General features: G+C 50.3%; 22 protein-coding genes, 2 long non-coding RNA genes, 9 other non-coding genes and 1 pseudogene across 86 annotated transcripts; 17 read left to right on the top strand and 17 right to left on the bottom strand.

Moving 5' to 3' along the window:
• The first annotated feature begins 7,874 nt into the window (after positions 1 to 7,874).
• TMEM107 (transmembrane protein 107) lies at positions 7,875 to 10,956 on the top strand. 4 transcript variants are annotated; one of them, XM_009189626.4, is made up of 5 exons: positions 7,875 to 8,099; positions 8,276 to 8,343; positions 8,427 to 8,545; positions 9,657 to 9,732; positions 9,999 to 10,956. In XM_009189626.4, exons 1-5 carry the CDS (start codon positions 8,013 to 8,015, stop codon positions 10,066 to 10,068), a joined length of 420 nt encoding a protein of 139 aa, XP_009187890.1. In that variant the 5' UTR covers positions 7,875 to 8,012; the 3' UTR covers positions 10,069 to 10,956. The 4 variants fall into 4 exon arrangements, with proteins under 4 accessions (XP_009187890.1, XP_009187891.1, XP_009187888.1 ...); XM_009189627.3 differs by having other exon boundaries at positions 7,877 to 8,099; positions 8,445 to 8,545; XM_009189624.4 differs by having other exon boundaries at positions 7,877 to 8,099; positions 9,657 to 9,753.
• Positions 10,685 to 10,819, top strand: LOC116271120. The gene has a single exon (XR_004179560.1). It is a non-coding gene; the product is annotated as a U8 small nucleolar RNA (small nucleolar RNA).
• An 11,133-nt stretch (positions 10,957 to 22,089) lies between the features above and the next one.
• Positions 22,090 to 25,946, top strand: VAMP2 (vesicle associated membrane protein 2). Its single transcript, XM_003912298.4, has 5 exons — positions 22,090 to 22,218; positions 22,733 to 22,853; positions 23,335 to 23,493; positions 23,577 to 23,628; positions 24,237 to 25,946. Coding segments are annotated over exons 1-5 (351 nt in total). The 5' UTR covers positions 22,090 to 22,216; the 3' UTR covers positions 24,254 to 25,946.
• A 2,360-nt stretch (positions 25,947 to 28,306) lies between these two features.
• PER1 (period circadian regulator 1) lies at positions 28,307 to 44,326 on the top strand. 3 transcript variants are annotated; one of them, XM_021928717.1, is made up of 23 exons: positions 28,307 to 28,502; positions 34,031 to 34,444; positions 34,559 to 34,657; positions 34,748 to 34,902; positions 34,997 to 35,118; positions 35,210 to 35,411; positions 35,563 to 35,614; positions 36,078 to 36,220; positions 36,604 to 36,682; positions 36,760 to 36,866; positions 37,036 to 37,189; positions 37,287 to 37,395; positions 37,484 to 37,615; positions 37,861 to 37,966; positions 38,099 to 38,270; positions 38,361 to 38,491; positions 38,717 to 38,896; positions 39,858 to 40,100; positions 40,979 to 41,589; positions 42,020 to 42,206; positions 42,397 to 42,586; positions 42,897 to 43,047; positions 43,446 to 44,326. In XM_021928717.1, the coding sequence occupies exons 2-23, from the start codon at positions 34,170 to 34,172 to the stop codon at positions 43,722 to 43,724; spliced, it is 3,879 nt and encodes a 1,292-aa protein (XP_021784409.1). In that variant the 5' UTR covers positions 28,307 to 28,502; positions 34,031 to 34,169; the 3' UTR covers positions 43,725 to 44,326. The 3 variants fall into 3 exon arrangements, with proteins under 3 accessions (XP_021784409.1, XP_021784407.1, XP_021784408.1); XM_021928715.2 differs by lacking the exon at positions 28,307 to 28,502 and adding an exon at positions 31,480 to 32,546; XM_021928716.2 differs by lacking the exons at positions 28,307 to 28,502; positions 38,717 to 38,896 and adding an exon at positions 31,480 to 32,546.
• Positions 29,762 to 31,532, bottom strand: LOC103878633. The gene is made up of 2 exons (XR_638883.3): positions 31,451 to 31,532; positions 29,762 to 30,221 (listed from the first exon to the last, which is right to left on the bottom strand). It is a non-coding gene; the product is annotated as an uncharacterized LOC103878633 (long non-coding RNA).
• A 1,235-nt stretch (positions 44,327 to 45,561) lies between the features above and the next one.
• Positions 45,562 to 45,635, top strand: TRNAT-AGU. The gene has a single exon. It is a non-coding gene; the product is annotated as a tRNA-Thr (tRNA).
• Positions 45,636 to 46,091: 456 nt separating this feature from the next.
• On the top strand, positions 46,092 to 46,173 carry TRNAS-CGA. The gene has a single exon. It is a non-coding gene; the product is annotated as a tRNA-Ser (tRNA).
• A 10,649-nt stretch (positions 46,174 to 56,822) lies between these two features.
• Positions 56,823 to 56,893, bottom strand: TRNAG-GCC. The gene has a single exon. It is a non-coding gene; the product is annotated as a tRNA-Gly (tRNA).
• A 264-nt stretch (positions 56,894 to 57,157) lies between these two features.
• HES7 (hes family bHLH transcription factor 7) lies at positions 57,158 to 61,070 on the top strand. Of its 2 annotated transcripts, none has more exons than XM_003912297.4 (4): positions 57,158 to 58,596; positions 59,514 to 59,609; positions 60,211 to 60,298; positions 60,619 to 61,070. In XM_003912297.4, the coding sequence occupies exons 1-4, from the start codon at positions 58,555 to 58,557 to the stop codon at positions 61,068 to 61,070; spliced, it is 678 nt and encodes a 225-aa protein (XP_003912346.1). In that variant the 5' UTR covers positions 57,158 to 58,554. The 2 variants fall into 2 exon arrangements, with proteins under 2 accessions (XP_003912346.1, XP_009187886.1); XM_009189622.3 differs by having other exon boundaries at positions 60,604 to 61,070.
• A 539-nt stretch (positions 61,071 to 61,609) lies between these two features.
• TRNAR-UCU lies at positions 61,610 to 61,698 on the bottom strand. Its single transcript is given in 2 exon segments — positions 61,610 to 61,645; positions 61,662 to 61,698. It is a non-coding gene; the product is annotated as a tRNA-Arg (tRNA).
• A 517-nt stretch (positions 61,699 to 62,215) lies between these two features.
• Positions 62,216 to 62,297, top strand: TRNAL-UAG. The gene has a single exon. It is a non-coding gene; the product is annotated as a tRNA-Leu (tRNA).
• A 457-nt stretch (positions 62,298 to 62,754) lies between these two features.
• Positions 62,755 to 62,826, bottom strand: TRNAQ-CUG. The gene has a single exon. It is a non-coding gene; the product is annotated as a tRNA-Gln (tRNA).
• A 523-nt stretch (positions 62,827 to 63,349) lies between these two features.
• On the bottom strand, positions 63,350 to 63,422 carry TRNAK-UUU. Its single transcript has one exon. It is a non-coding gene; the product is annotated as a tRNA-Lys (tRNA).
• Positions 63,423 to 63,438: 16 nt separating this feature from the next.
• ALOXE3 (arachidonate lipoxygenase 3) lies at positions 63,439 to 91,218 on the top strand. Its single transcript, XM_009189620.4, is given in 17 exon segments — positions 63,439 to 63,879; positions 64,276 to 64,567; positions 64,569 to 64,736; positions 65,612 to 65,816; positions 66,882 to 66,963; positions 67,516 to 67,635; positions 67,963 to 68,088; positions 70,956 to 71,059; positions 71,619 to 71,791; positions 72,623 to 72,766; positions 72,856 to 73,059; positions 73,149 to 73,235; positions 73,822 to 73,991; positions 74,578 to 74,699; positions 81,663 to 81,763; positions 82,349 to 82,519; positions 90,325 to 91,218. Coding segments are annotated over 17 exon segments (2,532 nt in total). The 5' UTR covers positions 63,439 to 63,796; the 3' UTR covers positions 90,505 to 91,218.
• Positions 91,219 to 99,554: 8,336 nt separating this feature from the next.
• ALOX12B (arachidonate 12-lipoxygenase, 12R type) lies at positions 99,555 to 114,720 on the top strand. The gene is made up of 15 exons (XM_003912294.5): positions 99,555 to 100,103; positions 101,106 to 101,310; positions 106,539 to 106,620; positions 106,750 to 106,842; positions 106,946 to 107,068; positions 107,385 to 107,488; positions 107,783 to 107,955; positions 108,179 to 108,322; positions 110,149 to 110,352; positions 110,606 to 110,692; positions 111,001 to 111,170; positions 111,618 to 111,739; positions 113,613 to 113,713; positions 114,063 to 114,233; positions 114,431 to 114,720. Exons 1-15 carry the CDS (start codon positions 99,957 to 99,959, stop codon positions 114,608 to 114,610), a joined length of 2,106 nt encoding a protein of 701 aa, XP_003912343.1. The 5' UTR covers positions 99,555 to 99,956; the 3' UTR covers positions 114,611 to 114,720.
• Positions 114,721 to 136,583: 21,863 nt separating this feature from the next.
• ALOX15B (arachidonate 15-lipoxygenase type B) lies at positions 136,584 to 146,470 on the bottom strand. Its single transcript, XM_031657358.1, has 14 exons — positions 146,248 to 146,470; positions 145,943 to 146,162; positions 145,566 to 145,647; positions 143,126 to 143,248; positions 142,733 to 142,836; positions 140,705 to 140,877; positions 140,322 to 140,468; positions 140,019 to 140,222; positions 138,961 to 139,047; positions 138,639 to 138,808; positions 138,336 to 138,457; positions 138,051 to 138,151; positions 137,800 to 137,970; positions 136,584 to 137,330 (listed from the first exon to the last, which is right to left on the bottom strand). The coding sequence occupies exons 1-14, from the start codon at positions 146,392 to 146,394 to the stop codon at positions 137,151 to 137,153; spliced, it is 2,031 nt and encodes a 676-aa protein (XP_031513218.1). The 5' UTR covers positions 146,395 to 146,470; the 3' UTR covers positions 136,584 to 137,150.
• A 4,431-nt stretch (positions 146,471 to 150,901) lies between these two features.
• LOC116271170 lies at positions 150,902 to 150,999 on the top strand (annotated as a pseudogene).
• A 16,549-nt stretch (positions 151,000 to 167,548) lies between these two features.
• GUCY2D (guanylate cyclase 2D, retinal) lies at positions 167,549 to 182,766 on the bottom strand. Its single transcript, XM_009189617.3, has 19 exons — positions 181,969 to 182,766; positions 181,581 to 181,885; positions 178,901 to 179,252; positions 178,450 to 178,534; positions 178,070 to 178,172; positions 177,566 to 177,667; positions 176,037 to 176,117; positions 172,948 to 173,154; positions 172,692 to 172,848; positions 172,043 to 172,192; positions 171,224 to 171,372; positions 170,485 to 170,648; positions 170,199 to 170,391; positions 169,748 to 169,922; positions 169,408 to 169,506; positions 169,228 to 169,322; positions 168,976 to 169,061; positions 168,718 to 168,824; positions 167,549 to 168,245 (listed from the first exon to the last, which is right to left on the bottom strand). The coding sequence occupies exons 1-18, from the start codon at positions 182,687 to 182,689 to the stop codon at positions 168,737 to 168,739; spliced, it is 3,312 nt and encodes a 1,103-aa protein (XP_009187881.2). The 5' UTR covers positions 182,690 to 182,766; the 3' UTR covers positions 167,549 to 168,245; positions 168,718 to 168,736.
• A 50,740-nt stretch (positions 182,767 to 233,506) lies between these two features.
• On the top strand, positions 233,507 to 242,952 carry LOC116271013. Its single transcript, XR_004179337.1, has 2 exons — positions 233,507 to 233,687; positions 241,754 to 242,952. It is a non-coding gene; the product is annotated as an uncharacterized LOC116271013 (long non-coding RNA).
• CNTROB (centrobin, centriole duplication and spindle assembly protein) lies at positions 240,516 to 257,386 on the bottom strand. Of its 4 annotated transcripts, none has more exons than XM_003912286.4 (19): positions 256,168 to 257,386; positions 255,295 to 255,379; positions 254,965 to 255,046; positions 254,365 to 254,521; positions 253,320 to 253,436; positions 252,984 to 253,100; positions 252,536 to 252,634; positions 250,068 to 250,304; positions 249,576 to 249,722; positions 246,288 to 246,421; positions 245,568 to 245,693; positions 245,182 to 245,344; positions 243,841 to 244,099; positions 242,378 to 242,529; positions 242,121 to 242,184; positions 241,773 to 241,943; positions 241,481 to 241,613; positions 240,940 to 241,012; positions 240,516 to 240,712 (listed from the first exon to the last, which is right to left on the bottom strand). In XM_003912286.4, exons 1-19 carry the CDS (start codon positions 256,429 to 256,431, stop codon positions 240,587 to 240,589), a joined length of 2,706 nt encoding a protein of 901 aa, XP_003912335.1. In that variant the 5' UTR covers positions 256,432 to 257,386; the 3' UTR covers positions 240,516 to 240,586. The 4 variants fall into 4 exon arrangements, with proteins under 4 accessions (XP_003912335.1, XP_009187880.1, XP_021784406.1 ...); XM_009189616.3 differs by having other exon boundaries at positions 240,960 to 241,012; positions 256,168 to 257,298; XM_021928714.1 differs by having other exon boundaries at positions 255,291 to 255,379; positions 256,168 to 256,560.
• TRAPPC1 (trafficking protein particle complex 1) lies at positions 257,386 to 259,145 on the top strand. The gene is made up of 5 exons (XM_003912290.4): positions 257,386 to 257,563; positions 257,687 to 257,785; positions 257,940 to 258,010; positions 258,345 to 258,483; positions 258,760 to 259,145. Exons 2-5 carry the CDS (start codon positions 257,687 to 257,689, stop codon positions 258,886 to 258,888), a joined length of 438 nt encoding a protein of 145 aa, XP_003912339.1. The 5' UTR covers positions 257,386 to 257,563; the 3' UTR covers positions 258,889 to 259,145.
• Positions 259,146 to 259,148: 3 nt separating this feature from the next.
• KCNAB3 (potassium voltage-gated channel subfamily A regulatory beta subunit 3) lies at positions 259,149 to 268,265 on the top strand. Of its 3 annotated transcripts, XM_003912288.4 has the most exons (14): positions 259,149 to 260,302; positions 261,675 to 261,718; positions 261,807 to 261,844; positions 262,078 to 262,157; positions 263,743 to 263,787; positions 263,870 to 263,914; positions 264,119 to 264,162; positions 264,982 to 265,068; positions 265,664 to 265,749; positions 265,899 to 266,019; positions 266,102 to 266,196; positions 266,325 to 266,445; positions 266,612 to 266,700; positions 266,977 to 268,265. In XM_003912288.4, exons 1-14 carry the CDS (start codon positions 259,566 to 259,568, stop codon positions 267,052 to 267,054), a joined length of 1,710 nt encoding a protein of 569 aa, XP_003912337.3. In that variant the 5' UTR covers positions 259,149 to 259,565; the 3' UTR covers positions 267,055 to 268,265. The 3 variants fall into 3 exon arrangements, with proteins under 3 accessions (XP_003912337.3, XP_009187876.2, XP_009187877.2); XM_009189612.3 differs by lacking the exon at positions 263,743 to 263,787; XM_009189613.3 differs by lacking the exon at positions 264,982 to 265,068.
• Positions 268,266 to 273,050: 4,785 nt separating this feature from the next.
• Positions 273,051 to 281,697, top strand: RNF227 (ring finger protein 227). Of its 2 annotated transcripts, none has more exons than XM_031657357.1 (2): positions 273,051 to 275,009; positions 281,618 to 281,697. In XM_031657357.1, exon 1 carries the CDS (start codon positions 274,304 to 274,306, stop codon positions 274,958 to 274,960), a length of 657 nt encoding a protein of 218 aa, XP_031513217.1. In that variant the 5' UTR covers positions 273,051 to 274,303; the 3' UTR covers positions 274,961 to 275,009; positions 281,618 to 281,697. The 2 variants fall into 2 exon arrangements, with proteins under 2 accessions (XP_031513217.1, XP_017805823.1); XM_017950334.2 differs by lacking the exon at positions 281,618 to 281,697 and having other exon boundaries at positions 273,051 to 274,820; positions 274,922 to 276,837.
• On the bottom strand, positions 277,413 to 305,435 carry CHD3 (chromodomain helicase DNA binding protein 3). 20 transcript variants are annotated; one of them, XM_017950322.3, is made up of 41 exons: positions 302,387 to 302,488; positions 301,110 to 301,215; positions 300,429 to 300,541; positions 299,444 to 299,614; positions 299,121 to 299,245; positions 296,623 to 296,906; positions 296,258 to 296,388; positions 295,866 to 296,016; positions 295,523 to 295,716; positions 294,967 to 295,200; positions 294,575 to 294,778; positions 292,829 to 293,040; positions 292,036 to 292,167; positions 291,543 to 291,642; positions 290,936 to 291,127; positions 290,596 to 290,796; positions 290,108 to 290,245; positions 289,728 to 289,849; positions 289,408 to 289,581; positions 289,146 to 289,287; positions 288,766 to 288,897; positions 287,441 to 287,558; positions 287,107 to 287,231; positions 286,670 to 286,901; positions 286,185 to 286,351; positions 285,557 to 285,734; positions 285,010 to 285,075; positions 284,474 to 284,559; positions 284,190 to 284,323; positions 283,484 to 283,628; positions 283,150 to 283,312; positions 282,933 to 283,054; positions 282,692 to 282,827; positions 282,478 to 282,579; positions 282,162 to 282,290; positions 281,661 to 281,769; positions 281,340 to 281,472; positions 280,781 to 281,022; positions 279,583 to 280,081; positions 279,201 to 279,327; positions 277,413 to 278,711 (listed from the first exon to the last, which is right to left on the bottom strand). In XM_017950322.3, the coding sequence occupies exons 2-41, from the start codon at positions 301,207 to 301,209 to the stop codon at positions 278,590 to 278,592; spliced, it is 6,387 nt and encodes a 2,128-aa protein (XP_017805811.1). In that variant the 5' UTR covers positions 301,210 to 301,215; positions 302,387 to 302,488; the 3' UTR covers positions 277,413 to 278,589. The 20 variants fall into 20 exon arrangements, with proteins under 20 accessions (XP_017805811.1, XP_021784384.2, XP_021784389.2 ...); XM_021928692.2 differs by lacking the exons at positions 301,110 to 301,215; positions 302,387 to 302,488 and adding an exon at positions 305,142 to 305,435; XM_021928697.2 differs by lacking the exons at positions 301,110 to 301,215; positions 302,387 to 302,488 and adding an exon at positions 305,142 to 305,435 and having other exon boundaries at positions 279,583 to 279,746.
• On the bottom strand, positions 283,919 to 284,057 carry LOC116271155. Its single transcript, XR_004179592.1, has one exon.
• NAA38 (N(alpha)-acetyltransferase 38, NatC auxiliary subunit) lies at positions 304,769 to 335,076 on the top strand. 3 transcript variants are annotated; one of them, XR_002517964.2, is made up of 4 exons: positions 304,769 to 304,786; positions 306,890 to 306,990; positions 334,559 to 334,742; positions 334,914 to 335,072. XR_002517964.2 is itself a non-coding variant. In XM_003912291.3 (3 exons), the coding sequence occupies exons 1-3, from the start codon at positions 334,293 to 334,295 to the stop codon at positions 335,024 to 335,026; spliced, it is 378 nt and encodes a 125-aa protein (XP_003912340.1). In that variant the 5' UTR covers positions 333,869 to 334,292; the 3' UTR covers positions 335,027 to 335,076. The 3 variants fall into 3 exon arrangements, 1 of the variants encoding a protein (XP_003912340.1); XR_004179335.1 differs by lacking the exon at positions 304,769 to 304,786 and adding an exon at positions 304,846 to 305,061; XM_003912291.3 differs by lacking the exons at positions 304,769 to 304,786; positions 306,890 to 306,990 and adding an exon at positions 333,869 to 334,373 and having other exon boundaries at positions 334,914 to 335,076.
• LOC101012449 (cytochrome b5 domain-containing protein 1) lies at positions 305,590 to 333,792 on the bottom strand. Of its 3 annotated transcripts, XR_002517963.2 has the most exons (6): positions 333,465 to 333,792; positions 333,263 to 333,339; positions 332,918 to 333,136; positions 324,598 to 324,962; positions 317,302 to 317,368; positions 313,430 to 313,635 (listed from the first exon to the last, which is right to left on the bottom strand). XR_002517963.2 is itself a non-coding variant. In XM_009189589.3 (5 exons), exons 1-5 carry the CDS (start codon positions 333,622 to 333,624, stop codon positions 306,436 to 306,438), a joined length of 765 nt encoding a protein of 254 aa, XP_009187853.1. In that variant the 5' UTR covers positions 333,625 to 333,771; the 3' UTR covers positions 305,590 to 306,435. The 3 variants fall into 3 exon arrangements, 2 of the variants coding, with proteins under 2 accessions (XP_009187853.1, XP_017805809.1); XM_009189589.3 differs by lacking the exons at positions 313,430 to 313,635; positions 317,302 to 317,368; positions 324,598 to 324,962 and adding exons at positions 305,590 to 306,572; positions 332,190 to 332,361 and having other exon boundaries at positions 333,465 to 333,771; XM_017950320.1 differs by lacking the exons at positions 317,302 to 317,368; positions 324,598 to 324,962 and adding an exon at positions 332,190 to 332,361 and having other exon boundaries at positions 333,465 to 333,771.
• Positions 335,077 to 335,645: 569 nt separating the features above from the next.
• On the bottom strand, positions 335,646 to 336,845 carry TMEM88 (transmembrane protein 88). Of its 2 annotated transcripts, none has more exons than XM_003912283.5 (2): positions 336,474 to 336,845; positions 335,646 to 336,313 (listed from the first exon to the last, which is right to left on the bottom strand). In XM_003912283.5, exons 1-2 carry the CDS (start codon positions 336,681 to 336,683, stop codon positions 336,044 to 336,046), a joined length of 480 nt encoding a protein of 159 aa, XP_003912332.1. In that variant the 5' UTR covers positions 336,684 to 336,845; the 3' UTR covers positions 335,646 to 336,043. The 2 variants fall into 2 exon arrangements, with proteins under 2 accessions (XP_003912332.1, XP_009187852.1); XM_009189588.4 differs by having other exon boundaries at positions 335,646 to 335,987; positions 336,474 to 336,739.
• A 116-nt stretch (positions 336,846 to 336,961) lies between these two features.
• On the bottom strand, positions 336,962 to 358,504 carry KDM6B (lysine demethylase 6B). 12 transcript variants are annotated; one of them, XM_017950316.3, is made up of 23 exons: positions 358,376 to 358,500; positions 351,702 to 351,820; positions 346,721 to 346,840; positions 346,279 to 346,421; positions 346,044 to 346,185; positions 345,765 to 345,863; positions 345,438 to 345,657; positions 345,243 to 345,335; positions 344,995 to 345,156; positions 344,726 to 344,911; positions 344,290 to 344,637; positions 342,017 to 344,196; positions 341,802 to 341,928; positions 341,572 to 341,677; positions 340,537 to 340,742; positions 340,370 to 340,434; positions 340,215 to 340,289; positions 339,964 to 340,112; positions 339,700 to 339,814; positions 339,429 to 339,616; positions 339,130 to 339,271; positions 338,644 to 338,770; positions 336,962 to 338,552 (listed from the first exon to the last, which is right to left on the bottom strand). In XM_017950316.3, exons 5-23 carry the CDS (start codon positions 346,178 to 346,180, stop codon positions 338,241 to 338,243), a joined length of 5,037 nt encoding a protein of 1,678 aa, XP_017805805.2. In that variant the 5' UTR covers positions 346,181 to 346,185; positions 346,279 to 346,421; positions 346,721 to 346,840; positions 351,702 to 351,820; positions 358,376 to 358,500; the 3' UTR covers positions 336,962 to 338,240. The 12 variants fall into 12 exon arrangements, with proteins under 12 accessions (XP_017805805.2, XP_031513209.1, XP_031513208.1 ...); XM_031657349.1 differs by lacking the exon at positions 358,376 to 358,500 and adding an exon at positions 354,369 to 354,478 and having other exon boundaries at positions 349,703 to 351,820; XM_031657348.1 differs by lacking the exon at positions 358,376 to 358,500 and adding an exon at positions 354,369 to 354,478.
• Positions 358,505 to 358,979: 475 nt separating this feature from the next.
• DNAH2 (dynein axonemal heavy chain 2) lies at positions 358,980 to 480,765 on the bottom strand. Of its 5 annotated transcripts, none has more exons than XM_031657344.1 (89): positions 480,670 to 480,765; positions 478,680 to 478,859; positions 474,900 to 474,961; positions 470,976 to 471,146; positions 463,118 to 463,346; positions 461,834 to 461,944; positions 461,419 to 461,657; positions 458,613 to 458,804; positions 457,760 to 457,917; positions 457,189 to 457,276; positions 456,319 to 456,524; positions 455,711 to 455,840; positions 455,262 to 455,444; positions 453,535 to 453,749; positions 439,974 to 440,120; positions 438,559 to 438,715; positions 438,086 to 438,325; positions 437,597 to 437,785; positions 437,269 to 437,416; positions 436,285 to 436,477; positions 433,502 to 433,702; positions 433,260 to 433,416; positions 432,096 to 432,270; positions 430,863 to 431,026; positions 429,322 to 429,483; positions 429,114 to 429,217; positions 426,652 to 426,808; positions 426,420 to 426,502; positions 426,126 to 426,306; positions 425,588 to 425,726; positions 421,466 to 421,683; positions 421,119 to 421,220; positions 420,325 to 420,450; positions 419,552 to 419,662; positions 418,504 to 418,692; positions 417,961 to 418,064; positions 417,675 to 417,864; positions 416,737 to 416,917; positions 415,572 to 415,699; positions 415,074 to 415,226; positions 414,689 to 414,814; positions 408,893 to 409,111; positions 408,550 to 408,667; positions 408,204 to 408,340; positions 407,231 to 407,368; positions 406,984 to 407,142; positions 402,870 to 403,022; positions 402,590 to 402,681; positions 402,078 to 402,276; positions 401,728 to 401,952; positions 400,696 to 400,800; positions 398,692 to 398,880; positions 398,073 to 398,158; positions 397,804 to 397,934; positions 397,504 to 397,653; positions 397,005 to 397,172; positions 396,611 to 396,771; positions 396,101 to 396,240; positions 393,635 to 393,767; positions 393,369 to 393,508; positions 390,896 to 391,106; positions 390,269 to 390,385; positions 389,936 to 390,077; positions 387,979 to 388,148; positions 387,711 to 387,827; positions 376,948 to 377,112; positions 376,269 to 376,394; positions 375,975 to 376,123; positions 375,837 to 375,903; positions 375,597 to 375,747; positions 375,233 to 375,381; positions 374,918 to 375,051; positions 374,631 to 374,775; positions 374,288 to 374,487; positions 374,019 to 374,090; positions 372,321 to 372,447; positions 370,035 to 370,221; positions 369,684 to 369,832; positions 369,362 to 369,545; positions 368,939 to 369,129; positions 362,210 to 362,401; positions 361,857 to 362,041; positions 361,384 to 361,612; positions 361,148 to 361,299; positions 360,913 to 361,027; positions 359,937 to 360,113; positions 359,767 to 359,841; positions 359,480 to 359,630; positions 358,980 to 359,333 (listed from the first exon to the last, which is right to left on the bottom strand). In XM_031657344.1, the coding sequence occupies exons 2-89, from the start codon at positions 478,843 to 478,845 to the stop codon at positions 359,179 to 359,181; spliced, it is 13,602 nt and encodes a 4,533-aa protein (XP_031513204.1). In that variant the 5' UTR covers positions 478,846 to 478,859; positions 480,670 to 480,765; the 3' UTR covers positions 358,980 to 359,178. The 5 variants fall into 5 exon arrangements, 4 of the variants coding, with proteins under 4 accessions (XP_031513204.1, XP_031513206.1, XP_031513205.1 ...); XM_031657346.1 differs by having other exon boundaries at positions 456,319 to 456,446; XM_031657345.1 differs by having other exon boundaries at positions 458,613 to 458,753.
• A 6,703-nt stretch (positions 480,766 to 487,468) lies between these two features.
• Positions 487,469 to 493,746, bottom strand: EFNB3 (ephrin B3). 2 transcript variants are annotated; one of them, XM_021928690.2, is made up of 5 exons: positions 493,118 to 493,746; positions 490,605 to 490,897; positions 490,325 to 490,417; positions 490,111 to 490,253; positions 487,469 to 489,683 (listed from the first exon to the last, which is right to left on the bottom strand). In XM_021928690.2, exons 1-5 carry the CDS (start codon positions 493,237 to 493,239, stop codon positions 489,417 to 489,419), a joined length of 918 nt encoding a protein of 305 aa, XP_021784382.1. In that variant the 5' UTR covers positions 493,240 to 493,746; the 3' UTR covers positions 487,469 to 489,416. The 2 variants fall into 2 exon arrangements, with proteins under 2 accessions (XP_021784382.1, XP_003912324.1); XM_003912275.4 differs by having other exon boundaries at positions 490,111 to 490,215; positions 493,118 to 493,738.
• A 1,584-nt stretch (positions 493,747 to 495,330) lies between these two features.
• Positions 495,331 to 516,213, bottom strand: WRAP53 (WD repeat containing antisense to TP53). Of its 2 annotated transcripts, XM_003912268.5 has the most exons (11): positions 515,161 to 516,213; positions 514,643 to 515,074; positions 514,400 to 514,498; positions 514,021 to 514,132; positions 498,301 to 498,389; positions 497,280 to 497,370; positions 497,040 to 497,172; positions 496,281 to 496,489; positions 495,990 to 496,093; positions 495,709 to 495,843; positions 495,331 to 495,593 (listed from the first exon to the last, which is right to left on the bottom strand). In XM_003912268.5, the coding sequence occupies exons 2-11, from the start codon at positions 515,071 to 515,073 to the stop codon at positions 495,347 to 495,349; spliced, it is 1,650 nt and encodes a 549-aa protein (XP_003912317.1). In that variant the 5' UTR covers position 515,074; positions 515,161 to 516,213; the 3' UTR covers positions 495,331 to 495,346. The 2 variants fall into 2 exon arrangements, with proteins under 2 accessions (XP_003912317.1, XP_021784381.1); XM_021928689.2 differs by lacking the exon at positions 514,400 to 514,498.
• On the top strand, positions 516,168 to 534,510 carry TP53 (tumor protein p53). The gene is made up of 11 exons (XM_003912272.5): positions 516,168 to 516,341; positions 526,321 to 526,422; positions 526,540 to 526,561; positions 526,647 to 526,925; positions 527,674 to 527,857; positions 527,939 to 528,051; positions 528,620 to 528,729; positions 529,072 to 529,208; positions 529,301 to 529,374; positions 532,221 to 532,327; positions 533,253 to 534,510. The coding sequence occupies exons 2-11, from the start codon at positions 526,349 to 526,351 to the stop codon at positions 533,332 to 533,334; spliced, it is 1,182 nt and encodes a 393-aa protein (XP_003912321.1). The 5' UTR covers positions 516,168 to 516,341; positions 526,321 to 526,348; the 3' UTR covers positions 533,335 to 534,510.
• A 13,021-nt stretch (positions 534,511 to 547,531) lies between these two features.
• On the bottom strand, positions 547,532 to 552,674 carry ATP1B2 (ATPase Na+/K+ transporting subunit beta 2). The gene is made up of 7 exons (XM_003912271.3): positions 551,941 to 552,674; positions 550,039 to 550,167; positions 549,593 to 549,697; positions 549,281 to 549,486; positions 548,850 to 548,906; positions 547,929 to 548,027; positions 547,532 to 547,823 (listed from the first exon to the last, which is right to left on the bottom strand). Exons 1-7 carry the CDS (start codon positions 552,050 to 552,052, stop codon positions 547,659 to 547,661), a joined length of 873 nt encoding a protein of 290 aa, XP_003912320.1. The 5' UTR covers positions 552,053 to 552,674; the 3' UTR covers positions 547,532 to 547,658.
• Between the last annotated feature and the right edge of the window lie 381 nt (positions 552,675 to 553,055).

Below are 553,055 nucleotides of genomic sequence, written 5' to 3'. Positions count from 1 at the left end.
AGCCTGAGTAACAAGAGTGAAACTCCATCTCAACAACAACAAAAAACAAAACAAAACAAAAAAAGTTTAGGCACCAACCAGAAGAAGCTCCCACTGACCAAAATTGGGACAATTTGAACATCAAAAAGAATAACTGCAATGGATTGAAATACACAAAAGATGTTAAAATGTCCAAGTTCACAATGATATTAAAAACAACTACTTTTGCAAGATGCTAGAGAATCAATTCATTTTTCTGAAAACTGGTAAATAATAAGAAAAAACCCACACATTTATCCTGCCTTTCCTGTATGACCTGTATCTCATGGTAAACAAATTGATGACAGCAAGTTCTTACTGCAGAATGGTAGAATTAGGACATCCCAATTTTGCAACTCCTAATGAAATAATGGAGCTAGGCAGTGATGATCAACTAAACCATCAGGTGAAAAACTGATGGGGAATTTTATAATTGTTACCTAGTCTGACTACACCTGAACCCAATGTTCAGCCTTAACACCAGAAAAAGAGGGAAAAGCAGACGTCCTGATGCAATGGAATGGGAAGGACAAACTGCCACTCATGATGTATTTTTACCAGAAAACTGAACATGACACTAACCAACCACTGGATCTAAGAACCAGTTTACAGGACATACAAGGCATGGAGTAACGTGTTAAATGACATCACAAGAATAAGGCCCAGAAATGGCTCTATGCCTTCAACTGATAAATTGCAAGAAAAGAAAAGAAGGAGAAGGGAGGTGAGGGGGTAGGGAGGAGGCAGGACTCAAGATGAATAGAGACGTGACAACCAGGTGCAGTGTGTGGACTTTATTTGGACCCAGATTCAAACAAACTGTAAAAGAAAAAAGTATGTAGGAGACATTTGGGCAATTTGAACTGTTTGATAATGTCTAGGATTTGCTTCAAAATAACCAGGTGTGGGCTATAAGGGAGGGTATACCTGAAACAAGGTTGGTCATGTGTTGATAATTGTTGAAGCAGAATAGAGGGGTTCGTTATCCCCCTCCCCCTCCGTCCTCCCTCCCCGGATTACAGGCTTGAGCCACCGCGCCCGGCCTCCTCCCCTCTTTTTGAAGGAGTCTTGCCCTGTCACCCAGGCTGGAGTGCAATAGCACCATCTCAGCTCACTGCAACCTCCGCCTCTCAGGTTCAAATGATTCTCCTGCCTCAGCCTCCCGAGTAGCTGGGATTACAGGCACCTGCCACCACGCAGCTAATATTTGTATTTTTAGTAGAGACTGGGTTTCACCATGTTGGCCAGGCTGGTCTCAAACTCCTGACCTCGTGATCCGCCCGCCTCGGCCTCCCAAAGTCCTGAGATTACAGGCGTGAGCCACCGCACTGGGGTATTTTCTTTATTTTTTCATGTTTGAATTTGTCCATGATAAAAAAAACAATTTTTAACTCCTTTTATTAAGAGTTCAAATCTTAGTACTTGCAGGTCCCAGTCTTGGAGTGAGTAGTCACTTGGGGGACACCTCGTCACCAGCAGTACCTCCTATGGCCACTGGCTGGCTCTAAATACCAGTTTTGTGAGCAGGCTAGAAATAGCGTCTCTGTAGGGCAGGCTTCTGTGAATCAAGGTCATGGAAAATGACAGGACAGGCTACTCACTGTTTATCAATTCAGGACATGAAATGTGACTACCCCGTTGTTACTTATATAGTAAGTCCTCTATTCAGAAGGCCTATTTTTTAAATTTTTTATATATTTTTTTGAGACAGAGTCTTGCTGTGTCACCAGGCTGGAGTTCAGTGGTGCCATCTCGGCTCCCAGCAACCTCTAGCTCCCGGGTTCAAGCAATTCTCCTGCCTCAGCCTCCGGAGTAACTGGGTAGCTGGGACTACAGGCGCGCACCACCACGCCCGGGTAATTTTTGTATTTTTAGTAGAGATGGGGTTTCATCATTTTGGCCAGGATGGTCTTGATCTCTTGACCTCGTGATCCGGCTGCCTCAGTCTCCCAAAGTGCTAGGAATACAGGTGTGAGCCACTGCGCCCAGCCCAGAAGGCCTATTATAAGCAGAATGTCCCAAACCTCCAGCTGTCAGAGCCCCCATAATCTAACAGTCATCCTGACCCTCCCTTTTCCCCACTCACCCACAGCGCCAAGTCCAAACTTCCTTTATCTTCTAAATATCTTTTGATACCCTCCACCTACTTGGTCCAAGCCTCATCCTGTCTCTTCTGGATAATTATATGGCTTCTTCATTAGCGTTCTGTTTAAAATCTGCTTAAAACAAAGACAAATAAATGAAAAAATATATATAAATAAAAATAAAATTTGCTTAAAATCCATCATCCATGTTGCAACTAGAGTCATGATCTAGAACACCGACCTGACCATGTCCCTCCCTGTAGCTGCAAGGCCTGACTTCATCTGGACTCTGCTGTTTACCTAACCAACCTCACACTGATCTTTTATTCCCCTTCCATCACTAGGCTTCTGAAATGCTGGCTTCCTTACTGTTCAACAAACACACTTGGCTTGTTCTCACCATCTTTGCACTTGCCGTGTCCTCTGTCTGAAATGCTCTTTTCCTAGATCTTCACTTTGCTGACTCTTTCACTTCCTTCTATTCAGCGACCTCGGAAAACCTTGCAAAAGCAGGTCCTGGATTTTCCTCACTTTTGGCCTATGACAACTTCTTTAATCTGTGAACACTTATATTTGATGAACCCCTCACTAAGGGAGCTCACCTCTGAAGGTCTAGGTAAAAAATGCATGTAAGTTACAGACAGGGAAGAAAAGCATGAAGAGTTCTTCTGTTTTTTTTTTTTTTTTGAGACAGGTCTCACTCCTGTTGCTCAGGCTGTAGTGCAGTGGTGTGATCACGGCTCGCTGTAGCCTCTACTTCCTGGGTTCAGGTGATCCTCCCACCTCAGCCTCCCAAGCAGCTGGAACTACAGTTGTCCACCACTGTGTTTGGCTAATTTTTTGTACTTTTTTGTAGAGATGGGGTTTCGCCATGTTGCCTAGGCTGAACCTTCAGTCTTTTTTTTTTTTTTTTTTTTATTGAGACGGAGTCTCGCTCTGTCACCCAGGCTGGAGTGCAGTGGCCGGATCTCAGCTCACTGCAAGCTCCGCCTCCCGGGTTCACGCCATTCTCCTGCCTCAGCCTCCCGAGTAGCTGGGACTACAGGCGCCCGCCACCTCGCCCGGCTAGTTTTTTGTATTTTTTTAGTAGAGACGGGGTTTCACCGTGTCAGCCAGGATGGTCTCGATCTCCTGACCTCGTGATCCGCCCGTCTCGGCCTCCCAAAGTGCTGGGATTACAGGCTTGAGCCACCGCGCCCGGCCAAACCTTCAGTCTTTTTATCCTGTCTCCTAAGAACGTTTGAATGCTTGCTATGCTGTAATTTCTGCATTGGAGAATACAGGAAGCTCATCTCTCATTGTAAATTAGGTGTCATTACTATCACTCATTTTAGGAATCAAATGCAATGGGGATCATTTCAAAGGAGAAAACTTGATAGGTTTCCTTGTCCATCCTGAGAGCAGGGAGATTTGAAACTATCTTCAGAACTTTGACGGGGTCCAACAGTTAAGAAAAGAACCGGCCGGGCATGGTGGCTCACGCCTGTAATCCCAGCACTTTGGGAGGCCAAGGCGGGTGGATCACCTAAAGTCAGAAGTCAGAAGTTTGAGAACAGCCTGGCCAACATGGTGAAACCCCGTCTCTACTAAAAATACAAAAATTAGCTGGGCATGGTTGTGGGCACCTGTAATCCCAGCTATTAGGGAGGCTGAGGCAGAAGCATCGCCCCAACCTGCAAGGCGGAAACTGCAGTGAGCCGAGATCATGCCATTGCATTCCAGCCTGGGTGACAAAGGTAAAAGCTCCGTTTCAAAAAAAAAAAAAAAAAAGGCTGGGCATGGTGGCTCACGCTTGTAATCCCAGCACTTTGGGTGCTGGAGACTGAGGCGGGCAGATCACAAGGCCAAGAGATGGAGACCATCCTGGCCAACACAGTGAAACCCGGTCTCTACTAAAAATACAAAACTTAGCTGGGCATGGTGGCACGTGTCTGTAGTCCCAGCTACTCCAGAGGCTGAGACAGGAGGATCACCTGAGCCCGGGAGGTCGAGGGTCACTGTAGTCATGATCATACCACTGCACTCCAGCCTGAGTGACAGAGTGAGACCCTGTCTAAAAAAACAGAAACAGAGAGACACTTTGTTGAAGCTCTTTAAAAAAAAAAAAAAAACATAATAATAATAACTCCTCAGTAAAGTCTAGAAAAATCACAATCTTTTATTTCATGGGAATAAAAGCAAGTTTTGGTGATTACATTGTCTCCAATATGAAGAAAAGGCTGTGCTGTCTTTTAAAGAGATGATTTATATGAAAATGTCATCACATAGTTTCAATATATAGGAGTTCAACACTTTAGGGACTCTCAATCCTATAAATCATTCCTTTTTTTCCTCAATTTCATGTCTTAATGATAATACTATATAAGACTCAGAAAATATTAATGTTTATTGTTTAAAACTTTTTTTTTTTTAAAGACAGAATCTCACTCTGTCACCCAGGGTGGAGTACAGTGGTGCGATCTCAGCTCACTGCAACCTCCACCTCGTGGGTTCAAGAGATTCTCTTGCCTCAGCCTCCCAAATAGCTGGGACTACAGGTGTGTGCCACGACGCCCAGCTAAGTTTTGTATTTTTAGTAGAGATGGGGTTTCTCCATGTTGGCTAGGCTGGTCTTGAACTCCTGACCTTAGGTGATCCACCCGCCTTGGCTTCCCAAAGTGCTGGGATTACAGGCATGAGTCACTGTGCCCAGCCTAAAACTTCATTAAAAAGATATATCTGGGCCGGGCGCGGTGGCTCAAGCCTGTAATCCCAGCACTTTGGGAGGCCGAGACGGGCGGATCACGAGGTCAGAGATCGAGACCATCCTGGCTTAACACGGTGAAACCCCGCCTCTACTCAAAAATACAAAAAAAAAAAATCCGGGCCGGCGGAGGCGGGCGGCGCCCAGGTAGTCCCAGCTACTCGGGAGGCTGAGGCAGGAGAATGGCGTGAAACCCGGGGCGGAGCTGCAGTGAGCTGAGATCTGGCCACTGCACTCCAGCCCGGGAGCGACAGAGCTGGTGACCTCGCCTCAAAAAAAAAAAAAAAAAAAAAAAGATATATCTGAATGTATATGTGTGTGTGTGTGTATATATAAAAATATATATTTAAATATATTAAAATATATAAATATGTATAAATATATATATAAATACATATATATATTTTTTGAGATGTAGTCTCGCTCTGTCGTCCAGGTTGGAGTGCAGTGACAAGATCTCGGCTCATTGCAACATCCGCCTCCTGGGTTCAGATGTGATTCCCCTGCTCAGCTCCTCGTGAGAAGCTGCTGGGAATACAGACACTGCACTCACCACGCCTAGCCAATTTTTTGTATTTTAATAGAGACGGGGTTTCACCATGTTGGTCACGCTGGTCTCAAACTCCTGACCTCAGGTGACCTGCCCGCCTCTGCCTCCCAAAGTGCTGGGATTACAGGCGTGAGCCACCACTCCAGGCCTTTATTATTGTTTTATTAGAGAGAGGTGTCTCACTATGTTGCTCAGACTGGCTTCAGACTCTTGGGTTCAAGGAATAATTCCGCCTTGGCCTCCTAAAGTGCTGGGATTACAGGCATGAGCTTTCGCCTCTGGTCCCAGAATGCATTTTCTTTTTCTTCCTTTTGTTTTTTTGAGACTAAGTCTTGCTCTGTTTCCCAGGCGGGAGTGCAGTGGCACGATCTTGGCTCACTGCAACCTCCGCCTCCCGAGTTCAAGCAATTCTCCTTCCCTCAGCCTCCTGAATAGCTGGGATTGGGCCGGGCGCGGTGGCTCAAGCCTGTAATCCCAGCACTTTGGGAGGCCGAGGCGGGCGGATCACGAGGTCAGAAGATCGAGACCATCCTGGCTAACATGGTGAAACCCCGTCTCTACTAAAAATACAAAAAACTAGCCGGGCGTGGTGGCGGGCGCCTGTAGTCCCAGCTACTCGGAGGCTGAGGCAGGAGAATGGCCTGAACCTGGGAGGCGGAGCTTGCAGTGAGCCGAGATCGCGCCACTGCACTCCAGCCTGGGTGACACAGCGCGAGACTCCGTCTCAAAAAAAAAAAAAAAAAAAAAGCTGGGATTACAGGCGGGCGCCACCATACCTGGTTTTTTTTTTTTTTTTTTTTTTTTTTTCCCAGTAGAGATGGGGTTTCACCATGTTGGCCAGGCTGGTCTGAAACTCCTGCTCTCAGGTGATCTCCCTGCCTCGGTCTCCCAAAGTGCGGGGATTACATGCGCGAACCACCACTCCCGGTCAATTTCTGGCCAAAGTTTCTAAAATAAAGTTTAAGAATAAATGCCCTATTTTTATAGAATTATAAATGCCCTACTTTTATAGAATTATAATTCTAGCGTTTCCTTTTTTTTTTTTTTTTTGAGACGGAGTTGCGCTCTTGTTGCAGAGGCTGGAGTGCAATGGCACGGCTCACTGCAACCTCCACCTCCCGGGTTCAAGCGATTCCACTGCCTTAGTAGCTAATCGAGTAGTAGTAATCGAGTAGCTGGGATTACAGGCACGCGCCACCACATCCGGCTAATTTTGTATTTTTAGTGGAGATGGGGTTTCAGCATGTTGGTCAGGCTTGTCTCGAACTCCTGACCTCAGATGATCCGCCCTCCTCGGCCTCCCAAAGCGCTGGGATTACAGGCGTGAGCCACTGTGCCTGGCCCGCGTATCCCTGTTTGTAGCACCTATTATCTTACGGATTTATTTGTTTGCATGTCTGTTGTTGATCTCCCTGACTAGAATACTATTACTAGGTAATAAATAAATATATAAAAATATTTGTTGAAGGAATGAGAAATGCCTCTTGGGCTTGTACTTTAGTCTGGCTAAAGGCACTGAGATGTCGAGTGGGAAGTAGGAAGAGATTGTTCTCCTGGGAAATGGGCCAGGAGTTTCCTTGAGGATGGGACTTGACTGAGCAATTAGAGAACTTTCAGATCTGCAGGGACCTGCGCTGAGGCCCAAAGGTCATGACGTCGCCGGTGATAAGAGCTTCTTGGACTGTAGCTGGGCAATGTCGGAGGTCCAGCACCTCCAAGAGATAAAGAAATCTAAGTTGAGTTTCCCTTCCCGTAGGCTCCAAGCCTCCCAGAGACGCAGGGACTGTACCATTCCCTTCGTCCACTCCCACCTTTCCAGCCACCTTGCTTTGCTCTTATTCCCACGCTAGTTTAAGGACGCTGACCACTTTTTGCACTCTGCAAATCCTTCACCAAACTGAGCAAAGTAGTCTGAAAGAAATCAGTCTTCCTCAAGGAAGGTTCAGGCCTAGCGTCCTCAGACAACCAGGGGCTCTGTGACAATCTGTAACTGCCGAGCAGTCCAGGAACACCGGCCTCTCCACGTTCGGATCCCTTGTTTCTCAGGCCCAGCTTGGTGGGAAGTTAAAGGCATGAGGAGAAGGGGAAGGGGAGTGGGTGTGAGTCTTTGGCATGGCGGGGACCTCAGCCCGGCGTGGCGGTGGGAGTGATCTCAAGTGATCCACAACTGGGCAGCGTAGCTGGGGCTGGGGGCCGCTCCCGGCGTGGGCAACCGCGGAAGCAGAGGTGTCCCCAGGCTAGGCCAGGGTGGGTTTCCGTTCGTCGGCCCTGCGTGGGCAGATCGGGGGCTGCGGGGCTGTGCCACCCCTCACCCTCTGAGAAACAAAGGGCCTGGCTGCGCACGGGTACCCAGCCATTGGGTTAGAAGCTCCTTCGGGTACCCCTGACCTGAGTTAGCCCTGAAAGACCCACAGCAGATAGAGAATGTACTGCTCTCGCGAGGTTTTCCGAGAACGCGGCAGCACGCCCGCGTACGCGGTTACCAAGGCAACTGGGCGGTGCCTGAGCTGGCGGAAAGGAGGAGTTCGTCTAGATTTGTCCGCTTGCTGGTGGACTTCGGGAGTCGCAGTCTCTGAACTTCCAGCCTCAGAGACCGCAGCTCTTGTTCCCAAGGGCCATGGGCCGGGTCTCAGGGCTTGTGCCCTCTCGCTTCCTGACGCTCCTGGCGCATCTGGTGGTCGTCATCACCTTATTCTGGTCCCGGGTAAGACCCACGGCTGCCCTCCGTCCGCCCCCATTCCCATCTCGGAGTCGTCCCCGCCCCACCCTGCCCCTCTCCCAGTGTCTTACCCACTTGGGTTTTCTCGTGTTCCGCCGCCCCCAGGCCTGCCCAGCAGCCTGCCCCTTTTTCACTTCTCTTCGTCTCTGCCCTGCTCCCAGGACAGCAACATTCAGGCCTGCCTGCCTCTCAGGTTCACCCCCGAGGAGTATGACAAGCAGGACATTCAGTGAGCTCTTGGGACGGGGTGGCCAGAACGAAGAGGTGGTGGGAGTGGAGGGGTCTTAGAAGAAGTCCAAAGGCCTGGGCCAGTCCACTTCCTCTCTGCAGGCTGGTGGCCGCGCTTTCTGTCACCCTGGGCCTCTTTGCAGTGGAGCTGGCCGGTTTCCTCTCAGGAGTCTCCATGTTCAACAGCACCCAGAGCCTCATCTGTATCCTTTCTGCCTGCCCACCTTTCCCACACGACCCATTTCTATCAGGACTCCCTTCAGCCACTTGACACAATAGTGTTTGCTGTAGCCAGTCTCTCCAGTTCAAAGATCTTCAACCATGTGCTAAATCCTGCTGTTTACTAGGCACTTAAAATTCCGAAATGAGAGTAAAATACAGTTTTTGGCCAGGCACGTTGGCTCACGTCTGTAATCCCAGCACTGTGGGAGGCCCGCGCAGGAGGCAACATAGTTAGACCCCGTGTCTACAAAATAAATAGTAATAATAAAAACTCCACTTTTTTTTTTTTTTTAACCATGAGGAGGAGGTAGATACACATCTGTAATTCAGTGTGATAAGCACTGTGCTATGGGAGTGTGTAAAGATAGAAAGCACAGGCAGGGTGCGATGGCTCACGCCTGTAATGCCAGCACTTTGGGAGACCGAGGCAAGTGGATCACCTGAGGTCAGGAGTTCAAGACCAGCCTGACCAACATAGTGAAACCCTGTCTGTACTAAAAATACAGAAATTAGTCGGGCGTGGCGGTGCACTCCTGTAATCCCAGCTACTCAGGAGGCTGAGGAAGGAGAATTGCTTGAACCCAGGAGGCAGAGGTTGCAGTGAGCTGAGATCGTGCCACTGCACTCCAGCCTGGGCGACAGAGCAAGACTCTGGCAAAAAACGAAAGATATAAAGCACATTGGGAACTCAGAAGAGGCAACGGAAGCCAGGCACATGGGTCAGAGAATTGTGGACCAGGAGGACCAGGACACTGGAGGCTGATTCCAGCGCATATCAAGTCGCTGTCAGCACTCCTGTGTGGCATAGCAGGAGAGCCTACTCTTACCTCTCATCTGAAGGATCCAGGCTGGCCCCTAGATATGGGGTAGGGTAGCCTGAGATCCCATCTGCGCAGTCACTCTGGTCTCTCCTCACATGACTGTCCTAAAATTCAGAAGTCGGGGATGCTGACTCTAGCCCTTGCAATATGGTGAGGGAGCAAGCGATGAACCTGAATGCAGATGCCAACCCCACCACTGGCCTTTGGCCTTTTCTGACCCCTCACTATCTGTCGATCCAAAGACTTTCCTTAACTCTGGTGCCTTCCCAAGCCATTGGGGCTCACTGTAGTGCATCCGTGGCCCTGTCCTTCTTCATATTCGAGCGTTGGGAGTGCACTACGTATTGGTACATTTTTGTCTTCTGCAGGTGTGGTAGCATCCAATATTCGGGAATGAGGGAGGAAGGCTGACCCTAAACCTGAGGGTTTTTCCCCCACCCAGCCCTTTCCTCTATGTGTGAGATACCAGATCCACTTAACATCCTGTAGTCTTTTGAATTTTCATTCCCTACCCCATGCCACCTGTCCTACACTTTCAGGGGTGGGGTCTCTGGTTTGGAGATTTGGGTATTTATATTGAAAGGGTTTCTGAATCTACCACTTGCCTCGGTAGTGCCCTTCCAGCTGTCACTGAAATGACTTTATTCGTCACCGTCTTTGGGCTGAAAAAGAAACCTTTCTGAGCACCTTCATGACGGGAACCTAAGGACGAAGGCTACAGGGGCAAGGGCCGCTTCGTATTCCTGGAAGAAGGAAGGCATAGGCTTCGGTCCTCCCCTCGGAAACTGCTTCTGCTGGAGGATATGTGTTGGAATAATTACGTCTTGAGTCTGGGATTATCCGCATTGTATTTAGTGGTTTGTAATAAAATATGTTTTGTAGTAAGATTAAGATATATACAGTTTTCAGGGCACAATTGAGATGGCGAAACTACTGAAGAAAAAAAAAGAAGCAACGTTATTTTCTAGTCCTGCAGACCGTAAGATACTTTGTATCGCTTCTATTTTGGTTATTACGGTAGTTGTCTGGCGGAAGGGAGTGGGCGGAGATATGTAAATAGAAAGTGCTTACAGTTACGACGTCCAGCACGTAAATGATCGGAGCATTCTGGGAAAAAGAAATTTATTCCTTTTCGGCAGCCGAATGAAAAAATTCTTTTAAAAATGTGCAAGCAAATATGGCAATACAACTGGAAGGATGCTAAGTAGTAGGGTTACTTATACCAACGCGTCGTGAACTCACCCTAGCTGATAACGGAATCTTTTTGACTGAGTGCGGAATGTCGGCTATTAACAAATATCGTCAGGTGGGATAATCCTTACCTGTTCCTCCTTTGGAGGGCGGATGAGAACATGATGATTGGAGAATGCATGAAACGTGATTAACGTCTCTGCGTAATCAGGACTTGCAACACCCTGATTGCTCCTATCTGATTCTTCCTGACGATCGCTCCGGTTTCTGTTATGTTGATTGTTAAGTTTACTTAACGTAGTTATCATGCGGTGCATGGAATAGTTTTTTTATTTCGCTGTTTTGTGATCTCGCAAAATTTATCTGGTTTTGAAAATTGTGACTTGTATTTGTTGCTTACTGGAACTTAGGAGGTAGGATTGTGCAAATGGATTCCCATTGTTCTTTGTCGTGTGATACTTTGACGCTTCACCTCTTTCTCAGGAAACACTGCACATCAGTAAAAATCTGTAATCTTGTGCACAGGATGGTTCCCGTTAGGATGATACTCATTCAATAGGAACGGTTTTTTTTTTTTTTTTTTTGAGGCAGGGTCTTGGTCTGTCCCCAGGGCTGGAGTGCACCGGACTGATCTCGGCTCACTGTAACCTCCGCCTCCCAAGTTCAGGAGATTATCCTGCCTCAGCCTCCCAAGTAGCTGGGATTATAGGCAGGTGCCACGATCCCTGGCTATTTTTTTTATTTTTAGTAGAGACTGGGTTTCACCATGTGGGCCAGCCTGGTCTCGAACTCCTGACCTCAGGTGATCCGCCCTGATGATCGCCCTCAGGTGATCGGCCTCCCAAAGTGCTGGAATTACAGGCGTGAGCCACCGCGTCTGGCCTTTTTATTTGTAAATTTTGTGCTATCCATACTTTATACCAGTACAATTTATCATACACTTATGTATATACATGGATACATTTGTTTTTGGAGAGTTGGTTGTTAAAAATCTACCAGTACACCCCCAAGAAACTGATCATCACCAATGACTTCTGCTTCCCAAATCCAGAGTCACTTTTCAGACTTGAGTTTGAGTTTGACCTCTCTTCAGCATATGGTATGTTGACCACCCCCTCTTTTTTTTTTTTTTTTTTTTAAGACAGTCTCACTCTGCTGCCCAGGCTAGAGTGTAGTGTGCAGTGGTGGGATCATAGCTCACTGCAGCCTCGAACTCCCAGGCTCGGATGATCCTCCTGCCTCAGCCTCCCAAATAGCTGGGACTATATGTGAGCACCACCACACCTGGTTAAGTTTTAACATTTTCTATAGAGACAGGGTCTCACTGTGTTGCCCAGGCTGGTTCCAAATTCCTGGGCTCAAGCCATCCTCCCCACTAGGCCTCCGAAAGTGCTAGGATTACAGGCATGAGCCACCGCATTTGGCCCACTCCCCTCTTTTGCACTTTTTTCTCCCTTAGTTTTGAAACAGTGGTTCCCCTGGTTTGCCTACTACTGTACTGTTCTGGTTGTTCCCTTTTACGTTCATTCAGTGAATACTTAGAGTACCTGCAGTGTGTCAGTTACTGGGGACATAATACTGGGTTGTCTCCTCTGCTTGCCCCAAAAGTGCCGGTGATCACTACTCCTCGGGTCACTTCATCCATCTCTTGTTTTCAAACTAGATGCTGCTGGTTTCCAGATCTCAGCTCGCTTATGTGAGCCCTAGCCCAGGGCCAGGACTATAGGAATAACCTCTGCAGCCAGACTGCCTGCCGGGGTCCCAGTGCGTTTTTTTCTCTTATCAGGAGGTCACTTGCCCTCTCTCTGCCTCAGTTCCCTCATCCACACTCATAATTTTTTTTTTTTTTTTTTTTGAGATGGAGTCTTGTTCTGTCGCCCAGGCTGGGGTGCAGTGGCGCGATCTGCAACCTCCGCCTCCCTGGTTCAAGCGATTCTCCTGCCTCAGCCTCCCGAGTAGCTGGGATTACAAGTGCCAGCCCCTGCACCCTCCTAAATTTTGTATTTTTAGTAGAGATGGTGTTTCACCATGTTGGCCAGGCTGGTCTCGAACTCCTGACCTCGTGATCCACCTGCCTCGGCCTTCCAAAGTGCTGGGATTACACCGCGCCCGGCCACACTCATACTTTTTATGTGAGTAGCAAGTTTGTGTCTGGGGGATTGCTGCATCTGCCTCAGGTGACCTTTTCCTGCAGGGTTCAGGGACTTCATCAAGGCTGCATGAACCGTTTTGAACCTGCTTGCTAATTTTCTGTGGTAGATATTCGTATGTGCAGCAGAATTCTCCTGCATCTCCAACTTCTACCAGGCGGTGGGGAAATGCTATTGATACCCACCAAAGGGACAGATTGGCTCAGATCAGTTCACAACAATATCTCATGGGATCGCTGAGAGAATTAACTGAGACAATCCAGTTATCTGTCAGGGGAGAAGGGTAGCAGAGTGTTAGGCCTGTGGTAACTGCTCAGTGCCTTTTCCCTGAGCTGATTTGGGTCTTGGGATTCTCCCATCATAGTGGATATCTGCTGTTTTTGCCAGTTCAGTATCCATCCTTTATTTCTGGTAATAGCACCACCATTTTCTTTCTTTTCTTTTCTTTTCTTTTCTTTTTTGTCTTTTTTTTTTTTTTTTTCCTTTTTGTGGAGAACGGGGTCTCGCTATATTACCCAGGCAGGTCTCGAACTCCTGGGCTCAAGCTATCCTCCCGCCTCTGCCTCCCTGAGAGCTGGGATTACAGGCGTGAGCCACCGCGCCCGGCCTCATTCTTTTCTTTTCTTTTCTTTTCTTTTTTTTTTCTTTCTTTTCTCTTTTTTGACAGCGTCTCGCTCTGTCACCCAGTCTGGAGTGCGATGGCGCAATCTCGGCTCACTGCAACCTCAGCCTCCCGAGTTCAAGCGATTCTCCTGCCTCAGCCTTCTGAGTAGCCGCGATTACAGGCGCCTGCCACCAAGCCCGTCTATTTTTTGTATTTTTAGTAGAGACGAGGTTTCACCATGTTGGTCAGGCTGGTCTCGATTTCCTGACCTCGTGATCCGCCAGCCTCGGCCTTCTGAAGTGCTGGGTTTACAGGCGTGAGCCATCGCGCCCAGCAGCACTACCATTTTCTTTCGGGAGACCCTCCCTTATTCTTAGTCCCCGTGGTTAGGAAGAGGCTGACAGCCACTCCTTCCCTACCATTCCTCTCTAGACTCATTCTGTTTTCCTGGGCACGGTGATTGGTTCAAGCATAAACCTTGACAACATAGGACTATTGCTGGAACTTTTGGGAAAAGAGAAGCCTGGACTCTTCCTGGAAATAAAAGCATGCTATAAAATAAAATAATTAGGCTGGGCGCAGTGGCTCATGCCTTTAATCTCAGCACCGTAAAAATAAAAAAAATTAGTCGGCCGTGGTGGCGTGTGCCTATAATCCCAGCTACTCTAGAGGCTGAGGCAGGAGAATCGCTTGAACCTGGGAGACGGAGGTTGCAGTGAGCCGAGATCGCCCACTGCACTTCAGCCTGGGTGACAGAGGGAGACTCTGTCTAAAAAACAAAAACAAAAACAAAACCATAAAAGTACTCAAATAAATCTTGGAACTTTTAACCTTTATATTTTGAATAACTTAAATTTTTTTTTTTCGTTTTTCTTTTTCAGTCTCCCAAGTAGCTGGGACTACAGACACACGCTGCCACGTCCGGCTGATTTTTGTATTTTTCTTTTTAACCTCCCCTCCCCTGCCCTCCCCTCCCCTCCCCTGCCCTCCCCTCCCCTCTTTCCTTCTTTTCTTTTTCTTTTTCTCTTTTTTTTTGAGACAGAGTCTCCCTCTGTTGCCCAGGCTGGAGTGCAATGGCGCAGTCTCGGCTCACTGCCGCCTCCGCGTCCCAGGTTCTAGCTATTCTCCTGCCTCAGCCTCCCAAGTAGCTGGGATTACAGGCGCGTGCCACTACACCTGGCTAATTTTTGTATTTGTAGAAGAGACTGGGGGGGGTTTCACCATGTTGGCCAGGCTGGTCTCGAACTCCTGACCTCAGGTGATCTGCCCACCTCAGTCTCCCAAAGTGCTGGGATTGCAGATGTGAGCCACCGTGCTCAGTCCTATTATTATTATTATTATTTCTGAGACAGGGTCTTGCCATGTGGCTCAGGCTGGCGTGCAGTGGCATGATCATAGCTCACTGCAGCCTCAACTGCCCCAGGCTCAAGTGATCCTCCCACCTCAGCCTCCCTAGTAGCTGGGATTACAGGCACCCACTGCTACTACTGGCTAACTTTGATGGCTTTTTTATTTTGTTTTGTTTTGAGGCAGAGTCTTACTCTGTCACCCAGGTTGGAGTGCAGTGTTGCCATCACAGATCACTGCAGCCTTGACCTTCTGGGCTCAAGCAATCCTCCCACCTCTGCCTCCAGAGTAGCTGGGACCACAGGCAGGTAAAAACACACCCAGCTAATTTTTTAACTTTTTTGTAGTGACGGGGTCTCGCTTTGTTGCCCAGGCTGTTCTCGAAGTCTCAAAGTATGGTAATAAAACACTGAAGGCATAAATGAAAACACTCACACACTTAAATATATATTAGAATGTTGGCCAGGCGCGGTGGCTCACGCCTGTAATCCCGGCACTTTGGGAGGCTGAGGCGGGCAGATCACGAGGTCAGGAGATCGAGACCATCCTGGCTAACATGATGAAACCCGCCTCTACTCAAAAATACCAAAAATTAGCCAGGTGTGGGTGGCGGCGCCTGTAGTCCCAGCTACCGGGGAGGCTGAGGCAGGAGAATGGCGGAACCCAGGAGGCATGAGCTAGCCGCGGGAGTCGAAAGATCACGCCACCGCACTCCAGCCTGGGCGACAGACGCAGACCCGCCTCAAAAAAAAATATATATATATATATATATATAAAAGAATGTTAAAACTATGCATAGTAAAAAAAATAAGCAAAAGTTAAAGAATAGATGATAATCCAGGGGAAATATTTTTAATTCATATTGCAGAGAAAGGACTAATTTTGACATATATAAATTGACAAATTTACAAGAAAAATACCAACAACCCAATAAAATTGTACAAAACATTTCTACAGAAATTTCACTGGTAAGGAAATACAAAAAACTCTCAACTATATGAAAAGATGCCTAACCTCATTCATCAATGAGAAATGCAGACCATGTTTCAACTTAGCATATTTTTAATCACCAAAAAGTTTCATAGAGTGTTGGAGGGGGTGTGGGCAAACAGGCCTTGCCTATTCATTGGTGGGAGTAAAAGCTGGTAACATGTTTATGGAGAGCAATTTAGCAATTCCCATGAAAATCAAAATCACAAACACCTATTCCTTTGACCTAGGATTTATTTTTGTTATTTTATTGTTTTTGAGACAGGGTCTCACTCTGTTGCCGAGGTTGGAGTGCAGTGATACGATCATGGCTCACTGAAGCCTTGGAAATCCTAGGTTAAAGTGACCATACCACTGCAGCCTCCCAAGTAGCTGGGAATACAGGTGTGAGCCACCACACCTGACCGGTATTTTCATGTCTAAGAATTAGCCCTACATATTTGCACACTGGTGAAAGGGGAATGTGTAGGTTATTTTTTGCAGCTTTGCTTGTATTGGCAAAAGGCTAGAAACAACCTAAATGTCTGCCAGTAGGGGATTGGTTACATTCTGATATATCCATACTGTGGAATACTATGCCACCAGAAGAAAGTGCATTTTATTCAGTATAATGGAACAATGTACAAGATACATTAAGTGACAAAAGCAAGGTGCAGAAAAGTGCATGTAGTTTTTTACACATTGGTGTAAAAAAGGGGAAAACTACAAGCATGATTGCTTACATATGCATGGATCATCTCTGAAAGGAGGCGCAGGCAACTGGGAGTATTGGCTGTTGTGAGAAAGCAGATTGAGTGGCAGGGATACAGGGTGGGGAAGAAACTTTCTCCATGTGCTCTTTTGAACTTTTGATATTTTGAACATAAATTGTGTGTGTGTGTGTGTGTGCGCACGCGTGCACATGCGCACATGTGTGTGTTTAATATACAAGGTTGGGTGCAGTGGCTCACACTTGTAATCCCAGAACTTTGGGAGGCCAAGGCAGAAGGACTGTTTGAGCCCAAGGAGTGTGAAACCAGCCGAGGCAACATTATGAGACAAACATAATCTCTATAAAAAATTTTAAAAATTAGCTGGATGTGGATGTGGGGGTCTCTGCCTGTGGTCCCAGCTACTTGGGAGGCTAAGGTGGGAGGATCACTTGAGCCCAGGAGGATCACTTCGAGGCTGCAGTGAGCTTTGATTGTGCCACTCCACTCCCTCCTAGGTGACAGAGTGAGACCATGTCTCTGAAAAAACAAATAAAAATTTAAAAATTATAACATTTTTGGGGCGGGGCATGGTAGCTCACACCGGTAATCCCAGCACTTTGGGAGGCCAAGGCTGGAAGATTACTTGAGGCCAGGAGTTTGACACCAGCCCGGAAAACACGATGAGACCCCAATCTCTATAAAATAGATATAAATATATATATAACTATAACATTTTAAACAAATGTGAGCCTGCAGCTGCTTATGTTGCCCGTGTGGAAATGAAGCTATGCCAGAGGCAAGCATAGCTGAAGAACAGAGAAGCAGATTCCCGATGGCATCTTTTGAGGACCTGGATCCTGCTGTTTCTAGCTGTGTTCTAGTTACAAGATTCTTCTTTTTGGTTTAATCTGTTTGAGGAGGGTTGGCAAGTGTCTTGGTCATTAAGTCCATCACAGCAAAGATCATGCTGTTTTAACAATCTCTTTTTGTGTTTATTATTGTAACTTCTGATACCAGCACAATGCCTGCCATTGTAGAATGAAAGAGCCCTCACTTAACAAATGAGAAAAATGAGGCCCCAGGAGAAAGGCATTTGCTCCAGGACACCATGCAGAGTGGGAGAGCTGGGAGTAGAACCCAAGTCTCCTGTCTGTTAGGCCAAATCAGTTGACTCAATTCAACACATGTTTATTGAACACCACTATCTGCCAGATTCTAGGCTTGGCATATAATATGGAAGGTAATAAAATGTCAGCCAGGCGCAGTTGCTCATGCCTGTAATCCCAGCACTTTGGGAGGCCGAGGCAGGCGGATCACCTGAGGTCAGGAGTTCAAGACCAGCCTGCCCAACATGGTGAAACCCCGTCTCTACTAAAAATACAAAAATCAGCCAGGCTTAATGGCAGGCGCCTGTAATCCCAGCTACTCAGGAGGCTGAGGCAGGAGAGCTGTTTGAACCCGGGAGGCGAAAGATGGCACCATAGCACTCAGGCCTGGGGGACAGAATAAGACTCTGTCTCAAAATAAATTAAATAAATAAATAAATAAAAAGGAAGATGTGGGTTCTTGACAACTTCTTTATCTGGAGGGGAACTCCTGCCCCTTTCAAAACAGGGGCTTGTTAAACCTGGTGAATCTCTAATGAATGGAGGGTTGGAGAGTGAGGGACTGGAACCAGGAGTCCTTTCAGGCACCCAATCCAGGAGACTGTAATCTGCCTATGTCTTCTCCCACCCATATAGGGCTCTGGCATATGGCACCCCACCACCCACACTGCCCTGCTTCCCAGTGGCCAGGGGCCTGGGCCTGCTCTGCTGCAATGACAGGAGCTGGTTCCCTGGTCAAACCAGTAACAAGTGATCAGTGCTTCGCCAGCCCAACTAGGACCGTACTTACAGGATACTGGGCACGTAGGTCCTGCCCAAACCCAACCTTCCCATTAGCGGTCTATCTGCCTGCTATGCGCTCACCATCGTTTATTGTTCATTTGCCTGCCTCGTTCCTGGCACTGCTTGATACTTATTCAGAGAGAACTTTGCATATTAAAAAGATACCAATTTATGTGTTTACATTATCCTTTAATACAAAAAGACACATTCTTGACCGGGTGCATTGGCTCACGCCTGTAATCCCAGCACTTCAGGAGGCCAAGGTGGGCAAATCACCTGAAGTCAGGAGTTTGAGACCAGCCTGACCAACATGGCGCAACCCTGTCTCTACTAAAAACAGAAAAATCAGCAGAGATTGCAGTGAGCCAAGCTTGTGCCACTGCACTCCAGCTTGGGTGACAGAGGGAGACTGTCTCAAAAAAACTAAAAGACTGGGCGCGGTGGCTCACACCTGTAATCTCAGCACTTTGGGAGGCCAAGGTGGGCGGATCACCTGAAGTCAGGAGTTTGAGACCAGCCTGGCCAACATGGCACAATCCTGTCTCTACTAAAAATAGAAAAATTAGCCAGGCATGGTGGTGGACGCCTGTAATCCCAGGCACTCAGGAGACTGAGGCAGGAGAATCTCTTGAACCCAGGAGGCAGAGGTTGCAGTGAGCTGAGATCGCGCCACTGCACTCCAGTCTGGTAAAAGAGTGAGACTTTGTCTCAAAAATAAATAAAAATAAAAAATTGAGCACACGTGGCAATCCATGCCAACTGTCTGGTACACAGTGGGTCCCTGGAGTGTCCCCTCCTTCCAGGAGCCCAGAGCTGGACAGGCAGCTCTGAGAACCTTCTGGCTTGGAGGGTTCACCAGACGTCACAGCTGATTGCAATGGTGGGGGGTTGGCCTTTCCATTACTCATTAGAAGGCCTTTACTTCACAAGCTGCATTGAGGGACACACAGGCCTCTGAAATTAATTATAAGTTCAGTCAGGTTTGACTCATGTGGATGGAGCGAGTTCATGAGTCAGTGTGGGCATGACCCAGCCTCCTTTCATCCCAACTTCTAAACCAGTAATTGAAGAGAAAAAAAATCACAAAATAAGGCCAGGCGTGGTGGCTCATGCCTGTAATCCCAACACCTTGGGAGGCCAAGGTGGGTGGATCACCTGAGGTCAGGAGTTCAAGACCAGCCTGGCCAACATGGTGAAATCCCATCTCTACTAAAAGTACAAAACAATTAGAAAGGCATGGTGGTGCACTCCTGTAATCCCAGCTACTTGGGAGTCTGAGGCAGGAGAATCACTTGAACCCAGGAGGTGGAGGTTGCAGTGAGCCGAGATCACGCCATTGCACTCCAGCCTGGGCAGCAAGGGCGAAACTTTGTCTCAAATATAAATAAATAAATAATAATAAATAAAAATTAAAAAGAAAAGAAAGCCTTTATGAAAGTGTGGTCTCTGTTGCCTACATCACAATCACCTTGAGCCCCTACATCCTTTGAATGAGTCTTGGGGGTGTGCCCTAGAAATTCATCAGTCAATTACCACAGCAGGTACATGAAGAAGCCAAATCTGAGTTACGCAAATACATTATTTTTCTATCGTTTGACTTCCTTCTATTTGGGTCTGTATTCTACCTGCCTGCAGAACACATTCTCTCAGTCACTTCCAGGTGAACACTGTCATCCCACTCCTTCCCCCACCTCCACCATTGATCTAAACTTGGGGAGTTCCTTTGAGCCACAGCCTAGGTGGGGTGGGGTGGGAACGGGCTGCTGGGTGAGAGCCCCCTCTCTGAGATGAATCCTCCTGGGCCTCTCATCTCCGTGGGTCACACATGCCCTCATTTCTACTCTGCTGCTGCCGCCCCCACAATCCAATAGCAATAGCACGACCCCTGGCCTTGACAGTGTATCTGGGGCTCTGTCCCTTCCATATCACCCCCAAACCAGCATCAAATGTCTTGCCTGGCCCTGCACTAGGCTCCCCCCAGTTAGTGCAGGGTGTCCAACTGGGGGCGGAAGGGCTTCCTGTGCCTGCCTCTTCCAATCCTCCCTGTCTTATTTATACCCAGACAGACACTGAAGCTTTTGAACTTAAAAGGCTGGAATTTGGCATCTTTGTTCTCTGACTAGAAAGCAGAATCATCTCAAGACCAAAAAGCAGGAGCCAGCATCCCATAGCATGATCTGAGACCCCCATGGAAGCTGCTCTTTTCTTTCTCATCACATAGGCTGAGCCACCCGGGACTGTCAGTGCACAAGGATCAGGGACGAGGCTGCTCCTCTGAGTGGGAGGAAGCCAAGAGTATCTTCTCTTAGATTGGGCTGAGTTCCCACACCCAGCACACACATTCCCTGCTCACTCACCTCCCCCAGACAGCTGGGAAATGACACCTCTGGTGACAGAGCCAGTCCCCGGGCTTCTGTGGGGAGGGAGTGGGGCACTGCAGTGGGGGAGGATCTCACACCCGGAGGCCCTGGGAAGCCAGGGTGGGGGAGGGACGAAGCTGGTTCCTGTTTGTCTCAGAGATCAAGGCCATCAGCCTCCCTGCACCTTCCAGGGATGTAGTAAGCACCCCCACCCCAGGTTCAAAGGGCCTCGCCTAAAATGCCTCCTGTACCCTTGAGGCTTGCTTTGATCCCCTGCACTCCACCAGAGCGACAGCTCCCCTGGTCCCATCTTCTCTGACAAGCTGGGTGGGAGTGTACACAGCCTCTGGGTGTGCTTAGAGGGCCTAATGGAGATAGGGATAATCTTCCATGTTATCCACATCAAGCCATTTAACGAATATGGATTTAGTATCTACATATGCAATGTATTTGGGGTCCAGAGAGAGGAGGGCAACTGTCCAAGGTCACAACTGCGAGGCGAATACGCATGTAAAGCAGCACCTTGTAAACTGTACCCACTGTGCCTACTACTAAAGAAAAAAAAAATGAGAGAGAAAAAAAAAGCCTTTTGGTCCCTGTGCCTGGGACCAAAGCCTGAGCCCTCTCCTGCAGTCGGGGTCGCTGACCCAAGCCTGGGGCAAAGCTAGGTCTTGGCCAGTCAGCAGCCACCACGTGAAGCAGCCCCTGCCCCCATCACCCCCGGCTGCCTTGTGCCCTCCTCCTCGGGGTCTTCAGCTCACCCCACCTCAGTCGGGCCTGCTCCAGCTGTTAAGTACCCCTAGTCTGAACCTCAATCGTGAGGTGGGGCACCCCCTCCTCACACCCTGTAGACACTCCCCGGTCCTCCACCCCCTGGACTTGTTTCGGCGGGAAGAGCCTGCCTCATCTTTTCTTCCTACCCTCCTACCCAGTGGCCAGGGATCGCAGGCTTCCTCTGAGACATCCACCAGCGGGGTGATGGGTTGGGATCAACCTCCTCCACTCCCCTCCACCCTAGCAGCAGGGTCCCCGCTCTCGATATTGCCCCAGCGCCTGTACTGGCCCTCTCTGATTTCCCAACCCCAGCCCATTCCAAGTGCTGAAGGCGGGTCGCTAGGTGCTGGGACCTGGGCGCCGGGCGAGACCTTGGGCTGTGTGGGATGCAGGCTGGCTTATTTGGTTCACGATTCAGGGAGTGGTCTGGGGGTTAGGTGCGGGGCCAGGCTGCTGTGTGCCCCAAGGGGCAGGTGGCAAGAGGTTTGGGGGCGGCTGTGGAAGGCTGTGCTCAGACAGGGCGGGGTGACGGTGGGTTTAGGGAAGCCGCAGCAACCCGCCTGGTGGTCCCGTGAGTGCCCAGAGAGCTGCCGGGGCACGGTGGCGCCTGACCCGCAGTCCCGCCCGGCACGACCCCAGTCCCGCAGCGCCCCGCCCCCGCGGCCCCGCTCCCGACGCGTCGCCCGCGGCGCCCCGCCCCCGCCCGCAGTGCCCGGATGCGGATGACGCGCGGCCGCCATCTTTCCGTCCCGGGCAGCCAGCGCCAGTCGGAGCCAGCGCGAGTCGCCGCCGCCATCACTGCTGCTGCCAAGTCCTCCACCCGCTGCCCCCGCCATGTGAGTCGGCCGCCCGCCACCCTCACCGCGCTTCCCTGCACCGGCCGCCGCCCTTGGCAACCGGCCGTGGGGAGTGCCCGGGGTCTCTCCCGCGTTCCCCGCGCCCCGGGGCCAGGCCCAAGCCGGTGACTGCGCGCGGGCGGCCGAGAAGCCCAGCGTCTCGGGCTGGCCGGCTTGAGCGATGGCCGCGGGAAAGAGCGGACCCTGTGTCCTCCTGCCCCGCCCCGCCCCTGTCACCGCGGCCGCCTGTCTTTTCGGGTCGACCCCGATCACATCTGTGAGGTCGCCCTCATTTGACAGGCGGGGAAACTGAGGCCGGGGGGAGGGGGGCCTCGCTCAAGGTCACGCAGCTCATCGGCGACGAGGCTGGACCTGGACCAGGGCTTCCCTCGGGTGGCCTTCCTCCCGAAAAGGAGGACTGGAGGGACGAGGATGGACAGGTGGATGGGCGGAGCCCTGGCTGCAGGGCCGGGAGACTGCAGGCCCTGGGTCTTAATCCGTCCCTGCTCCTCAGGTCTGCTACCGCTGCCACGGCCCCCCCTGCCGCCCCGGCTGGGGAGGGTGGCCCCCCTGCACCCCCTCCAAACCTCACCAGTAACAGGAGACTGCAGCAGACCCAGGCCCAGGTGGATGAGGTGAGTGTGGTGGGAGTCAAAAGCAGTAGAAAGGACTCTGGGGGTTGGCGTTTAGGTGTAGGGGCCCATGTTGGTTTGGGAGTGATGACAGGAAGCCTGTGGGTTTGCGGACAAAGATACCTTGCCCCATCCGTGTCTCCCTGTCAGCACGCACTTGGAAGGGTGCTGGGGGTGTTAATCAGCTTTGCTAGCCTGGGGTGTGCCAGCCTAGGCAGGTGTGCTCTGGTGATGGACAGAGCGCCTGAGGCGCCATAGAGGGAGGGTGTTGCTATGATATCTGAGATGTCACCAGCAATCCCCTGATGTGTGCTCCTTGCGTGTCCCCAGGTGTGCTAGGCATGTACTGTGTGTGTCCTTGGCATGTTAACCTGGCAGCATCAGGGTGCATGTTCCATGTGTGGCACGGTGGGCACATGTTTGAGGATTGCCCTCATGAGGTGGGCCTTGGCACACCCCCTTGCCCCGTGGGCCCTTCTCCCAGGTGGTGGACATCATGAGGGTGAACGTGGACAAGGTCCTGGAGCGGGACCAGAAGCTGTCGGAGCTGGACGACCGTGCAGATGCACTCCAGGCAGGGGCCTCCCAGTTTGAAACAAGTGCAGCCAAGCTCAAGCGCAAATACTGGTGGAAAAACCTCAAGGTAAGGATGGGGACAGGAAGGAGGACTGGCGGGTGAATGGGGTATCATAGTTAGTCTCGCTGATCCTCTCCTCTCACCCCCAGATGATGATCATCTTGGGAGTGATTTGCGCCATCATCCTCATCATCATCATAGGTGAGTAGGCTGGGAATGGCCGGGGCCCTTTCCCTGGAGAGGTTTCCCCAGTGGATTCTGGGTTTTGAAGGTCATTAACCTAGTTTTTACTCTTCAGCCAAAAACACATATAGCTGCTAATGGCAATTCTGATTCATCTAGAGCCAAAAACTTTGATGTTATTTAGCCTGCATTTTGCCTGGTTCTTGGCAGTTTCGTTAACATTTAGAAATAGAAAAGTTGGTGTATCCATTGAGGACCCTTTGGGCCTAAGAGCCCAATCTGAGAGCCCTGGAATTGAGGAGTGGGAGAAAGGAAAGGCCCAGGGGCTTGAGACGTGACCAGGAAGCCAACCACCCCATTATTTGAGAGCTTGTGGCCTCAGGCTCAGAGGATTAGGGTATGTGGCCTCAAGGCCATACCATGGAACTGAAGGGACCTCAGAACCTACCTGTCTAACCCCTTGCTTTGTAGATGGAGAAACTGAGTCCAAGAGAGGGGTAGGGGTGCCAGCCAGCTGGGGAGTGGGGAGGATTGGAGCAGGGCCAGGCCTGACACACTGCTTTCTTTCTTTCTCCCTCTCTCCCTCCCCTCTCCCTCTTCCTCATCTTCTTCCCCTCTCTCCACAGTTTACTTCAGCACTTAAATCCCTGAGGAGTCTGCCCTGCCTAGAGAAGGGCCTCTCCCCCCACCCTCAGCCGTTCCTCCACCTCTCAGCCATATCTTTCAGCCCCCCCCTTCCCTGGATCCGTGCGTGTGTGTGTCCGTGTGTGTGTCCCCCTGTAAATAGCCAGCTGTTATTTATACATATATAATATTATATATATTTGGTCTGTTTGTAGTTTTATTACTAGAAGATTTTTCTGGTTGTCCTTAACACCCCTTCCTGAGGTTCCCTTCACCTCCTCTCTCTTGCCTTCCTTCCCTTTCCCTTTCTTCCTGACTAGCCCCAAGTCCCTTCATTTGCATCTGCTATGCAATAGTCCCTCTCCTCTCCTTCTTCTTCCCTCAGATTTAGCTGATCCTTCCTCCCACCCTGGCCGTCCTTTCCTCCTCCCTCTCCCGGTCATGCTCCCTCTGCCCTGCCCTCAAAAAAGACCACAAAAAACAAAAAGCACCTGTCCAGGCTTCCTTAGGTGCATCTTGTTTGCATCCATTGGGAGGCTCTGAGACTGGCCCCACTTGGTCCTAAGAATCCCAAGGTCTTTGGGAGTGTCCAGCATGTTAATTAGCGTATCATTACATACTGCCATCCCTTTCCATTTCTTTTTGTTCCATCACTCTTCTCTCAACTGGTGTTTCTTTTTTTACTGAGGAGTTAGTCCCCATTAGTCCTTGTATCACATTTTCATTTGCACGACATTACTTGCAGATGGTGGGGAGCCTGGGCTTTTGGGGGACCAGGCTGCTCTGTCCCCCAGCATTGCCTCCTCCTAGCTCTTCTAGTCCAGTTTGCCTCCCTTACCCTCATTTTCCAAACCTCTTGTACCCTCTCCCTCCCCCAGCTGGTATGTAAGTGTCTTGGAGTTCAGTATGTTATGATGGACCAATAATTCTGCCACTCGGGGATTCTCCCCACATTCCTGCTCCCCAGTTTTCATGTGGGGCACTCAACTGACATTCCCATGGGGTTTCCCTCCCATCTGCCTGATCCACCTCCTCCTCCCACTAGGAGAGTTGGGGGTTGGCCACAATTGATCTCTTTTGGGAGGGGTGGCTACCAGTGTGTGGGGGGTCATCACTGCCTTGGGGAGGAGTGGGGCAGGGCAGAGAATCCCCCCAATTCCTGCCTGAAATCTCTGGCCTCACCCCTGCTGGGGGCAGGACTGAAAACCCTCCTCCTCAATTTGGGGGGTGTTGCCCCCATCACTTCCCAGCTCCTCTGACTTCCCCCACCCCCGAATTTAGGGTGGGGTGCTAGTCACTGCCAATGTGTGCATGGGACTTGCTGGAATATGGGGATGCTTGCCCCTCTCCAGGGCTATTGAGCCCAGAGAGAGCTGTCTTTTCATTGGGTGAAGTGATTGAGGAAGGGTCTATTGTCTTTTTAAACGGCACAATTTTAAGGGTCTGAGGGTACAGTCCCTTAACCTGCCACGGGAGGGGGCCCCCAAACTTTCTTCCCCCCACACTTGAGGTTTTCTGTGTGGAGGGGGAGCAGGGATATCTAAGCTGTGGTGTGAAAGGGTAGGAGAGATGCTGGGGGTGGGGGTGCTGTGTTCTAGACCCCCCATATTATCCCAGTGTCCCCTGCCCCCCTCTTCCCCCACCCCATGCCCCCAATTCTGTGGCGCATCCAGATTGTGAAAATGTACAATAAATGTGTAATGAGTAACCAAGTGTTGTCTGTTCTAAGATCTTTTTTATTTTTTCTATTTTTTTTTTTTGGTGCGGGGAGAATAAGATCTTTTCTTAACCAATGGGAAGAATATTGGATCAGAAGGTATAGCAGGAAGCTTGAGAAGATACATTGGTAAAGGACTGGATTTGGCAAGAGGCCCTGACCTTGGGCAGGGCAAAATGTGATTCTCAAAGTGGCCACACGGGGGCAGTAGGAGTTGGTAATGGGAAGTGTCATAACCAGTCCCTGTGTTTCTAAGCCCCGTGAGCCCTATGGTCTAGAGTTCCCAGGTGTCCTTTCCTTTTCCTGGGGCATGTTCCTGCTGTTGGACTCCTTTCTACTCGATTTAACTTCTAGATGCTCTGCAGTGGCTCCCGTGCAGCAGTAGATTAAGTCACTGGCCACTTCTGTGAAGCATCTCTTCCCCTCTGTGCCTAATCCAGTGCCAGCGCCCAGATGGGGTTAGTAAATACTGGTTTAAATAGGCTCAGAGAGACACAGCTGAGTATGTCGTGGAGCTGCCGGTAGACGGCCTACTACCTCTGTATTCTGTTGTATGACTCGTGACGTTAGACCCCACACTGAACTGCCACAGCCTGTAGGTCCAGGAGGCCCCAGATGTGGCATCTTAGTATCCCTTTTCCCAGGTGCTTCAACAATGAGTTGCTGGCCACGGTGGGTCACGCCAGTAATCCCAGCCATTTGGGTGGCCAAGGTAAGGAGTTCAAGACCAGCCTGGCCAACATAGTGAAACCTTGTCTGTACTAAAAATACACACAAAAAATTAGTCGGGCGTGGTGGCGGGCACCTGTAATCCCAGCTACTCAGGAGGTTGAGGCAGAGAACTGCTTGAACCTGGGAGGTGGAGGTTGCAGTGAGCCAACATCACCCCACTGCACTCCAGCCTGGGTGACAGAACAAGACTCTGTCTCAAAAAAAAAAATCCACTTAACACGATGTTGAACAAATGGGAGTATATTTTAGGTAGGGCGCGGTGGCTCACGCCTGTAATCCTAGCACTTTGGAAGGCTAAGGCAGGCAGATCACTTGAGGTCAGGAGTTTGAGACCAGCCTTGCCAACATGGTGAAATCTCATCTCTACTAAAAATACAAAAAATTAGGCGTGCTGGCACGCACCTGTAATCCCAGCTACTTGGGAGGCCGAGGCAGGAGAATCGCCACCGCGTCCGGCCTTTTTTCGTTTGTTTGTTATGAGAGTCCCGCTCTGTTATTCAGGCTGGAGTGCAGTGGTGCAATCTTGGCTCACTGCAACCTCTGCCTCCTGGGTTTAAGCAATTCTCTTGCCTCAGCCTCCTGAGTAGCTGAGATTACAGCTACCTACCACCATGCCCGGCTAATTTTCGTGGGTTTTTTTTTTTTTTTTTTTTTTTTTTTAGTAGAGACAGAGTTTTACCATGTTGGCCAAGTTGGTCTTGAACTCCTGACCTCAAGTGATCCACCCACCTCAGCCTGCCAAAGTGCTGGGGTTACAGGCGTGAGCCACCGTGATTCTTATATTAGGTACACAATCATTACTCGAATGTCCAACTTGATTGAAGTCTTACTATATGCCAGGCAGTGCTCAGGATTTCGCACTTCCAACTTAAATACCTTCCAGGTTTAAGAGTTCCCATGGGCCCTAGAAGTTAAAACTTGAATTTGGGTTCAAGTTTTAGCCTTGTTACTGACTAGCGTGTTACAGGCAAACAGATTCTGTAACCTCCCTGGATCTCAGTCTCATTTGTGAGGCGCGGGGAGTACGAGAGCTGGCCTCAGAGTTTGGGAGAAGCGCCTGGCCTAGCCTGCAGAAGACAATCAGGAAGGGGCTCTCTCATCTTCATGGTCACCAACACACCGTGCTGAGATCTGAAGACCGCTTCACCCTAATGCTCTGACCTTCCAGCTTCGGGGAGCCTTGGGGACCCAGGGCTGGAACCCCAGCGCCAGAGGCCCCCTCGTCATGCCCGGGTCTCTGTACAAAGTGAGCCTTATACTGTGCCACCGCTCACGTCTGCGCCTGCGTGCAGGTCACGCTCGCTGCGCCTGCGCAGATTTAGCAGCCGTGGTTAAGAGTGTCGTCAAGGAAAATCCCCAGCCTCTGGGTAAACAAGCTGCCGCGTGAGACCGCCGGCACGTGTACCCTACAGCTCCAAGACCTCTCAGCCTATGAGAAAGCTTGGAGAGCAGGACTGGCACTGACGTCACCAATCTTGGCAGGTCGGGGGTTATTTCCTCAGCCAATAAGAACCTCAGAAGTGTGGAGGGCGTGGCTTCCGGTCAGGTTTCCAATCGCCGCGTTGGGGCGGCCCCTCTCGCACGTGTATCTCTCCCGCCCCCGTCGGCCTGCGGACCAATGAGAAGACGGTGGCGGCCGGAGGCGCCAATGGAGGCTGTGCGGGGGGCCGACGGCTGCACGCGGCACGGGGCATGGGTCGGCGCCCCTAAGCCAATAAGCGTGGGGGGCGTGGCAGCGCGGCCCGTGGGCGGGTTTGGAGGAGTCAGCGTAATGCTAGAAGTCCTAGAAGAAATTTGGAGTGTGCGTGCGCGCCGAGCGGTGAGTGCCCGGGGATGGGGAAGAGATGCGGGGCGGTCGATGTGGACTTTTCCGGGGTGGTGTGGCCGTTTGGGAAGGTGTTAAATAGAGTGTGTGTGTGGGATCATGCAAATACGTGATAGCTCCGGTGGGAGCTCTGATGGTTGTGGAGAGTAGGGACCACGAACTCAGGTCTAGAGGGACGGGGTGGGAGTTAGTGACATCAGATCCCTCGCCCCCCTAGAGTCCCTGGACACTTGACTGCCCGGGGGGAAGGGCTCGGAAGCCTTCTGCGACCTGAGGGAGCTCCCTTTCAGGTCGGGACTGAAGGAGCCGCTGCTCCCAGGGAGGTACCGGAACGGGACCCTTGAGAGTTGATGGAGGATGTTTTAGTGGCTGCTGTTTGGGTGGTCGCCTTAAACACTTGAAAGAGGCAGAGGTTCGAAGACGGGAGGGATGCCCTGGTAGGGCAAATCGGAGGGTACCAAAGGGTTGGCATGCTGATATGAGAAAGGATGGTGTGATGATTTGTGAGACCCAGAGCCAGTCACATTACGGCTCCGGGTGTCTTTCTCATGTTAAACGGAAGGGTTTAGGCCTCAGAGTCGTCCTTGAGAATAGACGTGGGGTAGCAACTATTGAGTTCTGAGACGAGTGACAGGGTTGGGATTTGTGCAGATTGGCTGTGCACGTCCTCCTGAGCCACTGGAGGTGGGGAGGCACCAACAAGGTGTTTTGATATCTGTCTGTACAAACAACCAGGCCAGGCGTCTGGTAAAGTTGGCCTGACATAAGGGAGAAAAGTGAGAAAGTGGGCTTCGTAGGAAATCACTGGGGCTGGTGGCTGCTAGGGTGGTCTCAAGCACTTTGTGAGCCTGGGAAAATGGGCTATGATGTTAAGTGTGTGGGGAGTGCAAACAGTGTCTTGGGATCAGGCCTAAGGCAGAGAAAGGGGTTGGATGCAGTCTGTGTTCCTGGCACCAAACTTAGAATTGGCTGGGTATTTGAGAGGCCAGGTTTGCCAGTGCTGGAATGCAGCTTACAGGTTGGTTAACACCTCACAGGTTCCTGAAGGGTAAGAAACCAGAATGACAAGCCATTATTAGAGTTCAGATTTTTGAATCCTGGGCTCCATTTGTTAAGAGCTTGAGACCATGTTATGAGGCACTGGACAAGTTTAGTAACTTCTGTGCCTTAGTTATCCCCCCGGGAATGGGGGTAATAATACCTATCTCACGGGGTTGTTCTGGGGATGAAATAATGTAAAGTGCTTATCATAATGCCTGGGTCATGGTGAGAGATTTATGTGCCTGCTGTGGCTGGGAACTAGTCTCACATTCTCAAGTTTTTCTGCAAGTTTTGATGGCGTCCCATTTCTCTCTTCCGGTCTTCAGGCAGCAGTCCAAATTCCCTCATTCCTCCCTTCTAGCCCTCTCCCAGGATCCAGGCCCCAGATTGGGCCACTTGCTCTGTCCCAGTTTGATTTTCTCATCCTAGGCCCCTTCTCCTCCCTGTCCCCCCCGCCTCCCCCGCCCACCCCCGCTGCCATAATAACAAGAGATTCAGGCTCTGAAGGAGGGCTTCTGGAAGGGAGAAAAAGGTGCGTGTTTTCTCCCAGAGTCTGGGCCTCCAACTTCTCCGCCCTGGGTCTTTGGTACCAGGCCAGCAGATGTGTACAGTTTGGGAGAGAGGAAAAGTCAGAGCTGCAGGAACAAGCTGAGGAGCGGGCAGATGGGAGTCCTGAAAAGAGAGCCAGGCGTGGTGGCGGGGAGGTGTGGGGAGGGGGCCCCCTTCCTCCTAATCCTCTCTCCAGGAATCCCTGGCTTTGGGACAGGACGGCTGTCGTTTGGTTGGGGGAGGCGCCCAGGCCGGGTGCATGTCCTGGGCCACCAGCCAAGAGAACATGATGTTCCCAAGTGCGCTGGCCGCCGCCCTCTCGGGCTGGCCGCCTCCCAAACCGCTGCCTCTCCAGGCTCTCCAGCCTCCCTGCCCCACATTCCCCGGCAGCCTCGCCCCGCCCCCTTCTTCCGCTTTGACGTCACCGCTGTCTCCCGCCCCCTCGCCTCCATTGACGGCAGCAGGGCCTGGTTACTGTGGGGACGGTGAAGCAGGACAACAAGAGCCTTGGGAGCAAGCGGGGGCTGCTGGAGGGCTGGAGCCTTTTGTGTATGCAAAAGACAGATAGGGAGATGGAGGCGGGAGAGCAAGGACTGCCTAGGTCAGGGGGGATCACACCTAAATCCCCGAGGGGGGAGAAAACTGTGTTTTCAGGGAAGAGGTGTCTGCAAATGAGACAAGGCCAAGGCCACAGTATGAGTTGGGGTGGGGAGGATCATTTTCAGGGAGAGGAGACTGAGAATCCAGCCTCCTGAATCTTTTTTTTTTTTTTTTTTTTTTAGTAGAGATAGGGTTTCTCCATGTTGGTCAGGCTGGTCTCGAACTCCCGAACTCAGGTGATCTGCCTGCCTCAGCCTCCCAAAGTGCTGGGATTACAGGCGTGAGCCACCACGCCCGGCCTCCAGGCTCCTGAATCTTTGTTTTCCTGTTTCAATTTTTCTGGGTTAATTTATAACACACTCTTGTCCCAGCTTTTCCACAGAGCCCTCCCCTTCACCCTCCCCTCATTGTTCAGGAAAGTTTAGGCCACGTGACAGTGAGGGGCGTGCCCCCACAATGATTATGTCAGCAGCTGCTTGGAGGCCTGTTCATCTACTACCCACGTTTCCAGGGAGCCCTGCGAGGAACTACTCATCACGGTCCTGGATCGAGGGGGCTGTGTAATTGCAGTTCTCCTGGGACCAGACTAACATTTTATTGCTTGCAAATCGTTCCCCTGTTTTCTTTCTAGGACTACTCCCCTCTTTAAAAGAATTAGAATTCCCAGCCCCCTTTCTCCTGTTTACACTCTTTCTCCACCTCCCCAACCTATCCTTGTTTAAAAAAAAAAAAAAAAAAAAAAATCATGTTACCGTATTTATCGATCACTTGCCATGTGTCAGGTCCTGGCCTGGGCTCTGGAGAGTACAGTGAATGAGACAGATGACGTTCCGGCTGGGCCCCTGGAGTTTGGCTTTCTCTTTTCCAAGCAGTGGAAATATGAAGCCCTTGCCACCCCACTTTTCTCTGTCTAGGGCCCCAGCTAGCCTCTTCTCTCTGCCATCCCCTTGGTCCCTCTGTAGTCCTGGCTTCCTGGCCCCCACTTTTGGGGCAGCCCTAATTGTGGGTGGCTGTGTTCTCTGGAGGGAAGTACTAGACACCACGTAGGCTGCCCAGAGACCTTTTCTCTGAGTGGCCATAGAAGCACCTGCCATTGTTTCTCTTCACAGCCACTATTGGCTCTGGTCGCTCCTTCCATTGTCCGCATCTTTCCTCCACCCACTCACCCACCAATCACACGTGGGCCCTTAACTGTCCTCTCCCAGGATTTGAAGTGTCAGAGGAAGTGCTTCGGTTAAAGGGCTTCATTATGTAGAACGAAGGTTGGGAAGGAACGAGGTTGGGACAGGAACCCAGGAGAGGCCCAGCCAGGTTTCTGTCTGTCCCCTCCTCTCAAGGACCACCCATCTCATCCAGCGTGGCCTAACTCCCAGCGCCATTCCTTTTCCCCACCACTGGAAGGGCGAAGATGCCAAGATGTTGTGTTCTGCAAGGCTAGCGCGTTCAGGAAGTAGGCAAGTCTTGAGCACCTACTCTGGCCCGGGTTTTTCCCCTAAAGAGGCGCAGCGTACCTCCCTCTCTCCTCCCTTCCATTATTCACTGTGCAAGCGTCCTGCGCCCATTGGCTGGGCGGTGTCTGAGGCTCTTCAGCCCAGCACCAGCACCCAGGTCCACGTGCGCCCGTGTGTGTGACACAGCCCTGACCTTAGTGGAGGCCACTAGCCAATCAGGCGCCGGGAAGAGATCCCCAGCCAATCGGGGGCGGGGCCTGCGGCTCCGTCGGCAAGAGGCCAATGAGGGGGCAGTGCCCGGCATTATGCAACCCGCCTCCCCGCCCGGTGGAGCTTCCACTCGGCTGCGGGCTGGAGCAGCGGCGGGCAGGCGGGCCGAGGACACTCCCGCGACCAGGTAGGCATCTCTGCGGCCATCCTGGGGCTGATCTCCGTCCCTGAGCCGGACCGCTGCCACTTCCAATCTGATGGGCTACTTTTGGCCCAGCCAGTCAGAGGGCACACTGTCGTCCTTACCGCTACCCACCCTCTCCCCGCCCCCGGGGACCGAAGTGCTCCTCGAAATCTTGCACCGGGAGTCTGCACTCCTGACCCACTCACCTTACCTCCAGCTTGTCCCCACCTCCCTGTCCCATCTTGCCCGGCCCCACAGCCGACTCAGCGGGCATGCCCCGGTCTTCTTGCTCGTTACTCGAGGGGCCCCAGGTTTGCCCCGGTACCAGGACCCCATTAGGCTTTCGGCGCTCCCCGTGTCTCTGCTCTCCAGTCCCTGGCCCTGCGCCGCCTGTGATGTCAGCCCACTTCGGACTGGAACATCCCGTTCCCAGCGCTAGTTCCTGCTGTTGGCCACAACCTTCCCTTTTCGCCTGGCGCTGAGAAAATGCTCAGTAGTGGGGGTGTGGTTAGACGGGGAGTAGGGGAAGAACGATCTGTTGGTGTTGTGCCTCTTCTGCCCAAGACTTGGGGTGGGGGTCTGGCCAGAAAAGTAGGAGACTCTTTTTTGAGAGGATCCTCGGGTCCTTGACGATGGCAGTTTGCCGGCTTCGGTCCTCGCGGTGGGGAAGCAGCGCAGGGGCTAAAGAAGGAAAGGCTGTGTTGTCTTGAGCAGAATGACTGGGATCCAGGCGAGAGTCAGGTTGAGGGGCTTTTGCGCGGAGGGCGGTGGCCGTCGTGTTTCGTCCTAGGGAAGCCAGGACAACCCTGGAATCCTAATAGGCCGTCCCACTTCGTGCGGCCACTGAGCCATCCTGGGACTGGGGATATGTGAAGGATGCGTGACCCCCGGCCGCACCCACCAGTGTGAGAGTGGGCCGTTCCCCCACTTCCGCCGGGAAATGGGGGAGGGGTCGCTCCTTCTGCCCTGCTGTGGTCCCTCCAGCAACCGCTGAGCTCAGCAGCTGACGTCGGTTTCCCTGGCGACCGTGGCGGCGGCGGAAGCGCGTGGTGGGGCCGCGCACGTCGGCGCGCATGTGCAGCGGGGGTGGCACCGCCCCCGGATAAAATTAGCCTGGAGGCCTAAATATAGGAGGCGACCAGCTTACCCCCTGCTCCGAGGCCTTGGAGGCCCAGGCAGAGTGGAGACCTAATGGGAACTGGGGAATGGGAAGTGTCCAGGTTTTTGCCGACAGCCGTAGTTATCGACTGCTCAGGCCAGGGTGGCAGGGGATGTGAAGGAAGGCCCCGGAGAACTTTCTCCCACGTGCAGCCCCCCTAAGGGTACAGGAAACATCCTGACTCCCCATTGGAAGCCCCAGGCCTGGGTTCCACTCCCATCAGTCCCGCATGAGGCCAGGCAGGGGAAAGTCTGAGTGAAGTCAGCAGGTGCTCTGGAGTTAACAAACCAGCTTTCTGCAAACTCTACTTCCTGGTTTCCCTCTCCAGGTACTGGCTGTGCTCGAACTTGTCAACCCTCAGAGACTTAAATCTTCCACCTCACTCCCTCAGCCAGGCCTCCAGGCCCCCCCGTGCATCCGTGGTGGCCTCTTCGCCTTCTCTGTTCTGTTCTCCCCATGGCCCAGACATGAGTGGCCCCCTAGAAGGGGCTGACGGGGGAGGGGACCCCAGGCCTGGGGAATCATTTTGTCCTGGGGGGGTCCCATCCCCTGGGCCCCCACAGCACCGGCCTTGCCCAGGCCCCAGCCTGGCCGATGACACCGATGCCAACAGCAATGGTTCAAGTGGCAATGAGTCCAACGGGCATGAGTCCAGGGGCGCATCTCAGCGGAGCTCACACAGCTCCTCCTCAGGCAATGGCAAGGACTCAGCCCTGCTGGAGACCACTGAGAGCAGCAAGAGGTGCGTATGGATGTGTATGTTGGCTCTAGGAGTGGTCTTGTGAGCAGGCAGAGCTGGGTGACAGGCCTCACACTGCTGGCCCTACCTGTAACTGGGCCTGTTGCTGTCTCCTAGCACAAACTCTCAGAGCCCATCCCCACCTAGCAGTTCCATTGCCTACAGCCTCCTGAGTGCCAGCTCAGAGCAGGACAACCCGTCCACCAGTGGCTGCAGGTACGTCGAGTGAGGCTGGAGGAGAGGTCTGGGGGCCCAGGCCACACTCTGGGACTAATGTCTTTATCTCCTTCCCTGCGGGCCCCGCAGCAGTGAACAGTCAGCCCGGGCGAGGACCCAGAAGGAACTCATGACAGCACTTCGAGAGCTCAAGCTTCGACTGCCACCAGAACGCCGGGGCAAGGGCCGCTCTGGGACCCTGGCCACGCTGCAGTACGCGCTGGCCTGTGTCAAGCAGGTGCAGGGTAAGTGGTATGTCCCAAGAGGGAATGGCCAGGACCTGGGCTCCTGTGTTGAGGCAGCCTCCTTACGGAATGCCTCACTGCCTCCACCCTGCAGCCAACCAGGAGTACTACCAGCAGTGGAGCCTGGAGGAGGGCGAGCCTTGCTCCATGGACATGTCCACCTATACCCTGGAGGAGCTGGAGCACATCACGTCTGAGTACACGCTTCGTAACCAGGTCAGCGGCCGCCTGGCCTCTCCATCCCGATGCACCCCTACCCCTTCTCCCTCAGCTCTTCAATCTGCTCTTGCTCTCCCCTTCCTGCCAGGATACCTTCTCAGTGGCTGTCTCCTTCCTGACGGGCCGAATCGTCTACATTTCGGAGCAGGCAGCTGTCCTGCTGCGTTGCAAGCGGGACGTGTTCCGGGGTACCCGCTTCTCCGAGCTCCTGGCTCCCCAGGATGTGGGAGTCTTCTATGGTTCCACTGCTCCATCTCGCCTGCCCACCTGGGGCACAGGGGCCTCAGCAGGTGAGGTGCCCAAGCACTGTGAGGAGGCATGAGCAGTCCCGGGAAGCTCCTGCTGTGAGGGGCCAGGGGACCCAGACTTTCCCTTAGTGGGTTCTTCGCAGCCTAGGGAAGGGGCGGGAGGCTGTGCTCACTCCTCTTCTGTCTGTCTCAGGTTCAGGCCTCAGGGACTTTACCCAGGAGAAGTCTGTCTTCTGCCGTATCAGGTAGGTGAGGGGAGGTGGGGAAGACCTCTGCCTCCTGTTTTTTTGTTTTTTGTTTTTTGTTTTTTGAAAGGGAGTCTCATTTTGTCGCCCAGGCTGGAGTGCAGTGGCATGATCTCAGCTCACTGCAACCTCTGCCTCCCAGGTTCAAGCGATTCTCCTGCCTCAGCCTCCCAAGTAGCTAGGATGACAGGCGCCGCCACGCCCAGCTAATTTTTGTATTTTTAGTAGAGATGGGGTTTCACCATGTTGGCCAGGCAGGTCTTGTACTCCTGACCTCAGGTGATCCGCCTGCCTTGGTCTCTCAAAGTGCTGGGATTAAAGGCACGAGCCACTGTGCCCGGCCTACCTCTGCCTCTTTTTGCCCCCTCCTCAGGGTCTTTGCTGTTGTGTGCTGTGATCTTGTGGTTGGAAGAGTGGGTGGCTCTCTGTTGAAAGTCCCTAATGCTCCTCTCTGCTTTGCTAGAGGAGGTCCTGACCGGGATCCAGGGCCTCGGTACCAGCCATTCCGCCTAACCCCGTATGTGACCAAGATCCGGGTCTCAGATGGGGCCCCTGCGCAGCCGTGCTGCCTGCTGATTGCAGAGCGCATCCACTCGGGTTACGAAGGTGAGCGGGTCTGGGCCCTGGCCTGGTTGGGGCTGGGAGGAAGGACATTTCCTCATGGTCAGGCATGAATTTGGGAGGCTTAGCCAGACCTTTTGAATTTTGGAACAAGAAAAGCTTTTGTAAAGATGAGGATTTGAGCTCCTTTTAGAGGTAGAGTTGAATAAGATCACTGAGCTAGAAAAGGGCAGGGAAGAATGCCTTGCTTGCTCTCAGTCGTGGTACTGGTACAGGGCATAGGATTGGCCCAGACCATCTTTGGGCCCATAGTGCCCAGGGCACAGCTGTGTGGCAAATCGTCAGCCAGCCTGGGCCCAGGCAGAGTGGAGGGCTGAGGAGTTGGGCATTCTGGACAAAACCCAGTGACCACACTTTCTGTGCCTCAGCTCCCCGGATACCCCCTGACAAGAGGATTTTCACTACACGGCACACACCCAGCTGCCTCTTCCAGGATGTGGATGAAAGGTGAGGATAGGACCTAGAGAACAGGAGGGCAGCCAGGGCTGAGGCCACGGCCACTCTGATGCCTCCTTCCCATTCAGGGCTGCCCCCCTGCTGGGCTACCTGCCCCAGGACCTCCTGGGGGCCCCAGTGCTCCTGTTCCTGCACCCTGAGGACCGACCCCTCATGCTGGCTATCCACAAGAAGAGTGAGTTCCTCTTGCCCTGCTCACCCTTCCCACTGTCCCGGGCTTTTGAATGGCTGCCCTTCAGGTTGGGTCTCTTGGTGCCTTGGTCTCCTGGATCTCCAGTGCCATGGCCTCCCCATTACTCAGCTCTCCCTCCCTTTGACCCCTCCCCCTTTCCCACTTCCATCAGTCCTGCAGTTGGCGGGCCAGCCCTTTGACCACTCCCCCATCCGCTTCTGTGCCCGCAACGGGGAGTATGTCACCATGGACACCAGTTGGGCTGGCTTTGTGCATCCCTGGAGCCGCAAGGTAGCCTTCGTGTTGGGCCGCCACAAAGTACGCACGTAAGTGGGCCATGTCCCCAAGCTGGCGTTGGGGATAGGGCAGTGTGGTGGGGGACAGGACTGGGCCAGGCTGGACTCACTCTTCCCCACCCTACAGGGCCCCGCTGAATGAGGATGTGTTCACTCCCCCGGCCCCCAGCCCAGCTCCGACCCTGGACACTGATATCCAGGAGCTGTCAGAGCAGATCCACCGGCTACTGCTACAGGTGAGAGTAGCGGAGAGGGAGCGTGGGAGGTGAAGAAGGGGGTGGGAAGTGGGATCAAGCCATCTAACCTGCCCTCTCCCCGCTGCAGCCCGTGCACAGCCCCAGCCCCACAGGACTCTGTGGAGTCGGCCCCGTGACATCCCCAGGCCTTCTCCACAGCCCCGGCTCCTCCAGTGATAGCAACGGGGGTGATGCAGAGGGGCCTGGGCCTCCTGCGCCAGTGAGTGACCTGCTCCCACCGCATTCTCTAATCGCCCTTTCCCCTCTCCTCCTCGGAACCAGCACTGCCAGTCCCAGAGTCTTGCCCGATCCCCCTTTGCCCTCTCTTTCGTGCCATTTCCTTTTTACCCTGCTCTCATCAAGGCGTCTGTGCCTCCCCACTGGTACTTACTTGTTTTATTGTGCCCTTGGCCCCTGACACTGGCCACACCCCCTGCTGCTGCTCACTGTGGTGCTGTCCTGCAGGTGACTTTCCAGCAGATCTGTAAGGATGTGCATCTGGTGAAGCACCAGGGCCAGCAGCTTTTTATTGAGTCTCGGGCCCGGCCTCAGCCCCGGCCTCGCCTCCCTGGTGAGTTGGTGACAATGTATGGGTGAGGAGACAGACCTGGGGGGCTCCCCTGATCTTCACCGCCAGCCTATTTGCTGTTTTTTTCCATGTGAGCTTGAGAAGACTATTTTCCTCTTTCTCTCTTTGCCCCAGCTACAGGCACATTCAAGGCCAGGGCCCTTCCCTGCCAATCCCCAGACCCAGAGCTGGAGACGGGTTCTGCTCCCATCCCGGCCCCACTAGCCTTGGCCCCTGAGGAGGCCGAGAGGAAAGAAGCCTCCAGCTGCTCCTACCAACAGATCAACTGCCTGGACAGCATCCTCAGGTAAGGCCTGCAGGCGTCTTCTCCACCTCGGGCTCTAGCCCTGCCCACCCCAAGCCCTTCTTTGATGCCCTCTACTGTGTCCATCACCAGGTATCTGGAGAGCTGCAACCTCCCCAGCACCACTAAGCGTAAATGTGCCTCCTCCTCCTCTTACACCACCTCCTCAGCCTCTGACGATGACAAGCAGAGGACCGGTCCAGTCCCTGTGGGGACCAAGAAAGGTAAAGACCCAGTGCACCCTGCTCCCACTGCCCCGTCCTGGCCTGGTGGCCCTGTGTCTTTTCCCTTCTGCTTCTGGGCCCTCTTGCTGTGCCCTGCCCTCCTTCCCAGCCTCCTGGTCTCCAGACTGTTCCCTACCACCATCCCCTTCCCCTTTTCCCTGGGATCCTCTCTCCTGACTTCCCCGTGGGGGTGGGGATGGTAACTGGCACCATCTCTCTGCACAGATCCGCCGTCAGCAGTGCTGTCTGGGGAGGGGGCCGCCCCCCGGAAGGAGCCAGTGGTGGGAGGCACCCTGAGCCCGCTCGCCCTGGCCAATAAGGCGGAGAGCGTGGTGTCCGTCACCAGTCAGTGTAGCTTCAGCTCCACCATCGTCCATGTGGGAGACAAGAAGCCCCCGGAGTCGGGTATGGGCGTGGAGCTGGGGGGCAGTGCTTGGGCTCTACCAGTCTCCCAGCTAGAGCTCCCTCCTGCCTTTCCCCTCCCTTCCAGCCCCTGATGGAGAGAAGGAGGCCTCCCTTGACGTGGGGCTTGGGGCTACCGCTTCTTGCTCTCCCCTCCCTGCCAGGCTTCTCGACTTTGCCCTTCGCCTGTTCTGCTTCTCGTATTGTTACTGTCAGTTGAAACACACAGTCTGGGGTAGGGGGTTTCCCTGAGGTGCTGACCACAGAGGGTCTGAAGGCGAGGAAAATTGAAGCTCCCTGAAGGGTCTTTGGATATGGACCTTGAAAATGTGTGAAGGGCTGGGCATGGTGGCTCAGGCCTGTAATCCCAGCACTTTGGGAGGCTGAGGTAGGAAGATCACCTGAGATCAGGAGCTCGAGATCAGCCTGGGCATCATGGTGAAACTGTCTCTACTAAAAATGCAAAACTTAGCCAGGCGTGGTGGCACGCGCCTATAGTCCCAGCTACTTGGGAGGCTGAGGCAGGAGAATCGCTTGAATCCAGGAGGTGGTGGTTGCAGTGAACCGCGATCGTGTCCCTGCACTCCAGCCTGGGAGAAAGAGCGAGACTCTGTCTCAAAAAAAAAAGGAGAGAAACAGAATGTGTGAGGGAAAGCCAAGGGGTGGGCTTCTCTTCCAACGAGAGTTGTGAGGGGGTCATCCCAGTAGAGTTCCTGGAGGGGAGTGGCCACTGGAGGGACCTGAGTATCTATCGTCTCCTCTTCTGGGCCAGCTTTGCATGGAGGAGAGGACCCAGGGCCAGCCCTTGGCAGAGAGGTGACCAAGAAATGTACATGGGGACCAGGCTCGGCTATGGGGCAGAGCCACCAGGGGTTGGCTAGGCTATCGGACAGGGAGGGTGTGGTATGGATTTGTTGACCCCTGAGGTGATTCTGATGACCTTTCTGTATCTCACTTTCCTCAGACATCATCATGATGGAGGACCTGCCTGGCCTAGCCCCCGGCCCAGCCCCCAGCCCAGCCCCCAGCCCCACAGTAGCCCCTGACCCAGCCCCAGATGCCTACCGTCCAGTAGGGCTGACCAAGGCCGTGCTGTCCCTGCACACACAGAAGGAAGAGCAAGCCTTCCTCAGCCGCTTCCGAGACCTGGGCAGGCTGCGTGGACTCGACAGCTCTTCCACAGCGCCCTCAGCCCTTGGCGAGCGAGGTAGCCACCTGGGGCCTGCTGGAGCCTGCCCTTTGCCCAGTCTAGGACTGGACTGTCGGGGGATGGATCTTAAGGGAGGTGTTTCTGCTCCAGGGACCCAGGCTGGTGGTGGTTCCACCACCAGGCCTGCCTAGGGACAGGTCCCTCGCTAGCTTCTCCCCACTAGGCCGGGGTTCTGGGCTGCAGCCAGAGGAGGGCAGCCTGGGGGGATGGCACTGGGACGGGCAGGCGGAAGTGCTGTGCTCCAGGTAGGCGACTTCAGGCCTAGCCTGGGGGCAGGGGCAGGAAGTGTGCCCACTTAGGAGTCAGTTGTCACTGATGAAGAGACATGCATAGACTCTGGGCCAACTCTGGGTGGGGTCTGGGCTTCAAGGGCAGGTGGAAGGCAGCCCCTCCAGGTGCCTGAGGGAGACCCCCTGCAGGCAGACGCAGGACTCAGGACTGGGCTTTCCAGCCCCCCTCTTCACTCCATCGCAAGCTAGGCAGAACACGGCCTCGATGGGCAGGAGGAACGCCTATGCTGGCAGCGCCCACAGGAGTTTGGCGGATGGACCAGAGCCACCTGTCCATGTGTCCATGGACGCACCCTGCCTCCTCCATCTGCCAGCGTGCCTCCATCTTCCGCACACCCCCAGCTCGACCCCTCTTGTAACCTCTCCCTGGCCTTGTTCCTTTCTCAATAAATCCCCTTGTCCCTGGCTCCTGTGATTCTTCCCTGAAGGTGCCCCACCTCCTGAGCCCCCCATTCTGTGTGGGTTGAGAAGCTCTCTCTGGAGCCTTGGCCTGCCCTCTCCCTGGTCAGAGTGTCATGGCAGTGTGGGTAGCAGGGGCACTAACCCCAGGTTGAGGCCCTCGCTAACCCTAGTCTTTTCCCACAGGCTGCCACCATGGCCCCGCACCCCCAAGCCGCCGACACCACTGCCGATCCAAAGCCAAGCGCTCACGCCACCACCAGAGCCCTCGGGCTGAAGCGCCCTGCTATGTCTCACACCCCTCACCTGTGCCACCCTCCACCCCCTGGCCTGCCCCACCAGCCACTACCCCCTTCCCAGCAGTTGTCCAGCCCTACCCTCTCCCAGTGTTCTCCCCTCGAGGAGGCCCCCAGCCTCTTCCCCCTGCTCCCACATCTGTGCCCCCGGCTGCTTTCCCCACTCCTCTGGTGACCCCCATGGTGGCCTTGGTGCTCCCTAACTATCTGTTCCCAACCCCATCCAGCTATCCTTACGGGGCACCCCAGACCCCTGTTGAAGGGCCTCCCACTCCTGCCTCGTACTCCCCTTCTCCATCCTTGCCCGCCCTCCCCCCAAGCCCTCCTCGCCGCCCGGACTCTCCACTGTTCAACTCAAGATGCAGCTCTCCACTCCAGCTTAATCTGCTGCAGCTCGAGGAGCTCCCCCGTGCTGAGGGGGCTGCTGGTGCAGGGGGCCCTGGGAGCAGTGCTGGGCCCCCACCTCCCAGTGAGGAGGCTGCTGAGCCAGAGGCCAGACTGGTGAGCACTGATCCCTGCGTCTGCCCGCCAGCCCCCACCCCAGTCCCGCCCCTTTGCCACCTTATGCTGCCTGCTGCCTCTGCCAGGCCAGTGTCTCAGCCTCCAGGAGGTGGAGGGAGACCCCAGCTGAATTTCTGAATGAAGCAGAAATTGGCTAACTCCTCGTTGAAGGGACAGTCCTGTCTGTCTGACAGGTAGTGAGAACATCTCAATAACTTCTGAGGGAGTATCTGCCACTTGGAAAGGGTCTGGCCTCACATCCCCACTCTTCGCCAGCTTTCTTCTCTCTCAGCCTGGCCTTACTGTCACGAAGTGGGGAGCAGAGACCACTGGGGTTGGATGTGCCTCTGCGCGCAACCAGTGAGAGCAGTTGAAGGGAAGCGTAGGTGCTGACCCCTTCATCCCTCCTTGCCCCCCTCCCCTCCTCCAGGTGGAGGTCACTGAGTCCTCCAATCAGGACGCACTTTCCGGCTCCAGCGACCTGCTGGAACTGCTGCTGCAAGAGGACTCGCGCTCCGGCACAGGCTCCGCAGCCTCAGGCTCCTTGGGCTCTGGCTTGGGCTCTGGGTCTGGTTCAGGCTCCCATGAAGGGGGCAGCACCTCAGCCAGCATCACTCGTGAGTGCCCTGCCTCCAACACCTCCCAGGGTCGGGCAGTGACTGGGGAGCCGGGAGCCCAGGCCCCATCTTGGCGGAGCTTCCTAAGGCCATTGGGATGGACATGTGGCCTTTGAGGGAGGCCTTGTGAGGCCCCCGGAGTGGGCATGCAGCCAGCCTGACTCCACTGGTCTGCCCCCCCACTTCTCAGGCAGCAGCCAGAGCAGCCACACAAGCAAATACTTTGGCAGCATCGACTCTTCCGAGGCTGAGGCTGGGGCTGCTCGGGGCGGGGCTGAGCCGGGGGACCAGGTGATTAAGTACGTGCTCCAGGATCCCATTTGGCTGCTCATGGCCAATGCTGACCAGCGCGTCATGATGACTTACCAGGTACCCTCCAGGTGAGGCATTTCAGAGGCCGCCTTGGCCTTCCTTTCAGAGGTAGTAGGGGGGCAGTTTTCTTTTTTGGGACTAGCTCTGTCCTGGATAGGATAGATGGTTCCTATCCTCCCTGCCCCTTGGATCTCTGTTACTAGTTCCTCCCAGGAGGAGAGCAGGTTTCCTGGTCTTGGGAGCCTTGACCTCCCATAGCCCTGATTTAGGGGAGGAGCATGAGGCGGGGAGTTGTGGTAGAGGAAGGATGCCAGCTTCACAGGTCCTGGTCTGGGTCCTGGATCCCAGCCTCTGCCTTCTGAACCCCTTCTCGGGCAGGGACATGACCTCTGTGCTGAAGCAGGATCGGGAGCGGCTCCGAGCCATGCAGAGGCAGCAGCCCCGGTTTTCTGAGGACCAGCGGCGGGAACTGGGCGCTGTGCACTCCTGGGTCCGCAAGGGCCAACTGCCTCGGGCTCTTGATGTGATGGTGAGAGAAGCCTGGGACAGGGGTAGAAAAAAGAATTGAGCTTGTCAAGTTCAAGGGATCGAGGCCAAGAGCTGATCTCAATATCCTTGGATCATTAATTCTGAAGACTGTTGATTCCACTGAATTTGCTGTGGATTATTATTAAGCTGCATGAGTCTTTGCAGAACTTTTCTCAGCCTATCCTATGCTAATGTGCATTGTGACTCTCCTGTAACGGCATCTGGGTAGAAGGCACAAGGCACCTTCCAACCTTGTTGGACTGCAGGTGCATATATGTGGACTGGTGCTTCTTGGGAGTACATTTCGGGAAGCACAGGGGGCTGGGGGTGGGAAGCTGGGCTGACAGGTTAGCAGTGAGGACCCTCTCTGACACTCTCCTGTCCATTTCTCTTACCAAGGCCTGTGTGGACTGTGGGAGCAGCACCCAAGATCCTGGTCACCCTGATGACCCACTGTTCTCAGAGCTGGATGGACTGGGGCTGGAGCCCATGGAAGAGGGTGGAGGCGAGCAGGGCAGCAGCGGTGGCGGCAGTGGTGAGGGTGAGGGCTGCGAGGAGGCCCGGGCCCAAGGTGGGGCCAAGGCCTCAAGCTTTCAGGACTTGGCCATGGAGGAGGAGAAAGAAAGCAGGAGCTCAGCCAGTCCAGCCTTACCTACAGCAGGAAACGGCACGAGCTAGACTCCATTCTGGGACCATCTCCAGGAGTCCACAAGATGCTTTCTTCTCCTATGTCCCAATTCTCAGAACTCAGATGTGGCTGGACCAACCAGTGGGAAACTGCCCCAGCTTCTCCCACCATAGGGGGCCGGACCCCCATCACCAGCCCAGGATCCAGGGGCTGCCTCTGGCCTCGTAGGGAGCGGAGAGCAGAACTCCGCAGCCCAGCCCAGCCCAGAGGAGTGTCACCTCCCGCCTTTGGAGAGGAATCCTTCCCTCCCCTGGACAGAGTTGCTGACAGGCTGCTTAAGTGGCCTCTCCATATCCTAGCTGAGCCTGAATCCGACTCCTGAGGGTTGGGGCTGCACTTATTTATCGGGGGAGACAGCTGTCTCTCCCACCTCCTCCCCACATGGGAGGAGAGCCTGAGGCCCAAGCAGGACCTGGGGGATCCAGCCCCTAGCTGCTCGGGGGTGGGGGAGGTTGGTGGACCATGGAGTCCCTGGTGCTGCCCCTCAGGTGGGACCCAGGTGTTCTCAGCTGTACCCTCTGCCGATGGCATTTGTGTTTTTGATATTTGTGTCTGTTACTACTTTTTTAATACAAAAAGATAAAAACGGCCAGGACTTTGTGGAATGAAGTTTGGGGTTGGGGTGAGGGGAGCACGTCTAGGAGGGACTCGGCCCTGCTTCCGGGAAGGTTGTAGTGAGGGTGCACAGGGCCATCCCCTGAAGACCCCCATTCCTCTTTCCCCCAATCCTGTCCAGGTGAGGGCCCTGCTCAGCCTACTACATCCACGCCCAGCTGTGACTCTGCTGTCCCCTCTAGCATGGCCTCAGCTGGGTTTACCCTGGGAAGGAGAGATGAGAGGCACGTGTGGCCAAGGGCTTGGGTGAGCTCCAGCCCAGGTCACAAGTGGCCGAGGCAGAGGAAGCCCGCTTAACCCCGTCGTGCCTTGAGGTATTCGAGGGTGTTTGTCTTCCTTGGCTTCCTTTTTTAAATAAAAAAAGACGAAATTTCACTCTGTTACCCAGCTGGAGTGCAATGACGCCATCTCGGCTCACTGCAACCTGCGCCTCCTGGGTTCAAGCGATTCTCCTGCCTCGGCCTCCCGAGTAGCTGGGATTATAGTGTCCACCACCATCCCCGGCTAATTTTGTATTTTTAGTACAAATTAGAGATGGGGTTTCACCATTGTTCAGTCTGGTCGCAAACTCCTGACCTCAGGTGATCTGCCCGCCTCGGCCTCGCAAAGTGCTGGGGTTACAGGCGTGAGCCACCTTGCCTGGCCTTCCTTGGCTTCTTGGTCACTGCACAGAGAGGTCAGTCTAGGTAGCTAAGGGACACATGGAGTCATGTGCTCACTCATGGTTGAATTGGCCCCAAAGGTTTGGAAGAATGGAGGAGCAAAGCATTAACTCTCTGGCTCAGAACCTGAAAAGGAAGAGGTAGCTTAGGAAGGGATGAGTCGCTGAAGAACCACTGCAGACACTTATTTACTGATTATCACTTACTGTCACCCGCTCACATTTTTTTTTTTTTGAGACAGAGTCTCGCTTAGTCGCCCAGGCTGGAGTGCAGTGGCGCGATCTCGGCTCACTGCAAGCTCCGCCTCCCGGGTTCACGCCATTCTCCTGCCTCAGCCTCCCGAGTAGCTGGGACTACAGGCGCCCGCCGCCTCGCCCGGCTAATTTTTTGCATTTTTAGTAGAGACGGGGTTTCACCATGTTAGCCAGGATGGTCTCGATCTCCTGACCTCGTGATCCGCCCGCCTCGGCCTCCCAAAGTGCTGGGATTACAGGCGTGAGCCACCGCGCCCGGCCAGTTGATTTATTTTGAGGCACATCTACTTTATCCCGGCGCTGTGGCTTAGCTGGTTAAAGCGCCTGTCTAGTAAACAGGAGATCCTGGGTTCGAATCCCAGCGGTGCCTGAGTTGGTGGGGAGTGATATATTATTGCTGCAAGTGCACTTCTCCACTTTCAAAGTGCGTTTCTGTGTGGTTTTAAGAAAGATTCTTCTTACAAGCCAATCCGTCTTTGGGCCTCCGTTCCCCTGCACTTTTAGTGTGTTTTGGAAGCTACAGATTCTCACTTCGCTTTCATGAAGTAGCACGAAGTAGGCATCTCAGGGTCTGTCCTCAAGGGTATGGAAGACAGGGCTCGGATTTGGGCCCGTTTTGTTTCCATCCTATGCTCGGGTAGGAGAGGGAGAATGGGAAAGCTGCCACTCCAGCGGGGCCGCTGACGGCTGCTGGGGAGAAGGCATGGTCTGCGCCACCGAGCCGAGGCGCACTAGCGCTGGCGTCTCGAGGCAGCGTGGGTGGAGCCGGCTGGAGGCGGGCGTGTTGATAGGCAGCTATAGTTGCGCAGGGGCGAGCCCGCACGCGGCTGTGATGGCCGAGTGGTTAAGGCGTTGGACTCGAAATCCAATGGGGTCTCCCCGCGCAGGTTCGAATCCTGCTCACAGCGTCAGTACTTTTGGTAATAGGTATCTCGGTCTCTGGAGAAGGAAAAAGCAGTTTGTTTTCTAGTTCTTTCCTTGGAGAATCTCCCGCGTTATTTTGAGAATCTCAGGGACTCGGCCGTCAGGGTCCAGCCCGCGAGCGCCCTCTTGCGAGTCTCATACTCCTGTCGACCTGCAAAAGCCTTTTTACTGCCGATTTCACTTCCTAACGCCACCACGCTCAGGTGGCTCCTTAGGGCTACTCAGCAATCGTTACTTCCCCCCAATTCATTCACTCTCCTACTCTCCTATGCGACTGCTTCATTCCTACCCTTACCTCAAACTGCGAATCCCTTCTTCATCGTCCCTCATCTTCTACTTCCTGATTCACTGAGAAAATAAAGCCTTCCGGAGTTTCCCATCAACATTCACATCGCACCTACCTACCTACCTACCTACCTACCTAGTTGAGTCTGTGACCACATACTCTTCTTTTCCCTCATTATTGTAGATGAATGCTTCCATCTAAAGCCAACCCCTACTTTTACTAGATTTCCCATCCCCCCGGCCCACTCAAGCAAGGACACTGCTTTTTTTCCTATACCATCAAATTTTCCCTCTCAGCCGGGCGCAGTGGCTCACGCATGTAATCTCAGCACTTTGGGAGGCTTGACGAGTGGATCACTTGAGGTCAGGAGTCCTAGACCAGTGAAACCCCATCTCTACTAAAAATACAAAATTAGCAGGGCGTGGTGGCTGGCGCACGCCTGTATTCCCAGCTACTCGGGAGACTGAGGCAGGAGAAGCACTTGAATCCGGGAGGCGAAAGTTGCAGTGAGCCGAGATCGCGCCATTGCCCTCCAGCCTGGGTAACAATAGCAAAACTCCATCTCAAAAAAAAAAAAAAAAAAAAAAAAATCCCTCTCTACTTGATTTTTCTCATCAGCCTACAAACACGAATTTCTCCCAGTTTAGAAGCAAGCCAACAAAAGCTATCTTGACCCCACACGCCCGTCCAGCTACTACTCAATTTCTCTACTCCCTTCTACAGCAAACAGAGCAAGTTATCCAATTCTATCTTCCCACTCTCCTTTGGACGCTTTCTAATCATGTGTCCCCCGCCCCCATCAAAGTTGCCGTTGTTAAGGTTGCCGAATGACCATCACATTGCTAAATCTAGTGACCATTACTTAGCTGCAGTTGATACCGATGCTTACTCTTCCATTAGAAACACTCTTCGCTTGCCTTCTAAGACGCTACGCCCTTCTGATATTCCTTCTACTTCATCAGCAGCTTATTCTCAGACTGCTTTGCTGGTTCCTCACCTTCTGGATCTCTGAATGTTGGACTGTTCCCAAGGCTCAATTTTCCAGCCTCTTCTCTATCTGTACCCACTACCTTGGTCATTTCCAGTTTCGTGGCTTTACATATCAGGTAATAGATTCATACATCCCAGATTTTCATCTCCAGCTCCAGAGCTCTTCCCTGAATTACAGATGCTTATATATTATTGCCCACATACCATCTACACTTGGAAACCTAATACAGATCACAAACTTAAAATGGGCAAACCAAGGCCTGGCGCGGTGTCTTGTGCCTGTAATCCCAGCACTTTGGGAGGCCAAGGCGGGCGGATCACCTGAGGTCGGAAGTTCCAGACTAGCCTGACCAACAGGGAGAAACCCGTCTCTACTAAAAATAGAAATGTAGCCGGTCGTGGTGGCAAACGCCTGTAATCCCAGCTACTGGGGAGGCTGAGGCAGGAGAATCACTTGAACCTGGGAGAGGTTGTGGTGAGCCAAGATCGGGCCATTGCGCTCCAGCCTGGGCAAAAAGGGTGAAACTCCGTCTCAAAAAAAAACCAAAACAAACCAAAACAAAAAAAACACCCAAAAAACAAACAAAAAAACCCCCCAAAAAACAAAAGTGCAAATCAAACTCCTAGGCTTCTTCTCCAAACCTTCTTCACCTGTGGCCCTTTCATCTCAGTAAATGGAAATTCCATTCCTTCAGTTTTTTAGACTAAAAACCTTAGTATTATCCCTGATTGTTCTCTTTCTCTCCCACTCTACATCGAATGAGCAATTTCTATTTAAAATATGTTAGGGCCAGGTGTGATGGCTCACGCCTGTAATCCCAGCACTTTGGATGGCCAAGGCAGGAAGATTCCTTGAGTCCAGGAGTTCAGGACCAGCCTGAGCAACATAACAAGACCCCAGTCTCTGTGGGGGAAAAAAAAAAAAATTAGCTGAGCATGCTTGTTGTCCTAGCTACTTGGGAGGCTGAGGAGGGAGGATCACTTGAGCCCAGGAGGCCGAGGTTGCAGTGAGCAGTGATTACACCACTGAACTCTAGCCTGGGTGATAGAATGAGACCCTGTCTTGAACAAAAAAGAAAAAAAGTCTAACATTTGACTATTTGCCATGACCTTCACCATTTCACCATGGTCCAAGCCACCCTCATCTCTCACCTAGATTATTGCAATACCCCCCTAAGTTATTTCCTGGCTAGTTCCATGACAGTCTACTTTTTTTTGAGGCAGGGTCTTGCTCTGCCTCCCAGACTGGAGTGCAGTGGCATGATCTGGGCTCACTGCAGCCTCCTGAGTTCAAGCAATTCTCGTGCCTCAGCCTCCCAAGTAGCTGGGACTATAGGCGTGCACCACCATGCCCAGCTAAATTTTGTATTTTTAGTAGAGATGGGGTTTCACCATGTTGCCCAGGCTGGTCTCGAACTCCTGACCTCAAGTGATCTGCCCCCCCCACCCTCAGCCTCCCAAAGTGCTGTGATTACAGGCATGAACCACCACTCCTGGCCTCTACTTTTTTTTTTTTTTTTTTTTTTTGAGAGAGGGAGTCTTGCTCTGTGGCCTAGGTTGGAGTGCAGTGGCTGCGATCTTGGCTCGCTGCAACTTCCGCCTCCCAGGTTCAAGCAATTCTCCTGCCTCAGCCTCCCAACTAGCTGGGACTACAGGCATGCACCACCACACCTGGCTAATTTTTGTGTTTTTAGTAGAGACGGGGTTTCACCATGTTGGCCAGGATGGTCTCGATCTCTTGACCTCGTGATCCTCCCGCCTCAGCCTCCCAAACTGCTGGGATTACAGGTGTGAGCCACCACGCCCACCTGGCCTCTACTCTTAATATACTGGGTAGATTGATCCTTTTAAAACATAAATCAAGGACCCGGCGCAGTGGCTCACACCTGTAATCCCAGCACCTGGGAGGCCAAGACGGGTGGATCACGAGGTCAGGAGTTCAAGACCAGCCTAGTCAACAGGGTGAAACCCTGTCTCTACTAAAAATACAAAAATTAGCTGGGCATGGTGGCAGGCGCCTATAGTCCCAGCTACTCGGGAGGCTGAGGTAGAAGAATCGTTTGAACCTGGGAGGCGGAGGTTGCAGAGAGCTGAGATCGAGCCACTGCACTCCAGCCTGAGCAACAGAGTGAGACTCCCTCTCAAAAACAAACAAACAAACAAACAAAAATAAATCAGATTCTGTCATTTCTCTTTGAAGTCTTCTAATGGAGGTATCAATATGAATTCATGGTTTTTATGTGTACAGATATAGAAATAAATATATACACATACACAACATATACACACACATATTTCCTAGCTCTGTCCACTGAGTGAGCCTAGAAACAATGATATCCCACGCTAAAAGCCCCAGATCTTGGTTACTAAATGCCATTCTTTGCTAAAATGAACCAGGACTCCTTAGAGAAGAGGTTGATTCCGGCTGGGCGCGGTGGCTCAAGCCTGTATTCCCAGCACTCTGGGAGGCTGCGGCGGGCGGATCACGAGATCAGGAGATCGAGACCATCCTGGCTAACACGGTGAAACCCCGTCTCTATTAAAAATACCAAAAAAAAAAAAAAAAATTAGTCGGGCGTGGTGGCAGGCGCCTGTAGTCCCAGGTACTTGGGAGGCTGAGACAGGAGAATGGTGTGAACCCTGGAGGCGGAGCTCACAGTGAGACAAGATCCTGCTGTAGCAGGACCAGCCGCAGACAAAACAACTCAGACACCGGATTAAAGAAGGAAGAGGTTTTTTATTCGGCCAGGAGCATCGGCAGACTCGCGTCTTAAGAGCCGAGCTCCCTCAGAAAGAAATACTTGGCCTTTTTAAAGGCTTACAACTTTAAGGGGTCCACGTGAAAGGGTCGTGATAAATCAAGCAAGCGTGGGAAACATGACTGGGGGCTACATGCATCAGCTAACAAAAAGTTTTACAATGCTTTTTTTCATACAGTGTCTGGAATTTACAGATAACACAAGTAGTTTAGGCCAGGCATTGATGTTATTATTATTACTTTGTTTAACTCCTAGGACTGGGTGGTGGTGCCAAGGTTGTCTGGCTATTTATCTTACTTTTGTTTCTCTCTCTCTTTTCTCCTGTCTTTGAACTAGGCAAGGTGGGGGGAGGAGGGTAGCAGGAGTAGTAGTGCTCTCCTTCCTTAGTGCCACTGCACTCCAGCCTGGGCGACAGGGAGAGAGACTCCCTCTAAAAAAAAAAAAAAAAAAGAAGAGGTTGATTCCAGGACTGGGGACATTTTGGAACATTTTGTTGCGCCGGAATGTAAAGAAATGCTAAAGAATATTTGGTATGTATCAAAAAAGACACAGCAGCTAGGGTCTGCAGCCAAAGGGGCGCCCATTGGCTAAATCTGGGACAATTTGAGCATTAAAATAAAGATTGTGATGGATTATAATAATTGAATAAAATAAAAACCCAAAATCGGCCGGGCGCGGTGGCTCAAGCCTGTAATCCCAGCACTTTGGGAGGCCGAGACAGGCGGATCATGAGGTCAGGAGATCGAGACCATCCTGGCTAACACGGTGAAACCCCGTCTCTACTAAAAAAAATACAAAAAACTAGCCGGGCGAGGTGGCAGGCGCCTGTAGTCCCAGCTACTTGGGAGGCTGAGGCAGGAGAATGGCGTAAACCTGGGAGGCGGAGCTTGCAGTGAGCTGAGATTCGGCCACTGCACTCCAGCCCCGGCGACAGAGCAAGACTCCGTCTCAAAAAAAAAAAAAAAAAAAAAAAAAACCCAAAATCAATACTGGTATAAATAAATAAAGCGCAGTGGCTCCTGCCTGTGCAAATCCCACAGTTTTGGAGGATTCGTTGAGCCCAGGAGTTCTACACCAGCCTGGGCAACATAGTGAGATCCCCATCTCTACAAAAAATAAAAAAAACTAGCCAGGCCTTGCGGTGTACACCTGCAGTCCTAGCTACTTGGGAGGCTGAGGAGGATCACTTGAGCCCAACAGTTCAAGGCTGCAGTGAGCTATAATGGCAGCACTGCACTCCAGCCTAGGCAACAGAGCGAGTCCCTGTCTCAATCAATCAATCAATCAATCAATCAATATTCTTTGTACTATTCTTGACAAATTTCTGAAAGTCTGAAAATGCCAGACATATTGTCACCTCAGGGCTTTTGTGCTAGCAGTTCCCTCTGCCTGAAACGTTCTTCCCCAGTTATCCCATAACCTGCCTAGTCATCACTTAAATTTTGTCTTCTCAGTGAATCCTTTGCTGATCATCCCTGATGACATCTAAAATTACAATTCTCACTCTCCACTCCCCTTCTCTGCTTGCTTTTTTCTTTTCTTTTTCTTTCTTTCTTTTTTTTTTTTGGAGACGGAGTCTCTCTCTGTCGCCCAGGCTGGAGTACAGTGGCGCAGTCTTGGCTCACTGCAAGTTCTGCCTCCCGGGTTCACTCCGTTCTCCTGCCTCAGCCTCCCGAGTAACTGGGACTACAGGTGCCCACCACCGCGTCTGGCTAATTTTTTGTACTTTTTTTTAGTAGAGACGGGGTTTCACCGTGGTCTCAAGCTCCTGACCTCGTGATCTGCCCGCCTCGGCCTCCCAAAGTGCTGGGATTACAGGCGTGAGCCACCGCGCCTGGCCTTTTTTTTTTTGTTTTTTGAGAAGAAGTCTAGCTCTGTCGCCCAGGCTGGAGTGCAGTGGTGGGATCTTGGCTCCCTGTAACCTTAACCTTCCGGGTTCCAGTTATTCTCCTGCTTCAGCCTCCCGAGTAGCTGGGACTACAGGTGCCCGCCAACACGCCTGGTTACTTTTTGTATTTTTAGTAGAGATGGGGTTTCATGATGTTGGACAGGCTGGTCTCGAACTCCTGCCCTCAGGTGATCCGCCCGCCTTGGCCTTCCAAAGTGCTGGGATTACAGGCGTGAACCACCGCGCCCTGCCCATGTTTAATTTATTTCTATAGCACCATCTAACAAATGATGTGCTTTGTATAACGTACATTGACTGTGTCCCCTGGGAGAATGTATGACTTGTAAGGGCAGAGATCATTGCCTGTTTCTTTTGGGACTATATCCCCAGGGCCCAGGACAGATGGAGGCCCACAGTATGCACCCTGTAAATATGTGCTGAAGAATAAAGGAGGTTCAGGGATCCAGACCTTTTGTGTCTGCAGGGCTTTAAGTTCCTTAGGTGGTTTCACTGCCCTGTTTTCTCTGCCTGGGTCTGTGCTGCCCCTTCTCTTTTCTTTGATTTTGCCACCCAAGGCAAGCGGAGCAGGGCAAGACCTGAAGTTTGCCTTGTGGGCCTGGAGAGCATCTATCCTGGTCTTTCCTTGGCCCAGGGTCCTGGTCCTCCTACTGCCCAACCCCCGATGCCCCAGGACTCAACCCTCCAGGAACTCTCTCTACCCAGGGCCCAGGGGCTCCCAGGAAACCAGCCTTCCTTTTGAAGAACTGAAGAGGGAGGAGCTAAGTCTTGGAAACCAGGACTGGGGAGACTTCGCAATGGGGGAAGGGAAGCTGGGACACTCTACCGGCTATGTGTATATATGTATATATGTGTATATATATGTGTACTGTATATATATGTGTACTATATACACATGTATGTGTATATATGTATATGTGTATATGTGTGTGTACCATATACACATGTATGTATACACATATATACATATATACACACACACACATATATATGATTATAATGGGGATTGCCGGACGCAATGGCTCACGCCTGTAATCCCAGCACTTTGGGAGGCCGAAGTGGTCAGATCACCTGATGTCCGGAGTTCCATACCAGCCCGGCCAACATAGTGAAATTTCGTCTCTACTAAAAATACAAAAATTAGCCGGGAGTGGTGGCTAACGCCTGTAATCCCAGCTACTCAAGAGGCTGAGGCAGGAGAATGGCTTGAACCCGGGAGGCAGAGGTTGCACTCTGAGCCGAGATCCCAGCATTGCACTCCATCCTGGGCAACAAGAGCGAGATTATAATGGGGCTAAAAAAATTCCTTATCCCCGGGCACGGTGGCTCACGCCTGTAATTCCAGCACTTTGGGAGGCCGAGGCTGGCGGATCACGAGGTCAGGAGATTGAGACCAGCCTCACCAACATGGTGAAACCCCATCTCTACTAAAAATACAAAAATTAGCCGGGTGTGGTGGCACCAGTCTGTAATCCCAGCTACTTGGGAGCCTGAGGCAAGATAATCGCCTGAACCCGGGAGGCAGAGGTAGCAGTGAGCCGGACCGCCCCACTGCACTCCAGCCTGGACAACGGAGTGAGACCCCGACTCAAAAAAAAAAAAAAAAAAAAAAGAAAAATTAGTATCACCTAAAGATCGCATAGCTATCATAACATTGTAGTGCCATACGTTACCTTTGAGGTACACAAATACTTACCATTGTGTACAGTTGCCTGCAGTATTCAGTACAGTACCATGCTGTAGCTGTACGGGTAGCTTAGGAGCACAATAAGCTACACAGTGTAGCCTAGGTGTGTAGAAGGCTCTACCATGTAGGTTTGCATCACTACACTCTGTGATATTTGAATAATGAAATTGCCTAGCAACGCATTTCTTTGAATATATCCACACGTTAAGCAATGCATGACTGTACCTAAGACAAAGATCTAGGAGTTAACCCCTTCATGTTTTCTCTTCTCACCACCACCTCAAGGCATTGCCTAGAAGACTGCTCCGGCCCCCAAATGAGCCCTCTGCCTTCATTCTCCAAATAGCAACAAGAGCGATCTTTTAATTTTATCTATCTATCTATCTATCTATCTATCTATCTATCTATCTATCTATCTGTCTGTCTGTCTGTCTATCTCTGTCTAGAGTCTCGCCCAGGCTGGAGAGCAGTGGCGCAATCTTGGCTCACTGCAACCTCCCCACTCAGACGCGCACCATCACCCCTGACTAATTTTTTTTTCTTTTTTCTTTATTTTTTTTTCATTGAGACAGAGTCTGGGTTTGTCGCCCAGGCTGGAGTGCAGTGGCGCGATTAAGGCTCACTGCAACCTCCGCCTCCCAGGTTCAAGCGATTCTCCTGCCTCAGCCTCCGGAGTAGCTGGGATTACAGGCACATGCCATCACTCCCGTTTAATTTTTGTATTTTTAGTAGAGACGGGGTTTTGCCATGTTGGCCAGGCTGGTCTCGAACTCCTGGGCTCAAGCGATCCTCCCGCCTCAGCCTCCCAAAGTGCTGGGATTACAGGCGTGAGCCACAGCGTCCGGTCCAAAGTGATTTATTATTATTATTATCATTATTTTGAGACGGAGTCTTGCTCTGTTACCCAGGCTGGAGTGCAGTGGTGCGATCTCGGCTTATTGCAAACTCCGCCTCCCAGGTTCAAGCGATTCTCCTGCCTCAGTCTCCCGAGTAGCTGGAATTACAGGCGTGTGCCGCCACGCCCGGCTAATTTTTGTATTTTTAGTGGACACAGGGTTTCGCCATGATGGCAGCCTGGTCTCGAACTCCTGAAATCAGGTGATCCACCTGCCTCGGTGTACCAAAGTGCGCGGATTACAGGCATGAGCCACCGCGCCCGGTCCTGAAGTGATCTTTTAAAACATAAGTCAGAGAATATAACTTTCCTAATGAAAATCCTCCACTAGCTTCCAATTGCCCTTAGACTATCAAATCCAAACCCCTTCAACACTCTCCAAGATCCTGTGAGATGGGCTACGCCTGACTCTCCAATCTGATCTCTGCCACTCTGCAAATTCTCCATCCCGGGTTCGCTGGACCTCTTTCTCTAGCTCCCACCAGCAAATAGCTCTCCTGCCTCAGAGCCCGTACTTGCAGTTCCCTTTGCCTGGACTCACGGCTGCTGACTACGCTGGCATCAAATATCAACTCTTCACAGAGGCTGTCTCTGACCACCCAGAGTAAAGTAGCCCTTCACTTTCAAGTCATCGCCATGACCCTTTTGTTTTGTTTTGTTTTTGTTTTGTTGTTGTTGTTTTCTTTCCACAGCCTCATAACCATCTGACGCTATCTTACGTTATTTTTTGCTTTCGCAGTTATTGTCTGTCTTTCCCATTGTAACGTAAGCTTCAGGAAGGCCCAGACCCAATGTACTCCTTCCAGTACTCAGCACACGGGAGGCACCCAATAAATATGGGCTGACCGAATAAATCCAGCAGCTGCGCACACAGGCATATAGATAGATGCACGTGTTTTTTTTTTGTTGTTGTTGTTGTTTTTGTTTTTTGTTTTTTTAAACAACAGTTTCCTTCTGGAGGCCACAGTTACTACCTAGAGCTAAGAAGAGAGCATTGGCAGTCACAGATACAATCCGAGGACGAGACAGAGATCCAGACCCTGGAGCAAATAAAACAGGCTGAAGGAAACGGGAGAGAGAGCTCCAGGGTGAGTTCCAGAGAGAGAGACCCAGATAGACTAAGACCGAGACAAAGATTCACTCAGCGAACCTAAGCCCCGAGCCCACAGGTCCCGGCAGCTACCGCGGACAGAGCCAGGAGGAGGAGGCGAGCAGAGGGAGGCGTAGCGCGCCGGAAGGGAGCGGACCATGGGGAGCCTCGCCGCCCCGCCCCGCCGCTCCGCCCCGCCCTGCTCACAAGTGGTCGCCGCAGGTGGCGTTGCGCCTGCCCGCCCGCCCTCGGGCCCGACGCGTGCGGGATCAAAGCGGCCGGGAAGGGGCGGGGAGGGGAGGTGGCAGGAACCCGGAGGTGTTAGCGAGCTTCCCAGGGGATGGCAGGAGCGTGGGAGCGCAGAGTCCCGGGAGGCGACAGAGACTCGGAGAGACGATGAGATACCAGAGACCCGAAAGAGCCAGAGGCGGAGATGCAGAAGCCAAGAGACCGGAGAGACGCGGAATCAGAGATGCGGAGGAACGAGACCACCGACACCCAGAGAGACCCAGGGTAGAAGTCGCTGAAGATCTGGAAAGAACGTGAGAGACACAGAGATGGAGAAGCTAAGGGGCACTCAGAGACCCAGAAAGGAGGCTAGACAAAAAAGGCACAGACCCATAGACTTAAGAAAAGGAAGCGTGCTTCAGAGAGAACGGAAAATAACAGAGGAAGAGAGGTGGAAAGAACAAGGGATTTAGAGTAGGGGGCGGGAAGACCTGGCCCCTCCCCCGCGGGGGGCCGAGAGGACCCCCGGGGCAGGGATCCGAGCACTGTGTCCTTTCTCAGGGTCACGCCTGTGGAGGTGCGGGCGGGGAGCGGAGGGAGGAGTGTGGAGAATGCAGGACCCCCAGGCTGGGAGGAGGGGAGAGTGAGGGCGTGCGGAATCAGGGTGTAGGCCTGGGGCTGCAAACTCTGCTATAGTCAAAAGGCTAAGATTTATATTTGGCAGAAATTAAGTGAAAAGATGCTTTTTAGATACTACCAAATGTATTATTGGAGAGGAGAAAATAAGACTCTTGCATTGGCCGGGAATCGAACCCGGGCCTCCCGCGTGGCAGGCGAGAATTCTACCACTGAACCACCAATGCGTGACTTTTGGAGTGTGCCAGGAGACTATCTCAGGTCGTAAGAGGTTGAGGCCGACCCGGACAGGCAACTGTGTAGGCCAGGGAACTGGTCCCGAATAGTTGACGTGGGTGGAGCGCCAGGTCATCCTTCCTCTCGTCCGGATCCGGCCACCGGGCCATAAAGCCGCCCCATATGGCCAGGGGCGGCCCCACACCCGGGTGCGAACAGCCTGGGGCCCCCCAGCCTCGCGTGCAGGTGAGAAAAATTCAGCCCGAGCCCAGGTTCCCAAGGAGGGGGGCAGCGGGGGCTGTTGGGGCCACACATTTGCGTTCCCATTTGGCTGAGGGACGGAGAGGGGGGATGTGCTGGGGGCCCTGATCCCAAATGGGAGCTCGCTCCTCAAGGTCTGTGCCTCTCTAGGCTCTGGCTACAGCAAGAAAGGCTCCGTTACAAAACCAAGGTGCGGAGGGCCGTTGGGAGGGCTTGGAGGAATCCCCACTGGTCTCTGACTTCACAGCTATCTTCCGTCTCGGTCTGCAACCCTGTCTTTCCGTGTCTTTATCCCTGGCAACCTGGCTGTCCCGTTCAGTTTCTGATTTATCTTCTCAGGCACTTTGTCCCGAAGCCCCCGAGTGGTCAGGCATCGTTCTGCGGAGGGTCATGTTCTTGGTTTGAGGTGGGTGTTGATCCCTTTTCTGTATCCCTTGCTTTCCCCTTAGTAAAACTGCCTGCTCCCTGCTACCCTACAGTCACCAGGGGCCTCCAGAAGCAAGCAATGCGGGCACACTTGCGTGAGGTGTCCCATCAGCCACACTCCTGAATCTCCTATGACTAGTTTTGAATCAAATACTTGTGCTGTAAGTGGAAAGACCTCTCCACTCCTACCTATGTTTCAAAGACTTGCTCCCTCTGCCTTGAGGTTCCTCCTCAGTCCAGCCATCCTCAAGGAGACCTTTTCCCGGAGCACCTATTTCACTGGGCTTCTGTAACAGCTACTTAGTGTCACGTGGTCTTTTCCATTAGCTACTGCAGGGATAAGCTGGGTCTCTCCTGCGTATCTCACTATGACTCGCCCGAGCCTAGACCAGTGCCCTGTCCGCACAGTGGGCGCGCAGATGTTCGGGGACTTGAATGTAACTGGCTTAGACAGAACAGAGCGCCTCTCCAACCTCCTGGCAGAGCTTTGGTTGAGTCGGACGGATTCACCCAGCACACTCGGGTTGCTCCCTGTCTCGACTAGGAAGCGAACTCGGAGATGATGTATAAAATTCAGCCTGGGGGCTGAGAGGTGCTAACTTCTGTTTCAGGGTTAGTGAGGGTACAGTAAGTCTCCGACAAAGCTGCAATTCTGGAGGAACTCTGAATTTCATCCCCAAGCGACCTCTGCCCCTAATAACCTCCTGCCTTCAGCTGGGTTCCGCCTCCTTATACAGCCTTATGGTCCATAAACCAGCCAGTGCCCCCATTCACCCCTCACTTCCCACACTCCCAGGCCAGTTTCTCTACTTCCCCTCCCCCCTTCACTCCTCCTCTTTCCGGGAGCCTCGTGCCGGGTCCTAGAGGGGCAGAATCCGGGTGCCGAAGGGGGCGGGGTCGGGTCCTATCCCTCCTACCCTGGGGCCACGGAATATAAGGCTCCAGGCGAGCAGGGACCCGGTCCACACCAGGGTCCGGAGGAGCAATGGTCACCCGGGATCGAGCTGAGAATAGGGACGGCCCCAAGGTGAGAGGTGGGAGGGGAGGGAGCAGAGGTCCCTGGTTTGGCCAGGGGACTGGGCCCCTGACGCCGTCGGTCTGGAGAGAGACTGGGGACGCAGGGGTGGAAGGGGAGCCGTGCTCCAGGACTCCAGGAGCCAGGAGCTGGAGAGGAAGCTGCAAAATATGAAGAAGGGGACAGGGGTCAGAGCCAGACCTGAGTGGGCGGCGGAAACATAGGACTAGGGGTCTCGGTAATGGGGGTCGGCACCTTGTGGCCTGGGGAGGGAGCCGGTGTCGGAGTAAAATAAGCATGTAGAAGGCAGAGCCAAGGGAGGAGGGTGGGAACGAAAAGAGAAGAGGATAGTCTCTTGCTCTACGCTGGCTGTGAGGCGGGCGGGGTTGGCCCAAGACGGTCTTGTAGAGAAGGCCCCGGGGCGTTGGTTCCAGAGGCCCCACACTGGTGGAAGATTTTAGGAGAACCAGTGGAGAAGGTGACGGCCTGGAGGGTTTTGAGGGAGAAGAGGCGGTGCGGTCGCGCTAGGTATCTCCCTTTCTATACTCAGGGCCGCCAGCTCTGAGCCTGGCACCGTGCGGCGCACGTGCCTGCGCGCAGAGGGTTCCCAAAGTTCTCCACTGAGACAGAGAGAAACTGCACGAGACGGAGACGTAGAGAGAAAAGAGGAGGAGAGACACAGAGAGGGGAGGAGGGAGGACGAGACTGAGAGAGGAGAATGCGAAGATCCGGGGAGGCGAGCTACAGAAACTGATCTAGGGGCATTGGGAGGAGGGGCGGAGAGGGATCGAATGGGGTCGACCCTAGGCAATCTGGGGTCTTGGGGCCGGGGTGGAAGCCGGGCTCTCCCAGCGGCGGGATCCGACGCCGGCGCGGCCGCGCTGAGTCTCGGTCCGGTCGGCCCGCTCTCCTTTTCCCGCTGGTCGCAGATGCTGAAGCCGCTTGTGGAGAAGCGGCGCCGGGACCGCATCAACCGCAGCCTGGAAGAGCTGAGGCTGCTGCTGCTGGAGCGGACCCGGGACCAGGTCAGTCCCTCCGCTAGCCCCGGGTCCCCAAGCTTCCCGTTTCCGCGTCCCAGGGCTTCCCACTGGGGTGGGGACACATGCTTGGTTTGCAACCCTGGCTCCAAGGCATCCTCACTCGAGTCCCGCCTTTGGAATTCCATCCCAGACCCCCACTCGCTCTCAGAACGCGATCTTCTTCGCCACCCCTCGGGTCTGTAAGTTTCACGCCTGGTTCTGTAAATTTCGCTCCCGGGTTCGGTCCGTTTCACCCTTTGGGTCTCTTAACTGTCCGCTTCCCCCTCCCCCATAACCAGCTTCTGATCAGCTAGCTTCTGTTCTGTCGGGTGGTTAATTTCATTCCCTGGGTTGCGGTTTCAAATCTCCTCCTCACGCGTTGGGCATTGGTTCCATCCCCTCGGGTTGGACAGTTTCGTCTCGGGGTGGGCCAGGACCTCCCTTGGTCATCTCCACGCCGCATTTGGTCGCGCGTTCTGTGGGCAGTGCGCAAATGCGATCGGGGGTACCCCCAGCTCCCGCATCCGCCCCTCCCTTCTTCCCCCTGCCACTTTCCCCCTTTCTCCCCACCCCTTTCTGTCTCTGCGCCCTCCCCTCCCGTCTGTAGAACCTCCGGAACCCGAAGCTGGAGAAAGCGGAGATACTGGAGTTCGCCGTGGGCTACTTGAGGGAGCGAAGCCGGGTGGAGCCCCCGGGTACAGCGCGGGGGTGGGGCAGCGGAGGGAGGGAGGGGGGACGCCAGGAGGCTCCGGCCGGGGCAGAGCGGGCGGGCCCTGCGGTGGATGGTGGGCTTGGGGAGTGGCCGGTTCTGCTCCGAGGCGAGGTTAATAACACCCGCGCGTGTCTGTCTCTGTGTCTCCCTCATTTTCTCCCTCTCTCCGTCCATCTGGCTTCCTGTCTCTGTGCGCCTGTCCGGCCTTGGTATCTCTGCGCCCCACCCCTCCCCTCACCCCTGCTGGGCCCCTGCCCTGCCCACCTGTGCTCCCGCCGGCCGCACCCACCGCCGCGGCTCCAGGGGTTCCCCGGTCCCCAGTCCAGGACGCCGAGGCGCTCGCCAGCTGCTACTTGTCCGGTTTCCGCGAGTGTCTGCTTCGCTTGGCGGCCTTCGCGCACGACGCCAGCCCGGCCGCCCGCGCCCAGCTCTTCTCCGCGCTGCACGGCTACCTGCGCCCCAAACCGCCCCGGCCCAAGCCGGTAGAGCCGAGGCCTCCAGCGCCGCGCCCATCCCTGGACCCCGCCGCACCGGCCCTTGGCCCCGCGCTGCACCAGCGCCCCCCAGTGCACCAGGGCCCCCCTAGCCCGCGCTGCGCATGGTCCCCATCCCTCTGCTCCCCGCGCGCCGGGGATTCTGGCGCGCCGGCGCCCCTCACCGGACTGCTGCCGCCGCCACCGCCGCCTCACAGACAAGACGGGGCGCCCAAGGCCCCGCCGCCCCCGCCGCCCGCTTTCTGGAGACCTTGGCCCTGAGCCTTGGGGGGTGGTGGGGGCGGGGTCTAGGGGTGGGGTAGAGACTCCAGCCCGAGGGCAGCAGAGGGACCCGGGCGTCCGGGCGAGCAGGTGTTGGGGAGGGCGGCGGGGCGCGCGGGCTCAGCGCGCGGGTGAGATGTGGTCTATATTAGAGTATCTATATAAATATATATTTCCCTGGTTCCTGTCCCTTTTCCCTGCCCCAACTTCTTCCTTGCGTCTAGGATTGTACTCTCTCTGCCCCCCAGCCCAGTCCCAGTCCCTTCCCAAGTCCCTAGTGCATGGAATAAAGTGGTTATTAAATCCCCGTGTGTCCCCGAGCCAGGGGCCTGCCTTTATCTCGACGTCCACGCCCACTTTCCCTTCCCTTCTGTCTCCCACCCTCAGTCCTGCTCTCCATGGCCCAAGCCCCGGGGCAGACAGGTAAGTAAAGAAGAGAGCAGGGCGGGAACTGAGATCGAAATAGAAACCAGGTGGAAAAAGAGAGCGATAGGGTAGGGGGAGAAAAAAACGGATAAAAGGAAAATTTGAAATAAAATCGACTCTGGTGGGATTCGAACCCACAACCTTTGAATTGCTCTAATTCGTCACTAGAAGTCCAATGCGCTATCCATTGCGCCACAGAGCCACCTGGCGGGCGGCGGCATCTTCTAGCTTACCGGTACTAGAGTGGGAAAGGGGCAGGGCTGGGGGAGTGGGGGGCGGACATACCAGGAGCGCGCGGTTTGGATCGCAGAGGCCAAGCCAGGTAGAGGGAGCGGGCGCAAAGCATGTTAGCCAGGTGAGAGCGAGGGTGCATATAGGTCGAAAAAACAGGGAGGGAGAACAACGGAAAATGGGTGAGCGAGCGAGTGCAGAGCTCCGGCTGCCCGATTGGGGGCTGCTTCCGGCTCAGGCGCTCCCCACTCCCAGATGTAGTCCCACCCAAATAAACTAGTTTTGTTGTAAATTTCTGTGTGTTTCTGTCTCTTCTCGTTTATCTGTTCTGCCATCTGCTGCTATGCGGTCCAGAGTCTCGATGTTTCCCCATTTCCAGTCTGAAAGATATGGAAAAGAAGATGGATCAGTTTGGCACTCTTTAGTTTTGCCCCATTCCCTGCTTCTAGTCTCTTAGGAGGACAACGGGGAGACCGGGCTTTCACGCAGGTAGCGTGGCCGAGCGGTCTAAGGCGCTGGATTTAGGCTCCAGTCTCTTCGGAGGCGTGGGTTCGAATCCCACCGCTGCCAGGCCGGAGTTTTTCTGGTGGATCAAGCACCTGACATAATTCCGTTAGGTTCTACCTATTTACATGCAGAGAGTAATTTTATTAATTCCCCTGTTAATAGTTTCACCATCATCTTCCGTGTTTGGTCGTCCAGACAGATCATACTCCTGCATTCATCCCTCAAGCTAAGACTTGATAGTAGCTGCTGAAGCAACGTTTCCTTTCTTCATAACATCTCTATTTTAACATGTTTTCAAATGTTAGCTCAGCTTCCAAGATATTTAAATAATTTGTTGTATGTTCTCCTAACACTGTGTTATAGGACCCAATCACCTGGCAGGAAAAGCACAAATGACTGGTAGTGTCCTAGTTTCCTTTTTTTTTTTTTTTCGGTCGGATTCTCTTGGGTCATAGGAGTATCTCCTGTGTGAAAATCAATTAACAGTATGCAACATGCTGATATTGAAGAAAAAAAATTAAGGTTCCACCGAGATTTGAACTCGGATCGCTGGATTCAGAGTCCAGAGTGCTAACCATTACACCATGGAACCACCCTCTTACTGGCTCTCATGATTATGTACATTACTGGACATTCTATTTTGCGTGTCTTCCACACCCGTCACTGAAAGAAAACGAAAATAAAACAAAATCTGCTGTTGGATATGGTAGACACCGTTATCGAGCACTTGAAATATATGAATTCAGATGCATTGCCAGCTGCTAAATATCTTCTTTTGAAGGCTTTGTACAAACAAAAAGACTTAAAATTTCATTAATAATTTTAAAATGTTGATTATGTGTTAAAATAAGATTTTGATATATTAGGGTAAGTAAAATAGATCCGTCAAATTAATTTCGCTTGCTTCTTTTTATTCTTTGTAATGTGGCTACCAGAAAATTTAAATTCGATAATACAGCTCGCGTATGTCGTTTTCAAAGTATATTTATTACCCTCCACCGTCAGTTGCTGTATTTTGCGGAAACCAAGTTTCTGTTCCACTTAGTTTTAAAAGCTAGTAACTATTTTTGTTACTATTTTAAGCGAAGTGCGGTACCTTAAAAGGTAAAACAATCCGCCCGAACAGGGACTTGAACCCTGGACCCTCAGATTAAAAGTCTGATGCTCTACCGACTGAGCTATCCGGGCTCTTAGCACAGCCGTTACTCTTTCTTTATAAGAGAATTCTCTATATGAAAATCCAGGTTTGTAGAACCGCAAGAGGATTGTGTGTACCTATGCAGAATATTTTGGCACAGATTCAGAGGCGGCGGGTGAAGCCCACCTGCTGCTGATTGAGCTTTCTCTGCCTCCCGTTCTTAGAGCCCCAGCCGAGGCTGGGACGCAGGGACTGGAGCATAGCGGAGGCTTGAACGGTGCGGCGCCGGAACTGGCCGCGCGGGGCCGCTGCGGACTATGGGCTTCTCCCTCCGAGAGGTTCTTCCCCAGTCCCACGTGGCCCAGATCCCGGACACTCGGGCTCCCGGGTCCTGCAGGCGCAGGGCGGTCCTGGAGCGGAAAGAATGCCACGCGGGGCCTTCAGACGCTGTTTGCCGGCGCTGTATTTCGCTTTCCTGACCGGCCCTACTCCAGAGCAGAGAATGAGGTCGGGCGTGCCAAAGGCTGGGGACAAAGAGGGCCAGGCGTGGGGGGATCGGTGTATGGGGTGACAGGGGAGCTGTTCCTGACCATTTGACGTGTGCTGGAATGCGTGTGCGACTCACCTGCGTGTGGCTGCAGTCACATGAGATTTATGACCACGTGCAGCTCTCGACTGTTTAGTGATTCACACGGATGATTCACACGTAGGAATGCAGGTGCCCTGTGCTCATCTCCGCCTGGGAATGGGGAGGAACAGATCTTGGGGGACATTGGGGACTGGGCGGACAAGCAGTCCAGGGCATCAGTCCGGGCCGCTGACCAGGCAGAGGGCAGTGTCCCAATTATACAGGCGTCACCTCCTCCTTGTCTCCGTCTCAGCATCTGGTTCCTCCCTCCGCAGTGGAACGCAGGCTCCTGATACCCATCTGGGTGAGTCAGCCAGAGGGACCGGCTGTGTCAGAGGCAAGCAAACAAGTATTAGAGTGCAAGACTGTGGGCGGGGAGAGGGAGCCCGAGCCGCCAGCAGGGAACTTCGGAGAGAGAGAGCCCAGGAACATCCCAGACAGAGCTGGGCCCTTCCTCAGCCCTACCCTGCCCCGCAGCCCCTAGCCCTCCACCCAGAAACCCAGCCCTGTCCGGCCTGCCGCTCTCCTCCTCCAGGCCGGCTGCTCCTGCGGCCAGCGTTGCCGGGAGCATCCCTTCCTCCTTCCCATCATGGCAGTGTACCGCCTGTGTGTGACCACTGGTCCCTACCTGAGGGCCGGCACACTGGACAACATCTCTGTCACACTGGTGGGCACGTGTGGTGAAAGCCCCAAGCAGCGGCTAGATCGAATGGGCAGGGACTTCGCCCCTGGATCGGTGAGTACAAAGGAGACAGGGAAGCGCCACCTCTGAGGGGCAGGGGCCGCAGGCGGGAGGAGCATTCCTCCTGGACTCTTGAGATCCTGCTGAAGTCAGGATACCGGCCCTGACCTCCTCACCTTCCCTACTGAGGCCTCTGTCTTTTCTGGAGATGAGGAACTCCATCCAGGCAGGACTGTGGAGAGGAAGGAGCGTTGGACAGGGAGTCGAGGGACTTCCCCTGGCTCCTAAACTCCTCCCATAATTGACAGTGGGCTTTGGGCAAGTCGTTTCCCCTCTCTGAGCCTGGGTTTCCTCTTATCTGGAGGGGATCTGCCTGCCTCTGCCAGCCCCAGGTGGCCTCCACAAGGGTTCCCAGCCGGCCTAGGAAGCTAGTGAAATGCAGTGCCCACTGTGCTCAGGCACTTTTTTCTTTTCTTTTCTTTTCTTTTCGAGATGGAGTTTTGCTTTTGCTGCCCAGGCTGGAGTGCAGTGGCGGGATCTCAGCTCACTGCAACCTCCGCCTTCCGGGTTTAAGCGATTCTCCTGCCTCAGCCTCCTGAGTAGCTGGGATTACAGGCGCCTGCCACCAAGCCCGACTAATTTTTTGTGTTTTTAGTAGAGATGGAGTTTCATCCGGCAGGCTGGTCTTGAACTCCTGACCCCAGGTGATCCACCTGCCTCGCCCTCCCAAAGTGTTGGGGTTACAGGCGTGAGCCACAGCGCCTGGCCAGGGGACCCTTTTTCTAATTCATACAAAAGCCCGGTGTGGGCTAGCAGCAGCTCAGGTTTGTATGCCCGAACAGGCTTAGTTGTAGATGCATCTTGCAAGGCGCAAGGACTGCCTTGGCAGTTCCCTGCCTCTCACCTGCTTGCTGTCTTGGTCCCCTCAGGTGCAGAAGTACAAGGTGCGCTGCTCGGCAGAGCTGGGTGAGCTCTTGCTGCTGCGTGTACACAAGGAGCGCTACGCTTTCTTCCGCAAGGACTCTTGGTACTGCAGCCGCATCTGTGTCACCCAACCGGATGGTACTGTGTCCCACTTCCCCTGCTATCAGTGGATTGAAGGCTACTGCACCGTGGAGCTGAGGCCAGGAACAGGTGGGCCAGGGACGAGGACTACACTGTACTGCAGGTGTCTTTTGGGATTAGGAGTGGGGTCTCACAGAGCCCCAGAGTGTAGGGAACAAGATTGAGGTCAGAAACTCTGGGCTCCCAAGTAGATGTCTTCTGAAAAAAGGGAACCTCTCAAGCCCCGAAATGCGACGGTTTTCCAGATGGTATTGACTCTTCTGGAGACTGACATAGACACACCCACTCATATAGGCGTGCACCCTTCTCTCATACACATAGGAAGCACTTTGCTTTCCACAGCCTCGCTCTGCACTTCTCCAGAGTGAGTTCCTCCAGAACCCAGAGAGGAACTAATCCGCACATTGAGTCATTAGATTTTAACAGGTGGAGAAGCCCTGGCTGCTTAAAGATTTTAGCTGGAGAGGCCCTGTTCCCTCCCCTACTACTAGCTTTTCCAGTGTGGATGAAGACCCTGAGAGGTGCTGCTAAGATTCCTTGTTGAATTTCTGGATTCCATGGATGCTGGGCTTGAGCATCTTCAATTTCCAGAGCTGTCCGATCTGGAGAGGCAACAATAGGGCTGCTCTTGGTGTTGGGAGGAGGCTCAGGATGAAGGAGGGATATTCTAGGTCAAAGTGTGGCAAGTCAATATTACCCCATGGTCCATAATAAGTTTTCCACAGACCTCACTATAAACTCTCATCTGTCACCACAGCACATCCATCCATAGCTACACAAAATATATTTGTTCATCAGTCATTTACCAAGTGCATCTCATACACATGGGCCAGGCACCATGCTAGAAGCTGGGAATACAGAAGAAAAAAAAAAAATACTTTTGCCCTCAAGGAGTTTATAGTCCGGAGGGGAGATACACATGCCAACAATTAGGAACATTGTTATAATTTGGGGGTTAGGCTGTCTTGAATCCCTTCTACTGATGAATACACAAGGAATGTGGGGGCACTGCTACGTGATTCACAGGGATGTGGCTGTCGGATTGGGTTCAAGGGTCAGGGGGTTCAGGCAAGGTTTGCAGAAGATGTTGTTTGAAAAGAGACTTATGCCAAGAGTAATTTTCATTCCCCACAGCAAGAACTATTTGTCAGGACTCTCTTCCCCTCCTCCTGGATCACAGGACACGGGAGCTCCGGGCCCGACAAGAATGCTACCGGTGAGGGTGGCCTAATTTGACTTCTTTCCCCATCTTTATTCTGACCTCAGCCTTAATCAGATTGTTCCTAACTCTAACCTCATTCTCAACCTTGGGTGCCTAACTTGGATCAGGACTCTTATTTGGACCTAACCCCACTTTAATAGTGACCCTGAGTCTGAACTGAGAACACCAATAGTAACAGTTGTCCCAACACCACCAATGAATCCATACTCAGCCCTCAACTGTCCCTGATGTAACCCAGATCCCAATATCAGAAGTGACCTGAAGTATCCTCCAATCTCAGTCCTTTCTCATCTTCCCCCCCATAAATCGGCCATGATTTTAATCTCAACACAAACCCATCGCTAACCCAGTGTGGGCATTAATGCCATCCTCAAATGCTACCCTTACGTGAAGCCCAGTGCTTTCATGGAGAAATGTCCAATTCCTTGTCACCTATCCAGAAAGTAGGTGGTTTCTGAAGTTTTAATCTGAAGTCGTGTCTTTAAAGCTAAGACTTGTGTTTATCCTGAGCATGACTTGCCACCTCTGGCCTCTTTCCCTCGGAAGCTGGAAGATCTATGCCCCTGGCTTCCCCCGCATGGTAGACGTCAACAGCTTTCAGGAGATGGAGTCGGACAAGAAATTTGCCTTGACAAAGACGACAACTTGCGTAGACCAGGGTGACAGGTGAAGATTAAAGCTTGGGAAGGAGGGGAAAGAAGGTCAAGTGAGGGGCTGTTGAGAGGATGGGGTCCTGATAGCCAGGAAGGAGGGGTAAGGGTCTATGACAATGCAGTTTCATTCAAGTGTCAGGATGGGAGATGGCCCCAAAGGGTCTGGCAGAGAGGAGGAGAGTGAGGAGGTTATTTTAGGTCAGGAGCAGAGAGGGCAGGGGAGGAGCCGGGAGTAAGGGAGACCTGGGAACTCGGAAGGCAGGAAAGAGGGAAGGAATTAAGGGGCTGGGCTGCAGAGCCCAGTGACCGGTTTCTGTCTTTCTACACTCCCAACCCCCAGCAGTGGGAATCGGTACCTGCCTGGCTTCCCCATGAAAATTGACATCCCATCCCTGATGTACATGGAGCCCAATATTCGATACTCAGCCACCAAGACGATCTCGCTGCTCTTCAATGCCATCCCTGCGTGAGGCCATTGCCCCTCTGATGAACATCTCACATCTCTGCCCATCCATCCCCTCCCCTTGCTCCCAAACTGCCCCTTCTCCCTATCCCCAGTATCCCCTCTCCCTACCCCAGTCCCTCCTCTCTGGACTCATTCCCTCTCCCTGCCCCACAGTCTTCCCTCTCTACATGGCCCCTGCCCCCTTCCTGCCCCTGTCTCCCCCTTCTGCTCCCCATTTCCCCTCTCCCTGCCCCCAGACTCCTCAGCCTCTGACTGAACTCCTCGCGGTTTTCCCACCCACCCCCACGGGGTGTTGACTGGGCAGACCCCCAACAAGCGTTTGTGCAGTGATTGAGTGACCACTTAGGAGCCCAGGGGACATTGTTCTTGGGCCTGTCAGATCATTCCTCCCCTCTTGCCACCCTGCCTTCCCCAGGTGCCCACACTTTTCAGGGCACGTCACTTTTTTTTTTTTTCCAGAGTTTCACTCTTGTTGCCCAGGCTGGAGTGCAGTGGTGCAACCTCGGCTCACTGCAACCTCCACCTCTCGGGTTCAAGCGATTCTCCTACCCAAGCCTCTCAAGTAGCCTCTCAAGTAGCTGGGACTACCGGCTAATTTTGTATTTTTAGTAGAGATGGGGTTTCTTCATGTTGGTCAGCTTGGTCTCGAACTCCCAACCTCAGGTGATCCATCTGCCTTCACCTACCAAAGTGCTGGGATTACAGGCATAAGCCACCTCCCCCAGCCCACATTACCCTCTTTATGCATCCTATGTTATTGACCTATTGCCACAGGCGTACTTGTTCCATGTTCCATTCCTTTTGTTGTTGTTGGTTTTTTGTTTGTTTTTGTTTTTGTTTTTTTGTTGAGACCGAGTCTGGCTGTGTTACCCAGGCTGGAGTGCAGTGGCTGGATCTCAAGCTCCGCCTCCCGGGTTTATGCCATTCTCCTGCCTCAGCCTCCCGAGTAGCTGGGACTACAGGCGCCCGCCACCTTGCCTGGCTGATTTTTTGTACTTTTTAGTAGAGACGGGGTTTCACTGTGTTAGCCAGGATGGTCTCGATCTCCTGACCTCGTGATCCACCCGTCTCGGCCTCCCAAAGTGCTGGGATTACAGGCTTGAGCCACTGCGCCCAGCCTTTTTTTTTTTTTTCTTTGAGATGGAGTCTCACTCTGTCACTCAGGCTGGAGTACAGTGGCGCGATCTTCACTCACTGACGTCTCCACTTCCTGGGTTCAAGCAATTCTCCCACTTCAGCCTCCCGAGTAGCTGGGATTACAGAGATGCACCACCACACCTGGCTAATTTTTGCATTTTTAGTAGAGACAGGGTTTCACCATGTTGGCCAGGCTGGTCTCGAACTCCTGACCTCAGGTGATCCACCCGCCTTGGCCTCACAAAGTGCTGGGATTACAGGCGTGAGCCACCGAGTCCTGCCTGCATTCCCTTTCCTTTGATTCAAGCCCATTCAGTGAGTGCATATTATGAACTGGGTACGGCGGGGCAGACACAGCCAGTCCTTGCCCTGAGGAGCTCATAGTATAATGGGGATGATATATGTCCACTGGGCTTACAGTAGGATGCAGGGAATGATGAGTGTGAAAGATTCAAGGCACGTGTTTTGGAGGTGTTCAGGCAATGCTCCATAAAGGACTTTGCTTCTGAGCCGTGCCTAGAACAGATAGATTTTTATCATAGAGATGTAGTAGATGGCTTTCTACCAGAGGCACAGCTTAAACGAAGACCTGGAAGTGGGGGAAAGCTGATTTAATTTCTTTTTTTTTTTTTTTTTTTGAGACGGAGTCTGGCTCTGTAGCCCAGGCTAGAGTGCAGTGGCCGGATCTCAGCTCACTGCAAGCTCCGCCTCCTGGGTTCACGCCATTCTCCAGCCTCAGCCTCCCGAGTAGCTGGGACTACAGGCGCCCGCCACCTTGCCCGGCTAGTTTTTTGTACTTCTTAGTAGAGATGGGGTTTCACCGTGTTAGCCAGGATGGTCTCGATCTCCTGACCTCGTGATCCACCCGTCTCGGCCTCCCAAAGTGCTGGGATTACAGGCTTGAGCCACCGCGCCCGGCCAAGCTGATTTAATTTCAAGCATGTTTCTCCATATTATAAAATAACGTTGCGGGGCATGGTGGGGCACACCTGTAGTCCCTGCTACTTGGGAGGTTGAGGCAGGAGGATTGCTTGAGTCCAGGAGTTTGAAGCTGCAGTGAGCTATGATTGTGTCTATGAACAGCCACTGCACTCCAGCCTTGGTAACACAGGGAGATCCCATCTTAAAAAGAAGAAAAAAAAAAATAATGCTCACTGTAAAAATTCAAACAGTACAGACATCCACAAAATGAAGAATATGCATCCCTCCACATGCCAGCCCCTCTTCTACTGTCCAGTGTAAAAAGCATGTCTCTGATCATGTTTGGAGAGTGGGTCTTGGTTGGCCCTGTTTAATGCCCAGGGGGGGTGAAAATGCTGGAAAGGTTGGTAGAAGCTGGCTGGTGGGGATCTCCATGGGCTAGTCAGGCTTGGCAGCTGGGGCTCTGTCCTGTAAGCAGAGGGGAGCCAGTGGAGGTCTGTGACAAGAGGGCAGCTTGGAGAACACAGGCCAAAACACCAGTGAGGGTGGCTTGTCTGCACCATAGGGCTGTGTGTGCCAACTTTATATGTAAGTACAATGGCCTGTCTTAGGGATGGTTACATATGAACCAGGGTCTTCCGAGGCCACAGAGCCTCCACTGGGCACTAGACTTTTTCTCCCATGTGGATTGTTAGGCATCTCTACTCTGGTGATGGACCCTGTTAGTTCCTCCAGGCAGAGGGGGACACAGTGGTTCCCAGCAGACTTTAGCCCCCAGACCTCATCCTCATCTTTTCCTCTCCCATTAGGTCCTTGGGAATGAAGCTTCGAGGGCTGTTGGATCGCAAGGGCTCCTGGAAGAAGCTGGATGACATGCAGAACATCTTCTGGTGCCACAAGACCTTCACGACAAGTAAGCAGAGCCAGGCAGGAGATGTCTACCCTCACCTTATCTTGTACTCAGACCCTTTCCTCTCCTTCCTGGGAAAGGACCCTCTCCCAGCCCTCCCAGGGAGACTGCTGGATTTGAGGGGGAGGGGCTCCTGGCTTCACTGGTGGCATCTCCCAGATTCCTCTGGAGAACAAAGCACCTTCTCTGAGGAGGGGACAGAAACAGGGGGAGTCAGGAGACAGAGACACTCTGCTTGCCTGGGAGAGGGTCACAGTCATTTAGGGAATCTTGGTCCTGATCAGGGACACATGACTCTCTTCCCCCACTCCAACCACCAAGTGATCCAGGCTTTGGGTCCAGAAAGACTTAGGTTCGAATCCCTGCTCTGCCACTCGGCTGTGCAAGTCACTCCATCTCTCTGACCTTTACTGTCTAGTATTAAATTGAAGATACAATGATTCCTACCTCATAGAGTTTTTGGGAAGAAAACCTAAACCACAATGACAAGCAAAGGACTTGACAGGACCAGGATCTAGGGAGGTAGTTTCTAGACCAACTGGTCCCCTCTCTTGCCCCCCAGAGTATGTCACAGAGCACTGGTGTGAAGATCACTTCTTCGGGTACCAGTACCTGAATGGTGTCAATCCCGTCATGCTTCACTGCATCTCTAGCTTGCCCAGCAAGCTGCCTGTCACCAATGACATGGTGGCCCCCTTGCTGGGACAGGACACATGCCTGCAGACAGAGCTAGAGGTGGGTAAGGACCTGGGCAGTGGGCCTGATAGGTGGGAGGTGGGTGTGTCACCATTATGGACAAGGGATGTGTGTGGAGGGTATGGAAATGGCCCGGGCTGCATTTCACCTGTGGGCCTCATCCTCTGGGCAGCTGTGGTCCTGCACACTTTACATAGAGCAGATATGGTTGATGGTCAGATTGGGGTTGGGAGGCTTTGAGGCCTGAGATGGGACCTGGTGGAAATGGTGTGAACGTGCAGGGTGGTTGCAGGGACATCTTGGAGGAGGCCTTGCCCTTGTTTTGAGGCCTCCTGAAGAGGTGCTGAGGCCTAGAGGAAGGCTGTTTTAGGACAGGCCAATGGTAGGGCCACCAGATACATCAGGGAAAATCACGGAGAACTAGGAGCTCTGAGGTCGTCAGAGAAGAGGCTGATCCAGTCTTTTTGGGGCAGCCAAGCCCTCAGGCATTCTCCTCCAGAAAGCTAGAGACGTGGTTGGTCAGTTCTCGTGTGTTGATTTAGCTGTTGCTGGATACACAGTGCTCAGATCTCAGAAGAGGATTCCATCTGAGTTGAAAGTGGGAAGGACTAGGTATGAGGTGAGGAGGAGAGGACGCTGGCTTGTCCCAGCAGGTGAGCGGTTGCACAAGGAGGGACTCAGCTGGACCTCATTCCGGACATTCTGGGAAGGGCGGGGTACCCCACGTTGGTCATTAATTCAGGCACCAAGAATTTCTGAGACCTCAGCTGGGGACCTCAGCTCCTCTCTGGAGCGGAAGTGGGCAGGGAAACGGGAGGGAAGTGGAGCGCGGGTAGAGAGGGACACTCAGCCTCTGTGTGCCTTCTGCAGAGGGGGAACATCTTCCTAGCGGACTACTGGATCCTGGCGGAGGCCCCCACCCACTGCCTAAACGGCCGCCCGCAGTACGTGGCCGCCCCACTGTGCCTGCTATGGCTCAGCCCCCAGGGGGCGCTGGTGCCCTTGGCCATCCAGGTGAGCCTGGAGCCGCCGCCTCGGGGTGGGGGCTCAGGTGCGAATCCACAGCCTGGAGCCGCATCACCCCTCGTTCCTTTCGGACGCAGCTCAGCCAGACCCCTGGGCCCGACAGCCCCATCTTCCTGCCCACTGACTCCGAATGGGACTGGCTGCTGGCCAAGACATGGGTGCGCAACTCTGAGTTCCTGGTGCACGAGAACAACACGCACTTTCTGTGCACGCATTTGCTGTGCGAGGCCTTCGCCATGGCCACACTGCGCCAGCTGCCGCTCTGCCACCCCATCTACAAGGTCCGCGACCCCCAGTGGGGGCCCAGCGGGGCAGGGGCCGGGCGGCCTTGTCCCCGGCCTTCAGCTCACGTGATCCGCTCCGCTCGCAGCTCCTGCTCCCCCACACTCGATACACGCTGCAGGTGAACACCATCGCGAGGGCCACGCTGCTCAACCCCGAGGGCCTCGTGGACCAGGTGCGGCCTCCCCGCCGGGTCACTGATCTCCACCCCCGAAGACGCTTTGCCCCGCTACCCGCCCCCAAGCCCGGTTCTGCACCCAAGCCCCTTGTGAGGACACCTGGGGTGTGAGAACACCTGTACAATTCCTGCCTCTTCCACCAGCCCCGCCCACTCCGCCGGTCTCCTACCGGTCCCCTTCACAGACCCTGTTCCCCCTTCTTCCCCGGCAGCCCCCCCACAGGTCCCACCCCCTCTCCCGACTTCCCCCTGCCCCGCTGGGCCACGGGTCCACAGGCAGGGCAGCCTCATCCTGAGCCCCGGCACCACCCTCAGCTGACCCTGAGCCCAGCCAGGCTCCCCGGCTTTCAGTTCATTCTTTTAGTTACCAAATACCTATGGATCTTCTCCCACGCACGTAATGGGGCGTCAAGCTGCGCAGCCTGCGTCAGGCAGGCCCTTGTGGGTATTTGATCCCGGGTCGTGGATTGCTTTATGAACCGAAGAAGGCCCTCCTTGGGCCGAGTCCCCAGCCCCATCTCGTGCCCAGACACTAGGGTGGGGATTGGGCCGGCCCGGAAGCCGAGCTGTGCTGTGTCCTCAGGTCACGTCCATCGGGAGGCAAGGCCTCATCTACCTCATGAGCACGGGCCTGGCCCACTTCACCTACACCAATTTCTGCCTTCCGGACAGCCTGCGGGCCCGCGGCGTCCTGGCTATCCCCAACTACCACTACCGAGACGACGGCCTGAAGATCTGGGTGGCTATTGAGAGGTGCGAGGTGCGGGGCGGGACCAGCCGTCCCACCAGGGTCTCCTGGCCTGGGGCACTGTGGTCCCTGCGCTCATGGTGCCTGGGGACTCCAGGTGTTTTCATACCCTAGCATAGGGAATTCTTGAGGGTATGAATTGGGTTTGGGGTCCCCTCTGAAATGGCAGGTAGCTGCTGTCCAGAGAGGGGCTGGGGGTGTGTGGATGCAGGAGAAGGAGGGGGTGTCCAGTGGAGTCAGAGTATCAGGGCTGGTGCACCATCTAAGCATGAGCTGGGGCCTCAGGCAGGCAGGTCTTCCTCCTGGGTGCTGAGTGGGGACTGGGGTGGCAGCATGAATCAGATTCTTCCTGCACTCCCCTGCCCATCCCCCAGGCTCCTGTGCAGGAAGGAGGTGTGGAGCACCCATGACTCAGGAGTGAGTGGGACTTAAGGGAAGCCCAGCCACTCAGATTCCAGCTGCACCTGGGGGTCCCCACTGAACCCTCATAGCTATCTGCCTCTCTGCCGCCTGAGCAGCAATGGGCCTCAGTTTTCTGGCCAGGCCTGAGCCTGTGGTTACTCCAGTGGTACCAGCATCTCTTTCCTGCAGCTTTGTCTCAGAAATCGTGGGCTACTATTATCCCAGTGACGCATCTGTGCAGCAGGATTCGGAGCTGCAGGCCTGGGTTGGCGAGATTTTTGCTCAGGCGTTCCTGGGCCGGGAAAGCTCAGGTATACCCTCTCTATCCCACTTCCTGTGTAGGCTCTGATGAGCTAGCACTTGCTCGGCCACACCCTACTCCCATCAGTTATTTATTGACCAGCCTTCGAAGTAGATACTGTCAATATCCCCAATTAGCAGATATGGAAAGAGGCACAAAGAAGGCTGCACAAGGCGGGTTCCGAGCCAGCTCCGACTGTCTCCAAAGCCCTTGCTTGCATCCACTGCTCTGTGCCCCTCCGGTCCCTTGACCTTTTCACAAGCCCACCCATTCATTTCAGCTTCCTGAGCTCTGTCAATGTTCTGCAACATGCAGTGGGAGCCATCTCTGACTTCAGAGGATTCTGGGAACTTTCTCTCAAACCCCCCTTGCTGTCCTGCCACATGGCCCCTCTAGCCACCAACCTCTCTTCATTCCTTTGGCTGCAAACTTCTTGGAGTGCGTTGGTCTTGCTGTGGACTGATCCCTCATTTACGCTTGTCACCTAACCCTAAGTCTCCCTTATCTTCTGACACTGCCTGAAAGGCCTCAGACCCACACACACCAGCGGCTCCCTCTTAGGCCTTAACCCAAGTGTCCAGCAGATGGCCCAGATCACGCCCTCCTTTCTTTAAAGTCCTCTCTTAGCTCCGGGAAAGGCGTGTCCTTCTGACCCCCTGCTTCTCCCCAGGTCCCGGCTTCTCCCCACCTCTTAGTTTATCCTGGATCTTTGACTCCTCTCTACCCTTCTCTAATGGAATGAATATTTCTTTTGTTCCTGCTCTGTAGCTGATTTCCAGACTCAGAAATCTCCCATGCCCACATTCCCCATTCTCTGAAGGACTTCTATTTAAAAAAAAAAAAAAATTTTTTTTTTTTTAAATTACTGTGCCTTGTGTGGCAGTGCTAACTCATAGGCAGTATGCCAGGTTAGCCTTTTCTTCTTTTTTTTTCGTTTTTGGTACAGATGTGGGAGGGTGTCTCGCTTTTTTGCCCAGGCTGGTTTCAAACTCTTGGCTTCAAGCAATCCTCTGGCCTCAGCCTCCCAAAGTGCTAGGATTATAGGCATGAGCCACCACGCCCAGCCAGAGCTTTTCTTTTTGATGTCTCGTTGTCACCCTTAAGCCCGGCATGTGAAAACTGCACGGTCACCCCTCCTCAGAGTGAGGTCTGGCTATGCTTGGGTTACATAGCCCATTGCTGCTCTTCATAGCCTACCTATCTAGCGCCACTGTATGTTACAGTTTGTATTCTGGCACTCAAAAATGTAGAACCTGGACATGGTGGCTCATGCCTGTAATCCCAGCACTTTGGGAGGCCAAGGTGGGTGGATCACCTGAGGTCAGGAGTTGGAGACCAGCCTGACCAATGTGGTGAAATCCCGTCTCTACTAAAAATACGAAAATTTTTTTTTTTTTTTTTTTTGAGACGGAGTCTCGCGCTGTGTCACCCAGGCTGGAGTGCAGTGGCGCGATCTCGGCTCACTGCAAGCTCCGCCTCCCAGGTTCACGTCATTCTCCTGCCTCAGCCTCCGAGTAGCTGGGACTGGCCATCCCGCCCTACGCCCAGTGGATTTTTGTATTTTAGTAGAGATGGGGTTTCACCATGTTAGCCAGGATGGTTCGATCTCCCTGACCTCATTGATCCACCCGCGCAGGCCTCCCGAAGTGCTGGGATTACAGGCGGTACAGCGCCGGCCCAAAATACAATTAACCAGGCATTGGTGAAGCCTGTGACTGTAGTCCCAGCTACTCGGGGCTGAAACAGAGAATGGCTTGAACTCAGGAGGAGGTTGCAGTGGGGCCGAGATTGCTCACTGCACTCCACCCTGAGGCGGAGGCAGCTCTGTCTCCAAAACAACAACAACAAAGTAGAAGAAGCCTCTCTATCTGGGGGTAGTGGAAGAAAAGGGAAAGCTCAGAGTGGCACAATTGTTTATCCTCCAGCCCTGGCCTGGGACTTGTCTCAGCAGGAATGTGGCTTTTTTTTTGAGATGGAGTCTCGCTCTGTCGCCCAGGCTGGAGTGCAGTGGCGTGATCTTGGCTCCACTGCAACCTCCACCTCCCTGGGTTCCGCGCCATTCTCCTGTCTCAGCCTCCAGAGTAGCTGGGACTACAGGCGCCACTGCAGCCGGCTAATTTTTGTATTTTTAGTAGGCGGGGTTTCACTGTGTTAGCCAGGATGGTCTCGATCTCCTGACCTCATGATCCACCCGCCTCGGCTTCCCAAAGTGCTGGGATGACAGGCGTGAGCCACCGCGCCCGGCAGAAATTGACATTTTTCTATACAACCACAATGTTGTCATCACACAAAACAAAACTGACACTACTCTCCAATGTCACTTTCATATCTAGTCCATATTCAATTTTCCCCATTTGGCCAGGCTTACACCTGTAATCCCAGCACTTTGGGAGGCCGAGGTGGGCGGATCACTTGAGGTTAGGAGTTTGAGACCAGCCTGAACAATGTGGTAAAACCCCATCTCTACTAAAATACAAAAATTAGCCAAACGTGATGGCGGTCACCTGTAATCTCAGCTACTCGGGAGGCTGAGGCAGGAGAATCACTTGAACCCGGGAGGCAGAGGTTGCAGTGAGCCAAGATTGTGCCACTGCACTCCAGCCTGGGCGACAGAGCAAGACTCCCTCTCTAAATAAATAAATAAATAAATAAATAAATAAATAAATAAATAAGTATTCCCCATTTCCTACCAGCTGATCCCTATTGGTTGACGATCCAACAAATGACTGCAAGCTGTTTTGTTTCGATTTCAACTCCAAAGTCTCTCATAACTTAGAACAGCCCCCCTTCCCCCTCTGCTTCTTAAAATCACATACATAGACTCATTGAAAAGCCCCCACTAGCTGTTCTGCAGAATGTCTCACCTTCTGAATTTATCTAATTGCTTCCTCATGATGTCATTCACCTAACTCCTCTGTCTCCTCTGTGGTTTTTTTCTTTATTTGTTTTTGTTTGTTTGCTGTGTTTTGTGGTTTTCTTTTTTGAGACTGAGTCTCACTCCATCACCCAGGCTGGAGTGCAATGGTGCAATCTCAGCTCACTGCAACCTCCGCCTCCTGGGTTCAAGAGATTCTCGTGCCTCAGCCTCCTGAATAGCTGGAATTACAGGTGTGTGCCATCACACCCAGCTAATTTTTGTATTTTTAGTAGAGACAGGGTTTTGCCATGTTGGCCAGGCTGTATCCCATGTTTTTTGTAAACCAGAAGTCATGTCTGAAGGTTAAACATTTTTGGCAAGAATATTTCTGCATTGCGTCATATTGGGACACGCATAATGTCAGGTTGTCTCACTATTAGTGATGCTGAGAGTAATTTCTGGGTTAAGGTGGTGACAGCCAGAACTCTTCTGGAGTTTTTTTTTTTATTATTTTTTGAGACAGTCTTTTTTTTTTTTTTGAGATGGAGTCTTGCTCTGTCGCACAGGTTGGAGTGCAATGGCACGATTTCGGCTCACTGCAACCTCTGCCTCCCAGATTCACACTATTCTCCTGTCTCAGCCTCCAGAGTAGCTGGGATCACAGGTGCCTGCCACCACGCCCGGCTAATTTTTTGCATTTTTAGTAGAGATGGGGTTTCACTGTGTTAGCCAGGATGGTCTCAATCTACTGACCTCGTGATCTGCCCGCCTCGGCCTCCCAAAGTGCCGGGATTACAGGTGTGAACCACCACGCCTGACCCGAGACAGAGTCTTACTTTGTCACCAAGGCTGGAGTGTGGAGGCATGATCTCAGCTTATTGCAACCTCCGACTCTTGGGTTCAAGAGATTCTGCTGCCTCAGTCTCCCAAGTAGCTGGGATTACAGGCGCCTGCCACCATGCCTGGCTAATTTTTGTATTTTTAGTAGAGACGCGGTTTCGCCATGTTGGACAGACTTGTCTTGAACTCCTGACCTCAGGTGATCAGCTCACCTGGGCCTCCCAAAGTACTGGGATTACAGACGTGAGCCACCGCACCTGGCCTTGGAGTTTTTAAAGGGTGACCCTTCCCTGTGTTTTGCAAACCTGCTATTAATCATGATCAGTGCTGATCCTGACACCGCCGCCCTCTTTGGGCAGGTGTTTCATATTTGGGGCTGTCTGTTTCCTACTTAAGACCCAAAGGGGGATCTAATTACTGTTAATTCAACTCTCCTATCTTACCTGATTACATATGTCTCTGATTTAATGCATCAGAACAGTCTTCAGATTGACAACAGCTCTTCCAACGAGTACAAACCTATTCCAGATTCATATACGGTATTTAAAGGCAAAACACACTCATTAACCTCAGTCAGTCTGAGGTTAATTCAACTCTCCTATCTTACTTTATTACATTTTTCTCCGATTTAACGCATCAGAACTTTCTTCAGATTGACAACAGCTCTTCCAATGAGTACAAACTTATTCTAGATTCACATACAGTATTTAAAAAGGAAAAACACTCGTTAACCTCCACCTCTCCAAGCGATTCTCCTGTCTCAGCCTCCTGAGTAGCTGCGACTACAGTCGCACGCTACCACGCCCAGATAATTTTTGTGTTTTTAGTAGAGATGGGGTTTCTGTCACCATATTGGTCAGGTTCCATATTCCAACGGGGGAAAAATAGGCAATATGAACTACAGAAAAATTCCTATAGATGGTCCCCTTCTTTGTTTTTATTTTTTTGTTGTTTTTGCTTTTGTTTTCGTTTTTTTGAGACAGGGTCTTGCTCTGTTGCTCAGGCTGGTCTCAAACTCCTGGGCTCAATTGATTCTCCTGTCTCAGCCTTCCAAATAGCTGACACTACAGGTGCGTCCGCCTGCTTTACTTTTTTGTTCTCAGCCTCCGAGTTTAGAGACTCAACCAGGAACAGAACATTCAGAAAACTCCCACACACTCCCAGGCAGATGTCTGGTTTTTCCTCCGAACCTCTCTGTTCTGTTGCATCAGCCTCTGTCCAGTCAGCCTGACTCTAAACCTTAGTTCTCTTTGACTCATGTTCCCCTCTCTTCCTAAATCCAGTTAGGTGGCTGATGCCTATTGTCACCACCCTAGTCGTATTCTTCCTCATAGTGCTCTGGAATTGTGGCAGCTGCTTCTCAACCAGTCCCACCTCTCCCAGCCTCTCGCTGCTTGCCCGCCAAGCCTGCAGGGCCACCACCCTGCTAATCCTCTGAAATACTGCCCAGGAACCACGTGGCCCTGCACACCGCTGCAGCCTCACCTCCAATTAGGTCCCCTCCCTGTTCCCTCACACTGCTAATACCCCATGCCTTCCCACTCTGGCTTTTTTTTTTTTTTTTTTCTTTTGAGACCGGGTCTCACTTTGTCGCTCAGACTGGAGTGCAGTGGCATGATCACAGTTCACTGCAGCCTTGACCTCCCAGGCTCAAGTGATCCCCATGCCTCAGCCTCCCTGGTAGCTGGGACTACAGGCATGCACCACCACATCACTGCATCCAGTTACCTTTTTAAAAAATGTTTTTGTAGAGACAAGGTCTTGCTATGTTGCCCAGGCTGGTCTCAAACTCCTGGGCTTGAGCGATCCTCCCACCTCTGCCTCCCATGCTCTGGCTTCTTACCCTCTCATGCATTCCTTCATTCGACCAATTATTACCAGGCTCTTGGTATTTATTAACTATTGTTCTAGGTGCTGAGGTTTAGTAGTGAAAAAGACAAAAATCCTGGCTTTAGTGGAGCTTAACATTCTTTTGGAGAGAGAAAGAGAGAATCAACAAACAAATGTCAGGTGGTTATCAATGCTAAGAGGAAAACGGAAACAGCATCAGGGTATATAGTGTGTCAAGGTAAAAAGATCATTTCAGGGAGGTGGTCAGGGCAGGCCTGTCAGGAGCTGATGCATTAGTAGAGGCCTGAAGGAAGTACAGGTGCTAGTTCTGAGGATAATTGGGGCAAGAGTAGCAGGCAGAGGCATAGTAAGTGTGCAGGCCCTGAGTTCTGAATGTGCTGGTGCATTTGAGAACTATCAGGAAGGCCTGTGTGGCTGGAGTCAAATAAGTGAACAGCCAGGAAGGAAATGAAGTGGGAGAAGGGGCTGGGGCCAGATCAAGTAGGGCCGTGACAAGGTGAGTGGGATGGGAAGCCCTCCGAGGGTTTTAGCGAAGGGTGACGTAATCTGATGGGCATTTGTTCTTGCCAGTGTGCAGTGTGAGGTGGTGTAGATGCTTAGGGGGGACATCAGGTAAGCCACTGCAGAGTAATGCCCATGGCTGAATCTGGAGCTCAGGAGCCAGGCAAAGCCAGAGATGGGAATTTGGGAGTTGTTGGCGAGTGGGAGGTAGTTAGAGCCATGGACTTGGGTGAGATGAGTGAGGCACAGAGCGAATGGATCAAGGGCTGAGCCTTGGAGCTCTCCCCTCTCTAGCCCTGAAGTGCTTTTCTGTGTTGTCTTTTTTTCCATTCAAGGCTCATCCATCTTTCAACTCACAAGGCCCCTCTTGTCTTCCAGGAGGCCTCCACTAACCACTCTGCTCCTGGTGCCCCTTTCTGCCTTGCCTGCCCTCTCCTCAAAGAGCCAAGCTCTGGCCTTAGAAGCTTCCTTCTGCTTCTGTTACTATGAGCTTTTGAGTAACATGCCCTGTGCATCGGTCTCTGCTGCTAAGCCCAGCAAAGGATGGTTGGATACTGGGTGCTTGAACAAATCTTGGTGAACTGGGTAGGATTAAATCACTACGTCCTAATAGGGGCTGCAGAGGGAAGTGCCTTGGAAGTCAGGGAGAGGCAGCTGGGCACTTGGGCTTGAAGCTGGCTCTGTTATTGGCCCTGCCTGCCGGGGATTTTCTGGCCAGATCCCAGCGCCCATCTTCTATCCTGACCCACTTCAGAGGCCACAAACCTTGGTGATGGCCATCCCTAACTTCAGCCCAATAAGACAGTCGTGTCTTGGTGTTCCTTACTTCCTCACTTTCCCCCTGTGGTGAGCCCCAGTCCTGAGCTGGCCCTAGGAATCCAGTACCTTCCGTCCACACCCTCTACCCTTCCTTCCCACACCCAGGCTTCCCAAGCCGGCTGTGCACCCCAGGAGAGATGGTGAAGTTCCTCACTGCAATCATCTTCAATTGCTCTGCCCAGCATGCTGCTGTCAACAGTGGGCAGGTGAGGCTACGAAGGGCAGGCCTGGGGACACCAGGTCTTAGCAATGGACTTGAGGCCTGAATTCGGGTTGAGAGCTTGGGTGGGTCAGGGCTGGGGTGGGTTTATGATTGGGCTTGGGGTTGGAGTGGCAGCTGAGTGGGGTGAAGGCTGGTATTGGGTGATGACTGGGTGGAGCTGTGTCCAAGGTCGCAATGGTGACTCAAGTGGATGTTAATTTGGGAGTAGAACTTAGGGGCTCCTCTCATGGTTAGAACCCAGACAGGTGGAGTAGCAGGTTGCTCTGTATGGCATGCCAGCCCAAGGCCCTTTTCTAGGATTACCTCTATTCTGGGGCCACCTCCTACCCTAGTGACTCACCCCACCCAGTCCTGGAACACTGGGTAGGGAGTGACAAGGAGTAAGCTGGCTTCCTGCCCCACTTCTGGGACTTTCCACTCCCTACCGCTTCCTCTCTTGCCTTTCCATGATCCCCTCATTTCCCAACAATCACCTCTCGGATGGTAGAGGTGGGATCAGGGATGATGAAGAGGGAGGTGATACTCTCCTTCTGGCCAGCTGACCCAACTGGGATGGGGGGCTCCACAGCATGACTTTGGGGCCTGGATGCCCAATGCTCCATCGTCCATGAGGCAGCCTCCACCCCAGACCAAGGGGACCACCACCCTGAAGACTTACCTAGACACCCTCCCTGAAGTGAACATCAGCTGTAACAACCTCCTCCTCTTCTGGTTGGTCAGCCAAGAGCCCAAGGACCAGGTGCGTATATCGGGTGTTGAGGGGAGGAGGGTTCTTGCGGGCCACCAGTGGGGGTGGTTGTGGCTTTGTCTGGGGGTTTGAGGACTGACCAGTGGGATTTATGTTCACTGCAGAACTGCCTTGGGTTCTTCAGTTTCTTCAGAAAATGATAATCCCAAAAGACATAGACAGAAGCAAATACCAGTTTAGTTACCAATCTGCCCATCCGCCCATTTGTCCGACTGTTCATCCATCATCTACTCATGTGTTAATGCAAACATTCAACAAACATTTGTTGGATACCTCCTATGTGTCCACACAGCACTGGGCACCCGGTCTATAACGCTGAATGAGACCTTCCTGCCTTCAAGAAGCCTGTGGTCTAGCTGAGGAGACATACAGGTCAATGAAAAAGGGCACCACCGTGTTGTAGGAGTTACTTATATGTTAATTTCTCCATTCAACACACACTTCCTGAGTACCAGTGGTGACCCAGACCCTGTTATGGGCAGCTATGGACCTTGTCCTTGTGAGCTTACAGTCCAGTGATAGAAGTAAGGACAGGGCCCTGGGGAACCTAAATGGGTCTGGGGGAACCCAGAAAGGCCTCTTGGAGAAAGTGACATCTAAGCTGAAACCTGCAGGACAAGTAGGAGTTGGACAGAGAGGAGGAGCAGGGTTCTTTTTTAGGGAGGGGGAAGGACAGGACCAAGGAGTAGAGGTGAGAAATAACTGGTGTATTTGTAGGATTCCATCACAAATGGAAATAGCAGAGCGGAGAGGAAGGTAGGGCTTTGTCTGCACAGTATTCATTTAGAAGACAAAGCAGAGCCAATCAAGGCTTCCCCGCCGCCCCCCCAGACAGAGTCTTGCTCTGTCACCCAGGCTGGAGTGCAATGGTATGATCTCCGCTTACTGCAACCTCCGCCTCCCAGGTTCAAGCGATTCTTCTGCCTCAGCCTCCTGAGTAGCTGGGACTACAGGCACCTGCCACTGTGCCCAGCTAATTTTTGTATTTTTAGTAGAGACAGGGTTTCACCATGTTGGCCAGGCTGTTCTCAAACTCCTGACCTCGTGATCCACCCACCTTGGCCTCCCAAAGTGCTGGGATTACAGGTGTGAGCCACTGCGCCCGGCCGCCAATCAAGACTTTTAAGCCTCAGGCCCAGTGGTTAAATCCACTTTAGCAAGGGTGCTCCTGTGGCTGTGTGAATGGATGCAACGGGCAACTTCGGAGGCAAGGGGCTAGGGAGGAGCCAATATCTGAGTTTAGGCCAGCCAAGTAGCCCTTTATCACTGGTTCCCATCATCTTTGTTTTCACCCAGCCGTCTTGCACACAAGCTCTCTGACAACTGAATATCCTTATTTCTCACGCTTGACTCCCTTTGGTGCTAGAAAGATTCCAGATGTTGCTGGGCACAGTGGCTCGTGCCTGCAATCCCAGCACTTTGGGAGGCTGAGGCCGGTGGATTGCTTGCGCCTAGGAATCCAAGAGCAGCCTAGGAAACATGGTGAAACCCTGTCTCTACCCAAAACACAAAAATTAACTGGGCATGTTAGTGTGTGCCTGTGATCCCAGCTACTTGGTGGGGGCTAAGGTGGGAGGATCACTTGAGCCCAGGAGGTCAAAATGCAGTGAGCCATGTTCACGCCACTGCACGCCAGCCTGGGTGACCCAAAAAAAAAAAAAAAAAAGCTTGGCACTGTGCTGGCATACAAATGTTCCATAAATGGTAGTTCCACTTCACAGGGGAGAAAACTGAGGTTCAGGGAGATTCAGCAATTTGTTCAACAGTGCAGAGCTAGTAAGTAGGCTTTGAATCCAGTGTCATATTTCTGTCTTCTGCTTTGTTTTCTCTTTCTTTCTTTGGTGTGTGTGTGTTCTGTTTTTTTTTTTTTTTTTTTTTTTTGATGGCTACACTACAGTTTTAGAAATCAAGTATTGAGCCAGGTGCAATGGCACGGGCCTGTAGTCCCAGCTACTCAGGAGGCTGCAGTGAGAGGATTCCTAGAGGCTAGGAGTTCAGGGCTGCAGTGTGCCGTGATCATGCCTTGAACAGCCACTGCACTTTAGCCTGGGCCACATAGCAAGACCCCATCTTTAAGTAAGAAAAGAAGGAAAAAAAGAAATTAGATGTCAATCTCATTTTAAAAACATAAAACTTGTTATTTGAAAAAAAAATACAATAAAAAATCTGTAGACATATTTATTTTTTCTTAAGATTCTCTGGATCAGAAATTTAGGCAGGGCTAGGCTGGGTGGTTCACAGGGTACCGGCTAGGGTGAAACACTTGGATACAATCAGCTGGTGACTGGGCTGGGCTGGAAGCTCCCAGAAGGCTTTGCTCACATGTCTGGGGCCTCAGTGCTCCTGTGTGTGGTCTTTTCTCTCTCTGCATATGCTGTCTTATCCCCCAGGACTCTCCAAGGGGTCTCTCTCCAGCAGGATAGTTGGACTTCCTCATAGCACAGTGGCTGGCTTCCAAGATTGAAAACAAGCTTTCAAATTTCTTCAAGTCTAGGCCCAGAAGTGGCAGACTGTCACTTGTAGCACTATTTTTTTGCCTGCTTGCCTGCCTGCCTTCCTTCCTTCCTTCCCTCCCTCCCTCCCCCCCCTCCCTCTCTCTCTCTCTCTCTTTCTCTCTTTTGACAGGATCAGGCTGTCTCAAAAAAAGCCTGGGCAACTCCAGACAGGGTCGCTCAGGCTGGAGTGCATGACATGATCATGGCTCACTGCATCCTCAAACTCCTGGGCTCAAGAAATTCTCCCACCCCAGCCTCTCATGTAGCTGAGGCCACAGGCGCCACCACGCCTGACTAATTTTTTCATTTTTGGTAGAGACAGGGTTCTGGTTATGTTGCCCAGGCTGGTCTTGAACTCCTGGGCTCAAGTGATCCTCTTGCCTTAGTCTCCCAAAGTGCTGGGATTATAGGCGTGAGCCACTGCATCTGGCCTAGACAATTCTAATCAAGGGGGAACAAAAAAAAAAAAAGAGAAAGGGAACATAAATACACAACATTAGGAATGGGAAAGGCATATAACCACAAATGCAGAGAAGATTTTTTACTCTTTTTTTTTTTTTTTTTTTTAGACAGAGTCTCACTCTCACCTAGGCTAGAGTGCAGTGACATGGTCTCTGTTCAGTGCAACCCCTGCCTCCCGGGTTCAAGTGATTCTCCTGCCTCAGCTTCCTATGTAGCTGGGATTACAGGCGCTTGCCACCACGCCCAGATAATTTTTTTATTTTCTTTTTTAGTAGAGATAAGGTTTCACTATGTTGGCCAGGCTGGTTTTGGAACTCCTGACCTTGTGATTCACCCATTTTGGCCTCCCAAAGTGCTGGGATTATAGGTGTGAGCCACCACACCCAGCTGATTTTTAAAATTATAATAAAATTATAATAAAATACTGCTTACAGTTTTATGCAAACAGATATGGAAATCTAGATGAAATGAATGCTTTTCTAGGAAAATAAAACACCTAAAGCTTAACTCCAGAAGAGATGAAAACCATACAAATTGTAAAAGGTTTTAAAAGATCTGATCCTTTTAAACCTCCAAGGGACAAATGATTCCTAAGTCATTCAAACTACTTGAAAGCATAGCAAAAGGTGGAAACTTTCTCAATTATTTTGCTGAATTATAGAGTCAGCACCTAGCAAAGGTAGTACTCTCTTTTTTTTTTTCTTTTTTTTTTTGACATGGAGTTTCGCTCTTGTCGCCCAGGCTGGAGTGCAATGGTGTGATCTCAGCTCACCTCAACCCCTGCCTCCCGGGTTCAAGCAATTCTCCTGCCTCAGCCTCCTGAGTAGCTGGGATTACAGGCGCCCACCACCACACCTGGCTAATTTTGTATTTTTAGTAGAGATGGGGTTTCTCCATGTTGGTCAGGCTGGTCTGGAACTCCTGACCTCAGGTGATCCGCCTGTCTCGACTATCCCCAAAGTGCTGGGATTATGAGGGCGTGAGCCACAGCCTTGACAGTGGTACTCTTTTTTTTTTTTTTTTTTGAGAAAGGGAGTCTGGCTCTGTGTAGCCCAGGCTGGAGGAGTGCAGTGGCTGGATCTCAGCTCACTGCAAGCTCACTACTCCGGGGTTCACTCGGCCTCCAGCCTCCGGTAGCTGGGACTACAGAAGCCGCCACCTTTCGCCTGGCTAGTTTTTTGTTTTTGTTTTTGTTTTTGAGGCCAGTCTCAAGCTCCTGTCACCGGGCTGGAGTACAGTGGCGGGATCTCAGCTCACTGCAAGCTCATCTCCCAGGTTTATGCCATTCTCCTGCCTCAGCCTCAGTAGCTGGGACTACAGGCGCCCGCCACCTGCAGCCAGCTAGTTTTTTGTATTTTAATAGAGCGGGGTTTCACCCGTGTTAGCCAGGATGGTCTCGATCTCCTGACCTGCATTGATCCGCCCGTCTCGGCCTCTAAAGTGCTGGGATTACAGGCTTGAGCCACCGCGCCCGGCCTGCTTAGTACAGCCCGGCCCTGGATTTTGTTTTTTAGTAGAGGCGGGGTTTCACCGCATTAGCCAGGATGGTCTCAATCTCTCCCTGACCTCGTGATCCGCCCGTCGCGGCCTCTAAAGAATGCTGGGATTACGGAAAACGCTTGAGCTACGCCCGGCGGTGAGTACTCTTTTTTTTTTTTTTGGACGGAGTCACCGGCTCTGCCTTGGGCTGGAGTACGTGTGGCGGATCTCAGCTCACCTGCAGCTCCGCCTCCGGGTTCACGCCATTCTCCGGCCTCAGCCTCGAGTAGCTGGGACTGGCTCCATACCTCGCCCGGCTATTTTTGTCATTTCTTAGTAGAGCCGGGGTTTCACCGTGTTAGCCAGGATGGTCGATCTCCTGACCTGCATTGATCCGCCCATCTCGGCCTCCCAAAGTGCTGGGATTACAGGCGAGCCACCGGCGCCAGCGGTGGTACTCTTAAGAAGGGCAGTGGGTCTCATTGGAAGGCTCTAGTCCCAGATCCACACCTACCACCTATATGACTTCAGTTATGTAATGGCCTCTCTAAGCCTTAATTTCCTTATCTTTAAAGTGAGAATAATAGGAATACCTGTTTTAAGGGTTGATGTATGGTTGTGATGGTTCACGTAAAGTGCTTACATGTTAGCTGTTATTATGAAAATGAAATTATAAGGCCAGGTGCGGTGGCTCACGCCTGTAATATCAGCACTTTGGGAAGCAGAGGCGAGAGGACCGCTTGAGCCCAGGATTTAAGACCAGCTTGAGTAATATACTGAGACCTTGTCTCTCCAAAAAAAAAAAAAAAAAAAAAAACTAGTCAGGCATGATGGCGTTCGCCTGTGATCCCAGCTACTTGGGAGGCTGAGGTAGGAGGATTGCTTAAATTTGGGAGTTCAAGGCTGCTGTGAGCTGTGATCCCATCACTACACTTCTGCCTGGGTGACAGAGTGAGACCCTGTTTCAAAAAAAAAACAAAAAACAAAAACAAAAAACATATATATATATACACTTATTCCACTTAGCTACAACAATCTTAAAAATGTATCAGCCAGGCCAGGCGCTGTGGCTCACGCCTGTAATCCCAGCACTTTGGGAGGCCGAGGTGGGTGGATCACGAGGTCAGGAGATCGAAACCATCCTGGCTAAAGCGGTGAAACCCCGTCTCTACTAAAAATACAAAAAATTGGCTGGATGTGGTGGTGGGCACCTATGGTCCCAGCTACTCGGGAGGCTGAGGCAGGAGAATGGCATGAGCCCGGGAGGCAGAGCTTGTAGTGAGCCGAGATCGCGCCACTGCACTCCAGCCTGGGCGACAGAGCCAGACTCCATCTCAAAAAAAAAAAAAAAAAAAATATATATATATATATATATATATCAGCCAATGAAAGCCAATAGTGAATAATAAAACAGTAATACACCACGATAAAGTCTAATTTATTCTAGGAATGAAAGGAATGGAAGGTTGGTTCAACCTTATGAAATCTAGCAATATAATTCGTTACGTCAATAAAGATGCATATCATATAATTATCTCAATATATGCTGAAAAAGCATTTGATAAATGTGAACAGCCATTACTAATAAAAACGCAGTGTAAAATGAAACCCCCTTAAGGAGTTTTGATTAGAAGTATATGTCAGGCTGAGTGTAGTGGCTCACGCCTGTAATCTCAGCACTTTGGGAGGCCGAGGCAGGTGGATCACCTGAGGTTGGGAGTTCAAGATCAGCCTGGCCAACATGGTGAAACCTTGTCTCTACTAAAAATACGAAAATTAGCCAGGCATGGTGGTGGCGCGTGCCTGTAATCCCAGCTACTCAGGAGGCTGAGGCAGGAGAATCACTTGATCCCAGGAGACAGAGGTTGCGGCGAGCCAAGATCGTACCACTGCACTCCAGCCTGGGTGACAAAGCGAGACTCCATCTCAAAAAAAAACCAAAAGTATATTTCCGAAAACACTGTATTTATGGTGAGACCATAGATGTCTTTTCATTAAAGTCAGAGGCAAGAAAATAATGCCCAATGTCCATTGTTACTACTGCTATTTAACATTCATCTGGAGGCCTTCGCCAGTGCAATACAATGAGAAAAAGAATTTGTTAAAGATCAGTAGTATTGGCCAGGCATGGTGGCTCTCGCCTGTAATCCCAGCACTTTGGGAGGCCGAGGCGGGAGGATCATGAGGTCAGAGATCAAGACCATCCTGGCTAACATGGTGAAACCCCGTCTCTACTAAAAATACAAAAAATTAGCCAGGTGTGGTGGCGGGTGCCTGTAGTCCCAGATATTCAGGAGGCTGAGGCAGGAGAATGGCGCGAACCCGGGAGGCGGAGCTTGCAGTGAGCCGAGATCGCGCCACTGCACTCCACCCAGGGGGAGGGAGCGAGACTCTGTCTCAAAAAAAAAAACAACAAATCAGTAGTACTGGCAACAGTTATATGAAGGTTCTAATAAATGGGAAGTGTGTGCTGGTTAGGAGGCTGGGCCTCTGCATTGTCGTGATGAGCTGGTTGTGTGATATGATCATGAGGGAGGGACAGTCCTGTGCACAGGATGGCAGTGACTGGAGCTCATTGTGCTATTTCTTGATTGTGCTTGGCTGTGCTGTAAAGTGTGGCAGTGGAGGATGATGGTGATCGCGTTGGCAAAAGTTCCATCACGATGGTTGATTGTGAAGATACCTTAGAACCAGGATGCTGGTGGTTTTCAGGAGTTGAATTTTGTGAAATTGTGAAGTAATAGTTATTTTCTTGGGTATATATGCTGGACAGTGTTTATGTTGATCTCGGTTGTATGAGAAATGTGGTTGTGTTCTTTTAGTTCACAGAGCAGTTGGATCAGGTATGAAAGGGGCCTTTCAAGATTTTCTAGGCCAGGCGCAGTGGCTCACACCTGGAATTCTAGTGCTTTGGGAGGCCGAGGTGGGAGGACCACTTGAGCCCGGGAGTTTGAGGCTGCAGTGGGCTATGATCACACCACTGTACTCCAGCCTGGGCAACAGAGTGAGACCCTGCCTCAGAACTTTTTTTTCTAGTTCAACCCATCCATTTTCAGATGCAGGAATCGAGTCTCAAAGAGTCAAAGTAACAGGCAGAGGCTTGCCAGCAGAGGCAGCACTGAATTTGGGTTGGCTGGTTCCTACATCACATTCTGTTCCCTACTCTGTTTGGGGTTTGGGTGCTGGGGTCCTGGTGTCAGGATGCATGGGGTGGCAGTTTGGGGCAAGTGTTTACAATGGCTGCAACTGGGTTGTGCCACTAGAAGCCACCCTGACTGGATTTGCTGTTACATGTGGTCCTTTGTTATTCTCCATCCCATCCTGAATGTCATCCTGACCTCTTACCTGATTTCCTCCCAGAGGCCCCTGGGCACCTACCCAGATGAGCACTTCACAGAGGAGGCCCCGAGGCAGAGCATCGCTGCCTTCCAGAGCCGCCTGGCCCAGATCTCGAGGGACATCCAGGAGCGGAACCAGGGTCTGGCACTGCCCTACACCTACCTGGACCCTCCCCTCATCGAGAACAGTGTCTCCATCTAACCACCCCCAAATACCACCTAAGAAGAAAGAAAGGTCCAAGCATGAGGAGGACCAGCTCCTCAGGGTCCTCCAGACCCTTCCATCCTCCCTGTTCTCAGTTCGCCTGAACCTTGTCTTCTGCACGTGGGGACCTTTGCAGCCAAGATGGCTCTGACATCATCCAAACTGGACCCTGAGCTGTGAGAGACCAGTACAGCAGTGTCCAGGGTTAAAAGCCGCTGACCAAAGTCCAATGCACAATAACCCCTCCGAAAGGAAGGAACCGCTTCACTTCTTGCCCTACTTGGGGCAGCCTCTTGTTCCAGCCTCTTGGAATGCCCAACTTGGGTTTCTGAGCTTTTCTCCCTCATCCTTCCCCATCCCCAAACTCCTTCTGCTACCATGCCTTTCTACTTTCTCTTTCCTTCAAGCCTAGAGCCAGCCAGCCCAGCTTCCTTCTCTGGAAAGGCCTGGAAACTAGGCACAGAAAGAACTGTGTGCCTGGGTCTGACATGTGGCCCCCTTTGTCCCTAGCACCTTTAAGGGGAGGGGAAGAATTAGAGCACAGTTGCCCGGACCCCTAACTGCTGTTCTCAGGGACACGTTCCCAGGCCTGGGGTGTTTGCGGGATCTCTCTTTCTCTCACGCTTTCACCCTACTCCCCTTTCATCCCATTTTTTTCTTTTTGTCCTTGAGCCCAGTGAGTTCAATAAAAACAAAAATATTTGGCTTTCATTTTGTTTTGCTGTTTTGGTGTGTGTGTATAGGGGTGGGTGAGGGTTGTGGGTACAGGGGATTGCAGCGGGAGGGCAGAAGTGGATCCGTGGATCATCTGTTCTGGAGACATGAATCCATGGATCATCTATTCTGGAGACAGAAGTGTCCCAGCTCAGCCCACCATCCAGCCATGCTGTATATTCCTGCCCTCACCTCCCAGAGCGTGTCATCAGGAGGTGAAGGAATGTCTGGATTCAGGGGACTGAGAAGTGGAATAGTAAGTATTTTGTGAAGTTTCAGAGTCTGGTTAATTGTTAGCGTTGCCACTGAAATCCAATTCTCCTCCTGGACACACGGAAAGCTCAGCCTCTGGCCCTCTTGTGGGTGGAGTCACAGGATGAGTTTTGGTTGAGTTGGGAGCAGAAGGGATGCAGGTCGTCTCCAGGCCAGCACAGAGACCCCTGATTTCCTTCTCTTTGCCTCTCCCTTCCGGAAGCACGTGTTGAGAAGGCACTTGCTTATGTGTCCAAGGGACTGTAGAAGAGGCCCCCACTGACTGAGCCAGACTTGGACTGAGCGAGAAATAAACTTGTCAGGTGAAGCCACTGGAATTTGGGGGTTGTTACTGCGGTATAGTCTAGTTGATTCTGGCCACATGACTGGTAATCTGGGGAGTCTGATTTTCTTCCTTCCAGCCCCACAGCCCTTAAACATAGAGATCTGTGCAGCCCTCAAGTCAGTCTTCCTGGTCTTCTCAATCCACAGCTGCCCAACGCCCTGGTTTTCTGCTTCCCCAGACCTCAGATCCAGCCCACCTTCCTTCCTTCCTCTGCCACCTGAGTCGAATTCTGTGCCTGACCCAACCCTGGTCATGGCCTCTCTCTGGCGGGATCACAGTGTCTTTGGACAATGACAGGGTAACTCCTCCCCCATCCCTGTGGTGCCAGTGGTAGGGGGATCAGATGGTTTTAGTGTCAGCATAACCAGCGACCCACCCAGAGCTTCATGTGGCTGGGGGCCTTGCGGGCTGCAGTGTGTCTCAACCCCAGTGTAGACCATGGTCAGTGTTTGTTCCTGGAGTCTGTGGGGATCCACAGGCTGCCTTGGCTGGGGCTGCCACCATCTAAGAAAACAACATATATGGCCAGGCACGGTGGCTCACACCTGTAATCCCAGCACTTTGGGAGGCTGAGGTGGGCAGATCACAAGGTCAAGAGAGGGAGACCATCCTGGCCAACATGGTGAAACCCCGTCTCTACTAAAAATACAAAAATTAGCTGGGTGTGGTGGTGTGCACCTGTAGTTCCAGGTACTCTGGACGCTGAGGCAGGAGAATCGCTTGAACCTGGGAAGAGAAGGTTGCAGTGAGCTGAGATTGTGCCACTGCACTCCAGCCTGGTGACAGAGTGAGACTCCATCTCAAAAAAGAAAAAAAAAAGAAAAAAGAAAAAAACAACATGTGCTTGCAGTACAACCACAGCTCCAGAAAGAGCCCCACACCTAACCACATTTCCTCCCTAACTAAATTGACATCCCAAAGCCCGGGCATGTTGAAATTTTGGGGTGGCCAACTGTCTCATCACATCCCAGCCCAAGAATCTCTGTGTTCAAACAAATCCCTTCTCCTTTTGCTCCTGTGTGTGTGTGTGTGTGTGTGTGTGTGTGTGGTGGGGAAGGCTGTCTTTGGCTGTTGGATTTTCACTTGCTGTATCTGTGATCCTGGGAGAAGAGGATCCTCATACCGTTGTGCATAAAGAGGTGTGTTTGGGGATATCTCACATGCAGATTGCAACCTAAGGACTTACCCCAAATCACCAGTTTAGTTTACCGTAGAACAAATCAAAGGACTAAGAAATACTCAGAGACGCCCCCTTGTGGCCACCAGGGGTGAGGGTGAGGCTGAGGCTGGGTGCGCACTGCAGGTGCCTTTGACCTTGCGCCCCGGCTGCCAAGCATTTTAAATAGAGCTATGTATTTGTTTCATATTTTACTTTATTTATTTATTTATTTATTTTTGAGACGGAGTTTCGCTCTTGTTGCTCAGGCTGCAGTGCAATGGCGCGATCTCTGCTCACCGTGACCTCCGCCTCCTGGGTTCAAGCGATACTCGTGACTCAGCCTCCCGAGTAGCTGGGATTACAGGCGTGCACCACCACCCCAGCTAATTTTGTATTTTTAGTAGAAACGGGGTTTCTCCATGTTGGTCAGGCTGGTCTTGAACTCCCGACCTCAGGTGATCCTCCCACCTCGGCCTCCCAAAGTGCTGGGATTACAGGCGTGAGCCACCACGCCTGGCCTGTTTCATATTTTAAAATCGTGTACACAAAGGCTCTGATTTAATGACTGAGACATGATAGCTCCTCAGTAAGTGACAGCTGCCAGTATTATTGTTGGGTGCGCAGTGCAGGCCCCTTTGATCCTGGGGTTGGAAGCAGCAGGGAAAAGGGCCTGGGCATGCTTAGGCACCCTGTCCCCCAAGAGGATGAACACTCCTTGGGCCTCCACAAAGGCAGCATTAGAAGGCATGCCTACCCTGAAAAATGCCCCGAGCTGGAGAGGGAGGGACCAGGGCGGATCATTGGAATCTGGTTTCCCAGAAAGGCAGCTTGGAAAAAGATTTATTGGGCAGACACACCTGGTATACTCAGGATGTCCTGCCCTGACTCTGGGGACAGGACATGGGGAGGAGGCTCCCGTCAAACTTCTGGAGCCCTGTGAGGTCAGGAGCTCCCCGTAGCTTGCACTCTGCCCTCCACTGTTTTATGGTCAGTCTAAAAGGCCAGCTGGCACAATGGGAAGCACACCAGCCTCCTTCCCCAGCTGACCTTTCCCAGCTGCCTCAGTGGTCCCAACCTGTCAGATACATGAGTGGGATGAGAAGACCTGAAAAGCCCCTTCCAGCGTTGACATCTTAGGATCACTTTGCTTCATGGCTCTTGTCTGCCTAGACGCTGTTCTAGATTTTGAGGGAGCAGCTGTGAGCTCCCCAGGCACAACCCCTTCTTTTGCAGTTTATGGGTGCTAGAGAGACAGAAAATAAACGCATCAATAAACAGATAAAGATCCTTTTGAGCGCTGGCAAGTGCAGTTGGAGATACAATCAGGTGTCAGGGTAGCATGATGGAGGGCGGAGGGTGGAGAAACATAAGGGACAGTGGTCAGGGAGGGACTCTGAGGAGGTGACACTGGGGTTGAGACCTGGATGACATGAACAACACACGCTTAGGGTCAGGTGCGGTGGCTCACGCCTGTAATCCCAACACTGGGAGGCTGAGACAGGCGAATCGCTGGAGCTCACGAGTTTGAGACTAGCCCTGGCAACATGGCAAAATCCCCACTCTACCAAAAGATACAAAAAATTAGCCAGGCGGACCACGCCTGTGGTTCCAGCTACTCGGGAGACCGCGGTGGGAGGATCGCTTGAGCCTGAGAGGCGGAGGTTGCAGTGAGCTGAGATTGGGCCACTGCCCTCCAGCCTAGGTGACAGAGTGAGACACCATCTCAAAACAAAAAACAAACAAACAAACAAACAAAACCACTCTTGAAACAGCTTGGTTGAAACAGCTTGAACAGCATGGGGGAAGGGTGTTATAAACCCAGGAAGGACAAACGCAAGGGTCCTGAAGGACACATGTTCTGGGTACAGCGAGGAGGCCAGAGTGGCTGGAAAAAGGTGTCGGGCAGGCATGGTCTTGTAGCCATAATAAATCCTTGGATTCGTTTCTGTTTTCTTTCTTTTTTTTTTTTTTTTTTTTTTTGAGACAGACTATCTCTCTGTTGTCCAGGCTGGAGTGCAATGGCGTGATCGCGGCTCACTGAAATCTCCACCTCCTCGATTCAAGCGATTCTCCTGTCTCAGCCTCCTGAGTAGCTGGGATTACAGGCGCGCACCACAACGCCCTGCTAATTTTTGTATTTTTAGTAGAGACGGAGTTTTACCATGTTGGTCAGGCTGGTCTCGAACTCCGGATCTCATGATCTGCCTGCTTTGGCCTCCCAAAGTGCTGGGATTACAGGCATGAGCCACCGTGCCTGGCCCTTGGATTCATTTCTAAGGGCAACATCATTTTAAGCTCTGGTGAACTTTAAGCAGGGGAGTGGCCGGATTTGATTTTTTTTTTTTTCCCTCTGTGTCTTAGGAGAGTGGGTCCCCAGGAGTTACTTGCTCCTTGCCTTGCAGGACTTGGGGTGGGGTCAGGCATGGGGGATGCCCCAGCAGTGAGAACTCAGCTTCCTATGTGGGTGGCCCCTAGTCAGCAACCCCATTGAGTACAAATCCTTCCCCGGAACCTCTCCGCCTCGCCGGGTCCCGCCCCTGGTCCAGGAGAACCAGTTCTTCAGCCCAATGAACACCTATCAAGAGTCATGCGTCTACGTTTTGGTCATAGCTGGGGAGTGCCACATCTACATCCTCATGCCTAATCCCGTCCCTGTCCCTGCCCCAGCCACATTCACATCCTCAGCATCCCTGCCTCCATCTCTGTCTCCCTCGGGAACCTCATTCCCACTCCAGACTGGAGCCCCGAGCAAACCCAGGGCCACGCTGGGATTTGGGTTGGAGGAGACCTCTTGGTAGTGGGCTATGACTCAGTTTGCCCAGTCCACCGTCCTGCTTCTCACCAAGCCTCAGCAACCCCCTGGGGACACAGGGCAAAGGGGAGAGATTAGAAAGCAGGAGGCTGGGAGAATTTGCATCTTAAGATTTGCATCCTCAGGCTCCCAGCATCCTCCAAGAGTCATCAAGGTGGTTGAGGAGGGAGAGCCCAGGAGGGAGATCCAGCTGGACAGCTTCTGTCTGCAGCCCAGGACAGCCAGCCCTGCCACCCAGAGCTGGGCATGACCCTCATCCTCAGCCTTCTCCCCTCTCCTCCCTCCCTCCCCACCCAACCCTTTCCCCTCCCCCACACCACGCCTTGCCCCTTCTCTCACCCTGAGCCCAAGTCAGCTCTCTTCGGATCTTCACCATAACTCCAAAGCCATCATTGATTCAATTCCCAGTCCTGACCTTGTCCTTGACATTAACCCATTGAACGATGTTTTCAGTGTGTCCCAGGTACCAAGTATGACACCAGGAGATGGGGACAAAACCAAAAAAAAATTATGGACTAATTTATTAGAGAAAACAGACATCAATCAAAGATGTTAGCTATAGTGCTGCGAGAGCCATGTATAGTGAAATTTGGCCTTCCTCAAAAAAGCAATTATTGAGCTAAGATCAGGAGGAAGAGGAAACGTGACCTCAGTTCTAGAGGTAGAGAGGGAACAGCATGTGCCAAGGCCCTGGGGTGCCGAGGAGCTGACTTTACTTCCTTCAGGTCTTTACTCAAAAGTCCACTTCCCAAGGAGCCCTTCCTTGGCCATTCTATATCTAAAATTTGCTCCTTTTTTTTTTTTTTTTTTTTTTGAGACGGAGTTTTGCTCTTATAGCCCAGGCTTGAGTGCAATGGCACGAACTTGGCTCACTGCAACCTCCGCTTCCCGGGTTCGTTATTCTCCTGCCTCAGCCTCTGGAGTAGCTGGGATTACAGGCATAGACCACCATACCCAGCTAATTTTGTGTTTTTAGTAGAGATGGGGTTTCTTCATATTGGTCAGCCTGGTCCGGAAATCCTGACCTCAGGTGATCTGCCTGCCTCAGCCTCCCAAAGTGCTGGGATTACAGGCATGAGCCCCCGCGCCTGGCACTCCTCTATCTTTTATACTATCCTTCCCTGTTTTCTTTTTTGTCTTTAGCACTTATCACTATTTAACATACTATTTAATGTATTTGGTTACTAGGTAATATTGTCTGTTTCCCTCACTCAAGGCAAGTTCCATGAGTGCAGGGGTTTGCTTTGATCGCATTGTATTTTCAGGACCTGACACAGTGCTGAATACAGAGTAGGGGCTCGGCCAGTGTCTGCTGATGAATGAATGAAAGGCACGTGGTCCCAGACAGAAAAGAGCAAAGGGGAATGTGAGGGGTGAAGCCAATCAGGCAGGCCACGGGGGCCATGAGAGGGGATGGTGTCACTGTTCCAAAGGCAAAGAGGAGCCACTGCCAGGCTTGATCAGGGTTGGGAGGAGGGGGCATAGAGGGTGATGTGAACAGATTTGGGTCTCGAAAAGATCATTTCAATCCCCAACTCCAGCCATATCCGTGTCCCTAACTAAATCTGAATTGCAGTTTCGACCCCATTCCACATCCAGTCTGGAACCTACTGGAACTTTCTCTTCATCTCACAATCCCAGCCCCCTCTGACCCTAACCTGGCCTGGGCACTGAGTGACCTTCCTTCGATGGCGATGGAAGCGTGCCATCAGGGAGGAAAGCAGGGCTGTGCTTCCTGGTTGACAGGAGCTGCCCCTGGGAGACGACAGGAAAGAGGACAGGTTCAGAAAAAGGGGATAGGAAGGTGCTCGCCTCCTCACTCTCCCTGGGTCCCAAATCCTATCTTTGGAGAGTCTGTCTCTGACTCTCTCATCATTGTTCTTCACCTGACTGCTAACACCTTCTCCCTATCCTGCAGCTCTGACTTCTGTGATTCTATCAGAAACTAGTTCCCAATCCCAGCCTCCCACCCATGACAGGCTTATTTTCTTCAGAACACTTAGTATCCAAAATTATAGTGAACAAATTCTTGTTCACTGTTTCTTTCACTTCTTTCCCAGCTATTCGGTAAGCTCCATGTGTGTCTCATTTCTTCTCTGCGTCTGCAGTGTCCGGAACGCTGTGCATCGTGCTCACTGCGTATCTGTGGGAAGGAGGGAGGGAGGAATGTCTTGGTTCCCAACAAACCAAAAGTTCCACAGGAGCCCAGCCCTGACTCCAGCCCTCTTCCTAGCTTCATTCTTTTTTGGGAGGGAAGTGGGGGTATGTACTTTATGAAATTAAAGGATAACACATAATGAAATGAATGAAGTACCCTAGAAGCCCCTCAGATCAAGATAAGAACACTTCCAGCAGCCTATATGGCTTCCCTCTGCCAGAGATACTCACCACTGGGGATTGTCTAAGAATTGCTCAGTTTCACTGGTTCTGGAAAGTTCCTATCAATGGAATAACAGAACGTATCCTCTTTAATGTCTGGCTCTTTTCGCTCAATATCATCTTTGTGAGACTCATCCGCATTGCAGTTCATTCTTTCTTTTTATTCCTGGGTAGAATTCTATTTTATGATTTTTTTTTTTTTTTTTTTGGAGACGGAGTCTCGCTCTGTTGCCCAGGCTGGAGTGCAGTGGCGCAATCTCGGCTCACTGCAAGCTCCGCCTCCCAGGTTTACGCCATTCTCCTGCCTCAGCTTCCCGAGTAGCTGGGACTACAGGCACCCGTCACCTCGTCCGGCTAGTTTTTTGTATTTTTTAGTAGAGACGGGGTTTCACTGTGTTAGCCAGGATGGTCTCGATCTCCTGACCTCGTGATCCACCCGTCTCGGCCTCACAAAGTGCTGGGATTACAGGCTTGAGCCACCGCACCCGGCCTATTTTATGATTATATCACAAAATATTGATCATATTAATCCATTATTTAACTTAATTCTTCTTCTTTTTTTTTTTTTTTCGGAGATGGAGCCTCACTCTGTTGCCCAGGCTGGAGTGCAGTCACACGATCTCAACTCACTACAACCTCTGCCTCCTGAGTTCAAGTGATTCTCCTGCCCCAGCCTCCCGAGTAGCTGGGACTACAGACGCCTGCCACCAAGCCTGACTAATTTTTGTATTTTCAGTAGAGACAGGGTTTCGCCATGTTGGCCAGGCTGGTCTCGAACTCCAAGCTCAGGCGACCCACCCGCCTTGGCCTTCTAAAGTGCTGGGATTACAGGCGTGAGCCATCACACCCAGTTATTTAACTTAATTCTTATGCCCCAGATTTCACTCTGTCTTCTAGTTTAGGTTTTTTTTTTTTTTTTGTCTTCTGATTTTATATCCAACTCCAATCCCTCCCCAGTGGATCCTGGCCCTGCAGGAAGAAACAGATCCTCTTCTGGTACCCTGATCGTCCCTCCCTGCAGCGTCTTCAGGCCTTTCTGCACCCATGTGGTCCCCGAGCCCTAGCTTCAACACCTCCCACCCTTCCTGTCACAGACTCTGGGCCCTGGGGCAGAAGGACGGGCCAGCTTTCTCACTGCGGCCACTACCTGCCCCATTTCCCAGAGAGGAATGGTCTGGCGGCCAGCCAGCTGTGCAGCGACTTAGTACCCTCCCCCTCCCCTCCCCCGCCCACCAGGAGCCTCAGAACCAATGCAGGTCACTCACTGCCCATGGCCCTGCTTAGCAGGGGTGCCCGACACTGCAGCCAATGGGGACTGGCAGGAGGAAGGAGCTTATTAATCTGATAAAGATCTGGGGGCCCCACCCTGTCCCCTCCCGCAACTTCCCTAGGGCCCTGGCTCAGGCTGGACTGGCTCCCCCACCCTGAAGGCGCCTTCATCCAAGGCGTCTTCCATCCGCCCTTTCAGAGGCAGGCCCAGGGCCCTGCCTGCTCTTCCTCTCTGCCAGCTCCCAGAAGGCTTGGAGCCCAGACACCAGCTCACCTGCCACCAGCTGGGCCCCGCCCGGGCCTGCCCAGCACGCACCCCGGCCGCCAAGGGCAGCAGCTTTTCCAGGATTTGGCCGGCAGGCCCAGTCACCCCACCTCGCCACCTTACCACTCCACCTCGGAGGCCAGCCCTGTCCACTCCACTCTGTGCCTGGCTTCTCTTGCCTGCCTTGGGCCTTCGTGTGGCCCCTCCACGGTGTCTGGGACTGAGTGCCCCTCTTGCCTCCTGAAGAGCAGCCATGGCCACCTACAAAGTCAGGGTGGCCACAGGCACCGACCTCTTGTCGGGAACACTGGACTCCATCTCACTGACCATTGTGGGGACGCAAGGAGAGAGTCATAAGCAGCTGCTGAACCACTTTGGGAGAGACTTTGCAACTGGGGCAGTAAGTGTGTGTGTGTGTGTGTGTGTCTTTGTGGTCCCGGGAGAGGTGAAGGTGCGCAGGGAGAGCCAGGTGAGCTGAGCTTGGCCACGAGAGGCTGGAGAGCCAGGGCACAGCTGGCTCCCCAGGTGGCTCTAGACGCCTTGTCCAGAGCTGGCTTCCAGCCCTCGCCCATGTCCCAGATCTCTGGGCCATCCTTCTCCATCCTGCTCCCTCATCTCTAACCCTTTCAGGCATTCCTCATTTCCTTCCCCATCCTTTTCTTCTCTCTCCCTCTTCCTCAGCCCTCTCTCCCTGTCTCTGCCTATCCTGCATCCCCTCTTTTCTAAGTCCTTTCCACCTGCTTTCCTTCCCCTTCGCTCTCCTCCCGTTTCTGTCTTACCCCCTCTCCCGCATCCCTCTGTCTTCCATTCTCACTCACTCTTCCTAACTCAGCTGCCTCCTAACTGTTTCACATTTGATTGGATTCTCTGTGATTTACAATGGCATCAGACCAGACTGTCTAGTGGAAGGCATGCTTTGTGGGCCCTCAGACCTGATTTTGAGTCAGGCCCAGCCACCTGCTGCTATGCGACCTTAATAGGTCACTCTATCTATGTGGCCATTCTGAATATCTGCATCTTCATTGATGAATGGGAGAAAGGGCTGGCTGGACCTCTCCCCACTCAAAAACTGCAGAGTGGTACCCAAGTCCCCAGGGGTCTGAAAGTTCCTGTAACCTTAGGTGCCTGGAGAGGGGAGTGGGAGAAGACAGGAGCTGGGGATGGAGAGAAGGAGGGGCTGGAGTTCTACGCAGCCCTAGGTAGAGGGACTCAGTAGGAGACCCCCAGGTTGGAGGAGTCAGAAGGAAGCTCAATGATCAGGTCAAAATCCTGTCTCTCTGTCAGTCCAGGGAGGTGAGCGTTGCGCAGCATGAGCAGGGCCTGGGTGAGAGGCCAGAGGGGTGGGCGGCCTGGGAGTCAGGGTGAAGTCCTGCCCACTCAGCCAGCCCCTCATCCTGCCTAGGTGGACCAGTACACCGTGCAGTGCCCGCAGGATCTGGGAGAGCTCATCATCATCCGCCTGCACAAAGAGCGCTACTCCTTCTTCCCCAAGGACCCTTGGTACTGTAACTACGTGCAGATCTGTGCCCCCAGTGGCCGTATCTACCACTTCCCCGCCTACCAGTGGATGGATGGCTACGAGACCCTGGCACTCCGGGAGGCCACAGGTGAGCCCTCATCACCCTGCTCCATCCTATGGCTGTGAGGCCTCGCGCTCCAGTCTGCTACCCTGGCATGGCACCCAGGCTCCCATCAAGCCAGGAGGGGCCCAGCCCCACCAGGGACTCCTGGGCTCTCCTGCCACTGTCACACATTTCCCTCAGTCAGTGCTGCTACTCTGGGCTCAGCTTGGGGCTGCACACCAGAGGAACAGAGGTGTCTGAGGCCCAGCGGCTCCCCTCAGCATCCCCATCTGGCAGCAGACAGCATTCCCAGAGTGCACTCCCCGCTATGTCTCCAGTCCTCCCTGACTCCTACAAGATGCCCGGCCACTCTAAAAAGACCCCTTGTGATGCTAAGTACAGGCTCAGGACTCTCACAGGAGGCCTATTTATATGCCAATCATATGCGCTCCAAAAAGACTCCCTGTTACTCCAGCAGGATTCTGTCACTATCACAGGATGCCCCATGATTCCAACCAGCACCTTGTATCCCATTTAGAAGCCCTTTGAGTTCAACAGGTCTCCATGGTAATGTGGTCTTATAATTATGATGCCCTGGCTTTCTTTTTTTGAGATGGGGTTTCACTCTTGTTGCCCAGGCTGGAGTATAATGGCACGATCTCGGCTCACTGCAACCTCGACCTCCCGGGTTCAAGCGATTCTCCTGCCTCAGCCTCCTGAGTGGCTGGGACTACAGGCGTGCACCACCATGCCCGACTGATTTTTGCATTTTTAGTAGAGATGGGATTTCACCATGTTGGCCAGGCTGGTCTCGAACTCCTGACCTCAGGTGATCTGCTTGCCTCAGCCTCCCAAAGTGCTGGCATTACAGGCGTGAGCCCTGGTTTTCTAACTGAGCATTTTTTAGACTAATGGGATGTTCTGTTGCTCCAAAGGACTCCCTATTTTCCCAATAGGACACCACATTTCTCTAACAGGATGAACTGTTACTCCAAAAGGCCCCCCTTAAACCAGTAAGGATCTATCCAATAGAGGCCCTGTTATTCAGATAGACTGTCAAGGTTTCTCCAAGGTTAAGGCTGGCTAAGGCTGCCCAGCGGTTTTTCCAGTTGCTTGGTTACTCCCATGGGAGAGACACAGGACCTGAGTGGCTGAGCTCCTTGCACCCACCCCTGCCAGAGCCCCTTGTGTGGTGGGCCGGGGTCAGGTTCCTAATTTGTGGTGCTGCATGGGGACTGGAGGCCTGTCCTCTGTTATCCCCTAGTTCTACCACCTGAGTGTCTGTTGGCTTCCCTTGAGGCGAGTAGGAGGGAAAGGCAGAGCTGAGGACACCCAGGGCCTAAAGCCCTATCCTCCCTGCGGCTGACTACCTCTCTTCCGTTTCTCATTGCCCTGTGCTGGAATCTTCCCCCAGGAGTGGGGAACAGGGCCTGAGTTGGGGAAAAGAGAGGCAAAGAAAGCCTGGGAGATGGTGAGCATGCCAAGGGGAGGGTCTCACTGGGGACACAGAGCATCTTACTGCAGTGACAGGTCTGGGTGACATGGAAGCAGGGGACAGGCTGGGTGATGCTGGTGGCCAGGCAGGAATGGGGTTGGGTGGGGCCGCTGCCACGCAACAGGACAGGGAGACTTGAGTCACCCATAGGGCCCTCAAAGGAGTGAGGCTCCCGCCCTGGGGATGAAAACGAGCTGGGTCTCTGGGTTACATAACTCCAGGGAGCTCTGTTCATCCAGAATACAACATGAGCTGAGGCAGGTGGAAGAGGGAGCAGGTGGTGAGGTGAGGGCCTTGAGAGGAAATGATGGGCTGCAGCGGTAGGCACAGGCCAGTCTGGGGACCACCAGCCAGGGTGCTGGAGAAAGACGGACCTGGACTCGGGTCTCAGTTCTTCCATCGACTAGCTGGACATTTGGCATTTGGGCACATTTCCAAATTCTACTTCTTCTTTTTTTTTTTTTTTGAGACGGAGTCTCACTCTGTTGCCCTGGAGTGCAGTGGCAAGATCTTGGCTCACTGCAACCTCCGCCTTCCAGGTTCAAGTGATTCTCCTGCCTCAGCCTCCTGAGTAGCTGGGACTACAGGCGAGTGCCACCACACCCAGCTAATTTTTTGTATTTTTAGTAGAGACGGGGTTTCACCGTGTTAGCCAGGATGGTCTCGATCTCCTGACCTTATGATCCACCCGCCTTGGCCTCCCAAAGTGCTAGGATTACAGGCGTGAACCACCACACCTTGCCACATTTCCAAACTCTTCTAAGCCTTGGTGCCCTCATCTGTAAAATGGAGATAACAACAGAACCTACTTCATAGGGTGGATGTGATAATCCAGTAAGATGACATCTGAATGGAGTTTTTTTTTCTTTTTTTGGGATGGAGTCTCGCTCTGTCACCAGGTTGGAGTGCGGTGGTGCGATCTCGGCTCACTGCAACCTCCGCCTCCTGGGTTCAAGCGATTTTTCTGCCTCAGCCTCCTGAGTAGCTGGGATTACAGGTGTGCACCACCATGCCCGCCTAATTTTTGTATTTTTAGTAGAGATGGGGTTTCACCATGTTGGTCAGGCTGGTCTTCAACTCCTGACCTCATGATCCATCTGCCTCAGCCTCCCAAAGTGCTGGGATTACAGGCATGAACCACCGCACCTGGCCTGAATAGAGTTTTAAAAGGCTTAACAACTGCTGGTGGTCAGAAGCAGCCTGCCACGGTGCAAATCCAGCCTTGTCCCCAGGTAATATGTAATAGCGGCTGTTTCTCTTTGTAAAATGGGCATGGTGATACAGTCCTTTAGCTGAAACTGTTGACTCCAGGGCTGTTTTGAAATTCAGATTTTATTGAGAAGCTACACACACATGTATCTGTATACATGTGTATGTTTACATAAAATATGTATATGTATACATACATATTTTCATCTATAAATCTATATCACACACATACCCCTTATATTATGTGCTACATCTACCACAGGGCACCCCAATCAAATATACTAACATTTCCCAGCAACAACTATGAATAGTTACACCGAATGAGTTAAATAAAGGTTGTATATAGCCTCAGGGAAATTCACAGCAGACTTTGTCAACCAATGAATTTGTTGTGGAACAATCAAACAGACAAACAAACTTGATTTCCACAGCTTTCTGTACTTTGGGGTTGTAGAGAAGGGGTCAGGAGCCTATAGTAATAGTCACCTATCTCATAGGGTACTTCTTAGGCTTAGATTAATAAAAGTAAAGTGTCTACAAAGTGCCTGGTGTTGGGGACCAGCTTCAACACCACCCGTAGGGTACCCAAAGTCCGGTGGCAATGAATGAATGAGAAGAGACAGGTTAAGAGTGCATAAAGAGTGGGGGCCAGGGGGCCAGTTGCAAAATGGAGGCTGCAAAAGGACCAGAGTTCTGGTATCCACACTATTTATTGAGTACAATCACTTAGACCTAAGAAGCAGATGTTCAGGGCGAAACAGTGAAAGGGAGGCTGTACATCGTAGGCGTAATCTACAGCAATAGCTGTTTAAATGAATCTCCTTTGTGCTCAAACAGCGTATCTTTAACTTATCAGACAGCAGCTAGTGGGAGTGGGCTTAACTAGGAGCCTGCACGTCTGTCCACATTCCAGTGTTTCAAAGGAGTGTCTTTCTCCTTCAACACAGTGTTTACAGATAAGAGAGCTTATAGATAAGTTGTGCTCAGAGCATGGGAACATAATGGCAATAACGCTTTCCTCCTTAGAGGCTTTTTGTGACTTTCCACAACTTAGTGTCCCATTTTTTTGTTTTTTGTGTTTTTTTTTTGAGACACAGTCTCATTGTGTCGCCCAGGCTAGAGTGCAGTGGCGCCATCTCGGCTCACCACAAGCTCCACCTCCCAGGTTCACGCCTTTCTCCTGCCTCAGCCTCCCGAGTAGCTGGGACTACAGGCGCCTGCCACCACGCCCGGCTAATTTTTTTGGTATTTTTAGTAGAGAAGGGGTTTCACCATGTTAACCAGGATGGTCTCGATCTCCTGACCTCGTGATCCGCCCACCTCAGCCTCCCAGAGTGCTGGGATTACAGGCATGAGCCACCGTGCCAGGCCGTGTCCAATATTTTTATGGCCAGTTTGTACAGGAACCCCACAAGCACTTTTCCCAACACCTAGGACCTAGTAAGTGCTAAACAACTATCAGTTCTTAATATTTCAGTGGTATCTACTCAAAGGAAAAGAAATCAACATATCAAAAAGATGCCTTATTTATCGTGGCACTATTCACACTAGCAAAGATATGGAATTACCCTAAGTGCCCTAATGGATGACTGGATAAAGAAAATGGGGTATATATACACAGTGGAATACTATTCAGTCAGGAAAAAAATGAAATCATGTCATTTGCGGCAACATGGATGGAACCGGAAGTCATTATCTTAAGTGAAACAAGCCAGACCAGAAAGTCAAATACCAAATGTTCTCACCCATAAATGGGTGTTAAAAAATGTGTACACATGGGCCAGGCGCAGTGGCTCACGCCTATAATCCCAGCACTTTGGGAGGCAGAGGCGGGCAGATGACCTGAGCTCAGGAGTTGGAGACCAGCCTGGACAACATGGCGAAACTGCGTCTCTACTAAAAATAAAAAAAGTAGCTGGGTGTGGTGGCAGGCGCCTGTAATCTCAGCTACTTGGGACACTGAGGCAGCAGAATCTCTTGAACCCAGGAGGCAGAGGTTGCAGTGAGCTGAGATCGTGCCATTGCATTCCAGGCTGGGCGACAAGAATGAAACCCCATCTCAAAAAAAAAAAAAAAAAAAAAAAAGTGTACACATGGACATAGCAAAATAATAGACAATGGAGACTCTTAAGGGTGAGAGGATGGAAGGGGGTGGATGATGAGAAATTACTTAACGGGTACAATATACATTATTTGGGTGATGGGTATCCTAAAGCCCTAACTTGGCCACTATGAAATCTGTGCATGTAACGAAATTGCTCTTGTGCTCCATGAATTTATAGAAATAAAAAAATATTTCAGTGGGTCTAGAGGAGGGACTTTTTGCAGCAACAGAGCTCAGCTTGAGGGTAGAGCAAGAGGAAAGAGTGTGGGTCCATGATCCTTTTATCTGAGATTTTGGGACGGGGCACTCCTTCATTCTCCCAAGGTGAGCCTTCCCACTCCTTGGTCATGGGCAACCCCCAGAGCCGACCTGGGGCACAGAAGCTGTACTCCTGCTTCCGGAAGTAGGCAGGGGTGGGCAGGGGCAAGGGTCAGCCCTTGAGTCCCCTCGTTGGTCTCCCTACAGGAAAGACAACAGCAGACGACTCACTCCCTGTCCTCCTGGAGCACAGAAGAGAGGAGATCAGAGCCAAGCAGGACTTCTACCAGTGAGGGAGCGGGTGGCAGAGTCTGGGCGCCCAGCAGGGGTCCAGGGAGGTGGGGGGCAGTGATGGCTCTGGCCCTTTGCCCTGGGGTGGTGTACGGGCATGAGGGTCACATCTCGGTTTCCCTTGCAGCTGGCGAGTCTTTCTTCCTGGCTTACCCAACTATGTGCACATTCCCAGTTACCGCCCTCCGGTCCGGAGGCATCGCAACCCCAACCGGCCTGAGTAAGGACCCGAAGCTGTGCTGGGCCCCTCCCATGGCTTTCCCCTGGACGCCTGCCTCCTCCCCGCCCCTTGGATCCCAGCTGCCCTGCGCTTCTCCCCACAGGTGGAATGGCTATATTCCGGGATTCCCAATTCTCATCAACTTTAAGGCCACCAAGTTCCTGAACTTAAATCTCCGCTACTCCTTCCTCAAGACAGCCTCCTTCTTCGTCCGCCTGGGGCCCATGTGAGTGTGTATGAGTGACGGGAGAACAGGGCTCCTGCAAGGACTGTTCCTCTCCCCCCACCTTGGCGGCCAAGACAACCCCAGAGGTTGGAATGGCCAGGAAGGCAGAGGGAGCTGAAACGCAGACCCAGAAAACCCGAGAGATGATCCCAGAGACCTAGAGATGTAAAGATCTTGAGACATGGGACCCAGAGACTTTGCGACGCACAGACTCTGAGACCCAGAGACCTAAGTGGGTGGGGCGGCCCCGCCACCCACCCCAGCCGACCCTTGGCAGACCCCTCTGACGGCCTCTCCCTGGAATCCCATCTTCTAGGGCACTGGCTTTCAAAGTCCGCGGCCTGTTGGACTGCAAACATTCGTGGAAGAGGCTGAAGGACATTAGGAAAATTTTCCCTGGGAAGAAATCTGTCGTCTCCGGTATGGAATGGGGCGTCCGGATCCAGCAGAGGGAGTCAGGTGGTCTCCGGCGTACTAGGCAGGCCCCCCACATGGGGGCAGTGGGACCTGAGAGGCAGCGAGGCGCGCGCGCGCGCCCTCTGGCGGCTTCTTGGAAAACGTCGCCCCGGGCTCCTCCCGCCGCTCAACGCGAGGCTGGGGGCTTCGTTTTCCTCCCCGAGTCCTCTCGGTGCCCATGGTCTTCTTCTGTCCCATGCCTCTCCGTCCCCGAGGGGGGCCGGGACGCCTTGTGACGCCCTTGCGCCGTCCTCGCAGAGTACGTGGCCGAGCACTGGGCAGAGGACACCTTCTTTGGGTACCAGTACCTCAACGGCGTCAACCCCGGCCTGATTCGCCGCTGCACGCGGATCCCAGACAAGTTTCCCGTCACAGACGACATGGTGGCTCCGTTCCTGGGCGAGGGAACGTGCTTGCAAGCGGAGCTGGAGGTGAGGCCTGCTCAGGCGGAGACCGCGGCCCCAGTCCTGGCCTCCCTCGCGGGCATCCCGGTCTCTCCCCACCTGCGGCGCCCGCGCCAGTCCCAACCACGCCCGCACCCCGCGTCCCTGTCTCCGTCCCACCCCTGCCCCTGGTCGCCAGCGCCTTCTGCACCTGCGGCTCGGGGTGGCCCGTGTAGGTGCCTACTTGCCACCCATCGCGGCTCCCCTCCAGAAGGGGAACATTTACCTGGCCGACTATCGCATCATGGAGGGCATCCCCACCGTCGAGCTCAGCGGCCGGAAGCAGCACCACTGCGCCCCACTCTGCCTGCTGCACTTCGGACCCGAGGGCAAGATGATGCCCATCGCCATCCAGGTGCCTAGGCTGTAGGCGGCGCTGCCGCTGAGCCTCTGTGTGCGCGAATGTTCCTCCGAGTGCGCGCGCGCTTATGTGAGCGTGTGGACCCTGTGTGTATTCAGCCGTCTCTTGGTATCCTTGAGACAGTGGTTTCAGGACCTCCCTGGGATGCCAAAATCTGCAGATGCTCAAGTTTCTTATATAAAATGTCCCAGTATTTACATATGACTTACACACATCTTCTTGTGTGTTGGGATCACAGGCGTGAGCCACCGCATCTGGCCCGGGCATATTTTTCTAATTCATACAAAAGCCCGGTAGCGCCTGGGAGCAGCTCAGGTTTGTATGCCCCAATAGGCTTAGGTGGAGATGCACCTTGCAAGGCGCAAGGACCGCCTTGGCAGTTCCCTGCCTCTCACCTGCTTGCTGTCTTGGTCCCCTCAGGTGCAGAAGTACACGGTGCGCTGCTCAGCGGAGCTGGGTGAGCTCTTGCTGCTGCGTGTACACAAGGAGCGCTACGCTTTCTTCCATGTTGCACTCCTGGGCTCAAGCGATTCTCCCGCCTCAGCCTCCCAAAGTGCTGGGACTACAGGTGTGAGCCACCTCGCCCGGCCATCTTGTGTATTTTAAATCCTCTCTAGGCTGGGCGTGGTGGCTCACGCCTGTAATCCCAGCACTTTGGGAGGCGGAGGTGGGCAGATTACCTGAGGTCAGGAGTTCAAGACCAGCCTGGCCAACAAGGGGAAGCCCCATCTTTACTAAAACTACAAAAATTAGCTGGGCATGGTGGGGGGGGGGCACCTGTAATATTCGGGAGGCTGAGGCAGGAGAATCTCTTGAACCCAGGAGGTGGAGGTTGCAGTGAGTGGAGATCGTGCCAGTGCCCTCCAACCTGGGTGACAGAGCAAGACTCTGTCTCAAAAAAATAAAATAAAATAAATCCTTTCTGGATTACTTATAGTACTCAATACAATACAATGTAAATGCTATGTAGATAGTTGTTATGCCGTATTGTTCAGGGAATGACAAGGAAAAAAGTCTGTACACGTTCACTAGAGACACTTTTTTCCCAGAATATTTTCCATAGATTGTTGGTGGAATCCACCAGTGTGGAACCCATGGATACAGAGGGCCGGCTGTACTTGTATGCCCCTGTGTGTGTGCATCTGTGAGTGGGTGCGTGTATATGTGTCTGTGCAGTGTGCTTGTCTCTTTGACTTCATCCATCCATCCACCTGGAAAACCAATCCCTGAAGGGGGTCAGGTCCCTACTGGAAATACTGAGATAATTAGACTTAGCCTCTGCCTTGGGAATCTGATCTGGCAGAGGAAGCAGCTAGGTGTTTCCTTCCCAGAGGTCTCCCCAACGGTCATGCGCAAGTTAGAAAGAGGCTCCCTCTGGGTGGATGGGCCAGAGCCCCAGAGCCTGATGCTGCTGGTTCCTTAATGGAAAAATGTAGGCTGATTTCAGTGATCTGCCTGTCCCCTGAGGGGCTAGGAATCCTTGTGCAGTGCACAACCTGCACACCTGAATGTGGTGGAGGTGTGGTTGAAGTAAGGAAGTCTTGCTGGAGGAGGCAGCTTGTGAGATGGTTCTTGAAGAGTAAGTGGGAGCTACCAGGTAGAGGCGGGGCAAGAGGAAGGTACTGCAGTCGAGCAGAGGGAATGGCAAGATCAAATGTGGGGAGGGAGGAAAGGCCCAGGGGCGCTCAGGGGACCAGTGCGACCAGAGTTGCGGCGTCTTTTCACCTTCTCAGACTCCCTTCTGCCTCCTTCCTGCAGTGGGCCCTTTATGTGTGTGGGTCTCTGCCCTCACCTAGTCCTTTCTCTTCCATCACCCCTAGCTCAGCCAGACCCCCGGGCCGGATTGCCCCATCTTCCTGCCCAGTGATTCTGAGTGGGACTGGCTGCTAGCCAAGACGTGGGTGCGCTATGCGGAGTTCTACAGCCACGAGGCCATCTCCCACCTGCTGGAGACCCACCTTATTGCGGAAGCCTTCTGCCTGGCCTTGCTGAGGAACCTGCCCATGTGCCACCCCCTCTACAAGGTACGGGCTTGGGCGAAGGGGCCTCCCCCAGGCATCATGACCTTCACCTGGCCTCGGAAAGCCCCCAGGCCCACTGCGCAGTTAGAGAGACTCCAGTCAGCCTGGGGCGGGGGGGGTATCTGGGGACCACAAGAGAGGGCTTGGCATGGGGACTTGCCAGAGTGAGTGGATCTGATATTGCAGAAGTGGGGAGCTGAGCTCCTTTGGGGGCCACTTCAGCCCTCTCTCTTCATCCTCCTCGCTCTCCCCACAGCTCCTCATCCCCCACACCCGATACACCGTCCAGATCAACAGCATTGGCCGGGCCGTTCTTCTCAACGAGGGGGGGCTCTCCGCCAAGGTAAGACTTCCGCCCCCAACCCCAACGAGACATTTGCTTTCCTCTGGCCTTTGCAGTTAGACAAAGAGCAGGACTTCCCACTTGCCTTTCTGCGAGGGGGCATGAAGGGAGGGAACTGGATGAAGTGGGTTCTCCTCTGGAGAAAGGAGCAGAGGCAGGGCTGGTGTGCTGGCCTGGAGCAGGAGAGTTCCCGGAGGTGGGGGGGGGCTGGGTTGGGGATTACAGGGGCACTTACTGGGATCCTAGAGGACCTGAGGGGGGTGCCAGGGATGCCCATCCAGCTCCAGGATCTGCCTCCTCCCTCACAGGGCATGTCCCTGGGCGTGGAGGGCTTTGCTGAGGTGATGGTACGGGCTCTGTCGGAGCTCACCTATGACAGCCTCTACCTCCCCAATGACTTTGTGGAGCGTGGGGTCCAGGACCTGCCTGGATATTATTACCGTGATGACAGCTTGGCGGTGTGGAATGCACTGGAGAGGTGAGCTCGGGACAGCAGTGGGTGGCTCTCAGGGTGGACACCTTGGGATGTTGGAGAGGGTGTGGGGAAATTCTAGAGACCTGAGTGTGGGTCTGGTGCCATCCAGGGGCTTGGCCTTGGGGAAGGGGCCTGGGGTCTGTGTGTCCATCACACCTACACCCTCAGCCTAGCAGGCCCCTTCCTTGCTTGGTTCCCCAGCCCACCTCTGCTGGCCAGACCCCTTCTGGGATCTGAGCTGCCTGTAGGCCTTGCCCATCCCTTACAAGGGAGTGCTCTGGCCTTGCCAAGCCATCCTCTCCACTTCTGCCCCACAGGACTTGCCCTCCCACAGGCCTGGGGCAGCTCTGGGGCCAACTGAGGTCAGGGCATCCTGGGGGAGGTGGGAGAAGCCTGGCTGAGGAGTGGGAGGGGAGGAGGATCCAAACTGAGGCCCTGTCCCCTGGTCAGGTACGTGACGGAGATCATCACCTATTATTACCCGAGTGACGCAGCTGTGGAGGGTGACCCGGAATTGCAGTCCTGGGTGCAGGAGATATTTAAAGAGTGTCTCCTAGGGCGGGAGAGCTCAGGTATGGGCCTGGACACCTGGGCAATCAGGGGGAGCTGGGGCTGAGGGGCAGCCCCCAGGCAGGTCTGCTAGGGCCCTCCTGGGCTGGATCAGAACATATTTTATTGTGGACTGAAGGAGACCAAACTGCTGCCCTAGGATTTTGACAGGCTCTTCTCCGGCCCCTGGAGCAGTGGCATCTCAGAGAGGCTGGGGAAGAAAACATGGCTGGCAATGGGTGCCTGTCTGAGATTAGGGGCTGTGGGTCATCTCTGCAGAGACCTGGAGGGGTCCCAGCCCCACCCCAGAAACTAATCTTTGCGGACTGTGAAATGGGGTATGAGCTCCAACAGGAAAGGGCAGGAGGCCAGGGAGCTGGCAGGAGGGAGCTGGCAGGAGGGAGCTGGCAGGAGGGAGCTGGCAGCTCCAGGAGAGGGGTGAAAGCGCCCTGAGGTCCCGCCACCTGGGTGCACATTCAACAAATATCCAGTGAGCATCCACAATGCAATACTGGGCCGATTATTGAGGAGGCAAAAGGGAAAAAGGCAGGTGGTGAGGGTGCCTGCCTTCAAGGAGTTCATAGTCGGGGGTAGCAGGTATTTCCCTAAAGAAAGTTGTGGGGAAGCCCAGGGAAGGCGCCTAACCCACCTTGGGAAGGGGTAGTGGAGAGAAGATAGGGTGGGAGCAGCAGGCTAAGATCTAGCTGACATCTAACTTCTTGGCTAACATCTAGCTAAGATCTGCAGGATGGAGAGGTCAGCCTCAAGATGAGGGAGGATGGGGATGGAGAGTTCCGCATGGGAGCAGCATGTGGAAAGTCCAGAAAGCCAGAGGGAGCATAGGGAGTTCCAGGAGCTGCTTACTGCAATCACGTTCTCTGCAACTAGAGCTTAGGGTGGGACGTGGGGAGGTTCCCAATGGGCTAAGGCTGAGGCTGTGGGCAGCGGCCAGGCTGCACAGCCTGGTTAAGGGCCAGTGGGAGCTATCGAGGGTTTTGCGAGGAGATTAGGCTTGTATGCTAGAATATCAGGCTGCACTGGCAGTCAGGAGACAGTTAGGGAAGCTGCCGTGGTGTCCAGGAGGGAAGACTGGGGACCTGACTAGGGTGAAGGCTGTGGGGACACCACAGAGAATTCCAGAGCTGGAAATGACAGGACTGGGTGATGGTTTGGGTTTGGAGGGAGGGGCTGAGGGCGGCTCCACGTTTCAGGCTTTTGCAGCTGGATAAATGATGTATGTCGTCCCTTGAGCTGGGGGCTAAAAGGAGGAGCGGTTAGGGAGGAAGATGATGGGTCTGGTTTGAATATGTGGGACTTTTGGAACCTGAGATCACCATGGCAGCCGGGACACACGGGACAACAGGAAAGAGAAGCAACCTGAGGTTCACACGGGACAACAGGAAAGAGAAGCCAGCAGCTTGGTAGGGAAGAGGTGTGGGACTGAGAAATCCATCTGGAGTGGGCAGAGTCTGGAAGGAGGTGATGGGAGGGAGTGGAGGGCGGGGACTGGGTTGATTCGGGGCAGGACTCTTCGGAAGGAATGAAGGAACCCAGGAAAGCCTGCTGCCTCTCCCAACATCCCCAGGCCTGGGACCAGAGAGGCACCCCCAGGGAAACTGGAAGAGAGATCTGAGGGTCACAGGTTAGGCAGGGGCCAGGAGCAGCCCTGGAGGACTTTTGGCCAGGGCCTGCAGCCCTCTATCCCTAACCTCATGATCTGGATTAGGGGAGATGGGGTTCCTGCCACAGGAGGGTCACGCAGTCAGGATGAGGGTATGGATGCGGCAGCTTGAAGCTTTTGCAAAACGGGGAGAGCGGGGCATGGTGGCGCCCTCTGCCGGGCAGCCAGTGCCAGGGCAGAACTGACGCCGCCTGGGCTTTTCCCCCGCCGCTCAGGTTTCCCCAGGTGCTTGAGAACCGTGCCTGAGCTGATTCGATATGTCACCATAGTAATCTTCACCTGCTCTGCCAAGCACGCTGCTGTCAACACAGGCCAGGTACCGGTGCTCTCACCAGCTCAGGCCCAGCCCCAGGCCCAGACCTCCCAAATTTAGTCCGTGCCCCAACCTCAAACCCAGCTTCAGCCATAATCCCTGGTCCAGCCTCAACTTGTCTCAGCCCAAGTTCCAGCTTCAACTCCAGTCCCAACGGAAACCAAGCCTCAGCCCCAACTCTCAGCCCCAGCCCCAGTCTAACCAACCCAGCCCAGCCTCAGCGCCAAGGGCGGGGAGTCCAAGGCAGCGACTGGAGGGCAGATGGTCAGGGCGTGGCGGAAGGAAGCTCCCACGGTACTCTTCTTCCCGGGGTACTCTTCCACCCAGACCCGAGCCTCTACCCCACTTCCAGATGGAGTTCACCGCCTGGATGCCCAACTTCCCAGCGTCCATGAGGAATCCACCGATTCAGGCTAAGGGGCTGACCACTCTGGAGACCTTCATGGACACGTTGCCGGATGTGAAGACCACGTGCATCACACTGCTGGTGCTCTGGACCCTCAGCCGTGAGCCTGACGACAGGGTGCGAGACGGGATGGGGGACTCTGAGCACAGGGAGGGGGCCAGGAGCTGGGGCGGGGGGAGGATAACTGGAGGCGTCGAGGGGGGAGCAGGGAGTGAGAGACCACTGAAGCCAAAGGGTGGAGGGGCCAGGGCCACCGGCAGGAGGAGGGGGTCCTGGCCGGCCCTGGTTCCAGCTGTCCAGCTCTCTGCCCGCAGCGGCCCCTGGGACACTTCCCGGACATTCACTTCGTGGAGGAGGCCCCGCGGAGGAGCATAGAGGCGTTTCGCCAGCGCCTGAACCAGATCTCACACGACATCCGCCAGCGCAACAAGTGCCTCCCCATCCCCTACTACTACCTGGACCCGGTGCTGATTGAGAACAGCATTTCTATTTAGGAGCGCCCTTCCCCTCTCTCCTCTCCCCATCCTGTGCCCTCCTATTTTCAAAAAACAAAACAAAACATAAAAACCTCAAAAACCAAAAACCAACCAAAAAACCTTCCTTTTCCTGGGTCTGGCTGTGAGTGCGCGCGGCAAGTTACTCGGGCGCTGGCGGCAGGGCTGGCGCGGCGGGGTGCGGGTGCAGGCTGTGCACGCCGCGCGCTCTCACCGCGATTCCGTTCTCTGCGGCCGCGGGATCCAGTAGGAGTAGGGCAGCGCCAGGCCCCGGTTCCACTCCAGGACGTCCGCCCACATCTGGGCCAAGCGGCTTTGTAAGGCGGCGATGCTCTGCCGCGGGGCCTTCTTGGTGCAGTGCTCCTCTGGGTAGGTGTCCAGGCTGGGAGAAGGAAAGGCTGGGACCTTGGCGGGCTGCATTTTCAGCCCACAGCGATTCTGTTCCATCTTAAGTCTCCTTACCAGGGAACTTAGTCCACCCAAGCCCAGCCCACCTAGGGGTCCTGGACCACTCCAGACCATCCAACTTGAAACATAAACCACCCGCCCACCTAGACAAAAGACTGCGGGCCGCAAGAAACCCAGACCACTCCAAGCCCGGCTCACTCTGAAGCCCAGACCACTCTTAGCTCCACCTACTAGGAATCCACAACACCCTAAGCCACACCCACCAGCAAGCCCTGCCACCTAGGAGCCTAGCCTGCTAAGTACACCCTTCTGGTAGCCATTGTCCCCAAGATCCCTTCCTCAATGTAGCCACTCTCTAGAAGCTGAGACCCCAGCCATCCCCACCTGGGCCTTGCTTATGGTGTCCTTGGTTCCATGGCTGACCCCCCACAGGAGCACCAGGGTGCGGTGTGTGGCACTGACCTCAGGGAGTGAGGCTGCTAGTTCCGTCTGGCCCTTGGTGGTGGGCAGGGCAAGCCACTGGATGATAGGAATACTGGGGATCCAGGTACTGAATTCAGAGCGACTCCCGCAAACTCAGTACAGAGCTGCCAGTGCTGCTAGGGCTGTTCCTCCCGCGACCCTGCTTGTCCCCCGGGTTGGCACTGGCTCACCTGGCCGCTGTTGATGGCAGCATGTTGGGCTGAGCAGGTGAAGATGATCATAGTGAAACAGCAGATGAGCCCAGCACAGTGGCCCAGGGTGGAAGGGACCCCTCGATGGGAGTAGGGTAGAGAGACAGAGCTGAGACCCAAGAAGCTGCTGCCCTAGGGCAGTGGACAGCACCTCTGAGAGCATCTGGCTTTGAAAACCCTCCAGAGGCCGGGCGCGGTGGCTCAAGCCTGTAATCCCAGCACTTTGGGAGGCCGAGGCGGGCGGATCACGAGGTCAGGAGATCGAGACCATCCTGGCTAACATGGTGAAACCCCGTCTCTACTAAAAATACAAAAAAACTAGCCGGGCGTGGTGGCAGGCGCCTGTAGTCCCAGCTTCTCGGAGGCTGAGGCAGGAGAATGGCCTGAACCTGGGAGGCGGAGCTTGCAGTGAGCCGAGATCGCGCCACTGCACTCCAGCCTGGGTGACACAGCGCGAGACTCCGTCTCAAAAAAAAAAAAAAAGAAAACCCTCCCGGAAGATCTCCCTGACCCAGGCCTGGAGCTCCGAGTCCCTGCTCACTGCCGTGTCATCCGGGCAGTAGATGTTAACAATATTGGTCCCAAAGCTGGGGGGTCGGGAATACATGGTGACTAACACTTGGGAGCTAACACTGCACAGGGGTGTGGGTTGGAAGGGGCCACTGAGACCTGCTGCCCACAAAGGAGGAAACTGAGGCCAAGGAAGGAAAACGGCCAACCACAGAGTGAATTGCAGAGCCGAGATCAAACCGAGAGGCTGTGGTCTTCACCACGGCATGCAAACGGAGGCCCCAGGGCGGTGACTGATCTGCAGATGTGTTTCGATCAGCCGGCAAGGTTTTTCTGTTTGTTTTTCAGGTTGAATCACTTGCCAACATTTAAATATTAGAAGATGTCTGGTTTCTGCTGAAAAATCAGAAGATCTGGTCACAGTGATAGCTGGGTCACCACTGTCACTGTCAGACAAACATGAGTCCCCCCTGGCCACGGTCCCCGCCCATTCTTCTTTCTTAGCTTTTCTCTGCTCACTGGCCCTGCAGGCATTTGGATTCCAAACCACAGGCAAGGATGAGACACCAGGCCCATCTGCGTTGGGACCATCCGACTGGGTTCATTTCCTCCACTGGTTCCCAAAGGGCCCTCCATCCCCAGCCATTGTAGGATGTGCAGACCCCCTGCTGAGGAAGGAGCTCCTGCTGCGGATGTTCATATAGGGGGAGTCCCTGAGGACTTCAAGGGGGAGGTGGGACATGAGTTGAGCTTGTAGCCAGGGCAGAATTTGAATTGGGAGAGAGGGAGAAATTAGGGTGCCTCATCTCCCTAGGCCCCGTGTGTGCTGAGGTGGAAGAATGGAAAGTAGGGGCAGATTTTAAAGGGGCTGAGCTGCAGGGAATGCAGCATTGCATGTGGCGAGCCACTGGGCACCACTCGTGGCTAATGGGCAGCGGCACCGCCATCAATCTCAGTGCTGGTGGGAGGTCATTATGCAGGCTGGTGGCAGGAGCTGGGAAACCACAGGAGGCCAGATGTTAAGAGAATCTGGCCATTGGCATGGAGGCCACAGCTATGCCCCAAGGCAGTCTCTTATGAGGAATATTTCAATGGAAAAACCTGGAGACACAGTGACTTTATCTATGGGGTAAATAATAACCTTTTTTTTTTTTTTTGAGACGGAGTTTTGCTCTTGTTGCCTAGGCTGGAGTGCAATGGTACAATCTTGCTCACTGCAACCTCCACCTCCTGGGTTCAAGTGATTCTCCTGCTTCAGCCTCCCCAGTAGCTGGGTTTGCAGGCGCCCGCCACTACACTCAGCTAACTTTTGTATTTTTAGTAGAGATGGGGTTTCGCCACATAGGCCAGGCTGGTCTCGAACTCCTAACATCAAGTGATCCACCCGCCTCGGCCTCCCAAAGTCCTGGGATTACAGGCGTGAGCCACTGTGCCTGGCATAATAATCTTTTTTTTTTTTTTTTTTTTTTGAGACGGAGTCTCGCTCTGTCGCCCAGGATGGAGTGCAGTGGCCGGATCTCAGCTCACTGCGAGCACCGCCTCCCGGGTTTACACCATTCTCCTGCCTCAGCCTCCCGAGTAGCTGGGACTACAGGCACCTGCCACCGCGCCTGGCTAGTTTTTTGCATTTTTTTAGTAGAGACGGGGTTTCACCGTGTTAGCCAGGATGGTCTCGATCTCCTGACCTCATGATCCACCCGTCTCAGCCTCCCAAAGTGCTGGAATTACAGGCGTGAGCCACCGCGCCCGGCCGCATAATAATCTTAATAGCTAATCTCAGAGAGCACTTTCTGTGCACTGGGGTTTGTTCTTAGGGTTTTGAATTTAATAACAATAATAAGCTATACCATAGGTGCTCTTATAATCCTCATTGTCAGATGAAGAAACCAGCACAGAGAGGTTAAATAACTTGCCCAAGGTCACACAGCTGGGAAGGATGAAGGGTAAGCAGGAAGGGCTTGGAGACAGCAGTGTGTTTGGGCAGGAGGCTGGGGGAAGGTTGAATAAACCAACAGGGGTATAGGGGAGGGTGAGAGGGTTGGAGCCCTCAGGCCCCAGGGCAGTGTCACCTCTCTATGGCTGCCCAGATCTGGAATGTAGTAGTGGGTGAGGTCCTGGACCTTGAGGTCAGCCAGCTGGTGGGACAGGTACAGGGAGTGGTAGGCGGCAGCTGCCAGCCCTTTGTTGATCAGCTCCAGGCAGCCCACCTGTCCCAACGACATTGCCTGTAATGAGCAGAGAGCCCATTCCTGCTGCTAGCAGGGGCTCTGGACCAAATCTCAGGCCTCCCCTGGCCCTCTGTGCTCCCCACAAGATCCCAGGCCTCCAGGGCCTTGACCTGGTGGATGAGCTTTCCTGGTACAAAGAGCCCAGTGCTGGGTGGATGTTGATGTAGAAGGTGCAGAAGAAAGGGGAAGCCGGAGTCAGAGGTCAGATCAGGCAGCCCCGGGTCTCCCACGCTGTGGGCACTGAGAGGAGGGCTCCTCCCTGCCTTGAAAATGGGTGGCTCATGGGCAGCTGCTGCAGTATGGACAAAGCAAAGGCTCCAGCACAAAGTGGGTTCAAAGTAGATGAGTGACCATCTTGTGCACCAGGAACTTTGAGGGTCACACCCAGGTCTTGTCCAGGAACCAGTCCTCAGCTGGGTCACTGGGCAGGAAGATGGGGCTGTCTAGGCTGGGTGTCTGAGTGAGCTGGAGTGGGGGCACAGGAGAGGGCAGGCATTGGGCAGAAACTGGGGAAGGGCAGCCCGTCATCATGTCCATGGGGCCAGAATAAGGGAGGAGACCACCCCTCATATTATCTTATGCCCAATTTCAGCCTCGAACGAAAGAAGAAGTAAAAACTAAAAGGCAGAAATGAAATCCACAGGCAGACAGCCCGGCATCACACCCTGGGCCTGGCAGTTAAAGATCCACCCCTGACCTAATCGGTTCTGTTATCTATAGATTCCAGACATTGTATGGAAAAGCACTGTGAAAATCCCTGTCCTGTTCTGTTCCGTTCTAATTGCCAGTGCATGCAGCCCCCAGTCACGTACCCCCTGCTTGCTCAATCGATCACGTCCCTCTCACGTGCACCCCCTTAGAGTTGTAAGCCCTTAAAAGGGACAGGAATTGCTCACTCGGGGAGCTCGTTTTTTGAGATGTGAGTCTTGCCGATGGTTCCGGCCGAATAAAGCCCTTCCTTCTTTAACTTGGTGTCTGAGGGGTTTTGTCTACCGCTCGTCCTGCTACAAAATCACATGGTCAACTTCTTTACCAGCTGTGTGACCTTGGGAAACTTTATTAACCTCTCTGTGATTCAGGTTCCTCATTAGTAAGACAAGGTTGATGAGAATAATCTCCTTGAGAGGTGAAATTACCCAAGGCACTGTGTTGGCTGACTTCCCTGTACCAGTCCAGCCATCCAGATCCCCAGTTGTATGGGGCAGACTGAAAGGATGGGAAGGGAGGGTGTGGACACCTCTCCCGAACGGGTTATGGTTTTAACTATTGGGAACACGGTTGAACTGCCAGAGATGCGTGACTCAGTAGAATCGATTCTGACACCCCGTCAAGGTGCAATTTGTTCTCTTGAGTTTCATAACATTTCTATCAAGATAGAAATCAAAGAGGACAATACAGAAAAACAAACTTGAGAGGGGCTGAGTAGGATTGGAGAGGCGATGTCACCAGGCACAGTGGCATTGGGAGGAGGCAACCTCTCAGTCATTCCGAGGATCTAATAGACTTCCCCCACCCCACCCACCAGCGCCCCAGGGCCCTGCCTTGCTGACCAGAATGGCAAGGGGAAATAAGGACCCGTTGTCGCTGGGATGCTGGTGCAGCAGGATCAGGGGTGCAGTCATGAACGAGGGCCTCCCATGACTGATGCTGGGGTAGAGGCCTGAGAGGATGGCGTGGTCCACCAGGTACAGAGCCCCTTTAGGGGAGGAGTGGAGGAGGAGGAGGGCCGAGCCGGCTTGGGTGAGGAAGGGGGAGTTATTATGAACCTGGGAGTATTCCACTTAAAGGCACTTCATTCTCTGCAGCCAGTGGGGTGTTCCAACTCAGAGCCACTTTCTGGTCCCAAAGAAAGAAGCACCTCCCCTCTTCCCCCACCCAAGTATTGAAGGTGACTCTGCTGTGGCCAGGCCCAAGCATCAACGAGAGACAGTGAGAGAAGCGCGCCCTGCTGGAGGTCAGCACAAAATGCACTCTCCTGGGGTCGCCACACACCCCATTCCAGTAGCCCACGGATGGGAGCAGCTCTGGGGAGCACTCAGATGAGCTGCAGAGCATCCTCAGAAACCATGGCAACCAACATATCACTATGGCTTCTGTGCTGGGAGGGCCTGCCAATGCATGGCGCCTGGCAAAATAGCAGGAGAGAGCACATTCCTCACTCAGCCCTGCCCCTCAGCCCTCGCCATCTCAGAACAATGCCCCTCCCTCCACTGGTGCCTGCTCAGCCTGCAGACTGGTCCCAGGGCCCGGCGTGGGGACCATCCTGGCATCGGTGACCAGGAAATTATTTGGGAGACAGTGACAGCCGTGGATCAGGATGGAGTTGAGGTCATTCAGGAACTGGGAGGTGAAGGAGGCGAAAAAGGTGTCCTCATCCTCCTTCCAGTCTCAAATGCATACTCTGCAGAGGGTGGGTGTGGGGAGGGTCACCCTGGTCCTCCACCTGCAGCACGGCCACCACTTTCAGACCCATCTCCAATTTCCCAGCATAGCCACTTCCTGATGCTGAAGGCTGGGCTGGGCTCCCCTCCTCCCTACCACAACGGGTTGGATGACTTCACTTTTCCAAGTGGTTTTCTTAGAAAACAAAAGATTGCAGGTTTGGGTTCTGCCTGGGGAGTCATCTGAACTCCCTTGGCCCCACCCATTTTGAAGGAAGCCTAACACACTGTGTGATGTGCACTAAGGCCTCACCTAGGATGAGAAGAATTTGAAAAAACTGGAGTACTAAAGAATACTGGATACAAGCACGGCCCAACCTTTCGGGCTTCCTCTCCACAGAGCCCTTTCAATTCCCTGCCAAAACTCACCAGTCCCAGGTCCCATTCTCCTGCTACTTTGCCACAAGGCAGTGTGGATGATTTGTTGAATGAGAGTGATCATTCAGGCTGGGTGCGGTGGCTCAAGCCTGTAATCCCAGCACTTTGGGAGGCCGAGACGGGCGGATCACGAGGTCAGGAGATCGAGACCAGCCTGGCTAACATGGTGAAACCCCATCTCTACTAAGAAAAATACAAAAAACTAGCTGGGCGAGGTAGTTTTTTTTTTTTTTTTCCAAAAAAAATAAATAAATAAAATAGAGAGTGATCATTCAATAAGAGGTTGCATTGCTTTGGGGCGTGGCACTGGTGCTAGGGTTGCTCAACCAAGAGTTTGACCTGTATAGTTTAAATGCATCGGGCACCCAGCGGGGACAAGGATATCAGAGAGTCAGCACTACTGAATCTTCCAGCTTGGTTTGTTTATTTATTTATTTTGAGACAGAGTTTCGCTTTGCCCAGGCTGGAGTGAAGTGGGCGGAATCTGAGAACCTGCAACCTCTGCCTCCCAGGTTCAAGCAATTCCTCCTCAGCCCTGGGGTAAAGCTGAGGATTACAGAGCTTGCCACCACCATGCAGCTAATTTTGTATTTTTTAGTGGGGAGACAGGTTTTACTGCCTTCCCATTCAGGCTAGTCTCAAACTCCTGACTTCCAGGTGATCCACCTGCCTCAGCCTTAACCCACCTCGTTCCTTCCTTCCCCTCCCTCCTCCCTCCCTCCTTCCTCCATACCCCTCCTCTCTCTCTCTTTCTTTCTTCTTCTACTTTTTTTTTTTTTTTTTTTTTTTGAGACCAGAGTCTCGCTCTTTCCCAGGCTGGAGTGCGATTGGCCTTTGATCTCAGCTCATGCAACCTCCACCTCCCGGGTTTGCGCCATTTTCTGCCTCAGCCTTCAGGTAGCTGGGACCTGAGCACCATACACCACACCGACAATTTTGTTTCTGTATTTTAGTAGAAACAGGGTTTCACTGTGTTAGCCAGGATGGTCTCGATCTCCAGACCTTGTGATCTGCCTGCCTCGGCCTCCCAAAGTGCTGGGATTACAGGCTTGAGCCACCGCGCCCCGCCCAAGCTTGGTTTATTTTCAAGTCTGCATGCGTAGGCCCCCAAGCAAGAAGGCACAATTTTGGAAGGAAAAAGTCTGCTTCAGCCTTTTTTTCCCTCTAAATTGCTGAGGCTATTCAAGGGACAGGTGTTCCCAGTGTTAGGGACAGTTTGAAGAAGTAGGTATGAAGGGGGGTATAGATAAGTACACAGACCCCAATCCCCCGACTGAATTTCAGCTTCCTCAGGAGCTTGATTTCCTGTGGGACCCGGGTCGTGGGTATCCAGAGAGGGCACAAAAGGAGCATTGGTGATTGCCTTGGCAAAGAAGTGAAGTTGTTAGAACTTACTTTGGCCATTCTTTCGAAAGCCCTGATAGGTGAGAATGGCTGGGCTAACATGGGCATTACCCTGTGATGAGAGAGGACATGTTGGGTGGGGCATCCTCCCAGGGTCCTTCAGCCCTGACCTTCTTCCCACACAGAAGCCACCGCTCGGCCGGGCGTGGTGGCTTACGCCTGTAATCCCAACATTTTTGGAGGCTGAGGCAGGTGGATCAGGAGGTCAGGAGTTCAAGACCAGCCTGACCAACATGGTGAAACCCTGTATCTCCTAAAAACACAAAAATTAGCCGGGCGTGGTGGGCGCCTGTAGCTCCAGCTACTCAGGAGGCTGAGGCAGAAGAATTGCTTGAACCCAGGAGGTGGAGGTTGCAGGGAGCCAAGATCACACCACTGTACTCCAGCCTGGGTGACAGAGCAAGACTCCGTCTCAAAAAAAAAAAAAAAAAAAAAAAAAGAAGAAGCCACCACTGCTGGCAGCACAATGGCAGGCTTCTCAGGGCAGAAATGAACTTCTTCACAGAACAGGGGAAACGGGTGGCAGCACAGAACAAGTCCTGTGATTTCCAGAATGTTCTAATTTTGGCTTTCTGGTTCTCAGTCCCACAAGGTGGCCACCAAGGACCCTCTGGCCCTGCCGCAGCCTCCTCGCCCTTCCTCCCTCATACTGTGGACTTGACACCTTGGTGTGGGGAAGACGAAGGTGCACTCCCAAAGTGCTGGGATTACAGGCGTGAGGCACCGCGCCCGGCAATTTTTCTTGGTTCCTGAGTTTTGGTTCTGGTATCCTTCCACCAGACCGTTTTTCCTTTCTGTGGCACACCCACGACTGCAAAACAAGATAATAAATGTCCTTTTACATGAGCTGTGCTTTCTCCAGTTTGGCATGTAGCCCAGATAAACCGAGAAAAAGTTTTAACTGTAACATGTAGGAAAGAAAGTTTTCCGAATGATGGGACACGAGTCACTTCCATTGGCCACACTGCATTCGGTTGAAGCCCCCTAGGGTTAACTTCAGGTTTTTGGGTTGGTAGCTGTAGGACCTGGCACTGAGGATGTTGTACTATATTTTAAGCTTGTTTCCAGATCAATGAATATTTATTTTTTAATCCAGCAGCATTTACATGAGTTAGGGAATGGAATTTTTGAGCTTCTGTTTGTCACACGCGTCCGTGTGAAGAGACCACCAAACAGTCTCTGTGTGAGCAACAAGGCTGTTTATTTCACCTGGGTGCAGGTGGGCTGAGTCCAAAAAGTCAGCAAAGGGAGTTAGGGGTGGGGCCGTTTTATAGGATTTGGGTAGGTAGTGGAAAATTACAGTCAAAGGGGTTGTTCTCTGGCGGGCAGGGGCCGGGGCAGTCACAAGATGCTCAGTGGGGGAGCTTCTGAGCCGGGAGAAGGAATTTCACAAGGTCATGTCATCAGTTAAGGCAGGAATTAGCCATTTTCACTTATTTTGTGATTCTTCAGTTGCTTCAGGCTATCTGGATGTATCCGTGCAGGTCACAGGGGATATGATGGCTTAGCTCGGGCTCAGAGGCCTGACACTGTGAGAACAGGTGTCACTAATAAATTTGCTTGATTATTTAATTGGGTTAAAGGTCCTGGTCAGTTTATGTGAGCCCGAATATGTGTAATATAAAAGGGAAAATTTTGAGCCCTAACTGCTTGTTGAAGTGAACTAAACAAGGAATTTAACGGATCACCAGCAATAGGTTTTACTAAAGCTGGTTTTTTTTTTTTGTTTTTTTTTTGTTTTTTTTTTTTGTTTTTTTGAGACGGAGTCTCGCTCTGTCGCCCAGGCTGGAGTGCAGTGGCCGGATCTCAGCTCACTGCAAGCTCCGCCTCCCGGGTTCACGCCATTCTCCGGCCTCAGCCTCCCGAGTAGCTGGGACTACAGGCGTCCGCCACCTCGCCCGACTAGTTTTTTGTATTTCTTAATAGAGACGGGGTTTCACCGTGCTAGCCAGGATGGTCTCCATCTCCTGACCTCGTGATCCGCCCCTCTCGGCCTCCCAAAGTGCTGGGATTACAGGCTTGAGCCACCGCGCCCGGCCTTAAAGCTGTTTTTTTTTTTTTTTTTTTTTTTTTTTTTTTTTTTTTTTTTACCATTTTGGTAGCCTGGACTACATAAGCAGAGTCAGAGATTACATTAACAGGTCGATTAAAATCTTCTAATACGGATATAACTGTTTGTAGCTCAGATCTTTGTGCAGAATGAAACTGAGTTTGAATAACCTTTTCTTCTGGTCCTGAATAAGCTGCTTCTCCATTCTGAGAGCCACTAGTCAAGATAGTTACAGCTCCCTCCAAAGGAATGGAACTAGTTATTTTGGGTAAAATTCAGGTAGTCAATTTTAGGAACTGAAAAATTTTAGTTTTGGGGTAATGATTATCTATATTACCAACAAAATCAGCCAGATTTGACTGCCATTCTGACGAATTAATAAAAGCTTGTCGAACCTGTGCTTTGTTTAAAGGAACTACAATTTTATCTGGATTGGTGCCAGCGAGTCTGACTGTTCTCGATTGTATTTGGCCTATAAGAATAGCTATTTGATCTAAATAAATTGAGAAAGTTCTAGTTGTACTGTGAGGTAAAAAGGACCATTTAACTAAGTCAACATTTTGAACAATCTCTCCTGTAGGAGAATGGAGAGTAGGGGACACCAGGAGCTGTAATAGAACACTAGCATCTCTTCTACTGACTTGAGCACTTTGAATTTTTTTCCTCAATCATTTGTAATTCTTCAGGGGCAGCAGGTGTCAGAGTTCTTTTGCTATGTAAATTTGGATCCCCTCTTAGCAAATCAAACAGGTTAGACATTGCGTAGGTGGGAATTCCCAAAGCAGGTCTTATCCAATTAATGTCCCCTAATAATTTTTGGAAATCATTTACGGTTTTTAAGGACTCTTTACGAATTTCCACCTTTTGAGGCTTTACTGTTTGCTCCTCTACCCTCATTCCCAGGTAATGATAGGGTGTAGTAGTTTGGATTTTATCGGGTGCTACAGCAAGACCTGTTAAGTCTCACCACTTCTTGTAGCATAGCAAAACAATCAGTCTGTCCCTGCTTGCAGTAGCACATAAAATGTCATCAACATAATGAGTGATATAACAATCAGGAAACTGATTCCTGACAAGCTGAATAACCTTTCCAACAAGAGTTTGACAAATTGTAGGACTACTTAACATTCTTTGGGGTAAAACTTTCCATTGATATCTAGTAGATGGCTCCTTGTAATTTATGACAGGTATTGTAAACGCAAATTTCTCAAAATCCTGAGGATCCAAAGGTATAGTAAATAAGCAATCTTTTAGTTCAATTATTACCATCGGCCATTCTTTTGGGATCATGGCCAGAGATGGTAACTCTGGTTGGAGAGCTCCCATCGGTTGAATGGCTGCGTTAACCGCTCGGAAGTCGGTCACCATGCGCCATCTACCGGAATTTTTCTGAATTACAAAATCTGGGGAGTTCCATGGTGAAAAAGGTTCAATACGTCCTTTGTCTAATTGCTCTTTTGCCAATGAATGTAATGCCTCCAGTTTTTGTTGAGGAAGCGGCCGCTGATCAACTCAAACAGGTTTTTGAGTTTTCCGTTTTAATGGAATGGGCTTTCGAGGCTCAACAGTGGCCGCACCTAAAAAGGATATCCAATTCCTTTTCGGTCAAATTTAACTGAGACTTCAATCAGCTGAGTTACTCTGTCCTCATTTTTTCCTAATCCTTTCCCAGGAATATACCCCATTTTGGTCATCATTCTTTGGCTCCCAGGACTGTGAATTGCAGAGGGAATGGTGAATTCTGTACCCCATTGCTGTAACAAATCTCTCCCCTACAAATTAATGGGAATGAAAGTAATCCATAGGTTGGATGGTGCCTTCCTGCCCATCTGGTGGTCCTGAACGATTAAAATTGTAGCACTTTGATAGACTTCAGATGCCGTGCCTACTCCAATCAAGCCATAGAAGCCTGTTGTCGGGGCCACGCTTTTGGCCACTGATTTAGAGCTATAATTGAAATATTAGCACCTGTGTCTACCAGACCTTCAAACTGTTTTCCCGGAGTCATTGTGCACACAGGTGTTTTTAGAAACTTGATTTACTCAACAGGCTGCTTTTCCGTCACTGTCGGTACTGCCAAAACCACCTTGTCTTTTTACTGTACTTTACTGTACTTTTTTCTACTTTTACATAAGGCAATAACAACAGCTGAGCAATTCTATCTCCTGGGTTGGCACTCCAAGGAATACTGGAACTAATAACCAATTGAATTTCTCCCATGAAATCTAAATCAATCAGCCCCGTATGAATTTGAATTCCTTTTAAGTTTAGACTAAATGTTCCTAAAACAAGTCCAACTGTCCCATCAGGTAAAGAGCCAAATACTCCAGTGGGCACTTTTTGAGGGGATTTCCCTGGAAGCAGAGAGACAGTTTCTGTGCAACATAAATCTGAGGCTGCACTCCCTGCTGTAGCTGACGCCAATTGTGTTACTCTGGTGGCTGGGCAAGAGACAATGATGGTGGTTGGACTAGAGGCAATGACCGACTGAGGGACAAACTGCTGGAGTGGGAATGCCCCAGTGTGGAGTGGGGCCTAAGGCTGGCCCCTCTTCCTGTTTCCCCACTACGGTTGTAACAGCTGGCCATTTTTATCAAATTTGGAGTGATACTGATTAGCTCAATGTTTACCCTCTGGCACCTGGGACATAAGCCAGGTGGTTCTTTCATTTGATTAGTTCTTGCTTGTTTGTTTGATTTGTTCTTAAATTCCTTTTTTTGTGTGTCCAAATTGCCCACAATTGTAACAATTGCCTGAAAAGTTTTTAGCTGGACCTCCCACTTTTAACCCTGCTATGGCTTGAGCCATTATCATAGCCTTATGCATGATTTCACCAATTCCATTACATGCTCTGATATATTCATTAATCACATCAATTCCCACTGCAACCTTCCCTTTCACCGGGTGGATAGCTGACTGGCACTCAATTCTACAGTCACCTTCCTGGCACTTTCATCAGTGAGAGCCTTCTGAGCTGCATCTTGAAGGTGAGCAATGAAATCAGGATATGATTCCTTTGAGCCTTGTCTAATAGAATTAAAAGAGGGGTAAGTAGTTCCTGGATCCTGAATTTTTTCCCATGCCCTCAAACAGCAATTGCGAATGTGTTCAATGGCATCTTCTTGAAGTCCTAATTGTTGTTGTACAGTTCGCTCCCCATTGACTCCCTATTCCTAGAAGTTGTACAAATGTAATGGCAATAGCAGGATTAGCAGCACGGTTTTTTCTATCTTGATTTTGAGCCTCATCGGTCCACCGAGACTTAAACTGAAGAAATTGGGAGGGCGAAAGTGTAACTTTCGTTAAAATCTTGCAATCACATGGAGTCAATCGCTTATTCTGAGCCACAGATTGTAATAGCGATCGGACGAAAGGTGAATTGGGACCATACTGACCAACAGCTGCTTTAAGATCTTTGAGCAGCTTAAAACAAAATGGTTCGCATACCGCCTGATGGGCTCCACCTTGCTGTCGTGGGGGTTGCAAAACTGCTGGAAACTGCCAGGCATTAAGATCTCCAGCTAATCTAGCATGCCGAGTAGTCACCTGTAATGGCGATTCATCAACATTAGATGGCAGTGCAGCCTTATGTTGTAACTGGTGCTGCACCACGCACTCGTGGTTCCTGAGGCCCCAATTCATTCATTGGGGAAACAGGGCAAATTTGAGATTCAAACCCCCAAGGCTCCGAACTACATTGCTTTATTGGAGGCGGTCACTCGGGATGATCCCAATGAGGGGCCGAGGGCTCCGCAAGGCCCTTCTTTGTTCTAAACATATTGGCATATATGGCTTCTCTCTTTTAGGAGCAGCTGAAGGTCCCACAGGCTCCTCAAAAGAAATTAAGTCATCTCCAGGTTTGTCTGTATTTTCCTCAAAATCTTCTTCACTATCCTCTCCTCCCTCAACTTCCTTTGTATCTATATTGGCAGCAGCACCTCCTTCCTCCGCAGAAATTCTTTCTACTGGAGGATAAGCCTCATTTTCTGCTTGAAACGGTTCCAAGGCTGCTTTAACTATAGCCCAGTTTGACCAGACTGTTAGAGGGATAAGTTTTCTTTCCCTACACACTTGTTTTAAGGCAATTCCCACCTGTTCCCAATCTTTTAAGTCCATGGTACCATGTTCAGGAAACCAAGGACAATATTGCTCTACTGTTTGAAACAGAGTAACTGAATTTTCTGTGCTAGCCTTCATTCCCGCGCTCTTTAAGAGGAACTTAATAAAGTGTGAATAAGCAGACGGTTTACTTTTTGATTGTCCCATGGTGTCGCTGGAACGCTCCGAGCGCACAAGCTGACTGCAAGGCCGACCACACGTTCTCGGGGGTCCCTGGACAGACCGTTCTTCGCAATGACCACACTCAGGCGTAATTTCACCTGGGTTCAAGGAGACCACGTTGGGCACCAGAGATGTAGGGGAACTAGCCTGCTACACCACCCGCAGGTTCTCCCCTTCCTGGCAGAGATGAGGGAATGAGAAAAGAAATAAAGACAAAGACACAAAGTTTAAGAGTTAACAAAAGTGGATCCAAGGGTCCATCGCAACACGGAGACTGCGAAGGCCCTGAGCTCTGGGTTCCACCGATATTTGTTGAGTACAATTCCTTTGATCCTATAGGCTGAGAGTGGGCTGATGGTGAGGTGATCATTGGGTGAGCATAGGGAGAGGTGGCGGAGCGGGGCTGCGTCCGTCATTAGCCAGTTAATACTACTTACTGTTCCACTATGTACGCTAATACTCTATGTTTAACTTATAGGTAATCATCAGAGTCCAACTAAGGGGTTAACAGAACAGAACACGACGTGAAAGCAGAGAGCCCTTCAAACCACAGGCCTGAACATCAGAGGAGTGGTCAGCTCCTGAGCACAATGAGCAGATCCGCTGCTCTGGCTCTGGGAACGGGAGGGAGACAGGAGACTTCCTCCTTATGTCTAGCACAGAGGACTTCTCCTCTTTTACAAGCAGCCTCCTGCAGCACCCTCCCAGGTAACGGAGCGAGGGTCGCTTCCCTTCCCACGAGACCTTTGTTCAGGCACTCAAGCGGGAGGTTGAGCCATAAGCCAGCTTTCTTGCTCAGAGGCTCCGCAGGCTTCCTGTGATTGTTTGTTCCACTCTGTGGTCAGTGCAGCAAACTTACCGCCTGATTCTCTTATTGTTGGACTAAGCACAAGCTATACTTATATTTCAGTGGGGGATGCGGGTGGGGACAGGAGAGTCTGTTTCTCATTCCCCGGGGTAGTGAGCAAAGGGATCCCTGGGATGTCCAACATGGATATGGGGGCGGTGAGGGGAAGGCAGGCATAAAGGTAGGGAGGAGGCTGGAAGAGGACCTGGCAGAGAAAAGAAGGGACTGGGGCTCTAGGCACTGTTCTGGGGTGGCACATGTGGCTCTCCCTCCAGCCTGGGAGGGATTTCAAACAAATGAAAAACATGGTTCATACAAATTAGAATGTTCACAAGTCAAATATTTTATTTGACTCAGCCAGATGGTCATGCTGGTTCCAAGAACAATTGAAGAGCCGGGCATTTATAGGCAATTTAATAAAGGAATGTTAGGATATGATTGTTGGGTTAGATATGAAACTAGCCAACATCCTATAGAGCAATCAACTACAATCTCTGGTTTATTTGCTTTTTTAAAAAAGAACAAATCATTTACATGAACTTCCCATAAACCGAGGCCTTTATTAATAATAGACAGCAAAGTCAAACAATGGTATGCTGTGCTAGAAAATAAAACATCCTTCCCAGCACTTTGGGAGGCCGAGATGGGAGGATCACTTGAGGTCAGGAGTTTGAGACCAACCTGGTCAACATGGCGAAACCCCATCTCCACTAAAAATACAAAAATTATCCGGGTGTGGTGGCGGGTGCCTGTAATCCCAGCTACTCGGGAGGCTGAGGCAGGAGAATCGCTTGAACCCGGGAGGCGGAGGTTGCAGTGAGCTGAGATAGCGCCGCTGCACTCCAGCCTGGGCGACACAGTGAGACTCTGTCTCAAAACCCAGAAAACCAAAACCAAAACCAAAACAAAACAACAACAACAAAAAAACAAACAAAACAAAACAAAAAAACGAAAAGAAAACATCTTTAAAAGGACAGGCAGTTGTCCTCTTGATTCTACTTATCAGTTTTGGATAATTTTTCTTAACAAGGCTGCTCCCTGTGAGTACATCAAGCAATCAAATAGATCTCCGTTTCAGGGTTTCACTTCTCTCTCTCTCTTAGTTTAAGGCTCCCACTTCTTTACTGCTCACTGTGGCCCTGCTGTGCAATCCCACTCTCCTTCTCTCCTTCTCAAGCAACAGCTAGGTGTGCATCCTTCTTTCCAGACCTTTCCTTGCCGTTTCTATTGATTTACATACTTCACTTAAAAAAAAACACACACACAAGGGGGCCTGGGCGCCGTGGCTCATGGCTGTAACCCCAGCACTTTGGGGGACCCAGGTGGGCAGATCACGAGGTCAGGAGATCGAGACCATGCTGGATAACACGGTGAAACCCCGTCTCTACTAAAAACACTAAAAAATTAGCCGGGTGTGGTGGCGGGTGCCTGCAGTCCCAGCTACTCGGGAGGCTGAGGCAGGAGAATGGCATGAACCTGGGAGGTGGAGCTTGCAGTGAGCCGAGATCGCGCCACTGCACTCCAGCCTGGGTGACAGAGCAAGACTCCATCTCAAAAAAAACAAAACAAAAAAACACAAAAGGGATCATGTACTTCTCATAGTGTGACTTGTTTTCTACCTATATTATAGAACATCATCATTAATGCAGTCAAGTGACTGCATTGAGGAATACTGAGAGAACTGGTAAAGCGTTATTTCCGGGTGTGTCTGTGAGGGTGTCTCCAGGGGAGATTGGTGGGAGTCAGTGGGCTGAGTGGGAAACGTCCACCCTCAATGTGGGCAGGCATCATCCAATAACTGTGGGTCCTGGTGGAACGAAAAAAGGGAGAAAGGGATTTCCTCCCTTTTTCTCTCTCTCCTGGAGCTGGGACACTCTCCTCCTCCTGCCCTTTGGTGATCAGAACCCTGGCTCTCTGGCTTTGGGACTCCAGGACCCATACCAGCGGCCCCCCAACCAGTGGAAGTATTCTCAGGCATTTGGTCTTGGACTGAGAATGACACCATTGGCATCTGTGGTTCCAAAGCCTTCAGACTTGGACTGAGTCATGCTGCTACTGGCATCCAAGGGTCTCCAGCTTGCAGACAGCCTGGAGTGGGACTTCTCAGCTTCCATAATCACGTGAGCCAATTCCCCTAATTTCTCCTTGTGTATCTGTCTATAGTCATGCACCACATAATGACATTTTGATCAATGATGGACGACATGTAAAACAGTGGTCCCATAAAATTATAATGAAGCTGAAAAATTCCTAATGCCTAGTGACATCATAGCTGTCAGAATGTCACAGCACAATGCATTACTCACATTTTTTTTTTTTTTTTTTTTTTTTGAGACGGAGTCTCGCTGTGCTCCCAGGCTGGAGTGCAGTGGCGTGATCTCGGCTCACTGCAAGCTCCGCCTCCCGGGTTCACACCATTCTCCCGCCTCAGCCTCCCAAGTAGCTGAGACTACAGGCGCCCGCCACCACGCCCGGCTAGTTTTTTGTATTTTTAGTAGAGATGGGGTTTCACCATGTTAGCCAGCATAGTCTCGATCTCCTGACCTCGTGATCCACCCGCCTCGGCCTCCCAAAGTGCTGGGATTACAGGCTTGAGCCACCGCGCCCGGCCGCATTACTCACATTTTGTGGTGATGCTGGTCTAAGTAAAATTTTGTGCTGCCAGTCACATAAAAGTGTACAGTAATGTCCTAGGCCCTCACATTCACTCACCACGCACTCACTGACACACCCACATCAACTTCCGGTCCTGCAGCTCCATTCATTACATCATCAGCATCCCTGGTTCCAAGGCCTTCAGTAAATGCCTTATTTAGGTGTACCACTTTTTACCTTTAACACCATATTTTAATTGTACCTTTTCAATGTGTAGATATGTTTAGATACACAGATACTTGCCATTGTGTTACAATTGCTTATAGTATTCAGCATGGTAATGTGTTGCACAGGTTTGCAGCCTGGGAGCAACAGGCTAGACCATATAGCCGCGGTGTGTGGTAGACGCTACCATTTGAAATTGTGTAAGCACAGTCCACGGTGTTCACACAATGATGAAGTCACCTAACACATTTCTCAGAACATATTCCCATCTTTAAGTAATGCATGGCTATATGTCTATTATCTATTTACTATGTATCTTCTATCTATCTATCTTCTATCTACTATCTTCTATCTATCTTCTATCTAATATCTATCATCTATCTATCTACTATCATCTATCTTCTATCTACTATCTACTATCTGTCATCTATTTATCTTCTATCTACTCTCTATCTACTATCTATCTTCTATCTACTATCTTCTATTTACCTATCTTCTATCTACTATCTATCTTCTATCTACTATCTTCTATTTATCTATCTTCTATCTACTATCATCTATCTATTCATCTATCTACTATCATCTATTTATCTTCTATCATCTACTATATATCTACTATCTATCATCTATCTACCTTCTACCTATCTACTATCTTCTATTATCTATCATCTATCTATCTATCTATCCATCTATCTATCATCTATCTATCTATCATCTATCTTCTATCTATTTACTATCCATCATAGCTCAAGGAAACCACCACTCTGGAGAGTTAACTGGATATCCTTAGAAGTGAATGTTCTCTGTAACAACCTTCTCTTCTCAAGGCGGGGCAGCCGGCTGAGAGCTCTAGGGCTAGGGTTGTGTGGTGTGTGTGGCGGGGGCACCTCACAGGCTCACAAGCTCACAGGCCCTGGGCAGAGGAGGTGGTGGTGGCTTCTCCAAGGGTGGTTAGGGACTGACTGCTTGGATTTGCACAGCTGAGCTGCCTTGGATGCTGCAGTGTCTCCTGGAAATGATAGTTGATCCCAAAAGATATATACTGAAACAAACACCAGTTTATTGATTCGGGCGCAACTGCCCTCCAACTCACCAGTACATCCACGCATGCAACCATCCAATCACTTTCCCTTCATCTGACATTAAACAAACATTTGTTGGGTATCAATCTGAGTCAGTGCAGCGCTGGGCACGAGGCCTAGCAAGTTGAGTGAGACCCAGCTCCTGCATTCAAGAAGCTCATGGTCTGACTGGGTAGACACACAGGTAAGTGATGGGCACCACAGGGTTTTAGGAATTATTTGTGTGTTAATTCCTCCATTCAACACGTACTTACCAAGCACCTGCAGTGTGCTGGCACTGTGATGGGCAGTTATGAACCTTGTCCTCCTGAAATGGAAATCCAGCAATAGAGGTCAGGATGGCTAAGTCAGCTGGAAAATGCTCCTGAGGAATAGGCAATGAGGCAATAGAAGGATGAAGGAGGCACATCAGCTCATAACTGTCCCATCTTGGAAAGGACACACATCACTCCTCTGAGAATTAGTGTTTTGGCCAGAATTAGTCACATGGCCTCAACCTAACTGAAAGGCAGGCTGGGAAATGTTGGGAAGTACATGAGGTATTAGGTGAGCACAAACTCTCTCTGCTCCAGCATCCAGTGGTCTCTGCTGCTCCATGTTAAGTCAAACAGCCTCGCTCATGGAACTGAATATGGAGGCAAATAATTCAAGGATGAAAAATGGTAGGAGCTTCATTATTCCCATGGCAGTGCCTGGGACAGCATTCATCAGTTCTTGTCCCTTGTTCCCCAGATGCCTCAAGCCTCCTGGGTTTTAGTTTCTTTCCTGAAACTGCATGATTAACTTTTTTTTTTTTTTTTTGAGATGGAGTTGCTCTTGTTGCCCAGGCTGGAGTGCATGGTGCAATCTTGGCTTACTGCAACCTCTGCCTCCTGGGTTCAAGTGATTCTCCTGCTTCAGCCTCCCAAGTAGCTGGGATTACAGGCACCCGCCACCACGCCAGGCTAATTTTTGTAGTTTTAGTAGAGACAGGGTTTCACCATATTGGTCAGGCTGGTCTTGAACTCCTGACCTCAGGTAATGCACCCACCTCGGCCTCCCAAAATGCTGGGATTATGGGTATGAGCCACTGTGCCTGGGCTTTTTTTTTTTTGGACAAGATATTGCTCTGTTGCCCAGGCTGGAACACTGGAATGCAGTGGTGTGATTACTGCAACCTCTGCCTCCCTGGATCAAGCAGTCCTCCCACCTCAGCCTTCCGAATAGCTGGGACTATAGGCGTGAGCCACCATGCCCTGCTACTTTTTACATTTTTTTGCAGAGATGGGGTCTCACTATACTGCCCAAGCTGTCTTGAACTCTTGGGCTCAGACAATCGTCCTGCCTCGGACTTCCAAAGTGTTGGGATCACAGGTGTGAGTCCCTGCGCATGGCCTGCATAGTCAGCTCTTTAACTTCTCAAGGAACTCAGTTTCTTTTCCATTAACTCCTTTATTGCTTAAGTTAGCAGGAATTGATGGAAAGAAGTTTGACAGATACACATATCTCTAAATCACTTTTGGTATACTCACTCTCCACAAGGAATGAGCAGGTCAAATGCTGTTTGCCAGTCAGCCCTACCCCTTCTGAGGCACTGTTCTGTATTTTTCCAATGGTAGTGTTTATGCAGTGATAGTATATAAATTACATTTCTGTCCACATTGTTTTATAAAAATCAGTGAAACTGAAAAAGAAAAGCACTCATGCCTGCAATGTGAAGTAGTGATGGAAATCATTAGGTGACTTGTAAAGGAGGCATTTTGTTTTTACGCCAAAAAAGCAAAGGCCATTTTAAAATTTGGAGAGTGCTGGCCAAGTATTTTGCAGAACGCCCCTCAATTTGGGTTTGTCTGCATTTTCCTCATTATTAGACTATAGTTATGAGCTTCTAGAAGAAACCACAGAGGTGAGGTGCTCTTCTGACAACATTAGAGCAAAGCAACATGGTATCAGCAAGTTCACCTGGATCTTTTATTTACTTATTTATTTATTTAGAGACAGAGTCTCTCTCTGTTGCTCAGGCTGGAATACAGCAGCCCGATCTCAGCTCACTGCAACCTCTGCCTCCGGGGTTCAAGCGATTCTCCTGCCTCAGCCTCCTGAATGGCTGGGATTACAGGCACCTGCTACCAAGCCTGGCTAGTTTTTTTGTACTTTTAATAGAGATGGGGTTTTGTCACGTTGGCCAGGCTGGTCTTTAACTCCTGGCCTCAAGTGATTCACCTGCCTCAGCCTCCCAAAGTGCTGGGAATACAGGTGTGAGCCACCACGCCCGGTCTCACCTGGATTATTTGATTAAGGTGATGTCTACCAGGTGTCTCCACTGGAGTTTTTTTTTTTTTTTAAAGGATACTTTTTTACCATAATGGATGCTCACTAAATATGAGCCAGAAAAAAAATAGAATGAAAGAATGTGTATGAAATGTTGTAATTCCGTCAGTGAAGATGAAATCTAGCAGCAAAGTATGACTAGAGATATGATAATGTTTTCTGATTCTCTGGAAATGGAACCTGCTTTATAATGTACAAGTCTTTAATTTTAGGGGACGTTTTTAAGAAAGCATACATAGGCACTGCCTGAGCCGACTGGGCAGTGCGTCCTCATTCTGCCTGTTCTGCCTGGCTCCCAGGGACCCTTTTTCAGTGTTTTATTCATTTTAAAGCTGAGACAGTAGGTCACAATCAACCTCTTGGGCACTTTTTGTTTTCGTTTTTGTTTTTCTGAGATGGAGTCTCACTCTGTCACCCAGGCTGGAGTGCAGTGGCATGATCTGGTCTCACTGCAACCTCCACCTCCCAGGTTCAAGTGATTCTTCTGTCTCAGCCTCTTTAGTAGTTAGGACTACAGCCACACACCACCAGGCCCAATTAGTTTTTTAATTTTTATTTTTTGGTAGAGGTGGAGTCTTGCTATGTTGTCCAGGCTGGCCTTGAACTTCTGACCTCAAGTGATTCTCCTGCCTCCATCTCCCAAAGTGCTGGGATTACAGGCATGAGCCACTGTGCCCGGCCTCTTTGGCAGCCACTTCTTGGTGGCTGTCCTTGAGTTGGGTGACCCTAAAGTCCAATCAGTGGAGGCTAGTGGGCCCACGGGCAGGATTATATGCCTCCCCCCACGGCTGTAAAATGCCAAACAAAACCAACTAGCAAAACCCTCAAGGTGGGCTCTGCAGGCACTTTGAGGCTTAGAGCCTCCAAAAGGCTCAGTGGTTCTGTCCTGAGACTCTGTTATTGGTGGGTTTTTTGCTTTCTGTGTTTTGATTTTGTTTCTGTTTTTTTGTGTGTGTATGGTGGTGGGGGTGAGTTACACAGAGTCTGGTTGTCCCAGGAGAGGCACATGGAGGCCTGTTTTTCCCAGGAGTCCTTTTCTCTGGGTGCCAGTTATCCTAGAGCGATGTGGTCAAAGGGATGTTATCTGGGCCTGTGTTCCCCTGGGATTTAGATGGAGACGCTGTTCTCGATGAGGGGAGGGTCTAGGTAGGTGTAGGGCAGCACCAGGCCCCGGTTCCGCTCCTGGATGGCCCTTGAGATCTGGGCCAGGTGGCTCTGGAAGGTGGCGATGCTCCGCCGAGGGGCCTCCTCTGTGAAGTGCTCATCCGGATAGGTGCCCAGGGGCCTCTGGGGACCCACCACAGGCTGGGTGAGGGGGCTGCTGAGGTCCTGCATCCCAGACTCCCTGTCCCCACTATCTAAGCAGCTGCAACTTGCCTTAGCCAGCTCTGGCCCTAGCCCCCAAGCATGGGACCTGAAGTAGCCCTCGATGGGGCCTGATCCATGTCCCTCCTCTTAAACAGATAGCCACGTAAAGCTTATCTGCAGGAAGCTTTCGGGGAATGAAAGCTCAATTCGGAATTTGCAAGGAGCATAATTACACATTCCCCTTGCCACTGAGAATGGCTCTGCATCATCGCATTTTGCCATTTGACCTTCGCTGTGAAATGTCCAAGGCTCATGTGTCCCACTGGAGGGTCAGTGGGGCAAGGGGACCTGCGCCCTGATGGCAGGGTTGAGTCTGGGCCAGCAGGGTAAACATCACACCTTCCCTTACCCCAGTGCGGCCCAGCCTGGCCCCCAGCCCCACACTCACTCGGTCTCCAGGCTCCTTGCTCAGCAACCAGAGAGCAAGGATGACATCACATGTGGCATTGACGGGTGGGAGGGTGGCTATGAAGCCCTCACGTGTTGCCAGGCCTTTGGAGGTGGGTGGTGGCAGCTGCATGCTGGGTGGCAGGTTGGGCATCCAAGCACAGGCGTCAAACTGAAGGCCGAGAGGGCAGAATGAGGCGGAGGAGCTGGGTCACCTCCAGCCTGCCACCCCAGGCGCTGGCCTTTCCTCACCTGCCCTGCACTGACAGCTGCATGCTTGGCTGAGCAGTTGAATATCACCATGGTGACATACTGCACCAGGGCTTCCCGGGTCTCCAGTGAGGAGGGTATACCTGCGAGGAGAGCTGGGCTGGGATGGGGCTTCCAGGGGCCTGAGGACCCTGCTGCGGAGGCTTGAGGGTGAGCCTTGAGGGTGGGGAACACGGGGATGGGGTCACTCAAATGCATGCTCTGCAGGGGGCGGGGGACACAGGGATGGCGTCACTCAAATGCGCCTGAGGGCTGAGGTCCCCATACCTGAGCTCTCCTGGTTTAGAAAACCCTTGGAGAAGATCTCTCTGACCCAGGCCTGGAGCTCTCTGTCATCTTGGACAGACTCATCGCTTGGGTAGTAGATACCGATGATTTCTGAGACAAAGCTGCAATGCACCCAGGTTCAGGCCCAGCCTCCAACCCCAACCCACTCTGAGGAATGCCTCTGCTTAGTGTCATGAATGTCCGGCCCTCCTCCTCAACGTAAGCCTCCCTGGGGCCTCAGTCTCCTTCTCTGTCTTCCCGTGTCCCCGACCAGCCCTCGGCTCTCCAGGGACAGCCCCTCACCGTTCCACTGCATCCCAGATCTGCATCCCATCATCACGGTAGTAGTAGCCTGGGATGTCTTCAACTCCTCGGGTCCGGATATCCTCAGGCAGACATAGGAGAGAATAGTTCAGCTGCTTCATGTTCCTCTGTATCAACTCAGAGAAGCCCTCGATGCCGATGCCTGTGGACTGACAGACAGGACTCTTGGGTCCTGCAGACCTTGCTCCAGAAGCAGGAGGTAGCACTGGTGTCGGGGAGACAGGCCACTGCTACCCCAGGACCTCAAATTCCTCACATTGAAGGAGTGGCCTGCCCACTCCCACCCCAACACAGCTCTCACCCTGTCCACCACCTGGCCCGGCACGATTAGCAGCTCCCGGGCGAGCATGTTGATGTGCAGCGTGTACCGGGTATGCGGGATCAGCAGCTGCGCGGCAGGAACGGCAGAGCTGGGGGAGGCCTGGGTCTTTCTGGCCCCGGACCTTCCCCCCCAAAGGCACCAGCCCTGCAAGTCACTTGGAAAGAGGCAACAGGAATGAGAGGAGGCAGCCTGGGACAGGGATCTGAGCCCTGGAGTTCCTGCTGGGCTCCACCAGCAGCTTGTTCTGGGAGCTCAGGTGTGCTCCTTCCTCTCCCTGAGCCTCAGGTTATTTTGTCAAATGCTGGTGCTGATGTGGCTGAGCCCTGTGTCTTCTGCCTCTGGCATCCTGTGATTTCCTAGCCCCTGGGCGGGGAAGGCACTAGGAAAACCAAGGCCTGTGGGCCTGGCAAGGTGGAGCCGTCCACCAGAGCCCACCTCTGAGTGCCAGGCCCCAGAAGCTGCAGATAGTCAGAAACAACCAGATAGGATGTAAGAGCACAGAGTAGGGCCCACATCCGGGACCCAGGAGACGTCTAGAAGAATCAGAGTATTTGAGCGGCGGCTGTGGGTGAACCCTGGGAGGGAGCCATCCTGCCCTTCGCAGAGGAGATGCCTCGAATCCATGCCGTCTGAAAGTTAGCAGGGTCTAGGAAACCTATAGAACTCACCCTAGAGCACAGGGGCCTCCCACCCAGCCCTCCCCCATCGCAGAACTATCTGCGGAAAACCTATCGGTCTCTCAAAGCCATGTTCACACTTTGGCACCTGCCACCCCCAGGTCCTTCCCTTCCTAAGATTTGGGCTTCTATGATGGCTGCTGATGCCGTCTGATCTCCCTGAAGAAGGGAGCCTCTCCGGGGTACCTCATTTATCTTACTCAGGGCCTGCTGGAGAACAGGCTCCCCGGGGAGTTGTGCTGAAGCGGACGGGGGAGCCCTGCAACCCAGCTTGCACGGTTATGGCCATGTGAGGAAAGGCTGCTTAGAAGAGGCACAGAGGCATGGGCACAGGCCGGGCCAACTTGTCAAGCCACTGACCTTGAAGAGAGGGTGGCAGTGGGGCAGCTGGCGCAGGGTAGCCAGGGTGAAGACCTCAGGCAGCAGGTGTGAGTGCAGCAGGTGTGTGAGGGCCTCATGGAAGGAGAACTCTGCATTGCGCACCCAGGTCTTGGCCAGTAACCAGTCCCACTTGTCGTCAGTGGGCAGGAAGATGGGGCTGTTGGGGCCGGGGGACTGGCTGAGCTGGGGGGAGGCGGGTGGGGAGAGAGACAGCCATGAGTGTCTGCCAACCATTCAGTCTGACCCTCCTTGCCCCTGCCCTGCCCCTGCCTGACTGCAGACCTGGATGGCGAGAGGCAGCAGCGGCCCACAGCCCGGGCTCTGGTATAGCAGGGTCATTGGGGCCGCAGAGAACTGGGGCTTCCCATTAATGACATTGGTATGGATGCCAGAGAGGATGCCATGATCCACCAAGAACAGGGAGCCCTTCTGCAGAAGAAAGGACAGCTGGGGCTACCACCTGGTTTTCTAAAGGAAGGGGGTGGGGTGGTAGAAGGGAGAGGATTCAGGGCTGGGAGAGGAGTGTGTTTCGGGAGCGTGTGCTTGGCACGCAGAACACAGTAGGTCCCAAACAAATGTTAGTGCGTCCCTCTGTCTCCAACAGGGGAAGGGTGCGAAGGCACTGAGATGGGACTGTGAAGAGCCTGGATCCCTGCACCCCTCACCTCTAGTTCAGCCTGCAGGCTGGTCCCAGGGCCCAACACTGAGGCCACCATGGCATCAGTGACGGGGAAATTCTTTGGGAGGTAGTGACAGCGGCGGATCAGGACAGGGTTGAGACCATTCAGGAACTGGGAGGCGAAGAAGGCATCCTCCTGCCAGTGCTCAAATGCGTGCTCTGCAGGGGGTGGGGGACACGGGGACGGGGTCACCCCAGCTCCCACAGGCCTCTGCCTAACCTTCACAGTGGGTCCTCGGGATTACCTCCCCTGCCCCTTGTCCTCAGTCACTGCCTCTTCATCCAACAGCACATCAGAGTCCCCAGCCCATCCATCCCAGTGTCTGCCTAACACCCGCCCTGGATAACTCAAATGCAACATGTTGGAGACCAAATACAGATTCTTCCTACAGCTCAGGTTGGTCCCATTGCCTGTATTTGGGAAATGGCAGCTCCATCCCCACCCAGTTGCCTACAGAGGAGACTGGGGACCTCTTTTTTTCTTTTCTTCTTTCCCCTTTTCTTTTCTTTCTTTTTTTTCTTTCCAAGATAGGCCGTGTTGCTGGGTTGCCCAAGCTGGAGTCCAGTGGTGCGACCTCGGCTCACTGCAACCTCTGCCTCCTGGGTTCAAGCGATCCTCCTGCCTCAGCCTCCCAAGTAGCTGGGATTACAAGCACACACCAGCATGCCTGGCTAATTTTTGTATTTTTGGTAGAGACAGGGTTTCTCCATGTTGCTCAGACTGGTGTTGAACTCCTGGGCTCAAGTGATCCATCTGCCTCGGCTTCCTCCCTCCCTCCCTCCCTCCCTTCTTTCCTTCTTCTTCTCTCTCTCTTTCTCTCTTTGCAGGGTCTCACTCTCTTGCTCGGCTGGAGTGCAGTGGGGCTATCTCGGCTTAGTGCAACTTCCATCTCCCAGGCTTAAGCAATTCTCAGGCCTCAGCCTCTTGAGTAGTAGCTGGGACCACAGGCAAGTGCCATCACATCCAGCTAATTTTTGTATTTTTAGTAGAGATGGGGATTTGCCATGTTGGCCATCCTGGTCTCAAACTCCTGACCTCATGCAACCCACCTACCTGGGCCAAGTGCCGGGATTACAGGTGTGAGCCACCACGCCCAGCTGGAGCCTGGGGACCTCTCTTGGCAGCACCCCCAACCTATCATATCCCATTGATTCTCCATCCTGAGTACCTCTCAGTCCACCCGTCCACTCCAATGCATTGCCACTGCCTTGCTGAGGCCACCATCCTCTGGTGACCACAGCCAGAGCCTCATAGCAGATTCTCATAGCCTCTTGCCCCCCCCAGTAACTCCCCCCGAGCAGTGCATAGTGACCACATTATTCCCCTGCTGGTAACCAATCAAGCACTGGGCTGAGGAAAGACCCAAGTCCTGCCGTGGCCGACACAGTCCTGTGCGACCCCTGTGCACCTTCCTGCTCCTTCTCTCACCCTCCTTCTCTTGCTCATTGCACTTTGATCACAATGGTGTTTTCTTTCCTCCAAAGATGGCTGATCCTTCTGTCTTCAGGGCCTTCACACTCACTGTTCCCCGAACTGCTCTCTGCCCCCACAGCCCATCCTTGGCACTGCTAAGGCCTACTCAACTTCGGGGTCTCAGCATAGTTCACCCCCTTAGGAGAGCTTTCCTGGGGCCCTCTCCAGGGTACGGCAGGTGCCCCCCTTCACACACTCACTGGATCCAATGAGCATGTTTCACAGTGTAACGAATTATTTGATTTTGAGTCTAATTAACACCAACTGGCCTGCTCAACTGTGAGCCCGTGAAGAACCATGCATCCCCTAACCCGGTGTCTGATATGTAGCAGCTCAACAAATGTCTGTTGGATTAGAAGGTGTTAGAAGGTCAGGGGTCCCCTCCGTCCATATTCTCATCTCTGTGGGGAAAAGTAAGGTCTAGCAAGGGCCTGCTCAGGGTTACATAGCAAATTGGTGCTTGGTTTTCTGACACTCTGGACAGCCACAGGAGTTGATGCCCCAGGAAAGAGGTCAGGATCCCTGGCCCAAGCTCCTCACCAGCTGCTGGCGTCTTCCGGAAGTTGAAGATCCTTTTCATCTCATTCAGACTCCTCCAGAGCCCCTTGCGGTCCAGCAACCCCTTGATTTTCATCTCTGCAAACCTGCCAGGGGATGTGAGGGGTGGGGAGTGGGCAGGAGGCCCTGGGAGACCCTTCCCTGTCAGCCAGCCATATGCCTCTTGGGATCCTGAACCAGCCTCTGGGCCTAAGATAGTCACCGCCCCTAAGGTAGCTGTTGCTCTGGGGGATTGGTAGTGGCTAGGAGGCTGTTTCCTGGATAGAACTATGTGACTCATATCACTGAGGGTGGTGGAACTGACTAGGGGAGGGCAGAAGGCAGGGGTCATAGGGCATCTGAGGCCTAGGGGCAGGGCAGGGTGGGCATCCTCACGCAGAGCCAGCCTGTAGATAAAAGTTAGCATTCTTGGCTGTAGAGTATTTGATATTGAGGTCCAAGTCTTTCACTGTCCTTTTATCCAGGCAATGAGGCCAGCCTGGGTTGTAAGCCTTCCACCTGGAGGGTAGAGAGGGAAAGTGGTCAGCAAGAGGCCTCAGGGAGCCCCTTCACTAGGTTAGATGGAGTGGCAGTCCCCTTGGGGGCCCTGGTCAGAGCCAGACCCCTTCAGCCAAGGAGGGCCCTCCTGGCATCTGCCCTTCCATTCTACACGAGGCTGCAAGGGAGCTGCCATTTTCCCACAGTGAGCTGGCTCCCCTGGTCAAGGGTGATTGGTCCAGAGTTGAGCACCTGACTAGAACTGCACCAATCAGAGTCCTTTCCAGGGAATTTGAAATTGGGGCTGAGCCTGAGAGGTGGTCTCTCTCTGGATATGTGGATTACAGCGGTAAACACAGACTGTTACCCATTTTCCACTGGGTGGACAATTCCTGCTTGTGTTTCCGTAAGTGCCTCTGTGTCTGGCTGACAAACTCTTTTTTTCTGCGTGCTAGTTGGAGTTAGCTTTTGTTCTTACAACTATAGAAGTCCCGACTAACACAGATGCATCTTGTAGAGGGGAGATTATCCCGGGACCGGGGCTGCACGGAAGGTTTCAGTTGCCTTTGGTAGGCGTCCCATAGAGAGGCAATTCAGCCTCCACAGTTTAGGCTTAGGAGGAGCCGCCTAAGGCATCTCTAAATTCTATTCTCAAACAAGCAACACAACCGAAGACCTTCCAGCAAAATGGTAAAACCACGGCTCTGCAAACTTGGTGACCCCTAGCCAGTCATCCTCTCACTCATTCATTCTTTGATTCATTCAAACCTTGCTTTTGGGTTTGAGCTTTCAACTTCAAAGAAAAATTTGCAATTAAAGTACACTGCCGCCAGGTGGTGGCCAAACCCTGCCTCTCAGACTTTAATCCCTCTCACCTAGAGATCTTGGTTAAATGCAGATTCTGATTTCTAACAAGCTCCCAGGCAATGCTGTTGCTATGGATCTGAGGCCTCACTGTACGTATTATAAGAGCCTAGAGTGTTGGAACAGAGTTAACTGAAAGACAGGAACAACAGCAAGAGCACACATTTGTGCAAGGCTTGGCAGCTGACTAGCTACATTCTTAACCATTTTCTCATTTGTTCCTCCTAACCCAAACGAGATTGGTATTCTTAGTTTCTTTTACAGAAGAAAATAAGAATCAAAGAGATGAAATAATTGGTCTAAGATCTCACAGCTCGTTCTGGCAGAGCCTAGGCTGACCCTGGGTCTCCACGGACACAGTAGACCTCAATGTCTATTCCCTCTCTTGGGGCTGCTGCTGGCAGATTTAGTGCAATGGCTTCCTTAGGGGTGGAATTCATGACACATGGAGAATCACCAGGAACCAAATGAGCCTGTGGCTGCTCTGATCCCAGAGACCAGGAACAAAAGCCTACAGCCCAGGCTTTAGAAGGCAGATGAGTTGGCCAGATCAAGATCTTTTGAAAGTCTGCTCTTGAATGCAGTTCCTGGCTTTGTGCCAAGGGAATCCTCACTAGCGGCTCCAACTCCTCTGCAATCTCCAAGTCCCAGTTTTCCCCTGTGCCCTCCAATGCTGAGCCCAGAGCACAGAAAGAGCCCCCATCTCACCCCTTGCTAGCCCTGGAGGGTGAGTTTCCTGGGGCTTGAGAGGTGTGTTTCTGCTCTGCTCAGATTTCTGGGAGGATACAACAAGATGATTCATGGAAAAGTCCCAGGACAAGGAAGACACCAGCAAAGGTAAGGCATTTAGAGGAGTTTTTCTTTTCCCTCCCTCCCTCCCTCCCTTCCTTCCTTTCATTCTTTTGTTCTTTCTTTCTGACCGAGTTTTACTCTGTTGCCCAGGCTGGAGTATAATGGCATGATGTCGGCTCACTGCAACCTCTGCCACCTGAGTTCAAGCTATTCTTCTGCCTCAGCCCCCCAAGTAGCTGAGATTACAGGTGCCTGCCACCATGCCCAGATAATAGTTGTATTTTTAGTAGAGATGGGGTTTCGCCCTGTTGGCCAGGCTGGTCTCGAACTCCAAACCTCAGGTGATCCGCCTGCCTCGGCCTCCCAAAGTGCTGAGATTACAGGTGTGAGCCACTACTGCACCTGGCCCTAGAGCAGTGTTTTTCAAATGTCAGTGGCCACCAGAGTCATCTGGAAGGCTTGTCAAAACAAAAACTCCCACTTTTCACCCTCAGTGTGTAGTAGGTTGGAGGTGGCCTGAGAATTTGCATTTCTATACGTTCCTGCAGATGCTGCTGGTCCCAGGAGCAGCTTTGATAGGAGAGGTGGAGGCAGGGGCTTTTAATCTCTGTCATGACCAGGACACTCAAGCTGCCCCTCATCCCTTGGGCACCCCCTCCCCCAACAGTAACCCCCGCCTCACTGGTACATCTCCTGCCGGGCCTGCAGCTCCTCCTGGCGCTGTTGCTGGAGCAGGGGGTGGTGGTCTGCCCTGGACACCTTGGCTGTGGCAGAAGGGGAGTAGGTTGGGGCGGGGAGCGAAACTCCCCATCACTATCCCAGCCACACCGTCCCCATGATTGCTACCCTCTACCAGGTCCCCTCCTCCCATAAGTACAGTTTCTCCTACACCAGGCTGCCACCTCCCTCTCCCCAAGGCCCCACCAGCCTCCCTCCTCTGCTGGCTATTCGGTGGCCACACCAGCTCACCTCTCCACTTCACCTGCCCTTCTCTCCAACCCCCAGTCCCCTACCCCTTCCTGTGCTCCCCCTGCAGCCCCAGCCCGGCCCGCCCCTCACCTGTCCCCTCCTGCAGCACCAGGCTCCCCGCCCCCTCCAGCCACTGGTAGCAGGGGAAGAGGAGGGGGCCGCCCCGCGGCGGTGTCAGCTGGAACCAGCGGCAGAACCAGGCGTCGGGGGCCAGGGGCCCGAGTAGGGGCAGCGCTGGGGGCGCCTTGTGCACGCGCAGCAGCAGCACTTGGCCCACGTCCTTCGGGAGCGTCACCTGGAAGTCCTCCTCCTGAGGGGAAGTTTTAGTATGCGTCAGGCCGGACGCTCCTGCTCGCCCCCTTCACCTCCACCCCTACCCACTCCCAGGCACTCACAGCACCCGCAGTGAACTCCTTGCCGAGATTGTCCAGGGGCAGTGGGGGGCTCTCTTCCCGGGTCCCCACGATGCTGACAGACACTTTGTCCCATGTGCCAGCCCCGAAGGCCTTCCCGGTGGACACCCTGACCCTGAAATCGGCCATGGTGCCAGCCTAAGACCAGCTCTCTACTGCGCACAAGGCTGCAGAGCTGGGCTCACCCCTGGGACACGCCCCGCTCTACCCCTGATTATTGCTACTGACTCCAAGCCCGGTGGACTCCTCTAAAAACCACGTCCGCTTCTGGGCGGGGAGGGGCGGGGCGGAGAGGCTGGAATGTGCAACTAAGGTGGGGGTGGGCGGGGGGATTGTCAGCTCTGGGAACAGGAGGGACTAAGAATACCCTGAGATTTCGGGAACGGGGCCTTTCAGTGATGGTGCCACGCCAGAGAGCCAGAGTTGGGACCCAGTTGGGGTGGGGGTAGATTTGTGCACAGCACCTCTGTTTGTTTTCCTTCTTAGCCTTAGAAGTCTATGCAGAAACATCACCCCTCTTCCCACAACTCTTCTTGGGCCTACGTTCATTTTATTTATTTATTTATTTATTTATTTATTTAGTTAGTTAGTTAGTTAGTTAGTTTTGAGACAGAGTCTCCCTCTGTCGCCAGGCTGGAGTGCAGTCTCGGCTCACTGGAACCTCCACCTCCTGGGTTCAAGCGATTCTCCCACCTCAGCCTCCCCAGTAGCTGAGACTACAGGTGAGCACCACCACGCCCGGCTAATTTTTGTATTTTTGGTAGAGACGGGGTTTCGCCATGTAGGCTAGGATGGTCTTGATCTTTTGACCTTGTGATCCGCCTGCCTCAGCCTCCCAAAGTGCTGGGATTACCAGCATGAGCCACCGCGCCTGGCCCACATTCATTATTTTATTTCATTCAATAACTAATGTTCAGAACTACCTCTGTGCCAGACGCTATGCTCACTGCTAGGGATAAAGGCCCAGGCAAGACCTAGTGCTTGCTTTCATGGAGATTAAAAATCAACGGTGAGGCCGGGCACAGTTGCTGGCCAACATGGTGAAACCCCGTCTCTACTAAAAATACAAAAAACTTAGCCAAGCATGGTGGCGGGCATCTGTAATCCCAGCTACTCAGGAGGCTGAGGCAGGAGAATCGCTTGAACTCAGGAGGCGGAGTTTTCAGTGAGCTGAAATTGTGCCATTGCACTCCAGCATGGGTGACAGAGCAAATCTCTGTCAAAAAAAAAATGAAGTGTGAGAGAAAATGAGTAAACCAATACATAATTTCAGATGATAGTAAGTGCAATGAAGGAAGTGAAACAGAGTGATGTGAAGGAGTGAGAAGCAGAGGTGGGAAAGGAGGCCCTCAGAGGCTCAGTGGAAGTGAAAGGATCTGTCTGGGGAAGAGAGTTTTGTGCAGAGGAAACTGTTCCTGCCGAGGCCCTGCAGTTAGGAAAAGTTTGGCTTGTTGGAGGAGGGAAAGGCAAGAGCACAGTGAGGGAGGGATTTGGGGAAGAGATGTCAAGGGGAAGTTACAGATTTGGGGTTTTCGGTCTGGAAATGCTAAGTTTGAGATGACCATTAGACATCCAAGTGGAGAACTCACATATGGGCATAGAGCTCAGGACTCCAGGTGTGCATCTTCGAGTCACAAGCACACAGGTGCGTCTATACCACAGGCTGGTGGAGATCACTAGGCAGAGAATATCCTATAAGTGGAGAGGAGAAGAGGCACGAGCTGTGCTCTAAGGCCCTCTGATATTTGGAAGTCATGCAAAGGAGTGGAAGCAGCAAAGATCAGTCAATGAGGTAGGAGGAGAACGATGCTGATAGACACTTTGTGCCATTGTGTCTGTCACAGTGTTTCATGAAGGCCAACTGAAGTGAGAGTGACTTATCATATGGTATATATACACAATGGAATACTATGCAGCCATAAAAAAGAATGAGATCGTGGCCAGGCGCAGTGTCTCACGCCTGTAATCCCAGCACTCTGGGAGGCTAAGGCAGGTGGATCACGAGGTCAGGAGTTCGAGACCAGCCTGGCCAACATGGTGAAACCCCATCTCTATTAAAAATACAAAAGTAAGCTGGGCGTGGTGGCACCTGCTTGTAATTCCAGCTACTCAGGAGGCTGAGGCAGGAGAATCACTTGAACCCGGGAGGCAGAGGTTGCAGTGAGCCGAGATCGTGCCACTGCACTCCAGCCTGGGCAATAGAGCAAGACTTCGTCTCAAAAAAAAAAAAAAAGAATGAGATCGTGTCCTTTGCAGGAACATGGATGGAGCTGGCGGCCATTATCCCTAGCAAACTAATGCAGGAACAGAAAACCAGTATTGCTTGTTTCAGTTCCTACTTTCAGTTCATTAGGATATATACCAAGTGGTAGAATTGCTGGAGCATAAGGTAACTGTATGTTTAATTTTTTTTTTTTTTTTTTTTTTTTGAGACTGAGTCTCGCTCTGTTGCCCAGGCTGGAGTGCAGTAGCATGATCTCCGCTCACTGCAACCTCTGCTTTCCGGGTGTAAGCAATTCTCCTGCCTCAGTCTCCTAAGTAGCTGGGATTACAGGCGCCTGCCACCACGCCCAGCTAATTTTCGTATTTTTAGTAGAGACGGGGCTTCACCACATTAGCTGGGCTGATCTTGAACTCCTGACCTCAGGTGATCCACCCGCCTTGGCCACCAAAAGTGCTGGGATTACAGACGTGAGCCATCACACCCAGTCTATATGTTTAATGTTTTGAGGAACCACCATACTATTTTCCACAATGGATGCCACATTTTACATTCCTACCAGCAGTGCAGGAGGAGGGTTCTAGTTTGTCCACCAATGCTTGTTATTTTCTGTTTATTTGATAATAGACATTTTAATGGGTTTGAATTGGTATCTCATTGTGGTTTTGATCTTCATTTCCCTCATAATTGGTAATGTTAAGCATCTTTCCATGTGCTTGTTGGCCATTCATGTATCACCTTTGGAGCAATGTCTGTTAATGTCCTTTGCCCAAACCATCCATTCTTAATTCTTATCCATTGCTAGGTTGAATTTTAGATTTCTCGTGTGAATCATATGCAAGACCCACACGTTTTCAAATACGTCAAATGTTTTTATTTATAGATCACTCTCTTTTTTTCCTAAAGTAGTATTTATAGTACTTTTTTTATTCATGTATCTTCAAATGGTCAAGTTTTCTTTCATACATCCAAAATGTAGTGTGATGTTTTCTTATTCACCAAATGTTAGCTCTACTTGTAGTCTGGTTCCAAACTAATCAGCCTGCTTTTAAATTTTAAGACATTTATTGAAAAAAATTTTTTTTTTCTTTTTTCTTTTTTTGAGACGGAGTCTCGCTCTGTCGCCCATGCTGGAGTGCAGTGGCTCAATCTCGGCTCACTGCAACCTCTGCCTCACGGGTTCACACCATTCTCCTGCCTCAGCCTCCGAGTAGCTGAGACTACAGGTGCCCGCCACCACGCCCGGCTAATTTTTTGTATTTTTAGTGGAGACAGGATTTCACCGTGTTAGCCAGGATGGTCTCGATCTCCTGACCTCGTGATCTGCCCGCCTCGGCCTCCCAAGACATTTGTTGAAAATTGATAGGATCAAACCAAACTCAAGTGGTATAATTTTTGAACATTGGATTGTACATTATTGTAAGGGTACCACTAACCATTATTATAAATAATAAGTTAGTGATTATAGCTCCTTTTGTGATAATTAGATCACTCTCATAATACAAATCAATATTGCAGGTATCCATGTGCCCAAATCCGGTGAGTCTAGGAAAAAGTGAAAATGCTTTATTGTCTATTCATCCTAAAATAAATACATCCTTGGATACTTAGAAATTTCAGTGAATCTATTTTAAAGGAAACTTTGTGTAATTATCGTAAATCGAAAATTCATTTCATTTCCCATAATAGAAGGTAAGAATAAAGGAGAATGCAATGAAAACCGAACAGTGTAATTCAATTCCAGGTAGATTCCGTTGCCTGCGGCCTGCTCCCTGTTCCAGAAGATTATCTAATGCTAAAGGGGTGCTCAAAACATATCAATACCAAATTGACACTTTCTCCCTGAAAAGGGGAATTGATTTGCGGTTTTATCTCAATTAAACCTGTGATCCTGCACCTCCAAGGACTTATCCTGGAGTAGCATTGCTCAACGTATGGCAAGCAGACGGCTGGCATCAGATGTCTTTGAATGCTTGTTAAAAATGTCAGTTCCGGCTCAGGTGCAGAGGCTCACGCCTGTAATCCCAGCACTTTGGGAGGCAGAGGTGGGTGGATCACTTGAGGTCAGGGGTTCGAGACCAGCCTGGCCAACATGGCGAAACCCCATCTTTACTAAAAATACAAAAATTAGCTGGGCCTGGTGGTGGGCGCCCATGGTCCCGGCTACTCAGGAGACTGAGGCAGGAGAATCACTTGAACCCAGGACACAGATTCCAGTGAGCCGAGATCATGCCACTGCACTCCAGCCTGGGTGGCAGAATGAGCAGAGTGAGACTCTGTCTAAAAAAAAAAAAAAAAGAAAGAAAGCCAGTTCCCCAGCCCTGCCTCACACCAAGGAAGGAGACTCCCCAGAAGATTAGCCAGGGAATCTACATTTTACAGTAGGGTGATTCTTCTTTAGAACCGCTGCCCTTGATCCTTTTGTACTTGGTAAACCTGATGGTTGGGTTTTTATGCTCACATATGAGATGTGCCTGTCTCAAACCTTGTTACAACACATTACCCTTCCCACTTAAAAGGTTAGAAAAATAGAACCTTTGCCCTTGATCATTTAAATATTTTATTACGTTCTGTCCTACAGCTCATGATGATCTCAGACAGGTTGAACAGGAGTCGTCATCCAACCCCTCAAGATATAGATGAAGAAATCTGAGCCCTGACTGGGAAAGGGGTTTACTTGAGATTTAAAAATGTCCATTGAGTCATGTGCACCCCATCTTTGAACCCATGAATGATTTGGCTCCTGCCTACCTTTCTTTTTTTGAGATGGAGTCTTGCTCTGTTGCCCAGGCTGGAGTGCAATGCACCATCTCAGCTCACTGCAACCTCTGCCTCCTGGGTTCAAGCGATTCTCCTGCCTCAGCCTCCTGAGTAGCTGGTATTACAGGTGCCCATCACCATGCCTGGCTAATTTTTTTGTATTTTTAGTAGAGACGAAGTTTTGCCACATTGGCCAGGCTGGTCTCAAACTCCTGACCTCAGGTGATCCACCCGCCTCAGCCTCCTAAAGGGCTGGGATTACAGGCGTGAGCCACTGCACCAGGCCTTTGTTTCCCCCACCCTCACTCCCTCCCTCCCTCCCTCCCTCCTTTCCTTCCTCTTTCCTGTCTTCTCTTTTTCTTCCTTTTAAATTCTAATATTCTCATCAAAGTTGTAGATGCATATGATTTAAAGAGTCAAGTAGGTCTACAAATCTCTCACCAACAACTGCCTCCTGCTCCACTTCTGTGCTTTCCCTGTCATGAAAGACAATAACTTTCACTACTTTCCTTGATAATCTAAACCGCTACATCTCAAAATAGCATGCATGCATTGTTTATGTAATGATTTTTCAGCTTTAGGCAAATATTGGCTTCCCCCTATGGAAGATAGGATTTTGTTTTTTAGATGGAGTTTCGCTCTTGTTACCCAGGCTAGAGTGCAATGGTGCAATCTTGGCTCACCGCAACCTCCGTCTCCTAGGTTCAAGCGATTCTCCAGCTTCAGCCTCCTGAGTAGCTGGGATAACAGGCACGCACCACCACACCTGGCTAATTTTTGTATTTTTAGTAGAGACGGGGTTTCACCATGTTGGTCAGGCTGATCTTGAACTCCTGACCTTGTGATCCACCCGCCTCGGCCTCCCAAAGTGTTGGGATTACAGACGTGAGCCACTGTGCCTGGCCTGGAAGATAGGATTTCATTTTCTTTCCTAGTCTTGCTCCCATTTGCAAACCTTTCTCACCTCCCATCCTTCTAATACAGTTTCATTAGGACTGAGCAAACTGACACTCAGTGTTTACATGATTTTGGTTATGGATGTGCTATTCATAGGGGACATTTATAGTATACTGTAATTATTTTTTTCTTCCTTACAAAACTTTTTGTTGTTTCTCTAGATAATAATGATTATATTATTGGTCTAGTTTTCTATATATTTTTCATTAGTTTAATCCGAAACTTCACCACTTGTTCAGATTGCCTCTCTATCAGTTCGGGCACATCCATTTCTCAATCGGTTCCACTTTGTGAGGGAGTCTCTCCAGTGTGTGCTCTTGGCTTCTTTCCTGTTCCTCCTGAGCTCTTGCCTCACCACCATCCTTCACCTTCATTTTACCTCTCTGCTGTGCTGGAGCTTTTGTTTCCTGGATCTCATGTTGTGTTGTTTCCTGGCTTATTTCATGGGCTAGTAAGAAAGGGTACGTGGGAGGGAGGAGAAGTTTTTAAGACTTTGCATGTCTGGAAATGCCTATAATCTTTATATACACTTGAATAATAATTCGGAATTTTTTTTTTTTTTTTTTGGTTCAGAATTTTGAAAGCACTGCTCCACTGGCAGCAGCTATAAAGAAGCCTAAAGTCATTTGCATTCCTAATTCTTTTCATATGATGTGATATTTTCTCCAGAAGCTTTTAGGAGCCTCTCTTTGGCCCAGCTTCCATAATTTCACAATGATGTGCCAAGGTGTAGTCTATTTTTATTAACTGTGCAGTGCTCTCAGTAGGTCCTTTCAGTCTTGAAATTCATGACCCTCAGTGTTGGGAAGATGTTTTGTATTATTTCATTGATTATTTCCTTCTTTTGATTTTATCAGTGTCTCTTTTTTGAACTTCTTTTTTTTTTTTTTTTTTTTTTTTTTTTGAGACGGAGTCTCGCTCTGTCGCCCAGGCTGGAGTGCAGTGGCCAGATCTCCGCTCACTGCAAGCTCCGCCTCTTGGGTTCGCGCAATTCTCCTGCCTCAGCCTCCCGAGCAGCTGGGACTACAGGCGCCCGCCACCTCGCCCGGCTTATTTTTTTGTATTTTTAGTAGAGACGGGGTTTCACCGTGTTAGCCAGGATGGTCTCGATCTCCTGACCTCGTGATCCACCCGTCTCGGCCTCCCAAAGTGCTGGGATTACAGGCTTGAGCCACCGCGCCCGGCCTCTTTTTTGAACTTCTATACTTTTAGATGTTGGATCTCCCAAACTGGCTCTCCAGTTCCCATTCTCAGTTTCATTTATTCTCCGTTTTATTTTATTTCCAATTTTCTATCACTTTGCCTTTTGTTCTGTTTTCTAGTAGATTTTCTCAACTTTCTCCTCTAGTCCTATTATTATTCCTCCTATCATATTTTTTTCACAGATGACATCTTGCTATGTTGCCTATGCTGGCCTTGAACTGCTAGACTCAAGTGACCTTCCTACCTCAGCCTCCTGAGTAGCTGGGAATATAGACATGGGCCACCATACCCAGTTTGTGTATATTTGTTTTATTAGTAATCTGTTTGTATTTCATGGTTGCAATATTTGATCTTCTCTGAGGATATTAGTGATAAGGTATTTTGGATTTTTGTTTGTTTCTTTTTTTTGTTTTTGTTTTTGTTTTAAGATGGAATCTCTCTCTGTCACCCAGGCTAGAGTGCAGTGGCACGATTTCGGCTTACTGCAACCTCCGCGCCGCTGGTTCAAGCGATTATCTGGCTTCAGCCTCCTGAATAGCTGGGACTACAGGCGTGCGGCACCATGCCCAGCTAATTTTTGTATTCTTAGTAGAGACGGGGTTCACCATGTTGGCCAGGCTGGTCTTGAACTCCTGACCTCAGGTGATCCACCCTCCTCGGCCTTCCAAAGTGCTGGGATTATAGGCGTGAGTCGCTGCGCCCAGCCTGTTTGTTTCTGATATTTGTGGCATGTGCTTATTATCTATTGCTGCAGAATAAACTACTGTAAACCATAGTAGCTTAAAACACCAAGAACCACGTATTTGCAGATGATTTTGCAATTTGGGCAGGGCTGCATGTAGTGTCCGCTGGAGTCCTTCCTGCAACTACATTTGCCTGGGAGATAGGCTGGCTCTGGAATATCCAAGAATAGTTCCACTCACATGTCCAGAATGGCTGGGGGCCGGCTGGGTCTTTCTCCACGTGGACACTCATCATTTAATAATCCTTCCTGAACTTCGCTACATGGTGCACGGATCCCAGAGGCCTCTTGCAGCCCAGACCAGGAGCTGGCGCAGTGTCACTTTTGATGCATCCCACGGGTCAAAGCAAGTCACAGACCAGCCCAGAGTCCACGTGGGAGGGAAATGGACTCTGGGCTAGTCTGTGATAGACCCTCTTGATAGAAGGAGGAGGAAAGAATCAGTGTACATGTTTAATCTACCACACCACTTTTGTTTTTTTTTTTTTTTTTTTTGGAGACGGAGTCTTGCTCTGTCGCCCAGGCTGGAGTGAGTGGTGCGATCTTGGCTCACTGCAAGCTCCGCCTCCCGGGTTCACGCCATTCTCCTGCCTCAGCCTCCCGAGTAGCTGGGACCACAGGCACCACCACCTCGCCCGGCTAGTTTTTTGTATTTTTTAGTAGAGACGGGGTTTCACCATGTTAGCCAGGATGGTCTCGATCTCCTGACCTCGTGATCCACCCGTCTCGGCCTCCCAAAGTGCTGGGATTACAGGCTTGAGCCATTGTTTTGTTTTTGAGACAGGGTCTCCTCTGTCACCCAGGCTGGAGTGCAGTGGCATAATCATGGCTCACTGCAGCCTCAACCTTCCAGGCTCAAGCAATCCTCCTACCTCAGCCTTTTGAGGAGCTGGGACCACAGGCATGTGCCACCATGCCTAGCTAATTTTTAAATTTTTTTTTGTAGAGACTGGGTCTCCCTACATTGCCCAGGCTAGTTTTGAACTCCTAGGCTAAAGTAATTCTCTTGCCTCAGCTTCCCAAAGTGCTAGGATTACCGGTGTGAGCCACTGCACCTGGACCACAACACCATTAAAAAAAAAAAAATTATTGGCTGGGCGCAGTGGCTCACGCCTGTAATCCCAGCACCTTGGGAGGCCGAGGTGGGAGGATCACCTGAGGTCGGGAGTTCAAAACCAGACTAACATGGAGAAACCCTGTCTCTACTAAAAATCCAAAAAATTAGCCGGGTGTGGTAACACATGCCTGTAATCCCAGCTGCTTGGGAGGCTGAGGCAGGAGAATCACTTGAACCTGGGAGGCAGAGGTTGTGGTGAGCCGAGATTGTGCCATTGCACTCCAGCCTGGGCAATAAGAGTAAAACTTCACCTCAAAAAAAAGAAAAAAAAAAAATTCTTTTACTGCCATTTGAATGGGGTTTTGGAGGGAGAAAAAGTCAATGTTTGTGCTCAGTCTTCCACTTTTATCCATAATAACCTAGAAGATCAACCTGTTGCTCTTCTCCACCTCTAATTCCCTACCGGTTGCATCCATAGCCCCATTCTAGTGCCTTTTGCTGTTTTCTACATACTTCTGCTGAAGCAGGGAGTACCTTGGAGGAGGTAAAACTTAAGTCTTCTTAGCTGAATTTTGTGGAGAATCCTAAGATAGGGCTAAGCAGAATGAGATAGGCCTTTGATAAAATGTTTGCATTCATTTTAATTTTGTTTTGCATTATCTTATTTGTTTTTTCAAACTTGTAAAGTTATAAAAAGAAATTGTGGCCAGCCATGGTGGCTCACACCTGTAATCCCAACACTTTGTGGGTTTCAAGGCGGGAGATTGAGGCCAGGAGTTTGAGACCAGCCTGGGCAATATAAAAAGCAATGCCTAGGTCCCTCCCCAGATTCCGTGCATTGGACCCAGGTATTATGCATTTTTTTTTTTCTTTTTTTTTTGACACGGAGTCTTGCTCAGTCGCCCAGGCTGGAGTGCGGTGGCGCGATCTTGGCTCACTGCAAGCTCCACCTCCCGGGTTCACGCCATTCTCCTGCCTCAGCCTCCCGAGTAGCTGGGACTACAGGCGCCCGCCACCACACCCGGCTAGTTTTTTTGTATTTTTAGTAGAGACGGGGTTTCACCGTGTTAGCCAGGATGGTCTCGATCTCCTGACCTCGTGATCCGCCCGTCTCGGCCTCCCAAAGTGCTGGGATTACAGGCGTGAGCCACCACGCCCGGCCGGTATTAAGCATTTTTTAAAGCTTTCTGGATATTCCAGTGTGCAGCCACCATTGAGAACTGCTGGCCCTGAAGCGTGTTTATATCTTCTTGGGAACGAGGGAGGAAAGTTGATGCAGGAGGGAGAAGAGCCCATTTCAGAAGTGAAAACCCAAGAAAGTGAAAATGGCAGCCCCAGAGCCCAAGTAAGGATGCTGGCAACAAGTAAGGCTGAAGTTCAAGCAACAGAAAATTCCAACTGAAACTGACTTTCCCAATACAGTTGGTTATCAGTAACTACAGTAGCAAAGGTAGGGTGTGTGACAGACACAATGAATTACTCGCCCTAATGTCATTCTACCTTCTGCCTTCCTCATCAAGCCAAAATTTGCTTCAGGGCAGGAAGGTGGCCAGCCCCAGTGCTGAATCATGTTTGGTCTAAGCTGAGGGTGACAATACTGTTCTCTGCCTCCCCAGCCTTGTGGTTACAGCACGACTGCCCCAGAGATGACTAAGGCCCTGACGTCGTTTGGTCTCTTCTTTCTGCCTCCTGTAGTGTTGACTTCAATCTTGGACTCTACCCAGGGCTGCTGTTCTGGAAGTAGTTCCAGAACTCAAGTCCTCATGCCACACCAACCAGGAGAAGAGAGGGAGTTTTTTTCTGGTAGCACCTGAGGAGGAGGGTTGACGCTTCTCTTTTCCAAAACTCTGGCAGGTGGCTGCCCCCTGGGTCATTTTTCATTGATCACTGTGATCCCTGAACTGACCAGTGTGGCCAGGAGCAGGGAATATATGGAAAGGTTTAAGCCAACCATGGTGTATCCTTGGAATTGGGGATGGAGTCGGTCTCATTCAGATCACATGGCTGAGAATAGGAATGGGTAGTTTCATAAAGGAAATCCGAGGGGTTGATACCAGGAAGATGGGGAACAAAGGCTGGGCAGCAAACCACTCTCACAGCAGATGAGGAACACATCTTCCATCATAATAGGCAGGAGGCTGGACAGATGGGTATAGTCACAGAAGGATCTGTGGGCTGGAGGGCAGGGATGGTGTGAGAGCTCCTTCCTGGTCATTTCACTCTGTCAGTAAGACATGGATGAGGTCTTGAATCAGCTAGGAGGGGTCTGGAAACTTCTGGGTCAGGTCTTGTGTGGGGTGCTGGGGATGAAAGGATAAACAGGACAACATCCTTGCTCTCCAGTAGCTACTGATTTGATGGGAAAAACCCACAGCCTGAGGGAATATAATGGAAAGTATGTGATGGCAGCACCCATTCCCCTTATTCAGGTAGCAACATCCCCATTTTCCTGTAAAGAATAACCCCTTCCCCATTCTCAGCCCACATGATTACAGTGGAGCTCACTTCTCTCTCTGGCTCCAGGGGTGGGCACATGATCCAGTTTGGGCAAAATTAGGCAGCACTTGGAAATTATCTGGGGATGGTGGCACATGCCTGTATTCCCAGCTACTTGGGAGGCTGAGGCAGGAGGATAGTTTGAGCCCAGGAATTTGAGGTTGCAGAGTGAGTGTAACACTCTGTACACTTGCAACAGAGCAAGACCCCATCTTTAAAAACAAACAGACAACAACAAAAAATCAGCCCTGGGATTTTTTGTTTGTTTGTTTTAGTTGCTAAGATTATAGTATGTATGCAAGCCTTGAAATGGTTGCTGGCTATTTCTGTGACCATTTCAGGAGAGCCCCCCTGAGAATGAAGACAACACAGAGGAAAGCACAGCTGAGTAGCATGTAGAGATACGGTGCGTGAGCTCCTGGATGCACCCATACCTGAAGCAAGACCTATTCTTGGTCTCTTTTGTTTGGTTACATGAAGCAAATGTTTCCTTTATAAGAAAATTGAAACCCTTTAGATCAGAAGCATCCTGATGAATACAGAGGTCTCTCAAACCTGTGTATTTGATTCCTGAACCGAGAGCATCACATGTCTCTGTCTTATCTGTTCTGTTCCTCCTCACACCTTTCGTGTCCTGCATCCCTGTCACTCATCCCACCTAAGGGGTCCCTTAGATAATCATTCTTGTCATGTATTCATTCAACAAGTATGCCTTACGAGTGTCTACAGGGGTGGCAATGAGCTGTGTGCTGTATGTGTGGCAAGGTCAGTGAATATACATGGTGAGCACTCAGCCCCTCCCCAATCCATGCCCATGGCAGACATTGTTAATCAACCCATGAATTCTTTTTGAACCTGAAAGTGGCCTCAGATTCTTTGTCATCATAGCACTCTAGACAGGCACAACCAACTGGTTGAAGTTGACATAGAAGATGGAACCTAGCTTCATCCTCTTTCTCCTTGATGGCTGCCCCTCCTCTCTGGCTCTGCCCAGTGAGTGCCCACTCTCCTACCTGCTCATGAGAGGAGTGGCAGAGGAGCATGCTGGATCTTCATTCCCTTTGGAAGAGACTGAGAATTTGGCTGCTTCTAGTAAATGAGGAGGATTCTGTTCTGCTCTCCATGAATGTCACTGTCCCTGGCAATAAAGTGTGCATTAGTAGAGTCTGTGGGATTGTTGCACCTGGTTTGGGCATGTCCTTTGATAAAGGATTCCTTTATTATAGGGTCCTAAAAGACAGCCTCTTTCAACATACCTGTTGGGGACTGGGCCATTTGTAGAGAGGTGTGTTCCAGTCACTCATGTATAGCTAGTTAGTGCCATGATGGAGGCTGGGGGCTGAAAGCTTTGCTGGAAACAAAAGAAAATAAACTTCTCCTGTAGAATGGAGAACCATACTTTCATTTGGAGCTTTAATATCTATAGCAAAGACCATGGCTTTAAAACCATGTGTCAAAAGGAAAAACACTTTCATCTTGACCTCTTCAACTTATAAAATGGATCCCTTTCTTAATCATCTAAAATTATATGTATAACTATAAACTGTAAAATTATAAGTACCTGAAGATACTTGTACAAAAAGAATAAACTTTCCTTTAATTAAAAAAAAGTTAGGGGGGCCAGGTGCAGTGGCTCATGTCTGTACTCCCAGCACTTTGGGAAACAAGAGGCTCACTTGATCCCAGGAGTTTGAGATCAGCTTGGGAAACATAGTGAGACCCTGTCTCTATGAAAATAACAATTAAAAAAAGTAGCCAGTTGTGGTGGTGCACACTTGTAGTTCTAGCTACTCAGGAGGCTGAGGTGGGAGGATCACCTGAGCCCAGGAGGTTAGGGCTGCAGTGAGCAATGATGGTGTACTGCACTTTCTCCTAGGAGACAGAGTGAGACCCTGTCTCCAAGGAAAGAAGAAATCCCTAGTGTCATCTTCAAGGTAAAATATGGCCCAGGGCAATAGTGGATCCATCACAGAAGCGAGACAGGACTGAAATACTCTAGCGGTTGGGGAGATTCAAGTAATTAGGACTCTTAAGTTTGTAAGGAATTCTCTACTCTCTGCAGAGAGAATAGAGAGAACTTAAGCAATGAGGAGAACTTATTATAAGGACAAAATGCCAGGGATCGAGCAGGGCCTCAGTGATAGCCAAAGGCAGAGACTGGAGTGTTGTAAGAACTTAGAAAATTCTCTCCATTTCTCTCTTCTCTGCATGTTTGTTTTGTCCTCTCTCTCTTCCAGTTCTTTGTTTCCAGTTCCCATGGCAGAGAATGAATGCCGTAACAGATCATGTTTATGGATTCTCTAAGAGGTAGACAGACGGTTTTGGGGTGTCTTTGCAACAATTCCAAGTTCCCCAGCAAAGGGCTCTCACCCACCCAGTTTGGGACAGGAACCCACCCTGGTCCAATTTCCTGTGTCCACTGGGGAGGGTTTATATAAGATGCTAGGCTGGCTGTGCCCACTGGAGGTAAGTTGGCAATGCCAATGAGCTGTGAGATAGTGCGGATTTCTCAGAAACGATGGGGAGACCATTTCCAGGTAATAGAAAACAAAATCAATATCCCCCATGTGATTTGGGGAAGACTTCCTGCAGGCGGTAGGTTTAAAACCAGTGTCTGAGGCACTTCCTCACTTTCTCCCTAACCCCTTAAATCCTCCTGCCACCCTGTCTTGCCCCAGATGCCCCTGGTTAAGCCCTACTCCCCTCCCTGGCCCCTGCTCTGGGGTTGCTGAGCCATGCTAAAGAGCACATGCAGTATGGGGGCCTCTGCAAATGTGAGAACCCCCAGCCCTGGGTGAAGAGCTGCCTCCTCTCAGCCGTCTGGTAATTCCCTTATACATTTTCCAAACAGGCAAAGCCAATGCGTCCAGGGCCTCAGCTAGCTTTGGCTAGTGGCAGGGTCTTCCCTGGTCAGGGAGAGGCAGCCTGGCTTCCGGCAATGGCTGAACAGGCCCCATCGCTGCCATGGGCTTCAGGCCTCTGGCACCTCCACATTCCCTGTGCACCCACCCGCTGCCCCCAGCCCTGTGATGTCCCTCCTGTGTATGTTGCTGTTTGGATTATTACTGCCCTCTCATGCTGCAGGCTGGATCCTTGAGGCCGAGAATGCTTGACACTAGAGAGTGGCCCTTTCCTCAGGGTCTCCACACTCAGGGATCCTGGGCTCCAGCAGGCTGAAGACCTGGGAGATCTGGAACTCCACAGAGACCCCCTCCCCACTGAGCTCCCTTCCTGTCCCCTACCCTCACCAAACCAGAAAGGAAGCTCTTTGGCAGCCTTTTCTTCCCATTAAAAACTTGTGGACTTGGCCAGGCGTGGTGGCTCACGCCTGTAATCCCAGCATCTTGGGAGGCCAAGGCAGGAAGATCACCTGAGGTCAAGAGTTCAAGACCAGCTTGGCCAACATAGTGAAATCCTGTCTCCACTAAAAATACAAAAATTAGCTGGGTGTGGTGGCACACACCTGTAATCCCAGCTACTCGGGAGGCTGAGGCAGGAGAATTGCTTGAACCTGGGAGGTGGAGGTTGCAGTGAGCTAAGACTACGTCACTGCACTCCAGCCTGGGTGACAGAATGAGACTCCATCTCAAACAAACAAACAAACAAACAATACTTGTGGACTTCATCTCTCCTACTCCTGCTCCCGGCTCAGAGGAAGAAGTTTGCCTTCTGTTGTCCAGAGCTACTTCTATTTCCTCAGGGACTTGGTCCCATCAGTTCTTGCCTCTTTATTAATAGTGTAGAGTTTACGACTTTGGAATAGTAGAGTCCTGATGCTCATTTAGTAGCTTTTGTGACCTTGGGCTGTCCAAACAACCTTTCTAAGCCTCAGTGTTAACATCTGTAAAACAGAAGTGTAATAGACAGTTTCCTTGGGTATCCTTAGGGGATTGGTTCCGGGACCCCGTTGGATACCAAAATCTGAGGATGCTAAAGTTCCTGATATAAAATGGTACAGAAGTATTTGCATGTAACTTAAGTACAACCTCTTGTGTACCTTAAATATTTTCTAGATTACCTAATACAATATAAATGCTATGCAAATAGTTGTTATATTGTATTGTTTTTATTTGTATTATTTTTATTGTTGTATTGTTATTTTTTGTTTTGTTTTGTTTTTCAGATATTTTCTATCTGCTGTTGGTTAAATCTGAGGATGTATAGCTGGGCGTCGTGGCACACGCCTGTAACCCCAGCTACTCAGGAGACTGCGGCGGCAGAATCGCTTGAGCCTGGGAGGCAGAGGTTGCAGTGAACTGAGATCATGCCATTGGACTCCAGTCTGGGTGATAGAGCGAGATTCCGTCCCCCCACCAAAAAAAAAAAAAAAATCTGAGGATGTAGAACCTGTGGATACAAATGACCAACTGCACATGCCTCGTGAGATTCTCAAGGTATCAAATGAGGTTTATCAGATGAAGTGCTTAGCCCGGTTTCTAGCAGTAGCGAGTAAAATAGTGCTCCTCCCTCCCCTACACACTCAGAAGATGACCTCACCTTCCACTTTCTTGAAAAACCAGAAACCCCTGATGGAAAGTCCTGGAATCTGCAGCTCCTCCCAGGCCCAAGCTGTCCTATTCTAATACTTTCAAAGGCTTCCCTTCTTCCCATCCAAGGCAATCCCTCCCCCGTGCCTAGATCTATCCCCACTGGATGCAGGAGCCTCATTCCCCTGTCACCCCATCCCATGTCTCCCTCATAGTACTGGCTTCCCCTCTTCAGCATGCTGATGGCCTTAAACCTCTCCCTTCTTCAAAAGAGGAGCACAGGACCTCCGGTTCTGCCTCCCTTCTGGCTCCCAGAGGAGCATCTTGGAGAGCTGCATCATCACAGTCATGTCCTCTGGCCTTCTCTGGGAAGCATTTACTCAGGGAAGGACCAGTTTCTGGGATCAGCTCTGGTCTTGAGATAACCTGAGATCATCCATTTCAGCCACGCCATGGTTGGGCCTCTTCTCCAAGGGCCAGAAAGTCTTCTACCCCTTGGCATCATTGAGGACAAGGGCTCAGCACTGGACCCTCCTCGTTGCCCTTTCAGGGCCTGAAGCAGGCTGGAGCCTTCCAGTGCAGACCTTCAAAGCTGGGTATGCAGTCCCTCAGGTCTTGTTTCCACTGGGGCCCCGACCTTCCCCGCCCTCAACCCTGCCCTGGAAGAGAGTGTGGCAGGAGCTCTGGGTGCCCATCTCTATATTCTCGGATAAAGGCTAAGCCCTGGGGGAGGTGACCCCAGAGGCTGTGGTTGAGGACCAGCCAGTCAATGCAGGAGAACCCCTGTGGCCTCAGTGGCCTCCTGTGGCCTTGGTGGCCCCTGGTTGATAGTTGCAACAGGAACATGCTGATGGAGGCATGCAGCTTAGGAGTGGGTGATCAGGGCTGAGAGAGAGGCCTAGGAGATGACATGCTGGCCAGTGACAAAGGTAATGATGTTGAAGCGAGGCCATAAAGTGCGTGGCTATGGACAGGTGTCTGTTTGGCATAGTGGTTTGGGTGAGGAGGTGGAGTATATGGGAAAGCCTCCTGTTGAACTTGCAGCCATCAGCATATTGTAATCAAATGCACCAATATTTCGTCACTATGAAAACGTCACGAGGATTTTTGTTTGTCTGAGACAGTCTCACTCTGGAATGCAGTGGTGTGATCTCAGCTCGCTGCAACCTTGACCTCCTGGGCTCAAGTGACCCTCCTGCCTCAGCCTCCCGAGTAGCTGGGACAGAAGGTGTGCACCACCATGCTTGGCTAATTTTTGTGTTTTGTAGAGACAAGGTTTTGCTATGTTGCCCAGGTTGGTCTAGAACTCCTAGGCTCTAGTGATTCTCTTGCCTCAGCCACCCAAAGTGCTAGGATTATAGGCATGAGCCACTGTGACCAGCCATCGTAAGGGTTTTGAGGTATGAAGGAAGGAAAAGAAAGAGAAAGAAAGAAAGAAGGAAAGAAAAGAAAGAAAGAAAGAAAGAAGGAAAGAAAAGAAAGAAAGAAATAAAGAAAGAAAGAAAAGGAAGAAAGAAAGGAAAGAAAGAACGAATGAACAGAGAAAAGAAAGAAAAAAGAAAGAAAGGAAGAAAGAAAGGAAGAAAGAAAGAAAGAAAGAAAGAAAGAAAGAAAGAAAGAAAGAAAGAAAGAAAGAAAGAAAGGAAAGAACCCAACGCAACCTGACTTAAGCAGAGAAAATAATTTGCTGGCCCATGTTGCTTAAACAGCTGGACTTGGCTTTAGGCCCAGTGAGGTATCTCAGCTCAAACAGTAGCCATCAGGCCTTAGTCTCCCTCCATCTGCCAGTTCAGCTGTGTCTTTGTGGTGGCAAGGATCGCTCCATGTCCCATCCTCTCAGCAACCCCCAAGAAGACAATTTCTCCCCATGGCTTCGAACAACGTCCCAGCACCGAGCTTCATCAGCCTGGCCCAGCTCACCTGTCTGTCTTTGAGACCAGAGGAACGGAATGATTGGGCTGGCCTGAAGGGGAAAGTCAGCAGTCAGTTCTAGCCAGAATGGGGCACAGATGGCTGCCGGATGCCCAGCAGGACGGATGTGGGAAGGCAGAACAGCCGATGTCCATTACAGGTCATCCTGTCTGGGACATTGGGCCTGGCACAGGAACAGCTGGGCTCCCAGAAACTTAGGGGCCAGTCACCCACTGGTGATTTTGGAATAGTCTCTCCTGCTCTAGAGCTCCACCAGCAGGTTTGTGAGGGGTCAGAGGTGGAGTGTGGGTTGTTGGTGAGGTCCTGCCCAGAGACCAGTGGACCTCAACTTTCCCATCTGGGGGCCCTGTTCCTTCAGTCTTGGACTCTGGCTCCCGTGGTTGTAGGTTATGGTCCATGGGTCATGGAGTCATAGCATAGATAAGCTCTGTCCTTCTCTTCTTCTCTCTGCATACAATCAAGGGATGAAGTCACATCACCCACCTCAAAAGCATCAGAGACCCTGGTCTTTTCCAGCAGCCTGAGAGGCCTGAGACTTCCCCGACTGGTTCTCTGAGCAGAGGAGTTCCTGGGGGCTGTTGTCCCCAGCCACTTCCCCTCTTCAGGCCATCTCTAAGGTTCAACCCTATCTGAAACCCTCCCTGGAAATGCCAGGGCTGAGCATTCCAGAGATGGGGGTGTCAAGACTATCCCTCCGGGCTAAAAGCAGCACACACCACGACATGGAAGACAGCACGCCTTTATTTTAGCCACCCTCCCAGGACCCAGATAGCACGGCACATGCCCTGGTATCCACGGTGCAAGGTCCAGAAGAGCCCAGGGAACACAGCCCAGCAGTGCAGTGTCACAAATCCCTCCCAAGGAGCAGTTCACCCCACCTCCTCAAAGGGAGTGCCGGGAGTCCACTGCAGATGGGACAGGGAGCAGGGCCCAGGACCTGAGGAGCAGCACACACCAAAAAAAAAAGGCGCCGGGTGAGCCCCGGGACACGCTGTACAGTCTCTGCTGTGGATTGAAGCAGCAGCTATGAGAGGTCCCTGCTTTGGCCATCACTGCTCTGCCAGCTACAGAGCCATCTCCAAGGCAAGGACAACCCCGAGTGTGGGCTCCTGGCGCAGGCCAGCTGGCAGAGGTAGTGTAAACACATCTGACGGTGGGGGATGCCCAGTGCCAAGCCAGGCCCTGGTGCTCTCATGCGCTGGGAATTGCCCAGTCCCCAGGAACAGCGTGGGGAGGACTTGAGTCAGCAGAGCCCTGAGACTGGATAACTGACTGGGTCCAGGAAATGAGATTTCCAGAGAAAGGATGGAAACTGCAGAGAAAGGCAGGGAGAGACTGCCAGGCAGAAAGGGGACTGTGGGGACACAAAGAGAGGAGAATAGGGCAGAAAGGGAGATAGGAACAGAGAAAGGAGAGGCTGAGGCTTCATCTTTTCCCTTCTCTTCTCCCACTAGATCTGTGAACTCTGGGGTGGGGGTTCCCCAAGTTCTTTTAGCTGGGGAGGGATCAGGGCTCTTCTCCCCATCACATCTGGTCACTTGAGCTCGAGGCCAGCCTGGGAAGGAGGCTGAGCGAAGCTGGGAAGGAACTGGCTCAGCCCTGCCCACTCCACTTCTACCTCAAACTGCGTCTGCCCTCTGGCTCATTCTTCTCTGCTTCTGGGGGGAGCCCTGCCCAAGCCTGTCCCAGCTAATCTCTCTGCACGGAATCCTGGACTCTTCCTTGAGGCTGCCGAAATCTCACACCATTAACTATTCCAGGCCCTTCCAGGCAGGGATAGAGGGAAGGAAGGAGAAGGGCAGGAGGGTCGAAATCTCACACCATTAACTACTCCAGGCCCTTGCAGGCAGGGATAGAGGGAAGGAAGGAGAAGGGCAGGAGGGTCGGGTACGGGAGGGAAGAGACAGGAGACTGAGAGCTCTGTCCACATGGTCAGGCCCAAGGCCAGAGATGTGAATCTGCCCTTCAATCCCTGGGACCTAAGTACAGAGAAAATCTTAAGGAAAATCTTCAAGAATGTAAATAACTTTTAAAAATTTGTGTGTGTGCATGTCTGGGATTTATTTTGTTTTTAATCTTTAATTCATCATGTTCAAACACAATTTAAAATGTTTTTGAAATTGCGCTAAATTGCTCTCTCTAGCAACCTTACCTTAGGTAACCAGAACTTACAAGTGCTGGGTTTTCGATGTTTGATATTCTTCCTTTACCTTTAGGAAGGAGGGGAACACCACTAAGCCTGTGGAAGTCATGAATCAGTTAAAAAAAAAAAAGGCAAAGCTCCCTCCAGGGGCCCCTATAATCCTAATACCTGCTAAAGAGTCCCAAGCTCAGTGTCTACAGGCACCAGGAGGGAATATAAAGGAATGTTCAGAAAATCTTGGTGTCTCGGAGTCTGTGGGGAGTGGTGATATCTGGATAAAGGGGACTGTTACTCTTTAGCCGCAGCAGAATGTGGTTAAGTGGTGACACAAACCTCATGTGAGGCTTCCGATTTCAAGAGAAGGGGGAAATCTGCTATACATTTTTAAAATGTGGAAGCTCTTGATTTTTAAATGTTAGCTCAAAATGAAACACTTCATAGGCCAAACAAAACAAGTTTAGTGGCTAGTTTCCAGCCTGGCTTTATGAGACCCTTAGAGATTCTAAGATTTAAAGATCTTAGGGTGATTTAGTTCTATGATTCAGAAACTTTAATGAGCATGTCAATATTTTGCAGGAACTTGTTAAAATGCAGATCTTGACTGAGCAGGTCTGGGGTGGGGCCCTGAGAGCCTTCATTTCTAACGAGTTCGCAGGCAATGCTGACCCTGGCCCACCAACCACACTTGGCGTGGTGAAGGTTTAGTTCCAGAATTCCCTCTCACTGTCGTACCCCTGGTCAATGATGTCTCCAGTTCTGCCTTCACCCCTCCAGGGACTGGATACTCACTACCTCTGGTGGCAGCCTAGGTGGTTTCCTAGCCTGCTGCAAACTTCTTCCAGGGTCTGTAGCAAGGGTGACAGACACCGAGAGTCAAATGTGCCAAGGCCCAGGCTCTAGAAGGTCAGAGTTTCACAAAGGAAACTTCAGCTGGGGACTTGCCAGGACAGGGCATTGGTAATTGTTGCGAAGATCTAAGCAGAGGTCAGGCGTGGTGTCTCACAACTGTAATCCCAGAACTTTGGGAGGCCGAGGTGGGCAGATCACTTAAGGTCAGTTCAAGACCACCCTGGGCAACATAGTGAAACCCCGTCTCTACTAAAACCACAAAAAAAAAAAAAAAAAAAAAAGTTACGCAGGCGTGGTGGCAGGTACCTGTAATCCCAGCTACTTGAAAGGCTGAGGTAGGAGAATTGTTTGACCCTGAGAGGAGGAGGTTGCAGTGAGTCGAGATTGTGTCACTGCACTGTACTCCAGCCTGGGTGACAAAGTGAGACTCAAAAAAAAAAAAAAAAAAAAAATAAGTAGAGAGGATTTTCTGTCCAACTGCTTGCTCAGCAGCTCCCAGTTAAACAGAGAATGCTGCTCTTCTTTGGGTGTTCTGGTTAGTCAAGGTGTGGTGCAATTTCCTTTCCCCAAAGCCTTGAAGCAAGCTTTTCTCTGCACTTGGGCATTACCTGATTGTGCCACAGGAGAAGCAGCCAGTTTCTGACTGGTGGGAGATGGAGATAGGAATGAAGCTTGAGGCTGAACAGAAGCCCTTGCCCCCTCAGGCCATGTGACAAATCCTGCTCTGGTGGAACAGAACTCCACTTCCTCTGGGGTTTCCACTTCCTCTGGGGTTGGGACATCAATCCCAGATCCTCCTTCCTGGGTCCTTGAGAGACACTGGGAAGCGGAGAATCCCTGACCCTCACATCCCCTGATGGATTCAGGGTTCCTGGTGCTGAGGGCCACAGCCACCCAGCTGTCAGGGGCACAGGGGCCATGGGAACCATTTAGGCCACCCCTCATTTCGCCACTGAGGGGATCACAGCAGACAGTGCGTGACACTTTCCCAAGGTCACATGGCTGGTTTGCAACCAGCTCTTGTAAAGGCCCAAAATCCTTTGAGGCAGAGCTGGGCAGAGTCCACCAGCATTAGCCAGGCTTCCAGTCACCTATAGCAGCAACTTTCAGGAAAAGGACCTTCCAGAACAATCCTGAAGAAAAGAGGGGTATCTCAGAGGGAAGTTGAGGAAAGGGGTCATGGGGTTCACCTAGGAAGGAGTGGGTCACGGGTCAGTTTCTTGCAGGAGGGGAGTGAGCAGAGCCTCTGCTTTCACATTGTCCTCTGGTGACTGCTGCCCCCTAGAGTTGTCTCCTGTGCAATGCACAGCCTGTGAGGCTTCTGGGGAAGCCAGGTTTATGTGATGGGGATGAGATAGGGCCAGGGAAGGGGTCACAGAAGGCCCCAATTATAGAGTTTCCTAAGCCTGGATTCCCAGACCACTCCAGACCTACTGAGCCAAAATTTCTGCAGCGGTGCTTGCCTGCCAGGGGAAGCCCCGGGGTTTAGGAACCAGCCTCGGCTCTCTTAAGTCAGAAAGGGATTGGGACACCTGGCTTGGGTGGGACGTTCTGCAGGCAGCAGAGGGGACGCGGCAGTTGGGGTGGGGGCGGAGGGGGCAGCACCTGTCCGGGGCCTCACTTCTCAAGAGAACTGGCCCGGCCGCGCCTTCTCCAGCTTCCGTCGCCGCTCGGGTGGGATCTCCTGCAGGCTAATGCCGTGGTTGCTGGACCTGCAAGGAGGGGGCGGTGACCTCAGGGAAAGGGAATGGGACGTGGGGGGCAGGGCCCACGTCATCGCTGCCTCACGCGCGGGGCGTCAGACACAGAGCCGGAGGCAGCGATCCCTCGTCCCTTGCCCTGCCACGGAGACCAGCCACTCACCCCGGTTGCAGGTCAGGCGGTTTGGGGATAGGCTTGTTGAAGCCGCGTCTGCCCACTAGCCAGAAAGTGTCCTCGGCGCCCTTGCCCTGGGGAGACATGGGAGAGGGAAGGACTTAGGCGGACTGGGGTGAGGGGTGGGGGATCTCGAGGTCTGGATGGAACTGGGAGACCGGGTCAGGAAGGGTGAGCTGAGGTTGCAGCCGTGGCCCGGGATGGGCGGGGCCTCCAGGAGGGGGCGGGGTCCTGCCTCACCTTCAGCTCCGTGCGGCCTCGCAGCTCCACCTGGTAGCCCGAGTCCAGGGCACGGAGAATCCCCACGGTGCTCAAGTTCACGTGGATGCGGTAAGCTGTGGCGGTGGGGGACGCCGTGAGCTCGGGACTCACCTCCCGTGTCCCCCTCCCACCTCCCCCTCTTGTCCCCGTCACACTCACGCAGCCCGGTGGACTCCATGCGTGAGGCGGTGTTGACCGTGTCCCCAAACAGGCAGTACCGCGGCATGGTGAGGCCCACCACGCCTGCCACGCATGGACCTGTGGAGATGCTGGGGGTTGGCGGGGCTAGCAGGACCGGCAGCTGGGCTGCACCTGGGTAGAGCCTTGGAGGATCTTCGCACCCATAACCTCCACCAGCTCCCCAAATAAGCCTTGTTAAGCTCATCCTCTTTAAGGTAAGCCCCACTCCCCACTCCATGAGTTGCCTCCTCTACAGGAAATCTGGAGCCAGGCCCTAGAGAGGGAGATGGGCTGGAGCCTGGGAAGACCCGGGAGTTACCTGAGTGCAGGCCTATGCGAATGCGCACGGGAACCTCAGGCATATGGCGCATGCGGAAAGTGCCCACAGCACTGAGGATGTCCAGCGACATGTTGGCGATCTCTGCCGCGTGTCGCTGCCCATTCCTCTGGGGCAGCCCCGAGGCCACCATATAGGCGTCCCCTATTGTCTCCACCTGGGCGAAAAAGGAGTTGTGTGAATTCCCTTTTGAGTATTCCTCCCCTGCACACAAAGCGATTGCCTCTTGTCACGGGGTCCACCTGGGGTTAATGCAGAACCAGGTTGCTAGTGGAGGGACTGAGCTGGGGACTGGAGGAATAAATAAGGGACAGGAGGTCTGGGAAAGAAGATTGATTGGGCAGGTAGGCTAGGGGCTGAGCAGGAAGGGCTGGCCTGGAGGCTGGTGAAGCTGAATTGAAGGTCAGGAGGGCTTGGCCCCTACACACTCCACCTTGTAGACATCGTGGGAACCAATGATGGCATCAAACAGCGTGTAGAGGTCGTTGAGCAGGTCCACCACCTCAATGGGCTCACTCATGGCAGAGATGGTGGTGAAGCCCACTATGTCACTGAAGTACAGTGTCACTTGCTCAAAGTATTCGGGCTCCACTGGTGTCCCCGTCTTCAAGGCCTCAGCCACAGACCTAGGGATAGCAGGCAGTGAGGTCACCTGGGGCCACTCTGCCTGGCTGGGCTCCAGCTGCCCTCCCAGCCCACCCCTTCCCACTGGCACCCACGGAGGCAGCATCTGTGTAAGCAGCCGGTCTGTCTTCTGCTTTTCCAGCTCCAGCTCCTCTGTGCGCTCCCGGATCAGATCCTCCAGGTTACTGGAGTACTGCTCCAGCATCCGAAGCATCGAGTCGATGATGTTCGTCTTCCGACCCTTGTTGATGTTCTTGAACTAGCAGTAGAAGGAAGCCGGTGAAGCTGCTGAAGACCTGGGCTGCCATGCCCTTTTCATGCCCCCCTCATGGGCTCTCTCATGGGGCTGTTCACTCTGAACACCCCCCTCCCCACCACCATTCATCTACTATTCGTCAAGCACCCCTGGGGTGCTAGGCACTGTGTCTTCAGACATGATTAGGAGGCACGTGGGAAATGAGGCTTCCCAGAGGGCGGTTGTTCTCAGCTAGTAATTGACAGGGCACTGGAGCCAGCCCAATCCTTGGACTCCCAGGCCAACGGTCTTTCTGTCACAGGAGGCCAAGCACATACTTGGTTCTCAATCAATGTTATTTGAATTGAATTGAATATTCCTCCCACCCAGACAGAACTCCATGTCCCACTCCAAAGGCCTCCACAGCCTCCGTTCTAATTCTGCCCCACCAAACCCCAAGTCCTCAGGCTACTCCTTAGGAGGCAGCCTGGAAGGCCAGAGGTCCTGCCAGCCTGCCTGCCTGCAGCTGTCTCAGGTTGCTGACAAACATCTGGGATCCCAGAGGCCAGCCCAGTCCTTGCCCACTCCCAGCCCCTGACCAGGTCGAAAGTGTGGTCCATGGAGGGCCGAAGTTCCGGCTGCTCTGCCCAGCACTGCTTCATCAGGTGGATACACTCCACAGGTGCCTGGTCCATGGACACCAAGGGTCGACACAGTGGAGGGGGGCTCCGCACCCTCTGCACCACTTCTGGAGGCATGAGAGGACAGTGAGGGGGAGTGCCCTAGAACACAAGCTGCCTCTGACCCTGGCCTGACTGTTGAAGACCAAGATGTGGGAGGGGGTGCCTGGCAGGGGTTTCTTTACATCAGAGCTTCAGTGTGTGTGTGTGGAGGGAGAGTACGGTGTGGAGGGAGAGTACGGTGTGGAAGGGGGTTGCTAGGAGGAACAAGAGGACCTCGAACTCTGGGGGTCAGTAAGAGGGGACATAGGCAAAGAAACTAACATTTATTGTACGTAAGACAAGTGAGGGATAAGTGATCAAGTAGCTTGCTCAGAGTCCTGTGGGGAAGGGATGTAGATTGGAACCAGATTGGACTACCCTCTTACCCACTCCCCCTCCCCTGCTCCTCCCAGGGACCCCTGAGAACAGAGAGGAGCCTGCTCTGTCAGTTGTGGGAGCAGTTTGGGTCCAGGATCAAGACAGAGGAAGCTGTTGTGTTAGGACCTCATGAACCACCCTCCCCACCCTGGCCATGCACGGCTTTCTGTACTGGGACCCGCAGACGCCAGCTTTAAGGGGCCTCCGTATAATTGAGTTTCATCACTGGGCTTCGCTTTAGAGGAAAGAGTGAGGCTGGCTCTGTTCTAACTGCAGGGTGCCCCTCTGGCCCGAACTCCATGCACAGGGCAGCCTTACCCTCGGGAGTGAGCTCCAGCATGGCATAAGGGGCACTGCGGCACACCACTTCTTGCATGATGATGGCCAAGCTAAAGACGTCACCAGCCAGCGTTCCCCGGCGCTCCAGGGCCGGGTCCCTAAGCAGCTCCGGGGCTGTCCACAGCTGGTCTGGGGATGGGGAAGGGGCTGTGGGGCCACTGGGAAAGACTCCCACCCTCATCAGAAAGCCCAGGTTGGCACCCAGACACCACCAACTCTGCAGCCTGAGACCAGTCTGAGACCCTGCAACCTGAGACCAGCCCTACAACTATCTCTAGGAGCCGTCTCAGAGAAAGCCTGGCCCTCACGAATAGGCCTTGCCCTTCAGACAAGGTGGTGCCCAGGGAAGGCTCCGTCTCTTGAGCGCAAGCCCCACCCTCAGGCAAACTTCCAGTTAGAGCAAACCCAGCTGCAGGCAGCTCAGGCACAAGTCCCGCCCCCAGCAGCCCCGTCTCCTCAGTCACAGAGCCCACCCTCTCAGAGGCCACGAGATCTTTTTCTGTAGCAGTTGTGTCTGGTGGATGCGGGATGGAGAGAGTGCAAGGGCGGAGGTAGGGAGGAAGCAGGGGAGAAACCCTTGAAATAATGGGGATCCCGGTGGATGCCCATCTGAGCAGGGAACTCTTACCCTCTGCTCTGGGAGGCTCCGGTAGCACCTTCTGTGCTTCCAGCAGTCTCCCGTGGCCGTGGTCAGTGATCTTGAGTACGAATCTGCCATCCACTATGCAGTTCCGTGACTTCAGCCGCCCATGAGCTACGCCTCGATGGTGCAGATACCTTATTCCCTTGGAATGGGTAGGGTAAGAGGCAGCCTCAGCCTGCTTGGTTCCCTTGCTCCCCATCCCTGCCCCCAGGACGTCACCCCACCACCCCCCGACACACACCTTGATCAGGTCCAGCAGGAGGGAAGACTTGAACATCCAGTCCAGCTTTATTTCTCTCTGAGCGAGGAGGTCCTGGAGGGAGCCCCGCGTGCAGTGCTCTGAGACCACAGCCAGGTTGCCCTCCCAGAGGGCGGCAGGGCCTTCTGCTCCCCGAGCCAGGAAGAGCCCCAGGTAGAGGGCCACGTTCTCATGCCGGAGCTCCTGGAGCTGAGAAGGGGATAGTTGACTGGCATTTTCTGCCCAGGGGCAATGCAGGGAGGGGCCGTTAATCAAGATCTGTTTTTGAGTATCCAAACTCAGAAGATGAGATTTGTACAAATGGTGGATGAAATGGTTGATAGGGTATGTAGGGAGGCTCTCTTCTACACACAGTTCTCTTTTTGGAAAAAACAATATAGTCAAGGGCCACTGTTCGGATACCGAGTATGGTTTAGCCTAATGCTGTGAATGAAAAGACAATTTTGCATTGGTGATCAGGACCCAAGCAGGTTCGGATTTATTGATCATAAGCCTTTTTTTTTTTTTTTTTAGACACGAGGTCTCACTCTGTTGCCCAGACTGGTATGTAGCGGCATGATCATAAGTCACTGCTACCTTGCATTCCTGGGTTCAAGCGATCCTCCGACCTCAGCCTCCTGAATAGCTGGGACTACAGGCTTGTGCCACCATGCCTAGACAACATTTTACATTCTTTTTCTGTAGAGATGGGAGCCTTGCTATATTGTCCAGGCTGGTCTTGAACTCCGGGATTCAAATGATCCTCCCACCTCAGCCTCTCAAAGTGCTGGGATTATAGGCCTGAGCCACCACGCCTGGCCCCAACCATAAAACTTTGAACTGCCTGGGTCTTAAGGGAAACAGCTCATGAAGGACAAGCTCCTGGAACCACCATCCTCTCCTTCTCACTTAACAGCCTTTGCTGGGAGAACCAGGGAGGAGCTATGCCACTTTCTTTCTTTTCTTTTATTTATTTATTTATTTATTTTTTCAGATAGTCTTATACTATCACCCAGGCTGGAGCGCAGTTGGCCAGTCTCGGGTCACTGCAACCTCCGCATCCTGAGCTCAAGTGATTCTCCCGTCTCAGCCTCCTGAATAGTTGGGATTACAGGTGTGTGCCACCATACCTGGCTAATTTTTGTATTTTTAATAGGGACGGGGTTTCGCTATGTTGGCCAGGCTGGTCTTGAACTCCTGACCTCAGGTGGTCCACCCACCTCGGCCTCCCAAAGTGCTGGGATTACAGGCATGAGCCACCGTGCCTGGCCTGAAGCTGTGCCACTTTCAAAGGACACCAGAAATGGCTTGTGCCTGCAACCGAGCCGGTAGCTGCTGTGCTGGGCGTTACATCATCGTGTCAATCAGGTCTGAGACTCCCACCCTCCCCAAGTTAGGGAAGACAGGACTGACTGTGCTGCAGGACAGTGACCTCACAATTGGGGCATGCTGGAAAAAAAGGTGGCTTAGCTGGCTGACTGGTGCCCTTTCTAGATTGTCCTTGGTCCACATGCCCAATAAGGGGATACTTTTTTTTCTTTTTCTTTTTTTTTTTTTTTTTTTTGAGACGGAGTCTCGCTCTGTCACCCAGGCTGGAGTGCAGTGGTGCGATCTCGGCTCACTGCAAGCTCCGCCTCCCGGGTTCATACCATTCTCCTGCCTCAGGCTCCCGAGTAGCTGAGACTACAGGCACCCGCCGCCATGCCCGGCTAATTTTTTTGTATTTTTAGTAGAGACGGGGTTTCACCATATTAGCCAGGATGGTCTTGATCTCCTGACCTCGTGATCCGCCTGCCTCGGCCTCCCAAAGTGCTGGGATTACAGGCGTAAGCCACTGCGCCTGTCGGAAAATTTTGGTGGATACTTTTCATTTTAAACACCTGGTGTTAAATGGTGATCAAGTTCATTAACCCCCATACACATAGTCCACTTAAGTCACTGCATCTGTGACCAAGAGCTCCTGTAGAGGAATCAGGGAAGGAGGCCAGGCCCAGGCTGCATGGTGTGGAGGTAAAGGGAGACACTAAGGTCGTAAGGACCAGAATAAGCCATTTTACAGCCTCCTTGCCAACTTTCCACTTCATTCAGAACGTCTAGGGTTATTCTGCAAAAGTGGCCCGACAGAACCAGAAACTCATTTTTTTCTTTTCTCTTTTTTTAAGACAGAGTTTCACTCTTGTCACTCAGGCTGGAGTGCAATGGCACCATCTCAGCTCATTGCAACCTCTGCCTCCCAGGTTCAAGTGATTCTCCTGCCTCAGCCTCCTGAAGTAGTTGGGATTACAGGCGCCCGCCACCATGCCCAGCTAATTTCTTTGTATTTTTAGTTGAGACGGGGTTTCACCATGTTGGCCAGGCTGGTCTTGAACTTCTGACCTCAGGTGATCCACACGCCTCGGCCTCCCAAAGTGCTGGGATTACAGACGTGAGTCATTTTTTATTTTCTATCATTTGCTCAACAAACATTCACTGCGTCTCTCTAATGTTCCAGACACTGTGTTGGGTGCTGGGAATACAATGGAGGGGAAGGAGGAGGCCCTCACTCAGCTTACAGTCCAGTAAGAGAGGCAGAAACAAGCAGGCAGACAGAAGAACATATAACTGCACATTGCAACAAGATCGAAGGAAAGAACTAGTGGTGTGACAGGGAATAATGAAAGCCTACTCCAGGGTGAAGGAAACAACTTTTTTTCTCTTAATTTTGACAGGGTCTTGCTCTGTCACCAAGACTGCAGTGCAGTAGTATGATCACAGCTTACGGTAACCTCCAACTCCTGGGCTCAAACAATCCTCCCTCCTCACCCTCCAAAGAGTAGCTGGGACTACAGGCATGTGACGCCACACCCAGCTAATTTTTAATGTTTTGGAGAGACGGGGATTCTTTATGTTGCCCAGGCTGGTCTTGAACTCCTGGCCTCAGGTGATCTTCCCTCACATCTGCCTCTCAAAATGCCAAGATTACATGTATAAGCCACCACACTCAGCCAGAGGGGACACTTAACTGAGACCTACCTCTGTACCCAGCTGCAAAGAGAAGGCAAGAAGGGAGAAACCGATGGCCACCTAGGCCCCATCACAGGCCCAAGTCTCACCTTGGAGAAGGCCGTCTTGGTTGCTGGGCGGATAGCTATGTGCTGATCCCCTGGGAATTTCTTCAGCCAAACCCTGTCTCCCTGCAGCAAAGAGGACGGGGGTAGGGAACTCAGTCTCTTAAAATCCCATGATGGACCCCTCCCCCCCATTTCCATTGGCTCACTGTCCCAGAATGCATCTTCCATGTGACAAAACGCATTGAAGCAAGGGGTTTGATGTCTGCCCATCCGCTTCACAGGCACCCGGGAGAGGACCCACCCCTGGATGACAGATATTCAGAAGCTATGGATGGCTGTCCTCACTACCCCAGGGGTGCCCACCAATAATCCTGTTAAGTGAATTAATACAACCACAAGCATCATCGACATCACAACCCTCATCACCATCCACTGCCATGAGAGAGCATGTTCTGGGAGTAAAGAATCTGGATATATCAGGCTTTATTGTAAAGTAACTGAACTATAGACAGCTCCCCTCCGGATGCTGGACCTCATCCTCAGCTGTTGGCAAGGCAGGTGCATGGGCAAGGGACCTGTGCAGTCACACAGGTCCTCATGCTCAGAAAGGCCCGAACTTGGTTCAATGACCTCCTGCCATCATCTTGAATGAACGAGGAGCCCCTCATTTCTATCTTGCCCTGGATCTCGCTAATTACGCAGGTGGCCCTGTCTGTTTATAAGGGATTTGGACTAGAAGGGGATTGGGGTTTAGTACTGACCCCTAAGGAGCATTTGGAAATAAATGTGGGGACATTTTTAATTGTCACAAAAACTAGGAGCTACATTTGGTGGACAGGGCCAGAGACAAGAAACACTGAACATTCTTCAAGGCACAGAGTAGTCCTATTCAATTTAGGACAATCTGCCCCAAATGACAATAGTGCCTCCTCTGAGAATTGGCCGTGATAATCTCCAGGTGACATGATAGGAGCCTCTGCATTCCTTCCCATGACCTGAAGCCCAGGAGCTTTAAATTTCTACTCTCTTGATTTGCTCAACACTCTCAGCTCTCTCTGAATCTGTTCTCATTATCTCCCCTCCACTTGACCACATTCACATTTACCAGCCCCAAAGTTTATGTCCTAATACTTTTGTGACTTTCTTTTCCCCCTCTAGGGGTTGCTGTTCCTGAGTCTGGTCTGGATTGTGTGGAAATGCTGAGGGGTAGGGCCAGAGGCTCTGATCGGGTAGGAGATGGCCTCAGTGGCCACACCAGGTTGCATGCTGGTCCCGGCATGCTCCCCAGCAGCTCCAGCCTTCAGTCTCTGGGTCACTGTGATTAGCTTTTGAGGAGCCCTCACCCAGACAGTGGCTAGGGAAAAATCCTTGGGGAGGGAAGATTCTTAGGTTCTTCCCTTTGAGGGATCCATGACCTTTCCCTAGATCCTGTCTGGGCTCCCATCCCCCATCTCCTGGAGCCTGCAGGATCTGGCATGACTCCCTGTCCTCTTGAGAGTACGCCTCCCCTCTGCCCAGGGCCTGAGCATTCTTCCCCTACTGTCTCTCTGTCTGGCTGGGGTCAGGCTCACCTCATAGACGCCAACGTTGGGGCTGTCCGTGGGTTGGCTGGGGCCACTGCGAACGTCTGACATACTGCGGGCAGCCAGACTTGATCGACTCCCCTGGGCCACCTAGCAGGTAGAGGTCAATGCAAGAGGTCAAAATATATTCTAGTGTCAGAGTTCTGGGTTGAGGTCAGGCTGAGTTTTGGGGATGTAAAGATGGGAGGCGAAGGAATCTCAATGAGGGAAGGTGATGATGACATTACTCCCCAAGTGCACGCCTTACAGTTTACAAAGCAAACATTCATTTTCTTGTTGCAGCTTCACCTCCCACCCAGGAAAGTAGTCAGGACAGGTACTGTTACCCTCATTGCACAGATGAGGGTGCTGATCCCTACACTTCAGACTTGGGACAGAACTGGGGTAGAAATCAGGCTTCCCAAGTAGGGAGCTGGGGTGGGGACTTTCCCAGGGAAGGAACCAAATTTACAGAAAGAAGACAACTGGCTCCTGCCTCCCTGCCTCCCCCACCTTTCGAGAGGTGCCCCCATGTGGGTGGAGAAAGGTGATGTCGTCCACAGTCAGGATGATCTTGTTGGGACCGGAGACCATTTGAATGTGAAGTAGCTGGTGCCTGGTGGAGAAAGAGGTCATCTCCACCAAGGGCACCAAGGTCCGTGAGAAGAGAGCAGCAGGGGATGGGGCGGAGGGATAATGCTGGCTCAGGGGAGGGGTCCTGGAGGGCAGCCATCCCCAAACCAGACATCCCTGGGACTCTACCAGCCCACCAGAACCCCCTCACCCCAAGAAAAATCTCTTCTACTCTTGAGTGAACCCAGACTGCTGTTTTTGATGCAGACTTCCATTTCTGGCACAAACTCACTTCCTACTTACCTCATTCCACTACTCACCTCACATAATGGGCCAGGAAGGCCCCAGCCAGCCCCATCCCAACCACCAGGAGGAAGCCAAGAAAGACGAGGCCCGGCTCCAGTCCTGAAGGGACAGTGACAGGAGGTATACTGAGGAGCGATATCAGGGGAGGCCTCTTCTCTAGGGAGGCATGGAGTCATGCCAAATGCTGGCCCCTCCAGGAAAGGGGGATGGGGGCCAGCATTTGGCAGGCCTGTGACCTCTAGGGGGAGGTCATAGATTCCTCAAAGGGGAGAGTCTGGGAATGCTAGAAAGTTTCCAAGAGGGCTTTGGAGCTCAGCAAGAGAGGGGTCCTGTGCAAGCCAGGGGCGGGGAGAGGGCCTAGAAGGGCATCGAAGATGGATTACAGGATAGAGTCCACTCTCTTTCACCACTTCGTGGATGGTCCATGGGGATTCTCTCAGTGGGGGCTGGGGTGCTTGCCCTCACCTCCACCGCAGATGTTGTTTGGATCGAACCAGCACGAGGGGTCAGGTCCGGGTGCTGATCCCCCACGCGGGAAGTGCATCGGGGTCCCGGCGGAGAGAAGGGAGCCCCGGGTAGGATCCAGCATGTATGTGGCAAAAAGCCGGTCTCCCACCGCGTCCGTGTCTAGCAGCACGAATGGAGGCTCCTCGTCTCCTCCTAGGCCCCCGCAGAAGCCAGGGACCTGCGCATCCCAGACGTGGCGGGCCACAGCTGCTCCGGACACCCATCTGCCACCCGCTGCAGCCCGCGCTTCTGCCACACCCCTCGCCAGCAAGAAGACCGCGTCGTAGATGGTGCCAAAGAGTGGGGAGACCTGGAGAAGGACAGTAGGGGCTCAGAGGTCGGGGTCACAGTCCACAGACAGACCAGAATTCCCTGGCCACGCCAATTCTTTCACAGCCGGTCAAGCCCAGGGTATCCACTGTTCCCACCTTCCAGTTAGTTGTTCCTAGGATCCCTCCCCATTGGCTATCTCTTCCTCCCTCCCCATTGGCTAACTCTTCTTCCCTTCCCATTGGCTATCTCTTCCTCCCTCTCCATTGGCTATCTCTTCCTTCCTCCCCATTGGCTAATGTTTCATCTCTCCCCATTGGCTAGCTCTTCCTCCCTCCCCATTAGCTAACTCTTTGTCCCTCCCCATTGGCTAACTCTTCCCCTCTTTCCATTGGCTATCTCTTCCTCCCTCCCCTATTGGCTGTCACACCTGCTCTCCCCACTAACTGGTTCCTCTTTTCAGGACTCAGCCTCCTCTCTGACCATTGGTTGATTCTAACTCTCCATAACCTGTAGATTCTCTCTTCTTCCTGTTGGTTGCCCAGAATATAGTTTTAATCTCATCACCTACCATTCACCTGAAAGCCTTCTCACCTATCTTTTGGTTGGCCTCTATTTTCTGTTTTTCCTTAAAAAAACAAAAAACAAAACTAAACAAAAACAAAACAAACAAAAAACCTTCTCCATTGTTACCACCCGAGCTTATCAGGCTTCTCTATTATTCCCAGTTGCCATCTCTCAGAGAGCCAGGCACTGTGCAGAGCACCAAAGATGTATCAGTGTACAAGACAGACCCTGTCTCAAGGAACCTTTCTTCTTGCCAAAGAGACAGGGGTGTTCAGGCAGTGCAATGAGTAAAAGTAGAGAAACTGAGGGAGCTGCAGAGACAGGAATGGGTGTCTCCAACCTAGGCTGGGGACAGAAGGAGCTGTGGGATGAGTCAGAATTATCCAGGGCAGGCAGGGACAAGAGAGAGGACACAGCACACTCAGAAGCTCAGAGGCAAAAGAGAAGGACACATTTAGAGAACACGGAGTAGCTTGGTCTGGCTGAAGTTCATGGAAGGTGGAAGAGAGAGAAAGACAGGAGAGCTGGTAAGCCATGTGGAGAGGCCTGCATCTATCCAGGGCAACAGAAGTCACTGTGAGGCTTTGAACAGGAGCACGACAGTGTGAGATCTGTCAGATTTCTGAAGCTTGATCTGGTTGTTGGGTGGAAAAGGGTGTTGGGCAGGTGAGTGTTGAAGCAAAGACCGTCTGAGAGATTATGTTTTGGGATTTGGGCTGGGGGTGCTGTGGCCTGAATCAGGGCAGTGACAGTAAAGATGGAGAAAGTGGACGAATTCAAATGATCTTTAGGAAGTAACAGTAACAGTGCTTGATGTCTGGAAGTGGGGGCGAAGAATTCAAGGAATCAAGGGTGACTCACAAGCTCAGAGGCTTGGGCAGCGGAGAGGACAGCCATGGTACTTACTGAGAGCTGAAGAGCTTTTCTCTCTACTTTCTTAACCTCCTTCTCGCCAGTGCCGACCCTCCCTCCATCACATGTCACTATGATTCCTAATCTGTATTCTCTTCTGACTATTCCCATCACCGCACCGCCCCACCTCCACTGGCCACCTCCAGTCCTCTTGGAGGAATCTAGGGGCATTGGTGGGAAATTGCAACCCCTATGACCCACAGCCTTCTCTCATGCAGCCCCCTGTGAGTTGGGCCTTTGTGGTGGTTAATTCACTGCCCATTGACATCTAAATTCCCTTCTCATAGTGGTTTCTAGTCCTCCTTTGTGGCTGGAGTAAAGTTAGATGATCTGAACTGGGATTCTGGGGACTTGGGGAACCCTAGGTAGTAGCTGGATGTTGGAAATGCACTATGGATCTGGTGAGGATTGCCCCTGGATCCACCCAGGGAACTTTCTGCTTCTTGCAAGGTGTCTAGGCCCTTAAAAAGCTAAGACCACCAGATGATGCCCCAGAGGAAATACCTCTGAACTAGGGATGAAGGTTGGATTGGCATCCTCCCTCCTTCCTGCTTTCAAGAACATCAAGTATTTATTTTAGACAGCTGGGAGTATGTGGTGGTGGAAATGGGTTTACTTTGAAGTCAATTGCAAAAGGTTTTGCAGTTGACAGTTCATTAGAGCTTACTGCTTGATGTTGGACTTGAGAGGTCTCATTGCCTACTCTCTGGAGGCAATCCCCATACACTAAGAGATCCCAGGCAAGGCCAGAGCCTCTGCATTACCTAGGAAACTCCAAACAGCTAGAGCTGCCAGTGGTTCTTTCTCCATTGGCTCCATCCTCCTCTCCCCGCTTTGGCTGTCCTCTCCCCTCTCCCTTGCCTTCTTCCCTCCTCCCAGGACCATCTACCTGCTGCAGATTGAGGTCAGAGGGCAGCTCGCGGCGCTCTTGGGCCCTGCGCAGGCTGTCCAACACGCTGCCTTCAGAGGGACAGTGGCGCGTGAGGGTGAGCACGGCATCATGGGCCCTGCGAAGCTGGGAGCTGTTGGCGAGTGCAGCTAAGGCCTCCGGGCCTGGGGACAAGGCGTAGTGGATTGTGTCGAAGGGCAGGAAGACCAGGGAGCCATCGGTCAGGCCCAGTTCCTCCGCGGCCTCCAGGAGGTAGCGCTGCTCCTCGCCGCCCAGCAGCACCGAGTGCATCACCATGATCACTGCTGCGGACAGAGGCTTGGCTCGCGGCGCCGCCCGGCTGCCGGCAGGACCCGCCGACCTCCTCGCACCCTGCAGGGGAGCCTACCTGTGACCCTGGGCCCGTCCCGAACCTTCCTCAGGGCCTCCCGGGCTCCAGACAGGTCCAAGGGCTCCATGGAAGTCACGGAGGCGACGGGCAGGCCCCGGGCCCTGAGTGCCGTGGACAGTGAGTGTCCCGCCTCCACCCACAGGTCCTGGGGGGCGGTGACCAGGGCCACGCGCGCCCAGCCGAATGCGCGAAGCAGGGCGTAGAGGGCGTCCGCTGCGGGGGTCAAGGCAGGGGCCGTGGTGCCCGCCGCCTGCGTCCCGGGGCAGCCCCAGGGCACCAGCGCGATCCCGGCTTCTTCGGCGAGTAGCTCGGCCGGCCGGCAGGCCGCAGGGTTCACCGGACCCACGAGACCCGACACGCGGGCCAGCGCGGAGGACACGGCCCCCAGCGAGCCCGGCGTCCGGCACGGCTCGGGCAGCAGCGCGACCTCGAAGCGGGGGCCGCCGGCCAGGTCGGGGTCGCGGTTCAGGCGGGCGGCGGCCAGGCGGGCTGCCAGGTCCGCGCGGGCCCGGGAGAAGATGGGGTCGCAAGCCCAGGGGCCCAGGACGCCCACCGTGAACACCGCGGAGAGGGCGGGGGGCTGCAGCAGGAGCAGGAGCAGCAGGAGCGGGAGCCGGGGCAGGGCCCGGGGGAGGCGGGGCAGGGCCGGAGCCCACCGCGCGGGGCCGCAGAGCCTGGGGTCCGGAAGCCCACCCGCTCGGCGGGCGCAGGCGGTCATTGCCGGCTTCTGCGAACACAGACGGAGAAGGCTGAGCGACTGAGACCCCTGGCCTCCCTTAGGGTTCTCCCCGTAACCCAGAGTTTCTCCAAGCCCGAGTAACCCATGGGATGATTCTGTTGCTACCGCCCCCTCCGGAGGCTGGGAAGACTAACTGGGGCCAAGGACACCGCTCCGAAGCCCCCTTCTGCCGCCCCGGCTTCCCGCTCCCATCCGGCTTGCCCCTCCCCCCGTTGGAGGCGTCAGGGGTCAGCAGGGACTCGCCCGCGCCCTCAGACCGACCCTATCCCAGCGGAGGGGCCTCTGACACTTACCGGGAAGTCCGGGGCTCGGGCCCACGGCCCCGGTGAGGGGTCACAGGGCCGGTCCCCCTTTTGACGCCCGCCCACAGGTCTTCCTTGCCAGCCCAGGCCAGGGCGGGGGCGTGGATACAGCCGGCCAGAGCCCTTAATCTCCCCAAGCTGATTAGGGTCCTTAATTAGGCAGGGAGGGGCGGGCTAGTGGAGGATGAGAGCCCCTACTGCGCCTTTCTGGGGTGGGATCTGTCCTGGGTTCCAGGTAGTCAGCCAGATCCTTTCCCCTCCATGCCTTCCAGCCCCCCACATCACCCTCATCACCACCACCCCTGCACAAAAGCAGCCGCAGTTTCCCCTTTCAGCCTTGGGCCACACTGCTCTACTCAGCCAGAAAGTGACAAGCGCCTGCCCATGGGCAGCTGTGGGTGATCCGTCCTGGAGAAGAAACTCTGATCTCAGTCCCTTTCCTTACAATCTTCTGTTTCCAGTTCTGCCAGCTAAGTTCAAGCTCCATCCTTTGGCTGGCAAAGTCTATATCCCAGAGACCAAACCCACACCAAGTTGACACCTGCCTTTCTTCTTTCACTGCTCTTCTCTCTCTCACCACACTTGATTCTCTGACCTCTGCTTCTCCATGCCTAGAAAACCACCCCTTTGGCAGGACCTCAGGAAGTAATGAAAAGAGCTTTGGCCTCGGACAGACCTGGGTTCCAAGTCCCTCTTTTTGGACCTTGGACAATTTTTGGACCTTGGACAATTGCTTAATCTGAAGGTTGTTGTGAAAATGAATATAATTGCCCGGATGGCAAGAATAGCTAACAATTTTAGAGAAGAGTATAATGAAAGATGCCCTATAAGATATACAAATTTATTATAAAGCAATAGCAATTATATATTTATGTAAATATATAATATATAAACATAGCAATTATATAAATATGTAATTATATATGAAACAGCAATTATATAAATATATATTCTAAAGCCATAGCAATTATATATTATATATTTATATAAATCCACATTATGTAGTGATAGCGATTATATATTTATATAAATATTTATTATAAAGCTATAGCAATGAAGACTTCATAGTTTGGGCACAAGGATAAACAAATGGACCAATGAAATAGAATCTACAGTACTAAAACAAGCACAGCAAATGTGTGAAGTGGACATTTCTTACCAACTGGGAAAGAATGAACTTCAACAAATAGAGCTGATTAGCCATCTGGGGGGAAATAGAATTCAATCCCTATCTCACACCATACACAAAATCTATTCCAGGTCAAAGACCTATATGTGAAAAATAAAACTTAAAAACTTTTAAATAAATCATTTTCAGACATGGTGGCAAAGATTGGATAAGTTAAGAATCATTAGTGGATTTGAAAGCTAGGGGGAAATGTTGGATGAGGAGCAGGACTTTTGCAGGGTCTAAAAGTATCTCCCTACAGATTGCCGTGAGTTGGAAGGGAGGGGGGAATAAAATAAAAAACTGTCATTGTATTGTACAGTGGAGAAATAGGGCAATACTTTAAGCAAGTAATCAGAATTAACCATGAGGGGCAGAGAGACATTCTGTGCCTCCAGATGTGATATCCTGAGAAGGACATAATACTACATCTGCGCAATGCTGCACAATACATCTCTGCAATGTTCCAGCATTACTTCAAATCTAATCACAAGGAAACATCAGATAAACACTAAATGAGAAATGTTCTATATAAAAAGGTGGGGAGGACTTCATTCTTCAAAAATGTCGATGTCATATAAGGCAAATAGAGGTTGAGGAACTGTTTCAGATTAAAGGAACCTAAAAAGACATGACAAGTATATGTAACACCTCCCCTTAGTTTGGATTCTGTATCATTGGATTTTTTTAAAGTGCTATAAGGTTATAGAACTTGAGGCCGGGTGCCGTGGCTCACGCCTGTAATCCCAGCACTTCGGGAGGCTGAGGCAGGCGGATCACTTGAGGTCAGGAGTTTGAGACCAGCCTGTCCAACATGGTGAAGTCCCATCTCTACTAAAAATACAAAAATTAGCCAGGCATGGTGGAGTGTACCTGTAATCTCAGCTGCTCAGGAGACTGAGGCAGGAGAATCACCTGAACCTGGGAAGCGGAGGTTGCAGTGAACCAACATTGTGCCACTGCACCCCAGCCTAAGCAACAAAGCGAGACTCCATCTCAAAAAAAAAAAAAAAAAAAAAAAGAAAAGAAAAGAAAAGAAAAATGGTTATAGGGCTTATGGGGTTATAAAAATGCTATAAAGAACATCAACATTAACCAAAAAATTGGCAATTGACAAAATTGGAATATCACAGGAGATTCAAAACAGTGTAAAGTTATAAAGTTAGTAATGGTAGTGTAGTTATGTTAGACTATCCCTGTTCATAGGAAATACACACTGAAGTATTTAGTGGTAAAGCATCATGTATGTAACTGACCCTCAAGTAGTCCAGAAAAAATATATATTAGATATGATATATGGTATGTTGTATATATTATCTATATCAAATGATAAACAAATGGGGTAAAATGCTAACAATAGGTGAATCTGGGTAAAAAGCCTGTGAATGTTCTTTGCATAATTTTTATTTTTGCAACATTTTTTAAGTTTGAAATTATTTCCAAATAAGAAGTTAATTAAAAATGTTAGATTATAGAATTCAATGAAAGTAGATCTGCTCTGAAGAACAACAAAAGAAGAAAAAATAAATAAGAAAATAGAAAAATTAAAAAAGAGCAGAAAGTTTTATGAGAAAAAAAGACATAGATTGAAAAGACATCTTTATCAATTCAGGGTAGGAATGGATTTATTAAACAAGACACGTTGGCCGGGCGCGCTGGCTCATGCCTGTAATTCCAGCACTTTGGGAGGCTGAGGCTGGCCTCCCAAATATATTTGGCAAAATATTAACATCAGTTAGTTTTTGGTGGTAAACAATCGCTATATGTAGGGGTTTTCTGTATGCTTGAAATGTTTTCTAATTTAGATTTAAAAAAATTTGTAAACAAAAAGTTTAGATGTCTGACCTGTAGCAGAGTTCCAAAATTCAGTAGGCGTCAATATTCGTATCTATAGTGCTGTGCTTTTTACTTTCCATAAGAGTTACCTCCCCACATCTCCTATCTTCTGACTCAACATCTCTACATGAAATGGTGGAAACTCCAGCCAACTCTTACATTTCACATATGGTGAAAATGAGGTCCAGAGACTAATTTGATTAAATCAACAATCTCCCAATTTTCCTCTAGGGTCCATGGACTGATGGGTAATAGAGATCAAGATGAAGGGGGGATTTTTAAAAAAATCTTTTTTGTCATAAAATATATTTAACACTTACCACTTTAACTTTTTTTTTTTTTTTTTTTTTGAGGCAGAGTCTCACTCAGCCGCCCAGGCTGGAGTGCAATGGTGCGATCTCGGCTCACTGCAACCTCCGCCCCCCGGGTTCAAGCGATTCTTCTGCCTCAGTCTCCTGAGTAGCTGGGACTATAGGCATGTGCTACCATGCCTGGCTAATTTTTGTATTTTTAGTAGAGACGGAGTTTCACCATGTTGGCCAGGATGGTCTCCATCTCTTGACCTCGTGATCTGCCTGTCTCGGCCTCCCAAAGTGCTGGAATTACAGGCATGAGCCACCACGTCCGGTCTCCACACTTTAACATTTTTTATGTGTACAATTCAGTGAGGTTAATTACATTCACATTGTGTGCAACCATCACCACTGTCCATCTCCAGAACTTTTCCATCTTACCCAATTGAAACTCTGTGCCCATTAAATACTAGCTCCCCATTTCCCCTCCCTCCAGCCCCCAGAAACCACTGTTCTTCTTATTTTTTTTTTCTTTTTATTTTTTAGAGACCAGGTCTTGTACTGTTGCCCAGGCTGGAGTACCATAGGACGATCTCTGCTCACTATAGCCTCAACCTCCTGGGCTCAAGCAATCCTTCCACCTTAGCCTCCCAAAGAGCTGGGATTACAGGCGTGTGCCACTATGCCTGGTTAGTTTTTTGATTTTTGGCAGAGATGAGGGTCTCACTATGTTGCCCAGGCTGGTCTCCAACTCCTGGGCTCAAGTGATCCTCCTACCTCAGCCTCCCAAGTGCTTGGGATTACAGGTGTGAGCCACTGCACCTGGCCCATCATTCTTTCTGTCTCTATGAATTTGACTTTAGCTACTTCACATAAGTAGAATCATACAGTATTTGTCCTTTTGTGTCTGTTTATTTCACTTAGCATGATGTTTTCAAGGTTTATCCTATGCTGTAATGTATCAGAGGTTCATTCCTTTTTTTTTTTTTTTTTTTTTTTTGAGGCAGAGTTTCGCTCTGTCACCCAGGCTGGAGTGCAGTGGGGCAATCTCAGTTCACTGCAACCTCAGCCTCCTGGGTTCAAAGCAATTCTCGTGCCTCAGCCTCCTGAGTAGCTGGGATTACAGATGTGCATCACCATGCCTGGCTAATTTTTGTATTTTTAGTAGAAATGGGGTTTCACCATGTTGGCCAGGCTGGTCTCAAACCCCTGACCTCAGGTCATCCTGTCGCCTTGGCCTCCCAAAGTGCTGGGATTACAGGTGTGAGCCACCAAGCCCCACCTCACTCCTTTTTAAAGCCAAATAATATTCCATTGTATGTACAGTATATACCACATTTTATCCATTCATTCTTCTATGGACACTTGGCTTGCGTCCACCTTTTGGTCTCTGAGTCCCTGCCTTCAGTTGTTTTGGGTATATACCTAGAAGTGGGATTGCTGGATCATATAATTCTTTTTTTAAATAAGTATTTTATTTTATTTTATTTTATTTTTTGTGGCAGGGTTTCACTCCGTCACCCAGGCTGGAATGCAGTGGCTTGACCTCGGCTCACTGCAGCCTCCGTCTTCCATATCCAAGTGATTCTCCTGCCTCAGCCGCCTGGGTAGCTGGGGCTATAGGCATGCGCCACCACACCTGGCTAATTTTTGTATTTTTGGTAGAGATGGGGTTTCTCCATGTTGGCCAGGCTGGTCTCAAACCCCTGACCTCAGGTCATCCTCTCACCTTGGCTTCCCAAAGTGCTGGGATTACAGGGGTGAGCCACCAAGCCCCACCTCACTCCTTTTTAAGGTCAAATAATATTCCACTGTATGTACAGTATATACCAAATTTTATTTATCCATTCATTCTTCTGTGGACACTTGGCTTGCGTCCATCTTTTGGTCTCTGTTTGAGTCCCTGCTTTCAGTTGTTTTGGGTGTATACCTAGAAGTGGGATTGCTGGATCATATAATTCTTTTTTTAAGTAAGTATCTTATTTTATTTTATTTTTTTGTGGCAGGGTTTCTCTCTGTCACGCAGGCTGGAATGCAGTGGCTTGACCTTGGCTCACTGCAGCCTCTGTCTTCCAGGTCCAAGTGATTCTCCTGCCTCAGCCTCCCGAGTAGCTGGGGCTACAGGCATGTGCCACCACACCTGGCTAATTTTTGTATTTGTGGTAGAGACGGGGTTTCACCATATTGGCCAGGCTGGTCTCGAACTCCTGACATCAAGCAATCCACCCACCTTGGCCTCCCAAAGTGCTGAGATTACAGGCGTGAGCCACCGTGCCTGGCCTGGATCATATAACTCTATGCTTGATTGTTTGAGGAACTGACACACTGTTTCTACAGAGCCTGTGCCATTTTATATTCAAGGAGCGGACTATTTTAAATCCATCCTAGTCCTCATGCCAAGGTTGCACAGCCAGCCTCCCGCCACCACACTGCTTTTCACTTCTAGTGGCCCACACCAGAGCTTGTTTGTTTCTTATTGTTGCCTGCTAAATTTCGATTCCATCTGTAAGGTACTGAAACAAAACATGCCCTCTTACATAAAGGGCGGGGCCAAATCTTAAAGTAGCAGTTGGCTGGAGTTACCAGAGGACAGAATTATATTTAAATCCAACTCCTGTACTATAAATAGTCTCAGCTGCAGGTGGCGCTCCCTCTTGGGAAGGTCTTGGTTTCACTCTGTCTAGAGGCAAAGGATGTAATGCTCTTCTGAGATTTTTAGTCCCTACCCTGCCCCCCATAAAGTCACGAAATTTGGAGGAGTTGACAGAAGGAATTAGAAGCTTCTGTTTGTGGAATCGCTGCAGCAGCAGATAAGGAAAAACTATTCCTTAAGTTTAAATGAGGCAAAACAACTTTTTATTTATTTATTTATTTATTTATTTTGAGACGGAGTCTCGCGCTGTCGCCCAGGCTGGAGTGCAGTGGCGCGATCTCGGCTCACTGCAAGCTCCGCCTCCCGGGTTCACGCCATTCTCCTGCCTCAGCCTCCTGAGTAGCTGGGACTACAGGCGCCCACCACCGCGCCCGGCTAATTTTTTGTATTTTTAGTAGAGACGGGGTTTCACTGTGGTCTCGATCTCCTGACCTTGTGATCCGCCCGCCTCGGCCTCCCAAAGTGCTGGGATTACAGGCGTGAGCCACTGCGCCCGGCCGCAAAACAACTTTTGAAACTAATTTGGCCTGAATCTCATAGTAGGAAACAAGTCCTGGGGGTCTGATAAAAAAAAAAAAAAAAAAAAAAAAAAAAATTCAAGTTAAGTTAGAAACACTGAATCCAAAGTGAAGGTAAAAGTCAGGATTCCATTAAACTACATTTGTAATAGTTAAAGAATAGTGTGGAGGAAACAGAAACATATCATTTTTTCACTATTAAATGTTAAAACGGGTTGGGCGCGGTGGCTCACATCTGTAATAATAAGTATACAAAAATGTGTAAGCAAAAATAAAAGACTTTTGAAGATAACCACTGTAAATAGCTTTTAAAAATGCATATATGAGAAAATAGATTTTTTTTTTTTTTTTTGAGACGCAGTCTCACTGTGTCACCAGGCTGGAGTGCAGTGGTGCTATCTTGGCTCACTGCAACCTCTGCCTCCCGGATTCAAGCGATTCTCCTGCCTCAGCCTCCTGAGTAGCTGTAACTGCAGGTGTGCGCCACCATGCCCAGCTAATTTTTTTTGTATTTTTAGTAGAAATGGTTTTCACCATGTTGGCCAGGATGGTATCGATCTCTTGATCTCGTGATCCGCCTGCCTCGGCCTCCCAAAGTGCTGGGATGACAGGCATGAGCCACCATGCCCAGCCGAAAATAGATAATTTTATGTACTACTTTACAATTTGCTTCTCTTCTTAAAATATTTTATATTTATGAAAATATAATACATTTACATCGTTCAAAAATAAAATAAACAAAAAAGAATACACAGTGAAAAGGCTCTCTACCACCCGTGTCCCCGGTCAGCCCACTTCCGGTCAGCCTACTTCCCCCAAAGGGAGAGCCACAGGTAGACTCTCGTATGTTTTGTGGAGCTCCTTGGGCCATACGCAAGCAAATAAGAATCTATTTTCTTCTAGTCCCCTTTTTACATAAAAGGTAACACTGTTCTGTACCTTGCTGTTTTATTTTAACAATATCTTGGAGGTCTTGTTTCTTGTTTCATAGAGAGCTGATCATAGCTGCATAGATTCTATTGAATCTCTGTACCGTAACCTGGTTAATCAGTTACTCTTTGCTATTGCTGCTCCGATGAATAATCTTATACAAGCCTCATTTTGTATATATCCAAGTACATCTATAGGCAAATTGCCCGGGTAAATGCACTGTAATTTGGAAAGATGTTGCCCAATTGCCCCCTCTAAGGATTATGCCAATTTACACCAGTACCAGCAATGACTTAGAGTGTCTTGTTGCCCACAACCTGGATACAGAGTGTGTTGTTAATTTCTCCAATCTGATATTTGAAAAAGAAAAATGGCATCCAAGGGAAAAAAAGTATCATGGTGTAGTTTACATTTGCGTTTCTCTTCTGAGTGAGCCTGAACATATTTTCATGTTTACAGGCCTTTTGCATATCTTTTTTGAGAACTGTCTGTTTATATCTTTTGCTCACTTTTCTATTGGGTTATTGGTCTTTTTCTTATAATTTTTTAGATCTCTTTATATGTTAGGAGAATACACATTTGTGATACGATTTGAAAAAAAAGAATCCCAGTTGATGTGTCTACTCTTTGCTTATAATGTGTGTTTTTTGCCAAGTACATTTTCAAATGTAGTCTTTTAAAATTTTTAAATATCATTTGGATTTTAAATCATTATCAGAAAAGCAAAGGCTACAAACACGTTTTCCAACGTTTTCTTCATTCTTTAAGGACTTACAGTTTCACTTTTACATTTAAATCTGTGACCCCTTTGGAATTTATCCTGATGTGAGGAGTCAGGTGTGGATCCAATTTTATTTTCTTCTGCCTGGTTCCCAGCTGTCCCATTACCATTCACTGAATAATTCATTTCTCCCCATATCGTTATAAAGAACAATCCTGAATGTATCTGCATGTATTTCTGGATTTTCTCTTCTGTTCCATTGGTCAGTCTGTCTAATACGAACCACTGCTATACTGTTTTCATTACTGAAGTACTGTAATATTTTTAATCAACTTACAGAGCTACTCCCCATCCTCTGCCTCATTGCTCCTCCTTTCCAGAATTTTCCTGGTAATTCTTAAGCATTAATTTTGTATATTGTCTTTTTAATCATTTTCCTAATTTTTAAAAAGTCATTGGTACTTTCTTTGTTATTGTGTTAAACTTATAAGTTAATTTATGGAAAATTTACATTTTATGATGTTGAGTCTTTCTGTGCAAGGCTACTATTTGTTGAAGCCTACTTTTGTACCCTTCTGTAGTGTTTTTACCTTTTCTTTAAGTGGGTTTGATGTATTTCTTATTACTTTTTTCTTTTCTTCATTGTATTTTTTCTTTTTTATTTCCAAATCTCCAGAACCTGTGAATTGTGTTAAGTTTATTAAAAAGCATTTTATCTTTTATATTGCTCTTGTAGGTCCTTTTTTTCTATTATATCTTCTAACTGACTGTTGAGTATTAGTTTCTATTTTTCCGTTTATTACATGTCTTGGACGTTTTCCATGTTCTTAGATATAGATTTACTTCATTTTATTCAATAATGTTTCTCCTTACATTCTGTTTGAATGTAAGGATCTTGAGATGGAAAGATTATCCTGGATTATCTGGGTGGGCCCTCAGTGTAATCACAAGTGTCCTTTTAAGAGGGAGATTTGACACACAAAACAAGCAACAGTGAAGCAGGATGCTGTGCTGCTGCTGGAGGACAGGGGCTAAGGGACACAAGAAATGCGACTCCGGGAGCTAGAAGTGGATGGGAAATGGATTCTCCAGAGACAGCAAGGCCCCACCAACACCCGGATTTGGGCCCAGTGAAACTGAATTCGGACTTCTGACTTCCAGAACTGTAAGAGAATAAACGTGTGTTGTTTTAAGCCACCAAGTTTGTGGTAATCCGTTACAGCAGTCAGGTGAAATGGATACGCGTGTCTTTCTTCCCTTTCGTGTATGCTACGTGGCACACCTAAAAACGCAGACTCTGCCGGGCACGGTGGCTCATGCCTGTAATCCCAGCACTTTGGGAGGCCAAGGCGGGAGGATCATGAGGTGAGGAGATCGAGACCATCCTGTCTAACACGGTGAAACCCTGTCTCTACTAAAAATGCAAACAATTAGCCGGGTGTGGTGGCACCTGCCTGTAGTCCCAGCTACTCAGGAGGCTGAGGCAGGAGAATTGCTTGAACCTGGGAAGCAGAGGTTGCGGTGAGCCGAGATCACACCACTGCACTCCAGCCTGGGCAACAAGAGTGAAACTCCGTCTGAAAATAAAACAAAACAAACAAAAAAAACGCAGACTCAGGCCTGATGGGAGAGAGTGGGAACCACAGGCTATCAGGAAGGTTCTCTTCCCAAAGAGGGTAAATATGTTATCAGATGTATTTAATATAAAGTCTCCAATAATACAATACATTTTAGACTCAATCTCCAACAATGCATTCCCAGGATTTTGTGTATTTTGCTCTTTTCTTAACAACTAGAACACAATCAATCTGCCAGGTTTAGCTTAAAGCCAATGAACATCCTGTTGTAGGTAAATCTTTTCTATTTGTCTCACGTATATGAAGTCTTAACAGTTACGCTTTCAGTATTCCCATTTCTCATAAGATAAATATTCCAAAAAATGGTAAAAAGCCTTGCTATACAGATGAGGATGTAACCACAATGGAAAGGGAGGCTGGCTGACAGGACCACTGTGTGATGCCTCCAAATATGTGTTTATCAGCGTATGTTCAAAAACCTGAATTCACCATGGAATGTAGCTATGAGATTTTAAAGTGGAATGTAGTAAAGTTAAGGAACCTGAAGAAGGTTCCATGATTGGGGATGATATCCAAGTAGCAGTGATATAGGAGGCAGGACTTGACTCCAGAGGTGGGGCTTGGACTCCGGGCCAGATTGAAGACTAGCTGAAACAGGGAAGAGGTGAGAACACCACTCCATAAGACACGCCTACCGGTGCCATGCCAGTTTACTATTGCCATGGCAACACCCAGAAGTTACTACCCCTTTCCATGGCAAGAACTCAACAACCCAGAAGTTACCAACCTTTTTTTTTTTTTTTTTTTTTTGAGACGAAGTCTCGCTCTGTCGCCCAGGCTGGAGTGCAGTGGCCGAATCTCAGCTCACTGCAAGCTCCGCCTCCTGGGTTTACGCCATTCTCCTGCCTCAGCCTCCCGAGCAGCTGGGACTACAGGCGCCCGCCACCTCGCCCGGCTAGTTTTTTTGTATTTTTTAGTAGAGACGGGGTTTCACCGTGTTAGGCAGGATGGTCTCGATCTCCTGACCTCGTGATCCGCCCGCCTCGGCCTCCCAAAGTGCTGGGATTACAGGCTTGAGCCACCGCGGCCGGCCGTTACCAACCTTTTTAAAGAAATTTTTGCATAGCCACCCCTCGCCACCAGCTTGCCCTTGAATTCTTTCCTGGGTGAAGCCAAAAACCCTCCCTGGCTAAGCCTCAATTTTGGGGCTCACCTGCCCTGCATCAGTGGAACCAGTGATAGTCACAGAGGAAAGGCTACACCAAAGCTTGCATTGGCAAATTCTGGGTCTTTCCTGTTCATCCAGGTTTTCCATGGCTCCACACAGTGCCAGGCATGCAAGGTGCTCAGGGAGTGTTAGTGGAATGTTACGATGCCACATTCCAGGGAAGCTCTTGACCACCCCAAGGAGCTGGGATGGCCTCATTTTTAATCCAGAGCAGGTACCCTGAGAGCTGCAGAAAGTTGGTGAATCACACCTGTGGAGACTCAGCTGCATCTGGACCCGATTTGGATGCAGAAATGCTAGGCCTTGAGTTGATGCCATAATGGGAAGAGCCTTGTGTTTTCATGTGGTTGGAATGTGAATTGTGGTCAGAGGCCAGGCTGTGGTATACTGTATCTTCTAAAGATGGCCATGACAGGCTGGGCGCGGTGGCTCACGCCTGTAATCCTAGCACTTTGGGAGGCTGAGGTGGGCAGATCATGAGGTCAGGAGATCGAGACCATCATGGCCAAAATGGTGAACTCCCATTTCTACTAAAATATAAAAAATTAGCCGGGCGTGGTGGCATGCACCTGTAGTCCCAGCTACTTGGGAGGCTGAGGCAGGGGAATCGCTTGAGCCCAGGAGGCAGAGGTTGCAGTGAGCTGAGATCACGCCACTGCACTCCAGCCTGGCGACAGAGCAAGACTCCGTCAAAAAAAAGAAAAAAAAAGGTGGCTATGACAATATCCTTCATGCCACATACCTGTCACACAATGCGACTTATACACTCCTTTTTGAGAAGTAACATCTATGTCCCCTTCCTTTGAATCTAGATGGGCTGGTGATTATGGCAGAAATGATGTAATGTGACTTCTCGGTCTTGGTCATAAAAGCCACCATGCAAGCAGCATGACTGTCTGTGGCTGCCATGCTGTGAGGAAGCTCAAACCAGCCTGCTGTTGCAAAGATACCACATAGAGAGACCTTGAGTCTGTGGAGAGCAGGGAGAGTGGAGGGAGAACACTTTGTGTTTTTACTTTTTAAATCAAAATGATTAAAGTATAATTTATAAACAATAAATGCACTCAGGTTAGTTGAAAGAGCCTAGATTCTCGCATTTAAATTTTTTAAATTTTAGAGAATTTTTAAAAATTATTTTATTTTTAATACTGTCTTTTGTAGTTTTGTGATTCTTATCATTTATGTTAAGTTTTTCAAACATTTAGGAGCAACAGTTAAAACTTAACCACGTGTTTTGCTGGTTTCCTTCTCACCATTGTTTCTTGTTTTACGATTTATTGTGTTCTGAATCTGATTAATGTTTACGTGGCAGGGTTGTAAATTTGTAAACAAGGCACTCAGAGGGGCAGACAATAGAGACCATATCTGATCTTTTCTTCCTTCCTTCCTCACACTGGCAGCAGGAGAAAATGCATTAACTTGATAGTTAATGGAGTCTTTGTCTCCTCCAGATTAGATGCTGTCTTTGGAGTAAATATATAGTCATTTCCTATTTCATCTTCCAACTGGGCAGCCCTTCTCCATCTCATTTCCTTTCCCAAGATGGCATTTGGGTATACTGGGAGAGAGCTGGCCATCCCTGTGCTGTCCTCCCTCAGCTGTTCCCTGACCCAGGGTGGCTAGTCTGGTCTCTGGACTGGCATCTGCTGGGACCTGCAGGTTCCACCCAGACTTGGGTATGTCATGGTGTCCGCTGCTCCCAGCTACGGATGACCCATCTCCCAACCCCAGGTCACAGCTGGCCCAGAGGCCTCTCAGCAGATGCTCTCCCCTCACCGTGTCAAGTGGGACTACATGGATGCCCGGCATCACGCTGCAGCATGAGGGGCCTGGGAGCTGTTCCTTGCTCTTCCCACTCTCCGCCTCCCTCTGCCTCTTCTATGCTTTTGCCCAAATCCTGCCTGGATGTGGCAACCCAAAGAGTTCCTCCTGCTTTGAAGCATCCTCTAGTCTATGTCCCCAAGTTCCCCATACCCTTCTGGATTGTTCCACCATACCAGGCCCCGATTCCAAACCAAGAAGGGGAAACAAGAATGTGTGTGCCTGGCCTCTCGGATAGGCCTCTTTCTTCTCCCCCTTCTGCATCCTCCAGGGCCTGAAGAGTTGGTCTTTGCTCCCTTATAGGTAGAGTTAAGCTCTTCCTCTCTGCTGGCATTCCCCATGCCTTGCTTTTCTCCTTTTAGGGACCCCAACCATTGCCACTCAGCCTTACGGTGAGGAGCAAGGGATGTTTTCTTTACACTGTGGAATAAATGCTATGCTTTTGAGTTGATGCTTCATTTTTTTATATTGGAACCAAGGACTTTTTACTAAGGATAGAAACAATTACAAATCTAACTAGAGTCCTCAAAAATATCCTAAGATAGTTCCTTGGGTGGCCTCCTGAATCACAGTGTTTATAAAACAATGTCCACTCCATTATTCTCTGCTTTTATTGAGTTCTTCATTCCTACCATTATGTGCTGAATTTCTAAGAACTGTTTCTTGTTCTATGATTGCTCCTTTTTCGTTAATGGGATTTTTTGGGGTTTGTTTTTTTTTTGTGGTAAAATACACATAACATAATTTTTTCTATTTTAGCCATTTTTTATTTTTATTTTTATTTTTGAGATAGAGTCTCGTTCTGTTGCCCAGGCTGGAGTGCCGTGGCACGATCTCAGCTCACTGCAACCTCCACCTCCCAGGTTCAAGAGGTCCTCCTGCCTCAGCTACCCTAGTATCTGGGATTACAGGCACATCCCACCATGCCCGGCTAATTTTTATATTTTTAATGGAGATGGGGTTTCACCATGTTGGCCAGGCTGGACTCCAACTCCTGACCTCAGGTGATCCACCCACCTCGGCCTCCCAAAGTGCTGGGATTACAGGCATGAGCCACCGTGCCTGGCCTCATTTTAACCATTTTTAAGTGTACAGTTTAGTGGCATTAAGTACAGCCAAAATTTTTGTGTAACCATCACCACTATACTTGAAACTCTTCATCATCTCGAACAAAAGCTCTGTGCCCATTAAACAATGACGTCCCCTCTATGAATTTGCCTACTGTAGGTAATTCGTATACGTGGACTCATACAGGATTTGTCCTTCCGTGTTCGGCTTATTTCATTCAGCGTAATGTTTTCAGGGTCCATCCACATTATAGCATGTGTCAGAATTTCATTCCTGTTAGAGGCTGAATAATATTCCATTGCATGGATATACCACATTTTGGACACCAGGTTGTTTACTGTGAATGCAAGAGTCTGTCATTAATGTTATTGAGGGTATTAATTTGAATATTGTAAGTACATTCTTGTACTTAGAATTCGTGTACTCCATTCTTCAGCGGATTGCCCTTCTTTATCCACCTTTTTCAGGAGGCGGATGGGCCTTACTTCGGGGTGATTATCCGTTGGCTGTTCACCCTGGGGAGTGGAGCTGGAGACTGACGCGCTTGGAGGCTGGTGCGGGCTCCCTGGTCGTCCGCGTGGATCATCTTTTGCTGCCTCCCCACTCCTCTCCCGCCGACCCCTCAGCTACCCAGTCTTGGTGCTAAGTGGATGCAGATGAGACAACGGGCACATTTCCCTGCAGGGACCGGAATAACCGCCAGGGGGAGCCCCAAGGATAAGGCGCGAGGCGACCCGGGCTCAGGTTGCGCAGGCACCCAGGGCACCTGGGCTTCTCCGCCCCCTGCTCTGTGAAGGCCGGGGTGCTGCAGGGCCACTCTCCCCGGAGTCTCTCTTCTTCTGGCCGCAGCGGGTGGACCGCAGAGTAGTCCGGGTGCAGCGGCGCCCGGGCAGCTGCGGAAGTGGCTGGGTTGAGGTGGCGGCTGGGGCGCCACGCGCGTTCCCTCTCCGGCTTCGCACCCGCTTCTGCACCAGCCTCGGGCAGTCAGTCCCCCGCTGGTTTAGTGGCGGAGGAAGCGAGGCGCGATGCGGCAGCCCTGGACATTCCTCAGCCTTGAAACCCTGATGCCTGGGGCCCGCTGCTCAGAGCTGGGGCTGGGCGGAGCTCTGCCGGGGAGATCTTTCCACTTTCCTCTGGGGAGCCCCTCCTTTTTGCTGGGTGCTCGGCTCACTACTGCGTGACTTCGCTCTCAACGAAAAACACATCTCCTCAAATTCCTCAGATTTCAGTTCTGTTAGTGACATTCTCTCCAGCTTTATAATTTGCTGGAATATATATGTGTGTGTGTGTGTGTGTGTGTGTGTGTGTGTGTATATATATGTATATATATTTTGAGACGGGTTTCGCTCTCTTGTTGCCCAGGCTGGAGTGCAATAGTGCGAATCGGCTCACCTGCAGCCTCTGCCCATTTTCACCATGTCTGGCTAGTTTTTTAGTAGAGACGAGGTTTCATCATGTTGGTCAGGTTGGTTCGAACTCCTGACCTCAGATGATCTACCACCTCGGCCTCCAAAGTGCTGGGATTACAGGCATGAGCCACCGAGCCCGGCCGGAACAGATCATTTTTTACACTGTCATACCGTTACTTCTTTCTGATAATTTCCATGAGATGTGGGGAGAAAAGAGGCAATTGTGGCGATACAATCTTTGAAACCAGAAATCAATGACGTTATACTTGACTGGATTTTAACCTTCTACCGCATTATGGTTTTGTGTTTCCTCCTTTCTTCTTGTCTGTTTTTTGATAATTATAAAAATTGATTCCTGTCTAGGCACAGTGGTTCCTGCCTATAATCCCCAGCATTTTGGGAGGCCAAGGCGGGAGGATCATTGAACCCAGGAGGTCGAGACGGCAATGAACCGTGATCACACCACTGCACTCCAGCCTGAGCAATAGAGCGAGACCCTATCTCAAAAAGAAAAAAAAAAAAAAAAAGAGTCCTAATGATCTAGCACATTCCACATTCACTGCATGATTTTGGGACATGTTTCGTTGGGGATTATAGTTCTGAATTACAAAGTATTACCGGAATGGGCTGTGATCAGGATTATAAATAGCAGCAATTACATGCTTTTTGAACTAGAAAAGATGTTCTAAATTGACCTAGATATATACAGACTATTGGGACACGTGGTGGATGAAAATTAAGGCCTAGTAGCGGACTCTGAAAAACAATGTTTTCCACCAGGGGGAGCTGTAGACTATGGCTGAAGGTATCCAGATTCAAGTCTTTGTCTTGTGCCACTTTTAAATGTGATTCTCCTGATGGTGCCTTCAGTAGGGCCACAATAAAAACCAGGCTAAAGCAGAAAGGTTGAATGGGTTCTTGTAACTGGAAGTGTGAGTTACAGCCCTGCCTTTAGGCACAGCTGGATTCAGGCATAGATGCTGCAGGTCTCAGGCTTTACTCTCTTCTCTGCCTGACTTTATCCTCCCAAAGGCCCTCCCCTCATTGTGGCAAAACGGCTGCAACAGTGCTGGCCTTCATCCTCCCAGACTTAAATTCAATGAGCAAAGACCCCACTTACCTAATGGCTTCCACGAAAATCCAGGAATTGAGTCTCTTGACTAACTGGCCTGCCTTTGGTCAGATGTCCACTCCTGCGCCCATCTCAGTCACCAGGCAAGGTGATGGATTGGCAGGGCCTGGCTCACACCAGGCTGAGGGTGAAGCCAGTTTAACCTAGATGACAAGGACTGAGGGGGACAGGGAGAGGTCTAGAGACAAAATCAGGCTCTGCTCCTGGAAGCGGGTGAATGGGTGCTGGGCAGCCCCCAGAAAACATACAGAGAAGGAGGCCTGGTGTGGAGACTCACACATGTAATCTCAGCACTTCGGGAGGCTGAGGTGGGCAGATCACCTGAGGTCAGGAGTTTGAGATCAGCCTGGCCAACATGGTGAAACCCCATTTCTACTAAAAATACAAAATTAGCCGGGAGTGGTGGCAGGTGCCTGTAATCCCAGCTACCCAGGAGGCTGAGGCAGGAGAATTGCTTGAACCTGGGAGGCGGAGGTTGCAGTGAGCTGAGATCATTCCACTGCACTCCAGCCTGGGCGACAGAGAGAGACTCTGTCTTAAAATAAAATAAAATAAAATAAAATAAAATAAAATAAAATAAGCCATACAGAGAAGGAGAAGGTGATAACATAAGGCAGATGGAATGCACCATTGGGAGGTGGGGTCGCGACAAGGGATGCAGAGTATAGACTGTGGGGTCAGCTCCACACAGGAGAAGAGACCTCTCAACTGGCCGTTATGCTGAGTAGACAGCCTGAACTAGTGACTTCAGAGGGGAGGCAGCTCTGGGAGATGACACAGTGGAGGTTTGGTCCTGTGACGTTATGGCTGAAGGAGGTAGAGGAGAAGCATGTGACGTGAGGAGTTCGGGGCGCTCAGAGGACAGGCTGATGGCTGGATTGGTCATGGGGATGGTAAAATCACCAGAATGAGAAGACTGGGGGCCGATGGAGAAGAGGGTGTGCCCACTGCTCAGTGGATGATGACGTTCACCAGGGATGGGGGCGGGGTTGAAGAGGTGAGTGGCATGGCCCTCAAGGAACCACTGGGAATGAGGAGGACACTGACCCCAAACCTCTCAACTCTGGGGTGTGTGGTGTCTGGGAGGAGCCTGTGAGCAGAGCCAGATCTTGAGTAAAGAAGGAGGTGGAGGGAAAATCCTGTGAATATGTTAAGAATGCAGGAGAAACTGAATTAAACAGGACAGATTAAGCAGATCTATTTATCTCTTCACCCTCCCAAAACCCCACTAAAATTACAATAAAAGGATAAAAAAGGCATAAACCCACAAGGACAAGAAGAACGGGGGAGGAAATGAGCACAGACAGGAGAACTCAGCATTCTGGAAAGCGGGGGGGAGCGTGGAGAGTGATGACTGACTTGGCAGAGCAGAGGGAGCTCAAATCCAAGCGCTGGCGGGTGGGGGTGGACATCAAAAACCAGCAGAATCCTGGAAGCCTGAGGGATTGGAAATATCGGGTGTTTCATCTATTTACTGGTAGGAAATAAAATACCCCCAGTGTTGCATGGCTTGAAGCAATGCCAGTTGTAACTTCATGATTCTGTGGGCCCACTGGCTTCACCAGGTGGCTCTGCTCCACGTGATGCTGGCTGGGGCATGGGCCTGGTAGCTGGTGTTGCTATCCTCCAGCAAGTCAGTGAGGGCTGTGAGTTGAGGACCTCTGTCCTTCTCTATGTTGTGATTCCATGTGCTTGGGCTTCTCAGAGCACGGTAGCATAGAAATTAGCTTTGGTTAGTTAAATCCAGTTCTTCCCTAGGGCCATTTTCCCAATGCATTTGATCATCAATATCAGTATTATCACATGACCGGTTTATGTAAGATAGTTGAATCTTAGCAACAAGGTGAGTGTTAACACTGTATCACAATATGGCTGTAGATATAACCTGAAAAATAATCGACAAAAGATACTGGCATATTACTAGAGTCTTAGTCATGAATAGTGAGTCCAGTCCATCTGGAGTAATCATAGCATATGACCAAAATGTCTCCCAGAGCGATGCCACTAGGGTTTGCAGACTTCCGTTTGGCTTTGTCAGGTTTCAAAAGCAGGAGTGATCTTGGCATCAGATGGCTCCACCCTTTCAGATATCCTGCATATATATATATATATATATATATATTTTTTTTTTTTTTTGAGACAGAGTTTTTATTCTCCTGCCTTAGCCTCCCGAGTAGCTGGGATTACAGGTGCTCGCCACCATGCCCGTCTAATTTTTATATTTTTAGTAGAGACAGGGTTTTACCATGTTGGCCAGGCTGATCTCGAACTCCTGACCTCAGGTGATCCACCTGCCTCGGCCTTCCAAAGTGCTGGGATTACAGGCATGAGCCACTGTGCCCGGCGTATCCTGTATAATTAAGCTAAGAGAAAATATCATCTTTTGCTCTGAGTCCCTCTCAAAGCATCAATGTAATATTGATGTAATATGTGATATCCCCTCATTGTAACCCACTCATTCATTTCTTTATATTCAGCTACCATTTCTCCTTCCCTTCAGTTATATCTAAACTTTCCACTTATTTATTTATTTATTTTTTGAGACATGGTCTCCCTCTGTTGCCCAGGCTGGAGTGCAGCGATACAATCACAGCTCACGGCAGCCTCAACTTCCCAGGCTCAAGCCATCCTCCTGCCTCTCAGCCTCCCAAGTACATAGGACTGCAGGTGCACGCCACCGTATCCAGCTAGTTTTAAAACAGTTTTTTGTTTTTGTTTTTGGTAGAGACAAGGTCTCAAGGTGGGGTAATCTGTCTAATGGGGGCCCTTCCTTGACTCCCTCATGTTGGGTGTAAATATGAAGGCATGTAACCAGCCTTTCATTCCTTTATCGCCCCCGATTTTGAACAGCAGATGTTTCAATTGTCTGTTCAGTTTCTATCAAACCATGATTTGAGGTTTGAAATGTGTTCCTTGGGTGGAACACATTTCTCTGAGGATGAAAATGTATTTCTTGGTCTGAAGAAATGTGACTCGACAGTCCTAATTGGTGCAGTATTTTCGGTTTCAATTCTTTTACAGTATTTTGAGTATTCGCATCTACTGCTGGGGATGCAAAGCCTAGTCCCAGAGTGTCTGTTTTTTTTAGGACCCATTTGTAGCCCCCCAGGGCTGGCAGCATCAGTCCAATTTGCCAGCTATATGTGGGACCTTCGCCGTGGAGACCTTCTCCATAGTTATCTGCAATCTCTGTCTCTCTTGTTGATAGACAGTATGATTCTTATAGCATTTTATGCCTGAGAGGGTGCAAGAGGAACGTGTCTAGATCCAGCTTATGTCTGCATGGCTATAGGTCCCCCATGTACACTCATTTAATGCAGCCAGGTGGCCACCTCAAACAAGGGTATTGCAGATTCCAATCTCCTTCCAGTCCTAGAAGGGGCTACTTCTGAGGATCATTGATATGTCCTATTTTAATACATCCCTTAAATTCCCATGGTGGTTTCCATGGGGCCATGCCCCATATGAGGATACTTTCAATAGTCCAGTCTCCATTGTTTTACCAGATGCCGTGGCCTGGCCATTAGCTATACCCATGAATTGGTAAAAACCCAAACAGGGGCCAGGCGCGGTGGCTCACCCAGCACTTTGGGAGGCCGAGGCGAGTGGATCACCTGAGGTCGGGAGTTCGAGACCAGCCTGACCAACATGGAGAAACCCCGTCCCTACTAAAAATACAAAATTAGCCAGGTGTGGTGGTGCATGCCTGTAGTCCCAGATCCTCGGGAGGCTGAGGCAGGACAATCACTTGAACCTGGAGGCAGAGGTTGAGCTGAGATCGCGCCACTGCACTCCAGCCTGGGTGACAGAGCGAGACTCCATCTCAAAAACAAAACAAAACAAAACAAACCACACCCCAAACAGAGAGTCGAACAGCATGCAGTTCCGCCCACACAGCTGATTTGTTCTTACCTTCTTTAATTAGAGTGGTGGTGTTCCGAACAGGATGCTGTCCGTTCACCTGGGAACTGCCATCCATAAATCAAGAAGCTCTTTGTTGGTCAACAGATGGCTGTTCCTAGGGCACCGCTTAAGTGACCCAAGTGGCTGTAGCATCCAGCAGCATCTCAGGAGGTTCCAAAGTGGATTCTGAAACCGCCATTGCAAAACTGTAACTAAGGCCAGGTGCGGTGGCTCATGCCTGTAATCCCAGCACTTTAGGAGGGCCAAGGCAGACAGATCATTTGAGGTCAGGAGTTTGAGACCAGCTTGACCAATATGGTGAAACCCCGTCTCTTCTAAAAATACAAAAACATTAGCCGGGCATGGTGGCGCACGCCAGCTACTCGGGAGGCTGAGGCAGGACAGTTGCTTGAACCCGGGAGGCAGAGGTTGCACTGAGCCAAGATCGCTCCACTGCACTCCAGCCTGGGTGATAGAGTGAGATTAGAAAAAAAAAAAAAAAACATTATAACTGAGACAGTGAAAGAGATCTGACTAACCAACTCCTTCCTGCTTCTAACCTCCAACCTGTGCTTGTTCATTCCAGGGCAGAGGCTAAACTAACTCTGGAAGGAACTTATTTTTTAGTTTATAGTTTAAAACAAAGATGATAACAGCCCTTTCCCAAAACAAACCCCCTTCTTGCCTGGGAACTAGACTGCCTTTGTAAACTAACAAATTAGCCAAAAGATCAGAAATTATGGTTTAGGAGTAATTCAGCTGGTGGCTATAAGATTCTGACCCTCCCCAAATTGCTCCTGGGGATAACATCACCATTGTACAATCTATGATCAGTGCTTGAGAAATTTCGGTAAACTAGCTCCTCTAATCTTATGGTCCCCACCAAAAAACTGACTCAGCACAAGAGAACAGCTTAGACTCCCTATGATTTCATCCCACGTCCAACCAATCAGCACTCTTGACCGCGGGCCCCACACCCACCAAATTATTCTTAAAAACTCTGATTCCCAAATGCTCAGGGAGACTGATTTGAATAATAATAAAACTCCAGTCTCCCACACAGCCAGCTCTGCATAAATTCCTCTTTCTCCATTGCAGTTCCCTCGTCTTGATAAATCAGCTCTGTCTAGGCAAGGGCAAGGTGAACCCATTGGGCAGCTACAATTCTAGGGATAAAGAGACTACCCGCTCATGAGTAATCCTCGCATCTCTCTGGTAGCATGTTCCTGTATACACCATTTCCATTTGTTATGGAGCTCTTCTGGGCACTTTCCACTCCATTACAGTGTTTCTTCAGTTTTATTTATTTATTTTTTAGAGGGAGTATTGCTCTGTTGCCAGGCTGGAGTGCAGTGGCGCCATCCTGGCTCACAGCAACCTCCGCCTCCCAGGTTCAAGTGATTCTCCTGCCTCAGCCTTCTGAGTAGCTGGGATTAGAGGCACATGCCACCACGGCCGGGTATTTTATTTTATTTTATTTTTTATTTTTAGTAGAGACAGGGTTTCGCCATGTTGGCCAGGCTGGTCTTGAACTCCCGACCTCAAGTGACTCTGCCCGCCTCGGCCTCCCAAAGCGCTGGGATTACAGGCGTGAGCCACCGCACCCGGCCATGTTTCTCCAAAATTGTCCAAGATATTATGACTCTGTCAGATTTCAAGATTATTTTATGCCTTTAGTCATAGTGGCCATTTCAATTAATGTTCAATAGCAAGCTAGTTAATTATCTCTCAAATGGAAATTTTTTGGTCCAAAATCCCAGTGGTCATTGCTGGGTGGTGCTTTTGCTACAGCCCAAGTCTGCATTCCACACAGGGCTACTGTACAGAGACTCTGTCTACACCAGCATGCCAGCTCCTGACAGGGCATTAATTAAAGTGTTAATCTCTTTGTGTCCATCAAGTATTCTACACTGTTTCAAATCAACAACCTTTGTGGGCTGAGGCCATTTTATTGGTCAAGCCATTTAGCACGATCAATCAATATTGGCAGAAGGGATTTACATGCCTTCTGTTTTACTAGGCACTTTGTAGGACTAACAAATTAGCCAAAAGATTAGAAATCATGGTTTAGGAGTCATGCAACTGGAGGCCACAAGATTCTGACCCTCCCCTGGGAATAACATCATTATTGTAGAGCCTGAGATCAGTGCTTGAGATATTTTGCAGATCCTGCACTGGATGGATCAGCTGGCACCACCTAGATCGATAAACTGGCTCATCTGATCCTATGGCCACCACCCAGGAACTGACTCAGCGTAAGACAGTTCTACTTCCTATGATTTCATCTCTGACCCAACTAATCAGCACTCGTGACTCACTGGCTGCCCCCTACCCACCAAATTGTCCTTAAAAACTCTGATCCCAAAGGCAGGGAGATTGATATGAGTAAATAATAAAACTCGGGTCTCCCGCACAGCCGACTCTGAGTGAATTACTCTTTCTCTATTACAATTCCCCATCTTGATAAATTGGCTGTGTCTAGGCAGCGGGCAAGGTGAACCCACTGGGCAGTTACAACACAGCTGACCTTCAGTGTCCAGCCATTCTGGAGATCAGGCTGATACCTGGAGTCTCCAGTGGTAGAACTAATACCACAACCTCCACCACAAGCCCCCATCCTAAATTACATTGAGAGACTGCTTCTTCATTATGGAGGTAGGCCAAATATTCTTAAACAGAACATCAAAGAAAAGCATGAGCCATTTAGAAAAAAAACCTGGTAAAATGTACTTTATCAAAATGAAAAACTTCTGCTCTTCAAAAGACACCATTAAGAAAATGCAAACGTGGTGGCTTGCAGCTGTAATCCTAGCATTTTGAGAGGCTGAGGAGGATCATTTGAGCCCAGGAGTTCAAGACTAACCACAGCCAGCATAGAAGCCCCGTTTCTACCAAAAATTCAAAAAATAGCTGGGTGTGGTAGCAGGGAACCACCAGCAGTCCTGAGGGTGAGAGAATCACCTAAAGCGCGGAGAACTGAGGCTGTAGTGAGCGTGGTAAATGCTGCGCTCCAGTCTGAGAACAGAGTAGGAGCCTGGTGCAAAAAAGAAAAATGAAAAAGATAAGCCAGGAACGGGAGAAAATATGGCTTTTATATATATGCCCATGCATATATATTTTTGAGATGAGGTCCTCACTCTGTCACCAGAGCTGGAGTGCAGTGGTGGTGATCACAGCTCCTGCAACCTTGAACTGGACTGCAGAGTTATCCTCCATGTAAGCCTCTGGAGTAAGCCGGGGTTGCGAGCTGCATGCCTGTCTGGGCCATTTTGGGGGATTTTTGAGTGGAGGCGAGGTTTTCACCATATTACTAGGCTGGTCTCGAACTCTCAGCTCAGCGATCTACCTACAATATGGGGCCTCCCAATTAACAGGATTACGGTAAGGCCACTGTACTTACATGAAGCTATTTTTATTTGTCCAGAATATACCAGACAACACACAACTCAATGTGGTAGCAGGCCCAAATAAACAATTGGCAAAATATTTGAACAGACTCATTCCTCACAAAAGAAGATATGAGTGGCCAATAACCACACGAAAAAATGTTCAACAGCATTAGTCAACAGGGAAATGCAAAATCAAACCACACAGAGATAATAACACTATACCTATCACAATAGCTAAAATTTAAAAGTCTGACAAAACCAAGTGTTAGAGAGGACATGGAGTGACTGGAATTCTCATACATTGCTTGTAGGAAAATAAAATGGCCCAACCAGTTTGGTAAACAGTTTGACAGCTTCTTTAAAAGTTAAACAGGCTATGGCTGGGCACTGTAGCTCACACCTATAATCTCAGCACTTTGGGAGGCCGAGGTGGGAGACACTGGAGGTCAGGAGTTAGAGACCAGCCTGGCCAACATGATGAAACCCCGCCTCTACTAAAAATACAAAAATTGGCTGGGTGTGGTGGTGCACTCCTGTAATCCCAGCTACTTAGGAGGCTGAGGTAGGAGAATCAGTTGAACCTGGGAGGTGGGGGTTGCAGTGAGCTGAGATTGTGCCACTTCACTGCAGCCTGGGCAACAAAGCGAGACTCCATCTCAAAAAAAAAGTTAAACAGGTTGGATGCGGTGGCTCACGCCTGTAATCCAGCCCTTTGGGAGGCCCAGGAGTGTGGATCACTTAAGCCTGGGAGGTTGAGACCAACCATGGGCAACATGGCGAAACCCCATCTCTACAAAGAATACAAAAATTAGCTGGGGTGGTGGCTTGTGACTGTAGTCTCAGCTACTAGAGAGGCTGAGGTGGGAGGATTGCTTGAGCCGGGGTGGTGGAGGCTGCAGTTAGCTGTGATTGCACCACTGTACCCCAACCTGAGCGACAGAGTGAGACCCTGTCTCAAAAAAAAAAAAAAAAAAGTTAAACATATTAGACATACAGCTACCATTAATTCAACAGTTTTACTCTTAGGTATTTATCTAAGAGAAAAGAAAATATATGTCCATACAAAGACGTCAAAGACATAGTAGCTTTCTCTGCACAAAGAATGTTCATAGCCGTTTTACTTGTAATAGATCAAACTGGAAACAATCCAATGTTTAAATACATGAGTGGATAAATAAACTGTGGTGTATCTATATATACTGGACTGGAGTGCTACTTGGTAATAAAAAAGAATTAACTATTGATACAAGTAACAACATTAATGAATTTCAGAATAATTATACTGAGTAATGACCATAGGTTCACGGGCATGAATATACATCAAAATTTATCAAATAGTACACTTGGATTATGTGCAGTTTATTGTATGTTAATTACACCTCAACAAAGCCGTTGTTAAAAATGAATGAATTATTGATACATACAGCAATATGGATTAATCTCAGAAACGTTATGCTGAGTGAAAGAAGCCAGACTCAAAAGACTGCTGTGTGATTTCATTTAGATAAAAATCCTAGAAAAGACTAATCTAATCTAATCTCTACTAACAAAAAACAGAAAGGTTGTCTGGAGCTGGGGATGGAGGAGAGGTGAAGATTGGTTGGGGTAGAGCACTGATTTTTTTGGAGCAATGGAAAAGCTCCAGATCTTCATTGCGGTGGTTGTTACTCAGGGGCATAAAATTTATCAAAACCCGGCCGGGCGCGGTGGCTCACCCCTGTAATTCCAGCACTTTGGGAGGCTGAAGCAGGCGGATCACAAGGTCAGGAGATCGAGACCATCCTGGCTAACATAGTGAAACCTTGTCTCTACTAAATATACTAAAAAATTAGCCGGGCGTGGTGGCGGGTGCCTGTAGTCCCAGCTACTTGGGAGGCTGGGCAGGAGAATGGTGTGAACCCGGGAGGCAGAACTTGCAGTGAGCTGAGATTGCGCCACTGCACTCCAACCTGGGCGACAGTGTGAGACTCCGTCTCAAAAAAAAAAAAAAAAAAAAATCAAAACCCATAAAAGCATACACTTAAAATGGGTGCCTCTTACAGTGGGAAAATTACACTTCAATACATTTTTTTTTTTTTAATAGTGATGGGGTTTTGCCATGTTGCCCAGGCTGGTCTTGAACTCCTGCACTCAAGCAGTCTGCCTGCCTTGGGTTCCCAAAGTGTTGGGATTACAGGCATGAGTCACCACATCTGGCCAATAAAATGATTTTTAATAATTACCTACAAAATCGTTTCCCAGGTAGCTAGTGGAGAATGTGCCCTACCAAAACCAGAGATTAAACCAAGAAAGAAGATGCGAATTTAAGGAACAGGCAATCCAATTCACAGGCTAAAGGAATTTCTGCAATTATGGTGAAAAGAAATCCTAAAATAATAATGTGTACAAAAGACCTAGACAACAGAAATGTTCAGATTGGAGCATGATGACAGAGAACTCCAGAAAACAGATTTTTTTTTTTTTTTTTTTTTAAGACAGGGGTCTTGCTTTGTTGCTCAGACTGGAGTGCAGTGGTACAATCATAGCTCACTGAAGCCTCAAACTGCTGGGCTTAAGCTATCCTCCCACCTCAGCTTCCCAAGTAGCTGGGACTACAGCTGTGCACCACCACGCTTGGCTAATTTTTTTTTTTTTTTTTGGAGATGGAGTCTCGCTCTGTCGCCCAGGCTGGAGTGCAGTGGCATGATCTCAGCTCACTGCAAGCTCCACCTCCTGGGTTCACGCCATTATCCTGCCTCAGCCTTCCAAGTAGCTGGGACTACAGGTGCCCGCCAGCACACACAGCCAATTTTTTTGTATTTTTAGTAGACACGGGGTTTCACCGTGTTAGCCAGGATGGTCTTGATCTCCTGACCTTGTGATCCACCCACCTTGGCCTCCCAAAGTGCTGGGATTACAGGCCTGAGCCACTGCACCCAGCCCCATGCTTGGCTAATTTTTAAAAATTTTGTAGAGACAGGGTCTTGCTATATTGCCCAGGCTGGCCTGGAACTTCTGGACTCAAGGGATCTTCCCAAGTAGCTGGGACTACAAGCATGTGCCACTTTGCCCAACCAGAATACAATTTATTATTTGATGTGTTTTATCATGTGGAAAATTATAATGAGAAGTTGTAGGAGGATAAGAGAAATAATGATAGGTACATAGACAACCAAGCAAACTAAGAAAATTGCCTAGTAATTACTAAGCAATTACTAACTCCTGGAAAATAAAAATGATGAAAAACAAAAGAAACACAACCACAACCACAGAACATGTAACTACTGAATATATAAACACGATAGTGGAAACCGTGTAAACATGGAATATTGACTTACCTGAAAATTAAAACTAAACTAGGAGAAAAAGTTACATGTGCTTGCTTGAATGTATGTGTACAAGAAATTGCCTGTGTCATGTTAGAAAGTCTACAGATCATTTTAAAATGGACAAATAAAAAATAGCAGTTCTTGCATATTATTTAAAATTCAAAAAGCAGGCCAGGCCTGATGACTCACGCTTGTAATCCCATCACTTCGGGAGGCTGAAGCAGGCATATCTCCTGAGGTCAGGAGTTCAAGACTAGCCTGGCCAACATGACTAAACCCTGTCTCTACTAAAAATACAAAAATTAGCTGGGTGTGCTGGCGCATGCCTGTAATCCCTACTACTAAAGAGAGTTGCTTGAAGCTGGGAGGCTGAGGTTGCAGTAAGCCGAGATCATGCCACTGCACTTCATCCTGGCAACAGGGCAAGACTCTGTCTCAAAAAACAAAACAAACAAACAAACAAAAAAGAAAACAAATACCAGAAGCAGCAACTAAAAGAGACTTTCCTGTGCAAGGTGGGCTGGTGCTGGTGTGGCAGAGCTGCTGGTTTCACCTTGAACCTTTTAGTACATTTGATGATTCTAACTATGTGAATGCTTCACTTGGCTAAATATAGAATTAATGTTTTACTATATGTGGAGAACTTTGTTTGCCTTGGATGGGATTCCAGAAGCCACAGCATAAAACTTTGGAAGAGACGGGTGTAGTGGTGGGGAGCTTGGGGGAGGAGGAGGAGAGTGAAAGAGAGGAGCCTTGAATGAATGGGGCTTGCATCTGCTCTGAGCCGGCCGTGAGGGCAGCAAAGAATCCTAATCAAGGGAAGTGGAGAGGACCTTGGAGTCTGAGACTCGGAAAGACCCTCAAAGAACACTAGGTTTTACACAGAGGAGGGGCTTTCTCACTCTTCAAATCCTCAATGAGACTCAGGCGTTGCCAGTCCACAGGGATGGCAGCTGAAAGAGAGGACAGACAGGCTCTCAAAAGCAAATGCAAGACCTCAGAAAGAAGAACAGTCTATTAGTGTGAGGGGCAAAGGCCTTACCTTCCTCCTGCAGGAGTCCCTGGGGACTGTTGCCCGTGCCACAGTCCCGGTAATTTATTTTTATAATGATGGCACTGAGTCATTGGGAAAGTTAAATTATGTTCAGCAGGAAGGGTTTTAGAAATATTTCCATTAAAAGTGGTTTAAATTGGCCGGGTACAGTGACTTATACCTGTAATCCTAGCACTTTGGGAGGCCAAGGTGGGCGGATCACGAGATCAGGAGATCCAGACCATCCTGGCCAATATTGTGAAACCCCGTCTCTACTAAAATACACAAAATTAGCCAGGTGTGGTGGTGGGCACCTGACAGCTATAATCACAAAAAGCAACTCACTTTCCTCACCCAAATCGTGCTGCCTCTTCAGCAATAAAGACATACTTTGGAAGAGCTACTTTTCTTAGAAATTGAGGAAATCTGGGCTCCAGAGATTATTTTCACACTATTCACTATAAGTCCTTAGGCAAGGGAATTAATTCTCCACTTCCGTCTTAGTTTCCCTCAACTATGTAAAAAATGAAAATACAGAACTGGATCTTTTTTTTTTTTTTTTAGATACAGTCTTGCTCTGTCACCCAGGCTGGAGTGCATTGGTGCAATCTTGGCTCACTGCAACCTCTGCTTCCCAGGTTCAAGCAATTCTCATGCCTTAGCCTCCAGAGTAGCTGGGATTACAGGCGTGCACCACCATGCCTGGCTAATTTTTGTATTTTTTTTTTTTAATAGAGATGTGGTTTCACCATGTTAACCAAACCGGTCTTGAACTCCTGACCTTAAGTGATCCATCCGCCTCAGCCTCCCAAAGTGGTGGGATTACAGGCATGAGCCACCACGCTTGGCCGGAACTGGATAATTTTTAGGGTCACTTCCTTCCCTAATATTGCCAGGCTCTACTTTCTCAAGCATGGATTCCTGAGTTCCTGCACATGTCTACCTTCCCAAAGGACAGGTGACAAGCTCCATTCTACCCCTCTCTGTGGAGCATCTCTAAGTCTTGGGAATTCTTTTAAGATGGGAAATAAATTTATAGGATTAAGAGTCACAACTATACAAAACAGCATTGAAACTGGCCCAGCTGTCCCTTAGAACTGATGTTTATGGTTTCATTGAATAAACATAAAAATGATCCTCCCAGTCTTAAAACTTCAGAAAGTGACATTTATCTTAGCTGAGTTCCTTTCTCAGGAAACCAACCATCAGGCCTCCCAGATAGTATCAAGGAGCTGAAACTTACCAGATCATGGCTTCTGGACAATGAGATGCCAGACTTCTCATCCATCATGGTTGCCTAACAGACCACCTGCTTCTTGTTGACCAACTTCCCTTCCTAACCCCTCCCTAATTCCTATTTTCCCACACATGGTTACATTTCTTCCCTATTATATAAACCCTTAATTTTAGCCAGCCAATGAGATAGATTTGAGACTGATCTCCCATCTCCTTGACTGCAGCGCCTGATTGTAGCCTTCTTCTCTGGCAATACTCGTTGTCTCAGTGATTGACTTTCTGTGCAGTAAACTGAGCCCCTGGCATTTCAGCAACAACATTACAGAGAAACCTCATTTCCACCCTTGCCTCCTTCACCTTTCCCCTTTCTCCTTCCACCTGAGGTAACATTTTTACAGAGATGTATTCTGACCCCTCTTTCTTCCCTAAGAGGCAGGATACACTTTACTGTTCTGAAAAGTGCTTTCTTCACTTAGCAATAATAAATCAGGAACCCTTTCTACATAAGTTCATAGAAATCTTCCTCTTTCTTTCTTGTAGCCAATATTATATTTAGTCCATTATGTGGCTGGACCATAAATTATTCAACCAGTCCCCATTACTAGACACTTGAATCGTTTCCACTCTTTTGCTATCACAGTGTCTCAGTGAATACCCTTGTGCTATGTCATTTCATTTTTATGCACGGATTGGTATTTCATGTACATATCTTATATATGTGCCCCATATGCTGGATCAAAGGGTAAATGCAAAGAGTGTCTGCTCCCTTAAAAGTTCACCAACAGAGTACATTGTTCAGCTTTTGGATTTGGGGACTTTTACCAAAAATGGTGTCTCACTATAGTTTTAATTTGCATTTATTTTATGAGAAAGGTTGAACTTCTTTTCATGAATTTAAAGACTTTTTATATTTTTGGTGTGTAAACTGTCTCTTTATCCTTTGCTCTTTTTTTTAGATGGAGTTTTGTTCTTGTTGCCCAGGCTGAAGTGCAATGGTGCAATCTTGGCTCACCACAACCTCCGCTTCCCGGGTTCAAGCAATTCTCCTGCCTCAGCCTCCTGAGTAAATGGGATTACAGGCATGCGCCGCCACGCCTGGTTAATTTTGTATTTTTAGTAGAGACAGGGTTTCTCCATGTTGGTCAGGCTGGTCTCAAACTCCCAACCTCAGGTGATCCTCCCACCTCAGCCTCCCAAAGTGCTGGCATTACAGGTGTGAGCCACCGCTCCCGGCAGTGTGTGTGCTTTTTTAAACTGCATTGGTGGTCTTTTTCTTCTCAATTTCTACAAGCTCTTTGTAAATTACAGCATTAGCCCTTGGTCTTTTGTTTGTTTGTTTGCTTGTTTTTGAGACAGAGTCTCACTCTATCCCCCAGGCTGGAGTGCAGTGGCACAATCTCAGCTCACTGAAACCTTCGCCTCCTGGGTTCAAGTGATTCTTGTGCCTCAGACTCCCCTGAGCAGCTGAAATTATAGGCATCTGCCACTACACTCAGCTAATTTTTGCATTTTTAGTAGAGACGGGGTTTCACCATGTTGGCCAGGCTGGTCTTGAACTGATCTCAGGTGATCTGCCTGGCTCAGCCTCCCAAAGTGCTGGGATTACAAGTGAGAGCCACCACACCCAGCCAGCCCTTGGTCTTTGATATGAGTTGCAAGTATGTATTCCAGCTCTTCTTATGTATTTTGCCTTTTATCTATCTATCTATCTATCTATCTATCTATCTATCTATCTATCTATCTATCTATCTACCTACCTACCTACCTATATTTTGAGATGATGTCTCGCTGTGTTGCTCAGGCTGGAGTGCAGTGGCGCAATCTCAGCTCACTGCAACCTCTGCCTCTCGAGTTTCAGTGATTCACTTGCTTCAGCCTCCCCAGTAGCTGGGATTACGGGGAACACCACCACAACCAGCTAATTTTTTTTTTTTTTTTTGTATTTTAATAGAGACAGGGTTTCTCCATGTTGGCCAGGTTGGTCTCAAACTCCTAACCTCAAGTGATCCGCCTGCCTCGGCCTCCCGAAGTGCTGAGATTACAGGCATGAGCTACCGCGCCCAGCCTTTATATATAAGTTTAACGAAACGTTTTATTTTGAGATAAGTATAGATTCACATGCAGTGCTTAAAAAAGATATGGAGCCATCTCATATATCCTTAGCCTAGTGTCCCCAACGGTAACATATTACGAAAATGTAGTACAATATAGTTATAATTTTTTTTTGCCACACAAAAGCTTTTTCTTGTTGTTTTTGACATAGTGGAATATATCAGTCTTTTTATGGCTTCTGGGTTTTGACTCGAAGACTCTCTTGCAATATTTGTATTGCTGCTAGAGGGATCAGTTACTTCCAAGACTCTCTTAGACTTAGTTCTGCAGGGAACTAAGTCTCTTGGCCCCCACCATGACTTTTGCTCTCCCTACAGAGCCAACTGGCCCCACCCTCTGGCCTTGGCCTGGGTAGTGCAGTTTCTGGCCACACAGACAACTCAACTTAGCTGGAGATGCTGGTGCTGGAGTCTCCTACTGAGTCTTGAAGGTTCTACACATGAGCCCTTCCGGCTGGTGAGTCACCACCGTCAGGTTGAGTACCTGGGTTGGTGGGTGGGGCTGGCAGTGCCATTTCTGGTGCCCTGTCTAGTGCCCCCTTGGCCTGGGGCAAACCTCTGCATGGTTGGTTCTTCAACTCCAGGAGCCTCTTCCTCTTGACAACTCTCCTGCCTTTTTTTCCCACTACAGATTCAGGGACTTTGAATTCAAACCCATCCCCAGGCTGCTATCGACTACCTGTCATTTCTACTGCTTAAGCCACAATTACAGGGCTTCCTGCACTTGACCTGTAATTGAATTTCCTTGGGAACTCAATGACAAGATTGATTCAGCCTAATTGAGTCAATGATCAACTCTCCCTGCCTTTTATCTAGTCCTTGTTTCTGCCTGGGGCTGCCTGGGCTGAGGCTATGAGACTTTCGCAGTTTCTGTTTAAAGAGTTAAAAGTCAACTGATGTGCCTTTTTTATTTTTCCCCACCTATTTGCATTTTGACAACTGACACCTCTTAAACACCATTTATTTAAAAGATCTTGCAGAACATAGCCTTTCTTCACCTTTCCTCTGTCTGGCTAGCTGAGGTCAGAGGAAACTCCTGTTTTTAAACTTGCGTGTGTTCTCTTCATATGAATGTTAAAATGCAATTCTAAGAAATAAAAAAGTCCAGGTATAGTGGCATGCACCTGTAATCCCAGCACTTTGGGAGCCTAATCCGGGAGGATTACTTGCTTGAGCCCAGGAGTTTGAGGCTGCAGTGAGCTGTGATGGTCCCATTACACTCCAGCCTGGGTGCTGCAGTGAGACCTTGTCTCTAAATTAAACATTTTGAAAAGGAAGAAAGAATAAAAAGTCCAGCCTCAAAAGCAGGTTTGGAAATGAATAAGAAGTCAGCCTTTGGGTGGCTCTTTTAAATTTTTTTTTTTTTAATTTATTTTGAGACAAGGTCTCACTCTGTTGCCCAGACCGGAGTGTGGTAGCATGATTTCAGCTCACTGCAACCTCAACCTCCCGGGTTCAAACAATTATTGTGCCTCAGCTTCCCGAGTAGCTGGGATTACAGGCATATGCAACCATACCCGACTAATTTTTTTTTTTTTTTTTTTTTTTGTATTTTTAGTAGAGACGGGGTTTCGCCACATTAGCCAGGCTGATCTCAAATTCCTGAGCTCAAGTGATCCACCCGTCTCAGTCTCCCAAAGTGCTGGGATTACAGGCATGAGCCACTGCAACGGGCCATTTAAAAAAGTTTCTTGATATGACTCAATAATAAAAAGGCTACCCAATTTTTAAATGAACAAAGGATCTGAATAGGAATTTTTCTTAAGAAGGTATAAAAACAGCCGGCCGGGTGCAGTGGCTCACGCCTGTAATCCCAGCACTTTGGGAGGCCGAGGCAGGCGGATCACGAGATCAGGAGATCGAGACCATTCTGGCTAACACGGTGAAACCCCGTCTCTACTAAAAATACAAAAAATTAGCCGGGCATGGTGGCGGGCGCCTGTAGTCCCAGCTACTCAAGAGGTTGAGGCAGGAGAATGGCGTGAACCCCGGAGGTGGAGGTTGCAGTGAGCCGAGATCGCGCCACTGCACTCCAGCCTGGGCGAGAGAGTGAGACTCTGTCTCCAAAAAAAAAAAAAAAAAACAGCCAATAAGCACATAAAAAGATGTTCAACATTATTAGCCATCAGGGAAATGCAAAATTAAAACCACAATGAGATATCACATAACACCCACTAAGATGGCCATAATAATACAGATAGATAATAACAGGTGTTAGTGAGGTTGTGAGAAGCTGGAACACTCATATGCTGCTGATGGGAATGCAAAATGGTGCAGCCACTTTACAAACAATCTGGCAGTTCCTCAAAAGGTTAAACATAGACTTACCACGTGACCCAGCAATTCTACTCCAAGTTTATACACAAGAGAAATGAAAACACATGTCCACACAAAAACTTACATACAAATATTCATGGCAGCATTATTCATAATAGCCAACAAGTAGAAACAACTCAAATGTCCATCAACTGATGAATGGATAAACAAAATGTGTTCTATCAATACAATGGAATATTACTCAGCCATAAAAGGTACTGAAGTACTGATCCATGCTACAACACAGATAAACCTTTTTTTTGAGACAGAGTTTCGCTCTTGTTGTCCTGACTGGAGTGTAATGGCACCATCTCCACTCACTGCAACCTCCGCCTCCCAGGTTCAAGCGATTCTCCTGCCTCAGCCTCCCAAGTAGCTGGGATTACAGGCATGTGCCACCACACCTGGCTAGTTTTTGTATTTTTAGTAGAGACAGGATTTCACTATGTTGGTCAGGCTGATCTCGAACCCCTGATCTCAAGTGATCCACCTGGCTTAAGGGCTGGGATTATAGGCATGAGCCACTGCACCTGGCCCAGCACAGATGAACCTTGAAAGCATTGTTAAGTGAAAGAAGCCAGTCACAAAAGATTGCATATTGTATGACTCAATTTAGATGAAGTGTCCAAAATAGGCAAATCTGTAGCAAAATAAAGTAGATTGTTGTGGTTGCTCAAGGCAGGGAAGGATGGGGAGGTTGCAGGTTGATGGCTAAATGGTGCGGGATTTCTTCTTGGGGTGATGAAAATGTTCTAAAGTTGATTGTGGTGATGACGGGGCAACTTTATGAATATATTAAAAAATCATTGAGTTGTACACTTTCATTCATATAGTATGTGACTTATATCTTGATCAGACTGTTAGAAGAATGGTTAGTGCCAGGAACTTCTCTACACAAAGCCTTAAAAAGGGAAGAAAGAAAAAAAAAAGTGAATGGGCATCATCTGGGAGCTCAGAAATGAAGAATCTCAGGGCTTTTCCAGTTTTTGTTTAAATAGTCAAGAACCGACTGATGATGCTTTCCCAGACCCACTGAATCAGAATCTGCATTTGAACAAGATCCTCAGGCAATTTGTATTCACAGAGAGGCCTGCGAAGCACTGGACTAGACAGTATTGCACACTGCAAACAAAAAACTATCCAGGCTGGGCGCGGTGGCTCACGCCTATAATTCCAGCACTTCAGGAGGCCAAGGCAAGTGGATCACCTGAGGTCAGGAGTTCGAGACCAGCATGGCCAATATGGTGAAACCCCGTCTCTACTAAAAATACAAAAATTAGCAGGGCGTGGTGGTGGGCATCTGTAATCCCAGCTACTGGGGAGGCTGAAGCAGAAGAATCGTTTGAACTCAGGAGGCGGAGCTTACAGTGAGCTGAGATCTTGCCACTGCACTCCTGCCTGGGCAACAGAGCGAGACTCCGTCTCCAAAAAAAAAAAAAAGGCTGTAATCCCAGCACTCTGGTAGGCCAAGGTGGGAAGATCGCTTGAGTCCAGGACTTCGAGACCAGCCTGGGCAATACACTGAGACCTCCAACTATACAAAAAATTGTAAAAATTAGCCGGGCATGGTGATGTACTCCTGTTGTCCTGGTAATGGGGGAATTTGGGGGGAGCTGAGGCAGAAGGATAGCTTGAGCCAGGAGGTCGAGACTAGAGTGATCCGTGAACTGCACTCCAGCCTGGGCAACAGAACGAGACTCTGTCTCAAGAAAAAAAGAAAAAAGAAAAGAAAAGAAAAGAAAAGAAAAAACAATAAATAAGTAAATAAATAAAAACTATCGGACCAGGCACGGCGGCTCACGCCTGTAATCCCAGCGCTTTGGGAGGCGGAGGCAAGCAGATCACCTGAGGTAGGGAGTTTGAGACCAGCCTGACCAACATGGAGAAACCCCATCCCTACTAATAATACAAAAATTAGCCTCGTGTGGTGGCGCATGCCTGTAATCCCAGTTACTTGGGAAGCTGAGGCAGGAGAATCGCTTGAACACGGGAGGTGGAGGTTGCGGTGAGCCGAGATCGCACCATTGCACTCCAGCCTGGGCAACAAGAGGGAAACTCCATCTCAAAACAAAACAAAAAACAAAACAAACAAAAAAACTATCCCTCGTTAGCCTGGTTCTGTCTCAAGTATTTTCGCAACTCATATAAGTGCAGCAGATAGTCTCCGAAGGTAGCTACTATTTGAGATAGGAAAAATCAACACTTATGATGCTTCTGACACCAAAATTTGTGTGTGTGTGTGTGTGTTGGAATGAGTGGTCCCCACACATCAAGCAATTCTGCAGCAGACACTAGCTGGGTGTCAATAATTCAATTCAATTCTGACACTATCCACTTGAAGATAACATCAGATCCCGGACTGTCTAGTGGAGTTGAGGCTTCAGATTGGCTGACACTGCAAATTCTGAGTGAGAATGCCCAGGTAAGTCCAGCAACCCACAGAACTGTGAGCAACAATCACATATTTTTGTTGAAGCTATGAAGTTATGGGGTGGTTTGTTACATAGCAATACATAGAGTAATGTGTTATCCTGAGGCCAGTCACCTGACAACTGCCTGAAACCAGAGGTAATGGTTAGCAAAAAATTCTGTATTTTTTACATTATAATTTATATTTATATTTATTGCATTATATATTATATTATTATATATAAATATATATTTATATTATATTTAATTATAATTATTATATTTAGTAATAAAATTCTGTAAAAGTGCTGTATACCAGTAACTACTGATTTGCTTTATTACCTAAATTTAAAACCCCTTAATATGCCTCCTAGTTACCTGGTTCAAGACACCAGGAAAGAAAATGAGGGGAGGAAAAGAACACTGGAAAAATGGGAACAGACCGGGCCCAGTGGCTCACACTTGTAGTGCCAGCACTTTGGGAGGCCGAGGCAGGTGGATCACCTGAGGTCAGGAGTTCGAGACCAGCCTGGCCAATATGGCGAAACCCTGTCTCTATTAAGAATACAAAAATTATCTTGGCATGGTGGCGCATGCCTGTAATCCCAGCTACTTGGGAGGCTGAGGCAGGAGAATCGCTTGAACCCGGGAGGCAGAGGTTGCAGTTAGCCAAGATTGCACCACTGCACTCCAGTCTGGGCAACAGAGCAAGTCTCCAACTCAAAAAAACAAAACAAAACAAAAACAGAAGAAGAAGAAAAGTAGGAACAGCATAACAACATGAAAGCTCGAAAAATAAATACCTAAGTTTTCTTAAACAATACTTTACATCTATACTCATGTGATGTACCTCTATCATTAGTCATTGTGAATGACTGATGTTTATAAGTGACAGAAAAGCCGGGCGCGGTGGCTCAAGCCTGTAATCCCAGCACTTTGGGAGGCCGAGGCGGGTGGATCACGAGGTCAGGAGATCGAGACCATCCTGGCTAACATGGTGAAACCCCGTCTCTACTAAAAATACAAAAAAAAAACTAGCCGGGCGTGGTGGCGGGCGCCTGTAGTCCCAGCTACTCGGAGGCTGAGGCAGGAGAATGGTGTGAACCTGGGAGGCGGAGCTTGCAGTGAGCCGAGATCGCGCCACTGCACTCCAGCCTGGGTGACACAGCGCGAGACTCCGTCTCAAAAAAAAAAAAAATAAGTGACAGAAAAAGAGAAATGAAAGACAATTCCAAATAACTTCAAATATTATGTTATAATTAGATTACAAAAGAAATGCCTTTTTTTTTTTTTTTTTTTTTGAGACAGAGTCTGTCTCTGTCGCCCAAGCTGGAGTTCCCTGGCACAATCTCGGCTCACTGCCACATCTGCCTCCTGGGTTCAAGCAAATTTCCTGCCTCAGCCTCCCAAGTAGCTGGGATTACAGGCGTGTGCCACCACGCCCAGCTAATTTTTGTATTTTTAGTGGAGACAGGGCTTCACCATGTTGGCCAGACTCGTCTCGAACTCCTGACCTCAGGTAATCCACCTGAGGAGGCCTCAGCTTCCCAAAGTGCTAGAATTATAGGTGTGAGCCACCATGCCTGGCTGAAATGCCTTATTTTAAACATTTAAGAAACAGAAAGTACATGTAATGTCAAAAAGAAAAATCCCATTCATAAAAGGGATTTTAAAAACTTTAAAATACCTGAGAAAAGATTAACACAAAATGTTCAGGACTTATAAATTGTAAAATCATAAAGCTTTACTTAAGAAAAAAAACAGAAAGGGATGCATGGAAAGAAAGAACAAAAATTAGAAATGCACTATTGTCTAGAGGAAAATTGTCCTAAATTAATTTGTATTATATCTTGTTTCTTTGATGCCTTCATTTATTATCTCTAGTAATTTTGAGGTGCTTTTCATTTCATTTGCATAACATGATCGTTTTATTTCTTCCCTTTCTTTGTGTATATCTTTCTTTCTCTTCTCAAATAGCTTTGTCAGAATTTTTAGAGCTAAATTGAATAGTAGTAATAATATATCCTTGTCTTGTTCCTATTTTAAAGTGGAATAATTCATGTTCTCCATTAAGTGTAATTTTGACTTTTGGTTTTCAATAGAGCCTTTTTGTCATGTTAAAGAGGCAACATTTTATTGCTTTTAGGGAGAGTTTCCATGAAGACTTCCCTTTGGCATTTGCAGAAATAATTATATGAATTTTTTCCAATAATATTATTGGTTATGTGGACAATTGAGCTTTACTGGGGGATGTTTATAAGTGACAGAAAAACAAAAATGAAAGACAATTTCAAATAAGTTCAAAAACAGAACTTTAAAAAAAGTATATGTTCTTTCTTTCTTGTTCTTCTTTTCTGAGACAGGGTCTTACTCTGTCACCCAGCTGGAGTGCAGTGGCATGATGAGAGCGCTGATCTCAATCTCCTGAGCTCAATCAGTCCTCTTGCCTCAGTCTCCAGAGTAGTTGGGACTCTTTTAGTACAATGAGGTCTGCTGTGTTGCCCAGGTATGGAACTCCCGGGCTCAATTGATTCTTGCGCCTCAGCCTCCCACAGTGCTGGGATTACAGGTGTGAGTTACCACACCTGTTCCTTTAAAATGTACACTATATTCTGATAGCTAAATGTTTGCTATCTAGATGTTTGCAAAACTAGATGTTTGCATATCTAGTAACTTATGAGATTACCATGTAAGCTTTTTTTTGATGCTGTTTTCGTTAGGTATGATGATCAAAATCTGTTTCATCAAAGGAAATGAGACAATTTATTTAAAAGGTAATACAGGCCACGCACAGTGGCTCACGCCTGTAATCCCAGCACTTTGGGAGGCCAAGGTGGGCAGATCATGATGTCAGGAGTTCGGGATCAGCCTGACCAACATGGTGAAACCCTGTCTCTACTAAAAATACAAAAATTAGCCCGGTGTGATGGTGCGTGCCTGTAATCCCAGCTACTCAGGAGGCTGAGACAGGAGAATTGTTTGAACCTGGGAGTGAGCTGAGATCGCACCATTGCACTCCAGCCTGGGTGACAGAGCAAGACTCCATCTCAAAATAAAATAAAATAAAATAAAATAAAATAAAATAAAATAAAATAAAATGACAATATGAAGAGCAATACAATTTTAAAAAGTAAAATTTAAAAAAAACTCACTACGTTACCCAGGCTGGTCTCAAACTCCTGGCCTCAAGCAATCCTGCCTCAGCCTCCCGAAATCCTGTGATTACAGGTGTGAGCTGCCATGCCCAGCCTTTAAAAAATAAATAAATAAAATTAATTTTATATTTTATAAAATTAATTATATATATTTATATATGATGCTGGGCACGGTGGCTCACACTTGTAATCCCAGCACTTTGGGAGGCCAAGGCGGGAGGATCATGAGGTCAGGAGTTCAAGACCAGCCTGGCCAACATGGTGAAACTCCATCTCTACTTAAAAAAATACAAAAAATCATCCAGGCGTGGTGGCACACGCCTGTAATTCCAGCTCCACGGAAGGCTGAGGCAGGAGAATCACTTGAACCCGGGAGGCAGAGGCTGCAGTGAGTACAGATTGCGCCGTTCCACTCCAGCTTGGGCAACAAGAGCGAAACTCTGTTTCAAGAAAACAACAACAATTAAAAAAAAATATATATATATATAAAATAAATTTAAAAATATGTAATACATTTGATATACATTGCTCTGTCACCCAGGCTAGAGTGCTGCAGTGCAATCATAGCTCACTACAGCCTTGAACTCCTGGGCTCAAGCAATCCTCCTGCCTCAGCCTCCCCAGTAGCGAGGACTTCAGGTGCATACTACCACACCTGGAAAAATTTTTTAAAGTCCAACTTCAAGAGAAATAAAAGAAATAATAAATAAAACTATAATGAGATACCAAAATTGACAAATTTTAAAGTAATCCCAGTTGAGGATGAAAAAGGGATACATGGATCCTGTGAGTATGAATCAGCACAACCTTAACATTGTACATAAATACTCCAGTCCAATGAAGCTTGGTGGAGGGGAGAGGATGATAGGGTACAAGTGATGTTTAGTTTATTCTTTCTTGCACTTTTTAAATTTTATTTTCTTTTTCATTTATTTATTTATTTATTTATTTATTTATTTTGAGACAGAGTTTCACTCTTGTTGTCCAGGCTGGAGTGCAATGGCACGATCTTGACTCACCACAACCCCCACCTCCCAGGTTCAAGCGATTCTCCTGCCTCAGCCACCCCAGTTGCTGGGATTACAGGTGCGTGCCACCACGTCCAGCTAATTTTGTATTTTTAGTAGAGATGGGATTTCTCCATGTTGGTCAGGCTGGTCTCGAACTCCCGACCTCAGGTGATCCACCCACCTTGGCCTCCCAAAGTGCTGGGATGACAGGTGTGAGCCACCACGCCCAGCCTAAATTTTCTACATATATAAAAATATATTACTTTCATAATAAAATATGCATATCCAAATTGAAACCACAGTGCAATACCACTGCACATCCACCAGAATGACTAAGACGGGAAGCAACAACCACCCTGAATGTTGGTGGGAATGGGGAGTAACCGGAACCCTCATACATTACTGGGAGGTGTATAAACTGGTTCAACCACTTTGAAAAACCAAAGCTAAACCTAGAGCCACCAGTAATTTCACTCCTAGGTATATATCCAATAGAATTAAGAGCACATGGCCATCAAAAATCCTATACAAGAGGGCCAGACGCAGTGGCTCACGCCTGTAATCCCAGCCCTTTGGGAGGCCAAGGTGGGTGGATCACTTGAGCTCAGGAGTGTGAGGCTAGCCTAGGCAACATGGAGAAACCCCATCTCTACAAAAAAATACAAAAATTAGCCGGGCATGGTGGTGCACGCCTGTAGTCCCAGCTATTTATGGGACTGAGCAAAGAGGAGCGCTTCAGCCTGGGAGGTCGAAGCAAGAGTAAGCCATGATCACACCACTGCACTCCAGCCTGGGTGACAGAACGAGACCCTATATTGAAAAAGAACAAAAGAAAACAAACAAACAAACAAAACTGCACAAGAATGTTCATTGAAGTTTTAGTTGTAATATCTTCAAACTAGAATGCCTATTTTTTAGAACTCAAATGTCTATTTTGGTTTCTTGAGACGGAATTTCACTCTTGTCACCCAGGCTGGAGTGCAGTGGCATGATCTCGGCTCACTGGAACCTCCACCTCCTGGGTTCAAGTGATTCTCCTGCCTCAGCCTCTCGAGTAGCTGGGATTACAGGCACCTGCTGCCACACCCGGCTAATTTTTGCATTTTTAGTAGAGACAGGTTTTCACCATGTTGGCCAGGTTGATCTCAAATTCTTGACCTCAGGTGATCTTCCTGCCTCAGGAGGAAAGAAGGCAGGCAGGCAGGCCCAGCGTAGTGGCTCATGCCTATAATCCTAGCACTGGAGAGGCTGAGAGTTTGAGACCTAGCACTGAACTCCTGAGGTCAGGAGTTCAAGACCAGCCTGGCCAACATGGTGAAACCCTGTCTCTACTAAAAATACACAAAAATTAGCCATGCATGGTGGCACGTGCCTGTAGTCCCAGCTACTTGGGAGGCTGAGGCAGGAGAATTGCTTGAGCCTGGGAGACAGATATTGCTGTGAGCCGAGATTATGCCATTGCACTCCAGCCTCAGCAACAGAGGGGGACTCTATCTCAGAAAAAAAAGAAAAGAAAATGCTTCATGTCCTGAAAAAATGTTCATCTTCACACTATACATTTATATTTAACTAATAAATAGTATAAGCTAAAGGTACAAAATAGTATACATAAGTGTGAGTCCAAAAATGTAGAAAATAAAAGTGTATAAGCATAGGGAAAAAAAAAAAAAAAACTGTAAGAAGCAGACATACTACTGTATTGGTTTTAGCCCTGGAAATATGGAAATGATTTCCACTAGTGTCCTCCTCTTCTAGAAATCGAATTGAGACCCGAGTTGAGCTTGCCTCAGTGCTCTCTGAAACCTTAGGCTTTCTTTGTGACTTCTCTTCCGCAGCTTCAAGCAAACAAGCTCATACCAAGAAAATCATCAAGAAGTGTGATTGAAACGGTGCTACTGCAGTGGATTTTCTGAGACTGGAATCCTCGCTGCGGGAACTAGGTACCAAAATTCTACCTAAAACATCACGAAGATTCTAAAGTGATTGCTTGCGTGGGGGAGGAAAAACGTTTTCTCCACCCTCTTAGATGCTGTTCTTGGAGGACTGTGAATTAAACTGACAAAAGACAGATGAACAAAAGAAAAGATAAAGTTTATTCACACACTAGGAACCCACAAAGAAAACGGCTTTGATCCATAACTAAAGATAGGGATTTACAAGCCTATCTTAATAAGGGTAAGGGAGCAGGGAGAAAAAGCAAAAGGCTTCTACTGGAAGAACAAATGGGTTTCTCTAGGAAAGATAAATGTATTTTTAGGAGAACAAACCGGGAGACAAGATGGTTTGTCATCCTATTTGCTTGTGGTCTTCTTCATCTCCTTCACAGCCATGAAACTCCTCCAGAGGGCTAGTGGCAGTCTCGCTTCCAGAAGTTTCTGCTTTTAGTCAGATAAGGGAGTAGTATTCAGACAAAGCCTCTTTCTGCATCTGTTGATTCTCAAATCTTCAGCTCAAAATAATTTTTACGCCACTGTGGTATAATTTGGATCCCTTCCCTTGCATAGAAAGATAATATTTTGAACTATTATTCACTTTTTTCCCCATTTTTCCTGTTAAAGCTTAACCCTTCCTCATTTACCTTTGCAAGTATTCTGAATTCACTGCCTCAGGGAAAATGTGGTACATCTGGATGTATAAGAATAATTCTCTCTCTTTCTTTGTTTTTTTTTTTTTTTTTTTTAAGAGACAGGGTCTCATTCTGTCACTCGGGCTGGAGTGCAGTGGTGCAATCACAGCTCACTACAGTCTCTACCTCCCAGGTTCAAACGATCCTCCCACTTCTACTTCCCACAGGTGTGCACCACCACACCTGACTAATTTTTGTATTGATTTTAGAATTGGGGCGGGGGGTTCACTATGTTGCCCAAGCTGGTCTGGAACTCCTAGGCTCAAGCGATCCACCTGCCTTGGCCTCCCAAAATGCTGAGATTACAGGCGCGAGCCATGGAGCCCAGGAAAAATTAAGTCTTCTGCTGGCTTTGAAACTTCCAAGGTCCAGGTGTGGTGGGACACAGGAAGGAGCCTGGCGAACAGGATGTAAGGGCTGGGCTCTTGGCTCCCAAGACAGAAGAAGACTGAGAGAAAGTGGGTGAATGTGTGCGAAATCCTCTCAACCCCACCCCCAGCACTGGCTGAACCTCAAGGTCGGGGCACAAAATCAGAAACCGGTAAGTTTGGGGATCCTTGGGGTGAACCCCAAGACGGAGAAAGACCTCAAAGCAGAAACAGCAGAGTGGTGTGCTCAGACCAGGAGACAGGGCAGAGGCCTCGCGGGTCCGCCTGACCCAGCCCAGGCAGAGCAACAAGGGTCTTTGGAGTCCCACGGGGTTTCCCTGAACCCAGAGGACCACAGGAGCAGCAGATGGAATTTCTAGGCCCCAGAGAAGGACATGGGGATTTCAAGGAGGATCACCTGCCCCGGAGAGGCCCCTGGGATGGGAACACTGCAAAATCAGCAGCAATAGCCTGGAGCTCCGGATGGGATGAAGCCACACAACCGCAGCATGACCTTGGGGAGAGGCCCCCGCCCTGCGGGCTGTGCTCAGATGTGGGAAGGCTCCATGAAGGTGAGCATAGATGTGTGTTTTATTTTTTTTTTAGTTTTTATTTATCTTTTATTAAAGACATGCTATTTTGACAAGTAGATTTGCGTTTATTTATTTATTTATTTATTTACTGGGATGGAGTTTCACTCTTGTTACCCAAGCTGGAGTGCAATGGTGCGATCTCAGCTCACTGCAACCTCTGCCTCCGCGGTTCAAGCGATTCTCCTGCCTCAGCCTCCAAGTAGCTGGGATTACAGGCGCCCACCATCATGCCCAGTTAATTTTTGTATTTTTAGTAAAGACGGGGTTTCAGCATGTTGGTCAGGCTGGTCTCGAACTCCTGACCTCAGGTGATCCACCCACCTCGGCCTCCTAAAGTGCTGGGATTACAGGTGTGAGCCACTGCGCCTGGCCGATTTTCGTTTTAGAAAGATCATACCAGGAAAGGACAGAGGGAGACCAAGAGTGAAGTGGTCCCAATAACCCAGCAAGGAATAAGAGCAGGATGGGAGAAGTGAGGAGAAATTTCACACAGGAATAATCAGCAGGTCATGGTGACAAACTGTATGTGAGTGGTGACAGACAGAGAAAGGGTCTTTGCTGAGATAGAGAAAGCAGAAAAATAGCAGGTTTAGGAAAGGAATCCAGTGAGTTCAGTTTGGGACACATTGATCTTTGTCTATGGGACAATCTAACTGGTAGCTATCAAGTAGGTAGTTCTCATAAACTAATAGAGTGCCCACAACCATTGCACAAGGCTGCCCAGGAACATTCCGTAATAGCCAACACTCCATATTGCTCTTAAGTTGGTATGTGTGTATGTCTAGATATAGCAGAGATGAAGTAGGATGCTGGTTTTTCACAATGCAACTGTTGATATTGAATGCTAGAACTGCAAATAGTTTTGTGAAGATGATTTAATAAATTTTCAAAAATTTAAATATTTCAGCTTTATTAGAATGATTTTGCTTAAATGTTTAATATTTATTAGTTATAACTTGCATTATTCCTCTTTCTTTTCTTTTTTTTTTTTTTGAGATGGAGTCTTGCTCTGTCACCCAGGTTGGAGTGCAGTGTCGCGATCTCGGCTCACTGCAACCTCTGCTTCCCGGGTTCAAGCGATTCTCCTGACTTAGCCTCCCAAGTGGCTGGGACTACAGGCATGTGCCATCACACCAGCTAATGTTTGTATTTTTTTTAGTACAGAAGGGGTTTCACCATGTTGGCCAGGCGGGTCTTGAACTCCTGACCTCAAGTGATCTGCCCACCTTGGCCTCCCAAAGTGCTGGGATTACAGGCATGAGCCACCACACCCGGCCGTATTTTTTATCTTAATAGTTTAAAATATTTTCAGAAGATAAAGATTTTTAAAATACTAGAAGAAAAATCACTTCTAAAACATGACAATTTAAAATTAAAAGATTCTGCATTTCCTTAATTTGCATATTTTGATGTAAATTTATTGCAATTTTGTATATTTTTAATTATTTTTGGTTTTTCTTTTTGGGTTTTTGGGGTTTTTTTGAGACAGGGTCTTGCTCTGTCACCCAGGCTGGACTGCAGTATCATGAACACAGCTCACTGCAGCCTTAACCTCCTGAGATGAAGCCTCCCGAGTAGCTGAGACAGCAGGCACGTGCCACTAATCCTGACTAATTTTAAATTTTTTGTAGAGATGGGGGGGTCTCACTTTGTTGCCCAGGGGGATCTTGAACTACTGGACTCAGGTGATCCTCCTGACTCGGCCTCCCAAAGTGCTGGGATTACAGGCTTGAGCCACCATGCCTGGCCATGTACATTTCAAAAATAATTACCATAGCCTGGCACGGTGGCTGGCGCCTGTAATCCCAGCACTTTGGGAGGCCGAGGCGGGCAGATCCCAAGGTCTGGAGATCGAGACCATCCTGGCTAACACAGTGAAACCCCATCTCTACTAAAAATACAAAAAATTAGCCGGGTGTGGTGGCAGTGGGCACCTGTAGTCCCAGCTGCTCAGGAGGCTGAGGAAGGAGAATGGTGTGAACCCGGGAGGCGGAGCTTGCAGTGAGCCGAGATAGTGCCACTACACTCCAGCCTGGGTGACAGAGTGAGACTCCGTCTCAAAAAAAAAAAAAAAAATTATCATTTAGATTTTAATTCTGTAGGACATTACCGTTACTAGACCATAAATCACGTGAAAATCTTGATTGTAACAATACAATTAGTGGTTTTGCTAATATGAAGGCAAGAAAATAAGTTTTAGGAAGTAAATACATAACAATTTATGAATTATGTATGTCTTTATTGTATAACTTTTTCAAACATCATCAACTCATCAACAGAGGGCCCAGAAATGAAGAATAATAACAAAACTTTGGTATTTTAATATTATACTTTTAAAAATAGGTTATGAAGGTATAGTTGTCAAAGTAGAAGGGGAGAACTTTAAAAAATATTTTTTAAGTTGATTTACAACCTTCCAGACACTTATACTTTTTTGTGTGTGTGTGTTAGAGACAGGGTCTTGCTATGTTGCCCAGGCTGGTCTTGAACTCCTGGGCTCAAGCGATCCTCCCGCCTCCGCCTTCAAAGTGCTGGGATTACAGGTGCAAGAGTCACCACACCTGGCCAGACTTACACTCTTGACCTACCAAGGGCAGGCCTGGCTTCATGTGCCCTGTACACTGTTGGCCAGATGGAGAAGTCAGTGTGCAGAGAGCTTGTATGTGGATATTCCCGTGGTGAGCGTTTCCAGAAGCCATTTGTGTGAACATGGGAGTTGCTCCCTGACTCGTACCTGAGACGGTCAAAGATTGTTCCATTTCCCTTTCCTGTCTTGGTTCCAGCATGGGCACATGACTACGAACAAGGGGCTTCTGGCAAACTTCCTTACTCCTAAGAGAAAGCCATAGAAAGAGATTCTTTTTCTCCTCTGGACATTGTCTAGGCCACCATATTGTCCAGCTCCAGGGGTCACTATTACATGGGCGCTTTTGTGTGTCTGTATGTGTATGCACAGCCTGCATGGCCATGGGCTTTATTGCATCTGGATAGAGCCCTGAAACGCCTACAGCCAGTCTGAGGAGGAAGCTGGTGTTGAGGAGGGAAGGATAGACACGAGAAGAATCTGAGATCCAGGCAGCGTGCAGGGGCTCACACATGTAATCCCAGCACTTTGGGAGACCGAGGCGGGTGGATCACCTGAGGTCAGGAGTTCCAGACCAGCCTGACCAACATGGTGAAACCCTGTCTCTACTAAAAATACAAAAATTAACCAGGCATGGTGGTGAGCGCCTGTAATCCCAGCTACTTGGGAGGCTGAGGCAGGAGAATCACTTAAATCTGGGAGGTGGAGGTTGCAGTGAGCCGAGATTGTGCCACTGCACTCTAACCTGGGCGACGAGTGAAACTCCACCTCAAAAAAAAAAAAAAAAAAAGAACCTGAGTTCCTGACTTCATTATGCCATTAACTTTACCACACTTGGAACCCACCCTATTTCTGTGTCCTTGCTAAAGACAACGTGAGTCAGGGTTTCAATTATGTGCCATCAAAATCATCCTAATGGATACATCATCCAAAAAATGCCTTGTGGGACACTGAAAAATCTATGCCCTGAAGGCAACCTGTCCAGGTCACATGCACACACAGGTTACTCTGTAAGTTCATTTCAAGCAAATAAGGGCGAGGTATTCTAGCATGGGAAATGACATGCCAGGGTGTCCTCGGTGAGTATTATTTTTACTTTTACTACACATCTGGTGGAAGTGTAAACTGGTGTGATCTTTTTGAAAAACAATTTGGTATTCTGTTTTAAGGATCTTAAAAATGTTCAGACTGTTTGAACCAGTAATTCCACTTCTAGAAAAGAGACACCAAGATGTACATATAAGAATATTCATTCATCATTATTACAGCAAAGAATGGTAACTATTTATTTACTCCAATGAATGGAGACTTGTCATATAAATTATGGTATACCTTGAGGACATAAAATTAAACAGCAGTTGAAAATTGTTTGAAAATAATATGCAATGAGATGAGATTAAGAGAAAAAATGTTGATGAGAACTCTATGTACAATGTAATTCCAGTTAGCAAATATCAATTGAGCAAATACTTCCTGACAGGCTGTGTGCTTAAATCCTGGAATACAAAGCCAAAGAACCCAGCTCCATTCTTTTTTTTTTTTTTTTTGAGACAGAGTCTCGCTCTGTCGCCCAGGCTGGCCTGCAGTGGCCGGATCTCGGCTCACTGCAAGCTCCGCCTCCCGGGTTCACGCCATTCTCCTGCCTCAGCCTCCCAAGTAGCTGGGACTACAGGCACCCACCACCTTGCCCGGCTAGTTTTTTGTATTTTTCAGTAGAGACGGGGTTTCACCATGTTAGCCAGGATGGTCTCGATCTCCTGATCTCATGATCTGCTCGCCTCGGCCTCCCAAAGTGCTGGGATTACAGGTGTGAGCCACCGCGCCCAGCACGGGTCTGGTTTTATATCAGTGCCATGCTGATTAGGTTACTATAGCTTGTAGTAGAATTTTAAGTCATGTAGTGTGATGCCTCCAACTTTGTTCTTTTTGCTTAGGATTACCTTGTCTATTTGGGGTCTTCTGTGGTTTCATATAAATTTTAGGATTGTTTTTCTATTTCTTGGAAGAATGACTAGTATTTTGATAGGGATTGTATTTAATCTGTAGATTGCCTTGGGTAGTATAAATCAGTAGACTTTGAGTAAACCAGAGGTAGATGGGTTTCATCCAATTAGTTATATACTGTATAGTAAAATATTGACCTCCCCAATTTTGTTGGCAGAATGCCTTTAGACTCAAACTGCAACTCTTCCCTGGGTCTCCAGCCGGCTGGCCTACCCTGCAGACTTTGGACTTGCCAAGCCTTCACAATTGCATGAGCCAATTCCTTAAAATAGATCTATAGAGCTCTACACACACACACACACACACGCATACATAATTGTTAAAGAAAGTTCATATACATGGTAAAATAAAATGCAAATGGTGAGAAGAGAGGACCAAACAAAAAGTAAAAGTTCTAGTGAGAGCAGCTCAAAAGACAAGCACAGGCCACTTCCTTTTTTTTTTTTTTTTTTTTGAGGCTCCTGATGTACCAAAAAGAAATGCCAAAGATAATTTTAAAAATTGTTGTATATTTCAAATATTTATGTTTTAAATGCAATGCTTTTTTGCACCCAAATAAAAAGAACCACACACTTTGCAGCCATAAAAAAGAACAAAATCCAGGCCGGGCACAGTGGCTCACGCCTGTAATCCCAGCACTTTGGGAGGCTGAGGCAGGCAGATCACGAGGTCAGGAGATCGAGACCATTCTGGCTAATACGGTGAAACTTCGTCTCTGCTAAAAATACAAAGAATTATCCGGGCATGGTGGCACGTGCCTGTAGTCCCAGCTGCTCGGGAGGCTGAGGCAGGAGAATCGCTTGAATTCGGGAGGCGGAGGTTGCAGTAAGCCAAGATCGTGCAGCTGCACTCCAGCCTAGGTGGCAGAGTGACCACCAAAAAAAAAAAGAGGGAGATCATGTCTTCTGTGGGAACATGGATGGAGCTGGAGGCCATTATCCTCAGCAAACTAATGCAGGAACAGAAAACCAAATTCAGCATATTCTCACTTATAAGTGGGAGCTAAATACTTATGAATACCAAGAGAGGAACAACAAACAGTGGGGCCTACTTGAGACTGGAGGGTGGGAGGAGGGAGGGGGGCAGAAAAGATAACTATTGGGCACTGGGCTAAATACCTGGGTATTGAAATAAGCTGTGCAACAAACTCTCAAGACATGAATTTGCCTGTTTAACAAACCTTCACATGTACTCCCGAACCTAAAATAAAAGTTAAAAAATACATACACACTTTAAGATGCTGCTAGTGAGAGAATTTGGAGATTTACAGAGAATGTGAGTTACAGAGCATTCCAGTTGCTTTTCGTTTGCCAGGCGTCTTTCTCTTCTCCTTTCTGAGGCCTGCCTTCTCTCACTTTGCTGTCAGCAGCTCTCTTGGCTCTTGCCCAGCCCCAGCTCTCAGAGTATTTCCTGTAGGTCCACAGCAGCAACTTGCCACAGAGCTGGCATACTCCTTTGTTTTCTTACTATTTTCTCTTGTCAGCACCTTAATACAATTTGACATATGCATTACATGCATTTGGACGTTTTTGTTTTTCTGAGGGATTTTCTTTTTTTTTTTTTTTGGTTGTGGGGGGCAGAGATGAGGTTTTGCCATGTTGCCCAGGCTTGTCTTGAACTTGTGGCCTCAAGCTATCCTCCTGCCTCAGCCTCCCAAAGTATTGGGATTATAGGCACGAGCCACTGGGCCCAGTTCTTTGCTAATTCTTTAGCTTTACATAAACAGTATGTGTACATTTTCTTCTGCAATCTGCTTTTCCCACTCAACAAGACTTGTGAAATTCATGCGTATGAATTGCGTGTAACTGTAGTTCATCCATTTGTACTGGTGTGTGGTATTTTATTATATGAAACTACCATTGGCAACAGACATTCGATTGCTTGCAGGTTTTTGCTATGACATTCTTGTCTTCTGGTGCACACATGGGCTAGAGTTTTGCAAGAGTTTTTCTAGGGCACATCCCTGCGGTGGATTTAGTGTGTCATAGGGTGAATGCATCATCACATTTACTAAGTAATGATAAAATGTTTCCTGAAATGGCCTACTTATCCTTTGCGGTTCTCTCACCAGCAGAGCCTAAGTTTCGTTTCTACTGCTCCACATCCTCAGCGACACTTGATACACTCGGACCTTTCACATGTTGCCTCACTGATGGTGCGAAGTGATAGATCACTTTGATTTCAGCGTGCACTGCCCTCCTTCCTAACCAGGCTGGGCATCTTTACCAGTGTTTACTCCTCCGGATGGAGCAGTCTGGCGCTTCCATTGAACTCAGGTACCTTTCTCTTTGGCTTCCTTCTTTTTCTGACCATTTTCCTTCACACTTTTCAGGAAGTAGTCTTGGCTCTTAGGGTGCTTCATGTGCTCAATACGCACATTAATTCTCTTGGCAAGAATCTTGCCCTTAACTTGTTTGTTTATAACAATGCCAACAGCGTGCTGTAGCACGCTGTAGACTCTGTAGACTCTGTAGGACACTGTAGACTCTTCCAGTTTTGCCATGGTGACACTTGTGGGCATTCCTTTTTGAATAATACCCTTTCCCTTGATGTCTACAATATGGTTTTGTGTTTTTTTTTTTTTTTTTTTCTTGAGACAGAGTCTCTCTGTGTCACCCAGGCTGGAGTGCTGTGGTGCGATCTCTGCTCACTGCAACTTCCACCTCCTAAGCTCAAGGGAACCTCCCACCTCAGCCTCCCGAGTAGCTGGGGTTACAGGTGTGTGCCACCACACTGAGCTAATTTTTTCATTTTTGGTAGAGATGGGGTGGGTAGAGATAGGGTTTTGCCACGTTGACCAGGCTGGTCTCAAACTCCTGGACTCAAGCTATCCGCCCACCTCAGCCTCCCAAAGTGCTGGAATTATAGGCTGAGCCACAGCGCCTGGCCTACAATACCACCTTTCTTAAAGATTCGCATATATGTAGCCAAAGGAACAGCTCCATGTTTTCTAAAAGGCCTGGAGAACATAGAGTGGGTGGCCCTCCTCTATCTATCCTTTTGTGTTTGTCATTTTGGTGAATTACTGGAAGATGATGCCTCCGGCTGATAAAAAGCAATTTAAATGCTCCACTTAAACTTTATGTTCCCACCTTTATTTTTGCCATATTTCTTTCTTGCCAGCTCATCAATGCATTTAAGATTTTTAAACAATACATTTTATTTAACATTTTTTGGTATTTCAGTAGGAAGGTCAGTCAGGTTATCTAGGTCCACTTCCTGCTAGAAACACAAGTTCAACTTCCCTTACTTTTTAGCAACCGAATAATGCATTAAAAAGTTTGTTGGCGGGGCGCGGTCGCTCATGCCTGTAATCCCAGCACTTTGGGAGGCCGAGGCGGGTGGATCACGAGGTCAGGAGATCGAGACCATCCTGGCTAACACGGTGAAACCCCGTCTCTACTAAAAATACAAAAAATTAGCCGGGCGAGGTGGCGGGGGCCTGTAGTCCCAGATACTCCGGAGGCTGAGGCAGGAGAATGGCGTAAACCCGGGAGGCGGAGCTTGCAGTAAGCTGAGATGGCATCACTGCACTCCAGCCTGGGCAACAGAGCGAGGCTCTGTCTCAAAAAAGTGTTTGTTGAACAAGGCAGGCACCAAATAAAACACATTTTAAAAAATTATTTTAAAAATTATTGCCGGGCGCGGTGGCTCAAGCCTGTAATCCCAGCACTTTGGGAGGCCGAGACGGGCGGATCACGAGGTCAGGAGATCGAGACCATCCTGGCTAACACGGTGAAACCCCGTCTCTACTAAAAATACAAAAAAAACCAGCCGGGCGAGGTGGCGGGCGCCTGTAGTCCCAGCTACTCGGGAGGCTGAGGCAGGAGAATGGCGTAAACCCAGGAGGCGGAGCTTGCAGTGAGCGAAGATCCGCCCACTGCACTCCACCCCGGGGGCGAGAGCGAGACTCCGTCTCAAAAAAAAAAAAAAAGAAAAAAAAAAAATTATTGTCATACTACCAGGATCTAGTTATGATTCAGCACGAGTTATCTATTCAACCATACTTTCAGAATCAAAATTTTCTATTATTTTTTAAATCATTATTGTATTTTCTCCTAGATATTTGTTCTGGATCCATTTTTTTTCTATTGTTTCTTTAATAATTTACATATTTTCTCCCTTTTGTAAACTTGGAGATGTCCTCCAATTTTTCTTCTAGCTAATATGCATGATTTCTAGTAGAGTCCATTCTGCTTTTTGGTGTTTTTTAACCCCAAATTCTTGTTCTATGGCTGCATCTTTTTCACACCATCTTTCATTTTCCAATAATAATGATGACTGGAATTGAAGTTCTTTCCTTTTTCCTACATTAACTGTTTTGTAGGAGCTCATTAGTTCAATTGTGTAGCCTGGACTAACTTACATATGTCCAATGCATCTTTTCATTATCTGCACATTCACTACTAATTATTGGCATGGGTTGTCTCAGCAATCATTAGTTTTCAATTTATCTGAGGGAGGTCCTACCCTGTGTAGGGCAGACTGCTAGTTGTCTATCAAAATCCATTCTCTCCTTCCTCCTGAGTTCCTGCATAATAATAGTCATAGCTGCATACACGGCAGCCCAGCTAGGCTACGTTTCTAAGTCTCTTGCAGTCAGGTGTGACCATATGATCAAAGCCTTGCCAATGAAATATGAGCAAAACTGATACGTGGCATTTCCAGGTATGGGTGTTAAGACATTAGACATAGCTCTTTGCCCTGCTTGTCAGCTGGGAATCCTAAATGACAATGATCTTGCTTCAGCCACAGAAATAACAAGAGTGCTCTAGGGCAGGGGTCCCCAACCCCTGGCCACCAATCAGTAGCGTTCCACGGCCTGTTCAGAATCGAACTGCAAAGCACGAGGTTAGCAGCGGCCAAGCAAGCAAAGCTTCATCTATATTTACAGCCGCTCCCCATTGCTCACATGCATTACCACCTGAGCTCTGCCTCCTGTCAGATCAGCGGTGGCCTTAGATTCTCATAGGAGCGTGAACCCTATTATGAACTGCACATGCGAGGGATCTGGGTTGCACGCTCCTTATGAGAATCTAATGCCTGATGATCTGTCACTGTCTCCCATCACCCCCAGATGTGACCATCTAGTTGCAGGAAAACAAGCTCAGGCTCCCACTGATTCTATGTTATGATGAGTTGTATAATTGTTTAATTACAATGTAATAATAATAGAAATAAAATGCACAATAAATGTTATGTGCTTGAATCATCCCCAAACCATCCACACCCCTGTCTGTGGAAAAACTGTCTTCCACAAAGCCCGTCCCTGCTGCCAAAAAGGTTGGCGACTGCTGCTTTAGGGGACAGCAGAGCAATGAGATGGAAGGAATCTGAGACTCTAAGTGACCACACAGAGCAGGACTGACTCCACTGCTCTGGACCATAACCAGGGAAATGAACGTTGTCTAAAAGTCAGTGTATCACTGGGTTTGTTATTAGCCTTCACCCTAACTAACTCCACTGCCAGGACCTTCCCCACTCCCAACTATAACAGCTCTGAGAGTTCTTAGGAGACAAAGTCCCAGGTCAACCCCTCATCTACACCCTGTGAAACCTGAGCTTCAAGAAGGCTGCACCCACTTTCTCTGCAAGTGAGTTTTTACTAACTCTTAAAATCTTTCATTCCCCCACTCTCAGCATGTTCCCACGATGATCATGGAGGAAAAAAGTGGAGACTGCTTGACTGTGGGTTTTCTCTTCCTCCCCAGTCTCCTTGGTGGTCTTCAGATTTTAATATGGATATAATATATACTATTTTATTTATTTATTTATTGAGATGGAGTTTCACTTTGTTGCCCAGGCTGGAGTACAGTGGCGTGATCTCCGCTCACTGCAGCCTCCACCTCCCAAGTTCAAGGGATTCTCCTGCCTTAGTCTTCCGAGTAGCTGAGATTACAGGCATGTGCCACCACACCCGGCTAATTTTTGTGTTTTAGTAGAGATGGGGTTTTGCCATGGGCTTTTGCCATGTTGGCCAGGCTGGTCTCGAGCTCCTGATCTCAGGTGATCCATCCGCCTCGGCCTCCCAAAGTGCTGGGATTACAGGCATGAGCCACCATGCCCAGTCAATATATAGTTTTAAAAATCAACGTTGTTTTACTCACCTCATAATATGGTTAAGTCAGCATGGTGCCCTTTTTGGATTGTGTTTAAAGAGCTGTTTCAGGAAACATTCTCCAGACTGTGCTTCACGTCAAGAAAAATGTAGGGCGTACTGACTGATGGCGGTAGGCGGGAATCCAGCAGGTAATGAGCAGAATGAACTGGGTGTTCACTTTACCAACTATTAAAAACAGTAGCACACCATCACCTGCCAACAATGATAGTGTGCCACGAATCTGAGAGTTTGGTCAAACCAATGTTATCCATTTGAGGTAAAAAATAGAAAAGCAAGCATTTCCATACGTGGGTAAACAGACAAGGCTGGAAAAGCCCCCAAGCCTGGGGCTGCTCCTGTACCAGTGCACCTCTGGTGTCTTCACTGGTGCATGCCAGAGAGCGGTCCTGTGCGGGGCTGAGGATCAAGCCGTCCTGACGCAGCTGAGCAGGGCAACCCACATTTCTGGTCATTCATCTTCATCTTTTCTTCCTTTGCCCCTCCCCTGGGGGCTAGAAAGTTACTTAGGTGGAAGTAAAATGCAAACATTAGTACAAAACACTCTACGAATCCACATCCTATCATGTCTGTAACTCAGGGCCAGAGAGAAGGGCCCTGCCTTCCTCTCAGAATCCAGTAAACTCTGTCCCTCAAACATTCACTTTGCACCTGCCATCACCACTACCCTGCACTGTGTGCGAGAGCTGAGAGCTGTGTGTGAGTCTCAAGGTAGGATATCCTCTTCCGGTTTGAGTTTGACTGAGTGCTTTTCAGTGTTTGTACCCTGAATTTGGGGCCTTTTAAAATTTCATGTCTATGTTATTTTCTTCCCTAGTATTGTTTTTGTCCATTTTAGTGAGCATTAAAATGGAAGTTTTATAAACATGGTTTAATTTTCTTGCCAGCAGTCTACTTTTTTTTTCTTTTTAGACAGAGCCTTGCTCTGTCACCCAGTCTAGAGTGCAGTGGTGCAATCTCGGCTCACTGCAACCTCTGCCTCCCAAGTCCAAGTGATTCTCCTGCCTCAGCCTCCCAAGTAGCTGGGATTACAGGTGCCCACCACCATGCCTGGCTAATGTTTTATATTTTTTAATAGAGACAGGGTTTTTTCCATGTTGGCCAGGCTGGTCTCGAACTCCTGGCCTCAAGTGATCTGCCTGCCTTGACCTTCCAAAGTGCTGGGATTACAGCGTGAGCCACCGCGCCCAACCTGAATTTCAACTTTTATTTTAGATACAGGGCATACATGTGCAGGTGTGTTACATGAGTATATTGCACCTAGGTAGTCAGCATAGTATCATTAGGTAGTTTTCAACCCGCGCCTCCCTTCCTCCCCGCTCGGGAGTCTGCAGTATCTGTTGTTCCCAAGTCTATGTTCACATGTGCTCAATGTTTACTCTCACTTAGGGGAACGTGTAGTATGAGGTTTTCTGTTCCTATACTACTGTGCTTAAGATTATAGCCTTCAGCTCCATCCATGTTGCTACAAAGGATATTATTTCATTTCATGGCTGTGTGGTATTCCATGGTATATATGTACATTTTCTTTATCCAGTCCACCCCTGATGGGCATCTGGGTTGATTCCATGTCTTTGCTATAAAGAACAGCGTGGTAATGAACATATAAATGCATGTGTCTTGTTGGTATAATGACCTGTTTTCCTTTGGGTATATATCCAGTGATATGATCGCTGGAGGAAATGGTACTCTGTTTTAAGTTTTATGAGAAATCTCTAAACTGCTTTCCACAGTGGCTGAACTTCCATTTCCACTGGCAGCTATATAAACATTCCCTTTTCTCTGCAGCCTTGCAGCATGTTGTTTTTTGACTTTTTAATAAGTCATTCTGACAGGCATGAGATAGTATCTCATTGTGGGGTTTTGCATTAAATTGATTTGCATTTCTCTTATGATTAGTAATGAGCATTTTTTCAAATGTTTCTTGGCCGCTTGCATGTCTTCTTTTGAGAAGTGTTTGCTCATGTCCTCTGCCCATTTTTTAATGGAGGTATTTGTTTTTTGTTTGTTGATTTAAGTTCCTAATAGATTCTGGATGTTAGACCTTTGTCAAATGCACAGATTGAGAATATTTTCTCCCATTCTGTAGGTTGTCTGTTTACTCTGTTGACAGTCTCTTTTGCTGTGCAGAAACTCTTTAGTTTAATTAGGACCCAGCACTCTATAGTCTTTTACACGTTTCAGAGCCATAAGTGTGAAGACTATAGCAACAGTATGTCTGCTGGCTGGAGTAGAATCTGCCAGTCTGAATACTACGAATGCAACCTGAAAGAATTATTTTCCCTTTTTTTTTTCTTTTTTGAGATGGAGTCTCGCTTTGTCGCCCAGGTGGAGTGCAGTGGCGTGATCAGCTCACTGCAAGCTCCGCCTCTTGGGTTCATGCCATTCTCCTGCCTCAGCCTCCCGAGTAGCTGGGACTACAGGCATCCACCACCATGCCCAGCTAATTTTTTTGTATTTTTAGTAGAGATGGAGTTTCACTTGTTAGCCAGGATGGTCTCGATCTCCTGACCTCGTGATCTGCCCGCCTCAGCCTCCCAAAGTGCTGGGCTACCACACCCGGCCTATTTTCCCTTAAAAGAGAAAACTTTCTCCCCAACAACCAAATTTTAACTCAAACTCTTTATACAATAACTTACTCTTATTAAAGTTTGGGTCTTTTCTGATTATTAAAGTAACATACTTGTTGTAGAAAATTTGGAAAATACAGAAATGTATTAAAAAACTAAGAATCACCCATAATTCCACTACCACCCAGAGTTCATTGCTCTGCAGGTTTTAGCTTTGTCCACTGAATCTTAGCTACTCCAACTTTCCAAATCTTGTCATAGACCATCTTCCAAAGCATTCACGTCTTTTCCCATAGGAAATGACATATAAACACGTAACATATAAAAAAAAGTACTCAAACCAAATGTGGTTTCTTTACAAAGTGATTTCCTACAAAACCTCTATTTTCCAAATTCCTATGAGCCAGAGACTCTGATACAGACTATCGAGCATTTATTAAAATAACAACAATAAGAGAACAAAGAAGAGGAAAGAGGGTAGGGGGGCTCATCTCCAGACTCCCCCCCGGCTCCTCATACTACTCGGGGCATGGTGCCCACTTTTCTTCCGTGCGGGAGGTTTTTCAGTCTTGGGGGCTGTAGCAAGGCGGCGAGGGACAGACTGGGAGGGAATCTGAGAGTTGAGGGAAGAGAGAGGAAGAAATCAGTGTCAGATCCTCTCAATTCCCCACACCACTGAGGAAAGGCACGTGGAGAGGGCCAGATGAGTCTGCAGGGAGGAAAGGCCATGCTACAGAACGGGGGAGTGGAATGGAGGGGCCAGCCAGGAGTGCGCAGAGGTGAAGGAACTGGTCAGTGAGAGCCCTTTTCTCCCCTGGTCCCTGCCTGACTTTCCCTCACCTCTTTCCGGGGGATCTCACCCAAGCGGGAGTCTATGTTCCTTCTGGGGACATTATCCCCTTGGCCATCAGTCCTGCCACACAAATCAAAGGTATGAGGATGGGGAGCTCCGTCCCCCCGGTTACCCAATACTGGATGGAAGAACCACTCCCCAATTCTATCTCTTAAGAATAAGATCAAACTCGATAGACCCGGGCATCAACTGGGAGGAGACATTAGTGGAAGCAAATAATGAGTTATACTAGCTAGTCAAAATTCTAGGATTCTGAGTTTTGAGCTGAGGGGTAAAGAGGAAAAAAACGAAGGTAGAGAGACCCGGAGAAAAGATTTTTTTGTTTAGAAGAAAAAAGCAATAGAAAGGAAGAGACAAAAGAAAGGTGTGGGGCAGTAAGAGAAGAAGATCTGTGGATCCATCTCTCATCCTTCACTTTCCTCCCCAGAAAGGGACAACGATTCAATTCAGGGTAAAACACACCCACTCCACTCCCCATAATCCAGCTTCCACCCTGCGAATCCTTCCTCCTTCCTCCCAGGCTTGTACCCGCTGTGTTCCAGCCTCTTCAGGTAGAGCAGGAGATCCTCAGCAGGCAGAGCCCCCCAGCCCCGAGCCTGGTAGAGTCGCAACAATTGAGACACCTCCATCAGCTGCCTTGGGAATGCGAGCCCATCTCCACCTGACAGACATAGCAATAATCACAGGTGTCATCCTAGGGCCCCTCTCCCCAGCCCTCAGCCCATTTCCCCAGGAATTCAGAAGGGCAGTAAGTACCTGTACTGGATACACACTCAGGACTGTCCCTCTTTTTTTCCCTAGTAAACCAGGACATGCTCACCTCTCTCTGGGGAACCACTGCTGGGACCACTGCCTTGTGAATGGGAGGAGGGAAGCTCCTGGACCCGGAAAAGACTGGATGCCATGGCTAAGGGAACTTTGGTTTTGTGGACAGGGGGTGGAATACGTGGCACTTGAGGGGCTTCCTCCCAAGATGGGACAGTCAGAGGACCTGGCAAAACGAAAGAGAGCCAAGAATCAGGAAATGGAGCAAAGAACCAAGGAAGTCCCACTACCCAGCATTCATAAGGCTTTATTGCCTTTGCCAGCTCCTAAAAATTCATCCTAGATAACCAACTCCGATCTTTCCTAGGCCCCAGCCCCAACTTTCTTCAGAGTTGGAACTCACCAGACTTAGGGGGCAATAGATCGACAGCAGGGTTCTCATTGTTCTGGGACACTGTCTCCAGCAACTGTGGGTGAATAAGATAGTCAAATTCCCCAGGGACTGATAGAGAAAAAGGCCTAGGGATCTGAGAGAAGAAGCTGGGATGAAGAGTTAGTCATAAACAGGGAATGAGGTCAGAGTCCTGGATTCCCAGAGCAGAAAGAGGAAAGGAGAAAGGGAAGAAGAAAATGAGCTAGTCTGGGTGGAATCTCTCTTACCTGGTGCAAAAAATTCTTGAGGCCCTCCAGCTGAGCAGGCGGCAGCCCTTGCTTTAGGAGGCCCTCCCCGTCAGGTCCAGGATCTTCCTCAGGGAATGGCCTTTCTGCCCTATGGTCGGGATGGAAGGCCCCAAGTGCAGAGAAGGCCCCAGCTATAAAGTGAAACAGGTGTGGGTGGGTGCAAGTGTGTTCAAGGGGGAAGGGGCTCCTCCACAAATCAACTCACCTAACACTCAGAAGAAAGGGGCCTATTAAATGTAAGAGGAACGTCACTGCTAGAAGAAGATGAAGATGGAGGTTTAAAGGAGCTGGAGAGGGAAGGGTTGGTTGGAGGTGACTGGGAGATAGCACAGCTGAACTCTAAGACAGAAATATAAACAGAAGAAGAAAGCTGTGGTACTCAAACTCTAAACAAATAAATATCCTCACCAACTCCCTGAAGAATGGAAATGAGTAACACACATGTTCTGATCTCTTCCCCAGAATATGCCCCATTCTTTTATTATTCTCACATAATTAAAAAATTTTTAATTGTGATACAACTAATCTCTCTCTCTCTTTTTTTTTTTTTTTTTAAAGAGACAGAGTCTTGCTGTCTTGCCCAGGCTGGAGTACAATGGCACCTTCTTAGCTCACTGTAGCCCCGAACTCCTTGGCTCAAGCAATCCTTTTGTCTGTCTCCCTGAGTAGCTGGAAATTCGGGTGTGTGCCACCACACCCAGCTATTTTTTATTTTTTGTAGAGATGAGGTCTCACTATATTGGTCAGACTGGTGTGGACCTCCTGACATCAAGCCATCCTCCCACCTCAGCCTCCCAAAGTGATAGGATTACAGGTGTGAGCCACTGGGTCTGGCCCCACCCCTCATTTTCAATTCGACCTACATTGTCATGTTTGTACCACACAGAACACCTCCATCCACTCAAATCACAGCTGACATTAAACTAGAAGTGGACACCACACCCAAGGTCAGCCAGTCCAATCAGATGGCCTCTAAACTGGACCTAAAAAACTGAGACACCAGTGTCTCTCTAAATGTCTAGGGGCTCAGCTAGAGTCAGTATCACAGCCACAGCTGGTCAAACTCATGTGTAAACTGAAGTTATGAGGGGCGAGAACCTTGGATGCTGGTCTAGCAAGAAGAAAGAGCAGATGTGCAGGAGAGGCGGACCCAGGAGACTGTGCAGGCCCACAGAACAGGGCCAGCTAGCTGCCTCAGTTCCTGATAGTGCCCCTGTTCCCAACTCCAGTTCTCATTAAGTCCAGCGACGCCACATTTCCATGAGATCTCAGTTCCTTTATGTGGACCGACGTGAGCAGATTTCTGCTCCTTTTTGCAACTTGTGATCACTAAAGGCATCTGGGAAACTAAATGCTCAAGTACCAGAGAGAAAGCAAGGTACGAAAGAGGGAGCCAATTCATGCACAGAAGGGGAACCCCAGTGACTTCTGTCCCCAGTTACCTGTGGATGGAGTGAGGTCTGGTTTGGGCTCCAGGGGTTGGAAAGAATGTTGGCTCTGAAAAGACGGGCCCAACAGGAGGCTAAGATCTGAGGAGGAACTGCAAAGAACAGGAGGTGCTCCAGGTAGCTCGTCCCTTGCTTCCCGGCTCTGCTGCAATACAGGCTTCAGGGCCACAGCCACAGGAGGCATAGTCCAGACCCTCCTGTCCTCCTTCTCTGGTTCCTGAGGCCCGGGGCTGGAGGGTCCAGCAGGAGGAGCCTAACCAGGAGAAAGGCAGAAAGAAGGGTCAAAGCACAGCAGGTTTAAAGAGTAAGACATGGTACAAACACTTTAGTAAGATTATAAATTTCCGGGTGCAGTGGCTCACATCCGTAATCCCAACACTTTGGGAGGATCGTTTGAGGCTGGGGGTTTGAACTAGCCTTGGCAACACAGAGAGACTCCATCTCTACAAAAGATTTAAAAATTAGCTGGGGGCAATGGCACGTGTGTGTAGTCCCAGCTACTCGGGAAGCAGAGGAGGGAGGATTGCTTGAGCCCAGCCTGGGCAACAGAGTGAGACCTTGTTTCAAATAAATAAATAATATATAAATAAATAAAATTAAAATTAAAATATCCTAATGTTTTCTTCTTTTTCCTTGAGATGAGGTCTCACTATGTTGCCTAGGCTAGTCTTGAACTCCTGAGCTCAAGTGATCCTTCTGCTTTAGCCTCCCATATAGCTGAGATTATAGGTGCACCACCACACCTGCTACAATTTCATAATTAAAAGAAGGAAGTGGGAAGTACCAACATATGAAGGGCTAGGAAGTGAGACTCCCTACTCTACTCTGGGGCAGGACTTGGCAACAATTTTTGGCCCTTCCGTCATAATTAATTCAGCTGTCCCTCCACAAAACTAGTACCACATATCATTTGTCCCCTCTTGGGACTGGGAGACTAGAGTTATGCCCAATAGAATGGGGCCAGTCTGAGTAAGCTATGGCCATGGAAAAAAGGATTTATTTTGCTGAGGCAGTTATTATTTGTAAAGTCCACTGATTTTTTCCCCCGATATAGGCCTTAGGAGCTGAACTTAGTACTTCCCTTGGGAGGGAGCTAGATTTCCAAAGAAGGAATCTAGAACATAGTTCTTGCTGGGCATGGTAGCTTATGCCTGGAATCCCAGCACTTTGGCAGTTAGAGGTGGGAGGATCACTTGAGCCCAGGAGTTCGAGGCTGCAGTGAGCTATGATCGCACCAGTACACTCCAGCCTGAGCAACAGAGTGAGACCCTGCCTCAAAAATAAAAATAAAAACAGAACGCCATGGAGAAGCTTAGCTCAAGGGGCAATGCTTACTGAAGGGTTGGGCTGTGGGAGAGTGGTGCTGAGCAGCTGGTTGGCCTCATCCCAGTGGGTCTGCAGCATGGCCTGCAGTCTTTCCACCAGCTCCACCCGCTGCTCCTCCAGCTGCTGGTTCCCACTCTGCAGTTCGCGCACTCGCGCTTGCTCCCGGGCCAGTCTGAAGAAAAGAGAGAAGAAGTGACTCAGGGCCTTTAAGGAAGCAGAGACTTGGGGGCTAAAAAGAGCCAGAAAGGAATGTCGGACATCTGACATTCTGAAAGGAGCTGAGGCCCATGTAGAGGACAGATCAATCAAGGGAGCAGCTCTTTAGCATTCTCAGTTTGGACTCTACCCATGAGAAAGGGGCTGGGGCCTGAAAGGGGCACTCTGGGGACCAGGACCTGAGCTCGTAGTCCTCAGCCACCTGCTGTTGTCGCTCCTCTCGCTCTGCCATTTCCACCTTGAACTGAGCTAGCTGACTGGCCAGCTCCTGCTGGTGCTGTCCACTCAGGTCCTGCAGCTGCTTCCTGCAGGGCACAGGTAGGAGAGAGGACTGGGACTGGAGACAGAAGAAGTGACCAACTGAGAAAAAGACATCATGTGTGCATGTGACAGTGACCCAGATAGCCAGTCAACTAGCCTGGCCATGGCACAGGAAGCAGCAAGGGCAAAGCTGGGGTCTTAGGATGGGTTCCTCAGAAGCAGAGACTTAAATAAATTTATTTTGGGAGCATTTCTAGAAAATCTTGGCAGCTGAATGGGGGTGAGAAGTGAGGCTGGGCTGGGAGGAGGCTCAGTCCGACAGAGCAGCTCTGGAGACAGCGCAGGTCATACCTCAGCACTGTCTCAGCAAAGGAGCTGGACCATCTATCATTCTGCACCCATCAGTTCTTGGTTAAGGGCTACTCCCTATGGGATGAAAATTCCCAAGCACTTCTGGCTCTCCATGAATGCATGAAGGCAGCCCTCCCAAGAGAGACTCAGGGCCAGGCTGACGGGAGTTAGCGCACCCTGGGAGTCACAGTGCTGGACCATGGCAAAGGGATTGAAGGGAACATGGGCCTGGCACTAACGATACCTGCTGTGGCTGAGAGAAGTGACACCCAGTGAGTCCCATGTACCTGTGATGTTCCCTGAGGGAGGCTGCTTGCCGTAGGCTGCTCTCCTGAGCCTGCGCCAGCCGCTCTGTCACCCGCTGCTCCAGCTGCACAGCCAGCTCTGACTCCAGCTGGATCCGCTGGCTTTCATACCGGGCCTGGGAGTGAAGGAAGGTGGGATAACGGCCCAAATCTGTTTGGGCTTACAAGAGGATGGCGGATATAATGTAGACAAAATCCAGTACCAACTTTCCCCTCGTATGAGATGAAGAACAATAATTTTGCCTCAAGGAGTGAAAGAGGTTCCCTTTCCTTATTAAACCATGAGATATTCACACTTTAAACATACATCAAAGTGAAAATGACTTTGGGTGAAAGACATAAATTTCTTAGCTAAAATGAATGTTCGATCGAGCAATCAAATCTATTCTGTGTCTGAGATAACATACCCTGAGTAGAGTACCTGAAAGCCAGTAGGCATTCAATAAATGTCAGTGCCTCTTCCTCCTTAAGCAGTCAACCTGTAAGTGTCTCCATTTTCTCAGCCACAGTCCTTCAACTCACTAAAATCTGATTTCCACGTATAGTACTTTACTATAAAGAATTCAATTTCTTTTCTTTTTTTTTGAAATGGAGTTCTGCTCTGTCACCCAGGCTGGAGTGCAGCGGCGTGATCTCAGCTCACTGCAACCTCTGCCTCCCAGGTTCAAGCAATTCTCCTGCCTCAGCCTCCTGAGTAGCTGCAACTACAGGTGTATGCCACCAGGCCTGGCTAATTTTTTGTATTTTTAGTAGAGACGGGGTTTTACCGCGTTAGCCAGGATGGTCTCAATCTCCTGACCTCATGATCTGCCCATCTCGGCCTCCCAAAGTGCTGAGATTACAGGTGTGAGCCACCGCGCATGGCCCAAAGAACTCAATTTCTAAATCCAAATAGTGGTTATTTCTCAGCCCCTACTTTTGAGCAAGGGTCTTGCTCTGTTGCTCAGCCTAAAGTGCAGTGGTGTGATTATGGCTCACTGCAGTCTTGACCTCCCAGACTCAAGCGATCCTCCCACCTCAGCCTCCAGAGTAGCTGGGACTACAAGCTCGTGTCACCACGCACAGCTAATCTTTTTATTTTTTGTAGAGATGGGGTCTCACTATGTTGCCCAGGCTGGTCTCAAACTCTTGGACTCAAGCAATCCTCCCACTTCAGCTTCCCAAAGTGCTGGGATTACAGGCATGAGCCACCACACCTGGCCCTGTCTTTTTTTTTTTTTTTTACTTGGTCTCACTCCTGTCACCCAGGCTGCAGTGCAGTGGTGTGATCGCGGCTCACTGCAGCCTCTACTTCTAGGGTTCAGTTGATCCTCCCACCTCAGCCTCCCGAGTAGCTGGGACTACAGGTCTATAGGTGCATGTCACTATACCCGGCTAATTTTTTGTGTTTTTAGCAGAGTTTAGGTACTGCCATGTTGCGCCCAGATTGGTCTTGAACTCCTGGGCTCAAGCAATCTGCCTGCCTCAGCCTCCCAAAGTGCTGGAATTCCAGGTGCGAGCCACCACACCCGGCTGCTTTCTTAGTCTTTATTGCGTGTGATCTCATTGTAACACCTGACGCCCTAGGTCAATTCTTTTTTTTTTTTTATTTTTTGAGATGGAGTCTCACTCTGTTGCCCAGGCTGGAGCACAGTGGCGCAATCTGGGCTCACTGCAACCTCCACCTCCCGGGTTCAAGCGATTCTCCTGCCTCAGCCTTCTTAGTAGCCGGGACTACAGGTGCGTGCCACACACCTGGCTAATTTTTGTATTTTTAGTAGAGATGGGGTTTCACCATGTTGGCCAGGCTGGTCTCAAACTCCTGAGCTCAAGTGATCTGCCCGCCTTGGCCTCCCACAGTGTTGGGATTACAGGCATGAGCCACCACACCGGGCCAAAGGAGTATGGTTCTCAAATGCCGGCCTCACTGGTACCTCCTTAAGTTAACCATTTATAAGGAACATAGCCTCTCAGAATGGCTTGCACCTGGAAAATTCATCCATTTGTCCTTAACACACATTTTATACATAAAAACCAAGGCCCGTAAGGGTCAAAATTCTAGCTAGAAGTCGAAATAAGTGCCCTAAGTCCTAATGCAGTACTCTTTCCTCTTCAATGCTGTGTCTCCACCATGGGCCAGAACACAGCTCTCTCCAATCCTTTCCTGTATCCTGTAGATCAGCAAACTACAGCCCAATTCAGCCCTCCATGGCCTGTTTATGTAAGTTGTACTAGAACACAGCTGTGCCCATTTGTTTACGTACAGTTTGTAGCTACTTCTGTGGTATAACAGCAGAGTTGGGTAGTTGCAGCTGAGACCATACAACCCACAAAGCTAAAAATATTTACTGTCTGGACCTTTACAGAAAAAGTTTGCCATCTCCTGTTCTATTCCACAGCAAGAGTCTGACTAGTTTGAATTTAAAATTCAGTATGTTAGCTAGATGGAAAGTGTTTTTCAAAGTGTAATTATATCTGACAAACAATTTTTGAGTACAATTCTGCGCCAGGCCATGTGCTGTTATGGAAGTTTCATAAGTAAATTAAAAAATCATTGCCCTCCTGGGTCCCTGACCTACTCAGAGAAATTAATACAAGTTATTCAAGTAAAGAGAATTACAAAGCATATTGTTACAATTGGAATCAAGTCTCTGACAAAAACTTTCACCTGCTCCGTTAACCCACTAAGTGTGGTGTCATCTCTTAAAATAACATAAGGTATCTTTCATAGATTTAAATCTATTTAATCCTAAAAGTAACACTAGGTCAGTCTGACATATTGTGGGAAATGGTCACTCAGTGAGAAATGGCTCTGAGTTTAGGACAGAAAACTACCCAAAATACTACATAGAAACTGTTGATAGGCCGGGCGCGGTGGCTCAAGCCTGTAATCCCAGCACTTTGGGAGGCCGAGGCGGGTGGATCACGAGGTCAGGAGATCGAGACCATCCTGGCTAACACGGTGAAACCCCGTCTCTACTAAAAATACAAAAAACTAGCCGGGCGAGGTGGCGGGCGCCTGTAGTCCCAGCTACTCGGAGGCTGAGGCAGGAGAATGGCGGGAACCCAGGAGGCGGAGCTTGCAGTGAGCCGAGATCGCGCCACTGCACCCCAGCCTGGGCAACACAGCGAGACTCCGTCTCAAAAAAAAAAAAAAAAAAAAAAAAACTGTTGATGGAATTAAACCCCAAATCCCTGAACTGGGAGTGTCTGCCACAACTCCTGAGGGGTCCCTCTGCCTCAGATCTACTTCTCGCAGAACAAAACCTCAAGAATCCTCTGCCTTCTGACCTGCACCAAGCTCATTTCCAGCTGTAGGGCGTCTCTCTCTCTCCGAGCTGTATCCAGCTCTCCTTCCAGCCGCCGCACCTCAGACTGCACCAGCGCCAACTGGTGCTGGGCCTCCCAGGCGGCCTGGGCTTCCCTCTGGCTCTTCTCCTATGAAAGACAAATCAAACGTACATACATATGTCATTTCCTATCTCCTGGTTACCTCCACTCCCCAGTTCATCCTCCCAAACCCTAAAACCCAAGCTTCCCCTTCTCCTCCCATTTGTCTTATTTCCCCATCCCTGTTGAATTTCAGTCTTTGGCCTTTCGTGTATTCAAAACCCCCAGCCCTTCCTGCTGGCCCTATACTCTCAACTTTGTCTCCCACACGTGGCTCTCTACTCTCCATTCCTGCCTATATATATCCCGCATATTCTAACATTCCATCCCATTCAATCATTTTGCCCTTCATCTATTCCCTAGTTCCTCAACTCTTCCAACTGCCACTTTTACCTTCTCCCTTTCCAACTGAGCCTGGTTCTCCTCCTGCAGCGCCTGGTAGTGTTCCTTAAGCTGGTGCTCTTGCTGGGCCCAGGTCTGCCGTTCTTCTTCTATGGCAGCCCGAAGAGTCTCTAACTCACGATGCTCACTCAGTTGCCCAGCCCGAGCTGCATCCCGCTCTTCCTGCAGGGCAGAGCACCGCTGCTGTTCTGCCTCCAAGCTCAGGGTCAGAGCTTGCCTTTCCTCCTCCTGCAGCCACAGAAGAAAACCAAGCTCCTTAGTAGGCTCTTCAGAGACCAGCAATCTGCCCTCTGACCCTCAAACAAGGTGCCTGCTGAGAATTATGCTCATTAAAAACACAGTAATTAGGCTGGGCACGATGGCTCACACTTGTAATCCCAGCACTTTGGGAGGCCAAGGCAGGCAGATTACCTGAGGTCAGGAGTTTGACACCAGCCTGGTCCAACATGGTGAAATCCCGTTTCTACTAAAAATACAACAATTAGCTGGGCGTGGTGGTGGGCACCTGTAATTCCAGCTACTTGGGAGGCTAAGGCAGGAGAATCACTCTAACATGGGAGGTGGAGGTTGCAGTGAGCTGAGATCACACAACTGCACTCCAGCCCGGGTGACAGAGCAAGACTCCATCTCAAATAAAACCTAAAAAACCCCACAAGAGTTGACAGGCGCAGTGGCTCATGTCTGTAATCCCAGCACTTTGGGAGGCCGAGGCAGGCAGAACATCTGAGGTCAGGAGTTCGAGACCAGCCTGGCCAACCATGTCTCTACTAAAAATACAAAAATTAGCTGGGCATGGTGATGCACACCTGTATTGCCAGCTACTTGGGAGGCTGAGGCAGGAGAATTGCTTGAACCTGGGAGGCGGAGGTTGCAGTGAGCCAAGATTGTGCCACTGAACTCCAGCCTGGGCAACAGAGCGAGATTCCATCTTAAAACAAACTAACCAACCAACAAACAAAACACAATAGTTGACAAGCTCATAGGACTATAATAGATAAGAGCAGCTGTTCCAGAGCCAAGTAGACCTCGGTTCAAATCTCAGGTTTGAATCCTGCTTCTGGAATTTACTATGTGTTCTTAGGCACACATCCTTATCTGTAAACTAGAGGTTGTAACAGGTCTGCCTTCTGAGCATTAAAGTAAAAAGCATACGGAAAGCATTTAGCACAGCATCAGGCACATAGTAAGTACTCAATACACAATAGTTACCACCATCATCATCAAAAGAAATTCCACTAAGACTAGAATATCCAGCCTACAATCATGAACCATCATCCATCATCAGGACTGTCAGATATATATAGCCTGTTAAGACTACAAGTACCAGCATATATGTAGCAAGCATGCGTTATGCATGCAACAAGTTCCAAACCTGGCTACTAATTCATATGGCTAATCACCTTATCATTTCAGCTCTAAGAGACTTGAGTGAAATGGCTGGGTATGGTGGTTCACATCTGTAATCCCAGCACTTTGGAAGGCCAAGGAGGGCAGATCGCTTGAGGTCAGGAGTTTGAGACCAGCCTGGCCACCATGGTGAAACCCCGTCTCTACCAAAAAAATACAAAAATTAGCGGGGTATGGTGGCATGCACCTGTAGTCTCAGCTACTTGGGAGGCTAAGGTGGGAGAATCACTTGAACCCAGGAGGCAGATGCTGCAGTGAGTTGCGATTGCACCACTGCACTCCAGCCTGGACAACAGAGTGAGACCCTGTCTCAAAAAAAAGAAAAGAAAAGAAACTTGAGCTAGTCAATTCCATACCTTTTTTGGCCATGCTCTACAGAGTTCCCAAACCAGATTGAAAAAAATCATCCAGGAAATTTCTGAAAAGATTTGGGTTCCACCACATATCTACTGAATCAAAACATCTGCGGGTGAGTCCCAGAAATCTTTATTTTATTTTATTTTTTTGAGATAGAGTCTCACTCTGTCACCCAGACTGGAGAGCAGTGGCGTGATCTCAGCTCACTGCAACCTCTGTCTGCTGGGTTCAAGCAATTCTCCTGCCTCAGCCTCCCAAGTAGCTGGGACTACAGGCATGCACCACCATGCCCAGCTAATTTTTTGTATTTTTAGTAGAGACGGGGTTTCACCATGCTGGCCAGGCTGGTCTCGAACTCCTGACCTCGTGATCCACCCGCCTTGGCCTCCCAAAGTGCTGGGATTACAGGCATGAGCCACCGTGCCTGGCCTATATTTTAAAATAATTCCTCAGATGACGCTAATGTTCTAATGAGGATACAATTTGCAGAGTTTCTCAAACCGACTTGGTAGCAGAGCCTTTTTTTTTTTTTTTAATAGAATATCTAGCTGAATTACTGTTCTAAGGAACACACTTTGGGAAACAGTGCTCTGATGCAACTCAAATTATAATCTCCCACAATCCACGAATAGCCCATAGCTCTCTAGAAGTAATTAACAGCTTCCAATGGAATTAACCCAGTCCAATCTTCTCACCAATGTCTCTCTTTCCCGTTGCTGCAGTCTGGCACTTTCCTGCTCACGATTCAGGGCCTCCATGGCCTCAGAAAGGCTTTGTTCCAGGCGGGTTACTGTCTTTCAGGAAGAGAGGAATACAGGGCAGAGGAACTGTGGGAAATCTGTGTGTGCTATATTTTATAAAGCATTGACAATGTAAACTTGAAACTTCAGAGTTAACTAAATGACTAAGAGGCCAGATAGAAGACTACATGGTGTGGGAAAAATCAAGAAGTCATTGATGATGCAAGTTGGACAGCAGAAACGGTTAAAGGAGAAGAAAGGAAGGATGAGAAGAAATGTCAGGACAGCCACTACAAGACTGAGGTCAATCTGTTGGGAACCCTAATTCCAGAGCTATTTCTGCCCCTTTCCATCTAAAGATCTGTGACTCAGGTTCTAATGCCATACACTCCAGGGTGCTCACCTCCTGCTGCTTGCTTCTGGTGAGCTCTGCTGCCTGGCGTTCCTCTTGAAGTCCCCTGAGAACCTCTGTCCGCTCAGCCTCATGCCGGTTCCAGCCTTCCACCACACGGGCCAGGGTCTTAGGTAGGGCAAGTAAAATGGAATTTCAAAATAACTTTTTTGTCCTCTTTTTACCCACAGGGGTGGGGTCAACAGCCATCTTCTCCCAACAGTCAGCAAACCAACCCCTTGCCCAGCTCTCAGCATGCGCCAAGAAACATTGGTTGGCCACCCCCTTGTTTATTATTCCTTAATGCTCTTCATGGCGAGACCCACCGACATTTTGCTACCCTGGTACCTTGTCTAGTTGCTCAATCATGGTATCTTTCTTGCGGTCAGCAGCCACAGCCACGGCTAATTGTTGCTGTAGCTCTAACACTCGGGTCTGCAGGCTCTGAATATGGCGCTCACAATGCTGGGGAAAAGGGTGAGGAGTCTGGGTGTTGCCCATCTTTCGTATGACCACAGCACCAAACTTTCCAGCTCCTCTAGTGGGGGAATGGGCTGGCACCAAGAAGCCTGGGTCCCAAGAACAGAATAGTTTTGGAGAGGGAGAATCAGGAAAATTCTGAAGCAAGCACCTTGAGGCTCAAGATCTCCAACATGTTTCTGTACCTTTTCAGGAGATAAATGCTTAGATTCCAGGCTCCTCCTTTTCCTGGATCTCCTGAGTAAAAATCCCATAAACCTTTTGGCAGAGGTGCAGCAGCCCACACAGCAAAATGTGCAAAGTTACTCCTACCTTCAGAAGCTCATTGGACACAATGAGTAAACACAGCAAGGATAAAGGGGAAAGCCTTTCATTCATGCCAAGGGGTTTAACATAGAGAAGGAGAGGCTTCCAAAAATGGCAACCAAGGATTTTGACTTTCCTCTGCTTTGTCTATTTCTCTGTCCCCTTCAGACACTAAGGCAGAGGCTCACAGAGATAAAGGCTCAGCCTATCACCAGCAGCTGTAAATCCTATGCACAAGCTAGCAGAGCTTGTGTCCACTCAACAAACACTGAGTGTTTCTGTGTTATGTATATTCTAGACCTTAGGCAGCCAGTACTAACACAAACAAGATATGGACCCTCAAATTTTAGAGATGAGAAAAAAACAAGATATATCAGAACGATAAGATATATCAGAACGATAAGCTATATGAAGGAAATAAGAGGGCGATCTGACTGACTACTTGGAAGGGAGGTGGTGCCATATTAGTTGGATGGTCAAAAACGTCCTCAGGAAAACATTTGAGTTAAGTCCCAGCTTTCAGGCTCTTCACCCTCAGCCCTTTTCAACACTTGGATCCCCTCTTTCTAATCTTTGCTGCTCTCAAAAGGAAGCCTTTTCATCTTACCTTGCGGCGGGTATGCTCTGAATCCAATGCATCTCTCAGCCCCTGACAATCTGGGGGATTGAGTGGAGGCCCTGGCCGAAGGCTGGTGTAGCGGGGAAACAGCTCCTCCAGGGCTTGGGCTGAGCTAGATGGAGACAAGTCTTGCAGGGGCCGGGTGCTGAGCAAATCAGGGAGAGAATGTTAGGGCTGGGAAAGCTTTTGGAATCCACATGTCCAACTGTGATATTCTACAGATGAGGAAACTGAGACCCAGAGAGGGCAAGAGACTTGTCCAAAGTCATAAAGCTATATAACCGCAGTGCCATAAATAACACACAGGTCTGGGATTCGCTTAAAGGTTTCAGCAGAAACAAGCTAACTCTTTAGAGGGGAAGAACGACTGGAGGTTAAGAGAAAACCGGGTACCAGGCAGCAAATATCCGTGTTCCTGAAGGAGTAAAGTGGGTAGGAGACAGTAGAAAAAGGATGAAAACTGAAAGCTAAGTGATAAGCCTCCTGGGTTCTTAAGAGGTACAAAAGCAATAAAGGGAGAAATAAGGAACAAAACACTTGGATTTCCAAGAAAGCAAACAAGCTAGGAGAACCCCAAGGGGAACTCACTTGAGCAAGGTGGCTGTGCTATCACTGTCAAAGGAGTCCTCTTCCCGTCTCTCTGAGCCAGCGCCAGGAATGAGGGGATCCCCTGCAGGCAGCCAGAGGGACCCCAAAGCCACAGTCAGGTAATGACAAAAACGGGCCACTTGAAGAAAAGGCCTTCCTTTCCAGTTCCCTCCTTCACCCCCCCTCCCAAAGAAAGGGAGACTTTTCTCCTGAAATCTCTTGCTCAGAGGTTTTCCTGCTTGGGTTTTTCTGTCTGCTTCCTCTGTCCACTTTCTCCCACCCCTTAAATCTAGGTTCTCCTTCATAGTTCTAGGGAAGGGGCTTACTCACGATAGGCTGTATCACGTGAGGTTTGGAGCATGGTCTGGAGCTGACCCCGAACACTTTCCATCTCAAAGATATGCTTAGAACCATCCTAGAAAAAAAGCCACACGGAAATCAGATGCAACCTGTGTTATCTGTCTCCTACCTATTGCCAGGGTAGAATTTTCACTCCAGCACTTTGGAAAACAAGAAAAACCAAACAGATACAATAAGGGATGTCCTAACCTTGAGTCAGAAATTCAAACACTATAGAAGCCAGAAAGAGAATGTAAATAAAATAACTGAGGAAGTGTAAGGCAAGAATTGTGGAGATTCTTGCCAATTCAAGAACAAATGTAAGGACTGTGTGGCTTATGGCTATTATTTCCAAACTCTGGAAGACCTAACCAGACTGCAAATTGACTGTAACACCTTTTCTATACAATACTAATAACTATCTTCTCTGTTACATGTTGTAGTTGACTAAACTACGTCTTAATGATGTACATGCCAGAGTTGGAACCATACTATCAAAATAGTGTTGAGCTGGAAGGATCTGAGCCGCTATCCTAAGTCCCTAGTTCTCTCTTGGGATCAAGAAACCTTCCCCATTCCAAGTACACAGGAAACAGCTCACCAACCTACCCCATAGGTTTGCTCTATCTACTCGGAGCAGAGATGTCTCTCACAAAAAACACTAGGAAGTTCCATAATTTTCAAATTATGGTGTCCCAGGTCACTCCCTCCCTCATAAGCATGACTGCCTATGCAGTTAAAGGGAATATGAAATCCAACAAGAAGAGTTCAAATCTCATCAAAGTTTTTTATTTTTACCAACCCCAATCCCAAGACTCTCTGGTGTCTGGTGCCACAGTGGTCTCCAAGACACACTTCCCTCACCTTTTTCTTCAAGTTGTTTTCCAATCCGACTGACAAGCTTCGACTCAATTCTTGGGCTAAGTCGTCTAACCCTTCATGAGGCGGGGAGGTGGTGGGTAAATACAGTTGGGCTCGGGCCTCCGCCTGCCGGCTGAGGCGCAAAGAAGCATAGAGCTTGGAGGTCACTTCAGACGACACTTGGTTGAGCCCAGGGGGTTCTGAGGAATCACTCAGGAGATCCTCCGCCCCGAGGGGTGAACTGGGGCTGTCAGCTGATGTTGCCATGAATACAGGGAAGAGACAACCGGAGACAGCACAGAGCTGGGAGGTTCTGCTGTAGCAAAGTCCAGGAGGAAAAGTTCACGGAGAAAGATTTGGGTGAAGGGAGGAAGACTCCACGCCAAGGATCCTTGGTGAATTAAGGGCATCGAGGCTTTATGGTTAGAGGAAAGGTTTCCACCAGTTCCAGGGCCCATGGGAGTGGGCAAAAGCATCCCTTTCCCCAGCTCCTGGGAACAGTGTTAAGACGGTGCAGCGCAGAGGGGGTGCGGACAGAAGACCTACTGTGGGACAACAGCGCCGCTGAAGCTCCTCTTCCCAGCTACGAGTGCTGGAAGCTGCACATCAACTCCGGAACAGGCTATCCCCGGTCAACTGAGCTCTTAAGTTCTCACGCCCAAAACGTCCCAACGGAAACGGACCCAAATCCACTAGGGGCCCATTTTCTGTCCCCCTTCCCTACTTGTCCCTCAACTGGCTCCAGTCTCAAGAGAGGGAGGAACCTCACGCTCCCCCACCTCTTCACCCGTTCTACCCAGGGTCAGCTCCCTTGTACTTGCCCTCCGACCCCTCCTGGCAAGAAAGCCATAGCAAGCTTCCTTGCTCCCTAGAATCTCTCCCTCCCGACCACCCCAAAAGAAACTTTGTGAACCCTCAGTCACGCCCTAAGTCGTCCCTAAAAAGCACGCCGCCTCAAGCCTAGCCCGAGATCTTCTACCCCGACGACCACCTGATTCCGCCTACTCTCCACCCTTCCAGTCCTCAGCCCCCAGTTTGCCAAAGTGGGGGGCAAGCGATTGGCCTCCTCCCCTGAGATCCCCCTCTCGCGCCTCCCTCTACGCTCAAAACCGTTGGCAGCCTCCCGCCCACTGTCCACGGCTCCTCCTCTCTGGCCTCGATGACGTCACCCGCCCGCGAGACCACGCTCGCAGACGCTCACATAACTATTGTATTCCGAGCGCCTGGCCGCGCGTGCGCGGCTCCGGTGGCCACAGATTGGCTAAGGGAGGGAGGCGGAGTCTGACGAGTGGCTTTGGAGCGGAGTTAATGCCCCGGCGCCGCTGGGTGAGAACCCCCCAAGGGGCGGAGCTCCGTGGAAGCCGGAAGTAACTCCTGACAGGCACTCGGAGCAGTTCCGGTGAGTCTGGGGGTGGGGGTGGGGTCCCCGGACCCCACCCGGTTGGAAGGCTGTGGGTCCGGGAACCTGAGCCCACGGAGTGGGGGCCGTTCCGGAGCGAGGCTCACATTCCCTGCCCTGCAGATGACTGTCCACAACCTGTACCTGTTTGACCGGAATGGAGTGTGTCTGCACTACAGCGAATGGCACCGCAAGAAGCAAGCAGGGATTCCCAAGGAGGAGGTGACGAGAGGGCCCCGGTGCAGCCCGGGTGACCTCTCATCTCCAAACACCTATAGTCCCATCCCGGCCCCTCCTCTCCAAACCCCAGCTCATTCCCAGCCCCCACCCCGTCTCCCGCATCCACCGAGAGCTAACTCTGCCCCTCTCCTTCCAGGAGTATAAGCTGATGTACGGGATGCTCTTCTCTATCCGCTCGTTTGTCAGCAAGATGTCCCCGCTAGACATGTACGCCGAGTCAGAAAAGATGTTGGGAGGAAGGCTAGCCTTGGGAATTTGGGGATGGGGGAAACTTTCTGAAGTGGAAGGAGCATTGGCCTCCAGAGGGGGAAAGGGTACTTAGAGAGGCTGAGTCCGGCAGGAGTGGCGGTGGGGAGGGTCTGAAAGTAGAGAGGTTGGTGGAGGCTAAATTGAGGGGTGAGGATGGGTGATGTATTTACTCAACCAGGCTTCTACAAAGGATATGTTTAGATGAAGAGGGAGTCGACCTTTGAGGGGATCAAAAGTCTCTCTTTGGGAGAGGTTCTGCTCCCATTCTTTAACACCCTCCTCATCTCTGCAGGAAGGATGGCTTCCTGGCCTTCCAAACTAGCCGTTACAAACTCCATTACTACGAGACGCCCACTGGGATCAAAGTTGTCATGAATACTGACTTGGGCGTGGGACCCATCCGAGATGTGCTGCATCACATCTACAGTGCGGTCAGTGCTAGCCCCGGGGACCCATACCACAGAGTTCATCAGAACCCCAAGACTCCCTCATCTTCCCTGCCCTAATCCTACTATATGTTTGCTGAACTCAAGAGTTTTCTCAGGGGCCCTTAGGTTCTTAACGCCCACCACCACTTTCTCCTCAGAGAGGGCTTGTCTTCCAGCCCTTCTTCCTTGTGCATTTACACACCCCTGAGGTTATACAAGGTTTGGGGCTAAAAACCACAAGTATCCAAAGCCTGGCTCTAACAGCTTCCCTTTCTATAGCTGTATGTGGAGCTGGTGGTGAAGAATCCCCTGTGCCCGCTGGGTCAAACTGTGCAAAGTGAGCTCTTCCGCTCCCGACTGGACTCCTATGTTCGCTCTCTGCCCTTCTTCTCCGCCCGGGCTGGCTGAAGCAACCTTCCTCATGTCTCAGGAGAATTCATGTCTGCCTGGGGCCCTTCCGAACCTGTGCCACTTAAGGGCCCCCACTGTAAGCCCCCGCACCCCCACCCCCCACCCAGAGCAACAGCGTAAAGGCCTGCCCTGATGCTCTCCTCCTACCAGAATGAAGCCCACAGAGTCCCTCCACCTCCACACCAGGCCCGCTCTCCAGTTTTATCCCCGACCTGATGCTGCGAGAAGCACAGAATAAACTTTTTGCCACTCTCTGCGGCCTGAGCGTGTTGGTTTGAGGGCCCTCTCAGTCCTGCCCCATGCATGAAGGCGGAAAGTAGGGCAGCCACACATCCTTGAGGACTACGAAGTGGCTTTGCGAATGGGCTTCTCAACTGTGGGAATATTGATGCTTTGGGCTGGATAATTCTTCATTGTGGGGACCGTCCTGTGCTTTGTAGGATTTTCGCAGCATCCCTGGCTACCACTCACTAGATGCTGATAGCACAGGCATGAAATCAAAAATATCTCCAAACCTTGCCAAAAGTCCCCTGGGAGACACAGTCCCTCCCGATTGAGAACCACTGGGCCTGGGGAAGCCTGACAGCCCTTGGGTCCCAGATGGTGCAGGAGCCACCCTCCCGGATTCCGCTCAGAAAATATTCAAGCTGCGGAGCCTTCGGCAGGCGGGGCTTATGCAGATGGACGGCAGGTTTGGCCGCGAGGCGGGCGGCTCTATGCAGATGAGGAGGCGGTGCCTGCATGCTGATGAGCTGGGCCCGCTGCCGACGCGGCTGGGAGCCCAGCGGGTCCCGCAGCGGTTCGCGCTGAAGTGGCATCTTTCTCCCGCCCCACTTCCCCCTGGGTCCTTATCCTCCGAGATCTTTACCTCATCCTCGACCTTTACCCTCATCCATTTCCCCCTCCTACTCCTTGCACCTGTGTCCCGCGTAACTGAATACCTCCACTCCTGGCGCCCCCCGCGTTTCTTCCCTCCCGCCGCAAACCTCGCGACCTCCAGCAGCCAGCCCCCGCGGGCCGATCCTGCCTGGCGGCTCCCGCCGCAGCCTCCTCAGCCTTCCCTCTCTGCCGGGGCTCACCCCACTACGCCCCCGGTGGTCCGCCCTCGGGCTTCCCTGCTCCCCCCTGCCGTCCCCTCGGAGCCCCCTCCCCCGCCCCGGTCAGCCGGCATGCAGGTGTCAATCGCGTGTACCGAGCAGAACCTTCGCAGCCGGAGCAGTGAGGACCGTCTGTGTGGACCCCGGCCGGGCCCCGGGGGCGGTAATGGCGGGCCGACCGGCGCGGGGCACGGGAATCCTCCGGGGGGTGGAGGGTCTGGCCCCAAGGCCCGAGCTGCACTGGTTCCCCGACCCCCAGCGCCCGCTGGGGCCCTCCGAGAGAGCACCGGCCGAGGCACTGGCATGAAATACAGGTATGGGGGTGGCCGGGCAGCCCACCCCTTCCGCTTTCCTTTCGGGACCCCTGAGGCTTCTTGAGATGGCCGCCAAGACCCCTTCAAACTTCTCTAAGTAGGTCCCCCTTCTTTCCTTCTCGTCTTCCCGTCTCTGGCACTCCCTCACTTTGTCCCTCTCTTGGTCTCTGTCGATACCCCTGACTACCAGAGAATCAAGTTTACCAAGGTTGACTGGGTCCTGTCAGACCCAGGGGATGCCCCTGAGCTTCCCTCCTTACCCCTGGGAAGGTCAGGGATGCACGGATCTCCATGCTACACGGATCTCCAGGCTGTGCCCCCTCCAGTGGAATGTCCTTGGGTCCGTGTCCTGGGGAGTGGAGGGAGGGAATTGGCTTCTCACTCTGGCCTGCTCGGGGGTGCCTGACCCAAATACTGCCCCCACCTGCCCCAAAGGCTAGGTCTCCTGTGACCTTTCTTGGGCGCAAGGGGAGTAGGGCCTGTGGGAAGGATGGACCACATTTTTCATCTCCATGCTGAGGGACAGGGTCTGGGTAGACTGAAATGTAACTGACTTTATCTCAGAGGACTGCCAGACCAGAGGCTCAGAACTTGAAGTGGGGGGTAGGGGAGGGGCTCCTGCTGGGGAGTGAGCTGAGGTCACTGATCTGACCTGCTTTGTCGCCTGAAGAGTCTGATCCCCTCTATATGGTGGCCCTGATTGGAAAGCTGAGCTGACACCTGGGTTGGGGGCTCTGGGAGGATGGGGGGCTCACTGGTTCAGAGACAGTCTTCACAAGCCAATAGGAACAGAGGGAGTGGAGAGGGAGAACCAAGCTTTTCTGTCTTACTCTCCCCCCTCCCCCCAGGTCCTCAATCTGCCTTTCCTCCAGGCCCATCTGCCTAGCCTAGCCAGGGACCCCTGCCTGTCTGAATGCCTGAACTTGACTCAGTTTACCTCTTCCAACCTGGCGTCTGCCATTTGGCACAGCACTCTGCCTGAGGGCCTGGTCTCACAAACTCGCCACAATCAAACACCACAATCAAACAGAATTCCTCCCAGCCCCTCACTGCACACATCCCAGAGATGACTCAAACACAGACAAGAAGGACAAACCTGACAGCACATCTTCAATGTGATAAGAGAGAATGGAGACTCTGGACAGTGGCTCCAGAGGAACAGTCACTTATGGTTCACTTGTCCTTTTGACAAAATTCCTAGGACCTCTGCTCTGGAGATAGCACTTGCCCAATCCTATAGGCCCACTGGGTCTAGTTTATTTGCACTGAGACACCTGAGGGCTTCTCAGTCTGGAAGGAGAGGAGCTGGGGGCTGATAATCTAGGTCCATAATGGAGGCTCCACCCCTTCCCGCTGCTTCTGTATCTTGCAGGAACTTGGGGAAGTCTGGTCTTCGGGTATCCTGTCTTGGCCTAGGTGAGTTAGAATAGGGATTAAGGAAAGGGGGGTATTCTTTCATGGTCTGCCCCCTGCAGTTCTCATGTGCCTGGCTTCTCTCTTTCAGGTACCTGGGTCACATTTGGTTCTCAGATCTCAGATGAGGTATAAGTTATGGGACATAGAATCAGGGTGGTGAGGGTGAGGGAACCTGAAAAAAGAGAAATTAACCTGGATACGGGTTTGGACAACAAGCACAGGGAATGAGGGATCTGAGGCTGGAGGATGGGGAGAGGGGAGAGACTAGAGAACCCAGGGCTGAGATGTGATGGGTTAGAGTGCAGTGAGGGAGGTAACTGAGGAGCAGTAGTTGATCTTCACCTCTTTCACCTCCCTAGACAGCGGAGGATGTGCTGACTGTAGCCTATGAGCATGGTGTAAACCTGTTTGACACCGCCGAAGTCTACGCAGCAGGAAAGTAAGGACTGGGGTGAAAGAGCTAAGCTCCATTTGGAAGGCTGAGAGGACCCCAGGGATTATCTTCTCGTTTTCCCTCTAAAGAACCCTGGGACTTCTGAGAACGTGAAGTTCCAACCCTTTGGCGGAGGGACCCTAAAGCATTGTAGGTGTTACAGTCGCAACATCAGTCCCCCTCTGGCTTAGAAGTTAATGGGCATGCTGTGTAGTTACATTACATAAAGCCAACAAATATATCTGAGGCCTTAGTTATGTGCAACTACATGAGGATTACGAAGATGAATTTTCAAACACATCATGCCGTATCACACATTGATAGCTTCACACTAGGAGCAGGGAAAACCTAGGATGACCTACCCTGCCTCTTCCCCATCGAGCAAACACTTCTGCTCATCTTCAACACTTGACCCAAGTGTCCGCTCCTTCAAGAAGTCTTTGCCCAACTCCCAGAGTTGGTCACCCCCCTCCCCCACCATGAGCTCCTAAAGCACTGTGGACTGCCTTCTGACACACAATTCATGGTTTATGCAGCTATATTAGCTGCTCAAGTCAGAGGCCTCCTTCCATGGAACTTGTCTTGCTCTTCTCCAAGTACCCACACAGAGCCAAGCACAGAGCAGGTGCTGCTTCTGGGAAGAATCAACGTGTCTCCAAAAGTGCACACAGTCTAAGTGGTTAAAGAAACAAAAATGGGGCCGGGCGCGGTGGCTCAAGCCTGTAATCCCAGCACTTTGGGAGGCCGAGACGGGCGGATCACGAGGTCAGGAGATCGAGACCATGCTGGCTAACACGGTGAAACCCCGTCTCTACTAAAAAATACAAAAAATTAGCCGGGCGAGGTGGCGGGCGCCTGTGGTCCCAGCTACTTGGGAGGCTGAGGCGGGAGAATGGCGTGAACCCAGGAGGCGGAGCTTGCAGTGAGCTGAGATCCGGCCACTGCACTCCAGCCTGGGCGACAGAGCGAGACTCCGTCTCAAAAAAAAAAAAAAAAAAAAAAAAAGAAACAAAAATGGGCAATAGGAAGGATTAAACAACGGTAAAACATTTCAGTAACAGTCCACCATGACAACTTAAGACTTGTCACAAGTGAGCTCATAATTTTTTGCTAAATTATGTAGCCAATTCTATGGAAGCTGACAAGAAGGCTGGACCATAGACTGTGGCACTCAGAGAACACATTATGGATGAGGCAGAATTTGAGCTGAGCTTTGGAGGACGGGTGGGATTTTGCAGAGGCTCAAAGAAGGGGGAGGGCAACCCAGATAGTTGAAGCTAGACAAGGCAGCATCCTTCCTGGCTCCACCATAGTTGGCCTCTTTCCGCTCATCCTATTCTATCTTTTTGGCACCCACAGCAGGGCTTGGTACATAGTTAATGCACAACAGATATTTGTTGAATACGTGATGAAAACTAGACAACTACACCCCTAGTTCCAGGAGTCCTCTTATTTTGTCCAGGATGGGGCTGTGAGCTGAAATGGACTCCTGGTTTATATCCTACCTTGCAAGAGAGGAAAAGGTGGGGAGGAGAGGAAGGAATTGATTGGCTTGGGAGGGATCAGTGGCTCCGCCTTATGTTTCTTTTAGGGCTGAAAGAACCCTAGGCAACATCCTCAAGAGCAAAGGTTGGAGGTGAGACTGTTTTGGGGGTTGCTGGGGATGTGATCACCCAAAAATCCTTTTCTTGCTGGTTCTCCCATTTCTATTCTTCCAGGAGATCAAGCTATGTCATCACTACCAAGATTTTTTGGGGAGGACAGTAAGTGACTGCCCCACTGCGATTGTGGAGAAGGCCTACAAAGAATGTGTGAAGGTGTATGGGGTGGGGGTGGGGACAGCTATCCTCCACCAGGTCCGCACCCTACCTGTGAAGACTCATGCAATCCCATTTCCTTATGGCTCCAAGCCAGCCCTGGTCCCCTATCTTTGTCACGTCTCATCTTTGACTTACCTTTTCCTACAGGGCGGAAACCGAGCGAGGTTTAAGCCGAAAGCACATCATTGAGGGTGAGAGTTAGGGGCTGGGAACCCAAAGTGAGGGGTATGGAAGCCAGAGGAGTAGGGAACATTCTCTGAACTTCTAGAGGCTTTGAATAGGGATTTAGGTAGCCATGGTAAGGGGGCAAGGTTTGAATTCTTTTTTTTTTTTTTTTTTTGAGATGGAGTTTCGCTCTTGTTGTCCAGGCTGGAGTGTAATGGCGCGATCTCGTCTCACTGCAACCTCCTCTTCCTGGGTTCAAGGGATTCTCCTGCCTCAGCATCTCAAGTAGCTGGGATTACAGGCATGCGCCACCATGCCTGGCTAATTTTTTGTATTTTTAGTAGAAACGGGGTTTCACCACATTAGCCAGGCTGGTCTCGAACTCCTGACCTCAGGTGATCTGCCCACCTTGGCCGCCCAAAGTGCTGGGATTACAGGCGTGAGCCACCGTGCCTGGTGGCCTGAATTCTTTTTTTTTTTTTTTTGAGACAGGAGTCTCACTCTGTCGCCCAGACTGGAGTGCAGTGGCTGGCGATCTTGGCTCACTGCAGAGCTCCAGCCTCCCGGAGTTCCAGCCATTCTCCTGCCTCAGCTCCCAAGTAGCTGGGACTGCACAGGCACCCATACCTAAGCCCAGCTAAGGTTTTATGTTTTAAAGTAGAGACAGGGGTTTCCTGCAGTGTTAGCCAGGATGGTCTCGATCTCCTGACCTCGTGATCTGCCCATCTCGGCCTCCCAAAGTGCTAGGATTATAGGCTTGAGCCACCGCGCCCGCCCAAGGTGGGCTGAATTCTTAGTACACTGAAGCTGAGGTGCTTATCTTCTTCTCCTTACCCCACCTCCAGGCTTGCGAGGATCCCTGGAACGCCTCCAGCTGGGATATGTGGACATTGTCTTTGCCAATCGCTCAGACCCCAACTGTCCTATGGAGGGTAAAAGCAGCACCCCCAACCCTTACAGTCCTTCAAAACTGAGCACTTCCTTGCTGGGTACGGTGGCTCATTCCTGTAATCCCAGGACGTTGGGAGGCCAAGGCAGGAGGATCACTTGGGGCCTGGAGTTTGAGAATAGCCTGGGCAACATAGCAAGACCCTGTCTGTACAAAAAATGTTTTAAAATTAGCGGGCTGTGGTGGTGTGTGCCTTGTACTCCCAGCTATTCAGGAGGCTGAGGCAGGAGGATCATTCAAGCCCAGGAGTTTGACGCCACAGTGAGCTATGATTGCACCACTGCACTACATCCTGAGTGACAGAGCGAGACCCTGCCTCAAAAAATCTAAAATACAAAACCTGAGCACTTCCTCAAACCCTCAGCAGGAAGCCAGCCCCTGCTCACAAGGCCTCCCAAACTCCACAGTGGAGGCTGAGACTCCAGGATGTGGACAGAAAGGGAGGCAGAGAATAGACATTAACTTTCATGACTCCATAGAGATGCCGGGGCCTTGGTGGGGCAGGTGGAGGTCTGCAAATCTGGAGTCCTAGATTCCAGCAGTCTGACAGTAAGGCTTTCCCTCTCCTGTGTGCCTAGAGATTGTGCGAGCCATGACCTATGTCATTAACCAGGGCCTGGCCCTATACTGGGGAACGTCCCGATGGGGAGCTGCAGAAATCATGGTGAGTGTGTGACCCCACTTTGCCCCTGTCCCACAATTGGTTCCCACTTTTCACGTGGTTACTCCAAAGCCCACTGCACTGGGGCAGAAGGCAGAGAAGAAAATTGAATTAGTGCTCTGACCCCTATCTTTTCCCCAACCCCAACACAGGAGGCCTACTCCATGGCCAGACAGTTCAATCTGATTCCTCCAGTGTGTGAACAAGCGGAGCACCATCTGTTTCAGAGGGAGAAGGTGGAGATGCAGCTGCCAGAGCTCTACCACAAGATTGGTTTGCAGCCCTCATCCCTGCCTTTACCTTAGCCTCATCCATGGCTAGGTCCTTTTCCTGACACCCAGTGTTCTTCCCTTAGGAGTTGGATCAGTCACTTGGTACCCTCTACCCTGTGGTCTCATTACTAGCAAGTATGATGGGCGAGTCCCAGATACCTGCAGGGCCTCCATCAAGGTGAGATCTGGGGGCTCCAGATGGCAGGGCTGGGCTGTGAGCTGCTCTGGGGGGAGTTACGGGGGGCTGCTATGTGGGTGTGGTGGTGGTGATGGCAGGGTCTTCTGCTGATTCTCCTTGGCCTCCAGGGCTACCAGTGGCTGAAGGACAAAGTGCAGAGTGAAGATGGCAAGAAGCAACAAGCCAAAGTCATGGACCTTCTCCCCGTCGCTCACCAGCTGGGGTGCACTGTGGCCCAGCTTGCTATTGGTGAGACCCTGCACCCTGCAGGGGCCCTGTCTCCTCCTGACATGCTCCCAAGCCCATCCTAAAGCTGGTTTGTCCCTAGGGAGGACCCTTGTCTTCAGAGACACTTCTGAAATCTATGTGGTCACTGTGCCCCATCAGTTCTCTTTTTTTCCTCCTCTGGCTCCAGCGTGGTGTCTCCGCAGTGAGGGTGTCAGCTCTGTCTTGCTGGGGGTGTCGAGTGCGGAGCAGTTGATAGAACACCTGGGCGCGCTACAGGTGAGCCGGGGACTTTGAGACAGAGCCTATCTGTCCCCTTCCCCAGGAGTCAAGGCCACGCTCTCCAACCCAGGATGGCCCTATAAGGTCACCCACTACAAAGTCCTCACTTTGCAGGTGTGAGGTCCCAGAGCTGGAAAGCGAGGCACTGGTAACAGCTGCGGCTCTTGCCTTGCCACTTGATCCCACTGTGGTGCTTCCCCCGTACTGGAACCCCATGCCCTGTCTCAGTGACCCAGCATGGGCTGCCGTTGCCACCACCCCATTCTCCTCCAGGTGCTGAGCCAGCTGACCCCACAGACGGTGATGGAAATAGACGGGCTCCTGGGAAACAAGCCGCATTCCAAGAAGTAGTCGGTCGCGGGCGCAGCGACCCAACCCCGTGCTGCTGCACCCGCCCAAGACCCGTTTCCCGCAGCCGCCTCTCCCGCTCCGGATCCCTCCACGTAGCGGCCGGAGCGAGGGTAGCCCCGCCCACCAACGAGTCCCGGCTTCGAGTAGTGATACGCATGAACAAAGCCATATCCTTTTGCAGTGGGGTCGAGAGAGAAAGTAGTACGCCCGCCCCCTGCTGAGTCCTTCTAGGCCCTTTTGCAAATACCGGGCATGAACTACTCGCCGTCGGCTTTCTGCCACTTGGTCTCGCACCCTACTCTCCTCCCCTTATTCCCGAGGCCTAGAAAAGGAAACAAAAAACCCACCACATACAAGAAACATGCAGAGTACCTCAAAAGCGGCCCTTGAAATGTCATCAAACGGTAATAACCTAGTGAGTGAGTTGTGACGTCATCTGGAACACAGGAAACGGGGCTCGTAGGGTATTCGGTACGAAGGAAGCCAGGCTGGTCCTGGCGGGAAGTAAATGATAATCTTTGGGAAACCAGGACCCTGCCTCCCAGCCTAGAGGCGGAGGAGGGTGGCCAGGGTGGGGCCTACAGTGGCACAGCACTGACAAAAGTAGAGGGAAATTTAATAGCACATCTACACTGCAGTCTGGTGAAAGTGGCCGGGGTGGCCCTTGGAAAACAGTTGGGCTGTTCTTTGCAGGAATTCGTGATAGCCTCTCTGTCATGGGCAGAGACCAGGGGCTGACATAAAAGGTCTGGGTATAGACTTTTGAGCCTTGAGCAGGGCCTTCTACCTGGCAGTGGAGAACTGCAGTCTTCCTCCTGGCAATAACCCTAAAGCAATAATGATGGCCCCTCCTCTGTAAGACTTCCCAGGGAACTGTAAATAAACCTCAGCTTGATCCTCACAGTGTCTAAAGTTGCAGGGGCTTGGGAGGTTAGGGTCACAGTCTCATCTGCCTGGCCCTCTCGCCCCCTAACATTAGAAAGCTCCCAGCATTAGCTTTCTCTCCATTGCTCATTCCAGGCATCAGGCTCCTAGTCACTGTTCTCATTAAGGACCAAGACACCAGATACCCCAGGCCCCAGTTTTCTTCCTTCAGTTACCACATTCCTTAGAACCCAGAAATCTGGCTTCATAATTTTGTTCCTCCTCTTTCTATGAAAGACCTAGCTATCTGCCCTTATTTGTTTGTATTTAAAGTAATATTAGCCATACTCCTTCCTTGTACTTCTCATTTCTCTCTCGCCGGATACCCACACATATGCCAAGGAACTTGTGGCTGAGTGGGAGATGCTGTTCTGAGGTTGAAGCTTTGTGATTTGATGGAGAGGTAAAGTGAAGAGTGGTCTGAGGTTGAGGGAATACAGAGAGAAGGAAAGATGTTATCATTTTACTGGGACAGAACTGGGTGGAAAGTTACAACCTTAAAGATCACAAGGCAGAGAAGGATGAGCTCTGCGTTCCTTAAATACAACCTGCCCATCTCCCTTCTACCCATCCTCATCCTTCCTTGATCCAAAAGCTGGGCAAGCAGAGTTAAACCAATTTCCAAAAGAGAAAAGTCAGCAGCATGCCATTTACTGGATTAGCAGCCAACCGAGTCAACTAATTAATACGTACTTCCACCCCATCATCTCCCACTCATTTTGCAAGACTGTGGAGGAAACAAGTAAGTAAAATATATGACTAAACTATGATTAGTTATTCTGTAACAAACATACGAGAATTTATCAATCCCAAATAGGATTCTCCTTAAATAGTTAGTTATCCTAGAGGGTTATGCACTTATTTTAATGAACCCTGTCCCATTGCTCAAAATATTAAAAACAAGTAAACAAACACCACTCCTCCTATAATTACCTTCAGAGATGGTTTGGAAACCCTTTGATTTAAAAAAACAAAACAAACAAAAAAACCCTTCTTTTATTGTCACACCTCTTTTGTATATAGACATTTGCCATATTTATCACTCACCTCATTCATTAATTTAGCAAGTATTTGTCTATTGAGTCCTATTATGGTGTGGCACAGGGATACAAAGGTGAACAAAACCAGACTCAGAACCTTCATATATCTTGCTGAGGAGAGAGACAATCACAGAACCACTAAATAAATACAAACTTCCTGTCCAAAGTCCAGAGGAAAGCACATGGTGTTACCGAGTCTGTAGTGGTTATTTGACATGGTGAGGTTAACACCAAGAGCTAAAGGATGAATAGGTGTTAATAAGGGTTAAGCAAGAGGGTTAAGAGCATATGCTAAGGCCTGTGGCAGAAAAGAACATACAAGCCAAAAGTACCCAAAGCCAGAGTGTCTAGAGAGGAGCAGAACAGAAAGTGAGACATGGGTAATGGTTGGGCACAGTGGCTCACGCCTGTAATCCCAGTACTTTGGGAGGCTGAGGCTGGTGGGTCACTTGAGGTCAGGAGTTTGAGACCAGCCTGGCCAACATGGGGAAAACCTGTCTCTACTAAAAATACAAAAAAAAAAAAAAAAAAAAAAAAAGCCACCTGTAGTCCCAGCTACTTGGAAAGCTGAGGCAGGAGAATCGCTTGAACCCAGGAGGCAGAGGTTGCAGTGAGCTGAGATCGTGCCACTGCACTCCAGCCTGGGCGACAGAGCAAGACTCAGGAAGGAAGGAAGAAAGGAAGGGAGGGACGGAGGGAGGGTGGAAGAGAAGACAGGCGGGCATGGGTAAGTTTGGAGCACACAGGGACTTACAGGGCACCTTACAATGTTATATTTATCTAGGCCAGGCGCAGTGGCTCACACCTGTAATCCCAGCACTTTGGGAGGCTGAGGCAGGTGGATCACTTGAGCCCAGGGGTTTGAGACCAGCCTGGGCAACGTGGGGAGACCCCATCTCTACAAACATACAAGAATTAGCTGGGCATGGTAGCTCGTACCTGTGTAGTCCCAGCTACTCGGAGCCTTAGGTGGGTAGGTGGCTTGCGTCTGGAAGATTGAGGCTGTAGTGAGCCAAGATTATGCTACTATGCTCCAGCCTGATGGTCAGAGCAAGATCCTGTCTCAAAAAATATTATATTTATCATACTGGGAAAAAAACAGTAGGAAGCCCTCTATATCAGTTATCTGTGATACACAACAAATCACTACCAACATTAATGGCCTGAGATAACTTTTTATTTATTTATTTTAATTTTATTTTATTTTGAGATGGAGTCTCTCTGTGTCACTCAGGCTGGAGTACAGTGGTGCGATCTTGGCTCACTGCAACCTCCACCTCCCGGGTTCAAGTGATTCTCCTGCCTCAGCCTCCTGAGTAGCTGGGACTACAGGCGAGTGCCACCACGCCGAGCTGATTTTTTGTATTTTTAGTAGACAGGGTTTCACTATCTTGGCCAGGCTGGTCTTGAACTCCTGATCTGGTGATCCACCCGCCTCAGCCTCCCAAAGTGCTGGGATTACAGGCATGAGCCACCACGCCCGGCCACTATTTATCTATTTATTTATTTATTTATTTATTTAGAGATGGAGTCTTGCTCTGTTGCCAGACTGGAGTACAGTGGCGCGATCTTGGCTCATTGCAACCTCCAACTCCCTGGTTCAAGCGATTCTCCTGCCTCAGCCTCCCCAGCAGCTGGCATTACAGGCACGTGCCACCATGCCCAGCTAACTTTTGTATTTTTAGTAGAGACGGGGTTTCACCATGTTGTCCAGGAGGGTCTCGATTTCCTGATCTCATGATCCGCCCGCCTCGGCCTCCTAAAGTGCTGGGATTACAGGCATGAGCCACCGTGCCCAGCCACTTTTTATTTATTTTTAAGCGGTGGGGTCTCGCTCTGTCACCCAGGCTGGAGTGCACTGATATGATCACGGCTCAGTGCAGCTTTGAAGTCCTGAGGCTCAAGTGATTCTCCCACCTCAGCCTACTGAGTAGCTGGAACGACGTGTACCACTGCGCCTGGCTTTTTTCTTTTCTTTTCTTTTTTTTTTTTTTTTTTTTTTTGAGACGGAGTCTGGCTCTGTCACCCAGGCTGGAGTGCAGTGGCCGGATCTCAGCTCACTGCAAGCTCCACCTCCCGGGTTCACACCATTCTCCTGCCTCAGCCTCCCGAGTAGCTGGGACTACAGGCGCCCGCCACCTCGCCTGGCTAGTTTTTTGTATTTTTTAGTAGAGACGGGGTTTCACCGTGATAGCCAGGATGGTCTCGATCTCCTGACCTCGTGATCCGCCCGTCTCGGCCTCCCAAAGTGCTGGGATTACAGGCTTGAGCCACCGCGCCCAGCCTCTTTTCTTTTTTTGTAAAGACAGGGTCTCACCACGATGCTCAGGCTGATCTCAAACTCCCGAGCTCAAGTGATCCTTCCATCTTGGTCTCCCAAAGTGCTAGGATTACAAGTGTGAGCCACCACACTCAGGAGAAATAACTTTTAAAAACTGTTCTTTTTCACGATTCTGTGGGCTGGCTAGGAGTTCCTTTGCTGTTTTCACCTAGATTCACTCATGTCGCTGCACTCAAACAGCAGGTCAGCTGAGCAGGAAAATGGAAAATGGCCTCACCAGCATGTCTGGCTGTTGGCTGGCGCTCCTCCGTGTGGCCTCTTCCTTACATGGTGGTCTCAGGGAGTGTTCCAAGGGGACAAAGGCAGAAGCTACAAGGCCTCTGACAGACTAGGTTCCAGAACTCACACATCGCTTCTGCCACACCTATTGGTCAAAGCTAGTTACAAGACCAGCCCAGATTCAAGGGATAGAGAAAGAGACCCCAATTCTTGATGTGAGAAGTACCAAAGTCACACTGCAAAGGAATTTGGGGCCACCATTAGTCTACCACCACATTAAAAGTTGTTTTTTTTTTTTTTTTTTTTTTTGAGACAGAGTCTTGCCCTGTTGCCCAGGCTGGAGTACACTGGTGCAATCTTGGCTCACTGCAACCTCCACCTCCTGGGTTCAAGCGATTCTCCTGCCTCAGCCTCCCAAGTAACTGGGACTACAGGTGCACGCCATCATGCCCGGGTAATTTTTTGGATTTTTAGTAAAGACTGGGTTTCACCATGTTGCTCAAGCTGGTCGCAAACTCCTAAACTCAGGCAATCCGCTAGTCTTGGCCTCCCAAAGTGCTGGGATTACAGGTGTGAGTCACTGCATTCAGCCCATCATATATTTATTAACCATAGATACCTACCAGTCCCCCCTCCCCCCACCTTTTTTTTTTTTTTTGGAGACCGAGTCTCACTCTGTTGCCCAGACTGGAGTGCAGTGGCGTGATCTCCGCTCACTGCAACCTCCACCTGCCGGGTTCAAGCAATTCTCATGCCTCAGCCTCCCGAATAGCTGGGACTACAGGTGTGAGCCACCACGCCTTTCTAATTTTTGTATTTTTAGTAGAGACGGGGTTTCACCATGTTGGCCAGGCTGGTCTTGAACTCCTGACCTCAAGTAATCCACCCGCCTTGGCCTCCCAAAATGCCGGGATTACAGGCAAGAGCCACCATGCCCGGCCCTACCAGTTCCTTTTTAAGACCAAAAAGTTTTGAATTGTGACAGCATCACTGTAATAAGTAGACAGCTTCTCCCATGATTACAGACAATACCATTCAAAAGTTCTGAAATGTTTGCTTAAAAACAATGGTATACCTCCTCAAAAGAGATTACCCTCTAGGTTTTAACAATGAAGGTTAAAAAACCAGCTCTGCATTGCCTGTGATAGCTGGTAAATGCCATGGGTGTGGAGAACCCCATCTTGCACGTATTGGTCAAGAGGGATGTGTGTTGAAAATGTTGGGTACTGGCTGGGCATGGTGGCTCACGGCTGTAATCCCAGCACTTTGGGAGGCTGAGGCGGGCGGATCACCAGGTCAGGAGATCAAGACCATCCTGGCTAACACGGTGAAACCCCATTTCTCCTAAAAGTACAAAAAATTAGCTGGGCGTGGTGGCGGGCGCCTGTAGTCCCAGCTACTTGGGAGGTTGAGGCAGGAGAATGGCATGAATCCAGGAGGCGGAGCTTGCAGTGAGCCGAGATGGTGCCACTGCACTTCAGCCTGGGCGACAGAGCGAGAGACTGTCTCAAAAAAAAAAAAAAAGAAAAGAAAATGTTGGGTACTGAGAAATTAAGGTGAATTCAGTATAGGCTGGGGGCACAGGATAAGAATAGTAGCTAATATAGTACTTACCTGGTGTTTTACTGTGTACTGGACACTGTTTGAAGCACCTTACACATATAACCTCGTTCAGTCCTCATTATCCACATTTTTTATAGGAAACCAAGGCCCACATAAATTAAGTAACTTGCTCAAAGTGTCACAACTAGTAAGAGGTGGAAGCTAGGATCTGAACTCAAGCCAGCTGGCTCTAGACTGTGTTATTACCCTCCACAACAGAACCTGGGCTGCAGGTCCAGGAGAGGAGGGTGAGAAGGCAGCTGTGTGTGGGTGTGGCGCCATGAGGGGAATGTGGGTTGTGAGTACCATGTCCTGTTTACCAGTGGGAGAAGTCAGACCCCTGAGTCAGAACTTATGCTGGGGAGCTTTACTGGGGCCATCACAATGTGTGGGTGTCCAGGCCTCCGGAAGGAAAGGATTCCCAGCATTCCTAAAGCCATGGTCCTGGAATCTAGGCCCCTCCTTAGGCTGAGATACCAGCTGAGAGTTAAGCAGTTTGGGGAGAATGAAGTTTAGGAAGCCAGCCTTACAAGCAACACCGAGAGGTCATCTATAATGAGAATTGAGGGCAAAATCGAGTCAAAGGACCCGGGACCAAAGGCTGGGCAGAATGGGCAGTGTTTGGAAACTGAGTGGGATTGTGAAACTCACTGCGAGCAACTGAATAGGCCGAGGGGGCTTTAGAGACCTGTGCCAATGATTGACGGCTGAGGCGCAGGGAGGGACCCGGGGATTTGCACATGGTAGAATTAAGGAGCGCTGGCGTTGCGTTGGGGGAAGAAGGAAAGCCCCACCCCGCTCCTCGGCAGTGGGGAGGAAGGGAGGAATGGGTGCCTCGGCCCCCAGGGCTCCAGTCCTGGCACGGCCTGGGCCGCCTCCCGGACTCCATCATCGCTGTCATGCCCGGCCTCAAGCCTCCACCGCCCCCACACGTGCCGCCACGGGGAGTGGCCCGATCAAGGCGTGACGCTTCGAAGGGTGGGGCCTCACTTATTCCCCTATTTAAAGGGGAAAGAGGCCGCGGCGCCGGCCCCAGGACCCGACCCGGGCCTCAGAAGAGTCAGTTCGTTCTGTTCACTGAGCCGGCCGCGTTAGCGACGCCCTCGAGTTCGCGGCGGGCACGATGCAGCTCTTGGTGAGGGTGCCCTCTCTTCCGGAGCGGGGCGAGCTGGACTGCAACATCTGCTACCGTCCTTTCAACCTCGGGGGCCGCGCGCCCCGCCGCCTGCCCGGGACGGCGCGCGCCCGCTGCGGCCACACGCTCTGCACCGCCTGCCTCCGCGAGCTGGCAGCGCGCGGGGACTGCAGCGGGACGGCCGCGCGCGTGGTGCGCCTGCGCCGCGTGGTCACGTGCCCCTTCTGCCGCGCGCCCTCGCCGCTCCCGCGCGGCGGCGTCACGGAGATCGCTCTTGACTCGGACTTGTGGTCGCGATTGGAGGAAAAAGCGCGGGCCAAGTGCGAACGAGATGAGGCGGGGAACCTGGCCAAGGAAAGCAGCCACGCTGACGGAGAGGCCGAGGAGGAAGGGGAGAGCGAGAAGGGGGCGGGGCCTAGGAGCGCTGGGTGGCGCGCGCTCCGGCGGCTCTGGGACAGGGTCCTGGCGCCCGCGCGGCGCTGGCGGCGTCCGCTGCCTAGCAACGGTGAGGGGCTGCCAGGGGAGGATGCAGGGGAGAGAGCGCCGAGGAACACGGAGGTTGGTTGGCTTGCTCCTGCTACCGCTAACCCTTCTTCTTTCCCCCAGTGCTCTACTGTCCGGAGATCAAGGACATTGCCCACCTGACCCGTTGAACGTTGTAACCGAGGAACTCGGAAGCCACAGCCGAAGGAAGGTGGGAGCTGCAGCCTCGCGGGGGCTGATATCAAGACTACTGTGTCTCAGATCCCAGGATTGACATGTGATAAGAGAGATGAGCCGAGGGCAGGAGGGAACGCCCTGGGAGGTGTTGATGATGAGTTGGGGAGGCTCCTAGACGAACTCGCCCCCATCTACTGACTGTGCCAGTCTTACATTTTCAGGATGGAGTGGCCAAGGGATGATATAAACAAAGCCTACGTTACTGTGGGAAGAAGACAGACTGTTTTCTTAGCTGGGACTTTGGCTTTTGTCCAGGGTGGCTCTGGTGTGTGGGAGCAACAGGTCCCGTTTTAGCAATTCTTTGTCAATGGTTTGAATTTTTTTTTTTTTAAGATGGGATGGGAGAGAAGAGGCTAATTTTCGCGTCATGTTAATCTCACTTCTCTGGCATGTAAGGGTGCTGGTATGCCTGCTGTCTCTCCACTCCCAGTTCTGTGTTCCAAAAATTGAGATGGCTCCCTGCCTATGACTATGATGAGGAGCCTTGCTTCATTTCAGAATCTACCTTCAGCCTGCTAGGGCAGGTATCAGAAATTCCAAAGGGCATTGATATGAGGCACCTAATTAGAGCCTATCAAAGTAGGAAAGGAGAGCCATTTGAAAGGCATCATATTTCAAACTTTTGCTATTATCTGTGTTATCTTTACAGTCACAGGGAACACTGGCGCTACTGAAAAGATACTTATACAATTTTAAGTGTCTTTAAAATTTGTGTCCCATAATGGGACATCACCTATTGTATATATGCCATGTATTCTATTTTAGAATCCTGTAAGTATCTTATGACCATATAGTCATAGTCAAGGACCAGCAGCGTTGGTATACTGTCGATGGAAGCGCACAATCTCACTCCAGGATCCCACTCCAGACTTCCTGAATCTGCAGGGTTGTTTTTTTTGTTTTTGTTTTTGAGACAGTCTCACTCTGTCGCCCAGGCTGGAGTGCAGTGGCGCAATCTCACCTTACTGCAGCCTCTATCTCCCAGATTCAAGCGATTCTCCTGCCTCACCTGCCGGAGTAGCTGGGATTACAGGCGCCTGCCACCACACCTGGCTAATTTTTGTAGTTTTAGTAGAGATGGGGTTTTGCCGTGTTGGTCAGGCTGGTCTCAAACTCCTGACCTCAGGTGATGCGCCCACCTCGGCCTCCCAAAGTGCTGGGATTATAGGAGTGAGTCACCGCGCCTGGCCAGACTCTGGCATTTTAACAATCCCAGGTGATTTGTGTGCATGTGAAAATGTAAGTATCATTGGTCTAGATCCTAGACTCTTTAAGATATCACCATCTGTAGGTAGAATATTTAAAACATAATAAGTATGACTGATAGATTATTTTATCCAAAGTTCTAAAGTAACATTCTATTGCTAAAGAAATCCTAACCTACTATGTTACATTTTTCTCTTAAAAATGTGAACTTATTAAGTATTAACCTCAATTTTTAGGGGTCTCCAACCTTTTTAAAATATTTTTGATTGACAAATCATATACACTTATGGTTTATAAACCTCAATTTTTGTAACCCTATTTTGGCATTTTCCTGTCCTTACGTCTCAGCTTAAATGCTCCCTCTTCTGGGAGGCCGCCTTCTGCCTTCAGCATAGTAGAGCCTTTTCCCCACCCCTCTGTAACATAATGCCCTGTTTTATTTTTACTGCTTTTATTTTCATGCTTTGTGGGTGTCCTCACTGGAGTGTAAGCCCCATGGTAGCAAGGGCTGACCTGTGACTGTTTTATCTCCAGGGCCAACAGCAGTGTTACTGTATAATATGTACTCAATAAATATTTGTTGGCTTTATATCTTATTTTTTTAATATAATAGCCTTGTGAACTAAATGTCTGGCCTCTCTCAATCTCTGAGAATCTCTGTTTAGTGAGCAACAAACATCAAGGAAGTGCCTAGCAGTTCAAATCTTTGGTAAGCTAGACAGATCTGACCCTCAACTCCTTAAAAAAAAAAAAAAAGTGTGCCTTTGCTTCATACTGGAACTGAACCTGTGGAGCTGTAGTGACCTCTACTGACTCTTAGGGGAACTAAAGTGCAACTTGAAGGTGGAAAGGATGATCAAAAGGATTGGCTGGAAGGCAGTTTTGAATCTTGCTAGGCACTCCTCCCACTACATTTCTGTCCAGTAAGTCCCACTCTCTCTGAAGTCAACCTGAGGCCATGTAGTATCTGCTGCTCACCCTCCTTCTCTACACTGAGCCCATCACATAGTTGGAGCTGGAAGAACCTCAGTTTTAGTGAATAATCCAAGAGATAAAAATGAGGAAAAGGAAAAAGTCGTAAGATTTTTTTAAAAAGAAAAGGCAGAAAGCAACAACTTTTCTTATCCCTCCCCCCAAAACTCCCCCCCCATAAAAAATAACAGAGCACACAGAAAGGAAAGTATAATTTATATGTACAACCAATAAACCTGATACAGAAGAGGGGATCAGGACAGACCAGGAGTGGGTGTGAAGAGAGACTGGGAAAGGGGCAGCAAGAAAGTGAAGGGGCAGCAAAGAGGAAGTGGGGGGTTCGCCATGCAAACTGCCACTCTCCCCGGCCCCTCCTGGGAGGGGGGATGTGCCCACATTTCCCTTGCCTGCCCTCCACTACTTTGCTCTGGTCCCAGTGACAAGGTAGCTCCCAAGACCCTGACTAGGTCCCCTGCCTGACTTAACGCAAATTTAGTCTGTATCTAGGCCTTGAGGAGGGAGGGTAGTAGAAGTCTTCAGGAACCTAAGCCCCAGAGCTGGGGGCTTCCCCGCCACCGCCGTCTGGCCCATTGTATTCTCTCCCACCCTTCTAGGTGACCTGGGTCCCTAGAACAGGTTGGGGAGCTCCTCTTTGGCTTGAGGGAGTATCACCCAACCATTACTCTTTGTAGGGGTGGTCCTTGGTCCCTAGGGAGGGGGGAACATTCCCAACACAAGATGCCGGTACACAGGAGGTAACTGAGCCAGTGAACGGCGCCTTTATTCTGAGGCTGAACAGCAATTGACTTCCTCCCTCATAACTGCTCCACCCTCCATGTGGGGAGAGGTAGGGAACGGTAACATGCAGCCACCCCTCCTCGTCCCTTCCTCCCTCCCAGGACTCATTTTCATCCCTCTCTAAAAGTCCCCCTCCTCTCTTCAAAGCTCTCTTCCCCGCAAAAGTTCCTAAAGGCCAGGCAAGGCTAATTCTCCACTTCTGCATGAGATGGAGCTGATTCTGCAGGGAAACAGCTGGGGAGGCTCCACCTCTTGCCTCCCCACAACCATTTACTGGGAAGTTGTGTATACTTGGCGGTGGGGGAGGAAGGTACTTGGAAGACCCTGCCAGCCGTCTCCCACCCAGACCTCTTCTCACCAGCACAGTCTTCAAGGCTTGGTGGGAAAGTCGCGTGGGAGTGGAGAAAGACAAAGGGCCCTTCTTGAAGAGAGGAGCTGCAGAGAGGGGCAAAGGGGTTCCTAGCCCAGTGATGGCCCAAGGGGTGGGGAAGGTGGAGGGCTGGCAGCAGGCCCCAGCGCTTGAGCTGGGGGTCGGCCTCGGGGACGGGGCCTGGGTGAAGGGCAGGCCTGGGATCCAGTCAGTCGTCTATACAGATCACCTCCCCGGCTCGGGGCTCCTTCCGATCCAGCCCGTCTGACACCAACGCCCCCACCATTTCCTTCTCCTTCTTCACCAGCACTGGAGGGCCGTTGGTGGCGGCTGTTTGGGAAAGTGGTAAGGAAAGATCAATTCCCACATCACTCCCAAACATCACTTCATGACAGTGGTGAATTCTCACTTCTAGGCCACCTCCTGCCACTTCCAGTTGCCCCAGGTAAGGGTGGGAAGACAAGGGCAAACCCCTTTCCCTGAGATTCCACTTTGTGTTACATGACTGAACACATGTTCCCACTCTATACCCCTTGGGTTTCATATTCACTTTCCCTTGAAGGAACCTGGAGGGAGGTGGCTTGGGTAGAAGACACCAAGTCACAGATCTACTAAAACTCTGGTTTTTGATAAAGGAGATCAAAGAGGGGTTAAGAAAGGGATGGGGGGGGGGACAGCCTAGAACAACTCTATCCCATAAAACACCAGATACCACCAAGGAAATGAGATGGACTAGAGCAGTTAAAGGGCAGCTGAGCAGAAATAAAGTTTGGCAAAGGAGGAGTGTGAGTAGCAGGGGGTAGGAAAACACCAGCTGACCTGTGATGAAGGACCCTGCAGGCATCTGGCTGTAATTGGCGCCTGCGGCGGCCAGGGCCCCTACGGGTGCGGCGCTGAAGGCCGCCCCGTACCCCGGAGGTGTAGCGTAGGGACCCGGGGGGAAGGCCTGGAACAGAGAGTAAGCAGAAGTTGGAGTTAGTTCATAGTCTGTGAGAGGAAAGAAGCTGTAGGGGAGACATTAGGAGCCACACTCCACAGCTACTGAGGGTAGGATACACAGGCAGGCAGACTCACTCAAGGGTGACGACTGTGTTCTAGCAAGATGTTTTTCCATATTGTATAGGATTCTGATGGAAGTGTTTGTATGTGTGCAGGAGGAACCCAAACAGGGAAAACTGGAGCTAGGGGGAAAGAGGGTTACCGGTGTGGGGTGAGGCTCCGTGCCCTTGCTGGCCAGCCGGCTGAGGATGCTGCGCTCGGACATCTGAAGGCGGGCTGCGATGGGGGGTATTCGGGATAGCGTGGCTGGCAGGCGGGTCACGTCCGCCTTCATGTCGCTCAGCAACTCCTCCAGCTGGTTCAGAACTGGGGCCCGGGCCACAGAGAAAGAAGGGCAAGAGAAAGACAGGGAAATAGAGAGATGGAGCCAGGAAAAGAGAGGCATCAGACGGACAGATACAGGCAGAAAAAGAGCGAGAGAGGAGGACACAGATGTCAAAGAACCAGAGATCAAGAAAGTAAAAGTAGACAAAAAACAGAAGCAACTCAGGGGAAAAGAAAAAGTGTTAGGAAAAGAGAGAGAACAGATCACCACAGAAGACAGATGGAGAGAAAGAAGAAAGAAAAAGGGAGCATGGAGGAAAGGAAGATGGGGGGACATCGGAAGACATGGGGGCGGGGAGTTGTCAGAACATCTCATACTGGAAGAGCAAGGTTTGGGGTTGGGGATGATGGGGAGGAAATAGTCAGGAGGCATGGGAGGTGGTAAGTGTCAAAGCTTTAAGGAATCAAGATTTTAATATGTAAGGGGAGAGGGAGGTTAGAAGGTCAGTATTACAGATTCAAGGAATTAGAACAGGGATCAAAGGGGCCAGGAGTCAGTGACTACATCAGGCAGGATTAGATGGTTAGAGGGCTTTGGATATAATCTCTATCATTGGCAAGGTAAGAGGCGGTAGGAGGAAAGGTCGAAGGTCAAAGGGAAGTTTCATGGAGTAGGGTCAGAGGGTTGGATGGGTGGTAGTTTCTGCCTCATGGGGTGAAACAGATGTGAGGGAATGTGATTTGTTTGACCAGAGCCAGGGATTTGTATGGTGCACACACAGTCTAAGGCCCCTAACTGGAAGATGTCGGCAGTATGGCGGGGATGCGGCTCCACCGCCAGTGAAGAGGCCCCACTGTGTAGAGGGGACATGGAGGCTGGGGCAGGTGCCTCTATGGGGCATGGTTGTGAATGCTATCAGGTGTGGATGAGGGTTGGTTTGCACAAGTCCTAGAGGCTAAAATCCAAGGGGGTGCCAGGTCGGTAGGGGTGGGGTTAGAGGTCAGAGGGGGGTGGTTCAGAGGGTAGAGGGGTCAGGGGGTGGGAAGATTTTGAGGGGTGCGGGGTGAAGACTTACGCAGCGTTGTGGGCCCTCCCCCGCGCGGGGCCGCCGCGGCCCTTACCCTTGTGCAGGACGGCGTTGGCCGGCTTGTTCCCCGCCAGCGACTCCTTGGAGAGGTGCTGGTGGCTCTCGGCCAGGCACTCGGCCTCGGCGAAGCGGGCGTGGAGGGCCATGGCGGGGTGCGCCGGCTCCTGCGACAGGTTCAGGTAGGCCGCCCGCCGCAGCTGCTCCTCAATCACCAGCGCCTGCTCCAGGAGCTGAGGGCACAGGGTTGGGAGGTGAAGGCAGGGTTCTGCCAGCAGTGAGTGAGTGGCGGGTGGGGGGACTGGACATAGCAGGAGACCCACCCTGCCCTCACTGCTGGCCCAGAGCACTCCTAGCTCCAAACCAACTGCGAACCTAGCATCAACCCTGACCCAGACCACACTCCCAAGCACAAGGTTACACTTTGGTCTTGGCTCCAAGCATCACCTCAGCCCTGAAGGTGTTAACCTTCCCTAGGTTCCAACTAGATCTGGCCTCACTTCTGACTCAAGCCCGTCCATAACCCATTCCTGTCCTCCCTCATTCCCACCTTGAACCTCCGGGCCAGGAACTTATTTTTCATCTCCAGAAAGTTCCCCTTATTGGCTTCAGTTTTAAATGGCTCGTTGATAATGGCAAATTGAGCATCATTCTGGATGTCCTGCCACCGTGCATAGCCATGGCTACCAATGAAGGAAAGGGAACCATCAAGGAAATTAACAGGAATGGGCTTGGCTTTGAACACTTCTTCCTTTTGGCCTGACTCCCCAAAGTGTGGCAGTAGCCCTGTCCCTGGGTGTGAAATCATCATCCTTTTTTTTTTGCCAGCTTGAGAGAACTTTTTCCTTCTTGCACGTGTGTCAAAGGATACAGGACAATCCCAGCCAGAAGCCAGTAGTCGTGTCTTCTGTGCCAGATCTCATTGAGTTTGCCTGAGGAAATAGCTGCCCGTTCCTCATTCTGCCACAGTGTGTGAAGCTCTGCAAAGGCAGCAGCAGACAGAAGAGGCAACAAGGGTTTGCAGACTGCACTCAGTCCAACAGACAGGTACAGATGGGGAAACTGAATAATGAAAGGGAACTAAGGGCTCCTGAAGAGGAATGGGTAAAGGTTAGGTTAGGAGTTCGGAGCAAACTCCGTTACTAACCAGGTTCGAGTTAGAATTAAGAATAAAGTTGGGATTAGAGCCAGCTTTGGAGTTAAGAGGGATACTTAAGAAAGATTTAGAGCAAGGATCGGAGTCAGCATGCAACATACTTCATTGGAAGTTACTTGGAATTAAAGGTAGCAGGAAGCCTCAGGCAAAACAAGAAACCCCATGAGGATGAGCAGATCCCCTTGAGGAGCAGAAAGCAGCGAGAGTCTCCCCAACCTGTGAAGCCACCATCTGCGATATTGAACATGAACCGGGGCTTCTCTGTCTTTTCCTCTCGTCGCCCATTGGACCGTGGCTCATCTCGAGGCCCTGGTCGAAGCTCCCGGTCACCTTTTACATCTTCTGCTAGGACAGACAAGCCAAAGCTCACACCTCAGGACACCCTCCTCCCAGGTCCCAAGACTACTATCTGTACTGTGCTGTCCTGGCCTTTCAAACAGCTACCCGCCCAGGACCCAAGCATTTGGTTCCCCAGACTCCACCTCCCCTGATGCCCTCAGGGACCCAGGTGTCCGGTCCTTCCACCCATTACCTCTCTTGCCCAAATCCCCTGCTTCCCCCTCCGGCCTCTCCCTGTGTTCCTGTCCATCCATCGGCTTCTCCTCCCCCCTTTCTCCTGGCGTCGACTCTGTGGCTGTGGGAGGGGGCAGGGGATAGGAAGGGAGGATGTTACCCTCATCCTCTGACCCCAGAAGAGGGACATCCCAAATTCTAATCCCCCATCACTCCTAAGGCCATGCACCCACCTGACTTCTCTCTGTCCCCACGGTACCCAGGTTCAAGCTCCATCTCTCCAGGTACCCCTGGCACCTCATCCTCTAGAGGAATCTTCCTTGGCTCCAGCCGCTCCCCGAGTGATGGGGCTGGGCTGGGGGCATCAACCTGTAAGAGGACAATGGGGTCAGGATGAGCTGGAGGGCTCCCAGGCATCTGGCCTCCAAGCCCCCTCCCCTCCCACTCCACAGGGGAATCCAGGGAGCCACACACCTCTGTGTCCATCTTCTCCCCAATTCTGCTGTTCTTCTCTGGCTTTTCCTCCTGGTTTTCAGCTTCCTCCTTCTCAAGAGGAGTCCTTATGCCTTCTCCTTTCTCACTTGGAGCTGGAGTAGCTGCAGGGGGAAGGCACAGTGATAAAGACAGAGGTTCTCTTGCCCTGACTCCTGGCTCCCTTTCTGTCTCTCCCACCATCCTGATTTCTGATTACCAGGTTTAGAGGTGCAGGGACTGTTGGTAGCAGAAGCCTCAGGAGTGGTGGGAGACGTTTTGGTAGGAGAGGAGGCTCTGGAGGAGCGCTTAGAGTCAGCGCTGGGGTCGGGCATCAGTTCCGGCATTGACCAACGCCCATTGATGTGCTCAAACTCCTGCACCTGGGGTGGGAAGGACAGGTGTCAGCTCCAGGCACTTACAGACATACAAACAGGAAACTCCAGTCTCCTCCGTCTCACACCAGCGCGAGCTTACAACTCAGGGACAGAGGCAGAGGAAGGACAGAGACTTGGCAGCTAGCTTGATTTTTTGGGTGAGAGGAAGACTGATACCTTCTTCTTGACGAGAGACATGACTCCAATGCGGGTCAACACCTGCTGGCGACTCAGTCCCTCCCGAGGGACCCCATCGGCAAAGGTTTCAGAGCCGTCTGCCCCAGGCTCACACAGATGGCGCATGAACAAAGATACATAGGCCCTAAGAAGCATGGGGTGGGAGGACGGTTAGGGAAGCCACAGAAGGGGTATAGGGCAGTGAGGAAGATGCAAGGATGACTGAGGACCCCCAAGTCCCCAAATCCCCAGATGCTCCAGGGCTCCTCCCCTGGGCCTCTCACTCTCACCATTACCAGCCCTCCAAGTCCTAACCGTGCCCCTGCGCCCCATCCCTGGCCTATCCCCTTGGCCTTGGTACTTAATTCCTGGGCCCCATCAGTCAGCTCTTCATCCTTTCCACCAGCTCCTCCTGCCAGGTGATTGTGGCCAAGTAAATGTGAGGCTAGGACAGCCCAGGAGAGGTTCCTTGCTTCAACACCTCTCCCCTGGGGAGGATGCCTGGCCCCTCTACTCTAGGCTCGGCTGAGGGGAGGTGGGGTGGGCTGAGACCACCCCCCAGGAAATCGAGCCAGGAAGCGTTGTATGGCAGGGAGGGTGACAATCAGTTGAGTAAGGTCACATCATATGGCAGCCCCAAGGAAGAATGGAACACCCAAAGCTCTTACCCTCGCGTCCAACTCAGCCCTGTATCACCCACACTCACTTAAACTCCTTCTCAGTCTTGCCCCTCAGGTCCCGCACCAGCCACTGCGTGGTGAAGGCATCCTGTGGTGGCATCCCCCAGCGCATCACGGCATTGAGGAAAGCCTTCCGCTGACGGGTATTGAAGCCCAGCACCTGAGGGTGGGGGCAAGGAGGCAATGACGACAAATGTCCAGGGTTCTTAGGTCTTGTCCTTTCTACCCTCAGTGATCCAGGCCCCAATTTCCAACCTTCTGCCCTCATGCTCTCCTTGGAGAACTCACGAACACTGGGCCCAGCTCTCACCTCAATGTTGCCCCCGACTCGGGCCAGCAGTGGAGGCAGTGGCTTATCTTTCTCATTCCGGAGCTGCCTCTTTGACTGTCTACGCCCTGAGAGTGGGGATGACATCAATTAGCTGATCCACCACCTCCTCTAAGCCTCAGTCCTCCTTAGCACCCCATTCCCACAAGATACAGAACACAGGAACATTCCTATCATGTTTGAGGTGCTCCCAATTCTCTCCCAAGCACTTCAGAACTACTAACCCAGTGACTCTAAAAGAACTAGTCATATTTTAAAATTAATAGCTGATATCTGACAAAGGCCCAGATTACCAGTGGAAATGGAAAATGATTCAGCCTTTCTTGATCTAGTCTATGTGGTCACACAAACCGAAGTTTACTAGTGGAGAGACTATCAACATTGCTTCCTTTCTGCTCATCTGCAATGGAGTTTTTCCACACACACACAAAGATTTTTTACTTGTACAAAAACAGTGGGCTTAAAGCAAACTGAAAAATAAAATGGTAAGAGGTAAGAGTCAGGAACACAGATGCCACCTTCAGGACGTTCATCGAAGTCTTCATCCTCCTCCTCTGAACCCACCGAGTACTCTGACTGGTTGTCTGTGGGGGTGGAGAGGGCCCAGTGGTCAGGGAGGTCTCTCGGGATATGCCCACGCTGGGGCCCTTTCTGGCTGGTTTCCTCCCTGCCGAGACTTGTCTACCTTTATTCTGGCCTTGGCCCTTCTGGGAACGCCAGGTCACTGCCCGAAGTCTGACTTGGGAGCCGCATATCCTACAGCATCTCCATTCACCGCCCACCTTCAGTCTCTGGGCCCCTCTGGTTCTCCTGCCAAACCTACTTTAAGCAGTGGCCCTGGGTGTCCACAGGATGCCTGTGCAACCACCAAATAGTTTAAATCACCTGCAAACCCACCTGGCCTCTGGGTAGTTCCTAATGACTCTACCTTACGTCTTTCCCTTTTAGTAGGGAAAGGCTCTGACTTCTAGGCTTCTCTCTTACCCTCTAAGTAGCCCCAGCCTTAAGTCCCTTCTCATCATCACTTCCCCCGCTTTTACTGCCTGCATCTGGGGCAGTCCTCACCTTGGTCTTCCTGAGCAGCATCATTGTAGTTAACTTGCTTGCGAACCCGCTTGCCCTTGCCTAGATTCCGGGCTAGGTCTTCCTGCTGTTGCTCATAGTGATGCCTCAGCAGCTTCTCCCAGTAGTCAGGGTCCACGTTCTCCTCCTGCTTGATGATCTCTCGCTCAATTTCCTCAATCTGAAGGGCAGCAGAATGAATGAACACTGGGGGTCTCCTTCTTTGCTAATCTTTCCATGGCAATGAAATCCCTACTCTGCTGTGTCAGCCCAATCCGGTCTCCCCACTCCTGGAGCTTCGTGACTCTGCATACATTTTCTGGACATTGTGCATGTTCCATGCCATCTCTTACCTGCAGCGTGCTCTCCTCATGTTTTCTAAATCTCTCCTCTAATCCCTCTGACAGTGTTTCTCCTGCACTGTCTCAGAAGGTACCCTTCTGTGTTTACCAGTACTGTCTGTGCCTACGTTTCTCTCTGAAGTCCAGTCTCACCTATTAGACGAAGAAGTTATTTGAGGTCCACTACTGTTCTAAGGGGGACGGACCCTCCTATTTCAAGGCCAAGTAAAGGATACTGCCTTTTGGAGATGGCCTGGGATAGATAATGTCTGGCCCCCAGAGCCTCTCACCTTGTCTTCTTCCCGCACGACGTACTGTGCCACTTTGAAGGAGCTGAGATACTCATTCATGTTCTGCACGTCAGTGTCCTCAGTTGCATCCTGGTTCCGGTCCAACAGCCGAGCGATGGCCTCATTGTCATAATGAATCACACTGCTGTCTTCCTCCTTGTTCTCCCCTGGTGAGAGGGAAAACAGGGAACTTTGGGTTCCAAAGTTTAGAAAGGCTGATGGGAAAGCTTCTACTCTGCATCCTTTTCACAGAAGCCCTGGAGAAGGCTCTTTCCCTGGGAGCCAATGTTGAAAGGTTTATGTTTTGTTTGTTTTAACCCTACAGGCAAAGAAAGAGGTCAACCTTCCTCCAAGAGCCACTAAAAGAAGGCTCTCCTTCCTTCAAAGGCTGCAGAGAAGAGTTGTTTTTCCCCCCGCAGGGGGCTGAGAAGTACTCCTGGGAGAGCAGGGGCCTGCTTTCACAGAGCTGCAGAAAAGGTTCTCACCCTCGTTTTCATCCTTGAACAGCTCTTCAGTGCCAAATTTGAGAATGTCGTCAAGCTCCTGCTTAGACATGGAGCCTGCCTTGGAGCCCAGCCCAGGCCGCACAACCAGGTGTGTCAGCATCATCTTTCTTTTGGCCACTTGTGTGATTCGCTCTTCCACTGACGCACGAGTCACAAACCGGTAAATCATCACTTTGTTGGCCTGGCCAATCCGATGAGCCCGGCTAAAGGCCTGCAGGGGCAAGAGAAAGTGGCGGGTGGGCCAGGGGAGTGGCCGGGGAGAAGCTGCCCACATGCTCAGGAAAGAAGGCTGCTGAAGAAGGGTCTTCTCTCCTCCTAGAAGCGATTTATTTCTGACCCCGGAACATGACACCCTCCTCCATGAACCCACATCTCCTTGCTAAATGGTGCAGGCGCTCCAGGATATGAGTTCCCACCTGGATGTCATTATGGGGGTTCCAGTCAGAATCAAAGATGATGACAGTGTCAGCAGTGGCCAGATTGATGCCCAGGCCCCCAGCTCGGGTGGACAGGAGGAAGCAGAATTGTTGGGCTCCAGGAGCTAGGAGGTGAGAGTTGGATCAGGTTTTTCTTGTACCCAGTAGGTCTGTCCACCTGCTCCTAGACGTTCTCTGATGACAAACAACCATGCCCCCAACTCAAAGCCTAAGTTTCCAATGTCCCCCAAGCCAGTCCCCCTCCCATCCCAGAGACCTATCACAGGTTTCTCAGGCCTCCCACACCCACCAGGGACCAGTGTATCTCCCTCACCATTAAACCGATCGATGGCTTCCTGCCTCAGGGCACCAGTGATGCCACCATCGATGCGTTCATACTTGTAGCCTTCATAGTCTAAGAAGTCCTCAAGCAAGTCTAACATTTTGGTCATCTAGAGCAAGAGAAAAGGATGGAGTCTGGAATAATGAGGTGGTGGGATAGCTTGCTTATTCTAACTACTCCTTTATACAAACTCAACCCTGATCCTTACACCTGAACCCCTGCCCTGTCTTAAGCTCCTCTTTGTTCCACATTCTTATCACACTCTCTTTTTTATTTTTATTTTTGAGATGGAGTCTCATTGTATTGCCCAAGCTGGAGTGCAGTGGTGCCATCTCAGCTCACTGCAACCTCCACTCCTGGGTTCAAGTGATCCTACTACCTCAGAGTCCCTAGTAGCTGGGACTACAGGTGTGCGCCACCACGCCCAACTAATTTTTGTATTTTTAGTAGAGACGGGGTTTCACCATGTTGGCCAGGTCTCAAACTCCTGACCTCAAGTGATCCTCCTGCCTCAGCCTCCCAAAGTGCTGGGATAACAGGTGTGAGCTACCATGTCTGGCCCTCTTGTCATACTCTCTTGATTTAAGATTGTTTCTCCTAAGGCAGAGGTTCTCTGCGACCCATGAAAAGGTTTCAGGGAAATCTAGGAACCCCCTGAAAATCCATACAAATTTGTGTCATTGTATGTACAGTTGTCTGGAGAGTGGACCCAGAGTTTTCATCACATTTCCAGAGGGTGTGTGCCTTCACCCTCACCTGCCAATAAGATGAAGAAATAATACCAATCTCTAAGGAGGCTCACCCTCACCCTTCCCCCATGCAGCTGAAAAGGAACTAAAGCTGGACTTCAACTTCCAATAACCTTAAGAACAGGCATCAGAGGCCAAGAATAAACTTGCTATACAGTAATCCCAGCACTTTGGGAGACGGAGGTGGGCAGATCACCTGAGGTCAGGAGATCGAGACCATCCTGACCAACATGGTGAAACCTCGTCTCTACTAAAAATACAAAAGATTAGCCAGGCATGGAGGTGGGCACCTGTAATCCCAGCTACTCGGGAGACTGAGGCAGGAGAATCACTTGAACCCAGGAAGCAGAGGTTGCAGTGAGCCCAGATCACGCCCCTGCACTCCAGTCAGGGAACAAGAGAGAAACTCTGTCTCAAAAAAAAAAAAAAAAAAAAAAAAACTCTTACAGGAGGAATCTCCTCATTTGTCACACTGGAGCAGCCACAGGAAGACGGTAAGAAATTAAAGTGTGGAGGACGAGGAGAGGGAAGAGGAAGCAGATGTAGACAGCTAAGGGCACAGGTCACCTGCGAGAAGATGAGTACTCGGTGTCCTTGCTCCTTCAGCTTTCGCAGCATCTTCTGGAGCAGCATGAGCTTCCCAGATGACTTAATAAGTGCCCCACCCTCATAAGCCCCACTGGGGAGTTTGGGGGACTCCTGAAAAGGGAGGAGAGAGGAGGAGGACAGGGTCAGTTGGAAACATCTCCCCATATTCTTACCATGCCTAGAAGGCCAGATGCCCAGATCCAGCTTCCACACATTCCCAATTCCTACTGCTCTCAGAGACCCAGTCCCTGGCCTTCCAGCGCACTCCACCCTTGTGGCTCAATACCCACCTCCCCACTACTCCCCACCCATGTTTTCTGAGAGCGGACATTCGATCAGCTCCTGCTCTGTGTATCTACCATAGCAGCCACGGGAAAAAGGTATGGATGGTTGCAGCACTTCTTAAGATCCATCATGATATTAAGCAGCGACACCTGGTTCCCACCACCTCGTGAATTCAAGGCCTCAAAATTTCGAGTCAGGATGTACTTGTAGTATTTCCTAAAGGCCAGGAAAGGGGTGTAAAAGAAACATAAATAAAGGAAGCAATTATGATATTGCACTTGGAATGCTCCCATCAATCCCCAACCCCTACTCCAGGCAGCTTGTCTTGCATCTTACTTCTGCATGGGGCTTAGCTCCACCCGAACGATGAGCTCTGTCTTGGCTGGCATGTTCTTAAAGACATCTGCCTTGAGCCTCCGTAGCATATGTGGCCCCAGCAAATCATGCAGTTTCTTGATCTGGTCCTCTTTGGATATGTCAGCAAACTCCTCCAGGAAGCCCTCCAAGTTGCTAAGAGCCAGGAGAGAAGAAAATTAACAGGTTGGCAAGTTATTTGCCGCTGATCTCAGGCTTACCACCTCAGATTAATCCTCTACCGGTTCATTTTATCTGCTCCACCTCTCATCTCTGCCAACTACCCTTAGGGAACCACTTACTTAAATCTCTCTGGGGTGAGGAAGTTCAGGAGATGGAAGAGCTCCTCCAGATTGTTCTGCAATGGGGTTCCTGTCAGCAGCAACTTATGATCTATCTTGTAACCATTGAGAACCCTGAAAAACTAAAAGATGGGGCAAGGCAAGGCAGGAGAATGGGCTTATTAGTGGCAAATGACCGACCCACAGCATCAGCCTTTCTCTGTCCCAGCTTCCATTTCACTCAGGATCAGAGGCCCCAAATCTTTGGCCCTCTCCCTCCTCCAACCTGGCCGTCCTCCCAGACTACAGAAAATCCCCAGAACTTTGTTTGGGTTTTTTTAGGACCAGGGCAAGTAGGAGCCCACCATTTCAAGTTTTTGAGGTCTGGGAACCTCACTCACCTTGGACTGGTTGTTCTTGAGTCGATGGGCCTCATCTACCACAAGACAGGCCCAGCGGATAGAACCGAGTGCTGCCTGATCAATGGTGATCAGCTCATACGATGTCAGGAGAACGTGGAACTTCACCTGTGCCTCCCTCTGCCAACATAATTATTGCCCATTCAGCTGCCACCTGACAACCATGGACTTACACCTCCAGACACCTTTTCCTGACTGTGGCTCCCAATAGGAGCCATTACTCTGTTCTCCAAGCAGGGATTACAGACCATGGCCCCTAAACCTCTGCCCACATTTCCAGTACTGACAGATCCATGTACGCCCTTGGGAGTACCTGCCACATCTCTAGGATGGTAGTGCAGAGACACGAGAACAGGTGGAGGAAGAGGAGAAAGGTGAGGAGAGAGGGGAATACAGAAACTGAATTCCTGGCTGAGAAAAAGAAGTGACAGATTTGAGGGTCTTAGAGGATATGAGGTAGAGGGGCTTACCTTCATCTTAAAAGCTTTCTTGCCCCCTTTGATGGCGTTGTCCTCAAAGGAGAATTCATTCTCACGAATGATGGCCCGGCTATCCTTGTCACCCGTGTATGTCACCACATAGAATTTGGGTGCCCACATCTGGAACTCCCGCTCCCAGTTAATGATGGTAGAGAGTGGGGCACTCACCAGGAAGGGACCTTTTGTGTGGCCCTGGGAGTCAAGAATGGGGCAGCATAAGTCTAGGCTAGAGGCTGTATACCCCAGTCCTCTGCCAGCTACACCCCTCCATCTTCCCCCTCCCCACTTCCCTAGTCCAAGCGGTCCCCTTCAAGGTCCTAGAGTCCAGCACCTCCTTATAGAGTGAGTAGAGGAAGACAATAGTTTGTATGGTCTTGCCCAGCCCCATCTCATCAGCTAGAATGGTATCAGTGCCCTGGGCCCAGGAGAAGCGCAGCCAGTTCAGCCCTTCCAGCTGGTACATGTGCAGGGTGCCTCCAGTGGCTGTGATAAACCGTGGCTGAGTCTCATATTTCACGGTAGGCTACAGAGACAAGAAGTCAGAAAGCTCAAGGAAATAACCAGCAGCTCCTCCAGTTTTAGTCTCCTCCTCCCTGGCATGGATACCAAGTTGGATTACAATTCCCTCTACTATGGCCTGAGTTTACAAAAGTTCTCACATCTAGTCTTCAGCCCCTCCCCCTCATTCTGTAAGACAATATCCAGCAGCACCATGGGGGAGGGCCAGCTGGTGAAAGAGCCGCCAGTGGGCTATCTCTAGCAGCTCCTGCCCTTTTAGGCCAAAATTCTTAACCACTCTTGGGGCAAGGCTGGACGCTGAAGGAAGAGCTACTGTTCACAGAGGTTACTGAATCTCTGGGAAGTTCCATCAATAGCCCTTGGGAAATCTTCGATCACCATGGCTCCAGAAACAAGAAATGCCAACTGAGAGGACTCACATCATTAGTGGGAGAACTGGGAGGCCCATCACCCTGTAGCTCCTTCTTCTTTTTCTTATACTTCCGGGGCTGGGCAGGGTCTTCCCCCATAATTAGTTCTCTGGAAAAAGAGTGGCTCTGAATGAGGCCTCATCTTTGGGAGTCCTACGCTTTCTTTTCTGAACCCATTCCAGACCTACTTCCCACTGTCCATGACCTAGATTTTCCCATATTTCCTTTTTCCCAGGCTTTTTACCCTTGCCCTTTGGATTTCACCTCAAGAACCAGCCCTCCCCACTCTTGAACATTCTCTTCTCCACTACTCAGCCAGATCTTGTTTCTGTTCCTTACACTACCTCTTTAGCAAGCCCATCTCAAACAACCCAGCCCAGGTGGCCATTGCCCTGAACTCCAGGTTGAATCAGTCCCTTCTATACCCTCATTTTATGCTGGAGTTTTAGCTTTCAGGCCCTCATCCTCAGAATCCCTCGAATCCACAGGCTCGTTCCCTCACCGGTGTCTCCAGTAGCTTTGCTTATGTTCTTCATATTCAGGGATATTCATTTCATCTTCCTCCCACGTGGACTGGTCATATGGCAAGTCCCTCCATTTTACTAGATAGTGGTAATTCCCCTTTTTATCCACACTGTGGGGCAGAGGCCATAAGGAGGAGCAGGAGGAAACAAAAATTGCATAGATCACAAACAGCAAGAAGGCCTGAGAAACGCAATTATCAGCAAACACACAAAATTTGTCACCCAACCTTCAACAGTGGGCGCTGGAAGGGACGTGAGAATAGTTAACCTGGCAGCCTAACCTTCTCAGGATGGTATCCTAAAAATCAACTATCACAAAACATTCCTGGAGATCCCTCCTTATATTATTTGTTCACCTAATCACTAAGTATTTTCCTCATGGAACTCAGAGTCTCGTGGGGAAGACAGCATTGAAATAACTAAATAAATACCGTAACTTTAGGCAGTAATAAGTACCATGAAGAAGAAATATTCAAAACACTGGTCTGGATGAATTGTCTCTCATGTTTCGCTTTCATGCCCTCATCCCCAGACTCATGTGCTATGTCTTATGCCACTGGAGATGAGAAAAGAGGCACTGCCTGGCCGAACTTTCCTCCTGTTTTCTCCCATTCCCCTGGAGGAAACAAGGCCAGAAAGGCTGGAGCTGCAGCAGAGGTTATCAAGGTTAGATCAATTACCTGGTTAATCAGCAAATACTAACATGAGGCCATCACCATGGTAAGAATAGTGTCATATACCAGGTCTTACTTCCCAGGGCCAAGGATTCACCTGTGGTTGATGATACGGTGGACAGTCATCCACTCTGGCTTGATGCCAAAACGATAGTACTTCTCCTCCATCTCAGCATAGTGTGGGTCTTTCACTTTACGCTTGTCACTCTTCCCATCATCCTCGCCGGAGCCATAGTCCAGGGGCGGGGGCTCATCCATGTCATTCTTCCGCTGGTAGTTTCGGTACATAACCAAATGGAAGATTTCCAGCTGATAGGGCACAGAAAAATGGGGAAGAGACAGGCCTGACACTCACAGAGGACAACAGGGAACGGGGAAGAGGCCAGCAGGAGGAATGGGACAGGGAAAGGGAGCTATGAAAAAGGATGGATTGGCCGGGTGCGGTGGTTCACGCCTGTAATCCCAGCACTTTGGGAGGCTCAGGCGGGTGGATCACCTGAAGTCAGGAGTTCAAGACCAGCCTGGTCAACATGGAGAAACCCTGTCTCTACCAAAAATACATAAGTTAGCCAGGTGTGGTGGCACACGCCTGTAATCCCAGATACTCAGGAGGCTGAGGCAGGAGAATCGCTTGAACCCATGAGGTGGAGGCTGTAGTGAGCCAAGGTCGCGCCACTGCACTCCAGCCTGGGCAATAAGAGAATAACAGGTGTGTCCCAGCACTTTGGAAGGCTGAAGCAGGTGGATCACCTGAGGCTGGGAGTTCAAGATCAGCCTGATCAACATGGAGAAACCCCATCTCTACTAAAAATACAAAATTAGCCAGGCGTGGTGGCGGGCACCTGTAATCCCAGCTACTCGGGAGGCTGAGGCAGGAGAATCGCTGGAACCCAGGAGGCAGAGGTTGCAGTGAGCCAAGATCGTGCCACTGCACTCCAGTCTGGGCAACAAGAGCAAAACTCCATCTCAAAAAAAAAAGAAAAGAAAAAAGAAAGAAAGAAAAAGGATGGATCAGAGACAAATGAGTCAAAGCCAAAACAGGAGAATAAATAAAATGAAACAGATGCAACAGTTTCAGAAGCCACGGCCTGGGTGGGGCTGTTATGAGCAAAAGGAGATAGGGAATGGGGTTATAAACATTGAGTTTTTCTTTTTTTTTTTGAGATGGAGTCTCACTCTATTGCCCAGGCTGAAGTACAGGGGCACGATCTTGGCTCACTGCAAGCTCCGCCTCCCAGGTTCACGCCATTCTCCTGCCTCAGCCTCCCGAGTAGCTGGGATTACAGGCGCCCACCACCATGCCTGGCTAAATGTTTTGTTTTTTTAGTAGAGACGGGGTTTCACTGTGTTAGCCAGGACCGTCTCGATCTTCTGACCTCAAGTGATCTGCCTGCCTCGGCCTCCCAAAGTGCTGGGATTATAGGCGTGAGCCACCGCACCCAGCCGATAATTTTTTTTTTTAATAGAGATGGGGTTTCACTATGTTGCCTAGGCTGGTCTTAAGCAATCTTCCTGCCCTGGCCTCCCAAAGTGCTAGGATTATAGGTGTGAGCCACTATGCCCAGCCAGGAATATTATAAAACATGGAAAAAGACAGATAAGGAAGGACGTGAAGTTAAGAAAGGCTATGCTATATCTGAGAGAAGAAAGCTAATGGAGACTGAAAGAGGACTGTAGACCGAAAGAACCACAGATGGAAACTAAGCAAGTAGGGTATAAAGGCCAGAGGCCTGAAACGAGAGAAAATGAAGGGTATGGGAACCCAGCAAACAGAGGAGTAAGAGAGGGAGAGGATGGCAGGAAATGAGGTCATGGGGGAGAGGGAAAGCAAAGGTCCTAGTACCTGAAGCTCCTTGGCCCAGGAGCAGTGCCAGTAGGATAGTCCCACCCACTTGACAAAGAACTCTCGCTCTGATCTGCCTTGAAGAGGACGCGGGGCTGGGACATCTGGATTCCCGTCTGCCTGTTGAGGGGCTGGCACTGCTACAGGCGGCTCCCCCCACCGCCAATGCAGGATCTTCTGCACTCGACCCTTCAGCACAGGGCACTTTGGGATGGACATGTACAAGAAGGAGGAAAAAAAAGAGGCAGACAGAACCCATCGTTAGATGACAGGATAGGGGTCCCACAGAGTGGGGGAGTGCAGAGAAAGGAAAAGCTGGACATGTGGGCCCCAGGGATAGGGGAAGGGATCAGGCCCGACAGTAAATACAGAGGGGAGATGTTTCCACTCACTGTGCATCGGGGACACAGCCATTCACCATTGGGAATGTCAGGCAGGGGAGGGTTTAGACAATGAATGTGGTAGGAAGAGATGCACGCGTCACAGCACAGCAGCTCCCCGCCGTCCTTGCACACGCGGCAGTACTCCATGTGATCATCCTCCTCCTCCTTCTCCCCTTCCTCCTCTCCCTCCTCTTCGTATTCCTCCTCTTCCTCCTTGGCCTCCCACTGGACCCCCTCCTTCTCCTAGGGGGCCAAGGACAGACACACAGACAGATGGCAGAAGTTAAGGAATGAAACTGGAAGATACAGGCAAAGACAGGACACCTGAATCCTAGAAGTGCAGAGAAGACTGGTGGGAACTAAAGAAAAGGACACTCCAGTTTCAGAAATGCTGATTCTGGGAGCAAAGGTGTGGGAGAAAGGAATACATTAGGATCCTAGACACTTGGACATCTGTTACTAAGAAGTCCAGCCATCTGGGGGTAGGAAGAGGGTAAGTGAAACCAAGGGGGAAAGAGATGGGTGGGTTCCTCAGGGTCATCAGATGCTGGCATTAGGTACTCACACAGTGAGGGCAGCTCCATTTGCCCTCGGGAGCCCGGTCAAGCTCAGGATCAAGGCAGACGAGGTGGTAGGCACGAGGGCAGGTGTCACACAGAATAATTTCCCCACCCTGCTGGCACACCTCACAGTAATCCTGGTGATCCGTCTCGTAGCCATCAACCTCCTCCTCCCCGGCCACTGCAGGACAGCCCAGGACTGTCATATACCCCGGTGGAGGGATAAGGAAGTGGGGCAGGGGGAGATGGAGAGAGAGAGGGAGAAGGGTTGAAGAGAGAAGTCAAAATTGAAAATAAGAATGAGAGGACGGCCCACTGACAGGATCACACGCAGTCAACACTCCTTACCCTTCTTCTTCTTCCTTCCTGGCCGGCCTCTCTTTAGTTTCTTGGTGCGGACAGGGCCATCAGGCCGGCCTGAGGCACTGTGGACACTGCCACTGTCCAGGTCTGACTCCTCAGCCTCTGGTTCAGGACCTTCGTCACTCTGAAAAACATACTGCCCATAGCCCCGTGGCCGTCAGTGAGGCAGACTTCATTCCACGCCCTCCCCAGGCCTTTGGCTTCCTGCTCCGTCGTCCCTCACAGATCCCTGTCTCTGGATCCTTGTTCGTCACGGATCCCTGTCTCTGGATACTTGGCCCTCACAGATCCCTGTCTCTGGATCCTTGGCCCTCACGGATCCCTGTCTCTGGATCCTTGGCCCCCGGGTGTTTAGCAGACAGGGACGGGTCACTCACCGAGCCTCCTTTCTTCCTCTTGCCACCCAGCAGCCCTAGTTTTATTTTGAGCGGTGCCATTTTCTTTCCCCGAAGCTTCTTGCGTCCATCAGGCACTCGGGGGCTCTTACTCCGTCTCTTATGGCCTGGACCTGAATGAGGAGTTGGGTGAGAAGAGGAAAAAGGAGAGGTCATGACATCCTGGAATAATGGAGGTCACAGGAGCCTCTGGACTCCTCTGTGGGCTGTGGTTTCACTAAGCCCCACTTCCTGGAAAGCATCTCTCCTCCGGCAATCAGGGCTGGGAAGGTGAGAGTTCCAGACTCTAATGTGAAGACATGCGGTTTGGAAGGTGAAATGACAGTTGTTGGAAGAGAGTTCCCTACCTTTGCCCTCTTTGGTTTTGGCTCTTCGGATGGGTGGGGGCTGGATATCAGCAGCAGGGGGTGGTGGAAGGGCGGGGGGTCCGGAGGGTGCTATGGGGGTGGCCGATGAGACAGCAGCTGACACCTGCTCAGCTACAGCTGCTGCTGCTGCTGCCGCTGCCGCCGCCACAGCAGCTGCTGACCCCTTGAAGGGGTTGTTGGCGCTGAACTCTCTCCATTTGGCCCCAAGGATGGTCATCATCTTAGACATTGGGATCTTAGGATTCTTCTTAGCAATCAGGGGCCTGTAAATACAGAAGCAGAAAACTCGGACCCTTCACAGATGGTCTGGGAACACTGCCATCTCCCCTCATCAATTAAATCTATGTACATGCTAGGATTCCTGGGTGGTGAGAATATGTCCTATTAGGAAAAACAGCCATTTAAGAAACTAAACAAATAAAAATAAGTTTTAAAAAAGCGGAGAAAGAAAAGGTTTAAAAAAGCATTAAAAAAGAAATACAGACCAGGCACGGTGGCTCATGCCTGTAATCCCAGGCTGAAGCAGGAGGATCGCTTGAGCCCAGGACTGTGAGATAAGCCTGGGCAACAAAACGAGATCCTGTCTCTATAAAAAACTAAAATTAAAATTAAAAAAAATAATTAGCTGGGTGTGGTGGCGCCTGAGGCTGAGGCAGGAGGATGACTTGAGCCCAGAAGTTGGAGGATACAGTGAGCTATGATCATACCACTGCACTGCAGCCTGAATAACAGAATGAGACCCTGTCTTTAAAAAAAGGGAAATAGGCCGGGCACGGTGGCTCATGCCAGTAATCCCAACACTTTGGGAGGCCAAGGCAGGCGGATCATGAGGTCAAGAGATGGAGACCATCCTGGCCAACATGGTGAAACCCCGTCTCTACTAAAAATACAAAAATTAGTGGGGCATGGTGGCACGCGTAGTCCCAGCTACTCGGGAGGCTGAGGCAGGAGAATTGCTTGGACCTGGGAGGTAGAGGTTGCAGTGAGCCGAGATTGCGCCACTACACTCCAGCCTGGCGACGGAGTGAAACTCCGTCTCAAAAAAAAAAAAGGAAAATAAAAAACAGCAAAATAAAACTTAAAAACATAAAAGGTTAAGATAAAACTAACAAAAATACTTTACTTTTGTATACTGCTTTACAGTTCATAAAACACTTTCACATATATTACACCTTATCTCGTCCTCACAATAATACCCTTGAGTTGCTATGATTCTCTGCATTTTACTAGTAAGTTCCATGGGCCCTGAAGATGGGCTTCTGTAGGACGAAGTGTGAAAGAGATAGACCATGCTGGTTCTGCTCTGGGGTGGGGTGCTAAACACTTGTGCTGACATGGGTGAGCCATGGTGCTGAGAAAAGCCCCATGTTCAGCAGTGAGGTAGGTGAGACAACATTACTAATGACAGTCATCAGTTACTGAATGTTCCCTAGGGGCTAGGCACTGATTGTACTGTGCTTTCTATTCACTATCCCACCCAACCCACACAGATTCCTATGAGGTATATATTACTATTCCCGGTTTATAGAAGAGAAAATTGAGGATTGAAGAGGTTAAGTTGCTTGCCCAAAATGTAACCAGATCTGAACCTCAGCAGCTGCCTCCAGAGCACTGAACTGATATGTTAAAGTGCCTCCTCCCCAAAAATACGTCTGCACTGTTTTCTTTTTCTTTTCTTTTTCTGAGATGGAGTTTCGCTCATTGCCCAGGCTAGAGCACAATGGCGTGATCTTGGCTCGCTACAACCTTCACCTCCCGGGTTCAAGCGATTCTCCTGCCTAGCCTCCTGAGTAGCTGGGATTATAGGCATGTGCCACCATGCCCAGCTAATTTTTTTTGTATTTAGTAGAGACGGGGTTTCGCCATGTTGGTCGGGATGGTCTTGAACTCCTGACCTCAGGTGATCCACCTGCCTTGGCCTCCAAAAGTGCTGGAATTACAGCCGTGAGCCACCGGACCCGGCCCATCTCTGTTATTTTCTACTCTACTATTCTCTACCCTTCTTCAGGAGCCACTGAAGCTCAGGTCCCACGGCCAGCAATGGACCCTCCATTATTACCAAGGCCTAAGGAAGGGGCACGGGACCTGCTAAGTGAGCAAAGGAAGTTTAGGAACACTGATGGTATCTCTCAGGTCCAGCTAGAGAGAAGTCACAGAGCAGAAGAAGGAGCTGTTGGGGCAGCGGAGGGCTCACTATATTCTGTCCTCACTTCATTCTGTTGCGAAAGAGTTCTCTAACCCAGCACTGGAATCATGATCGCCCCTTCACCCCTCGCCCCTCAGTGAAGAGGTCTTAACTGGGGTTCTTGGATCCTTACGAGTCCAAGAGTTCCCTGAAATGACGTGTGGAATTGGGTGTGTATATGCCGTGAATTCTCTGGAGAGCAGTTTCATAGCTTTCATCAGATTCCAAGGGGTCCAGGGCCTCCCTCAAATTAAAAGTGTCTATTAGCGAGGATTCCCCAGTCTTACCGCACCTCATGAACTGGCTGAAGGCTTTGTAGTTGGTGAGTGTGTGGTAATCCTCCTCAGAGAACACATGCTCCACATCCTCCAGGCCCCAGGTCAGAAGCAGAGTTGCTGATGACTTCTGTTCCACTTGCTGTGGGAGAGGGGCTTTGGTGAAGTAGGTGCTCCTCCAGGCCCTATTCCAGGCCCCACACATGCCTGTCTACCAACCCACCAGCTTCCCTGGGCTTTCTTGCTTCTTGCTCCATTCTCCAGTCCAGGCTCCATTCCTCCCCTCCTCATGCCCATCTTTAATGCGGATTTCTCACTCTCATTCCCTAATTCTACTCACCTTTTGCCCCCCATCTCCCTCCCCCTTTTTCCGCCGCTTTGTCTTCTTCTCCTTTTTTTCTCGGTGCTTCCTTCTTCGTTTCCGACCTGGTCCGGTTCCATATTCACTCCCCCCACTCTCTGACTTCTCCCGGTACTCATCTCGCTCAGAACCAAATTCCTCCTCACTGTCCTAAGAAAAAGAAATAAAAATAACATTTATTCATCCCTACCACTGCCAGAAACTGTTCTCAGCACATACCATATCTTATCTCTTTTAATCTTCACAACAATCATATGTGATAGTAACTAATTTTTTATCTCCTTTTTTTTTTTTTTTGTTTTTGGAGGTGGAGTCTTGCTCTGTCGCCCATGCTGGAATGCAGTGGTGTGATCTCAGCTCACTGCAACCTCCACCTCCCAGGTTCAAGCAATCCTCCTGCTTCAGCCTCCTGAGTAGCTGGGATTACAGACATGTACTACTGCGCCCGGCTAATTTTTGTATTTTTAGTAGAGATGGAGTTTCACCATGTTGGCCAGGCTGGTCTCGAACTCCTGACCTCAAATGATCTACCCGGCTCAGCCTCCCAAAGTGCTGGGATTACAAGCGTGAAGTACTGTACCCGGCCATTATCTACTTTTACAGATGAGGAAACTAAGGCACAGAGAGCCAAATAAACGGCCTGGTATCCTAGACAGAGGAATGTTGGACTCTTGAATTTATACAGTCTTCTTCCGGAGCTTGTGCTTTCAACTGCTTCTCTTTGCTGCTGAGGCAAGTCACGCTGACAACAAGGCTCTTCACTAGGTTGCGGTGAATGAAGTTAGGGTCCCAGATCCCTGAGATACAGGCCAACAGTGGCAGGGAATTGGGGGGCCCAGGGGATCAAGCCTCCCTGGCTTCAGACCCCTACCCCCACACCAGTAATCAGGACCAGAGAAAATGTAGGTCTCTGAGAATGGGTCTCCTGAGCCTTGCCACAGAGTTAGAAATTCTTGACACTTACACGCTTCTTGCGTTTTCGGGGTTTTCCTGGCTTGTTCTCCTTCTGTTTCTTGGGTCCTCGTTTTCTCTTCTTCACACCCAATGCTGAAGGCAGCAGCCGAATGTCATCCTTATCTTTGAAGCAAAAAGCATCAGAAAACCTAAGCCTCTAGGTTTCCAGCCCCTGAGGCCCCTCAACTTGCCCCTTCCCCACCACAGCAGTTCCCGCTCTCTAGGAACTGGGGCATTAACTCCTCCAAGCCCTGCCTCCCCTCACTGGATGCAAACAGAAAGTGTTTCGAGTACTCTGGGATGCTCTGGTTCTGAATGGGAGGTCAGGGGTCAGAAGAGAAGAGCAGCCAAACCACTCCCCTCCCTCCCTTCCTACTAACAAGGGACCAGGCTCCAGGCCATGGGCTCTGACTGTGGCAGGTCCTTTCAGTCACCGCCAGGGCTCCTCCTGCCTTCCCCCTCACTTCGCCAGCTGGCATCCTGCCCAGGAACTGGGGAAGCCATGCCCAGCTGCTGGCCTGGCCTGACCCCAGCACTTGGAGTGGGGAGACACAAGCTGGCAGCTCCCTAAGCCAGATGCTGGGGAGGGAGAGCCAAAGGTGGACACCTGGGTTCTCACACTAACACCCTGGGGCCCTGACATCCTTTTGCCAAGAGGGAGGCCTCTATTTACATTTCCTCGGATAATTACCAGGCATCCTGTCACCCCAACACAGTCCTGGAGGAAAAGAAATCCTCAGCTGGTCATTTTTACTTCTTGCCCACAGGATCACAGTGTCTGCCTCCTTCATCACACCCTAATTCGACAGGAGAAAGTCTCCACAATTACCTAAACATTCCTCCTCCCAAGTAGCCTAAAACCTACCTTCAATTCTATTCCCATCTCCCCGCTCCCTCTGAGAACTTGGGGGCCATACCCTTTGTTTCCCGATCTCACCCTTCACCTCCGTATTTTGTTCCAGATATCCTGACCCATTCATCTATAGGCAGTATGGGAGACCCAAACAAAGATATAGGCGCAGACAGACACACCCAGCACATGCCTTCTCAAAAGCACACGCGCGCGCGCACCCACCCACACACACTGAGGCCCACAAATCCAGAGGAGGGCCTGTACCTGCTTCAGCAGGGCTAGGTCCCTGGCTTTCTCCCCAGATGTCTCTATCAGAGGGCCCCAGGCAGGCTCTTCCCTGATGTCCCCCCACCCCATATCTGTGAAGGTGTCACTAACTCTGTGAAGGCTTGGGGAATGGAGAGTTACCCCACATAAAGGAAGACAGGATGCCCCACAGACCTGGCGCCCTGGGGCTCTGGTTCGCCTCCCTCCCCTACCAAGCACTAGACTAACCAGCCAGACCTGTCTAGTACAGAGAGAGGCAGCCGACGCAGGACGGGAAAGCCTGGGCTTGGCCCAGCCCCTAGCTCTAGGACACACAATCCTTTCTCCCTCCCTCAACAGCCAACGGAAAATTAGCCACAATTAACACCAGAGGCCTCCGTTTCCACTGCCTCAGAGTCGGAGCCTCTCCTTCCTTCAGTGCCACCTTTCCTGCTAACTACAGCATCCTGTGTCCCCTTGTGCAGGAAGACACTCTAGGACTGTGTGCGTGTGTGCAGGGAGGTGGCTGCCCAGAGCCCGGGTGTGAAACGGAATGGGGACTGTAATAGGAAGTCAGCAAGGAAGGCGCCATGCCCCAGCAGCCGGCTCCCCTGGCCCCAGGGACTTCGATTGACTTGAACGTGGAAACGGAGGCTGCCGGGGCAGTGGCAAGGGCAGGCCAACTGGCTAAGGATCAGGGACACGGCCTCGGCCACCACCAGCCAGGGGTGGTGCACAAGCCCGTTCACTCTACTGTCCACCCCAGCGGGAGGTTCCCGAACTTGGGCAGACGTCGGTGGCGGGAGAGGCAAGGCGAGAATGGCGAGGAAAAGCAAGGACGGGTAATAAAGCAAAATCTAAGTCCCAACCTCGGTCTCAGCAGCCACTCAATGCTGGCCTGGAGCCCAGACTCTCCCACATCCCCGGCTCGGATCTCAGGGAGGCAGGGAGGAAAGAGGCGGGGGCCGGAGGGCGCAGGGCGGAGCCTGGCCGCCCGAGCAAGCGGGAGGAGTCTCGACCGAAGCCTCGCCTCCTGCCCGCCCCTCTCTTCTTCTAATCTCACCATCAATCTCTCACACATATATTTATTTTTTCTCAAATTCCCCTCCCTCCCCCACAACGCACCACCATAATAGGTCTGCTGCACATGCGTACTGCAGGCAGGGGGTGGGTTTGTATTTTCAGACCTTTTGCAAAGAAACTACCAGAATTTTCCGCACCACCCACAATCATTCCCCACCCCCACCCCCAAGGAATCACATCTATATATTATGTTATATTATTTCTCTCGACTTGCCAGAAGGGGGAGGGAGAAGAAATGAGTTTTTGGCTTCCTGCTCCCTTCCCCCACCAACACGACTGCTATTATTTTAAACGTTTAACAATGTAAGGAGACTGGAGAGAGGGGGAAGGGATAAAATTGGTCTTGAGTAAGAATGTAAAACAAAATGGTGAGAATCAAAGCAGTCGGAATGGAAAACAATGGAAACCTCTCCTGTGCACAAATGCATATTCTAGACAAGGAAGAGCGAGGGCAGCCTGAACACATTGCCTTAGAGGAGGGTTATTTTCCCCACACTTAGGTAGACAGAAATAATGAGTGGGCTAAAAATATTTTCCCGAAGTTTTACCTCCGAAAGTCATCTGAGGGGGTGTATCTGGGTCACTCATTCGACTTGGAGGGCTGAAAGGGAGATAAAAATTGCCCAGGGGGAGAGGGGAGGTGGGTTTTCATTTCAGATGTAAAATGTAAGCAGCCTTTGACGTTTCTTCTGGTCTATTCAGAAAGCCAAGAAGGAAAGCGGAGGCCAGGTTGACACAAAGACCCATCTCAACCTCGGATCCTTTCACGCTTCTCTCCCCCACGTACCCAGATCCGAGACCCACCCAACCCCACCCCAGACTCCAAGTCCCAATACAAATAGGTGAGCGCTGCCAAGCCCCTGGCAGGACCTGGCGGCCTTTCTTTTCCTCTTTTCAGCGCCTCTGCCGGAGGCAACCCCAAAGGCACCCTCTCCCCACAACTCCTCATTCCTCCCCTTCCTGCCAAGGCAGGGGGCTCTCTGGGAGAACTTTTTCAAAACTTTTCCCTTTTTCAGACAAGCTTGGGGGACCGGGAGACTTTATCCAGTTTCCAGGAGACGCACATCCCTCCCCGACCCACAAGAAAGCACCCCCCGCTCCCCCAAAGGTCGTCTCGGCTAGACAGGAACGTTTGCCACAGAAGCCACACGGATCAATATGAGTTTTACAAAGAGCCCGGTGTTGGCCGTTTTGAAGTTTGGTGCATTTGTGCCGCATGGCAGCCAGAGGCCCGGGGGTGCGGACGTCCCCCTGCCGTTCCCCAGGCGGGGGGTGTGGACACCCAGATGCTCACCTATCCCAAAGAAGACTAGAAATCACTCCACTAGGAGGGTGGTCTGAGGGGGACACCGCTGGGCGCCTCACGCGGCGCAGCGGTCTGGAGAGCGCCGCCCAGAGAGTGCCGCCGGGTGACTTGTCACCTCGGGGGACGGGTGCTGAGTGATGGTCAAGCTGCAGAACAGCTGGGTGGGCAGTTCACGCCCCCCAACGTGCTCAGGGAGTGGGTGGTTTCAGCGAGAGAGTGAGTGACAGTGAATGGCAGCCACGTGAGAGTCACAGCTGGGCAGCTTGGCCACCCCAGACTGACGGGGTCAGGAGAGGGACCCCCCCCCCCCACCGCACTTGACACAAAAGAGCCCAGAGGCCCGGCGAGATGAAGGGGGTGGAGCTGGGGGCATCTGGTTCCCCAGACACTCTCCGCTCCCCAATCCTAAGGGACTGCTGTCCCCTGCAAAGGCTGGGGGAGCGAGGGGACGAGCTCCAGTCTTATTCCAGGAAGTGGTCTGCGTGGACTGTAGCCACCACCTGCCCCTACTCATCAGCAGCCCACAAACATTCACAAGACCCCTCCCTCGCGTGCCACCGCACGCCCCTCAGCTGGCGGGCATCTAAGTCCTCGCGGGTGGAGGGGGGGTCCGATGGACACCGTCCCCACTCTGCCTGCCCAAGTCCTGAGCGGAGGGGGCAGGCCCGTCGGCTGCTCCGGGCGGGGAAACCCCACTCTCCCTCGGTCCAACCCCACCGGGGCCCGAGCCCGAGGGGCGCTCGCGCGGCCGCCCCTCCCCCACGCGCCCCTCCCCCACGCCGCCGTCCGGCCGCCAGGGTCTCCGCGGTCCCTCGCTCGGCCAGGGAGGGGGCCCTGGCTTCGCCTTGGCCGTTTCCTGCCTACCCCCTCCCCGCCGAGGGTAAAAAAAAAACCTCCTCCTCCTCCTCCCCCGAAAGCCGCGACCGAGTGGCCCGGTCCGCGCGCGCAGCTCGCGCCCAGCGCTCTCCAGCCGGGGTGGCGGTGGCGGCGGCGGCGGCGGCGGCGGCGGCGGGGGAGGGGTGCGGCGGGGGAGGGGAGGAGGCCTGGCCCCGCGGTCGCAGCCGCCACCGCCCGCCCCGACCGCCCGGACCGCCGCGGGGCCACGGGCCCGAGCCCCGGATTCGCGCTCCGGATTCGCCTCGGCTCGGCCGCGCGGTGGGTGCCTCGCCCCCGCCCGGCTTCGCGCGCCCGCGGCTCCCACTCGGGCTTGGGGGGGAGTCGGGGCAGCCGCTTACCTGGCGGCGGGGGCGGCGGCGGCGGGGGCAGCGGTGGCGGCGGTGGCGGCGGCGGCGGCGGGAAGAGGTGGCAGCCGGGGGGGCTGTGGCGGTCGCGGCCCCGGTCGTGGCCCGGCCCGCGCCCGAGTACTCCCTCGTCGTCGTCCTCCTCATCGTCCTCGTCGGCCGCCTCCACCTCCTCCTCCTCCTCGTCGCCCTCTTCTTCCTCCTCTTCTTCCTCCTCCGACACCACCATCTCCTCCTCCTCCTCCTCCTCGTCCCTCAGAGGGGAAGCCATCCTGTGGCTCTGGCCCCCCCCCCCCCCCCCCACCCCCCCCCCCGCCCGCCTCCCCCACCGCTACCACCACCACCTCCTCCTCCTCCTCCTCCTCCTCCTCCTCCTCCTCGGCGGCGGCGTCCTCCTCCTCCTCACCGCCTCCCCCAGCCCCCCAAACCCCCGGGCCACCCCCCTCCGAAACCCCCACCCTCGGGGCCGCCGTCTGAGGAGGGGGGCCAAACCACCCCCAAAAATTGTCTTGGAAAAAATTGAGGAAAGACTTTTTTTCCTTCTCTCTTTCCTCCCAAGAGAACAAGAAAGGGGGATTTAAAATATATATATATATATGTATATATATAAAAGTTTTCGACTTCTCTCTGCCCCCCTCTCCGTTGCTTTAAATATATTTAAATTCTGAGGGGGGCGCTCAGAAATATTTCTCAGAGCTGAGGCACTAAGATGGCCGCCTTGAAATTATTTTTAAAACAACCCCCCCTCCAGCACCGCCACCCCCTCCATAAAGAAAGGGAGAGGGGGGAAAATCCCCTTTTCAAACAAAATGGCTGGCTTAATATTTCATTTTTCACCCCCCCATTCTCCTCCCTGTTACACCCCCATCTCCAAGCCTCTACCCAGAAACCCACAAATTTCTCCTTTTTCATAACTGATTAGTGCACAGATTAATAGAGATATTTTCCTTGTGTACTGAAGTGTGTGTGTGTGTGTGTGTGTGTGTGTGTGTGTGTGTGTGTGTTGGGGGGGCATGAAGGATTTCTGCATAAAACAAAAATGGCTGCTGTGACTAACTCCCCCCTTATAAAAAATATTTGAGGGGGGGCATTAATCAGTACTCATGCTCAGTCTGACATCAGCATAAATTGTTAAAGGTTAACTAGTTAGATACTAGTCCAACTAGATTTAATTTTTTTTTATTTTCTTTACTAGTCTCTTCCTCCCCACCTCCCTTCTCTAAAGAAAAGCTTTTTTTTTTTGAATACTTCAGAAGGGAGTGGTTTGATGTGAAGGTTTTTTTCCCCTTCAGGCATTGAAAAGGAAAAAGATGAAATATATGTTTATATATAACTCTGTTTCTACATACCTCATTGAAGTCACAACGCATTTAATTGTGTACATATCTTTTAAATGAGAAGCGGGACTGGATTTTTTTCTTCTTTCTTTAAAAAAAGTGATAGAAATCCTGGTGACTTTTGGGGGAGAGATATGAATAGATACGATGATTGAGTTTTTTTCAAAGGAGTCCATGTTTGATTCTCCCCTTTACCCAGCCTTTTCAGTGATTTATAATTGTTGTAAATTTTATCTTTACTCTTTTACCCCTTTCCCTCGCTTTCCCCTCCTCCAATTGCTAGAATGTAAAATTCAACTGACTTGAGAGATTAATTTGGGGGTAAATAGAACAAATTTTTAGGATAAAGATGAAAGAATCAAATCTGAAGATCATGAAATTATGTTCTTTTTTCTTCCGTTTCAGTATATTTGCCTTCCCTCCATGATCTCCAACACTATCCGATAAAGTAGAAGCAACTGAGGTACCGTGAAAGAGAAAGGAGCTGGAACTGAGAAAAAGCAGAGGTAGGGCTTATACCCAGGCGTTTTCATCTAACTTTCTAACCTGTGATTTCCAACTGTACCCCAGTGTTTATGGTAAAGTGGTACCAGGAATTGGACAGTTGGAAAGGAGTCCCAAAGTAGCTTTCTCATACAGATTTGCTCAGAGAGGTCTAGACAGAAAATGATCCTTGCCAAATGGAGCAAAGGAAGGAGGGCAAATAGCTCAGTTCTACCCTCTTACATTGTTGTTGACCCTTTCTTACTCTAGCTTCCTCCCGTTCCTTTGATCTCCCTTTGCCCCTTCCCTTGCTTCCCATTCCATGCCTGTGGAATCATTTCTCTCTGGGCTATTCCTCTACCTCTCCAGTGTAACTGCTGGCCACCCATCTTCTGCGGTGCTCAAGAGCACCCTGAGAGGGAGGGGTAGGTGGGCAGCAACCAGAAAGTATTAGTGACTGGGAAGATGACGCACATTTTTGTTTATGAAGCTAAAATGTTCTTTATTAATGTTCCACTCTCCACACTAATGCACTTTATTGGGTGTTGGTTTCCATCTCTTTTTTTCAACCTGGCCTTTGGAATTCTCTTGCTTCGGTTCCCACATCATTTCTGTACTAAGTCTAACTCCTCCTCCTCTTCTAGTTTTCCAGTCGATTTTGCTCTCCTGTCTTCTTTCTCTGTCCCTCTTTACTAGTTCATCTGGTTATCTCCCTCTTTCTATATGTGGGCTTATCTCTATTTATGTCTTTGTTTTTAACTGAGACTATCCTTCTCATCCCTCGGACCCTCAGGCTCTGTCACCTCTATGTGACTTTCCGTCTCTGTCTTCTTTCTGCTTGCTTCTGTCTTCCAGTCTCTGACTGTGTGTGGCTCTTCCTCATGTGTGCCTGACTCCCCCTCTTTCTGGCCCCTTCTGTGTGTGTCTGTGGGTCGTACTGTGTATGGGAAAAGCATCTCCACGTGAATGTGGGCCACGCTGCGCATCATGTGCGCTGCAGCCTCTCTGCCTCTGTGCCCTCTCTCTATACTGAGAGTCTCTGCCTGCCACATGTGCCATCATCTGCAGGTGCGGGTGGCTCAAGGTGGCTGTGTGCATCCCTATACAAACATTCATCATTCTCTCTCTCGAGTGTGCTTTGCATGTGGATTTGCTAATTTGCCTTATTCTCCCTCTCCTTGTCCATCCTCCCTTTTGCCTGTCTGTATCTCTTCCCTGTTCTTTCTCTCTCTCTCTCTCTCTCTCTCTCTCTCTCTACTGACCTCTTGATTTTTCTTCTTCTCTCCTTGTTTCTGCCTCTTTACCTGCTTGCTCCTGTTATGGTTCTGCCTGCCTGCCTGTCTGCTCCTCCCTGACTGGCTGGCAGCCTCTTTTTCCTCTCTGGTTGTCTGTCTGCTTCTCTGGCTGTTTGCCCACCACTCTCTCTCTAGCCATCTGTCTCCCCGCCTGCCTGTCTCTATCACTTTTTTAGCCTGCATCTCTCGGTTTGTCTACCTTCCAGGCCCTGCCACGGCTCCCCATCTTGGTTTGCCTCTTCTCTTGCCCTTCTGCTTGTTCCTTTTCTTATTTGTGCCTGTTAAGTTCCTCCTTTTCCCTTGCCTCCCTTTAGATCTCTCTTGCCTGTCTACCCTATTTGCTGCTATCCCACCGTTTCAGGCTTTTCTCTTTAGTCTTCGTACTTACTAGCATTTTCTTCCTTTGCTTCTTTTCTGCCAACATCCATCAATGAGGATAGTCTCTCTCCCCTAAACCTCTCAGTAACTCCTTTGCCTCAAAGTCTTATCTAACTTCTTGCCACATCCCCTACCCTGCCTTCTCTCATGTTTGCCTTTATTTCAGTTATCTCTTTTTCTGTCTTTCTGGTTCCTCACACAGTCTGCCTGCCTCAGTCTTTTTGCCATTTTCCCAGTCTCTCGCTGCCTTCCTGCCTTTTTGCTGTCTGCTTGGCAGGCTCTTGCTGTCCACATCTCTTCTTGCTTTTCTCTCTTCTTTTGTTTCTTTTTTCCCAGTTAACTTCTAAATAGGCAGTACATACTTACGGTACAACATTTTAAAAGTACAGAAAGTGTACTGTGAAAAGTAAGCCTCTCTCCCATCCTTCTCCCATAGTCTCCGAGTTCCTCTCCCCAGCAGCAGCCACTGTTTGGCATTTCCTGGATACTGCTCCAGAGAAGAGTCTACACACACACAAGTCTTTTTGCTTGCTTGCTTTTGCTTGTGTTTTGCTGTACTCCTCCCTACTTTTCTTCCAGTTTTTCTGGATGCTCCTTCCTCTGTCAGTCTGTCAGTACTCCTAACTAACTTGGCTGGGCTTGCCATCTCTGGTCTTTTGGATTCTGCCAAGTGCTACCCAAAGCACTTGTCTTTTGGATTGACTAGTTGCTGGTTGCATGCGTTCACTACCAGTACCTGAGGAGTGCTCAGGAAGGCTTTACTCTCTCCAAATGTAGTCTGCTCTGCATGGTAAGTGGTCTGATGACAGCAAGACAGCTTTGTTGGTCCCTTCATCACTGAAATATGTATTGGAGAAGGCATGAAAGCACCGGTAGTACTAAAAAGTACCATATACGTATAGGCACAGTTAATAAGTAACAGTAAGCTGAGCTTACATGCATACAGAGTAGAGAGAGGACTGCCCTGCTTTTCTCACTTAGTCTGTATGAATTATGTAAGGTCATGTGAATCTAAGATCCTTTAGGTTGTTGACCTAGGCCTAAGAAGTTTGTCTTCCTCCTAGTCTAAAAAGCTTTCTCCTGATTAAAACTTTTTTCCTTTTTCATCCAGCCTTCTGGCTCCACTCACGTGCCACCTTAGAGACATTTTATAACTCTTTGAAGGAGACAAAGACACAGCCTCTAACCAGGTCTCGTTGAAAAAGATGATAATAAAACTTGTACACACAATGCACTGTTCTTTCATTTCTGCTTTTTTACTGCCTGTTTTCCTGAGTTTAACTGTTTCAGCCTCTATCTTTGTGTCTCTCCACTCTTTCCCTCTTTCCCTCTCTTACTTCTCTTTTCTTGGTTCTTTCTTCTTATCTGTCTGTCTTGGTCTCTATTCTAGCCTCTTTTTCTGATTGGCCCTCTCCCCTCTCTTCTGTCTGATTGGCCTGTATCCTTCCATCACCCCATCTGTCTGCTGGATTCTCCCTGTCTGCCTGCAATAATGTATGTGATAGCACTTTATAAATTATGAAGCACTATGTTGTATAAAACACCATTATCACTTTGTCTTCCTTCTTACCTTATTTTTTCTTCCTTTATCTGTCTTCCCTTCTCTCTCTCTCTGTTTGCCTGTCTGCATCCCTTTTGGTGATTTTGACTGCCTTCTCTGTCAGTCTCCATTCCCTCCCTGCCAGCCTATTTTTCTGCCATCCCTCTTCTCTGTCTGCTCAGTTCTTGTGTCTCTCCTGTGTTTCCAGGTTTCTCTATATTTCTTTTGCCTGTCTAGTCTCTCTGTCCTTAGGCCTTTTATCTGTGCCTGTGTGTCTCACTGTCTCTAGCTGCTTGTCTCCCTGCCTGTCACTTTCATTGTGGGGCATCAGTCTCTGCCTCCTTCTGTCTTTTGGTACGTCAAAAAATAAAAATTAAATAAAAAATTTAAATTCCTTATGATTAATTGCTAGAGGAGAATATTTTTTGGTTTTAATGAGAAGACTGTTAAGGTGAGAACAAAGAACTCAAATATTCAGCTGTGAAATGCAAATGAAGAAAAATTTTTAAGTGACTCTCAAGCCAAGAATAGGATTATTTATTTAACGTAAAAGCAAGAAACATATCTAAAGCACTAGTTTCTAACCTTTTAGGATCGGAGAGAGTTAGAAACTTTCCCCAGGGGAAAAAAAAAAAAAACACACACACACACACACACACAAAATGTCACATATGTTTTCATGGTGTTACAAATACCCTGAAGTCTTGGACCCCAGGTTAAAACTTTGATGTAGGGAGCCAGTGGTAATCCGTAATAGAGCACAGACAGGCACTCATACAACAAGCAGATGAAAAGACTGAGAAAAACACTTGCAATCTATGATTTTCTACCCAAGGAGATGTTAAAGAGATTCCTAATTGTCTTTTGAAATATATAGGTTAGTGATAATAATGAAAGGCATGTAAATACTCAGGATAGTCTAGACCTAATCATAGTATTTTAGAGATGGAAGGTCTTGTAAATCAGTGGTTCTCAAATGGCTAAGAAAGGTTGCCACATGTCCTTTCCTGGAGAAGTCTGTCCTTTATTCTGAGAGGATATATTTCTGATATATATTTTTATATAGAATAAATATAGTATATAGTATATTTATACAGAATAATATATGTATATATGCTTGTATTTATGTTACAAATTATAATGTTACATATTATTAAATACATATACATATTTATAATGTTAAAAACTTCCTTTCTAAAGCGGAGATAGATCTGCATGGCAGAATGTGAGTTGATTTTAGTGGGGAGCGGGGAGAAAAAGAATGACTGTACAATCTGAAAATTTTCAACATGTACTTCTTTTATAATTATAAAACATTTTAAATAATTTTAAATATCTTTTTATGAGACGTAGTTTCGCCCTTGTTGCCCAGACTGGAGTGCAATGGCACAATCTCGGCTCACTGCAACCTGCACCTCCTGGGTGCCAGCCATTCTCCTGCCTCAGCCTCCCAAGTAGCTGGGATTACAGGCACCTGCCACCACGCCCGGCTAATTTTTTGGAATTTTAGCAGAGGCAGGGTTTTACCATGTTGGCCAGGCTGGTCTCGAGCTCCTGATCTCAAGTGATCCACCTGCCTCGGCCTCCTGCAGTGCTGGGATTATGAGCTTTGTTGTTCTTAATGTCCTTACTCAGCACAATGAAAAGTCAGCAACCCCATGTTGATTACTAACTTCTTTTTTTTTTTTTTTTACATTTTATTGATCATTAAAATCTAAAAGTCTAGGATCTACTGCTTTAATCTAACCTGTTCTTGATTTCATCAAGGAGGAAACTTCAGTCCTTCATATATCGCAATCATGATTTGCCATATTAATATATCAGCTATACCATTATATGCATACTATTTTTCTTTAAATCACTCACCTTTCTTTAACTTAAATGAGTGTTCTTTAAAAGTTAAATTTTGGGCCGGGCACGGTGGCTCAAGCCTGTAATCCCAGCACTTTGGGAGGCCGAGGCGAGAGCGGATCCCACACCGAAGGTCAGGGAGATCCAGAGACCATCCTGCAGCTAGCTGCAGGTGAAACCCGTCTCTACCACTATACCAGAGAAAATTAGCAGGCCCGAGGTGGCGGCCTGTGATCCCAGCTGCTGGGAGGCTTTTGAGGCAGGAGATGGCGTGAACCCAGGGGCTTGCAGTGAGCGAGATCGGCTACTGCCTCAGCCTGGGGCACAGGGCAGACTCCGTCTCCAAAAAAAAAAGTTAAATTTTTGGCGGGCACAGTGGCTCCAAGCCTGTAATCCCAGCCCTTTGAGGAAGCCAGCGGGCCGAGGATCCACAGTGGAGGTCGAGACTATCCTACTTAGCTAACAGTGAAACGTCTCAACTAAAAATACAAAAAGCGGTGGTGGTGGCTCCAAGCCTGTAATCCCAGCACTTTGGGAGGCGGGCGGATCAAGTCAGGAGATGAGACCATCACAAGCTAACAGTGAAACCCGTCTCTACTAAAAATACAAAAATTAGCTGGGCGCAGTGGCGGGGCGCCTGTAGTCCCAGCTTCACCTGCCCAGGAGGCTGGCGGGAGAGAATAGAGCCAGGCCCGAGGAGCTTGCAGTGAGCGAGATCAAGCCACTGCACTCAACCTCTGGGAGACACAGTGGGAGACTCAAAGTCTCCAAAAAAAAAAATACAAAAGCAGAATTGGTGGTGATTTACCTGTAATCCCAGCTACTCAGGAGGGTGAGGCAGGTGGAGATAAGTGCACCGCAGGAAGTAGGGCATTTGAATCATGTATACTCCAGCCTGAAATGAGACTCCCCTCTCAAAAAAAATGAATTTTTTGTACTGAAATAATATCCATAAATCTTTCATTTGATACTGTCATTATGTTTTTCTTTCTAATTTAAAATGCGATAATTATTAAAATAAAAATCAATAAAAGTAAAAGCATCTTGCATGCTACTAATATAGGTACATATTTTAGAAAATATCACTTTAATCTAATTTTATAGGTATAGAAACTGGGGCCTAGATATTGAAAGGATTACCTAAGATCAAGTTAGTAGTTAGAGACAGAACCAGGGCTTAAACTTTTATCTTTCAGTTTCCAATCTAGTGTTCTTCTACTATATACTACATGAGTTCTAAGTCAATGAGATGTCCTAGAGTTTTAAAGGACACTAATATGTGAAACTGATGGTCACATATATTACTGTTATTAACTATAACAACTATACCGCAGAACTAGCAAGGCCAATTTAATAGTATCTATTATACTTATAAACTTAGTGTTTTCTGACACAGAGTTCCACTTCTTACCATTTATTATAGAGAAACAGTCACCATACTTGTGCATAGGGTGACATTACAGAGCCGTTCATTACAACATTGTTTGTAACAGCAAAAAACTGGAAACACCCTAAATCTCCAATAGTGAAGAATAGCTAAACAAACTACACAGCAATTAAGAAAAAGGAGTTACTGGGGCACATGTTGTCAGGATCTCCTGGGGCTGTGTCACAGGCCATTAAAAAGAAAAGAAAAAGAAAAATGAGTTACTTCTATATGTAGAGACATGGTTAATATATTGTTGAATGGAAACAAGCAAATTGTAAAACAGTGTATATGTTATGACATCATTTAGTTTATGTTTAAAGAAATTAGAAAATAATATTTTTACTGATATATTTATTTGGATTTAAATGCCTTTAAAAATGCTGGAATTATACATACCAAACTGGTAACATTGGTTACTTTCTGGAAAAAATATTCAAGGGGGATTGTTTGCTTCATGGATAATTCTGAATTTTTACAATGAGAAAGTATTTATTATTTATGTAAACAAAATTAAGTAGCTTCATTGATTACATTAGCAACTGGAGCCAAGTGGGATAAAAAGTAGTATGACTTCTCTAAAGAAATAATTCCTAATGAATCTCTGGTTCTTTGAAGTGAAAATGTGTAAGCAAAGTACAATCAGTAGATGTAATGTAGTTAGGGTTTTTAAAACATTAGTGAGGTTCCACTTTAAAGAATAATTAAAATATGAGAGGGAAAAAGGGAAGGTACAGAAGAGCATATATAACATGGTAACATTTATGAAAGAAAAAATATGTGAATATCCATGGAATATTCCGGAAGAATATACAGGAAACTACAGTAGTTGCCATTGGGAAGGGGAAATTATTTTTTCATTGTACATCTTATAAAGCAATTTGAAAATTTTTTAGTGACCAAGAGATTGACTAGGTGAAGGGAGGAGGGACATTTTTTGAGATAAGGCATAAAACAGACATGAAAACCTAAGTAGCAATATATGATTGTGATGATGGTTATGGGCTATAAAATCAGCGTTCAGAGAAGAAAGCTCTTTCTTGGTTGGAAGCAGGGAAACAAGTAAATAACTTTCATATGTAGTTGCATTTGAGGTTAGCTCACAAATAACTGAGATTTGTGTAGCACAGAGGAAGAAAAAAGGCAGTTTAGGTGTGATAAGAAAGAATTTAGCAGGTAGTATGTAGACCTCATATGGCTGGAGTGTTAAGTTCATGATAGGGTATAGTAGGACTTGGTACCTCTTTAAAGGGTAAGAATTTTTGAATATCAAGTGAAGAGTAGAGGTCAGAACCTTGGGGGAACTTTGAAGGATGGAGTGGGGAGAGGAGAAGCCAAAGAAAAACAAGTTGTTCAAGTGGTAAGTATACCAGGTAGTGTTGATATGGTAGAGTAAGAAGACAGCTTCAGAAGGAAGGCGCGATCATTGATACTAGATGCTTCATGTACTAGATGCGATCATTGATACTAGATGCTTCATCAAGAAGAGTACAAACTGACAGTTCCTCAAAAAGTTAACTACAGAGCTACCATATGACCTAGCAATGTCAATACTAAGTGTACACCCAAGATAATTGAATCATATGTCCACACATAAAGTTGTACATGAATCTTCATAGAAGCATTATTCATAATAGCCAAAAAGTGTAAACAAAAATATCCAGCAACTGATGAACGGATAAATACAGTATATCCATGCAGTGGAATATTATTCAGCCGTAAAAAGGAATGGAGTACTGATACATGCTACAAGATGGATGAACTTTGAAAACATTATGCTAAGTAAGAGAAGTTAGACATAAAAGGCCACATATTATTTGATGCCATTTATATGAAATGTCCAGAATAGGCAACTGGTAGATCAGTGGTTGCGCAGGTTTCAGGGGCGGGAAGAATGGGAGGGACTGCTAATGGATATGGGTTTCTTTTTGGGGTGATGGAAATGTCTGGAATTCTGGATAATGGTGATAGTTGCACAGCTTTGTGAATATCCTAAAAACCCCTGAATTCACTTTAAAATGGTGAATAAGGTATATGAATTCTATCTGAATTTTTTTTAATACAAACCAGCCAATACAGTGACTCACACCTGTAATCCCAGTACGCTCTGGGAGGCCAAGAGGGGAGGATCCCTTAAGGCCAGGAGTTTAAGACCAGCCTGAACAACATAGCAAGACTATCTCTACAAAAAAAGTTTAAAAATTAGCCAGGCATGGTGGCTCGTGCCTGTAGTCCTACCTACTCAGGAAACTGAGGCAGAAGGAGAGCTCAGCCCAGGAGCTGGAGCCTGCAGTGAGCTATGATTATACCACTGCACTGCAGCCTGGGCAACACAGTGAGACCTTGTCTTTAAAAAAACAGTACAAATCAAGAAAAGTATTGTACTTGTCATTTGGTCACCTTTAAAGCCAGTTTTAGTGAGGAAGTTAGACATCAATGAAAGATTGTGAGAAACCATTAAAATATTGCTTACAGAGGGTTTTTTGTTTTGTTTCATTTTAGTGACAGGGTCTTGCTCTGTCACCCAGGCTGGAGTGCAGTGGTGTGATCATAGCTCACTGCAGCCTCCAACTCCTAGGCTCAAGCTTTCCTCCTGCCTCAGCCTCACCAGTAGCTGGACTACAGGCACACACTACCACAACTGGATAGTTTTAAAATGTTTTTTTTTTTTTTTTTTTTGAGACGGAGTCTTGCTCTGTCGCCCAGGCTGGAGTGCAGTGGCCGAATCTCAGCTCACTGCAAGCTCCGCCTCCCGGGTTTACGCCATTCTCCTGCCTCAGCCTCCCAAGTAGCTGGGACTACAGGCGCCCGCCACCTCGCCCGGCTAGTTTTTTGTATTTTTTAGTAGAGACGGGGTTTCACCGTGTTAGCCAGGATGGTCTCGATATCCTGACCTCGTGATCCGCCCGTCTCGGCCTCCCTAAGTGCTGGGATTACAGGCTTGAGCCACCGCGCCCGGCCTAAAATGTTTTATAGAGATGGAATCTCGCTGTGTTGTTCAAACTGGTCTTAAACTCTTGGCCTCAAGCGATTCTCCCACCAGTGGCCTTCCGAAGTGTTGGGATTACAGGTGTGAGCCACCACACCCACCCTTTTTTTATTTTTATTTTTGTTTTTGTTTTTTGAGACGGAGTTTTGCTCTTATTGCCCAGGCTGGAATGCAGTGGCACAATCTTGGTTCACCAACCTCCACCTCCCAGTTCAAGTGATTCTCCTGCCTCAGCCTGCTAGGTAGCTAGGATTACAGGTGCCCGCCACCACACCCAGCTAATTTTTGTATTTTTAGTAGAGATGGGGTTTCACCATGTTGGCCAGGCTGGTCTGGAACTTCTGACCTCAAGTGATCCATCCACCTTGGCCTCCCAAAGTGCTGGGATTACAGACGTGAGCCACTGCGCCTGGCTAATTTTTTTTTTTTTTGAGATGGAGCCCGAGCTGTCAGCCTAGGGTCAAGTGCAGTGGCCGGATCTCAGCCTTCCACTGCAAGCCTTCCCCGGTTCACGCTTATTCTTCCGCCTCAGCCTCCCTGTGCAGCTGGGACTATATGCATGCCTGCCAATTTCGCCCGGCTTTTTTTGTATTTCTCTTAGTAGAGACGGGTTTCACTCAGTATTAGCTTGTGATGGTCTCGATCTCCTGACCTCGTGATCCGCCCATCTCGGCCTCCCAAAGTGCTGGGATTACAGGCTTGAGCCACCGCGCCCGGCCCGCGCCTGGCTAATTCTGTATCTCTACTGTTGCCTCCAGATTCCCTCATCTTGTGTAAGAAGCCCCTATTTCTTTAAGGCTGCAGCAGTCTTGCTGTGTGTTCCTTACCTTCTCTTCCTCACTGTTTTCTACTTACCTCCTGACATTTCCTTCATTCATTGATGACTGACACCTGACTTAGTCCTGCCATCATCTTCGGTGACCTTAGGATCGACATGAATGATCTATTCATCACCCAGACTTTTTGGTCCCTTGATCCCCTTATTTCCAGAGACCTGTCTAGCTATCCCACTTCTGACCCCATCTCTGGACTTTCTTTTGAAATATTAAATTCAAACCCCCAACTTGGGCCACAACTTTCTATCCTTCCAGCCCCCTCATTTACTTCTACTCTATTCCTGGACCCACCATGAGACACTATAGTCCCTTAGCTCCTCATTTTCTCCTAATCAGCTATACCATCTTCACCTCTTTTCCTATCCAGCTTAAATTCCATGGTCTATCATTTTAACCACGCTCCTGCCACTGTCTTGGTGCCCTCTTCTTATTTTCCTTCCTGCAAACCCCTGGCCTTGTATCACTTTGGTTGCTTGTTTACACCCACAATGCAAAGGGCTGCTGAAGAAAACACCATGACCATTCAGACCAGTGTTTCTGCTCATCCTTTTTCCTAGTCAGCTTAGTTCTCCACAGTGACTTCCTCAAAACCTTCTCCTTATACTAGTTCATTTTAAAGAACAGGATACATATGTTCATTTTAATTTCATAATAGATAGAAAATCTTATCTACTTCCAGGAGCTGGATTATCATATGAGAACTCCCTTGAAATTCCAACACTCAACTACATGTTTAACTCTGTCCATATTTGTCCTTTTATCCTTTCCTCTTGTCCTGTCTGAAGCTAATCCCTATACTTGGGCTCTTGGTCTCACCCCTGCCACCTTCTCAGGGACAGTGGTTACCAGCGATCCTCTAACTCAGTCCTTTATTTCCCATTCCACTTGCTCTTTCCCAACCACATTAAAATGTGCTCAAATCTCCTTATCTTTGAAAGAAATACTCTGGACCCCTTTAGCTGCCACCTTACCGCACTGTGTCCATTCACAGCCAAGCCTCTTGAAAGAATTAACTGCCCTCAGTGTCTACTTGCCTACTCGTTTTCCAGCCCTCTGCCCCCACTACAGCTGCTTTCACCAAATTACCAACAACCTCCTGGTTGCTAAAAATCAGAGGATGTTCTTAGTTCTTCACTTGACCACCCCCTTTTTGAAAAATAATTTGCTTGACTTCTGTAGTTTTGCATTCCTGGTTTTTCCTTTGCCTCTCTGACTCCTCCTCGTCAGTCCCCCTTCAAAGAGGCAGTGCTGTATGGATTAGTGGTCAGCCATGGTACTTAAGAACTTGGGCTTGGGAGACAGGGCTGGGTTCTGCTGCTTCCACTACTCAGAGTTTGTTTCTTCCACTAAAATGGCAATATATGTCTTTTTGTGAAGCCCTAATATTACCAAGTCAATGGAATTATACTTTTAAGGTCTTTAGTACTGTGTTTGACACACAGTAAGCAGGCATGCACTAAACTCCCCTGACTCTCCAAGCTTATAATAGGCGCCCCTCCTATGTGCTAACATATTATCCTTTATCTTTCTCATTAGGCTCCAGAGAGGAGGGGCCCTGTCACCCTTCTCCACTGTCATATCAGTCTAGCACCAGGCGCACATTAGGCACCCTGTAAATAAATATCTGTTGACTGCTTCAAGTGTTTAATATATGGCGAAGGTGATACTTTAAATCAGTGGGGCAAAGGATTATTGATAAATAATGATGCATAATCGATAAATGGAAAACTATTTGTGAAAATATAAAAGGTGGATCCTTACTATTTACTAGTTTTCAGATGGATTAAATTGTGACCTTAAAAACAAAAATTGGCCAGGCACAGTGGCTCAGGCCTGTAATCCCAGCACTCTGGGAGGACGAGGTGGGCTGATCACAAGGTCAGAGGTTCAAGACCAGCCTGACCAACATGGTGAAACCCCATCTCTATTAAAAATAAAAAAATTAGCCGGGCGTGGTGGCGGGCACCTGAAGTCCAAGCTACTCAGGAGGCTGAGGCAGGAGAATCACTTGAACGCGGAGGTTGCAGTGAGCCGAGATTGTGCCACTGTACTCCAGCCTGGGCAAGAGAGCAAGACTCCGTCTCAAAAAAACAAAACAAAACGAAAATGTAATTCTGCTCAATTCAGCAAGACCAAAAAATTTTTTAGAGAACTAGAATGAGATAGAAAAAGTGTGGAAGAATATTTTCCTGATCTTGGGGATGAAAAAGGCTTCAGCATACAACAAGCATCAACCATAAAGGAAAATGTGGATACATTTAACTCAATGAAACTAAATTTTACTATGTAAGAAAACATCATAAAGTTAAAAGACTAGCTAGGAAAACATTTGTGCCATTTATGACAGATCATTTTATTCAGTAAATACTGTGTGCTCTAATAGAGCTCAGACATAATAGAAACTAGCTCAGAAAGATACTTTATCCAGGAAACTAGGGCTTTGGAAGGGCCAAAGAAGAACTACAGACTGAGTTTCCAGAGTGACAAGAACATTGTAAGGACAGACTTGGTGGCTTACGCCTCTCATCCCAACACTTTGGGAAGCTGAGGTGGGTGGATCACTTGAGGTCAGGAGTTCAAGACCAGCCTGGCCAACATGGTAAAACCCCATCACTACTAAAAATACAAAAAATAGCCGGGCATCATGGCGCATGCCTGTAATCCCAGCTACTCGGAAAGCTGAGGCAAGAGAATCTCTTGAACTCGGGAAGCGGAGGTTTCATTGAGCCAAGATTGCGCCACTGCACTCCAGCCTGGGTGACAGAGTGACTCCACCTCAAAGAAAAAAAAAAGAAGAAGAAAAGAAAAAAGAACGTTTTAGAACAGGCCCACCAGAGATCTAATTCCTGTTTCTTCTGTAATCAAGAAGCTGCTAGGGTGGGGTACTGGCTCCAGGATTACTCCAATATTGTATAATAGCAGGAGTAAGGAAATAGAAAGGAAGATAGCAAGCTAGTGTTTGTATTCTTGATGAAATAAAGATGTCACAGAAATCAACAATAAGAAAAAGACCAATAGAAAAAAACAAAAGTAGTAAAGTATATGTACAAAAGATGAACAATAGGATGATGATTGCTGACTTTTATTGAGTTTTACTCTGTGTCCAGGAACTATCTAAGATGTACTTAACATGTACTAACTCACTCCTTTCAATAACCTTATAAAGTAGAAACTATCCTAATATCCATTTTACAGATGAGAAAACAGACAAAGGGAGGTGAAATATCTTGCTTAAGGTCAGAGCTGTTGAGAGGTGGGATTTATACCTAAACTTGTGGACCATAGTAGACCTGAAAAAAGAAAACTGGATGGTGTGATGGCTCAAGAATTGGACATTGTTAATAGCACTTGAGAAAGAAGCTGGCTTTAGGAGGGCATAATGAATTTGTTTCTAGATGTGCTTAGCGCAATATGATGGTGTGGCATCTTTTTAGAAATAATTTCTGGCTGGGTAGGGTGGTTCACACCTGTAATCTCCACACTTTGGGAAGCTGGGGTGGATGGATCACTTGCGCCCAGGAGTTCAAGATCAGCCTGAGCAACATAGTGAGACACCGTTTCTACATTTTTTTTTTTTTTTTTTTTGAGATGGAGTCTTGCTCTGTCGCCCCCAAGCTGGAATGTAGTGACATGATCTTGGCTCCCCAAAACCTCCACCTCCCGGGTTCAAGCAATTCTCCTGCCTCAGCCTCCCAAGTAGCTGGGATTATAGGCATGCACCACTGCACCAGGCTAATTTTTGTGTATTTTTTTTAGTAGAGACGAGGTTTCACCATGTTGGCTAGGCTGGTCTTGAACTCCTGACGTCAGGTGATCTGCCCACCTCAGCCACCCAGAGTGCTAGCATTACAAGCGTGAGCCACCGTGCCTGGCCAAAATAAATAAATTTTAAAATAGAAGTAACTCAACTTCTGAGCTATGGAATAGTTCTCTGTACCTCCGGTACCTAATAAAAAACCCAAATACTGCAATATATCTTTTCAATTAAAATATTTTTTGTTTGTTTTTTAATTGATTAAAAGATTTTATCTGGTCTGCTCATCCTTCTATTGCTGCCTTTTAGCTAAATCCTTTTCCTTGCTCTCACTGAGTAAGGGATATCATCTTAATCAGAAGGAGGAAGATGTAAGCCCAAAATTGTTGTAATTGTTGTCTTTCCCTTCTGCAAGTTTTTTAGATCTGCTTTTTAAAATATATATATATATTTTTATTTTTGAGACAGAGTCTTGCTCTGTCACCCAGGCTGGAGTGCAGTGGCGAGATCTCAGCTCACTGCAGCAACTGCCTCCCAGGCTCAAGCGAGCCTCCCACCTCAGCTTCTGGAGTAGCTGGGGCTACAAGCACAGGGGCCACCATGCCCAACTGTAGATCTTTTTCGATTGACCACTATGATGGAAACTGAATAGTCCTATACAAAATGGCAAAAACCAAACTTTTTCCCATTTGACATTGCTTTTTAACAATTTCTTAATAGTTTTCTGTTGGCTGGCCAGCTAGAAGTATCTTGCTTTTCATCTATTTTCAAGCCCCAGTTGTTCTGGCAGAATTGCACACTTTTCCCAGCTGATTAACTATCCTTTAGGTTATAAATTTGTCATGGGAAATGCTAACCCACACTGGCTTCCTCTTACCTGGTCCTTCACTTGCTCTTGGGCCCTTTTGCCATCTAGCACTCCAGTCTGTAAAGGAAATCTTTTTTTTTTTTTTTTTTTTTTGAGACGGAGTCTTGCTCTGTCACCCAGGCTGGAGTGCAGTGGTGTGATCTTGGCTCACTGCAACCTCTGCCTCCTGGGTTCAAGTGATTCTCCTGCCTTAGCCTTCCAAGTAGCTGGGATTACAGGAGCTCACCACCAAGCCTGGCTAATTTTTGTATTTTTAGTAGAGATGGGGTTTCACCATGTTGGCCAGGCTGGTGCGAACTCCTGACATGAAGTGATCCACCCATCTCAGCCTCCCAAAGTGCTGGGATTATAGGCATCAGCCACTGTACTCAACTGAGAATCATTTTTATTTCAGACTGAATGAGATATAATTAGTACATTAAAATCAAATTATTCTATATTCCAAAACTGTAGAACTCCTAAAATGTATCCCAGAGTCAATAATAAAGTTATCCACTCACTTCATTAGAGGAAGAGTTTGAACTTTGGTGTCAGAAAGGTAACACCTGGAATCCAAGCTCTGCCACTTAATAACTATGGCCCTGGGCAAGCTGTTTATCCCTCAAGTCTCAGCTCCTTCATCTGTAAAACAGCAGTATTAATGCCTATCTCAAAGGGTTGTGGTGAGGGTTACGTGAGCTAACTTACATAAAGCACTGGCTGTAATAAGGTACTCGATAATTGGTAGCTGTTACTCTAAACCATCAAGTTTACTGTTAGCCACTTCTCTCTTCAGAGATTCACTTAAGATGATTGCAAGGTGAGAAGATTCACAACCTGAGTTATGAAAGCTTAAGCACCTTAAACTCCTTTAGGAGCAAAGGACTGACTTTAGTTACTCTTCTCCCAGTAATTGGCCCCATTCCCTTGCTTTCATCACTGTGTAAAGAAGCTCAATTCTGGCATGATATGAAACAAACCATATTTTACTTGACTCAAAAACTTCTCCTAATGGAGGAATAAACACTATTGTTAGGTTGGAAACTGAATGTTAGTCACAGATACAGTCTGTAATTTTCTGATCATGTCAGATGTTACCTGGATGCTGAAAAATGCCAAATCTTAAAATCCTGAGGGGAGGATTCATTACTAAATAAAGAATGGCTAGCACAAGGAATGGGAAAGAAAACTAAGGCTTTCTGAGTGTCTTTTCCAAGGACTCTTTATAGTGCTGGGCAGGTTCCCATTCCTTATTTAATCTTCTCAACAACACTATAAGGTAGCATCTTTTTAGGGTGACCATGTCCTGGATCTTGCCTGTTGCCCTACTGTCACCTTACTTCCTATTATCTGTATTTTATGGTTGAAGAAACGGAATCCAAAGGAAGGTATTTAAATATTCTGTGCATGGTTATAAAGCCAGAACACTCCTCCTTTCTGCATTTGGATTTCTTCTAAGAATATCCCATGCATACCTTGTCCAACTGCAGCCTGGCTTCTCTAACAAAGCCACCGTGACCTATTTGCAGAATCCATGGTCGCTCAGGTCTTCATCTTACGTGATCTCCATGGAGCACTTTATGCTGTTGACCGCTCCCCTCTCTTCTATGCTCTCTCTTTGGCTTCTGTGGCAACATTTCCCCCTTGGCCTCTCTCATCCCTCTAGCTCTTCTTTTCCAGTGTCCTTTCCTCCTCCCCAAACCTCTACGTAGATTACACTTCACCCTTAAGGGGATCTGATCCGTGACTAGCTACAGCTGCTATCTGTCAATAATTCCCACACCCATAACTCTAGCCCAGAGCTGTCTTTCAGGATCCAGTCGTATATATCCAATAAGATCTGGACATGTGACTGCATGCCCCCGAGTTACCTCATACAGCTAACTAAAAATTCATCACTTTCCTTCCCAAAGTCCTCTTCCAGCAGTTCCTTTCACCATCCTCCCAGTTATCCAGGCCAGACACAGGTGTCATCCTTGACTCCTCCCTTTGCCTTAGACCCCTACCCAAATGATCAAGTCCTCCTATTCTCTCTTAACTTCAGTTCCTCTCTGATCTCCACTGCCACTAACCTAGTTGTGGCTGCCTTTGGATCTCACCTGGACTACTGCATTAGCGCCAGTCTCTCTGTCTCCACTTTCCCTCATTTCCTTCTCTCTTGACATTGTAGTCAAGTCACCTTTTGAAAATGCAAATCTGATCATGTGATTCTCTCTATAAAACCCTTAACTCTGGGCCAGGTGCAGTGGCTCACACCTGTAATCCCAGCACTGTGGGAGGCCCAGACGGGCGGATCATGAGGTCAGGAGTTCAAGGCTAGCCTGGCCAACATGGTGAAACCCCGTCTCTACTAAAAATACAAAAATTAGCCAGGTGTAGTGGCGCACACCTGTAATCCCAGCTACTCAGGAGGCTGAGGCAGGAGAATTGCTTGAACCTGGGAGGCGAAGGTTGCAGTGAGCCAAGATCATGCCATTACACTCCAGCCTGGGCAACAAGAGCAAGACACCATCTCAAAAACAAAACAAAACAAAACATAAAACACTTAACTTGGAATTGTACACTATAAAAGGATGAATATTACGATATGTGAATTATGTCTCAATTTTTTAAAAAAACTTATCCTGGTTTACAAAGCCTTCTATGATTTGGCCTGACTCAGCATCTCTCATTGGCTTCCCTCCCCCTGCCTCCCATTTTCCTCTTAGCTTTACCATGCAGCGGTTCCTTCTGCCTCCGAGCTCTCCACACTTTCCAAGCTACGTTTGCATTTCTTCTTATCCTGTGCAGGAAGCATTCTCTCTTCCACCTATCTCTTGTCCTCTTCCTCCCCACTTGACTGACTCCTCCTTGTCCTTCAAATCTTAGCTTAAGATGATACTTCCCCAGAAGGCTTGGTCCCCCCTGGACTGGGTTAGGTGCTCCTGATGTGTGTTTCATACTTAGCTCTTTTGTAGCATTCACCAAATATTTGTTCATTCTGTATTTATTGAGTGACTGCTCTGGGCTGGGCACTCGGCTAGGTGCTGGGTATTTCACAAATAAGAGATGTGGCCCTTGCCCCCATGGTGCTTACAGTCTAAGAAGGAAAGAAAATGGACATTAAACAGTGAATTACCCTAAATATTTTAATTATAATTATGACATTTCAGAGCACCCTGGGGAGGGCGTGTTAAAGGACTTGACATAATTGGAGGTATCAGAGAAAGTGTCATTTAAGCAACTTTAAGGAGTCAGGTGGCCAGCTGAAGAGCGGTGGGCGGAGTGTTCCACGCAGAGGAACAGCATGTAGGAAGGCTCTGACGCAAAGCTTGGGGGGCATTTCAGAAACTGAAAGGCCAATGTGGGAGACAAAGAAGAGCCTGGAAGAGCCAAATCTTACCTTCTGGACCATGGTAAGGGTTTCTAAGTTCATCTTAAGAGAAGTAGGTTGCCTTTGAAGACTTAACCTTAACATGGGAATTTTAAAAGTTCCCCATGGCGGCCAGGTGTGGTGGCTCGCGCCTGTAATCCCAGCACTTTGGGAAGCCGAGGCGGGCGGATCACGAGGTCAGGAGATCAAGACCATCCTGGCTAACATGGTGAAACCCCATCTCTACTAAAAAAAAAAAAAAAAAAATTAGCTGGACGTGGTGGCGGGCACCTGTCGTCCCAGCTACTCGGGAGGCTGAGGCAGGAGAATGGCGTCAACCCAGGAGGCGGAGCTTGCAGTGAGCCAAGATCACACCACTGCACTCCAGCCTGGGTGACAGAGTGAGACTCCATCTCAAAAAAAAAAAAAAAAAAAGTTCTCTGTGGCAAATGTGTAAATAAGGAAGCAGGATGACAAGTTAAGAGACTCACAAACTTCCTGTGAATCTCCCACTAAACTCTAAGCTCCTAGAGGGCAGAAACTGTGTCATTAACTTTTGTATCCACAGTTTCCAGGACTGCCTGACAGATGCTCAGTATCATTTTAATGAATTGAATACATGATAGGGCCAAGATTCCAACCTAGGCTTTTAAGAAAGGCTCAGCTCAAGTATCAATGCCCTATCTCCCCTACACACAACCTTTCAAAGACCACCCCTCCACTCCTCCCTAGACTGGGCTGGATAACCCCTTTTACCTCCAGTGCATCTCTGGTGGGTTGTACTTTCTAAATATGGCCACATTAATGTCTCACATCCCACATGTTCTTCTTACAGTGTAATTCTGAGACTCTTCCCGCTGAGAGGTGGGAGTAGTTCCCTCCCCTTGGAATTGAGGCTAGGTCATATGATTCGGCTTCCTCTTGGTTCTCTTGGGATGCTGTGAGGAAGCCCAGACTGCCCCGTGTAAAGGCTCATGTGGAGAAAAACTGATAGTCAGCACTGAGAACTATTTGAGTGAGCCATCTTGAAAGTGGATCCTCAGCTCCCAACAGTCCACCCCAGTTCACACCTTTTGGAATAGAAGTGAGCCATCCCTGCTGAGCCCTACCCATCTTGCAGATTCACTGGCAAAATACAGCAGTGGTAGGTAACTAGAATAGCATCCTATGTTTGACATGCAGGGAGGCGGTATGTTAGTTGGATGGGCTATGACTACCTTGGTACTTAATAATTGTATGACTTTTGGCAAGTTACTTAACCTCTCTCTGCTTCAGTGTTGTTTTTCGGTATAAATGAAAATAGTACCTATGCCTTAAGTTTGTTGGGAGGATTAATGTTGGTAAATGCAGCTTTACAGGTAATACAGATGAGTCATGTGAGCATCTCCTCAGATATGCCTCTGATCATTCAGCTGTCATTCTCATGTGATTCTGTGTCTTTATAGTACTTTCACTCTATTCATAATATGTTTATATATAGGCATGTGTATGTACAGGTTGAGCATCCCTAATCTAACACCCAAAATCCTCCTAAATCTGAAACTTTTAGATGCCTACACGACACCACAAGTAGAACATTCTACACACAAGTAGTTAACACAAACTTTGCTTCATGCACACAATTTTTTTTTTTTCAGATGGAGTCTCACTTTGTTGCCCAGGCTGGAGTGCAGTGGCGTGATCTTGGCTCACTGCAGTCTCTGCCTCCTGGGTTGAAGCAGTTCTGCGTCAGCCTCCTGAGTAGCTGGGATTATAGGCATTTGCCACCACACCTGGTTAATTTTTGTATTTTTAGTAAAGACAGAGTTTCACTGTGTTGGCCAGGCTTATCTTGAACTCCTGGCCTCAAGTGATCCTTCTGCCTCCCAAAGTGCTGGGATTACAGGTGTGAGCTGCCACACCCAGTCTAGGTACAAAATTATTTAAAATATTGGCCAGGCACGGTGGCTCGTGCTTATAATCCCAACACTTTGGGAGGCCTAGGCAGGAGGACTGCTTGAGGCCAGGAGTTTGAGACCGGTGTGGGCAACATAGGAAGACCCTGTCTCTACCAAAAATAAAAGATTAGCCAGGTATGGTGGTGCTACTTGGAGGCAGGAGCATTGCCTGAGCTCAGGAGTTTGAGGTTACAGTGAGCTGTGATCACACCACTGCACTTAAGCCTTTACCCCCATCCCCACTTTGATGGATTCGCTTCACTTATTCATTCACCAGCTTTTTGTTTTTTTCTTTTTAGTGCTTCCTGTGTGCCTAGAATACCTAGTACTTGGGGTGCATATCTATTTGTATTTTGAATCCTTAATCTTTGGCTTCCAGGATAAAGATCAGCCAGGTTTCAAATTCTGTGTGCTTTCTTCCAGCTAAACCGTGTGCTCTACTGGCCCATCATCAAGTGGCTGTTCTCCCAACAGCAGCCCAGCCATGTGATCTCCCTAAACTTAGCTGTGGGGCTAGATGCATTAACCTTATCCTGATGTATGATTGGATGTTATAGTATCAAGACCAAATGATAGATCCCTTTACTCAGCTCCAAGGTACAGCCAGATTAACATTTGGTACAGTAGTAAAACACCTGAGACTCGTCATAAATTTAGCCCCAAAGGTTAAAGCTTTAGGAATTTCTGCCATGGGTTGCCATGGTTCTGCCACAGGTTGAGGCAGACCATTGAGACAGGTGCCAGAATATTGGGACCACATTGTATTGTCACTTTTGATATTTGACTTTTGAGGCTTTTTCAATTATTGTTGTGTATGTGTGTGTGTGCATGCTATTTCAGGAGTAGGAGTAGGGGGTTGGGCTATTTGGAGAATCTGATGGAAATTATAGCACCGTTTTCCAAAAATAATACACATCCACAGACACACACACACACACAGAGTATTTAGAAACAGTTTCAGGACAGCCAGGTTAGTAATCCACCTGTGACTTGCCGTAAGGGTAGAAACTTTTCTATACCATATCTTAGTCCTTTATCATGTACTATGTTCATTTACCTTTTCATGTGTGCATGTTTTATCCCAGTGAGCAGGCAAGCTTCCTCCAAGGAACATATGCCTCTTTATGACCCCCAGTAATATGTGCATGTAGGGACCTCACCTGTGGGAAATCTTGCCAGTTGAGTCCTTTGAAGCTCTGTGATTCACTGGGGATGGCAGCCTTCCCTTCAGCACTCCACCCTCCACCCACCACCCTCCAAGGCAAAAGAGACTACCACAAGGGGACTTGGACCCTGCATTCATGTTCTGTTTGCTCTCTAGGTTTTAGGCTAAAGCATTATTTACATAATCCTCATGTAGATATCCACTTGGCTATTTAGAGAACAAAGCAGTGCCTACTGGAAATATTTTTTTTAAGTATTAATAAATGAATGCATTACATTATTTTTAAAAATTTTGATGTCTTTATCCCTTTGTCAGCTCCATACCTTGCCCTGTACACTCCCATACCTGTAATCAGGACCCCCTTTTTGTTCTATCCCATGAATTCCTAACTGCCCTCCTTTCCTGCCATGTGCTTGTGAGAAAAAAAAAAAAAAGCGGGCATAAACCTAATGTTAATGGAACGGTGGCCGTGTGGTTTTCCCTTGTTTTCCTGTCCTTCCCTCCCCCTTATAAATGTCCTCTTATAAATGGAAAGGGCCACCTTTCCATCCTAACTTTGGAAGGGTTTTCCCTCCAGGCTTGTCTCCCTGACTCTGTAAGTAATTACAGCCACCTGGTGGCCATATGGGGAAATGACAGATGGATTGGCCCCAAAAAATCTAGTGAGACCCTCTTTTTTTTTTTGAGATGGAGTTTCATTCTTGTTGCCCAAGCTGGAGTGCAATGGCGCTATCTCAGCTCACCGCAACCTCTGTCTCCCAGGTTCAAGCGATTCTCCTGCCTCAGCCTCCCAAGTAGCTGGGATTACAGGTGCACGCCACCACGCCCGGCTAATTTTTTGGATTTTTAGTAGAAACAGGCTTTTGCCAGGTTGGCCAGGCTGGTCTTGAACTCCTGACCTCAAGTGATCCTCACACCTCGGCCTCCCAAAGTTCTGGGATTACAGGCATGAGCCACTGCACCTGGCCAGAGATACTCTATGGAATAACTTTTGGTTTTGGGGTCTAGGGGAAGCAGGGAAAGGGAATCCTGTGGATAGAGACTGTAGCACAGGAACCAGACATCCTATTCCTCCGTCCTTCCTTGCCTACTAGGACACAACATCCCCCCACTAGTTATAGACAGATGAGTTCACTTAACATTTGAGTTCATTCAAAATTTATTGAGCAGCAACTGTGTGCTCAGCAATGAGAATATAGCAGTGAGCGAGATGTGAACAAGATCTCTGCCCTCATGAGCTTACAATCTAGCAGTACAGCCAGCCTATTACAGCCATAATTTTACAATTGTAACAAAAACTCTGGAAAATGCATGGTGCTAACCGATTTATCAGAAGTCTTGACCCACCAAGAAATAAGAAAAGAACTGAGGAAGGAACATTTAGGATCAGCTAGGCAGAAAGTGAAAGGAAGCGTGTTGCAGGCAGAGAGGACAGTGTGTGAGGGCTCCGCGGCTTGCAAGACATGTAATGAACTGAAAGCCAGTGTCTGGGCCGTAGAGAACAAAGAGGAGTGTTGCGAGAGGAGCCTGATTTATACAAGGTCTTTGAATTTAGGACGTTATCCCAAAAGCAGGTGGAAGCCACTGAAGAAGCTAAGGAAAGTTTGATGTTTAGGTTTGTTTTTCATAGCTGACTCTTACTACAGCATGGAAGGCAGAAGTGGAAATGGGAGAACAGGTTAGGAAGTTTCCATAGCAGTTTAGACAAGAGGTGATGGCAACTTGGAGAAAAGAAGATAGGTTCCAGAGATATTTAGGAGACAGATTACACTTGATGAGTGACTGAATGTGTGAGGAAAGGGATGTGTTTCTGGCAAGAGGCATTGAAGTAGGAGTCTCTGGAAGAGGGACAGACTTTGGCAGAATGAAGACATCCCGTAGGCACAGGACAGGCCCTGAGACTTGCACTAGAGGAACAGCATAGCCTTCATTCTCAAATAGTTCAGGGTTTAATTGAGCAAACAAGGTACACGTAATTGCAGAGTTGATTAAAGATCAAAATGACTGATTTAGATAATTCACGGACTCCTGCATTCCATGGGATTAGATTTAAATCCTCCACCTCACAGTAAATTCAGATAACTGCTGAAGCCAACAGTAATGTTTCCTGTTCATGCCTCCCATAGCCCCTCAGAACACCTATACAGCCCAACGGTATGTCACAGGTGTCACCTTCTCCTGCGCTGGGCCCTGATGCCCCTGCCAGAAGGCACACTGAACTCCTCCTGATTGGTGTTTCGCTTGCTGCTGCCAGGAAGTTCACCTGCCTGTCATTCTCAAATCTCCCCTCCTTAAGTTAAAGGAGACCAAATCTAGCCGCTGCCCCCGATAGTGGTTCTCTTTTGGTCACCAGGAGAGTTTTCTGACTGACTTAACATCTCTCTTTACATTACCCCTGTCAAGTTCTCTCTTTTGGAGTCACCATCTTGCAACCCTGTCTTCCTCATCTTCTCCAAGTGGCAAACTGCCTCCTTTTTCTCCCTCACCAAAGTGTCACTAATTTGCTGGCCTTTTCCCCACTCTAGTTTTCCCTCAAGTTAGTAAATACCCACCTCTTTGCCCCAAAAAGGTCAGGAAAGAAATTTGGGGTATGGGATTAACAAGGAAGTAGCCCCAGTAGCTATTGCTTAGCTGACACTTAGCCTTCCTTGCCTCCTCTTCACCACAGGAGAACTCTGCAAACTCCCAGAGACACTAACTGCTAACTGTACAATAGGACCACAGTTTCCTATTGTGCAAGGAGCCTAGGAAAAAGCCACATCCCAAATACTTGCTCTGAGAACAGTGGTTACAAATGTTAACATGAGATTAGACATGGAGATGGTCCCTTTATATTGAGAGAACATGGACTTTGGAGTTGGGTAGACTTGAATTTGCATTCTGGCTCTAGTGGTACTACCTAGTGTGCCTTTGAGCTATTAAACTTTTCAAAGTTTCAAAGGACTTATCTGTAAAATAGTAATCCACCTTATAGGGTAGTTGTCTTGAAGAGGCTATTTGGGAGGCTGAGGCAAGAGGATCACTTGAGCCCAGGAGTTTGAAACCAGCCTGGGCAACACAGTGAGACTCTGTGTCTATAGAAAATTTAAAAATTAGGCATTGTGGCGTGCACCCAAAGTCCCAACTACTCAAGGCAGAGGTGGGAGGATCACTTGTGCCCAAGAGCTCCAGGCTGCAGTGAGCCATGATTTTGCCACTGCACTCCAGACTGGGTGACAGAGCAAGACCCCTTCTCTTTGTGGGGGGTGGGGGGAGAGGGTATATGAAGTACCCAGCATAATATCTAGCCTGAATTGCCTATAATGACTCACTTCCTTTCTTTCCCTTGGGTTTCAGCTGCCAAATACTATTCTACAAGTAAGATAAGCCAGCTTTGTGTGGTCAATGATAAACATTTCCTATTCCTGTCTTTGTAAATCCCATCTTCCTGCAGACATCTCATTTCCATCATTGCCAAAAAAGTCCTTCCATCCCTCACCCCTGTAGAACTACTCTCTCTTAACTATCAAACAGTTCTGCCTGAACTCTGACTATCCTCTTCTACATCTCCCTAAACCAAGATACTTGATCTTCTTGTATCATTCCTAAAGATTAATTCACTGATTTTCTCAGAGCAAATTGTAATGAAGGCAGGGAATAGGACCTTTACACTTCAGAAGGGCACAGGCTAGCTCCTAGAGAGGAATGGAGATCTAGGCCCAGGCACCCCTCCGCCCCACCACTTTTCCTCAAGGCACAGAAAAAGCCAAACTCGAAATATGTCTTGAGTGTACATGAGTGTACGTCTCCTTTCCTACAACTCTGTGAGATCATCATTGAAGTACAGAAGTATTGCAGGTGTGTGAAGTGTACCGTCCATATTGAGATAGTCAAATTCTTCCTCCTCATCCCGGATCCCATTCTCTTCCAGGGTAAAATCCATGTTCAGGTTCTTCCCTTCATATTTCCACGTGTAGCTGGCAGCATGTGCATTATAGGGGAGATAGCGGTGTAGGATTTCCCATATGGACTCCAGAACCCCCACCTGGAGAACACAGAAGCACCCCACCCCCAGAATTCTGGATGGAGTGTACACATATACACACTAGGATCAAAGTGCCTCCCTTGGCAGATAGCAGCTTCAGGTAATCTACGGCCCCAGAAAAAAAGCTGAAACTCCAGCATGCAATGAACAGGCCCAAAAGACCTACAGCTCTTAATGGCAGCCACTTCTAACTACCAGATGGCCATAAAGGGTCAACTGTCCCCTCACTATATCCGTGCAATAGAGTAGATTAAAAAGAAAGTTCAATTGCTGTCCAAAACGGCGTGTAAGAGTTTTGAAGGACCACCATCACTAAGATGCATAAACTGCTGTTCCCGGGCTTATAAAGGAGTCTCTTGTCCCCGTGTGACCCAGACACTCCTAGAACTACCAACCCTGGGGACCTAGGTGCTGTGCTTTCCTCAGTTGCCTCAATGTAAAGGGCAGAAAATACACTCCCACTGGTTATGGAAAAAAATGTTGCCCTGAAGATCGGCCTAGAGATTTGCTGGGATTCCCCATTCCCTCTAACCTGCTCCTTGTCACCAGTTCTCACCTCCAGTGTGTGCTCCTGCGACGTGAGTGTGTTAATGATGCGGATGCTCCGGGTCTTGGCAGACAGCCGCCCCACCTCATAATACGACCCCTGCCACCAGGGCTTCCCAAAATCGTTGGCCCAGTCCGAACAGGGCAGCTGAGGCGGAACGTGCACAAAGCGACCCCGCGGGGTGCAGTACCTCAGGCAGCCGGTCAGCGGATCTATGTGCTTGCGGATCTTTAAAGGAGGGTTTGGGGCGAGGGGATCAGAGCAGTCATTATGCTCTGGCTAGCCTCCGCTTTTCCTTCCCATCCCCGCTCTCCATTGCCTCTACCCACAACCCCAGATTTCAGCATAACTCACGTCTTTGGTCTTTGGATCAAACCAGTGGCTGATGTCCTGGCCTGCAACTTCCACGATAGGTTTCAGCAGCAGGTTCCCTTGAAAAGAGCAGCCACGGTCAATGCCAGCCCTTCAAGAACCAGGCAGACGCGCGCGCGCGCCCACACACACACACACACACACACACACACACTCCGGCCCCGGCCCAACGTGTGACCCTTACCCTTGTATTCCTGTGCCAATGACGTTAGGTCGTACACGCGTCCCAGGTAAGATACCCAGAGGTCTTCGGGCCTGTTATGTTGGGCCACCTCCGCCGGCGTGAAATAGCGACGCTGAAAATACTCCAAATCTGGCCCAGCCACCAGGCCCCGGCGCGGCATGGCTCTTGCTCTGTCAGTCACTGGCTCTCTTGGTTACTCCTTTGCTCCTCAGCACGCACTCACTACTACTACGACCTCCGTCGCGTCCGGGAGCCGAGGGGAGAGCGTTTATCCGCTGACATGGAAACCATTGTCCTTTTCCGGCCACCGTCCACTGAGATAAATATCAGGGGGTGAGGCTTGGACCGCACGTGTTCACGGGAAACGTAGTATGAGTCCCACACGGGGCATATAAGGATCAAGTAATTGAGTTGCGCCGCTTTCAGGAGTTGGGGGTGGGCAGAAAACGAATACGCTCCGTTTTAATTTAGCGGCCTGGGCTACATGGGATATTTATGACAGACTATCTCTCTGAGACAGAAAACCAAGGGAGGAGGCAGTATGAGAGTGTATTCTCGCTAAATTTCAGAGTTTCTAAAGGATGTGTAAGAAAGTAGAGGTAAAGGTCTCGCGATATCGTAAGACATCCGGCGTGGTACGCTTCAGTGAGCCACAGAGCTAGAAGTAGGAGAAGCTCGCGAGATCTCTGCCGTTGCCGAGGAGACTAGGAGGTGGAGGAGAGGTGATCTCGCGAAAGGAAAGCGGTCGGGAGCGCTCGCGAGATCTCGGACCACCCAACCTGAAAGGTGCTTAGGAAGTTGAAAGGCCCAGAGGAGGCCTCCGGGCAAATGGCCGGAGCTGGACCGACCATGCTGCTACGAGAAGAGAATGGCTGTTGCAGTCGGCGTCAGAGCAGCTCCAGCGCTGGGGTTAGCACGGGCTCTGGTTCTGGGATTGAGGGGCAGTCGAGCAGCAAGATGGAGGGGGTGGGGGAACTGCAGCTCCCGGCAGCCTCTGGGCGTTGTGTGAGCGCCCCGCGGGCTGCCGGGAGCTGTGGTTCCGCGGGCGGGCAGCCGGGACTGCGCGGTCTGAGCGCTTGTTCCACCCCGCGCAGGATTCGGACGGAGAGCGCGAGGACTCGGCGGCTGCGCGCGCCCGGCAGCAGCTAGAGGCGCTGCTCAACAAAACTATGCGCATTCGCATGACAGATGGACGGACACTGGTGGGCTGCTTCCTCTGCACTGACCGTGACTGCAATGTCATCCTGGGCTCGGCGCAGGAGTTCCTCAAGCCGTCGGGTCAGTGCCTGGGGAATGCACACCCGCCTGGGAATGTGGCGGAACCTTACGCAAGGCATTTCCCCTTCAGGGCCTGGCTGCAGCCCTTGTTTTCTGGGGCTCGTTTTTGTGGCTCAGAGGGGCGGGACTGATGCCGGCCTGCTTCCCTGATCCTCTGATCCTTCTTTCCAGATTCCTTCTCTGCCGGGGAGCCCCGTGTGCTGGGCCTGGCCATGGTACCCGGACACCACATCGTTTCCATTGAGGTGCAGAGGGAGAGTCTGACCGGGCCTCCATATCTCTGACCACGGTGGCGCATACCTTTCAGACTTCATTAAACTTACGACCGAATGGACCTGTGTCTGTGTGTAGCTGGGATGCCAGTACAGGGATAGCACACCCCACCCCTAGAGGAAAGGACTCATCTGAAGTCGGGAGCACCCTCAACCCTCCTCTACCAACCGGGATGTCCAGGGGTGCCAGAGGTTCTCTCAAGTTCAGGGGTAGAGATGGGGGACAGGGCTGAATGATGCACCAACAGGCCCCAGGGTGGGCCCCTGCATCTTCCCTCCCACGCTGCTGCTCCAGAATTGTGGCGGGAGGGGGTGTCATCCTGCTCCGGAAGGCCCATTGTTTCCCACCCCGGCCTGGCAACACCGAGTTCCTTTAAGCTGGGGTCAGAGAACGGGCTCAGGTCCCCAAGGGGAACAGGGGCAGGCGGCCGAGGCTGGGCCCCCTCCACTCTATTGATGGGGAGGTGCCTGGGGTCAGGGACAGATCTCTGAGTTCTGGCCAGGAAGAACGGACAAATGCGATAAGGCCAGGGGGCTGAAGGATGCTACTCTCTGCTCATTTGTGGCCCTGGCACATGTTTCCTGTTCCTCGGCACAGGGCAGGGGTGATAGTACTTGTGCCACTCCTGTGTTTGCAGAGCACGTTCAGTTCGTTAAATCTTTATTGATGCGTGGACACTCCTTCCCCTCCAGCCCCGCCCCCCAGCCCCGGAAATACTGGAGGAGCTGCACCATAAAAGGAGGGCACGAGATTGTTGTCCCATTCACGACGGGGCTGAGGGGAAGGTGTGCAGGTTCCAGCCCAGATGTTCAGGATTGAGATGTGGGTAGTGAAAGGAAAGTGGGTTTTCCGGGATGTGGGGGCTTTCCTCAGCATTGGGTCCACTGACGCTGCTGCTCCCAAGGGGATGCTAGGACTCCGCTCAGGCAGGGGTGGGGGCAGGGCAGGTCGGAAGATGCCGGGCTTCAAGTCCTTGGGCCGAGTAAGAACGAGGGCAGCCGTCAGGGTTGTTCTTGACTCGAGGGTCATTAGACCCAGACCTTTCCTGATGTAGGAACGGCCTGGGACCCTGGTGAGGCCCGGGTTTGCCGCGGATGCGGCGCGCGCCGACGCCGATAAAGGGCTCGGCTGTAGGGCACGAGGCAATCGGCTAGGCGGAGGCGCAGGCAGAGGCGGCGGTAGCTGGCCAGAGCAAGCACGAGCAGAGGCACGAGGAGCAGGAATCCGGTGACCAGAAGGGCCGTGAAACCGGGGTCCCGCAGGTGCGCGGTGCAAGGGGGTGCCTGGGAGCGCAGGAACTGTGGGAGAAGAGGCGTCAGGCCCAAGCCGACCGAGCCATACTGTGCACGGGGTGGAAACAGCCCAGGCGGGTTGAAGTTGTGGCCCATAGACCCCACCGCCAGCATCACCACACACCAACACCCACACTCACACGCACACCCGGGGACGCACGCTCACCTGAGAATGGCAGAGGAAGCCGAAGCCCAGCATGGTGACAGCGGGTAGCAAGATGGTCCCCAGCACCAGCGCCAGCAGGAGAAGATTGAAGGCAGCCACCAGCAGATTCTGGGCTGTTACAAGCACAGCGCAGGCCCAACAGTCCAGGGGGTCCCGGGGCTCTGGGCCACCACCGGGAACCGCTCGCTGTGCCCCGGGGACATCCGCCATGGCCCGCCTGGATTCCGCCCGCCTGGGCTGCTGCCCTTATAGCCCTCTTTCCTGCCCCTCCCCCGGCCCAGCCTCTCCCCACCCCCCTTATCCTGGAATGCGGCTCTAGGATTAGGCACCCCCCATCCCGAGGAGCGGACCAGAGCCCTGGACATTCCACAGGCGCCTCCGGGGAGGGGCTTGCCCTCGCCAGGGTCTGCGCAGTCCTCCCCATCAATCACGGTCTTGCAGCCCTCCCGGTACTCTCCCTGCTATCACCAGCCGTTAGTGAAACAGGATTTTTTTTCTCCTTTTATTTTTAATATTAATATTCTCACACAAAAATCACCGAAAATAGGGGTAGGATTGGGAAGACCCCTCTGCCCCTGGGGCAGAGAGACAGTGCAGTGCGAGGGTGCGGGACTGTAAACCCCCCACCCCTCCGCAGCCCCAGCGTGGAGAAAAAACCAACAAAACGAAAATAAAGCCCCAGAGAAACTCACCCCGGGGTGTCCCTGCCCCAGTGAGGCCCTGGCCCTGGGTTGTTTCACACTTAAAAAGAAAAGGGGGTGGGGGTGAAGGTCTGTGTTTTTAAAGTTGGCCGGGGCTGGGAAGGATGGGGTTCCTTTTCCTCATAGTTCTTTCTTTAAAACCTTTAAATTTTTTTTATTTTATTTTATTTTTTTACAAAATACCATTTCAGTTCCCACTTCTTCCCCTACAGTACAGGAGTTGCTCACCCTCAGGTGGGGTTGGGGTCGGGTCGGGAGTGGGGGGACTGGTCCGAGAAAGTGCAGGACGTAGGGGAGGGGAGCGGGTTTGAGCACCATGAGAACCCGGCTGGAGCCGCGGGCGGACGGGCGGAGACGGTCGGGCCGGGCCCGGACACACACTGGGGCGCGGGGAGAGCCCGGCGACGGGCGGTCCCTGGAGGGGCGGGCAGAATGGCTTGGGGGTGTGGGAGGTCGGGTTTTCCCAAAAATGAATAAATAGAGGTGAGTGGGACTGTTATAAATTAAAAACCAAAAACAAAAAAAGAACAAAAAATACAAATCATAACCAAGTGAATAAAGAGACATGTACAGGGATCACAGCTAGCATTGGAAGTAAAAAAGGAGGTTCCGGGGGAGGGGTAAAGCCCATAGAAAGAATCTCATTAAAAACCTCGGCTGCCGTAACGTCTATGTACATACACGAGCCGCGTGCATCTGCGCCGGGCGGGCGGGCGGCTGGCAGGGTGAGGGAACCCGTATGTGACCCCCGCCGCCGCCGGAGCCTGGTCCTTGTGTCTGTTGCTAAAAAGGCCAAAGTCGGTGAGGGGAGGCGCTGGTGGGCGAGGGGCTGCCAGCCCCCTCCCCCGTCTCCCATTTTTTTTCCTTTTTTCCTCATATTTGCTAAAAAAAAAAAAAAAAAAAAATGTTTTTCTTAATAAATTAAGTGAGGGGAGCTGCCAATGGGGTGGAAGGGCTGGGCCCGACCCCCTTCCCGGCCACAGGCGGGACCTAGGTCCAGCCCAGGCATGTGCTGGTGGCCCCGCGGCGCCCTGCGCGGGCAGGCAGGCGGGCGGGGCGTCCGGCCTCATCGCGACGTGCTGGCTGGGGCCTGGGGGGAGAAAGCCGGCGGAGGCTCAGGGAAAGGCGCGGCCGGGCTCCCAAAGCCCGTCCCTGCAGCCTGCCCCAGTGCCCTCCTCCGCTGCCCGCGCGCCCGCCGGGCCCTCACCAGCGTGAAGGCGTCGTAGGCCTGAGCCAGCTCCTCCGTGCGGTACTGCTCCAGCACCACCACGCCCTGCAGGCCTGCGCTGCGGCGCCGGGCACAGCCCTCGCAGTGTACCAGGTACGTGTTGCGGCTGCCATTCTCACTTGTCACGAACAGGATGTTAAACACCTCCACCTGGGGCAGGGAGGAGAGGATAGTCAGGGGGAGGGAGGGCCACTGTGGACACTCAGGGGGAGCAGGGGAGCAGGAGAGCCGGCCCACTCACATCGCACTCGTTGCAATAGTAGGCTGGCTCGTCCTTGACCCGGCCCTGGTAAGCGATTTTCTTCCCTGCCCGCACCAGGCTCTCGCGCTGTACCTGGCAGTGCTTCATGGACTGCAGCAGACAGAACCTGGGGAGCAGTGGGGTTGGGTTGAGACCACCAGCAGGGAGGAAGCCTGGTGCCGGGCTGGAGCAGGGGCAGAGGGGTGGACAGCCCCAGGGCCCTCCCCTAGAGACCTCCCCGCTTCATGTCTGGGTCACATCCTCTGTCCTAGGCATCTGTTATAGGTGAAATTTCCTGTGGTTTTTGTCTATTTGGACCACTAGGAAAGGTCATGACAGCAGGGACCTAGTTAGCCTCCCCAGCACAGTAACACTCGGGGCACAGGCAGACAAGGATGGAGAGAGGTAAGAATGGGGTGGAGTCAGGAAGAACAAGAACAGGGACCGGTCAGTGGAGGTGGGCTCCCACCCAAATAGGGTCCTCACTTGATCATCTTGAACAAATCAGGGTCGCTGATTTTGACCGTGCGAGCCACGTTCCATGACACGTGAATCATGGGCACGATGGATTTGACATTCTTCACCTCATTCCACTCGTATCGTTCCAGGGCCAGCTGGTACTGATAGGCTGCGGGCCAGAGGCGATCACAATAGGACTCTCCAACAGCCCCCAGACACCTAGGCCCAAGACTCTTCCCTCACTGCTGGCGGCTCTCCAAGCCCCAGCCTCCCAGGCCTTGCGGCTGAGGCCCCACACCATGCCAACACCTGCCCCACCCTCTCACCGGTGAGGGGCCCCACGTTCCAGGCAATGTTGTTGCACCAGCCGGTGGCCTGCACCCAGTGCACAGTCCCCGCATTAATCCACACGAGGTCTCCGGGGCGCTGCACGAAGCGGTACACAGGGATATTGGATGCATAGAGATCATCCAGGATTGGCCACCAGGAACCCGTCAAGTAATCCACGCCGTGCCTGCGGGGTGGCCACAAGTCAGGTGGGAACTGGGGACCGAGGGCGGGGACGCGGCAGGCTGACTTGCGCAGGACGGCACGCACCGATCACAGAAAGCGCTGATGGTCTCCCAGTAGTGCTCGTGCACCGCGAACCACTCGCAGTCGCCTGGACCAATGTTGATGTTGACGGAGCAGAAGTTGTTATTCTCCTGGTGGCCTGCAGGGGTCGACAGAGAACAGCATGGCTGGCCAGGTCGGAGCTGCGATCCCCGACAGCCCCGCCCTCTGCCCTCATTGGCTGACAGCTGAGCGCCCAGCCCCTCCTCTCGCGCTTCCCGCAGCGGCGCGCACAGGCTTGGAGCGCACCTGGCGTTCGGCTGCCGGGCACCTTCATGTACAGCTGCACCGTGTTCATGCCCAGGATGGTGTGGCCCACGTGGCTCAGCATGTTGCCCGTGGATGTTACCCGCATGAAGGCGGGCAGCTTCAGCAGCTCCTGCAGCTGGGGCTTCCACCTGCGGCGTGAAAGTGCGACAAGAGAGAAGCTATACCCCGCCCCCGCCACGAGGTCCCAGCAGCACTGCTGGCCCAACTTCCCTGGCCTCAGCCCCACTGACCGCTTGGCATCAGACAGGTCGATGTTGGTGCCAAACTTGATGATGTGATGGTTCTTCGGGTCTGGTGTGCTGCTGCTGGGGCGAAGAGCACAGGTTGGTGGAGACCAGAGGGAGGGGAAGGAAGCAGAAAGGGAAGGGGCACACCTGTACGGTACCTAGGAGGGGTTCCTGTGGTGCTGTCCGGCTCCTCTGACTCCTCATCCTCACTCTCCTTCTCCTCCTGCTCAGCCAGAGGGTAGGCAGACCTGGGTCAGACACCTTTCGAGAGCCCTCCCACCGCAGCCCCGTCCCAGGACCTGCCTCTGCCACATTGTCGTCTCACCTGCAGAGACTCCTGGAAGGATGAGGCCTGGTACTGTGCGTACTTGGCAATGGTGGTGTGGGAACGGGAGCTCTCACAGGGCCAGATCTGCCGAGTGCCTGTCAGATCCCAGTTCTCATCTGAGGGCTGCTGCACCTGGGTGCGAACTTCCACGGTGTGCTCGCCACTCGCTTCCACCAGGGTCTTGGTGGAGAAGAGGCCCAAGTCTGGAAGGGAGGGCCAAGCAAGGGTGTTGGGGCAGAGGCAGAGGATAAGGACCAAGGACCCAACCGACCCTTTCCCTTCCTACTCCTCTGGGCTCTGACAGGGTGGTCATAGGCTTAGTAGAGCTCAGTCCAGGAGAAATAGGCAGGAACCCTAGCCCCACAGGAAGCTGGGCGTGCTGGCCTCTATCTGCATCCTCACCAGCCCTCTTTCTCCTGCAGCTGCTCAAGGACTCAGCCCCTCAACCAGTGTTCCCAGGTGTGCGCGTGGCCATGTGCACCACACCTGACACATAGTAGGTGCTCAATGGCAGCTTCTTTTTTTCCCCATTTGGAGTCTTTCTAGTCAAAACAGCAGCTTCTTTGAGCTACCATTGGATCCAATTAAAGATTCAGTCAAGTGAAAGCCTGAAATGTGCTTCAAATAACTCAGAGTGGGGAAGGGAGGACATACAGGTATAAAGGAGACAAGATTGACCTTTGTATTTCTATACAGCTTCCTCTAATTTTGTATGTGTTTGAAATTTTGCGCAACAAAAGACTGAGAGAGAGCCCCAAAATCACAGGTCTTCAGGGTTTTTCTAAAATCTGTATTCTTCTCATCCTTAATCACAAAAATTCAGAAATGACTTATCAGGCCCTGACTATGGCCCCCTCCCCCTTGCCAAATGCTGGAGACAGATGGGAGAAGAGTCCAATGCCAGTTGACCCATCACTCAGTGGACTCCTCAAAGCCACTGTCCTGACTCTTCAAGTGTGGGATTTCTCAGAGGGTCCTACATGCCCCAGACCCGTGCAGCCCTCCCTGACACTTTCTGCCCTCCATACTCACTGAGCCGCAGGGAGCCCGCCAGGCCCCGGATCACTGTGATGGGATTTCGAGGGTCTGTACAGAACTGCAGCAGGACAGGTGAGAAGGCGTCCCGTTTGCTCTCCAGCTGAGACATGACCAGGAGAGCTGGGGTCAGAGCCCTGGCCCAGGCTCAGAGCACCCCAGCAGTCCCCAACACTGTCTTAGAACCCTCTGGCAGGGGTGGTTCTGAGGCCAAGTGGCACACATACATAGATGCTGGGAGTAGGGGGGTTGAGTTTTTCCCGGGGCAGCTTCTCCTCAGTGTTGATCTTCGGTTTCACAGACTGGGCAGGGGAAAGGTAGGACTCTCGAAACTTCCCTTTCACCTTGGCATTCCTGTGGGAGGACAGTGGAATGAAGACACAAACATCAGGGTGATGGGGGAAGAGAGCCTGTCCCTGGGCCACACGAGCAGCCAACTCACTTGCTGGCGCGCACAACATCAGCAGCACAGTGGCTGATGGTGAGATCTGCCATGCGCAGCCGCCGCTCTTCAACCTCAGAGGCGATAAAGGTCTCCTTGTCACCACTCTCTACCTTGATGAGCCGGATCTTCAGCTCCTTGGGGGGCCCCTCACTAAGTGAGCGCAGCTTCAGCATGTCAGCCCTGCTGACGCCCGGTGGCCCTGGAGCTTCCTCCCGAGCCTTCTTTCCGGGGACGGAGGCTGACGGGAGTGTGGGCTGGGCAGAAGGTGCAGGAGCTGGTGGAGGGGCTGGAGCTGTGGGTGGCTTGACCTTGGAGGCCCCACCAAGATCGGGCCGGGACTTCTCGCGCCCCTGGATCTCCTCACTCTGCAGGTCCAGGTTCCCCAGCACCCGGCGGCTCTTTTCTTTGGGGGCCTTGGTCTTGGCCTTTGCCCTGCCCTCACGGGGCCGCCGACCCACACTGTCTTTACAGGCCCGCCTGTGCCGCCGGTGCTCCTTCTGGTGCTCCTTCTGTCGCCGCTTACAGCTGCCTGTCACCGATGCTGCCACCACCCCGCCACCCTCCTCCTTGGCCTGTGCGGGGGGCAGCAGTCGCTCAGTCCCACTGTCCACTGGCTCTGCTGTGTCCACTGGGTCGGCTGGGTCAGCGGCACTCCGGCCCACCCGCTCCACAAGGGTCTCGCAAGCCCGACTGATCTCTTCTAGCACCTCAGACTCAGAGCGAGCAGGGGGCAGAGGCAGGGGTGGGGGCGGCTGGGTGGGGGTCGTGGGGCCCGGGACTGGCTCTTCGCCCGCCCTGCGCTCCCGGGCCCAGGGCCCGCCTGAGGTAGAGAACTGAGATGACGAGGAAGCAGGGGGCTGTGGGGAGCCCTGGGCGCTAGGGGCCACTGAGGTGGGCGGCGGGGCGGTAGCACCTGATGGGGGGCCAGGGGAATACTGAGTGGTGGGCAAGGGCCCAGGCCGGGTGGAAACAGCTGCTCCAGTCCCCCGATAACAGTACTTTTGTCCCTCCAGCACGGAGGCCAAGGATTTGAGCAGGCTGGCCGGGTTGGCGGGTGGTGGTGGTGGTGGCTGTGCCTGAGGGGGTGGAGGGAACTTGGCTAGAGGCGGTGGTGGTGGTAGGGCTGGTGGTGGCTTCTTCTCCTCTTCCTGGGTGGCCGTGGTGGTGGTGGTGGTGGTGGTGACGGCGGCAGCAGGAGCAGTAGTGGTGGGGGCTGTGTCGGTGGGGAAAGGAGGCTGCAGAGATGCAAAGGGCTCCTTCAGCGGGGGCGGGGGGGCCACGCCTGCTTCGTGTTGTTGCTGTTCCTCTTCCTTGCGAATGGATTCATCCAGCATCTTCATGATGTTGGCCAGCCCATCAGGTAGGATCTTGAATTCGGCTGGCTCCTCAAACTGGTCCTCCAGCGGAGTAGGGGGAAAATCAAAGAGTCGCGGGCCTCGGGCAGGCAGCTCCCCAACCCCGGGCGGCACAGGCTGGGGGGCTTTACTCAGGGGGCCTGGGGGTGGCCCCGGCCCCACCTCGGGGGTCTTTGGGAAGGAGACCCTGGGCCGGGGGCTCTCCGGGCGCCTGAAGCTTCCTGAGGTATTTTGGTGGCAGGAGGAAGGAGGGGCTGGAGGCAGGGCAAGAGTCAGGGGTACAAGAGGTGGGTCCTGGGGGTTCTGTGCTGGGCTGGGAGGCCGGGGAAGGGAGTCTATACTTCTGGCCAGATAGGGTGGTGGGGGAAAGGACACAGGCCCAGCAGGGCTGCTGCTGTGGCTGCCATTGTTGCTGTTGCTACTGCTGGTGGTTGGGGCTGGGGGAGTGGGAGGGGTGTGAGAATCCTGAGTGCCCACAGAAAAGCGGGAGGCTGGAGGCCCCAAGAAGCCCTCGCGATGGGGGAGGGGTGGTGGGGCAGGGCGGGGGGGTCCCTCAGTCCCAAAGAAGAGCTCCTCTAAGATCTCTCCATCCTCTCGGGCTGCCCGGCAGGCCGGACCCTTCAACCAGGCAGGGGGTGGTGGGGGGCGTAAGAGGCGGGGACAGGGGGGTGGAGGGGGTGAGGAAGGTCCAGGTGGCAGGGATAGGTGGGGAGTGGCAGCGGGAGCCCCCAAGAACGGTTTCCGACTGCTGTGCACCGAGGGCCCCAGGCGGCCCTGGTGGGAGACCTCCAGCGCGGGAGTTTGGTAATGGTCAGCGCCGGGCTGCAAGTGTAGAAGCGGGTGGTCAGAGCATTGCTCGGGCCACCTCAAGACAGGCTCCACCCATGCCCCCCTTCACCCGCAGTTGTCACTCACAATGCCTGGGTTTGGCTCCACGCCCCGGAGACCGGTGTTGCTGCTGCTGCTACTGCTGCTGGTGGTGGTGGTGCCGGGGAGGCCAGGGGGCCGGGAAGGGGCGTAAGGCACGCAGGCGGTGGTTGCTGCTGGTGAAACGCTGGAGTCCATCCGCGACCTCTGAACTCTGCTCTCTCTAAGGTCACTTCCGGGGGGACGGGTGGCAGGCAGGCAGCCATGGCTCTCTGCTCCTGGGGGGCGGGGGCCCGGGCCTGGGGGAGCAGCCGGGACCAGCCGGTGGCCAGGGGGATGCGTGGTGTACGCTGGAGCTGGGTATGGATATGGGTGAGGCAGCGAGTGCCGCTGCTCCTATAGGAGATAAACGGGGATGTAGGGTGAAGAATAGAGAGCATGGCACTTGCAGGTGAGAGATGAAAGGCAACAGGCAGGGGCTCACCTGACGCTCTGGGGGTGCTGAACCCTTGCGCTCTGGGCCCCAGGCATCTCCATGCAGGGTACTCCACAGCCCTGGCTTGGTTAGCTGAAATGGGGGACTGGTGGCCAGACCAGGCAGGGGTGGTGGTGGCGGTGGTGGTGGTGGTAATGGTGGTGGAGGCAGTGGCAGTCCTGGGGGAAGGCCAGTCTAGGAGAGAAGAGAGTGTGAGAATCCCGTTCCTTGCCCAAGTCCTGCCTACTTACTGCCTGCTGGCCCCCCTATACCCACACCTGTTCAGAGTTGCAGCCTCTCCTTCGCTTGCCTCCAGGGCTGAGGCCCTCCTCCCCTGAGGGGCCTGAGAGTGCTGCAGGAGGCACAGGCTGCACCACTGGGGGTTCGGCAGCTCGCTTCACCGGGGGACCTCCCCGCTTGGCTCCATAGTTCCGCTTGTGCTGAGAACAAAAAGAGAGAAGAGAAAATGGCACGGGTGCAGGCACAGCCTGGCCTTCCTCCCTAACCCATCCAGTGCCAGCCTCACCTCAAGGTGTAGCAAGTTCCACACTTGCTCCAGTGGGGGCAGAACCTTGGCTCGGTGCTGGCAGGAGCCAGTATGAAAGTTCCAGAGCTGGGCCTGGGGGTGGGGGGACACAGGGCAGGAACACATGTCAGGCGGGGCACTGAGCCAGAAGGCACAATTGTACAATCCTGTCCCCCATGCCCTGCCTCCTCGTACCTGCTGCAGTCGGCCAATGCGGGGTCCCAGCTCAGCGAAGCTTCCTCCGTATCGAAGGGCGCTGTGGTAGCAGCGTGTGGCCTCCTCACTATCATGCTCTGACTCGTACAGTTGCCCAAGCTGTTCCCAAAGCCCTGGCTGGGCTGGCTCCCGGAGCAGTGCCTGCACACAGCCATGCAGGGATTCCAGCTTCCCATGGAGGGGTCTTGGAGTGGGCGCCCTACAGAGCAGAAGGGGTGGGGGTGTGGGTTGGGTTTGGGCTTGAGGGGACTCTTTCAAGGCCCCAGCCTTACCTCCCACCCCCAGAACCTTCAAATATCCACTCACCCTGGAGCATAATATGGTTTGTTGGGGTGCCCAGAACTACTGCCATGTGAAGGGGGTAGGGGAGCAGCAAGCGGGGGCTGCCCAATGCTGGCTGAGCATCTGGAGAGAGAAGGAGTCTGTTATGTACAGCAAGAAGGAGCAATCTTGTCCTACCTAGGCACGAGGGGGCTGATGCACAGAAACCCACAGAATGACAGGAACCCAGGGAGAATGGCACAGATTGAGGGGTACAGAAATGGAAAGAGGTGTGCCTGGAGACAGAGGGCCCCAAATTCTCACCTGCCTCCAGGCAGCCATGCGCTACGAGGAGGGGGATGAGGCGGGCAGGAGCTCCAGGCCCCAGCACAGCTCAGGCCCCCAAGGGCAAAGGCTTCCCGTGCAGCGCGGGCCCCTGGAGGGTCCACTGCCCGATGCATCCAGCCTGAGTTGGGGATAAGAAATTACGCTCTTACTGCAGGCAAAACCAGAGCTGCCAGTGTACATCCAGCCAGCTCAGTCCCAGATTTTCCCTTACCAGGTCAGCAGTGGCCCCAGGAGCCCTGGAGATTGGGCACGGCCCCCTGCCCCAGTTCTCTGGGACGATGGTCCGGCTCCAGCCGCTTTGATAAGAGTGCCCGCTACCCCCAGATGGCTTCCTGGGTCCTTTCACAGCCAATTCTACAGAGAGGAGGAAAAGGAGTGAGACGAGCTGACCAGCCCATAGTCAAGGCCCAGGGGCTGGGATGGGTGGACTGTGGCATCCACCAATCTGTCATTTGTGTAAAGGGCCCGGCCTTAGCTTTCCCCAAAGGGAGGCCCACCCAGCCCAACCAGTCCCTAGAGGCCCAGGAGTGTGGCTGGGAGCCGGGACGTGTGTGGCAGGGAACCAAAAGGCCGGTCAGAGGGACGGGGTAGCTTCGCTGCTAGGCTTCCAGTCCGGAGTCACCCGGCCGACCCGCAACGCAGCGGCCGCTTACCCGGCCTCCGTGGGAGCGTCCTCACACCGCGTCGGCAAGCTCCAGAGATCTGGCCAATCACAGGACTTCCTCTCTCCCGAGAAAGCCAATCATCACCCGTGTCTCCGCCTCAGTAACAGCCTGGCCGGAACCAATGGGAGCGAGGTGAGCCCGGCAGCGGTGGCCCGGGGAGGAGGGGCGCCGGAGCCGGTCAGACGGGCTCAGCCCGGGGTGACCCCGATGTGACCCCGCGGCTCCCACCTTGGGTCCCCATCTAGGATCTGACACTCCGGCCGTCAGGGCCAGAAGGCAGCCAGGACAAGACGCATGCGGATGAGGCCGGTGAGTCGCACGCCCCGGCCGGCGTGGGGGCTGGCGCTACCCGCAAGCCTCACGCACCCAGAGCCGCCGGTGGCCACGGCCAGGCCGCTCGAGTAGCCCCGCGCCCGGCCACCGCAAGACCGAAGGACGGCAGACGGATGCAGAACGCAAAAAAGACGTCCCTCCCCTTCCTCACTTTACCTCGCCCAGTGACAGACCTCCCTACCCCGAGCGCCCCAAATAACTGCTTAGGGCTGGCCAGCCACAGCGACTTCCACGGCACCCAAACCCGTCCACGCCGCTATCAGGGCGCTCTACCCCCAACGCCTGACCCCGACCCAAACCTTGGTCAAGCCCTCAGGCTCATACCCAGTTGCTCCAGGTCCTCTACTTCCCCTGGCTTTCTGGGTCTTCAATACCGACCGACCCCCAAAATCAGACCCCCTTTTAGTCCCCCAACTTCCGAGAAGTCGCGCACCGCGGTCCCGAGTGGCCCCTCTCTCGTGGCTCGCGTATCCTCTCTGCCCTTCCCCGCCGGGGCCACGCGGTTCCCCACGGCCCACGTGGCCCCCGCCCCCCAAGGGAGGGGGGGATTTCGGGGGTTGCCCGTGACGTGGCTACTTGCGCAGCGGAAGCGGTGTGTGTAAAATGTACGGGGGGGGGGGGGGTCCGGGGGGGGGGGGGGGGGCGGGGCCCGGGCAGTGACATCACTCTTGTCCCACTCTCACCGCCCACTCCCTTAAAGAACCCAGAACCCGTTTCACTTCCTCCTTCACGCCCCGCCCCCCCCACCCCTTCGCTTTGGTGCCGGCTGGACCCCCGACTGGCACAGCGCTCTCCTCTCCTGGGCACCTTCCCTTTAGTCCCAGCTCTTCCTTCTTGCCCCTCTAAGCCCAGGAGCTGCGACCCCGCGCCTCCTCCGCGCCTACCCAGCGTCCCCGCAGGTAGGGAGCCGGCTCGGCTCCCGGGATCGGTCCATTGAGAGTCTAGAGTACAAAGAGCATCGAGAGGCGAGTGTCGAGTACAAAGCGGCGGGGGCGGGGCCAGTGCTCCAGCTGGAGCGAGCGCCGGGCAGGAAGCCGGGGGAGAGTGCGCGACGAAGGGTTGGGGGTGGCTGGAAAGTTCGCCTTCGTTGAGAGAAGTCTGCGCTGTGGGGAAATTTCCACCCAGCCCACAAGGGCAGACGGGTTTCTGGTGAAAAGAACCTTCCTTCCCGAAGGGGTAAGGTAGTTTGTTTGCATGGAAGCTCTTGGACCCTACAGGTCCCTGCGTGCCACTCTCCCGCCGAGCCCTTGTGGGCGCTTGGGCCCCGCGGACCCTCTCCGCGGTTCACGTGGTATTACTGTCAGAACTCTCTCCTCACTAGAGACAGCATCCTTTCCATCAGTAACCAAGCCAGGTACAGCGCTGAACTGTGGTCAAGTATGGCACTCCCAGACTGCCCCCACCCGAGTACCGAGGCAGGGGCGGGGAGGAGACCCAAGGACCAGACGTGGTGGGGGAGCCGGGGAACCAGACAACAGAGGAGCAGATGCCTGCTTGGGAAGTGGTCCCAAGAGCGCCGCCAGTTACCAGGAAAGGCAGCTTCCCCTTCGGCGATGATGACACTTCCCCTCTGCCACTTCCCCTTTCCCACGGGGAACTGACTCAGCTTTCCCTAAGTCAGTGAGTGCTGTCCCTCCAGCCCCCTGCTCTTCCACCTTTATCCACAAAGCCCCACGCCGGCACCCAAGAATACAAAGCCCTCACTTGAAAACAAAACTTCCTGTACACTAAACACACACTCATTCTGGCCAGCAACCTCGGATCCTTGTCCGCACCCGGGACACAGGCGCTGGACTCCTCACTCGCCCCCCGTACAAAGCCCTCCCTTGGGCTGTGATTCAGGTTTGGGGTGGGGGAGCGTGAGTCACCCAGAAAACCTTCCCCTCTTCCCACTGACTCAGCCCCCGCCTCCCTGAACACACACAGACACACAGTCAGAGGCAGACACAACTCCTCAGCCCACACACCGGCTCACCACCGGTCCCGCGGAATTTCCCCTCTCGTCTTCCCCCACGATGGCCCCTCCCCGTGCCGGGCAGCCCCGACGCGGCGCTTGCACCTGTTCCCCAGCCGCCGCCGGCTCGCGCTCCACTCTCACCTCCACTCTCGCTCTGGGTCAAGAATAACCCTCCCTGACTCCCGGTGTCCATACTAACCAAGGGGAGGGGACCACGGACAGGCACAAAGACTGACACCCACAGACTCCTCGGAGACAGGCGAGAGGTAGACGCACGCGGCCAGAGCCAGGCTGGGAGGCTGATATACTTCTGAGGCAGACATTCCAGCCTCTCCCGACCCGACCCACAACCTTGAGAGCCAGCGGCTCTGAAAGGGTTAATTCCGCTCCCGCCGAGGCCACACCCCCTCCATCCGGGCACTCCCGGCAAAGCCCAGCTCCGCCCCCTCCATCCGGGCCCTGGACTCGGGACTTTAACCGACCCCCTACATCCCCGCCCCCGCTGGAGCCCCAAGAGAGAAATACTCCATCAATCACACCCACTTAACTCTCTCTGGGCTTGAGCCGAGGAGCCCCTCCGCGCAGCGCCGCAGCCGCGCGGGACGCGTGGTAAGAGGCCTGAAGTGCGCACGCAAACTCACGTGACGGCCAGAGACAAGAGCCCACAAATAGTGTTTTACCGAGCCGACAATCAGCGGGCATGCTGCGCGCGCGCCGAGGTGGGGCGGTCCAGGACATTGGTCGCAACCCGCTCCCTGCCCGTTCTCAGCACGCCTGGTGGAAGCGAGGGGTTACAGGCTCGCTTCTTACCTGGGGGAGGGGGAGGCGGAGGGGAGGGCCGCCGGCTGAGGCTCCGCTGTGACTCAGCCACCCGGGCAGGCCGCCCGCCCGGGATTCCCTTCCCCAGCCTTCCCCTGGCTGCCGGCCCCTCCCCGCCCCCCACCGAGGAGTGACGGTGCCGGCCCCGGCCCGCTATGTGTCACTGCAGGCCTTGTGTCTGCCTCTGACTGGGCGCTGTGTTCACCAGTCTGTCTGACACGGTCGGCTGTGCGTGGGTCCCGGTGTCTGTCTCCGTGTGCACCTGCATATCTGCTCATCTTGTCTCCCTCTGTGCCTGTGTCTGACGCGTTCCTGTCATTATCCCTGTCTACATGACTCCGCGGGGCTGTCTCTGTCTGTGTGTCTGCCTAGCTCCTGTCTCGGTCTTTTGTCTGGGTCTGCCTCTGCATCACTAGCGTGATCACGTGTGTCTCCGCACATGCCCTTCTGTGTTTGCCTTCATGTTACTGAACAGAGTCGGGGCGACACTGGCACAGGCCCACCCTGCTGACTCCTTGCTACACTCCTCTGGATTCTGACGTCTCGCTGGATCAGTGATCACTCTGAGTCAAGAATTTGGAGGTCTGTCTGCCTTCAGTCAAGTTCTGCCCCATCCCTCGACATCCCTGCTTATCCTCACAGCTCCCTGTGGCTCCCACTGTGGTAGTGGCAATTGCTAGCATTTCGTGAATATTTGTTACATACCAGGCACTGTATTATTTTACAAGCATTTTTTTTACTCCTCCCCAAAACCTGACATAGACGGTACTCTGATTACCCCCATTTTACAGATGAGGAAATTGAGACCCAGAGAGGTTAGGTGACTTGGCCAAAGTCATTCTGCAGGTGAAGAATGAAAGAGCTAGGCTTCTTTCCAGAACCACATTCTTACCATGCTTATATACTGCCTCTGTCCTACTCTCCCTCAGTTTTATCCTCACGGGCCATCTCCTGGGGCCAACCTTCCTCTCAGCTTTACCCATGTTACCATCCCCAATGTCTCACGTCCTCTACAGAAGGTAGGAGGCTGTGCAGCAAATCTCAGAAGTCATAGGTTCTTGGTAATGAAGCTCATTCAGTTAACATTATTCAACACAAATCCACCATGCACCCCAGTGTGCAAAACATCATGCAAAATAGTGAGAGACACATAGAAGAAAACAGTCCCACTCAAGAAATCCCATATGTAATGAGGAAGAACACCACACAGAGAACGTAAGCCCCTGGCTTAGGGATTATCTTCCCTTTTCTCCTACAAAGGAATGAGAAATAAAGCAGGGCCTCAGGCAGAGAACTGACAGGAGAGAGGGAAGCAGAAGAGTAAGACTTAGGTATGGGGGCAAATGCTGTAGTGCAGTGGGGAGAGAATGGGACTGAAAGAGATCTGGAAGGAAAGGTGAAATGCCAAGACTGCTGTGGCTGGCAGTGATCTCCAGTATCTCCCCAAATAAATTCTGAACACTCCAAAACCAGGGTGTTCAACAACTCCTATAAGGATAAAGCCCTTTCCCTACCAAGAAAAAATTCCTCCAGGGTAGCTCATATCCACTTTTCAGCTTGCAAACTCCATCTTCATTCAATAAGCAACTGAGTTGTAGCACTAGGGAGATAGTGGGGGAAAGATTTTTTGGTAGTAGTGGAGAGGCTGGTGAAGTACAGGGCTGAACCATTTATAGGAGACAGAAGGGAGGTCCATAAACCAGGAGGGCTGAACCACTCAAGCACCACATGGTGGGGTGCTTAGAACTGGACAGGACCATTCTGAAGAGTGGGCATGACCCAGATCATATGAAGCATCTCCAACCATGCGGTGCAGAGTTAAGACTGCTGGGGAGAGACGGCCACTCAGACAGGACTTACCAGATGGAGTTTGCTGTGCCCTGTCTCATTGGAACCAGCACCCCAGCAGTGGGGCACAACAGACCACAGTGGGTGGGGTGGGCAGTGCTACGGGGCTGGCATGTTGCCCTGGGGGGAACCTAAAAGAAAAAAGTCAGTTAGAGGTGGGGGGTCTCCCAGGCTGGAGAATGTCCCTGGGCTCCCTGCCCCCCTCATTAAGGAGAAACCTGGCTCTGGTGGTCAGATACGATGGGAGAATCTGTTTCCATGGCAACCAGAAAAAGCCATCCCCAAAGTGGTCATCCAACCTTCCCCTTTGGGAAGCAGGCTGGATCAGTTGGGAAGGGGCCATGATATGGCATCTGAGTAAGTCTACAGTAGACCCCCAACCCGTGATCCCTCTTCTGACAAGACCTTCCTGCTGAGACTCCCTAGCCCCAGAGTGGCCCCAGCTGCCCTGACATCTGCACCCAAGCCAGCCTGAGTCCCAGCACTAGGGCATGCAGACCCTCTTCCTTCAGCTCTGTGTCCTCTCCAACCTTATGAAGACACCAGACAGTCAACCCCACCCTCTGGACTCTGCCCCCTCGTCTTCCCCCAGGCGGGTGCAGGCAGGTCTTGGCTAGCAGCACAGGTAGCCAGACTAGATGAACGGGCCTAACAGGGAGGGGCCATCCTCCCCTGCAAGAACTCTGAGTCTGGGCCTGAGCCTGGAAGTAGCCTCTGCTGCAAGCCTCCCCTCCCTGCCAACCCCAAGGCAATATCCTGTTTCCCCATCACCTCCTTCCTCTTATGTGGCCTAAGAAGGTGATAGAGGCCCACTCCCTTCCCAACCCTCATAGACAAGAAGCTAGGTCTTTTAGCGTAGGTCCAAGGCCAAGAATCAGGTGTCCATCAGGGGTCAGAGCTAAGTCGGCCCTCCCCTCAGACTTGCTCCTCAGGGACCTATGTTTTCTGCTCCCTTAATCATAGTTCTCTGCCCTTATGGACCCAAACACTTGGGGTCCCAATCTAATCTCTATATTCCCTAGCCTTCCAGCCCCCATCCTTCCCCTTGCCCCAGAGACTCAGGCCTCTAGCCCCCAGTCTCCATGATGCAACGTTCCGCAAGCTTCTGTGGCTGCTGATGACATTGCCCCCAGGGAGGTGCTAGTTCTGACCCACCAAGGCCCCCTCACTGGGCCAGGGTAGTGGTCAGCTGTAGGTGGGAGAGGTCAGGCAGGCAAGGCCCTACTGCTGGGGAAGGGAGCTTGAGGCTAGAACTCTCCAGGACAGGGAGGCTCACAACCTGGGAGCAGGGAGTGTGTATATGTAATGTGTGGCATCTGTGTTCTGCGGCTGTGCTGGGGGAGGGACTCTGGGAAGGGCTAGAGAGCAGAGTGGGCAGACTTTAGGACAGACCAAGAGGAGGAATGAGGGGGCAGCTTAGGGGGTCAGAGGGGTGTGTGAGGGGTGTCTGGACAACAAAGTGGGGGAGGGGCTAACAGCCATTTAAAGGGCCAGCCCCAGAGCTTTAATCCCTCACCAGCCCTGGCCCCAAGCCGGAGGCTGTAATTCATCTGTCCAACAGCTGGGGTGTGTGTGTTTGTGTGTGTGTGTGTGTATGTGTGAGGGGGGCATGTGGATGGGAAGGGGGAGCTGGGCTGGGGGAGGGGCTGGGGCTTTCTTGTGCACAGAGCCAAACAACAAAAGGAGAAGCTGAAGTGCCAGCTCCAAAGTGCCCAGGCCAGACCCCTGCCCTGCAGACCAGCCGGTGGCCCCTACCTGGTGGCCGACAGACTCCATAGTTTGGACTCAAGGATTCTTGGCCAAGGAGTCGGTAGAGCCAAAGGTGAGGCCCTGGGAAAAAGCCCAGGCTGTGTACCCCCCAGGCAGGCTGTCACCCCTCATTGCACCTTCCCAGCCGCAGCACTGTCCCAGACCTGGCAGGCCCAGCAACAGACTCAGCCTCAAATGCCCTGCTCACCAGCCAAGCCTCCCCAGACATGGCCTGCCGGCTTCCCCTCCCGCCGGCGCAGGGTGGCAGTGGCCACACCGAGGCTGTCCCTTTAAATCATTACCACCCCTGATTGTGTGGACGAACCAAGGGCCCTGCCCCCCAGGCAGGCGGCTTGCCACCTCCCCCCCACGAGTCCCCAGAAATGTGAGGGCCATTTAAAGGGACAACAGAGAGGCAGCCAGGTCTCTAACTGCCCCCCCACCCCCACCCTACACACACTCACAACCCCTTTCCCCAGCGACACACAGCCCCTTGCCCCTCCAGGGGGCCCCCTAAATTCCGGTTCTCTCCCCACCCCTAGAGACTGCTAGAAGGAGAAAGGGGGCCAGAGTTGGGGAGGCGGGGAACTGTGGGGGAGCAAGAGAAGGCAGGGACTCCCTCCTCCCCGAGAGCCCCAGGGGACAGGTCAGAAGGGAAGCAAGAGCCCAAAGCAGCAGCCAGACAGAGCCCCAAAAGGTGCCCTGGGCAGACCTAGGACGCACAGGCTGTCGGGCGAGAAGGGAATTAGGCTGCACGAGACGCCGGCGCGGCCAGCGGGCGACAAGCCCAAGTGGGGGCGATGGAACAAGGAAGGCCAGGGAAAAGAGGCAAGGCCGGGGGGAAACGGGGAGACGGAAAGGGGAAAAGGGGTCATCCGGGAAGGTGTGGAGGAAAATCAGAGAGGGGAGGGCGAGCCAGGCCGGGGTTACCTGCTGGGTGTCTGTCCCCCGGCGGTGCCCCCGGAGTCCGGGTAGGGAGGGGGGGAAGCAGCAGGGGGGGGGGTGGGGGCGGGGGGGGCGGGGGAGACGGTCCCTCCTCCCCCCCCCCCCCCCCCCCCGCAGCCCCCAGCACTAGTCTCTCTCCACCCACCTACCCCAACCTTTTACACACCCCTCAGCCTAGCCCTGTCCCCACTAGAGAAACTGTGGAGTCCCTTTGCAAAATGAAAGGCTCCAGAGATCAACATGGGAGGGGACTGGGGTCTTGCTTCAAAATCAAGAACCACAATACAATTATTTTATTTTCAAGGCCCACGGAATAGTCTTAGCTATTTCTTCTCCAAGAGGGGAAAATATAATCCTAAATAAAGCAATACAAATTGCCTAAAGCCTTCATCAAATAAAATGCACAAAGCAGTTGAAGCTAATCCCCAGCCCCCTAACCCCAATCTCCAAATTAACACAAACTATCCACTCCCCCTTAACAAACTCCTAGGGTTCCTGCTGGTTTGGAGCAGACCCACAGCAATAATAATAAACTAATAACTAACACCATTTAATAATAAAAGTATTTCATAACAACAAGCACTCATTCTGTGTTCATTCTGTGCCAGGCACTGTGCTAAGTGATTTGCAAAGATTATCTCATTTTTTTCCTCCCAGCGGCCTTCAAGGTAGGTGTTGATATTTAAATTTTCAAGATTAACATACGAGGCTCAGAGAGGTTCCGACCTTTCCAAGTCCTAGTAGGCACTAAGTGACAGAGCTGTAATTAGAATCCAGGTCTGACAGTCCAAGCTCTAAGGTACATAAAAGTACAAACCGAGTTACTCCAATACCATCACCAACCCTAGCACTTAATAGAGAAGAACAACCATAGCGATCAACTGAGTCTCCCTCCACCAAGTGAGAGGCTACAAACCGATTCACCTACATACACACAATAAAGACCGTGACTTTTCAGCCTAATACTGTTTCTTGACCCTTTTCCTTTCATTGTTTGCTGATGGGGGTGTGCCATTAAGGGGACGTCAGGGATAAGCTGGTGTGTACCCCATACTACACACAACTCTTCCGTCTTTCAACCACTCCCACTTCAAATCAATCTGGGGAAGGGGGCAATAGGACACTTGGCCCTGCAGCAGGTGGTAAAGTAAAAAGACGGCTAGGTAGCTTTTTCTATGGGGGCGGAGCCTTAGAGGGGAAGCTCTTCGATGCCAATCTAGGGAAAAGTGACCCAAGGCTCCCTCAGCCCAGCCAAGGGGCAAAGTCTTTCAGCCACACCACACCCGTGCCCCTCCCCCTCACAAAACTCCAGGCCGGGGTTTCCCACCTGCAGGATGCTAAGACCAAGGGAAGGGAGAGGGGAAAGAGATGGCACGGGACTGGAACTGGACTCGGGGCAGAGGTGGGAGGGAATAGAAGGGGGAGGAAGCCTCATTGCCTGGCAACCATCCCGGGGCACGTGCACTGGTGACATCATCCCAGGCCACCTCTAACACAGACCTTTGACCCCTACGGGGCGGAGTGGGTGTGCTCGCTAAGCTTCCTGGAAACACCCTTAGGAATTCTGGGAACCCAAAAAGGAGACATAAGAAGAAACCCAGGCGTCCTTATCTCTTTTACCCCTAATACGACTCCAATCCCAGGGACTCAGGCCTCTTGCCTGTCTCCTCCTCTCCGCCTGCAGCCCTGACCTCCCAACCCACATTTCTGACGGGAGTCGGCCCGACACGCCCCTCGGAGATACTGTGCCTTCTCTCTCCTGGGCGAGATCTCGGTGGGGGCCGGCAGGCGGGGACGGGGGCACCGGGTCCCGCGGGGCTCCGTCTTCCATCTGCAGGATCCCCCGTGCCCCAGCCGGCCGCCAGCCGGAATCTGTCTGGGTCCCCAACTCTCCCGCCCCTCCCCGCGCTGTTCCAGGGCGGAGTCTGTGGAGTTGAAACCAGGACACGGCGAGAGGAAGAGTTATATAACCCGGAGAAGCGGAGAAGGACGAGTGGAGACAGGGACAGAGAGCCCGAAAGGAGCCGAGGGAGGTGCAAAGAACGCCGGGGCGAATGAGGAGGAAACGTTAGGAATGGGAAGGGTTTTGGTGCACATCAAAGAGCAGGAATTCACGCGAAGAAGGGGCGTGATGGCCCAGAAGAATCACCTGGGCCGTCCGGGGCTTCCCCGCAGTGCCCTCCCCCGCCACCAACAGCAGCTGGCCCCAGGCAGGAGAAGCCTTGGAAAGGGGCGCTGGTACCCGCTCGCTTTCTCTTGGGAAAGCAACCTAAGCCAGAGCCCGGGAAGGCAGCGGCCGAGCAGATGGGGCCGGAAACCACAGCTCCGCCCAGCCCACCTGGGAGTGTGGGGCGCCAGCTGGGGGGAGGTGGGGAACAGGTAGTCGACCCTCCCGAGCCAGGTTGGGCATTATGGTCGCGACCCGTGAAACGGTGCAGACCGACCGAGACATGTGGGTTCCCAAGGGCTGAGGAGCGCAGCCTCGGTGGCTTTACACGGACGCCACACAGGGGAGGGGGCGCCCGGCTCGCCGCGCAGGCGCAAGGGGGTGCTCGGGCGCGTGCGGCGCAGGGCGGGGGGTGGGCGCGAGCGTGTGGGAGTGCACGTGCGGGTCCCGGGCAGCTGCTGCCTCCCAGTCTCCGCCGCTGCCCCTCCCCTCTCCCTTTCCTGTCGCTATCATGCCCCTTCCGCATTGGCTGCCAGGGCCCTGACGTCAGGGCCGACCGCTGGAGCGGATTGGGCGGACGGGAGAGCTCGGGAATCCGGCTCCCAATTCTCGCCCACCAGTTACTCTGGCAACAAGGCAAGCAACCCCGGTGAGGGAAGGGGAGCCGAGGTGAACGCTGCGCCTCGGTCCCTCCCACCTCCGGACAATCGCCGAGTCCCCTTCGGTCGCGGCGCAGCTCGCTGCCTCCCCGCTTTCCTCCCAGGGCTCTTCCTGTCCCGGGAACCAGGCGTCCTGCCCTCGACCTTCCCTACAGTCTTCTGGCCCTCCGCTGTCTCTAACCTCCCCCCTCAGTGTCATAACATAAGCTGCAGCAAACAGGAAACGAATCTACGTCGCTTAGCAACCGCCCCGCGTGCCCCCCTCCCCACTATTTACCCCTGCCCGGAGAGGTGGAGATTGAGAGAGTCCCCAGCCTCCTCCCCATCTTCTGCGCTGCGACCTCCTGCCCACAATTTCCTGTGAGGGGGCCCAGATGACAGGAAGTCAAGTGGGGGCCTCAGCCCACCTTTCCCTCGGACCGGGGCGGGGGGCTTCACTACTTTCACGGTCACATCCCCCACCCGCACTCCCAGCTGCCCTGGGTGCGCGTCTCGCCCTCGCCATCTTGTGGCTACGTTGGGAAGGTTCCGCACCGAGAAGCCGTGCGGGGCGCGCGAGGGCTCGGGAACGGCAGAGTGGGAGCAGAACTAGGGATGAGGAGGCTAGCGGGGCGAGACGGAGTGAAGGGGAGGCGCAGTGGGGGGAATGGGATAGAGGCGAAGGCTGCCGCTGGGAGGCTCTCGGGGCCGCTGGTGGGAAGGTCAGGCTGCGGCTTCTACACCTACCCGCGAAGAGAACTGGAGGGAGACTTTAAGTAGCCCTGGGACCGGGACACACCCAAGTCTGACCCATCTGACCTTACTGGGCCATGGCATTGGCCTGTCTGCAAACTCTGCCCTTTAGTCCTGCCCTTCAGTGAGGACCGCCGCGCGCCCCGCCCCGCCCTGGAATCGGGAAGGGGAATCCCAGCCCAAGGGGAACGGGGAGTCCTTTCAGGCCCCTCTGGACATCTGGAACCTGAGACATCTGCCTCCCAGTTCTTCCTCCTTCCCCGCCGTACTCTCTTCTAGGGGACCCATGACCTTCGCCCCAGTCTTCTTCCCAGTGCCCTTCCCAAGACCCCAACGTCCATCCCCAGCTTTACCCCTCCAGAGACTCAGGCGTCCTGCCCCGCTGCACGGGGAAGGTTTCCCTCTTTCCAGACGTCCTCGCGGCTCCCCGTTACCTGGTTCTGGGGGGGGTCCCAGGTGTTCAGGCTCCCCAAGGTATCCCAGGGGGTCGAGCGGCCCCCCCTTCTCCCAGGCCGGGGCTGGGGGGGCCGCTCCGCCCAGTGGCGCAGTTGGATTTTCCAACACAAACACCCGCACCCCCACTCCCCAGCCCCGCCCCCTTCTCGTGGTCCCGCCCCTCCTCGCGCTCAAGTCCCCTTCTCCGGCTCCGCCCCGTCTTCTGCCGGTCCCGCTAGCCTCAGGGCGGGTGCTGACTAGGATGCCGGGTGCGGGGTGGGGGGTTCAGGGTGCAGTGTACGGGGTTCAGCCCTGATCCCTTCCTGACAAATCCCTACCCCATTTGGATCACGCGCCCTTCTAAGGTAAGCCCCACCCCGCCCACTGATGTCCTGCCCAGAGACTTAAGCCACAGCCTCTTCTGGCGGCTCCGCCCTGCCCATTCGTTCAGAGCCACGCCTCCGTTCCTCTCCAGGCCGCCCCACCTCCCTTATTTCTTTCCCCGTCCGGTAGCACCTCCCCAGTAGCTCTGTCCTCTGTGAGGCTCGGGCTTCCTCCCTCCCCAGACCCTCACCATTGCATTGAGAGACTTAAGGCTTGTTGTCGCGGGTGTTTTACGGCACTGAGCTTCAATACAACTTTCACTTTTATGGCTAACACGGCTAGGTATTTCCAGGTCCACATCACACAAATTCGGCCAAGGTCAAAGTCTGAGTGAGGTCCCGCCTCAGTCCTAGGTGCAACATCTGTCTGAGCTCCTGGAGTCCCCCACCCTCTCTCAAGCGGAGAAGGGGAGGAGGTCTCAGCTGTCCAGGCTCATGAGTAGAGCAGTACCCCTCTTGATCCAATGATCAGATGTCATGGCCCCAGACCGCAGGTCAATGCCGATGACAAAGGAGGCTCGGTCTGAGCTGCCTGCCCGGTTGGGATAGTAATAGCAGGGGCAGGAGTACATGCCTGGGGGAAAGGAGAGGAGGAGTCAGATCCTTGGAGCCTCCAGGAGAGCAGGGCAGGAGCGGGTGTGGGATGGGCTGGAGTAGAGAATGGGTTAGGTTCCAAACTAGGGACTGGGCAGGCAGGTCCTGCCTGGGGAGCTGTCCCACCCTTGGCGCTCTTCTTGCGGCTCTCTGCAGGCCGGAAGTGGATCGTGGGCATGAGGCAGACAAGCTGCATGGGCTCTGCCTCCACCAAGCAGGAGTTCTTCCGGTCCCAGCCAGCACCTTCCAGGTACAGGCCCCGGACCCAGACACCATCCTGGGGAGAAATGGGAGCAGGTCTGGGAGAAGCTAGACTTCAGTTGCCGGCGCCCTTGGCCTACTCCCTCTCTCCTCCCTTCTTGTCCAATTATTTCCCATTTTTGCTCAGAGCCTCAAGCACAACTGGCTCCCACCTTAGGGGGATACACTAGGTTGCTGTCATCCACAGTGGAAACGATAAACTCCCAGGAGAGGCTGTCCACTGAAACCTGGGGGTTGAAGGTGAGAATAAGGGAGGACCCCGAAGAGGAGAACACATACATGGCCCCAGCAACATCCCCCTCACACTTTGCATATTGCTCACATTGTTTTGGCGAGCTGAAGACTGCAGCACAGCAGTGAGGAAGCCAGTGGGAAAGGTGAAACCAGACAACCAGAAGATCACAGGAGGCCGGGCCCGGCTGGCCCACAGCTCAAACTGCTCCACACGCATGGCCAAGTCCCGGGTCCAAGCAGCCAATGGCTTTTGTGAGGGGTATGCCTGGGGAAGGAGTGCGTGTGTATTCATTCATTTAGCCATGGATTCGAATCCATATTATTTATTTTGAGACAGAGTTTCACTCTTGTCACCCAGGCTGGAGTGCAGTGGTGCAATCTTGGCTCATTGCAACCTCCGCCTCCCGAGTTCAAGTGATTCTCCTGCCTCAGCCTCCCGAGTAGCTGGGATTACAGGCGCCCACCACCACGCCTGGCTAATTTTTGTATTTTTTAGTAGAGACGGGGTTTCACCATGTTGATCAGGCTGGTCTCAAACTCCGGAACTCAGGTGACCTGCCTGCCTCGGCCTCCCAAAGTGCTGAGATTGCAGGCGTGAGCCACCGCGCCCAGCCCAAATCCTTATTTTGAGCCCCTGAAGCAGATATGAGAAGACTATGTGGTGTCAGCCCCTGTTCCCCAACTACAGGTGAACAAAACTCTCCAAAGCCGACTTCCAGGAAAGAGGCATACAACGACAGCTATTCATTAATAACAATGACTGCAGTAATATTAACCAGGTACCATTAACAAAGCACCTACTGAGTGGTATGCACAATACTGGGAATCGTGGAAACATCCTTAGAGAGGTTAGTAATTTGCCCTGAGTAAGTCTGTAAGTTAATAAATTGTAAGAAGTCAGTCAATGAATGGCAAAGCCAGGTTTCAAACTTGAACCTATCTAACTTCAAAGTTTAGGCTCCCTACAGTTTGCTATATGCCCACCTAGAACCAGGAGATTGGGGGGCACAGGATTGAGAGGGGAGCTCATTGTTGGAGAAGGATCAACAATGGTATAATCTTGCCTTTCCCCAGAGTGGAGGAACGTGGGCATCAAAGATGCAATTGAAAATCTCTTCCAGGCTTGTAGACATGACGATGAGCCCCTGGATGCCTTTCTCTAGGTCTGTCAGTGAGAACCTGAGCAGGATGAGGTGGAGTGTTAGAGATGGGGTGGGCCTGGGAACGTCATTCTAGCCAGAAGGCGAAGGCCTCTCCTCACCCCCTCCCATGTTCTGCAGAGTTCCCAATCCGTCTTACAGGATGGTCTGCATCAGTGTGTTATATCTCTGGATCTCCTGCAGAAGGACCACATTGAGAGGGGAGGGGTCGAGAGCTAGCAGTTTTTGGGTCCCCTCATAGTCGATCATTTCAGGGATCTTCTGCTTCACATCAGCGGCCAACTCAAGGACCTGAGCAGGGAGGAGCTCTTGAGTGTAGCCCCCTCTTCTCATCACTTACGCCCCCTACCCTGCCACAGGCCGGGCTCTTTCTACCTTCTCTTCCCGGGTCTGGCCTCCAGCCCTGGTGGGTGTAATCTGAGGTTGCAAGGAAAGCAAAGTATCAAAGAGGGTTCGTGCCTCAGTGATCTGAGAGGCCACATCAGCATTGGGGTGCTGGCCAAAGGCCTCAGGGGGGTCCATGCCAGGCAATAAACTGATGTATTCCTTGTAAGAAGCCAGGCTCCCATCCTTGGGGATGAAATAAGTCTCCAGTGCTGACAACCTAGGGAGTCATAGCATAATTACTGCCACATTATGGGGACTCAGGCCTCAATGCCAGGCCAAGACCCCAAGCCTATGCATGTCCCATTTGTCCAGCCCCCTGCCCTGCTCCCCCTCCCAATCCCACAAACTCTTGTCTTCTCCCAATTTCATGTCCTCTCCTCAAACATTTCCCCCACCCCTGATCCCGCCACCTGGCTGGCTTGTGACCTCTGGCTCCCTGCCCAGTGCCACCTCCCCCTCACCGGTAGAACGGAATTGATAGAGACTGGTCACAGAAGTAATCATTGATGTAGGTGGTCAGCAGGCGCCGGTCCCAGTCATCTGTGACATGTCCACCATAGTTGACGCCAGCAATGAGGTACTTAAGTGCATCCCAAGGTGTCTCCTCGTACTCATCCAGATAGAGGCTCAGCAAGTTCTCTGACACCTAGGCATGGTCCCAACCCAAGCCCCCATTCCCACAGAGTTATGGCAGGAAATCTGCCAATGGGGCTTCAACACAGGTTTTCTGCCCATGGATAGTCCCACAGGGGAGCCATGGGGTAGGAAGTATGAGGAGAGAGGGCTGGGATGAGGACCCCTGGCTAATACAAACCTCAAAGTCAGAGTCATTGAAGCCATAGATTATGTTCCAGCCAAGCTGCAGGAACTTTTTGCGTTCAAGTAATACAGAGTGGAAGAAACAGAGTGAAAACAGCAGCTTCTTGTATTTGGCAGGTTTGGAGCAGCGGGAAAACTGTGGTTCTGACATTAGTTGGTAAAGACGTGTCATGTTGGCCTTTAGGCCCTGGGGACAATGAAATACAAAGATGGGGTGACATGCATCATACTCAGACCTGCCACTAGCACCGCCATGTACAGTTGTGGAGGTTCTTCATTGCACAAAGGCACTGGCTGAAAGGATGAGTGGAGGCTGAAATGCAGCCCTTGATCTACGTGCCACAATCTGCATTCCTCCACAAGGCTGAGTGCCTTTCTCCAGTTCACAGACAGGAACTATATGGGCTTCCGGCAGCCCTGCCTTCTTGTCCCACCATTTTTTTTTTTTTTTTGAGACGGAGTTTCGTTCTTGTTGCCCAGGCTAGAGTGCAATGGCATGATCTCAGCTCCCTGCAACCTCCGCCACCCGGGTTCAAGGGATTCTCCTGCCTCAGCCTCCGGAGTAGCTGTGATTATAGGCACCCGCCACCATGCCTGGCCAATTTTTTGTATTTTTAGTAGAGACAGGGTTTCACTATGTTGACCAGGCTGGTCTCAAACTCCTGACCTCAAGCGATCCACCCGCCTCAGCCTCCCAAAGTGCTGGGATTACAGGTGTGAGCCACCGCACCCGGCCGTCCCACCACTTTTGATCCTCTCAGCCCTGATCTTCTCAGTGGTAGGTAGGCTGGCGCAATTTGGGGTGCCAGAAAATATGAACAAGGATAAATACATACACATGCAACTAACAAAAAGGTACAGAATTGTGTGCAAAGTTTAGTGTAGATTGAAAAGCCCATAATATGTCATCAAGGAGGGATAGTCTATGTGACTGGCATTATTAGGCTCCATGAGCAAGCTGGGACTTGAACTAAGCCTTCCAAATGGAAAGGATATGACTAGGCTTGAAAGGACAGTCTTGCTTTCCTGGAGATGGAAGGAGTTGAATAGAGGCACCGAGGACAGAATAAAGTGAGAAGATGAGCCCGGCTGAAGTCAAGTGCAGGTGCTCAGGTGGGAAGAGGAGGGCCATGGATAGATGGAGATGCAATAAGAATAATGGATGTCGGGCTCATGCCTGTAATCTCAGCACTTTGGGAGGCTGAGGTGGGCAGATCACGAGGTCAGGAGTTTGAGACCAGCCTGGCCAATATGGTGAAACCCCTCTCTGCTAAAAATACAAAAATTAGCCAGGCATGGTGACACACACCTGTAGTCCCAGCTACTTGGGAGGCTGAGGCAGAAGAATTGCTTGAACCCAGGAGGCGGAAGTTTCAGTGAGCTGAGATCATGCCACTGCACTCCAGCCTGGGCTACAGAGCGAGACTCTGTCTCAGAAAAAAAAAAAAAAAAAAAATGGTGAATGTTTGAGCCATTTGGACGTGATTCAACGGGCATCATGGAGCCACTCTCTATCTTGAGCAGGACCACGATCTGTTCAAACAGCGTTTTAAAAAGACTTACCTATGACTGACAGAATGGAATAGTGAGAAATTTGAGGAATACTGGATAGCAGTAACAAAAATAATATGTGACTTTTTTAAAAATGCCATTTATGACATCAAGATATGTCAAGTACCCAGAAATAAATCCAATTAAAATGTATGATTATTTATGGAGAAAATCACAGAATTTTAGGCCAGGCATGGTGGCTCACACCTGTAATCTCAGCACTTTGGGAGGCCAAGATGGGAGGATCACTTGAGCCTCGGAGTTTGAGACCAACCTGGGCAACATAACAAGACTTTGTCTCTATTTAAAAAAAAAAAAGGCCAGGCGCGGTGGCTCAAGCCTGTAATCCCAGCACTTTGGGAGGCCGAGATGGGCGGATCACGAGGTCAGGAGATCAAGACTATCCTGGCTAACACAGTGAAACCCCGTCTCTACTAAAAAAAAATACAAAAAACTAGCCGGGCGACGTGGCGGGCACCTGTAGTCCCAGCTACTCGGGAGGCTGAGGCAGGAGAATGGCGTTAACCCAGGAGGCGGAGCTTGCAGTGAGCTGAGATCCAGCCACTGCACTCCAGCCTGGGCGACAGAGCCAGACTCTGTCTCAAAAAAAAAAAAAAAAGAAAAGAAAAGAAAAGAAAAAAAGAACATTACAGAATTTTATTAAAATAAAGAATAAATGGAGGCTGGGAACGGTGGCTCATGCCACCTGCAATCCCACTGTGCTATGATTGTACCACCGCACTTCAACCTAGGCTATAAAGCAAGACCCTCTCTCTCTAAAAAAAAAAGAGGAAAAAATGAATAAATGGAGAGATATACTTACAGATTAGGAGCTTCATTGTCCTAAGGATGTCAGTTTTCCCCAAATTGATCAATATAATTTTTTTTTGTAGGACAAACGAATTCTAAAATTTATATTGGAAAATAAAAGGTTAAGAATAGCTTGGCCGGGCGCGGTGGCTCAAGCCTGTAATCCCAGCACTTTGGGAGGCCGAGGCGGGTGGATCACAAGGTCAGGAGATCGAGACTATCCTGGCTAACATGGTGAAACCCCGTCTCTACTAAAAATACAAAAAACTAGCCGGGCGCGGTAGCGGGCGCCTTTCGTCCCAGCTACTTGGGAGGCTGAGGCGGGAGAATGGCGTGAACCTGGGGGGCGGAGCTTGCAGTGAGCCGAGATCACGCCACTGCACTCTAGCCTGGGAGACACAGTGAGACTCCGTCTCAAAAAAAAAAAAAAAAAAGAATAGCTTGAAGAAGAATAAGGTAAGAGGATGTGCCTTACCAGCTATCAAGAATTATTATAAAACTATATGGTAATTAAGACTAAAATATATCAGCATGGCACTGTGGGTTACACCTGTAATCCCAGCAGTTTGGGAGGCTGAAGCAGAGGACAGCTTAAGCCCAGGAGTCCAAGACCAGCATGGCCAACGTGGTGAAACCCAGTCTCTACAAAAAAAATAAAAAATTAGCCAGAGTGGTGGCGCACACCTGTAAGGTGCAGGTGGGAGGATTGCTAGAGCCTGGGAGGCGGAGGTTGCAGTGAGCCAAGATGGTGCCAGTGCACTCCAGTCTGGGCCACAGAGCGAGACTCCATCCCAAACAAACAAACAAACAAAGACTAAAGTATTGATTCCAGGATAAAACAATTTGACCAATGAACAGAATAAAGGACCCTGAAACCCATACATATATGGAAACATGATTGAAGGCTGAGCAGGCACTATGGATCAGAAAGGTGCTTTCGTAGTATTTGAGAAGTGGTACTGGGAGAATTGGTTATCCAGGTAGAAATAAATAAAATTGGCTGGGTGCAGTGGCTGATGCCTGTAATCCCAACACTTTGGAAGGCTGAGGCGGTTGGATCACCTGAGGTCAGAAGTTCGAGACCAGCCTGGTCAACATGGTGAAACCCCGTCTCTACAAAAAATAACAAAATTAGCTGGGCAGGGTGGCAGGTGCCTGTAATCTCAGCTACTCCGGAGACAGAGGCAAGAGAATCACCTGAACCCGGGAGGCGGAGATTGCTGTGAGCTGAGATTGTACCACTGCACTCCAGCCTGGGTGACAGAGCAAGACTCTGTCTCAAAAAAAAGCAAAACAAAACAAAAACAAAAGAAAATTGGACCTCTACCTGATACCACGTCACAAAAGTGAATTCCAAGTGATTAAAAACTTAAATGTGAAAGTCAAATTATAAATTTTTTGGAAGGCAAGTATAGGAGAGTACTTTTACAGTCTTAAAGTAAGCAAGGATTTCTTGAACAAGACAAAGGAGCACAAACCATTTAAAAAATGAAAGATAGCTAAATTCAACCTCATAAAAATTAAGAATTCTCTTCACCAAAAAACAGCATAAAAGAGAAGAGACAAACCACAAAACACATGACTGACAAAGGATTAGGATCTGGAATATACAAAGAACTACAAAACATGAAGAACATCATGAATGAATGTCAAGCACATAATGTTGAATGAAAAAAGCAAGTTGCAGAGAAACATACATACAATGGTTGCATTAGCAATACAAACGATAAAGCATTACGATAAAGAATCTCTAACTCCAGAGAAAAAGAAAAAAATTATAAAGAAAATGACAAATACAAGATTCAGAAGAGTGGTTTCCTCTGAGTAGGGAGGGAAAGTGATGAGACTGGGAAGAGGCACACCAGGACTTCAAAGAAAATGCTGGGATTTTTCTTTCTTAGAAGGATGATGGGCTGGGCATGGTGGCTCACACCTGTAATCCCAGCACCTCGGAAGGTTGAGGGGCGGATCGCCTGAGGTCAGGAGTTCGAGACCAGCCTGGCCAACATGATGAAACTCCATCTCTACTAAAAATACAAAAATGAGCCAGGTGTGGTGGTGTGCACCTGTAATCCCAGCTACTCGGGAGGCTGAGGCAGGAGAATGGCGTAAACCCGGGAGGCAGCTATTTCAGTGAGCTGAGATGGCGCCGCTACACTCCAGCCTGGGCGACAGAGCGAGACTCCATCTCAAAAAAAAAAAAAAAAAGAATGATGGGCACACAGATATTCATGGAATCGTGATCCTTTATAACTTGCATATATTTTATAAATCTTCTTTTGTATCTACTTACTAGCTAGTTTTAAAAAAGACGGGATAGCAGGAAATGACCCAGGAATATACTCCAGGACTGTACCCCAAACTGGCAACTGGTGGCTGTGAATACAGGGACTTTCTTATTTGAAGTAAAACTCAGGCCGGGGCCGGGCGCGGTGGCTCACGCCTGTAATCCCTGTAATCCCAGCACTTTGGGAGGCTGAGGTGGGCGGATCACCTGAGGTCAGGAGTTCGAGACCAGCCTGGCCAACATGGCGAAACCCTGTCTCTACTAAAAATGGAAAAATTAGCAGGGCTTAGTGGCGCGGACCTGTAATCCCAGCTACACGGGTGCCTGAGACAGGAGAATTTCTTGAACCTAGGAGGCAGAACCCAGGCTGCAGTGCAATGGCACAATCTGGGCTCCCTGCAACCTCCACTTCTAGCTGGGATTATCACACCTGAACTCCATATCTCACCTTCCTGAGCTCAGGTGATCCACCTGTTTCAGCCTCCCCAAATGCTAGGATTACAGGTGTGAGCCACCACACCCGGCCTCAGCCACCATGCCTGGCCGAGACTCTTTCTAAAAATATATCCTGTCTCTAAACACAATCACATTCTAAGTCTTGGGGGTTGGGATAAAAAAAGAGTATGAAACGAATGTGCTATTGTGGTGCTGGTGTGCCAAGAAGTGCTTTGTAATCTGATGGCAATTCAGAGCTGGAACTGACTTTGGTGCTGGTGCCAGAGATGGGATTAGAGTTGAAATAATGAAAAGGACAATTTCACCGGGCGTGGTGGCTCACGCCTGTAATCCCAGCACTTTGGGAGGCCGAGGCGGGCGGATCACGAGGTCAGGAGATCAAGACCATCCTGGCTAACAAGGTCAAATTCTGTCTTTACTAAAAATACAAAAAAGTAGCTGGGCGTGGTGGCGGGTGCCTGTAATCCCAGCTACTTGGGAGGCTGAGGCAGGAGAATGGCATGAACCTGGGAAGCGGAGCTTGCAGTGAGCCGAGATCGCGCCACTGCACTCCAGTCCGGGTGACAGAGTGAGACTCCATCTCAAAAACAAAAAGAAAAAAAAAAAAAGAAAGAAAGGAAAGGACAGTTTTTCCAACAACTTGTGAAAGGAGAAAATGTAGAATGAGAAATGTTGGGCTAGGACTGAGGGTCCCTCCCCTCTTTGGCCCTCCCCTCTTAGTCCTTAGGTCAAGGTGTAAGTATTGCAATCTGGCCACAGGCAGAGGAAAAAGAAACACAGAAGTAACAAATGATATGTCAGAAGACAGTGGGGAAAGCAGGAGCGATGTGTCAGGCAGCCAGGGAAAGGGACAGTCAACTGTGGCAGCTGCCCCAAGTGGCCAAGGAGGATTAAGAATGATAAAAGGCACCCATGCGTGATTCAAACAGCTCTTATCTGTTGAGGATGATACATACTGGTTCATGTGCTTTTCACAGGGTGAGCAAAAAGGATTTTGATCTTGACTAAGAGCAATGAAAAGCTACTAAAATAGTTTAAGCAGGGGTGAGTGGGTGAAGCGCAGTGACACGGCAGGTTTTAGAGGGTGGTGATGATTGCATTTGGTGATGAGCTTGTGATACTGGAGATAAAAATTTCAGTAGAGTTGGAGGAAAGGAAGGGCAAAGAGGCAGGAAGTGTGACATTTGGAAGAGAATGTAAGGAAATGGTGGGAGGCAGGAAGGTTCTGAGGTATAAAAGAATGAATTTGGAGACCCAACTACCCAAACTCTGGCTCTGGAATACTTATTTACTCTTTCCATATCTCAGTTTCCTATCTTTAAAATGGGGGTAACAGTATTCACCTTGCACGATGTGTGTGTGCACGCACGCATATTAAACGAGTTAATAAACATGAGAAACTTAGGACAGTGTCTGGCACATGATAATCCCTCAAGAAATGTTAGATATTACTATCGTGTTCTAGGAGTTTGGCACAAACAGAAGAGGAATGAGGTGGAATTTTTTGAGGACAATCAAATCAAAGCATGTTGTTGTTAGGTTGAGCCCTCTCTCTGGTGCTGGCAGGTGGTAAGGTGGACCAGATGGCCCTGCTGATGCTCTTTGTCTATGACCACATACCTTTGGTGGCTCTGTGGTCATCTTGATGCTGGCCTGCAAGATTGAGATAGGGAAGTCTGGGTGGGGGCTGGAGCTGAGCCACAGGCGGAAGGATGGATGAGGGTCCTCCACCTGCAGCTGCTCCACCAGCTTGTCCAGATTAGGCATCCAAGACAGTGACAGGTGGCAGTTTGCCAGGAACACCCAATGTCCTGCAAGGAGATGCCAGGCTCAGTGGGAATCATTTCCTAAGCCCTGCCTGTCCTCATGCTTTCCACCTGGTATTGGGGCGGGGGTGCTAGTGGGGCCGAACACTCAGATCTGCCACTTCTGGGACCCTCTGTAGAAGTGGGAGGTACAGGGACAGTAGTGTATTTGAGGTTGGCAGTTCTAAGGACAAGGACTGGGCTGAAGATGGGGGTGAAAGAAAGGATGGACACCAACCCTGAGTAACACCCTCTCGGAGGAGTCGGGCAGCGATAGGGGCCTGGCCCTGGCCCAGGGACAGGGCGTGGAAGCGCTGGGCCATGCCTGTGTGCTCTGCCAGCTGGAGCAGGGCACTGGTGGGGTCCACACCAGGGGACAGGATGAACACGAGTGGGGATCGTGGGGTTGAATCCTCCATCACCTGCCAGAAGCACAGGTATAGCATCAGGCAGAAGGCCACGTGACCGAAGTGGAAGAGAGAGATGCAGGGGACTGAAACAGAGCTAGGAAGGCAGGAAAGACCCAGGGGCCGTGGAGACAAGGAAGCTGAGCCACCGACCAACTTCATATTCAGCACAGGCGGCTCGATGAAGCGGGAACCAAGGTTGGTGACGATGAAGGAGGTCACGCAGAAGGCCACGCGGTCCTGGCGCAGGGAGCGGACGATCAGCATCCGTTGCATTTCGTTGCAGGCATTTTCCCACTCACCTGGGGACGAGGTGAGTCATTGCAGGGAGAGGGAGTGAGTCTGGAAGAGCGGGGAATCCAGACAACAGGGCACCTGCCGGGAATGTGCTCCGGGCCAGGAGGCCGGCACCAGCTGGGAGAGGGGATGGGGGACAACGGGAAGGGCAGGCATGGCTGAGTGGAGGGAAGCAGAAAGTGAGAGTGGGGTACAGATGCCTGGTACCTGGCAGCATTGCCTTCTCCGGGGCAGCATTGGTATACCACAGGTGCCAGTCACGAGGGTACTGCTCAAAGGAGTTCATGAGTCCGTGGAAGTTGGTCAGTTTGTCCAGCTCCGTGATGTTATCCCAGTAGGCGTCTGCAAGCCAGCTAGTACATGGGTTGTCCATTTGGCCCTCCCGATCCAGGACCTGGTGGGAGTGGGGGAAAAAGAAAGGGATTGACTTGGGAATACTTCAAAAGAAGAGTGATCTTTTTCTCCTTTCTGTCTCTCTCTCTCTCTCTGTTTCTCTCTCTCTCGGTGGGAAAGCCAAAATGGAGGTTTTTTTGTTTTGTTTTGTTTTTCTTTTTTTCTTTGTTTTTGAGATGGAGTCTCATTCTTGTCACCTAGGCCAGAGTGCAATGGTGCAATCTCGGCTCACTGCAACCTCTGACCCCAAGGTTCAAGCTATTCTCCTGCCTCAGGCTCCGGGATAGCTGAGATTACAGGTGCACACCACCACACCCAGCTAATTATTGTATTTTTAGTACAGATGGGGTTTCACCGTATTGACCAGGCTGGTCTTGAACTCCTGATCTCAGGTGACCCACCCTCCTCGGCCTCCCAAAGTGCTGGGGTTACAGGTGTGAACCACCGCGCCCGGCCCAAAATGGGTTTTGTATGAGAGTGAAGAGATGAATACAGGGATCCTGGGGAATAAACGTGGGGGTCTAGGACTCAGACCCTGCCCTTAGCCCTCACGGTTCAAATTTAGGAAGCTGGCGCCCTCTGCTGGTTGCCTGGTAATAATGTCTCCAACCTAATGACTTCTTGGTAGCCTGGCCTTCATAGAAGCACAAACTGTTTACTCATTCATTTGCTCACTCGCTTATTCATTCTTCTTAACAAACATTTATTGTTCACCAACTATGCATTTTAATCATTGGGATGCATTACTGAGCAAAATGGAAAATATGTCTGCCCTTGGGGATTTTGTTTTCTAACATGGGATTGTGAACCCATGGGCAGACTATGAACCAAAAACGTAACCAATAAGTAAATTATCTAGTATAGCAAAGATGGCAGTGCGATGGAAAAATAGGATACTCTGAGGAGGGTAAGGGAGACTGGTTGTGTTGAGGGGAGTTTGAAGTATAAATAAGAAGATCTAGGTCGCACTGAGGTGAGGTTTGAAGGAGATGAGAGACGGCCAGGTGCACACGCCGGGGAGTAGGCTTCCAGCAGAAGGCACAGCCATGCGAAGGCCCCGAGGTGAGACATGCCAGGGGGGTTGGGGAGGGCAATGAGGCCTGCGTGGCTGGAGTGGAGTGGGGGCTGTGTGGTGGGAGGTGGCACCTGCCATTGGGAGCCCGTCACAATGGCATCCACTTTAAAAGGACCTCTCAGGCCGGGCAAAGTGGTTCACACCTATAATCCCAGCACTTTGGGAGGCTGAGGTGGGAGGATCACTTGAGCCCAGGAGTTCGAGATCAGCCTAGGCAACATGGTGGGACGCCGCCTCTACAAAAACTACAAAAATTAGCCAGGCGTGGTGGCACAGGCCTGTGGTCCCAGCTATTCCAGAGGCTAAGGTGGGAGGATGGCTTGAGCCCGGGAGGTCGAGGCTGCAGTGAGCCAAGATCACTGCCCCTGCAGTCCAGCCTGAGTGACAGAGCGTGACCTCTCTGGTTGCTGTGTTGAGAGTTTGGCGTGAGAGGCGGGAAGTGAAGGTGGGAAAAGTAAAGAAAATGTTGTCTAGGAGGGCGGGAGAGTGCAGTATGGTTGTCCAGAAGCCTTAAGGGCCTCCTTGGGGTTCATGATCATGGACTTAAAGCGTGTTCAGTCACTGTGGATGTGTTCTTCCCCGGCCATGTTCAGTGCACGGGCCACATAGGGACAGAGGGGCAGAGGAGCTGGAGCTAGCCAGAGTGATAGACGCGACAGAGAGAGGAGGAAAACGGGGGTTGAGGAACCTGTGAGGGAGAGATTGTGAGGGCGACCATGGAACTCAGGCTAGGGAAGGAGTGTCTTGAAAGGCAGTAAAAAAGTGGCAAAATCAGGCCAATCTGTGGGTCACAGGTGAGACATGCCACAAAGCCCAGCCTGTACTGAGTGCAAAGGGGCGCATAGCAAGTCACCTCCGCAGCCCCAGGGAGCTCACCATGCACCTGATGCTGGCCTGGATTTTCTCAGCTCACTCACTGATGCCGTGGGCCTGACCCTCTGGGTCTGGAGTCCTTGACACACTTGACCTTGACCATCCCCAGCCTTGACCATCCCATCCTGGGATGTGCTCTCTGCCCAACTCACCACACCCCCACGTAGAAAGAAGTTGTATTCATCCATGTTGAGCTTGCCAGAAGTCTCCAATATTTTGGCACACATATGAAAACTGAATAGTAGTTTGTGGCGTTCAAAAAGGGTACGGCAGGTGTACCTGGGAGAAAGGCAGGGAGGAGGGAGGGACAGGATGGAATGGGGGCTGATGCTCCACATGAATGCTGTGATCCTACTATCACACAGCCTCACACAGAGGACCTCACCAGCCTCTAATCCTAACCTCCTGGAAACAGCCAAGGACTCAGGGGCCTAGAGATAATAATTTCCCAGAGTTCACTTATTATTATTATTATTACTTTTTGAGACTGAGTTTCGCTCTTGTCGCCCAGGCTGGAGTGCAATGGCACGATCTTGGCTCACTGCAACCTCCGCCTCCCAGGTTCAAGCAATTCTCCTGCCTCAGCCTCCCGAGTAGCTGGGATTACAGGCGTCCATCACCACGCCTGGCTAATTTTTGTATTTTTAGTAGAGACAGGGTTTCACCAGGTTGGCCAGGCTGGTCTTGAACTCCTGACCTCAGGTGAGCTGCCCACCTCAGCCTCCCAAAGTGCTGGGATTACAGGAGCGAGCCAACGTGCCCAGCCATTCACTTATAATTAGTCATTCAGTTCCATTAAAAAAACAAACATTCATTTTTCCCCTACTATCTTGCCAGGTACTCTGCTAGGTCCTGAAGACACAAAGATGAATAAGCCGCAGTCTCGGAGAGGACAGAGAGGCTATTGGTTATGATGTCCCTGCCTGCTGGACTAAGGGAAAGTTTCCGAGAGGAGCTGCTCCAAGGTGCAGCAGAGTTTTCTGGTGGCATGGGAGAGGCAGAGAGGTCATAGCATCAGCAAAAGCATGAGATGGGCACAGCATGCAGGGCAGTCAGGGATGCTCAGGCACCCAGTGCAAGGTGGGAAAGGTGAGGCTGAGGCAGGAGAAGGCCAGGTCATGAGGGCTTTCGTGGGCCACCGGGATCAAGCAACCAACCACTGGCAGTCAGACCCGGGAAGCAGCATGGTCGGATTTGCTCAGGTGGGCAATGCAGGAGGGTAGGTTCAGAGGGACAGTGGGTAGAGGCAGGAGGACCTCTAGGAGACCATTGTGCAACTCAGAAAAAAGGATCACCAGGGCCAGAGCTAAAGTACAGCCAAGCAGTGGGAAGATGGGGAGGGAACAGTTTGCAGAAATATTCATGAACAAAACCCGGTGAGTGCTTTGAAAGGGAAGAGTCAAGGATAGCTCCCAGTTTTTGCCAGGCATGGTGGCTCACGCCTGTAATCCCAACACTGTGGGAGACCATGGCAGGAGGATCCCTTGAGCTCAGGAGTTGGAGACAAGCCAGGGCAACATAGGGAGACCCTGTCTGTACAAATAAAAATTATAAAAAATAAAGGATAACTCCCCATTTCTGGCTAGGGTGACTGGGTCGTGGGCGTTGGTGCCATCCAAGGATGAGGAACCTGAAGAGGGAAGAGAATGAGTTGGATCTGAAGCGAGTTGAGCTTGAAGGGTCTGTGGGATGTCAGGGTAGAGAAGTCCAGTTCCTTGCTACTCAAATGTGATCCACAGACCAGGAGCAGTGGCAGCCCCTGGGAGCTTGTTAGAGTTGCAGAACCCCAGGCCCCACCCCAGACCTGCCAAATCCTAACCAGTATTTTCACAAGATTGCCAGTGTGCTACCTGCCCGTTAACGTTTGGACAGTGCTGGTATCGCCAACAGTTGTGTAGACAAGTCCAGTGCTCAAGGGAGGGCTACAGACAGAAGATGGGGAATCGTCAGCCCACAGGTGATGGTTAAGCCATGAGAGCCAGGAGCTACCGGGAGGACATGTGCCGAGGGACAGCAGCAGGCTGAGAGCTGCAGCGTGGGAAAGCATGAAGGCGCAGTGGCCAGAAGAACCACGGCCACTTGGCCTCCGGGCTGGGGCATATTGGGGGCACCCTCAGACCTGTAGACAGCGTAGGTGTGGTAGTCGTTCAGATAGTCAATGCGGTCCTCCAGCTTATTGCTGCGGTGGCTCTTGTCGATGCTGAGGATGAAGAGGCTGATGTAGGCATCCAGTGAGAACTGGTACATGGGGTCGATGCAGCCCATATCATTGAGCACGAAGAACAGGATTGATGCCCGCTGGGCACACGGGCGGTAAGCCTGCCAGCGGGGGAGTGGAATCAGGGCCACCGAGGGACATGGCAGGGAGCAGGGGCTCAGGGAAGGAGGGGTCTCGAGCCGTCATGATGGAGTTGCATCTTGGATGGCTGGCGGGAGGCAGGGCTGGAGGGCCAGGAGCTTACCTCCCGGGCCAAGTCAATGTTGATCTCTGTCGTCTCACTGGTCTCCAGCTGCTCAGTCACCTCTGTGGCCGTGATCTTGGAGGTCTGCAGCGTGTTCACCAACTGCACGTCATCCAGCAGGGAGCCGGTGGCCTCATTCAGCAGCCTAGGGGGAGGCCCAGAGGCACATGGAGCAAGGGGTTAGGGGGACCAGGCTCCCTGGGATGCTGTCGTGCCTGGGGTAGACTGGGTAGAGGCTGGCTGGGAGTAGACCTGTGGGGCAGTGGGAGGGGGAGGCAGGGCCTCACCGCAGGATCTCATCCTCCAGCTCCTTGAGCTTCCTCTTGCCAGCCGCGATGTTGATGACCAGTGAGTCCTTCTGCTCCTCCAGCTCAGGCCGCTCCTTCCTCACCACGATGCCCAGCAGCTGGGCCTCCAGGCCCTGGGGCATCAGCACTCACAGTGAGGGGCTCTCACCCCTTTGACCTTCACCTTCCTCATCCCTTTCCACCTCGAAAGACCCATCATCCTCAGCTGCCCAACACAAGCTTATCCCTTTTCTCAATCCTTCCCAATTCTTCCTACTTCACCCTAGCTCAGTCTGGACCTCAGTCTGCACCCACCTGTTCTTTAACAGCAAAGTTAACGATGGTGGTCTTGGCTGAGGTCTCTGGGCTGTAGTGGGGGTTGGAGAGCTTGGTGGTGATGTAGAAACGGAAACTGGTATTGTATTCCACCTCCTTATCGCCAATGCGCATCAACAGCCGACCACCTGCATCCACAGAAGGGTCAGGGGCAAGGACTCCATGTGACAGGTACCGGCTAACCCGTCCCCCACCGGCATCCAGGGGCAGTGACTCGGCCTGTCCTAAGGCCCCAGCCCAGGGCTGTCTGAACAGAGGGACAGGTAAGAACAGGACACAGTCAGAGAGCCAGTCCTTCCCTCCCTGGCATCCCACTCGGCTGGTCTTGGGGACTTGTCCTGACCGATTCGGGCTACAGATTTGTTGAGCACGGGGTTGAGTGTGGGGTCCAGATATTCCTGCACATTCTGAAGTAGCACAGGGTATCCAAACTGAATGGCGTTTTCTAGGATTCGCAGGTAATCGCTCATCTGCAGGTCAATGATCTTCAGGCCCTAGAGAGCAAGGGGGAAGGTGAAGGAACACTGCGGGAGAGGTGGGGCCTCAGGAAGAGGGGGACTAATCCGGCCCCCCAGCCTCACACCTGGCCTCCTTCCATGTTCTTAATCCATTTCAGGGCCTGGGCCTGAGGGTCGATCATCAGTGCCCACCTGGAGGGGGAGTACAGGTCAGAGGCGAGGCCCTCTCTCCCACGCCACCCCCACGCCCAGCAGCACCTTACCTGTTGCCTCGGGTGACGATGATGCCGTTCTCCGTGGAGAAGGCATCTGAGGGCAACCCTTGGATGTTCCAGTCCCGGACTTTGGTAGGATTGGACAGGAAGTTATCAATGGCGAAGGAAGGGGAGCAAGGAACCTGAAGCTCCCAGATCTGAGGAGAGAAAGGCCCCAAGCTTTAACTTGAAGAGCTGAGCCCAGCAGCCCCTGCGTCTTCACGCTATCTCTTAATATTTCCAGAGGTCCTGCCCCCAGGCCTGGTTTCGGAGCTCGCTTATCATACCTGAGCCCCATCTCACCTTCCGGATCCAGATTTGGTTGACAATCTCATCCCGGTAGTTGGTCAGGAAAGGTCCCATGTAGGACAGGAAGGCAGCTGCCAGGAGACAGTCCCCGACCAGGTAGCCCAGGTCCTCCTCCAGGCCCTGGCGGACAGGAGGGAGGGTAAGCCTGCATGGGCCCCGGCACTCTGGGAGACTCTTGGAATGCTTTTGAAGGCACCCTCCTCTGGACACTGTCTAGTTCAAAGAGGTTCTTTCCTTCCCCTAAACCTTTGCGTCCTGACAACTCTAGCCTGGTTCTAATTACTTTCGAGTTCTCTATCTCTAATGGCAATGTTTACATTCTGGTGATAAGGCCCAACCCTTTTGCGAAGCCAGGAGCTCACTGAGAGCAGAAACACGATGTGCCATGTCTGTTTTCTATCTGGTCAGTGGGCTACATCAAGAGTCCTTGTGTGTGCTTCACAGCCCTATCCAAACACGGAAGCAGATCCCTAATGGTGCTAAAAGCCTTTCCTTCCATTGCTCTCACCAAAGGTGTGCAGGGGGAGGGGAAGAGCTCCCACACCTCAGTTCTTAGAGTTCCCTATACCCAGGTGTCCCGGTTTTCCCTGACTGCCCCTTAAGCTAAAAGGGATGGGTCTCTTGGAAGTGGTGAGCAGAGGGAAAGGACACCAGGTGGTATAGTCGATCTCACCTGGACTGTCTCCTCCCATCTGGCCTTCTCGCCTGCCAACCCCGACACCAGCATCCCGGCTCGCTCCAGCTTCAGCTCCATCTCTTCAGACTTCTTGCGAAGCTCCTCCTTCTGTGCCAGCTTCTCGTCGTACTGTTTCTTCAACATCTCCAGTTTCTCAGCTACCTGGGAGAGATTGGAGTTTAGCGCATCAAACACAGGGCTTGCAGCCAGATTGTTCTCGTTCACATCATGACTCTGCCATTTTGTAGCTTTGTTAATCTCTTTGAGCCTCAAAGAGATTTGTTTCCTCATGTTGTAAAAGAATACCTACTCTATAGGGTTGTCGTGAAGAGTAAATTGAGATAAAATACGTGTGATGAGGTGAATTTTCTTCCTCTTCCTTCCACCACCCTTTCCTAGAAACCAGAAACTACGTGGTAGTTTCTGGGTAGCTGGGTAGGGGGCAGAAACCTCTTAAAGCATAATAAAACCACACATGAGGCAGGTGGCTCACGCCTGTAATCCCAGCACTTTGGGAGGCCGAGGCGGGCGGATCACCTGAACTTGGGAGTTCGAGACTAGCCTGATCAACATGGAGAAACCCCGTCTCTACTAAAAATACAAAATTAGCTGGGTGTGGTGGCTCATGCCTGTAGTGTCAGCTACTCGGGAGACTGAGGCACGAGAATCGCTTGAACCCGGGAGGCAGAGGTTGGGGTGAGCCGAGATCGTGCCATTGCACTCCAGCCTGGGCAACAAGAGTGAAACTCTGTCTCAAAACCAACCAACAAACAACCACACAAGATAGATTGGCAAGTGACGTCCAGACAGCACATAAATGACTGCCACTCCATGCTAGAGGCCATACCTAAGGTGGAACCTTGAAAAGGGAAGAAAGCGCGAGAAATGAACCCAAAAGCTGTTAGAGGGAGACTCCATTCGAGACAAAGGGCTGGCTGGGTGTGGTGGCTCATGCCTGTAATCCCAATACTTTGGCAAGCCAAGGCAGAAGGATCACTTGGGGCCAGGAGCTTGAGACCAGCCTAGGCGACATGGTGAGACCCCACCTCTATTCAAAAATAGAAAATAAGAACAAAAATAAAAAGACAAAGGACCAAGTCCAAGGTCCCACACTAGAGATGGAGGCCTGGGCAGAGCTTTGTATACTAAAGAAACTCCTCTCAAGTCATTGCCACCTGTGGACTCTGTTGAGGTTGGAATGAAAATATATATATATATATATATATATATTTTTTTTTTTTTCACTGAAATCTGAAAGAGAGAACTGATAGAGCCTTGCCCCAAGATCTGTATATGTGTATGATCCTGTATGTATATCTGACCGGCCAACAGCAGTTGTGCCTGGATACAGACTGTATCACTGTCCTCTTCATCATGAGGAATATGGGGTGGGGGGTTACACATAGCATTTACATGATACATGTTCCCTTTCCTGCTGCCACCTCACTGGGAAAGGCAGCCCACAATCGTGGAAATAGTTCCACTACTAGAAAGTAGAAGTAGCTCTGCTTTAACTGAGTGATTCTGGTAAGTTTCAACCTTTCGGAGCCTCGCCAGGGTTGCTGTGGGTAAGGGTGATGTGGGCTGTGGCATGGTGTGAGGCACACAGCAAGCAAGCCTTACCTGGCCCAAGCACTTGGAAATGGGAGAGATCACTCTCCAAAAAATATTCTTTAAAACAACGTGGAGGGCCAGGTGCGATGGCTCACGCCTATAATCCCAGCACTTTGGGAGGCCAAGGCAGGCAGATCACGAGGTCAGGAGTTCGAGACCACCCTGACCACTATGGTGAAATCCCATCTCTACTAAAAGTACAAAAATTGGCCAGGCATGGTGGCGGGTGCCCGTAGTCCCGGCTACTAGGGAGGCTGAGGCAGAAGAATTGCTTGAACCCGGGAGGCGGAGGTTGCGGTGAGCCGAGATCCCGCCACTACACTCCAGCCTGGTGACAGAGCAAGACTCCATCTCAAGAAAAAAAAAAAATGTGGAGATTCAAAGTGTCACCTTCTAGGGAGTGTCTGAATCTGCTGTGATTCTGGGGGCTGCCCGAAAAAATAAAAACAAGTAAAAATAAAGTGTCACCTTCCAAGGACACTAGGTTCAGCCTTGGTAGTGACCTGATAGACACCATTAACACCTAAAGAAAGAAGGTATCACTCAGGAGGCACGTGCTCATCTGGCCATTCAGAAGAACACTTGCTGGGAGCCAGTGGGGGTTGCGCCGCAACCCCACACGTGGGTGTCGGGTCTAACCCTGAGGGAGCCGATGCTTCAGGGGTCTTCGCTCCAACACCTGCCAGTCACCAGGATCATGTGATCCAGCTGGGCCCGCCCTCATCACCAACATTCTGACTGTAATTTCACTTCCCGTGGAGATTTGTCAATAGGGAGGCATCCAGGCTGCTCGATAGTTCTTTTCATTTTGTTTTGTTCGCTTTCTTTTTTTTTTTTGAGACGGAGTCTCGCTTCCTGTCACTTCAGGCTGAGTGCAGTGGCCAGATCTGAGCTCTCACTGCAAGTGCCCGGCCCCGGTTCACTATTTCCTGCTCAGCCTCTGGAGTAGTTGGGACTACAGGCGCCTCGCCACCTCAGCCTCAGCCATTTTTTTGTATTTTTTAGTAGAGACGGGGTTTCACCGCATAGCTTGTGGGTGGTCTCCATCTCCTGACTGTGATCCGGCCTGCCTCAGCCTCCCAAAGTGCTGGGATTACAGGCTTGAGCCACCGCGCCCGGCGACAGTTTTTTTATTATTATTATTATACTTTAAGTTCTAGGGTACATGTGCACAATGTGCAGGTTTGTTACATATGTATACTTGTGCCATGTTGGTGTGCTGCACCCATCAACTCGTCAACAGTTATTTTTTTTATAGACAGTTTTTTTTTTATAGACAGTTCTATATTTCATTATTTATTTTATGTGCAGTGGTGGTGTTGTCATTGTTTATTTCTTATACAAGAAATACATGTGGCCGGGTCTGGTGGCTCATGGCTGTAATCCCAGCACTTTGGGAGGCCGAGGCGGGCAGATCACGAGGTCAGGAGTTCGAGACCAGCCTGGCCAATCTCTCTTTTTTTTTTTCCTCAAAAAAAAAAAAGAAAGAAAGAAAAGAAAAGAAATACATGCACGAGATTAAAACCTAAATGACGTAAAAGAGGTTACAGGAAAAGTAGCATCTAGACCATCTTTCCCACAGCCAGACTTCTTCCTCTGAGGCAAACTACTTTGTTTGTTTGTTTATTTTGAGACGGAGTCTCGTTCTTGTCACCTAGACCAGAGTGCAATGGCACAATCTTGGCTCACTGCAACCTCTGCTTCCTGGGTTCAAGCGATTCTCCTGCTTCATCCTCCTGAGTAGCTGGGATTACAGGTGTGCACCACCACACCTGGCCAATTTTTGTGTTTCTAGTAGAGGTGGAGTTCACCATGTTGGCCAGGCTAGTCTCAAACTCCTGACCTCAGGTGATCCTCTGGCCTCGGCCTCCCAAAGTACTGGGATTACAGGTGTGAGCCACCGTGCCCAACCATGGCAAACTACTTTTTAACCACTTTTCTTTTTATTTATGCTGGTTGTTACTTCCATATCTCTGAAAAATATGCATATGCCTCTATTTTTAAAGTATGCTAATCTCTTTGGAGCTTTAAATTTTTAAAAATTATTATGAAAACTTTTAAACCTAGAAACACCCATCAGCTAGATTTCACAGTTAGCATTTTGCTATATATATTTCATCTACTTGTTTTTTGCCAAAGTATCTTAAAGTAAATTTAAAACTCATGAAATCTCAAGCCTAAATACTTCATAACACATCTCTAAAAGTAATAATAATAAGGACATTTTTCTGCATAACTACAACACTATTATACCTAATAAAATCTTTGTCATATCTCAGAAAATAATTTTTACTACCTGTGATTTTTTTTTTTTTTTTGAATAGTGAATATATTTACATAAATCAAAATCCAAAAGGAACAAAAGTGCATATGGTGAAGGGGAAGTCTTCCTGCCATTCCTGAGCCTGGTCCCAGACCCTGCCCTAGTTTCCCATGTAGCTTTCTAGAATAGTCCATGCACAGAATTGTTTATATATAAAGAAAACAAGCACGGTGAAGGCAGGGACTTGTTCACCACTGAATCCTTAGACCTAAAATAATGCCCAGCACTCACATATTTTTTTGAATAAATATATATCTTTTTTTTTTTTTTTAGACAGAGTCTCACACTCTCGCCCAGGTTGGAGTGCAGTGGCGCCATCTTGGCTCACTGCAACCTCCACCTCCCAGGTTCAAGCTATTCTCCTGCCTCAGCCTTCCAAGTAGCTGGGATTACAGGCGTGCACCACCACGCCTGGCTAATTTTTGTATTTTCAGTAGAGACACGGTTTTAACATGTTGGCCAGGCTGGTCTCAAACTCCTGACCTCCAGTGATCCACCCGCATCAACCTCCCAAAGTGCTGGAATTACAGGCGTGAGCCACTGTGCCCGCCCTGAATAAATGAATTTTTAATCAGTGGTTATATGCTATAACACTGTTTGTACTTTACTATTTTTTTTTTGCTTGTTTCCAAATCAGTTCTTGTGAGCTGTCTCATTGTTTTTAGCAGCTGCAAAATACTCTTGTGTGAGATTGAACTATGATTTATGTAACAAGTCTCCTACGGATACACATTTGTGTTTTTCCAACATTCTGCTATTAACAATGCTGTAATAAATATCCGTGTACAAGGCCGGGCATGGTGGCTCATGCCTGTAATCCCAGCACTTTGGGAGACAGAGGCAGGAGGACTGCTTGAGGCCAGGAGTTTGAGACCCCTGGCAGCACAGCAAGACCCTGTCTCTACACGCCCCCCCCCCAAAAAAAAAACTACAAAAGAAAAAAAAGTAATTCATGTACAGGCATAAGCCCATCTTCACACTGTTATTTCTTATTCCTTTAAATTTTGTTTACTTTGTGAATTTTTGAATAGCTATCAAAAATTCAAAAGGTCCAAGGGCGTGAAGGTATGAAAAGTCTTCCTTCTAACCCTGTTCCCCACTCAGCCAGGTTCCTTCTTTAGAGGCAGCCAGTGTTACCTGTTTCTTGACTCTCCTTCCGGAGGTATTCTATACATATACAAGCATAGTCTATAGTGCTGCTGCCTGGTGTATCCATTTTAGGCTATTTCTTTCTTTCTTTCTTTTTTTTTAGACAGAATCTCACTCTTGTCACCCAGGCTGGAGTGCAATGGCACAATCTCAGCTCACTGTAGCCTCCGCCTCCGGGGTTCAAGCGATTCTCCTGCCTCAGCCTCCCAAGTAGCTAGGATTACAGGTGCCTACCACCACGCCCAGCAATTTTTTTTTTTTTAAGTAGAGACAGGGTTTCACCATGTTGGCCAGGCTGGTCTCAAACTCCTGACCTTGGGTGATCCGCCTGCCTCAGCCTCCCAAAGTGCTAGGATTCCAGGCATGAGCCACCGCACCTGGCTTTATTTTATCTTTATTTTTTGAGGCAGGATTTTGCTCTGTTGCCCAGGCTGGAGGACAGTGGCATAATCATAGCTCACTGCACTCTCAAACTTCTGGGCTCAAGTGATCCTCCCACCTCAGCCTTCCAAGTAGCTGGAACTACAGGTGTGCGCCACTGTGTCCGGCTAATTTTTTTCTATTTTGTGGAGACAAAGTCTCTCTATGTTGCCCAGGCTGATCTCGAACTTCTAGGCTCAAGCAATCCCCCAGCCCCTGCCTCCCAAAGAGCTAGGATTACAGGCATAAACCACCAAGTCCGGCCTGAATTGTGCACTTTAAAATGGTTATAATGATATATTTTATATGTATTTTACAACGATCAACCCCCTAAGAAAAGAAGGTATACATATGTGGATTTATAACCCCCGATCCAGTAAATGCTTGATGGTTGGATTGTATCTCTTATATTAATCTATTGCTAAAGATTTCTCCTAGTTAAATTTAAGTGCACAAGTTATAGTTCCAGATAACTGACATTTTGGTGGAGCTAAAACCAAGATTTTCTCTATGTATCCTAATTGCCTCAAATGCTATTGAGTTTCTTCTATGGTCTCTGGCAACAGTAATAACCAGAATTTTGGCAACATAATTTTATCTGCAAGCTGTGCATGCCTTATTAAGACCCTTGAATTCTATTTGAATCTCAAATAATGCTCATGAGAGACTTCATTCTGAACTAATACAGCCTCTGAGGTCCTGAGGAACAACATCCTTTTCCAGGGAGAGACAGCCTACCCAGAGAACCCCCACCCCGCTACAGTCCAAATGTTCACGTCTCACTCAAATTCATTTTCGAACTTAATCCCCAGTGCAGTGGTGTTGGAAGGTGGGGCATCTGGGAGGTGATTAGGTCATGGGGGTGGGGCCCTCAGGAATGGGATTAGTGCCCTAGTAAAAGAAGCCCAAGAGAGCTTGTTTGTCCCTTCTGTTACATGAAGACACACCTAAGCATCATCTATGAGGAACTGGCCCTACCAGACACTGAATGTACTTGCACCTTGATTTTAGACTTTCCAGCCTTCAGAACTGTAAGATATCAATGTCTGTTATTTATAAATTACCCAGTATTTTGCTATAGGAGCCCAAATGAACTGAGATAACCCCTGAGCTGAGACTGAGCAGAACAGGAAGTTGGGGAGGATGATTTGGGGACTTTAACTTCAGAAGGTTGAATTCTAGATTTTTAACTCACAAAAGCAAGATTAGTTGATTTCGAATTTCCATTTCTTTGGACTTTAGTTTACCAAGGGATTTATTTAATCTTTGAAATTTAATTTCTCCCTGGGGGTTATATTCAAATTTGTGGAATTTCTGTGTATGGTTATTATTGGAGTGTTTTAATGCTGTCATTTAATTGAACTGCATGGCCTCTGATATGTTATGTTGGACAATGTGACTAGCATAATTTGGAATGCAAAATAGGAAAAAAATATGAATATTCTACCTTGGGGATACAGTTGCCCTGAAGTAGATTAAGACATAATTTGGAATGCAAAATAGGAAAAAATGGGAATATTCAGACTTGGGGATACAGTTGCCTTGAAATATATTAAGATTCTGTTCTGACCCATTTCAAAGCCTTCTGGGGCCCTATCTGCGCCACTGGTTTGTAATCCTTGTTGTATATCAGAACTAGCTGACAAGTGAGTAATGGCTAAAGCTATTTACTCAAAATTTTTTTCTGATCTGCAACGTAATTGGGCTCTGAGCCTCTTTTCAGACCTGAGCCTCAGGTCTGAAAATGCATAAGCATTCCCACCTCTGGTAGGCTCTGACAGGAAAGCTTTTAAAATGCTGATCCTTAGGCTCTGCCAGGGATTCTTACTTAATTGAGCTGGGGCAGGGCCCAGGTATCAGCACAGTGCCTAGTTGTGAAGTTCTATTAAAAGGTACATTTGGGGGTGGGCATGGTGGCTCACACCTGTAATCTCAGCACTTTGGGAGGCTGAGGTGGGCAGATCAGATGAGGTCAGAAGTTCAAGACCAGCCTGGCCAACGTGCTGAAACCCCATCTCTACTAAAAATACAAAAATTAGCCGGGCGTGGTGGCAGACGCCTGTAATCCCAGCTACTCGGGAGGCTGAGGAAGGAGAATCGCTTGAACCCAGGAGTCAGAAGTTACAGCAAGCCAGGATCGCTCCACTGCACTCCAGCCTGGGTGATAGAACGAGACAAGGTCTCAAAAACAAAACAAAACAAAAAGGGTATATTTGGGCCAGGTGGGGTGGCTTACCCTTGTAATCCTAGCAACTTGGGAGGCCAAGGCAGGAGGATTACTTGAGCCCAGGAGTTCAAGACCAGACTGGGCAACATGGTGAAACCCTGTCTCTACAAAAAATACAAAAAATTAACCAGGAATGGTGGAGTGTGCCTGTAGGCCCAGCTACTCGGGAGGCTTGGGTAGGAGGATCACCAGGGCCCAGGAAGTTGAGGCTGCAGTGAGTCGTGATTGTGCCACTGCACTCCAGTCTGGGCAACCGAGTGAGATCCTGTCTCGAAAAACAAAAAAAGAGCCTGTAATCCCAGCACTTTGGGAGGCCGAGACGGGCGGATCACGAGGTCAGGAGATCGAGACCATCCTGGCTAACACGGTGAAACCCTGTCTCTACTAAAAAATACAAAAAACTAGCTGGGCGAGGTGGCGGGTGCCTGTAGTCGCAGCTACTCGGGAGGCTGAGGCGGGAGAATGGCGTAAACCCGGGAGGCGGAGCTTGCAGTGAGCTGAGATCTGGCCACTGCACTCCAGCCTGGGTGACACAGCGCGAGACTCTGTGTCAAAAAAAAAAAAAGAAAGAAGAAAAGGAAGGAAGGAAGGAAGGGAAGGAAAAGAAGGAAGGAAAGGAAGGTACATTTGGGGGCATGATGGCTCACACCTGTAATCCCAGCAACTTGTGAGACTGAGACGGGAGTTCAAGACCAAGACTAGCCTGGGCAACATAGCAAGACCCCATCTCTAAAAATAAATACATAAATGCTTCTTCTTCTTCTTTTTCTTTTTTTTTAAGGTGCATTTGGCTTGTAAATTTCACAAGCTTTGTCCATAAAAAAGGAGAAACGTTTGTTCCCTATCTGCTTTCTCTTATCATTTGGGGGTTCTCAAGTGTGGGTGTGGACCCTCCACCAGAAGACCTATCACTGGGTATGCTATAAATGCTTGTTTAATGAATGACACTGTTGGCAGTGCACCCCAGATGTCTCATATTTCATGTATGTAAGGAACCACCCCTAATTATTTAGCCTAGGATATGATTCATCTAGGTGAAAAACCTTTCCAAATGGATTGCCAGACCTGTGATTCTTCACTCTTGGGAAAAGAGAGTAAAAGAGTAAAGTTTTGTGAGACGTTGGAAGGTGGCAGTGGTAGCAGGAATGGAACCGTGGAGGAGCAGGTGCAGAGAGAAGCCCTGTTCACCCAACCTGGGTGAGTTCCCCGCACCGAAGAGACCTCACGGGCAGCTTCACTTTTGATAGGAAAGATGCCCACAGCAGGAAAAACCGGGGATGAGCCATGGGCAGAGTGGCATGAAGTCAGGAAACCCGGGATCTAGCCTAGCTCTGTCGGTGACGAGCCAGTGAGCCCTTGATGTCACTAGCCTCAGGCTCCTCATCTGATCTGTGGAGGCCGAACCTGGATGTTTTCCAAAGTTGGTTTTAGGTGAAACAGTTTGAAATTATATGGCCAGCTTCAATTATATAAATATTTTAAATTTCTATATAAAGATAGCACCAACAAAGTTACAGGGCAAGCGAAGATCAAAAGACTGGAAACAGTGGGTGTCTCAAAAGGGTAACAGTTAAATAAATGATGCTGTCCCTGTAGCTACCTATTGGAATATCATGCAGTGGTAAAAAGAAAGCAGAGACTCTTTATATACTGATAAGGAACAATCTTTGACTCACAAGTAAATAAGATAGTAAGGTTCCGGCCAGGCGTGGCGGCTCACGCCTGTAATCCCAGCACTTTGAGAGGCTGAGGCCGGCAGATCACCTGAGGTCAGGAGTTTGAGACCCGCCTGGCCAACATGGCAAAACCCCGTCTCTACTAAAAATACAAAAATCAGCCGGGCGTGGTGTTGGGCACCTGTAATCCCAGCTACTCGGGAGGCTGAGGCAGGAGAATCGCCTGAACCCAGGAGGCGGAGGTTGCAGTGAGCTGAGATTGCGCCACTGCACTCCAGCCTGGGTGACGGTAATATCGGCTGCTTTCAGAGAGGAAAGCTGGTGGCTAGAGAACAGAAGGTGGGCGGGGGGAGACTTCTTATTGGATACTTCTTTGTACCTTTCACACTTCAAACCATGTAACTGTATTACCTTGGGGATAGTGTAGTATTATTAAATCAATCATTTAAACAATCAAATGATAAACTGGAAGAATTTTGAATTCTTTGGATAATGGCACTTGCCCATTCTGCCTGGTTCAGGAGTTACTCATGCATGTATCTTTATTTTTTTATTTTTTTTATTTTTTTTGAGACTGTCTCACTCTGTCGCCAGGCTGGAGTGCAGTGGTGTGATCTTGGGTCACTGCAACCTCCACCTCCCGGGTTCAAGTGATTCTCGTGCCTCAGCCTCCCAAGTAGCTGGGATTACAGGCGCCCGCCACCATGACCAGCTAATTTTTGCATTTTTAGTAGAGATGGGGTTTTACCATGTTGGCCAGGCTGGTCTTGAACTCGTGACCTCAGGTGATCCACCCACCTCGGCCTCCCAAAGTGCTGGGATTGCAGGCGTGAGCCACTGCGACCAGCCTCATGCATGCATCTTGCAGGAGATCACCTGGGTTGCCCACACTTCTCACGGTAACTAACCCACTTGGCCTCTGGGAGAGCCTGTCCCCACACAACATATGCACAGACACTCTCACATTGTTCTTGGTCCACAGAAGCGACACAGACACTCTTGACCCATCCCCCTGGCAAAGACCAATTTGCTACACAGATTTCATCAGTTAATATCTCAGGCCTCAACTCCGAAGGGTGTGACAGAGATCGCCAGCTCCCAAGCCAATCTTTGGAAGGGCTCCTGGGTCACAGTGCCTCTGAGCCTTTATAACCCTCTGCAATCGACTTAGCTTTCTGAGCCAGAGGCAGCCCAGTCTAAACAGGGCACAGAGTGGGAAGGAGACAGGACTGGAATGGCATAGGACATGGGGAAGTGGGGTAGAATTAGATGGGAAAAAACAAATGCTTAATGAAGCAATCCAGAATTCAGGGAGAGGGACCTCCGTGGAAAAGACAGGTGATCGGCTCACCTCTCGCAGCTTCTCCTGGGCCTCAGCAAGCGCTGCTTGCTTCTCCCGAAGCTGAGCCAAGGCAGCGTTCATCCGGATCCGCTTGGGCTCCACCACCCGATACAGCCGCCCGTACAGCTTCGGGGAGACAGTCAGGCTGTGGGGGTCGCCCACCAACCCACCAACCCCCTCACCTCCAGGCATCCCCTCCTTCCACCTGGGTCTGTGCATCCACCCTTCTCCCAGGCCTGCCCTCCTTACCGCCCTGCCCCAGCCCGGACACCCTTACCTCCATGGCCCGCACCCACATGCAGAGGGACTTGGCAGCCAGGGAGACACGGCCGATGATATCAGGCTGGAAGTCAGGCTGGGCACAGTAGGCCCCGATCTTCTTCAGAACCTTATCTGAGATATTGTCTTTATCAAAGTTGATCAGTGACTTGATGAAGTTCTGTTCCCCTGTGGGATGAAGATTAGGGGCCTTAGCCAGAGGCCTAATGCCATCCTCCTTGTCCAGCAGTTTCACCTCCACTATGCATGCTTAGCCACATTTTTCCTGGGCTCAGTTCCTAAGGCCAAACTATCTGACCTGGCCCCTAGTTCCTCCCTCTGACTTGACTCTGTCTCTAGGCACCTCTCAGCCCCCAAGGTCCTCCACAATCTTCCCAGCTCCTCTCTCACCACTTACCTTGAACACTTAGCCAAGCCACCCTACACTTCACATTTTTTTCTCTCTGCTTTGCACTTTCTTCTAGGGCAGCAATCACCAAACCGAGACTGACAGGCTGTATTCTACTACAGGAACCCACAGCAGAGTAAACCACAAGAATGGAACACAGAGTCCTGGTTCCCATTTTCTGAATCTTGTTCCCCTCTGGGGGCCTGAGGGCATTCCTGCCCTTGGATGCAGCAACACATTCTTCTATCCTTTTTTTTTTTTTTTTTTTTTGAGATGGAGTCTCGCTCTGTCGCCTAAGCTGGAGTGTAGGGGCGCGATTTCGGCTCACTGCAAGCTCCGCCTCCCTGGTTGACACCATTCTCCTGCCTCAGCCTCCCGAGTAGCTGGGACTACAGGGGCCCGCCACCACGCCCGGCTAATTTTTTTGTATTTTTTAGTAGAGACAGGGTTTCACCACGTTAGCCAGGATGGGCTCCATCTCCTGACCTCGTGATCCGCCCGCCTCAGACTCCCAAAGTGCTAGGATTACAGGCCTGAGCCACTGCGCCTGGCCCATTCTTCTATCTTTAGGACAATTTTGTTTAATATACAGATGCTCCTGATAAGCCCATCATACACTGAAAATACGGTAAATCAAAAATGAATTTAATGCATCTAACCTACTGAACGTCATAATTTATCCAAGCCTAACTTAGACGTGCTTGGAGAGCTTACGTTAAGCCTACAGTTGGGCAAAATCATCTAACACAAAGTCCATTTTATAACAAAGTGTTGAGTATCTCATGTAATGTATTGAATACTGTACTGAAAGTGAAAAACAGAATGATTGTATGGGTACCATTGTAAAGACGAAAAATCTTAAGTCAAACCATTGTAAGCTGAATGTCAGTATTAAGATGAGCTGTTTTCTGTTACTTACAATCAAATAATCTTTTTCAAAATTTCATATTTAATAATTAAATTCTAAAAGTGATCAGAAGTGTAGTTTTTTCTTTTTTTTTTTTTTTAGTTGAAAAGAAACAGGTAACTTTGTAAAAAGTCAGAAAATACCAGTAACAACTAAATCATCTTTTTTTTTTTTTTTGGAGACAGGGTCTGGCTCTGTCGCCCGGGCTAGAGTACAATGGCGCAATCACGGCTCACTGCAGCTTCTGCCTTGTGCGTTTAAACGATCCTCCTGCCTCAGCCTCCCAAGCAGCTGGGACTACAGGCATGCACCATCATGCCTGGCTAATTTTTGTATTTTCTTGTAGAGATGGGTTTTTGTCATGTTGCCCAGGCTGGTCTCAAACTCCTGGGCTCAAGTGATCTGCCCACCTTGCCCTCCCAAAGCTTGGGATTACAGGCGTGAGCCACCACACCTGACCGGCAACCAAAGAACCTTAACTGACATTCATACGGTCTCCCTTCTACTAGATTCTGTGCTCTCCTTTCTACTAGGCCCTGTGCTCTTGAGGGTCAGAACAGTGCCTCATCCATCCCTATCTTTCTGAGTGTCTGCTGCACAGCCGACAATCAATAAACACTGGGCGAGCGGAAATCATTTATTTCATGGTCTCTAGCTTACCTAGCTGCCTCTTGGCCTCTGCCCACGTGGGCTCGTTGCCTCGAAGAATCATAACTGCCTGCATCACTATCTCCACTTGGGCTGGGGGCCGTCCATAAGACTTGATCTCTCCTATATCCTTCTTGTTCAGAGACTCCAGGGCCTGGAGGAAAAAGGGATAAAGTGAGGGAGCAACTCAGCAGGTAAGACAGGACCTTATGGAGACAGAACTTAGCTGAGGTGCCACCTCTTCTTCCCATTTCCCCAGAGTCTTTGAGGACAAAGAAGGCTGGCCCATTCCCTTCCCTGGGGCCTCGCGCTCCTGGCTCCCATCCTTGCACCCGCTCCTGGTACCCGCATGGCCTCTTCCAGGGCAGGCAGGGCCTCTTCTAGATCTTTCTGGGCATTGTCAGCCAGTGCCTGACACTTGATTTCCTCAACTGCAATCTTTTCACTGTTGGCTGTTACGGCCTAGGGATGAAAAAAGGGCAAAGGTTTTTTGTCTTTGCCTTGGGCAAAAGTGGGAGTGACGGTGTTGGTGGAAAAGATGAAAGAGAAAGCTAAATAATTTTTTTTTCTTTTTTTTTTTGAGATGGAGTCTCACTCTTTCGCTCAGGCTGGAGTACAGTGGTGCAATCTCAGCTCACTGCAACCTCCTCCCCCAGGGTTTAAGCGATTCTCCAGCCTCAGCCTCCCGAGTAGCTGGGATTACAGGTGCCCTCCACCACGCCCAGCTAATCTTTGCATTTTTAGTACAGATGGGGTTTCACCATGTTGGCCAATTTGGTCTCGAACTCCTGACCTCAGGTGATCCACCTGCCTCAGCCTCCCAAAGTGCTGGGATTACAGGCGTGAGCCACTGCACCCAGTTACTAAAGAAAATTTAAGAAGGGGAACATGGGTTCCCTGATGCAGTAGCCAGCACTGGTGGGAGTGAGGCACGGGGGGTGAGGCACGGGGGGGTGGGGGTGGGCCCTCGACCTTCTGCTGCTCGTCCGCCTCCCGCTTCTGCTGCACAATGATGACCAGGTACTCCTCACACTGCTTCTGGAACTCGGCCACCTTCTTCTTGGCATCTTCCAGCTCCAACGACATCACTTGTACCTTTTCCCTAGTTTCATCGATCTTGAACAAGCCTGTCCGCAGCTTATTGGCTTGGTCCTGCAGCTCCTGCCGTTTTTCTCCCAGCAACCTGCGGGGGAGAATAGGACAGGGTGTGGAGAGGCGGGGCTTCCGGAAACAGGGTGTCCTGTAAGACCCACCTTCCCCGTGTGTCTCAAGTCCGCCTTCCTTTCTGTTGCCACCAATACTACCACCACCATCCTGGTCGGGATTCTATCATTTCCTGCCTGGGTCATCACCAACAGCTTCCTGAGGGCTCTTCTTGATTTCAGGCTCTCACTCCTCCAGTTTATTCTACACACCACTACCGGAATCAGCTTGTTAAATAGTCTCCATCACACCACCTCCCCTACGTGAGAATCTTCCTCTGTTCCCCACTGTGGAACAGGCAGGTGGGCTGGCCCAGGGCAGGCAGCCGTCCCTCAGCTCCAGCCTGTTTTTTTCCCTGTGGGAACGAATGTGGGCCCAGTATTGCAACAATTTCCCTCTCTCTCTCTTTCTTTTTTTGTAGAGATGGCGTCTTGTTATGTTGCCCAGGCTGGTCTCAAACTCCTGACCTCAAGTGATCCTCCTACCTCGGCCTCCCAACGTGCTGGGATTACAGGCATGAGCCACTGCTTCTTTTCTTTTCTTTTCCTTGAGATGGAGTCTCACTCTGTTGCCCAGGCTGGAGTGCAGTGATGTGATCTCAGCTCACTGCAGCCTCCACCTCCCGGGTTCAAATGATTCTCCCGCCTCAGCCTCCCGAGTAGCTGGGATTACAGGCACCTGCCATCATGCCTGGCTAATTTTTGTATTTTTGTAGAGACAGGGTTTCACCATGTTGGCCAGGCTGTTCTTGAACTCCTGACCTCAAGTGATCTGCCCACCATGGCCTCCCAAAGTGCTGGGATTATAGGCGTGAGCCCCCACGCCCAGCCTTATTTGTATCTTTTAAAATATCCTTTGCAATAAGTCAGCAATAGTAGGTGAAGTGTTTCCTGAGTTCTGTGAGCCACTGTAGCAAATTAACTGAACCTGATGAGGGGGTGGTGGGAACCCTCGAATTATAACCGGCCAAAATGAGGGGGTGGTGGGAACCCTCGAATTATAACCAGCCAGGCAGAAACACAGGTACAACACTGGGCTTTCGGTTAGCATCTGAAGCGGAGGGTGTCTTGTGGGACTGCGCCCTCCACCTGTGTGATCTGACTCTAACTCCAGGTAGATCGTTTCAGAATTGAATTATGTTACAGGACACCCAGCCAGTGTCCCCTGGAGAACTGCTTGGGTGGGGAAAATCCCCACCACATCTGGTGTCCGAAGTGAAGTACAGCCAGCTTTCCGTATTCACATCCGTGGATTCAACCAACAGAGGATCAAAAATATTTGAAAAAAAGTCCGGGCACGGTGGCTCACACCTGTAATCCCAGCACTTTGGGAGGCCGAGGCTGCTGGATCACCTGAGGTCAGGAGTTCAGGAACAGCCAGGCCAACATGGTGAAACCCTGTCTCTACTAAACAAACAAACAAAAAAATTAGCTGGGCATGGTGGCGTGTGCCTGTAATCCCAGTTACTAGGGAGGCTGAGGCAGGAGAATCACTTGAACCTGGGAGGCAGAGGTTGCAGTGAGCCAAGACTGTGCCACTGCACTCCAGCCTGGGCAACACAGCAAGACTCCTTCTAAAAAAAAAAAAAAAGTCTCGAAAAAAGTTGCATCTGCACTGAACATGTACAGACTTTTCCCTCTTTTCATTATTCCCTAAACAATACAGTATAACAACTATTTACATAGCATCTACATTGTATTAGGTATTGTAAGTAATCTAGAGAGGATTCAAAGTATATGGGAGGAACCTGCATAAGTTACATGCAAATACTCCATTCTATATCAGGGACTGGAGCAGCTGTGGATTTTGGTATCCGTGGGAGGTCCTGGAACCAGTCCCCCACGGATGCTGAGGGCCTGTACTGTGTTGAGTGAAAGAGTAGGGAAAACGCTTTGTTTTTTCTATCTCATACAGGTAGAAAGTCTAGAAGACATTAAAGGCAGACAGGAAAGGACTGGGTATATTATGGCAATGTTCCAGTTATATTATGGTGAGAAAAAGACACAGAAACTTCATGCCAGAAAATAAGGGCCAAGAGGGTGTGGAGAGGGGCTGAGGGGAACATAGCCAGAAGGTTCTGGAGACAGCCCCTCCCACGGGAAGCCCCAGCTCCCTCTTCCCAACTTCCTAGGCAGAACTGCGGCCTTTGCGTCTCTGCCCTTGCACATCAACTCATTTCACCCATTGCCCTCAGAAGACACGAGGCTCCCTGGCCCTGCATGTCCCCTGCCCTCCTTCATACTTTTTATATCCAGACACGAGTTCCAGGTAGTTGGTGGGTGTGACATAGTTGTATCTCCGCAGTTCCAATAGCATCTTCTGGGAATACTGAGCTACTGACCAGTGCATAGTGACAAAGATCTGGGCCACCTTCCTGTGGATCTGAGGCCAGTGACACAGGATGAAAAGGCAGATGGAAATGGAAGTGGGAGAGAGGCCGGGGGTGCGATGAGAGGCGGGGAGGAGGGAGGCCGGGGGTGCGATGAGAGGTGGGGAGGAGGGGCTCACATTCTCCTGAGTTCCCAGGTCTACTCCTACGAGGTACTTCTCAGCCACCTCGAGCAGGGCCTCTTGGGGCCACTCTGAGAACCAGTTGATGGTTGTGCAGTTCACCAAGGCTGGGTACTGGCGGATCCAGTTCCTGGGAAGGGGTTTGGAGAGGCTGTAAATTCCGTGCACAGACACAGCCTCCAGGCACTGGCTTCCCCACACGCATCCACTCACTTTCTAGGAACCTAAAATGCCCCGTCCCCTTTCTCCTCTATCTCCTTGTCCAAATTCTGTTCCTTCAGAGCTAGTTCAGCAGAACATTTAGAAACAGGTTCTGGAGTCACAAAAACCTGGTTCTACACTTTCGAGGTGTGGATCTCCAGCAAGTATCTAAGCTCTTTGAATGCCAGTTTCCTCGTCTCTAAAATGGGAATAGTAATACATGCTGACTAGGGTGGTTGGGGGATTCAATGAGGTGTCACACGTGAAAAGTTCAGCATAGCCGGGCGCGGTGGCTCAAGCCTGTAATCCCAGCACTTTGGGAGGCCGAGACGGGTGGATCACGAGGTCAGGAGATCGAGACCATCCTGGCTAACACCGTGAAACCCCGTCTCCACTAAAAAATACAAAAAAAAAACTAGCCGGGCGAAGTGGCGGGCGCCTGTAGTCCCAGCTACTCGGGAGGCTGAGGCGGGAGAATGGCGTGAACCTGGGAGGCGGAGCTTGCAGTGAGCTGAGATCCGGCCACGGCACTCCAGCCTGGGTGACAGAGCAAGACTCCGTCTCAAAAAAAAAAAAAAAAAAAAGAAAAGTTCAGCATAGCGCCTGGCTGTGTTCACAAACATTATAAACAAAATGGTAGGCTGGGCACTGGGGCTTGTGCCTGTAATCCCAGCACTTTGGGAGGCCAAGGCGGATGGATCCCTTGAGCCCAGGAGTTCAAAACCATCCTAAGCAAATGGCAAAACTGCATCTCTGCAAAAAGTACAAAAATTAGCTGGCCATGGTGACATGCGCTTTTAGTCCCAGCTACCGGAGAGGCTGAGGCAGAAGGATCACTTGAGCCTGGGAGATGGAGGTTGCAGTGAGCCGAGATGGCACCACTGTACTCCAGCCTGGGTGACAGAGCAAGACTAGCAAGACTTGGTCTCAAAAACATTTTTTTTTTGTTAAGGTAATCCAAATTGCTTCCCTGCAGAAGTTCTCTGCCCTCTTCCTAGTTTCTGATGCCCTTTAAAATCTAGTTATATCAAGAAAATGTGGTATAGATATACAAGATAATATTATTCAGCCTTAAAAAAAAAAGAAGGAAATCCTGACACATGCTACAACACGGATGAACCTTGAGGACACTACGCTAAGTGAAATAAGCAAGTCACAGAAAGACCAATGCTAGCTGGGCGCGGTGCCTCACGCCTATAATCCCAGCACTTTGGGAGGCGGAGGCGGGTGGATCACTTGAGGTCAGGAGTTTGAGACTAGCCAAACCAACATGGTGAAACCCTGTCTCTACTAAAAATACGAAAATTAGCCGGACATGGTGGCAAGCACCTATAATCCTAGCTACTGGGAGGCTAAGGCACGAGGATCACTTGAACCTGGGAGGTGGAGGCTGCAGTGAGCCAAGATCACAGCACTGCACTCCAGCCTGGGCAACAGAGCGAGACTTCGTCTCAAACCAAAAAAGAAAGACAGACAAATGCTGCATGGTTATGTGAGGCAGCTGAAGTCAGACTCATAGGGACAGCGGCTGGGGAGGGAATGGGGAGCAGTGGTTTCCTGGGTATGGAGTGCGGCCTCGGGAGCGTGAGAAAGCTCTGGAGCTGTCACACAACAGTGTGAGTATACTTCACACGGCTGAACACTGCACTCAAACGGTTAAGATGATACATTTTGGTGTGTGTGTGTGTGTGTGCGCGTGTGTGTGTTTTGAACAGAGTTTCGCTCTGTCCTCCAGGCTGGAATGTAGTGGCGAGATCTTGCCTTACTACAACTTCCGCTTCCCGGGTTCAAGCGATTCTCCTGCCTCAGCCTCCTGAGTAGCTGGGACCACAGGTGCCCCCACCACCATGCCCAGCTAATTGTATTTTTAGTAGAGACGGGGTTTCACCATCTTAGCTGGGATGGTCTCGATCTCCTGACCTCGTGATCTGCCTGCCTCGGCCTCCCAAAGTGTTGGGATTACAGGCCCGACCTGTGAGTGTGTGTTTTTAACGACAATTAGATTTACAATGACAAAACAAAACCAAAAAGCCACCCACCAAAATAAACAAAAAATCTAGTTATACCAAGAGAGGACAGATGACTCCCATGTCCAGCAAAGGAGCTTCCTGAAATCGGGCACAGCCTACGGAAAGGAGATGGGCGAGGCAGGCAGAGGAGCCTGCTCTTATTCCTGACACTAATTTCCAGAAGGCACAGGAGGCCACAGCAGGGTGAGGGAGCACACAGAAGGGGCTGGGAGAAGAATGTCACAGAAGTCACCTGAAGGGATCCCCCACGGGGCTGAGGCAAAGCACGATGTGCAGGTTGTTCCGCACGCGTTCAATGAGGTAGGTGAAGAGGCTGTCCGATGACTCAGGCACCTGCTCTGCCCGGGCCTGATCTATGATGTGCGACTGGATCTGGACAGAAGCCACCCAGGGTCAGAGGGCGGGTGTCTCCATGGCAGAATCAGCGGGGGCAGCAGGTCAGGCGGGGCTAACAAAGTGTTTCCCAGGCTGGACTTGAACTCCTGGCCTCAAACCATCCTCCCACCTCAGCACCTCCCACCCCCGAGTAGCTGGGACTACAGGCTCCAGCCACTGTGCCTGGCTCTGAAGCATGGGTTTTAAAGCAGCTCTGCCCAGGGTCCCTGGAGGGGACCTTCCACCTTACAGAGCTGAGGTGGGCAGTGGGGGTGCTCCAGGGGCACATTCTGGGAGCTGTGGTCCTTCTGGGGTCAGCTACGCCGGCAGAAGAAGCGCCTGGTCGAGGGTGTGGAAGGAATCCTACCTCTTCAAATTCATCAGGCTTGTAGAGATTGGGCACCTCGCCTGAGCTGAGGATGTTGTTGATGTCTTCTAGGAAGGACTCATCAGCTATTTGGGTGTCCACAAAAAGGAAGGACGTGGTCTTGAGCTCCACCCCAGCCTGACGATACAGACGCTTGATATCTGGCCGGGGGAGGGAAGGAGGACGAACTCACTGCAAATTCCCCGTCCTGGGCTTGATTCCTTTTCTGAGATTTAGGAACCCTCCCCGCGCTTCAGCATACACGCAACACCATCCTACACTCAACACAGGCCGGGCACATCTGCCCATCTGGCTGCCATCTCTCCTCTCTTATCACTGCAGGAATATGCGCATCTGATCTTTCATTCCTACCGTTTCAGAAACCCAGCCATACCATCTCGGAACTCCTGCTTCCGATAATGTTTGGTGACCTCGATCTGGAAGGTGGTGTAGTCGCAGATGGATGAAGCCAGGCGGGCCAGACTCTGGCGTCCACTGCCCCCGATGCCCACGAGGAGCATGTTGCCCCGAGGCTGTCCAATGACCCGCACGATCCGTGTGACTGGGGGTGGGGTAGGTGTGAGGGTAATGAGTTGGCTGAGTAAACTCAGGGGACCTCCAGGCCCTAGGCTAGGGATTGGGGTCCCTGAAACTGAAGCAGAGGAACCAAGAGGTATGAGAAGAAGTTGGTGCCCAAGGCCCAGGAGGCAATTCAACTTTTAACCTCCACCTTCTCTGTTAAACACACGCTGCCACACCCAGGGCATCTGCGGCCAGGGAGAAAGGCAGCTTCTGGAACTTGATTTGGGAGACCTGGGAAGGGACCCCTATTTCCTTAGACATACCCCATCACTGAGATGATGGGGAAGGGGGTGGGACTGGCAGGCGCTCACTGTGCTCAATAGCCTCTCGGAAGAGCACCAGCTGCATGGGCACCACAGAGGGTGACAGGTTATACTCATTCAGAGCTGTCTCCATGACTGTCTTCAGCACTGTCAGATCTGTGAGGTCTTCATACACCTTGGGCTCCTTCAGGAAATCCCCTGGGCCATGGGAAGAGGGGATCAGAGGCACAAACGCCTGGTCTGCCTCCCCGCCGCAGGGCTCCACATTTCAGACTCCATGTCCTGACTCCTTCTAGCCCCGATGTCCTAAGAGTGTCAAGCCCAAGGTCATCACAGCTCCCAGCTCACCAAAGATAGGAGGACGCTTGCTGGGACACAGATGATGAAACGTGAGGTCAAAGAAGGAGCCGAGCTTGTCGTTTATGATGCCCATGAAGGCTTCTGTGTCTGCCGCATCCACCAGCCGGTCAGAGAAGACTCTGTGGGCAGGGAACTGGCGTGAGATCTGGGAATAAAGAGGAGAATGGCCTGGGGAAGGCAGTGTCAGGCTGGGAGCAAAGTGGGGGTGGGAGCAAGGCTGAGGAAGCCTGCGTCTGGTCAGGGCACATGCATGTCACCTGAAACATTCATGGATCCAGAGCCGTGTGATGCTGGACTTGGTATCATGGAAGTCCTTGTTGGCTCTAAGCATGCCCTGGAACACCTGGGAAGAGGATGGACTGTTGGGACCAGGGAGCAAAAAGATTCCCTCCGGAAGTTTTTTGTTTTGGTTTTGGTTTTGGTTTTTTGGGACAGTCTCACTCTGTCTCCAAGGCTGAACTGCAGTGGTGCAATCTCAGCTCACTGCAACCTCTGCCTCCCAGGCTCAAGCAATTCTCCTGCCTCAGCCTCCCATGTAACTGGGACTACAGGCACACGCCACCACGCCCAGCTAATTTTTTTTTTATATATATATTTTTAATAGAGACAGGATTTCGCCATGTTGGCCAGGCTCTGGTCTTGAACTCCTAACCTCAGGTGATCTGCCTGCATTGGCCTCCCAAAGTGCTGGAATTACAGGTGTGAGCCACCGCACTTGGCCCAGAAGTTTTAAAGGTAAAGCCAGGGAACGCGGCACTTCAGGATGGGGGTGACTTTTGGTGCGCATGCTATTGAGCGTTAAGGCTTAGTCTGAGAAGAGAATGCCTCCGCGGAGGCTGGGCCAAGCAGAAGGGGCAAGGTCAGGCCGAGAGTCACCTTGGAGATGTCTCGAAGGTTGAAGAGGTAATGGATCTTGGTGGGCGTGGGCAGGAAGCGCTGTACCACAGTGTTGTACATGTCCAGGGTGGCCTCTGTCACCACGTTCCCAATGGGCTTCACCTCTTCCTCAAAGTCCTGAAGCTTCTGATTGATCATGGTGCCAAATATGCGGATGATCTGGGACTCCTAGAAATAGGCCCTGGCTCACTCTCCAGGGCTCCTGGCCTTCTAGCCAGGAAGGAAGCCAATAAAGAGCTTGGCTCATGGCAGAATTTAAGGGGGCGTCAAAAAAAAATCCTAAACTCAGAAATAAGACAAATGATAAATACTATTTTAACACTGTATATATAGTGTTGCATGTATTATACATACTATATATTTATACATTTTTATTTATTTATTCATATATATACTGCAACTTCTGCCTCGTGGGTTCAAGCAATTCTCTGCCTGAGCTTCCCAAGTAGCTGGGATTACAGGTACCTGCCACCACGCCTGGCTAATTTTTTGTATTTTTAGTAGAGACAGGGTTTCTCCATGGTGGTCAGGCTGATCTCGAACTCCCGACCTCAGGTGATCCACCTGCTTTGGCCTCCCAAAGTGCTGAGATTACAGGCGTGAGCCACTGTGCCCAGCCTTAACACTATATATATACTTTTTTTTTTTTTTTTTGAGACAGAGTCTCAGACTGTTTTCAAAGCTGGTGTCCAATGGTGAGATCATGGTTCACTGCAGCCTCAACATCCTGGGCTCAAGCAATCCTCCCACCTCAGCCTCTCAAGTAGCTGGGACTACAGGTGTGCACCACCACACCTAGCTAATTTTTGTATTTTTTTGTAGAGACAGGGTTCCCCATGTTGCTCAGGCTGATATCAAACTCCTGGGCTCAAGTGATCCACCTGCCTCAGCCTCCCAAAGTACTGGGATTACAGCTGGGAGCCACCGTGCCTGGCCAACACAGTATTTAAAAACAAAAATGAATGCAAAATATTCACGATGAACAAACACTAACATTTAAAATAGAGACCAGATGTGGATTACTGATTTCTCCTTTCCCCTTAGGCTCCAATATGGCTCAGCACTGCACTCTACTGATTTTGTATTTATTCAAAATGGTGGTATTTTGCTCATCATAAATTATTGGCATTAATTTTAATTTTAAAAAAATATTGCATTACTACAGATTCACCAGTACTAGTGGCCAAGCCTCCATACCTTCCCTGTTCCCCTGGGATCCCTTGGCCCCACATACTTCTCCAGTTCTCCTTCCCACTCCATAGGATCAATAAAATGTTCCAGACAGGGAAAAAAAAATGTGAGGCCAAGTGTGGTGGGAGGCTAAGGTGGGCGGATCTCTCGAGTCTAGGAGTTTGAGACCAGACTGGGCAACATGATGAAACTGTCTCTACTGAAAATATAAGAATTAGCCGGGCGTGGTGGCGGGCGCCTGCAGTCCCAGCTACTCTGGAGGCTGAGGCAGGAGAATCACTTGAACCTGGGAAGTGGAGGCCGCAGTGAGCTGAGATCATGCCACTGCACTCCAGCCTGGGGTGCGACAGAGTGAGACCCTGTCTCAAAAAAAAAAAAAAAAAAAAAAAAAAAAAAAAAAGGAAGTGTGAACATGTTATTTCTCTTGATTGCAGAGTCTTTGGGTGCCCCCTTAAATTCTGCACTGAGATGAGTGACTCACTGGCCTGGCTCTAATCCTGACACTGCTGCGGGCTTTGTAGGATCTACCTTCCTTAGTCTACTTGGGCTTCACCGTGTTCTCTGCCCACCAGGACTACAAGGCTTCCTTGTCCACAGTCAGGAAGGTGCGCTTCCATCCCGTAGCTCTCCTAGCTCAGGAGCCAGCACAGGCCCTATGGATCGTCCCAGCTTCCTGTGTGGAGCTCTGCTTGGGGTGCCTCGGCCCCCTGGGATCTGGCCCCTGCTTCTCTGGGACAGAGACATTTCACCTCCTACCCTCCCCTCGTCCTGCAGCCCCCATGAGGTCCTCACTGTGGGGAAGGTCATGTTGATAATGTTGAAGCGACTCTGTAGCCTTGGGGAGATGACGGTCCGTCCACCCCCAGGGGGGCCCATGGCAGCCATCAGGAACATTTCCTAGACAGCGGCGACAAGGCGGGCAGAGAGGCAGGAGGGGAGCGGGCAAGAGAGGCAGCGACACAGGCCGGGTGAAAAGGAGTGGGAGGAAAACAGTGCGAGGAGGGACGAAGGGGAAGAGGAAGCGGGACACAGTGGGTAGAGAGGAACATGGAGCGGCAGAGCAGGGGGAGGGGAAGAGAAGAAAGGGACATGGGAAACTTGTTTTAGAACCAGGAATGCATTGGTCTGTATTTCATCCTTATAATCCATGTACCCAAATGAGAAAATACAGGTAAGTAAAAAAACATTTGTGTCTTCTAGACTTTCTCTTTTTCTTCTTTTAAAATTGTACATATCTATACACGTGGTGTGTGTGTTCTCTCTCAAACACACGTGAATATATCACTAGCCGAGTTTTTGGCCCAGAGTGCCAGATATACACACACACAACCCCAGAAGCCAGGCCGCAATGGCCGCTGATTAAAGAGAAGCAGCCAGGTGCAGTGGCTCAGGCCTGTAATGCCAACACTTTGGGAGGCCAAGGTAGGAGGATCTCTTGAGCCCACGAGTTTAAGACCAGCCTGGGCAACACATGGAGACCTTGTGTCCACTAAAAATCATAAAATTAACCTGTCACTCCAGCCTTGGCAACAGAGCAAGACACTGTCTAAAAAAAGAAGAAAAGAAAAAGAAGGAAAGAAGGAAAGAAGGAAAGAAGGAAGGAAGGAAACAGTATGCTCAGAATCCCACAAAGGAGGCAGGACTGAGGGAGGACGCCTGGCTCATGAGTGAGGAGCCAAGAACTGCTGTCATGGAGACAGGACGCTCCTGTGTGGGAAGGAATCCAGGATGACAGGACCATAGCCTGGGGCCCCAGTGGGGTGGGGACTGAGCCTATCCCAGAAGGGAGCAGAGGCCTGAAGAACAGACTCTCGGGAGGCTTACTCGAATGTACTTGATGGTCTGCTTCGAACGGTCATACCAAAAGCCATAGTCAATCCAGAGGCGGATCAGCTCCAGAGGTGGCTGGGACCCAAACATGTCCTTAGCGGGCATATTTAGGTCATCCATAAAGGTGATCATGCTTTTGCCCCCGAATGGCACGTAGACACCCTTGGTTCGCTTCTCAACCCTGCTCTCAATGATGCTCTGCACATTATTGGATGTGGTCTGGTGAAAAGGTACCGAATGAATGTGTGGGTCTCCTGAGAGAAATATGGGCTTAGAGAGGAGGGTCAAGCAGGCACTTGGATCCCAGGGGAGCCGGCAGCCTGGCTCCTGGGTCCCCGACACACCTGTGCGGACATGTTGACAATGAGCACCGACCACTGGCTGGAGGGCAGGGACTGCAGAACGCTCTGGGCGATGGAGGTCTTCCCAGTCCCCACGGGACCCACCAGCAGAACGGGATTCTGGTTGGCCACCAAGGTGCTCACCAGGTAGTTGTAGCGCACAGTGTCGACGGTGGGCACCATGATCTTATAGAAGGGGGCGCTAGGGAAGAGCAGGGACCGGCTCTCAAGGGCCACCCGCCCACTCCTTTCCAACTCCCACTTCCTTTCCCTCCACGTCACCACTGTCTCATCACCACCCTGCCCTCCTGTGGGGCCTGGGGATCATGCACTCCCCTCAAAGACCCCGTCCCAAGTCTTCTAGGTCCCGCTTCCTCTCCTCAGGAGGCAGCCCTTCCCTGGGACCCACCTTCTCCTTCCTGTCGCTCATTTTTGCTTCTAGGCCCCATCTCTCTTGCCACATCCCCCAGCTACCGCTGCCCCATGCCCTCCTCACACTCAGGCCCAGCTCTCACTTTGGAGGGTAGCGCCAACTCTTAGGGAGCTTGTCCTCAAATGACGTCCAACTCCGCATTTTGGGGTCCACAAAATACTCATATACCGTGTCCTAAGGAGGGCATGTAGGTCAGGTTACCAAAGCCTTCCTTGAGCCTTCTCCAGCCCAGAGAACGGGCCCCAGACCACCGGGTGGAAGAAAGAGAGAGAGAGAGAGAGAGCAAAGCAGAGCCCGAGATCGGGGATGCCAATGGGTTCTGGAAAAACAGGGCGAATAGGACAGCTGGGTGTGTGCCCAACCTTATTGGGAAAGGAGCCCTCGATCTCTCGGAGGTAGCTGTCAATCTTCTTGCGGCCCTCTTCATCCACAGAGGCACACACAGACCAGATCATGCTGAACACAAATGTCATCTCTACCATGGTGACACAGTTCTCGCCGTCAGCTGAGTTCACCTGGATGGAGGATGAGAAGACTAAATAACCTGTAAGAGGCCAGGGGTCCATCTGGCAGACTCATGACACCGGAGGCTGGAAAGGCTGGGTCTTCCTCCCTTCCTGGCTCTATTTGGAAAATCGCACAGTTTTCCAAATGTGCGTGTTTATCTACAACCTGCTGAAAGACTGAGACAAACCTGAAATTTCTTACAGCTCAGCAGTTGCCCTGAGCTTCCTCACTGCTAACTCATAAAGACGCAGCCATCATCCGGCCACAACAGGCCTGCCCTGGAAAAGCACCCATGGGTGCTCAGGAGACAGATTCAGGAACATTCATGGTGACTTGTTTGTGATTGCAAAACACTGGAGATGACCTAAACGTTCACCAGTAGAGCAGTGGAAAAATAACATGTAGTGTTCTACCATGGAATAGTATATAGCAGTTAAAGCAATGAAATGAATCTACATGTAGTAATACAGAACTCGAAAACATATTGTTAATTTAACGGACATGTTGCAGTATATAGCATGATATAGTTTTAAAAAAAATACCACATTTTCGGTCAGGTACAGTGGCTCATGCTTGTAATCCCAGCACTTAGGGAAGCAGAGCTGGGTGGATCACCTGAGGTCAGGAGTTCGAGACCAGCCTGGCCAACATGGTGAAACCCCGTCTCTACTAAAGATACAAAAATTAGCTGGGCGTGGTGGCCCCTGTTAATCCCAGCTACTCAGGAGGCTGAGGTGGGAGAATCGCTTGAACCCAGGAGGTGGAGGTTACAGTGAGCCAAAATGGCACCACTGCACTCTAGCCCGGGCAGCAAGAGTGAAACTCCGTCTCCAAAAAAAAAGAAAAAAAAAACATTTTCTATGGATATCCATGGGGTTATATGTAAAGGCGTACCTTTAAAAAGGCCTAGGCCAGATATGGTGGTGGCTCATGCCTATAATCCCAGCACCTTGGGAAGCTGAGGTGGGATTATTGCTTGAGGCCAGGAGTTCGAGACCAGCCTGAACAACATAGTGAAACTTGTCTCAACCAAAAAAAAAAAAAAAAAAAAAAAAACAGCCAGGCATGATGGTGTGCATCTGTAACCTCAGCTACTCAGGAGACTGAGGTGGGAGGATCACTTGAGCCCAGGATGTTGAGGCTGCAGTGAGCCCTGATCATGCCATTCCAGCCTTGGTAACAGAGCAAGACCCTGTCTTTAAAAAAAAAAAAAAAAATTAAAAAAGAGGTCTGGAATGACATACACAAACATACTACGGTAGTTACTTGTGTGCAGTAAGGAGCAGATCAGGACTGGGAGGAGAGAGAGGAACAAAAAGGACTTTAGTTTTATATGAAAAATTATTGGGCCGGGCGCGGTGGCTCAAGCCTGTAATCCCAGCACTTTGGGAGGCCGAGACGGGCGGATCACGAGGTCAGCAGATCGAGACCATCCTGGCTAACCCGGTGAAACCCCGTCTCTACTAAAAAATACAAAAAACTAGCCGGGCGAGGTGGCGGGCGCCTGTAATCCCAGCTACTCGGGAGGCTGAGGCAGGAGAATGGCGTAAACCCGGGAGGCGGAGCTTGCAGTGAGATGAGATTTGGCCACTGCATTCCAGCCTGGGCGACAGAGCGAGACTCCGTCTCAACAAAAAACAAAAAAAAAAGAAAAATTATTATTTTCAGAAAGGGAACTTGATTCAACAATTATCTGTGTAATTAAAAATTAAAATATAAAATGTGGCCTGGTGCGGTGGCTCGTGCCTGTAGTCCTAGCACTTTGGGAGGCCGAGGCAGGAGGATTACTTGAGTCCAGGAGTTTGAGACCAGCCTGGGCAACACAGTGAGACCCCGTCTCTAGAAATAATCAAAAATTAGCTGGGTGTGATGGTGCACACCTGCGGTCCCAGCTACTCGGGAGACAGGAGAATTGTTTGAGCCCAGTAAGTTGAGGCTGCAGTGAGCCGAGATCACACCACAGCACTCGGCTTGGGCAGCAGAGTGAGACCCTATCTCCAAAAAGATAAAATATAAAACGTACCAACTTAATAATGGAAGGAGCATATTTAGAGCCCGTGCTCTCAACCCCCTGCCCAGGGGGCACGTGACAGGTGTCTTTCTTCTGATTGGGCGCATGGAGCACATGGGGCCATCCCAACTCTGTCGGGCCTCTCGGAGACCATGACCAACCTGGCATCCTTCAAACCTGGCATCCTTCAAACCATCCCTGGCCTACTATGCAAAGCAGACACAGGCCCGTGGGCAGAGGGCGCTTGAGGATGGGTTGTGACGTAAGACACCTGGGACCACAGATAACGTGCTACACTTGGTGCCCTCCAATCCAGGATACTGATCTTGGACTTAGAGAGTAATCCTGGCCAGGCGCGGTGACTCACGCCTGTAATCCCAGCACTTTGGGAGGCCGAGGCGGGCGGATCACAAGGTCAGGAGATCGAGACCATCCTGGCTAACACGGTGAAACCCCGCCTCTACTAAACATACAAAAAATTAGCCGAGCGTGGTGGCAGGTGCCTGTAGTCCCAGCTACTCGGGAGGCCAAGGCAGGAGAATGGCGTGAACCCGGGAGGCAGAGCTTGCAGTGAGCCGAGATCGCGCCACTGCACTCTAGCCTGGGTGACAGAGCGAGACTCCGTCTCAAAAAAAAAAAAAAAAGAATCAGTTGTCTGCCATTTTCAGTCCAGAATCCTTAGTCTGTGCTTCCGGCTCCTCTCAGCATACAACACATCTCACCATCCTCATGGTCCAGCCCTCTCCTCAGGGTCTCTGCCACACTGAAGAGCATCTGCACACAAACACCACCCACCATATCCGGCTACAGACCACTAGCTAGGCCCGCCCCGTCAGGCCTGACCCCTGTGTGTCTGCACTTCTGCAGAGGCCACTCTTGCCCTCTGCTCACTCAGGAAGCCTCCCCTACCCAGCCCGTCCTTCTTGGCACCTGTGTGCCATTGATACTCGTAACTGCCCTCTGCCCACACGGTACCTGGCAAGTCCATCTACAGTTTTTTGGTTTTGTTTTTGTTTTTTTGAGATGGAGTCTTGCTCTGCCTCGCCCAGGCTGGAGTGCAGTGGTGCAATCTTGGCTCACTGCAGCCTCCGCCTCCTGGGTTCAAGCGATTGTCCTGCCTCAGCCTCCCAAGTAGCTGGGACTACAGGTGTGTGCCACCACACCCGGTTAAGTTTGTATTTTTAGTAGAGATAGGGTTTCACCATGTGGGCCAGGCTGGTCTCGAATTCCTGACCTTCCATGATCCACCCACCTCGGCCTCCCAAAGTGCTGAGATTACAGACATGAACCACCGTACCCGGCCCCATCTACATATTTTTAATTTACATTAACTGTACGAGGAATGACATATGTTCCTATAGATCTTAATTGTTGTTGATGACGTATTAATAGTTTAATTACCTGGCAACATCTTTAAAAACATTACAAACCATTTATAGGCAGTGATTAAAGCTCAACAGAAGATATCAAATTTTGGTCCTTCTAAACTGAGCACAATTTTCCTTAAATATCAATTAATCTGAAATGTTTACAAAGTCCTCTCATCAGAATAGTCTGAAAGCGTCTTCAAGGAGAAATGGTGTCCCAGGGCCTCATCTACGCCAAAACTTATATTTATATTTTGAAGGGCTGGAGAAGTCAGGAGCAGAATGAGCTATTTTCAGCTCCCAAAGCATGGGTGGGAAATTATAGCGAGACCCCATTGTGTACATATTCAACTCAGAACCCCTAGTCGGACCTTTCAGCTCGACACACATGTGCACACACACAGATGTGCACACACACATGCACACACACACCCCTCACTGCCTCCATGGTCATTGAGGCCTCCCCTTGGAGTCTCTGCTCCACTCAAGCCTGGAGTTCAACCTGTCTCAGACACACCGTTTCCCAGAAGTTGTCCTGGTGAGACTGTGAGCCCTCCCTACCCCTGCCCGTGGTCTGTGTCCTCCCCGTACCCCATTCTCTGGCGTGGCCAGGGCCGAGTACAGCTTGCAGAGGGAGATGATACCACTGTACTCGGGCAGGGGCACCAGCTCCTTGCAGTTGTCCTTCTTAAAGGCCAGCATCTTGTTGATGAACTTTTCGAACATGCGTTGAAGGGGCTCCACCTCAGCCTGGAGTTGAATAAGAAGGGAGTCTTCATTCACCCTTGTGTCCTGGAGCCACCCTGGTTACTTTCCCTCTCCTTAGTTCCCTTCATACCTTTGGCCTCTTCTCCAGCCACGACTGAACATAGGGCTTCCAGCCCAGGTCAGCATAGTCAGTGTAGACCATCCCGCAGCGGGATACGGTGGCTGGAGAGGCCACTGCCAGGTTCTCCACTTCGAACAGAAGAGACACCTAAGAATATACGCTTGTCAGAACTTCATCTCTCTCTGCATCCCCCACCTTCAGGAATAATAAAACACCCAGAACTCGGATGCTACAAGTTCACAAACGATTTGTTGTTTTTGTTTTTTTTTTTTTTTGAGACAGAGTCTTGCTCTGTCACCCAAGCTGGAGTGCAGTGGCATGGTCTTGGCTCACTGCAACCTCTGCCTCTCAGGTTCAAGCAATCCTCCCACCTCAGTCTCCAGAGTACCTGGGACTAAAGGTGCACAACACCACACCCAGCTAACTTTTATATTTTTTAGTAGAGACGGGGTTTCACCCTGTTGGCCAGGCCGGTCTTAAACTCCTGACCTCAAGTGATCTGCCCACCTTGACCTCCCTCCCAAAGTGCTTGGATTACAGGCATGAGCCACCAGGCCCAGTCCAGTTTGCTTTAAAAGAAACTAGAGCTTATTCAAGGTTGTCCTTATGAAAACTCACTCTCTTGCTCGCATTGTTGGAGTGGGTGGAAAAGGGTGTGCTTGCCAGTCCATGAATTCATACCCCTGGGTGCACAAATGAGGGTCCTGCCTCATGCGTCCATGGGAACGAGCTGAGGAGGGCCGCCCGAGCCTACACAGTGCTTACGACACAGAGTGTTTTTCTTATCATTGTTCTCAACAGCCATAGTAGGCAAAGCATTTTTTCTTCAGCTGCAGGTTTCCCTGAATCCAGGCATCCTCCCTTCAGCTCTCTCCCGCAGAACCTGCCCTGCTCTGAGATTCCTGGCTGTCCTCCCCAACCCCGGCCCATGCCCTCCGGTGCCTGCCTCTGCAAGCCCTCGGGAGTCAGCCACATCCCTGACCTGCTCGGGCATCGCGATGCGCTCGCCGTTGATGAGGGTCAACACCTTGTTATCATCCATGACGGAGTTCATGCTCTCAATCCACAGCGTGTCCACGGGGCCGTCGAACAGGATCCACTTCTCATCGGGTTTCTCATCTGAGTGGATGGTGGGTGATGAGGAAACCAGGGAGCCACTCACCTTGCGCCCTCTGCTCACACTCCTCTAAGATGCAAGCCTACACATCCTTGTACTTCAGCATTCTCCAGGCATTTCTCCACCAACTTGGAACTTCCTATCCCCAGACTCCCTGCCTCCTTAGGAGACTCAGGCGTCTGCTCTCCACACCCCACGATCCTTTGGATACCTGCACATGCTGTCCGCATGACACTGGACAAGATGCCATCTGTCCATTCATTGCTGCTGAGGTCATATTCCCCGTACAGTTCCCCTAGAGACAATGCCTTGGGGTTCAAAGGGAACTCCTGAAAATGACACCAGAAGGGGTTTTAGCTGCTGATAGACAAAAACCCCCCTTTATTTCCAGACCCCTCTTAGGTACGTGCATTTGCCCCTTCTCTCATCGCTCCAGGCCTCCGTGGACCCAGTACAGCCCTCCTGGCCTTGCAAGATTCTCCCTGGCCCCCACCCTCCACTGTCTTTTTACTACTCAAGTCTCTGCCACTGACTCCACTGTCCCAGCCCCGTACTCTAACAATGTTGAAGTTAGGGTCTCCAGCGCGGCACAGAGAGGACAGGGAGGCCTGCAGGATGCGCCATGAGGCCGTCTTGCCACTGCCCGTGCAGCCCACAATCATGGTGGAGTGGCGGGAGTTCTTGGTTTCATACAACTGGAAAACCTTGGTGAGGGTGAACGGCGTGCTTTGCAGGCCCATGTCTCGAATCTCCTGCTCAACGGTCTCCCGCAGCTGAGGGAAGGGAAAACACAACAAGCAGAAGAAAAAGGATGAGGCCTTTAAAGGGCTTTCAAAATCTCCCCAATGCCAGAGAGAATCTGTTCAAAACTGTTAAAAATGGCCCCAGGGCCCTCTGCACTCTGGCTCTGTTCACTCACTGGGAAGCTGGCCCATTGCAGAGTTGAAAGACTGGGCTCTGGAGTCGGCCAGGCTGGTTCCCCAGCTCTCAGCTATGTGATCCTGGGTAAGTTACTTCTCCACGCCTCAGTTTCCTCATTGGCACAATGTCTTACATGTAGCTCTACACCCTTTTTATGATTCAGCAAATATTTATTAAGCCTCTACAATGTATGCCAAGCACTGTGCTTGCCGGTTGCCAGGGATACAGCTTGGGACAAAATAGATTTCGTCCTATTGCAGAGCTCACAGTTTGGTGGAAGAGCCCAATTAATGTTAAAGACATTATTACCTACGTTAAAAAGTAATGCTTGGGCTGGGCGTGGTGGCTCACACCTGTAATCCCAGCACTTTGGGAGGTCGAGGCGGGCGGATCACGAGGTCAGGAGATCAAGACCATCCTGGCTAACACGTTGAAACCCCGTCTCTACTAAAAAATACAAAAAATTAGCCAGGCATGGTGGTGGGTGCCTGTAGTCCCAGCTACTTGGGAGGCTGAGGCAGGAGAATGGCGTGAACCCGGGAGGTGGAGCTTGCAGTGAGCCGAGACTGTGCCACTGCACTCCAGCCTGGGCGACAGAGCAAGACTCCATCTCGGGGAAAAAAAAAAAAAAGTAATGCTTGAAGAACCATGACCTAGCAGATCGGCCCCAGAATAGTGTGCCATTTTAAAACACACAGCTCATGTAGCCAAATAATTTCAAATAGATGCAAGATCATTACTTGTACTAACAGGCCTCACCAATTTCACTTCCTTCCACTATCTGAGAAGTTTTATTAGTATGTTTTCTGTGTGCACATGTGTTTAGTGTCCTAAAGAAGTTTAATGTCACATTTTCTATTTATTCAGTTAAAAAATATTCTCAGCCAGGTGCAGTGGCTCAGGACTGTAATCCCAACACTTTGGGAGGCTGAGGCGGGCAGATCACCTGAGGTCAGGAGTTCGAGACCAGCCTGGCCAACATGACAAAACCCCGTCTCTACTAAAAATACAAAAAATTAGCCAGGCGTGGTGGCAGGCGCCTCTAGTCCCAGCTACTCAGGAGGCTGAGGCACGAGAATCGCTTGAACCTGGGAGGCAGAGGTTGCGGTGAGCCGATATCTTGCCACTGCACTCCAGCCTGGGCAACAGAGCAAAACTCCATCTCAAAAAAAAAAAAAAAAAATCCTCTAATTTCTTCTTTGATCCATTAGTTATTTAGAATTGTATTGCCGGCCGGTGGCGGTGGCTCAAGCCTGTAATCCCAGCACTTTGGGAGGCCGAGGCGAGTAGGATCCGCAGTCGGGAATCGAGACCATCCTGGCTAATACGGTGAAACCCGTCTCTACTAAAAATACAAGAAATTAGCGGGCCGAGGTGGTGGGCCTGTAGTCCCAGCTACTTGGGAGGCTGAGGCAGGAGAAGTGGCGTGAACCCGGGGGGGCGGAGCTTGCAGTGAGCGAGATCGGCCTCCCCTGCACTCCCAGCCTGGGAGCACAGAGCAAGACTCCGTCTCAAAAAAAGAATTGTATTGCCAAATTTCCAAACATTTGGGCTTTTACAAATTCTATTTTGTCGCTGTCTGTTAAAAGCATTCAAATGCACCTCTTTATGGATTTTTTGGTCTGTTTGCATTATCATCAGTTTCTGAAAGAAGTCAAGATCTCCCACCAGGGCTATGGATTTATGTGTTTCTCCTACGGTTCTGTCCATTTTCTTTTATGGATTTTGTAGCTATATTATTTAGTGCATACAGATTTAGAACTGTTATAACTTTCTGTGCATTGATCCTTTTATCATTATGAAATGTCACCCTTTACCTTTACTATTGCTTCTTGCCATAAAGTCTACTCTGCCTGTAGAGTTATCATTGTGATCAGAAAATGTGGTATGAATATCTTCCTTTGACATTTTTGAGGCAAATTTATGGCCTTTACATAGTCATCAATTTTCCTTTTCCTACATGGTCCAACAATTTTCTATGTGTGCTTGAAAAATATGGTTATGCTTCAATTATTTTATTTTATTTTATTTTATTTTATTGAGTTCTCACTCTGTCAGCCAGGCTGGAGTGCAGCGGTACAGTCACGGCTCACTGCAGCCTCAAAGTCGTGACCTCAGGGAATCCTCCCACCTTGGCCTCCCAAAGTCCTGGGACTACAGACATGAGCCACTATGCCTGGCTGATTCTCCAATTATTGAGACCAGTTTGTATAGATATCTATTAAATAATGATTGTTGATTGTGTTCTTCAAATCTTCTATATCCTGATTTTTAGTCTGTTTGATTTATCAATTAAGAGATATCAAGCTTTCCACTATGATAGATTTGTCCATTTCTCCTTGTAATTGTGCAAAATTAGCTCTACTTATTTTGAGGCTGTATTATTAGGTGCACCAAAATTTAGAATTGTTATACCTTTCTGATGAGTTGAATCCTTTATTATTATGAAATGGCCCTCTATTTCTAGCAGTGCTTTTTAGCTCAAAATCTGTTGTCCCATATTGCTACCCTAGCTTTCTTTGGTTAGTATTTACTAATACTAATTATTTACTAATGCTAATCATATAATAGAAAAAACATCTTTTTCTGTTCTTTGACTTTCAGCCCTTTGTCATTAAACTTTAGGTGGGTCTCTTGTAAACACTATGAAGTATCAGTAAAACAATGTATGATTACTTTTCCTTTCTTGGGCAACTTTTTTGTTTTCCCTAGGATCTAATAATTTCTGTGATTTTTGTTTGCTTAGGTTTTTTTTTTTTTTTTTTTTGGACACAGGTATCACTCTGTCACCCAGGCTGGAGTGCAGTGGCATGATCTCAACCACTGCTGCCTCCAACTCCTGGGCTCAAACAATCCTCCTGCCTCAGCCCCCTCCAAGTAGCTGAGACTACAGGCACGAGCCATTATACCTGGCTCATTTTTGTATTTTTTGTAGAGATGGGGTTTCACCATGTTGCCCAGGCTCGTCTCAAACTCCTGACCTCAAGTGATCCACCCGCCTACGCCTCCCAAAGTGCTAGGATCACACGTGTGAGCCACCATGTCTGGTCTGTTTGCTTAGGTGTGTTTTTTCTTTTCTTTTTTTTTTTTTTTGCTCCCATATTTGCTTAGTTTTTAATGTGCTTATCTCTAACTCAATTCCAAACTCTACCAGTTGACTAAATCTTTCAAACAATTTTCACATCGGGTATCAATTTCTTCTTTAAAAAGTCCTCCTAGCCTGGTGCAGTGGCTCATGCCTGTAATCCCAGCACTTTGGGAGGCTGAGGCAGGCATATCACCTGAGGTCGGGAGTTTGAGACCAGCCTGACCAACATGGAAAAACCCCGTCTCTACCAAAAATACAAAATTAGCCAGGTGTGGTGGCGCATGCCTGTAATCCCAGCTACTCCTGAGGCAGGAGAATCGCTTGAACCTGGAGCGCGGAGGTTGCGGTGAGCCGAGATTGTGCCGTTGCACTCCAGCCTGAGCAACAAGAGTGAAACTCCATCTCAAAAAAATAAATAAATAAATAAAATTTAAAAAGTCCTCCAAAAGCCTTCAGGTTTGCTCCAATCTGGATTGGCTTCTCTCTTTGCCCAGTGCACCACCGTCATCCCATGACCTCCATTCACCAACACCCCAAGGATTACTGTAGCCTCCCCCTTGCACCGAATCTTTTGTTTCCTGTCATCCCTTTCACAGCTCCTGTATTTAAGTAGAGCACATTTTCTAGTAGCTTTTGGAGAAAGGAGTAATTGCGACTAAGGAGCACACCACCATGCCTGGCATTTTTTTTTTTTTTTTTTTTTAAGAGATGAAGGTCTTGCTATGTTGCCCAGGCTGGTCTTGAACTCCTGGCCTAAAGTGATCCTCTTGTCTCAGCCTCCAAAGTGTTGACATGACAGGCGTGAAGTACCACACCTTGCCCCTATCAGTTTCAATATCTGAAGTAAGTTTTCATGGATCTGATTCCACTGTCTGTTGTTGTTCTGGCTCCCATTCACGGTTTCTTGTTTCCTTGTGTGTTTTGTGATTTTTGACCATGAGTTGCTCATTTTCTTGGACTTTTACCTGTGGCAATTCTTTGAAGTGTGAGTTGAAATTTCATTCCTCCAGAAATAATTTGCTTTTGCTTCTTCCTGTCACCTGGGGGCACTAACAACCTAGAACTACTTAATATTAAAATCTAAGCTTGAGATTTCTTCTCTGATTACACAGTAGGAGAAACGATGACTGGAAACCATGTGAGAGCTGATGTGTGGTTAGGAAATCTCAAAGGAAATTTGGTCTTTTTCTTCCATCATCAGAGATCAAAACAAGCAAGTTTCTTTCCTATATATACCCTTCTAAATCGCAGGCTTCTCTTTTTTCCATCTACTGGGGGTGTTGCCCCTTGTGGACTGGGGTTTACGCAGCACTGCATTTTCTGTTCTATCTTCAGACTTGGGCTGTTTCATCTCCTATTCCCACTGCCTTGACATCAACAACAGTTTTCAGGGAGAAGGCCAGCTTTGGTACTCACCTGTCTCCCAGGGTTCCTGCTTTTACTCCCCACCCTCCTTAACTCCTGGAATTCTTTCTTTCTTGCCAGCTTAGCAATGCATTAAAAAGGATGTGATTATTATATTTTTATCCATCATTTTAGTAGTTTCTATTGAAAGGATCATTCAGGGTATCTAGACTACCACACTGCCAGATAAGAAAGTTCTTATGCTTTCTAAAACTCCTTCTTCCGTTCCGCTGCTCTCTGATACCAAGTGGCTTCTAGCAACCTCTCCTCAAAACTCCCTGCTGAGGTGAGAAGTAGAGGCATGGAGGACTGATGGGCACAGAGAAAGTGCAAAGGCAACGGACTAGAGGTTTCGATGAAGTCAGAGCGTTGTTGCGTGGATGCACTTGAGCAGGTACATTTGAGCAGGTCAGCGGGAGAGGGAGTCGTGGTCAGAGAGCAGAATGTTTGAATAGTCTATTGCTTTATAGATAAGGAAGTCCAAAGAGAGGTCAGCTGACTTGCTCAGAGTCATAGCTAGCAGATGGCAGAACAAGGCCTGGAAGCCAAGTTTTCTGTTCCCAGATGCCTATTCACATATGTAGTCAGGGAGAGTGCACTTTTTTTTTTGTTTCTGTTTTGTTTTTTTGAGACAGGGTCTTGCTCTGTCACTCAGGCTGGAGTGCAGAGGCACAGTCTCAGCTCATTATAGCCTCAACCTCCTGGGCTCAAGCAATCCTCCTACCTCAGCCTCCCGACTAGCTGGGAGTACAAGCATGCGCATCACCATGCCTGGCTAATTTTTGTATATTTTGTAGATACGGGGTTTCACCATGTTGCCCAGGCTGGTCTCAAACTGCTGGACTCAAGCAATCTGCCCACCTCAGCCTCCCAAAGTGCTGGAATTACAAGCACGAGCCACAGCACCCGGTCAGGGAGAGTATTAAGGAACAAATACCTTGCCATAGTCAATGACAGGCAGCTCAATGTTGGGAAACAGATCTTGCACGATGGCATTGAACAGGGGTGCATCAACTGAAGTGAGCTTGGCGATGTTCATGTCTCTCATTGAGAGCAGCAGAACCTGAATGGGAAAAGACAGAGATTCAGGCTTGAGGAGCCAGGGCCTAGGCCCTTCACCTCCACAGGGCTTCGGGGCAGGTGCCAAGAACAATGGATACACCAGTTAGCCATTAGCAAAGCAGCAGGCAACACGGGGATGGGACCAGGTGGGAAGGTGGGAATCCCCATCTGGGGAAAGAAAGGGTCTGAAAGACTTGAGGGAAGTGACATAGGGCCAGTGACAGTGGAAGTCAGGTCCAAAGGCTGTGTCCTTGCTCTACCTCTTCATCAGTCAGATCCGGCTGTAGGCGGCGCTTCTTGCCAGCATAGCGCAGAAGGGAGGTGAGGGCACGCAGGCCAAAGTCATAGTGGTCCTGTCTGGAGAGCTGCTGCACAGCCAGTGAGTAGAGTGTGTACACCTTCTTGGCCAGAATCTGGGGAACCAAAACAGAGAAGGAAACAGTCCATCTCCCCACAGATCCCTCTGCTTCATCTCGGGACAGTCAGAGACAGGAAGCCAGGTCCCAGGACATGAAGCAGCTAGGAGGTACTCTACGGACTCTCCTGATGAAATTGCGTGAATCACGCCATTGTTAATTAGTGGTATCACAGAGGAGAAACTTCCCTCCCCTAAAGTTTTCTCCCCCTACATCCTACGGACAATAGTCTAAGTTCCTTAGAGGATAAGCTGATAGTGAGGCCCTTGGGGAGCTCCTCTGTCCAGGGAATAATTATGAAACGGAATTAAAATCACTGGAGAAAAGGGGTTATTGGAGTACCTTGCAGTTGCCAAAGCCCTCTCCAAAGAGAATGATTTCTGCAATGAGGGTGGAGTCAGGCACCACCATGGCAATTGGGCGGAACATGGATTTAAGATTTTCAGGAAGCTCTGTGCGGCCAGCATAGCCTGGAAAACAATGCCACTTACTTAGAATCATATATTTCCTCATCTTGATTTGCTTCTCCAAACCCACTTTCCAATCAATCTCATTTTCTCCCATCTTAACTCCATCCCTAACTTTCTCCCTAACTGCAAGATCACATCCGTTCTCATCTCAGCCCCAGCCCTTCCTAGTCCGCTTTGGTCTTCTCTCTTCTCTGTGGTCCTTTCCTTACTTTCTGCGTGGCCCTGTTTCAAACTCAAATCACAGAGCTGTCAATTTCCCATCTCTCCAGATTCTGTGTATAGCTCACATCAGTCCTAATAGAAATCACAGCTTTTCCTCTTATTCGTTCAGTTCCTAAACCCTTTCCTATCCCTGTGCTGTCCTAGGCCCTTCCCCCAGAGTTGTTCCTAGGGAACAGTAATGAGGGACCCTAGGGCCTGCTGCAAAAGAGATGGCAGAGAGACCAGAACTCTGGGAGCTAGCCTAATGGGAGAAGATAACTAAGTATCTTAAAAGATGAGGTCTGGCCGGACGCGGTGGCTCACGCCTGTAATCCCAGCACTTTGGGAGACCGAGGTGGGCGGATCACGAGGTCAGGAGATCAAAACCATCCTGGCTAACACAGTGAAACCCCATCTCTACTTAAAAAAAAATACACAAAAAATTAGCCGGGCACGGTAGCAGGCACCTGCAGTCCCAGCTACCCAGGAGGCTGAGGCAGGAGAATGGTGTGAACCCGGGAGGCAGAGCTTGCAGTGAGCTGAGATCGTGCCACTGCACTCCAGCTCCAGCCTGGGTGAAAGAGCGAGACTCCGTCTCAAAAAAAAAAAAAAAAAAAAAAAAAAAGGTTATTAATCCCTTTGGGGAAAACAGTAAGATTGTTTCCCCTTCTCCCAGAAAGTTGTGTGTTTATCCTTCTCTCCCCTTTGCTATTTTTAACCAGACTTCATTTAGCTATATACGTTCGCATGGAAGGGGGAAGAGGAGGATGCAGTTATTTCCCCTGAATACTCAGTCCTTCCCACCCCAGAAACCCCATCCACTCCCTGCCACCTACCAGGATTCATGGTAATGAAGATCCCACAGGACCACACCAGATTTATTTCAAAGCCGTCAAAATGGAAACGGGTGAGGCCGGCAGCCAGGGCAGATAGGATGGACAGGATCTGCTGGGCCACCACTGACAGCACCTCGATGTTGATGCGGTTAAACTCATCAAAGCAACCCCAGGCTCCGGTCTGCGGGGTGCAAGGCAGAGTCACTGGGAGCAAGAGAGGTGCCCCAAAGGCTAGAAAGCATGATTCACACACCCTTCCTTAAAATGTTTCACGAGGTGAGGCGGCCTCCAGAATAGAATGCAGGGAGAAGGGCACCAGAGTACCCTGTTGTAGCTTCTGGCCAGAACTTTCCATCACATGGGGCCAGTCTGGGGTGATGCTAGAAAAGGTGTGGGTTGGAAAGAGACTAGGGTAGGGAACTTGTATGCACTGTCTATTCTGCTCCAGTTAACACGCATTATTTTCTTTAATCCTTTATAATCTTCTGATTTTTGCAAATAAGCTACGTGAAGCTCAGGAAGGGGAAGGGACTTTCCTAGTTGTGGCTGGGCGCGGTGGCTCACGCCTGTAATCCCAGCACTTTGGGAGGTTGAGACAGGTGGATCACCTGAGGTCAGGAGTCTGAGACCAGCCTGGCCAACATGGTGAAACCCCATCTCCACTAAAAATACAAAAATTAGCCAGGTTTGGTGGCATTTGCCTGTAATCTCAGCTACTCAGGAGGCTGAGGCAGGAGAATTGCTTGAACCCGGGAGGCGAAGGTTGCAGGGAGCCGAGATCACACCACTACACTCAAAAAAATAAAAATAAAAAAAGAATTACCCATGATGCAATGTCATGAAGCTACAAAGCACTGAACCAGATTTGGGTTTCAGTTTATTTTCTGGAACGAAAAGGTATTTAAGGGGCTTCTGGCACAGGGTGGCAGGATACTGACCTGAGCCAGACCTGAGTACATTCGGCCCATGGACTTGTAGTCCAGGCCCTCAGAGCAGTTGACCACAATGACATATATGCCCAGGGCCTTGCCCAGGTCTTTGACGGTCTCGGTCTTGCCCGTGCCTGCGGGGCCTTTTGGGGAGCCCCCTCGGTGCAGGTGCAATGCCGTGGTCAGTGTCATGTAACACCTGAGAATTGAGGACAGAACCGGAGTCAGACTCCCGGAAGCTTCTCAGCTTCTGCTGCCCCCACCCCAGCCACCTCATTCATCCCACACGGCAGACCTGTCCGTCAGGGGGGTGATGACAAGCCGGCCCGAGTTACCCAGGTACTCATAACTATACTGAAATTGCGTGTTGGTCTGGCGGATCATACAGTCATCAAGATCCTGGGGAAAACAGGGCAGAAAAAGAGAGAGGTGGGTTTAGGAGAGTTAGAGCTGGGACAATGACTGAGAGTGGGGCTCAGAGTTGCCAGGGAGGCTGCAGTGAAGGGACTGGGGGTTCCCTTTTAGAGTTGAAAAGCGGAGTGGTTTATGAGCAAGATGGAAAATGGGTTTCATATTGCACGTCCACCCCAACCCAACGCAGCAGCTGCCTGGAGTGTTTCTGAGTCCTGTTCAAGTGACATTCATAATGAGCCCTGACTGGGACAACTGCTTGCCACTCCTGATTGTGGGGAGGAGATGGGAGGAAGAACTGGATTAGGGTACTGGGACAGGACTAAGGGTTGGCTTAGGATATCCTTGCATTTACAGAACATGGATGCAATAAAAGCATTAGGATCCATTTTACGGTAAGAGAGTGGGAAGTTGGCCCATCTGGCACCTTCTCCCAGTAGAACCGAAGTTGGCTGAGCCAGTCAAAGGAATTGACATCCATAAGTCCACTCTTGTAAAGCTTCTCCAACACATCCCGGGCATGAATTTCTATCGTCACCAGAGCCACAATTTTAAGCCGCATGATCTTGGTCAAGTTCCCCCTGATAGCTTCTGAATACTTATTCAGGATTGACACCTGTGGCATGAGGCAGCAGGGAAGAGAGCAGACAGAGCAATGTTGCCAAAGCCCGATCACCCCTCACCCCCACCCAGCACCGCTTCCAACCCGGTGCTGACCCCACCTGCTGTAACTCCTGGTAATTCTGCTCCACCACGGACTGCCCGCACTGGACTTCCATCATAAAGCACCCTCACTCTGGCCCTTTTCCACCAGCTCACCTCTAATTCTGACTGCTTCCTCCCTGCAATTCTAGCTCCAGACCTAGCCCATACTTGCAGAGCACCCACCTGCTTTTTTCTTTTCTTTTCTTTCTTTTCTTTTCTTTACTTTTTTTTTTTTTTTTGAGACAGAGTCTCACTCTGTCGCGCAGGCTGGAGTGCAGTGGCGAGATCTTGGCTCACTGCAACCTCCAACTCCTGGGTTCACGCCATTCTCCTGCCTCAGCCTCCCGAGTAGCTGGGACTACAGGCACCCGCCACCATGCCTGGCTAATTTTTTGTATTTTTAATAGAGACGGGGTTTCACCGTGTTAGCCAGGATGGTCTCAATCTCCTAACCTCGTGATCTGCCTGCCTCGGCCTCCCAAAGTGCTGGGATTACACATGTGAGCCACTGTGCCCAGCCTTTTTTTTTTTGAGACAGAGTCTTGCTCTGTTGCCCAGGCTGGAGTGCAGTGGTACGATCTCAGCTCACTGCAGCCTCAACCTCCTGGGTGTGCCACCAGCTAATTTTTGTATTTTTTGGTAAAGAAGGGGTTTCACCATATTGCCCAGGCTGGTCTCGAACTCCTGGGCTCAAGTGAGTGGGCTCCTCCCACCTCTGCCTCCCAAAGTGCTGGGATTACAAGCATCAGCCACTGTGCTCGGCCTCCCACCTGCTTCTTCTTCATGACCTTGAGGATTTTCTTGTCTCCCCGCTCCTTCGCTGTCAGCAGGCACTTGGTGACATCAGCCGTCCACTGGATCTGACTGGCAGTGATCACCATCTGAGGATGTGCAGAAGCCATGTCCCAAAGCCCTGTCCTCGGCCATCCACACAGCCCAGCTCCCAAGTCCCAGTTATTTCAAGAACTGTGTGCCTCTCCCAACTGCACCCAATCTGCTCTGAAAGATGGGACATGGGCCTCAGGTCAGGAGCTAAGGGTCCAGCTTGGATGACCAGAGCCACAGCCCAGAAAGGGGGGTAAGAAACCACATTGTGTGAGACTCAAGATTCTGTCTTTCCACTGGCCACCTCCTTTTAACTCCATCTTTTTAACTCTATCTTCTTGTTCCCTCATTTCTTCATTTCTTTCTTTTTTTCTTTCTTTCTTTTTTTTTAAATTTTTTTAATTTTTTTAGATGGAGTCTTACTTTGTCACCCAGGCTGGAGAGCAGTGGCACGGTCTTGGCTCATTGCAACCTTCGCCTCCTGGGTTCAAGCTATTTTCCTGCCTCCTGAGAAACTGGGATTACAGGTGTGCATCACCACACCAGATAATTTTTTGTGTTTTTAGTAGAGACAGGGTTTCACCACGTTGGCCAGGCTGGTCTTGAACTCCTGACCTCAAGTGATCTGCCCGCCTCGGCCTCCCAAAGTGCTGGGATTACAGGTGTGAGCCACCATGCCTGGCCCCTTGTTCCCTCATTTCTGTTGACCCCAACTCACCTGGCCAGCCCACTCCTTCACCCATTTGTCCCTCTTGTTGAGGAACTTCTTGAGGGCCAGGCGGCAGTTCCGGAGAAGGTCCCGCAGGGTCACCCTCATGGTCCGTTCCACATCGCTGAGCCAGGACTGGGGGGAGGTGGGAGAATAGGGTAGCTCAGCCTCAGGGGCACGGCCAAGGTCTTCCACAGGGAAGGCACTTAGGAAGCGGCACTCCGGGGCTTTGTACCCAGAGAAAAGCAGGAATGGGCAACGGCTGGCTTGGGTCCCTGAGAGAAATGGAGGCTCTGAGGCAGATGGTCTGACTTTCAGAAGGAAATTTCAGTTCAGAGCAGAGATGATCATTGTCAGGAATGGCAGGTGGGAGGGGAAAGAGTGACTATCGGCCATTTACAGAGATCTTCTCTCCTCATGGAGCCAGGTGAACTTTCTTTTTTTTTCTTTTTCTTTTTTTGAGATGGAGTTTCACTCTTATTGCCTAGGCTGGAGTGCAATGGCGCAATCTCAGCTCACTGCAACCTCCGCCTCCCAGGTTTGAGCGATTCTCCTGCCTCAGCCTCCTGAATAGCTGGGATTACAGGCATGCGCCACCACTCCCGGCTAATTTTGTACTTTTAGTAGAGATGGGGTTTCTCCATGTTGGTCAGGCTGGTCTGGAACTCCCGACCTCAGGGGATCCGCCTGTCTCAGCCTTCCAGAGTGCTGGGATTACAGGTGTGAGCCAGCGTGCCTGGCCCAGGTGAACTGTCTGCAGGAAGAAGAATCAGCTAGGTCCTCAGACCCTCACCACAACTCACCTCCACAGGCCCTTCTAAAAGTACTGAGTGGAGGAAATCAATGTACTCGCCGTCGCCGGAGAACATTCCCACAGCTTCCCATTTGCTGCTGGACCCTCCAACCTGCAGAAAACAGAAGCTGCTCAGAGCCTGGCCGGCCCACACTTGGTATCCGCCTAGAAGTACTGGGGCCTTTTGAGGGTAATTACTGCTCCTCTCCCCTCCTCTCAATATTACCAATTCGAAGAAGTTCTATCTCCTGAGAATCGAGAATCATTAATTAACATGGCCCTCCTGTTGGGAGGGCAGGGTCCCTTCCAAAGCCTTTCATACCCACCCACCATCTCATTGTGGCCACTTCTACCGACCTTCTGGATTCTCAGCAACTTGATGTTGTCAAAGCATTTTTTGAGGTGTGGCTGCACAGCCTCTGGGTTTCGGGACTGGCCCAGAATCTCCAGTAGGTCATCATTGGACAAGAAATAGAAGCGGGGGAAAATATGTCGCTTGGTCTCTAAATACATATCCAGAGACTTCTGAATATCTTCCAGGATTGTGTTCATTTCTGTCAATGTGTCCAGGAGGCCTGGGAAGAAGCGCGATGAATGCCATTTGATGGCCTTCTTTCCACTGCCCTGGGGGGATCTGGATGCCCCAACTCTGTGTTCTTTGCCAGCTCTTGAGCAGTGGGGCACAGACTGCCATGAGGGTTTCTGGACGCAAAGAAGTATCCCCAGACCCTCTATCATGCTCATTCCATTCTCTCCATTAATTCATGACTCACTATTCATTATGCACTATTGTACAGGTTACTGTTTATGCATTAATGATACATCATATATGACTTCATTAATTTTTTTTTTTTTTGAGATGGAGTCTCGCTCTGTCGCCCAGGCTGGAGTGCAGGGGCCGGATCTCAGCTCACTGCAAGCTCCACCTCCCGGGTTTATGCCATTCTCCTGCCTCAGCCTCCTGTGTAGCTGGGACTACAGGCGCCCGCCACCTCGCCCGGCTAGTTTTTTGTATTTTTAGTAGAGACGGGGTTTCACCGGGTTAGCCAGGACGGTCTCGATCTCCTGACCTCGTGATCCGCCCGTCTCGGCCTCCCAAAGTGCTGAGATTACAAGCTTGAGCCACCGCGCCCGGCCATGACTTCATTAATACAGTAACTTCCCCTTATCCACAGTTTCACTTTCCATGGTTGCAACTACCTGCAGACAACTGTGGTCCGAAAATACTGAATGGAAAATTCCAGAAATAAACAATTCCTAGGTTTTAATTGCACACTGTTCTGAGTAGTGTGATGCAATCTCTCACCATCCTGCTCTGTGCCCCAGGATGTGAATGATCCCTCTGTCCAGCGTCTCCACGCTGAAGAGGTTCCCTGCCCGTGAGTCATTTAGTAGCCCTCTCGGTTATCAGATCGACTGTTGTGACATCACAGCAGTGCCTGTGTTCAAGTGACTCTTATTTCACTTAATAATGTAAGCAAAAGTGCAAGAGTAGTGATGCTGCCAATTCAGATACGCCAAAGAGAAGCCGTAAAGTGCTTCCATAAAGAGCTTCCTTCCTTTAAGTGAAAAGGTGAAAGTTCTCAACTGAGGTTGCTGAGATCTACAGTAAGAATGAATCTTCTGGCCGGGTGCAGTGGCTAACACCTGTCATCCCAATACTTTGGGAGGCCGAGGTGGGCGGATCACTTGAGATCAGGAGTTCAAGACCAGCCTGGCCATCATGGTGAAATCCCATCTCTACTAAAAATACAAAAATTAGCCGGGCGTGGTGGCAGGTGCCTGTAAGCCAAGCTACTCGGGAGGCTGAGGCAGGAGAATCACTTAAACCCAGAAGGTGGAAGTTGCAGTGAGCTGAGATCGCACCACCGTACTCCAACCTAGGCGACAGAGCAAGACTCCGTCTCCAAAAAAACAAAAAGAATCTGAATCTTCTATCTGTGAAACTGTGACAAAGGAAAAAGAAATTCATGATAGTTTTGCTGTCACACCTCAAACTGCAAAAGTTACAGCCTCGGTGCATAACAAATGCTTAGTTAAGATGGAAAGGGCATTAAATTTATGGGAAGCAGACACAAACAGAAACATGTTCTGATTGATGGGAATTGGGTTCAGGACTATCTGAGGTGTCAGGCATCTACTGGGGGGTCTTGGAACATATCCCCAGTGGGTAGCGGGGGACACTGTATAACACACCCACCGAAGAACTTGGAGGTCCATCTTCCTTCATTTCCCAAAGGCAAAAAAAGAAAATAAGGGCTGGGGGAAGAACTTAGGGATCCACTGGCCCACCCAAGAGCTTCTGAAAAGTAGAGATTTCCCTCTATGTACACAATCTAGCAAGCTAAATCACTTCAGATACATGTCATGTGCACACAGTGAAAGAAATCTACAAGGACTGGGGTTGCCAGTGTCCCTCATGTCACAGCAAAAAGAGTTCCAGAACAGGCGGCAGAAGACTCCCAATCAAACAGTAGTTCTTTCACTTACTGGCATGTCAATTCACCTCATCGAGTTTTGACCCCTTTGTGTATAAAATGGCAATAAAATCCATCTCAAAAATCAACGTGAGGCCAGCGGTGGTGGTTCACGCCTGTAATCCCAGCAGTCTGGGAGGCCGAGGCGGGTGGATCACTTGAGGTCAGAGAGCGAGACCAGCCTGACCAACATGGTGAAACCCCATCTCTACTAAAAAAAAATACAAACGTAGGTGGGTGTGGTGGCACACGCCTATAATCCCAGCTACTTGGGAGACTGAGGCAGGAGAATTGCTTGAACTGGGAGGTGGAGGTTGTAGTGAGCTGAGATCGCGCCATTGCACTTCAGCCTGGGCAACAAGACCGAAACTCCGTCTCAAAAAACAAAAAAAAAAAACCAATGCGAGTACTAATTGAAATGTATTCACATCGGTGGCTTCTCAATAATGTTAGTTTCCTCCCAGCCTACAGCCCCATACCTCAGGTCTTGATTGATTTTCCCCATGTCTTCCTAGTTTCTAGCTTTCTGAAGAAAGGAGGGACACTAGTGAGTGTGACTCAGAGGTAACCCTCATGCCTTCAAACACAGGGTCTACAGGCTGTTGGGTCCTGTGAGTGCAAACCTGAGTGACCCCCGGAGATCACAGGCAGACTCAGTAGCCGTGGACAAGATGGATTTATTCTGTGCATTCAACAAAGGGATCATTGTTTTTTTGGCTTTGCTTATAAACTGTTCCGAAATATAATTCAATCAATTATTTCAAATAATATCAGTCATTATCATTCAACTTTGCATATCATAACTTTTCATGTTTACCTTTTATCAGAATAATTAAAGTTATTTTTATTGATGTGTATACTGAAGGCTCTTGGAAAAATGAAGCACTGTTAAGACTAGCCCTAGGTAAAATGAAGAGGTCCTTTGTACCCCCGCCAGAATTCTTCACCACAGGATGCCCATTCTAGATGCCCGTTGTCAAACCTGACTCCCTGATTCTCTACCCCAGTCTCCCCCAGTCAACCAGCCCTCACTATGTGTTCATCTTACCATGTGTTCATCCCTTTCTTCCCCGTACCCTACCCCATCCCATGGCTGAAGGCTAATCTGCTAAACTAAAGTCAATGTAGGCTGGGCTCAGTGGCTCACACCTGTAATCCCAGCACTTTGGGAGACTGAGGGAGGTGGATCACCTGAGGTCAGGAGTTTGAGACCAGCCTGGCCAACTTGGTGAAAGCCCAGCTCTACTAAAAATTTAAAAAATTAGCCAGAGGTGGTGGCACATGCTTGTATTCCCCAGCTACTTGGGAGGCTGAAGCAGGAGAATCGTTTGAACCCAGGAGGTGGACAGTGCAGTGAGCCCAGATCGCACCACTGCACTCCAGCCTGGGCGACACACAAACCTCCGTCTCAAGAACAAATTTTTTTTAATAAATAAATAAACTAATCTGACTGATTCCATATCCCATGCTCTTAACCACTACATTATTATACTCCACGCAAATACTTGTTTTTTTTTTTGTTTTTTTTTTTTTTTTTTTCTTTTCTTTTTTTTTGAGACGGAGTCTCGCTCTCTCGCCCAAGCTGCAGAGCAGCGGCGCGATCTCGGCTCACTGCAAGCTCCGCCTCCTGGGTTCACGCCATTCTCCTGCCTCAGCCTCCCGAGTAGCTGGGACTACAGGCGCCCGCCCCCGCGCCCGGCTCATTTTTTGTATTTTTAGTAGAGACGGGGTTTCACCGTGGTCTCGATCTCCTGACCTTGTGATCCACCCGCCTCGGCCTCCCAAAGTGCTGGGATTACAGGCGTGAGCCACCGCGCCCGGCCGCAAATACTTGTTGAGTTTAATTTATGGAATTGTGATCTAATGCTTAGAAGAGGTGATGGAGATGGGACATGTTATGAGAGCTGGGGGCATCAGTCTTTTTAATCAATGAAACATGCAACCATGACCAAGCAGAGTGCCTGCCGAAGCTGTGTCAGGGCAGCAGCCCTGGAGCTCTGACCTGGGTAATGGGTGCTCCGGAGAGCATTGTTGTCCTTGTTCATCCTGTCCATGATGGCTTTCCAGTTGCTGTTGACCTGGTCAAATAAGGCCGATTCATTGGGCAGCTGCTTGCGGATGTCTTCTCCTAGGAAGATATTCTGAGGGGGCCAAAAATTGGGGTGAGAGGCCACTTCTTACACACTCTCCACCCTCTGCTCCCTGTTCCCAGATCGTGGGTGACAGTTGAGTAGAAGATACAGAGTGCCAGAAGTCAAAGGCCAAGATGCCCAAGTTCTACAAGGAAAGTTGGAAGTCGGGGGCCAGGTACTTGGGTCTAAGAAGAAAAATGGAAGAAAAATCTAGGAAGAAGAACAAAAACTTGTTAGGGAGGGAATCTAAGGTGAGAGGTAATACCTAAGAATCAGACAGCTGGGTCCTAGATGAAGAGTGACTTTAAAGGTAGGAGAATGAGGCTGATAACACGGCAAAATCTAGGTCTTAAGCAAATGAAGGAGGAAAAGCAGGAAGCAGGAAAAGCTTGGGCGCTGAGTCCTGACCTCTAAGTACATCCACTGGCGCTGCACTGTGAGAATCATCTCAATAACCTCCAAAATGAGGGAGAGGCAGCGTTCCCAGTGATCCACATCCTTCTCAAAGGCCTTGACAAAGCGAGATGCCTTCATGGTAGACAGAGCTACCTGGTTATCTTCCAGCGCCTGGAATATTTCTTCTGTACCTCTGGGACACAAGGGGTCAAAATCATAGCCCATCCCCACCTGCCCAACCTTGGCCCCACGCTGCAGCCCGGGTCACACAGCCCCCTCTTCTCCTGGAGCCCCAGCTCCCCTAACCTGAGCCGATGATGGCCTTTATCCTTGTAGGGTACTATGTCGAGCTGAGTCACATCCCAGGTCTTGGCAATGTTTTGTAAAGCCTGTGGAGAGAAATTGGGGGACACAGCAGTCAGGTATCTCTTCCCTAAGGGGAACAGGAGCTGAGAGGCATCATCAGATGATGAACAGCTGGAAGCCTGTGCTCCAGGAGGTGCAGGAGGTGTGGGAGCATGGGAGAGGACGGTTGTACCACTTCTATAGCCAGTTCTTTAGTTGCTGAAGCAGAGATCTCCCCAATTTTCTCCACGTGCTGATCCATCCCAAGCTCCACAATCTGCTCCAAGGTGAAGCTTTCAGATTCCTGATCAAACTCCCGCTGGATCTCATCCCTGACCTGGTCCCAGTGCCTGCAGCCAGGAACAGGAGGGTGTGAGGTCAGGAGCGTTACCATCACTCCCAGTGCTGTCACCCACTGGGACACTGTGATTCTGCGTAGTTATTAATTCACGATTCAACTCATTTTGCTAATCAGGCTCGAAGATGCAATCTTAGGCACCATGGGGAATACGAAGATTGAGGTGAGACCCTCCAGGAGTGGATTATCTGGAGAGGGAGTTGAGGCAGGTGCGCCCACAAAACACACAAAGAATCACCGCAAGTTTACTCTAGATCTACACTGAGTAAAGGCCTTACATGAAACATCTCATATCATTCTCATGGCTACTCTATAAATTAGGAATTATTATTATTCCATTTACGGATGAGAAAACTGAGGCTTAGAGAGGTTAAGTAATGTAAGCAAATAAAGTGGTTAGGTTATATATAACCGTATAACACTTAATGGTTTCGGCATTGCCAAAAACATTATACTGGAAGAAAGACAAAGAAGTAAAATTATTTTCTCTTAAATGGATAGATCATTATTAAAACACCATTTATAAAAATTACTTTATTTTTATAAATCTATCCCCAGGCCGGGCGCGGTGGCTCAAGCCTGTAATCCCAGCACTTTGGGAGGCCGAGACGGGCGGATCACGAGGTCAGGAGATCGAGACCATCCTGGCTAACACGGTGAAACCCCGTCTCTACTAAAAATACAAAAAACTAGCCGGGTGCGGTGGCGGGCGCCTGTAGTCCCAGCTACTCGGGAGGCTGAGGCAGGAGAATGGCGTGAACCCAGGAGGCGGGGCTTGCAGTGAGCTGAGATCCGGCCACTGCACTCCAGCCTGGGCGACAGAGCGAGACTCCGTCTCAAAAAAAAAAAAAAAAAAAAAAAATCTATCCCCAATGGCTCCAGATACATTCTCTACCATATGATAAATTCCGACGGATTAAAGGAGTTAAACCTGAGAAACACAAAGCATTAGAAGACAGAATGAAGAGGATGTATTTGTAACTTTGGGATAGGAAAGGTCTTCCTAAACAAGGCACAAAGGCAAAAACCATACAGAAAGAAAGTTATACTTTTGGTTACCTCAAAATAAAATATTTTGTATAACAAAAGACATAAGGCGGGCCGGGCCAGGTGGCTCACGCCTGTAATCCAAGCACTTTGGGAGGCCAATGCGGGTGGACCACTTGAGGCCAGGAGTTCAAGACCATCTTGGCCAACATGGCAAAACTCTATCTCTACTAAAAATACAAAAATTAGCCGAGCATGGTGGCGGGTGCTTGTAATCCCCGTTACTCGGGAGGCTGAGGCACAAGAATTGCTTGAACCCGCAAGGCGAAGGTTACAGTGAGCTGAGATCACAGCACTGCATCCCAGCCCGGGCAACAGAGTGAGACTCTGTCTACCTCCCAGAAAAAGAAAAAAAAAAAGACATAAGGCTTAGTCATGATAGACAACTCCCTCTCAGACAGCGGGAGGCCCCAGGGCAGGGGGCAGAGAACAAGAGTCAGCAAGGCTGGATGACCTGAGACAGTGCAAGAAGCAGAGGACAGTGGCAGGCTTGGTGTCTGTGCCACATGTTCACTGAGCACTATTCGCAATAGCCACGATGTGGAATCACCCTGAGTGTCCATCAAGCGATGAATGGAGGACGAAAATGTGGTGCATATATACAGTGAAATATCTTCAGCCACAGGAAAGAAGAAAATCCTGTCATTTGCAACAACATGGAAGAAGCTGGAGGACATTTTGCTAAGCGAAATAAGCCAGGCAAAGAAAGACAAACACCGCGTGATCGCACTCATATGTCATATGTGAAGTCCGAACAGGTTGAACTCACTGAAGCGGAGTCGAATGCTGGTTATCAGGGACTGGGGGTGGTAGGTGGAGAGTTGGGGAGGTGTTGGTCAAAGGACACAAAATTTCAGTTAAACAAGAGGGATGATCTCCTGTACATTGTGGCAACAATGGTTGATAACAATCTATTGTACACTTGAAAACCACTGAGAGTAGTTTTTCAGTATTCTCACTACAAAAAATAGGTATGTGAGGTAATGCATATGATAATTAGCTCAATTTAGCCATTCTGCAATGTGTACATATTTCAAAACATTATGCTGTACACCATAAGTGTATGCAATTTTCATGCGTCCATCAAAATTAAATGTTTGTTAAAAAGAGGAAAGAGAAAAAGACATACATTTGTGGACAAAGGGGAAGAGAGAGCTGTGAACACCGTGGAGAGGAGAATGGGAGGGACCAGGTGGTGGCGCAGGCCAGCGGGGCAGAGTGGACACCCGGGAGCAGAGGGGCAGCCTCACCTCTCTCTAAGGGCAGGGTTCCGTAGGTCTGAGATGAGAGGCATGGTCCTCTTGAACTGCTCTATTTTTGAGCGAGTGGTTTCAATAATTTCCCAGTTTCGGTCCTGAGCAAAAGTTGGGGGCATCAGAAGACCCGACGACCTCCCTGGGAATAGACCCTGATCCTCCACTAGCTTCTCTTCCGCCTCCCTGCCCTGTTTCTCCCCACCTTATACTCTTTGGCTAATCTTGTGAGGCGACGAAACAGCCCGTGGGCCATGGTCTCCATGGTTTCGGTCTGCAGGGTCAGGAACCGGCCAGTCTTCCACTCATTCCAGTTCTCCTCCCAGTCTCGTGTGATCTCCCAGACTTGCTGGAGGGCATCGAGCTCCTACAGAGCAGAAAGGCGCATTGCATGAAGTGGCACCTGCCCTCCTCCTCCCCGACGGACGCCCAGGCCCTTCGCTGCTCTCGCTCTGTGACGCTTTCCCTCTAGATAATACAGCGGCCTCCTCCGTCCACATAAATTTCTCCACTCTGTCGCCTTAAGAGCTTATCAAGGAACAAGCACAGGAAAAGATCCTCAATGTCATGAGTCATTAGGAAAATGCAAATCAAAAGCTCAGTGAGATACCACTTCACACCCGCTAGGATGGCTAGAACCAAAAAAAAAAAAAAAAAAAAAGGTAAATAAGTGTTGGCATGGAGATATGGAGAAATAGGAAGCCTTGTACACTGCTAGTGGGAATGTGAAATGGTGCAGCTGCTGTGGAAAATGGCTTGGCAGCTCCTCAAAAAGTTAAACATAGAGTTTCCATATGATCTAGCAATTCCACCCCTAGGCTCACACCCACAAGAATAGGGAACAGGTGTTCAGACAAATACAAGTCCACGCGTGTTCATGGCAGCACTACTCCTTTTAGCTAAAAGGTGGAAATAACCCAAATGTCCATCAACTGGTGAATGGTAAACAAAATGTGGTAAATTCATACAATATTCAAATATGAATATTCAGCCATTTTAAAAAGTACTGATCCATGCTACACCATGGATGAACCTTGAAGACATTATGCTAAACGAAAGAAGTCAGATTAAAAAGGCCACGTATGATATGGTTCCATTTGTATGAAGTGTCCAGAATAGGCAAATCACACACCTGGAAAATAGGCTCATAACTGACTGGGGCGGGGGACGGGGGATGGACTTGACTGCTAAGGGGCAGAGTTTCCTTTAGGGTAATACAAATGTTTGGGAATTAGATGGAGGTGGTGTGAATCACTAAATGTCACTAATTGTTCACTTCAAAATGGTTAATTTTGGTGGGGCGCCGTGGCTCACACCTGTAATCCCAGCACTTTGGGAGGTTGAGGCAGGTGGATCAGCTGAGGTCAGGAGTTCGAGACCAGCCTGGACAATATGGTAAAACCCCATCTCTATACTAAAAATACAAAAAGTAGCCAGGCATAGTGGTGGATGCTTGTAATCCCAGCTAGTCGGGAGTCTGAGGCATGAGAATCGTTTGAACCCGGGCGACAGAGGTTACAGTGAGCCGAGATTGCACAACCACACTCCAGCCTGGGCAAGAGAGCAAGACTCTGTCTCAAAAAAATAATAATAATTAATTTTGTTGTGTGAATTTTACCTCAACTGAAACAAAAGCTCCTCGTGAGCTCCTCTCCCGTCCCACTGCCTTTGTGGGTGCTAAGGACCCATTATCCTGTCCCTGCCCCTTATCGACAGTGACCACAGGGTCCTCGCTCAGCACACCACCTTCTCCAGGTTCTGAAGGTCCTTAGAGGGTGGCTGCTCGATCTTGAAGATGCCCAGGTTGGCTCGGAGACTGTTTTCCTCTTCCCGCATGGCCATCAGCATGGCCCGCACTTGTGCGATCTGGTCTAGGGCAGACATGTGTCCCACGTTGCTGGTGAAAGGGCCTGTGGAGGATTCAGGATGAAGCTCAGCTTCCCGCTCACGTCTGGCAAGGACAGCCACGGCTCTCCTATCTCTTTGTGGGCAAATCTCACCTCTCTCCTCATGTGAGAGAGGGAAGAGAAGGAGAACAAGAGGGAACGCATTGAAAGAATGATGGTTAATCTTAGCAAAAACTTCTAAATGCGGCTTGAGAGTCAGGAACAGATGGAATACGAAAGTCGGGATAAGAAAAGTAGAAATGGGCCGGGCGCCGTGGCTCACACCTGTAATCCCAACACTTTGGGAGGCTGAGATGGGTGGATCACGAGGTCAGGAGATCGAGACCATCCTGACTAACACAGTGAAACCCCGTCTCTACTAAAAATACAAAAATTAGCCGGGCGCGGTGGCGGGCGCCTGTAGTCCCAGCCACACGGGAGGCTGAGGCAGGAGAACGGCGTGAACCCGGGAGGCGGAGCTTGCAGTGAGTGGAGATCGCGCCACCGCACTCCAGCCTGGGAGACAGAGCGAGACTCCGTCTCAAAAAAAAAAAAAAAGTAGAAATGGGGGTTGGTCGCGGTGGCTCACGCCTGTAATTCCAGCACTTTGGGAGGCTGAGGCAGGCGGATCACAAGGTCAAGAGATCGAGACTATCCTGGCCAACACGGTGAAACCCCGTCTCTACTAAAAATACAAAAATTAGCCAGGCATGGTGGCGCACGCGCCTGTAGTCCCAGCTACTCGGGAGGCTGAGGCAGAAGAATCGCTTAAACCCAGGAGGTGGAGGTTGCAGTGAGCTGAGATCGAGCCACTGCACTCCAGACTGGCAACAGAGAGAGATTCCATCTCAAAAAAAAAAAAAAAAAAAAAAACAGAAAGAAAAAAGAAAAGTAGAAATGCTATGAGCTGCACCTGTGCCCAAAACGAGAGCCACTGAGTGTCCTCCTCCTTTCCTCCTGAGCGGTGGCTCTTCCTCGCCCCAGCACCCACCCTCCGCCTCCCCTCCCTGTTCTCCCTTCCCAGGACCTGGGCTTGGAAGGCGGGGTCTCTAAACAAAGCCTAAAGAAGCGGGAGAGGTGTATCAAGTAGTACCTTTGAATTCGAAATCTTCCAGAAGCGTATGTGCTTTCTTCTTGAAGTCATCTGCCGAGTGGATCAGGCCTGTCTTGAATTTCTCCTTGTATTTCTTCAGCATTTGCTCACTGTCCAGCAGAGTTTGTTGGAAGACAACCCATTCCCCATTGAGACTGTCCAGCATCTCCAAGACCTGGGGGTGTCAGAGAGTGGCAGATGACCAGGAGCAGGAGGTCTGCCCTCTCATAAAGGCTTTTAAGGACTCTTTTCTGATCCTCCAGACCAGAGTCTGGGGATGAGTTTTGCACATGTGACAAGGCCTAAAAAAGTCAAAGTGTGAGGTGCTGGGCCTAAAAGAAACCCTGGCCTGGTGTGGTGGCTCACGCCTGTGATCCCAGCACTTTGGGAGGCCAAGGTGGGAGGATCACTTGAGATGCCTGTAGTCCCAGCTACTCTGGAGGCTGAGGTGGATCACTTGAGCCCAGGAAGTTGAGGCTGCAGTGAGCCATGATTGCACTACTGCACTCCAGGCTGGGGAATGGTTGGAGGCCCTGTCTCAAAAAAAAACAAAACAAAAAAAAAAAAAAACAGTCTCAAAGCTGTCTGTCTGAGAATGAGGCCAAAACCAAAAAAAAAAAACAAAAAGTAAATGCAGTAAGTAAAACCAGCTGGGTGCAGTGGTTCACACCTATAACCCCAGCACTTTGAGAGGCCAAGGTCAGCAGATTGCTTGAGTTCAGGAGTTTAAGACCATCCTCGGCAACAAAATGAGACCCCATCTCTACAAAAAATACTAAAATCAGTCAGGTGTGGTGGCATGCACCTGTGGTCCCAGCTACTCGGGAGGCTGAAGTAGGAGAATCACTTGAGCCTGGGAGGCAGAGGTTGCAGTAGGCCGAGATCGTACCACTGCTCTCCAGCCTGGGTGACAAAGCCAGACTCTATTTAAAAAAAAAAAGAAGAAGAAGAGGAAGAGGAAGAGGAGGAAGAAAAAGAAAAGAAAAAAAAGGAAAAAGAAATCCAGAAGCTAAGTAAAGGTATCGTTTGAGCTAGCTTTGGCTTTCAAATCTGGAGTCTCCTCCTCCTGTCACTTCTCTACTCTCCCTGAGGACAGCCAAGGGCCTCCCCTGCAATCTGCCGCTGATACGGGTTCCAAGTAGACCAAACACCACAGGAACTCACACTGTCCTCGACTGGCACCTCGTACTTTTCAAGAATGGCAAATTGCTCGTGTATGGGAGGGATCTGAGTCTCCAGGTTGGCCAAATCGTGCTGCAGGGTATCCATGAGCTGCAAGCTGACCCCCAGTTCCTCCAGCGTCTGGGGAGGGCGGCTGATTCTGAAGGTGGGCAAAGGGAGCTCTAATGAGTGGAAGGCCCAGGGCCTGCCCCTGGCCCCTTCCTGCAGGGCGCCCCAGCCCGCACTTCTCTGCATTGTCCTTCAGGTAGGTGTGCAGCTCCAGGAGACGCCCAGCAGCCATCTCCCTCAGCAGAGTCGTGAACTTGTTCTGCCACTCATTGCAGTGCTGCACCAGGGAGAACTTGAGGTGCGAACAGTCCAGCAGCACAAACTGGATGTTGGTGACGGTCTCCTCTTTCTGCACATTATTAGCAACTTCTGTGTAGCTGCAAGAGCCCCGGATCCCAGCTAGAATGTCGTTTTCTTCACAGACATGCCCCCTGTCCCAGCACGGGCTCCAGGTCTCATTTCCTTCCACCCATATCTGGGCAGCAGTTCTAGAGAGTTCTTCTACTCCCAGGCATCCCTCATTCCAATCTGCCCCAGCCATGCAGCTGTGACTGTCATTTTCCCAGTCACTGGCTATAAGATAGCTGTCAAACTTCTTAGTCTGGCATTCAAAGCTCTAGAGTGAGGCCGGGCGTGGTGGCTTACGCCTGTAATCCCAGCACTTTGGGAGGCTGAGGCGGGTGAATCACAAGGTCAGGAGTTCAAGACCAGCCTAGCCAACATGGTGAAACCTTGTCTCTACTAAAAATACAAAAATGAACTGGGTGTGGTGGCGGGCGCCTGTAATCCCAGTTACTGGGGAGGCTGAGGCAGGAGAATCACTTAAACCCAGGAGGCGGAGGCTGCAGTGAGCCAAGATGGCGCCGCTGCACTCCAGCCTGGGTGACAGGGTGAGACTCCATCTCAAAAAAAAAAAAGCTTTAGAGTGGCACAGATCTGGGTTGAGTTCACCCTGTGCTGCTTCCTAGTTCTATGACCTCAAGCAGGTTTTGTTTGTTTTTTTTAACTGTGAGCCTTGGTTTCCTCATCTGTAACACAGTGATAGTAACAGAGCCTGCCTCACAAGGTGGTTGGGAGAATCCACCTGGATGCTGCAGAGCCCCTTTGCGTTCTTCCTTTCCTGTGCCTACGCTGCAGATCTCACTCTGCAGGGTGAACGTGCTCATGGACTCACATCTTTATGCCTTTGCTCATGCCATTCCCTCCATGTGGAATGCCTTCCCCACTGCCCATCTCTGCCTGTTGAAATCCTATGCAAAGTCCCTTCCTCCAGGAAGCCTTCCCTAAAATCCCTAGCTGGAAATCCTCTCTCCTTCCATTGAACTGCCCTGGCATGTTATATCCCTTCATCATAGTACTTACCACGGTGCAGCTGTGTAATAATACAGTACATGAGCCCACAGCTGCAGCCTACAAAGTGCTTTCATGTATCTTTAATCATTTCACAAGGTTCCAAGGTAGGTAGTATAATATCTGTTTCACAGAAAACTGAGGCCCAGAGAATATAGAAAACCTGCCTAAAGTCACACAGCTAGTAAGTGGCACAGCTGCGATTCCAAGTCTTCTCGTGACACCACGGCCACCGCTCTTTCAGCTGTACTTTTATCTTCCTTACTACTCTAGAGCCCTCAAGAGGAAAGAACTTGCTCATTTCTTTTCTTTCTTTTTTTTTTTTTCCTTAACTCCTCATGGCCCATACAATGCATGTTTATGGAATGTTTACAGAATGAATGAATGAATGACCAGAGGCCCATAAAAAGATGTGAGTTAAGATCAGAAATTAAGGCCGGGCGCGTGGCTCACGCCTGTAATCCCAGCACTTTGGGAGGCTGAGACGGGCGGATCACAAGGTCAGGAGATCGAGACCATGGTGAAACCCCGTCTCTACTAAAAATACAAAAAAATTAGCCGGGCGCGGTTGTGGGCGCCTGTAGTCCCAGCTACTCGGGAGGCTGAGCCAGGAGAATGGCAGGAACCCGGGAAGCGGAGCTTGCAGTGAGCCGAGATCGTGCCACTGCACTCCAGCCTGGGTGACAGAGCGAGACTCCGTCTCAAAAAAAAAAAAAAAAGATCACAAATTAAGATCTTCTAGGCCAGGCATGGTGGCTCACGTCTGTAATCCCAGCACTGAGGGAGGCTGAGGCGGGTGGATGACTTGAGGTCAGGAGTTTGAGACCAGCCTGGCCAACATGGTGAAACCCCGTCTGAACTAAAAATACAAAAATTAGCCAGGCGTGGTGGTAGATACCTGTAATCCCAGCTACTCGGGAGGCTGAGGCATGAGAATTGCTTGAACCTGGGAAGCAGAGGTTGCACTGCACTCCAGCCTGGGTGACAGAGTGAGACTCTGTCTCAAATAAAAGAAATTTAAAAAAAAAAAAAAAAATTTCTTCCAGAGTGAGCAACATAGAATCTCTACAAAAAATTTTTAAAAAAAGAAAAGAAAAGAAAAGAAAATTATCCAAGCATAGTGGCATGTGCCTGTGGTCCCAGCTACTCGGGAGGGTTAGGCAGGAGGATCGCTTGAGCCCAGGAGGTCCAGGCCGCAGTGAGCTATGATCACATCACTGCACTTCAGCCTGGGCAATGACAGAGCAAGACCCTGTCTCAAACAAAATAAAACAAACAAAAGAATCTTCCATTTAACTCCCATCTGCCTTCTTAGAATAAAAGGGCTCATTTCTTTCATCTTCCAGATCTCTGGAATTTCCTTTTTCCCACCAGGCCCTGCCATCCTCCCCTAGACAACTGCTTTTCACCTAAATCGTGTCCAGCTCTTCCTTGATCTCTACCCCTTGAGAAGCAAAGGTCCAATGTCCTAGGTCTTGTTCTTTTCCTGTCGTTGAGGACACATGTCGTCCTCAGCCCCACCACCTGCTTCCAAAGACTCCAGGCCCAGGCTCCTCCTCTAGTGCTGTGCCTCCTACAGACAGACTTTCAGTCCACCCTCACCACTCACCGGGCAATGTCGGCATCAAAAGAAGAGACAGGTGGGTTGAGGCGCTGGTAGCGACGAATGAAAGAGTCCTTGTTGATCTCCCATATCTCGCGGTACATGTCCCAGGTCTTGAGGTAGTTCTGCAGCAGGCTCGCGTTGTTAGTCATGCCGCTGCTGATTTGGGTCTGGATCTTCTTGATGTCCTCATCTTGCTCTTCAAAGGATCAAGAAAAATGCTTCTCACTGACTTCCACCCCAACCCAAGTTCTGCCTGGGCCCTGCCCACTGCTCCAGACCTTCCACTCCAAAACCAGCTTCCCAAAGAAATACAGCTCAAACATGCACGTTAGAAGGTAAAGGAGTAGGCAGAAAGTAAAAATGTGACTCTTAATGGATCTGATGTCTTGCCTGTTGGTATCTAGGCCTCTTATAGCCTAGTCCCAGTCTCAGTCCCAAGCTTGTCTTTCCTCATCTCCCATTCCAAATCCCAAATCCCATGAGCATTGGTCACCTAATCTCAACCCCCATCCGTGCCCCTGCTCCCTTCCCCAAACTGGCCCCCCTGCTATTTTTTTTTTTTTTTAGATGGAGTCTCACTCTGTCACCCAGGTTGGAGTACAGTGGCATGATCTCAGCTCACTGCAACCTCCACCTCCTGGGTGATTCTTTGCCTCAGCCTCTTAAGCAGTTGGGATTATAGGCACCCGCCACCATGCATGGCTAGTTTTTGTATTTTTAGTTGAGATGGGGTTTTGTCATGTTGGCCAGGCTTGTCTCGAACTCCTGACCTCAAATGACCCACCTGCCTCGGCCTCCCAAAGTGCTGGGATTACAGGCATGAGCCACTGTGCCCAGCGGATCTGGTCCCTTGACCTGAGTTTTCCCCAGGTCATGGAGGTGACTGGCCCAGTACGTCTGGAAACAGCCCCGGTCTCTCCTCCTGGCCTGGCCCACTCGACAGCCTCTGAAACCCTGTGCCTTGTGCCCTCCCCGTTGCCCACTCACCTACAACTGTCTGAATGGGTTCACGATGTAACTTGCGCTTGGTGAGAATGTCAGGGAGGTGGCGGAAGACAGAGATGGTGGAAAAGAGGTGGTTGCCAATGTCATTGACCACACCTGCCAAAGTCTGCAGAGTGGGTGAGAATTCCACCTGTGAGGAACCCAGTGGAGAGGGAGAGATAAGCCTTAGGACTGGGAAGGTCACACACTTCAGCAGCAGGTCTGAAGGCCACAGGATAAAGTCAAGGCCAAGGACCAAGTTTAGGAATTAAGGGAAACTGACAAATAAGATGTAATGGTTTTGAGATTTTGGGGGCAAAGCGGTTCCTACCTGTGCCACACCTCCTTGCATATCATTCTTCAAAATGACAAGGACTTGGAAGAGTGGGTTTGGGCTGGTCTTTCCATCCCCGTTGATAGCCTTGGATAGTTCTAGCAGTGACCACTTCACATTCAGGCGCAGGGCATCCTCCATCATGCGGTCCAGCCGAATCGTGTACAGCATCCACTGCTGCTGAATCTGATGGGACGGAGGGAGGAAAAAGAGAACTTTTCAGGGAAGACAGTGCACATCCTGGGAAATGAGATTTCAACAGGGAAGGAAACAACTTGGTTTAATGGAAAGGCAGGACTCTGGGACTCTGAGTCCTAGAGGAAGAGGTGTGAGGACTGAAGGTCGGCTGAGTCCAAGACTAGAGCACGATGTTTGAGAAGTACACACTGGTAAAAAGAAAAAAGGGTCGGGAGCAAGAGAATGGCCTGATGAAACTGGGGGACTGTGGTTTTTCCAACCACAACATTCTGACCACAGGAACCCTACCTCAGGACCATCATTCTTGAAGACCTCATAAGAGTTGGCCATGATGGTCACCACATCCTGGTGCAGGCTCATCAATTTCTGCTGTACAGCTGCCCGGTGCTCTCTTTGGTCCTCTTCAAATTCCAGGTCCCTGTATACCCGTTTGCCACTAATGCGTACCAGCAGCGTCTCTGACATCTCTTGGGCTCGCCAGCCAATGGTCAGAGTGGATGCCTTGAACTCATTCACAATCATCTGCACCTAGAGTCAGGCCCCACCATGGGGGAGTTTCAGCTTGGGAAGAGACCATCTGGACCTCATTCTACCCTCCCACTTGTTCTCCAGCTAGACTGGATGACACACAAAAAAGTCCTTCCCAAAGCAAACTTAATTCTTTTTACACTACTCACAGGTTTCCCAATCTCTATGCAACACTCGAGTATAAATGACCCATCAGCCTTGCAGACCTTTAGGGTCTAAGGACCACGGCCCACCTTGCTGGCATGTATACGGCACTCCGTGATGAAGAAGGCACTGGCCCCCTTCAAGGCCCAGTGCAGTTTCTTGAGTCCCGGGTGGATCTTCTTATCCAGGAACCGAATACGCTCTTTGAAAAGGGCCTGCTCATCTGGGGACAGCATGGCAATAATCCTGTGCGTAAGAGAGGCCTGGTAGCCAGAGGGAACAAGCCCTGAAGATCTTTCCTCCACATCAGGAAATGGTGGAGAAATCTGAATGTTTCTAGACCACTAGTCTAGATCCTAGATCCCAGATCCTAGACTAGTACTTCCAAAAGAACTTTTTGCAATGATGGAAGTGTTCTCTTAGGTTGGTGCAAAAGTGATTGTCATCTAAGTAATGGCAAGAACTGCAATCACTTTGCCCCAAGCTAATACAATGTGTGCTGTCCAATATGGCACCCACTCATCACATATGGCTATGGAGCACTTGAAATGTGGCCTGTACCAATGAGTAATTGAATTTTGAAGTTTATTTACTTAATTTACATGGAAATAGCCACATGCAGCTAGAGGCCACCATGTTGGACACTGCAGTTCTAGACACTCAAACAAGACTGCTGGTTGCACCTCCTTGGACTTTAACTGGGCTGAGAAAGTTTCCTGCTATGGTCTGTATATTTGTGTCCCCACCAAATTTGTATGTTAAAACCCCCACTCCCACAGTGATGGTGTTAGGACCTCTGGGAGGTGATTAGGTCATAAGGGTAGAGCCCTCATGAATGGAATTAGTGCCCTCATGAAAGAGGCCTAAGAGAGCTCCCTTGTCTCCTTCTACTATGTGAGGACACAGCAAGAAGACAGCCACCTATGAACCAGGACGCAGGCCCTCACCACACACCAAATCTGCTGGCGCCTTGCTCTTGGACTCACCAACCCCCAAAAGTGTGAGAAACAAATGTTTGTTGTTTATAAGCCAACTGGTCTATGGCATTTTGTTATAGAAGCCCAAACAGACTAAGACAGTACCTAACCCAGAACAAAGCCTCACTCCAGAGAGAATACCAAGGCAGTCCAGAAACTGAGGCAGGGATGGGGGCAGCAGGCCTTAGTTCAATAAGTCATGTTATTCTGTGCACATAATCCTAATACCAGCCCGTTTCATTCCTAGAGAAGTGGCCCAGAGCTACAATATATGTGGTCCAAGTGCCCTATGGGGTACGAGGGGACCTGATTGACTTTACGCTCCACCCTGCAGCTAGAAGATAAAACTACAAGGGGTAGGAATAATGGTAGAGCCATAAGAGTGGGAGACCCTTGTTTTTTTTTTGAAAGGAAAAAAATGTAGAGGACAGAAGTTGCAGAAAATGGACAACATCACAGGGCAGATAAGAGAAAAAGGAGGAATCAAATAGCATCTCGAAGGGCTGCAGTGAGGACTGGAGCTCTACCTGTTGTAGTCTCTAGCAACAAGTAGCAGATTTTCACGCAGAATGCGCAGGTCCTCGGCTCGCTCGGCTACGTTCACCACGTAATGGGGCGTCTCAAACAGCAGCCGCTCCCAGTAGTCAATTTCCACAAAGAGAATCAGAAGGAACCTTTGAGAGAGAGAAGCCAGGCAGTGAGGGGAATGCACAAGGGGATAAACTAGAGGAACAACCGAGCAAGCGGGAGAGGCTGGGACACACGGGGAAATGCCGAGACAAGAAATGAAGCAGAGGCCTGGTGTGGTGGCTCACGCCTGTAATCCCAGCAGTTTGTGGGGCCGAGGCAGGCGGATTACTTGAGCTCAGGAGTTTGAGACCAGCCTGGCCAACACGGTGGAATCCCATCTCTACAAAAAAAAGTATAAAATTGGCTGGACTCGGTGGCTCACGCCTGTAATCCCAGCACTTTGGGAGGCCAAGGCGGGCGGATCACAAGGTTAGGAGATCGAGACCACGGTGAAACCCCATCTCTACTAAAAATACAAAAAATTAGCTGGGCGCGGTGGCGGGTGCCTGTAGTCCCAGCTACTCAGGAGGCTGAGGCAGGAGAATCGCTTGAACCCAGGAGGTGGAGGCTGCAGTGAGCTGAGATCTGGCCACTGCACTCCAGCCTGGGCGACCTGGGTAACAGAGACACTGTCTCAAAAAAAAAAAAAAAGAGATACCAGGAAATTTTAAACTGCATTTGAAGCCTTCATCTTAAGTTTTCTTTGCCACCTCATATCCAGTGGTCTCTTCTTTCCTATTCCAGCTGCCACTCCCATGCTGCGCCCTGAAGCTTGCTGTTCACAACCGCTCTATCTGAGACAGCCCACTCAGACCTCCTGCTCCCAGGGCCCAGCTTCCTCCCTGCATCCCAGCACTGGTCCTCAAGTTCTCCCAGCCTACTTATTTTTCAGGCCACTGACCCCTGGCCTTTCTTCCTGTTAACCCCTACCCTACTTCACTTCCTCCTCCACAGACCTTGCTATCCTTTATTTTAACCACTCTCTTGCCAATTCTCACTCACTTTGTCTCATTCTTTAGTCTAAACCTCCTGACAAAACGCCAGTGCTGGCTAAATCTGACTGTCCTCACCTTGAGCCCCTGTGGGAAAGGCTGGAGAAGGTCACATGACCACACAGCTTGGCACCACTATGATTCACGGTTGCCTGTCCCACATGGGTTCTCCAGGCTTTTGTATTTTTAGTAGAGATGGGGTTTCTCCATGTTCGTCAGGCTGGTCTCGAACTCCTGACCTCAGGTGATCCGCCCACCTTGGCCTCCCAAAGTGCTGGGATTACAGGCATGAGCCACCACGCCCGGCATGCCTGTAGGTTTTAACATCGTGGTGGACTATACCCCACGCACTTTTTTCCCTGGCTTCTGGACCACGGTCCTCTTTTCTACCCTTCCTTTCAGTAGGAGTATCCTCCTCTCTCCAGCACCCCATGTAAATATCATTCAGCTAGGCGCTGGGGACACAGTAAAAAATCTGCTTTCCTTGCGGCTCCCTTCAATGTGGACTCCCCAAGGTTCTTCACATCCAGCACACTCCCCCTTGGTCATCTCCTCCACTCCCACAGCTTCGGCTGCCTTCCAAAAGCTGATGATCCCCAAACCTGCATGGCTAACCTGGGCTCCAGGCTTGATTGTGCAACTGTCTACTAGATAGCTCTGCCCTGCCTGCTCATCCACAAGCACCTCAAACTCAGTGTGTCTAGAAACAAGCACATCATCTTCTCTAAACTTGGAGCTCCTGTCTCAGGGAAGGGCACCATCCCACCACCTGCACCAGAAGCATGCATCCTTCCTTGGCCTCACTTTCCGACATCCAACCTCCTTCTGTTTTCAATATGCTAAAGCAAAGTTCAGAAATTCAGACACCTACCTCCAAGGCAAGTGGCTCAAGTGTGATCATAAATGGCAACTGACACTTGGCCTTAAAGTTGAGCTGAAGAGGGCATATGCTCCCCCTAAAAAAGCCACACTCCACGCTCCAGGCGGTTGTTGCCATCTGAAAATGTGGGCCCAGTGTGGCTGCATTTTCTGATTTTTCAAGAGAGGCCAGAAACTGGTTTTTCATGTAAAATCTCCTGAATTTTAAGTGCTAACAATTCACCTGAAAAATAATTATTCAGTGGGCAGTGGGGAGAGGCTTTAGGACTTCTGGCAATCCTTGACATGGCATTTTGTATTATTTTATAATGATTCGTTAGTTAAACTGAACACACAATTTTTTTTTTTTTTTTTTTTGAGATGGAGTCTCGCTCTGTTGCCCAGGCTGGAGTGCAGTGGTGTGATCTCGGCTCATTGCAAGCTCTGCCTCCCGGGTTCACACCATTCTCCTGCTTCAGCCTCCTGAGTAGCTGGGACTACAGGTGCCTGCCACCACGCCCAGCTAATTTTTTGCATTTTTAGTAAAGATGGGGTTTCACCGTGTTAGCCAGGACAGTCTCGATCTCTTGACCTCATGATCCGCCTGCCTCAGCCTCCCAAAGTGCTGGGATTACAGGCATGAGCCACCATGCCCGGCCTGAACATACAAGTTTTAAGTATATCTCTGTGTATGACATGTTTCATAATAAAAATGTTTTTAAAGGAAAAAAGATTTTAAACATATTTGTAAAAGTCGCTGGGTACAAAATTAATTTATAAAAATCAAAGTTCTCCATATAAAAACTGTAACTAGTTAGATATTATCACCAAGAAAAAGAGGCAATAACAATTAAAACAACAAAAATAAAATACCAAAAATTAATCAGAAATTGTGTGTGTGTGTGTGTGTGTGTGTATGTGTCTGTGGGTGTAAAATGACTTAGGGGGAAAAGGCAGGACTTCAATAAATTGAAAGAAAAAACACTGTTGGCCGGCCACGGTGGTTCACACCTGTAGTTTCAGCTACTTGGGGGGCTGAGGCAGAAGAGGATCAATGAGCCTGGGAGGTTCTAGTTGCAGTGAGCTGAGATCGTGTCACTGCACTCCAGCTTGCATGACAGAACAAGACTCAGTTTCAAAACACACACACACACAACATAACTATTCTTGGAAAGACTCAAAATCATAAACATATTCTTCTAAAGTTAACCTATAAATTTAACCAAATCTCTATTCCAGTAAAAATAGGAATGAAACTATTTTTGGAACTAAACAAATTGATTCTAAAATTCTTATGGGAAATAAATATTAAATATAGCCAGGAAAACTCTGAAGAAAGAAGAGTAATGACAATAATTAAAACAGTTTGGTTCTTGCACATGAATAGACAGATACCAGAATAGTGAATCCCAAAATAGACACAAATATACTGGGGAATTCGTTACTATAAAGACAGCAGTTCACTAAATGAGATTGGGTCAACTCTAAACGAGATGGCTCTAGCCATCTGGAAAAAACAAACAATGAAATACAAAACTCAGTTTGAATCTGCACCTCTTTCTCTACACCAAAATCAATTTCAAATGGATCAAACATCTAAATGTAGAGAATAAAATCATAAAATACCAGAAGAAAATATGCAATATTTTTGAAAATTAAAAAAAAAATCTTGGCCTGGTGTGGCGGCTCATGCCTGTAATTTCAGCACTTTAGGAGGCCTACATGGGTGGATCATTTCAGGTCAGGAGTTCAAGACCAGCCTGGCCAACAAGGTGAGACCCCATCTCTAAGAAAAATATAAAAATTAGCTGAGCGTGGTGACGTGAGCCTGTAATCCCAGGTACTCGGGAGGCTGAGGCAGGAGAATCGCTTGAACCTGGGAGGTGGAGGCAGAGGCAGTAAGCTAAGATCACACCATTGCACTCCATCCTGGGTGACAGAGTGAGACAGATTACGTCTCAAAAAAAAAAAAAAAATCTTGAAGAAAAATCATTTGAGGGCACGGTGGCTCATGCCTGTAATCTCAGCACTTTGGGAGGCCAAGGTCAGCAAATCACTTGAGATCAGGAGTTTGAGACCAGCCTGGCCAACCTAAAACTACAAAAATTAGCCAGGCGTGGTGGTGCATGCCTATAGTCCCAGCTATTCAGGAGGCTGAGGCAGGATAATTGCTTGAACCTGTGAGGCAGAGGTCGCAGTGAGCTGAGATCACGCCATTGCACTCCAGCCTGGGTGACAGAGTGAGACGCCATCTCAAAAAAAACACAAAAAAGGCCAGGCATGGTGGCTCACACCTGTAATCCCAGCACTTTGGCAGGCCGAGGTGCGTGGATCACCTGAGGTCAGGAGTTCGAGACCGCCCTGACGAACATGGAGAAACCCCATCTCTACTAAAATTGCAAAATTAGTCAGGCATGGTGGCGCATGCCTGTAGTCCCAGCTACTCGGGAGGCTGAGGCAAGAGAATCGGTTGAACCCGGGAGGCGAAGGTTGCGGTGAGCCAAGATCACGCCATTGCACTCCAGCCTGGGCAACAAGAGAGAAACTCCGTCTCAAAAAAAAAACAAAAACAAAAAAACAAAAACAGAAAAATAAAAACACACACACACCAAAAAAAAAAACAAAAACAAAAACAGAAAAAAACGGCCGGTCACGGTGGCTGCGCCTGTAATCAGCACTTTGGGAGGCCAGCGAGGCGAAGCCGAGATCCACAAGATCGGTGAGACCACGGTGAAACCCGTCTCACTAAAATACAAAAAAAATGAGCCGAGACGCGGTGGCCGAGCCTGTAGTCCCAGCTACTCCGAGAGCTGGGGCAGAAGGAGAATGAACCAGGGCTGGGCTTGCAATGAGCCAGGATCAGCGCCACTGCACTCCAGCATGAGCGACAAATGAGACTCAAGTCTCAAAAAAAAAGAAAAAGAAAAACACACATACAAAAAAAAAAAAAAAAAAAGGCTGGGCACATTGGCTCACGCCTGTAATCCTAGCACTTTGGGAGTCTGAGGTGGGCAGATTACTTGAGGTCGGGAGTTCGAGACCAGCCTGGCCAACATGATGAAACCCCATCTCTACTAAAAGTCCAAAAATTAGCCAGAAATCGCTTGAACCTGGGACGCAGAGGTTGCAGTCAGCCAAGATGGTGCCACTGTACTCCAGCCTGGGCAACAGGGCCAGACTCCACCTCAAAAAATAAAACAGAACAAAACAAAATAAAACAAAACAACAAAACTTGATGTTTTTTCATCTGCAGGGTTTTTTTTTTTTTTTTTTTTTTTTTTTTTTTTTTTTTGAGACTGAGTCTGGCTCTGTCGCCCAGGCTGGAGTGCGGTGGCCGGATCTCAGCTCACTGCAAGCTCCGCCTCCCGGGTTCACGCCATTCTCCTGCCTCAGCCTCCCGAGTAGCTGGGACCACAGGCGCCCGCCACTTCGCCCGGCTAGTTTTTTGTATTTTTTAGTAGAGACGGGGTTTCACCGTGTTAGCCAGGATGGTCTCGATCTCCTGACCTCGTGATCCGCCCGTCTCGGCCTCCCAAAGTGCTGGGATTACAGGCTTGAGCCACCGCGCCCGGCCTTTCTGCAGGGTTTTTAAAATAAAATTGCACTTTTTAATCACAAAGGATAAAAGTTCCCGTTACCTGAAGATATGCTCAAGAAACTCTGCATTCTAAATACTGCTGAAATGTTATTTGGAGAGAATATTGAGGTGAAAATTCTGGAATGTTTTTAGTCTTTTCTACAGGCAAGCACAGAATTAACAATATTGGAGATAATAACACATTTTAAACTTCGCAAAGGATCATGTTTTGGTAAAAAGATGGTATCTTTATTGGAGAAGAATCTTCCAAGAATGAAATGATTTTCACGTGCTCACTTCTTTGTAATACAGGCTTTAAGAGATTGTGGAAGAAGAAAGGCTGTTTTTTCAAATCTTGAAGATCTCCACTAACGTATGTGGTATTTTTAAAACTGCTAAAATTTCTTCAAAATGAGTAAGCCTCCCAAAAGTATAAATGAGCAATGGATCACCAGACATTTAAGGAAAGCCTTCAAAAGTAAAAGAGAGAGGCCAAAGCCAAAGACAATTACTAAGAATCGGCTAGAATTCCAACCCAGCCAAATGTCCAGCAAGTAGAGGGCAGGAAAACTGTTGCCAATCAGGCAAAAAGTCAAAACATTTAACTCCCATGCACCATTTCTTAGGAAACTACTAATGGATACACACCAACAAAACAAAGGCATAAACCAAGAAAGAGGAAGACAAAGGAAATACGAAATCAAACAAGGAAAGAGGCTGAGGGAAGTCCCAGGGTAACTGCTTTGTAGCAGGCCTTGAAAACAACACCAGTTGAAGGGAAGCAGGAGGACAGGGGAGAAATAGATCTAAGAAAAACATTAAAACCACTACCCAGCATGTCAGATTGTGAGGAAAAATATTACTCAAAGGGGTTTTATTGGTTGGTTTGGAAGACTTAGTGATAGTGAATACTGCACTAACAAAAATAATGAGGTGGCCGGGCACAGTGGCTCACACCTGTAATCCCAGCAATTTGGGAGGCCGAGGTGGGTGGACCACCTGAGGTCAGGAGTTTGAGACCAGCCTGGCCAACATGGTGAAACCCTGTCTATATGAAAAATACAAAAAATTATCCAGGCATGGTGGCAGGCACCTGTAATCCCAACTACTCAGGAGGCTGAGGCAGGAGAATCGCTTGAACCTGGGAAGCAGAGGTTGTGGTGAGACGAGATCACGCCACTGCACTCCAGCCTGGGCAACAAGAGTGAAATTCCATCTCAAATAATAATAATAATAATAATAATGACAGTAATGAGGTAATTTTTTTTTTTTTTTTTGAGACGGAGTCTCGCTCTGTCGCCCAGGCTGCAGTGCAATGGCGTGATCTCGGCTCACTGCAACCTCTGCCTCCCGGGTTCAAGCGAGATTCTCCTGCCTCAGCCTCCCAAATAGCTGGGGTTACAGCCGCCCACCACCATGTCCAGCTATTTTTTGTATTTTTAGTAGAGACAGGGTTTCACCATGTTGGCCAGGCTGGTCTCAAACTCCTGACCTCGTGATCTGCCCACCTCAGCCTCCCAAAGTGCTGGGATTACAGGCATAAGCCACCACGCCCAGCCTAATAATGAAGTAATTTTAAACTCCAAATAGAGCAAAACATCGTACAAGCAAAGAACTATGACAACGTAAAATTACTCAACTCAGCAGTAAACAATCCTAACAGAGTCGTAATAAGATAAGCCCTAAGCATCAATGTAACAAAAAGTTGTGTTATAATGATATGGAGAGAATGGAAGTGTGTGAATAGAATAGATACGGAAACATTTCTAGTAGCATAAACATATTATCATGTCCTTCCAACTGGATGTCTTGGATTTGTCACTGTTGATAAACATCTGGGCAAGCCTACTTGGGCGTGTATGCTGGCCAACATTGCACCAAAATAAACTCTTCATTCTCTCATCTTGGCAAGATTGTCTTTTTTCTTTCTTCTTTTCTTTTTTTTTTTTTTTGAGATGGAGTTTCGCTCTTGTTGCCCAGGCTGGAGTGCAATGGCACAATCTCGGCTCCCACGGCAACCTCTGCCTCCCAGGTTCAAGCAATTCTCTTGTCTCAGCCTCCTGAGTAGCTGGGATTACAGACACTCACCACCACGCCTGGCTAATTTTGTATTTTTAGTAGAGACAGGGTTTCTCCACGTTGGTCAGACTGGTCTCAAACTTCTGACCTCAGGTGATCCGCCCGCCTTGATCTCCCGAAGTGCTGGGATTACAGGTGTGAGCCACCGCACCCGGCCTTGGCAAGATTTTCAAGGTAACTTTAAGGCAAATTATCCAAGTTTAATATGTCAGTCAACAGGATGAATTCGGACAATACCTTCCTGATGCTGAGCTGAAAATCCCGGGAGACCCTTTGAATGATGTTCAGTCTTTAACAGAAGTTTGTCAAGAAATTTCCAGAATGTAAATTTTATTTTATTGACAAATATCAGTTTTTCTTTAAAAAAAAAAAAAATGTTTGGCAGGGTTGGGCAAGGTAGCTTAGGCCTGTAATCCCAACACTTTGGGAGGCTGAGGTGGGTGGATGGCTTGAACTCAGGAGTTTGAGACCAGCCTGGGCAACATGGCAAAAACCCATCTCTACCAAAAATAGAAAAAATTAGCCAGGCATGGTGGCAGGTGCCTGTGTTCCCAGTACTCAGGAAGCTGAGGTGGGAGGATCGCTTGAGCCCGGGAGGCGGGGGCCACAGTGAGCCAAGATTGTACCAATGCACTTCAGGCTGGGTAACAGAGTAAGACTTTGTCTCAAAAATAAAAATAAATAAAAATCTGTCTGAGGGATGACTTTTTAAAAATACTTCATAATTTATCTCCAAACAAGTGGTCAGGCAGTAGAGGTAGAAAGGAAAGCCGGTGGAATTGAGTGCTTAAGAGCCCACAGCGGGCTGACCTGGGGGAGAAGGCACTCTATGACCGGGGGGAAGAAAGAGAGAAGCTCTGGGAACAAAAAACAGACCTCAGTATCTCATCTCCTGCTCTCAGGAAATTCTACTCTGCTCTACACACGGTGATAACACAGCTTCTTCAGCCAGGGTGTGGATGACATCTGGAATATGTTTGTGTTAAGTGCAATCTGTGAAGCTGTTCTGGCCGTAAAACGTGATAAAAGCCGATTTGGACTTCAGAGTTCAAATATTTGGGATATAGGTGGGATAGCAAAACCCCTTGTGGGATTAAATAAGTGCTATTAGGGACTGGAAGGCTCCAGAACTAAGAGAGCCAGGTAATTCCGAGGAACATCAGACAATTTGAACGGTCTGCTTATTTCAAGATCTTAACTGGAGCTTGAACACAAAGAGCAAATCTGATCAAGTTATCTTCACCTCCTTGAAGTGTTAATAAGTTTTGGAAGCTGCAACTGACTTGGATTTCTTTACTGGTGATGAGCCCAGACTTTCAAAATCCTTCACTGTGATCATGTTCTTTCCCTTCCATTATTTACTGGATTGAGGCAGTTTTATCTTAAAACCACAAAAATGTAAAGTATCCTATAACATCTCCCTAGAAAACAATTCCCAAAGGACAGGAACAGGTACCTCTTCTATCTCAAAGATGTGTTTAGCCATTATTTGGGTTTCAGATAACCCCAGGCCATAAATATTTGGCCCAGAGTTGCCTTGATAAGCTCTACTATCAAGATTATGCAAAAGGTATTCCAGACAAGAGATGATAATAGCAGACAGAGAAGTTGTCTCCTCGTTTATCCTAACTAGATGGACACTGTGCTCAAATTTCAGTAAACAAAGCGATGCAGAGGGAAGGGAACCAAGTGCGGGAAGCGCAGTTGAAATCCATGAGCACCAAATAGTCAAGAACCTTACAGAAACTGTACAATTTACAAGGCCATCAATAGTAGACTGGTTCATTAAATTACAGTACAGCCCATACTATGAAATATGGTAAGCCAGGAAAAAGAATTAAGTAATTCTATACATACAGAATGAAAGATCCCCACATAAATTGTTAACCTCAAAAAAAAAAAAAAAAAAAAAGCAAGTTGTGACCGGGTGCAGTAGCTCCCAGCACTTTGGGAGGCCAAGGTGGGAGGATCACTTGAGGCCAGAAGTTCCAGACCAGTCTAGGCAACACAGAAGACCCTGTCTCCACATTAAAAAAAAAAAAAAGGCAAGTTGCAAAAATGCTGGTCATAATGTGATTCTATTTTATGTATGCAGGATATATTTTTGATTACATGATAATCATGGTTACCTCTAGGGATTGGGAATATGTGCTGAATTTTCAGGTTTTCCCTTACATACATCTTTTTGTTTTGTTTTGAGACGAAGTTTCACTCTTGTTGCCCAGGCTGGAGTGCAGAAGCGCATTCTCGGCTCACTGCAACCTCCGCCTCCCAGGTTCAAGCGATTCTCCTGTCTCAGCCTCCCAAGCAACTGGGACTACAGGCGCCCGCCACCATGCCCGCCTAATTTTTGTATTTTTAGTAGAGACGGAGTTTCACCATGTTGGCCAGGCTGGTCTCAAACTCCTGACCTCAGGTGATCAGCCCACCTCGGCCTCCCAAGGTACTAGGATTACAGGCGTGAGTCAGCACGCGGGCCATTCCTTTACATACTTCCACATTAATCTTTTGTTTTTCTTAATGGTGAGCATATACTGTTTTTGTCATTTTAAAATCCTCAGTAAAGATTTAAAAGATTAAAGGAAAACAACCAAATGAAAAGGGGGTTGGGGAGGCAGTGATAAAAATACACGAAATCATTAAATGTGGTTATTCTTAGGAGTATTTTTTTCTTCATTCTACTTTTCTGCATTTTGCAAATGTTCTAAAATGATCAATAATTTTATAATGGAAAAAATCATTTTGAAAACACTTTGAATATATAGAACAATATGTATATTATGCTACTATTTATGCACAAAAGGATACTTAAGTAGACATATATGTCTATTCTTGGAATATGATACAAGAACCTGGAACACTGACTCTCTTCAGAGTGAAACTGGATCTCCCAGGGGACAGCAGAGGAGCAGGCTTTTCATTCTCTATCCTTCTGTAGAATAACTTTTGAATTTTACACTGTATGCCTATATTAGCCCTTTGTAAAGGTTAAAATGTTTTAAAAATGAAAACCATTACATCACTCTGCTAAATTTGTTTTGAAAATATTATCTTCATCAGGTTTTATGAGGCGATTGTTTTGAAAGGGCAAGAATGCTTGTTGATTGTTCATTCTTTGTGACGACCTTTGCATGAGTCATCGGCTGCACGACAACGCCAGGAAAGGGTTTTTTAAGTAGATGAGGAAACTCAGGCTCAGAGAAATTCAACGGCCCGCCTGAGGTCACATGGCAAAATGCACTGGAGTTTGAACTTGAGACTATTTAGCACTGAAGTTCTTGCTGTATCTACTCTCACTGGCTGACTCCTGGCGAGTAGAAGGAGGTAGCCACCAACCAGTGCTCACATATGGCATTTCTTTTTTTTTTTTTTTTTTTTTTGAGACAGGGTCTGGTTCTGTTGCCTAGGCTGGAATGCAGTGGCACGATCACAGCTCATTACAGCCTCATATCCTGGGCTCAAGCAATCCTTCCACCTCAGCCTCCTGAGTAGCTGGGACTACAGGCATGCACCACTACGCCTAGCTAATTTTTGTTTATGCCCCCACTGATCTCGGACTCCTGGGCTCAAGCGATCCTCCCGCCTTGGCCTTCCAAAGTGTTGGGATTTTAGGCGTGAGCCACCGCGCCAGCCACATATGGCATTTCTTTTTTTTTTTTTAATTTAACTTTTATTTCAAGTTCAGGGGTACATGTGCAGGTTTGTTATATAGGTAAACTTGTGTCCTGAGAGTTTGTTGTGCGGATGATTTTGTCACCCAGGTATTAAGCCTAGTACCCATTAGTTAGTCTTCCTAATCCTCTTCTTCCTTCTGCCCACACACAGCATTTCTTTACCACTTGTCTCAACTTTTGTTTTCTCTCGGATTTCAAATGTAAATATTTGGCCAGACACAGTGGCTCACGCCTGTAATCCCAGCACTTTGGGAGGCCGAGGCAGCCAGATCACCTGAGGTCAGGATTTTAAGACCAGCTTGGCCAACATGGCAAAACACCATCTCTAATGAAAACACAAAAATTATTCCGGCATGGTGGGGGGTGCCTGTAATCCCAGCTCCTCCGGTGGCTGAGGCAGGAGAATTGCTTGAACTCAGGAGGCAGAAGTTGCAGTGAGCCGAGATTGCGCCACTGCACTCCAGCCTGGGCGACAGAGACTTTGTCTCAAGAAAAAAAAAAGAAAGAAATGTAAAGATTGATCATTAGTGTTTAACGAAATCCTGTTATTTGAATACAATCCCTTATTTCACAGAAAAAGGACAGCTGGTGAACCGTGTGCGCTCATATCCATAAACTCCAAGGGTGTCTGCGCGGCTTTCCTGACACAATGCCTTTGCGGGTACCCATCTTGATGGGAGAATGTGTCTTGCAGGTTCAACCCCATTATGCGCTTGCAAATGGCATAACTAGGCTAACTCTGGCCTAGCTTCTAACTTTTCTGAATCTTATCATTAATTTATGAGGCAATGTTTACGTGATCGTGCTTGGCCATAACTCACAAAACCAGGAAGCTAAGCAAAGCCAATTTCCAACAACCTCACTGCTCGGAGCCTTTTCTCAAACCTGGCCACGTTCACACTCTGCTCCTCAACGGCCTCCTCGTCCGTGCGGCTCCCAACATCCCTGTCTTCCTCACTGATGGCTCTGCCTCACCCCTCTCACCTGACACTACGCTCTGCTTCTCCGTCCTGGTTCTTTTGCTTCCTTTCTCAGCCAGAAGGTGCCCTCCTCCCCTGGTTAGGCCACCTTTTGCTGCCCAGGACAGACACTCAGTCTCATCTGTACCTGGGACTCCATCTGCACACAGGACTGCTCTGGCAAAGCCCCTCCTACATTTGGCCTCACAAGTATGGACTTTTTTTTTGGGAGGGGGGACGGGGTCTCGCTCTGTCCCCCAGGCTGGAGTGCGATGGCGCGATCTCGGCTCACTGCAACCTCTGCCTCCCGGGTTCAAGCGATTTTCCTGCCTCAGCCTCCCGAGTAGCTGGGATTATAGGTGCCCGCCACCACGCCCAGCTAATTTTTGTATTTTTAGTAGAGACAGGGTTTCACCATGCTGGCTGGGCTCAAGCATGGACATTTTATGAGTGGAAGCCAGCACTAGTAGCCACAGTCTCAAAGCATCTTATGTGGACAGGAAGCCCCCCTCCAAGAGTAGAGCTGTTGACTTAGAGAGCAGTGGCCTAACCTCCCTGAAGGCAGGGACTTGGCGTTGTATACATTCCCTGCCTGTTCCTATTTCAGTTCCTGACACATGGAAGGCGCTCACTATATATTTTTAATAAATTAGTTAATTGATTAATTACATTTTAAATAATTGTAGTATGACAGTTTCATAACTGTAAAGCTGTAGGAGAGGGCATGGTCTGACAGCCCCACCAACGCTCATGAAAGGCGCAGGGTTTGGGTGACTTAGCTGAGCCATCATGGCCATCTAGTGGCAGAACAGCGACATCACTGGTTTAGTCAGATAGTGGAGTGGTTTTTGTTTTTTGTTTATGAGACAGGGTCACTCTGTCGCTCAGGCTGGAGTGCAGTGGTGTGATCTCAGCTCACTGCAGCCTCTGCCTCCCGGGCTCAGGCAATCCTCCCACCTCACCCTCCCGAGTAGCTGAGACTATAGGCTTGTGCCACCACGCCTGGCTAATCTTTGCATTTTTTGCAGAGATTGAGTTTTGCCATGTTGCCCAGGCTGGTCTCGAACTCCTGGGCTCAAGTGATGTGCCTGCCTCAACCTCCCAAAGTGCTGGGATTACAGGTGTGAGCCACCGTGCCTGGCCGATCATTGTTTTGCTTTGTTTTAAGATAAGTTATAAAATTAAAATGTTGATAGCAGGGTGGGAGGTGGGGAGAGACAAAAAGAAAAAAAGAAAAAAAGTAAAATGTCAATAGCAAACATATTGTAATATAAGAAAGGGAGAGAATAATGAACAGAGGAGTCAAAAGATGGGAGTTAAATTCTTGGGAGAGCTGCAGAAGGGGAGTGTGGGGAGAAGGGGCCAGGTGGCTCCTGTACTTGTCAAAGTTGACATCCAGCATGCCCGCCTTCTCCTGGCTGATTCGCAGCAATGGGGTATCCAATCGCCGAATGCAATCCTTGTCCAGTGTTGATGTCCACTCTTGGAAGGTTTTTCGAACCAGCTCATCAATGGCCTGGACCATCTGCTGATAGGTGTGCACACTCTCCTCTCCAGTCCCAATATGGGGCAGGAAATGAGCACCAGCAAGGCACTGAGGGGAAGAACAGGCAGGTGGAGCCGGCCTGCCACCTTCCTCCAGGGGCCACCATCTCCCTGAGACCTACACACGCGTGCATGCGCACGTACCCCAACAATATGCATAAGGCTTGCTATGGAGACGGATTGAGTTTTGATAACTTAGAAGGAAGGTAAAGCCAAAAAGGAAGGTGACAGGAAGAGACCAAGGCACAATGAGAAAAGGAGTCAAAATGAGGAAAGAGAAGCACAGAGAATTCGTTTAGGAAAAAAAGCTGGGAAAAAAAGGTCAGTCACAGAAGGAGCAGGATATGAGACACAAGGTTGAAAACCAGTGTCAGCCCTTCCTAGCCCAGATGTAGCCCGCCAGGCCCAAACCTGCCTCCAGCTATCTGCAGGCTGCCTAACTCTCTACCAGAACCAGCTGCATGATGGCAGGTCACTACCTCAACAGCTTTCAACTTGTATTCCCAAAGAGTGTGTGTGTGTGTGTGTGTGTTCGTTTGTTCATTTGTTTGTGACGGAGTCTCGCTCCATCACCCAGGCTGGAGTGCAGTGGCGCGATCTCGGCTCACTGCAACTTCTGCCTCCAGGGTTCAAGCAGTTGTCCTGCCTCAGCCTCCCGAGTACCTGGGATTACAGGCACCTGCCACCACACCTGGCTAACTTTTTGTATTTTTAGTAGAGACAGGGTCTCACTATGTTGGCCAAACTGGTCCTGAACTCCTGACCTCAAATGATCCACCCACCTCGGCCTTCCAAAGTGTTGAGATTACAGGTGTGAGCCACCATACCTGGCCCCAAAAAGTTTTAAAACAATGTTTTTTGTTGTTTCTTTGTGCTGTCTTTCCAGAGAGACCAGGCTGTGTAAGGGTGTCACCTGTCCAGGTCTCTGGATCATGAGGCTGTATCTTCTACTGACCCAACACGCTAGATACCGGCCCTGTTCCTCATCTGCAGCCTGATATGAAATTCCTAAAATGAGGCTGGGCCTAGTGGCTCACGCCTGTATTCCCAGCACTTTGGGAGGCTGAGGTGGGTGTATCACCTGAGGTCGGGAGTTCGAGACCAGCCTGACCAACATGGAGACACCCCTTCTCTACTAAAAACACAAAATTAGCCGGGCGTGGTAGCGCATGCCTGTAATCCCAGCTCCTCGGGAGGCTGAGGCAGGAGAATTGCCTGAACCCGGGAGGCGGAAATTGCGGTGAGCCAAGATGGCGCCACTGCACTCCAGCCTCAGCAACAAGCGCGAAACTCCGTCTCAAAAAAGGGCGGGAGGGAGGGAGGGAGGAAGGGAAATTCCTAAAATGGCCCATGTTCCACCAGCCTCACACACTGCCTCTGCAGATCTTAACCCACGACTCACTGAACTGAACCTGCCACTCCCCTCACCGACATAGGTGCTGGTCGTGAAGACTCTTCGGGGAACCTCTCAGGAGCCGTCCCCCATCCCTCCCGGCGCGGCACAGCCTGCAAACCCGGCCGTCTCACTGACGACAGAATTTGGAGAAGACCAGGCACTTACGGTCATGACTCTGTCGACGCGACGCCGGAGGATGTGCACCCAGCGCGCCTGTCCGGAATACTGGGCCATGTAGGGCTCCAGGTCTGGCCACTTCTTGTTCCGTTCACGGTTCACCAGGGCCAGCTCGCTATTGAACAGCATGTAGAGATCCACTGCCTTCTTGTCGTAAGTCCGCTTGATAGCCTAGGGAAGAAGAGGAAGAGGCTGGCGACGTGCCCGGGAAGGCGGGTTCCCTCCGGTCACTCATCCCCGAGGAAAGCTGCACCCCGCTGCGGGAGTCACACTCCCGGGGACGCCGAAGCCAGGGAACAGAAGACAGACAAGAGGCGCCCGAATTCTGGACATGGAGAAGGGCACACGTGGAGGCAGGAGGGCCTCCGGAAGGCTGGGAAGGGACTCCAAGAAAGCACGCGGGACGGAAAGCCGAGGAGGCCGCGGGGCAGCCGCACCTCGCGGGCAGCAAGCCTGTGGAAGGTGTCCAGCAGGAGCACGCCGTGCTGTACGTCCCGCACCAACTCGAAGGCCGAGGTGATCAGGTTCTGGGTCATCACCTCCAGGTCCTTGATTCCGGCCCGGAACCTGCACCGGTGGAGAGGCATGTGGCAGCTGAGTGCCCTCGCCTGACCGGGGGTCCACCCCCGAGGAAGAATCCCATGCGTTGCTGAGGAGGGAGGGTTTCCTGTGTGCCGGGCCCTCTAAGTACTTTAACCTACACGAATCCATTTAGTCCTCAAAACAATGCTGTGAGATGGGCTCTATCGCCAACTGTATTGCATAGAGGAGGAAGTGGAGACAGCTGACGGAGTAATTTGCCCAATGTAATATATCTGGTATGTGGCAGAACCAAGATCTAAGTCCGGAAAGGCTCACTCTGGAACCCTCAACCCGAGTTGCCACCCCCCTCCCCTGCACTCTCTCCTGTCCCCACTTCCCCACCACCCTGATCCCAATCTGTCCTTCCACCATTTCTTTTGCACACTCTTGCCACTCCTCCTACTCTTGGTTCCCTGATCTGCCTTCCCTGCCCACGCCTGGCATCAGCCTGTGGTTCCCTCACTTATTGTAGTCTTCATGCCAAGAGGTGTTCTTCACATCCAGGATGCCCCCGCGGACAGCTCGCAGCATGTGCAGATTTTTATGAAAGATGTCCTCAATCTCCAGCAAATTCCGTGTTATCTGTGGCCCCTGGGCACCGAAGAAGCAAGGAAGGGGACCCTGTTTGCCATCTTCCCAGCGGGCGAAGTGATACTGACAGTCACATACCTAAAAAGAAGCCAGCGTGAGGGTTCCTGCTTTCCTTCCAAACTCGAAAGTCCTAACATATTTGGTTTAGCTTCAAATGTCTAAAAACATCACTGCAAGTGACGGCAAGTGAAAAAAAAAGAAAATATCTAAAAACCAGGGAGGGCCAACCAGCTGCCGGGGGCTGTTGGAATGAACTTTGCCCGCAGAATGAAATATGAGATAGTAGGGCAGCAATAAGAGGCAAATGCCAGAAAAAGCAGTGTGGTGGTAGGACACACAATTGTGCAGGAAAAGCCAATGTGGTGAGTGTAATTTTTTGTTTTGTTTTGTTTTTTGAGACGGAGTCTCTCTCTGTTGCCCAGGCTGGAGTGCAGCAGCGCGATCTCGGCTCACTGCAACCTCTGCCTCCCCGGTTCAAGAGATTCTTGTGCCTCAGCCTCCCAAGCAGTTAGGATTACAGGTATGTTTTCACCATGTTGGCCAGGCTGGTCTCGAACTCCTGGCGGCAGGTGATCCACCTGCCTCAGCCTCCCAAAGTGCTAGGATTACAGGTGTGAGCCACCGCACCCTGCCATAAGTTCAATATTTAGCCTCTGCCCCGTTTCCCCTGGTTCCTGGGGTCGGGGGTGGGGAGGGATTCTGGAGGGTCTGCTGTTAGCTTTTGGTTCTTCAGTCTTCTCACCTCAATAAGGTCCTTGCAGCGCTGCACGAAGGCATCAACCTGAGCAAAGATGCTGGTCTGGTCTAGGACCCAGCCCCGACTGGAGAACCTGTGTCAGGAGAAAGGCTGACTGAATCGGAAGGCAAGAGCACAGTCTAGCTATGTAAAGCTAGACCAGGAGCCCTACATTCAGGGAAAGCCCTAGAAAACCAGACTCCGAGAAACAACTCTGCTGAATCCCAAAGGAAGAGACTCAGGGGGTGAAGAACCAGACAGGAGACAGAGCATCTAAGTTCTAGGAGCCGATTCATACATAACGGAATTTTAGACGATGGGGTCAAGATAGGAGGAAAAGACCAGCTAGGGTTCCTGGGATCAGGGAGGAGAGATTATTAAAATAAGGAGAAGCCAGGGCAATGAGCTACAGTATCTGTATCCAGAGAGAAAACTTGGCCAGATGTAGAAACTCCTGGGTCTAGGAAAATACAACCAAGAGGCTAAATAAAGTGCACACGAAAGAAGTCAGACTCTACCGTCTTACAAGGATGACAAGGGAGTTGAGATATGGGGTGTTACGGGAGGCATGTCGTACTCGGTGTGCATCTGCACGGCCTGTAGGTAGTGATCTTTCCAAGCATGACAACAGAGAATGCAGCCTTGCAGGTCCTCCTTGCTGGAAGAGACATATCCCTCAAAGATCCGGTCCAGGGAGATGGCGTGGCAGCATAAGCGGATGATCTCATTGCTCATCTGCGGAAGGAGCCCCCACAGCCTCTGTCCCCGCCTCCTTGACACCCAAGTCCTTCTCTGCATCCCCTGCCCGTGCCTCGTGTCTCAGCCCCCTACTCCTTGATTTGACTCCTGAAACTCATCCCACCCCTGGTTCTCCACCCCTGACCACACCAACACCTCTGGGTTCCATGCCCACTCCTTGTCCTAGGTGGCCCCTTACTCTGCCTCAGCCCAGCTCTGCAGCTGCCCTACCTGGCAAGGTCTCCGCTCAGTGGCCCTTCTCCCACTCTTTGGCTCTGTCACCCCCAGTGAATGCACCAGGCCCTGCTCCTCAAGAGCCCGTGCTTCTTCCTAAAGCCCTCTCTCCCCCACTGCAATCTCCATCTTGAGGAATGAGAAGAGCTTTGCCTTCCGCACAGCTCAGCTTGGGGGTCTGTTCTTCCTGCTGCTTCCCCGTGTTCCACCAACTCCCCTTCTGAAGCCCCTCTTCCTGCCTAAGCCACCTCCACCTAGAAACAGAAAGTCCAGCCCAGGCTGCGATGTGGAGCAACCCTAAAGGAGATGATGCCAGTAGAAGCCTTCGGTCTCTCAGCAGAAAGGTCAACCTTCACTACCTTTTCAACCACAGATCCTCTGCCAAATGCATTGCCCCTGCTTCAGAAAACCTGGCCACCCTCGTAAACCCCTCCACCCCGCCCTCGGCATATGCACACCTTTCGGAATAGTGAGGTCAGTCTCTCCCGAGTGTTGTAGTGGGGAGAGTTAACCCAGATGATGCGGATGAGACTGATCAGCTTAGGGAGCTTGCTAGAGATGTCCTTGGGCTTCATGAAAGCCAACTCCTGGTAAGGTTCCTTCAGGATTGACAAAAAGGTCAGGTTTGACTGTGCTTGACGCGAGCCATCCTGGCAGTAAAAAGAGACGAGAAGTAGATTTATGCACCAGAAAGCACTGATTCAACACAAGTGCTTTTTTTTTTTGAGACAGAGTTTTGCTCTTGTCACCCAGGCTGGAGGGCAATGGTGAGATCTCAGCTTACTGCAACCTCCACCTCCCGGATTCAAGCAATTCTCCTGCCTCAGCCTCCCAAGTAGCTGGGATTACAGGCACTCACCACCACGCCCAGCTAATTTTTGTATTTTTAGTAGAGATGGGGTTTCACCATGTTAGCCAGGCTGGTCTGGAACTCCTGACTTCAGGTGATCCCCCCGCCTCGGCCTCCCAAGAGCTGGGATTATAGGTGTGAGCCACCACGCCCGGCCCACAAGTGCTTTTTAACCACCTTCAACCCCATCCTGACTTGCCTGTACGAGGAAGCCCTCCCATCAGCCCTACACAGTAGCGATCATTTCAGGTCTCTGTGAGCCCTCAGAGCATAGTTAGCACATGTCAATTTTTCTGTCTTTTCTCGTGTGTGCCCCACCTCCCCCACCAGACTGAGAATTCCCTCGAGTCTAGATTTTTCTAGATTTTGTGTCTATTCCTGTTCTCTCCAGTTGAATTCAGGACTCTGCACTAAGCGGACACTCTGTTGCTGTTGATCAACTGCCCGCATATCACTCTCATTCGTCCCCATAGTTGTCACCCAGTTCCCCTCACTGCCCTGTTCTCAGCCACGACTTTAGGCTTCTCTAGTTAGTTCTGGCTCAATTCCCTTAATACCTAGCCGAAAATTTCACCTAGGAAAACAGGTCTTCTATCTGTACTCTACAGGCCACTCTTACCTCCTGTGTGACCTAGCACCAGCATAATCAGCTTGTCACATCATATCAATTTTTTTTTAATGTTTATTGGCCAGGTGTGGTGGCTGACACCTATAATCTCAACACTTCGGGAGGCCAAGGATCACCAGGAGTTTGAGATCAACCTGGACAACATAGTGAGATCCTACCTCTACAAAAAAATTAAAAATTAGGCCAGGTGACGTGGCTCATGCCTGTAATCCCAGCACTTTAGGAGGCCGAGGCGGGCAGATCACGAGGTCAGGAGATCGAGACCATCCTGGCTAACACCGTGAAACCCCGTCTCTACTAAAAATACAAAAAATTAGCTGGGCATGGTGGCATGCGCCTGTAATCCCAGCTACTCAGGAGGCTGAGGCAGGAGACTCGCTTCAACCTGGGAGGCAGAGGCTGCAGTGAGCTGAGATCACGCCATTGCACTCCAGCCTGGTCGACAGAGCAAGACTGTCTCAAAAAAAAAAATTAACAATTGGGCTGGGTGAGGTAGCTCACGCCTATAATCCCAAAACTTTGAGAGGCTGAAGTGGGTGGATCACTTGAGCTCAGGAGTTCGAGACCAGCCTGGGCAACATAGCAAAATTCTGTCTCTACAAGAAATACAACAGTTAGCTGGGCATGCTGGTGCACATCTGTAGTCTGAGCTACTTAGGAGGCTGATGTGGGAGGATCCCTTGAGCCCAGGAGGCAGAGGTTGCAGTGAGTGGAGATCACACCACTGCACTCCAGCCTCCAGCACACTGTCTCAAAAGAAAAAAAAAGAAAAGGAAAGAAAAAGAGCCAGGTGCAGTGGCTCACACCTGTAATCCCAGCACTTTGGGAGGCCGAGGTGGGTGGATCATGAGGTCAGGCGTTTGAGACCAGCCTGACTAACATGGTGAAACCCGGTGTCTACTAAAAATACTCAAATTAGCCAGGCATGGTGGCGGGCACCTGTAATCTCAGCTACTTGGGAGGCTGAGGCAGGAGAATCGCTTGAACCTGGGAGGCAGAGGTTGCAGTAGGCTGAGGATGCGCCACTGCACTCCCAGCCTGAAGCGACAGAGCCAAAACTCCATCTCAAAATAAGAATAAAAAAAAAAGCTAAATGACATGAAGTGAAGCTCCAGCTGTAATCTGCTGCACCCCAGGAGGAGGAGGAGGAGGCAGTGAGATCCGCGAGGTCAGGGAGGTCAGAGACCATCCTGGCCTACCGCAGTGAAACCCGTCCTTCTGCAAAATACAGAGTAGCCAGGTGTGGTGGTGGGCCTGTAGTCCCAGCCACAGGAGGCTGGAACGTGATAAGTGAACAGGAAGTGAGGTACAGTAGGCAGTGCATGCCTGCCTGCTGCCTCTCATGAGAGACTCCATCTCAAAAAAAAACCAGGGTAAAGAAAAGAAAAAGAAAAAGTATTTATCCCACCTTGGATTTTCCTTGGGAAAGGTGGATTCAAACAAAGAAAAAAAGTAGTTATCTTGTAATTCCTGGACTGAACCACATGAGCTCATCTTTGGCTCCCATGCCTGTGTATTTTTGTGTAATCTTATTTTCCCAGCTGGGTAGCAGGGGTTGTGCTCGCAGAAGGTACTCTACGTATATTTATTGGTTAACTTGATGTCTCCCTCCTTAGGGAACCTCTATTCTACTCTTTTATACTCTCCTGCAAGTACAAGGCTGAACCCTGGGTGGGTCAGTCTATGCTGTCGAAGATTGCCTTGGCTCCCTCTCCTTAGCTCCCTGTGTCATCCCAACCATTGCCCGCTTCTTGCTGAGCCTGAATCCTTTGATTCGCTCACAAACCTGGATCTGCTGTGCCAGCTTCATAAAGGGCGCCAAGTAGGACGACTTGGCAAGGTGCAGGATGGATTCAACGTGCTTCACTCCCTTCTTCACCAGCTGTTTACTGATGCCAGACAGGTCCATGCATCGGTTGCGCCAGAACTCAATCTCCTCCAGAGGACCTAAATTTTCTCCTGTCTCCACGGTCTCCTGGGCACTGAGCACCTCCTTTATCTGCCGGGTCCAGTGGATCATGGAGGCTGCAGGCGGGAGTACAAAATCTCCTGAATTTCTTCACACTACTTCCCAACGGCATCCTTCCCTCTCCCCAACCCCGACAGAGACCTCCTAACCCAACTCCATTGTCAGCCTCCAGGCCTCCCCTTTCCCTCTCCCCTGTGATCGCCGGGTGACGCTGACAGTGCCAGCCACTCACTCTCTAGCCGCTGCACCAGCTCTTTGTCCTTTACCACCACTTCAGGCTTCATGTTCATGGCCTCTGCAGGGATGTAGAGGACCGTGTGCCCCTCCAGTTTGTACCGAGTGTCTAAGGAAAAGAAAGTGTGTGGAAGTGGACAGAGGGGATGAGTTCTTGCTGGCCCCGTAGGAATCATGGTTGATGATCCGTGGGGACCAGGAAGTATACGCATTTCAGGAGAGCAGGCGGGACAGATGATGACTTATGCTTTTTTGATATCGAGAAATGACCAAAGGCAAGAGGGAAACCTCATGCAGGTATAACGAGAAATTGCCAGAAAATAAGGTCGAAGATCTGTATTGCGCCTTCAGCACTCTCTGCCACGAGACATGTGAGTCCCCCCAGTGCCCTCACAGTACCTGTATTTCCCCTTCCCCTACATGTGCTCCTAGAAATTTCCAAGTCTAGGCCGGGCGCGGTGGCTCACGCCTGTAATCCCAGCACTTTGGGAGGCCGAGACGGGCAGATCACGAGGTCAGGAGATCGAGACCATCCTGGCTAACACAGGGAAACCCCGTCTCTGCTAAAAAATACAAAAACCTAGCCGGGCTAGGTGGCGGGCGCCTGTAGTCCCAGCTACTCGGGAGGCTGAGGCAGGAGAATGGCGTGAACCCGGGAGGCGGAGCTTGCAGTGAGCTGAGATCCGGCCACTGCACTCCAGCCCGGGTGACAGAGGGAGACTCCGTCTCAAAAAAAAAAAGAAAGAAATTTCCAAGTCTAAATTGAAGCAGGTCTGGCCAACCAGTTCTACAACAGAAAAGTGTGTCTGGATCAGAAAGCAGATCTTGGCAGGGCACGGTGGCTCACACCTGTAATCCCAGCACTTTGGGAGGCCAAGGCAGGTGGATCATGAGGTCAGGAGTTCGAGACCAGCCTGGGCAACATGGTGAAACCCATCTCTACTAAAGATACAAAAAATTAGCCAGGCATGGTGGCGGGCGCCTGTAATCCCAGCTACCTGAGAGGCTGAGGCGGGAGAATCGTTTGAACCCAGGAGGCAGAGGTTGCAGTGAGGCAAGATCACGCCATTGCACTCCAGCCTGGGCAACAGGGCGAGACTCCGTCTCAAAAACAAAAAAGAAGAAGAAGAAGAAGGCGGATCTTGTATGCTATTCTATCCATTCAATAAGCATGCTGAATACTCCCTCCACACAGGTGCTCAGACGAATGTCCCACCACCTCACTAATTGTACAGTTGGGGGACACTAAGGAGAAACTAGTCACTCCAGTCTTCCCACTTACCTGTCAGGCAGGCCAAGAACTTGTGCAGATGAGAAGCAAAATGATTTCTAATGCTCTCAGGCCAGGTTGTGTTTGCAAAGATCTGAGGGGCAAAGACTCCACTGACCAGTCGAAGCAGGGCCGGGATATAGGGGCCCCGCACCGTCCCAAACTGCACGGTTGCCTCAAAGTTCTCCCGGGTGATGGGGACCGGTGCTTGGCGAATGAAATAGACAAGCTGGTTCTGGGTCTGCATGGAAGACAGCAGATCAGAGTTCAGTCACCAGGCCCAGCCATGACACCCAGTCACGAAAGCCCGGCTGAGTTCTTTCTCACATCCCTCAGGGTATCCTGATCCTTCTCTAAACGGAAGTGCCATGAAGTGCTTCCTGTTCTTTTCACGGATATAAGATTCCATATCCAGAGATGTGGGGAGGAAATGCAGAGAGTATGCCTTGAGAGTAGGGACTGTACATTTTGTCCAACTTGGCTCTAGAACCTAGTACAGTGCCTGGTATATAGTAGATGGTCAATAATGTTTGTTGAATGGATCGATAGAAAGAAAGGATGGAATGGAGGAAGCACATCAGCCAATGAAAAAGCAGAAAGGAGAAGGACTGGAAGGAAGACGGGTTTTCCATTTTGATAGCATATGTTTCTCCCAAAATTTTACATTTATGCTTCAGTTTTGCTTATGGTTTTTGTGGTTTACATACAAAAGCATATATCTTTCACGTAATTAAATATAAAGCTCCTTAAAGTTCTGACTGCTACATACTTAGAAAGGCCATGTCCTCCCTAATATCCGACTCACCTGTTTCATTTGTTTTTAGTGCTTTTGTGACTAGTCTTGACAATTAATTTAATTTTTTTTTTTTTTGAGACAGAGTCTTGCTCTGTCACTCAGGCTGGAGTGCAGTGGCGCAATCTCAGCTCACTCTTTAAGTTCAGTGATTCTCACTCGGCGCCGCAGGCGGCAGGTTAGGCTGCACTCACTGCCCATTTTCGTACTGGCGGGGCGGGTTTCGCCGGGTTGGCGGGCTGGTCAAAGATCACATTTCCGGGTGATCCTGCCAGCCTCCAGATGCTGGGTTGGGCAAAGTACCGTTGGTGCCGGTGCGCTTTTGGGGCCAGATCTGCATCTATCGCCAGGCGAATTTGCGGTGGCGGGATCTCGAAAGCTCCACTGCAAAGCTCATGCCTCCGGGTTCCGCCATTCTCCTGCCTCAGCCTCCGGTACCGGACTACGGCCTGCCACCCGCCAGCCTGGTTGCATGTTTCGCCTTGTGAAGTGCGGGGTGCTGCGTGTTGAAGCTGAACCAATTCTGGATCTCTGACCTCGTGATCCCCGTCTTGGCCTCCCAAGAGTGCTGGGATTACAGGCTTGGGCAGTGCATTTTGGTGCAAAGCAGAGTGAAAGCTGGGAAGAAATTAATAATCATCTGTCTTCTTACTATCCAGAAACCAAATGCTGGCGTTTGTGCCTTTTTTTGGGGCGAGGTTTCCATGTTGCTTTGAGCTGGAATGCCCATGGCAATCTCAACTGCCACAACCTCCACCTCCCAGGTTCAAGTGATTCTCCTGCCTCAGCCTCCCAAGTAGCTGGGATTACAGAATGCCACCTGCCACTAGCTAATTTTATTTTGTGGGGTGGTTTTGCTTGATGTTGGTCAGGCTGGTCTCCAGAGCTCTGATCTTATGTGATTATGCCTCGACCTCCCAAAGTGCTGGGATTACAGGCGTGAACCACCCTGCCTGGCTATATTCATTTTTTAAAACAACTTTCACCATAGGCAGTGTGATGGCTCATGACTGTAATCCCAACTGCTGCGGAGGCTGAGCGGAGAGAGGGATCCGCGAGGTCAGGAGATCAAGACCATCCTACTGGCTAACATAGTGAAACCCTGTCTCTACTAAAAATACAACAAAAATTAGCTGGTGGTGGTGCCCTGGTCAGCCTGGGGGAGGCAGGAGGCTGGCATGAACCGGGGAATGGCGGAGCTTATAGTGAGCGAGATCATACACTACACCTCGTCCAGCCTGGGCAGCAGAGCTGAGACTCCATCCAAAAAAAGCAACAGCTGCTTTGTAGAAGATGACATATGTTAAATTTAAATAGTGTGGAAACAATGCAGAAAGTACAAAGATAAAAAGTTAAAATGTCATCTAAAATTCCACCTAAAAACTTATGTGTATTAATATTAGAGAAAACATTATTCTGCATATTTTGCTATAGCTATATGTACATACAGAAAATTTAATTAAAATCATTATTTTTTAATAGGAGCAAGCTGTTTTAATTAAAACTAATATTAGAATTAATTTTCTTGAATTTAAGCGAATAAAAGAAATAGAAGTAGTTATAAAGGAATTCTTGAGCTATTATAAATTTTTCTTCATCCAGAAGAGGCTTCTTCCCAAAGGGCCCCTCTCTGATGTGAGTAAGAAAAAGATTGAAAAAATATTATGAGTTTCTCACTAACTTTCAATTTTCCAGGTTCTGTTAGCTCACTGCTTTGCAAGCTCAATCCAGAATCTACTCCAAGATCACACATGGCTCATGTCTCTTAGTCTCCTTTAGTTTTAAACCACTCCCAACCTTTTTCTTTCATGGCATTGATTTTCTTTTTATTTTTAATTTATTTTATTTTATTTATTTATTTATTTATCTTTTTTTTTTGAGGCTAGTCCTCTGTCATCAATCTGGAGTGCAATGGGTGTGATCTCAGCTCAGCATTGTAACCCTCTGCCTCCCTGGTTCAAGTGATTCTCCTGCCTCAGCCTCCCAAGTAGCTGGGATTACAAATGCACGCTGCCACATCCAGCTAATTTTTTTGTATTTTAGTAGAGATGGGGTTTCACCGTGTTGCCCACGCTGGTCTCGAACTCCTGAGCTCAGGCAATCCACCCACCTTGGCCTCCCAAAATGCTAGGGTTACAGGCGTGAGCCACCGTGCCCAGCCCATAATTTTTACATTTTTAACTTTTTTTTTTTTTTTTTTTTGAGACAGACTCTTGCTCTGTCACCCAGGCTGGAGTGCAGTGGCACAATCTTGGCTTGCTGCAACCTCCACTCCAGGGTTCAAGCGATTCTCGTGTCACAGCATTGATATTTCTAATAGTCCAGACCAGTTTTCTTTTTCCAATATGTCTCTTAATTTGGATTTATCTGATTGTCTCCTTATTGCCAGATTCAAGTTAAATATTCTTAGCAGGATTACCACATAGGGAATATTCCTAAGGAATTAATTTTTCCTACAATTGAGTAGCTTAGCCAAGATGTATATTGACATTAACCACTGTGTGACAAATTTTGTGGAATACAGTGTGTCCTTTTTGATTCCCAGATTCAGTTCCTTCTGCATTTCAGGGAAATTATTTGTATTTTATCTTTACATTTATATTGTTTCATTTGTTGGCTCTCTATACAAGATCATCATGTTAGTCTTTCATATCTGTTAGCTTCTCTAATTGTGTTAAATGTCCTTGGCTTGTTCTTCTGCATACATTGTGATTACCTCTAGCCTCTCGTCTGTCAGTGATAGGATTTTCTGGGTTAGCTATTCAGTTCCTTGCTATTTCCAATCTACTGGTTTTGTAACATGCTGCTTTATTCATTTCTTAAAATCTGCAATCTCCCTTTTATCTTATTCTCACATTTTATCATTTCAGCGCTCAACTTTTTTTTAATTGAATTCCTGGTCTTACTAAATTGTAGTAGAACATGGTACTGTTGTGAGGAATCTCCTCTGTTCATTCAGTTATGTTTTCCTCTTTTGCATGCTTTGTTCCTCTTTTTTCTTTGATGTAACGTGCTTGCAGTTGCCATGCAATTTCTTTTCATTTTGCTTGTGCTTGGGCAGCAAGCGTGTGAACTCATTCTTTTTGCTCTAATGTACTGTGGGTGACTTGACCTCCCACTATAAGCGACCAGTTTATTTTTGCCCCTGGAAGTTAAAGTGAAAGGGTTGGGTGTTTTATGTTTTATTCACTTTTCTTTGGCCTAAGAGAATTGCCTCAGGGAAATGGACAGGTGGTTAGTGCTAATCTAAGGCAGTGAAAAATCTTTGTTAAAACACCTCGGCTCAGGCCGGGTATGGTGGCTCACACCTGTAATCCCAGCACTTTCGGAGGCCAAGGCAGGTGGATCACCTGAGGTCGGGAGTTCGAGACCAGCCTGACCAACATGGAGAAACCCCATCTCTACTAAAATTACAAAATTAGCCTGGTGTGGCGGTGCATGCCTGTGATCCCAGCTACTTGGGAGGCTGAGGCAGGAGAATCGCTTGAACCTAGAAGGCAGAGGTTGCAGTGAACCGAGATGGCACCACTGCACTCCAGCCTGGGCAACAAGAGCAAAATTCTGTCTCAAAAAAAAAAAAAACAAAAAAAAAAAAAAAAAAACCCCACCTAGGCTCCTCTTCTCTCTCTCTCTCTTTTTTTTTTTTTTTTTTTTTGAATGGAGGTCTTGCTATGTTGCCCAGGATTGATTCGAACTCCTGGGCTCAAGCGATCCTCTGGCTTCAGCCTCCAAAGTAGCTGGGACTAAATGACTAAAGGCACAGGCCTTTCTCTCTATTAGGATTTGATTACACCCTCTCAAGTTCACTCCATGTAGCTGGGGGAGCACCATTCTTTGACTCGGTGCATGTGTTTTTCACTGGTCACCCACTTTTAAAGTGTATTAGATTAAATTTGTTTACTCTCAGGGGTTGTTTTGGTGTGGTTTTTTTGGTTTTTTTTTTTTTTTTTTTTTTTTGAGACAGGGTCTCACTCTGTCACCCAGGCTGGAGTGCAGTGGAGTGATCACACCTCACTGCAACCTCCACCTCCCAGGCTCAAGTGATCCTCCCACCTCAGCCTCCCAAGTAGCTGGGACTATAGGCGTGCACCATCATGCCTGGCTAATTTTTGTATTTTTTGTAGAGATGGGGTTGTACTGTGTTACCCAGGCTGGTCTCAAACTCCTAGGCTCAAGCAATCAGCCTGCCTCAGCCTCCCGAAGTGCTGGGATGACAGGCACAAGCTACCACGCCCAGCTTCAATTGGCCATCTTAGCTCAGGGGAATACAATTAAGTCTGTTATTGGCCAGGCTCGGTGGCTCACACCTGTAATCCCGGCACTCTGGGAGGCTGAGGCAGGTGGATCACCTGAGGTCAGGAATTCGAGACCAGCCTGGCCAACATGGTGAAACTCCGGCTCTACTAATAATACAAAAATTAGCCAGGCATGGTGGCAGGCACCGGTAATCCCAGCTACTCAGGAGGGTGAGGCAGGAAAATGGCTTGAACCTGGGAAGCAGAGGTTACAGTGGGCCAAATATCATGCCATTGCACTCCAGCCTGGGCAACAAGAGTGAAATTCCATCTCCAAAAAAAAAAAAAGAATATATTTCAACATGGTAAATAGACTTTTTAATTGAAAAGCTTCATGTTCCATATGTTTCCCAATTCTATTCGTTGAATAATCCATCCTTCCCCACAGATTTTTAAATGCCATTTTCATAGAAAAAAATGTATCTGTTATATATGTTTCTGTACTTTATATTTTTCATATTTCCTATATTTTCTTTTTTTTTTTTTTTTTTTTGAGACAGAGTTTCACTCTTGTCACCCAGGCTGGAATGCGATGGCATGATCTCAGCTCACTGCAACTTCCGCCTCCTGGGTTCAAGGGACTCTCCTGCCTCAGCCTCTGAGTAGCTGGGATTACAGGCTTGCGCCACCACGCACAGTTAATTTCGTTTATTTTTAGTAGAGATGGGGTTTCTCCATGTTGGTCAAGCTGGTCTCGAAGTCCTAACCTCAGGTGATCCGCCCACCCCAGCCTCCCAAAGTGCTGGGATTACAGGTGTGAGCCACCACGCCCGGCCTCGTATTTCCTATATTTCTGTACTGTTGCTTATAAAGCATTTTTGTGCTTTCAATGTTTCTTTATTGTTGCTTATGATGTACATAGTCTTGCTCTACTACAACTCTGTTTTAATTACTGTAGTTTAATGATTTTCATATTTACGAGTCTCCCTATTACTTTCCTTTTTCATCATCATCTTTGCCATTTTCATAATTTTTTTAGAGATATTTTAAAATCCTTTACACAAGGAATTTAGCAACTGTGGCATTTGGGCAGTATGACTAGAATTGCATTAAAATTATACTTTTGTGGGTTTTTTTGTTTTTTTTATTTTTTGAGATGGAGTCTTGCTCTGTTGCCCAGGCTGGAGTGCAATGGCGCGATCTCCACTCACTGCAACATCTGCCTCCTGTGTTCAAGTGATACTCCTGCCTCAGCCTCCCAAGTACCTGAGATTACAGTCGCCTGCCACCATGCCCGGCTAATTTTTGTAGTTTTAGTAGAGATGGGGTTTCACCATGTTGGCCAGACTGGTCTCGAACTCCTGACCTTGTGATCCACCCACCTCAGCCTCCCAAAGTGCTGGGATTACAGGCGTGAGCCAAATATGATACTTTTTTATATAAAATAATCTTTATGATATTAAGATTCCTACTCACAAACAAGTTGTGGCTCATCATTTCTTCAAGTCGTTTTTCATGGCCTACCACAAAGTTGTTTTCTTTCATATAAATCCTACTTTTATATTAAAATGTATATTCAGATATAAACATATTTTGCAAATTTTGGTTCCTCTTGCAAATGGAATATTTTTTCATTGTTTTGTGGCTGATTACTGCCAGTGCACGGGGCAAGAGGTGTTCCGCCCGCGTTCAATGCGGAATGCTTCACAAACTGTGTCATTGTTCCACAGGGCCATGTCAATCATCCTCATCCTTTCCGCTTTTGTATATGTGCTGCCAATAAGAGCAAAGCAACAGCCTTTTAACTTTTCCAACATTTTATTTCCAAAATTTTCAAAGATGTATACAAAAAATTCAACAAATTTTACAATGACGACCTGTACGACCACCGCCCAGATTCTACCAGCAATATTTTCCTATCCATGTATCTTTTAACCGTCTCCCTACCCTAGGTCTACCGTTGTCTAACGTATGATCCACATTGTTGAAATAGTTATCTATCTAAACTATAAAAGACTTCAATAGCACTCTCTGGGATAGTGGCCAAATTCTCGAGTGTAACATACAACTAGGCCCTTCACAAGCTGACCCCAAGCCCCTTTCAGTATCACTTCCCACTACTTCTCTTTTCTTTGTACATAGAGTAGGCTTCGCTGATAGCTCTTACCTAGTCTTGATGGAATCCTACTTACCCTTCATCCCAGCTCAAATAGCACCTCCACCATCAAGCCTTCCCAGAATTCCACTGGCTCCATTAGTTGCTCCCATAACGCTCCTATAAAGCTTTGCTCATGATCACAAACTATAGTAAATATTTGCTTATATGTCTGTCTTCCCCACTAGACTATGATAGCATTCTTTTTTTTTTTTTTTTTTTTTTTGAGAGAGAGAGTCTCTCTGTCACCAGGCTGGAGTGCAGTGGCATGATCTCGGCTCACTGAAACCTCCGCCTCCCGGGTTCAAGCGATTCTCCTGCCTCAGCCTCCCAAGTAGCTGGGATTACAGGCGCCCGCCCCCATGTCCGGCTAATTTTTGTATTTTTAGTAGAGACAGGGTTTCACCGTGTTAGCCAGGGTGGTCTCGGTCTCCTGACCTCACGATCCACCCACCCGCCTCGGCCTCCCAGAGTGTGGGATTACAGACGTGAGCCACCGCGCCCGGCCCATGACAACATTCTTGCGTCATCCTTCTTCCCATTCTTGCCACCAAGTAGGGTGCCTGACACAGTGGGGCTCAATAGGCCGTGGGCACAGCAGATGATAAGACTTAAGGATGACGAAGGAACTGAGAGCCCTCAGCTCTCTGTAGGACCACCTTTGACCTGGGAAAGTAGGGTACGCACCTGTACAGGCATGCCCAGATCTAGCTTCAGCCCAAAACAAGGGTCAATGAAGATGGTGAGGATGGATTCTGTAGGGTCCTGGGCAAAGTGTTCCAGAATGGCATCATGCTCCTGTGTCCACACTGCATCCGCCAGTCCTGTCAGCGCAGCTCGGGAAAGGAAGAGGGGCTTCTATAGAAGGAGAGCAGACAGAGGGCCAAAGTAACTACGACTGCCAGGATGAGTCATTCCTCCCATCCACAATCACAAGTGAGGACATGGGAGATGAGAGAAGCCAGACAGGTTCAGAATGGTGAGGAGAAACTGAACGATAGTTTTCAAGCTTTGAAAGAAACAGAACAATAAGATGTCTTGCTTCTAAGCATTTAAAAAAAAAAAAAAAAAGAACAGATCGTAGAGGAAGACTAGGATATTATCCTCCCAGTGCAAGAGATTATCCTTATGCCTGTGGTTTTTAAAAATGTCAGCCCTTGATCTCAAAGGTAAAAGTGAATTAAGGGAATGTGTAGGATATTAGCCTACATCAAGCAATTAGGAGCAGCGAGACCACAAGCTGGAAAAGGGAGAGGGTACAGGAGTAATTTCTTCACAATGGATTCCAAAAGAAGTGTAAAATACTGGGTAAAAGTCAGTTGGTTCAGCAGTAAGGAAAAAGTGAGGAGGTGAAAAAGACATGAAAACACCAAAGAAGGCTGGGCGCAGGGGCTCACGCCTGTAATCCCAGCACTTTGGGAGGCTGAGGTGGGTGGATCATCTGAAGTCAGGAGTTCAAGACCAGCCTGGCCAACATGGTGAAACCCCGTCTCTACTAAAAAAAAAAATACAAAATTAGCCGGGCATGGTGGTGCATGCCTGTAATCCCAGCTACTCAGGAGGCTGAGGCAGGAGAATTGCTTGAACACAGGAGGCGGAGGTTGCAGTGAGCTGAGATCGCACCACTGTACTCCAGCCTGGGCAACAGAGCAAGACTTTGTCTCAAAAAAAAAAAAATATATATATATATACACACACACACACACACACACACACACATATATATATATTTTAAAAATATTTTCAGTTGAAGTCAAATACAAATAAAAATAACAAAGAAGACCGGGCACGGTGGCTCACGCCTGTAATCCCAGCACTTTGGGAGGCCAAGGTAGGCATATCACCTGAGGTCAGGAGTTCAAGACCAGCCTGGCCAACATGGTGAAACCCCATCTCTACTAAAAATACAAAAATTACCCTGGCATGTTGGCGTGTGCCTATAATCCCAGCTACTCGGGAGGCTGAGGCAGGAGAATCACTTGAACCCAGGTGGCAGAGGTTGCAGTGAGCCGACATTGTGCCACTGCACTGCAGCCTGGGCGACAGAGCAAGACTCTGTCTCAAAAAAAAAAAAAATCATTTATTGCCCATCATTTAAAAAAAAAAAAATCCTTGCTAAACAGATAACACCCAGGCCCGGAAAAGGTGTATTGTCGTATTGCTAGCATGAGAGCAAAAAGTATAATGCATTTGGAACGCGTGAGGTATTAAAAGTGATAGAAATGTTCTTTATCCTTTGATTCAGTAACTCCATATACAAGAATCTATTTTAAGGAAATATTAAGTATTTCAAGAGTGTTCGTTTTACTTATAATATTCATGAAAGTATTCCGAGAGCAAAAAATTAGAAATGGCAAAATGTCAAAGAGTAATGGTTTAACTACGGTATCTGCATAGAACATGGAACGCTATATGGCTGTGAAAAGTGGTAGTTGCAAATTGCTGGCCCTGTGGCTTACACATATAATCCCAGCTCTTTTGGGGGCTGAAGCAGGAGGACTGCTTGAGTCTTGGGAGTTCAAGACTAACCGTGGCAACACAGTTAGACCACAATCTTCACAAAAAAAAAAAAGAATTTTTTTTTTAATTAGCTGGGCATGGTGGCACATGCTTGTAGTCCTAGCTACTCAGGAGGCTGAGGCAAGAAAACCACTTAAGCCTAGGAGTTCAAAGTTACAGTAAGCTATGATTGTTTCACTGCACTCCTGATTGGACAACAGAGAGAAACCCTGTCTCTTAAAAAAAAAAAAAAAAAAAGTTTACAAAGAGTATGTAATGTGAATAATAATAGCTGGGCACGGTGGCTCACACCTGTAATCTCAGCACTCTGGGAGGCCAAGGTGGGTGGATCACTTGAGGCCAGGAGTTCAACACCAGCCTGGCCAACATGGCGAAACCTTGTCTCTACTAAAAATACAAAAATTAGCCAGGTGCCTGGACGTAGTGGCTCACGTCCCTAATCCCAGCACTTTGGGAAGCCAAGGCAGGAGGATCACTTGAGTCCAGGAGTTCAAGACCAGCCTGGACAACACAGCAAGACACTGTCTCAAAAAAAAAAAAAAATTAGCCAGGTGTGGTGGCAGGAACCTGTAGTCCCAGCTACTTAGGAGACTGAGGCATGAGAATCGCTTGAGCCTGGGAGGCAGAGATTGAAGTGATCCCAGATCATGCCACTGCACTCCAGCCTGGGCAACAGACCAAGATTCTGTCTCAAACAATAATGATAATAATAAAAATAAAATATTTTGTGAAAAAGTGTAATACAAAATCGTAACATATGGGCTGGGCGCAGTAGCTCACACCTGTAATCCTAGCACTTTGGGAGGCCGAGGCGGGTATATTACCTGAGATCAGGAGTTTGAGGCCAGCCTGGCCAATATGACAAAACCCTGTCTCCACTAAAAATACAAAAATTAGCCGGGCGTGGTGGTGTATTCCTGTAATCCCAGCTACTTGGGAGGCTAAGGAGGGAGAATCGCTTGAACCCCGGAGGTGGAGGTTGCAGTAAGCCGAGATCATGCTCCTGCACTCCAGTCTGCTCGAAGGGAGTGAGACTCCACCTCAAAAAAAAAAAAAAAGTAACATATGATAAAGTTAGGATTATCTAAAAACAAACTTATAAGCCTGTGCACAAAAGTAAAATGTATATCAAAATATCATTTGGCGTTTTTTGTTTCTTGTTTTTTTGAGACGGAGTTTAGCTCTTGCTGCCCAGGCTGGAGTGCAATGGCACGATCTCGGCTCACTGCAACCTCTGCCTCCCGGGTTCAAGCAATTCTCCTGCCTCAGCCTCCCAAGTGGCTGGGATTACAGGCACCTGCCACCACGCCCTGCTAATTTTTGTATTTTTAGTAGAGATGGGGTTCACCATGTTGGCCAGGCTGGTCTCGAATCCTGACCTCAGGTGATCCACCCACCCTGGCCTCCCAAAGTGCTGGGACTATAGGCTTGAGCCACCGCGCCTGGCCAGACATAGCAAAATATTCATATTAAATGTGTTTGGGCAGTAACACCATGAGTTTTCTCGGTTTTACTTTTCTGTCTCTTGCCATTGTTTTCTTTGATAGTCATTACTTTTTCCTCCCTTTTTGAAAAATGTCAGGGTCGCCACTCTATTCTTCTCACCCAGGTAACTATGGTCATGACTAGGCTTTGATGCAACTTGGAAAAAAAGAAGCAGAGGTCATTTAGTGCCATTTCTCAAGGTGATTGAAGCAGCTTCTGTAAATTCTTCAGCCAAAGAAAAGAACTGAAGGAAAGGTGGAAAGAGAATGTCTTAGAAATTACTATCCAATTAGGACAATATCTTCCCAGCTCGTTCAACTTGTTCGGGTGTTCACCCACATGATGAATAAGCTCATCACAGTTTGACCCAAGGTGGGGAGAGAAGAGAGACCTGTGCCTTACTTAAAGCCCGCCTCTCTCCTGGGGAAGGCCAGATGACTTCGTCTTTTACTCAGTGAACTGGATTTGTGGTGAGTAGGCTAACAGCAGAGAGCAGGTAAAAGAAGTGGCAGACAAGAGAGAATTCCTCATGCGCCAACCACAACTGATCCTTTGATTCACCAGTTATTGGGGAGAATATTTGCTGCAAGGAAGACCCAGGCCTACCACATCTGCCTCAGGCTCCATTGATTCTTCACTCTGTGCTTGAGGTCCCTCCAACCGCGGCTCTGGGAAGAATAAAGATACAAAAAGAAAGGCATTCCTTGAAAAGTTAAACACAGTCAGCCGGGCGCGGTGGCTCACGCCTGTAATCCCAGCACTTTGGGAGGACTAGGCGGGCAAATCACCTGAGGTCAGGAGTTCGAGACCAGTCCGACCAATACAGTGAAACCCCGTCTCTACTAAAAATACAAAATTAGCCAGGCGTGGTGGCGGGTGCCTGTAATTCCAGCTACTCGGGAGACTGAGGCAGGAGAATCACCTGAACCCAGGAGGCAGAGGCTGCAGTGAGCCATAATCGTGCCACTGCCCTCCAGCCTGCGTGACAGAATGAGATCCTATCTCAAAAAAAGAAAAAAAAAGCCGGGCGCGGTGGCTCACGCCTGTAATCCCAGCACTTTGGGAGGCCGAGGCGGGTGGATCACGAGGTCAGGAGATCAAGACCATCCTGGCTAACATGGTGAAACCCCGTCTCTACTAAAAAATACAAAACATTAGCCAGGCGTGGTAGTGGACGCCTGTAGTCCCAGCTACTCGGGAGGCTGAGGCAGGAGAATGGCGTGAACCCGGGAGGCAGAGCTTGCAGTGAGCAGAGATTGTGCCACTGCACTCCAGCCTGGGCGACAGAGTGAAGACTCTGTCTCAAAAAAAGAAAGAAAGAAAGCTAAATGCAGTCATCCAATGACCCAACAATTCCACTTCTAGGTAGAGACCCGGGAGACCTGAAAGCAAGGACTCAAAGAGTTATTTTCATTACAGCGTTCGCAGCAGCATTATTCACAATAGGCAAAAGGTGGCAACAGCCCAGTGTCCTCTAACAGTGGAATGGATAAACAAAATGTGCTGTAAACATGCCGTGGGATATTATTCAGCCATCAGAAGACATGGCGGTGCGGTTCATGCTACGACATGGATGAGTCTTGAAAACACAGTACCAAGTGAAAGAAACCCGTCATGAGAGGCCACTAGATGAAATGTCCAGCACAGGCAAATCCATAAAGCCAGAAAATAGATGAGCGGTTCCTGGGATCTGGGGGGTAGGGGGAACTGGGAGTGACTGCTAAAAGACGAGGCTCTGATGCAACTTAGAACTAAAGATACAGGAGTCACCTGGTGCCAATTTCTCAAGGTGCTTAAAGTGGCTTTCTTTTGGCGGGATAAAAATGTTCTAAAATTAGATAGCGGGAACGTTGCACAGCTTTGCGAATATACCAGAAACCACTGAATTGTAGACTTTAAAAGGGTAAATTTTATAGTCAGTAAATTATCTCTCAATTTAATGTAAAAAGCTGACTGGGGGCCAGGCACGATGGCTCACACCTGTAATCCCAGCACTTTGGGAGGCCAAGGCTGGCGGATCGCCTGAAGTTAGGCGTTCGAGACCAGCCTGGCCAAGATGGTGAAACCCCGTGTCTACAAAAATACAAAAAATTAGCCGGGCATGGTGGTGGGTGCCTGTAATTCTAGCTACTTGGGAGGCTGAGGCAGGAGAATTGCTTGAACCCAGGAAGCGGAGGTTGCAGTGAGCCGAGATTATGCCACTGCACTCCAGCCTGGGTGAAAGAGCGAGATTCTGTCTCCAAAAAATTAAAAATAAAACAAACACTGACTGGGGTAGGGGTGAGGGAATGAAGGTGGTTAGTACTGAGGTTATTCCAGGCATGCAGCTTCTGGCCCTCCATCTTACCCCCACTCCTCTTCCCACATGGAGAAGTTGAGGCTCATAGGAATCAGTCCTTCTCCAAACCACTGGCCTGCTGGGCACTCAGTAATGCCATGCCCACTCTGGACTCCCATAAAACCCAAGGGCTCTCTTTCTCTGCCTCCTGATCTACTGGTCACACAGGAGATTGGGGTAAAACTGGTGGCCTTCCCATCCCCCAGGGACTGAAAGGAGGAAGGAACAAATGAGATATAACCAAAAGGCCATAGGGAACAGGACACTCCACTCTGGCTTCCAGAAAGGAAAACTAAGAGGGGAATGAGGCATAGAGGCCGGGGCAGGAAGGCGTGAAAAGATGGAATAGGCAATTCCGGAGCTTAGCGGTAGGTGAGTGATCCAACTCCCTTGGGAAAACTGCTGGCATTCAGGTTCCAGATAAGAACTAGGCGAGGGGAGGCCGGGTGCGGTAGCCCATGCCTGTAATCCCAGCACTTTGGGAGGTCAAGGCAGGAGGATCATGTGAGAATAGGAGTTCAAGACCAGCCTGGGCAACATGGTGAAACCCCATCTCTACTAAAAATACAAAAATTAGCCGGGTGTGGTGGCGCACGCCTGTAATCTCAGCTACTCAGGAGGCTGACGAAGGAGAATCGCTTGAACCTAGGAGGTGGAGGTTGCAGTGAACTGAGATCACACCACTGCACTCCAACCTGGGCAACTGAGCGAGACTCTGTCTCAAGAAAAATAAATAAATAAAATAAGCTGGGCATGGTGGTGTATGCCTATAATCCCAGTTACTTGGGAGGCTGAGGCACAAGAATCACTTGAGCCTAGGAGGCAGAGGTTGCAGTGAGCTGAGATTGTGCCACTGCACTCCAGGCTGGGTGACAGAGTAAGACTTTGTCTCAAAAAAAAAAAAAAGAAAGAAAGAAAGAAAGAAAAAAGAAAAGAAAAGAAAAGAAAGCTTAGAGCTGGGAGAGGCAGAAATCCTTGCTATTCGAAGGCCAACACGTTCATTTTAAAGCTCCTTCCCTTCCCTCCTCAGAGGTTTCTCCAAACCGAACCTCACTGCCTTCCCTCCCATCTTCCCCTACTCCTCCTAGCACCCAGCAGTCCCATTTTAACTGCTTTCACCTGAGCTCTTCAGAACTCAGAAGGATAAATTCTGCACATTTCTAAGATCCTGGAACCTAAGGCAGGTTCTTATGGCCCAGGGACTTTTCTCCCATGCCCATGCTTAATCTCTCAACCTTTAATTTTAGAAGGAGATTCTATTTCTTTTCTTCTTGACAAGCTAGTATCAGTGTAAAGGAGCTCCAGGTAAAGAAGGAGGTCTACACTTAGCTCACAGTCCTGTCTACACTGACCAGTGCTCTCAGGGAGAGCCCAGCAATAGCAACAACTACCAAAAAGCTTCCACTCTTACTGGCTCCGGCTCACCCACAGGAAACGAATCCCTCAGGTCAAAGCCACAAGAGGCAGCCTCTTTAAACACTTTCCTCCCTAGATCTAGACTTCTTTCCTGTCGTCCTGAACCTGAACCTCCGCAGTCTACCAAGTCCCTGCCAAAATGAGGGCGGAGATACAAGAGCCTTAAACAGATGGTAGAAAGCATCAGCCGGGCTTAGGATTCAAAGGGTGGCAAAACAGGCTGAGTCTCCATGGTGATGGGCTTAATGGGAGAAAAACATTATTTGTTTTGCCACCCAGGGTGAAAACGGGAAAAAGGAAGAGATCAAACCCTCTTCAGTGGGGTAGGAGCAACCAGGAACACTTGAAATAAGGAGTAAGAGGCTAGAGAAACGACTGGCTGGTGAACTCCTGGTATATTGTGTGACATTTTAAGACAGAAAGAACAACGACGAGGCTGGCCAAGAGGAAGATACACAAAAAAGGGACCCAGTGGCAGGGCTGCTGAACCTCCATGGCTGGGGGCGTCACTTAGCCCCTGTTTCCTGCCCAGAAGCAACAGTGCCTGCTCCCCAGCCCTAAAATGCCTCCAAGCCCCTGTGACTTTCCCCACCCTCCATTGCTAAGCATCCTGTACCCCAGCAAGTACCCACCAGGCTCCTCCTTGGGGAGCTCAGCCTGCGGCTCTGGCTCACTGACAGACAGGGCGTTCCCCTGCTCCTCTGTGGCCACAACAGCCTGAGCGGCCCGCCCTGACCGGCTTGCCCGGGAGCTTCCTCGGCCACTCGGTCGCTGCTTCTTCTCAGCTTTGCTGGACATCGTGCAGGCAAAACCTACAGGTACACAGGAGTGGAAAGTCCACAACCAGATACCACCCCCAAACCAGCCCCTGATACAAGCAGTCCCTTTTGAATTCATAAATTGACTGAAATTCAGTATGATCATCTTTTCTGGTGGTACCCACACCCTGCTCCATTAACCACAAGGGCTCTGTATTCCACAGAGGCCTGGGAGGCCTTGCTATTCTTCCCTAAGATATCCTACTGTCTTCAGGACACTGGGTTAAAAATCAAAGTCAGTCCCTCAAGGCACTAGGAATAAATGGCAGTTAAAGACGATGACCAGGCTGGGTGTGGTGGCTCATGCCTGGAATCCCAGCACTTTGGGAGGCTGAGGCGGGTGGATCACCTGAGGTCAGGGGTTCGAGACCAGCCTAGCCAACGTGGCAAAACGCCGTCTCTACTAAAAATACAAAAAAAATAGCCAGATGTGGTGGTGTGCACCTGTAATCCCAGCTACTGGGGAGCCTGAGGCAGGAGAATCACTTGAACCTGAGAGGCGGAGGCTGCAGTGAGCCAAGATCGCACTACTGTACTCCAGCCTGGGGGACAGAGTGAGACTCTGTCTCAAAAAAAAAAAAAAAGATGGCCAAACAGACACCCCACTAATGAGGATTTAGAACCTCTATCTCTGCCCCAGGGTATGAGAACATAAGATAATCAGGAAAAGATCTATCAAGCTGAAGTGCGGTTGCCCAAACCCTCATCCACTCTAACCTCCAGGACCACGAGTGAGTGAGAGAGGCCCAAGGAAGGGGTGCACATCCCCCACCCTCTGTCACTGTTCAATCATTCAAGCAAACCAAGATGATTTTCCTATGTACCTCTTTTCCTCCCAAGTTAAATGGAAAAATGCTCCTCCCAACCCCAGTAAAATCTGCAACATCTGTAAACAAAGAAAAACAGTATTTGCCACCTGGCTCTTTGGCTTTCAGTTCCTGAGGGGCAGGAACACTGTTTTGTGTGTACTGAGGTCTCTCAGCATAGTTGGCTGAGGAACTGTGTGCTAACTGTTAAGATCAGTAAAATGCCCTGAGAACAGATAGGAAGCAAGAAGGACAAAAGTCATCCAATCATAAATTTAAATTGTGTAATGAGGAAAAAGCAATTGGGGCACGAGGAAGGCCACAGTGGTGCCTCTCTCAGAAAGGTAGGATGGCAGGAAGCGGGCATCTCGGGCAGGTGCTCAGAATCCCAAGGGCAAAGTTTGAGGCGCTGGGCACTCTCTTTTCATTCAGCTGCAGCCTAACGCCACCTGTGGCTCTCCTTCCTCATCCCCACAGGCTGCCACAGGCATTGATCTCAGGTTATGAATTTCAAACTTGAAGGATTTGTACTTTGCTCCAAGGAAAAACGTTCTGTTAGGCCAACAAATCAATAAAACCAACCACAGCAAGGAGGCTTCCTCCATCAGTCTCCAGGGAAGCATCAAGCTGCGCTTTCCTGCCTCAAACTGGAGCCTGAGGCGCATGCACTGTGGGATTCACCACGCGTTCCCACACCGCAGGCCCCAGGAGGAGCTGCTCTGCTAACCCGGGGCTCACTCTATTACTAGGAAATACCGCAGGGGCCAGGCTTTCTCCTTAAACTGGTTACCAGCGGCAAATTTCCCCTCAAAATCGCTTTTCCCTCCAACTGTCACAACTGCCCCTTCTCCTCCCCCTCCCCCACACAACTATTCCTTGCTCCCCCTCCCTCCACAACTGCCTCTTCTTCTCCCCCACAACCGTCCCTTCCTACCCCGACACTACTGTCCCTTCTCCCCAGCACTCCTTCCCTCCTTCCCTCTGCCCCCGACACACACCTCGCCACGCTGACCCTCTCCTCCCTAGACCGACCGATGGGCTACTCCGACTAAGAAGTTGCCCAGCGCGGCCTTCTCGGGCAGGCGTCTGCACGCGTCCCCATGGCAACCCCGGGCAGGGAGGGGCTCGCGGCCGATGCGCCGCTCCACGGAGCCCGACTCCCCCGCGCAGGCGCCCTGGATCCCTGCTTCCCGGCCCCACCCCGCCCAGGTCTACCCCTCAGGGACCCGGGGCTCGAAGGCTCCGGGACTAAGGGAAAGTAGCCACATCTGGCGAGCCGGAGGTGCAGGGGGCGGGGGCTGGTTTCAGGACCCAGCTGGAAGGGCTGGGGCGAGAGACAGTGAGCTACCGCCCCGCAGGACACTGAAAAAGGCAGGGGGAACCCCAGCGCCCGACCCTGCGCCCAGGTCTGTGCACCCCAGCCGGAACGGGTCCAGCAGATGGCGCCGGGCGCCCCGCGGGCGAGGTGTATTCGCGATCTAGAAGGCGTTCCAGGATTTGCAGGCAGCCGTGGCTGCAGCTGGATCCGGGGGAAAAACCGGGGCTGGAGCACCCTTGCCCTCCTGCTTCTTCCCCCTTCTTAGTTCGGATTGGGGTCTAGGATTGCGGGGCGGCGCGGGGCGGGGAAAGGGAGGGAAGACTGGAACTGGAGTTTTGGGAATCTGAGGATTGGCTTTCGAAAGCGTCGCTGATTTTTGGGGGGGACGAGAGGCAGGGACTCCCTGGGGAAGGTGACCGGGCCTGGGAGGGGCTTCGCTCTCCATAGGAACAAAGGCTGCGTCGTGAGAGAGGAGGCGAGAGGGGAGGGCTATGAGGGCCGGGGCAGATCTCCAAGGATGCCAGGGGGCGCTGCGGGCCGGGGCTGCTAGAAGGCGCCTGGAAGACCGCTATACCTGGGGCCGGGAGGAGCTTTGGGGAGACCTGGGAAATACAGGGAGGAAGCCGAGGCGGGGGATGGGAAGGCGCCCTCCCTGCTTCCATCAATAGTGCCTAATTAAGACAAAGCCAGCAGCGAGCCCACTGATTACATTTCCATGAGGAACGAAATTGATGACATTTTCTTTGCTGGATGAGGAGAAGAGAAGCTGGCACCTCAGTTCCCCCTTTTTCTGTTTGGCGTTCACACCTAACAGATCTCATTATGCCAGTCTGGCACTGCCAGGGGTGGCAGTCCCTGGTACTCCTGAAGAGCAAGTGGATTAACCACACCCTAACCCAGCCCTGACCTCACCCTCCCACCTACCCTATCTTTATTCCCAGAAGGGTCAACCCTTTCCCTCCCCCCGACCCCCAGTGATTCCTCCTGCCCAGCCAGACTCCTGTTGCTGACAGCAGGAATGGAAGGAGAGGAGTCCCGCCCACCCCAAAACCAGCTGCACAGCAAGCACAGCTAAGATGGAACGTGGAGGTGTTCCTCTAGCCAGATAGGCCATGGGTGGCAGACAGAGGTGATGTGATTGGCCAGAACCCCTAGGGAAAAGTCCCAAAGGAGTGAAAATTTGCTGGAGTCGTGGGGTGGGGAGCCTCAGGGGCAACGTTCTTGGATCCCTCTGGGAAAGGAACTTTGCGCAGACCCTATTTATTTTCTTAAAACCCCCTCCCCAACGGTGGCTGTTCCTTCCGAATCCCAGCCCCCCACATTATGCTAAATAGGTAATCAAACATCTCGCTTTGCTAATTACTGCTCAATCCGATTAAACGCTGCTGAAGCTCATCAACAGAGGTGGAGGTAGGGGGAAGGGACGAAGGCGGGGCAACCACAGCTAGCTATGATGGGGGTCTTGTCCCCAGGGGTTCTTAGGGGATAGAGAAACAGCCAGGGTTGCAAGACTGAGTACATCCCAAAGGAAAGGGCAGAAGAGTTGTAACCTCAAGACTCAGCCTTGCTGCACCTCCCAGCCATGGGCCTTTTCCTCCTCCCAGAACCTTCATTACCCTCCGAACCCAGGCATCCGGCCATTCCCACAGCTCCCCACACACATCCCTGTCCCAGATTTAATAAGTTCTGTTCTCTCATTGTCAATATTTGATTTCTCAGAGCCATCGCCACGGAGAGGGGGTGGGGGGGTCTTTCCTTGCCTCCCCCCTACTTTGGCCCTCTTTTGCTCACCCCCAGTCTCTTTGTGCCCCCAGCCTTCTCTGAACTTGCTGACTTAATGAAATGATATTAAAGTCTTAAGCAACTCCAAAAGAATGGTTGTTATGGTGAAGGGAGTGGGCAGAACGCCTGGGTCCCTGAGGGGAGCAAGAGCTGAGGAGGGGGAAAGGGAGCCAGAGGCTAGGGTCTAGAGACCCCAGTCCCTAGTGGGGAGCAGCATATTTGGGGTGAGCTGGGAGCCAGACCTCTGGATCTTGACTGGAAGCAGGGGATGAGGAGCGGGGACTAGGAGAAGGTGGAAAGAGAGGACATTCCAGGGGTCAGGGTCTCAGCCTGCTGTCCGGATCATCCATCAGAGACAGAGGCCAGGGGGGACAGGGCCTCCATGCCAGCAGCCTCCCTGCCGACTGTGCCCTGGGCTGGTCCCGTGAGAACCAGAGTAGATTCCTCTACAGCCTGACTCATCCTTCTCCCCCAGCAGCCCCCCACAGGTGATTTGTAGCTGATGCTCCCACCATGGTAGGGGCCAGGATAGTCATTCCACGACGTGAAGAACTGTCTCTTCCAGGACAGAAGAGAACAGAGGCCAAGGAAAGGGAAGCCAAGTATCCCCTCCACCTCCCCCACCCAACACCATCTCCCCTGGGGACCCTGGCCCAGCCCCAGTCCCCTTGGGGTGGTGGGAATGCAAGGACATTTGGCTGGGGCTGATTGATGAGGGAGGAGGCAGCCACCGGGCACTGAGGCTGCTGTTTGCTGAGCACACAGATTCCTCCCCACTCACCAGCTGCCGCCCCCTGAGGCTGCTCAGTCTCCCCCGACATCACCCCACCAGCCACTGGGGTTGCAGTGCCTGAGTTTCTGATGGCAACTGGAGGAAGAGGGAGAACCAGGAAACAGAACGCTTCGAATCCCTGTGGGAATTGGGGGTACCTGGGGCCTGGTCCCCTCAGAACTCCCTTCAGAACTCCACTTTCCCTGCTACCTTTCAAGTAGCTCTCTGGCTGCCCAGTTGTCATTCCCATTCATTGCGTCCCTTTTCATTCCCCCATCCAACTCTCTGAGCCTATGCCAGCCAGCCTCCTGCCTCCAAACCATCCTGTGACATTTCTCCCAGGTCTCAAAACTCTCCCAAGCCCCGCGTCCGCGGTGGCCTACGTAGCCCCTTAGGAAGCACCATTTTTCATTCTAATTAAAATTCCAGATGTGATGTTAACCGTTCACCATTAGAAATTCCCACTGCAGGCCGGGCAAGGTGGCTCAAGCCTGTAATCCCAGCACTTTGGGAGGCCGAGACGGGTGGATCACGAGGTCAGGAGATCGAGACCATCCTGGCTAACATGGTGAAACCCCGTCTCTACTAAAAAATACAAAAAACCAGCCGGGCGAGGTGGCAGGCGCCTGTAGTCCCAGCTGCTCGGGAGGCTGAGGCAGGAGAATGGCGTGAACCTGGGAGGCGGAGCTTGAAGTGAGCTGAGATCTGGCCACTGCACTCCAGCCTGGGCGACAGAGCGAGACTCTGTCTCAAAAAAAAAAAAGAAATTCCCACTGCAAGCCCAGGCAGTGGCTCACACGTGTAATTCCAGCACTTTGGGAGGCCGAGGTGGGTGGATCACCTGAGGTCACGAGTTCAAGACCAGCCTGGCCAATGTGGTGAAACCCCATCTCTAGTAAAAATACAAAAAATTAGCTGGGTGTGATAGCACATGCCTGTAGTCCCAGCTACTCAGGAAACTGAGGCACGAGAATTGCTAGATCATGCCACTGCACTCCAGCCTGGGCCACAGAGCGAGACTCTGTCTCAAACAAACAAAAATTTCCCACTGCCACCCCTTGCCCCATTCCCCTTTCCCTAAAAACCCCCAACACAAACACACACACACACACACACACACACCTCGGGCTGAATAGTATCCCTCAGCTGCCTTTATTTGGAAGAAGGGCAAAGTCTGAGCTTCACTGTACGGCTCAGCCCCAGGACAGCCTCAATCCTATGCGGTTTGGGGATGGCCAGGGGACAGCTCTCGCTTCTGTGGTCCCAGCCTTCTCGGTTCCTTTACTTCCGCTCTGCCTGACTGCTCTGGACTCCGAGAGCAGCTGTGCCACAGCCCCCAAAAAAGCTCAGAGCATCATCCTTGCCCTCCCAGAGCTTAAACTTTAGTCGAGGAAAACACAAGTCACAGACACACAAGAAACAAAAAGCAGGGAGATGGGAGACTGAGTAAGATCAACTTCCTTAACGTGGATCCCAGACCCTAAGTGACTTACTCCCCTCCAGGCCGAGGCTAGGGAAAAACAAGACACATCTGAAACATGCATGTGGTGGTGATGTCCTTCTTACTGTTCCCAAACATACCACGATCTCACCTCTGTGCCCGTGCACTCGCTGTTCCTCTGTCTAGCATGCCTTTACCCAGCGTGCATGGCTTACTCCTGTCTCATGGCCTCTTTCAGAGGGACCTTCCTGACCTCCTCATCTAAAGCAACTCCAGGCCAGGCGCGGTGGCTCATGCCTGTCATCCCAGCACTTTGGGAGGCCAAGGCGGGCGGATCACCTAAGGTCAGGAGTTCGAGACCAGCCTGGCCAACATGGTGAAAACCCAACCCTACTAAAAAAAAAAAAAATAGCTGGGCGTGGTGGCGGGCACTTGTAATCCCAACTACTCGGAAGGCTGAGGCAGGAGAATCCCTTGAGCGCGGGAGGTGGAAGTTGCAGTGAGCCGAGATCGCGCCACTGCACTCCAGCCTGGGCAACAGAGCGAGATTCCAAGAAAGGGAGGGAGGGAAGAAGGAAGGAAGGAAGGGAGGAAGGAAGGGAGGGAGGGAGAGAAGGAGGAAGGGAGGGAGGCAGGGAGGGAGGGAAAGAAACTGCAATCAAAGAAAGAAAGAGAAATGAAGAAGGAAGGAAGGAAGGAAAGAAGGAAGGAAGGAGGGAAGGCTGTTACTCTCCATCCTCCTCATCCTGTCATTCTGTTTTGTTTATATCCCTTTTCACACCTGTAATTGTATTATTTCCTTCCCCACCTAAATGTGGGCTTTGTGAAAGCGAGGACTTGGCCTTACTCACCCTGTCTCCCAGCGCCTGAACCGGTGCCTGAAACAAAGTAGCATTTAACCTGCTGCTGAGCGAGTGAAGAAACAAACCAATGAACAAATGTCTTCCTGTGCCTGTAGTTGTTTTGGTGTAGTTGTTACTCTAAGAATATGTGTATTTGTCCCCACAAAGCAAATAGGATGGCATGTGTTATTCTGCGTGGAATATAGCTCTAAAGATAACCAAGTCACTACACATGTGAAAGGCCGTTGATCTTGTGCTGTTCGAGCAGGGCTGCGGGGAGTCTCTGGATGCCAGCGCTCTGAGGGGGGCGTGTCCCAGGCGCTGTGCAGTCTGTGCTGTTCCTCTCCCCGGCTGTGCATCTGTCCCCAGGTGTCTTCCTGTCTCTCAGCATGTTATGATGTCTTAGCTGCTTTGGTGAGGTGCTTGTCTGTCACGGAGACTATTTATCCCCACGTCTCTTCCCTCTTGTCTCTCCACCTGTGCCTCTAGATGTAGGTGGAGGGGGAGTGTCCCTGAGCTCCCTTGCCCCTCACACACCGCCCTGCCCCAGTCTTGGACCCCTCCCTTTCTCAGTGGGCCCTGTTGCTGGGCTCTGGGTTGCCATAGTGACGGTTGCCAAGTCCCTGAGGCTGATAGCCAGCGATGGGGCTGTCGGCTCCATCCACGCGGGAGGCTGAGGGGGGCTTCCCATTGTGTAGAAAAGGGGATGTTGCCATGACAACCAACCCCCACTAAGGGGCAAGGACCAGCCTTTCCACCCCCCACGAGCCTCCCCACCTCGGGCAGCTCCAGTGTGGGCTCAGAAGGCAGGAGTAAATTCCAGACAGCCCAGCACCTGGTCTCCCAGCTTTCAACTCCCCTCCTGCGGTGCCTGCACCTCTCAAGACCCAGGCATCTTGCTCAGACAGGGAGGGGGAGGAGCGGGGGTCCCACAGGACAGAAGAGAGGAAGGGGGACCCCTTGACCTCCAGGCAGATGGGAGACAGCGGGAGGGGACCTAAAGTCAGGGGAGGGGCAGGGAGGGCAGAGGTTGTGACCCCTGCTGACTCGCTCCAGTGATGCTCCTGACGGCTGCTTTTGTGGTTGGAGAATGGGGCTAAGTCTAGGGGGCTGGACACCTGGACTTTTTCGGGGAGAAGAGCCTTGGTTATGGGTATACAGGGAGCCAGGGGATACACAGCTTGATGCCTGGGTCCCTGAGTCCTTCCTACTTCCTTCTGATCAGCCACATCCCTTCTCCTCATGAGTCCCCAACAGCAAAACTTCTCAAGTGCCTTGGGTAGGGATGGAAGGGAATAGACTTCAACATGTGAGCATGTTTTTACCACTTTGATCCTAATTGCGATTTGCCCTGTCTCTGGTGCTTTGGCTTAGCAAGACACTCAGACTGTCCCCATGGATGAACTGGCAACCCCACTCCTGCCTGTGTTACTCTCTCCCTCTCCTAGAGGTGACACCTTCCTCTGCCTTCTCACCCAGCCCATTTTCGCCTCCCCAAGCACTGCCGACCTCACCACTCCAAATTAGCCCTATCTCTACCCACCCCCCTTGGTTGGTTTCATGCAATCCAACCCTTAGCTAGAAAGCCATTCTAACCAAGCCTTTGTCCCAAATCAAGTCTAGTCATTCTCCAGCCTTCTTGTTAACTTTTGAAGTTTTTTATTTTTATTTTTATTTTTTTGGTTTTTGTTGTTCAGATTTCCCTTTTACAGTAAAACTATTGAGGTGACGGCATACCCCGCCACCATGGCAATATCAACTTCCTGTTTCCCAGAAGGAGCGATTAGAAAAATCAGGAAGGAGCTGGGAACTACAGCACCAGAGAGGTGACTGACCTCTGGTGGACAAAGCAACCATCTTGGCTGGTGATTGAGGTGGCCGACCTGGTGCCCAACAGCAGCTTTGATCTAATAAAACTGAGCTGGGAGGAAACTGAGGCAACACCCAATTGCACACTAGAGGGCAGGAAGTGGTATCAGCTGGTCACTATGGGAACAGTGGCCTTTGCTAAATACCACCACCGTCAGCTAGACCAGCCAGTAGGCCACCATTTTGGTCACTAAGAAGGGAACTATGTTGAGTCTGAAAGGAGTCGGAAATGGAGGATGGAATGAACAAGACAGCCATCTGGGTTACTCGGGAGAACACATGGATTCTTGGGGTAGTACTGTTGATGAACAGAGATTATACTGGGATATGGAAAGGAAAGAACAAGACAAATTGGGCCTGCCACAGCACATGGCAGTCATCTTAGCTGTCCTAAAATCAGCACAGAGCACAAGAGAAGGGAGATCTTGGGAAGTGCCACTGAAGACTGGGAAAAGTCCTTCTCGGTCCACCTCTATCCTCTTACAGTCAGTAAGTTCCAGCTTCCTCCCGAAAGGAAGTTCTTCCCGCCCTTCTTCTCCACAGAGTAAGAACCATCCACCTCCCACCCCCCCGATCCCCCAGACTAAGCCACTTGGAGTTCCAGCCAGACCACTTCCTGTTTCAGAAGTGCTACTTCCTGTCCTGGATGAAGGCACTTCCAGTTCCTGCTGCACTGCTTCTGCTACTTCCCAGGCCATTTCTGTCCGGGCCTGGTCACCTCTTGTCTGGAGCAAGTCACTTCCGGTCCCAAGTGGCCCACTCAGCATCAGACCAAGTCCATATATGTCCTGACCGGTTCATATCTTGCTATTGGCCACTGGACAAAACGGGACACTTCTTCTCATGGTAGCTGTCATGACCCAACCGCCCCAAATGGCTGGAGTAAGTATGTAGAGGCCTGGGCCAGGACAGAGAAGGAAGCCCTGCTGCCCATGGCCTGAGCTGGGGTGGAGTGCCAGAGCCTTCCCCATAAGGCCCCCATTTTTGGCAGACTGAGGGGAGTGGTTGGTTTGAGAGGTCAGAAGGGGAGCTGAAAGCTAAGGGGAGAAATGCTTTGATGCCCCCACCCGGGAGATGGGAGAGGCACAGGACAAGAAGCCAAGAGGGTGAAAGGAGATGTGGTGGGGGAGGATGCTAGGGAAGAAGAACAGACCTAGAGAAAGGAGGGAAAGAATAAGAGATAGAGAGAAGAGAAAACCAGTGAGAGGCAGAAAGAAGGCGGTGCCAACCAAAAGGTGGGCTGTTCCCGCCCCTAGCTCTGGGTGGGTGAGGGGGACAAGGATGCCTGGGTCATGGTCAGAGAGGAGGCTGAGCCGGTGCCCCTCCCTAAGGAAATAGGATCCAGGGACACTGAGACAGAGGGGGACACCCACGGCCAAACGGGAGGGCAGGAGGTGGGGCAGTGGGAATCCTAAGGAATCCTAAAAGTGGAGACGAGAACAGCAGCCGGGAGGAGTGAAGGGGCTGGGGGAGCACAGGGGGCCGAGGAGATGTTAGAGGTGTCCCTCAAACCAGGAATTAAACTGGAGGAGCACCCCAAGAAGGGCTGGATTCAGGAGAGTCATGTGACAGGAGCCCTCATACCTTGTAGTAGATGTTTGGAGGGCTCTGGGGGGGCCCATCCTGCACGATATACACAGGATGCCCATAGTCACCACTCACCTTCTCATAGTGGGGACAGAAGGGGGGATCTGCAGCCCCACCGCCCCGCAGAGCTATCCCTAGCTCCCCGGGCTCAGCCTCCCGAGGTCCCATCCCACCTCCACCCCCCAGGCCCAGAGACCCTCCCCTCCCGAAGGAGCCAGGACCAGGGTGGCGACTCTCCGAAGGCTTGGCCCGCCGTCTCCGCCAACACATGGCACCCCCAGCACCTGCCACGCCCAGCAAGAGCAGCGCCAGCCCCCCTGCTGCCCCAGCCACTGCGGGCATGCTGGGAGGGGGCAGAGGGCCTTCAGCACCCCGGGAGGTCGCATTGCTGGTGGGGTCACCTGGCAGGGAAGGGGTGAAGGAGGAAAGAGGGGGAGGGACTGAAGGAGCCACCTGGGCATCTGGACACCCAACCCTGGGGGTCCCCATGGGCTTCCCTTATAGGGCCCAGGCCCCTTGGGGACCCCACCTCCCCTCCCCCGCCGAACCCCACTCAGAATCCAGGTGTCCAGCCCTTCAGCTTCCTGCCACGGAGTCCTCCCCACTCCTCTGACAGCACTGATTGAAGCACTGACTTGGCTAATTAGTTCTAATTGAGTCTTTTCCTCATTTGGCTTCCATTCCCCTCCCACCCTCCCATCCTCTCTTCTCCTCTTTCCTGTATCACCGCCCCCAAAACTGAAGAGGGAGGGAGGGTGACAGCAGGGCAGCTGGGGTCTGAGAGCAGAGGAAGCTGGGGAAGGCGGGGAGCTAGCCCCTGGTTCCTACCTGGCATGTTCTCCTTCCCAGGCTCCAGGCTGTGGGCTGCCCCTCGGTCTCTTTCCATGGGCATTTCAGACACAGGTTTTCGGGGGGCAGCCCCTCCTCGGGGACCTGGAGATGAGGAAGGCCCAAGAGAGGAGCTGAGACAACTGCCCCTGACCATGATCGTACTGCCCCAACATCCCTTCGCGCCCAGGAGGTGTCCCCCAGCCCCACTCACTTTGTCCCACTCGGAGAAGCACCTTCATGCCTCTGGTTAGGCACACACCTCCCTGCAGGCTCTCCAGGCCCTCCCGGGTCCCATCCGATGTGGCTGGGAGAGAAAAATCAGAGGAAGAGGTTGGCACTCCAGAGTCTAGCCCCAATTCTGGCCCCACGCCCTGGTGTGAACACCGCCTGAGGGCACTGGGATCTCCCTCTTGGCTGCAGGGGTCCCCCTCCCTCTCTGCTCAGTATCAGGAGCAGCCCCCCACTCAATCGTGCCCTCTACCCAGCAGTACCAATGATGTAGTAATCGTGGTGCGAGCGGAACTCGTGGCCCCAGAGGTTAGGGCTATACTCCTGGAACTTGATGGTGAAGCGGAGATCCAGGTCTGGGCGATCACAAGTAAGAAGGAGGTTTGGGGCAGGGGGTGCCTCACAGCGCCGGCCCTGGGCACCCCCTACCAGGTACAGCTTGTAGAACTCATAATTAGGAGAGGAGTGAGGGCCAGGAGGCCGGGCCCGGGGGCAGAGCAGGTCTAGCCGGTCCCCGATCTGAGGGTACAGCACATAACCACCCTCTGCCTGGAACCTATGGGGAGGAGGGTAAGGTGGACAAGGAAGAGATGTCAGAGGTCTGGCCCCCAGAGCTTTCCTTCCCTCACCCCACAACCTTCCAGGACAGCAATTCTCAGCTCACGCCTGCCCGCCTTTGTCTGAGTGGAAAGTCAGTTCTTATAGAGCAGGCACCAAGAACTCTGTGTGTTCACATTGGAAGCAGCAGGAAGCCAGGCTCAGAGGTCTCCTGCCCCTTGGTGTGCCCAAATGCACTCTTCAGCCCGCCTTCACCACATGCACACTGCCATCTCCCGCTCCATCACCAGCCCCGTTGCCATGGCAACAGGATGCCAGTTACCAAGGAGCTGGCCTCTCTGGAACCACACAGCCCACCCCTCCCAGGTGATTTCACTATTCCATGGCAGCCAACCATGGGGGCAGAGCCTCCCCTCCTCCAGGCCACCACTGAATTTCGGGGCAAAGGGGGCGGGTCAGGGAGGGCCTGTGTGGAGGGTGGTCCAGACCAGTGTCCTAAGTTAGCCAGCTAATAGGACAGAAGGCAAATGCCTGGTTTGGTCATGACCATCAATGGGGCTGATAGGAACCAGGGTCTAGGGAACTGCTGCCTGAGTCATTCTCCCGCTCAGAATCCCACACTGGGTCTTAGACTTCTGGGGCAAGTGCTTATTGCTTTGGAAAGGAAAGGAGTTGACTTTTCTAACCACAACCAACACACTTCACCATCTCCTTGGCCAGTGCACCCAGGCATCCACTGTCCCAGCACAGCCACAACTTGCCAACCCCTGCAGCCCCTTCCTGAACATTAATAGGTGAGACAGGGTCTCAGGACTGGGTCCCAGGGGGCTGCTACTTGATATCTTCCCAGACTCCCAAGTGTCCCACTCCCACCCCACATCCAAAAGAGCCCCCAGGACACCCTAACTCCCTTTTCTCTACCCTGTGAAAACAACCTTAGGTTCTCAAGCTACACACCTGATACTCACATTGCAGCTGGGAGTTGGCGGGTAGGTGACTGAGTACAGAAAAGACATTGAGATTATACCCAAAGAGATCCGGGAAAAAGAGAGGGAGGGATGGCAGGGCAAAGAAGTGTGAGGGAGGCTGGGAAGTAAAGAGAGGAACAATAATCCTAGCTCTCCTTTAATGAGCACAGAATACATTCAAACACCTGACCGCTAATACTCATAATAGCTGTAAGGATTGAGGATACAAACTCAGAAAGGTTAAGTGACATGCCCAAGGCCACACAGCTGAAAGCTGCAGAGCTAGGATTAAGAACAAGGATTTGATAAGCTCCAAAGCCCACTTGCTTCCCATAGCCTCACACAGTCTCCCCAGGGAAGTAGGAATTTTTCAAAACACAACTCTTTTACGAGCGGGAAGTGGGATCTGCATGCAGGCAAGGGACCCAGCTGACCTCCCGAAGGTTCTGTCCTACCCAGCGTGGCTTGAAGTTTCATCTGACCCCTGGCCTCTTTTCAGAGCAAAGCAGGCATGCCACGGAACGGAGGGTCTGACAGAAGAGTTTGCAGCAAAGATCGGGGGAGGAGGCAATGGAGTCCTCAGGACTCCAGATGCAAAAGGGAAGGAAGGAGGGCTCGGGGGCTCGAGGCTGCTTCCAGAAAGAGACCCGCAAGCCAGGAAGGCAGGAATATGTTCTGGCTGGGAAATCGTTCAGCCAACAGTTCACCGACCCTCTGGCTGTGGGGAAGAGTTGGGAGACAGACTGTGAAGTGAGTCAAGGAGCCTTGGGGAAGTTGTCCCCAGAGCCCCCAAATGGAACCCCCTTGCCTCCCATCTCGGACGCCCAGTCCCTCTGGGGGAGGGAGGCACCCTGCCCTGCCTTCCCTTCAGCCACTTGCAGCACCTAATCTGCAGCTCTCTCCTGAGAGCTGACAGTAACCAGGCTCCCTCCAAGCCCAGCCCCCGACGCAGGCCTCCCACAGATCCAAATACCCACCTCACTGCCCTCCCGGCTACCCATGAACTTTCTTCTCCTTGCCCCTTTGGGGTCTCCAAACTCCTCACATCCATAGCACCACCCGGATCCAGCTCTGCGTGGGACCCGGAGTCTGGCTCCCAAGATCACCTGTCTAGTAACCCGTCACACATCAGAGCACCAGCACCTTCCCTCCCGCCTCCTCCCTGCCCACAGAAGCCAGCCCCCAAGTCCCCAAAACTTCCCTACCCACTGCCCTAGGATCTGGGGTCTCCCCAGCCGCAGGCCGCTCACCTCTTATTCGCCGAGTTCCAGTAGACAGGCTCCAGGCTGAGCCCAGACACCAGCCCCAAAACCCCCAGCAGCAGTAGGGCCCCGACTCGCACGCCCCCCGGCCCAAAATGGGGGGGCCCCATGACCCCGCCAAGGCCTGGGGGGCGGGGCACCAACTCCCCCAAAGTCGCTCACCCCCCGGGGTGGCTGCCTTGGCTGCCTGGCTCTTCAGCCCGGACCACCCCAGTAGCTGATGCCCCCAGCGCCCACGCGGACCTGCTTCCTGCTGTGCCCGCGCCCCCGCGGCAGAGCGCTCAGCCCCACCAGAGCCCTTCCAGGGGCCGTCTGCAGGCGCCCTACGCGCCCCCGGCCCACGCGCCAGCACCCCGGGATCTGTGAGCCCGACTAAGTGGGGGACTGGGGGAGCCGGGGGCCGGGCGGGGGCGGCATGGGGCGCCGGACCAGGGAGCGAGGAATGGGGCGCCGAGCCGGAGCCCCAGCCTCGCCGGGATTGAGGGCAGCGGGCTAAGGGAGGAAACCAGTCCCGAGCCCAGGAGGGGGGAGTTAAAGGAGAGGCGGGGATGGGGAGAGGATGGTGGAGGGAAAAACCGGAGCTGGAGCTCGAGGCGGAGCGGGCGGCAGCATCCCGCGGCCCACGCCCCCCACACCTCCCTCACCTCGCGCACCTCCCGCCCGCCGCCCCGCCTCAGCCCCCGGCGCGGACTCTCACGCCCCCTTTGTGTCTCCGAGCCTCTGGCTCCGGCTGAGTTCTGCCCGGCTCCCCTCCTGCCCTCCGATCGCCCAAGCTGCTGGAATCTTCCTCTCTCGAATCCAGAAAGGCTCTCGCCCTCTCCACCCCGAGGAACCCACCCCTTTCGCTCCCGCAGCCTTCTCCACCATCCCAAAACAACACCGCTGCTCCCGGCAGGTCTGGAGAGAAGAATAATAACCTTGAAGGCTTGGCACTTTACAGACTGCGGCGGAGCTGATCGTCACGACTACCTGTGTGAAGTGGGAGGGGCAGAGCTAACGATCCCATTGCAGAGATGAGGAAACTGAGGCTTAGGGAGGCCCCATGACTTGCCCAAGGTCACACAGGAAGTCTGGGATAAAGCTAGAAACCAAACCCAGGCTGCGCAACTCCCACTCTTGGGGTCTCCTTTGTCACCGCTCCATGGACCATGTGCTGTTGTTACCTGGGGGGTAGTGAAAAATAAGAGTTTAAGGGATACCCTTGGGCCTTTCCTAGATGGCTGCGGGGAGAAGCGGGGCTGGGAGAAGGGGCGTACCTACAACCCCAAACCGGCCCTGCGCAGGAAGGGCTGTTTCCAATTATCCTGGGGGAAGGGAGGAGTTGCCTTTTCGGGTGTAAGAGCCCTGGCTTTCAGCACCTCTGGGCAGGGGTGACATTCCTCTCCCTCTCAAGCCTCCACAGGCCTTTCGTCCCTTCCCTTTGATTGTGAGGTCCAAAATCACATCCCCTGCTGGCGGTATTTCTTCAAAGTCCCCCCATTGTCAGTGTTTGGGAAGGTGTTGGAGGGAGGAGGGAGGAGTCACTGCTTCAAATGACACACTCGTCCCCCCACCCCCAAAGACAGAGCAGACAAATGGAGAAACAAGCCCAGCGACAGCTGCTGAATGAATAAGACCCTCGCCGCGCCCCGCATGGAACAGCAATACCAAAGGTGACGACTGTATTTTTCAACACCTTTCCTCTTTTAGGTGTGTCCTTGACTCTGGCAACTGGGTTGTCTGCCTCCTGGGGAGCCCCGGGGAGGGGAGGGGAGTGCTCCTGCTCCCCTCAGAGCTGAGTAATGGTCCCCATGCTGCTGGAGAATGGCAGTGTGGAATGTGGGTGACAGCCACCCTGTCACTGTCTGCACAGTCTCACAGGGTCACACCCAACAGTCTGACCCAGCTCCTGCTCAGCCCGGCTCACCCTGACCCCTGCCACCCCCACCTTGGGAGTGAGATTTCAAACAGGTTTCCCCCTTCAGTTTACCAAGTTGCCTAGCAACCAACCAGTCAATGGCATGAAGCCCCACCCCCACCCACTTGACTTCACATCAAGCTCAGCCACCCCATTGGCTCCTGCCTAGTCCCACCTCTCAACCCCTGGTTTCAGGAACAATATGCCATACCCACTGCTGCTGGACCAGGGAGCCCGCCAGTCCCCCTGCCCGACCCCCACCTCACTCATACGCCCCCCCCACAAACAGACACGAAGACTCTAGTATCATAAAAACCTTTTTATATAAGCTCACCCACACCTCCCTCCGTTCCTCCCTGCCCTTTCTCGCCCTGGTGATCATCAGGGATGCTGGAGTCTGGGCCCCCCCCACACCACCAGAGCTGAAGCCGACATTCAAGGTGGACATGGCGTGTGGAGAGCAGGGGAAGGCCCAACTCCTCCTCTCCTTCGTCCCCACTCTCTGTGGGCTCGGGAAACACACGCTGACCGGAGGCAGTGGCCAGGAGAGGCAGGCTAGGGTGCAGGCTGAGGGAGAGATGGGGACAGTCTGTCAGTGCCTTCAGTGAGGACACTTGCTCCCTCTGGGATTCACTTCCATCCCCAACCCAAGCCCCAACATCTCTGGAATGGAACTGAGGACCTCACGCCATTGGTGCAGTCGTTCTGGGGCAGAAAACTCAACATGGACTCCGGCTTCCCATCATTGCCAGGCCCGCCCGTGTCCCACACAGAGACGGCCCCGCTCGTGCTGCCACTCACTAGAAACTGCCCGGTCCTGGGAGAGAGAGGAGAGATTTGCTGGCAGAGGCCTCACCCCTGGGGCAGGAACCACTCACACCCAGGGGCTAGGACCCTACAGCTGGGCTCTGGCATTCCTAGGCTTCTCAGGGCCCTGTGTAGGAAGGAGCCACGGCCACTCACGGGTCCAGATCGAAGTAGATGCGCTGATTGGTGGTCACCTCTCGACCCAGGGACCATAGTGGGTAACCAGGCTGCCGGAGATCCCAGCACAGGAGCTCAGCATCCTGGAGACATGGAACAGGACCTGGAGTTGCCCCCAAAGCCCTGGATGTCTCTGCCTCCCTCGGGGTCTCCAGGCACTCCTTCAGCTTGGGATTTTTTTCCCCATCCCCATTCCCCTACACTGCAGACTACATCCCCGCTCCTGCCCCACTGCCCAGGTGCTTTGGGCTCTCAGGGTGTGACCCCTACCTTGCGGGCTCCTGAGAAGAAGCGGTTGCCATCGGGATGAAAGCAGAGGTGGGTGATGCCCCCTTGGTGCCCTCCCAGCAAGGCAAGAGGGGAACCATCACCCCAGGCATACAGACCCAGGGAGCGGCCGTAGGAGCCACAGGCATAGAGGGGCTGGGCTGGGCTGAAGGCTATACAGGAGATGATGCCGCTCTGGCCCTGCTTTTTTGCTAGAGAGGGAAGGAACAAAGTGGGGGAGGGGGCGATGGCTCCTGGCACTAACCAGGCTAAGCAGAGGTCTGTCTCCCATCCCAGCACCAACATGCCTGGACTCAACATCTCCCCCATGCTGTGTGTCACAAGCAGGACAAAGACCTCTGATGCTCCCCACATCTATCCTCCCAAAGGACCTAAATGCCCAAGCCCCACTTCATCCCCCTCAAATCTGTTTTTCCTTGGACAGATGCAAGTTGAAGGCCTACAGGAAAATGGAATCAGCTTTATCAAAAATTTTCTGGAAAGATTTCAGAGACCAAAAGCTCCACAGCTGACAGGGTATGGGTTCAGGAAGGAAGCAGTCCTTTGACCAGCTGGTTGACCTTGGGAAGGTTTCCTACCTGCTCTGAGTCTGTTTGCTCCTCTGCCGACTGGGCTGCACCTGCTCCCAGGCCGTACAGAGGACAGCGTGAAACCCCACAGGTGGCCCTCGGCTCACACAGGCCCCTGTGCAGGTGGCAGTGCTCTTCCCTCTCCTCCTCCCTTGGAGGCACAGATGCTTACCAAACGTGGCTCGGACCTCGCAGTCTCGGCCGGGCCGGGCCGTGGAGAAAACACGTACAGTCCGGTTGAAGCCACAGAAGAGCTGGGAGCCATCCGGGGAGAAGCAGAGTGAATGGGCTGCCGTCAGCTCATCCTGGGGGAAGGAAAGGGCTGAAAACAGGTCTTGCAAAGCCTTAGCTGCCTTCAAGGAAGGAGAGCCGGGCCAGTACGAGTGCTGGGGCTGAGCGTGGCGGTCCCTACCAGGTGGTTGTAGGCGCGAAAGGAAGCCCGGAGCTCTCCAGTGAATGCATCCCAGATATGAATCGGGTTCTCCCGGCTGCTGCTGGCCACGCTGAGAGAGACATGGACACTGAAACCCCGGTGCTGTCAAAGGAAGGGGAGGAATGGCCGGGCACGGTGGCTCACACCTGTAATCCCAGCACTTTGGGAGGCCAAGGCAGGTGGATCACTTGAGGTCAGGAGTTTGAAAGCAGCCTGGCCAACATGGTGAAACCCTGTATCTACTACAAATACAAAAATCAGGCTGGGTGTCGTGGCTCACGCCTGTTATCCAAGCACTTTGGGAGGCCAAGGCAGGTGGATTACCTGAGGTCAGTTCGAGACGAGCCTGGCCAACATGGTGAAACCCCATCTCTATTAAAAATATAAAATTAGGCCGGGCGCGGTGGCTCAAGCCTGTAATCCCAGCACTTTGGGAGGCCGAGGTGGGTGAATCACGAGGTCAGGAGATCGAGACCATCCTGGCTAACACGGTGAAACCCCGTCTCTACTAAAATACAAAAAACTAGCCGGGCGAGGTGATGGGCGCCTGTAGTCCCAGCTACTGGGGAGGCTGAGGCAGGAGAATGGCGTAAACCTGAGAGGCGGAGCTTGCAGTGAGCTGAGATCCAGCCACTACACTCTAGCCCGGGCAGCAGAGCAAGACTCCGTCTCAAAAAATATATATATAAAATGAGCTGGGTGTGGTGGTGCACACCTGTAATCCCACCTACGCAGGAGAATCACTTGAAACTGGGAGGCGGAGGTTGCAGTGAGCTGACACTGCATCACTGCCCTCCAGCTTGGGTGACAGAGTGAGAATCAATCTAAAAAAAAAAAAAAAAAAAAAAAAAGGAAGGGGAGGAAGCCAACTAACCAGCCCCTCTGATAAGCACGCCAAGCCTTCCTCCTCTGAAGACCCCTGGCAGCCCTTGACTCTCCCAAGAGGCCCCGCTTGAAACTGGGTGGTGGGGCGGCGAGCGGGGAGGCAAACATTACTTACTAGGAGGTGTCTGGCTGGGCTGAGGACATCAGAGAATACCAGCAGTAATCATAGATGGTATCACCTTCCACCATTCGAAGGACAGGGACCTAGAGAGAGACGTGGGAATGGCTGAGTCACTTGGAGGGAAAGGAGTCTGAGGCGCATGCTTCTAGCAGTGTTGTGGCAGATGGGGTGCATATACAGAGCAGAGACGCTGTCTCAATGTTCAAGGTGAACTCAGACTTTAATGTCAAATTTAGCTACCAAAAGCCATATAGATTCATACTTTTTGTTTTTTTTTTGAGACAGAGTCTCGCTGTGTCCCCCAGGCTGCAGTGCAGTGGCACGATCTCGGCTCACCACAAGCTCTGCCTCCCAGGTTCACACCATTCTCCTGCCTCAACCTCCCAAGTAGCTGGCATTACAGGCGCCTGCCACCAAGCTCGGCTCATTTTTTGTATTTTTAGTAGAGACGGAGTTTCACCGTGTTAGCCAGGATGGTCTCTATCTCCTGACCTCGTGATCCTCCTGCCTCGGCCTCCCAAAGTGCTGGGATTACAGGCGTGAGCCACCGCGCCCAGCCATTTTTTTTTTTTTTTTTTTTTTGAGACAGAACAGGCACCACCATGCCTGGCTAATTTTGTATTTTTTTTTTAGTAGAGACGGGGTTTCACCATATTGGCCAGGCTGGTCTCCAACTTCTGACCTCAGGTGATCCCCCCACCTCGGCCTCCAAAAGTGCTGGGATTACAGGTGTGAACCACCGTGCCCGGCCTCATACTTTTTCTTTATAAACACTTAGAGAGGAAGAAACAAATAATAATACCCCAACCTAGAGACAAAGAACCAACCAATTATTCAAATACTTACTGAGTACATGCTAGGTGCCATTTGATTCTTTAAAAAAATATTAGTACAAAAATTAGCCGGGCGTGGTGGCAGGCGCCTGTAATCCCAGATACTCTGGAGGCTGAGGCAGGAGAATCCCTTGAACCCAGGAGGCAAAGGTTGCAGTGAGCTGAGATCGCACCACTGCACTCCAGCCTAGGTGACACAGAGAGACACTGCTGGGAAGGGGAGGGGACCGGAGGGGAGGGGAGGGGACATCGGCCGGGCGAGTGGCTCATACCTGTAATCCTAGCACTTAGGGAGGCTGGGGCAGCCAAATCGCTTGAGCCCAGGAGTTCAAGACCAGCCTGGGCAATATGGTAAAACACTGTCTCTACAAGAAAAAAAAAATTAGCTGGGCATGGTAGCGCATACCTGTAGTCCCAGCTACTAGGGAGGCTGAGGCATGAGAATTGCTTGAGCCCAGGAGGTAGAGACTGCAGTGAGCTGAAATCGTGCCACTGCACTCCAGCCTGGGTGACAGAGTGAGACGCTATCTCAAAAATACAAAAACAGAAACAAAAAAAAAACCTCCCTACAAAAATAAAGAAAAAAAAAGTAAACAGTTCAAACATGCAAAGTACCTTATTAAAAAACAACCCTGTGACCCGTCCATCCAGCTGAAGAAAAAAATATGTTTAAACCCCTTTCCTAACAGAAATTCTCCCTCAGAGGTAAACACTATCCTGAATTTATCACTGTCACACATTTCCTTAGGAATATTTATTTATTTCTTTATTAGGCAGAGTTTCGTTCTGTCACCCAGGCTGAGTGCAGTGGCACAATTTCAGCTCACTGCAACCTCTGCCTCCGGGGTTCAAGCAATTCTTGTGCCTCAGCCTTCCGAGTAGCTGGAATTGCAGGAGTTCACCTCCATGCTCGGCTAATTTTTTGTATTTTTAGTAGAGATGGGGTTTTGCCATGTTGGCCAGGCTGGTCTCAAACTCCTGGCCTCAAGTGATCTCCCTGACTCAGCCTCCCAAGATGCTGGGATTACAGGTGTGAGCCACTGCGCCCAGCCTAGGAGAGATACTATGGGAAAAAAAAACAGTATCTAACATTGTCTTACAGGTCTTTAGACTTAATTTTTGTTTTCTTTTTTTTTTTTTTTTTGAGACGGAGTCTTGCTCTGTCGCCCAGGCTGGAGTGCAGTGGCCAGATCTCAGCTCACTGCAAGCTCCGCCTCCCGGGTTTACGCCATTCTCCTGCCTCAGCCTCCCGAGTAGCTGGGACTACAGGCACCCGCCACCTCGCCCAGCTAGTTTTTTGTATTTTTTAGTAGAGATGGGGTTTCACTGTGTTAGCCAGGATAGTCTCAATCTTCTGACCTCGTGATCTGCCCGTCTCGGCCTCCCAAAGTGCTGGGATTACAGGCTTGAGCCATTGCGCCCGGCCAATTTTTTGTTTTCTTAGAGACCAGGTCTTACTCTGTTGCCTAGTCTGGAGAACAGTGGCGCAGTCATCTCACTGAAACCTCAAACTCCTGGGCTCAAGCAAACAATCCGCTGGCCTCAGCATCCGTAGTAACTGGGAATATAAGCACAAGCCACTATACCTGGCTTGCTTATTTATTTATTTATTTATTTTTTTATTTTTTTTTTTTTTTTTGACAGAGTCTCGCTCTGTCGCCCAGGCTGGAGTGCAGTGGTGCAATCTTAGCTCACTGCAACTTCTGCCTCAGCCTCCCAAGTAGCTACAATTACAGGCGCCTGCCATCACGCCCGGCTAATTTTTTTGTATTTTTAGTAGAGACGGGGTTTCACCATCTTTGCCAGCTTGGTCTTGAACTCCTGATCTCGTGATCCCCCCGCCTCAGTCTCCCAAGTGCTAGGCTTACAGGCATGAGGCACCACACCCAGCGTGCCTGGCTAATTTTTTAAAATTTTTTTTGTAGAGACAGGGGTCTGTGTTGCTCAGGCTGGTCTAAAACTCCTGGCTTCGAGCAACCGAACCACCTCAGCCTTTCAATGCACTGGGATTACAAGCATGAGCCACCATGCCTGGCCTAGACTTAACAGGAATGGTATCATATCATATACATCCCTCTGTGATAGGAAGCTTTAACCATGGAAACACAGTTTGCTGTAATTCATGCATTTTCACTGCTGTATAGTACTCCACTCATGAATATAGTCGAACTGATTTACCCTTCTTCTCTTTAGTGTCACTGATGGTTTTTCCATTTTTTGGCTAGTATGCTTTAACATTCTGTACACATGTAGAAGGGTTTCTCTACAGTTTCTGCTGAAGAGTAAAATTACTGGTCTCTATGCTATGCACTTTGTCAACTTTGTAAGATACTATAATGTCAATTTCTTTCCCAAAGCACTTATCCCAACGTCCTCTCCCACCAGCAGCATATAAGAGTCTCTATTCTAGCCTGGGCAATATAGCAAGACCCTAATTCTACAAAAAATTTAACAATTCATCAGGCATGTTGGCATACTTGTAGTCCCATCTGTTTGGGAGAGTGAAGCAGGAGGACTGCTTGACCCCAGGAGTTTGAGGCTGCAGTGCACCATGTTCGCACCACTGCACTCCAGCCTGGGCAACCAAGCAAGATCATGTCTCCAAAAAAAAAAAAAGAAGTATCTATTGTTCTTTATCCTCTTGGTATTACCAGACTGTTACATTTTTCTCAATTTGAAGGTGGTAAAATGGCATTTCATTACAGCATAAATTTGTATTTCCATCATTACTATAAGAGAGGTTAGATTATTTCCTCTATGTTTACTGGCCATTTAGGTACACCTTTTCATAAATTTTGCCCATTTTCTTTCTTTCCTTTTCTTTTCTCTTTTTTTTTTTTTTTTTGAGACAGTCTTTCTGTGTTCCCCAAGCTGGAGGGCAGTGGCACAATCTCCGCTCACTACAACCTCTGCCTCCTGGGTTCAAGCAACTCTAACGGCCTCCCAAGTAGCTGGGACTACAGGCGTTATTAACCACCAAGCCCGGCCAATTTTTATCCTTTTTTTTTTTTTTTTTTTTTTTTTTTGAGACGGAGTCTCGCTCTGTAGCCCAGGCTAGAGTGCAGTGGCCGGATCTCAGCTCACTGCAAGTTCCGCCTCCCGGGCTCACGCCATTCTCCGGCCTCAGCCTCCCGAGTAGCTGGGACTACAGGCGCCCGCCACCTCGCCCGGCTAGTTTTTTGTATTTCTTAGTAGAGACGGGGTTTCACTGTGTTAGCCAGGATGGTCTCGATCTCCTGACCTCGTGATCCACCCGTCTCGGCCTCCCAAAGTGCTGGGATTACAGGCTTCAGCCACCGCGCCCGGCCAATTTTTATCCTTTTTAGCAGAGATGGGGTTTCACCATGTTGGCCAGGCTGGTCTCAAACTCCCAGCCTCAAGTGATCTGCCTATCTTGGCCTCCCAAAGTGGGGATTACAAGTGTGAGCCACTGTGCCTGGCCAGTTGTCGTCTTTTTCTTTTTTTTTTTTTTTTGGAGGCAGAATCTCGCTCTATCTCCCAGGCTGAGTGCCGTGGCGCGATCTCGGCTCACTGCAACCTCCACCTCCCAGGTTCAAGCAATTTTCCTGCCTCAGCCTCCTGAGTAGCTGGAATTACAGGCGCCTGCCACTATGCCCAGCTAATTTTTGTATTTTCAGTAGAGACAGGGTTTCGCCATGTTGGTCAGGCTGGTCTTGAACTCCTGACCTCAGGTGAACAGCCTGCCTTGGCCTCCCAAAGTGCTGGGATTACAGGTGTGAGCCACCGCGTCCAGCCCTCTTTTTCTTACTGATTTGTGAGAGATAAATAGTCTGAACACTGTCCTTCGTCAGTTGTCTGCGGGGCCTCAGGCTGATGTCAACCAGCCAGGACTTCAGCATCCACCTCTATACTCTGAACCCATATATCCAACTGCCACTTGATCATCCCACAGGTTGCTCAAACTCAATTTGTCCATAATGCGCCTAGCATCCGCCACCATCAAACCTGCTGTTCCTCCTGGACTCCACATCAGTGCTCAATCCTGAAATCTGAGCACCAGCCTTGACTGCTACCACTCTTCACTTCCTTTTCACTCCTGGTCCAACCCAATACCAGATCTTGCCAGTTCCTCCTCCTAGCCTTCCATTACCACGCTGCTACCCCCGACCCACCTCTCAAGGCTCATCTCTATCTGCTCATTCCCTTAAAAATCTCTGAGTCCTGGCCAGTCGCAGTGGCTCACGCCCGTAATCCCAGCACTTTGGGAGGCCGAGACGGGCGGATCACGAGGTCAGGAGATCGAGACCATCCTGGCTAACGTGGTGAAACCCTGTGTCTACTAAAAATACAAAAAATTAGCCGGGCGTGGTGCCAGGCGCCTGTAGTCCCAGCTACTCGGGAGGCTGAGGCAGGAGAATGGCGTGAACTCGGGAGGCGGAGCTTGCTGTGAGTTGAGATTGCACCGATGCACTCCAGCCTGGGCGACAGAGCGAGACTCCATTTCTTTTTTTTTTTTTTTTTTTGAGACAGAGTCTCGCTCTGCCGCCCAGGCTGGAGTGCAGTGGCGTGATCTTGGCTCACTGCAAGCTCCGCCTCCCGGGTTCACGCCATTCTCCTGCCTCAGCCTCCCGAGTAGCTGGGACTACAGGCGCCCGCCACCTCGCCCGGCTAGTTTTTTTGCATTTTTTAGTAGAGACGGGGTTTCACCGTGTCAGCCAGGATGGTCTCGATCTCCTGACCTCGTGATCCGCCCGTCTCGGCCTCCCAAAGTGCTGGGATTACAGGCTTGAGCCACCGCGCCCGGCCGAGACTCCATTTCAAAAAAAAAAAAAAAAAAATCTGAGTCCCGCCATTTTGACTCTCAGGTCCCATAAAGTGCCAACTCACCACACTTTCAACCCACTGGGTTTCACATGTCCTAGGCTCCAAGTCTGGAATATTCTTCCTTCATCTCCCCCAACGACTCCTCCTGGCTGAATCCTAGTCATCCTTCAGGTCTCTTAGATGCTTCTTCCTCTGGGACGCTTCCCTAACCCCTCCAGCTAAGCAAGGCGTCCCTGCTCCGCTTTCCTGTAGCCCTGGGTGCTCCTCACTCCCCTTCCGTCAAACCTATCAGAGAAGGAGAGAATCACATCTGCCTTGCTCTCACCACTGCTTCCCCAGCCCCTGGTGTAGAATCGGCAGTCAATAAAGATGGTTTTAATGAGCAAAAGGAGGCAGGAGACTGTTTCAGCAACATAGGCCCAAAATAATAAGACCTTGAATTAAAGTAGAGGCAGTGGGATGGACAGATGTGGGTGGATTAGGAAGATTAGGCGGACTTGATGGGATTTGGGAAGTAATTGGATGTGAGGGGTTAGGAAAAGGGAGATTAAAGGATGACAGAGACCCTGGCTTCTGACTTGGATACCTGAGGTCACCAAAACGGTGGGAGAACTGGAGAGCACAGGAAGGCTGTACAGCGGGAGAGACAGTCAGCATAAGCCTCAAAGGAAAAAGTTTCACCAAGACGAAAGAGCAATTGTGTGGCTACAGCATTTGGGATGAAGAAGCTGCTCCCCGGCCCCATCCTGAGAGATGTAGGGCGCGAGGATGCAAAGTGTCTCCTGGAGAGGGCGAGACGAGGAGTAGAGGCTTCCCGCAAGAGCCATGGGGCAGGGCAAGTCTCAGGAAAGACGCTGGGGAGTTGGAAATAAGACTTACAGAAAGTTCTGTGAAAAGGTAGAAAATAAAGGAGAAAAACCGAGAAACTATATTGGGAAGAAGACTCAGTACACACAAGTATACGGAATTACCCAAATACGCCCTTCCCCAATTTTCTGACCTATAGAAATTTTATCTATTTCAGGCAGAGCGCGGTGGCTCACGCCTGTAATCCCAGCACTATGGGAGGCCGAGGCGGGCAGATCACGAGGTCAGGAGATGGAGACCATCCTGGCTAATGTGGTGAAACCCCGTCTCAACTAAAAATACAAAAAACTAGCCGGGCGTCGTGGCGGGCGCCTGTAGTCCCAGCTACTTGGGAGGCTGAGGCAGGAGAATGGCGTGAACCCGGGAGGCGGAGCTTGCAGTAAGCCAATCAGGCCACTGCACTCTAGTCTGGGCGACAGAGAGAGACTCCGCCTCAAAAAAAAAAAAAAAAAAAAGAAAAGAAAGAAATTTTATCTATTTCAAATGCTAAACTTATAGACACTAAAAATGAAAACACCTAATGAGTAAGGTTGCGATAGAACTGGTACACTAGCAGGAAAAAATAAATAAGGCACAAAAAGTTTTTGGTCGGTTGTTTTGAGACAGTCTCGCTCTGTCACCCAGTACAATGGTGCAATCAAAGCTCATGGCAGCCTTACCCTTGCAGGCTCAAGCGATCCTCCCACCTCAGCCTCCCAAGTAGCTGGGACCACAGGCCCAACTTTTTTGACAGGATCTGGCTGTGTTACCAAGGCTGGTCTCAAACTCCTGGGCTCAAGCATTCCTTCCACCTTGGCCTCCCAAAGTGCTGGGATTATAGGCATGAGACACCACACCAGCCACAAAAATCTTTTGAAAACAAACTCACTGGCCAGGAGCGGTGGCTCACGTCTGTAATCCCAGCACTTCAGGAGGCGGAAGTGGGTGGAACACTTGAGGTCGGGAGTTTGAGACCAGCCTGGCCAACATGGTGAAACCCCATCTCTACTAAAAATACAAAAATTAGCCTGGTGTGGTGGTGCGCGCCTGTAATCCCAGCTACTTGGGAAGCTGAGGCAGGAGAATCGCTTGAACTGGGAGACAGAGGTTGCAGTGAGGCAAGGTCACACCACTGCACTCCAGCCTGGGCCACAGAGCAAGACTCTGTCTCAAAAAAAAAAAAGAAAACAAATTGACTATCTGTATTGCAAGATATATAAAAAAAAGCTGATATTGTCCCAGGATATTTCTTATTCATAAAATTTATCTTAAGACTAGGTGTGGTGGCTCACACCTGTAATCCCAACACTCTGGGAGGCAGAGGTGGATGGATCACTTGAGGTCAGGAGTAGAGACCAGCCTGGCCAAAATGGTAAAACCCCATCTCTACTAAAAATACAAAAATTATCCAGGCATGGTGGCACACGCCTGTAATCCCAGCTACTCAGGAGGCTGAGGAAGGAGAATCGCTTGAACCCGGGAGGAGGAGGTTTCAGTGAGCCAAGATCATGCCACTGCACTCCAGCCTGGGTGACAGAGCAAGACTCTGTCTCAAAAAAAAAAAAAAAAAAAAATTATCTTGACAAAAGAACCTCCCTCAAAATACATGAAGATAATTTGTTCACTGAAGAATCATTTATAATATAATAATCCTGGAAACAACCCAAATGTCCAAAACAGGAGAAGAGGTAAGAAAATTATCATAAGCACTCAATACAATATCACACACCATTAAACATCATAACAGTGAAGACTACCACAAAAAACATTTAGGATATGATTGTTAAAAGGAAAAAACGAAAGTATAAAACCATGTACTATATGATTACAACCCATAAAAGCTTTCAGTACTTAGACAGAGCTTAGAAAGAAATGTAGAAAAATTCAGAGGGCTAAATTCTGCAGTGGCAGGTAATGACGATTTTTTTCTTTTTTTAACATTCCCATTTCTCTTAAACAAGTTTTCGCAATACTCAGCACCCCCCTCCCCGCCCCGCCCCACATTTCCAGAGTCTCTTCTAACTATCCCTGCCTTGAAACAACCTCTCACCTCCTGAACTCTTTTAACATGGCTGCACCGGCTGCACCACCACCCCCGGCCCTGAGGAACCAGAGTTTAGGGCTTAGATCACCTTATAGTTTGCACAGAGAACTCCAATGTCTACAGCCTCCAGCCTTAAAGAGTTGCATGCCAGGTAAGCACTCAGGACCAGCCTTGGAACTGAGCACCTTTCTTAACGAGCCAACAAGACTCAGCCCTGCCGCGGATCACTTGAGGACAGGAGTTTGAGAACAGCCTGGGCAACATGGAGAAATCCCGTCTCTACTCAAAATACAAAAATTAAGTTGGGCGTGGTGGCGCACGCCTGTAGCCCCAGCTACTTGGGAGGGTGAGGCATGAGAATCACTTGAAACTGGGAGGCGGAGGTTGTAGTGAGCTGAGATCGCGCCACTGCCCACTGCACTCCAGCCTGAGCAAGAGTGAGACCCTGTCTCAAAAAACAAAACAAAAAGACTCACCTCTGCCCCATCCTCCTATTAACCTCAAGCACTACAGAGAGAAGTCCTGGTCTTCTGGGTCATCTGGCATCACCACGACCTGTATACTGCTCCACACACACCCTAATCTGCCCCAAACCCACTGAAATTCCTACTCAAGGATCTAAAAACCAGCTGGGCACAGTGGCTCATGCCTGTAATCCCAACATTTTGAGAGGCCAAGGCAGGAGAATTGCTTGAAGCCAGGAGTTTGAGACCAGCCTGGACAACACAGCGAGACCTCATTTCTACAGAAAGTACAAAAATTAGCTGAGCATGGTGGCATGGCCTATAGTCTCAGCTACTCGGGAGGAGTTCAAGGCTGTATGAGCTATGATTGCGACTGCACTCTATCCAGCCTGGGCAACAGAGCGAGACTCCATCTCTAATAAAATAAATAAATAATAACACTCTCCCATATTTCTCATCTTCTCCTCAGAATGATCCATTTGCCCCTGCACTTGCCTGGCCCTAGCAATCCCCCCCAGCCCTCTCAAGCTGAGATGGCTTTAATGCTCACAGCCAGCTGTCCCCAGTACACACTTCAAGGACAAGAGGTGGCTGGGTGTCATTATACCCCCTGCTGTCAAACCCCAGCTCCTCTGCAGTTCTTGTCATCAGGCTAGCTTCCCCTGTTTTATCACCCTCCCTCAACCACTAAGACTCTACCGCCTGGTTTGCCATCTCACTGCCCACAAACAGTCCTGTTATCATTCTTGTTTTTTTGTGGGGGTTCTTGTTTTTGTTTCTGAGATGGAGTCTCGCTCTGTCGCCCAGGCTAGAGTGCAGTGGTGAGATCTCGGCTCACTGCAACCTCCGCCTCCCGGGTTCAAGCAATTCTCCTGCCTCAGTCTCCCAAGTAGCTGAGACTACAGGCAATCACCACCATGCCTGACTAATTTTGTATTTTTTTTTTTAGTAGAGACAGGGTTTCACCATGTTGGCCAGACTGGTCTCAAACGCTTGACCTTAAGGTGATCCACCCGCCTCGGCCTCCCAAAGTGTCGGGATTACAGGCGTGAGCCACCACGCCTGACCCTGCTCTGTTATTTCTACCATGACAATTTATTCAGCTTCATCAAAAACACATTTACAGTCCAGTTCCTTACCCACTTAAGATTCTAGTCCACCATGGCATGCACACCCTTGAAGACACTCTCGAGAAAGACAAGGGTTTGTTTTTCTCTCCTGGTAAACCTCAACCAGACCATCCTCCTATTCTTGGCTTGCATGCAACTGATACCAGGGACTACTAGTGTTTACTGAACACTTACTATATGCCAGGTGCTGTTTTAAGTGCTTTTTTGTTTAATTTTATTATTTTTTTTTGAGACTGGATCTTGCTCTGTTGCCCAGACTGGAGTGCAGTGGTGTCATCGGCTCACTGCAACCTCCGCCTCCTGCGTTCGAGCAATTCTCCTGCCTCAAATCTCCCAAGTAGCTGGGATTACAGGTGCCTGCCACTAAGCCTGGCTAATTTTTGTATTTTTAGTAAAGACAGGGTTTCACTATGTTGGCCAGGTTGGTCTCAAATTCCTGACCTCAGGCTATCCACCTGCCTCGGCCTCCCAAAGTGCTGGGATTACAGGTGTGAGCCACCATGCCCGGCCCTAAGTGCTTTAATTCATTACTGATTCTTTTAATTCTCACAACCCTGTGAGGCAGGTGCTATTATAATTATCCCCATTTTACAAACAGAGAAACTATAGTCATTTAACTTGCCAGGGAAGATGCACAGTCACACTAACCGGTCTCATTTCAAATTAATGGCAACAGACCTCTAGTGGGCACTGAGCGAAGAGCAGCACAACTGCCACATACCTTGGTGGGTCTAATTTTCTTTCTTTTGTTGTTTTTTTTTTTTGAGACAGGGTCTCGCTCCATCACCTAGGGTGGGGTATAGGGCACAATCATAGCTCACTGCACTGTAGCCTTGAACTTCTGGGTTCAAGCAATCCTTCTGCCTCAGCCTCCCAAGGAACTGGGAGTACAGGCACACACCATCATACCCAACCATTTTTTAAATGCTTTGTAGAGATAAGATCTTGCTGTATTACCCAGGCTGCTGTTGAGCTCCTGACCCGAGGTGATCCTCCTGCTTTAGCCTTTCAAAGTGCTGGGACTACAGGCATGAGCCACTGTGCCCGGCCCTGATTTTCTATTCTCTAGGACAGATCATTTCATATCTTCTCTCTCTGCACAGACCCTCTTCCTTTGGCTGAAAATCTCTCTTTATGCTTCACTGAGAATTCAGAAGCCAAGAGACAGAAACACTCAAATCTGGGCCAGGCACACTCATGCCTGTAATCTTAGCACGTTGGGAGGATGAGGTGGGAGGATTGTTTGAGGCCCGGAGTTTGAGACTAGTCTGGGCAACATCGCAAGACTCCGTCTCTAAAAATAAAATTTAAAACCTAGCTGGGTATGGTGGCACACACCTGTGATCCCAGCTACTCGGGAGGCTGAGGCAGGAGGATTGCTTAAGCCCAGGAAGTTGAGGCTGAAGTGAGTTGTGATCACACCACTGCATTCCTGTCTGGGAAATGGAGAGAGACCCTGTCTCAGAACAAAAACCACTCAGATCTTCCAACTGCCAAACAGCAGCTTCTGAATGCTCCTCCACCTTTCCTTCTATTGCAAGGAAGGATTCTGTGCCTATCAAAGTCAAGTCCTTTAACGTGCTCTAGCTCCTGTCTTCGCCCAGCCACTCAGGGGTTTTGTTATCCCCCCTCTCTCCTATAGCATCAATCCCTCCCTCTCTACAAGACTATTCCTGATGTCAGAGAAGCACCCCATAAACCCTTCTTTGGCATCGCTTCCCTTCCGATCACCGATCCATTTCTTGGCTCCCTTTCACAGCAAAACTTTCCCAAAGAATTGTCTAGGCCGGGCACGGTGGCTCACACCTGTACTTCCAGCACTTTGGGAGGCCGAGGCAGGTGGATCACAAGGTCAGGAGTTCGAGACAAGCCTGGCCAAGAGTGAAACCCCATCTCTACTAAAAATACAAAACATTACCTGGGCGTAGTGGTGTGCACTTGTAACCCCAGCTACTCAGGAGGCTGAGGCAGGAGAATCGCTTGAACCCGGGAGGCAGAGGTTCAGTGAGCCGAGATCATGCCATTGTACTCCCACCCAGGCAACAGCACAAGACTCCATCTCAAAAGAAAAAAAAAGATTGGCTATACTTTTCTTCCACCCATCCTGATCAGATTCTGCCTCCATCACTTCCCTGAAAGTGCTCTTGTCAAGGTCACTAATGTCTCTTGGGTCATTCTCTAAATTTGCCTCACTCTCTCTCTCAGCAGCATGAATCAGTCTCCACCTCCCTGCGCTGGAGCATTCAGGCACTCAAGGCTCTGCTGGGGCCTTCTCCTCTCCTCCTCCATCAGCATTCTTTCTTTCTTTTTTTTTTTTTTTTTTGAGATGGAGTTTCACTCTTGTTACCCAGGCTGGAGTGCAGTGGCACGATCCCGGCTCACCGCAACCTCCGTCTCCTTGGTCCAAGTAATTCTCCTGCCTCAGCCTCCAGAGTAGCTGGGATTACAGGCGCCTGCCACCACGCCCGGCTGATTTTTTGTATTTTTAGTAGAGATGGGGTTTCATCATGTTGGTCAGGCTGGTCTTGAACTCCTGACCTCAGGTGATCCACCCGCCTCAGCCTCCCAAAGTGTTGAGATTACAGGCGTGAGCCACCACGCCCAGCCCCAGCTCATTTTTATATTTTTAGGAGAGACAGGGTTTTACCATGTTGGCCAGGCTGGTCTCAAACTCCTGACCTCAGGTGATCCACCCGCCTCAGCCTCCCAAAATGTTGGGATTACAGGCATGAGTCACCATGCCTGGCCCCGGATTTCACTCTTGCCCACCCATAAACCATTCACTCTTCTGTTTTAAAACTCTCGGCCAGGCGTGGTGGCTCATGCCTATAATCCCAGCACTTTGGGAGGCTGAGGTGGGCGGATCACAAGGTCAGGAGCTCAGACCAGCCTGGCCAATACAGTGAAATCCCATCTCTACTAAAAAAATACAAAACAATTAGCCAGGCGTGGTGGCACACGCCTGTAATCCCAGCTACTCGGGAGGCTGAGGCAGGAGAATTGCTTGAACCACGGGAGAGTTGTAGTAGCTGAGATCGTGCCACTGCACTCAGCATGGCCAACAGGCTGAGACTGTCAAAACTCTCATGGCCCCGGTTGGCTCACCTGTGTCCTAGCTGGAGGCCCGAGGGTGGGTGGATCACCTGAAGTCAGGAGTTCCAAGACCAACCGTACTTCAATGCATGGCAGAGCCACCCAGTGCACTAAAATGCAAAGGCCGAGCAGTGGCTCAGCCTGTTTCTACCAAACACTTTGGGAGGCCAAGACCAGCCCGGATCAAAGGTCCAGGAGTTCGGGGGCTATTACAGCCAATATGGTAAAAACCCCATCTGTGTTAAAAAAATACAAAAATTAGCTGGGCGGTGGTGGTGCAGGCCTGTAATCCCAGCTACTTGGGAGGGCTGAGGCAGGAGAATCACCTGTATCCAGGGAGGCAGAGGTTTGCAGTGAGCCAAGATCCGCCACTGCCACTCTAGCCTGGGCAGCAGGAGTGAGCCATCTCAAAAAAAAATTAGCCAGGCATGGTGGCACCGCCTATAATGCCTCTGCTACTCAGGAGGTGAGACAGGAGAATCCGCCCCGAACCCAGGAGGCCAGAAGAGGGATGCAGTGAGCCAAGGTCAGCGCCACTGTATTCCAGCCTGTGCAACAAAGAGGAGACTCATCTCAAAAAAAGGCGGGGCCCAGCGGTGGCTCAAGCCTGTAATCCCAGCACTTTGGGAGGCCGAGAGAGATGCGTGGGATCCATGCGAGGTTAGGAGATGAGACCACCCTGGCTAACGGTGAAACCCGTCTCCATAAGAAATACAAAAATAGCAGGCCGAGGTGGGCCTATAGTCAGCTACTCAGGAGGCTAGAGGCAGAAGGAAAATGCGTGAACCGGGGCGGAGCTTGCAGTGAGAGCTGAGATCCGGCCACTGCACACTCCAGCCCTGGGCTACAGAAGCGGGGAACTCCGTCTCAAAAAACCCTCTCTCCGACTTCCCAAATAAACTCCAAATGCCTCACCCACTTAAGACCCAACACAAGCGTGGCTGCTGCTCTTCTCTGTCCTAAGCCCCTCTATCTCCCTCACTTGCCTCAGTCTGGCCATACTAGCATTCTGGGTTTTTTATTTTTGTGTTTGCTTCTTTTGAGATGGAGTCTGCTCATGCAGCTATCCAAGATGAGTCACAATAAGTGATCTCATTGCTCCCTCTCAGTTCTGAAGTGATTCTCCTGCCTCAGTCTCTCAAGTAGCTGGGATTATAGGCACCCATCATCACATCCAGCTAATTTTTGTATTTTTGTAGAGACGCGGTTTTGCCACGTTGGCCAGCCTGGTCTCGAACTCCTGACCTCAGGTGATCTGTCTGCCTCAGCCTCCCAAAGTGCCGGGATTACAGGTGTGACCCACCGAGCCCAGTCTGTTTTGTTGTTTTTTGAGATGGAGTCTCACTCTGTCACCCAGGCTGAAGTGGTACAATCTTGTCTGACTGCAGCCTCCACCTCCCGAGTTTAAGAGATTCTCCTGCCTCAGCCACACGAGTAGCTGGAATTGCAGGCGTGTGCCACCACATGCAGCTAATTTTTGTATTTTTAGTAGAGATAGGGTTTTGCCATATTGGCCAGGCTGGTCTCGAACTCCTGGCCCACCTCGGCCTCCCAAGTAGCTGGGATTACAGGTGTGAGCCACCGTGCCGGGCCTTTCTGGTCTTTTAACACACAAAGCTATTTCCCAGTTCTGGGTGTTTATACTATCATTGCCAGTTTCTGGAAAGCTCTTTCCGGAAGTGTTCACGTGACTGACCCCTTATCCTCCTTCAGGTCTTAGTTCAAATGCCTCCTTTTCAGAGAGCTTCTTCCTGACCATTTTATGCAATGTGCTTTCCTCTAGTTAGTCTCTCTTCATTCTGTGTATTTCCTTCAGAGCATTTATTATCATCTTGGTCCTGATGCCTGCTGGTTTACGTATTTGTTGTCTATCTCCCACAGAGAAAGCAAACCAGCCTTTCATGTCTTGTCCACCACTTTATCCCAGCACGGTGACTAACATGTATCAGTAGTCAATCAATAAATATCTGTAGGCCGGGCACAGTGACTCACGCCTGTAATCCCCACACTTTGGGAGGCCAAGGTGGGCGGATCATCTGAGGTCAGGAATTTGATATCAGCCTGCCCAACATGGCGAAACCCCATCTCTACTAAAAATACAAAAATGAGTCGAGTGTGATGGCATGCACCTGAAGTACCAGCTACTCCGGGGACTGAGGCAGGAGAATCGCTTGAACCCAGAAGGCAGAGGTTGCAGTGAGCTGAGATCGCGCTACGGCACTCCAGCCTGGGTTTCAGAGCAAAACCCTATCTCAAAAAAATAATAAATATAAATACATATATACTGCCACAAGAAATTCACTACTTTTTAGTGAAAAACACAGATTCCTAATTAAAGAAAGGGGAAACGTCTCTCTAAATAACTTCAGAATTCAGGGCAGAAAACGCTACATGTGGAAACATCTTGAAAAACAGTCCCGTTTGTGAACAGGAAGCACTTGGACTACACTTTCTCCATCTCCATGAAGGACTTAAATGTGCAGCACTGATGAAGAGGCAGAGTTAGCCCCAGTCCTTACCATTTCTGCATATTCCACCTGCTCCCCATCGTGGTACAGCTCTGGGGGCAGGTTATAAATTCGCAAGATGTTATCAGCACTATTGGTCAAGATGCAGGAACCGTCAGGAGCCCTAGAAACAGGAAAGAGTTAGAAAGCTGGCCAGACCTATGCTTTTCAAGTGTAGGTCTAGGGCTGAGCCTACCTCTGGGGTAGGTAAGCCCCCCTGAATCCTTGAGGGAAGGAGAAGACACACACTGCTAGATAAAATGTAAGTTCAGTCTAAAAGGGCTACGTGCTCCTTCTCCCAGCTCTGGGGCATCCCTCTCCTAGATAACCGGACTGTTTTACGGTGAAAATCTCGGGGGTGGTCAGCTCCCTGCCCCGTTGTTATCCTTACCACTTACAGCCTTTCAAGAAGTTCTCAGGTTGGGTGCTAAACTCTGACCAGGAACCACTGAGAAATCGAGGCAGCTGGGAGAAGCTGTAGTTCCAAGCACTGAAAGGAAGATGGGGGACAACAAACCTGGGTCGCCAAGCAAAGGAGGCAGGGGCCTAGAGAAGTGGTTCTGAGGACCAGAGGACAGGTCGACCTCACAGTTCATCTCCCCAGACTCCACACTCCACTGCCATCACCACTTACGTGTCTCCCTCGTCCTCTGCAGCGGGTTCCCCAGAGGCATCTTCCATGGCTTCTTCAGACCCCAACTCTGGCCTGTTCGCTTCTTCTTCAGAAAGGCTCCCGTTTGCTTCTTCTGCAGGAAGTCTCGTATTTTCAGAAAGTTCTTGCTCCTCGATTTGAGGACTCAACTCACTAGGAGCACCAAACTCTGTTTCCAGGGGAGTGGAGAGAGAAACTGGGTCCCCCTCCCCTAGCTCCTGGGACACAGCTGAGCCAGCCACAGGATCTGGGGACAACCGGGGCGGATCCTCCCTTTCGAGAGGCGGTGGCATCAGTTCAGGGTCCGCATTTTTATCCATCGGGGAAGCGTGGGGAGAAGGATGGGCCGGAGCTGGATCCTGGTCTGAGGGACAGCAGTCCGGAGCTAACGGTTGAGTCTCCAAAGTCTTCATACTGCAGAGGAAGCACAGCGGACATTAGCCTCAGCCAGGATGGCTTCGAAGTTCTCAGGGATCCGATGCAGAGCTAATGAAACCCACCTGTGCTTCCTTCCTCTTCTGGGAGGAGGTAGAAGACTCCCGGGAGGAGAGGCGAACAGCGGACGCCAATTTTGAAAGCACTGCGTTCCTTAGCACCGCAGGTCGCTACGAGCCTCTTGCTGTCTCGGGATTTGGGCCCACCTTCCGATTGGGCCGCTGCATCCCGGATCAGATTTCGCGGGCGACCCACGGAACCCGCGGAGCCGGGACGTGAAAGGTTATAAGGTTTCCCGTACCCATCAAGCCCTAGGGCTTCTCGTGGCTGCTGGGAGTTGTAGTCTAAACGCTTCTATCTTAGGGAGAAGCGCCTGCGCTCCCCCTACCGAGTCCCGCGGTAATTCTTAAAGCACCTGCACCATCCCCCGCCGCCTGCAGAGGGCGCTGCAGGTCTTGCACCTCTTTTCATCTCGTTCTCCAGGCTCCAGACCTTTCTCTCTTCCTTCATTCAAAAAGTATTTATTATCGAGCTCTTACTTGCTACCCAGGACTGATATAGGCACTGAGGAATACAACAATAAATAAGATAGTAGAAAAATTCTATATCCTCGTAAAGCTTACGTTTCCATGTACTGAAAGCAATTAACAAATTTTTCAGAGTGATAAGTATTGTGAAGATTAAACAAAATGGTGTGATACAAAGTATGTGGGAGAAAACGTTAGCGTGAGATATTAAGGAAAGCCTTCCTAAAAAATGACATTTTAGCTGTTGAGAAGAAAGGATCCAGCTGAGAGCAAACGCAAAAGCTTTCTTCCTTCCACCCTTCATATTTGACACAGCGCAGGATTCCTCCAAAATGGTTTCCACCAATTCTGCCCTCACAGCTCTGGCTTGTAGAATTTTCCACCCCAAAATGTTAGTATCTACGGCACCAGTTCGGCGAGAATCCTGACTCTCTCTGCACCCTCCTCCCCAATTCCATTTCCTTTGCTTCCTCCGGCGGGCGGATTACTTGCCCTTACTTGTCATGGCGACTGTCCAGCTTTGTGCCAGGAGCCTCGCAGGGGTTGATGGGATTGGGGTTTTCCCCTCCCATGTGCTCGACTGGCGCTAAAAGTTTTGAGCTTCTCAAAAGTCTAGAGCCACCATCCAGGCAGCAGGTAGCTGCGGGGCTCCGGGGACACTTGGCGTCCGGGCTGGGAGCGTGCTTTCCAAGACGGTGACACGCTTCCCTGAGGATTGGGTAAGCTCCTGACTGAACTTGATGAGTCCTCTCTGAGTCACGGGCTATCGGCTCCGTGCATTTTCAGCTCGGGAGAATCGCTGGGGCTGGGGGTGGGGCAGTGGGGACTTAGCGAGTTTGGGGGTGAGTGGGATGGAAGCTTGGCTAGAGGGATCAACATAAGAGTTGCATTGTTGGGAGACCTGGGTGTAGATGGTGGGGATGTTAGGACCATCCGAACTCAAAGTTGAACGCCTAGGCAGAGAAGTGGAGCTTTGGGGAACCTTGAGCCGGCCTAAAGGGTACTCCTTTGCACATCTACCCGGTGCTAGGCGTAGGGAATCCCTGAAATAAAAGATGCACAAAGCATTGAGATCTGAGACTTTTGGATCTCGAAACATTGAGAACTCATGGCTGTATATTTTAGAGCCCATGGCATTCTAGTGAAACCTCGGGCTCCATTCCGAAATGATCATTTGGAGGTGATCCGGGGAGCCCAAGCTGCTAAGGTCCCACAACTTCCGGACCTTTGTCCTTCCTGCAGCGATCTTTCCAGCCAGCCCTTGGCTCCGCTAGATGGAGAAAATCCAATTGAAGGCTGTCAGTCGTGGAAGTGAGAAGTGCTAAACGAGGGGTTTGCCCGCCAGGCCGAGGAGGACCATCTCAACCTGAGAGGGCCGGCAGCCCTGTTATTGTTTGGCTCCACATTTACATTTCTGCTTCTGGCAGCAGCATTTCCGGTTTCTTTTTGCCGGAGCAGCTCACTATTCACCCGATGAGAGGGGAGGAGAGAGAGAAAAAATGTCCTTTAGGCCGGTTCCTTTTACTTGCAGAGGGAGGCTGCTATTCTCCGCCCGCACTTTTTTTTTCTGGATTACTTGGTTATGGCCTTTGCAAAGGCAGGGGTATTTGTTTTGATGCAAACCTCAATCCCTCCCCTTCTTTGAATGGTGTGCCCCACCCCGCGGGTCGCCTGGAACCTAGGCGGACGCTACCATGGCGTGAGACAGGGAGGGAAAGAAGTGTGCAGAAGGCAAGCCCGGGGGTATTTTCAAGAATAAGTACATCTCATCTTTCCGGAGGAAAAAAAAAAAAGAATGGGTAGTCTGATAATCAAATTTTGAAAGAGTGCAATAATGGATCGTTTGATAATTTGTCGGAAAAACAATCTACCTGTTATCTGGCTTTGGGCTAGGCCATTCCAGTTCCAGACGCAGGCCGAACGTCGTGAAGCGGAAGGGGCGGGCCCGCAGGCGTCCGTGTGGTCCTCCGTGCAGCCCTCCGGCCCGAGCCGGTTCTTCCCGGTAGGAGGCGGAACTCGAATTCATTTCTGCCGGTTACCCATCTCTTAGCTCGCTGTTGTTTCATTCCGCAGTTTCTCCCCATGCACCTGCCGCGTACCGGGCACTTTGTGCCGTACATACGTCATCTTTTTCCTAAATCGAGGTGGCATTTACACACAGCGCAGTGCACAGACCAAGTGTACAGGAAGATGAGTTTTGGCCCTAACCACTGCGTGATGCCTACCAAGTCAGAGACCCATTTCATCGTCCCAGAAGCGTTTCATCGTCCCTCTTCCCAGTCGATTCCCGACCCCACCTTTATTTTGATCTCCATAACCATTTTGCCTGTTGGAGAACTTCATATAAAATGGAATCAGGCTGGGCGCGGTGGCTCACGCCTGCACTTTGGGAGGCTGAGGCAGGCGGATTACTTGAGGATAGGAGTTCCAGACCAGCCTGGCCAACATGGTGAAGCCCCGTCTCTACTAAAAAATACAAAAATTAACTGGGCGTGGTGGGCGCCTGTAATCCCAGCTATTCGGGAGGCTGAGGCAGGAGAATCGCTTGAACCCGGGAGGCAGAAGTTGCAGTAAGCCAAGATCGTGCCACTGCACTCCGGCCTGGGCGACAAGAATGAAACTCTGTCTCAAAAAAAAAAAAAAAAAAAATACATTATGTGCTCCTTTTTGTCGGCTTCTGTCCTTCAATGTACTGTCTGACATTCGTTCATGTAGTTGTATATATCAGTATTTTGTTCCTTTTCATTTAGTATAGCCCATCGATTGTATATCCGTTCTTTTGATGGCCTTTTGAGTTGTTTCCATTTGGGGTTATGAAATAAAGCTGCTATAAACATTCTTGTACAATTGTTTTTGTGATCATATGTTTTCGTGTTTCTTGGAGAAGTACTTAGGAGGGGAATTGCGAGTTTGGAAATAAAAAGTAGATGTATTTTGAACTTTATCAGAAGCTCTGAGTTTTCCAGAGCGGTTGTACCATTTTACACTCCAACTAGCAAGGTATGGGAGTTATTATGGTTGTGCCATAGACTTCCGGACATTGGGTATTGTCAGTCTTTCTAATGTGGTATATCCTTGTGGTTGTAATTTACAGTTCTCTGTTGACTAAGGATGTTCAGCATTTTTTCATGTGCCTATTGGCCATTTGTATTTTGTTTGTAAAGTAGCTCTTCAAGTCTTGCCTGTTATTTTGGTCTTTTGTTTGTTTTTATGGTTCTGTTGTGGGACTGCTTTATACATTCTGGATACAAGTCCTTTATCAGATACATGTGTCCTGAATGTTTTCTTCTGATCTATTGCTTGCCTATTTGTTTGCTTTACAGAGTTTACAGTATCTTAAGAGGAGTGGATTTGTCTTTTTTAGGTTCAGTATTTGCCTTGTCCTGTTTAGGACATCTTTTTTTTTTTTTTACCCCAGAGTCATGAAGATACTATCTTATATTTTCTTTTAGGACCTTTATGGTTGTAAGTATTACACTAACGTCCTTGAGCCATTAATTAATTCTTAAAATGAATTGTTTATGGTGTGAGGTGTAGAAGTCAGTCTCTGGTATGTTTCCTGTATGGAAATCCAGTTATTCTGTCTCCACTTGTTGAAATAGGCTTCCTTTCTCTACTGAATGCTTTTAATTTTAATTATTGTACAGTTGGAGTATGGGGCTACCATTTTAGTGCTATTTTCTTTTTTAATTTTTGAGACAGGGACTCACACTGTTGCCCAAGCTAGAGTACAATGGCACAATCAAGGCTCACTGCAGCCTTGAACCCCTGGGCTCAAGCAGTCCTCTAGCCTCAGCCTCACAAGTAGCTGGGACTACTCCAGCATACCCAGCTAACTGTTTTATTTTTTTGTATTGACAGGATCTCACTATATTGCCCAGGCTGGTCTCAAACTGCTGGCCTCAAGCTTTCATCCCATCTCGGCCTCCCACAGTGCTGGGATTACAGGTGTGAGCCACCATGCCTGACTTCTTAGTGCTATTTTCTATTTATCTCCTCTGTTCTTTGCTCTCTTTAAACGTTTGAGGAAGAAATAGTACCCATCTTACACAAACTCTTCAGAAAATAGAGGAACAGACTGGGCGCAGTGACTCATACCTATAATCCCAGCACTTTGGTACGCCGAGACAGGAATCACTTGAGGTCGGGAGTTCAAGACCAGCCTGGCCAACATGTCGAAACCCCATCTCTACTAAAAATACAAAAATTAGGCCGGGCGCGGTGGCTCAAGCCTGTAATCCCAGCACTTTGGGAGGCCGAGACGGGCAGATCACAAGGTCGGAGATCGAGACCATCCTGGCTAACACGATGAAACCCTGTCTCTACTAAAAAATACAAAAAACTAGCCGGGCGAGGTGGCAGGCGCCTGTAGTCCCAGCTACTCGGGAGGCTGAGGCAGGAGAATGGCGTAAACCCAGGAGGCGGAGCTTGCAGTGAGCTGAGATCCGGCCACTGCACTCCAGCCTGGGAGACTGAGCAAGACTCCGTCTCAAAAAAAAACAAAAAAACAAAAATTAGCCAGGCGTGGTGGCACGTACCTGTAATCCCAGTTACTCAGGAGGCTGAGGCACAAGAATCACTTGAACCTGGGAAGCGGAGGTTGCAGTGAGCCGAGATTGTGCCACTGTACTCCAGCCTGGGCAACAGAGTGAGACCCTGTCTCAGAAAAAAAAGAAAATGAAAATAGAGAAACATTTCCCAACTTGTTTTGAAGCCAACATAATCCTGGTACCAAAACCAAAGGAGGACATTGCAAGAAAAGAAAATTTAGACCAATATTCCTGTTAGCATATACATGCAAAAGCTAACAAATTTTAGCAAACCAAACCTGGTAATATAGAAAAAAGGATAAATAGGCTGGGCGCGGTGACTCACGGCTGTAATCCCAGTACTTTGGGAGGCTGAGGCCGGCGGATCACTTGAGGTCAGGAGTTTGAGACCAGCCTGACCAACATGGTGAAACGCTGTTTTTAATAAAAATACAAAAATTAGGCTGGGCACGGTGGCTCACGCCTGTAATCCCAGCACTTTGGGAGGCTGAGGTGGGCAGATCACGAGGTCAGGAGTTCGAGACAAGCCTGACAAACATGGTGAAACCCCGTGTCTACTAAAAACACAAAAATTAGCCGGTGTGGTGGCACCTGCCTGTAATCCCAGCTACTCAGGAGGCTGAGGCAGAATTGCTTGAACCCGGGAGGCGGAGGTTGCAGTGAGCCAAGTTCGTGCCGCTGCACTACAGCCTGGGTGACAGAGCAGGACTTTGTCTCAAAAAAAAAAAAAAAATTAGCTGGGCATGGTGGTGGGCACCTGTAATCCCAGCTGCTTGGGAATCTGAGGCAGGAGAATCACTTGAACCCAGGAGGCGGAGGTTGCAGTCAGCTGGGATCACACCATTGCACTCCAGCCTGGGCAACAAAGTGAGACTCCATCTCAAAAAAAGAAAAAGTAAAAGCATAAATACATTCTAACCAAACAAGGTTTATCTCAGGATTGTAGTTGATTTAACATTCAAAAATCAGCCTGGTTCAGTAGCTCAGGCCTATAATCCCAGCACTTTGGGAGGCTGAGGCAGGAAGGTCTCTTGAGTCCAGGATTTCAAGACCAGCCTGAGCAACATAGCCAGGCTGGTCTTTACTGGGGGAAAAAAATCAGTCTGTGTAATTCACCACATTAGCAAATTGAAACATAACCCTATGATCATTTCAACAGATGCAGCAAAAGCAGTTAAGGATATTCAACACATATGCATAATTACAAACAAACCAACCTCCTAGCAAACTAGGGAAAGGAAACTTACCTGGTTTGATAACAGGGCATCCACAATCAGAGTTCCACTAGCAGCATACATAATGGTAGAAAACTCAATGCTGCCGGGCGCAGTGGCTCACGCCTGTAATCCCAACACTTTGGGAGGCCGAGGCGGGCAGATCACAAGGTCAGGAGATCGAGACCATCCTGGCTAACATGCTGAAACCCCGTCTCTACTGAAAATACAAAAAAAAATTAGCCGGGCGTGGTGGCGGGGACCTGTAGTCCCAGCTACTTGGGAGGCTGAGGCAGGAGAATAACTTGAACCCAAGAGGCAGAGGTTGCAGTGAGCCGAGATCGTCCCATTGCACTCCAGCCTGGGCGACAAGAGCAAAACTCCATCTCAAAGAAAAAAAAAAGGAAAGAAAAAAGAAATAACAATTAGAAAGGAAGAAATAAAACTTATATTCACAGCCAGTATGATTCTATACATACATGTCCTAATGGGGCCGGGCATGGTGGCTCATGCCTGTAATCCTAGCACTTTAAGAGGCTGAGGCAGGTGGCTCATCTGGACCAGCCTGGCCAACATGGTGAAACCCCATCTCTAATAAAAATACAAAACATTAGCCAGGCATGGTGACAGGCACCTCTAATCCCAGGTACTCGGAAGGCTGAGGCAGGAGAATTGCTTGAACCTGGGAAGTGGAGGTTGCAGTGAGCCGAGATCATGCCATTGCACTCCAGGCCAGGCAACAGAGTGAGATTCTGTCTCAAAAAAAAAAGAGTGAAATTCCGTCTCAAAAGAAAAAGCCCTAATGGGAAATCCATAAAAAGCTACCAAAACTAATAAATATAGCAAGGTTGCAGGTTACACGGCAATATAGTTATCCCTCTATCTGTAGGGGCTTGGTTCTGGGACGCCTCACACACCAAACCCACAGATGTCTAAGTACCATATATAAGATGGTATAGTATTTGCATTTAACCTACACATATCCTCCCATATAGTTTGAACTATCTCTAGATTACTTACATTACCCCCATACAATGAAAATGCTAATGTACATACAAGTGTGTATGTAAGTACTTGTCGTACTATGTTGTTTAGGGAATCACCGGGCATATAGGCCTTCAGGGCTGATACCAGCAGCCACTGTTATGATTCTGGTCAGGCCTGCCCCTGTTTGGAGTCTCAGTTGAGCTCATTGCCTTCCCACCCAGCCAAGGGTACCTGCATTTCTTTTGGCTCCCTGGCCATTTGGAAGGCCTAGTTCAGCTTGGCACATTTGTATCCTGGCCCTCTGATGCTGGTACCCCCGGAAAGGCCCTGCTCTGAAAAACACTGAGATTTTAGTTGCTACTGAAGACTTGAGAGGTGAAGACAGAGAGACCTCCTGTGTGTGGAAATGTGTCCCTCCAAGTGAGATTGAGACTTTGGGCCCCCCATTTCAGGAAAGCACCTCCTGACCTGTTGACTGAATAGTTCCCTGAAGGAGGTGGACTTGCATTAATGGAGTGCGGGTGGGGGCAGTACCACAGATCCACACTAACAATCACACAGTTCTCTCTAGAATAATAATATAGAACAACTGCAGAAACAGCTAACCTTTATTGAGCTCTTACTGTGTTTCCAGCACTTTCCTCAGCTCTTTACATTTCCCATAATACACAGGGTACTAGGCCACGCTTGGTGGTTCATGCTTGTAATCCCAGCACTTTATGAGGCTGAGGCGGGCAGATCACCTGAGGTCGGGAGTTCAAGACCAGCCTGACCAACATGGTGAAATCCTGTCTCTACTAAAAATACAAAATTAGCCAGGTGTGGTGGCCTGTAATCCCAGCTACTCAGGAGAATCATTTGAATCCGGGAGGCAGAGGTTGCAGTGAGAAGAGGTCGCGCCACTGCACTCCAGCCTGGGCAACAAGAGCTGAGACTCTGTCTCAAAAATAAAATAAAATAAGAGCCTGGCATTAAAGGAGCTGTTTGGTAGGGGGATGTTTTGTCACTGCAAAAAACAGAAAAGTGGGCTGGGCGCGGTGGCTCATGCCTATAATCCCAGCACTTTGGGAGGCCAAGGCGGGCAGATCACCTGAGGTCGGGAGCTCGAGACCAACCTGACCAATATGGAGAAACCCCCTCTCTACTAAAAACACAAAATTAGCTGGGCGTGGTGGCACATGCCTGTAATCCCAGCTACTAGGGAGGCTGAGGCAGGAGAATCACTTGAACCCGGGAGGCGGAGGTTGCAGTTAGCCGAGATCATGCCAGTGCACTCCAGCCTGGGCAACAAGAGCGAAACTCTGTCTCAATAAATAAATAAATAAACAGAAAAGTGTAATGAACACTTTCAGTGGGCATGTTTCTTAGCAAATCTGATGACAAATTTGACATAAAGAGAGCATCCCTGGAAAAAAAAAAAAAAACTCAACTAAAAAAAAAAAGAAAGAGAGCATCCTGCCTGGGCAACATAGTGAAACCCTGCCTCTACAAAAAAACTCAAAAATTGGCTGGGCGCGGTGGCTCACGCCTGTAATCCCAGCACTTTGGGAGGCGGAGGCGGGAGGATCACCTGAGGTCAGGAGTTCGAAACCAGCCTGGCCAACATGGCAAAACCCCATCTCTGCTAAAAATACAAAAAATTAGTCGGGCACAGTGGTGGGCGCCTGTAATCTCAGCTACTTAGGAAGCTGAGGCAAGAGGATCTATTGAACCTGGGAGGTGGAGGTTGCAGTGAGTCGAGATCGCACCACTACACTCCAGCCTGGGCGACAGAGCGAGACTCCATCTCCAAAAAAGAAAAAGAAAGAAAAAAAACTAAAAAATTAGCCAGGCAGTCCTCTGTGGTGCCAGCTACTTGGGAGGCTGAGGCAGGAGAATCACTGAGCCCAGGAGTCTGAGGCTGTAGTAAGCCATGATTGCACTACTGCATCGTAGCCTGGGCAACAAAGCAAGACCCTGCCTCAAAAAAAAAGAAAGAAAGAAAGAACATGGCGGGCCGGGCGCGGTGACTCACACCTGTAATCCTAACGCTTTGGAAGGCTGAGGCAGGTGAATCACAAGGTCAGGAGTTTGACACCAGCCGGGCCAACATGGTGAAACCCTATCTCTAATAAAAATACAAAAAATTTAGCCAGGCGTGGTGGCAGGCGCCTGTAATCCCAGCTACTCGGTAGGCTGAGGCAGGAGAATCGCTTGAAACCAGAAGGCAGAGGTTGCAGTGAGCCTAGATTGCACCACTGCAGCCTGGGTGAAAAGAGCGAAACTCTGTCTCATTAAAAAAAAAAAAGAGAGAGAGAAAGAACATGGCAAAGCCTTTGAAAGCTTGTCAGGGAGAAGGTGAGATGATAGTTGCATAACTTCGTGCAAGATGCTGGTCCACACAGGGGCTGCCCCTTGCTCCTTCTTGCTCCCTTGACCTCTCATATAACAGGCTTGTGTGTTACTCACATTTATTGAGCCCAAACAGGTGCAAGGCATTGTGATCTAATACTTTGGTCAGCAAGACAACGAGATAGATCACTGCCCTGCCCTTAGGAAGTGTATATGCTATTAGAGGAAACAGATGAAATAAATAAGGAAAAGTATTAGACAATGTAAGTGCTATGAGAATGCAAATAAGGTGATGTGAATTAAAGTAGGATGACTTGAAGTCTGCGTGGGAAGGAGCCTACCCCTGTGTTCCGGCTGGCCAGGACCACCAGTTGATTAGCAGAAGGGCAGCCGGTCTAGCTAGAGCTTTTGGGGAAGAGGGAGTGGTTGGTAAGAGATAAGATTAGGGCCGGGCGCGGTGGCTCAAGCCTGTAATCCCAGCACTTTGGGAGGCCGAGATGGGCGGATCACGAGGTCAGGAGATCGAGACCATCCTGGCTAACCCGGTGAAACCCCGTCTCTACTAAAAAATACAAAAAACTAGCCGGGCGAGGTGGCGGGCGCCTGTAGTCCCAGCTACCGGGGAGGCTGAGGCAGGAGAATGGCGTAAACCCGGGAGGCGGAGCTTGCAGTGAGCTGAGATCCGGCCACTGCACTCCAGCCTGGGCGACAGAGCGAGACTCTGTCTCAAAAAAAAAAAAAAAAAAGAGAGATGAGATTAAAGAAGCCGAGAAGGGGCATTCGGGAGGGGTTTGTAAACACAGGGCTGAGGAGTGTCCCAAGAGAATGGCCAGGTGAATGGTGAGACAGTTGTTCTTCCAGAAGCTTTGCAGTGAAAGGAATCAAAGAAGCAGAGCCAGGTATCAGGTGGGGAAGGGTGGGAGCCGAGGGGGTGTCTTTTCCCACACAGAGATTGCAGGCTGAGAATGACTGCATCCTTGTTAACAGGAAGTGGGAGCAGGGCACGGTAGCTCACGCCTGTAATCCTGGCACTTTAGGAGGCCGAGGCGGGCGGATCACCTGAGGTCAGGAGTTCGAGACCAGCCTGGCCAACATGGCGAAACCCTGTCTCTACTAAAAAATACAAAAGTTAGCTGGGTGTGGTGGCACTTGACTGTAATCCCAGCTACTCGGGAGACTGAGGCAGGAGAATGGCTTGAACCTGGAGGGTAGAGGTTGCAGGGAGCTGAGATCATGCCATTGCACTCCAGCCTAGGTGACAGAGCGAGACTCCATCTCAAAAAAATAAATAAATAATAAATACAGGAAGGGAGTTGGGAACAGGGTGCACATTTAGGTAGTCTTGGGGATTTTGTGGTGGGAAGGTTGGAAGTCCCTCTCATGATTATCTTTTCCTCAAAGAAGTGCACGGCTGGTAGGGGTGGGGCAGGAGCGCTTGGGTTGTGGTGAAAGACTGGAAGAGAGGATGTGAAGCAGCCATTCTTTTCCTACTCCACGGGAAGCTATGCTGCCTCAGACTCTGGCATGGTGTTGAGGGAAGGGATTCCTTCTCCGCAGGCCCAGGTGACCCAGGGTTGGAAGTGTCTCATGCTGGACCCCCACTTTTCCCCTTGCAGCAGCCAGACTGCCTTACGGGTCACTGCCATGGAGGAGCCGCAGTCAGATCCTAGCATCGAACCCCCTCTGAGTCAGGAAACATTTTCAGACCTATGGAAACTGTGAGTAGATCCATGGGAAGGGCAGACCCACTGTCCCCACCCCAACCCCAGCCCCCTAGCAGAGGCCTGTGGGAAGCAAAAAATCCGTGGGACTGACTTTTTGCTCTTGTCTTTCAGACTTCCTGAAAACAACGTTCTGGTAAGGACAAGGGTTGGGCTGGGGACCTGGCGGGCTGGGGGGCTGGGGACCTGGTCCTCTGACTACTCCTTTCACCCATCTACAGTCCCCCTTGCCGTCCCAAGCAGTGGATGATTTGATGCTGTCTCCAGACGATCTTGCACAATGGTTAACTGAAGACCCAGGTCCAGATGAAGCTCCGAGAATGTCAGAGGCTACTCCCCCCATGGCCCCCACACCAGCAGCTCCTACACCGGCGGCCCCTGCACCAGCCCCCTCCTGGCCCCTGTCATCCTCTGTCCCTTCCCAGAAAACCTACCATGGCAGCTACGGTTTCCGTCTGGGCTTCCTGCATTCTGGAACAGCCAAGTCTGTGACTTGCACGGTCAGTGGCCTTGAGGGGCTGGCTTCCATGAGACTTCAATGCCTGGCCCTATACCCCTGCATTTCTTCTGTTTGGAACTTTGGGATTCCTCTTCACCCTTTGGCTTCCTGTCAGTGTTTTTTATCGTTTACCCACTTAACCTGTGATCTCTGACTCCTGTCCCAAAGTTGAATATTCCCCCTTGAATTTGGGCTTTTATCCATCCCATCACACCCTCAGCATCTCCCCTGGGGATGCAGAACTTTCCTTTTCTTCACCCACATTTATTCCTTGGCTTTTGAAAATAACCTCCTGACCAGGCTTGGTGGCTCACACCTGCAATCCCGGCACTCTCAAAGAGGCCAAGGCGGGCAGATCACCTGAGCCCAGGAGTTCAAGACCAGCCTGGGTAACATGGTGAAACCTCGTCTCTACAAAAAAATACAAAAAATTAGCCAGGCATGGTGGTGCATACCTATAGTCCCAGCCACTCAGGAGGCTGAGGTGGGAAGATCACTTGAGCCTAGGAGATGGAGGCTGCAGTGAGCCATGATCATGCCACTGTGCTCTAGCCTGGGTGACAGAGGAAGATCCTATCTCAAAAAAAAAACAGAAAAGCTCCTGAGGTGTAGACGCCAACTCTCTCTAGCTGCCTAGTGGGTTGCAGGAGGTGCTTACGCATATTTGTTTCTTTGCTGCCCTCTTCCGGTTGCTTTATTTGTTCACTTGTGCCCTGACTTTCAACTCTGTGTCCTTCCTCTTCCTACAGTACTCCCCTGACCTCAACAAGATGTTTTGCCAGCTGGCCAAGACCTGCCCCGTGCAGCTATGGGTTGATTCCACACCCCCGCCCGGCAGCCGCGTCCGCGCCATGGCCATCTACAAGCAGTCACAGCACATGACGGAGGTTGTGAGGCGCTGCCCCCACCATGAGCGCTGCTCAGACAGCGATGGTGAGCAGCTGGGACTGGAGAGACGACAGGGCTGGTTGCCCAGGGTCCCCAGACCTCTGATTCCTCACTGATTTCTCTTAGGACTGGCCCCTCCTCAGCACCTTATCCGAGTGGAAGGAAATTTGCGTGTGGAGTATTCGGATGACAGAAACACTTTTCGACATAGTGTGGTGGTGCCCTATGAGCCGCCTGAGGTCTGGTTTGCAACTGGGGTCTCCGGGAGGAGGGGGTAAGGGCGGTTGTCAGTGGCCCTCCGGGTGAGCAGTAGGGGGGCTTTCTCCTGCTTATTTGACCTCCCCATAACTCCACGAGATGTGCAGAGTAAATGGGTTCACCCATTGCACAGTTGAAAAGACTGAAGCTTACAGAGGCTAAGGGCCTCCCCTGCTCGGTCGGGCGCGGTGGCTCGTGCCTGTAATCCCAGCACTCTGGGAGGCCGAGGCGGGCGGATCACGAGGTCAGGAGATCAAGACCATCCTGGCTAACACGGTGAAACCCCGTCTCTACTAAAAAATACAAAACAAAAATTAGCCAGGCGTGGTGGCGGGTGCCTGTAGTCCCAGCTACTTGGGAGGCTGACGCAGGAGAATGGCGTGAACCCGGGAGGCGGAGCTTGCAGTGAGCTGAGATCGTGCCACTACACTCCAGCCTGGGCGACGCAGCGAGACCCTGTCTCAAAAAAAAAAAAAAAAGGCCTCCCCTGCTTGCCACAGGTCTCCCCAGGGCCCACTGGCCTCATCTTGGGCCTATGTTCTCTCCTAGGTTGGCTCTGACTGTACCACCATCCACTACAACTACATGTGTAACAGTTCCTGCATGGGCGGCATGAACCGGAGGCCCATCCTCACAATCATCACACTGGAAGACTCCAGGTCAGGAGCCACGTGCCGCCCTGCACACTGGCCTGCTGTGCCCCAGCCTCTGCTTGCCTCTGACCCCTGGGCCCACCTCTTACTGATTTCTTCCATACTACTACCCATCCGCCTCTCATCACATCCCCAGTGGGGAATCTCCTTACTGTTCCCACTCGGTTTCCTTTTCTCTGGCTTTGGGATCCATTACCTGTGACTTCTCCTCCACCTACCTAGAGCTGGAGCTTAGGCTCCAGAAAGGACAAGGGTGGTTGGGAGTAGATGGAGCCTGTTTTTTTAAACGCAACAGGTAGGACGTGATTTCCTTACTGCCTCCTGCTTCTCTCTTCCTATCCTGAGTAGTGGTAATCTACTGGGACGGAACAGCTTTGAGGTGCGAGTTTGTGCCTGTCCTGGGAGAGACCGGCGCACAGAGGAAGAGAATTTCCGTAAGAAAGGGGAGCCTTGCCACGAGCTGCCCCCTGGGAGCACTAAGCGAGGTAAGCAAGCAGGACCAGAAGCGGTGGAGGAGACCAAGGGTGCAGTTATACCCCAGATTCACTGTTATCACCTTTCCTTGCCTCTTTCCTAGCACTGCCCAACAACACCAGCTCCTCTCCCCAGCCAAAGAAGAAACCACTGGATGGAGAATATTTCACCCTTCAGGTACTAAAGCCTTGGGACCTCTTATCAAGTGGAAAGTTTCTAGTCTAACACTCAAAATGCCATTTTCTTCTTGACTGCTTTACCTGCAATTGGGGCATTTGCCATCAGGGGGCAGTGATGCCTCAAAGACAATGGGTCCTGGTTGTACCTAACTAACTTCAGAACACCAACTTATACCATAATATATATTTTAAAGGACCAGACCACCTTTCAAAAAGAAAATTGTTAAAGAGAGCATGAAAATGGTTCTATGACTTTGCCTGATACAGATGCTACTTGACTTACGATGGTGTTACTTCCTGATAAACTCATCGTAAGTTGAAAATATTGTAAGTTGAAAATGGATTTAATACACCTGATCTAAGGAACATCACAGCTTAGCCTAGCCTACTTTTTTTTTTTTTTTTTTTTTTAGACGAAGTCTCAGTCGCCTGGGCTGGAGTGCAGTGGCGGGATCTCGGCTCACTGCAACCTCTGCCTCCCGGGTTCAAGTGATTCTCCTGCCTCAGCCTACTGAGTAGCTGGGATTACAGGCACCCGCCACCACGCCCAACTGATTTTTGGGGGTTTTTTTGTTTTTTGTTTTAGTAGAGATGAAGTTTCACCATGTTGGCCAGGCTGGTCTCGAACTCTTGACCTTGTGATCCACCCACCTCGGCCTCCCAAAGTGCTGGGATTACAGGCGTGAGCCACTACACCCGGCCTGCTTTTTTTAGTCTACTTTTACTTTATTTTTAATGGAGACAGCATCTTGCTCTGTTGCCCAGGCTGGATTACAGTGATGTGATTATAGCTCATTATACCCTCGAACTCCTGGGCTCAAGCAATCCCGCCACCTCTGCCTCCCCAGTAGCTAGGACCACAGGTGTACACCACCACACCCAGCTAATTTTTTAAATTTTTTGTAGAGATAGGGTCTCACTATAGTGCCCAGGCTGGTCTCTAGCCTACTTTTTTGAGACAAGGTCTTGCTCTTGTCACCCAGACTGGATAGAGTGCAGTAGTGCAGTCACAGCTCACTGTAGCCTCTACCTCCCAGGCTCCATCCATCCTCCCAGCTCAGCCTCCCAAGTCGCTGGAACTACAGGCCCACACCACCATGCCTGCCTAATTTTTATTTTTATTTTATTTTATTTTATTTTATTTTTTGAGACGGAGTCTCGCTCTGTCACCCAGGCTGGAGTGCAGTGGCACGATCTTGGCTCACTGCAACCTCTGCCTCCCGGGTTCAAGCAATTCTCGTGCCTCAGCCTACTGAGTAGCTGGGACTACAAGCGCCTGCCACCACACCCGGCTAATTTTTGTATTTTTAGTAGAGATGGGGTTTCACCATGTTGGCCAGGCTGGTCTCAAACTCCTGACCATGTGATCCGCCCGCCTTGGCCTCCCAAAGTGCTGGGATTACAGGTGTGAGCCACCATACCCAGCTAATTTTTATTATTTATTTATTTATTTATTTATTTATTTATTTTAAGACAGAGTCTGTCTCTCTCACTCAGGCTAGAGTGCAGTGGCACGATCTCAGCTCACTGCAGCCTTGACCTCCCCGGGCTCCGGTGATTTCAGCCCCCCAAGTAGCTAGGACTACAGGCATATGCCACGACACCCGGCTAATTTTTTATTTTCTGTGAAAAGGTCTTGCTATGTTGCCCATGCTGGTATCAAACCCCTGGGCTCAATCAATCCTTCCACCTCAGCCTCCCCAAGTACTGGGATTACAGGCACGAGCTACCACACTCAGCCCTAGCTTAGTTGAAACGTGTTCAGAACATTTAAGTTACCCTACGGTTGGGCAAAGTCATCTAACACAAAGCCTATTTTATAGTAGTGTTGTATATCTCGTGTGATTTATTGAATATTGTTACTGAAAGTGGGAAACAGCATGGTTGCATGAAAGGAGGCACAGTCGGGCCGGGCACAGCCTGGGCGCAGAGCGAGACTCAGAAAAGGCCAGGCACGGTGGCTGACACCTGTAATCCTAGCACTTTGGGAGGCCGAGGCGGGTGGATCACGAGGTCAGGAGATCGAGACCAGTCTGGCCAACATGGTGAAACCCCGTCTCTACTAAAATACAAAAATTAACCAGGCATGATGGCGGGTGCCTGTAATCTCAGCTACTTGAGAGGCTGAGGTAGGAGAATCGCTTGAACCAGGAGGTGGAGTAGCAGTGAGCTGAGATGGCTCCACTGCACTCCAGCCTAGGCAATGAGTGAGACTCCGTCTCAAAAAAAAAAAAGAAAAGAAACGAGGCACAGTTGCTTGCACCTCTAGTCCCAGTTACTTGAGAGGCTAAGGCAGGAGGATCACTTGAGCCCAAGAGTTTGAGTCCAGCCTGAACAACATAGCAAGACATCATCTCTAAAATCTAAAAAGGGGCCAGGCACGGTGGCTCCCATCTGTAATCCCACCACTCTGGGAGGTGGAGGTGGGTGGATCACCTGACATCAGGAGTTGGAAACCAGCCTGGCTAACATGGTGAAGCCCCGTCTACTAAAAACACAAAAATTAGCCGGGTGCGGGTGTGGTGGCACACACCTGTAGTCCCAGCTACTCGGGAGGCTGAGGTACAAGAATCACTGGAACCCAGGAGGCGGAGATTGCAAGGAGCCGAGATTGCGTCATTGCACTCCAGCCTGGGCGGCAGAGCAAGACTCCATCTCAAAAATAAATAAATAAGTAAATAAATAAAGTTTTTAAAAGTCAGCTGTATAGATACTTGAAGTACAGTTTCTACTAAATGCATGTTGCTTTTGTACCATCATAAAGTCAAACAATTGTAGGTTGAACCATCTTTTAGCTCAGGTACTGTGTGTATATTTATTTCTCCCCCTCCTCTCTGGCTGCAGATCCGTGGGCGTGAGCGCTTCGAGATGTTCCGAGAGCTGAATGAGGCCTTGGAACTCAAGGATGCCCAGGCTGGGAAAGAGCCAGCAGGGAGCAGGGCTCACTCCAGGTGAGTGACCTCAGCCCGTTCCTGGCCCTACTCCCCTGCCCCCCTATGTTGGAAGCCATAGGATTCCATTCTCATCCTGCCTTCATGGTCAAAGGCAGCTGACCCCATCTCGCTGGGTCCCAGCCCTGCACGGTTTTTTAGTCTTCCTCCAGTTGAATCCTATAACCACATTCTTGCTTCAGTGTATCCACAGAACCTCCAAACCCAGGGACAAGTGTGGATGTGTGGATAGTTCTTTGCCATTCTCAGCATCTCCGAGCCCAGAGCTGGAGGGTCTCAAGGAGGGGCCTCATAATTGTGTAATGTTGAGTAGAGCCAGAGTTTCAGGTCATATACTCAGCCCTGCCATGCACCGGCAGGTCCTAGGTGACCCCCGTCAGACTCAGTTTCCTTATCTATAAAAGGGGGTAAAGGGCCCAGGCGCAGTGACTCACGCCTGTAATCCCAGCTCTCTGGGAGGCCGAGGCGGGTGGATCACCTGAGGTCTGGAGTTTGAGCCCAGCCTGACCAACATGGAGAAACCCCGTCTCTACTAAAAATACAAAATTAGTCGAGCGTGGTGGCGCATGCTTGTAATCCCAGCTACTCGGGAGGCTGAGGCAGGAGAATCACTTGAACCCGGGAGGCGGAGGTTGCGGTGAGCCGAGACCCCGCCATTGCACTCCAGCCTGGGCAACAAGAGTGAAACTCCGTCTCAAAAAAACTAAAAAAATAAAATAAAATGGGGTAAGGGAAGATGATGAGTCTAATACACGCCAATACTCTGAGGTGCTCAGTAAACATTTGCCTGGGGTGTGGCCATCATCTTGATTTGAATTCCCCTTGTCCCAGCCTTAGGCCCTTCAACGCATTGGTCAGGGAAAAGGGGCACAGACCCTCTCACTCATGTAATGTCGTCTCTCCTCCCTGCTTCTGTCTCCTACAGCCACCTGAAGTCCAAGAAGGGGCAATCTACCTCCCGCCATAAAAAATTCATGTTCAAGACAGAGGGGCCTGACTCAGACTGACATTCTCAGCTTCTTGTTCCCCCACTGAGCCTCCCACCCCCATCTCTCCCTCCCCTGCCATTTTGAGTTCTGGGTCTTTAAACCCTTGCTTGCAATAGGTGTGCGTCAGAAGCACCCAGGAGTTCCGTTTGCTTTGTCCCGGGGCTCGACTGAACAAGTTGGCCTGCACTGGTGTTTTGTTGCGGGGAGGAGGATGGGGGGTAGGACATAACCAGCTTAGATTTTAAGGTTTTTACTGTGAGGGATGTTTGGGAGATGTAAGAAATGTTCTTGCAGGTAAGGGTTAGTTTACAATCAGCCACATTCTAGGTGGCACCCCACTTCACCGTACTAACCAGGGAAGCTGTCCCTCACTGTTGAATTTCCTCTAACTTCAAGGCCCATATCTATGAAATGCTGGCATTTGCACCTACCTCACAGAGTGCGTTGTGAGGGTTAATGAAATAATGTACGTTTGGCCTTGAAACCACCTTTTATTACATGGGGTCTAGAACTTGACCCCCTTGAGGGTGCTCGTTCCCTCTCCCTGTTGGTCGGTGGGTTGGTAGTTTCTACAGCTGGGCAGCTGTTAGGTAGAGGAAGTTGCCAAGTCCCTGCTGGCCCGGCCAAACCCTTGTCTGAGAACCTGTTGGTGAACCTTAGCACCTAAAAGGAAATCTCACCCCATCCCACACCCTGGAGGATTTCATCTCTTGTCTATGATGATCTGGATCCACCAAGACTTGTTTTATGCTCAGGGTCAATTTCTTTTCTTTTTCTTTTTTATTTTCTTTGAGACTGGGTCTCACTCTGTTGCCCAGGCTGGAGTGGAGTGGCGTGATCTTGGCTCACTGCAGCCTTTGCCTCCCCGGCTCAAGCAGTCCTGCCTCAGCCTCCGGAGTAGCTGGGACCACAGGTTCATGCCACCACGGCCAGCCAATTTTTGCATGTTTGGTAGAGATGGGGTCTCACAATGTTGCCCAGGCTGGTCTCAAACTCCTGGGCTCAGGTGATCCGCCTGCCTCAGCCTCCCAGAGTTCTGAGATTACAAGTGTGAGCCACCACGTCCAGCCAGAAGGGTCAACCTCTTTTACATTCTGCAAGCACGTCTGCATTTTCACCCCACCCTTCCCCTCCTCCCTTTTTATATCCCATTTTTATACCGATCTCTTATTTTACAATAAAACTTTGCTGCCACCTGTGTGTCTGAGGCGTGAATGCCAGTGCAGGCTACCAGGGTCAGCAGGTGCAGGGGTGAGTGACGAGGTGCTGGGAAGCAGCAACCTGAGTCTGCAATGAGTGTGGGCTGGGGCCCAGGGCCCGGGTTCCGGGAGGGGAACAAAGGCTGGAGACTGGGTCAGTCTGCGGGCTGCATGACAACAAGGGAGGGGGGTGGCTCCATTCATAACTCAGGAACCAACTGTCCCTCCTCCCCTCCGGCCACGGCTGGCACAAGGTTCTCTCCCTCCCCTGCTTCTAGGATTGGACTACCTCCCCCCTCGGCAGCCTCTCACCAAGGATTACGGGATTTAAATGTCTGATTTAGCAAGCCTGAGCCTCCAGGGTGGCCATCTGCTCCACTAGAAAGTGGCAGGATACCTGGGTTCCCAAGGGGAATGGGAGTGGGTGCTACTGGATAGAGAGAGGCCAGTAGGAGGCCTGCTAGCCAGAGTCCCAGGAAAGTGGGGGCAGCTAAGGTAAGAGTAGGGGTGTGGGGCTAGGGCCTTCCCAGCATCCCCTCATCCTGGGCCTCATGCCAGGTGGTTGAATGAATTGAAGCTTTAAACTCTGCCAGGAAAACCTTTCAAAGGGCTTCTTGGGATAGGGAGGAGAGTCGGGTTGAGGAGCTCAGTATCGCCTGCCCATGCTCCTCAGGGCTGCTGGCTCCCAGGGAGGGGGGCTGGAGGCAGGCAGGCTCTTCCCCATCACCCACTGCTGTCTGAGCCAGTGCTTGGAGGGGCGGTCAGACATGGCTTGTCCTTCCTCCTCCCTGGTGGTGGAGATGGGTGCTAGGGTCCAGAGGGTGCTACTGTCCAGGGGTGCTTCTGGGGCCACTAGCCTCTCAGCTCATCAACCAGCTGAAGGTGCCAGCCCCTTGCCTTGCCCCAAGGATCCCAGACAGCTATGAAGTGACCAGCCTTCCTGACCTCGAGACCACCTTTTTTTTTCTCTTTCTTAGCAGGGAATGTCAAACACTGTCCCCAGGAGATCCACATCTGCCTCTTTCAGAGACTTATAACTTAAACATCTGTCCCTACCCAGCAGGCAAACTAGAGTTCCTGAAGCTCAGTCCCTCCGCTTGCCTCTGTAGACAGGTCACCTTGATGAGCTTCCTTTTTCTTTTTTTTTTTTTAGGCTTTATTGGGGCATAATTGACCCCCCAAAATTGCATACATTCAAGGTATGCAGTATGATAATTTGATATCGGGGTATATTGTGAAATCATTACCACAATCAAATTAATTAGCATGTCCATCATCACACATAGTTACCATTTGTGTGTGCGCACATGTGTTCACCTATGACTACACTTGGATCTACTCTGCAGATTTCAAGTAAACAGAAAATCTCCGTTTTTGACAACTGTCCTCCACCCTTTCAGTCCCAGCCTTTTCCTAGATTATGTCCCTAGCTCTGTTTTCATTTCTGCTGTGCTGCTTCAGATCCATTCTGACTCTGCCAAACTCTTCGTGAGCTGATAGATTGCCGGATTGAGAATTACGGCTGGGCGCGGTGGCTCACGCCTGTAATCCCAACACTGTGGGAGGCCAAGGCAGGCCTCCGGATCACCTGAGGTCAGGAGCGGGGAGACCAGCCTGACCAACATGATGAAACCCCGTCTCTACTAAAAGTACAAAATTAGCTGGGCACGGTGGTGCACGCCTGTCATCTCATCTACTCGGGAGGCTGAAGCAGGAGAATTGCTTGAACTCGGAGGTGAAGGTTGCAGTGAGCCGAGATCCTGCCATTGCCTCCAGCCTGGGCAACAAGAGTAGTGGAGGTTGCAGTGAGCCGAGATCCTACCATTGCACTCCAGCCTGGGCAACAAGAGTGAAACTCCATCTCAAAACACACAAAAAAAGAAGTACAAAGTCTGAGACTTCAGGCCAGCTCTGCTACACTATATATATACTCTACCCTATCTGGTCCTACTTGCTGACTTCTTACCCTCTGGTCATGTTCAAGTTCCTGTCCCATCCAGTCAAGCAGGTACTCATTGGTACCTTACCCTGTGCCAGGAGCTGTTTTAGGCCCTGAAACCTATGGCAGACGTGGTCCCTACCCTCCCACTCAAAGAGCCCAGGCCTTATCCTAATGAGGTCTAAAATCAAATCTCCCAATTTCCTCATGGCTCCGATCTAAACTTGTAATTCACAACCTTAAATCAGTATGTTCTGTTTTTTTATTTAGAAAACATTTCCGGCTGGGCACAGTGGATCACGCCTGTAATCTCAGCTACTCAGGAGGCTGAGGCAGTTGAATCACTTGAACCCAGAAGGCAGAGGGTTGCAGTGAGCCGAGATCATGCCATTGCACTCTAGCCTAGGCAACAGAGCAAGACTCCACCTCAAAAAGAAAAAAAAAAAAGAAAGAAAAAAAAACATTTCCCCCTCATTTTAGGAACATGAGTTATCCAAATCTAAAATTCATACTCTGAGGAGATTGAATAGCCTTAAATGCTTTCATCGTTAAAAAGAAAAGAAAGGGACCTGGTATGCATCCTAAAAATTAAAAATATACCTGTAATCCCAGCACACTGGGAGGCTAAAGCAGGAGGATAGCTTGAGGCCAAGAGTTTCAGATCAGCCTAGGCAACATAGCAACACCCCATTTCTATTTTAATAAAATAAAATATTGTGAAACACATTTACAATTTTTAAATTTTAATTTTAAAATTAAATTTATTCATTTGTGTGTGGGGGTTTTTTTTTCTTTTTTTTTGTTTTTTTTTTTTTTTTTGAGATAGAGTGTCGCTCTGTCGCCCAGGGTGGAGTGCAGTGGCGTGATCTCTGCCTCCCGGTTCAAGCGATTCTCCTGCCTCAGCCTCCCAGGTAGCTGGGACTACAGGTGCACGCCACCATGCCCAGTTAATTTTTGTATTTTTAGTAGAGACAGGATTTCACTATGTCACTAGCTAACCTGGAACTCCTTAATCACAGGTGATTCGACACCTCGCCTCCTGCAAAGCCAAGGATTTACAAGCATGAGCCACCACGCCCAGCCCAAAGTTGGTTTTAATAGCAGACAATCTATCAACCTAATTCAATACATTAAGTTTAGAAAATGGCTCGGGCGCCGTGGCTCGGCTCAATCCCAGCACTTTGGGAGGCCGAGACGCATGATTCACAGGTCAGGAGATCGAGACCATCCTGGCTAACACGAAACCCCGCCTCTACTAAAAATACAAGAAAATTAGTCACAGGGTATGGCTTCGTAGTCCCAGCCACCGAGGCTGAGCAAGTGAGAATGGCGGAACCCGGGGCGAGCTTGCAGCGGATCGCCCACTGCACCTGCTCGGGGAGCAAGACCTGGCCTCAAAAAAAAAAAAAAAAAAAACACAGTAATAGACTGATAATGAAATATCAATTTTCCTAAATAGTTAAACACTAAGATAATTTCAATTAAGATCAAGAGCTGGGCTGGGTGCAGTGGCTCACACCTGTAATCCCAACACTTTGGGAGGCCAAGGTGGGTAGATCACCTGATGTCAGGAGTTCGAGACCAGCCTGGCTAACATAGTGAAATTCCACCTCTACTACAAATACAAAAAAATTAGCTGGGCATGGTGGCGGGCACCTATAATCCCAGCTACTGGAGAGGCTGAGACAGGAGAATTGCTTGAACCCGGGAGGCGGGGGTTGCAGTGAGCCAAGATCACACCATTGCACTCCAGCCTGGGCGACAGAGCCAGACTCAGTCTCAAAAAACAAAAGAGCTGGCCACACCTATAATCCAAACATTTTGTGAGGCCGAGGTGGGAGAATTGCTTCAGGCCAAGAGTTGAACACCTAGTCAAAATAGCCAGACCTCTCTCTAGATAAATAAATAAACAGGCCGGGCGCGGTGGCTCAAGCCTGTAATCCCAGCACTTTGGGAGGCCGAGACGGGTGGATCACGAGGTCAGAAGATCGAGACCATCCTGGCGAACATGGTGAAACCCCGTCTCTACTAAAAAATACAAAAAATTAGCCGGGCGAGATGGCGGGCGCCTGTAGTCCCAGTTACTTGGGAGGCTGAGGCAGGAGAATGGCGTAAACCCGGGAGGCGGAGCTTGCAGTGAGCTGAGATCCGGCCACTGCACTCCAGCCCGGGCGACAGAGCGAGACTCCGTCTCACAAAAAAATAAATAAATAAATAAATAAATAAACAAACAAATAAATAAATAAATAATCAAGAACTGTATAGGGGGCTGTATGGTGGCTCATGCCTGTGATCCCAGCACTTTGGGAGGCCAAAGTAGGAGGACCCCTTGACACCAGCCTAGGCAACAGAGCAAGACCGTGTCTCTATTTTTAAAAAAACTGGCCAGGCGCAGTGGCTCACGCCTATTATCCCAGCACTTTGGGTGGCTGAGGTGGGTGAATCAGGAGGTCAGGAGTTTGAGACCAGCCTGGCCAACATGGTGAAACCCCGTCTCTACTAAAAATACAAACATTAGCTGGGCGTGGTGGCAGGTGCCTGTAATCCCAGCGAGTTGGGATACTGAGGCAGGAGAATCGCTTGAACCCAGGAGGCAGAGGTTGCAGTGAGCAAAGATCGCACGATTGCACTCAGCCTGGGTGACAGGGCGAGACTCCATCTCAAAATAAATAAAGTAAAATAAATGTATGGGGATATAGACTTACTCTGGTTTTATTTTATTTTTTCTTTTTTTTTTTTTTTTGAGATGGAGTCTTGCTCTGTTGCCCAGGTTGGAGTACAGTGGCGTGGTCTCTGTTCACTGCAACCTCCCCACCTCTCGGGTTTAAGTGATTCTCCTGCCTCAGCCTCTCGAATACCTAGAATTACAGGTGCCTGACACCACCCCTGGCTAATTTTTTGTATTTTTAATAGAGACGGGGTTTCACCATGTTGGCCAGGCTGGTCTCAAACTCCTGACCTTGTGATCCGTCTGCCTCTGCCTCCCAAAGCACTGAGACTACAGGAGTGAGCCACTGCGCCCAGCTTACTCTGGTTTTAGTGCATTCAAAAGGAACAAAAAAGGAAGAAAATCACTGGTAAAAAAAAATTTCTTTCTGGTTAGAGTGGGTGTTTGGAAATTATATATATATATTATATATTATATCTATACACACACACATACATACACATGTATGCCTTTTTGATTATAGGATAGTATACCAAAACCCAGAAATATTATGGAATTAACAGAATTTAGTAAGGTAGATAAGTAGTAGGGAGAAAAATATTAATTTTATCTTCCAGCAGAAGCACTGTGAAAAATTAGAGAACAAGAAAACATTCCATTCAAAATAATGACAATAAGACCAAGCATGGTGGCTCACACCTGTAATCCCAGAACTTTGGGAGGTCGAGACAGGAGGATCACCTGAGGTCAGGTTCGAGATCAGCCTGGCCGACATGGTGACACCCTGTCTCTAGTGAAAATACAAAAATTAGCTGGGCGTGATAGTGTAAGCCTGTAATCCCAGCCACTCGGGAGGTCGAGGCAGGAGAATTGCTTGAACCCAGGAGGCAGAGATTGTAGTGAGCCAAGATCCTGCCACTGCTTTCCAGTTTGGGCAACAGAGCAAGGCTCCATCTCAAAAGACAATAGCAATAAATATCAAGAAATAAGTGTAATAGGAATGGCACACACAAAGAAGGAATGGCACAGAACCTGTATGCAGAAGACCACAAATCCTTATTTAAGGACATAAGCCAAGATCCAAAGAAAATGATAGATTCTCAGATGGAAAAACTAAAAAAAGAAAACAAGAAAAATCAGTTATCTCGAGATAAATACAATATAATGCAATTTCAATTAGAATCCCAAGTTTTCATTGTGTGTGTGTGAATTGGGTAAATTTATCATAAATGTATAGGAATGAGTAAGTGCCACTAGTTGTTTTAAAAAATACTGGATTTGGGCCAGGTGTGGTGGCTCACGCCTCTAATCCTGGCACTTTGGGAGGCCGAGGCAGGCAGATCACGCAGTCAGGAGATGGAGACCATCTAGCCAACATAGTGAAAACCCGTCTCTACTAAAAATACAAAAAATTAGCTGGCATGGTGGCGCGCACCTGTAGTTCCAGCTACTCATGAGGCTGAGGCAGGAGAATTGCTTGAACCCGGGAGGTGGAGGCTGCAGCGAGCCACGATCCCGCCACTGCATTCCAGCCTGGTGACAAAGTGAGACTCCGTCTCAAAAAAAAAGGAGGCCAAGGCGAGTGGATCACCTGAGGTCAGGAGTTCAAGACCAGCCTGGCCAACATGGCGAAATCCCGTCTGTACTAAAAATACAAAAATTAGCCTGGCAGTGGTGACCCATGCCTGTAATCCCAGCTACTAAGGGGGCTGAGGCAGGAGGATCTCTTGAACCGGGGAGGAGGAGGTTGCAGTGAGCAGAGATCGTGCCACTGTACTCCAGCCTGGGTAACACAGTGAGACTCTGTCTCAAAAATAAATAAATAAATACTGAAGGCCGGGCACGGTGGCTCACGCCTGTAATCGCAGCACTTTGGGAGGCCGAGGCAGGTGAATCAATTTCAGCTCAGGAGTTCCAGACCAGTCTGGGCAACATGGCAAAACCCCGTCTATACTAAAAATACAAAAACGAGTCAGGCATGGTGACACACACCTGTATTCCCAGCTACTTGAGAGGCTGAGGCAGGAGAATCCCTTGAACCCAGGAGGCAGAGGTTACAGTGAGCTGAGATCGTGCCACTGCACTCCAGCCTGGACGAAAGAGCAAGAGAATCTGTCTCAATAAATAAAATAAAGAATATAAAATAAAATAAATAATAACATTTTAAATAATAAGTAAATAATAAGCAACAGAATGGAGAGGGGGTCCTATTTGCCTTGCCAGATTTTAGAGAACTTAGTATAGGCCGGGCAGGTGCAGTGGCTCACGCCTGTAATCCCAGCACTTTGGGAGACCAAGGCAGTAGATCACATGAGGTCAGGAGTTCAAGACCAGCCTGACCAACATGGTAAAACCCCATCTCTACTAAAAATACAAAATTAGCTGAGCGTGGTGGCACATGCCTGTAATTCCAGCTACTTGGGAGGCTGAGGCAGGAGAATCACTTGAACTCGAGAGGTGGAGGTTGCAGTGAGCTGAGATCGCGCTACTGTACTCCAGCCTGGGCAACAAGAGTGAGACTCTGTCTCAAAAAAAAAAAAAAAAGAAAAGAAAACTTACTATAAAACTACTGGGATGAGGTCAATGTAACATATGGAGTGGTAGACAAACCAAGGGAAACAAGAAGTAATAAATATAGATGTTCACATACAGGAGAATTATTATATGGCCAAAATTAGCATTTCCATTTAATCAGAACACGTTAGATATATTTGCTATTTTTGTTATTTATTTTTTTTATTATTTTTTATTTTTATTTTTTTGAGACAGAGTTTCACTCTCGTTGCCCAGGCTGGAGTGCCATGGTGCGATCTTGGCTCACTGCAACCTGGGTTGCAGCAATTCTCCTGCCTCAGCCTCCCAAGTAGTTGGGATTACAGGCATGCGCCACCACACTTTTTTTTTTTTTTTTTGCATTTTTAGTAGAGACAGGGTTTTCCATATTGGTCAGGCTGGTTTTAAACTCCTGACCTTGGCCGGGCGCGGTGGCTCAAGCCTGTAATCCCAGCACTTTGGGAGGCCGAGGCGGGTGGATCATGAGGTCAGGAGATCGAGACCATCCTGGCTAACATGGTGAAACCCCGTCTCTACTAAAAATACAAAAAACTAGCCGGGCGTGGTGGCGGGCGCCTGTAGTCCCAGCTACTCGGAGGCTGAGGCAGGAGAATGGCGTGAACCTGGGAGGCGGAGCTTGCAGTGAGCCGAGATCGCGCCACTGCACTCCAGCCTGGGTGACACAGCGCGAGACTCCGTCTCAAAAAAAAAAAAAAATAAAAAAAAAAAAATAAACTCCTGACCTTAAGTGATCCGCCCACCTCGGCCTCTCAAAATGCTGGGATTATAGGCGTGAGCCACCCTGCCCTGTCCCTATCTCTTTTTTTTTTTTTTTTTTGGAGATGGAATCTGGCTCTCTTGCCCAGGCTGGAGTGCAATGATGCAATCTTGGCTCACTGCAACCTGGGTTCAAGTGATTCTCCAGCCTCAGTCTCCCAAGTAGCTGGGATTATAGGTGTCTGCCGCCACGCCCGGCTAATTTTTTGTATTTTTAGTAGAGACAGGGTTTCACTGTGTTTCCCAGGCTGGTCTCAAACTCCTGAGCTCAGGCAATCCACTCACCTCGGCCTCCCAAAGTGCTAGGATTACAGACGTGAGCCACCGCGCCCAGCACCTGTCTCTTTTAAAAATATATTTTTTGCCCAACACACATTTCCAAGTTGCCATGGGGTAAACAAAATAAATTAAGCTGGCACAACTGAAAAAATAAAACTGGGGCCTTGGCCAGGCACAGTGGCTCAGGCCTATAATCCCAGCACTTTGGGAAGCTGAGGTGGGAGGATCATTTGAGCCCAAGAGTTTGAGACCAGCCTGAGCAGCATAGTAAGACCCTATCTCTATGAAAAATTTAGGCTGGGCGTGGTGGCTCACGCCTGTAATCACAGCACTTTGGGAGGGCGAGGTGGGCAGATCACTTGAGGTCGGGAGTTCGAGTCCAGTCTGGCCAACATGGTGAAAACCCTTCTCTACTAAACATACAAAAATTAGCCAGGCATGGTGGCGTGCGCCTGTAATCCCAGCCACTCTGGTGGCTGAGGCATGAGAATCACATGAACCTGGAAAGTGGAGGTTGCAGTGAGCTGAGATTGCCCCACCGCACTCCAGCCTGGGTAAGGAAGTGAGATTCATCTCCAAAAAGATGCCACAGACCAGGCCTTTGGTGGCTCAGCTGTAATCCCAGCACTTTGGGAGGCCAAGGTGGGCGGATCACAAGGTCAGGAGATCGAGACCATCCTGGCTAACACAGTGAAACCCTGTCTCTACTAAAGATTCAAAAAATCAGCCAGGCGTGGTGGCAGGCGCCCTGCAGTCCCAGCTACTCAGGAGGCTGAAGCAGGAGAATGGCATAGACGGAGGTGGGGAGCTTGCAGTGAGGCTGAGGTTATGTCACTGCACTCCCAGCCTGAAGCGACAGGCTCCGTCTCAGGAGAAAAAAAAAAAAAAAAATCAAGGAGGCCGAGGTGGCTCACGCCTGTAATCCCAACACTTTGGGAGGCCAAGGCAGGTGGATCACCCAACGTCAGGTGTTTGAGACCAGCCTGGCCAACATGGCACAACCTGTCTCTATCAAAAATATAAACATTAACTGGGTGTGCTGGCGTGCGCCTGTAATCCCTGCTACTCGAGAGGCTGAGGTGGGAGAATCGCTTGAACCCAGATTGAGCAGGGGTTTGCAGTGAGCCAAGATTGTGCCACTGCACTCCAGCCTGGGTGACAGCAAGACTCCATCTCAGAAAGAAATAAGTACATAAATCAATAAATAAGTTAATAAAGGAAAGAAAATTTAAAATGAATTAGAGCTCTGCTAGGGGAAGTACTGACATATGATATTTATTGAGTGAGAAAAGTAAGAGGCAAAAGTGTGTACGATATTACCCAATTTTGGTATAACAATGACCAAAACCCAGTGATCCTTTTCTATGTGATGACGGGTGTGTGTGTGTGTGTGTGCGCGCGCTCGCGTGTGCGTGTATTATGCATTCATGATAAAATTGTGTATAGGTGTGTGCATATGTAATAAAGCTATTTTTCAAGACAAATACTAAGACCAATTCATTGCAAAAAGAGAAAAGGCCCCGAGAAGAAAATAAAAATTAACTATAAGCCCCTCTCTTCCCCCATATACCACAAGAAACGTCATATATATTTTTTTCTATGCTTACGTGTGTGTACTTTTTAATTAATTTATTTATTTTTTTGAGACGGAGTTTCACTCTTGTCACCCAGGCTGGAGTACAATGGCGCAATCTCAGCTCACTGAACCCTCCGCCTCCTGGGTTCAAGCAATTCTCCTGCCTCAGCTTCCCGAGTAGCTAGGAGTACAGGCATCCGCCACCAGGCCCGGCTAATTTTTTCTATTTTTAGTAGAGACGGGTTTCACTGTGTTGGCCAGGCAAGTATTGAACTCCTGACCTCAGGTGATCCTCCCATCTTGGTCTCCCAAAGCGCTGGGATTACAGGCATGAGCCACCACACCCGGCCTGTGTGTTTACTTTGCACAAAATTAGGATCATATAGTTCATATTGCTTTTTTTTTTTTGAGATGGAGTTTCGCTCTTGTTGCCCAGGCTGGAGTGCAATGGCGCGATCTCAGCTCACTGCAACCTCCGCCTCCTGGGTTCAAGCGATTCTCCTACCTCAGCATCCCAAGTAGCTGGGATTACAGGCATGCACCACCACGCCCGGCTAATTTTGTATTTTTTTTTTAGTAGAGACGGGGTTTCACTATGTTGGCCAGGCTAGTCTTGAACTCCCAACCTCAGGCGATCTGCCCACCTCAGCCTCCCAAAGTGCTGGGATTACAGGCATGAGCCACCGCGCCTGGCCCATATTGCTTTGACATCCATGTTTCTTCAGTCAACTTTTCTCATCTGTCTCTGAGCATTTGCTGATGCTGTTTTCTCTCCAAACCACCCCTCCTCTAAGCTCCCGTTTAAATGCTACCTCCTCTGAGAAAGCTTCCCTTTAACGTGCCTGACAGACAGTGGTTGGCGGCTCTGAATTTTATCATCACAGGCTCTCTCCCCTTCCTTGAAGCATGTTTAGGTCTATCTTGTATGAGAGTTTCTCGTGTGCTCCTCACCTCTCCTGTTAAACTGGGGAGCTCCTTGGGGGCAGGATCTCTGCCTCTTTCATAACTGTGTCCTCACGGTGCCTAGAATGTACACAGTAGGCACTTCATAAGCATCACTGTACAAAAGGGACATAGGTTTCCTGCCTGTCTTGTATGGAGTCATCTCAAGATAGTGTGCACTAAATTAGTCAAAGCGAATGGGGTAGATGCTTGGACACTGGAAGGAAGAGGTCAAAGCTGGGGAGCCGCCTCCAAGGCCTGGGGGATCCCCTTGGGACCACCCAGATCCACCCTCCACTCCTTCCCTGGGCTCTTCCAACTGCTCAGAAAGGAACAACCCACACACAGGGCTCTGTGTATGATATATATTTATATATATAATTGCTCTCATTTTATTTTACTTAATCCTCTTTTTACAGTAGATCTGACACAGGCATTAAATAACTGCAGAGAGAGACCATGGTAGGGCGGGTGCAGGAAAACATGGGGGCCCGAAGGGAAGAAACACAGATCCAGCTAGAGAAAAAGGGAAGGGTCCACCAGTGGGTGGAGTGTGGAGGCTGCGGCATTAAAAAAAGAAAAAGGTTAGCGAGGATGAGGAAGTGAAGAGCTGCTGGAGGACAAAGGGTTAAAATGCCTCTACAGCTACAGAATATTCAGAGCAGGAGGCAGGAGGCCCCTCATTTGACATTCTATGGGCATTATGGGTTTTTTGTTTTTGTTGTTGTTTTTTTTAAAGGCAAAGAGGTCTGAAGGAGATGGAGCCAAGACATTCAGAGGCTAGATTTGGAACTTTCAGGCCAGCATGCGGAGGAAAGGGAAGGAGTTAGTGATTAGTTGATAACTTGCTAAGAGAAGCCAGAGAGAGGATGGTGGGGGCAGATCTGGGCTCAGGGGAAGGAGGTGGAATAGTCCCAAAGCCAGCCGATGTTTCCAAGGTGGCCACTGGGGACAGAGCCAGAATGGCCGCCCCTCCCCCAGAGCTCCCTGGGAAGTGGAACTTGAAGGATATTCTGGGAAGGCGAATGGGGGAAGGGAGCCATCCGTAAAAACAAAGTGGATATTCAGCCTAGGTCAACCCCGCCCCTCTGGGGAGCAGCTATTTGGGTGATAGAAGGGCCTAGGAAGAAACTGAAGGCCAGGCAAGCGGTAAGCTCACGCCTATAATCAACACTGGGAGGAGCCAGTGACGGATCACCTGAGATCAGGAGTTCAAGACCAGCTGAAACCAACATGGAGAAACCTATCTCCTACTAAAAAAATGCAAAATAAAAATAAAAATAAAAATTAGTTAGAGGTGGGCGCTGTGCCGCAATCCAGCTACCGGGGAGTTGAAGCAGGAGAATGGCTTGCTTAAAACTGGGATCACCGAGGAGGTTCTGGGGGAGGCTGAGGATTGTGCCACATTTCCACTCAGCCTGGGCAACAAGAGGGGAAGGGAAGGAAGGAAGGAAGGAAGGAAGGAAGAAGGAAAAGGAAGGAAAGGGGAGGGAGGGCGGGACGTGGGGCCGGGCCGGGCCAGTGGGCAGGCGGACCAGGTGGCGGGCGGGCGGGTGGTTGAACCGGACCGCCGCCGCGCCGCCCGCCGCCGCCAGGACGGGTTGGAAGGAAAGGAAGGAAAGGAAGGAAAAGGAAGGAAGGAAGGAAAAGAGAAACTGCACTGGAGATCCAGGGGTTGCAAGAGTTTTCAGGAAGAATGGCATGAGCCTGCAGCTGATCCATTTCAGCTCAGAGTCGCAGAGGGTGAGAAGCAGAATGTGCCAGGAAAGAGGGAAAAGGTCACAGAACCACCTTGTCCTCAATTACAAAAAGGTGCATTTCAGAGGAGAGAATAGGGATGGAGAGGAAGAGAACACCTGCCCAGGAGCCAGATAAGTTCAAAGTCACCAAGATGGCGACTGTGTAGACAGGGAGAAAGTGTGAGAGATCAAGGACCAGTGGCTAGAGCTTAGGAATGGAAGGACGGAGTGCCACATTCATCTCTGGAAGCAAAGGGGTGAAATGAGACACGTGTGCACGTTTGTATGTGTGTGGGGGGTGGGGGTATGTAGCTGGGTGGGTGGGTCAGTGAGCACTTCCTATAACTCTCAGGGGGTATGCAGGCAGGAGAGTGGATAGCTCTCACAGCTACACCAGAACTAGAGAGCCTCCTAACTCCTCTGTGGCCATCTTAGCCCAGCTCCCTCTCACTGATCTGAGGTTGGGAGAAGTTGGTTGGAAATGTGAGTGACGGGGAAGCGCAATGGACTTCAGGCTGGGTTGAGAAGTCAAGGAAAAGGGTGTGAGGCTCAGACAAGTCATAGCTCTGTTATCAAAAATACCTTTGGGGTGGGTGAGGGAGGGATCAGGCAGGGTCAGGGACATTCCAGGAGCATCCACAGGAGAGAGACGGGGTGGGAGGAAGGGGCCTCAGGTTTTGTTGATGCGGAGTTTGAAGGCCACACGGCCGGCGAACTTGTCTCGCTCATCATCTGTGGCGATGTTGGCGGCGTTGATGCGGCATTCTACATTCACCTCCACATTGGGGGTCACATTCAGGAACTTCACGGCCACCAGGGGCTGTGTGTAGTTCACCTGGGCCGGAGGAGCAGTGCAGGGTGTAGGCCTGGGAAGACGCGGCCTCCTTCCCTAGCTCACCACCCGCACCCGCCATCAGCCTGGGCCTCCCCTGGGACTTACGTGGAACTTCTTGCCATAGTAGGGGAAGTACATGAGGTCGATGTTACCGTTGGCAGGGAACATGACGAAGTTGCCGAGATTCTCAGCATCTTCATCTCGCTGTGGGGGTGCAGGAAGATAGGGCGTGAGCCAGTTAGGGATGGCAGGCACCCAGGAGCTCACCAGACTTCCATTTGTTCTTTTGTTCTTCCTTCGCCCCCGATTATTCCTGTCTCAAGTTTGCCTCCCTGGAGCTGTGAGTCTGTGTGAGTGTGTCTGCGTGTGTAGATGAGGGGATGGTCTGTCTCTGTCATCATTCTAGGAACTCCTGAAGGCTGCTAATGACACGAAAGCCTCCTACTCTACTCCTACCCCAAGTTCTTACCCCATCCTCAGGAATCAGTTTCTGGAGCAGAGCCAAGAAAGAACAGATACATGATTAAGGGTTGAATAGAAAGCAAGGAAGGGGATGTGGAGGGAGCAGCAAGTTTCTAGAAAGGACAGACCGGGGGGTGGGTAGGGGGGAACAGGGTCCCAAGGACAACGAAGTGGTGGCAGATGGTGCTAACAGATCAGCAGCTACCAGATACCTAGAAGGAACTGACGGGTGGGGGCCATATGGGAGGGAGAGCGAAAGATATGGACAATCCGGGAATAAAGGAGAAGGTGGAAGCGTTAGGGAGAGAAGCCAGAGGCCAGGGTGTTGGTGAAGGAGGGCGTGTGTCTGCCCCTAGGAGAGCAGGCCTCTGCATCCTAGAGAGAAGCTAGAGGAGTGCGAGGCCCTCGGAGTTCAAGCTACGGTGGAGCCCACAAGCCCACTCTTACCCCCTTGTTTCTATGTTGATGGGGCCTCTAGGAGCAAAGAAGATAGGGAGAGTCAGGTGAATTACACAGAAACCATGAAGGACAGGTGAGCAGGCAGAGAAGGCCCAACGAACTCACCTTCCCAGCACAGGTAACATTCATGCTCTGGTTTGCTCCTGCATAGAAGTTGATGACCTGAAGTGAGGATGGAAGGTGAAGAGAGTCAGAGAAAGAAGTTGTCAAAGATGGGCATCCAGACCAAGCTAAGCCACGGACTGTAGTCCCAACTACTAGGGAGGTTGAGGCGCAGTATAGCTTAATTTCAGGAGTTCAAGGCCAGTCTTGGCAACATAGCGAGACCCTGTCTTTAAAAAAAAAAAAAAAAAAGGCATCCAGCCTTCTAGCTACAGAGCTTAGCCTCCAAGAGCCCCGCCTCTCTTTTCCTCTCAGCTACACAAACATCCAAGCCTCTGTCATGCCCATTAGCCCCAGTGAAAGGATGCAACTGTCTGCAGGTGGTGTCCCCAGATCCTTCCTCCGTTCACCCTGGGGACCAAGGTCATAGGTACCCGGTTCATCTTGATGAAGACACAGGGCTGCCCAGTGCTGTAACCATAGTGGGTGGGGTCTCCGATGCCGGAGCAGTTGCCCAGCTGGGTCCGGTTGAATTGGCAGGCACGTTTGGGGTAGTTGAGGACTCCATTATCAGGCTGTTCGTAATAGCGCCCAGGGCGGCAGACATCATTCTTTTGGGCTTGGATAGAGTCGTTGTAAGCTAAGGAGGTGGGAGGGAGAGAGTCAGGGGCCAGATGCTCCACTTCCAAGGTCCCCAGTCCCCTGCCTGAAGTCGTGAACTGCCACATAGCCAGGCCCACACTCACGCTCCAAGAACTTGTTGAGCTTCTGAACATGCTGGTCCCAGCTTTCAGTGTCACTGACATTGACAATGACATCAAGGTTCTCAGTCTTGGGACGAATCATCAAGCCTACAGCCGACAAAGGCAGAAGTTGGGGGTATCTATAACATGAGGGGCTGCACACAGAGGGAAGAAAATGGACACAGGGAACACCAGGGTGGGGACAGCGGTGAATATCTGAGATCGTCTTCACGGGAGGCTGATCTCCCGTGGTTATCTGCCACATGCCCAAATCACACAGCTCCCAACTGCAGGAAATGGGAAGGTGGACAGATTCCAAGAAGAACTTCCCAGAACATGGGGATTGGGTCATCAGAATTAAACTCCTGGAAGGAACTATGAGTTCCTTCTGGAGGTTTGGGGGCACAAGAGCAGTTAGAGTAGCTGGCAGGGGGAGCCACGACACTCACCCGGTGTAGCCAGTCGGTCCTGGTACTTGGGGGTATGGTCGGAGACAGTCTGCAGCATCACCCACATGGTGAGGGTGAACATGGCGGTGAGGAATCCATAAAAAACGAGGTAGAAGAGGAGGATAAAGGCTAGGGAGGAGGAAACAGGGTCAGCAGGGCCTAACATTCCCACCATAACCTCACCTATCCCCACACACCCCTCTACCCACTCTGAAGTTCTGCACTGGGACTGGTCACAGAGCCACAGGGATGTCTTAGAGCCTTCCCCTGGGAGCAAAATGAGACAAGCTGGAAGCAGGCAGTTGTGTCTGGCTTCCAGCCATGACTCCCAACCCCCTCCTGGTCCTAGGGCACAGTGAAGCCCGACCTTGTGGAGGCCACAGAGACCTAAACTCTCGTTGCTGGGGCAACTCCAAGTATAGGCTGCTGTTACTTTGCCTCCAATTACATTTCCAACTTCTCAACCATGCTTAGTCCTGAAAAGGCACACATCTGTTACCTCTGCATTCATACTCATGCTTAAAGCTGTGCTAGCATGGTGACTTTTTAAGCGGGTACTGGCCACCATTCACAAGCAAACTCTCATGCCACCCCCCAGAGCCTGGACCCTCAGATTTGAATAGCAAAATCTCTCTCCTGGTGCCCTTCAGAAGCCAAACTTTGAACACAGTTCCTGAAATGCAAGACCTAACACCCTAGCCTAGCTACAAATCTCTCAGAGACAGCTTGTTAGAACCTTCCACAGTCACCCCACCCTCAGCTCACACCCAGCACCCTGGGCAGAGGCAAGGAGGAAAGGCAGAATCTCCCACAGCCTTCCCTTGGTGGGGTTTCTCCATGGCTCCCCTGCCTGAAGTAAGGGCCCAGGGGCCGGCTGTTCCCACCACCCTGGACTCCCAATCCTTCCATCTCAGAAGACACTTCTTCCATGAAGTCCTCTGGCTCTCCCAAGCATTGCTGGATCCTTTCATTCCAGGGGCTGGAGTTTGAGTTCCCTGAGGGCATGGATGGCATGGGACCCACCTCGTGGGCTCCTGAGTGGGTGGACGGATGGGGACAGTGACAAATCAGTGTGGAAAAATTGTAAACCGTGTCACACAGTGTCCCCTGTGTCGCAACGTCCCAGCTTGACCATCCCTCTTGGAAGAATTCCACCCCTCACCTGCACCTGTGCAGGTCACCAGACCCCCCCCACAACTACTACAACTCCCTGAGTCCTGCCATGGTCAGCCTGGGGAGGCTCCCAAGTCATCCGACTGTCACAGACACCTGGCTGGCTGATGCACACAAATCACCACAGTGACCACTCCTCCCTCCGCCACCTACATGGGAGCAAAACCTGCAGCCTCGGAAAAACTCATACTCTCAGCAGCCCCCCAACCCACAAAGCAGTCAGAGAAGGCTCCCAAGGCCAGGCGGTGGGATACAACTTCCGCCGTGAAGAACCCCCCTAACACACCCCCCCAAGACCCGCCCCTTCATGAACGTTCCCAGGGTCCAGGGGGTGGGCACGAGCTAAAAATAGACGGGGCTGCCGAGCTAGTGAGAGCCGGAGGGAGGGAAGGGGCGCTCTTTGGAGGTGGGGGACGCCCGTGTGGAGCGGACAGGCCCCGAGAGGGAGTGTGAGCGCCACGGCGCGGACACGCAGGCAGAGCTGGCGACCCCCCGCCCGAGGGGGCTCCGCGGGGGGCGGGAAGGCGGCTGTGACCTACTTTCTCCGCCTCCGCACGGCCAGCCGGGGAGATTAGGCTGGCGATTCGGCCCCCTCCCAGCCCAGAGCTCGGCAGGGAGGCTTGACGCCGGGGACCCGGGAAGGGAGCTGGGGCCGCATCGGCGGGACCCTGCGCCCCCGAGGCGTCACCCCGCGGCTCTCCCCCGCCCGTTGCTGCCGGCCCTGCGTACCCCAGCTGGTCCCGGTGCGGCCCATAAACTGGTGCGTCCTCGGGTTCCACACGAACTCCTTCCACTCCTCAACCACCTGCCCGCAGCTCTTCTTCTCTTTCTGGATGACCATCTTGGCGGCGCGGGTCTAGTCCGGGCGCGGGGCAGGGGGCTGCGGAGAAGCGGGGGCGCCGCGCGCTGAAGCCCTCCACACAACCAAAAGCGCGGGGAGCAAAGGCGGCGGAGGCAAAGGAGACCCCCCTCAGATATGCAGCTGCTGCAGATTCCGGGGTGCACGGCCACGCGCTGCGGGGTGCTGGCAGCGCGGCGGAAGATGCACCGATCCTAGGCCCCCCAACTGCGATGAAAAGGGGTGCTGTCAGAGCAGGAGAGAATAACAAGAGGAAGGGGTATGAACGCAGCTTCACCCTCGCCAAACCGTCTAGAAACAAAACGAAAAGGGGTGCAAAAGCAGACGGCTACAAAAGCCGAGCAGAATGCAGAAAAAAAGCGGGGTACAAAAAGGCAGGGAGAGGTGGGGGAGGGGGCCGCCCCGAAATTCAAGATGCAAAGAAGCTGTGGAACGAAGCTCAAGGCTCCCTCCGCCAAGCGGAGACCACTGCACCAGTGGTGGCTCAGCCGCGGGGGTGGGGCGGGGACGCGCAGTTGGGGGACAGCCAGGGATGGGGGGCCCCCCAAGCGGAGGCTCCGCTCCTCAGCAGTGCGGGGCCCGCGGTCGCCGAGCGCGGTCTTTATACTCTGCGGCTCTGGGGGTGCCCGCCCCCTTCCCACCCCCAGAAGCTCCGCCTCCTTGCCACTGGCCCAGGCGACCTCATACATATGTAAATATGGAGAGGTTGGGCCCGCCCCCCTGCCTCTTCTAAGGGACCTGGCGGTCTCTCCATTACCCCCACCCCAAGTACTGGACTGGGACAGGGTGGGAGGAAGAGATAGAGGGCGTGTCCGGGCGGAGTAGAGGGAAAGATAACCCCAGAGAAACGCAACGACAGAGAGAGAAGCTGATGATATATGCTCAAAGGTGGGGGCCCCAGGCAGGGAGTTAGAAAGAGAGTAAGATATACATGCGGTGGAAGAGTCCAGGAGCAGATGGGGCAGAATGTCAGAGGAATAAAGAG

This window comes from Papio anubis, chromosome 17 (assembly GCF_008728515.1).
Source record: "Papio anubis isolate 15944 chromosome 17, Panubis1.0, whole genome shotgun sequence".
In the NCBI taxonomy this organism is placed as follows: Eukaryota; Metazoa; Chordata; class Mammalia; order Primates; family Cercopithecidae; genus Papio; species Papio anubis.
Note: the sequence above shows the minus strand (reverse complement) of the source record. Positions and strands in the feature narration are given on the sequence as shown.

Coding starts and splice junctions, on each gene's coding strand:
- TMEM107 (XM_009189624.4), top strand. CDS start 8,013: ATGGGCCGGGTCTCAGGGCTTGTGCCCTCTCGCTTCCTGACGCTCCTG. Junction 8,100..8,275: donor TCACCTTATTCTGGTCCCGG/GTAAGACCCACG, acceptor CCCTGCTCCCAG/GACAGCAACATTCAGGCCTG. Junction 9,754..9,998: donor TACATTTTTGTCTTCTGCAG/GTGTGGTAGCAT, acceptor TTGCCTCGGTAG/TGCCCTTCCAGCTGTCACTG.
- VAMP2 (XM_003912298.4), top strand. Junction 22,854..23,334: donor CCCAGGCCCAGGTGGATGAG/GTGAGTGTGGTG, acceptor CCCTTCTCCCAG/GTGGTGGACATCATGAGGGT. Junction 23,494..23,576: donor ACTGGTGGAAAAACCTCAAG/GTAAGGATGGGG, acceptor TCTCACCCCCAG/ATGATGATCATCTTGGGAGT.
- PER1 (XM_021928715.2), top strand. CDS start 32,455: ATGCAACCCGCCTCCCCGCCCGGTGGAGCTTCCACTCGGCTGCGGGCT. Junction 35,615..36,077: donor TCTGTCTTCTGCCGTATCAG/GTAGGTGAGGGG, acceptor CTGCTTTGCTAG/AGGAGGTCCTGACCGGGATC. Junction 37,396..37,483: donor TCCACCGGCTACTGCTACAG/GTGAGAGTAGCG, acceptor TCCCCGCTGCAG/CCCGTGCACAGCCCCAGCCC.
- HES7 (XM_009189622.3), top strand. CDS start 58,555: ATGGTCACCCGGGATCGAGCTGAGAATAGGGACGGCCCCAAG. Junction 58,597..59,513: donor AGAATAGGGACGGCCCCAAG/GTGAGAGGTGGG, acceptor CGCTGGTCGCAG/ATGCTGAAGCCGCTTGTGGA. Junction 60,299..60,603: donor AAGCCGGGTGGAGCCCCCGG/GTACAGCGCGGG, acceptor CGGCCGCACCCA/CCGCCGCGGCTCCAGGGGTT.
- ALOX12B (XM_003912294.5), top strand. CDS start 99,957: ATGGCCACCTACAAAGTCAGGGTGGCCACAGGCACCGACCTCTTGTCG. Junction 101,311..106,538: donor GGCACTCCGGGAGGCCACAG/GTGAGCCCTCAT, acceptor GTCTCCCTACAG/GAAAGACAACAGCAGACGAC. Junction 107,956..108,178: donor GCTTGCAAGCGGAGCTGGAG/GTGAGGCCTGCT, acceptor GCTCCCCTCCAG/AAGGGGAACATTTACCTGGC.
- ALOX15B (XM_031657358.1), bottom strand. CDS start 146,394: ATGGCCGATTTCAGGGTCAGGGTGTCCACCGGGAAGGCCTTCGGGGCT. Junction 140,469..140,704: donor GCCTGCAGGCTGAACTAGAG/GTGAGGGGTGCA, acceptor TTTCTTCTGCAG/AAGGGCTCCCTGTTCTTGGT. Junction 138,152..138,335: donor TCTAAACCAGGAGAGCTCAG/GTATGGGGACCT, acceptor CTCTCCTCGCAG/GTATACCCTCCTCACTGGAG.
- GUCY2D (XM_009189617.3), bottom strand. CDS start 182,689: ATGACCGCCTGCGCCCGCCGAGCGGGTGGGCTTCCGGACCCCAGGCTC. Junction 181,886..181,968: donor GGACGGGCCCAGGGTCACAG/GTAGGCTCCCCT, acceptor CTCTGTCCGCAG/CAGTGATCATGGTGATGCAC. Junction 168,825..168,975: donor CCGCCTGACCTGCAACCGGG/GTGAGTGGCTGG, acceptor CCCTCCTTGCAG/GTCCAGCAACCACGGCATTA.
- CNTROB (XM_003912286.4), bottom strand. CDS start 256,431: ATGGCAACATCAGCTGACAGCCCCAGTTCACCCCTCGGGGCGGAGGAT. Junction 242,530..243,840: donor AGACCTCACTCCATCCACAG/GTAACTGGGGAC, acceptor TTCACTTTATAG/CTGGGGCCTTCTCTGCACTT. Junction 241,944..242,120: donor TCTATTGCCCCCTAAGTCTG/GTGAGTTCCAAC, acceptor TCGTTTTGCCAG/GTCCTCTGACTGTCCCATCT.
- TRAPPC1 (XM_003912290.4), top strand. CDS start 257,687: ATGACTGTCCACAACCTGTACCTGTTTGACCGGAATGGAGTGTGTCTG. Junction 257,786..257,939: donor CAGGGATTCCCAAGGAGGAG/GTGACGAGAGGG, acceptor CTCTCCTTCCAG/GAGTATAAGCTGATGTACGG. Junction 258,011..258,344: donor AAGATGTCCCCGCTAGACAT/GTACGCCGAGTC, acceptor TCATCTCTGCAG/GAAGGATGGCTTCCTGGCCT.
- KCNAB3 (XM_003912288.4), top strand. CDS start 259,566: ATGCAGATGGACGGCAGGTTTGGCCGCGAGGCGGGCGGCTCTATGCAG. Junction 265,750..265,898: donor GGGGAGCTGCAGAAATCATG/GTGAGTGTGTGA, acceptor ACCCCAACACAG/GAGGCCTACTCCATGGCCAG. Junction 266,701..266,976: donor AACACCTGGGCGCGCTACAG/GTGAGCCGGGGA, acceptor ATTCTCCTCCAG/GTGCTGAGCCAGCTGACCCC.
- RNF227 (XM_031657357.1), top strand. CDS start 274,304: ATGCAGCTCTTGGTGAGGGTGCCCTCTCTTCCGGAGCGGGGCGAGCTG.
- CHD3 (XM_021928692.2), bottom strand. CDS start 305,418: ATGGCTTCCCCTCTGAGGGACGAGGAGGAGGAGGAGGAGGAGATGGTG. Junction 291,128..291,542: donor CCAGTTCTCCCACTAATGAT/GTGAGTCCTCTC, acceptor TTGTCTCTGTAG/CCTACCGTGAAATATGAGAC. Junction 289,582..289,727: donor CTCACCCCAGAGAGATTTAA/GTAAGTGGTTCC, acceptor CCTGGCTCTTAG/CAACTTGGAGGGCTTCCTGG.
- LOC101012449 (XM_009189589.3), bottom strand. CDS start 333,624: ATGCCGCGCCGGGGCCTGGTGGCTGGGCCAGATTTGGAGTATTTTCAG. Junction 333,340..333,464: donor ATTGGCACAGGAATACAAGG/GTAAGGGTCACA, acceptor GCTCTTTTCAAG/GGAACCTGCTGCTGAAACCT. Junction 332,362..332,917: donor CGCAGGAGCACACACTGGAG/GTGAGAACTGGT, acceptor TGTGTTCTCCAG/GTGGGGGTTCTGGAGTCCAT.
- NAA38 (XM_003912291.3), top strand. CDS start 334,293: ATGGCCGGAGCTGGACCGACCATGCTGCTACGAGAAGAGAATGGCTGT. Junction 334,374..334,558: donor AGAGCAGCTCCAGCGCTGGG/GTTAGCACGGGC, acceptor CACCCCGCGCAG/GATTCGGACGGAGAGCGCGA. Junction 334,743..334,913: donor GGAGTTCCTCAAGCCGTCGG/GTCAGTGCCTGG, acceptor CCTTCTTTCCAG/ATTCCTTCTCTGCCGGGGAG.
- TMEM88 (XM_009189588.4), bottom strand. CDS start 336,683: ATGGCGGATGTCCCCGGGGCACAGCGAGCGGTTCCCGGTGGTGGCCCA. Junction 335,988..336,473: donor GCTTCCTCTGCCATTCTCAG/GTGAGCGTGCGT, acceptor ACTCGGCCCAAG/GACTTGAAGCCCGGCATCTT.
- KDM6B (XM_031657351.1), bottom strand. CDS start 346,180: ATGCATCGGGCAGTGGACCCTCCAGGGGCCCGCGCTGCACGGGAAGCC. Junction 345,658..345,764: donor AAACCATATTATGCTCCAGG/GTGAGTGGATAT, acceptor TCTGCTCTGTAG/GGCGCCCACTCCAAGACCCC. Junction 344,912..344,994: donor GAGGCTGCAACTCTGAACAG/GTGTGGGTATAG, acceptor CTTCTCTCCTAG/ACTGGCCTTCCCCCAGGACT.
- DNAH2 (XM_031657344.1), bottom strand. CDS start 478,845: ATGTCCAGCAAAGCTGAGAAGAAGCAGCGACCGAGTGGCCGAGGAAGC. Junction 433,417..433,501: donor CTGAAGGACAATGCAGAGAA/GTGCGGGCTGGG, acceptor GCCCACCTTCAG/AATCAGCCGCCCTCCCCAGA. Junction 398,881..400,695: donor TCAACATGACCTTCCCCACA/GTGAGGACCTCA, acceptor GCCTATTTCTAG/GAGTCCCAGATCATCCGCAT.
- EFNB3 (XM_003912275.4), bottom strand. CDS start 493,239: ATGGGGCCCCCCCATTTTGGGCCGGGGGGCGTGCGAGTCGGGGCCCTA. Junction 490,898..493,117: donor TGGAACTCGGCGAATAAGAG/GTGAGCGGCCTG, acceptor TCCTCCCCATAG/GTTCCAGGCAGAGGGTGGTT. Junction 489,684..490,110: donor TGGGAAGGAGAACATGCCAG/GTAGGAACCAGG, acceptor CTTCCCTGCCAG/GTGACCCCACCAGCAATGCG.
- WRAP53 (XM_003912268.5), bottom strand. CDS start 515,073: ATGAAGACTTTGGAGACTCAACCGTTAGCTCCGGACTGCTGTCCCTCA. Junction 497,173..497,279: donor TTCGCGCCTACAACCACCTG/GTAGGGACCGCC, acceptor TCCTTCCCCCAG/GATGAGCTGACGGCAGCCCA. Junction 495,594..495,708: donor GACTGCACCAATGGCGTGAG/GTCCTCAGTTCC, acceptor TCTCTCCCTCAG/CCTGCACCCTAGCCTGCCTC.
- TP53 (XM_003912272.5), top strand. CDS start 526,349: ATGGAGGAGCCGCAGTCAGATCCTAGCATCGAACCCCCTCTGAGTCAG. Junction 527,858..527,938: donor GCGCTGCTCAGACAGCGATG/GTGAGCAGCTGG, acceptor GATTTCTCTTAG/GACTGGCCCCTCCTCAGCAC. Junction 529,375..532,220: donor GAGAATATTTCACCCTTCAG/GTACTAAAGCCT, acceptor CTCTGGCTGCAG/ATCCGTGGGCGTGAGCGCTT.
- ATP1B2 (XM_003912271.3), bottom strand. CDS start 552,052: ATGGTCATCCAGAAAGAGAAGAAGAGCTGCGGGCAGGTGGTTGAGGAG. Junction 549,698..550,038: donor GGACCGACTGGCTACACCGG/GTGAGTGTCGTG, acceptor TGTCGGCTGTAG/GCTTGATGATTCGTCCCAAG. Junction 548,028..548,849: donor ATGTTACCTGTGCTGGGAAG/GTGAGTTCGTTG, acceptor GCACCCCCACAG/CGAGATGAAGATGCTGAGAA.